Source organism: Ptychodera flava, chromosome 8 (assembly GCF_041260155.1).
Source record: "Ptychodera flava strain L36383 chromosome 8, AS_Pfla_20210202, whole genome shotgun sequence".
In the NCBI taxonomy this organism is placed as follows: domain Eukaryota; kingdom Metazoa; phylum Hemichordata; class Enteropneusta; family Ptychoderidae; genus Ptychodera; species Ptychodera flava.
Window position 1 is genome coordinate 40,695,158 of NC_091935.1, and position 541,479 is coordinate 41,236,636.

General features: G+C 36.2%; 15 protein-coding genes across 34 annotated transcripts; 9 read left to right on the top strand and 6 right to left on the bottom strand.

Annotated features, from left to right (window-relative positions):
• Positions 1-4,615: 4,615 nt before the first annotated feature.
• On the bottom strand, positions 4,616-68,808 carry LOC139139349 (DNA mismatch repair protein Msh2-like). Its single transcript, XM_070708228.1, has 22 exons — positions 68,704-68,808; positions 60,548-60,597; positions 56,784-56,819; positions 56,011-56,098; positions 55,222-55,367; positions 47,387-47,584; positions 46,893-47,016; positions 46,570-46,656; positions 45,954-46,012; positions 45,390-45,510; positions 43,893-44,006; positions 39,442-39,695; positions 38,680-38,794; positions 37,934-38,079; positions 36,035-36,206; positions 34,992-35,055; positions 33,508-33,730; positions 30,889-31,056; positions 29,103-29,194; positions 8,971-9,125; positions 6,707-6,888; positions 4,616-6,386 (listed from the first exon to the last, which is right to left on the bottom strand). Exons 1-22 carry the CDS (start codon positions 68,771-68,773, stop codon positions 6,225-6,227), a joined length of 2,826 nt encoding a protein of 941 aa, XP_070564329.1. The 5' UTR covers positions 68,774-68,808; the 3' UTR covers positions 4,616-6,224.
• A 6,609-nt stretch (positions 68,809-75,417) lies between these two features.
• On the top strand, positions 75,418-101,919 carry LOC139139350 (uncharacterized). The gene is made up of 20 exons (XM_070708230.1): positions 75,418-75,596; positions 79,406-79,976; positions 80,334-80,496; positions 82,289-82,616; positions 83,655-83,876; positions 84,244-84,342; positions 84,919-85,104; positions 85,611-85,727; positions 85,996-86,139; positions 86,904-87,110; positions 89,494-89,655; positions 90,019-90,157; positions 91,692-91,849; positions 92,074-92,163; positions 92,870-93,086; positions 93,956-94,102; positions 94,641-94,814; positions 95,598-95,776; positions 96,243-96,420; positions 98,005-101,919. Exons 2-20 carry the CDS (start codon positions 79,511-79,513, stop codon positions 98,352-98,354), a joined length of 3,726 nt encoding a protein of 1,241 aa, XP_070564331.1. The 5' UTR covers positions 75,418-75,596; positions 79,406-79,510; the 3' UTR covers positions 98,355-101,919.
• A 3,493-nt stretch (positions 101,920-105,412) lies between these two features.
• Positions 105,413-112,293, top strand: LOC139139352 (uncharacterized). Its single transcript, XM_070708233.1, has 2 exons — positions 105,413-105,606; positions 106,722-112,293. Exons 1-2 carry the CDS (start codon positions 105,599-105,601, stop codon positions 108,553-108,555), a joined length of 1,842 nt encoding a protein of 613 aa, XP_070564334.1. The 5' UTR covers positions 105,413-105,598; the 3' UTR covers positions 108,556-112,293.
• LOC139139351 (calcium homeostasis endoplasmic reticulum protein-like) lies at positions 111,195-137,440 on the bottom strand. Of its 2 annotated transcripts, none has more exons than XM_070708231.1 (17): positions 137,269-137,440; positions 135,243-135,413; positions 134,316-134,503; positions 132,705-132,842; positions 131,298-131,449; positions 130,236-130,347; positions 129,581-129,670; positions 128,997-129,147; positions 128,198-128,359; positions 126,933-127,166; positions 121,713-122,110; positions 121,256-121,389; positions 120,130-120,357; positions 116,078-116,242; positions 114,461-114,543; positions 112,229-112,420; positions 111,195-111,333 (listed from the first exon to the last, which is right to left on the bottom strand). In XM_070708231.1, exons 1-17 carry the CDS (start codon positions 137,294-137,296, stop codon positions 111,317-111,319), a joined length of 2,643 nt encoding a protein of 880 aa, XP_070564332.1. In that variant the 5' UTR covers positions 137,297-137,440; the 3' UTR covers positions 111,195-111,316. The 2 variants fall into 2 exon arrangements, with proteins under 2 accessions (XP_070564332.1, XP_070564333.1); XM_070708232.1 differs by having other exon boundaries at positions 127,032-127,166; positions 137,269-137,431.
• A 13,495-nt stretch (positions 137,441-150,935) lies between these two features.
• LOC139139354 (mitochondrial import inner membrane translocase subunit Tim29-like) lies at positions 150,936-154,807 on the top strand. The gene is made up of 2 exons (XM_070708235.1): positions 150,936-151,095; positions 153,756-154,807. The coding sequence occupies exons 1-2, from the start codon at positions 150,978-150,980 to the stop codon at positions 154,283-154,285; spliced, it is 648 nt and encodes a 215-aa protein (XP_070564336.1). The 5' UTR covers positions 150,936-150,977; the 3' UTR covers positions 154,286-154,807.
• A 1,024-nt stretch (positions 154,808-155,831) lies between these two features.
• On the bottom strand, positions 155,832-170,130 carry LOC139139355 (tax1-binding protein 3-like). Its single transcript, XM_070708236.1, has 4 exons — positions 170,019-170,130; positions 166,139-166,252; positions 164,974-165,051; positions 155,832-158,720 (listed from the first exon to the last, which is right to left on the bottom strand). Exons 1-4 carry the CDS (start codon positions 170,046-170,048, stop codon positions 158,598-158,600), a joined length of 345 nt encoding a protein of 114 aa, XP_070564337.1. The 5' UTR covers positions 170,049-170,130; the 3' UTR covers positions 155,832-158,597.
• Positions 170,106-210,781, top strand: LOC139139353 (nucleoporin NDC1-like). The gene is made up of 14 exons (XM_070708234.1): positions 170,106-170,254; positions 179,040-179,160; positions 179,767-179,868; positions 180,381-180,604; positions 181,340-181,405; positions 181,904-182,012; positions 182,796-182,977; positions 183,781-183,955; positions 185,399-185,557; positions 186,223-186,384; positions 187,407-187,574; positions 188,197-188,297; positions 195,916-196,073; positions 210,277-210,781. Exons 1-14 carry the CDS (start codon positions 170,222-170,224, stop codon positions 210,338-210,340), a joined length of 1,824 nt encoding a protein of 607 aa, XP_070564335.1. The 5' UTR covers positions 170,106-170,221; the 3' UTR covers positions 210,341-210,781.
• Positions 210,782-214,589: 3,808 nt separating this feature from the next.
• Positions 214,590-241,645, top strand: LOC139139357 (transcription factor RFX3-like). Of its 9 annotated transcripts, none has more exons than XM_070708237.1 (13): positions 214,590-214,704; positions 217,933-218,071; positions 219,342-219,513; positions 220,222-220,498; positions 221,740-221,936; positions 222,856-222,975; positions 223,168-223,411; positions 223,811-223,911; positions 224,264-224,513; positions 231,563-231,712; positions 234,580-234,788; positions 235,345-235,601; positions 239,602-241,645. In XM_070708237.1, the coding sequence occupies exons 2-13, from the start codon at positions 217,936-217,938 to the stop codon at positions 239,715-239,717; spliced, it is 2,229 nt and encodes a 742-aa protein (XP_070564338.1). In that variant the 5' UTR covers positions 214,590-214,704; positions 217,933-217,935; the 3' UTR covers positions 239,718-241,645. The 9 variants fall into 9 exon arrangements, with proteins under 9 accessions (XP_070564338.1, XP_070564344.1, XP_070564340.1 ...); XM_070708243.1 differs by having other exon boundaries at positions 235,345-235,493; XM_070708239.1 differs by having other exon boundaries at positions 221,755-221,936.
• Positions 241,646-247,990: 6,345 nt separating this feature from the next.
• LOC139139358 (beta-1,3-glucan-binding protein-like) lies at positions 247,991-259,973 on the bottom strand. Of its 2 annotated transcripts, none has more exons than XM_070708248.1 (13): positions 259,826-259,973; positions 256,503-256,604; positions 255,796-255,927; positions 253,467-253,637; positions 253,005-253,141; positions 252,499-252,573; positions 251,754-251,814; positions 251,394-251,576; positions 250,660-250,737; positions 249,927-250,044; positions 249,623-249,694; positions 249,209-249,350; positions 247,991-248,348 (listed from the first exon to the last, which is right to left on the bottom strand). In XM_070708248.1, exons 1-13 carry the CDS (start codon positions 259,950-259,952, stop codon positions 248,145-248,147), a joined length of 1,602 nt encoding a protein of 533 aa, XP_070564349.1. In that variant the 5' UTR covers positions 259,953-259,973; the 3' UTR covers positions 247,991-248,144. The 2 variants fall into 2 exon arrangements, with proteins under 2 accessions (XP_070564349.1, XP_070564348.1); XM_070708247.1 differs by having other exon boundaries at positions 255,796-255,930.
• Positions 259,974-264,436: 4,463 nt separating this feature from the next.
• Positions 264,437-278,866, top strand: LOC139139359 (SCL-interrupting locus protein homolog). Of its 4 annotated transcripts, none has more exons than XM_070708251.1 (17): positions 264,437-264,593; positions 265,891-266,047; positions 266,530-266,580; positions 267,053-267,168; positions 267,512-267,687; positions 268,010-268,257; positions 268,492-268,575; positions 268,942-269,028; positions 269,573-269,714; positions 270,446-270,555; positions 270,842-270,980; positions 273,318-273,983; positions 274,269-274,586; positions 275,271-275,707; positions 276,268-276,472; positions 276,965-277,179; positions 277,787-278,866. In XM_070708251.1, exons 2-17 carry the CDS (start codon positions 265,902-265,904, stop codon positions 278,445-278,447), a joined length of 3,801 nt encoding a protein of 1,266 aa, XP_070564352.1. In that variant the 5' UTR covers positions 264,437-264,593; positions 265,891-265,901; the 3' UTR covers positions 278,448-278,866. The 4 variants fall into 4 exon arrangements, with proteins under 4 accessions (XP_070564352.1, XP_070564350.1, XP_070564353.1 ...); XM_070708252.1 differs by lacking the exon at positions 264,437-264,593 and adding an exon at positions 264,780-264,997; XM_070708249.1 differs by having other exon boundaries at positions 264,452-264,593; positions 273,318-274,586.
• A 3,984-nt stretch (positions 278,867-282,850) lies between these two features.
• On the top strand, positions 282,851-292,495 carry LOC139139361 (UMP-CMP kinase-like). The gene is made up of 7 exons (XM_070708253.1): positions 282,851-283,135; positions 284,577-284,760; positions 285,336-285,482; positions 287,770-287,919; positions 289,138-289,217; positions 289,484-289,580; positions 289,868-292,495. The coding sequence occupies exons 2-7, from the start codon at positions 284,677-284,679 to the stop codon at positions 289,901-289,903; spliced, it is 594 nt and encodes a 197-aa protein (XP_070564354.1). The 5' UTR covers positions 282,851-283,135; positions 284,577-284,676; the 3' UTR covers positions 289,904-292,495.
• A 6,476-nt stretch (positions 292,496-298,971) lies between these two features.
• LOC139139362 (ran-binding protein 3-like) lies at positions 298,972-358,894 on the bottom strand. Of its 5 annotated transcripts, XM_070708254.1 has the most exons (18): positions 358,792-358,894; positions 358,642-358,686; positions 337,035-337,102; positions 335,617-335,659; positions 332,957-333,049; positions 331,387-332,004; positions 327,714-327,800; positions 321,717-321,812; positions 321,257-321,325; positions 315,615-315,921; positions 314,835-314,937; positions 314,298-314,375; positions 313,716-313,743; positions 313,376-313,497; positions 310,484-310,607; positions 308,792-308,928; positions 305,104-305,278; positions 298,972-301,729 (listed from the first exon to the last, which is right to left on the bottom strand). In XM_070708254.1, exons 1-18 carry the CDS (start codon positions 358,871-358,873, stop codon positions 301,665-301,667), a joined length of 2,340 nt encoding a protein of 779 aa, XP_070564355.1. In that variant the 5' UTR covers positions 358,874-358,894; the 3' UTR covers positions 298,972-301,664. The 5 variants fall into 5 exon arrangements, with proteins under 5 accessions (XP_070564355.1, XP_070564358.1, XP_070564356.1 ...); XM_070708257.1 differs by lacking the exon at positions 331,387-332,004; XM_070708255.1 differs by lacking the exons at positions 358,642-358,686; positions 358,792-358,894 and adding an exon at positions 357,778-357,911.
• Positions 358,895-361,727: 2,833 nt separating this feature from the next.
• Positions 361,728-452,914, top strand: LOC139139368 (protein eyes shut homolog). Its single transcript, XM_070708266.1, has 39 exons — positions 361,728-362,077; positions 368,484-368,636; positions 369,080-369,487; positions 373,194-373,307; positions 374,308-374,421; positions 379,326-379,553; positions 379,834-380,004; positions 394,130-394,360; positions 398,946-399,116; positions 399,647-400,501; positions 400,906-401,193; positions 402,694-402,984; positions 405,131-406,336; positions 407,220-407,335; positions 407,516-407,640; positions 408,366-408,604; positions 418,907-419,003; positions 421,848-422,101; positions 422,942-423,102; positions 423,459-423,627; positions 425,461-425,607; positions 426,383-426,627; positions 427,650-427,823; positions 428,069-428,237; positions 428,643-428,858; positions 430,013-430,121; positions 430,689-430,853; positions 436,684-436,964; positions 437,397-437,606; positions 438,718-438,965; positions 441,070-441,256; positions 441,705-441,911; positions 443,103-443,336; positions 444,078-444,272; positions 445,419-445,553; positions 446,125-446,194; positions 448,717-448,941; positions 449,242-449,360; positions 450,965-452,914. The coding sequence occupies exons 1-39, from the start codon at positions 361,996-361,998 to the stop codon at positions 451,132-451,134; spliced, it is 8,979 nt and encodes a 2,992-aa protein (XP_070564367.1). The 5' UTR covers positions 361,728-361,995; the 3' UTR covers positions 451,135-452,914.
• A 224-nt stretch (positions 452,915-453,138) lies between these two features.
• Positions 453,139-479,619, bottom strand: LOC139139369 (DNA excision repair protein ERCC-6-like 2). Of its 2 annotated transcripts, none has more exons than XM_070708268.1 (24): positions 479,444-479,619; positions 478,172-478,378; positions 477,160-477,238; positions 476,070-476,359; positions 474,670-474,773; positions 473,908-474,036; positions 472,516-472,599; positions 471,984-472,096; positions 470,229-470,328; positions 469,693-469,752; positions 469,269-469,384; positions 468,869-468,984; positions 468,611-468,694; positions 466,651-466,799; positions 465,809-466,045; positions 465,259-465,330; positions 463,222-463,367; positions 462,059-462,254; positions 461,278-461,427; positions 460,952-461,053; positions 459,896-460,562; positions 459,050-459,204; positions 458,266-458,477; positions 453,139-453,931 (listed from the first exon to the last, which is right to left on the bottom strand). In XM_070708268.1, the coding sequence occupies exons 2-24, from the start codon at positions 478,350-478,352 to the stop codon at positions 453,139-453,141; spliced, it is 4,335 nt and encodes a 1,444-aa protein (XP_070564369.1). In that variant the 5' UTR covers positions 478,353-478,378; positions 479,444-479,619. The 2 variants fall into 2 exon arrangements, with proteins under 2 accessions (XP_070564369.1, XP_070564368.1); XM_070708267.1 differs by lacking the exon at positions 479,444-479,619 and adding an exon at positions 479,030-479,245.
• On the top strand, positions 479,468-521,820 carry LOC139139370 (translation initiation factor eIF2B subunit gamma-like). Of its 2 annotated transcripts, none has more exons than XM_070708269.1 (11): positions 479,468-479,648; positions 480,773-480,930; positions 481,765-481,933; positions 485,880-485,997; positions 486,267-486,356; positions 487,133-487,263; positions 489,057-489,247; positions 492,089-492,163; positions 512,939-513,087; positions 514,180-514,283; positions 520,280-521,820. In XM_070708269.1, the coding sequence occupies exons 1-11, from the start codon at positions 479,468-479,470 to the stop codon at positions 520,330-520,332; spliced, it is 1,419 nt and encodes a 472-aa protein (XP_070564370.1). In that variant the 3' UTR covers positions 520,333-521,820. The 2 variants fall into 2 exon arrangements, with proteins under 2 accessions (XP_070564370.1, XP_070564371.1); XM_070708270.1 differs by lacking the exon at positions 479,468-479,648 and adding an exon at positions 479,674-479,808.
• Positions 521,821-541,479: the final 19,659 nt, after the last annotated feature.

Here is a 541,479-nt window from a genome sequence, read left to right on the forward strand (position 1 = left end):
ATTTAAATGACACTCATATTCTAAACTACGCATATTGGTTTGGAGTTTTGATATCATCTTTTAATTATCCGGAATTAATAATCTCATTTTCGGGAAAATAACTTAATCAAAAATATAAATGATTGACGAGATATCTGCAGGACGTTTGATGACACTTTCTACACGAGTGAGGTGGATATACAGTCCCTGCTATCGTATAATTGGTAAGGCGAAACAAGTATTTCTATCTATTCATAAATCTACATTAATAATACCATTAACTTTTGTGGGACAGACTCTCAAATATAAAGGCCAAAGTATGATTTTAATAAGTTCTACATCTCTATGGGAGCTGAGTTTGACGTTGCCATGGTTTCGATTATGGAGGTTGAGTTGTAATGCAAAGGTATCATCTTGACCTATATCAGTTTTATCAACCAGCGGAACTATTTCGACTCAGGTCAATAAACGCCCTCTGCATGCAGTCAGGTTGGATCCAGACATATACAGCTAAGAAGTCAGCATGGCCAAACCAGGGGGGAGAGAGAGGGAGAGAGAGAGGGGGGGGGGAAGAGAGAGATAATCGTTGACGGAAAGACACATAAACATATAGATAGATAGGTACATAGGTCCATATAATAGGTACGCATACATAGATACATACGTACATACATAAATATATAGTACCTACGTACATACTTACGTACATATATACATACATACATATATACATACATTATATACATACATACATACATACATGGATAGAATAGATGGATGAATCGATAGATATATCTGTTCAATGTCAAGAAATTTGATATTTCCGCATGTCTTCCACAGTAATGACTTCATCAAATACTACTATCGTAATTCACTGCAAACATACCAACATCATCAACCTATCTTTCACAATCCCGGACAATTCAGACACAATCAAGGACTATGATGCTAGCCTAGAATGCAATAAAATGCCTTGATATAAACACCTATCATAAAAACAGCTCCTGTCTGACATTTTTAGATAATTTGTGTGGGCAATCCAAAGATCATACGCATGTTTACTGCGCTTTTATAATTCCTGTCGTTAATGAGCAATCATACTAGGAACATTGTAGACCCAAACAAACTTTCTTCAAGGATCCAACTAAATAAAGTACGGCCAGATGTTCCGTATTTCACATTGTTACGAATGTTTTTGTCATATTCTGTGCCATGAGAGTGAAAATATCATTGACCTCCTCGCCTTTTTCGAAAAGAAATTACACATGGAAAAAGGGTGGGTACATTAGTGATACACTCCGTCGCTTATTATTATTGCTGATAGTATATGATTTCCGATGCATACTATGTAGTCCGTCGAAATGATGATTTGGTTCATTTTGCGTGATGCAAGTAACGATAAACAAAACCAAATACTGATGTGAGGTGTTGGCTGTAAATTTCAGCTTCCATCAATTACACAGGTAGACCAGACATTGCTCAATTCTCTGGCAAATTACGTGAATGGATACTATCATAATCTCAAATATCCTTAAATAATGTGGCACAGTTCAATCAGTCAGTATCTTTAATAATATCGTGATTACTTATTTTACCTTCGATACTATTGAAATTCTTTAATTTTTCAACTTGTTTTTATTTCCATCATGTTCCCTTAACACATGCTAATCGAAATTCAATTAAGGACAAAATTGTCGCATTAATTGAATATGCTCTTGGCTATCCCAATAGCAAATCACATCGTAACAACCTAATAAGTTACTATCTGAAAGACAACATTAAAAATGTGGCGGAAACTTTGACAAGAGACTGAAATTATTTCACAGATTGATTGATTTCTTGTCTCAGTACATTTCCTTCTTTCAAAAAGCACACTGAAGAAATCATAGAGAATACAGTGAAAGGTTCGTTTACACTTGGCACAAAATGGTCGAAGCAAGATTTCTCAGAGGTACTTTTCTTTAAAAAACGATCGTTTAATGGGACAGTAATGGCAGATCGGCATTTTAACATTGACTATTCCTCAATACTGCCACATTAGGATTGCAGAAAAAAGACTTTTTTCATTTTGTGTCCTGATTGAAAGAACTGTATGCTTCGTGTCTCTCTGATGCAGAGGATGCCTCGTTCTAGTGTTGGAAAAATACCATGCTCTGAGTTTGCGAATTCGACGCCTTCGAGAAGATATATATAAAGACAGTCAGGTTGGTCCTCGGCAGGTGAGAATTGACTCGGCGTTACTTAGATGCTGTTTGGTTGTCCAGAGTAAATGCTTAGTACTTTTACCGATACATATGGAACAAAAAAAGATTATGTTAACCCTTTACTTACCAAAAGTACACCACCCATGTATAGGGATTTGATTTCTATAATACCTATTTTTCAGTCCGGTGAGTTTACTGACTTTAGTGAACATTGTTAGCTACTGTCACCATTCCCGGCCGGAGTCACCACTGTTTCCGATTCTGTACAATAACAACAGTCACCAACCCCCGGGGTCACCACTGTTTCCAACACTGTATAACAATACTAAGGAAGACATAGACTTGTATTAATATTTGTAAATGTAAATACCTGAAATCGTTGTAACGTTCATGCCTGCACTACGGTGCGGGGAAGAGTAACTGTGCCTACACCACGGTGTGGGGAAGAATAACTGTGCCTTCGCCAAACATCAAGCTCCCACCCAAACCAATCGCTTCATCACTCGCAGAATTACACCTGTAAAAGTTAAAACAAAATGCCTTTGATGTTTCACCCTGTTCCTGTATTTTGGATTCACTTTATCAGGAAATGTAAAGGATATTGGAGGACATTGCCATGCGACCAGGGAGACTAGTGACACAGCTACAATGACCTCCTCACTGTCAAGTGTTAAGATTGGTTCCCTGGTAAGATTCCTGGTGTACATGATGAATCTTATTAGGAAGTAATCTTGACTACAATGTTACTCCTAATGACAAAATCAAAACACAGTATGATTGACATCCTTCTGTACCGTCTGTCGTTTGTTTGTTTGGTTGGTTGGGACAGGGCTTTGTTTACATTGTAGGTCAAACTAGACAGACATAGATTACATTTTGGATCTAGGTTGTAAAACCTTTAAACAAATGTAAATATTTTCTTTTAAGTTATCCATCTTGTAATATTGTGGCAATCAAGTGGTATTAAATAATCTGTCGGCTCCTTAAAACGTTCATATTTTCCTTACTTCAACAAGATTTTATCTAAATATTTCATGGTTGATTTCTAAGACCGACCTCATTAACGTCACAGCAAAAATAGCAAAGCGGAAACTTTCTTTTTAACCCACTATATTAAAAGCATATGGGCTGTAACTTTTGGCATTATTTTCATTATTTTATATTTAGATTAAAATCAGTTTATAGAAATCTTTCTCAGAGATGTTTACTCAAGGAGTGGGACTGCATGGGGAGGTTTCAGAAAGATAAATAATAAACGGGTGCTGCACCCCACAACATGGTCCAACCCACTGAAAGAACGGGAAAGGGATTTACTCCACTTTGACAACAAGAAATATTTAAGCCAGAAAAACAAGAATGACAAAAGTAAATAAGGTCTGAAACTTTAGGTACTGGAGGTCAACTTTAGGAACAGGCTTAACAGAGGAATGTTTCAACACAGTCCTTCATTGTTTCAGCAGGTCTGCCAATATGTATCAGTTCATGAACAATGACAGGAAATGACTCAAGGTCAGTGGAGTAGCCAGTTTCGGTCACTGCCATGCAACCACTCCTGCACATTTGCAGGATTTCCCCTTTTTCTTACCTCATTTGCATATTTTTGACACTGACATATTCATTTGAACAACGTCACATCTCAACCCCTGGGTCTACCTGTACACTAAATACTGCGATGGTAGGTGCCGCGGTTTGGGAGCCTTTGCGTGTGACGGATATACATCCACACATACATACAGACGCCACCGACTCACCATATAAGCTCTTTTTGGTATTTATATAAATACCAAATATAAGCTAAAAAATTCTGTTTTTCACATAACATGGCAAGATTTTTAAAATGGCAGGAAATTTAAAATGAACAAAAATCTGTTCAATTTCTTGCCTATTCTGCCGCAAGCTAACGTTGTTTAGGCATAGGTAATGACTATATCCTTCAATTTGCAGATTGCAATATCTGAGGAAATTGGAGGTATCTTGAGGTTTGTCTAATTTCAGAGTTGCAGCTCATGGGCCTTTAAATATGAGATTGTTTTGACTGAAACTAACTGATGTTGTTTAGACTGCCAAATCCAGATTTCAAATCAAAATTACGATCCTTCATCTTTATTCAACATAAGAACTCAATTCTGATATGCTTCTCATACTTGCGTTGCTATTTTCATGCAATCTGACTGGATTTTGGGAGAGTGTATGCAGGGTCTACCAAGTAGTCAAGCATTGTTAACAACAACACACATTGCTTCATGCATGGCTCAGGGAATCTAAAACTGCAAAGGAATATCTCCTCACATACTGTAATAACATATCTTCTGTGATGAAGTAATCAAGGACGGTGCCCCTATGGATTAATTGGATATAAAATATGTAATGTCATTATCACTCTAATGAAGTAATAATGGACATTTAGAGAATACAAACATCAACATTTATCATTTCCCATTTTAATAAAAAAGCATTTTATTCAACTTGGCAAAGTACACAAAAAATTACAATTTATAAGAAGACATGATCAAAGAATATCAGACTGGTATCTCTACAGATGGCGTAACATAATGTGACTGTGTTTACTTGGTATGCTTAATTTCACAGAATAGTGTTAATTGACTAACATAATGTTGCTAGACAATTCTTCTCACATCATCCCACATGTGGTATTGCTTGACAAGCTGGTAAGGAACAACAACTGTTTGTTCAAATTTTGACTCAAAATGGCATCAAAGAATTCTGATTGGACAAGGGAGTTGTTTGGTTAGAAAGAAATACAAATCATTTTCTACACTCAGTCAACAAAACACATACTTTTGTGTTGTAAATTGAAAGGTTACTTGAGTATTTTAACCGGTGAGATATTGTTAATATCTTGATACACCTGTACTTATCTCTGTTTGAAATGACAACTTCATGTGAAAGTTAGGCTGATGTGTTTGCTCTATGGCTATCCACGTAAATTTAATAATGACAACTTCATGTGAAAGTTAGGCAGGTGTGTTTGCTCTATGGCTATCCACACAAATTTAACAATGACAAGATGTGAAAGTTAGGCAGAAGTTTCTGCTCTATGGCTATCCACACAAATTTAACAATGACAAGATGTGAAAGTTAGGCAGAAGTTTCTGCTCTATGGCTATCCACACAAATTTAACAATGACAAGATGTGAAAGTTAGGCAGAAGTTTCTGCTCTATGGCTATCCACACAAATTTAACAATGACAAGATGTGAAAGTTGGGCAGGTGTTTCTACTCTATGGCTGTCCACACAAATTTAACAACTACAGCTGTTCACTATGTTATGTGAACACACCGGCTTCATGTCCAAAATTCTGACCACTGAATATCACCAAAGAGTCAGATGAATCATACGTGAAAAATTGAAGATAATTCATCTTTATCACACCTAACATTCCAAAACATGTTTATTCTGCTTGACTGAGTTTTAATTAGGTTTTAAATTCAAATAAATGAAATAATCAGTTTAAATGCCATCGTCATAACTTTTAATTAATTATTGTACAATATATCATTACTTCACATTTATTACCATCTTGGTGATATTTGAGGACATAACAGAATGCCACTCACCCCTATATGAGCATATCACTTCAAATCTATAACTAATGAATTATTTTGCTACAAGCAATTTGAAGATTAAAGGAACAATACAAATGGCTGTGACTGTGGATAATACTTTCATGATTCTTGTTCTAAAAACATGTAAATTTTTGTTTTCTTTTCCTAAAGTATGTTGAAATACACAGTACAAGCTATGGAATGCTTCCAATGTTGAAATACACAGTACAAGCTATGGAATGCTTCCTATGTTGAAATACACAGTACAAGCTATGGAATGCTTGCTATGTTGTTGACAAAGTAAATTCTTGTCAGGAATGAAATTCAGTCATCAACAACAACACTGGACATTACAAACAGTTTGTTAGTATTTAGTATTTCAACACCAGTTTGGTACAAAGAACAATGAATTGTATTTTATAAATTGAACAAATTTATGTACATGTAGCTTTAACAAACATTGTTAGGTTGGTGTTAGTAACCCCTTGTTAAAATATCTGCCACATAAGGATTATTCTTTGCTCTGACGCTAGCTTTTAGTTTTTCAATTTCTTCAAGAGCCTCTTCAGTTGTCATGGTAGCCAATGGTAGTGCTTTCACCTTACATATGAAATCTTTGATGATTTCTTCCCCTTCCTGTGAATGACATGAAAATATCATACTTTAATTAGCCGTAGTTCCTTGGGATATCACAGCGTTGCAAGTACTAGTAGTCAAAATGAGTAGAAATTTCTATTTACAAATCAATAATTTTCATTGACATTTCTTGACAAAAGTTTCTTCAGCTTGCATGTATTAAAGTTCTTGTTTCATTGTCCCATCAGATAGCTTTGCGTTTATCATTTCCCGAGTGCTGCAGAATGTATTGATTTCTGTAAATTGAAAAATTTTGGATTTTTTTCACAATCCATTACCAATGATTGCCATTCATATGAAGAATCTGATCACAAGCTCACCTCCTTTGCAAGTCGTCTCTTCTTGGCTACTGGCTCATCATGTCCTTCTAAACCAGACTGTGATAATGATATGCTTTGATAATCTTCAAGTTCTGCAGCTTTCTCTTTTGCAAACTCAATTACCTTTTGTGGAAAATGTGCAAGCTCTGCTACATGGATTCCAAAACTTTGGTCACACACTCCTGCGAACATTCAACATAGAAAATAAAACAAATTTGACACTTCCAAATCAATAATATCACAATACAAGTGAAATGTTTGTGTATCAATTTATGTAATTTGATCACTTATGCTCAGGAAATGCATGAGTAACCTAGATCAGAAAAAGGAGCAAACTTTAATAGTGTTTGCACATAGAATTGGAAAAAATCTACTTGACACAAACAGATGATGACAGTTGTAAATGCTTCTCTCAATGCACCGTAATTTTCAAAACATGCTCAAACCAAATCTCATTGGATTATCAATGATGTCTAATTTTACATTCCTCTTTATACGTGAATTAAAGGGTCAGTGGCAGTGATAAAGACATGGAAACAAATTTTGTGACAAATTACATAATGTAATATTAATAACACATACTAGAGTATAATTTCACTTTTCAATGCAGAGAAAGGCTATCACATGACATGGGTTATTGTTACATTAACCTAGCGATACATTTCCAAATTGTGCTAAAGTTTCAAGGGTAAACAGAAAAATGCAACACCTCAGCGTTCACTTTATCACTTACCGTATGCTACAACAAATTTGATCCTTGACATATTGATGTTATGCCCCAAAAATGCAAAAAAGCCAATCGCAAACCTAAGGTCATTATTATGAGTGAAAGGCATGAACACTGTCAGACATCATGTGTGACAGTTTCAACATATGTAGATATCTACTTTTCAACTTGTTAAATGGTCTAGAAAGCTGCTCTGCAGCAGCTAATAATCCAGACCTAACAAGAGCCAAGGGTTATCAGAGACAGAGAAAATGTAATTGACTGGGGAAGACAACCGCAGTTGGAAATATCAGCAGCTGAGTCAGATGATGAATTTGATCTGCTTGTGATGAGTCACTGTGCTTGCCAGTGAGAATGAAGGATTGCAAGTTGTACACAAGGGGAAAACTATTGACAGATATATCTGGGAAAGGATATATAGATAGGAGGTATTGTATGAGAGGAGATTTCAAAGTGATATGCTAGAAATATCAAACTGACATAATGGAAGACGCCATGCAGATCACTGATGGTGACAAAGCTTTGTTACTTGACATTCAGTTACTGAGTAATTCCCTTGATGATAAAAATCCCTGTGGATGTGTTGTGGACTGTCAGAGGCCGACAGAATCCCTGTGGATGTGTTGTGGACTGCCAGAGGCAATCAACACCACATAGTGACATGCAATGGTGTTATAAAACAGTCAGAGTATGATGAAAGCTTCAGGAGAAAGGTCAAAGTTGAACTTAGCATACAACCTTTGTACAGAAGGTACTGGTATATTTATTCAATGTCGGACAAAGTTGAAATATGGCTGAGGCAGCTATACATGCAATATGACTTTAAACAGTTGTTAAGTACAAAACTCCCGACTTCACTGTTTTGCATATCTCAGCTAGACTTGTAGATGATTAAAAGCTCAGTTTATGTGAAGAGACAGAACTAACAAATTAATGAACCATGTACAATGTTAGCCTAACAAGGAAAGCTAACCAACCACAGGGCTTGGAAAATTTCAACAACATCTTTGCAGCAAAAAGGCTAATTAAAACCAAGAAAACCAAAAGTGTTTGGTTTTCAATTGAAATAAGAGTGCTGATGACATACAAGTACAAGTACCAGGGGAGGCGGAGATATAGGCAAAGTAAACTGGTACAGCCATGGATATATATTGAACAAGTTAGTGACAAATGTACATTACAATAGTATAGCCATGGATATCTATTGAACAAGTTAGTTAGTGACAAATCTCCATTGGGATAGCCATGGATATCTATTGAACAAGTTAGTTAGTGACAAATCTCCATTGGGATAGCCATGGATATCTATTGAACAAGTTAGTTAGTGACAAATGTACATTGGTATAGCCATGGATATCTATTGAACAAGTTAGTTAGTGACAAATCTCCATTGGTATAGGCATGAATATCTATTGAACAAGTTAGTTAGTGACAAATGTACATTGGTATAGGCATGAATATCTATTGAACAAGTTAGTGACAAATGTACATTGGGATAGCCATGGATATCTATTGAACAAGTTAGTGACAAAAGTACCTTGTTTCACTTTGTACAGCAGAGTTAGGGTTTCCCCTGTTGTCAATGCGGTGACATGAAGATTGTCAACAGTTGGGACAACATCAGCCAGCGATGTCAGTTCATGAAAATGTGTAGCAAAAAGACAGAAACACTTGATCTTGGTTGCAATGTATCTGCAACACAAACAAATCATTCAAATTAGAAATGTTAAGTGATTTATTCATGTTAATGTAAATAAAAACACCACATTTGTCATATCACGTCTGTATCATTTCAATGTCAAGAAATATGTATCATTTGTTCAGTTAGAAGAACATCATCTCCTTCAACATTATGTCGAGACAAATATAATATATCTGAAACATAAGTATACATTATTATACATTAGTATACATTATTTTGATAGAATAGATGTATCTCGGAGGTTTCAACAAATTCATTCTCAAAATCAAAATGTTTCATTTCAAAAACGAATGTATTCCAAACTTTTCTGTTGAATATGTGAGTTGAAATTTTATAACATAGTATGTCTGTGATAACTCCCTCCATGAAATTAGTTTTCAGATGTAAATATCCGCAGGAAGATGGTACAGACACTCAGACCGACATGATAATACTGCAGACACACAGACCCATATGATAACACTGCAGACACACAGACCCATATGATAACACTGCAGACACATAGACCAATGATAACACTGCAGACACATAGACCCATATGATAACACTGCAGACACATAGACCCATGATAACACTGCAGACACATAGACCCATGATAACACTGCAGACACATAGACCCATGATAACACTGCAGACACATAGACGCATATAATAACAATGCAGACACATAGACCCATGATAACACTGCAGACACATAGACCCATGATAACACTGCAGACACATAGACCCATATAATAACAATGCAGACACATAGACCCATATAATAACAATGCAGACACATAGACCCATATAATAACAATGCAGACACATAGACCCATGATAACACTGCAGACACATAGACACATGATAACACTGCAGACACATAGACGCATATAATAACAATGCAGACACATAGACCCATATAACACTGCAGACACATAGACCCATGATAACACTGCCGACACATAGACCATCATAATAACAATGCAGACACATAGACCCATACAATAACAATGCAGACACATAGACCCATATAATAACAATGCAGACACATAGACCCATGATAACACTGCAGACACATAGACCCATATAATAACAATGCAGACACATAGACCCATATAATAACAATGCAGACACATAGACCCATATAATAACAATGCAGACACATAGACCCATGATAACACTGCAGACATATAGACACATGATAACACTGCAGACACATAGACGCATATAATAACAATGCAGACACATAGACCCATGATAACACTGCAGACACATAGACCCATGATACATGTATGTGAGAGGTCTGAAATCGGCAGTCTGCGCCCCTAAACTGCGCTAGCGCATTTCAATTTGCGCTATCAAACTGCGCTCCTATTCTGCGCTATCAAACTGCGCCCCCATTCTGCGCTATCGATCTGCGCCCCCATTCTGCGCTATCGATCTGCGCCCCCATTCTGCGCTATCGATCTGGGCCCCCATTCTGCGCTATCGATCTGCGCCCCCATTCTGCGCTATCTATGGAATGTTGTAAGTTTATTTTGAAGCTGCGACATTTACGAAACTAACGCGATATAAATCCGTGGTACTTTGCCACAGATTGATAAAGCTGCCAGCCAGATCGTAGGACATATCAGTGTCGAAATATATTTGTATTTACTTGTAACTTTATAGCTGTCGGTTGCCTCCCACCATCATGCCATTGCCAACACTTTGCAACATCACTATTTTTCATAATATTAGAAAACTTTTCAGTATTTTCATCATTTAAAAACTTCGACGTAGGTCAGGATTGTCAGGACGACTGGTTATGAGTAACGTAAGATCGAATTTATTTCCGGTACAATCACGACATACATACATTCTGTGGACAGTGGATCCGACACAAAAGATATGTGAAGTACTATAGTAAAAATTAGATGATTTTCTTTCTCGTATAAGGAGGTCGGGAAGTGATCAAGTAGTTTAAAGCTCAAAGTCAAGTTCTGACTAAAATTATGTTAGTATCCCCATGGTTAGACGTTGCTGCTAGTCGACGGCGACTATTTCCCCGAGTCCAACAATGCACAGCAGAGTGAGTGGCAGGGCTAGCGACGCAACCCTGCAATGAACATGGAATGGCACAAGTGGATACAAAATTATGTTTACGTTAGCATCACGATTTTCAACTTCTTTTATGACGATTTCTTTGTCGATACTGAGAATTTCTGTTCATGTTCACAGAAACGTTTGAACCCGACAGATCATACATGTTCGCGACTTCCGTGATGATTGACAAGTCTACGTCCATGACGTCAAGCCTGCCGACGCGGTGGGTGACTTGTCGATGACGTACGACTGACGAGGTGTGAAGTAGGGTATACGTACTCGGTTTCAAATCTTCAAAAGTATCACTTGAAGTTGATCTTTTTGTGAAAGGAATCTTCTCATATTGTGTTCATTTTAATGTTTCGACATTTGGGATATTCTTTGAATTCTACTCACTACATGATATGTTGATAAACTAGTACACTGTTGTTTGTGTCGGAATGAGCAAGTGAATTGAGCAGTTTTTACATCGTCTTTGATTTCCTGACATTTTCAAAAACTAGCCTTGTAAGGAAGAGAATAAAGCTTACAACCAGAACATCAAGGAATCAACTACAAGGGAATCCAGTGTTACTCATATCAGTATATTACATCATGTTTGTTTGTTGGAAGGTTATGACACATAGATGCACGTCCATGCAGCGGCAATTTTATGAGAGCGGCAACCGTTCATTATTTAATTGTTCAAACTTGTACACACAGTTCAAATTTTGTGAGTAATAAAACTTCCCTACGCATCTATCAGTACATTTTACGTGAACTTATTTTTGTTAGAAAGTATAATCGTGAAAAAATGCAAACAAATCGCAGTTCACAAGGCTTTAGGAGAGGTTACATATGCAATTTTCGACATTCAAAATCAATAGACGGCCAACGAGTCAACGCACTTCGATCAAAGTTCATGCAGTACAAGAGCAGCACGATCTCGTCCCGTATAACAAGATACTGGCTAACATTGATATTTTTCACCTTATTTGCGTTAACATACATGTAAACGAACCTCAAACGAAATTGCATTCATATCATTGTCGCTACACTGCACGGCGCGGTGACCATGCAGAAGTCGGACATTTCAACTCTCGGGGGACCGGATTTACAATAGGGATAAACTATTAGTTTTACCGCCGTAGAGGCACCTGTCTCATTTACAATATCAATCAGCTGTCTTTATGGTTACTTTATTAAATAAAGATCCATCGTGTGGTAAACAGTGTTACCTGAAATCTGGTAACAGTTGTGTAACAAGCCATCGAATATGTTCCTAGCGAAACTGATGTGATTTTGTAGCTCATTCTTTACTATTTTCATAGTTTTTGGTAGCAGCTAACAGACACTTCGTGTTCGTGTCGGCTACATGGACGATCTGCCCAGCGATAGCCTAAATTCGAGTGAACAACCGTTTTCAAAGTTTTTGGCAAGTGGGGCACAAGACGTCGGAATGGAAGATCACCGTGACGTTTTCAGCAATATAGTTATTAGAAACATTAGAAACATAGTGGTAGTGCCAGTGGCCACCCCCGGCAGCCACAACTCTGTAATCTCGCCACTTGCTAGCATTTTTGCAGGTGGTCACGGCACTCTGTGGAATATAGACTTTTTGACTAGTACTAGTAGTAATAAAGTTACCCCTACTTGACCCAAACACCGTGGTGCATGCGTGTATTTATTTCTATACCGGAGACGGCAATTTAAAACCGCAACCACATCTTTGCTAAACCTGGTTTAAATCCAATTTTCGAACGTTTAACTAGTAGATTAACTGTAAAATGTTGTCTCAACAGTAACAATCTGGTTACCAGAGTTCACAGTCAAGATGAAGATGTCGAAACTTGTGTAAAAAAGTCTATCCGATCGAGACCTGTGTGCTGTCGTCGCGCGATCGCGTTGGACATTCACTTGTTCTTGGCTCACGTTGTCTACTTCCTGTCTCGCGCGGCAATTTATGCATGTTCTTTGTGAAAAATGATTGTCAAGTTCATGTCAGCGCCGACATCTGTGCAAACGGGACGTCGGTTGTAGTTTTCCTACCTCAAGATAAAACGAACACATCTAACTAACTCTTGACAACATAAAATGTTTGTTGTATTTTCTTTATATCTGTTCTTGTACCGATTTTAGCTGATAGTTTGCCATTTTAGTAATATTTCAGGAATTTCCCGGTACGATGTGACCAAACACTTTTCCCCAAAAGAAAGTCCTGGCAGTTTTCGTTTTGTTTTGGAGAGAATGTAGGACCGGATTATCGAGCAACGAAAATCGTGGCATGTTGGTCCAGATCAAGCGTCGCAAGCGTCTTGTAAGCGTCTTGAACTGGTTTACTTCCTTCCTTCTGGTATATAGGGCCAACTCCCCCCCCCTCCGCGCTCCGATCTATATCCGTCAGCCAAGCGTACGTGCAGGATCTACCGATGTACTGTCGCTTTAAGTTGGAATAAGCTAAATTTAGTTCGAACTTATTTTAAATTCTCAGTCAGAACAGTAAGCTCATTCAAAAAGGCTTGGCTAGTAAAACATTTGAACGAGATCGTGCGCTACGTCATTACCGAATAGATGACCGAATATGTTGAATAAAATACGCGTGTCATCTTCCTTGAGTACGGGGACAGTTGATGAAGCCGTGTCGGTGTGAATAATGCATATTGCATGGAAAGTTTTCGTATTTTCATCGACCGGTCATCCTTTAACGGCTAGTTTTATGCACATATTTGCACTTCAACGAGTTTTAACATTGAAAACCACTAACCGTGGGCCACAGTTCAGCATGACAACACGTACGTCCTAGCTGTTCAGTGCACTCACAATCACATCAATTGTGAACCTGTCAACTCGCGGCCTACTGAAAGTACAGCTTACTGAACCTGCATGTACACACCTATTTGATTTTCAGGGGACTGTACTGATTCTACAATATTTATATTTCATAAATTGAATTTTCATCCACAATGTATCACATCCGAGTCAATGAATGAGCCGGACGGGGCGAGGGTTTGTAGAGCGACAGTGCCAGTCCAAGGGACGTAAATGTGGGGACTGTTTCAAACCGCGGATACGTGGTTAAGTTAAGTGGTTGTGTCGTTTCTATCACACTCATACATGTAGTTTACATGTTTGGAAAGTCAAAAAAGTACGTAGGTGTATGTCGAGAAGGCAGAATTTTGAAAGGTCAACTCTATCTCCACGTAGGTCTTGCAGCCATCGATGATACAGGACTCGCTACTAGGGTCCTAAATGTAGCTCCCAAATGTGCCTGTAGCACCATGTCTCGATCCGATGTCATATCAAAAACTCAAATGATGGAATTAGTAAAATCATAATCGACGTAGTACGTTCTTGTGCTAGTTGGGTCGTTTTCACAGCACATATGGTTTGGAGAAATAGAGAGCGCAAAACAGGGGCGCAGATCGATAGCGCAGAATGGGAGCGCAGTTTGATAGCGCAGAATAGGAGCGCAGATTGATAGCGCAAATTGAAATGCGCTAGCGCAGTTTGAGGGCGCAGACTGCCGATTTCAGACCTCTCACATAGCTCCATGATAACACTGCAGACACATAGACCCATATAATAACAATGCAGACACATAGACCCATATAATAACAATGCAGACACATAGACCCATATAATAACAATGCAGACACATAGACCAATGATAACACTGCAGACACATAGACCCATGATAACACTGCCAGTGTTTTTGTTAAGGCCGTACCCCGGTAAATGTTACCTGGGTTCCCCAGACATTTTACCAGGGTTCCCCTTGGTACATCAATGCAATCAGATTAGGGGACAGTAGCAATGTTACCGGGGTTCCCAAATAATTTACCGATATTCCCAAACCTTAGCAAAAACACTGACTGCAGACACATAGACCCATATAATAACAATGCAGACACATAGACCCATGATAACATTGCAGACACATAGACCCATATAATAACAATGCAGACACATAGACCCATGATAACACTGCAGACACATAGACCCATATAATAACAATGCAGACACATAGACCCATGATAACACTGCAGACACATAGACCCATATAATAACAATGCAGACACATAGACCCATATAATAACAATGCAGACACATAGACCCATGATAACACTGCAGACACATAGACCCATATAATACAATGCAGACACATAGACCCATATAATAACAATGCAGACACATAGACCCATGATAACACTGCAGACACATAGACCCATATAATAACAATGCAGACACATAGACCCATATAATAACAATGCAGACACATAGACCCATGATAACACTGCAGACACATAGACCCATATAATAACAATGCAGACACATAGACCCATATAATAACAATGCAGACACATAGACCCATATAATAACAATGCAGACACATAGACCCATGATAACACTGCAGACACATAGACCCATGATAACACTGCAGACACATAGACCCATATAATAACAATGCAGACACATAGACCCATATAATAACAATGCAGACACATAGACCCATGATAACAATGCAGACACATAGACCATATAATAACAATGCAGACACATAGACCCATATAATAACAATGCAGACACATAGACCCATGATAACACTGCAGACACATAGACCCATATAATAACAATGCAGACACATAGACCAATATAATAACAATGCAGACACATAGACCCATGATAACATTGCAGACACATAGACCCATATAATAACACTGCAGACACATAGACCCATATAATAACACTGCAGACACATAGACCCATGATAACACTGCAGACACATAGACCCATGATAACACTGCAGACACATAGACCCATATAATAACACTGCAGACACATAGACCCATGATAACACTGCAGACACATAGACCTATATAAAAACAATGCAGACACATAGACCCATATCAGTGTTTTTGTTAAGGCCGGTACCCCGGTAAATGTTACCGGGTTCCCCAGTCATGTTACCGGGGTTCCCCAGTGAACACGCGAAGCGAAATCATGTTTCTGATGTTGATACTTTCATTCATATTCACGTACGCATCGTAAAGTATGAATCTCAACGTGGTTTCCTTATCGCAACACTGTCCCTCGCATCCTCTCGCTTTACATACAACATTGTTGCACGCGAATGTTGCAATTTTGTTGCCACGGTTTCAGGCTTTCATGTCTTGCTGTGGCTGAGCTTGGAAAACAGCGGGAAAATATTGAGTACAGAGATAGAGAGCATCCGAACCAAATCAGCATACATCGTCATGCCGCGCAACTATTTGAAAACACTACAACCGAAAGACGGATTAGGACAAAATTCAATTCAGCATTTCTTCAGAAAAGTTCAAAATGCCGCCGATTGTACACGGCCAAAACCGATATCAACGCAGCAGCCTGAGCACAACAGCGAGGTCGGACATGCAGCGAGTTCCCCAATATTAATACAGCCAAACGATGTGAATGTAGTCACCGACGCTTCATATCCAGACAAAACTCCTACAACGTCGTCTTTGGATGAAAGTGAACATGACACAGTGAGATTTGGTCCTTCGAATGGCAGCGATGCAACTCAGACCTCTACAGAAGGCTTTGCTGACGAACCGGCTCAAAAGAAACGCAAACAAGTGCATTGTTTCCAGAATTGCTGGCTTACGGACAAAACACTTTGTTATGACGAAGTGGTCGATCTTTTCTGGCTACGATATGATGATGAAAAGCGGGGCATGTATTGTTACTTATGCCGCAAACATGATACATCTCAACAGGGTTCATACGTCTGGAGCCGAGAATGTAGCATTCGCTACCGCCGAAATGTTGTCAGTAACCACGGCAAATCTGAAATGCATCTGTTGGCGAAGGAAAGGGAGTGTCTGCAACGGTATTCACAGTTTGAGCAAGAAATTCAGAAACGGAAAAGTGTTGAACATGAAGTCGTCATTGCTGCCTTCAAGTGCGCATGTTGGATTGCCGAAGAAGACATCGCAGTCAGTAAATATTCGTCGCTCATAGAACTTGTGTCACGTATTGGAGACGATCCTTTACACATGCGTCAGTTCGGGCATACCAGTTTCTCATCGGTCAGAGAAATGATAACCATCACAGGTGATGTTTTGGTTTCAAAATTGATAGAGCAGATCGGATCGAGTAACTTTGCATTGTTGATAGATGAAGTGACAGATATTACAGTATATCAGCAAGTCATCATGTACTTGAGATATTTACATGAAGGTCATATCAAAACTCAGTTCTATCGCGTCGAGCGTCTGAAGGAAAGCGCTACGGGTGCAAATTTGGCCGATCTTGTGAAAATAAGATTTCAGCGGGATAACATTGACCTGACCCAACTACAGTTTGTTGGATCTGACGGTGCAGCAAACATGACTGGTAAGAAGTCGGGGTTCGTTGCTCAAATGAAGAAAGAAAATCCTCACGTCGTGGGAATCTGGTGCGTTAATCACAGACTCGCGCTTTCAGTCGGCGACACAGTGAAATCGTTGCAATGGTTAAAACGCTATGAAGGAACGGTGCAACAAATAAACAAGCTGTTTGAATATTCACCCGAAAAGACCAGAAAGTTAGAGCAAATATCTGATCAGTATGAGGCAACGTTTTCCTCCGACAGGCGAAAGAAATTCGTTCGACCCGCCGCCACCCGATGGACTTCGCACGAACGAGCCAACGACGCAATCTATCACGGATACGAAGTTCTCCTTCAAACGCTGCATTATTTCACCGAAGAAGCTAGGGTTCCAGATGCTACCGCCGCGGGATTATACACTTTCTGTCGGAAATATATGTTTATCGGCACCGTTTACATCTTGCAGACTGTACTGCCGATCGTCGGAAAACTGGCGAGACTTTGGCAGAAGGACGTGTTAGTGTTCAGCGAGGTCAAACCCCTCACACGTGCGGCGATCGATAAATTGACCACACTCAAGCAAACTCGCGAACCGACGCTCGAACTTCGCGCCGAGTTTGAGGGAAGCGGCCGATTCAGCGATGGAGAACACACACATTTACCGACAAGAATGATGCAAAACTTGACCAGTTTTATGACACACTGCTCACAGAATTGTGTGAGAATCTAGAGTCCCGCCTTGCTTTGACGCCGTTCCTCGAAGCATTTGAACTGTTTGATCCGTGTCGTTTCCCAGGTGTGAACGACAAACAGTACGGGAAAGACGAGATCTCCCTGTTATGTACACACTATGAACTTGACGAAGAGAAAACTCAAGATGAATGGTGCAATTTCCGATACAAATTTGAATCACCGCCCATGTCTACAAAGACTACTGCTGGAGAGGTTTGCGAAGTTGTCGTGCAACAGAGAAATGTGCTCGGGGATGAGTATCCAAATTTGTGTAAACTTGCCGAACTTGCACTTCTCATTCCTATGTCTAACGCGTGGCCTGAGCGAGGAGCTTCCTGCTTAAAACGAATAAAATCGCTTCAGGCAATCATGACTATCGATCTTAATCATGGTGCTGGTGATGAGGATATCACTGATTCTGTTACAGCATGGCGAAATAAACCAAGACGTAACGTGTTCGGAACCGCACACCGTGAGGACATTCACGACAGTACAATGCAAAGTTTATCGGAACTGGTTGACAGTCTAACTGCAAAGCATCGAGAGCTCATGAAGCTTGTGTGTTACAATGATGAACAGGATGCAGACGAGGACAGTGTTGCAGATAAAAAGAACAGTAAACAAATAAATAAGAACATTGACTGACTACAGTTTGATGGAAAAATTAAAGTTTAATCCATCCCATAATTTTCATGAATCAAAAGGATAAGTTGGCTGTCGTTTCAATGTGTTGGAGTGTGTTATGCATAATAAATGAATTCATGCATTTTATTAATAATGATGTCATTGATTTTTTGCTCAAGCTGGATTGGGGTGGGGTGTCAACGTGTTACCTATGTTCCCCAGCCATTTACCTATGTTCCCCAGCCTTAGCAAAAACACTGCATGTAATAACAATGCAGACACATAGACCCATGATAACATTGCAGACACATACACCCATATAATAACGACGCAGACACATAGACCCATGATAACATTGCAGACACATAGACCCATATAACAAGCGACCTAGCGGCCAATATAGCTCCGCTGTATTTATGTAGAGAATAACTATTTTTGACACATGTTGATGAAGAAGGTGGAAATCTTTGATAGCTCAATGCAGTGGCCAGAAAAAAAGTAGCTAAAATAGCTGCAAAAATACACAATCGAAGATTTCGTCATACTTTGAATATATCACATGGGATCATCCCTAAGAACATGTCAACCAAGCTATCTCATGAGTAATTTTTATGAGAATAAAATTTTCTGACCAAAAATGGCAACAATTGCCCCCAAAAATAAAATTTGCAGATTTCATCATAATTCCAAAAGATCAAATTTAGTTCATCTATAGAAACCTGTATACCAAATTTCAAAGCTGTTAGAGCAGTTATGTTATGCTATGTTATATCAATTTATTAAAGTGTCATGTGTGGTCTTAAACAGCTTGGCTGCCTCACCCAGCCCCAAGGGCTTACAAGACACGAAAACAGTATATTTTGAGAAACACATTTTTTAACCAAAAATGGAAAATTTGACCCAAAAATTCAAAATTGCAGATTTCATCATAATTTCGATAAATATTATTAAGTTCATCTATAGAAACCTGCATACCAAATTTCAAAGCTATCAGATGAGTAGTTTTGGAAATACACATTTTTTGACCAAATATGGCAAAAATTGCCCCAAAAATACAAAATTACAGATTTCATCAGAAATTCCATATATTACTTAGCTCATCTGTAGAAACCTGTATACCTAATTGCAAAGCTATCAGACCAGTACTTTATGAGAAACACATTTTTTGACCAAAAATGGCAAAAATTGCCCCAAAATTACAAAATTGCAGATTTCATCATAATTTCCACAAATATCATTAAGGTGATCTGTAGGAACCTGTATACCAAATTGCAAAGCTATCAGATGACTAGTTGTGGAAATACACATTTTTTGTCCAAAAGTTGCAAAAATTGCCCCAAAAATACAAAATTGCAGATTTCATCATAATTTCAATAAATATCATTTAGTTTATCTGTAGGAACCTGTATACCAAGTTTCAAAGCTATCAGATGAGTACTTTTGGAAATACACATTTTTTGACCAAAAATGGCAAAAATTGCCCCAAAAATACAAAAATACAGATTTCATCAGAAATTCCATACATATTACTTAGTTCCCCTATAGAAACCTGTATACCAAATTTCAAAACTATCAGACCAGTACTTTTAGAGAAATACATTTTTTGACCAAAAATGGCAAAAATTGCCTTAAAAATGCAAATTTGCATATTTCTGCACAATTTGAACAAATCTGAAATAGATCATCCCTAGGGACATATGTACCAAATATCAAAGCTATCTGACTGGTAGTTTTGAAGAAGATTTTTAAAGATTTTTTTACCAAAAATGACAAAAATTGCCTTAAAAATACAAGTATGCAAATTTCACCACGATTTGAACAAATCTGACTGAAGTCACCCTAAGTAAACTGCATATCAAATTTCAAAGCAATCGGACAAGCGGTTCCAGAGAAGAAGATTTTTTAACCAAAAACACCAAAAAATGCCCCAAAAATACACATATGCAAATTTCACCACGAATTGAACAAACTTAAGTGAGGTCACCCCAAGTGAGCTGCAAATAAAATTTCAAAGCAATTGGACTTGCGGTTTCAGAGGAGAAGGCAATTGTTGACGGACGACGACGGACGACGACGGACGACGGACGACGACGACGGACGACGGACGACGGACGACGACGGAAAATCAACCTATTTGATAAGCTCCGCGTCGCTGACAGCGGAGCTAATAACAATGCAGACACATAGACCCATGATAACATTGCAGACACATAGACCCATATAATAACAATGCAGACACATAGACCCATGATAACACTGCAGACACATAGACCCATATAATAATAATGCAGACACATAGACCCATGATAACATTGGAGACACATAGACCCACGATAACACTGCAGACACATAGACCCATATTATAACAGTGACACTGCAGACACATACCGGTAGACCCATATAATAACAGTGACACTGCAGACACATAGACCCATGATAACACTGGAGACACATAGACCCATATAATAACAATGCAGACACATAGACCCATATAATAACAATGCAGACACATAGACCCATGATAACATTGCAGACACATAGACCCATATAATAACAATGCAGACACATAGACCCATGATAACACTGCAGACAATGCATGCAACATACATTTATGTCAACTATTCGGTGAAAAATGTCATTGTTTTACTATGTAAGGAGTATTGCACATAACGCTGCATACATGTATTTTGCACAAAATCAATTTTTTGCAAAGATTCATTCAATTTTTAGTAATTTGTTCACGAAAGGGTGAAATATTGGTCCGGTTGTAAGTTGGGTAAGAGAGATTTGTGAATTTTCGCAAATTTGTGAAATCACTCAATTTCCTAGCTTCTTTTTTCTCTTCTTTATAACATTTTAAAAGAATATAACTCAACTCTGGCTTGGTCAAATTTTGTGAAATTTTCGCATTTCATTCTTTAATTACTATATAGCAAAACAAAATATTATTTGGCAATAACGTGCTTGCACTTGACACAAAAGTCACTTCAATTTTGCTTATCATGATTTTAATCAATTTTGGAATGTCAGTATTTGAGTTCCTATGGTGGCTGCTCATTCTCCTTAGCAGCTCCCTGTCCTGTGGAACTCTCTACCCTTTGACATAAGAACCTCTCTTGATATCAACCTTCAAAAGACCCTTAAAGCATACATTTTTAGACAGCATTTTAAGTATCACTCAAAAACCACTAAGCATTTTCACTTTGAATATTGACATGATATACCTTTGTTGGATGGATAGATAGATGACTTTTGACAGTTATATTTGAAGTTGCTGGGGAAGCCATTGGCTATTAGATATGAACATTATCTCCAACTGGTGCATAATATAGCAACAGATGTCTGTATACATGACCATACTTGGCATTGCGATAAACTGTCCAAAGACAGTGAAAAATCATTCATTAATGTCTTCTTTATATAATGCTGTATCTCTCAAAGTGTTTCAGTTATTATAAATTTCATAAATCTTAGCAGCCTGACAAATACTTAATTTTTTCTGTTTGCTTTTAATTATATTTATGACATTACATGCTTTCTATCTATGCAAATACAGTATATATCTTAGAAAATTGTACCATACACCTAACAGACAAAATGTATCTTAATGAATTTAATTTCAGTCATTACACTTTTGGGACATGACATAAAATCTAATTTTCACCAATAAATTAGCTTATTAAACTTTAATAAAATTACTACCCTTTCAAATGAATGCTCATTTCTATGGAATTTCTCTTTCAAAGTATTATATACATCTGACATGCACTACACACGTCATTTTCACTGCCATTCAAGTCATTACATTACCCACACTTTATATTCAACTTCAATTGAGCTCCTTTATCCCATTTCCCTTCATACTTCTACATTATCTAACTGTCCTACATCAAAACTAATGAAAATAAAGCCAATTCCTGAGATATTAATGACACTAACCTCAACATGCAAAGACAAATACTCAAACTTAATTAACTTAAACAATTTCAAAATTTCTAAAACATGGAAATATTTACATAGACTACAATCAGTGTAAACAGGAAATTGGGCAACCTGGAGCATTGACATTTAACTTATTAAACTTGATTAATATTACTAAACTCACTGCTTTCAGTAAATTTGTACTGAACACAGAAAATACAGTTAATAATTTGTAGCAGTTACTAGCCCTGAATGTTTGGTCTGATCTGCAATGCAGTAGTTTGATTGAAAATATCAATGCTTTATAAAGATAAACTGTACTTGAACCTGGGAATGAAACGGTTTGACTGAAAGTGTTAGCGGTTTCAAACATTACATTGGACATATCTATAGGGAGGAAGTGATTTTGTTGCACGTGCTATCATTTTCAAAAATTATCATAATCTGAATTTGGACCTATCTACTGGATTGATATGGTTTGGGTTTCATTTAAAACTTCCAACAGACTGTACCAGTGGATTGTCAAATTTCAGAGACTGAATTAACAATAACAGCAGTATGACATGAACAACAGAAAAAAGAAGCAGATTGTAGTGATATACAGATCATAGGAAGTAACAGTAAATGTGAAAGCTATGAGGTGAAAGTGTATGAAAAACGTTTACGAAAAATGTTGAAAAATTATTTTGGCTATCAGTGAAAATTATGACAGTAGCATTCAATGATCAGAAATTAAAGTCCTATCCAAATTTTAATAGTGGAGTCATGGTTGTGCTAAATACAGAAAAATGAAAAATCCAGCATCAGAAACATCATAAAAATTGAAATATCCGCTTTAAAATATTTGTCGAATGGAATTAAGTCTGTCAAAGATGAAAGACAATCACTGTTTAACCAAACTGGATGCAAGGTTGATTAACATTAACAGTATTTAAAAGCTATCTACCGCTAGGTGGGTTTGTATCCATTGCGAGAACTAACTTGTGTCCAAGTTTGTAACCTCAACTTTCAATGACTACATTGACATGATAAGTGTGAAAGACAACACAACAGGTTTGCAAATTTTTTGGTGTTGATGTTTGATCAAGCTGACAAATTTGAACACAGCACTCTGGTCTGCAGCACAAGTTGTTATTGTAATTCATGCATAGTCAGAGTGTCAGTCCCCGCCATAGTCTGATCAGTTCCATGGGGTGGGGAGGGAGGTTTTTTGTGCAACGGTTTACCTCATTTGATTTTATTAATTTTGACTGTGATATTTAAAATAAAGAGTTCAGCTCCAAATCGTCTGACTGCTTTCTTTATAACTACAAGTAATTTTATTAATTTTGACCGGGGTATTTTAAATAAAGATTTCAACTCCACACCGTCTGACTTCTTTATATATTACCGACAAGTCTTTATCTCCTCTCCAACTTGTGTATACACCACAGTGTCTATAATTGCTCCGAAAACATTGCCAACTTGCCAATCCGGCTGTCTGTATCAGCGGATTAATTGATTAAGTCAACACTACAGCTGTCACACACGTAGTAAAATAGGGAAATGGTTGAAGATCACAGACACAGTGTCACAAAAAAAACGCAAATCTGAGCAGATATAGAAGTCAATCGAAATTTAATGACTATCAAAAGTATTGCTCTACCGATGAACTTTTACATGTCTAAAAGATCATCTTGAGCCAGAAAAACAAAATACATTTTTGAGTCAGTCATGGTCCGATGTCGTCTGTAAGAGCAGAAGTTGGAAGAAGAACCTTTTGACCTCAAAGCTGTTTATTTCCAGTCCAGAAGTAAACATATTTCCCATGATGCATTTGATGTTATATAATGTCAAAGTTTTTACATCATGCTCAAAATGAACAAACGTTTTTGTGAGCACGCTACACAACTGGTTTTATTCAATCCTACGAAATCAAAACAAGGATTCAATTTGTATCTTTTTTGTCACAAACAGTTGCTAACGATGAGTTCGAGAATATAACCAAAACTTCTGTAAATCCTGCACAGAAAGAGCTGAAGGGCGAGGTATCACGTTTCCTGCCTCTGCATCTACACAAACCTCCTTGGTCAATCGAGGTGGTAGCTTCAACAGCCACAGACAAGAATTTTTTTCTCCTTGTTGCACGGCTCGGACAGCATCAACTGAACGAACACTGCTGCAGGCAGCTCAATATAGATTATGTCATCGTGTATGCTGGTGTTATACACTATCCATATTATTCGATGCCACCATCGTCACCGTACATCTAGTGTCTATCGTAAACGTAGCACACCGTCATCGACTGTGACCAACTCCTTTGCCCGGCCTCCCCACTAATACATCAGCGACTATCCATACCAATGAAGTTCTCACCTACCGGTATTCCAAAAGAATCTCCACCATGTGCACATCGTATCAACAAAAAATCTTGAATGGCAAGGAACGCAACTTAGACTTCCTAGTATTACCCCTGGGTAATACAAGGCTTACGAATTTGCTGACATTTTCTTGCCTGTTCTCGTTTTAAAATGTTAGTGTGTTTTTCCCTTCCGTGTCCATGTCTAGCATAAGTTATAGTATTTTCTCCAAAGACGGACAGCCCTCGCTTCAGTTTCCGAAAACTAGATAGATAAAATCATAAACTTTTTATTCAGTTTTTTGTTTGTTAAAGTGCTGGTACTGCAAGCACGCTTTTTCAATAAAACGATTTCATGGTATTTGATACATTGTCTGTGTATTCTGTCTGTAAAAACGTCAGCGGCTGCGTTTAGGTTGTTGCACGGCACAAGAAAGGGTCCATGCTGACTTTTATATATTTTCACTGTATTGTTATGCACTTTCCACCATTATCATTCTTCAAACACGCAACTCAGAATGGCAGCACATAATATGAATGAGCTAAAAGCATGGACTTAGCTTTTTAAAGTCCTAGGGTAGGAAAATGTAGTCAGAAACTTCATCTATGTCATCAAAAATTTAGTAATGTTGCTGTTCTCCTTCAGGCCGTCAAGATTTATTTTAATTTTTCCTGAGCTGTCTCTCCACATGGCTTGTGTTATTGATGTTTTAACTTTTCTACATTTTCTCTCCTGATCGGTAGGACGGTAGCCTAGTTGATTTCATCACAGACAAGGAGCTTTAATTTCTCTCCGCGATAATATTTTGAGCATCCACGGTCTTAGATTTCAGGTTTCCAATTTTTTCCCAATATTTTCTCTCCACGACTGATCGCGCCAGGTCGTGGCTGTACAGTGTTGAATTTTAATGACATTTTTCTCAATGACCGTGGCTTTCAGGTATTCGACTTCATTTTCTGTCCACGACCGGTTGAGGTCGTGGCCGTAAAGTGTTGAATTTTTCCCGATATTCTCTCAACGATTGGTCATGAGGTTATGGCTTTCAAGCTTTGACTTTTTTCCCGGTAATTTTTCTCAATGACCAGTCGTGAGGTCGTGGCTGTAAACTGTTGAATTTAGCCCGACATTTTCTCAATGATGGGTCATGAGGTTATGGCTTTCAGGCTTTGATTTTTTCCAGGTAATTTTTCTCCATGACCGATTGTGAGGTCGTGGCTGTAAGTGTAAAGTGTGGAATTTTTGCCAACATTTGTCTACACGACCGGTTGCAAGGTTGTGGCTTTCAGGTTTTCGACTTTTTTGGTAATTTCTCACAATGGCCGAGCACTAGGGAGCTCCATTACTGTTTACTTATGAAAAATAAGTTGTGTACCTTTCTGTTTATTTACGAATTCATGAATATTTTAAGCGTCCACTAGTTTTATGGACGACATCATTACACTGTGTCTGTGATCTTCAACCGTTTCCTTATTTTAATGTGTGTGGGACGGCTGTGGTGTTGACTCAATCACTTAATCCGCTGATACAGACAGCGGATTAGCAAGTTGACAATGTTTTCGGAGCAATTACAGTGGTGTATACACAAGTTGGAGAGGAGATAAGGACTTGTCAGTTATATATAAAGCAGTCAGACGGTGTAGAGTTGAACTCTTTATTTAAATATCACAGTCAAAATTAATAAAATCAAATAATGTGAACTGCACAGTAAGTGAGGCTACCCACAATTCTCCATGATCTGTACACACTGAAATCACTCACTGAACTGAAGCAAATTTCATCTGTACACAGAACAACTAGGTCAATATTTCAAAATTCTGGCATCATAGTTCTGATCATCATAATTTTCTGATTTCTCACTGTGAATAATGAGAAGATCACCCAATTTTCCGCGAAGGAGATAGCAATTTTGTAATTTTGTCGACACAGATTTTTGACAGCCATACACAATATTTTCAAGGACACTAAGGGAATAAGTTGCATCTGTGTTGGCAAAAGAAAGGGTATTGATTTTTTTAGTGTTTGTGACAAAGGAAATTTGCATGTCGGACAGGTGATATGATGAGACCATCTTAGTTGCTGATAACTTTATCTTGACAAGTGTGCAATTTTTAGCACTTCCAAACATCGAATCTCATTCAATTTACTCTTGAATTTTAAACATAATCAATAATTTTGGAACATAGTTTTAACAAATAATCCTTAACCTAAATTGTAAGTTAAAAATTGTTAAGAAACTGATAAAATTGAAAAAGCCTTTAGCAAAAAATGTCTGAGTGAACAAATCAAGGGGAATTGAGGGTAGCCTCACTTACTGTGAACCGTTGCACAAAAAACCCTCCCTCCCCACCCAAGGGGACTGATTTCTTTCCCCTGTGGTCTGATTGATTCTTATTCAAACAATGCTGTCATAGGGTAGTTTTGAAAACCATGTGTACAGTGTTGATTCCATCTTCTAGTTGTATTATTATGTCAAAGTGTTTCATTGGTTGAATATCACTCATTATACTCATTATCATTAATGTTCATTTTAAAATTGTGATGTTAAGTTTTATGCCACAGCTAAAACGTTAATCCGTGAGTTTTGGAACTGTTTGTACTCTGTCAAAACGAGACTTTTTATAACTTATTGTACCTTTATGTATTGCTCACATCTTTGGAGTAAGTTCACAAATCAGTGTATCAATAATGTTCGCGTTGCATATAACAATGGTTTTAGAATCTTGTTTGGTATTGACAGAAGATAAAGTATCTCGAACACTTTTGTTCAGAGCAACATTTTGACTTTCTAAAATAAACAGCGCACTTTACGCTCGAAAATTTATATGAGGTTGATGAATAGTGAAAATTCTCTTATTAGTGCTGCTATCAATACATATATTATGTGTGGTAGCCTGTTCTGGAAAAGACTGTTTTCTGATTGCTTTTTAAGTTTTCTCTGTCTGATATTTTTCATTTCCATTGTGTATTAGTTTTTTTTTTTATAGCTTGTGTCCCCCCTTTTTTTCCTGTACATTTTTGGTGTATGAGCTCTCGAAATAAATAAATAAAAAATAAGAGTAAAACAATCATACTCTTGAAAAAACTTCTGGCTGTCTATTAACTTTGCAAATCAATTGGTATCAGAATAAAATTCATTACTGTAAAATAATTCTACATTGGTCATCAGTGCATACGTCTCTGTTTCCACTATGCTCATATGAATTGCTATGTAGTAACAAAGCAAGACCTGCTGACAGCTAGTCACTAGCTCTAGGTTCATAAATTTCTCTACTTAATTTTTTCATTCATTTTCATATTTCCTTGAACTTGTCTCATTTTTACTTCTTTTGTCCATTTATTTGGAGTTGAACTATGTCTATGGCCCCAGCAGGAAAAAGTAGGCCGTTAACGTGTTCAAAGTTACCGACACCAGCCAAACCCCAGGAGCCAACCACAATCTTGACTACACACTATCTATTCATCCCCCTCACATCAAGAAACAGAAACAAAATCATGATGTATATCGTAATTCACACCATTTCGCTACAGCAGTGTGAGAAAACTCCAAGTGATGTTGGTTGGCGTTTGACATACTTTTCAAAACACATTCCACTAACCAAACTCAGCAAAATGGCAGACATAGCCACTGCCAATCACACAATCTATCAAGTCTTTTACTTGCATATGTCCTGTTCTTGATAATCAACGCTCCTATTAAATTTGTTGTCAGTCAACAAACCATTTGATGATGCGGGCTCTTCAATTAATGATAACAATATTTATTCCCTTATTGGACCCATTGTGGATACTTCCATCAGTTCATCTTTTGAGAAATAATAATTTTTTTGTTCTTGTCAAACCATTGGAGTTATTGCAGTAAATTACTAACAAATACACAATTTTCAGTGTCTGAAGGAAATTGTGCGTCATGTAAGGAGAACTAAGGTTTATTGACATTCTAAATGTACAATACTTACTCAGATATTGCCCATGCGAGTCCAAAACCATCATACGTACTCGTGCCTCGTCCAAGCTCATCAATTATAACCAATGAGTTCTCACTGGCAGACTAAACAAAATACAAGCCATTAGAAGAATACATTATCTTATGTTGGCTTGCGTTTGAAGAGATATGAAATAAATGACCAAACTGAATATGATGGAAGAGATTTGCTAGTTTTCTTCAATGCAAGTATTAGATCATGGATCTTCTTTGAATCAAAATAATTCTAAAGGGTAATGACTTCATGAAAGAAATTCTATGTATGAAACACAATGAATTAAAAATGAATAACATATAAGATGAATTATAGATCAGCTGTGAATTATAGATGAATGTTATGCAGGACTCCGTATAGAAATTCTCAATGAACAATTTTCAAAAAGGATTAGTCACATGACTGGCCTCCATGATATCTGAGGTCTGTCCATAGTTTAAGTTATATTGCTAGAGGGTCCTACCCAGTCATTCACTGATCTGTTCCATAATGCACGCAATGTCAATGGCTATCACATACTTTGCAGTGTATAGATTATCGCAACAAATCAACTAAACTTACCACATTTTAGATATTTAGATATTATTCCCTAATATTGTTCTTCATTCGGCAAAGGAAATATGAGTGATGTAATGACCGTATCACCACGAGTCAAAGACAAGAGGTGATACGGTCATTACATCACAAGTATTTTCCAAGTCAAATGAAGAAAAATTTTAGGGAATAATATATTTATCACATGCACAAGCCAAGTATTCATTATTTTTTGCAAAATTGAAAAAGATTTCCACAACAATTCCAGAAAACTTCTGAACTACTATTCGAATAATATCAATACGCCATAGGCAATAGTCTTCAGTTGCGTAAGTGAGGAACACGGCACTTACGTTTTCGTACACAGCAAATGCCAGATGATCTCACACAACATGAACCTTCAAAGAAGTTATACATGATTTCAAAGATAGCATAGGCCTACAAATTTAACTCGGACAAAGTTGCATTCTCTTTTGAGAACAAAAATCGACTGAATCTCAACAGCGCAAACACTGTGTAATGTCGCGCCCGACAGTAGGCCTACATTGGTTGCAGTGCTCACGGAATCAATACCTCCACACCATACACTATATGCACTGTGCCATCAGAATCAATACCTCCACACCATACACTATATGCACTGTGCCATCAGAATCAATACCTCCACACCATACACTATATGCACTGTGCCATCAGAATCAATACCTCCACACCATACACTATATGCACTGTGCCATCAGAATCAATACCTCCACACCATACACTATATGCACTGTGCCATCAGAATCAATAACTCCACACCATACACTATATGCACTGTGCCATCAGAATCAATACCTCCACACCATACACTATATGCACTGTGCCATCAGAATCAATACCTCCACACCATACACTATATGCACTGTGCCATCAGAATCAATACCTCCACACCATACACTATATGCACTGTGCCATCAGAATCAATACCTTCACACCATACACTATATGTACTGTGCCATCAGAATCAATACCTCCACACCATACACTATATGCACTGTGCCATCAGAATCAATACCTCCACACCATACACTATATGCACTGTGCCATCAGATCAATACCTCCACACCATACACTATATGCACTGTGCCATCAGAATCAATACCTCCACACCATACACTATATGCACTGTGCCATCAGAATCAATACCTCCACACCATACACTATATGCACTGTTCTTATGAAGACTTACTCTTAATATAGAAGCAGTTTCTAACATTTCTGACATAAATGTTGATACTCCTTTAAGTTGACTGTCTCCAGCACCAACTCTTGCAAGTATTGAGTCTACTATACTAACTCTAGCCTTCTGACATGGTACAAAACATCCAAGTTGTGCCATTAACACAACAACTCCAATCTGTAGAAAGACAATACAATGGTAAAGCATTAGTACATTCACAACAACATCTGCTGTGAAGACACCTGGTACAGATGATCTAGAGTCAAAACTCGCTCCTCTACGATGTTTCAGAATCTGTCTCTTATTCATAATTTCAGGGAAAACCAAACAGGGCATAGACAACTCAAACAGATTACTGTATTGGTGATACTACAAACATACAGTCAGACTGACTTTTGTTTAAAAATGAGAAAATTGACAAAAAATTTAAATATGCAAATATTATAATTATTAGAACATATCTGAATGAAGTCAGGTATAGGGATATACACGAATAGTAAATCTTTCCCAACTGCTAGTATTGACCAAATTTGAAGTCTGACCAGTAGAGTTCTTGATCAGGAAGTGATGACTTTGAGAAAATGTGCAGCTTTAGCTTATAGGAAGTTTGGGGCCTGAGCCAGAACACTTAAAGAGATATACCAAGGCAGAACAATAGGAAGGGAATACGTCTAAATTATTGACAATCTTAGTCCTACCTGGTATTGCTAAAATTATTATGCACATTTGAAAGGTGACAAAACTTATTAAACTCACCCTCAGTTTGACATCAAACACACTTGTTATATCAAATGTTTAAGAGAAAATTATGTTTTCACCAAACATGAGAATACTGACCTTAAAATTTACATATGCAAATTTGTCATCATTTGTACACATCTGACTAAAGTCATCCCTATAAACCTGCATAAAACTTAGTCTTTGAAAGGTGTCTGACAAGTGGTATAAGAGAATGATAAAATCTCACATCCCAAAGGACCTGGGATCAGATTTCTCACACTAGTTGGGGATATTTTGTATCACACTAGCCACAGGCTCACATTTCCTTTTCACTTTTCTCACATGACCACAAAATGCATTAAATTCACAATTGAAACATTGAATGTTTCACTGTATCAGCCTTATCCTACTTCACGGTCATCTAGTATTCCCGATGTTTCATAGACAGGGGGATGGGGGATTACCCCTCTGCTGACATGGTGGCACCCCCTAGTAATTTGTCAGGGAAGACAGCCCCCCCCCCCCAATGAAATGGTGCCAGTCACACCTCAGAGATACAAGTAGAACACATGAACTGGTGAAACCCCCCCTTAATTTTCTGGTAAAGGGGAAAATCCCCCTGTTGATGCCACCCTGGATGAAACACTGTATTCCATGTCACTAATGCGAATTCCGTTGCGAGTTCCACTGCCAATATTTCAACTTCTGCAACAGACAAGATATCCAACAGAAAACAAATAGCTATATGTTCCAAGTGGTCTATGTTCACCAGATATTTGGAAAATTTGGCCATCTTTTGTGAGTCTGTCACCAATGGCGTACAAAATCACCTAAAATCGTGACAATGTTGTTGTCTGCCACCCTGCTTACTTTGTAGTTCCGGTCTGTGTGATACTCATCGTACCATTGGATAATATTTTGCACATGGAATGAAAGGCTGTTGATAATCCAATCACAGCTCAGGTAATACATACTTCAGCGTGTGGGATGATTTCTGAGAGTGTGGGATTGATTTTTTTGCACACCATCAATCCTACACTCCCAGTGGCCAGGAACGGGAGAAAATGTTAATACCAATATTGGGGAGAAATCCTCAAAATTACAAATATGCAAATCTCTGCACCATTTGACCACAGCTGAATAATGTTTCCTTCAGGAACCTGCACTAAAAATTAAAGCAATTGGACAGGTGGTATGAAAGGAAATAAAAGGAAAAGGGAAAAACTGTGAACAAATCTGAACGAAGACATCCCTGAGAATACTTTTTACCAAACATCAAAGTAATCTACCAGTGGTTTATGTGAATAAGTTCCAAATGCCAAAAGTTGCTGGATATCAGATAGTAAATGTTGCCAGTCAGTCATTGATCTCATGAACTCTAGCTTTTTAAAGCAGAGACAAAAAGTACTAATGCTCTGCACAAAATCACAAACAAGCTCAAGATGCCATTGAATCTGTGATATTCCATGATACAGAGAGCAAAACACAAACATCCTAACTTTCTGATGAAAACCTGATGAACTCTTTGAAATTATAAGATCAATAAAATGACATTTAAAAATTAGCCAATTATCAACTTAGCTGTACATTGGAATAAAATAATTAAAAAGATCACAAACAAGTACCACTGTAATTAATTTCAATTCACAATTACAACTGTTATATTAAATTTGGTGAAAATGTTACTCCATTTTCAGTGAACTTGCAAGTCAAACAGTCTTGTACAAGTTTTCCTTGATTTGATATGGCAACTGTTCAGTGCCTATCAACATTCTAATGAATTTTTGAAATATCAAGATTGTACTTTGTATTGGAAATTGTTTTGAACATGAACTTCCCATGTTTTCAACGTACCAAATGTTGCACACATTGAACAAAACAGAAGTATGAAGCTGCTGCAAAACACACCTGTCTGATGTATGTTGACTTTCCTCCCATGTTAGGTCCAGTAATGATGTGAAACATCTCTTTGTCTTTTTCAAAGTTGACATCATTTGGTATGAAAGCAACATCATCTTGTACTTCAATGCAAGGATGTCTTGATTGTGACAGTTCAATATAACCTTCACCTTTACTGAGTATCTCAGGACGTACATATGGAATTGGTGCACTCACAGATACACTTGCAAAACTGTACAAAAAAGACAAATCAGTAGCAATTGCAACATGGAACCATGATCTTCTCACAATTTTTTGCTTCAAACAGTCTACACATTACCATCTCATTTTATCGATGATATATGAGAAAGTTAATATACCACTAGTAATTACATAAGTTGTAAGAAAGCACTTTTTACCAGAATTTACTAATAATGTACCTTACTCTGTGTTTCAGCAGTGTTTTCTCTCCATATTTATGAAATGAACAGTTCAAGTATGATTCTCCATAAATGAAGGGCTGGGCAGCAGCAAGTCATTTCAAATACCGGTAATATTCATGCTTTGAAAAATGATAAACAAAATAAGATGTAGCAAGCAGTGAAGGCAGTAACGATGAGAAAGGGAAGATGAAAGGAGTTGAAATGCAAAGTTTATTGAAAGGGGTGAAAAAAAGAAGTTCATCCGGCCAAGCCAAGCCAGTGGACAAAGGATAAAGAGAAACATAAGCGCAGATAGGATGGGGCAGGGGACTCATTTTCCAGCATAAAGATACAATGAACCCAGAGACAGATATTTGGACTCAAATTTTACGATATTTTTCTGATCTACCACTTGTGGGCTCATTTTGAAGCTCTTGGAATACATAAAATTTGCACTATCCCATTTGAGGTTGTAAAAAAGGAAAATTTAATTTTCCCACTGTGTTAACACAGTGATGGTAGTCATTGTGAATTTTAAATTTCCATTGAGTAAATTCAAGGCAATTTGTCTCTTTGGTACCAAAATGTGCACGGTGACCCCTGATTTCATAATTTCATCATCATATTTAACATAGCTGATGCTGTGAGACAAATTCTATTATTGCAGTATTTTCATCACTTGCCATGTGGTCAAGTACCAGCTTTTTGTAAGTTCTAGGGTTTGTCTATTCAATACTAAACGTTGTAAGTGATTATCGGAAGTGTTCAGTATCAGGGGTATGAATCTACAAAGACAGACTGGGATCAAATGGCTGTCTCTCTCTCATCATAATCACCATGTCAACAAGGAAAAAGTGTCAGATGACTGAATTTTCTGAAAAAATGCATGAGAGAAGCACTATTTAGGTCAAGTATTTCAGGATGGCTACCACAATTCTTTCTTTATTCTTTATTCTTTATTTGTCATGTAATAGTTACACAAAATTTTGTGTACATGAAAATGAAAAAGCAAATGCCAAATGTTAGAATGTTTTCAAAAGTCATTAATTTATAACCGATAAAATGACAGACATTAGCAAGCAGTAAACTTACCTGACAAGGACATCGAGATGGGCCACAATTTGATTGAGTAGCTGCAATGGTTCAACATACCCAGCTGAAATACAAATAAGGACTTTGAAATGGGTTTCACAGAGATCTGTGCAAAGTCATCTATTTGATGGTGTGTTTGAATTAGGAAGAGTGTTTGGTTTCCATCTTCAAAAAGCACAAGACAAGCATCCTGACATCAAACTAACTGGGCCGTATTGAAAATTAGAGGAAAAATAAATTAGAAAAAAATACAATAAAAATAGGAGAAAAGGAAGCAACAGCAGTAACACACTGCATCTGTTCGGTCATCTTCAAGTTTTTGTTCCTATAGATGTGCTGGTATGGATGAAAACTGTTCTGAAAACAGAAACATGCAGTAGACTTCATTAGTTTCCTCTGGTTAAGATTGACAGAGTGATGACATAATTTTGTTGGCTATAGACACAAGAGAAACACAGGGATCGGAGACAATTTTATATGCAAAGGAGTTCTTTGTTTTGTTTCTGTAACAAATCAGTCAATAGACATGTTACATACTTATTTCCAGTACATGTATATTATTTTGGCTCATGTCATTATCAATTCCCATATATCTCCAACAATAAAACAGTGTCTGCAGCTTGCTCTACATTTTCAACAACATTGATTGCTGCAGCTGTTGACTCTGCCTAAATACCGTGTCTATTGTAAAACCCTTCTGACTGAACCAGATAAATCAATTATGATTTATGATGAATGAAAATACACTCTGTTGAAATAATTCTATAATTTTAAATAGCGACTAATTAAAAAGAGAACTTTTTATGGCTATTTTCAAACTGGTAAAATTGATTAGCGTGATAGACAATCTAATTTCAGCCAGATAAAATTTTTTAAGGCGTCATATGAAAATTATTATCTGAAGAAAAAGACATGGTCAAAATAGCAGAGGGGTCAAATTATAAGCATTTTATGGTAATTCAGAATACTGCAGTCAGTGAAGGAAGTGTATAATTGCCATTGCTGTTAGCACGCCCTCTACAGTTCAAGATAAGTAGCCATACCTGCTATGTTGATAATTTCAGAAACCACTGCTTTCTGTGTTTCTGTGTAGGAATCTTTGGCAGCCATGTATTCATCATTCAGTGACTTCAAGGAGGAGTTGGTGAATCTAACACCATTCTTGTTGGTATCTATGGTGATGTACTTCTTGTTGTTCCGAATAATTTTTTCCTCCTGTCATTACAAGAAAGATCCAATTTTATTGAATGCAAACAAGACTGTCAGAGATAGTCACAGCATAACTCAATGGCTATCATAACTGTTACACTACATTTTCTTGTAAACAATGCAGACTAGGACAGACACGTTCATTTAAAAGGCAGAGTGTTACATATGGACTGTGCTGGTATATTCAATACTTTTATACAGTTGAAGCTGACACCAAAAGTTTATCTACTGATATTCACCTTATTCAACACATGTCACTGATGCACCGTCTACTGACATGGACTGTATTCAACATATGTCACTGATGCACCACTTAACAAAAGTGCAAACTTGAAAGTATTCATCAGCAAACAAGTTCCATTCACATATTGATGTTAATGGGTTCATCAAGGTGGACACACAGACGCTGGATGCCACATTGCCATACAAGCTACACGCTGCCACTGCTATAATATCACAATAGGGCTCATGAGTCCATAAGCTCACACAGCTATGTCATTTCAATAGAGTGACAGTTCACTGTTTGTAGTAGATGGGTTTTGGGTAAAGACATTTTTAAGATACTCCTCTTCAGGAGTTGATCACCTCGTGACCTTGCTGGCTACGCATGCAGCTCTCTGAGCTTGACTAACTAGTACAGCAGAGAACTTGGTGCAATGTAATGGCAATGACCCTTGAAACCAATCATGATGCTGCAGATGCTACCGGTGCATTATTTTTCATCCAAAATGAAAGAATATTGATGCGTTTATAATCTATTTTCATATTTTTAAGTTATCTCAGTAACTTTATCACTTTACTACTTGAAAATTTTGATATTTCAGTAAAAACTATTGAAGCTGGGCTGTGATGTGTGATGATGCAATCACATGCATCATGACATTGCAATAATGGTGACTATGCAGACACAGAAAATTTTTTATCATACTTCAGAGACGCTAGCCCATCAGTGAGCTGCTTGGTGCCGCATTCAGCACCCCCTTGCAAAAGCTATAGACAGAAATATGATAGTACCTCAATATAGATAACCCATTGAAAAGTATTACAAACTTTGAACGATGAAAGACTTTTGAAAAGATAGCAAGTACAGCAAGATCAGGTGCTGGCTGAAGGGTGCTGGCAAAGTGAGCACTTTAGAAAATGTGAAAACAAAATTGTTACTTCTGAGTATATCTTCCTGAATCAACAAGGAAAATGGGCTTTGGTAACAATGTAATCTCCTTTTAATCAAAGACAGTTGAAAATGTTATTCAAGATGCTAATTTCAGGTCACTTTGAGCAGCAAAACCTGAGCTTTCAAGGACAATACCATCTTGAAATTGCCAAACTGACCCAAGAGTGAATATATCTCAAAATAAGGTGCGCCATCAACAGTAATAATTATTCATCTCTGACCCATCACGTTCTATACAATACCTACTTATTTTTTCAAACAACACATCTATCACTACCCTCAGTTTTATTTCAATCATTTAATTCAACTTTTTAAAGAACTACTTCTAAGAATAATGGACCCAAACTCACTGACAAATTTCATATTTGGGATATAACATTTTTGAGACATGGTTCACCATTGCAAAGCACAATTTACTGGAAATACCTGTGACCGTTGTCTTATAGAAAAACAAGGATATCAGGCTTGTCAGTCGGATATGCTACACTTCCTCTTTCAGGTCATATCTATTACATATTATTACATATTATGTTTTATGTAAAAAGATTAAAATTCTTACCTTCCTTGTCACTCTGAAGAAATATCCAAGTTGTGAGTTGGATTCCAATTTCAATACTTTGTTAACATCAACAGCAAGATCTCTTGCCGATTTGTTCAGTTCCTTCTGAATGCTGCTTTCTAAGCTCTTTATCTTGTCTTTCAAAACTGTACAAAAAATGAAATTTTCACTTTAAGAAAATTATGCTTGGATTAAAATTATGACACAATATCTGAAAAGCTTCCTTGTCCACTGTTAATTGTAATATTGAATGACAACCTGAAAAATACCAGCCTGAGGGTATAGCATTTCAGTGTTGGAATAATCTTCTTGAAAGTAAATACTTTTCAATGAAGTAGGCTATTTAAAATAGAATCAGAAGTCCTAGAGAGGACAATGGTGTTTAAACCAGTCAACATAATAAAGTGTTCTCAAATATTGGGGCTGATCAATTCAATAATGTCACTGAACACATTTACTTTTGAATCTAATACAGGATGTAAAATTGAATCCTTCCCATGCTGCATTGAGAATGGTACATACATGACTGTCAAGAACACACACTAGTGAAGGGTTTATCATAGAGCTAATATTTACAAAAAACAATCCTGTATTCAAAAGCCAGTCTCTGTTCTCTGCCAGATATCCGATCTTTTATTTGCATTCTACGCATACAGTAAACACTGCAATGAATCAAACATAGTCTTCTAGTCTTTGTGATCACATGACAATAAATCCACATAAAAAACAACAAACTGAGAACAAACCTTGCAAGTCAGGATCAAAATCTGCTTTAATCATGAATTCATGGTGTTCTATTTGTTCCATGTCAAGTGTAGATTCTATCATCTCTTGAAACTTTGCAAAGTCCATCAAAATTTCCTGTCAGAAAAACCAAAATCAACTTGTTAAAATAAAAAAAGTTTGAGTAAAATTCTACCAGCATAAAGTATTGTAGAGATCTGATAGTCGTTACTGCTAAACTACTTCCTTAATGTGACAAAAGTTATCATCAATTTCAATGCTTCCTAGTCTCGGGAATATGGGTAATACACTAAACTTTAATAGCACAACTTTCATTAGATATATTTGTAAACTTAGACACTTAAGAATTTCAAAACAGTTATATTTGGAAAACCAATGTTGAAACAATGTACATGTACATAAGGAATAATTTTGCAAGATTTACAGACTATCAGAATACATGCCTGCAAAAGTGTTTTGACATCACATTAGAATGCCAAGTTGAATTACCAAATCTGGTTTGTAAATCACATTTATTTTGTATGGAATAAGCCCACAAGGGGTGAGATGGCCAATTTGTGACTTTGCAGTATATGTATGCTACAAAAACATTGTAAACAAATTAAGTGTTTGATGGTGTACAAATAGTTGACAGGGTAATTTCTTGACTTGTTTATTTTAAAATATTTCATCTATTTTTAAAGAAAGCTATCCCTTTACAACCACACAAGGCAGCTGTTACTGCTATGTCAAAGGTCATGATAGAACACATCTGATGCACACACCTTGGCAGGATTAGAAAATACTTCCATAAGTAGTTGTTTGTATTTGCTGTCATGTTTTTCTATGGCTTCCAATGTTAGTGGAAAGCTGTCAATGGCTTGGTAGACAACATAACAGTCTTGAAGTGTGGCCTTGTTTCTTAAAAACTTCTTGGCAATTCTTTGGAAATCTGGAATTCTCTTCAGTTGTTCATCTTGTAGGGTCTGTCTCAGCTCTGTGTCATCAACAAATGATTCAACTAAATTCAACCTCTCTTCTGTAAAAATTAAAAATTCAATAAAACGATTTAAATAAATTTTCAACATGTATATGATTGTTTGTCAGATATACAAAGAATAAACTAGATTAGCTGAAGTAAGTGCTATAATTGTGTAAATTACAGAGCATCAGGTAGATTTATCTATTTTTTTATCTGCTGTCACTTTCTAACAGAAATGATGAGATAGTATTTTAATTTTCCTGATTGTATTGTCAGTGTTTGTATAGATCCAATCAAAAGTACTATGATGTTAACATCAACTAAGTTTGACATGATTTAAGGTAGCATTTACCGGGGTATTTTATGTCGAAAACGCGAAAATTTGTTTTTTCCCTTAAAAGTATTCCTGTAATATTGATCTTCAAGTGTGAAGAATATCTTGGTCTGAAAGTTTCTGTTTCTGGCTGAAATTTTGCGTTAAAAATTTACAAGAGGAACAGATGCACGTTTTTGCTTCTTGAGACTACCGCTAAGTCTTGATTGGCAAGGGATTAAGCTAACCAGCAGCGCCACTGTATTGTTGCATGCACTTGGACAACATCCGCTGTGAAAATCCCATTGACACCTACCGTAACTGTGTGTGTCAAGATCATCCAGGGCTCGACGTAAGGTCAAATCATCCACTAGCCCGAAGGACTAGTAGCAGTTCATTTTTAGTAGTCCTAAATGAAATCTACTAGTCCTGCTCAAGCAAAGCCAAATGTTGCTCTCATGTTGTAAAGAGGTGTATATGACCACTCTCATATTTTTTGTCGCAAAGGTTTTTAAACCCAATAACTAACTTTCATGCAAGACTAGCACATTTGCTTACTGCAAAATGTTTAACTTTGAATCATATATAAACCACAAAAATAACCTGAATGAAATGTCCTGTGTAGGAGGAGAGGTCATGAAAATAGCCTATTACCATCAAGAATAAAATCAGACGTAGGAAAGAATTTGTTGGAAAATTCTTCATAGCTCAGGTTTTGCGCCATTAATTTGCAAACAACATGTTTGTTCATAATGGGGACAGATTTGTTTCTCCAGAACTGAAATTCATACAGCCATTCACAAATGTTCCTGTGGAGTGCCTTCATGTTTTTGACATATATCACATTTTAAAATTGACCAGCTTGTGGGGAGGACCTCTCATTTGTAATAATGGTTTGTGAAAAATTTTGTTTTTAATAGTAAAATGTTGCATTTTACCATTTCATGTGCTTGTGTCTTTTATGAGTTTTTGCCAGTTACTGGTAACAAAATGTGATTAGCACAAAAATAACCGATGACTCCCAGAAGTGATTGGATACAACAGTCTGATACACCCATTTCATACGTTGTTTTTTCACTACTGTTTTAAGGTTCACTTCACTATTATTGCCCCAATAATTTACACTTTTCTACTAAAATGGCAAAACAATAAGTTGCTAGCACCAAGTTATTATCGGTGAGGAATTCCCTCACCTGTACAAGCAGTAGCAACTTGCCATAGCACTGTTTTGGCAAGCTAGATGGCTCTTTTTAAGATCAGCTTCAATCAAGCTAGGGGGTCTTGACTATATATGGAGGTCAGCATGTGGAGGCATTCTAAAGCAGGGTCAAGCTGGCTACGAACTATCGGAGGTGTTGTTTGGGAATGCCCCTGAAGAAATCTTGAGAAAAATCTTCTTTGAAAGGCAAGGATACAGTGTTTGAACGAAATTGTGGGGTTGCTCATGTTTTTAGGCGAAGTGATGAGCTTCAAGCAAACCAAAATACACGACGTGCAGACAATTCCGTTTGATGCTCAGCGTTGAGCCATGTTTCCCGGGGCAATGTTACTATGGCGTGTACAGTACAATTTGATTCTCCGTAGCAGGTAAACTGTTTCATTTTAAGTTGGTGATCAATAAAGTTTGCTTCACTGTTTCACTGTCCAATTTGTTTGGGTAAAAGTTAGTTTATTTTTATATAAAATGATCGAGGCTTGGTTCATTCTTAACGAATGAGTGGCCCGGCGTCCCATTAGTTTTGTAGCGATAAACTTTCCTGGACAACTACGGAACTTGAAAATTGCACTAGTCCGCAGGACTACCTCCGGAGACATTTTTACTAGTCCTCTTGAAAATTTACTAGCCTCGGGCTAGTGGGCTAGCGCTTATGTCGAGCCCTGTCATCGTCACTGATCGTGTGTAAGCGTAGCGATCAGGCGCAGAAGGGTGGATCGTACGTTTTTCTCATATGGGTGGCCACTCCCAAAAGATGGCAACTTCTGAGTATAAGCGACACAACGAGGCCAGATGTGACATTTTTGACGATTTAATTTCAGGTTAGTTCAGATCACAAATAGCAGCATATATCGAGTGTTACAATCTACAGCATGAGTAATGGCAGGACCTGAAGTCATTATCAAATAAAAGTGATAAAAAGTCACGGTCAACTTCGCTTGTCAGACATCGCCCGCCCATTGATGTTTCGTGATGTGGAGGGACCATGTTTCAATGATCATCAGGGCAAAGTGTAGTTTTGATCAGAATCCTACGACTATATTTGGCAGCATAATCCGAGTCAGATGAGTCATGTCGGCGAGCCGTGTATTTGTAGTTGCTTTGCCACATACTGAATGTTTTATTTGAGACACTTTTGGGCGTTTGAAAAAGCACCCGGAGCAGTGGTTGGAGAAGCTCTGGCCGTCCCGCATACATAAATGGTACGTTCCACTGGAGACCACATAGCGATGGCGAAAACATGAATACGTACCCGTACATGTTCATGATCCATTGAAGGCAGAGACAGAAACAGCATCGTGAAAGGAAGAAATCGAAAAAGGGGTCATCAAAAGTCCAAAACAACCACACCGATACCCACGAGTGTAAAAGATAGCCTGAGAATGTCAGTGTGATATAACCAAGATTATGATGGTATTGTCGGTTATGTGGTAGCGTGTCCGGGCCGGCAAGGCTGGTATTCCAATGATGAAGGGATGTAAAGACGACCTGAGGCAGCGAGTACTGTATAATCTAACAAGCTACTTTATTACACTAAGCACTAGCTACGTACATATAGTGATGCTAAGCTAGAGACTGACTTGAGTACACGTGGACCAAGACAGATATACATGCCCTCATGAATAGTAATGACAGCTCATGAATAATAATCACATGACACTACGTCACAGTCAGACAAAGGATCATACTACAGCAAAACTTTACGCCGATGGCCGATGATTTGTCGTTTGACGGAGCATTTGTAACGATACTGATGACGCAGTTTTGGGACAGCCTTCAACAAGAACAGCGGCTCAGATAATATGACGTTCTTGTCTTAATCTTCAAGTTTTCTCAAATTCTCTCCCTTGACTTTGTTGGCGCTGACTGGTGTTTGGCTATGTCAGCCAAAATGACTTGAGACACGGTCTTCACCTCAGAAATGTCGTACAGAGCGAAGGCAAACTATTGTCTCAGAAACAGAGTTGTCTGTTTTCAAGGCGCGTGAAGTTCGAAAAAAATAGCAGCTGACTGAATCACAGCATGGAGGTCTTTTTTACCCTCATGATCAAAACACTGCCAATCTATATCTACATATAAATGTAGGTTCTTTTAGTTGTGGTGTCAACCTATATTCAATTCGCTATGTCACTCATTATTGGGATCACTCAATCAGAACCTTCCGCGGCTATGAACCCTTTCCAAGATCGAATGCTGACACAGAATTACATTATATTTATTTCAGAGTTTAACTCGAGAACGCGTGAACGGAAGTCCACCAGATTTTCACAGATGTTTGTCGAATAAGTTGTCTCTAAAACAGTGTCTCACTTTTTTAATGTAGGTCTTTAGAGTCGAGTTATCACTGCTTAATTAGACGGCATTGTGAGATTAACCAGTTGATAAACTTTGATTCAACACTGTGAAAAAATAAGGCTTTTTTCAACAATCTGAGACACTGTTTTGTAGTCAGTATTCTGAAATGCAATTACTCGTTGACACCTAGACAATAGCCCCCTTCCGCTCTGACTTAACCTTTTATACCTCAGTTTACACAATTTCTTTACACTTTCACTAATATCTTCACAAAAATCCATCGCCTATTAATTTTCTTGATCAAACAAAAAAATTTATGGAAATAGCTTTCAGGAGATATATAATACTTGGGTAGTAATACACAACTTGATGGCAAAATTCACGTTTGAAAAGAGGTCGTCGCAAAGGCGGTAAGCTACTTAATTCTTACCTATTTTGTTTTGATCCAACAGAGGTTGTTTGATCCATTGTGTCAGCAGTCTCTGTCCTTGAGCTGTTCGGCATCTATTCAATAATCCATGTAAACACATTGACTTGTTTCCACCTAAAATTGACAAGAAAGCATTTGAAATTTAAAACCATGGAGAAAAAAGTTATCCATGGTCCCTTGCTTTTATGATTAAAATTATTTAGATTATGTACATACATTATGCTCGGTCATTAACTTAACACTGACTTGCACTTTGTGTTCCCTGGGGTTTCTCATTTTAGTTGCTTTGGTTCCTGCTGAAATTGGCTAAACTTACAGATTACATCCAGCATGGATGTAAAAAATAGAAGGATACAGGACAGCCCTATAATCCCTTTCACACCTATTGTTATTTCTTTGTCTACGCTGGTCTCTGAAGTTGTGGCATGGTTGCCGCGATCAGGACGGCTCAGACACACCCACTTCACTAACAATATCGTGTACATCAAATTATTGTTGCCAAATTCATAAAAAAACTTTCAAACTTGTGAAATTGCTTGTGTTGAATGCCCAGACTGAACAGAGCTCAAACAAACCAAAGACTAAGAAAATCAACGCATATTTGACCAAGTTATGACTATTCTTTTGAACCGACTTGGAAAAAGTCCCCTGATCGTAAAATTACTCTAACTTACAAAGTATCTAACCGCGGAGACTGATTTTTTCTTAATTAGGAGGTTCAAGGTATGAACACTTAAAAAATATTTGTCCTAAGTGCTGGTTCCCCTGGCCGTTGAAGTTATCGTATTCTAAAGTTGGGCTATATTTGCGGTACGCCGATAGTTCATCCCCATAGGATTGTGTGCAAATGCGTTCGTCGTTCACCTGTTTGAAGTCACGTTTCCAGACGTTCAAAGACACTGCTGAGAGAACTGTTACGCCAAAACTAAAGTCATATATAAAGACTTTCCTGTCTGGTCATGTTTGGCGATCTGAGTACCTGGCCGATAATTCCCTGGTGATTTTTTCGCCGAAGTTCATTGCGCCACGTCACCATTCTGCACGGGTTGAAGCATTGTTCAAGAAAGGGAAAGGTTATTACACATGCGCAGTTCTTGTTATACCGTGTTTACGTGAGACAGAAAGTGAGCCAGGAGCTATGTAGTCGATTGTTTTCCTCCTCAATGAGCCGCATATCATCGTTAAGATAGAAAAGGTCGGAGTATTGCTACAACAACATTACTGGCACGAAAGACGCTATTTTTTATGCTGTATGTGGTAATGCACGGAAAGACTCGACGTTTACCAACGACAACCCGAAGGCACGCTATGTATAAAATAACACGCTAATCCCGTTACGCGATTACGAGATAACGAATCGGCGGCAACTATCCCTTGAACAAAGGATCAAAAGACTGTCCTGTATCCTTCTATTTTTTACATCCATGCATCCAGTAATGTCACATACACACCCATAATGCAAACTGCCAACAAACTTTGATGATTATGATCACTTACCATCCAGACTGTTTGGGAAAAGATTAAGAGCTCTGACTGCAGCCGCATCAAGTCTCATATACTGATTAAGGTCAATGGTTGTCAATGTAAACTGACTAAAGTTTCTCTCATCACTAAGCAGCTACAGAAAAGTCAAAGAATGAAATGAGTTATTTTGAGTGGTGTTGGAATTATGCCCATTGCATGCAATGATTTCTTCGGTAATATAGACATGATAATCGGAAGCAATGCCATCATGCAGCATATTTTTGATGAAATTCTCAGTCATTTGGTACAACTTGACTTTATTGTTTGACTGAAAGAATACAGTACATGTTGTCATCTGGTTACAATCTCAGCTCACTTTCAATGTTATAAGGTAAGTCTTAATAAAAGTGACACAGCGATCAATTCTGTCAAATTCTGACCATTGTTTCAAGCATGGCTTTGCTGGCCTTGAAATGTAAAATCTCTATTATTATCTTTCTTCTTCTTTACAGCTTTCAAAACCTTGATGACCAGATTTATATGAAATCTCTCAGCCAGCAGATCGATCCTTAAAGCAGTTGAGCAAAGTTGACTGACCTCTAGGTACTTCACCAATGCTGACAAAGAAGCCATTGCATGTGTCTTCTCCAATTCAGCTGGCAATAACAGAAAAGGATTAACATTCAATTATCAATTACAAAAACCTCTCAGAATGTTTATGTTGAAAGCTAAAAACTGGTCTTTGCAGTCATAAAGATATAACAACAGAACAATATTTAGACCTGATAAAGTTTACTGTTACTGTTAGACATCAATGCAATGCTGCAAACAGTCCTTGTCAAGATTCCATCCTATAAGAATAGTCTAACCTAAATGAATTTCAATAATTCATTTTCATCATCCTACATTTTGCAGGGTAGTACAAAGGAATATAGACCAAGAACTATTACATTTTGAAAGGTAGTACAGAGGAATATAGACCACGAACACATACATTTTGCAAAGTCTTTTTGTCTCACATTTTTTTATCTCCAATCTTTGTTGTAGACATTCCAAATCTATGATAAGTTCATTTCTTTGGTTTACAGGTCAATTGCTGATGGTATTTTTTCATTCATTTGGAAAGATTGTTGGGTGTTAAATTAACAGGGTCAGTTGTTTGTATTTGAGTAGGCCAACATTTATGATGACTTACTGCAGAGATAACACTTACGTAATGCACAGGAATTGCCCTGATCATCTTTCTTAGATTTCAATAACCTATTTAGATCTTGAATGCTGTCTTTGGTGGAAAAATCACCTACAGAAAACAATGTAATTACAAATTACAAGAAAAATATACTTTGTTATAGTTGTCACTCGTCCTGCTATTGGATAACATTTTGCGCATGGAATGAAATCGACTGTTCGTCATCCAATCAGAGCTCCTGTAACATTTACTGCAGAGTGTGGGACGATTTCTGAGAGTGTGGGATCGATTTTTCCCATGCCGTCGATCCCGCACTCCCAGAGGCCAGGAATGTGAGAAAACCATACCTCTCTTAGTCTCTGTTATCAATATGCCACTTCTTTCAACAATCTGTTTGAGTTTCTTCATATCTGGACTGCTGTCTCCAGACGGTAAAACACACTCTTTGGGTCCAATCTGAACAAGCAATGCCTGATGGGAAATGATGATATAATGAGAATATAGAAATCACTTCAAAATCTCTGTAATAACAGCACTAATACTATTCCAAAAGTCAGTGTGATTTCTGCAGTATATCAGTATTCTGGTATGACTATGTCAATACTGGACAACTACTGACAAAATTCTCACACTATTGTCATAAAACAAGTGTTTGTTTCATCTTACTCCAAGAACACTCATTTAAGTGAAAATAATTTATTTGCCAGGTAAGTGTAAGATTCAGTTCGAGTAAATTGTTTAGAATTCCATGGATGGTAATGTTCCTTGGTGCAATTATGACATCTACTTCAGATTCATTGTCTGTTATAGCATTGACTAAAGCTGTCCAAATCAATCTTACCTCTAAATTAGAACATTGTTCATTATCTGGAATTTCACAGACTCCTAGTTCCTTCAGCGTGGCATCTACATAAGCTACACCTATCACTCTCTGAGCATTGTCACTTGCTAACTTTACTGCCACAACACTGGCTGATGTTGACATATCATTACTTCCAAATAAAACATCTTCAAACTGTGTCAAGTTACCCGGTGAAGCCTGAACAAAAATCAAAGACAAATCAGGATTTCTTTGTTATTAAACTATCAGGACAAAACAAACTCACATGATACATAAAAATACAGACATTTATACAGTATACAAATCTCACTACAGACAATACTGAAATGATCATAGCAGCTATATTAGACTCAATCAATCAATCAATCAATCAATCAATCAATCAATCAAATGGATTGCTATGGTGCCAAACTCCACAACACAGTTGTGTTCAATGATGCTTTACAGAGTCAGAGTTGTTCAGTATGCTCTACTGAGCCATAAAGTGTTGATGTTCTTCTTAAAAATATCAAGAGTGGGTGACTGGTGGTGAGGGAGAGGGGGGGGGGGGGGGGGGAGCGTGTGAGAAAGCTGGATTGCCATAGGTTGAATCATGAAGCATCTTAACCATTAAGGGGCTGCATTATCTAGTGTTATGTAATACCCAGCCACTGCATTATTTTAAGGCAGGTAAACAATTTGTGCATGTTACCTTTTGAATCCATAGGAATTTTTTATTCCTGAATAAAACGTGGCAAACCCTATATGATTCATGATCCTTATAAGATATCCTATCTGATCATGGAGTTATGATACCATATTTATACAAATTTAGCAGAAATTTAGGGTAAAATCTCAGGATTTTGGTCAAAAATTATAATTTTTCAAAATAAACCTGAAAATTCCCAAAATTTACATTTAGATACGGAGTGGATGTTGCTGTGGAGGTTGAAATGAGAGTTAAACATTACATTGACACAAAATGACCAAAAATATTGAAATTTTAGAACTCATTTGCATATTTATTGCATAAAAGTATGCAACTAAAATCTACTCTGATCTGTGAAAATACAGACAACTTTCCTCTGCGAATGACACATTTGTTTCAAATAAAATAAGTAAATCATTGAATGTTCCTTTGAGAAAATTTAATATACGATGTTATGAGACTACTTTGACATCACTTTGTTACAAAATTGGATGTAAATTTGGGGTAGAAAATGGGCTTTTTGGTCAAAAAAATAAAATTTTACAGAAAAATCTATTACATTGAATAGAAAACCAGAAATGGGGATGGAATAGCATTGTGGATTGCAGAGAGTATACTGGTACTTCACTCAAAGTGTGTGTGTAATTATAAAATGTGAAATTTACCAAAAAAGGTATAAAATACAGAACTAATTTGCATATCAATTACACAACCATACCACAGAATTACACTTTTCCTGTTACAACGTGGACAGCTTTGCTCTGCAAATGACACATCTCTATCTCAGTGAATACTGCAAAGTATGAATTATTTCTCCACATAGATGAAAAATTACTAATTTAGACCTGTTTTGAGATCACAATATTACAAAAATACCGTCAAGGACACTATGTGCTCACATTCGGTTTGAATTGGTCCATTCAAGAAATATTTAAACCAGAAAAACAAGAATGACAAAAGCAAATAAGGTATCCACTTAGGAACATGCATATCAACTTCTATAGCAATGGGACAAGCAGATCCTAAATACATAAGCAAATGTCAACAACAAAAAAAACAGAGAAGGCTTGATAAAAAAAAAAAGGTGGGAGTGGGCAAAAATGCACAAGGGATCTGGTAAAAAGTAATGCTACCTCATCAATCTTCTAGACCCTACCCACTCCTGAATATCAAATGTTCCACCCCTTGGTATTACATAAGACCAAATGACAGGAAGTACATTTACAACCTTGGAGATTTTTAATTAATGCCATGAGTGTTATCATCTAATGTAAACAGCACTTAAGTTAGTTACAGATAGTGAAATGCCTTCCACTGTGGGCGGTGATTACAACATCTGGAATTATCCTGGATCCAAATTTCTCATCAGTTCTTGTATGTCTTACATAGAAAAGTTGCAAAAATTGGGCCAAAATGAAAAAAATCACCTCAGCTTTGTTTTCTGGATCAAATTTTCCTACAAATTGGTACCAAATATGACAAAATTATGTTCACAGCCTTCAAAATTGTCTCACAACATATCCTGGGTTGGTGTAGGTCATTTAAGGTCACAAACTGAGAAAAGTACCTAAAATATACAAATTTTGGGGTTTCCAACACTTGAGCAGAAAATTTATCTAATAACATCTTTCGGGACTTTATACCAAATTACAAAGCTATCAAACAAGGGACTTTATACCAAATTACAAAGCTATCAAACAAGTAATTTTGAGATAAAGTTTTCTTGACCAAAAATGACAATATTGTCTTAAAAATACAATTTTTTATATTTCAGGACAATTTCCACATATCTAACTATTGTCATCTCTGTACGTCTGTGTACCAGATATGAAAGCTGTCTGTCCAGTGGTTTTAAAAAGGAAATACTGTCTAAGATTTTTTGACCAAAAATGACAAAATTGCACAAAAATAGTAATTTTCCCAATTTTGTCATAATTTCAACAAATTAGAAGAGTAACACCCTTGCAAAGAGACAACCCAAATTTGAGAGCGATTGGGCTGGCGGTTTCAGAGAAGAAGAATTTTTACTGAAAATGAGAAAAATCACAAAAAAATTCAGCAAAAATACAAAATTAAAGATATCTGCACAATATTCATAAAACTGTATAAGGTTCACCTAAGGTACTTGCACACAAATTTTCAAAGCAATCAAAAAAGCGGTTCTTGAGTTATTAATTCTTAACCATTTTCACATTTTGTAAGCTCATTTGCATAATTTTGGCAATGCAGACTTCATTTGAACAAAATCCCATCTATAGCCCAGGATGCATCCACACACCAAATACCAAGCTGAAACGTGCAGCGGTTTGCGTGTTTTTGATGTTGACGGACATACTGTACGTACATACATACATACATACATACATACATACATACATACATACATACACACATACATACAGACGCCATCGACTTCAGCCTATACGATAAACTCACATTGGTATAACCAAATGTGAGCTAAAAATGGACAGATATTTGGGGTAAAAAGACGGATTTTTGGTAAACATTAAGAAATTTCACACAGAATTTCAGGTAAGTTCACAAAAAACAGAAAAGTAAGATTGAATGGCTATTTTTGTTTCCAGAGAGCATACTGCACTGAAAATGTGTGTAAGCTGTCAAAATATACCAAAAAGGCATAAAATACAGAACTAATTTGCATATCAATTACATACTATTCGTACCACTGAATTGTACTTTTCCTGTTACAACGTGGACAGCTTTGCTCTGCAAATGACACATCTCTATCTCAATGAATATCGCAAAGTATGAATTATTTCTCCACGTAGATGAAATATTACTAATTTAGACCTGTTTTGAGATAACAATGTTACTAAAATGGACAGATATTTGGGGTAAAAAGAGGTTTTTTGTAAAAAAACAAATTTCCCAGAAAAATTTCAGGTAAGTTCACAAAAACCAGAAAAGTAAAATGGAATGGCTATTTTTGTTTCCAGAGAGCATAATGCACTAAAAAATGTGTGTAAACTGTCAAAATATACCAAAAAGGATAGAAAATCAAGTTTTTGGTCAAAACAATATTTTCAGAATGAAAACCTAATGAAGGAAACAGAACACTGGGTAACACTCACATGTATATTGACTGATGTCGTAACTCAACTCAAGTCACAATTCTTTCAAAACTTGGGTAGACTGCCTCCAAAATATAATTTTTATGATCTTATCTACATATTTATGATGTCATTATAATGTGAGTCAAGCAATTGACACTCTTTACCACCTTCACAACTGATCAGATTACTAAGTGTACAAGGACATACTGGTTTCTGTTGAAATAAAATATACTTTCACATGACTTCTATCAAAATACTCTCTCCAATATACATAAATGGTATTCACAACATTTACAAAAAAGACTGAAAATTGGAGTGAAAGCAGGGGTTTGTGGTCAAAAAGTCAATATTTACAGACACAATAGTTCCAGTTTTGCAATTTACGCATACTGTATATGTGGAGCCCACACCTCAGCCTAGAGATTGCTGAAAAAAGGTAGATATCATACATCTTGATGTCATCATCGCAGACTCAAACTGGTAAGCTTGTGTATGGACATGCACTTTGAAGCTGCATAACTAATTTATGTTGCTATGACAAACAATGCATGCAATCATGAATTCACTCTTTACATGTAGCATGGATTATTTTGTACATCTTTCCATGAAGATTGTCATGTAGTAACTTGGAAAATGAAGTAACAATAAAGTTTTACAAAAAATATACACACATGAAACTGGATGATCCACACGAGTGTCATGTCATTTCTTGATATCAATTCTAATCTTATTTTGTAAACCACATATACATATACTGCACAGCTGTCAGGTTGGAAATTTACACAAGGTGTAAATTGAATAACAATCTGACCAGTAAAGATACCATCCATGTTTTGAAATCTATCATGAAGGTTGAAATTTTACACAAGGTGTAAATTGAATAACAAACTGACCAGTAAAGATACCATCCATGTTATGAAATCTATCATAAAAGTTTGAAAATTTACATGAGGTGTAAATTGAATAACTAACTGACCTGTAAAGATACCATACATATTTTGAAATCTATCATGACAGTTGAAATTTTACACAAGGTGTAAATTGAATAACAAACTGACCAGTAAAGATGCAATCCATATTTTGAAGTCCATCATAAAAGTTGAAATTTCACTCAAGGTGTAAATTGAATAACAAACCGACCAGTAAAAATACTTCTGATATTTCCAAAGAATCTTACATATAGATTTTTTTACTCAAGTGAACACAACTTTATATCCACATAAGCATTATACACACATACATACACAAACACATACACAGTGTCCTAGTGTGAAAATTTATGCAGCTGGGTTGACATCTTCATAGTTGCGACGAGAATGATAGATTTCAAAACATGGATGGACACACAGCGCAACTTCACACTTCCTACACCACAGACGGGTTTCTGGTGGACGTTTTCCATCTTCATGCTTTCTATAGTAGTCACAGTGAACTACACACTGGCGGAGAGGGTGTTGCTTCTTGCAGCCAGGTCTGGGTGGAATAGGCGATGGAAAATGCCGTTCATCCAGACGTCTCAGTGGTTGACCAACAGATCGTCTTCCCTTGGGGGCAGGGGTCGGAGCATCAGTGGCTGTGGCAACAAGTTCCTGGATGATCTGAAGTCGGAACTTGGAATGCTTCATCTTCCTATCATCTCCATACTTTTGATAGATGATATATGCATTGGTGATTGCCAATGCCAGGAGGTGGAAGAAGAGCTTCACATACCACTTTGCTCGACGCCTGTGCATAGAGTAAGATCTCACCATCTGATCAGCCTGGTCTGTTCCACCCATGTGTTTGTTGTAATCAACAACTGCGGAAGGCTTCACCACCAGGTCACCGGTCTTTGACATACTAAGACGCCACTTTGGTCTGTCAGCTGTGGATATCATGGTGACTTCACGTTTATCATGCCACTTCATCACAGCTACACCGTCACGACACCTGTACACGGCCTTCCCTCTCTTGACTTTCTGTTTGAGAGCAGCTGGCATTTCGCTCCTGTTGGACCTTATAGTACCAACTACGATGGTATCCTCACTTTTGAGAGTGGCAGAAAGTTCAGGACTGTTGTAATAGTTGTCCATGTACAATTTGTGGCCTTGGTTCAGGTATCCTCCCTTCCGCATCAAACCCATCACTACGTTGTAATTTAAGTGTGGCCTTTCAAAGCTTCGTCGTCATCACCGTCTTGATTGGGGTCATACTCGCCTCCGGTATAGATGTCGAACACGGAAGTGTAACCACTCGATGACTCGTTGATTTGGTATGCTTTCAGGCCAAAGCGATCGGGTTTATTAGGGATGTATTGACGAAAGGAGATGTTGCCCCTCCATGGAACCATGCCTTCATCTAAACTGAGATGTTGCTCGGGTTTATACACGGAGCGAAAACGGGCTGTGACAGCATCGAAGAACGGTCGGATCTTGAACAATGGGTCATACCCCTGGTTCCCGCGACGAACGTAGTTGTTATTATCGTTGATGTGAAAGAATGTAAGAATCAACTTGAAACGGTCTCGCGGCATCAGATTTCTGAAAAAAGGAGTGTCTATGATGGAATTGACACTCCAATAATCATCGATATCTGGCTTGTGGACCAGCGACATCGCAACAGACATACCGAGGAACAGTTTCATTTCATCATTGTTTACATCCTTCCACTTCCAGGCTCTTGCGTGCGGCTTCAAGTTTTCACCGTTCGCCTCGATGTAAGAATTGGCGTATCTGTTCGTCTCACGCACTAAATTCTCAATATCTTCGTCAGATATAAACAGCTGAAGAAAATGAAGAGGCGAAGCATTATCTGGGAGGCGAATTTTCAGGCCTGGACTGCCAGTGAACGGCGGCACGACAAAGTCCTCGGGCAGACAAATATCGCTCGACCAACCTAGCGCGACGTCATTGGCATCGTCTTCGTCACTGCTGTCGTTGACCATCATCCATTCGATGTCATCGTTCGGATGTCATCGAACTCAATCTCGTCGAAATGAGGGCCATCAAACTCATCTTCGGAGTCAGTATCGGCGAATATTTCGTCCCAGACAGCTTGCCACTCAGGATTTGGAAAATGGATTCGACCGTTGACCTCTTGATCTCTGACATTTCTCAAAGTTTGTTCAGCCATTGTTCATGGAATGAATATTCAGTACGACGTTCTTTGTACGTTTCCCGCCGTGGGAAATTCCCATGAAGTGACGTATACAGTTATTTGCATACATACCACACATCTTTCAATGACATACCACGATTACACCACATTTAATGACGTGACACACGAAATCGTCACTTTAACGTGTTTATTTTTAGACATGACAGTTATACGTGTAAACTCGTACTTAGCGTATCGCTGAATGTAACACAATACGTGTAAACTCGTAGTTAGCGGGTTAAGGGTTAAAGTACTTGTACTTTGTCTTATAACTGTGATGAATCAAGTTTGAAAATGGTTCAGAAAAGGTACACCTGTATAGTATCTTTAGAACTTGGAAAATCACAAGAAAGTGACAAACTGGCAATAACCTTGATTATACCATACCACAGTATGAAAACAAAATGTACTTATGAAGAACAATCTTTTTGTTTGGAGGTAGGTGAACAGACAGAACTCAACTCTTTCATCAACCATTATGGACCAAGAAGACAGTAGTTGTTGAATATCATTAAGTGATGATGACAGATGAACACCCTCAGTTGATGACATTTAGTAACTATGTCCTATCGGTTCCATTCTTGTGTTCCTTTTTTGTCTGTAGTGACTAATAGCTCTCCATTCATATTGTCACCATACTTTTGTAATTTATTATAATCATTGTTTAAATTGACAATCTAAATACAGACAGAAAACTAATATACATTGTTAAGCCTTTCAAACTAACAGAAGGGACAAATTGTAAAATTCATCAACACAGTAAACAGATCCCCATTCTTAACACAGTAAAGATGTATCATAGTTTGGTAGATCTAAACAATTATTTACACAACAACACCCTTCCATTACACTCAGAAAAATTTGGTAAAAGCGATCACTTCCCTAATTGGAAATAAACATCAGTTTAGAAATAACATAATATGATAATGGTGACATACCTTATATTCTACAACCCATTCATTTGTTTTGCTTGCACCTTCCTTCTTGTAAACTTCAACTCTATACTGTTTTACAAGCAACAAATCTCTCAACAAAGCTTCAAAATTCATCTTACTGAGGACAACAGATGCTACTGTGTCAGGACCTGTCAAGAAACCAATCAGACGACAGTTTATCATTCAACCTCACTCAGTTAATGTCCAATGTTTAAGTAACAGTTCCCTGTTGATTTGACAATCATTTTGGATCAAGATCTTGGAATATTAATTGCTCTATTGTTGATGGTCTTCCAGTAATACCAGTACGTTACTAGTACTACCATACTTGCTGATATTTTACTTTACTCAGATAGGTATAACGTTCCACACATAAAGACAGATATGTACAATATTCCACATGTATTAAAAGACAATTCAGATATGTACAATGTTCCACACAAAAAGACAATATCACTGCTTACCAAACACTCTTACAGTGATCACCTACATTGGTTTGATGTTTTAATACATAATAAAGCATATTTAAACTGCGAACTTTTGCTTCTTCAATGTTACACTCTGTCTCTATATCCAATATCAGTGATATGACTTTGTCATTGATTCTGATGTGGTATGTCATATATTTTGTTGAACGGCATGCAAGTATCTAACACCTCACACATATTGATTTTGTCTATCTAAATCACATATTAAGACGTCCAAAATATTCTGGAAAATACCTTTCTCTAGCCTACATACATTTATTACTCCTAAAATTGATATCCATTTTGAAAAACAAAAATTTGTTACCTTTTCCTAGATATTTAATAACACCTGTAGTTTTAAAGACTTCTTTTGCGGCAAACAATGCATCATTACCATGACAGGTATAATAGTCCTATAACAATAATGCAAAGACCATTAGCATGAGAGTAATTACCGTCTACTTCAACAAACACTTCTGCTTACTTCAACTATGATACAATAACCAGTCTTCTTGATATACAGGCACAGGTACTATATAAGCAGGCTGTACATATTTGAATTTTACTATGGAGGGTGCCGATGACAATTCACACGGAAGCATTTCCAAAGTTTCAAAAGCATGTGTGATGATGCAATGTACACTGTAAATTATTTCCTCTGTCCTACTCTTCATTGTTGATATTTTTACATTACAGTTATCAAAGCAGACACACAGGTCCAGCTGCTTCTCATTGTAAAGCCTATACTCACATATTGTTACATCCAAGAAATATTCAAAGAACATATTTTTTCTCAAAAAATATTAATATATTCCAGATCACAGATGTATATCACTGTACATGCATTCTTTTGTTTTGAATGAAGCTCATACAATGTATGTATTTTAGACATTTCAAAGTTACATCAAATGATATGGTATGAAGTCTCACAATAAGCTCCTTCAGAAACTGAGAATATTGATAATTATCTGCTTAAATGAAATTTGCACATGTACATTATCTTTTCTTTGCCATATATTTTTATGCTGATAAGGTAATGAAATATGTAATGATACAGGAATTGATTTGACTGCTCAAAATTAATAGTGATATCCTTACCGTTCTGTCAAAGAATCTGAATGTTGTGTCTGGTTTCTGAAAAATTGAAAAAATAGAGTCAATAACACTGTGCTCCTACCATACTTTGATCACAATCAGTTGACATAGATATGACACTTTTGCTTCTTGTGTCTATGATCTGATCTTTATCTACATCAAACACATTCAGTCTCACACTGCTCAGTATTGTTACCAGAACTACTTTGCATATGTTTTAAGGCACTGAGTTAAACCAATCGGCTCATATAATTTCTAAAAGTGATGCACAAAATATGATATTACACATACATGGTCAGTGTTTGCAAAGTTGTGTGGTACAAAAAGTTAATAAATAACACTTCTACATTAAAATACAGAGTGTATAGGTAATTTGCATATGATTTCAGGCTTGTCTACTGACCAGGAAAACAACTGCAGGGCTTCAATAAAGCTACACCTATAGAGGGCGCCTTTCTGAACGAATTGCCATACCATGCCAACTCATATCTATGCAGATTTCTTGTGGATGTGCGGGAAAAATATATATTATACACCTTCATCTCTTTGAAGGCTTTGAAAGACAATATGGTGGGTCCTAAATCAAAGTAGACAGCCTCCCTGTGAGTATTAATTGCTAATAAACTATGCATATCTCTATACCCAACATCAAAATAAGATTTCCAGTGCCCATGAGTAAAAAATACAATAATGACCTGGATAACAGTACACAAGCTCAGTGTTTATTAATCAAAGAAATTCATTAAATATGCAAATATGCAATTGAACTGATAATCAGTATGTCATACTCATCACACCTTCAGCATATATAACTTAAAATATGACCAAGGAGCATCAGAAGTTCAATCAAATACAGTGCAAATCTTAGTTCCTCCGATTCTAAAACCCCCTTTTCAGAACCAAAGGTGACGGAAAAGATGTGGGGGGCTGTATAATTTACGCTAATTAATGAAATGTTATGCGAATTTTATGCCAATGTTTTTTTGATTCACGCGAGCGCTGCAGACAACTCATACTTTGTGATATCGACTCATGGCCATGTTGCATCGATACTGACAGTCGAAACTGTACAGTATAAATTAATGGAGATCTACAAGTTTTGAAATTTAGCGTATTTGCAATACCGTCTTTTGCCAAACAATAGGGTAGCAATAAATGTTCATATTTCGTGTATAGATAATCACCACGATACTTCGTTGCGCTCCCCAGCAGCAGCTAGCTGCCCATAGCATGGCCGCAAAGGTCAGACGAGTGAAGGGAAAGTCCCTAAAGTTCCGCTGGCTGTGATTGGTCAATTCACGCAATAGGTCAAAGGTGTCAGCTTGCATGAGGTCAGGGTAAAGTTCAGCACATGCATGTGGTGGTGTCTGTCCGATGTTTTCTATTTACGATTTTCAATTAGCGTACTCCTTAAAATAAACGATCAATTACACGTTGTGAGTTTATTATTTTGCTCCTACGGTAGTTTCAAAAAGTCTAATTGTATCTCGAAACGAAATGTGATCTTACGAACAGGCAGGCGCTAGGCTCGAACTGATAAAGTGTTGAAACATCGGCTGGCCGAGACGAAAGATTGCTACGCCAATCTGCTTACGATTTGATGAATTGAATATTTTTGGCAATAAATCTTTGAAGTTTTTTATTATTTGTATCGATGAACAAAATGTCTCTTGATGTGGAATTCAGTCATCTATGATCAACTGTTCGGAATATGGTACAAACATGCACGTTTTTGTTCCAACTGTGTGTGTAAGTGTATAGGGCCGTTTATGAAGTTTGGTATTTTTCCCTCGCAAGACTTCGAAAGCATGCATAATCTTGAAAATCTGTTACACTATCGCCTGCTCATTGCCGGGACTAGTTCAGGAAAAGGACACACACAAACAAGAAATGCCGTTCAAACAGTAAATACATTACATGAGAAAAACTATGTGCAAAATTGATAAAACATAAACGAAAGAAATTAAAAGACTTTTCAGTTCATGCGCGGAAGAAACTTTGGATGTCGCGTTTGTCGATACAATTGCCCTCTTCATCGAAGTCAAACCCGTCGAAGTCTATATCGTCATCTCCCCTTGTCATCAAACACAAGTCCTACGGCTTCATTTGATAAGTTATCATCGAGTACCGGAATCTCCTCGGAAATCATGATGTCTTCAGTTCCGTTGAGCGCATTCGCGATACCCGTGGAAAGGAAAGATTTTTTCACCACGTGAAATGAGCAAATCGTACTTGATCGACACGTTCAAAAACTCGACTATCGTAATGTTCATGTTATGGTAGCCAAATGGCATCGAAATATTCAATTCGTACTTGATCAAGATGTTCAAAAATCCGCTTATTTTGACGGTAGCAAAATGACAGTGACGAAAAGACGGCATTGTACTAGATCGAGACGCTCAAAAATCCAACTCTTTTAATGTTCATTTACATAGCGAAATCCAAGTGGAATTTTTTCGCCAGGAACGATAGAACCGTTCCCGATTGAAATGTTCCAACACCAAATAATAGTGTGCTTGTTTTGAGGTTTGATACTTCACTTTGGCACTTGTTTGTGACTTTGATAAGCAACCACGCTGATAAGAAACGTAGGTGTCTCGGATATCCTTGTCTCATTACATGACAATGGCTCTATTGTTACGGTCAGAATTTGGGTTACCCCCCTGGGGAGGCGTTATAAACGAACTAACAGCCAATTACGAATCGATGAAATAATCCTGGGGGGCCTTATAATCGGGCGGGGTTTTAGAATCGGAGGAATACGGTAAGTCACCCTAGGGACCTGTATACCAAATATCAAAGCTGTCTGACCAGTGGTTATGAAGAAGATGATTTTTTACCACAAAAGGCTATTTTTTAGCTAATTTGAATAGTTCCAACAATATCAAAAAACAAAAAACAGATAGTTTGTTATAATCATATTTTGCAACTACACAACAAATATCACGTCTATAAGTACTGCGGTTCTCAAAATATTTGAGTAGATGGACATCCTTACAAACAGGCATAAATACATGCATACAGACTGACGCCTGACAGATACCCATCCAAATAGCTTCTATAGACTATAGTCTATAGTAACTAAAACCGACAACTGTTTTATTGCATTATCTATTCTCATTCTTAAATGGCAGGATTGAAAGCCTGATGTTCCAAAAAGTGATTCAAATCATGATAAGCAAAATTAATATAACTCATATTCAAAATATAAGAACTTTATTGCCAAACATAATTGTCATTTTGTTATATAGTATTCAAAGAACATAAATTTACACTTCTTTCTCACCCGACTTATGACAGTTTGTTATACTGGTACTCAAAGGTGCACCTAATGATCAAATTGAACTAAGTCACGGTCTGTGGCTGACTTTTAAAATGACAATTCATTCCTGAGAAAGTCATCTTTGCAAAAACAAATTTGGATTTACCAACAAGATTAGACATAATACAGAGATGGTTGAACAGTGTTTCACAATATCGCATTGCTAAGAAAATGAATCATTCATTTAACTGTCAACAATGTGATTCTAAAATATCAAAAGACAGGCTTTGACATTCACAGGCTTTTGGACTCACAAAAGCAAATTCATCAGAAACTGAGTCCAAACAAATAAAACACTGGCAGTACCAGACCTCAAACCAGTGGAAACCATTAACTCAATGCTAGGTATTTTACAAACTATGCTGCTAGTTTTTTAACTTCATTAACATACATAGGATTCACTGTATCAGTGCATTTTAAACATTGCAGTAATAGGATCACTTACCTCTGGCATCTTCCGATAGAAGGAAAGAAAGCCTTGTTCCTGTACATTGTCTGAGGAAAGATGAAAGTTGTGTTTTTTATAAACTCAATACTGGTAATAATGAATAAAACAAATGACATTTATGATGTACTGCAAATAATGTCTAATTTTACATAGTAAGTCATCCTACAACACATGGAATTTCAAACAACAGTATGATTTCTTTCCACAATCATAATCATAAAATCACTAAATCAAAATTGACGAACCAAAGTTTGCATTGGCTAGTTGTGTTCACTAGGATCACGTAGATATTAAAGTTTTAGTTAAGTTTTAATTATTAAGGTTTTAGTTTTCAAAATACAGTAATATAACAAATATATCTGGAGGGATATCTGGAGTGGAGCATTTTTCAGGGGAAAAGTTGTTGGGCACAGTATGTGACATATGGAAAATTATTTACATTCATAGTACATCAGATTTACTTTAAAGTAAAATTTGAAACACACAGACATCCTCACTCCTGATTGTTACTTCATTGACTGTCTATGTTAAGGGAGAAATATTTGATTTCAAGGGGGTAGAGGATTATAAGGGGTAAAATTTCTTGGCAGGAAGAGAAAAAAAAATTGACTCATCTAGGCTGACAGTATGAGAAAAAACTGTTCCAACAGACAGATAACAAATGGCATTCCATTACAATGAATGTGCTTGAAATCAGCAAAATTTGACAAAATATGATTTTGTCATGTTCTCTGGAGGTGGATACGCCACCTGCAGTGGAGCTAACACATTTTTGCCACTATTTATGATATAAACATATAACAAAAGTCTAGTTAAAACTCACAGCACAAAATGTTTCGGTTGCAATAACAGACCCTGGTAAAACATACCAGTACATCAATATTTAAATGTTACTTGCTCTTTAAAATGTTGGAATTAAAAAACAAATCCCAGGAATTGATGAACTATTTTTAAAAATGTTATGTTATTCCTAGAAAATTTGAAATTCAAAATACAGTAATATAACAAATTTTGTGATATACAAACACACATTCTGTTTTTGATGACAAATCATTAAGTCTATCAGTGGAAGTTGTAAATCAATAATATGTACACTTTAGGCATAGTTATGTACCATGCATTACAAACTTGGTAAGAGAGGTTCAAGACAGCTGTGTTGTTTCTGCACAAGGAAGAAGTAATTTGATGCTGGACTGACAACAGTAAATAAAATTGCTGTCAAAGTGACACAAAAAAATCTTGTTGTCACACTCACTTCCTCCTCCCTCCCCCCTTGAAATCAAATGGCTCTTCCGTTAGATGTTGAGTTAACTGAGTGGGGTTTGTGTCTTATAAAAGCTAATCCACTCCTAGCTGCAGTGCTGTGGCTCAAGCTTAAGATTTAACCTGGGCATCTGGGTCAGACTGCAAAACACATACAAAGGCAAAACCTCAAGCTTCTTTTTTTTTTGGGGGGGGGGGGTCTCTTTTTTGACCACTTTTTGTTATATAATAACCACTGCCCATCTACAAAGGATGTGACAAGTGTTATGATGACAGTAATAAAGTTAAAAGTTACAGGACTGCAGCTATTCCATTCCAAGCAACCGTCGTCTCTAAACTGTTATAGTCATACTGCTTATAAAGGATAGATTGGCTCTACAAAAGAGTTCTAAATGGTACCGGTATTCCAAGAAAGAGTGCCTGTTTTATCAGTTGCACCACGGTCCCCCTACAAGGGAGGAGGGACCGTGGTTGCATAAATCTGTTGTCGCATGTAGAACTTCATACTGCTGAAATCACTGATGTGTTCAAAACGTCAAAACAAAGACCCTGCCGCCAGCGCGTCTGACCGCAACTTTTCCCAGCTGTCAGTGAGACATGTCAACTGAAAACATGAGCCCGCCAAACTCAAAACATTGACGCGCGAAACAGAAAAGCTTGACTCCCCAGACCAAAAAATTAAAACCACGCCCACCTTCCGAACATCGACCACAACACACACTCCCCCGGACACACTCTGTATTTGACCATAGTACTTTCTCTACTGTCTAAGATTCGACGTGTGTTCGTGCACTGATTTTCTGTCAATTCAATTGTTTACCTGCGTCCGGTACTTTTACTCCCCGATGACTGAATACAACTTCACTAATTCAAAGGGACGGAGATTTAGAAGAGGGAGAACAACCTCGCCCGAGTTACAGGATTTGATTGTCCAAGAAATTTTACTGCGAGGTGGGGATCCAGTTACCGGTGATTTTTCGTCGTTCCGAGAGGTGGCAGAAAAGTTCTCGTTTCAGCGATCGTGGGTTACGAAATATATGGCAGCGCTTTGTATCCTGTAAAGTGTTAAAAGGAAACCGCGGCTCATATCCGAAGCTGAAAGATGGTGAAGTTGAACTCATCGAAACTTTGAAAAGGTTTCAACCGTCCATGACATACCGGGCTCTCAAAGAAAAAATCGACGAGTATGGCGATAGTGCAGAAGATGTCTCAACCAGTGCCATCTGTGAGAAGCCGATTGTCAGGTGGGGAATGGACTTTAAAAAACTGACGCCAGTAGCCTATGAAAAATTCACCGATGAGAATATTACTTACTGTGATGAATACGTGAATTTCTTACATGGACAAGACCCAAACAAAATCCAGTTCTTTGATGAAGCGGTATTAAATTGAGTCAGGATTTAAATCCACGCTATGGTCATGCCTTACGTGGTGAACGAGCCGTCGAAATACAACGTTACATGAGATCTCCTGCGGTAACATTACATTTAATGATTAGTCTGGAAGGTGTCAGTTATGCCAAGGTAATCAACCAGAACACAGACACTGTGCAGTTTCTTTTGTTTTTTGAAGACGCCGTCGAGAACATGCGTCTAATGTCCCAAAGACCAGTTTTGGAGTACGGGGATTTCATTGTCGTCGACAATCACCCGGCTCATCATCAAAGGGGGTCGATACTTAGGTGCGTGGCTCGATGCTATGGGTATCTATCTAGTGTACACGCCGTATTACTCCCCCGAACTGAACCCCGTCGAATTCGTCTTCGGAAAATTAAAGCAGACGCTATCAAAACCAGAATATAACGAGTTAGCAAGGACCGATATTCACCTCGCGGTAATTCAAGCTTTACGAGAGATCAAACCATCAGATGTACTTGGTTACTATCGTACCGTTGGATTCTTAAATTTAAATGTGTAGACTGCTGTAGCCATCCTTAAGCAATCCTTAGTATAAAAGGTTGTATACAAAGACTGGTATCAATACGTACTTTGAAATAGCTGACGCAATGTTTTTCATCTACCTTTAATATTTTGTATTTTTCCTTTTCCGAAAGTTACATTTTCCCATGTCACGGGGATTTCAATCAGTTACTACCAACAGGTCCGGTAGCTTTATTACATGCGATTTTTGACACTGTGATCTCTACTGTTGATATATCATTAACTGCAAGTCCTTGTTCTACTCCCTACAGCATTTTGAAACACCCATTATTCACCTTGTCAACAGTCAGTTTATGTATAGATTGATTGTTATTGTTGACAAGTGAATTTTAGTCAAGGTTCAAATTCAGATGTAAACAATAACATTGCACTGTACATGTACACGTGTTGATAAGCTGGATACTGGGTGGTTCAACGTGCTTTTGAAGAAGAACAACTTGAATTTGATATACAAAACAGTAGTACTGAGAAAAGTCTTAATGGTTAAGCTACTGTCCGTTGAAGACTAAAATAGTAGAGAAAGTATATCAAAATCATATATCTCATTCTATGAGTGATACAACGTATCAAGCTCAACTTTTTATTTCAACAATGTTAAACATGCAGCAATTATATCGCAGGAATACTAGTAAAATGCAAACCCTGAAAACGCATGGTATAAGCAGGAGAACACTAAAGAACACTGGAATACTCAATATAGAACACAGGAATCTGTCGAAATACAACGTTACATGAGATCTTGCCAGGTGTGCATTCAAGTAACACGACAGAACAATGTATGTACCTGGCATCCATGCAAATTCAGACTGGAATAACATGCTATACTGTAGAGAAAAATAGCCAAATGGTTCTAAAATAATTTGAAACTGGCCTCTACATTACCCGATGGTAGCACAATACTATGTTTAATTTGTCAAAACATGATGTGGTGTTAAATTTGGAATATGTCTGAACCTGAATAATTCCACATCCTTGCAATTTCTGTCAACCAAATAGTAAAAATCATTACAATCACAGGTAATGCAACAATTGAATTTTCTTCATTAGTTACCATTGTATTCTAAATAACCGAGGAACTGAGCCACATGGGCTGAACCAGTCACATCACAAACTGAACTCTGAACTGAACTGAACTGTGACTGAACTTTGATTAAAGTAATCTCAAGATAAAAGCTTATGAAAATTTCTGACTCAACTTTGAAACCCATCTTAGTCATGAACGCTCTAGAATACAAACAGCATGAAACTTCAAAATTTCCCTTTGCTTGAAAACTCAGAGTAAACTTCTGAATTCTAAATATCAGTATCACAAATTATCAAGCAAATAACAACAGTTCCTGATTAATCAGTAAAATGTTTCAAATTATGGGCATAGTTCTCACCTCAGCTATGTGTGAAACCGGGCACACAACATGTGAAGTTTTCTTTTGCTGATTTCAAATGATTTTATTTATCTGCAATAAATGATACGAGTTCATTTCTGATGACTCTAAATGTAGTTTTTTCCTGTCGAAATCATTTGATCGTACAGTTGAGTGTTCAATCTGCGTAACAAATGATTTACAAGTCTCCCAGAAGACGAGCCGATTCATACAATGCCAACAAATTGGTTATGTTTTCACTTCCAGATTGAGTTGGTTGAGGTATATCAAGCGAGGATGTATTTACATTTGACATTTGCACTTGACTTTCAATGTCCTCATTAGTTCCACAACTATCGACAGTTGTGGATCCCACAGGTGTGCAACTAGTTGTCGGTAAAGTGCGATGGAAATCAGTGATAGGCTCAGCTGCCAAATTACCTGGCACTGGAAAAAATCCACCCTGATCTTGCACCGAACTATATATTCCATGTTGTGTTAACAAACTTTGCCCTTGATCACTAGCGTGTGTATTTTCACAATTTCTATTTGACATCTGTTCGCGCATAACGGTGTACCGTTGGCCAATATCTTGGTTATATAAAGAATTTAGTATAGGAACTGAATACATGGAATATTGTGTTTTTGGTACCGGTGGATGTTCCAACATTGTACTCGCGTTGCAGTTTATTTGATTGGCGTGAACGATTTCGGCCAGGGTATTTGTTTTCGCCGGTGACTTTGACAAAATATATTCTACGCTGAACTTATTTTTCTGTCGTGGTGGTGTGTGGATATTATTAGTATCTGACTGAAAACGTGTTGGTACAACCTTGGCTTGAGTACCGTGCTCTGGCACAGGAAAGTCAGGTTTAGCAGATGGAGTATGTTTTTCCTGAAGAACGTTCGTGTAGTTGACGTTCAGCTGCTGTTGACTCAAGATGGATATTTGTTGCTGCATGTTAGATAATACGGTGAAGACATTGTCTAACATCTGATCTCTATTTGGTTTGTTCATTGTTCTTTCCTGCTCTTCTTCATACGTCTTCATACTTTCTTCTATACCAATTTTCAGCAACATGTCATCATGCTGTTCGTTCGTTAAAACTGCGCCACGTTTCGAACTTTCCTTGTTTACATCTTTTTCGTTCGTCTCAGTGGTAGCCACTGTGGTTGTCTGCTTGCCTGGCCAATTCACCCCTTTCATTTTCCACAAATCAATGACTTTACTTTCGGCTTTCCTGATTTTCGAATTTCTACGGAGACACTTGTCATCGTAGTTCGCGATGAGCCGCTGTATATCTGAGGCCTCTTCAGGCAAGTCTCCACCTAAAACAGTCTCAAGTTTCCTAGTATCAGCGTTTACTTCAAGCCAGTTCACCGCGCTGTCACCTGACAAATATTTCTCAGTGTTGCTGTTGATTAATTTTCCTTTTAGAAGCATATGTGTTGCGACTGGCCGTAATAACGCTACACAGTCTTTGAAGTTGAAGCCGTTTTTCTTTGATTTTCTCTTTCGCTGACTTTATTTCACTTGAAATGTTTATCATCTTCCTCCTCTCCTTTCTATGTTCACTTCGATTTATGTCCTTGCAAAATGACGCACTTTCACACTTTGGAAATTTGCAATGGAGGACATTGTGGCCCATTTTTGGTGGCAATTACTGCATGATGGACCATGCCTTACCGTGCTTGTTGGTTGAAAGGATTCCTGCATACAGTTGAGGTCTTTTTGCAGTTTTTCTAAAGTTTGTTCAGTGTTTTCAATTTCCAGTTCCATGTCGATTTTCATTTTTTCGGATGGAGTCATATAGCTTTTACCGGGTTTTGGCTCAGACGACTTTGAGGGGAATCTCGTGGTCCACTAAATCGCTGTTTCCGTGATACGTTTAATGTTTCATCTACATGACCTTTCGTTGGCGATCGTGAACGTTTTCCCTTCGTGGACACGTTTATCGTAGTTGTGGGCTGATAGTTACTATTTGAAGTACCGCCACTAGCATGGTTTACAATATGCGAAGTGTTCTCTTCGTATACTTGATGGGAGTGCGTAGCTTGGCGGACTCGTATATGAGCAGACGTTTATGACCTGTTGGAATTTCCGGCAGAAAGTCCTGAATGTCTTCGGCTGTTAATCTCGCCATAGCTCGAAGACTGGTGTACCCAGCATTTTTTAAAGCCCTCGCATATTTCACAAGTTCCAAGTCGATATTTGCCAGCCATGCTTCTAGTTGTTTATCCCTATTCGGTGTTCCGTTTGTGTAAATGCTGCAGTTCATCGCTTCACACTATCTGGATTTTCAAAGATGAAACGACAGAAATGGCCGAAGCGCCACTGCATGCAGACTTGCCAGGACCAAATGTCTGAACGTCTGGGAAAGTGGTTGATCGTAAAATTTGGGTTAAAATTAGAGGCGTGGTTTAGCAGATTTGTTTTGGCGGGTGAAACTTTTCTATTTCGCGCCACGATCTTCTGAGTGTGGCGGTTTGATGTTTTCACTTGACAAGTTGAGTGACAGCTGGGAATATCTTGCAGTGAGACGCGCTGGCGGCTGGGCCTTTGTTTTGACGTTTTGAACACATCAGTGATTTTAGCTGCAAAATTGTAGCTCTACGGTGAGGCGGTCGGTGAGTTTGGGTTTTTGCGACCTCGCTCACCAGTAGAGCTACAATGCCGAAGGCCCTGTAGCATACAAAATAAGCGCGCCAAACATGGCGCGGCATTTTCATGTAAAATCCCACATATTTACTGCATTTGGTCGTACCGATTTATCACTACTGAAGACTAAACACTATACTACACTAACCTTGTCGTTTATGGGGTTTGGTATAAGCACAGACACGTCGATTGCGTTCCATAAACATTGAGCGTGTTTCTGGGAGCTGCCATTACCGGAAGTTGGAAATGGAGGCTCCAAGAAATGTTTTTGGAACGCGATCGACGTATTTGAACAAATACCAAACCCCATACACGACAAGGTTAGTGTAGTATAGTGTTTAATCTTCAGTAGTGATAATTGACCAAATGCAGTAACATATATGGGATTTTACATCAAAATGCCGTGCCATGTGCAGCGTGCTTATTTTGTATGCTTCAGGGCCTTCGGCATTGTAGCTCTACTGGTGAGCGAGGTCGCAAAAACCCAAACTCACCGACCGCCTCGCCGTAGAGCTACAATTTTGCAGCTACAGTGATTTCAGCAGTATTCATAATATTTGTTGGGCAAAGTGTACACTCTAGTCTCTGTTTGAAAACACGCTAGCTCTGCGTGGCAGGGCCGGTACAGACACACAGCACTGCCATGCAGGGCTAGCCATAGGGCTGTTGTACTTCCATGGTTTGGCTAACAACAGTGTGGGCTAACCGGGGAGAGGGGGAACCTCCCCTAGCGGTGTCTCGACCTCAGACCTCATCCCGCCATGGCGTGCAGGCATTATGTATACGAAGTCATAATTCAGTTGGGATCATTGAAATTTAGCTATACGATGGCATTAGGTTGTTGTCTTTCGAATTCCGTTGAACGGATCACGTTCTGTTTTGATGCTCAAAAGCAAGGGAAGTATTCTCGCTACAGAGTGAATTCCTTACCTAGTGACAACTGCTGGTTTGGTTGTACCGCCATGTTTGAAGATAACTGTTTACTTGTTAGGGATAACATGATTGGTTTACAGCGTCAATTCAAATTATCATCATCCAATCAAATTTACAGTTACATAGCCTACTTACACTTAATAATGTGGCGCGAAATAAACGCATGTTTACATTACGTCGATGGTATTACAGAGGTTGACACCTTGGATGGGAATGTGCAACATAAGGCATCGGACAATTGTTACGTCTCACTTATAAAGTTGCCTCTGAACCCTTTTGGAGAAGAAAGATCTATGGGGGGCCTTCGATACTCGATTATGCAAGTAGCAATTTATTGGCCCAGCTGCAATAATAGTTGTAGCCACAATATATGCATAGTACGCGGCGGCCGGTACGTATCACTCCACTCGTAACTGTAGTTGTAGCCCCTCGGGCCATGCGCCAGTTTTGTCGCGTTGCCATGGCTGTGTACCCCCGGCCCGTACCGGCCGTAGGGCCTACGGGCCGAGGGCGGACTGCACAGCCAACACGACCCTGCGTACTGTCCTGTGTGTTCCCGGCAATATCGCCTCCCACTATGAAAGCCCTGCTCACATGGGAAAATCCGGCGGACGCGATTTGGACCGCGCACGAAAAACTAGATAGTTTATTATAAATTGAGGTTTTCCTGTGTTATATTTATGATGAACGTATCTGAATTTATACTCTTGTATTTCTGATACATTTATGGACAAAAATCGACTGCGATATTGATAAACAAGGACATGTACAAGTTGTGAAAATGTCATCAACAGGGGTACCTAAGAAAGTGTAGCTTTTGAATGAAAACGACAGCTTTGACACCGTGCAGGATAGCTTGGGTAGGGAAACGATAGTTGCTGGAATGGAATGGAATGTACTTGAAATTTATTTTTCATCAGTGTTTTGCAGCTCCTAATGTTTTATTTAGTGAGCCCCTGATCTGAAAGGGATGCAGCAAATAAATAAATAAATAAATAAATAAATCCGTAAGTTTGGTAATCTAAACGATAGCTTTGAACATATTTTTTATGTTTATGATCAATGTATTGAGTAAGGGACGGCACTGGTGGATCGGAGTAACATGAAAGACAAAATATCCTTTAGGTAAAGCATATTGTCACGCATATTCAAACACGTTGCGGAACGGTGTCGAACTTTGACCTGTCTGTTTTGAGAGCTGGTATGACACCTGTTTGATTGATTTGTATATGAATTGTTTACAACACTGTTGTGACTTCTATGATGAAAGAGCTCCCTGTGACGTGTATAAATCAATTACCATTGTTTTCTTTATATTCCAAATAATGAGTAGCAAGTGGTGGTTTGATGAATAAGTTTTGAAGAGTTCGAGAATTTGTAGAGGAAACCCGGATCATATATAGTACTCCGAATAGGTTCCAAGGGGCCAAGGTGCACTCTAGCAAGAAATGTGATTTCAGTAAATATTGTCTATATCATAATATAGATATACCATATCAATTGTAATAAAATTTTGATACCGCGTGCGTAGGTAAGAGCTTATTGAAAATTTGGTTGCATCATTCTTCATTGCTTCAAAGAGAGGCACTTAGCATTTGCCGGAAAGCTTACCCCTCCTTAATACCTTATTGAGTTTCCCTTAAGGTGATATGCATCTCGAAAGTGAAAGACTTAAACTTTTGCTCAAACTTTCCTCAGTGAAACTTTCAACCATTCTCTTACCAAAGCAAGAATAAAAATCAGGGGTCACCGTGCAAACTTTGGTACTAGAGAGACAATAACTTGTGATTTCTCGATATTTGAAATTCAAAATGGCCGCCATCCCTGTGTTAACTCTATGGGAAAAAATAAAAATTTTGATTTTCGAAAAACTAAGACGGCGAAAACATTTCATTCGCCAAGAACTTCAAAATGAGCCCTGACAAATGGTAGGTCAGAAGAAAATTGATAAGATTTGAAGGCCCAAATTTCTGTCCCCGAGGCGTGTTCTACCTTAAATGTGTCCTGTTAACGCTTTCTCTCCAAAACCCCTTTTACTGGTCCAATCGATGTTAATTTTGACCGTTAGAACCAAGGTGGGTTGAATATAGGTTTTCTTCTCCTCCCACTCTATTTAAAGCCCTGAGAAAGGCAGATAGACTACAGATTCCTGTTGTTCCATTAAATGTACATCCCTGGTGTGTTTGTAGATACTCTGGTGAATCATGATGAAACATTTGTGAAATTTGCTAATAAATTTGTAAAAATTTGAACCGTTACTGTTGACAATGACGGCTCCTTTTTAGCTGCTCACAGCGAAGACACTGACAAGTGTATGGAAGCGGGAGAGTACAAAAAGTAAATGAGAAAGTTTATAATAAATTGAGGTTTTCCTTTGTTATATTTATGATGAATATATCCGAGGGTGCAAGTTAAATTTATTATATTTTCACAAACCAGCAAAATCTCCCACTATTCATATTGTTACTGATGACTTTGAGTCCAGATTTTACAAACTGTCAAAAGGCTAGGCATTAAATATACAGGCAGTGTTGACAGATCTAGAACAAATTCTGAGCATTTCCACATGGTCCCAGAAGAAAAAAATACCGTCAATGACGCTGTACCTTCTCTAATGTGTGGCCAGGTCAGGTAATTGGTTGTTGGCATGGAGTTGTTCAACTTGTTGGTAAATAGTTGATGATGTAGGGGCATAAGGTGGGATATGGACCCAAAGAACCCAGAAGATGATTAAATACATCAATCAAAAAAATTCTAAGCTACTGTATAAACTGCCTAAAGATAGTTCAATGTGGAAAAAAGTTAAACAATTCAGAAATAAGAATTACAGTCCAAAATAGTAATGACGCACTTCCTTACTGACCTGAGTGCATGTGAAATACACAACCTGGCATCTGTAAATTAAATGTATACCAAGTGATCATTTCAGTCACTTTTAACTGTTTTTAATGGATTTTCCAAAGAGTCCTGTGGAAATGATGAAAAACGCCTATCTGGTCTTGTGTTTGTATAACCTCATGGCTGATAATTGTCATAGTATTGAAAAAAAATTGAAAGTGAAGAAATTACTGTTTTTAATAGGCATATTTTCCTGAAATACATGACCGTGTAAAGAATATATGCTAAAAGTGTTTAAGAGTAAATTTCTTTTCAAAAAATAATTTAATTTGTGACCAAAGGATTTTTATCTTTGAGTTTACAAATTCAAACATTGCAATTTGTTCAATCATCTTGTGCAGTGCAAAATTTATAAAATGACTGAAAAACAAAAAAAATTGGCAGAATTACAGTCTTTGTGGTGTAAAATTATGGGTTGACATCACGATAACTGTTAATCTGTTTGAAGTACTAATATACTATAATTTAAAAAAGAAAAATTCATGCAGAAACGGTAAAATATATTGTCAGCAATGTAGTGTTAATTTTGACTTTACATCAAAATATGCCTTTGCTGGATACCAAATATATACAGTCCGGGTCAGCTCCAAAATTGGAGACTCATTATGATAATGTATTCTGGCATTCAGCCAATCATCGACCAGATTACATCATTAATAAAGTACAGGTCACGCTGGGTCACAAATTACCCACCAAGTGTGATCGGCAGTTTTGGGCCGCTTATTAAGCCCCTGTCTTGTGAATTTCGACAAATTTCGACAGTCAACATAATCCACGTGTTCTGCAGAAGGTCATGTCCAACAAGGAGTCCGATTAGTGGACAAATATTCGAAATATTGACGATTCATTTCTACCCCCAGTTTATCGATTTCGCTCAAGTACCGAGAATCATTTTGTGGATGTTCGTCATCTCTATTAGAAATACTGTTATAAAGGTTATTTGTGTAGGTACGCGTATAAAATTTTGCAAGAAAGAAGAGCAATGTCAGAGCTTTAAAACGATACCTGTTTTGTAGTTGTCAAACGCAGACTAAAAATGGTACGCGATTTTGAAAATGTGTTGACAGAGTGGCCACACAACTGTTCCCCATACGGTAGAATTTGTATCGCTGCCATCTCCGATACAAATGGGGTATTCTGAACGATCTGTGTAGGTACACGATTTATATTTCGCAGGACTTCAAGCCAGAGTCTAGGAATCACAGCGATATATGGGGTTGGTTGTCTTAGCCAGAATAAAACTGGTACGCGATTTTGAAATTGTGTTTTGACAGAGTGGCCACACAACTGTTCGACATTATGACAGAATACGGCGCGGGAGTTCGACACAGTATGGCGTACGTAACGAAGGACGCATGTGGAGGTTGCCAGGAAATATAATTTTTACTGATGGCGCGCTGGTCGCTGATTGGCTAATGAGTGGGGGAAAATATTATGGTATAGCGTCTCCAATTTGGAGCTGACCGGACTGATATAGGGCGAAATATCAGCCATGTTCAGCAAAATCCACACAACAGCATTGATCCTTTTCTAATTTGATTTGATTTGCTTATGTTATCCTTGTATGACAGTCAGTACAATATGGAACTTGAACACAACACAGTGAATAAGTATGCTGTTAATGAAATGGTGTGGCTGCATCCACATGCAGCAATAGGAGTGCCTTTGTCTCTCACCCCTCATTTCCAACCTGTCCCATCCCTGAAAAAATAGTTTGGTCTTATATTTATAATGTTAATAATTTCTGTATTTGTTAAAATGTGCCCATCTCAAAAACTTTTGATCATAAACATTTTCATTGTTTTTTATAGCTGACCAATCAGTTAACCTGTTTATTTTGAATATTTGCGCATTTTTCCTCAGTATTTGACATTTTCTGAATACCTTCTTATTCAGTTTGTCATTTTCTAAAAGTTTAAATGCTCCATTGTGTGGTCAAGCTTTCCACAAGCATCAAATGTGGTACTTCATATAGGAGGGTCTGCCTCTAGAGGGCGGGCATCATGAACACTCCTGTGTTTGTTGGTTAATTCCTCCACGTAAACTTCTGATTGTACTGTAAACATTGAACATGGCCGACGTCCGATTTTCCTGTCTAAAACTTTCACTCATTTTCGTTCATATGACTCTGAAACTCCAGGAAACGATTGGGAAGAAAGGGTTATCTTGAAATATTGAGGTACTCGCCGATATTTTGCAAAATTAAATGAGAAAAAATGCAAGGAAAATGCCGACAGGCTTACACAATGACAGTTTTCAGACTCGGAGGCATATGATCATCTCTGCAGATTATGCAACAGGCCAGATCACGTGAGGCCATGAGGGATATCCACGCAACTCAGTACCAAACACTAGCGCTCACAGAGTGAGCAAACACAAAGTGAGTACCCCTAACGTCAGCTCAGTAGTCTGTAATAGATTGTAGTCACTAAGAAACCTTGGAGAAAGGCTTAACACTGTGGCTATGCCGCTAAGTCCCTTTTGATTTTTGTCATAGCTCAAAATCGTTCTCCCACACCTCAACCTGAGCCATGAACACCCCCACCAGTTTATGATATGACCCATCACGATGGCATGCCGTCAACGGATCTTGACAGACGGAAGTCTTGACAGACGGAAGTTCTTGACAGCAGCATATCGGTTTTCAACTCTAATACCTTCTCTGTCTATAATAGACACGAGAAGGTAAAAATGTAAAAACATTCATATTGGCTAAAGTAGAAGCGGTGATTCTGAGGAACAATTCAGTTATAATTCTTGGCCTATATTTAATACGAATGTAATTATTTAATATTTAACAATAGCAGTAATACTATTATTATTACTAAATTATGAGTTTGTACTAGGCTCCCAGACAGAGAGTTTGTGGAGGTGATTTATAACCGAACTACTCTTCTGATCCTAGAAAGGACTGAACACTCCATGGTTGTGTAAAAAGTCAATATATGTTACTGTCTCGTCGAACGTGAAGATGAAACCTATTTACCGTTAATGCGAAATCTTTATGAATAATCATTTTTCTCCGAGTTAGGCTTAAAATTATCAAAAATTTTCTCTCGTTGTACAAAATGTACTTGTAGCGAAATGCCCGTACAGAATATGTGTGTGTAGTGTCACGGGTGCATGAAACTTTTGTTTAATTTTTCTCGGGTGTATGGTTCAACAACAAACACCATGCATGAGTACAGTTTTGTAGTATTCACAGGCATTGGGACGCTTTTGCATAAGATTGAAAAAACAAGATTCTTTAAACATATATGTAACTAATATTATTGTGGTTTCTTGATTTTTTTTTCATTTCATACAAACAAAATAACACTTTAGTCAAGTGCACAAGCTGCTAGATTAGACTACATGTTCCACCCAAGGCTTGTTCTTCGACATTCATCTTGCAGCGGATGGATATATAGACTTGACCCGTACATTATCTCTGGGTCCATAACTGTGCTAGTGGTTATTCTGTATTTTATGAGCTAATTTTGACTATTTTGGCTGACTTTTCACCTGGGCCGTAAAAGACAGAAAACCTACTTAAAAAACCACCTGTGGACCCACAGCTCACCTAACCAGTCAGCCTACCCCTTTTTGTGAAAAAAGATAAATTTATTTCAACAAATTCGCAAATAAAACAAATTCACATAACTGTGAATGCGTTAAATTAAAGTGCAACTTGTCTAAAAAAAAAAAACAGTCAGCCTAGCCCTACACAGGCCATACGCTGGTGTAGAGCCCTCAGCGGCGGAGTCGTGACATTCGACGGTGGACAGTTACTAACAATGCGCAGATCAATCTGCGCACATAACACTCTCTCTTAATCTTTCAAGATGGCTGGATACGACGATCGCTGAAGCTGGACGACGAAGAACAACAGCCGCTTCATTTTACGGGTTCCATGTAAAACCTTATGATGGGTTAAGTACTCATACCGGATCAAATTATTTTTATGGTAACGATCTTCAGAGACCGTGCACAGAATTACATCGTTGTTCAATGTAAGTATGATAATAGTGTTCATTTGTGTAATAATAAGTCGCCATGTAAACCATCAACCATAGACCCTTCACATTGTTACGTCAATGTATTGCTTCGGCAACGTCGCGATCGCGTGCGGTGCTGTGGTATGGAAAACATAAGACAATTTCGCATATCTTGATGATCCAACACATCGGGAACATAAAAGAGATCTGATTTTCTGTATGCAGACACGGTACTAGACGGAGACCTTCAGTTCCCTGTATAAAATCAAAATAATTGACATGTATCGTCTGTGTACTATTATACCCCCCCCCCTCTTTGTACGATATAGGTCACACAGGTATGATATCGTACGTACATATGTGTACCCATCCCTAAATTGCCCCCACCAGACTGTGACCTTCGGAGAACACACACGGTGCTAAAGGCCATTTGTGATTTTATTTTGTTAGTCATCGTAGGTACGAGCAACCATTCACAGATTCAGTGATACTAAAAAATACTGAAGTATTTTATTAGTATCACTGAGCTAGTCAAAAGTGCCAATATATGCACTAAACGCTAAGCCTGGCCTTGGATAGCTTATCAAGGCAACTTTCGAGAGTCTGTCTTAAAGTAGGCCACCGTCCCTCCACCCACCCCAATAGCGTTGATCGCGATTTTGGGTTTGTTACTAAATATAGCTGCATGCGCACAACTTTCAGACAAATATGCTGAAATTCGGACAAAATTTTGTCATTGTATGCACGGCTGTTGTTGCATCTTGTAGTAAGTCATCAATTCATACGAATAAGTGTGACACTAAATAGCATTCTAACACTCGCAGGTTTAATTTTTGTCGTTTATGCGGAAAATGCGGACAAATATTTACTTATGCATATTAATGAGAGAGAACAGTGACATCATTATGATCAGCGCTATGGTGAAAACAAGCATTATATTACCATGTGCTGCCCGTCACATTTCGAGTCGAGCTGAACCACGTGACTGACCAGAAATACACAGTAATGGTTTGTTTACATGCCCGTGAATATGAATAATAAGATTAACAACTCAAAGTATCGTAACTTTACATCTCAAACGTAAATCATAATCAATCACAAAATAAAATGGAGCACTTGAAGGTCAAGTTGAGATACATTTTTCTGAAAATATCTCCAGATTTGCCAATTTTTTACAGCGCGCGTGACAGTGTGTTGCGTAATGCTCAGTTTCTGGGGCCCAGTTGTCGTTCGCTCCTGAAATTTTTCGGAAATTTTGACGGTTTTCTTGGGTTCGCTGATAATATAATGGAAATAACAGACTCCGCTCTGACAATTAACGTTTATTTGTGGGCGGGGGCTCGAGGAAAGCCAAATTAACTGGCTCGGCAAGCGTCGTCCATTAATTTTTGGCTTTCCTCTTGCCCTTGCCCACAAATAAATGTTAATGGTCAGCACGTTGCCCGTTATTTCTATAGTATACACTTTTTAACGGTCTAGGATGTGAGAAGTCTGCTCTTGAAATGTTTCCGTAGCATTGAGATGAAAGTTAACAATAATTATCCAGAACATCAGACCCATTGAAAACGCTATTCCAATGATGTCCTTTCTTCAGTAGTAGTGATTATCAGGGAACACTTAAGGTAGCATGCACCTTGAAAGTGAAAGACTTTAACTTTTGCTCAAACTTTCCTGAATGAAACTTCCAACCATTCTCTTACCAAATCAACAATGAAAATCAGAGTCACTGTTCAAAGTTTGGAATAAGCGAAACAAATGACCCAATATTTTGAGATATTTGAAATTCAAAATGGCCACCATTCCTGTGTTCACTCAATGGGGAAAAATTAAAATTTGAATTTTCGAAAAACTAAGATGGTAAAAGTTTTTCTTTCTCCAAGAGCTTTAAAATAAGCCCCAACAAAAGAATTGTAGACTATCTGTCCCCGAGGCACACTCTATCTCAATGTGTGTAACAGGGCAGGGACCTTGCATTGGCATACCAATGAATTGATAGCATCAATACTATCTGGTTACAAGCTAATATCCGGCTATATGAAACAAGACAAACCTGCAAGCAGTTGTACCGTATATTCCAAGAATGCCCTATTAAAGTTTCTACTCTGAAATTTGAAAATTGCCAATGAAGTTCACAAAGCAATAGAAAATAGGATTGGGTGAAGTTGTTGCCATACATCAAGCATGTGACATTGAATAACGCCAACAGAAATTCACAGAAATGTTGTCAGTTTTTCTCTGTGTTCACTGATGGAGCTTGTGTAATAGGAAAACTTGAGCGATTTCAATGCTGTACATTGTAAATTGACAGTACTATCATAAATGATGCATATAACAGTGTTGGTGATGTAGAAAAAATATTGGAAGTTCTTCTCCTATGTAAGATAGTGGGAGATTAAACTACTTGTCATCTTGATGACCTCATAGTTGAATTAATGATGATAGAAGCACTGTACTTCCTCTCAATGTGTGCAACTTCCTATCTTTGAAGAAGGTGTGCATTTGTCTGTGTAAAGCTGCATTGTTCTGACCACAAAGATTTGCAGATAAAATACAAGCATAGCAGACTCAGTATGGAAGATGTCAGTATGGAAGATAGTAAATGCCATTGTCCTATTGTGATATGATTTCATATTTTAGCTTGCATGTGGAGGGATGTTTTTCTCATATACTTTTAAAAGAAATACAAAAATGGGTATCAAGAAAGTTATACCAGGTTTCAACAGTACCAAGGACATGTAGCTGTATGTGTTTTGCCTTCAATAGCACACTGGTGGTAGTATATGTTCTATTCTGCTCCTTCATTAAAAAATACCAGTATTAAATACCACACAGATCATTTTAGCAGTAATATGGCGATCTTTCTGTGTGAAATTCTATATACCATATGAACTCCACTCATGGTCTGATGTCTGGTAAACACTTGATTGTCTGTCAATTGACTGTGTAAAACCATGGACAGAAGAAGTCCTTCAACTGTCATTGTGAAAGCTGTCCTTGCTACTCTAAGGCTACGTACTCTACATGCAAAGTGTACTCTAAGGCTACATACTAAATACATATATGAAAAGTGACATGACTTTGTCAGCAGTGTTACTTTGACTTCTTGATCTGATTCAAAAGTATAACACAAAAATACAAGTGACCTTTCATGCTTTGTGGAATCTTAGAAAAGTAACAATTTTTCCATGTCTGTTTTTGAATCACTGGTGACAAAAGTCGTTTGCTGGTTAGTTGCTGCTACTGTAGGTGTAACATAGAGCCCTTGTGAGTGACTTCTTTGTTGTGTAGTGTGTCATAGTGGTAGTAAAAACGATATAAACATCTGTTCACAATCTGTTTGGAGTATGTGGAATTTGTTCTTGATTGTATTTGTCTTATTCTGTCCATTATGTCTAGACATTGTATTTTATCAAAGTTTACAACTATTAAAGAGATGTGTTTGATGTAAATGTCAGAAAACAAACCAAATTCTGTGTAGCAAATACAATTTTTACCATGAAAATCAGGAATGTTAAACTGAGCATGACAAATTGATTTGTTATTTGTACGTAAAAATAATGTAAATGTATATACCAGCAGAGTGGGTTTCTAAAGTCCTCCCTTGTTATGGAAATTCACAGTATTGCTTGTAAGCTTGTAAATCTTATCAAAATTCTAAAGTCATTATACTTTAGTTCCCCAGGATTTATGCAAATACAAAGCAATTATTACAAGGGGACCGGAGAAATGTTAAGGTATATGCAAAACCATAAAAAAACACAATGCTGCTTTCATAAGACGATACTATTTATTTTTGACATGTTTGTGTTGTGTTTTTTCAACAGGAGGTGAAGTATTCATCAATAGATCAGTACTTTGTCTACCTTCTCAAAGACCACACAACTTTGAAGATGGAATATTCTGTAGAATTTTCACACTGAAACTACAGCATGTATTTCCATGAAAAGTGTGGTAGCCTCATAGAGTTCTCATCAGATCGTCAGAGAGCAACTCGTACAGACAGCTTTTGCAATGGCATTACATTCAGTGCAGTTCCAATTCCAGTTGGAGACAAAATTTCCATAGAATTTACTGAAAATGTATCTGGATGGAGTGGGGCTGTTCGCTTTGGATTCACTAGCATTGAGCCCAGTGAAGTTGGTGAATTACCCAAATATGCCGTCCCTGACTTGACAAACAAACCTGGATTCTGGGCCAAAGCATTGAGTGAAAATGAAGCTAGCAAGGGCTACCAATTGACGTACTATGTTGATGAAGATGGTAATGTTCACTATTATATCAACAATGAATACAAAGGAGTGCATATAAACAAAGTGGAAGTAGCAAAGGACAAGTCACTATGGGCAATGATTGACATCTATGGACAAACCAAAGAAATCAAGTTTGTTGATCCAGGTAAAGTGTATTAGACAGTCTGTGTAAGGGTGCAACAATTACTCTAGAGATTCTAACAGTGAAACGTAATTAGGTGCAAAGTATAACGTACTGAATTAATTGTAAGAATTTATAATAGAAACAGTTTGTGTAATTTCAGTGATGATACACAATACAAAGAAACGTGATATAATAATGAGATAAAGCAAGCTACATGTAGACTGGACTAGTGGTATCAAAAACAGATTTCCAGAGTTATATCAGTGTAATGATAGTTGAAGATACATGTACTGCTGCAATTTCCACATTACTGATTCTTATTGCTATATGGTAACACCAGTAAGATAAACCTAATGATACTCTTTCATTTTTTTGCAGAGTCTGCTCCAACTGAGATTTTGGCAAGAGGACCTGAATCCATGAAAGCTTTCTTACAAGCTTCAAAAGCAGGAACTAAACCTATATTCCGTACTAGACTTATGCTTGTTGGGCAAGACAGAGTTGGTAAAACAAGTCTTAAGAAATCATTGACAGGACAAAGGTAAAGAACAATGTGACTTGCCATCAAATTTGTTGTCATCTTTCAATGATATCCTCTATTCTCCTGTTCTCTCAAAACTTCAGTTCTCATTCACTATGTATACAACTGTGTCAAGGTTACTTCCGTTGTTAGTAATCGTGTCTTCAAAAAGAAGGGTATCTTCTCATCTATATACTGTTTGTAGTCACTGGAAAGGTTAATATTGAACATAAGGATCTGCCTGTCATTAATTGAAAAAGTTACATGTGTGTACATCTTCTGAAACATAAGCTGGCGATGAAGAGTTGTTATGACTGAGGTCACAGTATACTTCACTTATGTATTAGAATGGCCATTTCAAAAGTTGTTTTTACCAATAATAATATTCTGTCAAGTCACTGAAGATTTCAAAGAACGCTACTTGTTATAGAATCAGTGCAAAGCAATACTTGATGTCAGGGATCCCCCTAAGTTACCAAAATGATTAGCCAACTCATCAGCCAAATTAAAAATCTTGTAGCCATTTTGAGCAACTTTTAGTCAGTTTATGATCTCAAGTGTGGCAACAGCTTTCTCGGCATTTGGGAGTTCCTAATTTTACAAATGAAGATGTTTTGTATGATGTTCATGAAAGTTTTTACATTAAAGAAATATTTATTCAGTATTTATTGCATTAATAATCTGTGTTTTAATGATATTTCAGGGATATAAATACTTTTTCATTTCTAGTGATAAACTTTTACCACCAGAAACAAAATTAGGTAGCAATTGAATTCTAAAAATCTGGTAGCAATGTGAAGTATATATTACAACAGGTACAGAATATTTCTGCGACATTCAGTCAGTGTTCACAGTATGATAGCTTGTCATAAGCTACAGGCTTCTCATGTGGCAAATTTATGCAGTCTTCCATCACCAAAATGTTTGCGCCACACGAATTAAAATTTTCCATGCAGAAGTAAGCATTTAGTAGCACACTGGCAGTGTAGATATGATTATTGTGGTATTTAAGGCCCAAGTGTTACTAGTATGTCAAAGTTGTGATCAAACAGGCTGAATAGCATCTTGAATATAAGTATTTTTTTTTAGACAAAAAGGGTTGGGCCAAACACAACTCTTGTAAAACAAGACACAATGATGTATGTTCATTTAAATTACTCACTGTTTGAGATTATTCATTGTTTAAATGATTGTGGAAGGTACCAAAATTACTTTTCACCTATTGGACCACCCCAGATGGTTTCTTTTGAACCATAATTGTGTATGTAAGGGGTCTTCATGCAATACATCACATGAGATGACCTAGACTTGACCTTTCAGAAAACCTCAATTTTTCTCCTCTTCCTTTGTATTATGACTTTGTTTGTGAAAGTTTCCTTTGAAATTGTGTTTTTTACTATCAAACTGAGTAGTTGATTCAAGCAAAGTAGGTAAAACTATTGAGAGAATCAAGGACGAACAGGACTCACGGAGGCAAAGCAAAGCCTCTGTGTACTGTAGTATCGAACAGCAACAATGTTTGTTTTACTTAACAGGGAATTTGTAACTTTGTAGAAAGGAAAGTAAACTGTTTCAATACATTGCAACTTTGTAGGAAGGAGAGTAAACTGTTTCAACACCTTACAACATTTTATTATTAGGTGTAGTTTTCTGTCCAGGAAGCAGTGTCTAAAAATTCATTAGCCACTACAGTTAGCCAAACTGGAATTTTTTGTAGCCATTTTCAACTTTCTGTAGCATTTGGCTAATTGTGGATCAGTAGCAGGAGCCCTGGATATACATGTAATTTGAAAATGGTTTTGTTTATTGACAGATATAACAGCAGTGAAGAGAGTACAGATGGAATTGATACATCTGCAGCCTGTGAAATTAATATCGAAAAATTTGAAGCATGGCAGATTCATAAAAATGTCCAAGAAGATGAGAATGGGGTTGTAAAAGGTGTTCTGGATGGCTCAGAAGGTTTGGAAGAAGAATATACAAGAGCTATAGCTAATAATATTGTTCAAGATTTGCTATCGAAGAAAAGGAAAGAAAAGAATAAAATTGATCGTGTTGAGAAAGATGAAAAATTGAAAGTCCAAGAAATGAATGAGAAAAATAGACAAGAAGTTGTTGACACTGATTCTAACAAATCAGAGGTAAGATTCAAGTTATGATCACTTCTGATGAATAATGTGATAATATGGTTTTGTGTCTCTGATGTCACTTACATGTACATCAAGTTGTATCTCATCATCCATCATAAACCTCATAGTGTGTTTTTCTTCTCATCAAAAAAAGCTATTGGTCCAGACATTTCATATCTAACAGCTTTCTTTGGGTGACCTACTGGGCATTGTTCAAGTTGTGACAAAATCACCATAAGATATCTTTTTGTGCTAATTTTGTTGAATTACATCAAAAGGTACCTGTTGATTTGAGTCCCTACTGACACAGTGCTAGTGGATTTGAGTCCCTGTTCAAATAGTTCCACAGTTCTTCAAGCTACGACGTGCTTGAATTAATTTCATTCAAATCTTGCAAAAAGACATACTGATCAATACATAAGCTTATGCATATTTATCATTGAAATGTGATCCATTACAGTCATTTCCTTACAAATAGTTATGTCTGAAATCAAACAGCCTTGTAGATTCCTTTCATAGCTGGCATGTAGCACTATGATGTGTGTTTTTCCATCGGTGAATTTGATATTGAAACACAATACTATATTCATTTCAATTGTATTTTGCTCTGATGTTCTGTGTACATCTGTGTGTATTTTGCTCTGATGTTCTGTGTACATCTGTGTGTATTTTGCTCTGATGTTCTGTGTACCTCTGTGTGTATTTTGCTCTGATGTTCTGTGTACATCTGTGTGTATTTTGCTCTGATGTTCTGTGTACATCTGTGTGTATTTTGCTCTGATGTTCTGTGTACATCTGTGTGTATTTTGCTCTGATGTTCTGTGTACATCTGTGTGTATTTTGCTCTGATGTTCTGTGTACCTCTGTGTGTATTTTGCTCTGATGTTCTGTGTACATCTGTGTGTATTTTGCTCTGATGTTCTGTGTACATCTGTGTGTATTTTGCTCTGATGTTCTGTGTACATCTGTGTGTATTTTGCTCTGATGTTCTGTGTACATCTGTGTGTATTTTTGATGAAAGTTGATTGATTGTGTTTTCTGTGTTGATAGTCCATTAGTGACAGCATACAGAATTCTGAAGATGAAGTGATTGCTGATAATGATCTGTTGAAAGACATGCCAGAGAAGATAGTAACATTGGTTACACAGCTTTTAAATGAAGCTGAGAGTAAAAATATGAAAGATGACGATGTAGGAAAATCAACCAATAAAAACATTGTCTTGAACATCTGGGATTTTGCTGGACAAGCTGTCTACTATACAACACATCAAGTGAGTTCAATACTACAGAGCAGACTGTTTTATTCTTCCATTGTGCTGTTTGATCAGAAAGCGGATTGATCTCAAAAACGAAATTGATTGATCTGTTCAGTTATGAAAATTATGCTTCGTAAGTGTGCTTTGAATATTGAAGTAACTCACAAGTTAAATGAACAATGTCTCTAATACTAAAATTTAGTAAAAACTTGTGACTGCAATCATTTCAGCTAACATTCAACACTATGATAGCCTGTGACGGTGTCTACATTATACATTCATATATTTGAGCATGTACATGAGAGCATAACTTATACAAAGTCATGTTGGGAAAACTATGAAATTTGATTGGCCGTTTAATTTGATATTTTGTGTTTCACAGGTGTTTCTGACATCCAGAGCCATTTACATCATTGTCTTCAATCTCTCTCATGATCTGGATGCACCTGCTCACACTCAGGTTAGGAGCGGTGATGGCAAGGTATGGATTATTTTGAACCATCAAACTGATTTGTTTGTAGATCATGTCAACATTATAGCTCAGAGTGCAGAAAGTCACCGAGTTAGAGAAAGTTAAAGTGTTAGAGCAAATCACTGTTTATGCTTTACATTTGCTTGTTACTCTCAAACAATCATATACTGGGTATTTTGTTCAGGGTCGTTTGCTCAGGTCGTTTCCATGGTATTCTCAACAATGAACCCAAGAAATCATGACATTTAGAAAGCTTCGATAAAGTTCAAATCATTGAACTTTACACTCACTGGGTTTTTGCTTGTTTCATAGCAACAGTGCATTTATGTAAAAATCCTTCTGTATCTTTTGTATTTCTATTTTATTGAAATTCTGTTTTCTTTTCTCTTATAAATGACGTCATTAAAACTTGATACAATGTATGCCCTCATTATTATTTTGACATTAAAATAAAATCGTTTTGCTTGGAAAAACAAAATATATTTATGTAAATGTATATAAATGAGTGTGTGTGTGTATGAAAAATGCAAGCTGACAAAACTGAGAGAGATATTTGATATTATGAAGTGATATGTTTTGCTTCAGATCATTTATGAAGACAGCGAATTGACTAATTTAGATTTCATGGATTTCTGGATGAGTTCAATACATGCACACACTGCTGAAAATCAGAGGAGCAGTCCGGACAACATGACACTATCACCACCAATCTTTATTGTTGGAACACACAGAAATACACTGAACTCTGATGACAAAATCAGGAAACAAATTGTAAGTGCCGTTTCTGTAACACATATATTTTATTTGGATAAAAATGGCAGCAAATTAATAAGAGATGACAATTTTCCATAGTCTGTTTCAGTTTATTTTAAAGAGGTCATTGTTCGTGTTTCATGATTAATGTCTTTCAACAGTTTCCTGTGTAGGAACTTTTTAGATACATTTGGCAGAACACTACATTTGGTAGAACACTTCATATGGTTTGAATATTGGCATAAAAAAAACTGATAAAATTTTATATAGATGACACATAGATTTTTCAGTCTGACTTGTCTTTCAGCTCAAATCTCTTTGTCTAATTTCCATTATGAAACAAAAGACTAGTAGTAAGTTTACATTTACTGGCAGTAATTATTTTGAGATGTGTTCACTGAATGAAAATATGAATGGAAGAAGTGTCTGTGACATTCTGAGTAAAATTGTGTCGGTTGTGTTGAGTCAAATGATAGATATGGTTTTTATTCTATTTGAAATAATATGATGGTTTCAATTTTTAGATTGAGGAAAAGTTCCATCGGATACGTGAGAATTTGAAGGGGAAGCCATATTGCATGCATGTTGTTAATCGATATTACGCTGTGGAAAACAACATGGAGAATGGTGAGGATGAAGAGGTGGGTAGAGAATTAAAGGGGTCTTGAGGGAGGGCAACTTGTATTCACAAATGCGTGTAAGATTTGAGGGTCATTAGAAAGGTGAGACATGGGTTTATGGAGATGAAGATGAAATTTTGTATCCAAGTCCTTTGATGTTGAGGCATTTTCATTACATCAAAAGATTCATTCTTCTAGCCATAATTACAGTTGATTGCTTGGACGAAATCAAATATTTATCTTTCATACATTGCCTATTCATGAAGCTTTTGTTAATGTTTATCAACAGGTGTGCAAGCTACGGAAGCATGTAGAGGAAGTTGCCAGTGGTGAACCATACATGGCAGAACAGATGCCCATTAAATGGTTGAAATTTGAACAGAAAGTGTCGGAATACATTGAGCATAACACCTTTTACTTGTCTCTGAACCAGGTATAAACTTAGTTATTACCTTCTGCTTGTCTGTGAACCAGATTTAAACTAGGCTATTACCCTAGAGATATTTGTAATTAATATAGAATGGCTGTTCATGTGCAAGCTCCTCTTAAATGCAAAATGTGAATGTCAATAGACTACTTACTGAAATCAAGACTTTACTTGTCTGTAAGTTTTAAACAAATATCAAGATAACCAGCTGTCAATGGTCAGAAATGATAGTGGTGTGTGTTTATATAGTTTAGATATTGGAAGATAAATGCTGGGAAACTCTTCGATTGGTGTGATGTGTCCATGTATACACTTTGATTGGTGTGATGTGTCCATGTATACACTTTGATTGGTGTGATGTGTCCATGTGTACACTTTGATTGGTGTGATGTGTCCATGTGTACACTTTGATTGGTGTGATGTGTCCATGTATACACTTTGATTGGTGTGATGTGTCCATGTGTACACTTTGATTGGTGTGATGTGTCCATGTATACACTTTGATTGGTGTGATGTGTCCATGTATACACTTTGATTGGTGTGATGTGTCCAAGTATACACTTTGATTGGTGTGATGTGTCCATGTAAAACTCTTTGATTGATGTGATGTGTCCATGTATACACTTTGATTGGTGTGATGTGTCTATGTATACACTTCACTGTACCGGTACAATGTACATTCAAGAATTACATTTACGCATACAGTCATAACAAGGTATGTAACTTGAATTTTGTAAGTATTTGATAATTTTATGATATTCTTTCATCAGATTGTAGAACTTGGTAAAGAGTTAGACATCAAGAATCATGAAGGTTTGACTACCATGTTGCAGTTTTACCATGATCTTGGTGTCATAATTTATTATGGTGGCAGTGGAGCTGTGGATGAGTCTTTACAGAATACTGTCATTCTCAAACCGCAGTGGTTGGTGGATGTGTTCAAAAGAGTAATTACTGTCAAAGATATCGACAAACAGGTACAGTCTCAAGTATTGCACCATTACAAAGTTACAAATAGTGAAACATACTAGAAGTCTTTGTCTTTTTTTAGAACTAAATGTACATACCGGTATTGTTATTTAAAGGCCCGATAGTTGTATCTTTTAGCATTATTTGCTCACGTGTTAACACACGTGAGCATATGTTGCAGCGATGTCTGTCTGTCTGTCTGTCTGTCTGTCTGTGGGCTCAATATCTCAAAAACGGCTCATCAGATCAGAATTAAATCTGGTATATAGATTCAGTTTGCAAATGGCAAGAACTGATTAGTTTTTGGTGGGTGTGGCTTGCTTACTTTTTGCTCATTTGCATAATTAATGATTTTAGAAAAAACAGATATATATTGACAACGATTGCACACAATTTGATGAGATTTGCTACAAATGTTGATCACACCAAGATATATCAGCTGTGAAAGATATTAAGGGGTGACAAAAGATAATGGATAATTTGCATATTTAATGATCTTTCATAATTAGGGACATATATCTGATTTGACTTGATCAAAATTGACAAAACTTGGTATGTATATTGAAGATACTATGATTTAACATTATTGAAAGTCATTAAGCATTCTTACTTCATCAAAATCTTAATTTGCATATTCAATTTTGGAATTAGGGATATTTATTTGAATGGACTTGACCAAAATTGATGAAACTTGCAATGTACATTGAATATACTATGATATAACATTGTTGAAAGTCATTAAGCAGTTTTACTTCAGCCAAATACTTATTTGCATATTTAATAAACTTTTCTAATTAGATATATAAATCTGAATGGACTTGACCAAAATTAATGAAACTTGCAATGTACATTGAAGATACTATGATATAACATTGTTGAAAGTCATTAAGCAGTTTTACTTCAGCCAAATACTTATTTGCATATTTAATAAACTTTCCTAATTAGATATATAAATCTGAATGGACTTTACCAAAGTTGATGAAACTTGCTATGTACATTGGAGATACTATGATTCAACATTATTGAAAATCATTAAGCAGTTTTACTTCAGCCAAATACTTATTTACATATTTAATGAACTTCACTAATTAGGGATATATATCTGAATTGATTCGACCGAAGTTGATGAATCTTGGAACATATATTGAAGATACTGTAAAACAACATTATTAAAAGTCATCGTTCACTTCAGCCAATTCCTAATTTGCATATATAGTGAACTTTCATAATTAGGGATATTTATCTGTATTGACTTGACCAAATTTGACAAAACTTGCTATGTACATTAAAGATACTATGATACAGCATTAAAAGTCATTAAGCATTTTTACTTTAGCCGATTCTGTATTTGCAAATTTAATGAATTTTCCTAATTAGGGATATTTATCTGTCTTGACTAGACCAAAGTTGACGAACTGCTTTGTACATTAAAGATACTATGATACGACATTATTGAAAGTCATTTAACATTTTTACTTCAGCCAATTCATAATTTACATATTTAATGAGAACATTTCAGTAAATTCCTAATTTGCATATTTTAATGAACTTTCCTGATTGGGGATATATACTTGGATTTAAAATTAATCTATGGTGAATATTATTCATTATGTTGATCATAACACTTTCAATGAAGTTGCAAACATGTGGCAAAGGTTCAAATTTACACATATACTGCAACATATAATTAAACACGTGAGCATTTTCAGTTCATATCTGGTTTTTTGTAATTTTACTTCCAAACTAAAACAAGTTCATGGGAATGTACTCATTGAGGGGTGTTTATACAGGTAGAATAAACTGTCCACTGGGACTACATGTGCAATTTTGAGCATTGAAGATAAATAATAAATGTTTCCCCAAACATATAATGGCGCCCTCATGCAAATAAAGCAAAAACACAGTACACAGTGCATATATGCATTGGAATCTTCACAGAAACAACAGAGTAGTCCAATATCATGCATAGTGCTGAATGTTTTCCACTGGGACATCATATGCTATGTTTTCTTTATAATATTACCAATTTTTAAAATGGCGGGAAATCAAAATATGGTTAAAATTTAAATTTACTGTCCAATTTTTCAGTGGTAAAAGACTATATCCTTTAAATCTGTAGAATATAAAGAAAACCAGAGACAATAAAAAGCCTTTTTCAGGTCAACAAATTTCAAAAGTTACAGCTACAGGGGCTTTAATACAGAAATACAAGATGTAATATGTATTGTTTTGATCTTTCTTATCAACAAGTGAGCATAAATTATACAAAAAAATCAAAGGTATTTATCCTTTATTACAGTAAAATGATCAATTGATTCAGAGCTAGTTTCATAACATATCATGTGTCAGCTGATGTATGATTCTTACTTTTGTATGTAATTTCTGATACAGTGGCCAACCTTCATTGATTCATGGACTAAATTAGATCAAGCTGGAATCTTGGAAGACAGACTGATCAATCATATGTGGAGAGATGTCTTAGAGCAGAAGAATACACTCCTTGGTTTAATGGAGAAATTTGATTTACTGTGTGAAAGAATACCTCCAAAATATGTATGTAGTAAAATGACAGTCTTTGGTTTCATGTGTTAGTGTTATAAGTATTGTGTTGGATTTTGAATGATGATTTCTTGTTCTGTATGAACGCTACTTTGATTGCATAGGCTTGGTTTATGTCTTCAAAATATTTTATTTCTTGTCAAGACATTTTCCTCTGTGGAAAAAAGTTTTGTTTCAAACACCATCATTCACTTGAAGATGCCCCAATATGGATAGCATTTTACAACTCATATTGTTTTTTTCGTACTCAACTCATTGCAATATTTATTCATTTTAAATTAAAGAAAAGAATCATTGATATCGGCAATACACCAGCTATACTGGCAGTAACCAAATTCATGATTTTGTTATTGATAGTTGAGTTCTGGAGAAAGTTCCAATGTACAGAAGAGTTATTATGTTCCGTCCAGATTGCGAGATCATCCCAACAAAGAAGAGCTTACAACTCAGAAAACAGACGTTATATTCTACATCACGTTTGGTGGCTTCCTACCTGGTATGTAATATACAGTACAATATGTTTGTGTTCCAGCTAGGGGCTAAAAAACACTTGCAGTATAGATAATTTCCATTGTATATGTGTATATTCAGTGTATATCAGTATACTGTCTAAATTATCTTGAACTTCAAGGTCTTATTAACAGGGCACATAAAACTGTTGATTTCTTCTGAAAAATTCTGTGATGATATAAAGATGAACTCGAGGCACATTGACAAAGTGCAACCATTCTGTAAGTGGTTCATCCTTACAGCATAATCAAATGCCACCAGCTCTGTGGTGTTTTGATTGGGATTTTTCAATGTAACTGTTTTTGTGTTGCTTTAATAATATAGCAAGCTTAAGTGCTTTCTTGAACAAGACTTAAGCAATGATGGTTAATTTAAAGCCAATACTTGAGTACATCTCTTTGGATGTTGTAGAATTTCTTTTGATTTCTGATTGTCACATTGTCAAGGATGATTACAGACCAGCAGATAAACAATCTCTGTATACAAAGATCAGCTTCCATCCCTATACTGGTCAAAGTATACAAAGATCAGCTTCCATCCCTATGCTGGTCCAAGTATACAAAGATCAGCTTCCATCCCTATGCTGGTCCAAGTATACAAAGATCAGCTTCCATCCCTATGCTGGTCCAAGTATACAAAGATCAGCTTCCATCCCTATGCTGGTCCAAGTATACAAAGATCAGCTTCCATCCCTATGCTGGTCCAAGTATACAAAGATCAGCTTCCATCCCTATGCTGGTCAAAGTGTACAAAGATCAGCTTCCATCCCTATGCTGGTCAAAGTGTCACTAGTCTTTGATGCACATCAGCCAATGTAAAGGTTGAAATCAGTGACACCCCCTCCTCCATATCAATGTTCAAATCAGGGACCGCCTTGTGAATGTTGAAATCAGTGACCCCTATATGAATGTTGAAATCAACGACACTCCCCCCCATGTGAATGTTGAAATCAATGACCCGTATATGAATGTTGAATTCAGTGACACTCCCCCCATGTGAATGTTGAAATCAATGACCCATATATGAATGTTGAATTCAGTGACACTCCCCTCATGTGAATGTTGAAATCAACGACACCCCCCCCCTTGTGAATGTTGAAATCAATGACCCGTATATGAATGTTGAAATCAACGACACCCCCCCCATGTGAATGTTGAAATCAATGACCCGTATATGAATGTTGAATTCAGTGACACTCCCCCCATGTGAATGTTGAAATCAATGACCCATATATGAATGTTGAATTCAGTTACACTCCCCCCATGTGAATGTTGAAATCAATGACCCATATATGAATGTTGAATTCAGTGACACTCCCATGTGAATGTTGAAATCAATGACCCTTGAACATCAAGAACATAATTCAGTTATTCAAACAAAGGAAGACATTGATCAAGTTTAATTATTTTGACAAATTCAACAAATTCCAAATATTTTCCTTGGTCTGTTAAGGATGATGATCATTTCAAAAATCACATGTAATATAACTGATGACATGTTAACTTGATGAATTTTGCTAGATGGTTTGTTTCATCGGATATTGACACGTGCAGTGAGATGGTCACAAGAACAAGGAGGTCATGAACCAAAACTTTATCATCGTATGGCAAGGTTTTACCTAGATGAAGACCATGACTTTGCTGTGGAAATGGCTGCGGCTAGATTTGCCCGTATCAAGGTATTTATTTTATTCAACAGTCTAGCTGATATTGTAAAGTGTCAGGTTGTTATGAATGAAGTGTAAATAAATGTGTGTAATTGTCATGACGAAACACTAACATGGAACATGACACTAATGGAAGAACATTGAAAATGAGAAAGATCAAAGTACAGCATAGGAGAGAAGTTGAAAAGATGGAAAAATAGTAAATTAGCATAATGGTAATAATTTTTGTATGGCAGGTGTCTGTAATGAGAGTTGAAAGTATCGGTGAAGATGATGAAATTGATGATGCCAAAGACCAACCACCAAATCCAGATGCTTGTGCCAAGGTTAGTGTTCTATCTGTTGTCTTTGTCACTCTCACTGCATTGTGCCTCACTACATGAAAGATTTCACTGTCACTGCATTGTGCCTCACTATATGAAAGATTTCATTGTCACTGCATTGTGCCTCACGACATGGAAGATTTCACTCTCACTGCATTGTGCCTCACTATATGGAAGATTTCATTGTCACTGCATTGTGCCTCAGGACATGGAAGATTTCATTGTCACTGCATTGTGCCTCACGACATGGAAGATTTCATCGTCACTGCATTGTGCCTCACCATATGGAAGATTTCAATTTCACTGCATTGTGCCTCACGACATGGAAGATTTCACTCTCACTGCATTGTGCCTCACTATATGGAAGATTTCATTCTCACTGCATTGTGCCTCACAACATCGAAGATTTCACTCTCACTGCATTGTGCCTCACTATATGGAAGATTTCATTGTCACTGCATTGTGCCTCACGACATGGAAGATTTCATTGTCACTGCATTGTGCCTCACGACATGGAAGATTTCATTGTCACTGCATTGTGCCTCACGACATGGAAAATGTCATTGTCACTGCATTGTGCCTCACGACATGGAAGATTTTTGTTGCTTTAGCGACAGTAACTCATCAATTAGTCAGAATAGATTTGCCTTGACAAAAGTTTCTAACATTAAAAGTTTTACTTCTTTTGTCTTTTTACATGGTTGACTAGGTGCGGCATTTCTTGGATTCCACTCTGGCAGATCTTCGGGCAATGTGGATGAAACGTGTCAAATATGAATTCTCCGTCCAGTGTCCATGTGGCTCGAAGAAAGAATTACACTTCTTGAACCTTGATCAGTGTTTAAATAATAAAATGGTGTTATGTGATCACAGACGCATCAAGACAGCTGCCTTTAAGAAATGGTTTCCATCCAAATCAATGCAAAGTTAGTCAACAAGTCATTTGTCATGCATGTCATATTTCTCATTTCTGATATACGTACATACAGACAGCTAGACTGAAATATATACAGACACACATACATACACATAGACATACAAACAGACATATATAGACATACATACATACATACATACATACATACATACATACATGCAGTGTTCCCGCTAAGGCTTATTTGCGCGCTAATTGTGCAGTGTCTCCGACTGCTCTCGCAGTGAAATTTCATGTTTTGCGCAACTTAGTCTGTCATTTCAATCGGTATTAGTTTTGGAAACAATAACTCAGGACGAAATGTGCGATCTCAGCGTAGATTTTACTTCTGCATTTCGAGTTTAGCGCCCGTTGGCTGTGCAGTTGCCACCAACGTTCATTGTACGTTGTGACGTACCTCAATAAATTAGCATATACATGAACGGACCCAGCTGTGAGGCAATCAGGGGTATCTCAAGTTCGCACCCTCTCGAAACCTCAGAGGGAACACTGCATACATACACACATACATTATGCATTCATATTAATTTTGTCATTATGTGACCACTATTAGTGGTCATGCACATATTAGTATTAAAAGTAAAGAAAGCAAATTGAAATCAATAGACTTTAAATTTTCTCCATCGTATAAGGACTTCAATATTATGTTCACATTATCAACAACTGATAAGTTACACTCCTCCAATGATGCTCTAGGTATTGTGCTGTATGGATCATAACTATGTACTTAAAAGATTCTTTTTATACACTGTAGATGACTTAGTTATTTTATTTGATTAAATTGTAAGCTTAGAGTGTATGTAAATCTGCTAATTTATAACCCAATTATTTTACCCATACTTTCAATTTCTAATATGGCAGTTGTTCCACCTCCACCAATCAACGCACATCTTGATGGTAACATCCGAATGTTAGAAGAAGAGTTACCAGCATGGATGAAAGGTGTTGCTAAGTTACTCAATGCTGGATCTGAAGGTTCTGATTGGCTGGCTTTGGCTGAAAAACTAGGTACAGATTTCTCATTGTATGCTGTCTTATCATTTCACTGAAGCCAACACACTGTCTTAGGCAGCAGGTTTTCATGTCAATGAATCCTCAAAAAAATTAATACTTTGAAGTCAGTAAATGTAGTGCAGAATTAATTCTCTCTCAAAGCAATGGATGCAGTCTTCTAAAATGGTTACATTGTTGTCAGAATCTATGATAATATTTGTACATTTTTCTATTTATTCTTGTATTGTCTATGTCAGGGTGGGCAAATCCAAATCCAGAGTCCAAACCACCATATATTTTGCTTAAAAGACTGATTTTTACATTTGATAAGTGCATTTGAAAAATAAAGAGTTTGTGAATTTCATGATAAAAATGTGTACACAACTAACAAGCTTACTTAGAGAGCCACAGACATTACTGCAATACTGGTCCGTGAAATAAGAATTTTGCCGTAACAACCTTTTTAACTTTGAATGAGACAAGATACAGCTTCATTCAATGGTGAAGCAAGTTAGATTTCTATTAAATTGACATTTATATCTCCATATATCAGGTTACAAGAAGGCTAAAGTACAAAAGTTTGCTGATGAAGTCAATCCAGCGCTAGAAATGATTACAGATTGGATTTACAGCAGTGGTAATACAACACTGTCAATTGATTTAATGTTAACATGTCTGGAACAAATGCATCGTGAAGATGTGATTGATATCATACAGAAAGGACAAGGTAAATAAGTTCCACTATTGCTGATCATTTTAACATTTCTCATCAAATGAAATTATAGTGGTGAATATCAAGTGGGTCAGTCCAACCACAGTCCATATGTGAAATTTGCAGCGGGTACTTGTAGATAATGGATACATGAGGTGTGAAAATAAGTCGACAAGATCCATCTGCTACTATGAATTAGATGTTTATTCTTCTTAACGTTCATGTTCCTTGACTGTGTAGAACAAAATGTAATTTTCGTCCTTTTTTGTCCATTGTGTCTGCATAGCCTCTGATGAAGGTCGTCCATGTACATCTGAAATGTTAGGAAGTATAAACATCTATTGCATAGTAGCAGATGGGTCTTATCAACTATTTTTCACACCTAAAATAAAATTGTCCAGAATTCTAACCATCTGCTTAATACTAAACTTCCAAGTTTTCAGTAACTTGACAGTTTAAAAGATATAACATTCATTTTCTATTTCTAGCATAATCTAATACAGAAATGCTAGAGTATTCTTCTTGATCTAATGGATTATTGCATGCCAAGATCAATTTGATCACAATTCACAATTTTCTAAAACTCTAATACATAAGCTGTATTGATTTTACATTTCAGTGGTTTCACCAGGTTTCATGACTCATCTGTAAAAGAACTACGGCAAAAATATAAATGATACCTACACATCCAGTCACTCCTTTGATAGCTGCTTCAGCCAAACAGTTGCTGTGTTATTTGTTAAATAAAATGAACTTGGTTGCTATAGAGGTGCTAACAATTGTGTTTGTTCATTTCAGAATCATCGGTTGCACCGCCCTCAGTGTTCATAAGTTACAACTGGGGAATCCAAGATGAAGTTAAACGATTAAGAGACAGATTAGAAAAGAATGGATTCCAGTGTTGGATGGATATTGGTCAAATGGGAGGGGGAGATACACTCTATGAAAGAATAGATGAGGGTATCAGAAATTGTAAGGTAAGTAACATTTCCATTCCTTGTCACTCAGTGGTAATTACGCAACTGAAAGATTTTTTTATGGAGCTGTAAAGTTAAGTGAGACACAAACAGCATGAGCTTCACAGGAGAAAAAGCTAGCATTATTCCTTTGTAATTTATTAGCATTCTTTGAGTTTGAAAATCATCTATATGAGCATTAGGAAAATCTATTTTCTTTGAGATACTGTTTCCATAGAAATAATGCCAGATAAGTTTTCACCCTTGCATATTATGTCGTCATACTTTGTATCTTCTTGTTGGCCGTGTCCCTAAATATCAGATTTATCAAACACCGTCTGAAAGCAATGGAATATCCCATCTAAAGAGCTGTGTGCTTCAAGTATATCAATTTCAAACTTTCTGAATTACCTGTAATTTATACATGAAATGTTTTGATTAGAATTCAGCAATAATTCAAGTCAGTCATTGTTATTGTATGTTTCAGGTGGTTATAGCTTGTATAACTCCAAAGTATATTGTATCACACAATTGTAACCGTGAAGTCAGTCTAGCAGACTTGTTGAAGAAACCTATCATTCCAGTCATGTTCCAGAAAGTGACATGGCCACCTCCAGGGGGAATGTCTTTAGTCTTTTCCCAACTCCTGTACGTCCAAATGAAAGGTACGTATGGCTTTACATAGTAAGTGTCATATCCATCCAGGTGCAAGGTACTCCAACAAAGACATTGATAAACCACCACTGCCCATTCCGCTGTGTCTTGTAAAATAACATCTTTGGAGGCCACCTCATTGTTACCTCTCTAAAGTTGAGGCATTTTTGTTTTGGTGTTTGACATGTCAAAAAAAATCATTGTCAGAAATTGTTAGAATAATCTCAAAATATCATGCCATTGATTGTTTTTGGCCCTATGTGCCTAAGACACATGGGGGGGGGGGCAAATGTCATCACTTCGGTCAGTGTGTGTGTGTGTCAGTCAGTCTGCCGGTCCATCTGTCAGTCTGTCCATAGACCAATTTTTTGAGCTCATACATGTAACTTAAAAATTGGGACACCAAATGTGACCAGCTTTGGTATTTAGTATGTTTGGATGATACAAATGTTAGCAGGAAAAATGTATTCAATAAGTATTCAAAATTAGCATACACTTTGCTTAACTTGTAATTTTGAGAATTTTTTCCTCATATTTTGTCTTAAGTCTTCCCCTGTAGGGAATTACTTGTCCGATAGGTGTCAAATTCGGCTTCTAGGGTTTTAGGATGACCGAATATGGTATGTCCAAATGATGATTAATATTTGGGCCCAATTTTGTCATTTCTTGTCAAAACATCATGTCTTCCAAAAGTGATGCAATTATTGCTTTTGAAGGGTATTGATTAGTTCCTTAGGGTGATTTTATATCCATTCATGAAAGTTATGAAATTTTCATATTTAAATTTTTAGGGGCAATTTACTCATTTTTTTGACAAAACATATTTTTGATACTAGTCCAACAGCTTTCAAATTTAGTTTACAGGTTCCTAAGCCTCACTGCTTTCTATCCTATGCAAATTATAATGAAACTTTCACAATATGTTCATATTTTAAGTGAAAAAAGTCAAGATATACCTGTTTCAGGTGCTTCCACATTTCATTTTAAGTGCCATAGACTTAATAAGTTCTGGAAAAAAATCTTGTTGATTTCATTGTATTCATTTTCCATAATCACAGCCATATAACATGGAGACCATGAAAGTTTGACTTTGATAAAGTGTAATCCTGAATTTTTTGTTGAAAAATGATGAATCTTTGAGACTAAAATAATTGCGAAATATGAAAGTGAGACTGGCAAGATACCATACCACAAAATACTGTGTGAATTCATGGTCAGTGTTGTGTGAATTCATGGTCAGTGTTGTGTGAATTCATGGTCAGTGTTGTGTGCAAACAAGTTTGGCAACAATCATTTCAGTCTGATAGACTCCAACCATTTTTCACCAAAAATTCAGAAATAAACCTTTGAAATAACCTATTGAATGATATTTTGACTTTAATTCATATAATTTTCTGAAAATGTTTCCGTTTCCAAAGCATTACTTTTCCAAAGCATTTCTGATTACATATCTTTCATATTATTGCAACGAAAGTTTTGAGTCAAGAAACAGGACATGACAGTCCATTTCAATTTGATCTTTTTGATGAGAAGTCATCCTAGGATATACATGTATATGTTATTGATTTCTACAAATGATGTATTTTGTGATGTAGGCATTGGAGGTCATGGTGGTGCAGGAGTGCATGCTGACCTGGAAGCCAAGTACACAGAAATTATTGATCAGATTACAAGATATGTCCAACCACAGTCTCCAAAAGAAGTGTTACCAAGTCAACCATCAGATCCAATATCGTCACAGCAACAAATACAACAACAACAACAAGTACCACAACAACAACAATCACAAATTGTGAGCAGTCTTCAGTCGTCTGTTTATCAATCTTCACCGTCCATTCCAAACACTAGAACTACTGCTACTACTGCAGTATCACATTCTGAACAGCAACCAAATCCTGTGGAACAAGTTGCTGTTACAAGATGCACAGTGTGTACACTGCTGTAAGATATCACCTTGTCACAAGATTAATTCTGTGTGCCTAAAACCAACTGAAGCTTTCTGTATTACAGCTTACAATTCTAAAATGAAACCAAAAAGTGTGACTTTGTTGTTAGAAGTCAGATTTTCAAGATTAACACTGTGAAGGTTGTTATGAGAACACAGTGGTTGTCAGAAAACTGTTGTAATCTTCTTCAATCCGTAGCAGCTTCTATTGTTAGTGTTTAGAACTGCAATGAAGTCAATAACACTGTGTATACCACTGTGATAAAGTCAACCACACTGTGATGAAGTCAACCACACTGTGATGAAGTCAACCACACTGGATACCACTGTGATAAAGTCAACCACACTGTGATGAAGTCAACCACACTGTGTACCACTGTTGTAAAGTCAACCACACTGTGATGAAGTCAACCACACTGTGTACCACTGTGATGAAGTCAACCACACTGTGATAAAGTCAACCACACTGTGTACCACTGTGATAAAGTCAACCACACTATGTACCACTGTGATAAAGTCAATCACACTGATGAAGTCAACCACACTGTGATGAAGTCAACCACACTATGTACCACTGTGATAAAGTCAATCACACTGTGATGAAGTCAATCACACTGTGATGAAGTCAACCACACTATGTACCACTGTGATAAAGTCAACCACACTGTGATGAAGTCAACCACACTGTGATGAAGTCAACCACACTATGTACCACTGTGATAAAGTCAATCACACTGTGATGAAGTCAATCACACTGTGATGAAGTCAACCACACTATGTACCACTGTGATAAAGTCAACCACACTGTGATGATGTCAATCACACTGTGATGAAGTCAACCACACTATGTACCACTGTGATAAAGTCAACCACACTGTGATGATGTCAATCACACTGTGATGAAGTCAACCACACTATGTACCACTGTGATAAAGTCAACCACACTGTGATGATGTCAACCACACTGTGATGAAGTCAACCACACCGTGTCAAACAAAGGCATTCTGTTGTTTTATAAGTCAATGCAAGAAGTTTGAAATGACAGTAATCAGAATTGCTGACAAAAATTATCACACATCATGTTTGTAACCAAAAGAAAGTATTATGTGCCATAGATGTCATTCTCATAAGCAAATACTATATTTTGATGTTGCAGATTAATTCAATGTGTACTTTATAAAATTTCTTTATTAAAGATAAAGAAGCTTGTGAAATTTGTGAAATATATATAATATATGTTGATATAAATGTAATGTGTGTATTTTTTGCGACATATATATCGTATATATCTGAACAACAAAATGTGTATTATTTGTACAAAAACTTTTAGAAGTATATGAAGACTCTATGAAGGTGATACCTATGTACAAAATATATGTACGAGCGTTTTACCTATCTTTTCAAGAATAATTTGAATAACGTTCCATTTATGTTAAAAATGAGTATTAAACATAGAAATATGTTATGTACTTAAAACCTCAAAAACATTAAAAAATCTCAAAACCCTTGTAAATATATTTTAACAAGGATTTCTAGAACAGAATGAATGTTTGTATTCATATAATTTTTGATTGTATGTAAATAAACAGTGCTGCTGTTCAAGGTATTTTAAATTTGGCAAGATCACATACTCTGTAGGTACGGTAGTATTCGTTTGTCTTTCACATTTATTTTTGTAACATAATGATACTAGATATTCTGCCATACAATTTTGTTGAGTTGTTATACATTAGATCAGTTTTGCCTGTTGGATCACATCATGCAGTAAATATGCTACCGTATTGCACCATGGTTCATGTACAGACTTTGATGGAACTGTGGAAACAAACATTTCAACAGATAGCGCTGGAGAATAACAGCCTTTCCCTCCAAATATTTGTCCTGCATCAAGGCAACAGGTAAACACAGACAATAGCCAGACCAGTCTGTGTGTATAGCTGTGATGATAATATAGCTATCAAATTGTATCAAAATTGTATGTAATATCAGCTCTATTCATACTCTTTGGCAATTGCTCTTTTTCTGATGAAAATTTTTAACAAATCATGAAATTGTAATTGTTTTGACATAATGTACCTGTGTCCATGTTGTGAATTGTCTTCAGTTGAAATTTTTAAACATTTACAAAAAGATTTTTTTACATATTGTCATAGTTACTATAAGTATTTTCCAGTCATGTCTGAAAGATGATTCTAACCTCAGAATGTTTTTGTCCTTATTTCTTTCATCAATGCAGTTTCCTTCTCCATAACAATACAAAATTACAGGGTAAATATTTCAAAGTTTATAAAATTATAAAAATGAAAATCCAGGATAATGTCATCTCATAATGAGCGCTACTCTTGTCACTGCTGCAAATACTGAAATTTTTGTCAAGTTCATTTGAAGACAGTAAGCAAGCTCATGCTATATATAGTATCAGGTGAGATCTGTGTGATGTCACAGTATCAGGTGAGATCTATGTGATGTCACAGTATCAGGTGAGATCTATGTGATGTCACAGTATCAGGTGAGATCTATGTGATGTCACAGTATCAGGTGAGATCTATGTGATTTCACAGTATCAGGTGAGATCTATGTGATGTCACAGTATCAGGTGAGATCTATGTGATGTCACAGTATCAGGTGAGATCTATGTGATGTCACAGTATCAGGTGAGATCTATGTGATGTCACAGTATCAGGTGAGATCTATGTGATGTCACAGTATCAGGTGAGATCTATGTGATGTCACAGTATCAGGTGAGATCTATGTGATTTCACAATGATTTCACAACTCTGCTGTTTGTGAGTGGTTAAAAACATCATTCAGTTTCCATAAAGCAGTCATTTTTAGGAAATGATTTTAAATACAGCATACAAAAAGGAATGTGAATTATACAGAGAATTGACTCTGAGTCAGTCAACTTGATTGCAACAAATGTGACATTCCAAACTCTGATGATCAAACAAATCCATACTTGTCACTTCCACAAAGATACAAAGTGATCATTATTTGTACATTTTGTTATTGTGTTCCTTTTGTATGGCCACACAATCTACTGTGCATGAAGTATATTGTGCCATGATTTTATGCTGTTTTGTTTTCACATTGCATTGCCAGTGATTTTCAACCAAGCAGAGTGAAAGACAACACAAAGTGCATGATGGTAAACCAGCTTCCGTCTGTGGTTTGTGTCAACTAGTATACCTTTACAGTTTACATTTGCAATGATTATGATCTACTGATTGTGTCTCTGTAATGGTCTACTGATTGTGTCTGTGTAATGATCTACTGAGGGTGTCTGTGTAATGATCTACTGAGGGTGGTCATGAGAAGACTTTGTGTCACTGATGTCATCTAAAGACAGCAGTTGTCAATCATAAATATGTACTTACAAAGGATAGTTGCTGACAGTGACTCACTATGACTTGAATAACAAAAAGATGGACTACGTGCCTAGCTACTGAAACTTTCCAACTTTAACTGATTTTAGTGAAAGACTTTTGTAATGTATTTAAAGCTGATGTTGTACAGTACCTGTGATGGGCATTTTATTGTAAATAATAAACAACCTTGCATTTAAGTCGTAGTCCACTTCGCAGTTTTTCAAATTAGTATCTACTCTGCCTAATCAAACAGGTCAGTTTCAGTGTCACATTTGTTTTAGCACTGTCCAGAGGGTTACCATGATAACATTCTGATCCCTGTAGAAGTGAGAGATCACTATCGTCAAACATTGCAAGATGCATGGCTACCTTCATGTTTACATCTACAAACAACGAGAGCCAATATTTCTTTGTATCAACTTTGACATGAGACCTTTGACAGAAATCCTGTGTTTTGTTTTAATACATTCTGTTCCCAGTTTAAAGTTTGAACTGCTTTAATACATTCTGTTCCCAGTTTAAAGTTTGAACTGCTTTAATACATTCTGTTCCCAGTTTAAAGTTTGAACTGCTTTAATACATTCTGTTCCCAGTTTAAAGTTTGAACAGCAATTTAGCAATTTAGCTCAGCAATTTTTATGAAAACATGCAATTTAAGTTATTTTCAATTCTCACTCTACTTATCAAGTCTTCTTTGAAAACAGCAAAATATTTTAATGAGATTAATATTCCTGCTTTGGCAAATAAGCGATCTTTTGTATATTATATTCAAAGCAATAATAATATATTTTAGTCTTTCTTGCATCATGAATTAAGTCAGTTACTTTCACCCAAATGTCTTTGAGTCTGGCACAATGCTAAAACATGTGCTTTTGAGTTTCAACAGTTCCACAGATCCTACATAAATTATTATCACCTTTTTTTCCACTGATACAGTTTTCCATTATTTGGGAGAATATAATGAAGAAACTTAAACATAATGCAGTAAGTCGGTGTTCACCTGTTAACTTGATCGTTCTGGCAATGTAAATAACATTTTACCAATCAGTGTCAAATTGGTCCATATGAAGCCCCTGTCACAACTTGTCCCACTTGACTCCCTATCACAAATGTAAGATGTGTAATATGAGGTTATTATGAAAATATCACAAAAGTGAAGTCTTTCTAGAAAGTCTATCATCCAGCTGATCAAGCTATTCATCTGAGACAAGCTTGAAAGGATAATAAAACATGCTTCGTAATCTTTGAAAGCTCTGAAACCTGGTTTACACTCAGTTCTAAGTAGTGTAAAGAGTGTATAGTTCATTAGTCACAAATATATATACATCCAGTTTGATCAACATGGAAAAAGCTTGGTGTCATTTAAGTTCAATTTTCATGCCCTTTCTCTGTATAAGGGAGCCTTCAGTAATTGAGGGGGGTGGTGGGCCTGGGGAATTGGGGGTCATTTTTTAGAGAACTTTCTAGGGGGAGGGTCACTAAACAGCTGATTTTACAGCCAAACCTTCAATTGCCCATGTGATATTTCTTGAATAGGAAATCACTGATAAAATTCCGATTCTTTTAAATACACATTATTCATAAGGTTCAAGAGCAAAAATGCAGTGGTATCCAACATTAAACACCTTAAACATTTAAAACTTACGTCTATAAATGCACAGATATTGTTAGTTTTGTATTGGGAAAAAATGTTCATAGTTCTCTCATAGACTACCATGTATAGTTTATTAACATTTCAGTGACATCCCAAAATCAAATTTCTTGCACACACATGGACTTTTAACCGCCCTAGTCTGATCAAAAACAGTAATCTGAACAATCAAGGGTACATAAATACACAGATTTACCAAGTTTTTTATTGACATCAGATTTACCTAGTTCTGCATTGGAAAAAACTATTGGAAAAAATTATTCATTGTTTCCTCATTGTGTATAGTGAATCAACATTTCGGTGAAATTCCAAAATCAAATTTCTTGCACACACATGGACTTCTAACCACTCTGGTCTAATTAAGTAAATTTTATATCAATTATCAAACTTGCATAAATGCACAGATATTGCTAGTTTTATAGTTGAAAAAATTTGTCATAGTTCTCTCATAGACTACCATGTATAGTGAATCAACATTTTCGACGAAATCCAAAAATCTAATTTCTTGTACGATAATGCATGCTTTACTTACCACTTCAAGCAAAGTACATTTACCGGTACGTATATTATCAAACATATATAAATGTACAGATATAGCTTGTTTTGTGGCGGAAAATGGTCAATAGTTTGTCTGATAGACTGGCATGTATAATTTGATATTTTTGGGTGAATCACTATATCAGCCACTCATTGCCTCATAGTTGCACAAAATATGGTGACCCTCCCACAAATGCATGACCCTTCCTTAAGAATGCTTGCATGATAAATTGTGAAACCCTCCCTTCAAAAACGCCAGGGGTCCCCCCTCCCTGTAATTTTTCTCTAACTTACATAATAATTAAACCAATTAATATGTAAATTAGCTGATACTGTTTCAGTTATTCCTGGGGAGAATACTGCAGTGGTTGGGGGGAGGGTAAAGTTTAAGAATGTCGAACAGGAGGAGGGTCACATTTTACAGTACAGGTGTAATTGTCAAGGCAAGAAGCGTGTCTGGTCAGAGTAAAAACAGCTAGTCTGAGACTTTTTCATTCTTTCCAAAGTGTTGCCTATGTCATTCACAATCTAAATGCATACACACTGCAATGTCTATGGCTTGCAGACCACTTATCACTTGTTATTGTGCATTCATGAGTACTCACCCACAGTTTGCTTTGTTTGTCACATGCCAGCATGGTAGAGCAATAATAGAAGCGCATGGCAGAGTATGGTAAAGCATGGCTCAGCTGCTATGACATCATATGTAAATGACTTTGTGATGTCACAAAACACATTGCACAATGTATCTTATAGCTGATTTGTGAAATAACAAAATCAAGCTCATGAAGGTTACATGTGAATTCAAAAGATTTTGGAAGTTAATTTGTATTTTTTAATTCCAAAACATGAATAATTTAATGCTTCTAGAGGACATTTTATTACAAATTTGGAATACTTAACAAATTATTCTGACTTCAGTGAATTTGTAAAATGTGTAAAATTAAAACATTGCATCTTGGGAAGATGCATATGATAAAATTTTTCTCATTTCTGAGTGTTAGTCAGCTAAAACCTGTTGCTATACAAATGACAGCAAAGAACCCATTCTGTATTTACATAGTAACCTGTCAGAATGTGTGTGTCTATCATGCAAATCACACAATTGCTATTACGTTATGATTTACTGTGGACTTTGAATTGTGGCAGGTACTAAATGTTGATGCTGAAATACACTCCAGCTCAGACTGTAAGTTGTGACAATTTAAGTTGAATTCCCATTAATTGTTTCATCATTTTGAATTAAAATCTAAATATCACATTGATGAAATTTAGATATTTTGAATACAAGGATTAAAATCAAACAGAGTCTTGACAAAATGACAAAAAGTAGCATCAAACATTTCCCTTGTTATTTTACTGGTTTATTATCTTTTTATACTTGATGCAATTGCAATGCAAAATGCATGAGTCAGATATTGTGATGGTAACTGTGCCAGATGTTGCCAGATTTCAAAAAGGCCTTTCTTTCTGTTGACTGGGTGCACAGCTTGTTCAGATTTAAATGCTAAATGCAGAGCGGAGAGCAACATCATATATTTCAAAGGACTATATGCTGATCACAGCCACTGCACGTTTTGTCTAATCACATAGACTGTAGATCTGTGTCTGGTCACACTGGTAGGCAACCAACATCTCAGTGTAAGTGCTTCTGCTGTCCAAAACTTGACATCTTCGCCACTGCCAACATGTTCAGGTATGAAATTTGTATTGATATGTCACATACCACATAGGAATCACTAATTAGTTATGAAAGTTTGTTTGGAGCTCTTCAAATTAGAAGACAGTGTCTCTCAATAGATATACATTCATAATGCAACAGACGCCTTTCTTTGTACACGTAATTTCAACATGGTTGTCTAGAATTGCATACATTTATTTTACAGAATGCAAGGTTTGTCCTGTATAATCTATTGCAGAGTTCTGACATTGATGTTGAAGATACGAATTCCTGAATGTCATTGAAAATCTAGTCGGCAAATCAAGTTTAATGTGAAAAGCAGATGAATTTTTTCACTACAGAATTGAAGTGATATTTGCCTGTTTGCTGATCTTTCAGAGAGTGAAATCTTGTGATCGAAGTTTAATGTGGATCAAACACCTATAACAATGATGGCCCTTAGACTGGAATCATCTGCTTTCTACAAGCGCTGTAGACAGTAGCAATGGCTGGCACTTTTGTCTATCATATGCTCAAAACTGAAACACAAATATTTCCATGTATTTCAGTGCCTCACAGTTCATTTCAATGTATTTATTTGTGTAACCATACCTTAAAGGCAACCAGTGATGTAAACAGGAAAATTACATCATATTTGATCTATATGCTTGTTGCTTCAAATGAATTAAATAAACGTTGCAATTTTTTTTCATTGTTAAAATTGAGTGAAATCATATGTGGTGTAGTTATGACAGTCAAACACACAGATAATTTAACTAAAACTTTCAACAGCAGCTATGTTATCAGCATCTAGAGGAGTTAGAAGAGTACTACTGTACAGTATTTTAGCAAACAAAACATTGCCTTAACCGGACACTGAATATTACGGTAACCATAGTTTAGGGCTCCTCTTTTAATATTCAACACTGTTTAGATTTTTATTTGAGAGACAAATGGAAGCATTTTGTTTCCTTGTACATCAGGATAAATTTTTGGTAAGCCAGCATACAGCCTTCCAATCACTCTCTGCCACATCATAGAGTCATTAATCAGAACAATATCAGTGTTCCTTTTGTTGAACTATTTCAAGGTACACATTATGCTTCAGCAATTGTGAGACATTTCTTTTTGTTTTTATTCCAAATGCGAAGAATGCGACAAAAGCGGATCAAAGATTGGCTGGTGATAATGTTAATCATGGGTTTGATTGTAGCTGTGTATTTGACCACCTACACTATGAACAAAGCTACAATTGTACAGGGCGACTATCCACTTCAGAACAGCATTGATGCAAATACTGGTGTCATGAAATACCAACCTGCTGTCATCAAAGTCGAAGAAAATGTGACTCGTAAAATTCTACACAGGGTGCTCAGAGGGATCAAGGCTGCAGATGAGTACTTGTTGAAACGGTATAAACCAAACAGAATTGACCAAGATACATTGGCATCAGCATATAACAGAGACATGAAATATGACATGCTGGAAGCTACATTACTGCGAGTATTGTTCACGGGAGAACCATTAAAAATTGGTGTTATTGGAGGGTCTATTTCAGAGGGTAAAGTTCTGGCTGGTGATCAGTATATCTATTACAACATTTTAGCGTCATACCTACAACTGATGATGAACAGAACTGTGGAGATTCATAGCGGTATCGTTGCAGCAACTGACAGTGCATACTACTCTTATTGCATTAATAATCACATCAACCTTCAAGAAGTTGATGTTGTATTCTGGGAACTGGCAGTCAATGATCATGTAGTGGGACTTCGACCATATCCACAGGAAGAACTGACTCGATACATCCTACAGCAACCATCAAAACCACAACTTATGTACATTAATTTTATCAATGCCATTAATTTATGGCATAGACGATGTGTGACAAATGAACGTATTGGAAGCAGACTACTGAGTCAACACTATAAAATTCCGTCGATTAATTTAAGCAATGCTACTTGCAGAGATATCAGAAAAGGTTTTTCTCATTATCTGTCAGCCTATGATTACTACCATCCAAGTCGCCGAGCTCATCACATGGTTGCATTATTTATTGTGACTTTATTCCGAGATTTGTTGCTGAATATTGTCCATAACTTGCTTCAAAACCCAACTAACCAACTACAATACTTGGAAAAAATCAACAATGTCACCAGGGCTTCCAATACCATTCCAGCACCACTATTTGACAGTACACGGATAAATTACCCTCATTGTTGGTCATCCTTGGCAAATACACCAACCCAGCTACAACCTATCTACATAGATGGCTGGACCCTTACAGAGAATTATGTCGATGAAGAACCGTCAACTACCATCAAAGAAACTGTTGGATTTTTAAACAAGACTGCTTGGAGCTGCAAGAAAGCTAATAAAGATATTGTTTTCATGTTGAACATTGACCGTTATGGTGATTTCCTGGCAACAGTTTCCATAGCAACTATTGGTTGTCCAGTATGTGGTAAAGGTCGTATCTCAATTGATAATGAACTGGAAATCTCTAGGGTTATCAACACACACTGGGGATGGACCAGAATTATGACCCATTATGTGTCACATTTTGTCACCAGTGGACAGAAAACTCTACGAATCCACAGCCTGAACAACAAACCATTAACAATACTAGCAATAATGGTGGCCTATGACATGAAGACAACCCTAGCAGATCTTGATATGAAGATGGTAGAACAAGATACTGCAGATGAAGAGTCTATTGAGAGCCAGCAGAGTATCCAAGTGGATGAAGATGAAATGAGTCAACATGGTGAAATGGAAGATGGTTTATTAGAAAGTCAACAGGGAGTAGTTGATGAAGAGAACACAGGACAGGAAAGTGAACAGGAAAGTACTGCCACTTTGGATCCAGAAATATTGGAAAAGGTGTCCATTTCTGAAACACACTTGGATTTGGATAAACAGGAATCTGTGTTGGACACTGAAGAAAATCAGGAAACTGTTTTGGAACAAGAGGAAAATCAATGACTTATCTACACTTAGTCTACTGAGTACATATAATAGTACTACAATTCACAGATATTTCGTGGTGATGTTGGATAAGGCTGTTGTGCTGACATAATACGAGTTCATTTCCGCCAAATCATCTTTAAGGCATACAGTGTCAGCACGGACTGTGTGTTTATGGTTTGGTTTGCAGCAAGAATGACTGGCAATGACTGTTAACTGCATGGAACAGTGTAGACCAATAGTCTTATCTGAATTGGTGGTAAAATCAACCATCAAATTGACAAATTCTTGATTGTACAAGTCTTTTGGTGTTGGGTTGCATGATTGGTGTCAAATAACAACATATATGTAGATGGGTCACAAGGTTTATATTGTAGCAGAGTAACATATTTTATGATAAGCTGAGCACTGTACATTTAGGTTTATAGAGTTGCAATTTCTCCGTATCTTACATTTAAGACTTCTTGCAATGGAAACATTGCTGAAATGGTAGGTCACGTTCACATATTACTCTGAAGGGCAAAACAATTTTTTTGGTTTTTATGCTGTTTTATCTTTTCTGCAAAACACTAATTGAGATGCAACTTTTATTTTGCTGAAAGCTGCAAAGTTGTTTAAGAAACTATAAGTACATTTAATTTCTGTTTTAATTACATTTAGTCTCACTAAACGTCCACTAAAACAAAATTTCTTCAAGTCAAACAATTCAAACTTTCCTTCAATTTCAATCATTGTATTGGCTGTTAATACAGTGATGATTTGAATCATTGTATTGGCTGTTAATACAATGATGATTTGAATCATTGTATTGGTTGTTAATACAATGATGATTTGAATAATTGTATTGGCTGTTAATACAATGATGATTTGAATCATTGTATTGACTGTTTATACAGTGATTTGAATCATTGTATTGGCTGTTAATACAGTGATGATTTGAATCATTGTATTGATTGTTTATACAGTGATGATTTGAATCATTATATTGGCTGTTAATACAATGATGATTTGAATCATTGTATTGACTGTTTATACAGTGATTTGAATCATTGTATTGGCTGTTAATACAGTGATTTGAATCATTGTATTGGCTGTTAATACAGTGATGATTTGAATCATTGTATTGGCTGTTTATACAGTGATTTGAATCATTGTATTGGCTGTTAATACAGTGATGATTTGAATCATTGTATTGGCTCTTAATACAGTTATTTGAATCATTGTATTGGCTGTTAATACAGTGATGATTTGAATCATTGTATTGGCTGTTAATACAGTGATGATTTGAATCATTGTATTGGCTGTTAATACAGTGATGATTTGAATCATTGTATTGACTGTTTATACAGTGATTTGAATCATTGTATTGGCTGTTAATACAGTGATGATTTGAATCATTGTATTGACTGTTGATACAGAGATGATTTGAATCATTATATTGGCTGTTTATACAGTGATGACATTACAAACAAATAAAAGATGTCTATGAACCATTTACTAAGATACTAAGATACACTGAAAGCTAAAAAATCTGTGAACTTGAAATCTAACAAACAAATGCAACTTGATATGTACTTGCATTTTTATGAGAGAAATTTGAGTAAATTTCATTTTTTAATGTCAGGTAAAGTCACATAGTTTTTCAAAGTTATGATTTTAAAAACCATTTCTTCTATCACAGATGTGAAATAAATTCAATCATATCCTAAACATAAACTGGCTAGACAGACATATGTATTTAATAAAGTCCTGTTGACATCTGGTAAAGCAAAAGTTGTTAAATACTTCCAGATTGTAATTATACAAATTCATATGTCTGGAAATAAAGTAAAATATAGTAGATGAGTGTAGATTCCAAACTAATCCTTTGAGATGAAAATAAGCCATGTTTAAAACGAACAATATTAAGTCCTACAATAAAGCTGGGGCCAAATCAAGAAACAAGATCATCACAGCAAAGACATTGTACACCAAAGGAATACATCTTATATGTAACACTATAAAGACTCTTTCTAAAAGAGTAATCATAGACATTTCCTGTCATTCTTCCAACTCTTTGATCTTCCAACTACAAGAGTATGAGAGAGAATCTGTCAATACTGTACATCACTTGAAAAGTGAGTACCAGGAAGAGGGAAAGTGACTGCATCAGATGAATGGCAATTGTGAGACTTTTGTCTTCTTTTTTGTGTTTGACCTTATGGTGAAATCAAACTTTGCTGCTGTATAATTACAGGATAGGGCCAATTAAGGTGCTGCAAAAACACACCTTAATGATAGAGCCTTAAACTGAGACACAGTGGGACCAGCAGTGTAATTACTGATACACCAAGGTACACTATTATTGCTAGCTTGAATTAAAACACAGATGCATCACCCTTCAAAAAGCATCCCAGAGTGGAATTAAAAACTAGTATATGAACAATCATAAAAGTTTTTTATTCATGCAATTTAAATGCACACAATTCCGAAGACAAAGTATAGCAAATTATATACCCATATTTTGATTCTCTACAATTTGAGTTTTATTGGTTGCAACATTTAATATCTTGAAATAGCCGTCATATAGTGTAACTTATTAATATCTGCATGGGCTAGGCAGTTATTTTCACACTGTCATCACATTTCATCCGTCATTCATTAAATCAATCAAAGTATCACTTTAAGGAAATGCTGTCTACTTTATTTGCAACACATATACTAAAATTACAAAACAAAAATTGTGAATTTTCGTTTTTCCAAAAGACGTAAACAAATTCTCTTGTCTTCTATCTTCATCTCATTCCTTCTTTGTTACTGTGGATGACAAAATGATTGATTTCAATAAAATATTAAAAAATACTGCATTGATAGTTTATCATATTGTTCTGCTGGATAATTATTTGTGCTGATATACTGACAAATTATTATCCTGAGATATTTGCAATGTCTACAGGTTAGCAACATTGCCTATCCTTCTGTTGGGCTGATGGTTCAGATTTTGCCAAAATATTCACTTTATGATGCTCAATGGTGGCAGACTTATTCATATTCAATACAAACACAAATGTCATCTGGTTTTAAATAAATACCGGGTATATTAATATTTAAAAGACACAGAGTTACTATTAGTACAAGAATTAAAACCTTGGTTTATAATCACTTGATCAGAATAGGGAAACAAAGCTTTGACTATTAATCTCCATGAAATATCCGGGAATATTAAATTCTACACAATACCAGTGACCACGTGTACCTACAAATGAGCCTTATTTGATAAGTGGTGTTTCTACACAACTTGCCACATCATTGCAAGTTCCCAAATATAGCACTCACCAATCATGAGATTATTACAGGGAAACTGACACTGTCAGACTTATATGAATAGAAAACTACACCAGCTGGAACTTCACATGTTAATAGTTTCAGGGTATTCTCAATTCCATATTTGGGCATGTTTCTTCCATATTTGGGTATGTTTGTTGAAGGTCCATATTGTTTAAGATAATCCTTGTTTGTCACTGTGATACAAAGCTATTCTACATCATCTGCTTCAACGTAACATTTATCAAAGTTACACAAATGAGTTAGATACAATTGTTAATACATGCAACTAAACACATGTTTTTGATTACGCTTGCATCTGTGATGTGGTGGTTGACATTAATATGCAAAATCAGAAAGTATTTGATCATACACAGTCTGTACCTACCTTCTCTTGCTTCATCTCTAGCTTTCATTCTTGCAATAAATGAATAACTTTTACTTCTTCTGAAACTTTCAAACGGATCATTTATGTCAATACCAACACCTTTGAATTGGTCATTTCTTGACCTGACATCACCACCCTTGATGGGGTCAACAATGCCTTGCTCATTGGCACCCAAACCTTGACCACTCCAACCTGAATATGATAAAACAGATACCACATCCATTTGACATCTAATGCAACTTATCTCATCATTCAATTTCTATCCTCACAGACACATAAGATGACATAATCTATACAATGAGGTTGTTTCTATTGTGAGTACACAGCAAAGCTATACAATGGTTCAATTAAGACAGGCAAGAAATTAATAGAGAAAATCTAACAATTTATCTTTATCTAATTATTAAAGCTAAAACACATGGTTGCATTTCTGTATTGCTGAGTAGAGCAACTGTAACATAATGGTAGTAACTAGGTACAACAACTGATATTCTGTATGGTCACAGTGTAGTCAATGCAATTATCCATCATACACCCTAACCTGATGGTCACTGTCAATGCACTCGTCCATCATACACCCTAACCTGATGGTCACTGTCAATGCAGTCATCCATCATACACCCTATTAAACCTGATGGTCACTATCAATGCACTCATCCATCATACACGCTAACCTGATGGTCACTGTCAGTGCACTCGTCCATCATACACCCTAACCTGATGGTCACTGTCAACGCAGTCATCCATCATACACCCTATTAAACCTGATGCTCACTATCAATGCACTCATCCATCATACACCTGATGGTCACTGATGGTCACTGTCAATGCACTCATCTGTCATACATCCTAACCTGATGGTCACTGTCAATACAGTCATCCATCATACACCCTAACCTGATGGTCACTGTCAATGCAGTCATCTGTCATACATCCTAACCTGATGGTCACTGTCAATACAGTCATCCATCATACACCCTAACCTGATGGTAACTGTGAATGCAATCATCCATTATACACCCTAACCTGATGGTCACTGTCAATGCACTCATCCATCATACATCCTAACCTGATGGTCACTGTCAATGCAGTCATCCATCATACACCCTAACCTGATGGTCACTGTCAATGCAAGTCATCCATCATACACCCTATTAAACCTGATGGTCACTATCAATGCACTCATCCATCATACACCTGATGGTCACTGATGGTCACTGTCAATGCACTCATCTGTCATACATCCTAACCTGATGGTCACTGTCAATACAGTCATCCATCATACACCCTAACCTGATGGTCAGTCAATGCAGTCATCTGTCATACATCCTAACCTGATGGTCACTGTCAATACAGTCATCCATCATACACCCTAACCTGATGGTAACTGTGAATGCAATCATCCATCATACACCCTAACCTGATGGTCACTGTCAATGCAATCATCCATCATACACCCTAACCTGATGGTCACTGTCAATGCAGTCATCCATCATACACCCTAACCTGATGGTCACTGTCAATGCACTCGTCAATCATACACCCTAACCTGATGGTCACTGTCAATGCACTCGTCAATCATACACCCTAACCTGATGGTCACTGTCAATGCACTTGTCAATCATACACCCTAACCTGACGGTCACTGTCAATGCAATCATCCATTATACACCCTAACCTGATGGTAACTGTCAATGCAGTCATCCATCATACATCCTAACCTGATGGTCACTGTCAATGCACTTTTCAATCATACACCCTAACCTGACGGTCACTGTCAATGCAGTCATCCATTATACACCCTAACCTGATGGTAACTGTCAATGCACTCGTCCATCATACACCCTAACCTGATGGTCACTTTCAATGCAGTCATCCATCGTACTGCCTGATCTCTGCAAGTTATTCATTTATAGTGTTTATTTTGTTCAAATCGGAGTTCAATGTAAATTACTCAGATGAATACTTTGGACATAAATTTCTATTCTCATAATGCTTATATACAGGGATGATTTCTGTATTGATCATGAACATTTCCTCATTGCACTCAGCATTGCTTTGTAAATGCCTTGGGATAATTATTGGCTATGGTCTGCTTTACAGAATACTAGCAGCCTAACCTTAGGTTTTATCATGCACACAATGCACACACTCTCATATCTGGTACCAGTACTTTCCTAATGTTTATAATAATACCCGTTACATTTGATAATCAAATAATTTATTACTCACCCATCTTAGTAAGCAGCTGATGTCCCTTGTTGCTTTCATCCAATTTGGATTGCTTTGTATAATGTGTGTAAAATGGCTGTTGACTAAAAAAGAAATTAGAGGACATTTACATACAGTAATGAATAAGGTTTACTGCACGTCACAACACCGAACACATAGGGCTTTACTGCATGTCACAACACCGAACACACAGGGCTTTACTGCACGTCACACAACACCAAATGAAGATATATGGCCTTAATACTGTATAAATGTATAACTAACAGATCATAATCAATACTGGTCTAGTTTGACAGCTGGGTACTGGATTTGCTGACAATTATCTTGATAGGGAAGACACCCCCTGGTCTAGTTTAACAGCTGAATACTGGATTTGCTGACAATTATCTTAATAGGGAAGACACCCCCTGGTCTAGTTTAACAGCTGAGTACTGACCTGCTGACAATTATCTTGATAGGGAAGACACCCCCTGGTCTAGTTTAACAGCTGAGTACTGACCTGCTGACAATTATCTTGATACAGAAGACACCCCCTGGTCTAGTTTAACAGCTGAGTACTGGATTTGCTGACAATTATCTTAATAGGGAAGACACCCCCTGGTCTAGTTTAACAGATGAGTACTGATCTGGCTTAATGATTGGTTGTTGGCAATCATTTCAGTATAAATTTCAAACAATTCATACAACTGCTGTAATGGTAATGAATGTATCTCTTGACAAATATTGAATAATTGTACTTCCTGTTTGCATTTGTTCATCTGACAAATAATTCAACAACCATGAAAAGATTGGATTCTGACGTGATGCATTGATGAATGCAATTGTGATAAATTACAAGCTTATAAATGGATTGTGATATCTAAAAGGTCATCAATGAAAAAGTGAATCCACCCTGTGACATGTCAACATGCACATCAGTTATTCTATCTACTACAACTATAACATGTGGATATGCAAATCAGTTATTCAATTCTACTACTGCTATTTCATCTCATGTACAATATATTAACAGAACAGAATCCTTGCAAATCTAAAATGTGTACATCATGATGTTAGCATCACATCAACTGATGGAGTGAATATGTTACCACATTTCACTTGTGTTTCCCAATATGTTGTATTATGGTGGAATCTGACTTATAATGTGTCTGGTTTTACTCTATTCAACATTAAATCATGACATCTGATTGACAAGGTTGACGTGTGAAAGAGTTCCAATGACAGATATTATAGAATCTTTGGAATAATTGTGTATACAATATTAATCCTTCTGATGATTTGCCATATGTTGTACAATATCATTGAAATGAGACTTAGCCATAGATTTCACAATTACTACCAAACTCCACCAAAGTAGCATTGCATTTTGTGTCAATATAATAGCATTCACAAATCTTACATCTCATTTTTTTCAACTGAACTGAATAAATTCCAATATTTAGGGTAGGTTGTCTACCAAACATTTCATATTCTATCAATTCCAGCACTACAGTTATCAACTAATCTATGGTTCCACAAGTTGTCCATTCATTAAGTAATTACATATATTGAGTTGAAACATGGGATTTTCACCGTCATCTGTAAACAAATGTTACACAAACTTTACTTTGTACTTACTAGTATGCAGGAGGTGTCTTGCTTCTTGACTTTTTGCGCTTTGGCTTTGGAGATCGTGACCTTGAACGAGACCTGGAGCTTCTTAAGTATGGTGGTGAACTAGATTCTGATCTTGACCTAGACCTAGAACGTGATCTTGACCGAGAACGTGACCTGGAGTAACTCCTGGAATAGTGAAAGGAAATGAAAGGTGACAATGCACTATGTTTTCTGAAAGCAATACTGAAAATCAGATAAAAGCGATATAGATTTACATATGGTTAATAATCACTTTAGGCATGTTACACGCTGGTGTGATGCTAACATGTTGACGATAAATATTGCCAAAACAAGTTATGTAGTTTTTCACAGCAGGCGTAAACTGTTATCAATCAAAGGTGTTCTGTCTGTAAAAAATAGTACAATACACGAGGCTTTACAGGCATCTTTTGTTGGAGTGATAATTGATAAACATCTCACATGGAAAGCACACATTAACGAAGTAAATAAATGTATACGGAAAAAAGTTGGAATGCTTTTCAAATTAAGAAATTATGTACCAAGAAATATTATGGTTTCACTATATAATGCTTTTATTTTGCCGAATATAACATATGGACTTGAAGTCTGGGGTAGTACGTTTTTATCGTACCTAAAGCCTATTCATATTGCTCAAAAAATGTGTGTACGAGCAATTACTTTCTCTGGGTTCCAGAAACCCTCTTCACCCTTATTCTCAACCTTAGGAATACTAGATGTGTATAAACTCCACAAATTACTTGTTTGTATATTTATTTTCGATTTAAAACATCAGAATGTCCTGTCTTTCTGAATGAATATTTTGAGACGGTTGATCACTGTTATGACACTAGATTCAAACTTGATGCCAATCTACCCTTGCCCAAAATGCGCACCACTGCAGGCCAGTTTGCGGTTTCTTACATCGGTGCAACTTTTTGGAATACTTTACCGCATACCGTTAAGATGAGCACATCAAGAAATCAGTTTAGAAGATTATTAAGACAACTTTTGTTACAAGACTACAAAGTTATGTAAAAGTTGGGTTTTTTTTTTCTCTCTTCTCTTGTTTAATATAACTCACTGAGCGCTTTTAAATATCTATATATGAAATGTAAACTTTAGAGATGGGGCCGGACTCGATTAGCTGATAGCTATTTTTCTGGCTCCAAAAATTGTCATTTTGCTACTTGTTATGTCATCTGTAAATTGACTTTATACGATTGTAAATGACAATAAACTATGAAACTATGAAACTATGAAAATATAAACTGTAATCTGATACCATGAAACTTAACTGCTTGAAGATACTGTACTCATCAGAGTATAAGCCCCCGGTTCGGCAACACAAAACGACCGCAAAACTAGGGGAGGGGCTTATACTCGAGCAACCCCATGTTATCTGCCATGGACGCTAATTTATGCAAATTTTATGCATGATTTTTTCAACACCACTAGATCTTTCTATCGCGTTCAAAATCGACTTACACATCCAAAGAAATTGATTATACAATCTCTGAATACAGAAGTGATATTTTGGTGAAATTTCAGCGTCAAAAAAAACCCTAAACTTGAAACAAAGACGTCATGTATGGTGCTAATCAACAGTATCAGTAATGTGAACTGGCAAGTACTGCCTACACGGAAAGGCAACTCAACATTCCAGTATTACATGTAAACTGTCTACATCTTGTGAAAACAACAACATAGCAGTGAAAATTGTAGTAGTCACCAGGAAAGTCTTCACAAATGAAAGGATAATTGCTTCAAACAAAAAGAAACTGCATGTTTAGAGGATGAAAACATCGTGGTCATGAATGAAATAAACAATAGCGGACGTGAGTGAGACTATTCTATTTAGGGGACAGGGGTGAGCAGGGTCAAAGAATCAAGAAAGTACTGGAAAAACGTGTCATTTTCCTTACGATGCTGTCAAGGGAACTCCAGTTTCCATTGTTTTAACATCTTTTAATAGTTTCTTTATTATCTAAAAGTAATTTTACCAAGTTTAATGACCAAATATACTCTCCTAACCTTTCTTTATTTGAGTTACACTAGGGTAGGGGCTTATACACGGATGTAATGCATTTTCAAAAATCCTCTGAAATCAGTAGGGGGGGGGGCTTATACTCGGACGAGTACGGTAAATGCAACTGTGATAAATGTAGACCAATCAACTTGTATACTATTACCATGTGACTTCTCTAACTTTGCCAAGGTCACATATAAACGGCCTGGTTTTGCAATATCAGTTTTCAGCACCTCTATCCTCTTTTACTTATATCTATATTACCAATACAATGCTACCTTTCCCATTTTTTTAGTCAACCAGGATAAGCCAGTAAATAATGTTTCTTGAGATTTCATATCATGCACCCCTGTTCCCCTCAAAATATAACAATATTATTCACCACTGTTCTCCTCAAAATATAACAATATCATTCACCCCTGTTCTCCTCAAAATATAACAATATTATTCACCACTGTTCTCCTCAAAATATAACAATATTATTCACCACTGTTCCCCTCAAAATATAAAAATATTATTCACCACTGTTCTCCTCACAACATAACACCAAACATAATAGAGAACAATGAAAATGTTACCATACTGTTAAATTCACTTATTTATTAATGTAACGTAAACTTCTCAAAAACACTGACATGCAGCAGACACTGCTAAAACTCTTGAAAGATGCAGTCACAGCTTTGCAAAAACAAAAATACCCCTCCATATTTTTCACCTATTGCATTTATACCTGTGATGTACAACTTACAAGTTGGCAGTATCTGCATTCATTTATCAACTTTTGTTTGTTATCTTGGTGTCACCATGAATGTGTCAACATCTATGCTACTCATGTCACAAGTTTATTTAAATCAGCTTCATTTAACTCTAAGCACCAAAGAAACACAGTTGAACTATTATTATTTTGCGAAATAGCTGGAGCTGGAGCCTGTGGTGCTGGTGTGATTGCAAGGGAAAGAAACACAGGATAACACTGGGTTCTAAATTTATCACTTTCAGAAATGTGATTTTCTCTCTGTGATAAAAATGTAGAGTAATTAGCTTTGTCATAGTTATCATCATTGAAATCTCCTGTGCAGATGAATGTTTCTCTTGTTAAGTAGTACAGCTTGCAGAGGACCATTTATGGTTTGCTTGTAAGATACTAATTGTTTACAAACAAAAGTTGTCCTGGTTACGAGTGTTCATTAACATAAGGTTATGGCATAATGTTTTTGGTATTGCACTACAGTACAAATACCGATAGTATTGCACTATAGTACAAATACCGATAGTATTGCACTACAGTACAAATACCGATAGTATTGCACTACAGTGCAAATACCGATAGTGTTACACTACAGTACAAATACCGATAGTATTGCACTACAGTACAAATACCGATAGTATTGCACTACAGTGCAAATCCCGATAGTATTGCACTACAGTACAAATACCGATAGTATTGCACTACAGTGCAAATCCCGATAGTATTGCACTACAGTACAAATACCGATAGTATTGCACTACAGTACAAATACCGATAGTATTGCACTACAGTACAAATACCGATAGTATTGCACTACAGTGCAAATACCGATAGTATTGCACTACAGTGCAAATACCGATAGTATTGCACTACAGTGCAAATACCGATAGTATTGCACTACAGTACAAATACCGATAGTACTGCACTACCGATAGTATTACACTACAGTGCAAATACCAATAGTATTGCACTACAGTGCAAATACCGATAGTATTGCATTACAGTGCAAATACCGATAGTATTGCACTACAGTACAAATACCGATAGTATTGCACTACCGATAGTATTACACTACAGTGCAAATACCGATAGTATTACACTACAGTGCAAATACCGATAGTATTGCACTACAGTGCAAATACCGATAGTATTGCACTACAGTACAAATACCGATAGTATTGCACTACAGTACAAATACCCATAGTATGCATACTCCTATGCAAGTAAACTGTAGTACACATGTGAATACACAATATTCTTTTGTCAAAGACTTCATACCTTTGTCTTCTCCTTGGAGACTGTGACCTTGAACGAGACCCTGACCTTGAACGAGACCTTGAACGGGACCTCGATAGTGAACGTGAACGCCCTCTTGATCTTGATCTTGATTTGGATTTAAATGATCTTCCTCCTTTTCTGTTTTTCTCTTCACGTTCCTTTTTGAGTTTTGCATATTTCTGTTTGGCTCTGAAGAATTCATACAATCCATTTTGTTCCCAGCCATCCCTGTTGTTGGAATTTACATCACATAATGAAAATCAATATCAGATATTGATGATGTCATATGATGAGATTTTCTCCAACAAGAAACCATGTTTGTCCATACATCATTTATCTGAAATTATCATCTTGTTCAACAAAATGTTACAGCATTCAAAAGTTAATTCATTCACAATTACAATTAATATTTATTCACTTTTCATAAACTTGTACAAATCATTGGTATGACTAGACAGGGTTGTCATATAAAGCACTGAGCCGATCCCATCACACTTTCTATCATGGTAACAAGTACTGAATTTAGAGCAGATGACAAAATTTTGAGATAGCAAAGTTGATAAGTCCCTATCACTATCCATTGCAATGTATTCATTTATTTACTTCCTGCATAGAGATTACAGATGTATTATTTGTAACATTCAATGTGAACATATCGCAGCAATATATTCTCCAAAGTTGAATAGTGATAACTTGCTTGGAAAATGAGAGAGATCGAAGGAAGACAGCAGACCAAGAAAGCAGAAGGCTGTATTGTAAACCACCAGTCTAAGTTCCTTGCTGTTTTCTTTGGAAGAAAGGAACATTGCAAGGGATATTGAGAGGGAATTTATTATCAATTTTGCTCTCTCAAACATTTTGTCCTCAGTTGTAAAACAGAACTCATTTTGAGTTTCACAGAAGGGAAACATGCATTGTATGTACCAGTATTATGTTTGCCTCCATCACTATGCCTTATGACAGACACTGTCAAACTTACAAAAACAAAGCTCCGCATGCTGACAGATATAAACATGTACATAGGTACATAGAGACTGCTAAGCACTGCACTAGATTACTGATAGTCATGATAAGCAGCACTGTAACACACACTGCAATGACCAAGGACTGTAACTGGCATACTGACCCATTTCTTGGTCTTTCATGTGACGGTGGAGCATAGAAGGCTTCAACAGCAGCCAGCAGTCTCTCTGTAGGTGGTTGTGGAGGTGGTAAGCGAATGTCATCGGAATCTAATGGCTCATACTCTGTGTCTTCTAACTGCAATCAATAACATTATGTGAATGTTAGTAACATCTACATATTCTTTTAACAGGGCCATATTATACACACATACAGATACACATGCACAGAAAAACTAAAGACCATTTAATTGTGAATTGAAATGATACAATCCATTGTCAATAGAAACAAACAGGCATAACACATGTACAGTTTCTCTCCATTCATCTCAATAAGCTGGTAAAAAGCAAGAATATAACAAGTGCACTAAAACCATGAAAACTAGTAATTTAGTGTTCTTGAAATAATGCATGTGCACAATTGTGTTAAGCTGGCAATGAAAAGATGGTATTAAATCTTACCTTAACTAAAGGTGCCATAAGTCCAGCTGGAAGGTCAAAGTATGGTACTTTAGGCATCAATGATGGATCATTTGGATCACTAGGTATCATAAAAGTCTGTGGTGCAGCAATAGGTGGTCCTGGAGGTACACCAGCGCCAGGGGGTGGTACACCTGTACCAGGAGGAGGTACACCAGCACCAGGGGGTGGTACGCCAGCACCAGGTGGAGGCACACCAGCACCGGGGGGTGGTACACCACTACCAGGTGGCGGTACACCTGTACCAGGTGGACCAAACATTGGTGGTGGTTTACTGAAATCTGGGGGTGCTGCTCCTGCTAGAGGACGGCCATGGTTATATTCATGTACCAGATTTGGAGGTGGTGGAAAAGCTGGTGTTTGTGATGGTTGATTTATGCCTGTAATATACAATAATAATGTTACTTTCAAAAATGAAAATATCACGCAAGACAATATCTGATAATACACTGCATTCCTTTATGATATTGACAACGAATTAAAGACATTGCCCAATGAAGGCTGTACATTTATAGTATAGTATTGTATCTCGAGTTAGTGTACATCAAGCAGTTAAGAAAGTTTGGTAATGAAATTATTCCAACACCTACTGACATTGTTCAGAATGTAAGGCTATCATTGTATGTATTTGAATGGCAAGGTTTTATCTGTGAATGTACTTTATCGTCTCTAATACCAGTGAATTTTCTGACATCACTGTTTGAGATCATTACGGATAATGCAGCATGATATTGTAGAGATAATGGCATATAGCAAAATATGCATTTCATCTTCTGTATTGAATTTCATTGAATTTTAGGGATATTTATACTTCTATTACAGTACTCTTCTGCTTATAAGACCCTGTTCAATAATAAGCCCCCTTGGAAAATGAAGTGATTTCAGTTTGTACTTTTGTCGATCCATAAACCTCCCTTAGTGACGTGGCTCTTTGAGTCAGACAAAAAGACATGTCAAAGAAGAATGTCAGACAAGGTATGGAAATTTGCATAACCAGTGTCATCACTCCCATCCATACACAGTCCCCATGGAAATTGTCCGTGTTTACTACATTTTCTTTCAAAATGCTACTTTTAACATTAGAGGCATACTGATAACTGTTTTGACAGATGTCTTTTCATTTTGCACATTTTCCACATTTAGGAAACATACTGCACATAATACCTTCATGCAAACTGCTCTTGCACAAGATTCTCAATGCTTTGATATATACTTGGGAAAAAAAATGGAACAAAAGTTCCTGCATGAAGACACTTAAATTGAACATTAGTTCTGTTTTTTTGAGGATGTTGTGGCCCTAATAAGGGCTGTTTGGTTTAGGTTTTTGTAGAAGTGGACTGGAGTGTACTGTTTGGTTGACAACTAAAGGGTGTTACTGGATGTGCACAGAAAAACATATGATTATTGCCAGAATATTAAATGAAGACCCTAGTGCATCATTAATTAACAAAACAAGCGACCTAGCGGCCGATATAGCTCCGCTGTGTTTATGTAGAGAATAACTATTTTTGACACATGTTGATGAAGAAGGTGGAAATCTTTGATAGCTCAATGCAGTGGCCAGAAAAAAGTGGCTAAAATAGCTGCAAAAATACACAATAGAAGATTTCATTGTACTTTGAATATATCACATTGGATCATCCCTAAGAACATGTCAACCAAAGCTATCTGATGAGTAGTTTTTTGGAGAATAAAATTTTCTGACCAAAAATGGCAACAATTGCCCCAAAAAATAAAATTTGCAGATTTCATCATAATTTCAAAAGATCAAATTTAGTTCATCTATAGAAACCTGTATACCAAATTTCAAAGCTGTTGAACAGTACTTTTTGAGAAACAAATTTTTTAACCAAAAATGGAAAAAATTGACCCAAAATTCAAAATTGTAGATTTGAAAATTGCCCCAAAATTACAAAATTGCAGATTCATCATAATTTCAATAAATATCATTAAGGTGATCTATAGGAACCTGTATACCAAATTGCAAAGCTATCAGATGAGTAGTTTTGGAAATACACATTTTTTGACCAAAAGTGGCAAAAATTGCCCCAAAAATACAAAATTGCAGATTTCATCATAATTTCAATAAATATCATTTAGTTCATCTGTAGGAACCTGTATACCAAGTTTCAAAGCTATCAGATGAGTACTTTGGAAATACACATTTTTTGACCAAAAATGGCAAAAATTGCCCCAAAAATACAAAATTACAGATTTCATCAGAAATTCAATATATATTACTTAGTTCATCTATAGAAACCTGTATGCCAAATTTCAAAACTATCAGACCAGTACTTTTTGAGAAATACATTTTTTGACCAAAAATTGCAAAAATTGCCTTAAAAATGCAAATTTGCATATTTCTGCACAATTTGAACAAATCTGAAATAGATCATCCCTAGGGACATATGTACCAAATATCAAAGCTATCTGACTGGTAGTTTTGAAGGAGATTTTTAAAGATGTTTTTACCAAAAATGACAAAAATTGCCTTAAAAATACAAATATGCAAATTTCACCACAATTTGAACAAATCTGTCTGAAGTCACCCTAAGTAAACTGCATATCAAATTTGAAAGCAATCAGACAAGCGGTTTCAGAGAAGAAGATTTTTTTACCAAAAACACCAAAAAATGCCCCCAAAATACAAATATGCAAATTTCACTATGATTTGAACAAACTTAAGTGACGTCACCCCAAGTGAGCTGCATATAAAATTTCAAAGCAATTGGACTTGCGGTTTCAGAGGAGAAGGCAATTGTTGACGGACGACGACGGAGACGACGGACGACAACGACGACGGACGACAACGGAAAATCAACCTATTTGATAAGCTCCGCGTCGCTGACAGCGGAGCTAAAAAGCCTATATGGCACTTTTGTGTGACTCCCAAATTCTCCATGAACTGTTACGTTTTAGGCTTTAAATAGTATTTCTTGTTGATGGACACATCAAAATCCATAGTACTAATGATGAACGGGGCAGTGTCCCTCTTCAAACACGCTACTTTGAGACCATCTTGAACAACAGCTATGGCATTCCAATCAAAGCTCATATAGGACACCTCAATCAGCAGGAGAGAAGCATGCTAACATCCAAAATGCCTTGGACTATGACCTTTCTGGTGACCATCACCATAAACCACAGAAAGATGCCCTAATGTATGATCTTGTGAAAATGAAAAGTTTACTGCCAGCTGGTACCATATATACAAAGATGTCCTGGGCCAAATTCTTAGCCCTGACTTAACATTGCCAACAAAAAATTTGAAACTCAGTTTCAGTACACCTATGAAATAAATCAATTTGGTAGGAATTGATCAAATTAAAGATGTATATCCAACATAACTGCTTTGTAATTTTCTAAATAATCATGAACAAATTTCTAAGGGCAATCACAGTAAATGTACCAGGAAACCAACCTTGATAGGTAAGTCTTGATTGGCAAACAAGCTACTGGCATACTCCACGAAATGAGTTTGATTATGAACACAATCAAACAATTTGGCAGAGTCACTTGACTGAAAGAGTTACTAAGACCACTAAAATGTGTTTACTAATGGAGACAGACATGTTGAAGAACGTCACATAGATTAATTGTAATTGACGTTTCTGTGTGCCATGCAACGTGCTTCGTAACATAGATCTCCATGTTTCATATGGTTTAATTTTTCAAAATCTAGGCATTTTTTCAGGTAATGACCAACAGATGAATTTGTTTTTATTGAGAGAACAATACTGAAAATATCAAAATTTGAATGCTCAAGTCAGGCTATTTTTGGACATGCAAAAGAGCCACTGTACATTGCCCTTCATATTTGAAATGTAACATCACAAGCATACACCTATGACCTATAGTCACTGGATATGCACCAATGAGCATGGACATACTGGTGACATAGCTTTTCAGGCTTATTTATTGCCATTGTATTTATGATGCTGGTCAGACATTGACGGCGTAATCCAGGCACACAGAGACAGTATAAGGACAATCTACCACAGCTGCCTCTACCTTTGGCATGCTGTTGGTAGGTACAGATAATTTCCGCCTTTTACATTACATGTATTGCTGCATGAGAATCTCTCGCAAGGCCAAGTTGATATGTTAGTCACAATATGGTTGATATGTCCTATTTTACAACAATGAAAATAAAGTATGCTGTGGTATAAGTGTGACTGTAATGTTTTTTTCAATTTGATCCTCTTCATCAACTTTCTACTCAGTGTTTGTAAAACCTGCATCTTGGAAATTGTGCTGAAAATTGTGTTGAAATTGTCTATATCCAAATAATTTACATAAATTTGCATCAATTATTGATATCTTCTTTGTTTTAGAGCATGCCTGTGTATAAGAACCCATAATTTTTCTTTGATTTATTGTCATCAAAGCAGGGTACTATCAGGGTACTATGCAGAAGAAGTAAAATAATGAAATGTAAAAGTGAGGAGCTGTATGAGAAGAGCATGAGAAGAAATGATTGACCGCTGCATAAGATGAAAATACTATTAATGAAAAACGATGCACAAATAATCATGATAAATTCCAATGAAAACAAAAAAGAAAAAAACTGAAGCAATTATGTAAGCATTTGTAAAATACAGTACAGCTTCTCAATTTAGACTTGTAAAAGAAATCACTTTATATGATTGTACAAGAATGGAAATGATGTAAAGGAAGGTTGTATCGAAAGGATTAAATATTGACATAAACAGGACTTATCACAAGCAACAATCAAGACACCATGAAGCACTGCTTGATATAGGAGAACCAATGGCAAAACAAAGCATTCACTCACAACAGGACATTCAGTCACATGAAGACAAGTGTGAAGTACTGCCAAGACAAGACCAGCAGTGAAGTACTGCCAAGACAAGACCAGCAGTGAAGTACTGCCAAGACAAGACCAGCAGTGAAGTACTGCCAAGACAAGACCAGCAGTGAAGTACTGCCAAGACAAGACCAGCAGTGAAGTACTGCCAAGACAAGACCAGCAGTGAAGTACTGCCAAGACAAGACCAGCAGTGAAGTACTGTAAAGCATGATGAAGAATTGTTATCGGGAAGGAATGAATGACAAACAAGACAGGGTATAGCCAATGCACTGGCTACTAAGACTGCTGCTGCAAACATGGATCTGATATTGGGTAGTTTGGAAAAAACAATTGGAAGCTGTACTGTACTTCAAAGCAGAAAGCTGACATACCATGCTGATATTCATATCTTTGCGGTGCTTGATGTTGAAATGGTGGTGGTTGGTTATATGAAGGGTGGGTCTGAGCACTCCCTGAAGTAGCTCCCTGACCTTGTGAGAAAGGTGGTCCTCCAAACGCTGCTAGATTACTTGATGATGAAGACCCTTCATTGAATTGTTGTTGTGATGGTGGTGGCGGCGGCTGTGATGACTGTGGTACGTACTGTTGATTTGGTGCCTGTGAACCTAAAAGATATCATACAAACTGTCAAAATTCCATGTCATGAACTCAATTTGTACTCACAAATATCCTGGTAGAAGAGAATGGGACAGAAGACTGAACAAAGCACATACAATCAGGACTGATAGGAATTTTTTATGGAAAACTGATTGTGACTGAGGGATGATTCTAAAATTTTCCATTGCTTATATGGTAGCTGTGCAGAAATAAAGCCCTGTTAATCGGAAAGTTACAGGACCGTGGGCGTGCAATAGGGAGATCACTGATGACACAGTCATTGGTATACACTGGGCGGAAGTTTTTGAATTCTCAAGGCATCGCTTTGACCGTGTAATAAATATGAATAATCATGATGGGCACTTTCGTGACATACGAAAGAGGGGTAAAATGGTCATACAGGGAACCCATTTTGAAACATATGAGTTCTCCGACAAAAAATGGAACATTTTTTCAGTTTATTTTTGACTCAAGTTTAGTCGCTATATATTCACAGACATCATATGCAAGATTCAATGACAATGAACGCCTTAAACGTGGCAAAATAATGTGATTCTGGGACCAAACACGGCATGTCCAATCAGTAGTGTGGCTTTTTCACATTTGCATAGATTTACAATAATCCGGCTTTTATAACAGTTTATGAATAGGTCAAGGGCCATGTGCACTTACAGGCAATGCCTTGTGTAAATTACAATACTCATCTAAGTCTGACATGAAGAGAATGAAGATATTCATTCTTGATACTGTCTTGATACACATATATACGTCAGTATATCTGGGCCATTCATCAGACCAGTCAAGCAGTTTCCCATTAAACAGATACTCTCAAGTGAAATTATTGTGAACATCGTAAAATGTTGCAACCATGCTAGTCACTTGTTACATGTATGATCAGACCTTTCAATTAACATATGAAAATAGTGGAGCATGGGAAACCCTATATCCCATTCATCATTGTAGACAACAATTTCATGACATTGACTTTGAATCAGTATTTCACTTAACCTATCAAACCTATCATTTGTATTTTCCATACCTGTTTGTTGTGGCTGTGTGTTGGTTGATGGTATTGGTTGTGGCTGGTTTCCATCACTGACTGCCGGTCCAGTTGATTGCAGTGGTGGAGGTTGTTGCATCATGAAATTTGGAGGTGGAACTTGAGTAGGGGGAGGTATTGATGGGGGTGGAGTACCATAACCTGGGTGACATATAAAATCCTCATTTTAAAAAGACAACAACATTTATTATGAAATCTCTCTCTCTCTCTCTCTCTCTCTCTCTCTCTCTCTCTCTCTCTCTCTCTCTCTCTCTCTCTCTCTGCCATAATTACATCGATATCATTCTATCACACTATATCCTTTCAAAGTTTTCCCATCATACTTGATTCATCCCTTCCCTATCAGGTTTACTCAAAATCCTAGCCTAGTAAACATTCCAATCCCAATCCCAATTATCCCATTCACATCTCAATTACACATTCCCATCAAATATCTGAAATACACCAATTAAAATTACCCTCTTCCGATCCATTTCTATCCAAATTACAGTAGTCTTATTCGATTTCACAATTTCCTATCCTGGTCACCCCATTCATAGTCTGGTTCAATTATTTTGAGACTTACACCAGTGTAGATATAGTTGCTACAGACTCATGAACAAGAAATTGTTGAAAGAATTAATACACCTTTCAGAATGCACTGTTTGCATAATATAATAAAAGAATATTGTTAATGAATAATTACTGTGAAGGAGAACAAGATGGTCCCTCATTTGCATTAAAACTGAGTAAGGTAAACATTCCGTAAATATTGAATTCAGTTTCCATGGTGACTTACCTGATGATGATGGTTGTGGAGGAACTGGCTGTTGCTGCGGCATCAAGTGGTTGACATATTCATTGTGTTGTTTCTGCAATTGTTGATATTGTGTTTGGATACTAGACTGGATTTGTTGAACAATTTGTGAATGGTCAGTTATCAATGCAGCCTGAAATAAAAAATGATGTTCCAAATGTTACAAAAAACCAGTGTTTGTGTCTGGGTAAAGAATGTAAGACCTCAGGTGTGCTAACCTTGGCTAATTATTCATGTATGTTTTTTAATATTTTGGCAACATGGAATAATCTTAAAAGAAACAGCTTTCTTTTTGAGATGTTTGAATATGTTCAATAAATTTTGCGAACTATTCATGAGGTACAATATGACTATTCATGAGGTACAATATGACTTCATGAGGTACAATATGACTATTCATGAGGTAAAATATGACTTTGTCACTGGTATTGTGTTGAACAGTACAACATTGCGTGACTGGGTGATTTGGCCTTTAATACTCGATATAGTTATCCACTTTCACCCTTATGAATTTGGTATATACAAATTGGAATATGAAATTTGCATCCTTAGATGTATGTACTTACTTGATACTGTGACATTGAAACAACTGGGTTTTTCAATTGGTCTATCACTGACACTTCAAAGTATTTGTTGTTATCCCATAAGTTCAACAACTGTTGGAAATAGATGGTTCAAAGGTTATATAAGTGTTTCTACAGACACTCAACAGACTGCCTCTTACATTTAGGGACTATGTGTAATTAATACACTCAAATGAGAAATAAAAGTCCTAGTGTTTATGAAGAAGACACTTGGCTCTAATTTTGGACTTCTAACTCTGAGACATTCTTGTTCAAATTGAACTGCTTTTCAGTCAACACATCCCACACATATGAGCAATGGTGTAATTTCCTTAATCTTAATCTTAATGTCTACATATTATAAATAACTTCACATGGACGCAAGCTATATAAGTTTTCTAATACATATCAACGATGTCCTGTGACTTTTTGTCAATAATCTGTATTTTGAATGGTGACACACAATTACACCAGCTTAATTTTGACAGTCTGAAAATCAGTCTTTCTCAAATCGGTCCCTTGACAAATTTAGGCAAAAAAAATGTATGATTTAACATCTAGTTTCTACTGTCTATGATACACACTCTTCACAAGTGAAGATCAGCAACATTTTGTTTATGTATGACAAAGCAAAGTGTAGATAATGCTCCATTGTTACCTTAGATAGTTTCTGTTGCTTTTCTTCATCCACTCCTATGTGAGTACTACAGAATATAGGAACTGCTACTTTCTCTAATGCTTTCTGCAGGTCTTGAGCTTGTTTCCTAATGCTATATGCAATATTGACAAGAGTTTTCCACTTATCATTCAAGTTTACACAAAACAAGGCCCAGTTATGCTGTTATACCTTCACTTGGATTTACAGCAAGTAACACTCACATGAATAATAATCTAAATATATGTATGATTTTAATGATGTAAAATTTGTCAATATATCAAAAAACATGGAAGTCGTGAATGTGGAAGACTTCTCACTAAAAACAGTCTCTTCCTCTTCAGTGGAGAGAATCACCAATGAGAAATTGATCTTCTTGTCTAGAGAGTCACTCATCACCAAAAAACTGTTTTCGCAAAATGGAGAGAGGGTGGCAGTTTGAAAAAATGGTCAATACAAAACTTACAAGTGTATTAAAATCAGAACATGAACTTGTGTGTAGAAACAATAAGAATTTACCGGTTTATATAAATGTTAATGGACTAGTTGTAGTATATACAATGCTGAATTCAGTAGTGTATACTGGTAGATTTGTTTAAAATAGACCATTGTAACGAAAATCTGATTGTATCAGAATTGACATGCAGGTAAGGCTTAGTACTAAAGAAGTTTGATGACCCCTGGCTTCAGTATTTCCTGGAGTTCATATACAGAATAAAAGAAAGTTGCATATCTTGAAGTAAGCTAGTACATACAATTTGCCTTGCTTTTTTGAAATCCCAAAAATTTAATGACTGACTTAAACAGTTCAGTGGGTACATCTTTTTGACATTATTTCCTGATCTCACAAATCAATGCTTATTGCTAGTATTACAATTATACAAGAAACATATGGGGAAATTTGAGCAAAAAACAAAAACTTGGCTCATACACAAAAACATTGACCATAACATACATCAGAATTGACAATGCAACTGACATTGCATGCATACATGGCAAGAGAAGACTTATTCATCGACAAGAACTACATGAAAATTGACAGTTTATCCAAAGTAATGGACTTACCAGTGATGAAGTACATCATTTATCAGGTAGATAATGTGCAACTTTAATTCAAATTTAACACCTTTGGTTGTAACTCTCTGAAGCAAATACTCTGACATCAACTCACAATGCTTTGAACTCTTGGCATTGGTAAACATCCACTGCTTGCCACCCTAAGAATCAATAATGTTTGTACCATATCTCACTATAATAATATATTGATCAATCTTTAAATTGGTATAATATTACAAACTGTACAATGCAACTTAGTATGAAATTATACAATGCCACTGTAACTAGTATGATATGGTAACCCATTTTGTAATATGGTAACTTGTAACTAGTATGATATGGTAACCCATTTTGTAATATGGTAACTTGCAACTAGTATGATATGGTGACCCATTTTTGAATATGGTAACTTGTAACTAGTATGATATGGTGACCCATTTTGTAATATGGTAACTTGTAACTAGTATGATATGGTGACCCATTTTGTAATATGGTAACTTGTAACTAGTATGATATGGTGACCCATTTGTAATATGGTAACTTGTAACTAGTATGATATGGTGACCCATTTGTAATATGGTAACTTGTAACTAGTATGATATGGTGACCCATTTTGTAATATGGTAACTTGTAACTAGTATGATATGGTGACCCATTTTGTAATATGGTAACTTGTAACTAGTATGATATGGTAACCCATTTTGTAATATGGTAACTTGTAACTAGTATGATATGGTGACCCATTTTGTAATATGGTAACTTGTAACTAGTATGATATGGTGACCCATTTGTAATATGGTAACTTGTAACTAGTATGATATGGTACCATTTTGTAATATGGTAACTTGTAACTAGTATGATATGGTGACCCATTTTGTAATATGGTAACTTGTAACTAGTATGATATGGTGACCCATTTTGTAATATGGTAACTTGTAACTAGTATGATATGGTGACCCATTTTGTAATATGGTAACTTGTAACTAGTATGATATGGTAACCCATTTTGTAATATGATTACTGGACCATAATGAAAGCATCATAGAAATAACATGAAAATGAACTGATGGGCTGCAGTTTATCATCAGCTGTTAAAATATCATTAATAAATGCTGATAAATAAACTTACAGCCAAAGTAAAACAACAGCATTGAAACATTAAGTTCAGTAAATAGATGCATCGCAGTTGGTGTTTTTAATCCACTTTCTACCAGGCTCCATAGACAAACCATAGAAATAGATACAACTTTGGAAAAAGAGGATTAATCTCTTTGTCACTCTGCTGACAGTTCATTGGCAATACAAAATCACCTAAAACTTCAAGGTTAACAATCAGTACAGTGATCTTGAAAATACCTTTGACAATGAGTGAGACAAGGTTTAAATAAATATTTGAGAGGTAGTGACTGTACTCACAGATATAGCATCTTTTGTACAACTGTCAATGATTGGTTGCAACTTTTTATTGAAATCAGACAAATCCAATTCTAGTTCTTTGGCAGTATTTTCTATTTTCTGTTCCTTGGCTTGGAATATGGCAGTTTCAATTTGTTCCTAGAAGAAAATTGATAAGATTTAGGTCACTTTAGCAAAAAATTATCTTGCTTGCATCATTGAAGGTTTCTGAGTACATATGACCATGTAAATGTAAAACATGCATAAGAAATACAAATACAGTGATACGTCAGTACATAATTAGAGAGTATTGGTCCGATGGTAGGATACAAATACAGTGATACGTCAGTACATAATTAGAGAGTATTGGACAGATGGTATAATGCAAATACAGTGATACGTCAGTACATAACTGGAGAGTATTGGACAGATGGTATGATACAAATACAGTGATACGTCAGTACATAACTAGAGAGTATTGGACAGATGGTATGATACAAATACAGTGATACGTCAGTACATAACTAGAGAGTATTGGACAGATGGTATGATACAAATACAGTGATACGTCAGTACATAACTAGAGAGTATTGGACAGATGGTATGATACAAATACAGTGATACGTCAGTACATAATAGAGAGTATTGGACAGATGGTATGATACAAATACAGTGATACGTCAGTACATAACTAGAGAGTATTCGACAGATGGTATGATACAAATAGTGATACGTCAGTACATAATTAGAGAGTATTGGACAGATGGTATGATACAAATACAGTGATACGTCAGTACATAATTAGAGAGTATTGGACAGATGGTATGATACAAATACAGTGATACGTCAGTACATAACTAGAGAGTATTGGACAGATGGTATGATACAAATACAGTGATACGTTAGTACATAACTAGAGAGTATTGGACAGATGGTATGATACAAATACAGTGATACGTCAGTACATAACTAGAGAGTATTGGACAGATGGTATGATACAAATACAGTTATACGTCAGTACATAATTAGAGAGTATTGGACAGATGGTATGATACAATCACACAGCTTACAGGAAGTATTTGACGTGGAGATTAGAGACTAAATTTTTGCTCATCAACTAGTGACAAAGGCCAAGGAATTTCATATAAATCTTTGCAAGTGTGAAACTGTACAGCTCTCAAAGACAAGGTCACTTGCTACAGACTGTAAAATGCATTTAATTTTTTATGTTACAAGATCTCACAACACCAAAATTATTGTGACAAGCCTTCTCTGTCTGCCTGAAATATTTTCCCACACAAATTTGTTTCCACAGAGGACAGATAACTGGGAAAATGCCAAGAGTTCATATTCTAGCTAAACACTGGGTAAAATTGGAACAAGTGGCTGATAGGTAACATTATAGAATTCATATCAATAATTACAAGTTGAAAACAATACAAATACTTTAATATTAAGTCAGTCTTAAATACCCTTTCACTCCATCACTTTCATGTAAAGTAACCATTGGTAGAGTGATAGTCATTACTGAAATTAATGAAAATTGATAATTATAAATTTTGGATGACAACGGTGATTAGGCTAAGATGCAATACAGAACAGCCAGGTAAATGAACCAATGAGAGAAGTTACCTGTTGTTGTTTCATCAGATGTTGTTGTTGTTGAATAAGATTACTTTGACTCTGTTGAATTTGTTCTTGTACTTGTTGTTGTTGTTGTACCTGTGGTTGCCATGGTGCCGATTGTATTGACTGTCGTGTGATCACATCTTGAATAATCTGTTGCTGTTCGACAAGTTTTTGTTTCTGTTGTCTTAAAACTGAAAAAGATTAGAAGATACTTAATTTTGTAAGTATCAGCATGCACATTCCACCATGAAAAGTCTTCTTGCAAAGATGTGGGTCACATGCATGGAACATACCACTTTCACATCAGATTAAAGATGTTGGTTAACAGAGAAATGCACAACCCTTATGTATAGTACAACATCTACCGTCCCAAACTCCCAAGGCCATTCCTATACATTTATAGATTCTGCATTGCATCTATTTCTGTTTTTCTTACCCATGAAATCTAACTACTGACATGAAACAACAAATCAGGCATATTTACATGCAGTGATACTTCTGACACACAGCAAAGTGACAGCATAACTTCACTGTTCAGATGTTGATTTTTTCTGCAGTGCATGGTACACAGTTATTTCTTGTATTTAATGATTTTTTTAAGTGAAAATAAATAACTACAGTTATAACAATGTCTGGCCTGTATCAACACATGAAAGGAGGGGAACAATCTTTTCTCCATTTAGCCTATCAAAATGGTGGACACCAAACCTGATATTCTCATCAAATAAAATGGTGTTTAATTTCTATCCTCAACAAAAGTTATATATTCACTATTGCGCACTTGTTTTTCAATAATAAAGCAAAAGAGAAATAATGTAAATTTTCATTGATCACAATTAGTTAGCTTTAGCAAATATTTGTTTACTAACTGTATAAATGAACACTTGTAAAGTAGATTACCATGGTAACCATGGTAAGACAAAAGCTCACCTTGTTGCTCTGTTGATACCTTGTATTGATAGTAATTGTAAAATTCTCCTCCAAACAGAAACTTGAATCGAGGATTATCTTTTTGCTTTGACTTGGTCATTTGCTCAAACTCTGGACCATTTCGTGCCACAAACTGAGCTAACTTGTCAATTATGTTTCTCTGTTCTGGTTCTGTAAATATAAACAAAAAAATTACACACACAAAAATTACACACATATATAAAATATATATATATATATATATATATATATATATATATATATATATATATAACATTAAAGACAGAGTAATAATATCTGCACTGCATCTGCCTGACAATTGTGAGATGCATGAAACTTATTACAGGTAATATTACACAGTTAATTATATCCCTCTAAATAACAGTATTTTTCATGAAAACTAAAGTTTATCGTCATACATTATTCAAATTTTGAAACATAAATGTGACAATTGCATAACCTTACACTTTTAACAGGAATAATCATGATGGACAAATTGTTTTACAAGTGTGTAATGTTAACAAATCAATCTCTGATCTCTGAATAGAATAGCAGGTTTCCACATTTTCAATTTTAGTACTGGTTACTGGTCCTTTTTATTATAACAGGGGACCATGCCAATGTATTTCACATTGTCATAAATTTTTGTAATGCGAGAATCAAACATTGATGCCACATGATTAGACTTGCTCAGGGACTCTAAGTCTGTGGGACTATAATAAAGTATCAAACCATAAAATCAATTGAAAGCCGAAACCTCAGCAGAACATTGCACTAAAGTGGTATGCTGTTGCGCAGATGGGTCCAGACACTTTGCAACAAAACCAGATCACCCTACATAACTCCATCCAAAAACCATTTTGTACCAAAACTACCTCGTCCCACGCCACTCCGCACCAAGTATCAGCTCAAACTAAAACCACTTTACCCCAAGTGTAATACCATCACAATACTACCCACACGTCCTGAAAAAACAATGCCATGATGTCACCTGCAACTTGGAAGCTTTACTGTGTCAGGACATTTTGGCAACCATAAACGGTAGAATTAGAAAAAAAACATGCAAACTACAATTATAAAGCTACAACTGAGTTGCCTTGCACAGAATTGAGTCATGTTCTCGAAATGTGTGCAATTTCAACACTTTTAGTCCTGGGATGACAGATAGTGGGTGAAAACTTTGATGGCAGTGGTTGGTTATTTTCAGCTTTACTGGTTGGCAATAGTTGGGAGTGAAGTGGCATTGTTTCGGGGTGAAATGGTTTTTGGCAACACAGAGGACTCCAAGGGTGAAGAGGGTTTTGGTACGTGGTGGTTTTGGTTGGAAGTGGTTTTGGTGCGAAGTGTCTGGGAACCAGCTCAGATAGTCAGGTGAATGACTTAGCTTGGCCAGTCAGTAACTCAGCTGCCAAGAAAAGCCAGGCGACTGGAGGCAAGTCTAGCATATGATGTATCTAGTGCGCTAGGCCTGCCTCTGTCATGTGTGTCATTGTTTTCTTCGAGTTCTAAGATGTGCTGTCACATAACGTCCACCATAGACCCTAAAAACGCATAGAAACGTCCTTTTTTAGGGCCTATGCGTCCATAAACCTTGTCATACAATGAGAGACGTATTGAACTATACTTGGTCCCCGTAGCTCGTACCATTGAGCTTAAATATGACCTAAGGTCAATGGTATCATGGAGGCAGGATGGAGTCTACTCCGACGCAGGTATTGATACCTGTGCAGGCTCAGTTGAGATCATGCCGCGATCGCGATCATGAATGTCTTTTAACTTCCTCCACGCTCATGTAGCATAGATTGCTACTACTATATATTATCTATGGAGTGATAAGATCAATCACATACTGCTAATACCGTAGACTTTGAAGCGATATTTACTTGCCATTAGCTGCAAGTTATCACACTCATCACTCATTAGCAATATTAGTAGTCTATAGTGTCAGTGTCGTGTAGGTAGGCTGTACGTCCATGAGCCGGTCAAGAATACACGACATAAGAATACGGTTATATACTCTGATTACCTTCTGGTGGTTGCGGCAAGCCTTCCATCTTGTACCGGATGGATTAGCCTCCTACTTGCTGGTTCAGAAACCTCACAGAAGCTCTTTTGGGGGTTTTCAGAATGGCGCTTATGCTACAATTTTGATACTTGAGCACGTTACGGCGCAAGAGCGGAACTGTTCCGCCGTTGGTGGCGTTTCGTTTCGTGACAAACTCATATTTGGGTTCAGGTTCAGAGCAAACACAGCCTCACTTGAGTGCCGTTTCGTGCTCATTGATTGATTGATTGATTGAATTTGAAGTTTTTTGCGAATGATCTTATGTATCTCTTCACTTCAGTAAGACAATTTGTTTTGGCTCACCTTGAACATTGGAACAATACTCAAAAATTCAAGTTTTGAAAAAGCGCTGTGTTAACCCAAGTTTTCTGTTCCTTTTTTTTGTATATTATGTTCTGCGCACTGTGATGTATTCATGGCGTGCCTTTCCCCCTAAGAATTTAAATAATAAAGAATAGTAATTACTAAGCTTCTGTCAGTCTGTGTGCAATACCCTGGAAGCTTGAATTCGAACTTTCATTTTTTGTCCAGTTTAACTTTAAGTTATAAGTTCCTCTTCAAAATGAGGTAAAAGGGTGTTTCCTCCAAGTTTCATTATTGTGTCTATCGTGTTTGTAAAGTGTTCTGTGCGATCTGAGCCAAGTGATTTCTTGTATATTTCTTGAGATAGTCTATTTAAAACATTCTATGTTTGTGAGAGGCATGAAATTAAATAAAAATACCGCCACATTACCAGTGACAATGTCATTGCCTTGTGTCCAGTTTTAGATCACATATGCAAAAGAAATCATTGAACCATAATGTATACAGCATTTTGTAAAAGTTAAAAAACAAAAATACCGTAAGATTAGTTTGTAACGAGCTCTCTCGAAGTTTTGCCCCATCATGGGCAGACTTGGACAAAGGCATACAAATTAATTCGCCACCAGGTCGCAGTCTGAACATGTGCGGTATGACATTGAAAAGGTGCGAAAGCATCAAATATCTGCCTTTCCTCATTTGTTCCGTTCTACAAATTTGTAAAAATGACTTTAAGACTTCAATTAATGAGCAATACTAACAATCTTAGCCAGTGCTATTTTTAATTTAGAAACCAATAGGCCTAACACTATGCACTATCATCATCCACATCACTGTAAAAACGGCATCTGAATCCAAGTGGGATCTGAAACTGTATCTGAAACCAAATTCGTTCGTAACACCATCGTCGCCGTACAATAGCAACATTCTGGTCTAAGACCAAGAAAACACAAAAACACTTTTTTACACTTGGGTGGCGAGTCTACCCGACAGCCCCCGAGATTTAATAGACTTTATGAAGAAAAATTTTACACAACCATAACGTACATGTTATAATATACACAAAATTCATGAAGAGTTGAACGATATCTAATGTGTACTTTTATCTTGATATAGGCCTAGGCCTAAATCTGTTGTAGCCTAGGGCTTTGATTCAATATCTACTTTTCTGACGATACTTCTCGTGAATGAACAAAATACAACATATATGCATCACTAGTTCGGAAAAAATTGAGGGGAAGCAAGCTAGGTACGGTGTAGACACCCGAGAGAATGTGACAATCTTCTATTCACTCTCTATTACTCTCATTAGCATACAGGGCATCACAGGTGTGAACGAAAATTCTACTGAATGTCAACGGTACGAAAACATTTGTTCTAATTCGCTACGCTCGGTCTAAGACCAATAAAACACAAAAACACTTTTTTACACTTGGGGTGGCAGCACGTCTACCCGACAACCCCCGAGATGAACAAAGAACGGCCGTAATTTGGTAAATGAAAACAAGATATAGGGCCTACTAATGTAAGAAGTAGCCTTATTTATAGACCTAATGTACGGGACACGTTTAAGCGTGCATCAAGACTGTCTTGGACATAGCCATCTTTAGCTTCTTCGCTGCGCCATCGTCCGTGCCGTTTGAACATTCTATCCTCTACCCCCATTTGTGCTGTAGTAGAAGCACCCCTGATCTTAAGCTATGTAAAGAAAACGACTCTGGGTTTGGTACTACAAGTTTGAGCTTTTCTAAAAGCATTTCCCTTGCTCTCGTGTACGAGTCTCTTCCTGAACGCAACTTTAATCCTTTGCTAGTCCTGCAAAGGGGTCTGAAAATGAAATCCTGGCTATCGGTTGGAATGTTTGCAAATGCAAGGTAACGTACATTGCCACTGGACATGTCGGACTATCATATTTTGCAATTACTACAGATTTACCATCCCTATATATGTTAGTTTTTGACTGCCTAACGAAAACTGAAATGTAACGTTCATAGAAAATAATATCTGACCTTAAATTGTTACATAATTCGTCATATCTAAAGAAACCTGCAAATGACAGCAAACACATCGTCAAAAAACGGATATCAGACAAGACTGCCTCCTTGCTTCCATATTTTGAAACAAGCAAAGATAGGAGGTCCGTTGTGAACGGTTCCTTTTTTGTCGACAGTTTAGACAACTTGCGCTTAGCAGCTTCAAATGTTAGTTTTACGGTTACATGTATACGGTTTCAAAAAAGAAAATATCTAAATTGGTGTTTGGCAGCTATTGATATTTCAATCTGCGGCAAATGTAGACGCAGAATAAAATTTGTATATTTTGTCATTATTTAATTTTCTGACGGGATATTGGTAGTACTGCAGCGGCATACCTGTCGGCTTCTTCCCGTTTATGTCCATTGAAATTCCCGCACTTTACATACGGAAGATAGACAGCGGTTTACCGGGCACTTATCGCAAGCTGCCCGCTCAGAGTCGTTGAATTTCACGAACCTTAGGTACGGCAGGTTGTCAATCCTTTTTTCGGTAAAACTTTCGCTGAATGCCCACTGAAAGCCATTCCAATCCATATTTTTGGTAAAAAAAATGTCGACCCTTTTCCGGGCACACCTGTAGTCTGCTGCCCGTTGACAGCGATAGCAATCCACGCGTTTGTACGGGAAACTTTCAACCTCTTTCCCGGCATACCTGTCCCCGGCAGCCCATTCAATGCAGTTCCAATTGTCGCACTTTAACTACGGGGAATTGATCGCCCCTTTAATTAGCACACCTGTCGTCCAGTCGCTGCCATCCGACATTCATATACCCGTTCTTGTGGTACCGAAGATTGTTAGTCTTTTACCGGACACCTGTACCTTGCCCTCGCCGCCTGACATCCTTATTCACGTTCTTTATGTCCGGAAAATTGTCAGCCCTTTCTCGGATACACCTATCGCCAATTCCCGCCGCCCGACTTTCTAGTCCTCGGCAATTTGAGTGGTCGGTATTGCCAAAGCTTTATCGAGCACATTCCCGATATACGACAACATACATCCGTTTTCAGGGTGAAAAAATGGTTGCCGAATAATTAATCCCCAGCATTTTTAGGCCAACCATATTTCGATGTGGAAATCACAGAAAGATGTGATGAATTATGTTCAAATTGTATTTTGTTATGGATTTCAGACCTAAGAAAATGACGTTTTCAAGCAATTTTTACATTAATCGCTGCGAATTTGTGAACAAATTCATACATTTTGTGGCCAGGCATCATTCTAGTTTGGAAAGAGAAAAACATTTGTGTGTAATCAGCTTTGCATTGATGTTTAGGCCTATGAGTGTTGAATAGCAATATTGCGCATGAAGTAGTTGCTCTTATGCGACGTTATCTGTCGTATGCGAGACTCGAACTTGTTGTTTATTTGTGTCTGTTTGTTTGTGTGTATGTTTTTGTGTTTGTTTATTTGTTATATTTGTTGTATTTTTAATAAAATAACAGCCAAAAGCTGTTTTGTTAATATTTGTCAAAAGAGCAGTTTATTTATTTGCTTGTTTGTTTATGTATGTATTTGTTTGTTTGTTTGTTTGTTTGTTGATATGTATTTTCGAGGGTGAGGGTCTCAATATATAGAGGGAGTGAATAAGTCTAACCCTAACCCTTACCCTAGCTTAAGCCTAACCCTAACCCTAACCCTAACCCTAACTTAAGCCTAACCCTAACCCTAACCATCGAAAATACGTATCAACAAACAAACAAACAAACAAATATATAAACAAACAAATAAATAAACTGCTCTTTATTGACAAATATTAACAAAACAGCTTTTGGCTGTTATTTTATTAAAAATACAACAAATATAACAAATAAACAAACCACAAGCACATACACACAAACAGACACAAATAAACAACAAGTTCGAGTCCCCTGTGGTCGTATGCGAGCAACAAAATCGAATATTGCAATTTGATACACAGCCCCTTATTTCGGATATGCGATTTTCGATATTGGTTTGGACTCGACCCCTGGGACCCGACCATGTTTACGTTTTAGTGATGATCCTGCCGTCTGACTCAGACTGATACATTTTAGGCAAAATATCCGCCCGCGCCAATACTAACGCCCAAAAAGTGCGCTTCTTCCTACCGTTGTGATGCTTTCTGATAAAACGGTAGTGTTTATGCTGAGACGCTATTTACTCGGCCTGAGGCTGATCTGAAAGTCTGGAACAAGGACAGCTATGAAACAAGAACAGTTGTCAGTCGATGATAGTTACATATAAATGCACTTCTTGATCCCGGAAAAAGTTAAAAAAGAAATTAAGAAAAGTCATCGAACTGTAGAGAATTGCAAATCAATTACGTGTTAATCAATCCTCATCAATTAATGATTTTATTCTGAATATAGGAACGTATCTGGCCTAAAAGTAGTTACCCTGAAATTTTGTCCACTCTGTCTCACGCAACTCCATAACAGCTCTAATGGGATGGGAGTAGGGGGAGGGGTCTAGTGACCATGTACCGTCTCTGTTTCGGAAAAAAACAAAGTAACTCATTTGTAATTAAATATGCCTGACTGAAACGTCCATTTGATTAAAGTTTATTATGTTGGCATAGCCATCCGACTTGTGACGCCAGGTCAGGGTCAACATTAAAAATGAAACTCGACAAAAGAAACTTCCTGTTCTACACCAAATTCCGATATTCGATTTAATCCAAGCATATTGTAAAACGCTGGTCTTTGTATCTTCTCACTTATTTCATGCGAATAATGCATATGTTGCTGGATTTCGGGCCAATATGCGTTTAGTTCTCTAATATCACCATCAAATGTAAGCTGGCCGCGTAATCTTCGGCGTTACATGTAAAAACCGATGTTGGATATGCCAACTCTAAAACGACAATCACGATTTCAACGATTCGATTTCAACATTAAAATTCGGTTGGCCTAAAAATGCCTTTAAAAATTCGAATTGGTTCAGTAATTCGCAGCGATTTTTGTAAAAATTGCTTGAAATCGTCATTTCCTTAGGTCTGCTATCCGTAACAAAATGCAATTTAGACATAATTTAACGTGTTTTTCTGTGATTTCCACATCGCAATTCTGGTTGGCCAAAAATGCCACGGATTCCACGGATTTGTATTGCTTAGCAAATGCCTTTGGGCAGGTTAAATATAATAATTCATAATTAAAAATGGTAGGATGTGGTGATATTCACCAATTGTCAACACAGAAACCAGGAACCTCTGGTTAAACCCGCTACGTAGTGATAAGTACCTCGATGAGTTAAAATTATGAACCTTGCTATGGGTGAAGGCTCAACATCAAGGTAACATTTTGATTTTTAAATGTGTGTGTATCATCTCACGGCATTTTTGTTTTTTAACTTTTACAAAATGCTGTTTACATTATGGTCCAATGATTTCCTTTGCATATGTGATCTATAACTGTACACAAGGTGTTACAGAGTTCATTGACTCTGACGTCAATTCTGCATAAAGGTTAATTATCAGGTTCAGACAGGTTCAGACTTATTAATTATGTGCGATGATTATACCTTAGGTGAGAAATCTAGCAAGTACATACTGTTACGTCATGTGAGAAATCTAACAAGTACACACTGTTCTCGTGTTTATGGTCTTGGCGATTGATACACGTAGGTACCTTGGCACCAAATACGTCAGGGAAAGACGTTGCATTTTATTAGTATGTAAATAAGGATTGTATGCATTGAATTGTATATACACGGTGTCTTTACGAACACCAGCTCAGACGAAGGGACAACATCTTGAGAGAAGGACCTATCTGGCAATATGTAACATCCATTTATAAGAAATAAACGGTGTTATCTTTGAAGATTTGGAGTCTCTACGCTGTTTCTGTATCCCGATACCCTCTCGCATGGCGATTCCCCGAGGAAGATAATTGTCGATGGCAACACAGGCAATGACATTGCACTGGTAATGTGGCGGTATTTTTATTTAATTTCATGCCTCTCACAAACATAGAATGTTTTAAATAGACTATCTCAAGAAATATACAAGAAATCACTTGGCTCAGATCGCACAGAACACTTTACAAACACGATAGACACAATAATGAAACTTGGAGGAAACACCCTTTTACCTCATTTTGAAGAGGAACTTATAACTTAAAGTTAAACTGGACAAAAAATGAAAGTTCGAATTCAAGCTTCCAGGGTATTGCACACAGACTGACAGAAGCTTAGTAATTACTATTCTTTATTATTTAAATTCTTAGGGGTAAAGGCACACTATGAATACATCACAGTGCGCAGAACATAATATACAAAAGAAACAGAAAACTTTGGGTTAACACCGCGCTTTTTCAAAACTTGAATTTTTGAGTATTGTTCCAATGTTCAAGGTGAAGTGAAGTGTAGAGATACATAAATCAATCACCAAGAAGTTCAAATTCAATCAATCAATCAATCAATCAGCATAGTATAATAGCGCCAAAATCCAAAAAACTGTGTTTTGCTCCGTGACGCTCATGTTTTAATTATTATTGCAGGTAGTTGCATTAGGCCTATATGCTGTTGCGAGCGTGTTACAAGTCATGACTTTGTAAAATTAATGTGTACCAGGCATTCCATCACTGTGGAATAAGGTGGACAATTTTATATCCTGAGAACTTAGAAAAACTCAAAAGATGCAGAGCAGGAGCCGATAAGAGCACGAGCAAAGGATAATAATAATAATAATATTTTTATTGCTTGCTTGTAAATATAGGATTTGGGCTACATCACATTTGTTGCAATAAAACTGTGATTTCTTCAATAAAGATAAAGTATTACAGTATAATAATTACTCCTATATAGTAAAATCTTTTGCCGGTGCACGATTGTAATCTCGTTCTTTTTTGCCCCGTTCGCGGGCTATAGGTCGAAGAACGGCGTGATTCTGGGGCTCCAGGTTCTCTACGATTTCAGGAATATGGTACTATACAAATTGTGTGATAAAAATCCCGAAATTTGACTAAAAATGCGATTCTTTAAACTCCCGTTTCAGTCTCGCGAGAGAGATGAAATTCTATTTATTCCGTCAGTCGTCGGCACCCCCGTTGGAGGTTCCGGTGGTAAATGGTTAATTAACGCGATTTTTGCAAAACAAAATTGGAGTCGGTAACCCCTAATGTATAAGTCATTAAATTTAGAATATTTTCATGCGCTAAGTTCTTCGATTTTCGGCAGAAATTGCACTTTTCTGTATTTTTTACTCGGTCGGTCGAGAGCGTGAGTGACGCTCTTCCATTTACTGCCTGACACCATTTTCGAACGCCATTGATACGTGACCCCCTTCGCTTACCCTATGCAGTTCTGTGCTTTTATGGTGCAGAAGGACAACAAATAAATGGCTTAGAATTGGCACATCTTGATTGATTTAACCTCTAAGGTATATTGCAAATTTGTATGTTTATCAATATTTCGCAGTTTGAATGAAGAATTACCTGCGCCTAACCCCGCCTAACGACGAAAAGTATAAAACTCGACATGTTACGAGTGTATCGGTGTGCGCCCCCCTGGCGTGGTATAACCATAGGAGTCATCGAACTCTCAACAGAGGTTACGCGCGGAAATGTATAAATTTGCAGACGGACAAGCGGGAAGTTTTCGTATTCTGCGCGCCAAACATCACAAGTTTACTGACCCGGTGACCTGCTGAGGTCAGGTGTTCAACGGGGCAGCCGAGCTAGCTAGGGCCGCGGTGGGGGGGGGGATACATACGCAGTTCTACCGTCGCGTGTCGGCTTTCATACGACTACTGAAGTTTTGAAATTCTGACACAAAATGCATTATTATCCAATGACGATTATATCTTTGCATTTTTCACAAATATTTTCTAACTTGCTGACTGGTCATGTACATTATTACATATGTACCACAGTTTACTTGCATCGAAGCGCGCGCGTACTACCGGTACACGCGTGTACCGTAGGTTGTACGCGTTTCTAGTAGAATCTAGTAGTGAAGTGAGCTGATATCGATCACAGGTGCAGGTGGTGAGCGTCACGGTTGCTTGGATAGTCGATTGAAAGTGTGAGGCCGAAGGCCGAACCTCTGTACTGCTTTCAGTCCTGAGGTTCGGCCTCAAACTTCGATCCAGGGCCTTCGATCGACTATCCAACTTGAAGCAACGCTGCACCCACGCGTAAGCTTACCTGTGGCCCCGATAACATTTGATGGACATCTTTCGTTGTCAATGAAATGAGTCCTGAGAATGGTCGGCCGATATAGTTTTTTATAGCTTTGATAAACAATCTATCAAACTTGCTTTCTGATTTAGTTCACACACTGTGCTTATCGTAAAGCATTGCATTGACCCACTGGAGGTGATGAAGGAAGTCAGCATAGACCACCCGGCCCATAGCATGCATAGTCGTCAGAGGTACTCGCAGCGCCGCCGTGTTGCCTGGCTAAAAAGTCTATCGAAGCCTGAGGCTGAGAGTGTGAGGCCCTGTCCGATAATTTGCATCCATATCTGCCAAACCGCTTTCGAACGATGACGGATGGTGGTAATTGCATGTTTTCTATTCAAAAATGTTCCAAAATAATTGAGATACAACACTTTACTGACACTTTCATCTCAAAAGTAGAAATATGCGTCTATTTTTTATAGGCCTAACAACGCTTATGAGTTGTAGGCTATCAAGTTCGATAAAACCCATTCGGTTTAGGCCTATTGTCTCTATTTTCAGATGACTTTATATATATCAGGATATCTCAGGAAACTAAAATATACAGTCTTACTTTTTAATGCATAAATCTCACAAATACGGTAAGTTTTATGTAGAATCAAAACCTGTTAAACGAGCGAAGTTTCGGGATAAGGAGTTTGGAAAATGGATGGGTCGGATCACCCACTGAGTACGAGTAGGCTATATGTAGATTTTGTTACCATCAGTTTTTATGACAGGACAAGTCGACAAATATAAAGTCATTAAGTTAGGTTTTAATGAATTGATCCTTTTTCAACTGATTAAAGGTTATATAAATTACAACTCACAAAAAACAACATCATGATGAAGCAAAGATTGAATGGGGGAAAGTTCTGACACATATCCACAAAATCCAGGATAGACCTTTGTACTAATATGGTGAGTTTTGTGTAGAATTTCAAGCAAAACATATAAAATGAATGAAAGTTTCATGATAGGTTTGGAAAATCAGTAGGTTGGATTACCTACTGAGTGTACATATAGATTTTGTTACCATTAGTTTTAATGACAGGACATGCCAACAAAAATATAATGAAAGAAAGTCATTGTCATAAAATTAGGTTTTAATGAATTGATCAGTTGTCAACTGATCAAGTATTAGGCCTATAAGCTTCAGCCTTACATGTATAAATATAACTCACAAAAATGAACAAAAAAGAAACGATGATGAAGCAAATATTGAATGAGGGAAAGTTCTGACACATTTCCACGAAGCTATTCAGGCTAGACCTTTGTATCTGTCGTTTGTTGACAGTTATAATTTTCAACACTGTGTCATTTCAGGTCATAAATTCAACACTTGACTCGTTCCTTTATCAATGACTCGCATCTTCCTCTGCATAATTCATTCTTCAACACAAGTCACTGACACTTTTCTTTAGCTGTGGCAACTCCACTCTCTCAAAACAATTTATGGAACCTTCAAGAACCAGAAAACGCTGTAGCAAAGAGTGTTGTTTGTTATGATAAAATATCAAATACTATATTCGTGAATGAATACAACTGAATGTAGGCAAAAATAAGTAGACATCAATAATCATTGATACTAGAAATAAACCAGAGTGTATCCAGAAATACCAAGTGTACAAATATAATGTGAAATAAGTCTGGCATCTTCTTGAATTTTTAGGGGTGCCTAGAGATAAATATTGAATAAACATCGATCGATCATTTATTGCTTGGTATGCTTTCACAATACAGAATGAATGAATGGAAGTAAGGTGACACTTTAGTATGATTTAGTGTAGCTGCAAGTATCATGTTGTGGTTTCGGGCCACAGTTTGAAATTGATGGACCCAGGTGAAAATCGGCAAGACTCAGATCTATAAATGATTCGACTTCAAACGTTGTCCTCAGCTACAACATCATGTTTTACCTTGAGATTCAAGATTCTCCCCTATCTAAATCTAAACCTTCTAGTCACGAGTTACCTGAGCCCCTCCAATGGCAAAGACACATTAGATATTGACACAAGATGCCGGGGAACAAGAATTTGATTTTTTGAGTTTTTCCCTACCTCCCCTGTAAAATATTTTCGTACAATTCATGAATTAAAGATCACCGTGTAGGCCTAAGGGATTGAGAGATCATTTTGAAATGGGAACTCTTGCTGTACATCAAAAACAAATAACTGTAAAAAAATAGCTTATCATGTCATTGTCTCCAATGAAATTCAGAAAAACATTTTACCGTATATGATTTTTTGAGAACATGCAACTTTGTAGTCAACTTGCCGTATGTTTCAGGCGAGGCAATCACTTGCTGCGAAAACGAGCCCTGCCACTCCTTTGCATGTTCTTTTGGGAGTGGGGGCTGCGATGTGAAGAACTGAAATATCGCACAGGATAGTATTACACATGCATTATGCCGATGCGCACGGAATTTCGAACGGCGCGAATTTGAACGCCAATTTTCGATCTTTACAGAAATAATTTCCATACACTTGGTCCAAAGTCCATTTAGTATCTATCCATTGGAAGATGTCTAGGTATTCCTCAAGTTTACCTACTTTTAACGGGTTTTTCCAACTTTAACCGACGATCGCCTTGAAATCACCGCCATCTTGAATTTTAGTTGCTGCGAGTATCGGTAGCATTTGCCACTCGGGTAGCTTGGTCATTGGAGAGAAAAATTACAAACACCGAGTAATTATTGAGCCGGTAGGTTATATGAACACCGGACACAGTCCTTTTTGAAAAGTTATGTCAAATTTGTGTCTTTGAAAATTTCTGGCGAAGGCCGTATCCTGTGCGATATTTGCGTGTTACACATCGTAGCCTAGCCACTCCAATGACCAAGCTACCCGAGTGGCAAAGGCTACGGATTCGCAGCAAGGCAATCACTTGCAATATGTCAATGTGGGTCAAAGATCAAGCGGACAAAATCAGGAAAACGTGAACTCTGATGTGAAATTTCAATATAAGTGCCTTGGGGGTGTGGGTGTGCTCTCCACTTCTCAATAATTTTGGTAGCACATCAAGCTCAAACAAACCATAATCGGGAACTATTTCATTCAGCAGGGTTCAGCGAAGCATCTTGTAGTAGCTAATAATAAATATAACTAGGTATTTCTTTGTCTAGGATATGAGAATATGATATGAGAATATTAAATACCGGTTGATCAATATAGTTATCATCTGAACCCACCCGGAACCCACCCTATGATCAAACAGTATGTCCTCTGTAAACATTCGATGAGTTGATAATATTAATAGATAGCCCTAACAACGAAAGAGCAAACGTGACGGCCCTCAAGCATTCTCGCGAGCCAGAGCATAATTTCCGCTCCGCTGAAATACGGAAATCCGCGGCACAGTCCCTTGGTGGGCTATTCAGCTCTGGGACTATTCGCCCCATAGATGAGTGTACAGAAGCGAGGGTTGTTTCTTGCTTCTGTACACTCGTCTATGGGGCGAATAGTCCCAAAGCTGAACAGCCCACCAAGCAACTATGTCCGCGGGTAGCGCTAAGCTGCTGCCGTAAAGAGGCGTTTCTTTACGACGATGCCCTCAAGTCGTTATGAGGTTGTGTTTGATCTGAACCTGAATCCGAATATGAGTTTGTCACGAAACGAAGCGCCACCAACAGCCAACAGCGAAACAGTTCCGCTCTTGAACGATGCTGAATTAGACTCGGTTTCGGATTCGGTTTCGGATTCAGTTTCGGATTCGGTTTCGGATTCGAGTGACTGAAAGAAATTTTATATTTTCAGCCGATTTTGTTAAAATGTGGATTACTTTATTTTCACTTGGAATTTATTTTCTTTACTTTCCCTGGACCTTTTTTTCAGCTAAAATCAAATCAAATCAGACTAGACAAAGTGAAAATATATCACAGTGAAACAATGAAAATCTATTCTTAGCTGAAATAAATTTCTGTCTGTTCTGTGCTGTTTTGTGTCTATGTTTACAACTATTGTCTTACGAATTCTGACCTAGTGTTATTGGATTATGGATTGGTATGATTGCGATTATTTTACAGTGAAAATAAAATGGTCCATAGTACTTCGGTATGTTGCAAAGATAAATACTTGTCGTCAAGAACAAGTTTTTAATGGGTTGCCTGTCGGCATAAATTGTGTGCATCTATTTACAAAATAAAATAAAATGGTTAAAAAAATAGAAATTACAGAAAACTTCAAAGCACTTTATAATTCGAAATTGAAAGTAAGTGGAGGAAAACAACACTTACAAAAACATTTATACTTTAATTTGTTTATTTGTCACAATGTGTGTCACATGGTGTAATGCTAATGTGTTGTATTACTTTGATGTTTTGGTTGATGTTGATCAACATGTACTATACTAAACTCCCGGACTAAACTATCAGTTAATATGTTGTGTAATAAAGATTGCATTGAATGCATTTCTTTGAATTGTGCGTAGTACTATTAGCGTAAAGGTATACTGTCACCTGTTCCAATTTTGCCACAGTTACAATGGAAAGAGAAAATCTAACCAATCACAGATTTTAAGCGGGTGGCCGCTTTTTAAAAACAGCGCCCTCACATGGGCATTTTGAATACCAAGGAAGGCCCCTTTGACCATATATGGGCATATTTAGATTACAGGTGACTGTATGTCTTTAAATAGTCCTAACTGCATAATGCTAATAATTGAGGTGGACATTTTGACTTGTGTAGTCATGCACATGCACCATAGTTTCTTGCTCTAGTGCCGAAAGTGTTTAGTAATTTTGAACTGTAAGCTTAGAAGTTATGGTTATGTGTGAAATATTTATGTCATGAAATACATGCTACAATTTATGCTGTGAAATATATATTACATATGCCGACCAGTAATCCATTAAAAACTTGTTCTTGATGACAAGTATTTATCTTTGCATACGGAAGTACTATGGTCCATTTTATTTTCACTGGAATTTATTTCAGCTGAAAATATTTTCATTGTTTCACTGTTATCTTATTTTCATTTTGTCTAGTCTGATTTTATTTTATTTTAGCTGAAAAAAGGTCCAGCGAAGTAACGAAAATAAATTCCAAGTGAAAAATAAAGTATTCCACATTTTAACGAAATCGGCTGAAAATATAAAATTTCTTTCAGTCACTCGAATCCGAAACCGAATCCGAAACTGAATCCGAAACCGAATCCGAAACCGAGTCTAACTTCAGCATCGTCGCTCTTGAAATGCTAAAATGGCTGCTCTTCTCAGCGTGTGCATGCGAAGGGTTAGCAGCAGGCACTGCCGACTGCTTCATTCCAGGGTATCCGAGCAGAAAAAAGGTTTTTTTAGACGGACTGTTGCCAAAGGCGGTATGTATAATCAAAAACTGTAGTGAATGAATTTCTCATACCCGTGTGCTATATTTATTTATATATATTTATTTACCAGTTTGTGAGGCAGACTTCATGAGAAGTGAGATAGTGGGTGAACTTAATTTGGACGACCGGTGTAGACCGGTGCACGCAGGCCAACTATTACTGTGGTTTTACGACTTATCCGGACACCAAACTTGCTAATTACCCAGCAACTTGGCTGATGATATTGAGACTTTGATCGGTAATTACCAAAGCACTTATTCACCTCAAACTTGATACTTGATCTGGCTGCATGAGTGCTCCATGGGGTACACAATGTGTATACAAAGTCACTGATAAGTATCATACTAGTGCCATAAACTAATTTGTGACCAGGGGTTGGCATTCCACTGAACAGCATTCCTCAGTAAAACCAACATAGGTACATGTGTGCTGTTCATCCGTGTTACATGTAAAACTCAACTACGGAGAGGTTTGGGTAGTGAGAGTTTGTCAAATTACTTTTCAGAGCAGCAAAACTATTACTTATATTAAAACAAAGGGACATTGGAATTCCTATTACAGTATTGTGAGGAAAATCCTACGTTATCCAGTTTATTTATAATCATTGACCCTCCGTTTCCGTCACCTAAATAGAATAGTCCCACTCCGCGCATCCGCCATTGGTTTTCCTCCTCTAAAAACCTGCAGTTTCATTCGTTTGAAGCAATTGTCCTTTCATCTATGAAGAGTTTTTACCGGTGACTATTACAACTTTCACTGTCAGTTGTTGTTTTCATAAGATGCAGACCATTTGATACTGAGGTACGCTGAGTTGCTTTTATGTGCAGGCAATGCAGATGCCACTTCACAGTTCACACTGTGCTGTTGATCGGCAAAGTACAAGACGTCTTTGTTTCACTTTTTTTTAATTTTAAGATATGATTCATGTGAAAATTTTACCAAATGTCACTGATGGGATTGTGTTTTCAATTTCATTTGATGCAGGGATATGAAATACTGTGTCAGTTTAGCTCGAAATCATTGTGGAGTTTTGCTGCCTTTTGGCAATGGTTGTCTATCAGCATAAATGTGATCGAGGTATGCCAGTTCATGGAGATAGAGAGATTGAAAATCTTTTCTGTATTCTAGCTTCCTTCACAATTTCTGCAGGTGTAAGTCAATTTAGGAAAGTGATTGAAAGTTTGACTGGCGTTCAATAATCGTGCCTAAATCAGCATGAATTGAGCGGAAAAAGTATTTAAGTAGGACTGTTCAATCAGATATGATGTCCATTGAAGTTACAGAAATATTTTGGTGCAGTGGGCAGGTTTACTGCATTGCAAATTGTATTTGTCCTGTGCCATTTTCATCACTTTGTTCAGCAATTTTTTGTATGGGTACACTGTTGAATACTTCGAGTGCAAACTCATGTCTCAAATTGGTTTATGTTATCACTGTATGCACTGTGGCTGTCAGCGTCTGTGTTTACACTTTGCCACCCATGGAGTTACTGCAGCCAGATCAAGTATCAAGTTTGAGGTGAATTACCAAAGTGCTTTGGTAATTACTGATCAAAGTCTCAATATCATCAGCGAAGTTGCTGGGTAATTAGCAAGTTTGGTGTCCGGATAAGTCGTAAAACCACAGTAAATAGTTCTTGGCTGGTCCCCGTCTCAGTGACAAGCACAAAGAGGCAGGTAATGGGAAACCGCCATATATCGAATTACGAAATCTGATTGGTTGAACCATGGGGCGCTGTCATTGGCTGTTGAATTTTACTTGGAAGTAAAGCTAAAATTATCACAGTTTCATGATGCGAATGTGGCTAAAATATTGGAACACTAGATCCTGGGGAAGAACAGGCGTCATGGTTCATTTCAGGATGGAATTTAGATTAGGATATTGGTATATGACATTTGAAATAGTGAAGTACTATCTATGTGATGTGATCCACTGCTTTATAAGGGACAGTTGCTCTTTTCATGAGTTTTTTTCATGAATGTTGTTTGATATGATAAGTACTTTATGTTATTTGACATCTTGAAACATGCTGAAATACTGGTCAACTGTGCACAACCTCATCTCTGCTTGCAGCTAGACAACATTAAACATTTGGTGAAACATTTTATGGTCTGCACCAAAAACTCACTATGCCTTTCATATAGATAAGGATAGCAGCTATCCCTTACATAGTGGCAATATTTATTTGTCATGGCAAAGCAAGTCGGAATAGGAAAAATCCATTTCATCTCGAGGTCACAGACAAATCATCTGTTTGCATTCAGCAGAGGGGTAATGTGGACATGCAAATATTCCACGTGCTGTTGATATTGATATGACTAAATGGTCAAAAATGTGTCCCTTTAACCCTTTCCTGCCAGACAGTAATAACTGTATCACTTCCCCATCAGCTAAGTCAGTAAAAAGCGGTATTGACCCAAAACATGACATATTTTCATCCACTTGGCTTGGTATGTTATAGCATGATCTTTTGTCCAAAAAAAATCAACTTTACAGTATTATGTTAAAATACATCATATGGAATACGTTGTGTTTCATTAATTTTAACCATCTTGACCTGGTGGTGAAATATGGACTTGACAAGAAAAGGGTTATGAGTTCTTTTTCCTCTAACACATTTTAATTCACCAATTTTCCCTTTTTCTTGACAGTTGACTTCATCAAGCTATTACTGAGTGATTATAAAGCCGTTGCCATGGATACTGTATCTGATATCAAGGAACGTCCAATCAAAGCAAGCTTCTACATTTCTGTACTGGGTGTCTTTGGCTATGCATTCTATAGCAATCCTGACTATGACTCATTTGATGTAGAAGTAGTGAAAGCCTCAAATGAACTGCTTCAGTTAGGTCATATTGTGAGAAATCCAGAATCAGATCAACATTTACAGAATATTCTGAGATGGCGAAACCAGGGAATTCTCAGAAGATGGAATCTTGTTTTCTTTTCACTAATGTGGACTGACAACTACAACCAAGAATGTGTTTCCTTTGAGGCACAGTGCAAACATCTAAAACCAAGATGGTTGAACTTTCAAGATAGGATTGTTGACATTGGCGTATTTGGAAGGTGGTATGTTATGAAAAAGAAGATGACAGATTATGATATAAACCCTGCAGAATTTGATGGTGATAAATTGAAAAACTCTAGTCCATGGCAACTACCTGGTTCACAGTTATGATAAGACACAGTGAATTTGGACACTGAGAAATAACAACAACAATTGACGCACATCTTATGTGAACATGTGCCATCAATCACACAGATCTTCTGGATTCTTCACTTTCTGTTTTCACCAGTCAGGGCCAGCTAGTGATAAATTGTTGATATTTGTACAATAATTTGTTCACAATGGTGATTTATAGACTGCCAGGTTTAGAGAAAGAGGTTTGTTATTCAGCTTTCATTAACTTATGCTTTGTTGCCCCAGCTGACATCCATTGTAGTACATATGACATTGTAAGTTTCAGTTATAGTAAATTTAAAACTACAGCAGCCAGTCATCCTGTGTACATGAAGTTCACCTTGTAATCATTGCCATTGTCTCATGTGATACAACTCTCACTGTTAGTAGATCAGCTTATACTTTCAGGATCAAAGGAAAGGCCTCTCTTTCTAAACACAATTCACTGTGGGAGTTGATTGCATGTTGTAAAATAATGAAAAGATAACAAATAAAGCAAGGTACAGAAGTTACAAGAAATACACAGTTTCAGTCTCCTGTCTGACCATCACTGTCTATCACTGCATCATTACATAAGCTTCATTATTATACATCTACCATTGACAACAATAGTATTTTGCATGCACTAAAAAAGCCGTATAGGACGCCCATTCCTTGCAGCTTTTACTATTTCAAGGCCCCCACATCCCTGCACCTGAGGGCCCCCATACCCCTGCACCTGTATCTGCGCGTTCACTGTTGGATGGTTTCAAGGTACCCATTGGACAAGTGGCAGATGTCTCCTTTTTGTATTGCACAGGCTATCCAGAAATGCGTCCAAGATAGCGTTCCACACTTGTGCTATAGATCAGAAGAAAAATTGATGACATTCCTTGTAAACTGTCAATACTCGGACAATTTGACACCCCAGTCATGAATGAAAGATGTATAATAATAATGTTATCATGAAAATACAGCAAAGGATGCACAAGGACATTGGTGCTGTGCATCACTCTCTGCTTTGCATTGACTGATACATGTGCCAATGTCCTTGTGCTTCCTTTGTGGCATTTTCATAATAATCTCATATTATATATGACGCCAATGGATTTCACTAAATACTCTCTTACTGTACCTGAGATACCTCAAGGCGCTAGTATTTTATTAAAGTTAGATTTGTAAAAGCAAATGGATGTGTACATGTTCAATATAATCATAGACCATAAGGTCTATGAACCATGTGTGTGCGTGCTTGTCTCCTTGCATTTGAATTTGGATAGTTTAATTAACCAATTATTTAGGACAAGAGACCTAAAAGTTCTGAAGTTTTTTTAGATAAAGTTTTTTTCAGTGTATCAGATATTTTTCAAAAGCTAATATGATTTGTCCAACATGGATATAATCATCTCTGTGTACAAGAACTTCAAAATAAGCAATGGATTGAGGGTGCTATTGGGAAATCCGTATTCATTCTTTCAAAGAGGGGGAATCCCACAGTTGACCTGTGTGAGTTCATGTTACTGACAAAACTGATGGTATTAAAGGAAGATTGCTACAAATGAAATATATCACAAAAGTAGTATATTTATTTGTTGTGTACAGCTTTTAGCAAGGGTACGCTGTACTGAGCAAGACTACACAAATGAAAGACCCAAGTTGGTAACAATCCCAACCAGAAATAATCCATACTATATGACTATCGATACATAACCTACTCAGCCATATCAAAGATTGTCTCAAGTGTGGATACGGTTTCATGGCGCCAATGATATCAGTATTCACAATTGCATAATAAATAAGAGTCAAAATATCACAAAATAATTTTTTAGCTGCACAAACAAGCAATTCTGTCTGCAAATATCTTTCCTGTGTACACAGTACTCCATATATACACCAAGCTTTGTCCATATCTGCTGCTGAGCAATGTATCCAAACAAAGTGCTGGCTTTCGATCTTTTCTCACTATGGTTGCCTCACAATCTTTAAAAAGGATATGAGTCTTCCCAATGCAGGAGACGTACGTGGTACATCTCAAACATAGCTTACGCTGAGTTTTGATAAAGACATCTGAGTGATCAAAGTAAATATGTAGAGCTAATCTCTGCTAACCAATGTTCATTGGTTTCATCATTAAAAGATTTCATTGCAGACACTGATTGGATTGTAATAATACCATAGAGAAAATCATCACTCCCGGCTGACATATCCATATTTCCCATTACAACACATTATGCCTTGGCATAATTTCTACAGAAGACCAACTCCCTACAATACAGCATGTTGGCTGTTTTTGTGCTTTTCATTTGTTTTAGGAAAATTGCATGCAAGTGTAAAGACATTAATATTGGTCCAAGCACTTTGACTTTTGCAAAATGTGTCTTTTTATGGAAAAAGTGAACAAAGGTTACTGAAGGAATTTACAGCATTGCACAATATATTAACCAGCTAAAAAGCAATTCAACAGTTTACTTCAAGCAGAAGAAAACCTAAAATGACTCAGTGAATTTTATGATCCACCTTGCTTACCCAAATGCAATTCCTTGTATTTGTTAAAAGCTGCAAAGAAACACTGGTCACACAATTTTAAGCAAGGAGAATAAGAATTGACAAAAAGTACAGGCTATCTATGTCTGACTTCTGATAATTTTATCATTTTAAAGATGGCTGGCTAAGAAAGGCACAAAGCAATGACATCTATTCAAATTTCAGTCGTAAAATACAAAATACAGATTCACTATCATCTTGAATTTCTTGAGATTAAGATAGGAAAGACATACAAATTCTGGCTAACAAAGGCAAATTGAAAGTATAAAAATAAACTGAACTATAGGTGATGAAGGGAAGATAATTCAAGATAATAACATTGAAAACATGAAATTTACCAGTGTGATCAATCTCAAGATTAGAGTTCAATACCTAAATATTATGATTGCTAAAAATGTTAATGAAAGCTGATATAGAAAATCCGCATTAAAAATATGACAGCCATGTTGCCAACCCCTTATCCAGCTGAAAAGAATTTTGAAGTTATGAAATCATATACCCATGTAAAGCAAGTGAAATATTATTTATGAATGCAAGCAGGAGTACTACATTCACATCAAAATCGTTTTGGGGCATTTTCTCTTGACTGTATAATATGTCTAAAATAGGTATCTGGCTATTGGTATTGCTCCATTGTAACATGTGAGGCAGTCTATGATATACCAAGTATTTAATCATGCAGTGTACTGTAGTACTGAGCAGACCTCTATGGCACTTGGATTGGCACAGATGATGGTTGACTACTTGCCTGGTACATGGTACTATTACCCTACATGTATTCAATGAATGGATTGAACAGTGTACAGTAGCACCAAGACTAGATCCTAAGTTACATCAACAAAAGGACAATTTTATGTTACTGACACTCATTTGAATGGTCAGAACTGACTGACACTAGTTATAAGATACTGGAAAATTTGGTGAAAAGATTAAACAAAGAGAAAAAGAAAATGTCTACAACTGATTCACAATTTGTATAGCATAAAAGAAACATAAAATAGACAAGGGTATATATAAACCCTAACCCTATCCCTTCCCATTTGCTGTGTACCTATCCCTTCCCATTTGCTGTATACCTAGCCCTTCCCATTTGCTGTATACCTATCCCTTCCCATTTGCTGTATACCTATCCCTTCCCATTTGTTGTATACCTATCCCTTCCCATTTGCTGCTTTTATACCATCTTTGTACTATTCTATTTCTTTATAGAAATTTTTAAAAAGACCCTTGTGAGGAGATGAAAAATAAGATATTCTAAAATGTAAAATAGTGTCTAATATAACATTTGGAAAACTAAAGATATAGACAATACCTTCATGAGATACCTTCCTTTCACAAGAGATTGTTCAAAGGCTGTTGTAATGGATACAAAATTGCAACAAGTGTTTTTTAAAGATACACACGATAATTTCTAATCATAGTAGCAGTCGATATGAAGTTGTGTTCCTTACTTAAATTGTTTAGAATGATACATTGTAACTAGCTTTACAGCACATTACACTACATCACTTCTTAAAATCAACATTGAATCATGAAAGAATTGAAAATTTACAACATCTACAAGTTCAGAGTTTCCTACATGATCTGAATTTCCTCTCACAACATTTGTTTCCACTTCTTTACATCTGACATTATACTTATCAACAATCTAATGGTCAGTCGCTTATCAAAAGTACTGTAGCAAAAAAATGACATTTGATTCTGGAAGATCATGGATTTATAATGGCTGAATGAACTGCTAGGAATTCAATGCCATATTCATTCTTCTTGTCAATGCAAGTTGCTATTATTGTTGTGGTGGTACTAATCCTGGTCTTGTCACTTTCATCAGAACTCGGGGATCTCTTTCTTTAGACAATAACTTCACTGCATGTTTATGTGTTGCCATGGTCAAGTCTAAACCATTTGCCTGTAAACATCAAAGTATAATAACATGGTATTTATGTATTTCAAGTCACTAGCATCTCACAATTTGAAATTACGATTTATTACCCTTTCATGGCCTGATACAAATCAAATGCCATTTTCCAACTGAAGTTTTTCAGTTATTTTAACTTCTATACACCTGCAGCACATCTATTTTCAGGGTTTCAGTACAAAGATCGATTGAAAGTTTTGTTTTATGTAAAGTCCTGTGACATGGACATTCTTAAATCCACATTGTACTGAGTTGTCCTAAATTTGTATATTATCATTTCAAATATATCAAATGTATATGCACAAACAAGACTTCAATCTTATCTCTGTTGTATAGTACATACTTTGTCTATTGTGTGTGACTGGTATGAAATATCATACACATGTATGCATGTATGCAGCAATAATACCTTCATTTTACAAAGGACTTATGAATAAAGTATAGTTCTTCTGTTACAAAAATTCATCGTTGATGACACAGTCCCCGCTTGCTAATGGGTACTTTGATTACAGGTCCTGTGATAAAAATACTTTGATACAGATGGCACTCAATGGCAAGAATGAGTTCCATGGTGATGAAAAACATAAAACCAATGTAGGCCACTATCCTAAAGGTCATTAAATGAGTCAACTGGGAATTAGTTGACAGGATGTTGCCAAACATTTTTTCATACTATCCTAACACTAATAGATTATCACCGGTGCCATATTTCATAAAGTTTAATGCAGTTGAGACTTGCCAGAGTTATGGCTCTCGACATGAAAAACATAACAAAATTGCCACGTACCATGTGGCCATATCGGACCATATCGAGAAACAATTAAAGTACATATTTATATCGAAGTACATATGTATACTACCATGTCCTTGTACCAACTTTGAATAAATTTGCTTGATACATGTCTGAGTTATGGTTCAGGACATTGAAAATCATAAGAAAAACGGCCACAAGGCGGCCATATTGGATCGTATCACAAAACAAATCAATGTGTATATGTATGACATAGGTCAATGTCCTTGTACCAACTTTGAATAAAATCAGTTGAGATATGCCTGAATTATGGCTCTGTACACGAAAAAAATCATAACAAAATGGCTGCACAGCAGCCATATTGGATCATATCACAAAACAAATTGACGTGCATATCTATGATATTGGTCAATGTCCTTGTACCAACTTTGAATAAAATCGGTTGAAACATGTCTGAGTTATGGCGCTGTACATGAAAAAAATCGTAATAAAATGGCCGCCTGGAGGCCATATTGGATCGTATCACAAAACAAATCGACATGCATATATATGACATAGGTCAATGTCCTTGTACTAACTTTGAATAAAATCGGTTGAGATATGCCTGAGTTATGGCTCTGTATATGAAAAAAAACAACAAATGGCCGCCTGGCGGCCATATTGGATCGTATCACAAAACAAATCAATGTGCATATGTATGACATTGGTCATTGTCCTCATACCAACTTTGAATAAAATCGGTTGAAACATGCCTGAGTTATGGCTCTGTACATGAAAAAATCAAAACAAAATGGCCGCCTGGCGGCCATATTGGATCATATCACAAAACAAATTGACGTGCATATCTATGACATTGGTCAATGTCCTTGTACCAACTTTGAATAAAATCGGTTGAAACTTGTCTGAGTTATGGCTCCGTACATGAAAAATTTGTAATAAAATGGCCGTCTGGCGGCCATATTGGATCGTATCGCAAAATAAATCGATGTGCATCTGTAGGTCATAGTGCTATGCCTTTGTGCCAAGTTTGAACAAAATTGGTTCAGCAGTGTCTGAGAAACTGTTGATGACGGACGGACGGACGGACGGACGGGACCCAATCTATAAGTCCCCGCCGGACTTCGTCCGCGGGGACTAAAAAATCCACTTCTTATGAAGAATGCATATTCATCTTTATCAAATTCAGCAAACTGCAATAACTTGTCATTTGTCATGTCAAAGTTGAAAATAGTCAGTCTAACCACAACAATCTGCACCATAGACACAATGTGTGGAATTCTGGTTCAAATACATGCCAGTACATGTGTGCTCTGAACAAATGCATGATAAATGGTGATGCATCTACATCAGGGGCATCCAAAAGGTCAAAATTATAATATGGAGAAAATCTTCCATCATTTGCAACAGGCACACTTTAACTCCAAAGACATCTTTATATTCCAATTTTATCCTGACTGTAGCTATGTTGAAATACAAATTTATGGTAAACACATGGGGCCCGGGGGCTCTGACGTCCTTTGTACCTCCCTCAGTGTTTATTATTTGATATAAATGTGAAGTTGTCAAAAATGTCAAGTTGTTTGGCATGAATGAAAGTTTCTTGAACTGGTTGGTTACTGCTCCAGCATAACAGACAATAAATGTGATTGTCAGGAGCTGGAATATGTAAATTCAAGTGTGGAATCTAAGTATGAATAGCCTATGACGTGTGTGAAAGTGAATTAAGAAATGGGACTCAATAGGATGAAAAATATCTAAAACGGAAAATGGTGAAGTTTTATAACACAGAAGGGTAGAAAAATTTGGCCAAAAATTATTGTACCATAATGGACAATGGCTAATCTACATCAAATTACTTGCCCTACCTGAACTGAGGGTAGACTTGCACATAATTAAAACTGATGTTCATTATTGGCATTTGTTACAAATGTAGCTATTGTCCATCACATAGAAAATAAATTTGGGTCATTGATTAAAAACATTTGCTTGGTTCCTACACAGTTTACATGCACTTTGCCATATGTATATCTGGAGCCTACACTGAATACATGTTCAATGAAAATAAAAGTTTATTAACTTGTGAGGAGAGACTGTAAGCCTTCATCTATGAGAATAAATGTAAGTAAGCTTAACCCTCTTCAAGTGTGTATAGGCAAAAACCGAATTTAATTTTGAATTACGTAACGCGCGAACAGAAAATTATACAATATGGTGAAAAACAAACTAAATATCATAACAAGCGACCTAGCGGCCGATATAGCTCCGCTGTGTTTATGTACAGAATAACTATTTTTGACACATGTTGATGAAGAAGGTGGAAATCTTTGATAACTCAATGCAGTGGCCAGAAAAAAGTGGCTAAAATAAGCTGCAAAAATACAAAATTGAAGATTCATCATACTTTGAATATATCACATCCGATCATCCCTAAGAACATGTCAACCAAAGCTATCTGATGAGCAGTTTTTTGAGAATAAAATATTCTGACCAAAAATGGCAACAATTGCCCCCAAAAATAAAAATTGCAGATTTCATCATAATTTCAAAATATCACACTTAGTTCATATATAGAAACCTGTATACCAAATTTCAAAGCTGTTAGACCAGTACTTTTTGAGAAACACATTTTTTGACCAAAAATGGGAAAAATTGCCCCCAAAATTCAAAATTGCAGATGTCATCATTATTTCAATAAATCTCATTTAGTTCATCTATGGAAACCTGTATACCAAATTTCAAAGCTATCAGATAAGTAGTTTTGGAAATACACATTTTTTGACCAAAAATGGCAAAAATTGCCCAAAAAATACAAAATTACAGATTTCATCAGAAATTCAATATATATTACTAAGCTTATCTGTAGAAACCTGTAAACCAAATTTCAAAGCTATCAGACCAGTACTTTATGAGAAACACATTTTTTGACCAAAAATGGCAAAAATTGCCCAAAATTACAAAATTGCAGATTTCATCATTATTTCCATAAATATCATTTAGTTCATCTGTAGAAACCTCTATACCAAATTTCAAAGCTATCAGATGAGTAGTTTTGGAAATACACATTTTTTGACCAAAAATGGCAAAAATTGCCCCAAAAATACAAAATTACAGATTTCATTAGAAATTCAATATATATTTCTTATCGAAACCTGTATACCAAATTTCAAAACTATCAGACCTGTACTTTTTGAGAAATAATTTTTTGACCAAAAATGGCAAAAATTGCCTTAAAAATGCAAATTTGCATATTTCTGCACAATTTGAACAAATCTGAAATAGATCATCCCTAGGGACATATGTACCAAATATAAAAGCTATCTGACCAGTAGTTTTGAAGAAGAAGATTTTTAAAGATTTTTTTTACCAAAAATGACAAAAATTGCCTTAAAAATACAAATATGCAAATTTCACTACCATTTGAACAAATCTGATTTAAGTCACCCTAAGCAAACTGCATATCAAATTTCAAAGCAATCGGACAAGCGGTTTCAGAGAAGAAGATATTTTTACCAAAAACACCAAAAAATGCCCCAAAAATACAAATATGCAAATTTCACGATGATTTGAACAAACTGAAGTGAGGTCACCCCAAGTGAACTGCATATAAAATTTCAAAGCAATTGGAGTCGTGGTTTCAGAGGAGAAGGCAATTGTTGACGGACGACGACGGACGACGGACGACGGACGACGACGGACGCCGGACGCCGGACGACGACGGATAATCAACCTATTTGATAAGCTCCGCGTCGCTGACAGCGGAGCTAAAAAATGAATAAAATGATATGGAAATGTTGTCTGACAGTCATAAGTATCTGCTGTATGCCAAGAGACAAACACTAACATTGGTAATACATAATAACATCAATTATCATGACCACAGCTACTCTATTTTGTTCTGACTGGTTCGTTTCCTTCTGACAGTGATCGGTACAAAAATATCAATAATATGTGGCTATTCACGAGAGTCATACAACATAGCTTGCATTCTTGTCCACAGTAAAAATGTTAAGATAACTTTTGTGTTAACTGTAAATTCTTGCTTCGGGTAACACAAAGTTAATGTCACGACACTAAAATGTTTTTATATGATACAGACTGACTTACACATATGCAGTCGATGTATTCATACATAGTATGAGAGTCTACTACATTCAAGCATTGTGATGTTGACAATTACATGCATGCCGATGTGCGATTTTAAGTAGCCATGGGGAAATTCTGGTCTTTTGGCAAAACTATAGGTAACAACAGTGAAACAAACAACATTACTTATAGTGACAGTGCGAAAATGCATGGCACCTACTGCCTACTCTCTTCAGTGATCAGAGTTAACAATTGTGTCCAAATCAACACACTACTGATGAAATTACCCAAAATAAGAGACGGAAATTCAACAGTTATTGCTGTGTTGAAATCACCATCACGGCATATTCTCCAAAGCAAAACAACGATACAACAGGTAACATGCGCATGCTCATACTAAATGTGGCCTCACTCTGGCCCAGCTCATCACAGCCCTACTACAGGCCAGTGGGATTGCCTTCCTCAGTAGAACTGACAGATCTGCTGCTAAAGAAATGGATTTGCCGGTACCCGGTGAGAAGGGTCAACGAACGCCATTGTTCTTCCATCGATTGAAGGAGCCTTTCATACCAAAAAATGTGCAACGGTGACAAAAGTACCATAACTGTCAACTTCATATTTACAAGACACATGTGAAATGATTAAAATGTAATAAATCGGACGAGACCGAGAAACAAGATGGCGTCGGTTTTTATTCTTTAACTCACATTTAGTTCTGGCATTCAGCGCATGCGCACATGGTAGCTTTAACAAAATTGACTAAATATCAACTAAAAATCAAAATTGATAAAAATATTATTTAAAATTAAATATGGCATACATCACCACAATTTCAACATTTCTGACCACATTTCAAATATAAGAACACCAATACCAAACAAAGAAATGATCAAATCAGTGGTTTTGAGGAAAAACTGAAAATATTGATTTTCACAAAAATGCTAAAAAAGTTAATTTAAAATGATTCAATCAAAAAAAGAAAAAAGACCGTTTGGGATATTTGCCCAAGTGACCATCAGACCAAATTTCAGAAAAAGTTACTGAGCGTTTCTGAGATACCTCTGTCCATGGCATATGGCACACTGTATACAGAATGCGCCAGGCCATCACATTAGTCAGTTGGACCCCACAGGGTCCAAAGGACTAATAAAATGAAACATTAATAACATGTGAAAACAAGATACAAAAATAAAAAATTTCCTAGAACCTTTTATGCATAAAAATAGCAAATGCTATGTTTTTGACCATGTATGATTCTGCAGTATCTATCTTCATATAGCCAATCAAAATGCATTTACCCTGCTTATCAACTCATTACTTATCCTCAAGTTAGAGTCAGGGGTACATTGTTGAACAAAGAAAAGCTTATAGAAAATAAGAGAGTGATATGTAACTGCTCTATCAACTTACCTCTAATATTTTATCTCCGTACCTAAGACCTGCTCTCTCTGCAGGACCTCCAGGCTGAATGTTGGTCACAAAGATTCCCTGAAAACAAAATTTAAAATTACTGTTTATTGGAACCACATAAAAGTGAAAGAGTCAATTCAAAATCATTTCCATATATGTAAGGTCAGGAAGAATAAATAAATTGTTTCTTGGAATCACAACTTCTATTTTAGCTAATTGGGAATATTTTTTTGAAATTGCAACAAACATATGCTTCAACATTGCTATTATTTTAGTGCTGTCAGTTGGTCTCTCCAGTTGGTGTGTCTGCATGGACAATGTATTCATGCTTGCTTTAATCCAATGACAAGAAATGCTTCAGAATGTCAACATTTGCATCTTCCATATTTCATCTCAATGTGCGGATTTTTGCCGGTCTGTTCACTAAACTGGGGCAATGTTACTTGCATACATCACCATTTTGTAGATTGCAATGTCATAAGTTTACATCACTGAGACTCACTGTGAGCTCATTTATCAAATCAATTGTGCATACCATTCAAGTACAACAGCTATGAGATTTCTTGTACGCAGATTGATAAACTGCTGGAAGGCAAAATGTGAAATACTGAATTCTTGAGGACACATTTTCTAAGTGATTATTTTACTGATCATACACTATCAATAATGTGGAAATAAAAATAATTGGTCATAAGACCATGAAAGATGTTTTTAGAAACTAGCAAATAAAGAGCTTGTCATAGGCACTTGTAGAAGATGAAATATGAATTCTTGAACATACATAAGATGAATCCACTGAAATATGAATTCTTGAACATACATGAATCCACTGAAATATGAAATCTTGAACATACAAACATACATGAATCCACTGAAATATGAAATCTTGAACATACAAACATACATGAATCCACTGCTTTGAAGTCCTCATGCTAGAGAAAATGATACAAAATTCATCAACTCAATCAAAAAAGTAAATTCATTTATTATTTAACACAGCAATGAATGTTGCTTTCTTCCCACTACATTTTAGCCATATGATGATGAGTTACAGTACAGTTACCCAGTATGTCAAAATACTCACCTACAGGTATTTCATAAAGTACAAAATGTTGCTTTGAATTTCTCCATTAAAGATCACAACTCAAACAACATGAAAACTTACATTGTCATTTGGTGCAATGGGATTTTTTGCAGGGTCTTGATCTATGCCACCTCCAATGCTAAAACCAAGGCCAGCTTTGCCATTCCTTGGTTCTTTAACCACTTCAATGACAATCTATATAGTGAGAAAGAAAAAGATAAAAAGTTGTCCTCTTATTTTTACCAGACCTTTTGTCACTTTCCATGTGCGTTAAATGTGTTGTTGCAACATCAAGCTGAATTCAAATCTCCATGATTGAACAAAATGACCAGAATCTGAACATGCGCCAACCATTCACCAAATTAGACTTAACAAAATCTTCGGAGACAAAGTATTCTGACTTTCACAATGTACACAATCTTTATCCATGTTGTCATCATCATACCAATCATTGTGACTAGAGTTTGTGTGATAGCTTTCTTCTTGCTATCTATTTGGTCAACCACTATTGTGTCATTCTAACACAACTTTGGATAGATATTCTCTGTATGTTGTATGTTGTAACAATAAAGTACCAATTCTGAACTACGTCTAGATTGCATATAAGCATGTTTAATAAACAGAAAAATTTTTCAAAGTCGCAAATGCAATTTCCCTTGCAGGTAGACATATATCTGGATTAGCGCAAAAATACTTTTGGATTAACTCAAAACCAGCCAGCTGGCTGCCCCGACACACATGTGCATTTCCCCTAAACCCAAACAGATCGTATTGAACTCAGCAGCAAGTTTGAACTGGCAACCTACAGTACCTACACACCCAGCTGAAAAGCAATCGAAATTACTTGGCTAAATATATGGGTATGAGAAGCATATCAAATAGAATGCTCCATTGCAACAAAATCAACAGTTTGTGTTTTGGTGTGAAAACTTGGTAAAGGCAGTCTAAGTGCATTTGAACAAAAACTATCATCTGCTAAGTATCAATCAAAAGTATGCATTTATCCTTCACATTTCAAACATTTCAAATAATCGGATAGAAACTGTTTTGGGAAGAAAACCTGCCTAAAATCTTGAAGGATTACATTTTTTATTTGCAATCAACTTGTTGACATTGCCCTTAACTCTAAGAAACCATGATTGACTCTTTCTTGTGTGAAAGTTAATCTGTACTTTAATTCACCAAATTTGGTACAGCAACTCATTGCGCACACTTAATAGTTGATGTATATTATTACTATTTAATCCAGGTTACAGCCACCATATACCAGTAATTTTTAATACTATCAAACATTTTGCAAACAAAAAACAATAATTTGAACCCTTACCAAGAAATGTAGCAACTTGAACAGGTTATCAGATCACTTCTAACAATGAATTTATTGATGTTTTGGTGCACTATGCAGAATGGTAGCTCCAAGCTTCATCATGGTAGTAAAATGTTGACTTTAGATGCCTTACATACAAACACATTCCTTGTATGATCTTAGTTGAATAACAATACTACATCTTATTTAAGATTACAACTTATTATTAAACCTTGGTGATATTTTTCATAGTTTTCAAACAGTACACTGAGTTTTAAAACTAAATTAATTACAACATATTGGAATGCCAGTAGGAATCTGGGTTACTTTCTGCATTAGCCTGAGTGAATTGATATAGCTGACCTTGTGACCTCATTTAGACAATGCAATGCCATACTATCCTCATTGAAAGTAGTCAACCTTCATGAATTGTATATTATATTGAGATGTCTTTGTAAGAGCTCACAAATTTGACACTGAGTCCTAGGACATGTGTTTAAACTTTTGTCACGCATATTGAAGATAAATGGCCTGATGACTTATAGTGCTTCTTTAAAGTGGTTTTATATTCAATTGGTCACTCCAAGGTGACATTAACATACAGTAAAGGGATCTATAATCTGCAAGTTCTGCTTTATATGATCACATCTGGATAGTTTCACTTTTGTGACAGCTTCTCACAACAAAGATTGATAAAAATATGACATTTAGCATTTGATTCTGAAAAAAATATACATTTGGCACACTGCCAATTCCTTTACCACCAACTGACTTCTTGCCTTCAGGATTTGGTAACTACATCAGAGTATGTGGTCACATGTAGCTTTAATACACTCACTCTCTGGCTATAGTGTAAAATGTTTACTTAACATTTATCAATGTTTGAAAAAATATTAAGCTCAATAACCTATTCAAAAATACTGATCACCCTATGAACATCTTTCATATATTTTCATATGATCATTTTGACAAGCTTCAACAAGGTAAGAAACTGTTAATGATAAGTTGAAAGTTATGTATTGGCATCTCTGAAATTATTTACAAAACCATGGATGACACAGTGAAGCTCACATGAAAATGTGATTTACGAAAGAAAAAGATAAAAAGTTGTCCTCTCAATATGCCCTTTAATTCATCACATGTTCATTATTTTAAAATAAGTTTGACAATTTTTACCAGACCTTGGAAACACTTGTTAGCCAGGCAAACATTTGATTGCTGTATAGAGTATGAAAGCATGCAGATTTGTGATAAAAAGAGACATTCTCGCAAAGAAAAAATATACAGCTCTCAAATTAACCAGATGGAAAATATTTTAAGTATATACAAAAATACTTTTGAAATATTGACTTTCAATGATCTGAATGAGGGTATTCTACAATCTGTTTGAATTGATGACCCCACACCGAATTAGTAAAATAATACGAGTGAGAAAAAGAGGTAACGTACACTACTTTTAGTGCATACTTCTAGAGTGAATACTTGCACATTTTACTTGACCACCAGGAGCATACTGATTTGCATAAATCAGGTCCTATATTATTACTGTACTTTAAAATGATAGCCACATTGATAAAATTACAAGATCTCGATGCGTTTCAGTAAATTTCACAAGAGACTTAGATGCCTATCAGCATTGCAAACTTTTTATACAATCAGTCACTCCACTATAATGCAATGTATGATACTTTTCATGTACATGTACCAGTATATGTTTTAATCCTGCCAGTTGTACAACTTTTTATGTTGCAAACATCTTTTTGATTGCTACTATAACGGTTAACTTGTACTATTGTTGTGAGCGCTGTGTTCTGAAGGTTACTCATACTATTCTATATTCTATTGACACTAACAAACTGGAAACTAACATCAGAAATATTAGAGTCAAAATAGCAAATGTGACTATGAACCCTGCTGGAAATATTTGTCGAGAATCACAACCTGACAGGCTCCATTTCAGGATTAGCTTGAATCAGGATTGGGCATAGAGAGGTGTAATATGCTTGAAGTCTTGGGTTGGGCTTTAGTGGCAATATTCACATGATGGTGAACAACTGACTTCACTGTACTGCTTAGCAAACTATTCATGGTGTGTCGTGCTGAAAACATCGATTATGAATTTACAAAGTTATTAATATAAATTATTGGTGGGAACGCAACCTGCAAAATCGGATTGGTGAGGGACAGGGCGTTTTAATGATTTGGGTGGAGACGGACATAACACGATACTCGAAAACACTGTTTTGGCTCCCCTAACTTTCTGAATTAATTCAACATCGCTAACTTAACTTTTTGCAAATTGTCGTACCATGCTGTCGATATTGACAATATTTTGTCAAGGATAAGTTTTAAAGTATCGGTAGATTTGTTTTAGTACAAGTTTACGATGCGTTCACCATAGAAAAGACGTTGGGCACCGTAGGTCCGTACATATTGCACAGTACCACAGACCGAGGAACATAGGCTTCAGACACTATGACATAACGTTCGTTCGTAAACAGGCGAGGAACGCCGGAAAGTTTCACCTAATTTGAAACATTACAATCACAAGACAATTAATCAATCTGATATAAAAGGATGTCTTTATATTTGAAGATGACGGACAAACAAATCAAACTTGAGATATGATGATTCATGGACAGTTTTCATACTTACACAGGGTATACCTTCGCCTTGATCAACCATTTTGGACGGGCCAGTGGTTTATGGGATTTGTAGGGAGTTGAAAGGTCACTCTCGGACGTTGCAACATGGCGGACGTTTCAAACTAGAAATCAGCGCACATGGAGTTGGGAGTTCGCGTCAATTTATTTTAAACATCTGTATTGCTGCATCGTGAGGAAATTTAATGTGCAATCATGGTAAAGGTTCACCATTGGTACATGAGAGAGGTAAGAGAAACGTTTATCCCTAAATACAGTTGAATAATTCATCTTTCAAGTTTCATCACCCAACGTCACTGCATGTACATGTACACAAACCACATCTTTACTGGTCGCTTGTGGCAATCATCCTTGTGATTCAACATGTTCGATGCGCGGCGAGGGCGCCTGAAGCATTAGAGAGAGGGGCCTCTCAAGGGGCCTCTCTTTCCAATGCTTCCATGCGCCCTCGCCGTGTATCGAACTACAAGCGACTGTGACACAACCCTTACGGAGTGGATGCTACAGAATGCGGTGTACAATCCTACAAATCCTCTTTCTACCAGGCTCCATAGACAAACCATAGAAATAAATACAACTTGGGACAAAGAGGATAAAATTAATTGTAGCCATGGTAGTTTCAGAAAGACGTACAGTCCAGCGACCATTAGGTCCTCATATTGAATGTAGTCTCTGAGTTTGATGTATATTCCTCGAGAAAATGTGCATGGTCAGCGCGGTGTAATGCATTTCAGATTGACTGATTGATACACATCAATCAGTCAATCTTTATTGTACTCGACACATATAGCTGCAAAATTGTAGTGCTACGGTGAGGCGGTCGGTGAGTTTTGTTTTTTGTGACCTCGCTCACCAGTAGCTACAATGCTGAAGGCCCTGTAGCATTCAAAATAAGCGCGCACATGGCGCAGCATTTTGAAATCCCACATATTACTGCATTATTTTGGTTGTACCGATTTATCACTTTAAACACGTGGATCACATTCCAAAAACATTCCTGGGAGCCGCCATTACCAACTTCCAGTAATGGCAGCTCCCAGAAGCACGTTCAATGGTATAATGGAACGCAATCAACGTGTTTTAACAAATACCAAACCCCATAAACGACAAGCTACAGGGCCTTTGGCATTGTAGCGCTACTGGTGAGCGAGGTCGTAAAAATCAAAACTCACTGACTGCCTCACTGTAGAGCTACAATTTTGCAGCTATCGAGACATACGGTACTAACATTGGTGATATAGTACATTAAGATACATTACAATGAAGCAGGAGAAAAATAGTAAACAATATTCTCCTATGTAATAGTCGCGCCAGCCGGCTTACTGACTACGCATGCGCTTATTCATAACATACTATGCGAGTAACCGGAAGTGTACCCTTCTTTCTCATGATGGGCGCCGCCATGGTTTTTTTTTGAGTACTCGTAAATAAACAAATACGAAACAAATTACTATGATATAACATGCCTTTTATAAAATATACCTCTTTTATTAGCCAGTAAATGTTATTATACACCTTGTCGCTGATACAAAGTATCGTTGATATAGATAAACGGAGAAAACTGTCGTGCATATGAATGGGGGCATACGCAAAGAATGCTGGGATTGAATTATAGAAGAGCGCCCCCTGTGTCAATAATTAGATTCAAAAATTGCAAGTTTTTAGACGGAACGCTATAGTTTTCAGCTTGCAAGTGGAAGGTGGGCAGTGCGGTTACCATTGCAATGATAATTATTGCATAATACGTCCCTTGTTTAACGCCATAGGCTGTTATCATTGTAAAAATTGCCAATTTTTGTCCAAAATTTTTACACGCTACAGAAAATCTATACCTGCCCTGCTGCAGGGTTTGACGTCGTGTAAGTACGTGAACTGCTTTCATCAGAGGGAAACTGGGCATAGTTTTCATATAAACGTTTATGAAGTAACAATTACAGTTTATCATGAATCAATACAAATAACATTGCCAATCTTAACCCCTGGCGCGACACCAAGGGCTGAGCCCTATATAATATTACAAAAACAGGCTATATGATAGCCTTGCTACAGCACTGTAGCTGTAGGTTTTCCTAGCAGTTGTGGGTTGATGGCAAACACGACCTGAGGCAAAACCTTGACCTATGCCACACTGCAGCAAGCTACAGCTGTGTTAGTTGGTTGGTTGGAACTGCTGGAGGGTTCAGGATAAACGTTTTCTCCTCAAGAAAAGAACAAGTTTTATATAATTACAATCCACCACCTTTTCTATATTTTCTTTTTGCGAAATACTGGAAGCAATTGATAGATAAAGTCACTTTCTTGAAGTAGTACAGGATTTTCAACAATATAGCGCTGTTCACGGTTACAGGTTTGTTACTAAATATAGCTGTATGCGCGCGACATCGCACACGCAGCTTGAAATGCGGACAAATTTTATCAATGTTGCATACGTGGCCGTTTTTGCAGTTAGTACTCAGAGTCGTTAATATGTTTTTTAGTATTCATTGTTACACTAGCAGTCACCCACTGAGATGTATTTTCAACGTTCTTGCATGCGTAATTTTCAAAAGCGTTATCTGAAAATGCAGACAAATATTATTTTTGCATATTAATAAGAGAACAGTGACGTAAACTGTGAACGGCCCTATTGTTGACAAGGAAATAACTGTAAGTCATGTATTTTATCACAGTTTGAACAAATTGGCTTTTAATAGGTGCAATCTTTGACGCAATGCACAACATTGCGCCAATGGACGCAATAATTTTGCTACATGCCACAGTGCCAAACTTAGGTGGGTGATACTATAAATGATGGGGTTGGCAGCTTGACAGTCCATGGCGTATTTTTCAGTGTTGCACAGAATAACAACCAAATTACTTGTCAACTTGACAGATAAAAGTGTGATGTAGGTTTAATATGTTAAATAAGTTCAATTATGAATAGAAATGAAGTTTATGAAATTGAATTTAGGACAATCGGTGCTTGGTGGTCTGCGATTTTTAAAGTGAACCATTCCTGGTCTGCCCTGGACTCAGTGATTACTGAGAAGTGACATTGGACAAACTCAGCCCTGTGCATCTTCAGCTTTCAGTGACCTTTCAAGAGTATACCCTTTACAATTTTAAGCAAAGTCTATCACTCTAACTAAATACATTGTTATCAGCGTACATTATACCACATAATCAGCATCAAAATATTGGGCATGGCGTCTGTGATTTAATTTCAATCTTCAAACTTTATACACATGGAAAGAACGGTAAAATGTCACACTTGATTGCAAAAATGTCTTTGCGACAAAGTGATGGTAGGCGTAAATCACAGTGATATTAAGAAAAGGGTGTTGGTCATCATTTTCATTACTAGAAAGTTGTAGTGAATTGTTGTCGTACTAGCATATTGATAGACAAGTTGGCTACAGATGGGGACATGTAGATATGCTATCCAATCATACGATCTCTAAGTTAGAAGTAATTCCCACTCAAAGTCAAAGCCGAAAAGACAAAGTAAAATATTATTGGCTGATAGTTTTAGTTTTTCGTGCCAAGATGTGATTCAGCAGCATTGTGCTATGTGTACAATGTTTCCAGTGGGATCTCTAGATTCTGTCGGCACAATGTTGTGTATTTTGGCTCAATGTTGTGTATTGTGCCACAGATTGTGCTGATTACTAAAAGCTGAACAAATTCTTTCATTCAAAGGTATTCATGGTTTAGTTTCCAGGCCGCCTTCAATCCCAAGGTTATGATCGTTTGGTCTAAACTTTGACATACATCTACATAATGAAAACTGCGGTTGCTGTGACCAACTCTTTTGGGTTGGAAACGGTAGCCGACTGGTTTTGTGTGAGGCCTAGCAGCTAGGCGATGTTGCCGTGAGTGTGTGGGGGTTCGAATCCCGTTTGGGTCATAGTAAAAAATAAATATTTAATTAACTTTCAAAGTGAGGGTGAAATTGGAAGCTTCTATAAGTGCACACTTTGTTACCACAACCAGGTTGTCTTGAATCATAGAGTAGTACCACAACCAGGTTATCTTGAATCATAGAGTAGTACCACAACCAGGTTGTCTTGAATCATAGAGTAGTACCACAACCAGGTTATCTTGAATCATTGAGTAGTACCACAACCAGGTTGTCTTGAATCATAGAGTAGTACCACAACCAGGTTGTCTTGAATCATAGAGTAGTACCACAACCAGGTTGTCTTGAATCATAGAGTAGTACCACAACCAGGTTATCTTGAATCATAGTGTAGTACCACAACCAGGTTGTCTTGAATCATAGTGTAGTACCACAACCAGGTTGTCTTGAATCATAGTGTAGTACCACAACCAGGTTGTCTTGAATCATAGAGTAGTACCACAACCAGGTTGTCTTGAATCATAGAGTAGTACCACAACCAGGTTGTCTTGAATCATAGAGTAGTACCACAACCAGGTTGTCTTGAATCATAGAGTAGTACCACAACCAGGTTATCTTGAATCATAGAGTAGTACCACAACCAGGTTGTCTTGAATCATAGTGTAGTACAACAACCAGGTAGTCTTGAATCATAGAGTAGTACCGCAACCAGGTTGTCTTGAATCATAGTGTAGTACCACAACCAGGTTGTCTTGAATCATAGTGTAGTACCACAACCAGGTGTCTTGAATCATAGAGTAGTACCACACCAGGTTGTCTTGTATCATAGTGTAGTACCACAACCAGGTTGTCTTGAATCATAGTGTAGTACCACAACCAGGTTGTCTTGAATCATAGTGTAGTACCACAACCAGGTTGTCTTGAATCATAGAGTAGTACCACAACCAGGTTGTCTTGAATCATAGTGTAGTACAACAACCAGGTAGTCTTGAATCATAGAGTAGTACCACAACCAGGTTGTCTTGAATCATAGTGTAGTACCACAACCAGGTTGTCTTGAATCATAGTGTAGTACCACAACCAGGTTGTCTTGAATCATAGAGTAGTACCACAACCAGGTTGTCTTGAATCATAGTGTAGTACCACAACCAGGTTGTCTTGAATCATAGTGTAGTACCACAACCAGGTTGTCTTGAATCATAGAGTAGTACCACAACCAGGTTGTCTTGTATCATAGTGTAGTACCACAACCAGGTTGTCTTGAATCATAGTGTAGTACCACAACCAGGTTGTCTTGAATCATAGTGTAGTACCACAACCAGGTTGTCTTGAATCATACTGTAGTAGTCACAGGCTTGTTTATTTAGTCCCCACGGACACCGTCCGGGGGGACTTATAGGTTTGGTCATGTCCGTGCGTGCGTCCGTGCGTGCGTCCGTCCGTCCGTCCGTGCGTCCGTCCGTTCACGCAGATATCTCAGAGATGCCCGAAGCGATTTCATTCAAACTTGGTACAAGGATTACTTCATATGTCATACAGATGCACGTCGATTTGTTTTGTGATACGATCCAATATGGCTGCCAGGCGGCCATTTTATTACGATTTTTTCATGTACAGAGCCATAATTCAGGCATGTTTCAACTGATTTTATTCAAAGTTGGTACAAGGACATTGACCAATGTCATAGATATGCACGTCAATTCTTTTTGTGATACGATCCAATATGGCCGCCGTGCGGCCATTTTGTTACGATTTTTTCATGTACAGAGCCATAACTCAGGCATATCTCAACCGATTATATTCAAACTTGGTACAAGGACATTGACCTATGTCATACATATGCACATCAATTTGTTTTGTGATACGATCCAATATGGCCGCCAGGCGGCCATTTTATTACGATTTTTTCATGTACAGAGCCATAACTCAGGCATATCTCAACCAATTTTATTCAAAGTTGGTACAAGGACATCAACCTATGTCATACACATGCACATTGACTTGTTTTGTGACACGATCCAATATGGCCGCCGTGTGGCCATTTTATTACGTTTTTTCATGTCCAGAACCATAACTCAGACATGTATCAAGCAAATTTATTCAAAGTTGGTACAAGGAGATTGACCAATGTCATACATATGCATGTTAATTTGTTTTGTGATACGATCCAATATGGCTGCTGTGCGGCCATTTTGTTATGATTTTTTCATGTACAAAGCCATAACTCAGGCATATTTCAACCAATTTTAATCAAAGTTGGTACAAGGACATTGACCTACCATGTGTCATACATATGCACATTGATTTGTTTTGTGATTCGATCCATTATGGCCACCATGTGGCCATTTTATTACGATTTTTTTCATGTCCTGAACTACAACTCAGACATGTATCAAGCGAATTTATTCAAAGTATTTTTATCACAGACCTAATGAAGAGGCTCTATCCTCTCTGAGGACCTGTAATCAAAGCACCCATTAACAAGTGGGGACTGTGTCATCAACGCTTGTTTATTTCACAAGGCCCATGTAAAGGGGCCTTGTGAGACAAACAAGTCGCATACCTGTGGTTATAGTGTTGTGTTGTGGTTTGGAGGTAAGCTCTCCCCAACAACACTGTGGAGGGAGCGGTAGGGCTCGAGATTGCAGCAAGATTGGGGAATTTGAGAGTGTTTCATCTATCATCTATAATAGTAGCAGTGGGTTTTTAGATATTCCTGTCTGTGTTATCAAACCCATTATAGTGAATGTGAAAAGTGGTCGTCATAAGTCAACTCAATTTGTTGTGAATTTGGCAGTTGAAATATTGCCGAGTCATGTCATGCTCCACTTCCCTTTCTTTTTCTTTTTTTTTTGGGGGGGGGGGAATCAAGGGTTATTTTCCCCTCAGCAAGAAGGAAATAAAATCTTCACTCTGCAGTGGTGCCAACTCTTAGATAGAAAATTTTCGAGTAGAGTAAAAATTTTGCCTCTGTCGATTTCTACAGGACCCAACCCAGTTTGACTAAATTTTCAATATTGAGATGATGGTAGTACATTTGATAGTTTTACAATGATCAAAATTAAGCCCAGTGACTGTGAACAAATGTGACACTTGTCAATCATACACTGTATATATCATTTGCTAGCAGTAATGTGCATGATATTAAAACAGATCAAATCATTGTATCAGGATGGAAAAGTGAGTGATGTCCCTTTGGCAATCCACCATTTGAAAATCTGCAGCATGCACAAGCCTATCTTACTTTAAGCTTGCTTCATTAGATTATCAGCATGCAACCTCTTGATCCAGATCTAGATCGTAACGCAGCAATGCTGCATTATGTTCAAAATCCTGGATTCAGAGGGATGGATACCTTTGGCAGCAAAAATTGATGGACTACTCCCTGTGTGCAATCTGTGCTTGGATTGTGGTCAAAATATCTTAGTATTTTCACAGTTGATGTAGGATTCATAAAAGAATTGCCTAATGATGTACAAAAGTTTTTGTCAAATCTCATAGCAGACTTGAGTACGATAACATGAGGTAAATTGTGCATATCAGACAAACTTACTCGGCAAAATACACATGGACATGATGTAATACACCAAATTAAGATGGGCAATGAGTGAGATGGCTTGACCAAACACTTATTTTATGAAGGAAATACCGGTATGATAGAAGTGAAGGGTGACTAGGAGATTTACAAGCTTAATTTTGACAATGGCATTGGACATTTGTTCACCTGAAACTGGTGTATTTGCATGGAAAAACGTCTTTTGCAGATACCTTCTCCTTCAAAATTTATGAGAAACAGCAATTCCATTCAATGGCAGGACTGTATGGTAGGTCCCAGTGTCTTGGACAAGCATATTGCAAATGTAGTATTCAATATCTTAGCATTTGTAGATATTTTGGTTGAGAATGCTCTCTAAGTTGTGAAATAATATTAGTCACCAATATAAAACAGTAAATAGGCAAAACACCTGCAAATATACTTTTGATTGTGTTTGTGAAAGCCTGTAAACAGTCTGTTTCATCTGCTGATAATGATCGGGTAATTACATTTTGTGTTTTTCAATGTTTTACTTAAGAGTATTTGCAAATTACAAAATCAATGTGCTGACTGAGGCAAACTGGAAAACATTTGGCTCATTGATTTATCATGTGATGACATGAGTATGACAGATCAAGAGACATACAACAGTATGTGAAGGTCTTATATTTTATCCTGTGAGGGATGAGATTTCAATAAAGGAGTACATTACATTATAGCTTACATTGCTCAGAAAGAAATGTCACTGTTATTGATCTCTGTTGCTCCATAGTCTATTGTTTAACCTAAAAATGTTGACCACCAATGGAACAAAAGGAAAAACTCTGTCATTCTGCTACTGGGTAAACAATGAGACACATAAAAGTTCTTTGCCCTCAGTAAGGTGATCAGATCAAAATGATATAATTCACCCTATGGGCTGTCAGTGATGTTCTCTGGCTTTCCATGCCTTACATCTTTGGAGACTGCTTTTCAGAAATGTGGTTTCAGAATTGAACATGCATGGTAAAGACAAACCTTTGAACAGACAATTTGAAAAGTATGCAGTAGATCGAAAACATTAACAAAGAGTAGAGAGAAACAGAGGAAAAGTAAAATTCTATACCCTTTGGGGTTCAAATCATCAGCTGCACACCGATAGTCTGAGGAGAGTAAATGTAGAAAATGCCAATGCATTAATCCCTTTTGTGAAAACTACTTACGACAATCATCACTCTGTGCTACTTTACCGTTTGCTGAGAATTATTTCAAAATTTATTTTCAAAGAATTCTGACTGTACATGTATTACTTTTTGGAATCTCCTTTCTCATTTGATTATGTATAAACTTTAAACTAGTATGTGCCATGAAGAGTGTAATTATTATCATTTTAATATTTGTATCACAGCAAATAGTGGTCTTTTTAGCTCACATTTGGTATACAGGTATATACACCATAGGCAGTTTATGTTTTAGTGTATAGACAGAATTGTGTCATGGTTTGTATTTTAATATTATGAGGGAAAGTTTCACTTATTCCATTTATAAATAATGTTTTTATTTGGAAAATTCATCTTGATGATATTTTCTATGTTTATATTTCCTAATCTGCAAATCTGTTTTGTCCTGTTGTTCAAATATTATACTTCTCATTTCTTCAGGTGTATCCATGGAAAACTTGTGCCAGCGTTGCATGGGCTGTGTTATTGTTGATTCCATTTCAAGCTCTCTTCCTGTTTCTTGTCAGAATTGATTTGTTTCATCCGTACACATGGCTAAAAGGTGAGATAAAATTTAAATGTTATGATAATCATCAATTTCATCTGATTTAGTCATCAAGTTCATACTTCTGCAGTATTGTTATTACGGTATGCTTCATGAAAAAGTTTATACTAATATTTTGAGTGATATTTGCCAATGTTGCTGTCAATGTACCCTCATGTAGCAGTTGTGAAGCTTCATTTGAAAGTCAGATCACAGCATATGTAAAATGTATTGCAGGATAACTGTGTTATCTGTCGTCAAGATACTGTAAATTTCTCTTTAGATGACCTTGAAACAATCCAAATATTCTTTCCATCTTTGACATTATGTGAAAAATATTTTGAAACTGACAAATATTTGGATAATCCTGTCATATTCAGTGTGTAATGCCTCACACTTGTTCTTTTCCATCCAACACCATAAAGTGAAGACAATAAAATATATGTGTCACTGTGCATATAAATTTTAATAAACACATCCAGTGTAAACAGTCATGGTTTTAATTGACACTATCTTATCTAAATCTGTGTGCCTTGTGTATCACCAAACATGTTTTCCTATATGTAGTTTCTCTATTCATATATTTTTACCTAAAATATTGATGCTAATTTTTTCTCTTGATAGGGTGTTGGATGGACCTATTCTCAGTGAACTTTGTAATGCAATACATGTTGATAGGTGGTGTTGTTGCATCTGTGGCAGCATTCAATGCCAAGTATTATAGAGGTAAGCTTATTTTGTAATTGACAGAGAATTTTGTAATGTCCAGTCTAGCTGATGCTAGGTAGTAAATTCCATATAGATTAGGTTTTTCTGGTTTCTTTATTGTCTTCTCTTCCATTTTATAATTCTGTAAAGTTTGGCTATGAAGTATGTTAGCCAACAGAATTGATTAGATTAGAAGTAAATAAAACAAAACCTATGTAGCTCACATTCTGAGCTTGGTCTTACTTTGGAAATCTGTGTCACTTGGGAATTGAGCTTTTAAATTACAAATATCTTCAGCTGTAGCCAAAGACCTTTAAATGCAATAGTAAAATTAAATATTGCGTAACCTTGGTGTCATACAGAGCAATATATGATACAATGAATGTTGTACAGACTACTAAGTTCCAGGTCCTTCATAGTTTGCATATTTTTGTAACTTTTTGTACAAAATAAATATCACATTTCAAAAATTCAAGCTATGACAACAATAGAGTGAAGCAAATGACATCATATTTCCTTTATACACACAGTGACAGTAGATGTTCCAATGAACAGACTGGCAGTATTTTGGAGGACACTCAACCCATACAGATTATTCCATACATTATGTCATGGAATTGCAGCAGCTATAATAACATGGTCTTTAACAAATCTTATTGGTGCTAACTATGACTCCTTGGTTGTTGAATGTAACCAGCACAGTGACTGTCTTAATGAAAAACATTTGTTCATCATGTTGCATGGAATTCTGGTTGTAAGTTAGCTAGTATATATTATCTCTCTCTCTCTCTCTCTCTCTCTCTCTCTCTCTCTCTCTCTCTCTCAGACACACAGGTACTACACATATAACACAATTCTTAAATTTTCATCAAATTCATTATTTCAGGCTTTATTCAGGACTAGCAAGCCTAGCATATTCAATATAGGGAAGAGAAACTAAAATTCTCTATGGAGTTTGATAAATGCACTACAGCGACACGTAGCACGGAACACACACTGTTGTACTTTGTAAACATCAACAAAATGTAGATGTTGGTACTTGTATGACAATACGCCTTTGATTTGATGCATTTGTTTCTCAACAAATACAAGACTTCATTTGACTGTTTCCACAACATTTGCTATAGTGTTGGCCATGATAAATCAACATATGAATAAACTTTGATATAATAGAAAGAGTGGTCTCAATAAAGTTGTATGTGTGTTTGCATTGAAACTGAAGGAACAATAGTTAGTAAAATCACGATTGAAAACATTGTATCTGATGAATGCATTGAAGATAAAGAATGTAATATGTAATACAGTGGATGAGGTCCCGATATAATTATTGAATCTCCAGGTGACTCCTTAAATAGCAGTTTCAAAATCAGGAAATGATGTTGTCTTGTGTATCCAAAGATTAATACTGAGTGTGACAGTTTACTGACAATATTTTTTTAAAAGAAGAAGAAGATTCTAATAAAGTTGCTGGATTGTGATTGGCTTTCAGGGATTGTGTTATGGACTACAGTATTTCTTAAATCAAGAAAACTACATGGCTTTCCCTGTCACCCAGGTATGACAGTGATCAATACATTTAGCTATGTTTATATTTACCAGCTTAAAAGAAAGATTTGTGTAAAGAGTACTATATCACTGACACATATTTTTAGTCATACTGGTACAGTATGACTAAAAATACTGTATATATTAGATATCAAAGTGTGTTCAAAGGTATTGAGTACTCTGGATTTTCAATTACTGGTCATTACCTTATGTTGCCTATTCCTTTGTCATGTAACCGTCAGTGACATTCAATCTATATCAGACATGATACACTGCATGGCCTTTCTTACAGATCAAATGACATGCTTTTATTTAGAAGCACCCAATAATTCCCATGGGAAATGAAAATGCCTCCAGATCTCTAGATTTTCAGATGTAGATGATTTTGCAGTTTATATAAAAAGATTATGAAGGTTAAACTATGCATGAACGATGGAGCAACATAGTAATGAACAAATCTGGGATGTTATAATCCTGTGATATTTCATATGCCTGTATTCCATTTCAGCAAGCAAAGTATTTCAAAGTGACAAGTAACATGACAGTTTGTGTGATGTCTTCAGCCTGGAAAACATGGCAGATCATCAAGTACTTTTACATAGCTTACTTTTTCTTTGGTAAGCACATACCTATGTACATATTGTCTAAATTTATACATTGTGTTTTAAAGGGCATTAGGTCCTCATTTACTGCGCATGCAGTTTTTGGTTTTTATAGGTCAGTGTGAGTTTTGTCTACAGCAAAATTACATGCAATGCATCCAGCTTTCACTCTTCTAAAATGTTGGGCCATTCAGCTTTCACAACTATAATAGAGTTTGTGTCCAAAAGCAGACAAGATACACGTCTGTGTGTTCCTTCACTTTGACCCAGTATTTCCACAGAAAGTGAAGCTCTGTGTCTTATTTGTAGTACTCCTGGTAGTTTGCTTAATCAAACAGTAAATTTACTCCTTTTCGTTGTGAACTTATCAGAAAACACCTACATGTATCTGCACTTTTTACCTAATATCAAGTTTTTATAAAATGAAATGTTGCTCTCAATATTGCACTATACAAACGATTGCTTGGCTTGCTAAAATGATGACTTATGCTCTGCTTAATTCCATAAAGGCTCCAGACAATTTCAAAATATAAAAGATTACACATTTCAGTTTGACCAAACAATATCAAGAATCCTGTGAAACAATTCCTGGAAATTAATCTTACTTGGGCGGTATGGGATTTCATAATACATTTCTAACATGTTTTGAAATCTCAAATAAAATTCCTGAAATGTTAAGGTGTCTAAAATTCAATATGTTAATAAATTTTCTTTACAAATCAGTACACAGTTCATCTTCAGAGAGAGTTTACTCAAAGACCATTGATTAGATTGCTATTTTTTGTTTATGGTACTCAGGTTCATGGCCTAGAGAATGGATGTTATACAATTTGAACTTGGAAAGTACAGCTTCCACTTCACTAAACACTGTCTGGGGACTTTGTGACTTGGAATTATTCTGGAATGTTTTCATATGTGCCACTTTAATACAAACACTATGGTACATGGCACTTTATCTATTTCAAGTTTACAACACTGAGGTGAGTCTGTCTTTGATCTAGTCTATGAAAACAAAGTCACCTGTAATCTATTGTGCGTGCAGGTGTTTTGTAAACCTTTGAATTGGCCCAGAAAATGTACCCGGTATATGTTGCAGTAAGATTCCACAAACATGAAGTCAGCATACTTACCACTGCCTAGATTAGAAGAGCTGTTGTGGAAGAGACTGCTTTCAACAGATATTCCAGTTTAACTACTATCCACTCTGTCCTACATACACACAAGGCAGATGTGCATCTCTTAAATTTCAAAATGTTTCATCAATAGCACAAGTATCTGGTCTAGGCCAACCATATAAGCTGACAGGCCAACTGGCTACAGTTACATTTAGCCAACCCACAGTCCCTCGTGTGTGGAGGGACTCTGGCCAACCTAAAAATTGCTGAGGTTTGATATGGATTTAAAACTTCATCTTCTTTGGATTGTGGACCATTATTTTCAATGTCAACTTTCTTTGATTACTTCCTTGTGCAAATACCAATGACTGAAGACACTGGAAGTGTTCTTTGGAGGAGCGTATCAAATACTCAGAACCAGCTTGATAAAAAATTAGCAAGCTTCAACAACCATGTAGATAAATGATTGACATTGAGACCTCTATGTAAAATCTCAATAATGTGTATTTATACATGAATTCCATCAAATTTTCCCCTAAAATGCTTCAAAGCTATAAAAATTTACTTTTTACATTAAATTTGTCCTTTCATGCAATGTTAATTAAAATAGAAATCATACTGGGTTTGATACTAAATCTTAAGTATCTCTATTACTGTTTCTCAAATAGGCATTTGTGTTCCCTGTTGAATCTTTGTTTAATGAAGACAGTAGCAAGTGTCTACCAGTGGTACTAGGTGATAGAAATGTTGAATTAGTGCACTACTTGGCATTTCTAGATCTCTCTCTACTATCAGAACATTCCCACAGCAGAAGAAAGCAAATATTCAGCTTAAGTCAGCCAGGTAAGACACTCAAGTTTGGACTTTTAATTTCAAAACCAGACTTACAGAACACAGCTTATTCACCCAAACTTTTCTCTTGAAGACTTTCTTACTGTAAAATTGACTTCAATCCTGTATATGGCTAGTGAACATAAAATAATCAAATTTATAAGTCTTGAGGAAAGTTTTTCTGGAATTTGTGATGTTTAAATTGATAAAATAATATTGAAAAATCAAAGGATGAAATGGTGTTCTGGAAGACAAGCTAAAAGTAAAAATATCTTCAACTTGGAAAGTTGATTAGAAATTCATATGCTGCATAGAGCAAGTGCCATATCTGTGTTAGTATCTGCAATTAAGTTTTGGTGTACTTCAAAATGCCATTTTCTGCGAAATCTGAACTTGATTGTAGTCCTAATTGAAAGAGTCCGTGAGAAAGATTCGAATTGTTCAACATGAAACAATTACTGTAGAAATGTGTTTTAGAAGTGTCCAGTGGTTGCCCTGCAAATGTCACTCACCATATTTCATTCATTTCCATTGTTTGCTATGTTTCATTCATTTCCATTGTTTGCTATGCTTCATTCACTCAGGGGCCACGTCAAGAGATTGATGTCAGATAAAAACATTAATTCTTTATGTTTGGGGTGGGGATGGTTAATTCCAAAAAGTTTTCACAAAAGCAATATTCTACTTTGGTTTAATAAAGAATGCCCTTGTGCACAATTTGTTTACTGGTAGGTCATTTATAGTATGTTGGTATAATAGGGACATGGCTGCAGGTGAATAAAGTGTGTACACTTTGATTGAAATTCTGTTGTACCTCTAGTCACATAATGTATAAAAATCCATCTACTGATTTCTCGAAGCTGAGGAATAAGTAATAGTACACTTGTATATGTCTGAAACAGCAACAACAACAAGGAAAATCAGTGCAGGATGTTGCCAATCATCTCTGGCAATCAAAGTCTAAAAGTTACAGAAAATTGTTAGCCAGCTTCCTAGCTCACAAGGTCTTGCCAAAATTGTCCATAGCAAGTTACTTAAACATAGAAAGAACAATTTTGCCTCGCAACAGGTGAGATGCATCAGCAACCACTCCTCATCAATATCGAATGATGTTGGTGAAACAATGACCTTAGCAAACGCATTGCAGACATTACAACTAGTTGTTTGAAGTACACTCTGTGTTATTGATGTTTATATTTACAGTGACTGTTAGCTCACTGATAAGTTTTTGGAACAGAAATAAATGTGTTTTTCATTTGAATATTGGTGTTTTTCACCCATCATGAATATATATAACTATGATTAGCAAAACTTAAACAATTGAGATTTTTATCACATATTGAATTTTTGACGTTACGCCGTACCATGTTTGATTCACCTCCCCTTCATTCACTTGCCATTCTTCAATAATTGTGTCCAATTGTTTACTTGTTCATCTTTTTATTTGCATTCCAGGTGGACATCCTCACAATTGGAACTCCATTGTAATGGAATGTTTATCATTGATTGATACGCTAACCAGCAGACTGACCACATATCAGGACTCTATACAAACTGATGGATTGTTTAGACAGCAGAAACTGAGTGAAAATGGTAATCCAGTCTCTTCTCAAGGTAATATGAAAAAAAGTTCAAAGCTTATCTAAAGATACATTGCACCAGTTGGCAATACAATGGTATTCTAGTATGCAAAGTTCAAATCATTCCTTTGTCATCTCAGTTTGAAACACTTGTAACCTTGTAAATCTTCTCTCAGTGTTCTTCATTGTGACAGCTGGACATGTCTTGTCTCCTGGATCACAACTTGTGGTGTTCTGTTTGTAGAGTTCCTTCAGCTTATCATTGATAGGGCGTGACGGCAAATTACCAATTGATATACGGTATATGTAAGGTTTGTGGAAGATATAAAGTACACGGCCAAAGGATAAGCAAATACCAACACTGTCTGTGTTTAACATCAAGGGCTTCACAATATTCAAACTACTTGTTGTAATTATGAGAGTAAGTGTTGGACAATTTGATGTGTTCTTGACACTCATACTTTGGAAATCCATGCTTTAGTTACATACCGGTACTTGATGGCCACTACTACTAAATCTTGTTTACCTTTGGTACAGCAATAAATGGTCAGAGAAAATGTGCATTATTGTTTATTGAAATGCATATTACTCAGGGCAACTAAGTATGTGAAATGGTGTGCTGCTTTTGTTTATTCATCAATAGTTTAAAATACTTTATTAAATTTGTTTTCATATTTATTCTTACTTCTTTTCATTTAGATAAACTTTTGACGCATAGTGGGATAAGAGAGGAAGATTCATTGTCAGCTGGACTGTCACCTCATACTTTCCACACAGCCAGAAGGCAAACAAGGACCAATGTATTACAAGCTAAAAAGACACAAAGCCCCATTGTATCTCCATCATTCAGGCAACAGGCTGGTAAGTTTGGTTTAAGTAACATTGAAAGGTGACAGAACTATGTTGAATTTGAATGACTTGTCATCTGTGTTGAAGCAATGCAATGATCAGAGATGTTTAAGATTATTAAAAGAAGTGACAAGAATGATGACAACCAGTTTGTCTGGTAATTGCCATAGTGTTTACCAAATGAATATACATACACTTACAAGTCATCCAGGTATTGTAAATTACCCTACATTAGATTACAATAGTTTTCTTAGCATACTGTGGCATAATCAACAGATGGACAAGCATAATTGTGTTTGAAATGTCACACTGCATGGTGCTGCATTAAGGTCAAGACTTCAAAACCAGCATTGAAATCAAGATAACTAGCTCTAGCACAATTATCATCATCCGGTCAAGTCAGTGAGAATCATTTTATAGAGGAGTTCAAATTGTCAAGTTTGTCAAAATATATTACAAGCAGCATGTAATTGCAAGAGGCATATTATGCTTCAGTGGTTTTAATCCGCTTTTACCACTTTACTATGCAAACAGCATCTAAAGTGAGCTGAAAAAGGACCAAAATATAAATTTAAATTAAATTTTACAAATAAAGTCAAGGCAAATCTTTATGAAATGGAAATCAAGCAATGTGTCAAGGTTTAGAATAAGGAAAGTAACTGTTTCTGCTATTTAGAATTCATGTACAATGGATTCACTTTCATCATGATCTTGCCTGCTGATCCATCAACACTTGCATTTTGCATATCCTGGTGAAAATGTGAATCCTGGGTAAAAATATGATTCCTTGTTGTGAAAATGTGAATCCTGAAGGATAATGTGAATTGTGGGTGAAAATATGAATCATCAGTGAAAATGTGAATTCTGAGGGAATCTTTGGTGTTAGAATATGAATCCTGAGTAGGGAAATATGAATCAAGATTATTACTAACATGACTAAGAGAACAGAAAGCAACATAATAATGAAAATTCATGAGTTTTAATGTGGATGTGACTCTCTAAAATAATATTTCGCATATATTGCATTATTTCAGAACACAATGGTGTAGCATCTGATGTTCATTCCATTCCAAGAAAAAAGATGTCAGTCCTTGAGAAGATGAAGAAAAAGCCAATCATAGCCTACTTTATCAATCCATTGCCTGAGGCAGCCAGTAAACAAATATTTGCTGATGCTCAAATACAAATATGGGCCTTGACAGGTAAGGGATGTACAACCATGTGGTACTAACATTCTGTGATAATCAGCTAGCCAATAGCAATGTAGACTGTTTACACAACTGTTAAAATGAAAATCTAAAAATTTAGCAATGTACACTGATTACACAACTGCTAAAATGAAACTCTGAGAAATTTCGCAATGTACACTGATTACAACTAATGCTAAACCTTATCAGAGAAATTTAACAATTTGGTCTCTTTCTTGGTACATATAAGAGTTTGTCACTGTAATTAGTGTATCACAAGATATACTAGAGTATATTGATATTTAGGAAGAGAATATACCGATATACACAGGTATGATCATCACTCTTATCAGTTGAACTCTAACTGACAGAACCATTGATCAAATTCTTTCATTTCATAAATCAAATGATAGTGTCAGTAAGAAATCCAAGTTCAGCTTATATAGTAATTGCAATGAGTATCATGACAGTCAATACTGCATATACGTAGTAATTGAACAAGAAGATTGAACAGTTAAGAATAATAATAGAACAGATGTTAACAGTTTGGTTGAGCCCTGAATATTTATAAACAAGAAATTAAACAAAGGGATCTGTATAAAGTTTAGTATCTTTATAAAGTGTTGTTTTTGATCAGCTTTATCTAGGTTAGTAGCAGCATCTTATTCAGAGGATGAGTTTGGTGTTGTACAGAAGTCACTTGCTGATATACTGACAGCATTGCTAACCTTACAAAAGGTGAGATACAAGTCTCTCAAGATTCCTGCAATGTTGCAGCAAGGAATTATAAACCAGGGGACACTGTGTCCCACTACTGTTTATTTTTGGGGACATTTTGCACATTTTGGGGACAACGTGCGTCAGTTGTCAATCAAATTTTATATTATTTTATTACCTTCTCGTGTCTATTTATAGACAGAGAAGGTATTAGAGTTGAAAACCAATATGCTGCTGTCAAGTACTTCCGTCTGTCAAGACTTCCGTCTGTCAAGATCCGTTGACGTCATGCCATTGTGATGGGTCATATCATAAAATGGTGGGGTGTTCATGGCTCAGGTTGAGGTGTGGGAGAACGATTTTGAGCTATGACAAAAATCAAAAGGGACTTAGCGGCATAGCCACAGTGTTAAGCCTTTCTCCAAGGTTTCTTAGTTGACTACAATCTATTACAGACTACTGAGCTGACGTTAGGGGTACTCACTTTGTGTTTGCTCACTCTGTGAGCGCTAGTGTTTGGTACTGAGTTGCGTGGATATCCCCTCATGGCCTCACGTGATCTTGGCCTGTTGCATATATGCAGAGATGATCATATGCCTCCGAGTCTGAAAACTGTCATTGTGTAAGCCTGTCGGCATTTTCCTTGCATTTTTCTCATTTAATTTTGCAAAATATCGGCGAGTACCTCAATATTTCAAGATAACCCTTTCTTCCCAATCGTTTCCTGGAGTTTCAGAGTCATATGAACGAAAATGAGTGAAAGTTTTAGACAGGAAAATCGGACGTCGGCCATGTTCAATGTTTACAGTACAATCAGAAGTTTACGTGGAGGAATTAACCAACAAACACTATTCATGATGCCCGCCCTCTAGAGGCAGACCCTCCTATATGAACTTTCACATTTGATGCTTGTGGAAAGCTTGACCACACAATGGAGCATTTAAACTTTTAGAAAATGACAAACTAAATAAGAAGGTATTCAGAAAATGTCAAATACTGCGGAAAAATGCGCAAATATTCAATATAAACAGGTTAACTGACTGGTCAGCCATAAAAAACAATGAAATGTTTATGATCAAAAGTTTCTGAGGTGTGCACATTTTAACAAATACAGAAATTATTAACATTATAAATATAAGACCAAACTATTTTTTCAGGGATGGGACAGGTTGGAAATGAGGGGTGAGAGACAAAGGCACTCCTATTGCTGCATGTGGATGCAGCCACACCATTTCATTTACAGCATACTTATTCACTGTGTTGTGTTCAAGTTCCATATTGTACTGAATGTCATACAAGGATAACATGAGCAAATCAAATCAAATTAGAAAAGGATCAATGCTGTTGTGTGGATTTTGCTGAACATGGCTGATTTTAATATTTCGCCCTATATATTTGGTATGCAGCAAAGGCATATTTTGATGTAAAGGCAAAATTAACACTACATTGCTGACAATATATTTTACCGTTTCTGCATGAACTTTTCTTTTTAAATCATAGTATATTAGTACTTCAAACAGATTAATAGTTATTGTGATGTCAACCCATAATTTTACATCACAAAGACTGTAATTCTGCCAATTTTTTTTGTTTTTCAGTCACTTTATAAATTTTGCACTGCACAAGATGATTCAACAAATTGCAATGTTTGAATTTGTAAACTCAAAGAATAAAAATCCTTTGGTCAGATTAAATTATTTTTTAAAAAGAAATTTACTCTTAAACACTTTTAGCATATATTCTTTACACGGTCATGTATTTCAAGGAAAATATGCCTATTAAAAACAGTAATTTCTTCACTTTCAATTTTTTTTCAATACTATGACAATTATCAGCCATGAGGTTATACAAACACAAGACCAGATAAGCGTTTTTCATCATTTTCACAGGACTCTTTGGAAAATCCATTAAAAACAGTTAAAAGTGACTTAAAATGATCACTTGGTATACATTTAATTTACAGATGCCAGGTTGTGTATTTCACATGCACTCAGGTCAGTAAGGAAGTGCGTCATTACTATTTTGGACTGTTAATTCTTATTTCTGAATTGTTTAACTTTTTCCCACATTGAACTATCTTTAGGCAGTTTATACTGTAGCTTAGAATTTTTTGATTGATGTATTTAATCATCTTTTGGGTTCTTTGGGTCCATATCCCACCTCATGCCCCTACATCATCAACTATTTACCAACAACTCCATGCCAACAACCAATTACCTGACCTGGCCACACATTAGAGAAGGTACAGCGTCATTGACGGTATTTTTAGCTACTATAGACTATAGTCTATAGAAGCTATTGGGATGGGTATCCGTCCGGCGTCCGTCGTCAGTCTGTATGTATGTATGTATGTATGTATGTATGTATGTATGTATGTCCGTTTGTGAGGCGTCCGTCCACTCAAATATCTTGAGAACCGCAGTACTTACTGATTTGATATTTGTTGTGTAGATGAAAAATACGATTTTGAGAAACTATTTTTTTTAATTTTTTGATATTGTTGAAAATAGGCAAATTAATGCCAAAAAAGGTGTTTTTGGTAAAAAATCTTCTTCTTCATAACCGCTGGTCAGACAGCTTTGTTATTTGGTATACAGGTCCCTAGGGGTAACCCATCTTAGACTTGTTAAAAATTGTGATGAAATATGCAAATCTGTATTTTTAAGGAATTTTTTTGTCATTTTTGGTCAAAATTTGACTTACATTGTATGTAATTCTTGTACTGTATAAACCCTATCAATTCACCCAGAAAAAAATAATTAATATGATTTTAAATAATTGAATTAATTAGGAATCATCAAAGCCAAAATAATTTTAGTGTAGAATTATCAGAAAGTTCAACTTTTTTTGACAGTTCATAGTGAAATGCTTACCATCTTGGAGGATTAAAACATGTAAAGGCAACTTTCCTGAATCCCAACTTTGACATATTCTGAACCGTCATTTATTGTGTCCTGTATGTTATCTAAAAGAAATTGCTCAAAATAGTCAATAGAGATAGAGATAGAGATAGAGAAAGTTCTAATTTCCATTTATGGTTGACTTGGTAAGGATAAAATAAAATTACTTTTTGAGGAAAAAAATAGAGTGGTCAATTAAAAGAGTGGTCAAAGTGATAGGGTTTTTATGGTAAAGCTGGGCTGTATAAAGATTCCTCATGTGCTATTTATAGCAATTATGCAATCTGTGTAAACAGTGCAATGAAAGTGTAACATGATTCCTTATAATGCTTTTGATGACCTTGAACTTCTTAAGTTTCAAACCTTTGTCTCTTCAGTGTGCTTTCTCTGAATATGTACAGTCTCAACTTATTAAACAGAACTCACAATGTTAATCAAAGATATCCACCTTCTTCATCAATACATGTGTCACAAAAGGTTATTCTCTACATAACTCAACAGAGCTCTGTCAATTGTTGAGTTGCTTGTTCTTTCAAAACCGCTGGTCAGACAGCTTTAATATTTAGTTTACTTGTCCGTAGGATGACCTTAGTGAGATAATTTCATACAGTAAGGAAATACTTAATTTTGTATCCATGTCTATAGTAGCTTCAGGGACTTTGGCCCTATGTTATAAATTAGTTTCACAAAACAAATGCAAGCTACCAGGGTCACGGCCCTATGCTTCAATTTCTGGCAATGTAACAGTATATCGAATCTGCCTCCAATCAGAGCTCTGTCAGACTTCTACCATGTGCAGCATGTTAGTTACTTTTAATCACAGCTTCGAAAGTACATAAATATAAGCCTCAAAGTAATCAAGCAAAAAAAGGCTGTCGTCAGTAACAGACACTACTTGCAGACTATATCCATTAAAGACAGTCCACAAATGAGTGGGTCTGAGTTGACCTGCAGTGCATGAGAAGATGTAGTTGATCTGAGTTGATCTGAAGTGCATGAGAAGATTACTGTATGAAGACATCATTCACTCTCAATTTGCAATAACAGGCATTTCAGAGGTTTGGGACACAGATAATCTTAGTCTATATAGTATACAAGGCTACACACTAGAAGTCAGTTCACGAGAATCAGGTAGGGGTGGTGGGGTTGGGGCATACATTCACTCATCATTAGTTTATAAATTGATTAAAAAGAATGTGATACATTCAGAGTCTCTTTGGTTGGAGGTATCAGTCAATAATACTAAAATAATAATAGGAATCATCTATAGAAAGCCAAATACCGATATCTCTGAGTTTCAGATTAGTCTGCTTGATGTGCTAAATACGTTCAAACTTGATAAAACTAAATGTATTTTAATGGGAGATTTTAATATAGATGCCAGAACACATACAACTAATGTTAATTCCTATTTTACATCTCTTGAATGCCTTGGTTTTCACCAGTTGATTTCTACACCTACCAGAGTGACCAGCTCATCTGAAACATTAATTGACCATATCTACACTAATATTATACAGTATCCAATTCATGCCGGTACTTTAATTACAGATATTTCTGACCATTTTCCAGTTTTTATTGTCATAGAAAATATGACAACAAATCTCTCAAAACAGTATAAAGTCTCATATAGAAATTACAAATTCTACAATTCTACTCGCTTCTGTGAAGATCTAACTCATGCTCCGTGGGATCGAGTTTATAACTGTAAGGATGCAAATGAAGCATATAATAATTTTCAGAGTGTTTTCGATGAGTTGTGCAATAGACATGCTCCCATTAATGTACAAATTCGCAGTACAAAGAAAAACCGGAAACCATGGGTCACTAATGCAATTAAAAAATCAATTAATACAAAACACAAATTGTATAGTAAAGTGCTCAAATCAAACTTTGATGTCATGTTGTTGATAGATATAAGAAATTTAGAAATGTGTTGTCTACTGTTCTCAGGAAAGCTAAACAAATGTATTACAACAGCATTTTTATGGAAAACAAGGGTAATACCAATGTAATTTGGAAAACTATCAAGCAAGTCCTCGGAAGTCATGAGGAAAAGGCTAAAAATACCTTGCCAGACAGCCTACGAGTACTGACAAATGGAGTGCATAATACATTGTCAGCAAAACCTGACATAGTAAATGCATTCAATAATTATTTCGTCAACATTGGACCTGACCTTGCCAACAACATCGATTCTCCTCATAAAAACTTTAATAGTTACCTCACTGAACCCAAAACACATTCCTTTTTTATGTCCTCCACTACACAATCTGAAGTTCATAACATCATCTGCACCCTGAATCCAAAAAAGGCATGTGGCCATGACAAAATGCCAGCCAGACTTATAATTGATGGGGCAGCTATAATATCAAAACCCTTGGCATATATATTCAATCTTTCATTTCAGACTGGAATTTTCCCCCAATCTCTAAAAATAGCCAAAGTCACACCAATCTTTAAAAAAGGCACAAAGATGATCCAGGAAATTATAGACCTATATCAGTATTGCCCCTGTTAAGTAAGATTCTAGAAAAAATTGTCAATGCACGCTTAATTCAGTACATAGAAAAAAACAATATTTTATATGAGCATCAATATGGATTTCGTCATAAATACAGCACAAAACTTTCAATTGTAAATCTAATCAATTATCTTATCAAACAACTTGATAATGGCAAAGTAACACTCGGTATTTTCTTGACTTCTCTAAAGCTTTGATACAATCAATCATGAAATTCTTCTTTCTAAACTTTCTCACTATGGTATTCGAGGTCTTCCTTTACTTTGGTTCAGAAATTACTTACACAATAGATCCCAACTAGTCTCTGTCAATAATAATGCCTCATCATTCCTTAATGTTACATGTGGAGTACCACAAGGATCTGTCCTTGGACCTACCCTATTCTTACTATTTATCAATGACATTGCCCGTTCCTCCACATACTTCAATTTTAGATTGTTTGCTGACGATACCAATCTATTTCATACTTTCCCTGCTAACCAAGTTAATATAAATTTAAATACTGTCGACATTCACCTCAATACTGTAGTGGACTGGTGCAGGGCTAACAAACTTACTGTAAACTACCTCAAAACAAATTACATTGTCTTCAGAAATCATAACAAACATATTTTCTTGAATGGTACTCTACACATCAATAATACAGTTATCAATGAGGTTGAAGTGACATCATTTGTAGGTATTCACATGGACAGACATCTTAAATGGTCAAAGCACATTAAAATGATTAATTCTACTATCAGAAAAAAGGTTGGCATCCTTTTCAAATTGAGACAGTTTTTACCACGCAATATCCTTATTCTTCTATACAAAACTTTCATCCTACCACACATCACTTATGGTCTTGAAGTTTGGGGTTCAACATATTCCTCACATCTCAATAGTATCTTTCTTTCGCAAAAAATGGCAGTCAGAGCTATAACTTTCAGTGACTTCACAGCAAACTCAGCTACTCTTTTCAAACAACTTAATATTCTCGATATATACAAATTACATAAATTACATATCAGTACATTCATGTATGATCTTATAAATAATAACTTGCCACACAGTCTTACAACATACTGTCAGTTGCCTTCTCATTGCTACAGTACTCGTCATAAAATTAATGGTAACCTTTATGTCCCAAGTGTCAACACTTCCTTGGGTAAATTCTCGATATCATATACAGGCTGCATCTATTGGAATACATTACCTAAACAAATTAAAACAAAAACCACTAGAAGTTCATTCAGACACTCCCTTTCAAGTCTCCTCATACACGGTTAGTGTTACATGACGAAGAGTTATATTCAACTTTACAAATATGTATATCATAGATATATAAATATATATATTTCACTATACATTTTGTTTTTTGTTTTTGTTTGTTTTTGTTTTGTTTTGTTTTGTTTTATCTTGTTTTACATATTTTCTACTTATTCGTAATGTATTTTTTGTAGTTGTTCTTATTTACTTAGTTAGTTACTTAGCACTTTCAAGTCTACTTTTACACGATTGTTTTTTGGGTTTTTTTTTTAAGTGATGAAGAGTTATATTCAACTTTACATATATGTATATCATATTTAAATATATATATATTTTATATACGTTTTTTTTTTTCTCTCTTATCGTTTTCTTTTTTACGCATTTCTACTTACTCGTAATGTATCTATTTAGTTATATATTTTTTTATGTAGTTGTTCTTTTATTCACTTAGTTACTTTGTTACAATTAGGTTACTTTGCAATCCCACTACTTTCATGTACACTACCCTCGATATACTTCAGTTTTCTTTTTTCTTCTTCGTTTCCTTGCTTTAACATCAAATGGCTTTGGGAACGGACTAGACTAGCATTTGCTATTTTCTGTTTCCATTTACCCTTTATCACAGCACAACTCAGATGTACATTCATCATTGAATTGTAATATTATTATGATTAAGGGTAATAAAGATTATTATTATTATTATTATTATTGTTATTTTGGGGACATTGTCACAAGGGTGTGTCCTGGCTGCAATGCTGTTCCTTGATTACAAAATCCATCTGAATCTTAATCCAATCAGTTATTTCACTGTAATTGGTGAAGCTTGTCTTGTGTAATGTTGAAAATTCTGGAAAACTTCATGACCAAAATTTTATATATTGTTGGTGATGTGTTTGGATTGTTCCTTACTCAGTTTTAACTTATTCCTTTCACCAATGCAATATTTTAATTGTACATGTTATTACAGGTTTTAGAAAAGCATTTCAAACTGCCGATACCATCTGCTAAGCTATCAAAGCAAGTGAAGACATCAGTCTGTCCCTTAGAAAACCTGAAATCTACATTGCGTGCAACTGTCAAGTCTGCTATTTACCGGATTGTTTCAACATTTGGAGAGCATCTTCAGTAAGTAACATTAGAATTGTATATCTACATCAGAATTGAAAATATCAGTAACCAATTTAAGTGTAATTTAGAGTCGTGGATTAATGAACTATTGATATGATTGTCAACTGTTTCCGCAATATGATGTTTTTTGTTTATCAGCAGTCACCTTAGAAAGGATAGCCAATATATCTAGTCTCCATGAAATTACTGCACGTAGTAGTTGATAGTGAATTACATTTTACCAATGATGTATACTCGTCTTCCAATATGATTTGCAGCAGTTTTCATCACCTCTTGTAGGGTTAAATACGGGAGTCTGGTTGTGTATTATCATGTCATGCAGTGTTCGCGCTAGCGCTCGCCACACTCGCAAAATGCGAATAAAACTCTCATTTTGCGAAATATTTTTGAAAGTCATTAGCCACGCTTGCGAATTGAATTTTTCCCCCCAACACATCGTCGGATCAATCACTCAACTACGATTGCCTCTCAGTGCACTATTACTTCCGGGTGCTGGAAGCGACCCGAATACTCCGTTCACCAGAATAGGAATGTATATATTTTATAGGGGTGAGCAAATTCACTACTCCGAACTCACGGGCTAGCATTTTTTACCGCCGGGCAAGTAATTTTTGGCACCTCTACTAGCCCGATGGGCTAGCGTATGAAATGTAGGAGACAGCTGAGGAGAGTAGCAAAGTCAATCGGGAGCAACGACATGTAGAAACGCATTGCCTGCAGAAAAATGAACACAGAGACGGACGTTTCCGAGCCTATGTAACTGACATGAAATTCCTCATCCAAGTTCGATTTTAAAGAACGTATGAAATTGTGGGATGAAGAAGACGAATTTCTAGGAAATTGCAGGTTGAATTTAATCTCGGAAAAAAGACAAACAAACCATATGATTTGATGTTAAGCTCCATAAAAATTCAACTGAGGTGGGTCTACACTACAGTACATCATGCACTGTGATTAGGCCGTAGCAGCACGCAAAAACACAGACCTTTCAAAGATAAAAATAAACAATATAGCAATGAAATTTGTTGTAGTCATGAGTGAAATGCCTCAAATAAAAGGGTCATTCATTTGGATCGTGCTGTGACACATGAAATCTCTCTCGTCAAGAAAGAAAATAATCGTCCATCGCATCGCCACGTTGAGACAACCGCACTGGCATACAGCTATGGCGGATATGACGTCAAAAAAGGACTCTTCTATTAGGGAAGAGGGACCGAGGATTAAAAATACCACAAATAAGTTTGGTTTTACTTGCAGTTCCATCACTTGAACTTCCATTCTCCATTACTTGGTTATCCTTTATTGCTTTCTTTCATCAGTAAGGTAATCTTATCAAACGTAATGGGTTTGTAAACGTTCGTGATATTTGCTAACCCCTTTCAACAAATAGTGCGCTCATCATGACCGTCCATGCTTTTGAATACAACACATGCATGTGGGAGTAAACCACCATCGTTGCATCGGACACTTCAATCGCATGACATGCTACTTTGTGTGTGCTTTGTTGTTGTTGCTGTTGTTGTAGTTTCATTTATTTCCGCAATTATTACATGGGTATCAAGGAGCAGAATGCTTCCAATGCATAGGGTTATTGTGTTCACAGAGAAATTCACATGGAGCTCCAGTGGTTGTAGGAAAGCACAAAAGCATAGTATTGTTATCAGATCAGGTACTGCGATGTTATATCATGTGTAAACGGTCATGCTCTACCCTAAAAAAATGACTGATTCGTATCTTCAAAGACAAAGAGAAAAAAGTCTGTGGTATTTCACTATAGTTTTTGGTACACAAGTTTCGTAAATTTAGGTAAAAAATCTTCATGTCAGACGCAATTGTTCCCTCACATTTTGCAGCTGGAGAGCAGGCAGTGAAACCACAAGTCACAGGCAGGCCAGTTGAAACTGGCTGGGCCAGCAATTTTTTTGTCTTCTTGCCCGGGGACAAGTGAGTTTATGACTAAAAAATGATTTGCTCATGAAGTGTGTTTAGAAATGTTCCAGTGACGTCCAACATTGTTTACTTTGAATAACATCCAACATTGTTTACTTTGAATAACACAGTCACATCAGTTGCACATCTTTGTGTTTTGAGTAAAACATTTGCGTGGCTAATCAATTTTTGCTGTGGCTAATGTTTTTTTGCATGAATTAGCCACACCAGCAGACTCTGGCTAATTTGAAAAAAATCCTAGCGCGAACGCTGGTCATGGGTAATTTTTTAATAAGCATGAAGCTGAACATAAACAGACTACTTTGGCCAAGGGTGTAGAATCACACATATGATCAGTGATTAGGATGCTGATAACACTGGACTGTCTAATCCTATGGAGTGTTCATGGGAACTACATATACTTGTAAGAAATAACATATGACAACACAAAACATGAAGGAAAGCAATCCCATTTTCATCAGATCCAAGATGCAGCTGTGCTCACTCACCTTTCACCGACCAGGATTAGTCAACTATGTATAATTCTTTACTGTCTTATGGCTGACACCCCAAAGTGTGTTCATTTGAAGGTCATCCCCAATTACTGGATCATCACTAGAAAATATTTAAGGCCTTGTTACAGGTTTTGCAGATCAAGATTGTATGGGCGAAGGGGAGGATCATGCATGGGCTGGTACACTGTACAATGGAGGTCTGCTAAACCCATATCAGGGCTGTAAAGGTTTTAACTTATGGAATGATACATATGTTGTTTATATAACATTCAGTATAGTTTTGGAAATAAAAATGTGTGCAATATTAAAAAATTCATTGCCAATTATGTCAATTTTCAGAAAAGAAATGGCAGCATATTGTCCTGGATTGATATATGTAGTAACGTCATTTATTAGTCCCCACAGACACCGTACCGGGGGACTTATAGGTTTGGTCATGTCCATGCGTCTGTCCGTCCGTCTATCCGTTCACGCAGATATCTCAGAGATGCCTGGAGTGATTTTATTCAAACTTGGTACAAGGATTACTTCATATGTCATACATATGCATGTCGATTTGTTTTGTGATACGATCCAATATGGCCGCCGTGCGGCCATTTTGTTACGATTTTTTCATGTACGGAGCCATAACTCAGGCACATCTTTACCAATTTTATTCAAAGTTGGTACAGGGACATTGATCTATATCATACATATGCACATAAATTTGTATTACAATATGATCCAATATGGCTGCATGGCGGCCATTTTGTTACAATTTTTTCATGTACGGAACCATAAATCAAACATGTTTCAACCAATTTTATTTGAAGTTGGTACAAGGACATTAACCTATGTCAAGCATATCCACATTGATTTGTTTTGTGATGTGATCCAATATGGCCGCATGGCGGCCATTTTGTTACGATTTTTTCATGTATGGAGCCATAACTCAGGCACATCCCAACCAATTTTATTCAAAGTTGGTACAAGGACATTGATATATATCATACATATGCACGTCAATTTGTTTTAGATATGATCAATATGGCCACATGGCGGCCATTTTGTTACAATTTTTTCATGTACAGAGCCATAACTCAGGCACATCCCAACCGATTTTATTCAAAGTTGGTACAAGGCCATTGACCGATGTCATTCATATTCACATTGATTTGTTTTGTGATAAGATCCAATATGGCCGCTGTGCGGCTATTTTGTTATGATTTTCTCATGTGTGCCATAACTCAGGCACATCTCAGCCGATTTTATTCAAAGTTGGTACAAGGACATTGAACTATATCATACATATGCATGTCAATTTGTTTCATGATATGATCCAATATGGCCGCATGGCGGCCATTATGTTACAATTTTTTCATGTCCTCAGCCATAACTCAGGCACGTCTCAACCGATTTTATTCAAAGTTGGTACAAGGACATTGATCTATGTCATGCATATCCACATTGATTTGTTTTGTGATACCATCCAATATGACCGCCATGCGGCATTTTGTTACGATTTTTTCATGTACGTAGCCACAACTCAGGCACATCTCAATCAACTTTATCCAAAGTTGGTGCAAGGACATTGACCTAAATCATGCATATGCACGTCAATGTGTTTCACGATATGATCCAATATGATCGATTTTGTTACAATTTTTTCATGTCCGTAGCCATGTCTATTGGTTTCACAGTCCAATGCAATATAATGGCTGCCTGGTGGCCTTTTTGTCACGATTTTTTCATGTACAGAGCTATAACTCAGACATATTTCCACCAGTGTAGACACTAAGGGTTGCCCGATTGCCCGGGGCAAGTGAAAGTCACGTTCGGGCAAGTGAACCTCTGATGCCACTTGCCCGACGGGACAACTGAAAAAAATAATACCTAGAAATTGAATTCACAAGAGCGATTTTCTGGTGAGGGAACACGGACTTAAACAACAAAAAATAATCATATTATGTGAACATTTCCATAAGATTTTTCATAAAATTGCATGAAGAGTTGACAAAAAGAATCATGTAATCGCTTTCAATAAAATGCAGTTCAAACAATACCACTGGTTAAATACCGTACGCTGATTTTGCATATGAAAAAGCTGTTCAGCTGGTGGAGCGTACGTTCACCAAAGTTCATTGCATTGACTGTGAGGTTACGGTGTCTCAAAATATGTCCATACGGTAAAAAAAAGAAACGCACAGCGTTTTTTGTGCTATGTATGAATGTTTATAATGATGTAAAAATAAAGTCCAATGGTGAAAAATCGCAACAAAAAAGGGACTTTACTTGTCCATGGCGACCAACCTCTCTGTTTGTGAATTCTAAAATGACTGTCAAGAAGCAATTTGAGCGAGTTTGACATCGACAAATTCAGCTTTCAAGACACATTGAAAACCACCAACGCCTTAGGTTGTTGGTTTAAATTCTATTTAGTCTGCGCATGAGCATTAAAAAGACCACGTAGGTTATTAGAAAAACATAGGATACTGGTATAGTGCAATGGTAATCCAAACTTCATAGAGCTTGTGTATGATATCAGCGCAGTAAAAACATGACAAAGAAGTACATTATTTTTCAGAAGCTTCAAAACATTCCTTTATAGCTACAGATTTTTTTCTTTCTGTATAGATAAGTTAAAACTTTTAACTGCAAAAATACCTTGAAGGTACAATTAAAATGGCTGTTATTATTTGTATATTAAGCCCCAAGAAAGTAAACATACAAACATATGAACTGTTAGAATTTTTTCTATGAATATGAAAGCCCCACTAGCTGTAAATCTTGAAATTTGTTGACTTAAAAAGGCTTCCTATTTTCTCTGGTTTTCTTTAAATTCTACCCATTTACAGGATATAGTCTTTTACAGCTTTACAAAACATTCTTTAGTGAAAAATTGGACAAGTAAATTTACATTTTAACCATTATTTTGATTTCCCACCATACTACAAAGAAAACAAAGCATTTTTGTAGCAGTTGAAAACATTCAACACTATGCATTACATGGACTACATTGTTGTTTCCGTAAATATTCAAATGCAAATATGCACAGTGTACACTGTCTTTGCTGTATTTGCATGGGGTGCCATTTTACGTTTGGGCACACATTTATTATTTTTCTTGTTCAAAATTGCACATGCAGTCTCACTGGGCAGTTAACAATACTTGTATTCCAACCCCTCAAAGAGCACATTCCCAAAAACTTGTTTTAGTTCAAAAGTAAAATCACATAAAGAATGCTAAATGATAGCTAGTGGGGCTTTGATAATTAATTTAATATAAATGAGCCATCCAGCACTCTTAGAAGTGTGAGGAGAACCCTATGAGAATGTCTGACATTTTCTCACGATAACATGATAATTTTCAAAATAAAGTGCGTGAAATGAAAAACCAATGTTTTAGCTTTTTTTAAACACGTAAATTATATTGGGCAAGTGGTTTTCCAATTCGGGCAAGTGAACCAAACCCCCCACTTGCCCGAAAGGGCAGGTGGATAAAAAAATAAGTGTCTTTCCCTGAGGACATTGACCTATGTCATACATATGCACATCAATTTGTTTAACAGCATGTGGCAGTATCATGTCAATTATTGAATTTTTGTAATTAGTCTGATATGTCAAGAAATACTGCATCAAATTTCATGAAACTTTGTACAGATGTTAAGCTTATATTGCTTTAACAGTGAAAAAGACATTTATCAGTGTCAAGTTAATTAATTTGTAATTGCATATGTAATTAACTTTCCTAATTAGAGTGATATATCCACAAATACTGCATTAAAGTTGATGAAACTTGGTACAGGTTTTGATCTCATAGTGTTGTAAATACAAATCAATACCACTTAGTGGTATCATTTATATATATAAATTAATTTCTAGTTTGCATTTAAATAATGGATTTTTGTTTTTAGGGTGAATGTCCAAAGTACTGCATCAAACTTTTATGAAATATGGTACCGGTGATAATCTGTCAGTGTTAGGGTAGGATGCAAAAATGTTTGGCAGCATCCTGTCGATTAAGTACTAATTGATTCATTTTAATGACCTTTTGTAATTAGTATGGCGGCTTACATTGGTTTTATGTTTCACCACCATGGAACTCATTTTTGGCCATTAAGCCCCATCTGTATTGCAGTATTTTCAATCACAGACTTAATTAATGAAGAGACTCTTTCCTCTCAGAGGACTTGTAATTAACCCTTTTCCTGCCAAGTCCATATTTCACCATCAGGCCAACATGGTTAAAATTAATGAAACACAACATATTCCATATGGTGTATTTTAACATAATACATAAAACATAAATACTGTAAACTTGATTTTTTTGGACTAAAGATGCTATAATAGACCAAGCCAAGTGGGTGAAAATACGCCATGTTTTGGCTCAATACCGCTTTTTACTGACTTGGCTGATGGGGGAAGTTATACTGTCTGGCAGGAAAAGGGTTGCAATGACTTGTTTACCTGTAGAACACACAAACCAACATGTATGAGCAAGAAAGAGTGAGGCAGAAATTGAGGTATAAAAAGGACAAGGACATGATGTAAATTGTTATAATTTACTCTGAACAGGCAGCGAGATCTTCTCATCAGAAAAAATTTGATTGAAAAAGTTACCATGCCTTTTCTGTAAAGTTTGTAACCATTTTGCAGTGAAATAACTTGAAGATGAAAAGCGACGGCCAGCTGACAGCTTGGTTATCATTTGGCATCAGTAGGAAATGCATTATTTTTTCCCCATTCTCCCACCTTTTCTTTTTGTCAAGCCATCTGTGGCTGATTTTTTAGTCCCCACAGATGCAATCCGGCGAGGACTTATAGATTGGGTCGTGTCCATCCATCCATCCATCCGTCCGTCCTTCTATCGGTCCATCCGTCAGCAGCTGTTTCTCTGTCATCCCTAAGTCAATTTTTTTCAAACTGTGTGCAAGGGTAGAGTACTGTGGCATACATATGCACGTGAATTTATTTCGTGATACGATCCAATAAGGCTGCCTGGCAGTCATTTTGTTGCGATTTTTTCATGTTTTTGAGCCATAACTCAACTATCCCGAACCGATATCATTTAATGTTGGCACACAGATAAAGTACTGTGGCATATATATGCATGTCAATTTATTTTGCGATACAATCCAATATGGCCACCTGGCGGCCATTTTATTGCGATTTTTTCATGGTTTTGAACCATAACTCAACTATCCCTGAACCAACTTTGTTCAATGTTGGTACACAGATAAAATACTATGGTATATATATGCACGTCAATTTATTACGGGATACGATCCAATATGGCTGCCTGGCAGCCATTTTATTGCGATTTTTTTCTTGTTTTTGAACCATAACTCAACTATCCCTGAACTGATTTCATTCAGTGTTGGTACACAGATAAAGTACTGTGGCATATATATGCATGTCAATTTATTTTGCAATACATTCCAATATGGCCACCAGGCGGCCATTTTGTTGTGATTTTTTCATGTTTTTGAACCATAACTATCTCTGAACAGATTTCATTCAAACTTGGCACACAGACATTGTATTGTAGTGTGCATGTGCATCACAATTAATGGTGTGAGCGGGGACTGTGTCATCAGCGATGACTTGTTTTATTGACATTTGCTAATGTATGTAGGATCTGCTTGTCCCATTGCTATAGAAGTTGATATGCATGTTTCTAAATTTGACCTCCAGTACCTATGTTGCAGACCTTATTTGCTTTTGTCATTCTTGTTTTCCTGGTTTTATTGTGTAGAAATCATTGTTATAACATCAACACAGAATTTTGCTGCACTGAACAGATAGAAACAATATTCATCCTTGATCTCTTGTAACAATACTAATACCGGTATGTACCAATTCTGATCAAATGTGAGCAACACTGTATCATTGGCGGTATCGTTATCTTTTACAGAGAAACCAACAGGAAAATACCACATTGTCTTAGATCTACAATTGTATCTATATCATCCTTTTAACAGAATTTTTTCAGAAAGTGTGTACTTCGAAACTACCGAGCGATTCTAAAAACTTTTTGTAGTATTATTAATCCAGTTTGTCTCAAATAGTGAAATATGTATGTAATGAGTTTGGACAACTTAATTAAACCCTTACTTCCCCACTTTTCAATGACTTGACTGATTCAACATCAATAAACATCAATAAACAGTTATGTTTATCAATTCAAAAGTAAACACTCTTTGACTGTTTCATCTGTAATACTTTTTCATGGTATATTATGATACATGATAAAATTAGGCACTTAAGACAAAATATGAGAGCTTATGAAACAGTCTATACTTTATATGTGGTACAAGGGTAATGCGCTGACCTTAGTAATGAAACAGTCTATACTTTATATATGGTACAAGGACAATGTGCTGACCTTAGTAATGAAACAGTCTATACTTGTGTATATGGTACAAGGACAATGTGCTGACCTTCGTAATGAAACAGTCTATACTTGTGTATATGGTACAAGGACAATGTGCTGACCTTCGTAATGAAACAGTCTATACTTTATATGTGGTACAAGGACAATGTGCTGACCTTAGTAATGAAACAGTCTATACTTTATATATGGTACAAGGACAATGTGCTGACCTTCGTAATGAAACAGTCTATACTTTATATATGGTACAAGGACAATGTGCTGACCTTAGTAATGAAACAGTCTATACTTTATATGTGGTACAAGGACAATGTGCTGACCTTCGTAATGAAACAGTCTATACTATATATATGGTACAAGGACAATGTGCTGACTTCGTAATGAAACAGTCTATACTTTATATTGGTACAAGGACAATGTGCTGACCTTCGTAATGAAACAGTCTATACTATATATATGGTACAAGGACAATGTGCTGACCTTAGTAATGAAACAGTCTATACTTTATATATGGTACAAGGACAATGTGCTGACCTTAATAGAAACAGTCTATACTTTATATATGGTACAAGGACAATGTGCTGACCTTCGTAATGAAAAAGTCTATACTTTATATATGGTACAAGGACAATGTGCTTACCTTAGTAATGAAAAAGTCTATACTTTATATATGGTACAAGGACAATGTGCTGACCTTTGTAATGAAACAGTCTATACTATATATATGGTACAAGGACAATGTGCTGACCTTAGTAATGAAACAGTCTATACTTGTGTATATGGTACAAGGACAATGTGCTGACCTTCGTAATGAAACAGTCTATACTTGTGTATATGGTACAAGGACAATGTGCTGACCTTCGTAATGAAACAGTCTATACTTTATATGTGGTACAAGGACAATGTGCTGACCTTCGTAATGAAACAGTCTATACTTTATATGTGGTACAAGGACAATGTGCTGACCTTAGTAATGAAACAGTCTATACTTTATATATGGTACAAGGACAATGTGCTGACCTTAGTAATGAAACAGTCTATACTTTATATGTGGTACAAGGACAATGTGCTGACCTTCGTAATGAAACAGTCTATACTATATATATGGTACAAGCACAATGTGCTGACCTTCGTAATGAAACAGTCTATACTTTATATATGGTACAAGGACAATGTGCTGACCTTAATGAAACAGTCTATACTTTATATATGGTACAAGGACAATGTGCTGACCTTCGTAATGAAAAAGTCTATACTTTATATATGGTACAAGGACAATGTGCTTACCTTAGTAATGAAAAAGTCTATACTTTATATATGGTACAAGGACAATGTGCTGACCTTTGTAATGAAACAGTCTATACTATATATATGGTACAAGGACAATGTGCTGACCTTAGTAATGAAACAGTCTATACTTGTGTATATGGTACAAGGACAATGTGCTGACCTTCGTAATGAACAGTCTATACTTGTGTATATGGTACAAGGACAATGTGCTGACCTTAGTAATGAAACAGTCTATACTTTATATGTGGTACAAGGACAATGTGCTGACCTTCGTAATGAAACAGTCTATACTTTGTATGTGGTACAAGGACAATGTGCTGACCTTAGTAATGAAACAGTCTATACTTTATATATGGTACAAGGACAATGTGCTGACCTTAGTAATGAAACAGTCTATACTTTATATGTGGTACAAGGACAATGTGCTGACCTTAGTAATGAAACAGTCTATACTTGTGTATATGGTACAAGGACAATGTGCTGACCTTCGTAATGAAACAGTCTATACTTGTGTATATGGTACAAGGACAATGTGCTGACCTTCGTAATGAAACAGTCTATACTCCTATATGTGGTACAAGGACAATGTGCTGACCTTAGTAATGACACAGTCTATACTTTATATATGGTACAAGGACAATGTGCTGACCTTAGTAATGAAACAGTCTATACTTGTGTATATGGTACAATGACAATGTGCTGACCTTAGTAATGAAACAGTCTATACTTGTGTATATGGTACAAGGACAATGTGCTGACCTTCGTAATGAAACAGTCTATACTTGTGTATATGGTACAAGGACAATGTGCTGACCTTAGTAATGAAACAGTCTATACTTTATATGTGGTACAAGGACAATGTGCTGACCTTCGTAATGAAAAAGTCTATACTTTATATGTGGTACAAGGACAATGTGCTGACCTTAGTAATGAAACAGTCTATACTTTATATATGGTACAAGGACAATGTGCTGACCTTAGTAATGAAACAGTCTATACTTTATATGTGGTACAAGGACAATGTGCTGACCTTAGTAATGAAACAGTCTATACTTGTGTATATGGTACAAGGACAATGTGCTGACCTTCGTAATGAAACAGTCTATACTTGTGTATATGGTACAAGGACAATGTGCTGACCTTCGTAATGAAACAGTCTATACTCCTATATGTGGTACAAGGACAATGTGCTGACCTTAGTAATGACACAGTCTATACTTTATATATGGTACAAGGACAATGTGCTGACCTTAGTAATGAAACAGTCTATACTTGTGTATATGGTACAATGACAATGTGCTGACCTTAGTAATGAAACAGTCTATACTTGTGTATATGGTACAAGGACAATGTGCTGACCTTCGTAATGAAACAGTCTATACTCCTATATATGGTACAAGGACAATGTGCTGACCTTCGTAATGAAACAGTCTATACTTTATATATGGTACAAGGACAATGTGCTGACCTTAGTAATGAAACAGTCTATACTTGTGTATATGGTACAATGACAATGTGCTGACCTTAGTAATGAAACAGTCTATACTTGTGTATATGGTACAATGACGATGTGCTGACCTTAGTAATGAAACAGTCTATACTCCTATATATGGTACAAGGACAATGTGCTGACCTTCGTAATGAAAGTCTATACTTTATATTTGGTACACGGACAATGTGCTGACCTTCGTAATGAAACAGTCTATACTTGTGTATATGGTACAAGGACAATCTGCTGACCTTAAGTAATAATGTTATGTAGTGGTGTAAAAAGTGTAACAAGACAAAGGTTTATTTAGATTCAATGATACCTGTTCATAAAGTTTAATTCCCAATGCCATGTTACAACTTGTCTACAAATTGAATCATGGTAGGGGCAGAGTAACCATGGTTGAATACAGTTTCCATCTTGTTACAATATACAAGTTGATAACATTTGAATGCAGTTTTTGTACCTTCTCGTGTCTATTTATAGACAGAGAAGGTATTAGAGTTGAAAACCAGTATGCTGGTGTCAACTACTTCCGTCTGTCAATACTTCCGTCTGTCAAGATCCGTTGACGTCATGCCATTGTGATGGGTCATATCATAACTGGTGGGGGTGTTCATTGTTCAGGTTGAGGTTTAGGAGAACGATTTTGAGCTGTGACAAAAATCAAAAGGGACTTAGCGGCATAGCCACAGTGTTACATGTAAGCCTTTCTCCAAGGTTCTTAGTTGACTACGATCTATTACAGACTACTGAGCTGACGTTAGGGGTACTCACTTTGTGTTTGCTCACCTGTGTGCGCTAGTGTTTGGTACTGAGTTGCATGGATAATTCCCTCATGGCCTCACGTGATATGGGCCTGTTGCATAATCTGCAGATGATCATATGCCTCTGAGTCTGAAAAACGGTCATTGTGTAAGCCTGTCGGCATTTTCCTTGCATTTTTTCTCATTTAATTTTGCAAAATATCGGCGAGTACCTCAATATTTCAAGATAACTCTTCTTCTTCCCAATCGTTTCCTTGAGTTTCAGAGTCATATGAACGAAAATGAATGAAAGTTTTAGACAGTCGGCGGCCATGTTCAATGTTCAATGTTTACAGTACAATCAGAAGTTTATGTGGAGGAATTAAACTAACAAACACTATTCATGATGCCCGCCCTCTAGAGGCAGACCTTCCTATATGAAGTACAACATTTGATGCTTGTGGAAAGCTTGACCACACAAAGGAGCATTTTAACTTTTAGAAAATGACAAATTGAATAAGAAGCTATTCTGAAAATGTCAAATACTGAGAAAAAATGCGCAAATATTCAAAATAACAGGTTAACTGACTGGTCAGCTATGAAAAACAATGAAAATGTTTATGATCAAAAGTTTTTGAGATGCGCACATTTTAACAAATACAGAAATTATTAACATTATAAATATAAGACCAAACTATTTTTCAGGGATGGGACAGGTTGGAAATGAGGGGTGAGAGACAACAGCACTCCTATTGTTACGTGTGGATGCAGCCACACCATTTCATTTACAGCATACTTATTCACTGTGTTGTGTTCAAGTTCCATATTGTACTGACTGTCATACAAGGATAACATAAGCAAATCAAATCAAATTAGAAAAGGATCAATGCTGTTGTGTGGATTTTGCTGAACATGGCTGATTTTAATATTTCGCCCTATATATTTGGTATCCAGCAAAGGCATATTTTGATGTAAAGTCAAAATTAACACTACATTGCTGACAATATATGTTACCGTTTCTGCATGAACTTTTTTTTTAAATTATAGAAAGTACTTCGAACAGATTAACAATTTTCGTGATGTCAACCCATGATTTTACATCACAAAGACTGTAATTCTGCCATTTTTTTTTATATTTTTCAGTCATTTTATAAATTTTGCACTGCACAAGATGATTGAACAAATTGCAATGTTTGAATTTGTAAACTCAAAGAATAAAAATCCTTTGGTCACAGATTAAATTATTTTTTGAAAAGAAATTTACTCTTAAACACTTTTAGCATATATTCTTTACACGGTCATGTATTTCAAGGAAAATATGCCTATTAAAAACAGTAATTTCTTCACTTTTAATATCTTTTGAATACTATGACAATTATCTGCCATGAGGTTTTACAAACACAAGACCAGATAAACGTTTTTCATCATTTCCACAGGACTCTTTGGAATATCCCTTAAAAACAGTTAAAAGTGACTTAAAATGATCACTTGGTATACATTTAATTTACAGATGCCAGGTTGTGTATTTCACATGCACTCAGGTCAGTAGGGAAGTGCGTCATTACTATTTTGGACTGTTAATTCTTATTTCTGAATTATTTAACCCTTTTTCCACACTGAACTATCTTTCGGCAGTTTATACTGTAGCTTAGAATTTTTTTTGATTGATGTATTTAATCATCTTTTGGGTTCTTTGGGTCCATATCTCACCTCATGCCCCTACATCATCAACTATTTACCATAACGCCATGCCAACAACCAATTACCTGACCTGGCCACACATTAGAGAAGGTACAGCGTCATTGACGGTAGTTTTTGTGAATTGTCAGAATTCTTATCTTTAACTCTCTGTTCTACCATAGGAATGTGAAGTTATCAACAGTGAGTGAAAGACATCTCCAACATTTCATGGACTACAAAAAATAGTGATTGGCACAAGTACATAGAAGATGGCAGATAAACTTAGACTAGAACAGTTTACTTTCTGAATGACATATTTGTCAATGGAAACTACTCTATGCAAAAAGCAATGTATGCATGAAACAAAACTCTCTATCTGCTGTGATATTGCTTTCATCAGTATTTTGATTTGTAATTAACATACATTTGAAAATAAAAAAACAAAGTTCACATTTTGAAGAAATTAAAGTTCTTGAAAAATTTTGTGAAAAGTTCAATATAGAAATAAAGGCAAGTAGTCAATTTAGAAACAAAGTTTCAACTTCCAAAAAAGTACATAACTGGTTTTATAAATGAAAATGTCAACTGCAAGTATTTTTGAAAAAATGACCAGTTTGGAAATTAAAATTTGTACCCTTGTAGAAGTAACATTTGTAATGATTAAACCATGACTATTTTGTCACATAATTGCTATCATGTGTCTGTTTACTTGTTTGAATATCATGGATGGATTAGCTTGCTCTCCATACACCTTGCTACATTTCTCCATAGACACCTTGCTACATTATCTCCACAGACAAGTGTACAAAAACACCTTGCTTCATTATCTCCATAGACAAGTGTACATAAACACCTTGCTACATTATCTCCACAGACAAGTGTACACAAACACCTTGCTACATTATCTCCATAGACAAGTGTACATAAACACCTTGCTACATTATCTCCACAGACAAGTGTACATAAACACCTTGCTACATTATCTCCACAGACAAGTGTACATAAACACCTTGCTACATTATCTCCATAGACAAGTGCACATAAACACCTTGCTACATTATCCCCATAGACAAGTGCATAAAACAGCTGAATGAGGAATACCATGTTTAGTGTCAGATAAAGAAGATAATTCATTAACTTTTGGCTTATTCTTCTCATCCGTTTTAAACTTTATATTTTATAAATATTGATCGGAGTTTGATACAAAATTTGTTTTTATCAGCTAATAACTTTTTAAAGCCAAACTTGATTCTTTTATCCAACACTGATCAAGTATCTCCAGGAATAAATGTTCAATGTTCGTAGTCCTGATGTACAGTGTGTCGTTGCTATAGTGACACACGAGTCTGAATCCACTGATAGTGAAACTCACTGTCAACATTCAAAGCTGAGATGATGGACCAAACCCCAACCTTGATGAGCCTACCATTTACAACTTCAGTGAATTGCAGCATTTTATAACTGTGTTGTATCTTTCCTTGTACTGCTGTGAAAGAATTCATGGATCTTTCCTTGTACTGCTGTGAAAGAATTCATGGATATACAGAGAGATGACTGATGAAGGATTTTGAACTCTGGGTAATATTTTCCATCTTGATAAAAAAAACTTGTTACTCTGAAATTTTGAATGATAAACTTGGCATGTGGTATTACATTTGCGGAACAGTTAAAGCCCCCGCTCAATTATCAGATTTATCTTGTATAAATATTATTTACTTGACGAAATATTCAATGGAAAACAATAGAATGACAGACTGTTAATGGGCTGTTGACACATTCGCTAATGCGAGAACCTGGGATTGAGAAGGGTGCCTACCAAAATACAAGTTTTGAATAGACAATCAAATGTAGTGGCAAATTGACTCAAACTGGATCCCTCTACTCTAAGATCAAAGTTTAGCTAAAAAATTGATAAATTGTGATATAGTAAGCAATCTTGTCCCAGAAATGTTTATCATTGAAAAATACCTATTGGCTTATAATGTCTATGTGCTGATATACATAACTTACAGAGCAACTGGCATGAAAATTTAGGCATTTCCTGACCCTTTTGTGATGTAGTGTATTAAAATCCATTTATTATCGACTTGTTGAATTCCTTTGTCATTTGTACATTGATTTGATGTCTGATTACTATTAATTGTCCTCTGAGATTGTTTCACTGACTTCAAAAAATGTCCCTGCCCAAGTAGTTAAAACTTTTTTTTGGCTCAGTCGTAGTTATAAGAATTTAATTTTGAAAGGTATTTCTCTTGCGGCTTACCAAATCAAAATACGCCTTTAAAATTTTATTTGGCGAAGAGATGTGCCTCCACATCAGCCAATTTGGCGATGAAAAGCTTCAGATATAAATGTGCTGCCATATTGCTATCCAAAGGGTTGTTAACATGCAGTGTTCAAACTTGGCACATATTTGAATTCATGTTGTATAAAGCAATCCTTCAGTGACAGCCCATCTATATTGTGGATGATGTCATGTAAATTTTAGGAACCATTTGTTGCAGGAAAAGGATAAAATTTAACATGGGAGTAAATTAAAAAGCCAACCGCTGTAACTTTTGATGATATTTTCACTATATTCTATGTGTAATTTATGTGCAAACGTACATCGAAAATTATGTACACATTTGAATTCTAATCTAAACCAAAATTCACTTGACAATAAAATAACTGTGAAAACTGCATTAAATGCAGTCTTCAGGCTGAGTTGACAAGCTGAAAACTATCTCAACTTTCGGGCATAGAACAAGAAACTGTTGTGAAAAAAAATCACAAGTCCATAAGCAACAGGCCCTTCACTGATAGAATTGGAAATAGCCTGTATCTCGTGTAAGATTTATGTTGAGGCGATCACAGTAACATAACCAGTTCAAAACTGCTATAACTTCGTTGAAACTAAGGCAAATTTAGATTTGTGTGTATGTTCCATGGGGTCATGAGCAGTATAAACTGATGTTACTATTTCATCACATTTGTAAATACAATAGAACCATGGTTACTCTACCTGGCCTGGGTAACCCTGATAGAAACTATACAATAATTCACTATTTTTAGGGACAGACCAGTAGATATTGGGAGGTGAGATGGTCACAATCAGATTGTGAATATTTTTTTACAACTGGAAATTTTTGAAAAAAATTTTTCCAAGTGAGTCATGTTATTTTTTTTCTAAGAAAAATGTCAGATTTATCTTTTTATTTTTGTTCTGATTTTTTTTTTGCAAACTTGTCTGAAGATTTCCTAATTTTTTGCTTTAATTTTTTTTTTGACCAACCCCTCCAAAGTCTCAAAGATCTGTCGGTCCGTCCCTTATTGGAAAAAACTGGCCGCTTAAATACAAAAACAAGATTGTCATCCTCAGCTACAGCCCAGTGCGCTCTCACAGTCTCACCCCTCTCAACCCATTCTTTCAAACCCGATGTGATGAACAAGAGCTCTATTCAATATTTATACGACCCTAAACTCCTTTAGTCTAGATTCTATTCGTCCGCTTGCCTCCGTACCTCCGAGGAGGTACGGAGGCAAGCGGACGAATAGAATCCTTAGGCTAAAACTCCTTCTACCTCCATGGTGTAACTGCTCTCTTTTATAATTGATGAATGATACGGGGGTATGACCCTCGGGTATCTCTCTGTCCACAGAGACGCATGACACGACTCTCAAGCTTCCTGTAAAGGCTGTATTGAAAAAACTGGTATCATGCGCCATGCGGCAAACGGTCCGCGGTCCGGCCCGTGTACAGACAACATCAATGGTCAATATTACTCATGAGTCTCGTCAACACACGCTGATTATAGTTACTCTTTTACAGTTTTATTATTGAAATCCAACATTAGGAGATTTCACCTCTCCTTGCGTTAACATGTGGAAGACTTTATTACTCTTCACATGCCGCACGTCACGACATCGCGCCGATGCAAGTAAATGATGTCATAACTGACATCAGAAACTCCACCCTGATTTTGAATTATTCATGCGCTTTATCAGCGCACAAGCCGTTTCACTCCCTGTATAAAGCCACATGGCAACGAACTATATTTGCATTTTTACCGAATGCCAAACGCGCTCCGTTCGAAACATTCGTATAAATTTACTAAATGGACGAAAATGTATACCATATTTTAAAATGTAATGTACAAGAATGGAGGAAAAATATAGATAGACAGGCTTATTGCGTCGCACGAATGAAACAGTAATGGCGGACGATTTTGTTGAAGCCGGCCATTACTTATTGTGTATGTCATGCGGGTTTTGATTGGTTAGCTTTGTAAATGCAAGTTGAACCCTTATTTGAGATAGATCATTCATTTCTTTACTATCGCCGGTAAAGTCATATTCTATTAATCACAGAGACAACAAAATTTTGTACGTTGTAGATTTGTATTTAAAAAATATATATCAAATCAGTCCCGACGTTGCATTTTGACCTGATGCAAAAGCCATGTCTATACGGCTTGGAACGGATTAGCCAATCACAGCTCTCCTTTTTTCCACCGTAGGTAGTGTTGTTGTAGTGTACTGTGGTTAGGTTATTTGGCAACTGTTGCCTTGAGAATAAACGCCATAGCCACCGTAGTCCTGGCGACTGTTACCCGCCAACACGGCATAAGGTGATTTTTTTTCCTTTCAGTTCTAGTCTTCCGAACGCTTGGTTCCATGTGTTCCTACCGTTGTTAATTTCACAGCTTTAACCTGATGGATTTTTCTCGTGTTTCTTCGCAAACGTCTCTAGATTTTTCGAGCTTGTTTCTGTGCTTTTCAAAATGGCGGTTGAGTTTAGACTTATTTGTTTTTGCCATGGAAAACGGGGTGAATTTCCGACAACGATTTCTATCAGAATTACCAACTTCTGTGGTTACTCGTAACATCACGAACTTTGACCCATCGTTTGGACAGAGAATATAGGGAATGTTTGCGAAATGTGAAACAGTGAAAAGTTCTCATATCGTTTAAATATTCGTTGCTGATTCATGTATGTTCGCGTGCGTTTCTTGGGTTGGCATGGTATTTTGTGGCCGTCGATGCGTTGTATGTGTGTGCAAGTTAGCGTAGTATTCGTTGCCGCTGTACAGGTGTTGACTTGAATATGTTAGTTGGTAACACCGTGAGAGAAAGTGTTATAACTGCTGTTTTTGCAAGTATTAAGTAATGGATATACCATATTTTCTTTATATCCTGTCGACATCAGTTCGGTTATCATGTGCTGTGTGAAAATTTTTCCGTTACCATAGTGAAGAATCTGTTTTGTTGTTCGATATGTAAAGCCTAACCTTCCTCTCACTGTGACCATGCTGTGACTGTACATTGTACAGTGGGACTGTAAGTGCATTGTGTATCTTGCCAGTGTGTGAGTGTCATGTTAAGATGTATCGCAGAGTTTCTTGATTAAACTTTTCTCTCCTTTTTTATGTTGTTAATGTTTTTATATGTTACACATATTGAGAGTATGATATTTTAGATTATCTAGATTTCTTACATTCGCAAGGTGTAATGATGATGCAGAATATTCACCAAAGTCTGAAAGGACTAATTAATTTTCATCACCAGGATACAGTCTTCGATTGTCACCCAGCAACCATTGTATTTTTTGCCGTTGCTATGGTTTGTGGAATTTTTCAATTAGTTTCAGTGAATTTTAGATAAGGTGACATTATACTTCTGTGTACCTTGAATTAATTAACTTTCTCATCAATCATTTTCTGGAAGGAACAGAGTTGAAACTGAAAAATTTATGCTGTAACTACATGTTTACAATGTTAATGTTTGAAAAAACATGTAGACATCCCTGGCATATTATTGAAGTCATGAAAGTAAGCATAAGTAATGGCTTCCAGCATCTTAATCTATTCCCACACCCATACTTTCAGTGGTATCCCTTTTGTGTTTGAAGTTTGTTTGGACTAGAAAACTTCTTTGAGTAAATACTCCCTAATTCTTTTTTGTATGAGATACATATTTTTACTAATAGCAGCATGAGCCATGTAAGACTACATGCATTTGAAAATACGAGACATGAGGCTGTGTCAGAGAGTGCTGTAGCACTAGCATCATACAACTTTACAACAATGACCATCGCTATTAGAGAAAATGAGCAGCTTTCCAACACTCAGACGGCAGATTCACAAGTGCATCAAATATTTAATTTTGATTCACACATCTCCAGTAGAATGATAGGTCAAGGAAAATCTGTTAACAGGTAGCTTTCCTATTTTCCAGACATCTGATTCAGTATAGTCTAGTAAACAGTGTATTCATGTTTGTTTGTTTGTTTGCTTTCATAAATACACATTTTTCATCACCATACACTTCGCCAAATTTATCAAAAGGTCTTCCATTTTCTTCACTTGTTGTAATTGACTTACATAACCAAGACCATAACTAGTAAATGAATACTATGCCAAAACACAAGATAAAACATAGCAGCTTGAATGAAGACCACAGAGGAACTCATTGTGTATATATTCCTAAATGAGCAGTGGTGATGTTAATAATTAACATACATGCTAGTCTAATCTTTCTGACATTTATTGTCCCAGTGTAACATGACTTGTACAATAATGTATTGTTATCCATGGATTGCATAAATACAGTTGTAAGAGTGCATTGATTTGATGTTTGGAATATTATCAAATGTTTGAGAAGCATGGAACTCGACAATTTATCGTTCTTAAAAATTAGAAAAATACTGCATTGTGGATGGTGGAATGCTAAACTAATTAACTGACATGCTCATGTATATTTTTTAGTTGTTTTGTACAGTGTCATACAATTTTGCTCATAAGAAACTTGTTAGCTCTTTTATACAATTTTTACACCATTAGGCAAGTCGTATAGCATCACATATTTGTACATTGTTACACCATACCATTTGTCAAGTGAGAAACCAGCTATTCAGTGCAATAGTGTTCTAATGTTTGGCAAGTCAGGAACTGTTTGCTATTTTGTACAGTATTCTTCTATTTGTCAATAGAGATATTTTGTTCAGTGTTATAGCATTTGGCAAGTCATTAGCTATTTTGTTGTGTTACACTATTTTGCAAGTCAGAAATCATTTTATTTTGTAGAGTGTTACCATTTTACAAGGTAGAAACCATAGGCAATGAGTTACAAAGAGTGCATGCCGAGTGACACTAACTGTGCTGTGACAACATGTTTTTGGCAGTGATCTGTTGGGAGTTGCTTTTTTCTTCACAACATTTCTCCCAATGGTATATCTCCTGCATTAGTACCCCCTTCTACACCGCATGCTATGAAAAAATATTCACCCTTTTCAATCTCTACCTGTCTATGCAGTACTAGTTAAGTGACAAATCTTCTTTGTTGACTGGGTGAACAGTGATAGCATAGAAACTTGCTGAGAGAGAATCCTATGCTGCCATGGAGATAAGATGTATACCTCCCAAAGCCATGGCAACCACCTGAGTTTCATTCCCTGAGAATTCACTTATCAGCATTGAGTTTACTATTTTGATTGCTGTTACTAGATGGTTTCCTAGGTGATGTTGTGCAAGTCTGTATTGTCACTGCTGACAAGGTATTAATTACTTTAGAAACTAACCGGCAACCATGGTAACAAATGATCATTTTAAAATGGTGTTTATGAAGGATAGTATGATCCCGGGTGTGTCTAGATATTGACATGTTTTTTCTCTAAACCGTAGAAATATCCCTCTACAAGCAAACTGATGCTGAAATAAGCCATGAAAAATCTTTCTTGTAGTTAAAAAATAGAACTAACTCTGTTAAAAGTGACAAGCCCTGTTTTTAGGCTTTTATAAAAAGTAGTGATTAGAGTCCTTAAATGATTGCTATGGTAACCAAAGTGTTCTGATTTGCAGATTATGGCTACACAAAATGCATATGTTACTGAGATGCAAGCACCTCCAATTCAGAGCCAGGAACAGCAACCGAGTATTGCACAGCAAACTATCATACAGTCACAGGGACAACCAACACAACAGTTTGTGCAAGTAACAGGTAAATGATCCCTTCAGTTTCATTGTATTAAACATTGTTAGGCATTTTAACTTATTCCAGTTATTAAGAGTAATTATTCAAAGTCCAGAATATTCCTAAAGCTGTGGCATTTACTGAATTGTACACCAACCAATCAGCAATTGTACATAGGCAACATGTGCCAAGGTTTGCTGACATTCCTATGCAGAATGTCAAGACTTGTTGGTAATGTGTATTTTGTATCAATGTAATGCTTGATGAAGACTATCAGAATGCAACCGAAAACACTTTTTATTTGCATTAAAGTACATGTGTATATTTTGATTGGCTAAAATAACTACATTTTGCCACTTTGGCTGTTATCCCTTGTATATGCCCGTTTCTTCACAATTGTAAACAATTAACCACTCTTCAGATACTTGAATAGTTTTATTTAGTATAGTGCAACAAAATAATTTGTGTAGGTCTGAATTACCCAGAGTGTACCAAGGTACTGTGTGCACTATTCTCTGGTAGCAATGGCCAAGGAAGAACACTGCCAAAATGTGTCAGAGTCCATGACCTTTGTGAGATATATAATCACAGGATAGGAAATGTTAACTGTGGTTGTCATCTAATGCTGTGTGCACACTTTCAACAGTGGAATGTTGATATTGTGTATGGCATTGGAGTTATGTATTGGAATGACTTTGTGTTCATGGCTGAAATGACTATTGTTCCTACAGAAACAAATCAATAACATGTCTTCATTATGGTTTGACTCAATCCATTGTTTACTACAAGTCTGCGGATGTTAAACTGTGTTTTAAATAAACAATCATATACTATTTCAGGTACACTTTTGACTAGGTACTCTAAGTACTGTATTGGAGTACTTAACTGCAAATTTGCAAACTTTGCACTATTTTTACTTTACAATGCATTACAGCAGCAATTTTGAAAGTTCAAATACATGTTTAGACTATGTAAATGTACTTTGGCAAGTTTTTGAGATGTTCTGATTTCCAAAGCTGAACTAGGATCAAACATATCACTGTTAGTTTTTCTCGAGTAAATGATCACATACTTGCATGCAAAAGTAAACTCCTTACAGATGCCAAAGATACTAGGTGTTGCTTTGATTTATTGATCTTCAATATGAATCAATAACAGACTATAATGATGTCAAATGATTCATTGAAATTGATATTTGATACAGTGTAATTTTCAGAGAGAATGAACAGCTAGTAAGTAGTTGCTACCATTGAGTATATCTACTGTATCTGATAAAAGTTTTTGTATTCTCACTCAGTGTCAGCAGCAGGTGGTAATGACAACCTGAACAAAGACAATTCATCAGAAGGAGCTGTAAATCTACAGACAAATCAAAATCAACAACAACAACAACAGACAGTTTATCCAAGCCATGTACAATTTGTAGAAGGCTCAACTGCAGATCAAACCATTTACGCAAACGGCACCATGTAAGTCAGACAAACAGAAAAGGAGATTCATTACAAGGAATCCAGTGCATTACATACTCATTCTAAAACCTCAGTCATTAGTATTGTAACAGTGAAACTTGGCTGGAACGGTGTGTGTTATTGTACTTATAGCCTCAAAATTCAGAAAATTTTTATGTCTGCTGTTTGAGATATTTAAGCAATATACTTGGCAAAATATTTTGGTTTTTCCATGTGTGTTGTTTTGTCTCATAGATGTATTGTGTAAGGTATGAGTTTTGTGTATTGTATCAGCAATTACAATGCATTTTTCTATACTTCCCTTCTTGTAAAAGTAGTACCATGCTATCATGCTTTTTAAGTTGCTAATCTTTCAAACTTTTATGAAATGCTTGGTGAAGGTAGCAGGGACATTATGTGTTATATGCATGTGTATTGATTATATGGCAATTGAGGGTGTAACATATGTCTCTTTACTACTAACAAGTGACTGGCATCCATAATTTTTTCATCAGTATCTTATAAGGTAGTTCTTATCCTTTTTATTTGGTAATTTCTAACAACCAATTTTTATTTCTATTCTGCATTATCTGGCTTTGCTTCCATCTTCTTTCCAATCTTTTCTTTATACTGTATTCTGTCTTACCCAACCTAAAACTTTTGTGTTAACCCTTCTGTCACCTTGGTGTCTGTATGTGGTCTGTTGCTGTACTATTTTCTAAATGATAGGACCACCACCTACCCTTACAGTGACAGTACCACTGGAATGTACACCCAAGCAGCACCACAGACTGCTAACTTTTTCAATGCGCAAGGTACGGCAACAACCACTGGAGTAGTGACCACCCATACAGTGCAGAATGTTGGTACAATGGGAACAGTCGGAGCTTTGAATCTTGGACAAACCATCATGACAAATACAGGTGGAACTTACCTTGTACAAGGACACACTATGGATGGAGAGGGTCATCCAATTACCCATACAACTAGAGCATCACCTGCAACAGTAAGTCAGTTCAAGTTATCACACTTTACATGTAGTCTATTCAATCATTCAGTATTCTTTATTTGATAGTTGTCAATTTACAAATCAAACATAAAAGTAAAATCTAATTTTATATTAATATTACACTTTGTGATAGGTGTAATTTGATGTTTGTCACATAAATTTAGAATTTGCCAATAAGCTGAATGATATCATAGTAGGGGAATATAATCTTCTTAATAACAGTGTAATATGTAACTTGCTGATATCTCTAGGACTATCTAACTTACAAATAATTGTATGATAGAATTACCAAGGTTTCCATTTCTATCACAATGTATTCTTTTGAACAGTAAAATAATAATATGTTGATACTTCTTGATCACCTATAAAACATGACATCAAATAACCATGATGTGCTATGTCATTTCATTCTTAACAGTGGCTATGTCCATAAGCTTATTTGTTGAAGGAAAAAGTAGTATAAGGGATTCACAGTGTGCCCGCTAATAAATGTCTTGCCGAAAACTTGGCGTCAAGTTGGCAAATTGTGGAAAATTTGTTGCGTTTATTTTATGTGTAAACTTAAAACTTTGCTTGCGTCACATGCAATTTGTTTAGGTCATGGCGCATTATATTGACTTAGAGGGCACACTGGTGATTCAATATAAAAAAATATAAAACTGATTAGTACACAGAGATTAAAAAACCTTAATATTTCACAAATTGTATATTTTTTTGTCAAATTCAAAAGTTAAGAACTGTCTCAGCATTGTGTTCATCAAATTCATGAACAGGTTATTATTCATAACAAACATTCCTTATCTCTGTAAGTGGATGCCATCAAATGTGTGAAAGTACAATATCAACTCATTTCCATTTCATTATGTTTCTATCTTGTTTTGTAACTCCATGGCCCAGGAATTTAATATCTACATGTATATGTGAATGCTGTGTTAAAAAGATTGTCATTTCTATAAGGTTTTATACTAGCAATGGAATACGATATTTGGAGCATGTCCTCAAGTGCGGTGGTAGTGACAATCTAATTTCACTTGATCTCAACTTATTTGTCATTTATGCAAGACAGTTTGCCATCATCATGCAGTGAAATCAGCTACAATTACCACCATTTGTCTGTCTTTCAAACTGAATGATTTTGTTTCTCCTACTTTCCATACAAGGGTATATGTATTCAGAGTATATGTCCTTTGAAAATAAATAAATCAATAGGTTGTATGAAAGAAATTCATTTTTCCCAGGATTATCATCCACAGGTTCAGTGGCTGGTTGATAACTATGAAACTGCTGAAGGAGTTAGTTTACCAAGAAGCACATTATACAACCATTATTTAAGGCATTGCCAGGAACAGAAACTAGACCCAGTCAATGCTGCCAGTTTTGGTAAACTGATACGATCAGTGTTTCTTGGCTTAAGGACCAGACGGCTTGGTACAAGGTATGTGGCAAATCAGATACTTATCACACCTTATATAATCACAGTAGCTGAGCTGGTCATAGTATTGTCTGTTAAATAATGTACTTCGAAATATTGGTTTGAATCAAACAAAATATAAAGTATTTGATCTACATAGAAATATCATTTGATGACACGTCTAGTATGTTGTTCTCACAAGATGTGCATACACCGATCAAGCGAAAATAGCTATGATGATTTACTTAAATCTAGTATGTACTGTGTATTCAAACAGATCTATGTAACCTTTTCCTCAAGGATTTTCAGTGTGAATAATTATGTTGTATACTCTTGTGTTTCTAAGATATGCTAAAAGATACCATTACCTTGTGTGACACTGCATCATACCATATCCTGCAGATTATATGCAAGGTGTTGAGAAATTTTGTGTAGGGACATTGTACATGTAATGTGTAGATGCTATCCTTCCTTAAAGAAACGTATGCCTGATGAGATTATAAAACATAAATAAAATTGTTTCAACAAGTTTAAAGTTCAATGGAAAACAATTCCTTTCAAACTGTGAATTAAATCGGTACACTTATAGGCAGTAGGTGTACAGCGTTATGGAATATGTCACCTTAGGTCCCCCCAAAATGAAAGATTTTCTTGCATAGAAACCCAAGTATGAGACATTGCAATGAAAGGTTTAGCAGTGGTAAGGCCACTGAGATTTCAACACCAGGTGTACTGAAACTATTTGTATACATGTATAGAATGATCTTCTGTATGTGTGTATTGTTGATGTTGGTGTTTTAGATTTTTACCCAGCATTGCGTTGCTACATAAAAACTGAACAGTTGCCATGTGACTAAAAAATCCAGTAACTTTTGCCTTGTTCATTTATGGCAAGCTAAACAAGCGTCATTTATGTTTTTTTCCTTGACATTTGTCATCTCAGGGGGAATTCTAAGTATCATTATTATGGTATTCGTATAAAGGCAACTTCACCATTAAACCAGCTACAGGATGATGTGAATACCACTGCCATGAGACAACAACCTATCAATTCAGGAAAAAGGTAAATTACTCGTACTTCATGTGTCAACCAGACATTATTACTGTTTTCAACGATTTTTCAGTGGCAGATAGAAAACACTGTTCACAACAAGGAAGTAGATGAAAAGTTAATATGAATGTTTCAACCATACAGATACTGTAGGTGTTACACCAACATACATCAATGTTTGGTCATTGATTTCTACTTATGTAGGTTCAAGGCTACTACAGCTACAGGTAAAGATGGCAATGATGTTGGTGATATGACATCCAATCCACAAAATGCTGTAGTTACTGAGGCTCAACAGCAGCAACATTCACATCAACAGTACTTGGGTGATGCCACGCAAGCATTACCTCAGTTCAGTGATATTGATTTTGGTGAACGTCCGCTACCAGATGGCCTTACAAAAGATGATATCAAAGCATTCCAAAGTCTATACAGAGAACATTGTGAGGTATGTACTCTGTCTTATGGTAAAGTGAATGCATCCTTTGTGTGAGTAGTTAACATAGTTTCATAGCAATGCTGACACTACATATCTATGTAATAGAGTACTCCTAGTCCTGAACAAGAATTTCTTAAAGTTTCTACACTCAAGACATATGGTACAATTTAAATACAGGTTACAGAATCACCCTTTGCCATATTTGCACATCACATTTAATTTACATGCACAATTTTACATAAACAATATTGTCATAATTTTGTAAGATTCTTGAACTGTGATTAAGTCTATCAAGTAATGTTTGTTTCTGAGCACAATCTGTACAAACAAGTGTGATGGCAATTTCTCCTGTCACATCGTTTACTGATAGATTTCTGCTAAGTGTTGTGTTTTTTACATTGATTACAGGCAATATTAGATGTGGTTGTCAATCTACAGTTTGCATTGATTGAAGCATTGTGGCAGACATTCTGGAGAAACCCACCATCTGAATCTCAAACCAACACAAAGTATGTTTTATTATACAAATGTATCTACAATAGATCTGTAATCATACAGCATGTATTTATTTTGAAGGTCATGTAACAATTAGATGAAGGTAAATTTAGTCCTCAAAAGACTGAATATCAGCCGTTATTGATCAGTCTTGATGCTCTACTTCTGATGAGATGATCTTAAATGAATAGAATGCTGCTATTTTTTAAGGAATTAATTAAAAATTGGAAAAATCTAAACCTTTTGAAATATTACTTTATTAGTATTAATCTAGTAAATACATAACGTTTTGATCAAAAAGTCAGCTTCTGTAGACTTCATATATCAATAGAAACCCACTTATATTTAGTTGTTTTTTTGTTTCAGTGAAAATGAGCTTGAAAAGAGACTCCCCAAAGCAAAGTTGTACTCACTTTGTAAATCAGAACCAGTGTTGAAATACTTGCAACACTATGATCATATGCTGTATCAAGGTCTTGTGGAAGTTCTCATACCAGATGTTTTAAGACCTATTCCAAGTGCACTGACACAAGCCATCAGGAATTTTGCAAAGAGTCTGGAAGGATGGCTGAAGAATAGCATGCAAGGTGTTCCTCAAGAAATGATCTCAGCTAAGGTGGGAATATATTAATATGTCAGTGTTCTCCCCAGGATCAAGCAAAAGCGTAGCGGCTAATTTGCATAATTATTTGCATATCATTAATTTATATTTGCATATGGATATAGGCTTGCACATGCACCCAGGCATTCATGTACACTCACAACAAAATGCAATGTGTTACGTGCAGAGAAAACGAACAAAAGGGTGAACTCAGCAGTTAACGTTTAAACAAAATTTATTACAAAAATAAAACTAATTGCTAAGTTAGGGATAGAGTACAAGCTTTAAAAGTGTACAGACTACTTATCTCAGCTGGGACGGCAAAGCTCCAGTCTCAGAGTTGTAACAGTCAGTTGGATGAATGAACAGTCCTTGCAGGCTTGAAGCTGCACAAAGTCCACAGTATAAATCCAGCGTTGGCAGTGAAGGTCTTGAAAAGTCTTGAGAATGACTACTGCTGGAGTTTAGTAACACACAAGAGACACGATCCCAAAAGTCTGACTGGAAGCTGAGCACGTCCCTTTTATAAAGGCATATAAGAACAATCTAGAACTTTATTGACATGCTAATTACTGTTCTAAAATTATCTCCCTTACACAACTAATCAACTTTCCAGAACATTCCAAAACATGACTAATTGAATTCAAGGTTGTGAGGTCATTGAGGGTCAGTGACCTTGAGAATGTTCTAGACTAATTGAACTCAGGTCATGATGAGTGTGGGGGGAAATGACCTACATAACACACACCCCTCTTCAAAAAAAAGAAAATTTTTCAAAGAAAAATCTTTCTTTTACAAATGTAATCTTGAAAAGGATTTAAGTACTCAAATTTTGTTTTACTCTAAAGTAAAATTTCTTGAAAGTGAACAACAATAAAATTTCTTGAAAGTGAACAACAATAATTTCTAAATACGAGAGAGACAGTCTGCAATTAAATTGTCTCTGCTTTTGATATGTCTAATGTCAAGATTAAACTCCTGTAACATTAAACTCCATCTCAGCAATCTCTGATTTTTGCCTTTAAATTTCTGCAGAAAAACAAGAGGGTTGTGATCAATATAAACCACTATTGGCTGATTTGAAGAAGTAACATAAACTTCAAAATGCTGTAAAGCTAATATCAAAGATAAACACTCTTTTTCAATTGTAGAGTAGTTTCTCTGGGATTTGTTAAATTTGTGTGAAAAGTAGCAAACAGGATGTCCCATGACTATCTTCTTGCAATTTGTTGTTGGAAAACTTGAAATGGCACTGAATTTGGCATAAAGTATGCACGGCAAAGTCTGGTTATTTTTACTGAGTTCGATAAAGTCATTGTTCGGCAAATACTTGGCTTCCTCCTGGAGATATTCCGCTTTCGCAGGATTCAGTCTGTCTGGATGTTGTTCCACTGGATTACTGTCGCAGACATCTTCGTGGTGGTAGATGATGTTTGTCCTCGTTGGAATATCTTGAAATAGGTGTTTATATTCGTGGAGCAGTTCTTTCACCTGTTGTTGTTGTTCTGGCTGGAGGTGTGCCAACTTTGTAGACTCCAGCTTCTCCAGGATTTCTGAGTTCTGAAGCTTGACCGAGCCCAGCTTTGAGTTTAGAGTATTTTCACTCAAGTCAGTTTCAGTATCACTATCTTCATAATGGCCAGAACTGACTGTACTGACAGGCTTTGTTTTAGTAGGATTATCCCTATCCAAATATGGCTTAAGCATATTTATGTGACATAGCTGTTTTTGTTTTCGCCTGTCAGGTGTTATTATGATGTAATTTAAATCACTCAATTTCTTATCAATTAGGTATGGCCCAAAGTAACGAGCATGGAGTGGTTTGCCAGGAATTGGAAGTAGAACAAGAACTTTTTGACCTGGTTCAAACTTCCGTTTTGAGGTGTTTTTATCATATTTGGTTTTCATTGACTGCTGAGATGACTCAAGATTTTCTCTGGCTAATTCACATGCTTTAGAGAGTTTTGTACGAAAATCTGACACATATTGCAAAATATTCAGACAATCATCATCGTCTGATAGGAATTTCTCTTTAACGAGCTTAAGTGGGCCACGGACTGTATGTCCAAATACAAGCTCAAATGGGCTAAAACCAAGAGACTCTTGAATTGACTCTCTAACAGCAAAGAGCAAAAAATGAATTCCTTCATCCCACTGCTTCTCTGTGTCAAAACAGTAGGTCCTAATCATGTTTTTCAAAGTTTGATGAAATCGCTCAAGAGCACCCTGACTTTCTGGATGATAGGCGGATGACCTATACTGTTTAATGCCTAGCTGATCCATTACTTGTTGAAAATTCCAGACATAAAGTTGGAGCCTTGATCGGACTGGACACATTTAGGGAGGCCAAATAAAGTGAAAAATTTGACTAAAGCTCTCACTATAGTCTTTGTCTTTATATTTCTCAGTGGTATGGCTTCTGGGAACCGAGTTGATGTACACATAATTGTCAACATGTACTCATTTCCTGATCTTGTTTTTGGTAGGGGCCCAACACAGTCTATTAGTATCCTACTAAATGGTTCTTGAAATGCAGGAATTGGCTGTAAAGGGGCCTTTGGAATGGTTTGATTTGGCTTTGCTACCATTTGACATGTGTGACAAGTTTTACAGAAATGTGCTACATCCTGCCTGAGATTAGGCCAATAAAAGTGACTGAGAATTTTATGATAAGTTTTCCTGACTCCTAAGTGACCAGCCCAGGGCGTTTCATGGGCCAGGCGCAATATTTCAGCACGATAGGGCTTTGGAACCACAATTTGATGTTTTATAGCCCAATCGTCATCAACCAAACATCTGGAGGTCTCCATTTACGCATGAGAATACCAGATTTTGTATAATAGGAAACAGAGCTATCTGAAGTTTTACCTTCATCATCTACCCTGTCAAACAAAGACAAAATATCTGGGTCTTTGTGTTGTTCTGCAATGAGATTTGATCTAGAAAATGTCTGACTTTGGTCAGCAGAAGTTTTACTGGAAGTTTCAAATCCACGAGGGATAACGGAATGATCCGTGTCAAACACCTGACTGAGAAAGGTGTCATTTAAGTCAACATCTGTGACATTATTTTTGAGAGTATTTTGATTCTCGGAAGTTTTCTTTGACATGGCTCGAGTAATAGCACATGAAGGAAATAAATCGGGTATCTCTTGTTCAATTGGCTCTGGATCCTGATCTAAAGTAGGATTATCAGTCACAAGTGGATTAGTAATGACCTTGTCCCCAGCAAGGTCGTTTCCAAGAAGAAGGTGAATCCCTTCAAAAGGCAAAAAAGGCCTAATACCTAAAGCCACAGGTCCAGAAACAAAGTCCGAAGACAAATAGACATTATGGAGAGGAACAGGAATGTAGTCATTGCAATCTACCCCCTTAATAAGAACTTTAGAACCTGAAAATGACTTTTCAGAAAACGGCAGGGTATCTGCCAACAAAAGAGACTGGGAAGCCCCGGTATCTCTTAAAATTTTGACAGGGGTAGCGGAAGAGAAATCACTAGAAAGTGATATAAAACCATCATGAATAAATGGTTCGAAAATACCCATAATGCTATCTTGAGAAGAATTGACCTTGACCTCATTAATTGGGGATAAGAGGGGTTTAACCTCAGAAAATGTGTTACACACATTATTAGACTCTAATTGAGTTGATGAAGAAATAAGCCGGTGGGCTTAGATCCACTTTGACCACTTTGACCTTCACGTTTTCTTTTCAATTTGAAACAATCTGACATTAAATGGCCGTCTTTCTTGCAATAATTACAAGAAAGTGTACCGAACTGTTTGTCAGAAGGAGATTGAGACTTGGGATTTGATGATGTGGAAGTGTTACTTGAATTTTGTGAACTGTTGTCATTTGATTTCCTACTCTCCTTTGAAAAATTCTTGGATGAAAAGGACGAGTTAAATTTACCTGCATTGTTTCTGTATGAAAGGACTGGGATGGTTTGCTGAGAAATGAAGATTTGTGGGTCAATGAATAATCATCGGCCAAACGTGCAGCAACCTCTAATGTATCTGCCTTTTGTTCATTGATAACGTCTTGATGTCACTCCGGATGCACCTTTTAAATTCCTCAATCAAAACAAGTTGTCGTAATTTGTCATAATTCTGACTGACCTTTTCAGAAGAACACCAACGATCAAACAGTTGTTCTTTTGTTCGAGCAAATTCAACATAAGTTTGATCCTTCAACTTCTCACAATCCCTAAATTTCTGACGGTAAGCTTCAGGCACCAACTCATAGCCCTTGAGAATTAATTCCTTCACAGAATCATAATTTGAAGCCTGCTCTACTGACAACTGAATGTAAATTTCTCTGGCTTTACCCACCAAAGCACTCTGCAAAAGCATAGACCAGGACTCCTTAGCCAGTTCAGACTCTGAGCAATTTTCTCAAAATGAAGGAAATATTTATCAACATCCTTTTCTTGGAAAGGGGGAACTAACCTGAAATGCTTAGTGATGTCAAACTTGTCTGAAGGGAAGAATTTTCCTGACTGTCCAAGCTCTAAACGTTTTATTTCTACCTGCAATCGCTGTTCTTCTAATCGCAATCTCTTTCTTCTTTCGCTTCTTCTTTCTCTCTGTCTTTCTTCCTTTCTATTCTTTCCTGCCATTCTTTTTCTTTCATTTGCAATTCTTTTTCTTTCATTTGTAATTCTTTTTCTTTCTGTCTTTCTTCCATTGCTAACTTTTCACGTGCCAAATCTGCCTGTATTTCTAACTCTAATTTTCTGAGTTCAAAGGAAGACTCAGGTTCATAATCTTTTAGGGCAGACTCCTCAAAATGGCCTGAATTAACTAAATGTTTTGCAATCTTGAACTGTATCTCTCGCTTGCGCATAGATCTTTTGACTTCTACATTAAGGAAATTTGCCAGTGCTATGAGGTTGTCTTTTCTGAGGGAATTAAATGTGTCCTGATCAAGGTCCTCCATAAATTCGTCTGGCTTGAATTCCGCCATGATTAAATTTCGCTGAGTTCACAGTGTAAAGCAGTTTTGAAAAGGTAGGCAAAATGTTGTCAAACGGCTCAAAATGTTCGTCTCCCGGACGAGCCCCCAATTTGTTACGTGCAGAGAAAACGAACAAAAGGGTGAACTCAGCAGTTAACGTTTAAACAAAATTTATTACAAAAATAAAACTAATTGCTAAGTTAGGGATAGAGTACAAGCTTTAAAAGTGTACAGACTACTTATCTCAGCTGGGACGGCAAAGCTCCAGTCTCAGAGTTGTAACAGTCAGTTGGATGAATGAACAGTCCTTGCAGGCTTGAAGCTGCACAAAGTCCACAGTATAAATCCAGCGTTGGCAGTGAAGGTCTTGAAAAGTCTAGAGAATGACTACTGCTGGAGTTTAGTAACACACAAGAGACACGATCCCAAAAGTCTGACTGGAAGCTGAGCACGTCCCTTTTATAAAGGCATATAAGAACAATCTAGAACTTTATTGACATGCTAATTACTGTTCTAAAATTATCTCCCTTACACAACTAATCAACTTTCCAGAACATTCCAAACATGACTAATTGAATTCAAGGTTGTGAGGTCATTGAGGGTAGTGACCTTGAGAATGTTCTAGACTAATTGAACTCAGGTCATGATGAGTGTGGGGGGAAATGACCTACATAACAATGGTAACACACAAGTATGCAATTTGAACATCATGGAAACTTTTATTACACTTAAAAATCATCACACTGCACAGTATAGTACAATTGCAATTAAAATAGAAGATTCAAACAGTAACAGCAAGTTCAGATTGAAAGCAAGAAATGGTTCGTCTGGTTGGAGTTTCATTAATACATATATTGCTAATAAAATTGTCAAAACATGCCAACAAAGAGGAAAATTCATAAGTTTAAGCTTTACACAATTAAAATGTAATTGAGTTTTATATCATTTTTGAACGACAAACACCGCGAATAATGTTTCATCACGGGGATCAATTTCAACCAGCCGACCCCCCCCCCCCCCCCCCCCCCCCCCCCCCCGCGCGTAACTACCACTGCCACTGAACATCGTCGTTCGATTCTTGATTTTAAAAATACCACAAAGATGATCACAAGACATGAATTAAGTACGACTAGAATCACTCGAAAATCAGGTGTAAAATCTTTCAGAGAACGTGTCAGAGTGGAACCACACGCGACGCCAGGATCAATGTCAACACGTTATAAACACGTCGGCCAACATGGCCGCCGCCATATTGGAATTTATGCAATGTGAACTCGATCGCGATCGTGATCGTACTCGGACAAAAAAAGATCATCGTTGTAAAATCATAATCAACCTCACTAGTCAACTGCTTCTTTTGTTTCTTTTGCGGTCCATTTCGTTGATCGAAGCATGGGAATGTGATCAAAGGCCCCGCTAGTGCTACACCGCCTAACTCTGTGAATACTTGTCCTCGATGTATATACGATATATTGACTGAAGGTCTTTGTTGGTCGTACTAGTAGTTGTAGAATGAAAACTTGTGAACAACCCAGCCGATTCTTCTATTGTTTTAACGTTCCTCTCAACACTTACGGACAAGTTATCGGACGCATACCATACTTCACACCTTCCACTCTTTCACCAGGTTGAAAGTTGCTGTGAGCGCTAATGTGTAGACAATGCATGCAACAGCTGGTAGCTATGCAGAGCGCTAGCGTGTGAACTAAAGGATGCGGGAATATTTCAAAGCGTAGCGGGGAGAATCAAAGCGTAGCGGGGAGAGGCGAAAGCGTAGCGGGACCGCTACGCTAAAATGGCCTGGGGAGAACACTGTATGTAGAACATTTTCACAAAGTAAAAAAGCATGACTTCCATGAGTAGACTATCTTTAATTATACAATTCATGTCACAGATTCTAATGTATTTAAATCATCAGTTTTCAAGCAATCCAATATTTCAAGTGTCCAGTCACAGGCAGAAAACTTATTGTCTTGATGATGTATTATTTTTTCACAAAATGTGCAGTCATAGCTATTATCACAAAAAGATACATCTCCCTGTGGGAAGGTTAATTCATTAAAATGTTGACACCACTATTAACCATTGCATTTCTGTTTTCTTATGTAGCTTGGTGCAGTCAGTGCCTTTGCCCAAACACTTAGAAGATACACATCTCTCAATCACTTGGCTCAAGCAGCAAGGGCAGTTTTACAAAACAGTTCACAAATCAATCAGATGTTAAGTGATTTAAACAGAGTTGACTTTGCTAATGTTCAGGTGAGTTGGTAACTCCCAATTACCATATGTAAATATGGCTAAGAGAGCTTTTGTGTTAACAGCTTTCCAGCACCCCTTCTGTCTGTATCAATGTGCTTACATAGAAATGTATGTCAATCTGTCATACAAATGTATGTCAGTCTTGTGTCAGTGACTTAAACATTTGCTTAATAGTAACGATGGTTTTGTTCATACTATGGTTGGTAGAATGACTGACATGCAATTGAACAATATAAATATGAAATATTGTCAAATAATACAAACTCATATACCTCTACCTAGAGCTTTTAAATTTGATTAGTGTATATCAGTTTTGATACAAATTTAAGTTTGTACAGACCAATTTGATAATCAGACTACTGTTATACAAATGAGCAAAGTAAAACCGTAAAAAATGATCAGAAATCACTGGAATTGAAAAAATATTCAATTGCTGTAGCATAGGATTTTTAAAGCCTTGATACACAATACATAGCAAATGTCAAGACTAAATATTTACTTTTAAAACTCAGAAAATGTCTTTCATCAACAGACACTGCTATAAATAGCTTGTCAATTTTGCTATTGCCAAGACAATTTGTAATGGAAACACTTTTAATTTCTGAATGATTGCTGTTTTTACCTTCTCGTGTCTATTTATAGACAGAGAAGGTATTAGAGTTGAAAACCAGTATGCTGCTGTCAAGTACTTCCGTCTGTCAAGACTTCCGTCTGTCAAGATCCGTTGACGTCATGCCATTGTGATGGGTCATATCATAAACTGGTGGGGGTGTTCATGGCTCAGGTTGAGGTGTGGGAGAACGATTTTGAGCTATGACAAAAATCAAAAGGGACTTAAGTTAGCGGCATAGCCACAGTGTTAAGCCTTTCTCCAAGGTTTCTTAGTTGACTACAATCTATTACAGACTACTGAGCTGACGTTAGGGGTACTCACTTTGTGTTTGCTCACTCTGTGAGCGCTTGTGTTTGGTACTGAGTTGCGTGGATATCCCCTCATGGCCTCACGTGATCTTGGCCTGTTGCATAATCTGCAGATGATCATATGCCTCCGAGTCTGAAAACTGTTATTGTGTAAGCCTGTCGGCATTTTCCTTGCATTTTTTCTCGTTTAATTTTGCAAAATATCGGCGAGTACCTCAATATTTCAAGATAACCCTTTCTTCCCAATCGTTTCCTGGAGTTTCAGAGTCATATGAACGAAAATGAGTGAAAGTTTTAGACAGGAAAATCAGACGTCGGCCATGTTCAATGTTTACAGTACAATCAGAAGTTTACGTGGAGGAATTAACCAACAAACACTATTCATGATGCCCGCCCTCTAGAGGCAGACCCTCCTATATGAAGTACCACATTTGATGCTTGTGGAAAGCTTGACCACACAATGGAGCATTTAAACTTTTAGAAAATGACAAACTGAATAAGAAGGTATTCAGAAAATGTCAAATACTGCGGAAAAATGCACAAATATTCAATATAAACAGGTTAACTGACTGGTCCAGCTATAAAAACAATGAAAATGTTTATGATCAAAAGTTTTTGAGATGCGCACATTTTAACAAATACAGAAATTATTAACATTATAAATATAAGACCAAACTATTTTTTCAGGGATGGGACAGGTTGGAAATGAGGGGTGAGAGACAAAGGCACTCCTATTGCTGCATGTGGATGCAGCCACACCATTTCATTTACAGCATACTTATTCACTGTGTTGTGTTCAAGTTCCATATTGTACTGACTGTCATACAAGGATAACATGAGCAAATCAAATCAAATTAGAAAAGGATCAATTCTGTTGTGTGGATTTTGCTGAACATAGCTGATTTTAATATTTCACCCTATATATTTGGTATCCAGCAAAGGCATATTTTGATGTAAAGTCAAAATTAACACTACATTGCTGACAATATATATTTTTACCGTTTCTGTGCATGAACTTTTCTTTTTTAAATTATAGTATATTAGTACTTCAAACAGATTAACAGTTATCATGATGTCAACCCATAATTTTACAAAGACTGTAATTCTGCCAATTTTTTTTGTTTTTCAGTCATTTTATAAATTTTGCACTGCACAAGATGATTGAACAAATTGCAATGTTTGAATTTGTAAACTCAAAGAATAAAAATCCTTTGGTCACAGATTAAATTATTTTTTAAAAAGAAATTTACTCTTAAACACTTTTAGCATATATTCTTTACACGGTCATGTATTTCAAGGAAAATATGCCTATTAAAAACAGTAATTTCTTCACTTTCAATTTTTTTTTCAATACTATGACAATTATCAGCCATGAGGTTATACAAACACAAGACCAGATAAGCGTTTTTTCATCATTTTTCACAGGACTCTTTGGAAAATCCATTAAAAACAGTTAAAAGTGACTTAAAATGATCACTTGGTATACATTTAATTTACAGATGCCAGGTTGTGTATTTCACATACACACAGGTCAGTAAGGAAGTGCGTCATTACTATTTTGGACTGTGAATTCTTATTTCTGAATTATTTAACTTTTTCCCACATTGAACTATCTTTAGGCAGTTTTACTGTAGCTTAGAATTTTTTTGATTGGTGTATTTAATCATCTTTTGGGTTCTTTGGGTCCATATCCCACCTCATGCCCCTACATCATCAACTATTTACCAACAACTCCATGCCAACAACCAATTACCTGACCATGGCCACACATTAGAGAAGGTACAGCGTCATTGATGGTGTTTTTCTTTTTATTTCATTTTATAGAGTGTTTTCAATATGTGTCAGTTTCTAAATGATTCTAGAAGCTGTCAGACAGAGTAATTACCTTTGTGTATGTCTCTTAGCTTCTTAATATAATGTGAAAATGTGATGTGATTTGTGTATAGGAGCAAGCATCATGGGTGTGCCAGTGTGAAGACCAGGTTGTTCAAAGATTGGAACAAGACTTCAAGATGACACTGCAAAACCAAAATACTTTAGAACAATGGGCTATATGGCTTGAGAGTGTTGTAAATCAAGTATTGACACCTCATGAGGGAAAGGCAGACTTTGCTAAGGCAGCTAGGCAATTCTTACTCAAATGGTCTTTCTACAGGTAATTCACTAATTCATTCTCAAATATTGCCTTTTTTCTTGTATTTGGCATTGTTGTCTCACCTGTCAATGTAACCCATTATACAAAAAATGACTATCAGTATATTTATGACAAAAAATTGAGTAAGGTTTGGTGTTAAATGCTGGAAATTCAGGGCCTCCCCTGTAAAATGCCATGATGATCAAGTTATATGCGTATGAACTCTTAATTCTGTTCAATGGAAATAGATATATTTGTAGAAGCACAGCCAACAATTCAATGTACAAGTTAGAGATGACTGAATACTGTTAATAAAATGAATCCATTGATATTGTAGTCCCTATTGTGATACTATTATTGATAAGTCAGACAAACAGCATGAAGTCACATTTTGTGTGAATATTAAGTGTATAGAAACAAGTATTTACACTGTCAAAGACGTTCAGCTGAATTTACTAAATACTTTGCTGTTATTAGTGTTACGGACTGTTGTAGTCGCAGTCAGTAAGGTCAACTCCTTTTTATAATATGCAGTTCATTTTATAATTCATTTGATGACTGTTCTTTCCATCAACAGCTCAATGGTTATTCGTGATCTGACTCTTCGTAGTGCAGCTAGCTTTGGATCTTTCCATTTGATCCGACTCCTCTATGATGAATACATGTTTTATCTGATAGAACATAAAGTTGCTGCAGCTACAGGAGAGACACCAATAGCTGTCATGGGTGAGTTGTACTTTCAATTGGAAAGGCATTTGGATTACAATCCAGCTTCTTTATTTAACATTGGAATGACTGACCTTGATGAGGATAATTCCCAGAAGAAACTCAAAGGTAATTGATTTGATAGTTTGGCACAACGTAAGATTCAAGTATCTTTCAGTTTTACACATTTACCTTTCCAATCAAAATAGTTAAAAAATTATGCAGAATTTACATTTTGCATAACTTTACACAAGTTCTTGATCGTTGCATTAATTGATCTTACAGGTTTTACAACGTTAACCATGATTTGTAAGGGAGAGTGAATTCTTAGAGATCGTTTCCTCTATTTGGCTACTCATTATCTAGCTATTGCCAGCAAAATCAGAAGCTTTCATGTAAAACATACATTGAATATTCAGTTGTGAGCAGTGTTACTCTACTCTGCCAATCATTTTCCGTTTTTAGAACCTAAATAAGAAATGTCTACACCTCATAAAAGAACTATGCACATGCTTGCATTCATTCTATGCCAATAGTTATTGAGTAGTTTAGAGAATCATTTGGCATTTGATGCAAGCGTTGGATCACATTTAACAATGCTGGCAACTTAAATGCTGTGGACTTCATCAAACATTCTAATTTTCCTTCTACCTTGTAAACATCGCACAAAGTGGTTTCATGTACACAGTTTATGCCTAGTGAAGAATTCATCAGTCTAAATGAATCACAAGGAGGTATTAGTTAGAATGTAGTGTAAATCTTCAAAAAAAGTTCTTTTAGTCACATCAAAATAATAATTACATCATTTTACTTTGAGAAATCAATTCATGAATCATATTGATGCAACAATTAACTATGCACATCACATCTGTTCAGTCATTCCAAGCCATTTTATTAATAACAAACATTGAGCCATCCCATTCATCAACTTGTATTTCTCTGATTTAAATATCACTCTGTAACTTCTAATGTTGTGATCAATACTGCCAGCACAAAGCATTGTTGTACAGTTGAAGCAATATTACATCAATGAATGCAAGTTGTTATGTCATGTGACATAACCAAAGATATTGTACATGTATGTCAAGTCAGAATTGTGATAGAACAAGTATGTTTCTTGTTCACATATTTTGATCTGCTAAAGTATTACACCTTACCTCACTTTCAGGGGATGTAGTTTTGTTCAAAAAGCCAAAAATTCACATTTCATGTTGCCAACCCAGGGTACTATAATCAGATGAATACAGGATATGACACTTGCTAACTGACTTTGTAATCGGCAAGTACATGGGATACATATCATGACGCATGAAAACAGAACAAGTGTACTGCAACCTCAGTGTAAAAAACACTTTATGTTGGTATAAGAAGTGACATCTTCCTACTTGTAGAGCTAAATTTGACTTTCATATCTATATCAAGTAATTTTGTTGTTTTTCAAGAATTAAATTATTGAAATGCTATTATTTAATCCACATGATGATAAGTTCAAAGAAACTTCTATTGCATCCAAGGTTGTTAGTTCCCGCGGACAAGGTCCAGAGTTAGGTCTCATGGATTGAGTTGCATTCATCAGTCCATCGGTCCAGAGCTGTTTCTCAGACATGACTGGATCGTTTTGACTCAAGCTTGACATAAGCCCAACACACTGTTGTATCCATATCCACATCATCATCCAATCCAACCAGTGTGCTGACTTAAGTGGCGTTATTTCAATCAGACTTGGTAGAAGGACATAGTATCATGATATTCAATTTATTTATGTCAATTTATCTGAGCAATACAGTTCAATATGGCAGCCTGCTAGCCATTTTTGTTGTTTTAATATTTGTCCCTCCAAGGCCATTACTCAGACATGACTGGAATTTAACTTGGCAGAAGGACATATTACCATGACGTACAAATGCATGTCAATATATCTCACAATAAATTAAATATGTTAGCCTGGTAGCAATTTGGTTTCTCTGATATTTGTCCCTCCAAAGCCATTGCCCAGACATGACTGGACCAATGTCATTCAAACTTCACAAAGGACATTGGTAATATGATATATAGCTGAATGTAAACATGTTTTACGATACAGTAAAAATGTATGTCTGGTGGCAATTTTACTTTAATTTTTGTCTCAAGCCAGTGCCCAGACCTGGCTAGACAGATTTGCCTTTGGGAATGAGAGTTGAGCAATCAGCCTTGATCATAATGCTTTGGTAACTGAAGGTGACTGACAAGTTGTCCGTTGTAAGCACTACTGTAGATCTCTCTTACATGATGGCAGTGTCCAAGTCTTGATTCTTGTTCAAGTTACTTCTAGCTCAATCTTCTTCAAATACTTTCAATTCATGGAAACGAAAATGACAGATTACCAACGTAAACAGTTCTGAGTTAGCAGTGAATCTATCTAATTCATGCATGGCTTGACTACTCATACATGTATTTTTTTTAGCTACTATAGACTATAGTCTATAGAAGCTATTGGGATGGGTATCCGTCCGGCGTCAGTCTGTATGTATGTATGTATGTATGTATGTATGTATGTATGTATGTCCGTTTGTGAGGCGTCCGTCCACTCAAATATCTTGAGAACCGCAATACTTACTGATTTGATATTTGTTGTGAAGATGAAAAATACGATTTTGAGAAACTATTTTTTTTAATTTTTTGATATTGTTGAAAATAGGCAAATTAATGCCAAAAAAGGTGTTTTTGGTAAAAAATCTTCTTCTTCATAACCGCTGGTCAGACAGCTTTGTTATTTGGTATACAGGTCCCTAGGGGTAACCCAACTTAGACTTGTTCAAATTGTAATGAAATATGCAAATCTGTATTTTTAAGGAATTTTTTTGTCATTTTTGGTCAAAATTTGACTTACATTGTATGTAATTCTTGTACTGTATAAACCCTATCAATTCACCCAGAAAAAAATAATTAATATGATTTTAAATAATTGAATTAATTAGGAAATCATCAAAGCCACAATAATTTTAGTGTAGAATTATCAGAAAGTTCAACTTTTTTTGACAGTTCATAGTGAAACCATCTTGGAGGATTAAAACATGTAAAGGCAACTTTCCTGAATCCCAACTTTGACATATTCTGAACCGTCATTTATTGTGCCCTGTATGTTATCTAAAAGAAATTGCTCAAAATAGTCAATAGAGATAGAGATAGAGATAGAGATAGAGAAAGTTCTAATTACCATTTATGGTTGACTTGGTAAGGATAAAATAAAATTACTTTTTGAGGAAAAAAATAGAGTGGTCAATTAAAAGAGTGGTCAAAGTGATAGGGTTTTTATGGTAAAGCTGGGCTGTATAAAGATTCCTCATGTGCTATTTATAGCAATTATGCAATCTGTGTAAACAGTGCAATGAAAGTGTAACATGATTCCTTATAATGCTTTTGATGACCTTGAACTTCTTAAGTTTCAAACCTTTGTCTCTTCAGTGTGCTTTCTCTGAGTATGTACAGTCTCAACTTATTAAACAGAACTCACAATGTTAATCAAAGATATCCACCTTCTTCATCAATACATGTATCACAAAAGGTTATTCTCTACATAACTCAACAGAGCTCTGTCAACTGTTGAGTTGCTTGTTCTTTCAAAACCGCTGGTCAGACAGCTTTAATATTCAGTTTACTTGTCCGTAGGATGACCTTAGTGAGATAATTTCATACAGTCAGAAATACTTAATTTTGTATCCATGTCTATAGTAGCTTCAGGGACTTTGGCCCTATGTTTTTAAGATTGATAAACAAAGCTATCTTTTTCGATGAATATGCAGCTTGTTGGCTGTCAATGTTTGTGTGCTTATCAGTTCTTCAGTGCAAGTATGCTCTGTGGGTTACATTGTCCTTACATTTCATGTATATATATAATTGATTTTAACTGTTGCTCTGTACATGTAGTGCCATGTGTTCGTTAATTTCACATATTTACAGCATAATCAAAATCATAAACTATTGGTATCTAAAAACTGAAATACATGTATGTTTGTATCATTGACCAAGGTATACTATGATTCATGTTGATTGATAATGAATTGAGAACAAAATAGAACCCTTCCGTAGGGAGTCCGTACCTGTGGTGTCTGTGAATTATGCTAATGTGTTATTTGGATATCTCTTACAGATAAAGCTGAAAGTGAAACAAGAGATTGGAAACTACTTGGTGGAAAATTAGCCACTAACTCAGCTGATAACCTCCCAAATAAAAAGATGAAACCAAATGATACCAGTAGTGCATAGTTACAACTCACAATCACAGATAATCTTGTAAATCAAATGTTGAAATTGACAGATGTCTTCAACCTCTGGACAAAAACTTGTGAAGACAGGAGAAGAGGACATGCCTGGAATGGAAATGATGTCATTCCACTGTAATTTACATCACTCTTTTTTGCTGAATGAAACTTTCTTTGCTGTGAAAATAGAGCATAAAGTCATTGGGTAAATTATGTTGGGTGGGCTCCCGCTGAAAATGATGACTTCATTTTGTGTTTGAAATAAGGCAAAATTATGCCAATTCTGTGTATGCAAATATTGGAATTTTCAGTGCTGAGTGCCTCACAATAAATGTGTCCCATAAATTTATGATCATACTTCACCATTATCCAGAACCAAAGTTGAATTCAGTATGAGTCTTTTTCATACAAGGAGTAAGTTATTTAGGAGTTTGTTTTACTTTACTGCAACATGGTTGCATTGTATGTGTGTTATGTGTAGTCCAGTATTTTGTAGCCTGCTATTAAGATAGGTGCTTGTAGGTGCATTAGCACAAATGTCTGTTTTTCATTATTTTGTCAGAATAATATTTCAGTGCTTAGTTTATGACAACTATTTCTTTGTATTGTACAGGACAGGCAAACACTCTGACACTAGTGTTCATTTCTTATCTAGTCTTATTCTCTCCCTTCTTTGCCTTTGTTATTGTTAATCAGCTTTGGACTGTTTCCTTGTATTTTTGTCAAAATTTTGTCAAGTGCTCAAGTTCCCTAATTAATTCAGTGTATAGAAGCAAATAATTGTATACAAATCTTTGTTCAAAATTGGATAATTTATTTAAATTGCCTTAAGCACGTAACAGTTTGACAGATAAACCAAAATAGTTTGATGTATCCATTTTGAAAGGATGTTTATGTACATCCTCAATTCTGTCCTTTTTGAAGCTTTATGTTTTGTTGCGTTTTTTTTGATGATGTACTGAAAAACTGCCTTACAATCACAAAATAATATGCTTTGTGAAGTATCACTTTAAATTTGTTTATAAGATGTTAATTTGCCAGGCATCTAAGTAATGTAACACACTTGAAAGGAATTCAAAGCTATTTTGACTTGGCATTTGGCCATTTATTAATATATTTCTTTTTGTATAAATTAATGAAAGTTAATAAAAAGTTGTGTAATTAGCAGAATTTCACAATTTCAATATGCAATTCAAAATTTTTAATGCCGTTTGTATTTCATTGTTACAACCAATCACTTAAAATGTTACTCTGGAGAGAGCCATTCACTGAGTGTGACAATGAGTCAACCAGATTGTTGGAAGTCTTTCTGGAGTTGTTAAAGAGGCATATTCCTGATGAGATTAAAGAGAAAGATTTCAAATTCAGTGGAAAAGAACAATTGATAAGAAGTCACATAGAATGGAGAACCACATCAAGAAATATGGCCCTTTAAAGAGGCAGGGGAAGAAGTTGTCAAGATGTAACGGAAACTTTGAATTGAAGTCGCTTGATATCTTACCATTGACATTCATTTCACAAAAAGCGAAACAAAAAATATTCTTGATGTGTACATTACCTTTATATAAACAGATAAGATTGTAGAAAAGCTCATTAAGAGATTTTCTACTATAAGTGCTGTTTCTAAATTTTCAGACAGCACAAAGTTTTTGACTTTTTTCCCTTTTTGGTGTGTCCATTTCATCTGATTTGTAAAGATTCTAATGCTAGGTGACATTTTGATGATAGTAGACACATTGTTGGAAATAGCCAACTAGTGGCTAAGACACCAACACTTTAGTTGGAATTGGACAGATTTTACAGGTTTTAATAGCCAACTCTTTTTGTGGTCATGCCATCCCAAACAGTGTTAGAATAGGTATATTTTGTGATTTTGCACATGTATTGAAATGATTTGATTTAATGAAAAATAAATGAAAAGTTCATATGTAACTTTATGATTGGCAATTGTGATTCATTTATATGACTGAGCAAGCAATTCTGACTGGCTACTTACTGGCTTCAATATTTAGATGCTACTGAGCAAGCAATTCTGACTGGCTACTTACTGGCTTCAATGTTGAGATGCTACTGAGCAAGCAATTCTGACTGGCTACTTACTGGCTTCAATGTTGAGACGCTACTGAGCAAGCAATTCTGACTGGCTACTTACTGGCTTCAATGTTGAGATGCTACTGAGCAAGCAATTCTGACTGGCTACTTACTGGCTTCATGTTGAGACACTACTGAGCAAGCAATTCTGACTGGCTACTTACTGGCTTCAATGTTGAGATGCTACTGAGCAAGCAATTCTGACTGGCTACTTACTGGCTTCAATATTGAGATGCTACTGAGCAAGCAATTCTGACTGGCTACTTACTTGCTTTAATATTGAGAAGGCTGACTCAAATTTTTAGAAATGTGTTTACATAACCTGAACTACCCTAGCAAAGCACACAAACCCTAGACATTTTTTCACATTTTCAAAATATTTCAAGTAAATTCTCTAAAATATACTATATTGTTTGGTTCTCAGCCAACAAAAATCGAACAAGATTTTCCCCCAACCCACCTACCCTAATTTTTAGTTACTATAGACTACAGTCTACAAAAGCTCTTGGGATGGGTATCCGTCTGGCATCCATCGTCCGCCTGTATGTATGTCCGTCGACTCAAATATTTTGAGAACCGCAGTACGTACAGATGTGATATTTGTTGTGCAGATGCAAAATATACAATCTGTTTTTTGTTTCTTCATATTGTTGAATATATGCAAATCAGCTCAAAAAAGCCATTTGTGGTAAAAAATCTCCCTGTTCATAATCGCTTGTCAGACAGCTTTGATATTTGGTATACAGGTCCCCAGGGATGACCAAATGTAGATTGGTTCAAATTGTGATGAAATATGCATATTTGTATTTTTAAGGCAATTGTCATTTTTGGTCAAAAAACTTCAAAAATCTTCACTACTGTGGGTCATACAGCTCTGATACTTGAGATATAGGTCCCTGGGGATGATCTATTTTAGATTTGTTCAAATTGTGTAGAAATATGCAAATTTGTATTTTTAAGGCAATTTTTGTCAATTTTGGTCCAGACATTTTTTCACAAAAACCACTTGTCTGATAGCTTAACATTGAAATGCAATATTTAGAGGTTATAAACGGCAAGCGAGGATATTTGGGTGCGGATATAAGACCTCTGGGGTGAAAATTAGCATATTTGGCGGGAAATAATCACCGAGCGAAGCGAGGTGATTATTCACCCAAATATGCTAATTTTCACCCCAGAGGTCTTATATCCGCAACCAAATACCCGAGCGCACCGTTTATAACCTCATTATAATATGCTAAAGTTAAAAACAAGTAGGCAGTTTCGTTTATTTAGGGCCGAAGTTGGAACGAGAGTTCAGGAGCGCTCAGCCTCATACAAACTCTAAAAAGAACGTTTCAGAACCGCGCCGTGCACAGTTGAATTCATAAAATACGGTTACGCAACGCATCGATATCGCGAGTAGACATTGAACTTGAAGAATTTACTTAAAATAAAATGCTCAAAAAACTTTAAAAACTCATGTTGTTGTTACATAGCCTCCGCTCCTTACAGAAACTCTTCATTTGTTGGATCGTAAAGCTGCACTGGACTAAAATTTAACAATCAAAATCAATCTGAAGCCATAGACTTGTTCAACATTATGGCGCGTTGAGCTCTAAAGTTGGCGTTCGAATTTGCGCGAGCTCAAAAATGTTACGCGGCGCACAGGTCTTCTTGTGGAGAATATAAACCCCGGCTTCAGCCAATCAGATTGCCGGATTCCAGCCAAGCATATTATAATGGCTGTTATTGACTTAATGTTGAGATGCAACATTTGCTGTCATTGACCTAATGTTGAGATGCAATATTGGCTTTCATTGACTTAATGTTGATGTGCAACATTTGCTGTCATTGACTTAATGTTGATATGCAACATTTGCTTATAATACTGACTCAATGTTGAGATGCAACATTTGCTGTCATTGACCTAATGTTGAGATGCAATATTGGCTTTCATTGACTTAATGTTGATGTGCAACATTTGCTGTCATTGACTTATTGTTGACATGCAACATTTGCTTTTAATACTGACTCAATGTTGAGAAATATGATGGTTTCAACCGGGACTCGAAACCACAACGCACAGCACCCAATCACCTAGGCAGAGGCCAACAGACAAACCACATTTGCTGTCATTGACCTAATGTTGAGATGCAACATTGACTGTCATTGACTTCTCTAAAACTGCTTGTCCAATAGCTTTGCAATTCGGTATCAAGTCCTTTGGGACAACCTAAGCCATCTTATTTGTTCAAAGTGGGGAGGAACCCATAATTTTGTTTGTTTGTTTTTTGGGGGGCTTTTTAGCCAATCTCTCAGTCTGCAACCTTGAATGACTTATACCTATCCAAGATACTTTGTAAGACAGTTTTGAAAACTGAAAATAATGTAGTCATACTTGCTATCAGTTTGTAGTAAAATTTGATCAAGAAAACAATGTTTCATGGATTATGCCCTAACACTGATGAGTGATACACAAAAATGCCAGATGGCAAGATGCATCCTTCGATGAATATAGACTCCAATACACCTGTCTTAGTTCCAATCATTGTGTGAAAGAAACATCCACACAGCTGTCAGGTCATTAATTGATTGATTGAAATCATCAGGACAATATCAGGTCACTCTGCCACACAAACAGACTAATTAATGTTGACTACTATCCCTCTGACACCATATAATTTGATAATTGGACAAATGACCACTGTTGCACAGTACAATAAATTACCCACAATTCTCTTTGATTTGTATCCATGAAGGTTACTTTTCTAAAAACTTTTTCAGTTCTGCATGTAAGCACTAATGTTCAGCATCAGAATAATTGTTAAATAATATCCAGTAAAAGTACGTTTAGAAATTTCAGCAAAAGTTTCAAAATAACCATTAAACAACCATGGAAGTCATGTTCTGTAGGTACTACAAATGCCAAACTTTTTAGGCAGCAAGTTATGACGAACTGAAGGGGTCATTCTCTGAGAAAACTTAGAACGCAAATTTCTTTTGGTCATTTCCATTGGAAAAAATCAATATCCTTTTGTTTCAAAAAACAGGTGCAACTGGTCTCCCTACTTTCCATCACATTATGCTGTAGGGCTGAAGACACAATCAGTGGAAAATTGTACAAAAATGCTATCTCCTCTCTCAATCTTGCATAATTGTCCAAATCAATGAAAATAAGAATTGAGAAGAATGGTGTCCTTAAAAGTACGTTTTCAGAATTTTCAACTAGTCTATGAATTTGTCTACACATGGGAGACTTGGTAGACTTCTCTTGGCAATCTCTGAGGATACAAATCGCAATGAATTATGGGAAATTTACAGTACTGTGACCACTGTCGTTTTCTGCTTTTGATCACAACTTTCAACTTGCAATATATTTTGCTCACAATAATTGTCAAATTATACTTTTTTTATCTGAAACCAGTAAGTATTCAAAGTTTATGTTACACATACTACTCACACAACTGGGAAGTAATTGAAATATTTCTGTTTTTCACTGACGTCCAACAGTGGAAAGTTAGAGAAGCTGTTGTTAGTTTCATTCTCATCAATTTATTGGGTTGACATGTATGGTTTATATTGCACGTTTTATCCCTGGTTAATCTGTGTATTAACTGTGATAGGTTATGGTCGTGTGAAGATAAGAATTGACAGTGAAATTGATCCAAATGTTATCACACTTGTGTTAATTGGTTTGTAAAGTTGTTCCAAAACTTGCTGAAGTATCAGTACTTGTAATTAACTTGCGGCAAAGAACGGACGGATGATAGTGTTGTTTCACAGCAGGCTTCAGCTGTAATTGCTGAAGTAAAGCAATAAAACCTCTCGGCTGGTGTAGGAACTGATTAGTGTACTATGTTGTGGGATAAATGTTTCCTATAAGTGTACACACACTTGTATTTCAGTAGTGGCCATGGCGAGTTATGTTCAAAGTCGAGTTCTCGTACTATTCCCCAAACACGGATAGTGCCCGTCTTCATTTCTGAGGATGACTTTCACAGCATGTCTTACGCTGATATCTGTCGAAATGACTTTCCATCCACGTACATTTCGAGAACTTTCTCACGTACTGCTTCTGGCGTATGTACACCTCTTTTCCCGCGGATCATGATTTTTTTTGCACAAAGAACTTCATACAGTGCGAAGACAACAAGAGTCTAATGACAACTAGACACTGACTTGGCTGTGACACTCAGGGCGGCGGTAAGGAATGTATATGATTCTGCGTATGTGAAATGCACCGCAAGTGTACTCCCATGGTGTGTGTTTATTAGGGGTCCATAAAAGCTCTCTGATTTTCACCGCAATTATAACAAGTCAGTGCAACTTCTAAGGCAAGTTTTGAAACAACTTTTACAAACCAATTACATAAGTGTGATAACATTTAGATCCATTTCACTGTCCATTCTTATCTTCACACAACAGTAAATTACCCCAAATTCAAGTTTGGGCCACCAAATTTTTACTGTTGATTAAGGAAATTGATAAGTGGTCGTTAAAATGGACCACACCTCAATTTAAACTTCAAATTCTTTGCAAACACAATATCACTTTTTGTTCACAAGTGAAAATAGGAATACCTCAGGGTATTTTTTAAATGAATGGGAGAATTAATTTTTATCGCTAATGATATTAATATTAATTATGGTTTTGCCAAAAAGTAGTTCACACGTATGCTCTGAATTCTCTTACATGTCACTACAAAGCTATTTCAGCCGCTAGGCCACTTGTTGAAACGTCTATTTCAAGGTGTTTTAGCTAACTGACTGCTATGCTAGGTGAATACTAGTAAGTATTTGTAGATATCGCGAGTTCAAGCTCAATAAAGCGTAATATATCCAGTAAGACTGCGTCAAGTTTGATGACACTTACTATACATCATGTTGTTCATATAGAGATGTACTGACACTGAAAGGCATTGAGCAGTATCAAATTATGCTATTTTGCATATTTAATGCATCATCATCAAAGAAACCACTTGTCTAATAGGTCTTTAACGTTTCAAGATTTTTTTATCCAAATGATGTCTGTTTATATAAGGGGGTCTGTAGTTATGAGTCGAACTGAAAATTCTTCTGCAATAAGGGCAACATCAAAAGTTCAATATAATAAATCTAACTTAATTGCTTAAGTTTGGCCTCAGACCCCCTCCACCCCCCCCCCCTTCTAACTTAACTGAACTAAAATTGAAAAACATTGCGGACTCATACCCTGTACTAATTCTTTCAAACGACGTACCAATGTACCATTGAATTAAATAAAAATTGAAAACCATTATAAAGTAACAAAAATACGGGTGACTGGATCGGTTTTAGCGTACAAAAAACAGCCTTGAAATCGTAAAATTTACCAAAAAGACGTTAAATCGTTTTTGACTGCACAGAAATTAATTTGGCCAAAACTCCCCCACCCCCAAACTTAAGCAATTAAGTTTGTTTTCAAACATCGATCTTTTGACGTCGCCCCTAAGAATATTGTCAAATGACCTCTGCACTCTGTATACCTGGTATAATACTATGTACCATGCTTCCCTACCATCCATGTCTATAGTAGCTACAGGCTTGTTGCTATGGAGATGAGTTTGCCAACTTCACTTTTCTTCCTCACAGTGTCTAATAGTAATAGCTGTGTCAGCCTTATTTCACGTTCACTTGGGAAAATGTAACTAAAAATGACCCTGCCTCAAGGGTGACAGATGTTAACATTTACACACTGTACAATTCTTAACAGTAAACTTCTGGTCACCAACTTGCTGTGTGTCAGACAAAACGCCGTTGTTAACATTCCTGTTTTTGGTGTCAGTGTCAGTAGCTGGATCTTGTAGCTAACATAACAAACCAAATAGGAAAATAAAACTAACCGCATGGTGTTTGTGAGAAACTTACGATGAGAATGTTTGTGGCAAAAGATATCATAGTTAACTGTTGTAATACATATACAGTGATGACTCCATTGGTTCTGTTGAAAGGGACAATAGCTAATTATCTTTCATGATATTTGACTGATTTGACCATAAATCCATTGAAACAACTATGTACGTAGCCTGGATGTATTTTTGTGCTGTCAGTTAAATAAATGCCAGCTTCAGTTTCACCGCTACAAATGTCGTGTAATGGTTTGTATGTTGAATTTTTAACGAATACCTGAATGTGAGGATGATGACCAAGCCATGTAGACCAACAAATGATCAGCCGATGTGAAATATTTATATTTACTGAAGTAATACAATGAATGTTTACTTCCCAAATCTTTAATGCGCAACATAAGATAATCGATATGCATAAGCATTGAAGAAAAAGTCTTGTCGATACATAAGAATTAAAGGGAACATGTCACGACCAATGTCAGTCCAAACAAGCTAATTTGCCCATACGCGTACGTAGTTGACTTGTAAAGCGGCATCTTCACCATTCCATGTTGGGTACCATTGATTACGAGCATTCCAAAAGTCAAGAGCTGCCGTCGGTGATTGGTTACTCCAAGGTTTGGAATATGGTAGGTTTGTAAAATCGTCGCTAAAATAGTTTGTGCCGCCAACAGCCACGTTCATTATGATATAAAACTAGAAAACAAGATAAAATACAGTAATGAATATGTAGTTACAGTGCAGACGAAATATCAACCTCTATTTGAAATTGACTTTTGAAGATAACTTGAACATGAAGATTTAGCAAACGCAGGTAAGATATGTCAGCTTCATAATATGGCCTGAATTGTATGAGATTATATGTGACATAGATTCTGAAGTCCATATTGTTAACAGTAAGAAGTCGATAGTGCTCCCTAAAATGAAGCAAAATTTGACATATTCATTTCTTTTAATTTTCATCGATGACAACTACGCCTTCAAACATTTTTATTGTATATTATTTATGTTGTGAGCAAGCAGTGACCTGAATTTATAATTTACACAAAAGGTTATGTTGTCAAGTGTCCATACGGTTTTGATATGGTGTACCCACCATTCGTGTACTTGAAACTGATGCTCGATTCAGTTTTGTACTTTCTATCATTCCAATCATGCTAAAACATAATTTTCATCGTGAATTATGTTTCAAATGTAGTAAATCACAATTTATCTGATTGATGCTTTATCTTACAGTTGTATTTTGCAACGACCAAGATTCAATATCCATATGACAGTATAGGTCTAGAACTGTGCATATGTCAAGGCATATACCTTGTATTACTAAATCGTTTCTCCTATTTAATCCGGGGTCCAACCACAGACAAGGAGAAAATTGTCTTTGATCCAACACACTTTACATGTAATCTTAAAAGTTGAAAAGACGCCATTCCACTGTCTTAAAACAAATGCTCTGCAGCAGATTGAGTCACATATAGCATTTTGCTGTGTTATCCCACATTTGAGAAGATTTAGAGCAAAGTCTCTCGGGTTAAGAATTGCAAGCCCGTAGTTACCTCTTGGTCAAAAGGTGCCAATTTTGTAGCTCCCTGCCATGGATTATCAGCGTTTGGGGCATCTTTATGAAAATTTCCGTACTCCCAGAATCCATTTTTACCGGGATCGACGTGAAGTATCTCTTGGTCATCTAAGTAAAACCTAATGAGGGAAAGTAACAGGTTAAGTTAGACAATGATTGCTGACTGGTAAATAAACAGTACTGTATAATTGTCTACATTTCAGGTGTATGATTAAGTATGTTGGATTTATTTGAAGAGATGATATTCCTGTGATCACGTTTTTTAAATTAATGAAAATAAAAGGAAGAAAGACAATTTCTATCAGCGTTTATTCTTTAAAATTTTCACTTTCTATTAGTCAACTTGTCTCTTTAAATGTTCTGTTTTACATTATTGAAGGATAAGTTTTACGTCATAGAATCCTCGGTCCACGTCAAGCCATATTTATGAAACTCTGAGCCAAATGTTCCAGTACTAGCGTATCTGTTGGGAGACAAAAGTGTACACACATAATGAATTAGCTTTGAATGAATATAGTCTATTGTCAAAAAATATACAGTCATACGTGCTTTGCAGTGTTGGTCCGTCAATGTATACAAATTTTGATATTAGCTGTACGATTGTACAGTGGCTCGTAAAAACGATTTCATGTACGTGCACTTGGCTTCGTTGGCAAAAACAGCCAACTTGTAGCTAGCTCATTACACTGACGTACCTGGTAGTGTGGGTCCTTTCATATCCATTGAGTGGCCAGTACGGACCCCAGTGCATTGTGGATCCCATCTGATCGATGCCAACTGAATTTCCCGAACTATCGTACAACTGTTCGTTTCCTAGGAAATAAAAGTTCAAGTATCCTATATTTATCGATCCGTGAAACTGAAAGTCTCCTTGAGACTGTGTTCTTGTACAATGACTCTTCCAAGTCATAGCAAATTTAAATGAAGTAATTTAAGATTTCAGAATCTGTAGAATTTCCGACCCCTGAGAAGAAGTTTTCTTTGTGCATCCATGCCAGGGTGGTCATCAGTTTCCAAATGACAAGGTTTACACTGTAACATTCTAGAAAACGAGTTTGCTGTGCAACTCAAGTATTTTTCTGATATTTCGGTACTATTGTAACGTAGATACCGGAACGGCGGGAATGTGCTAGACTACTACAGGACAAAACCTGAGTCCAGTGAAAATATGTAAAGGTATTGAATCAAGATATTGCATTTACAGTTAACACGATTGGAACTAATTTGGGATAATTGGATTGTGAAGTAATGTCTGTTCCATCCGCGAATGTAAACGCATCTGCTTTTCTTTTATAAGTTAGACACTTGTTTTTATGAGTAATTTCGAAAATTGTTACATTCAGCATAGGAAACCTAACATTTTTGAGAAATTTGGAAAATGTGAAGATCAAATAACGATCCAAAATTTGTTAGCCACCAGCAACTCACCTCGTACTTCAACGATATCAATTTCCCCGGATGCTGGCCAACCGCCGTAGGCATTGTACTTTGGTAGTAACCAAATAGCTGAAATGTTAGAAAATACAACAATGAAGTCCGTACTACCACCTGTAATACTGATAAGTAAACAATTAAATAACGAATTGTTTAATTATCGTCATAGGAATAACAATAAAAGGTTCGGTTGCAAAGAAAATTTCACTTTGGTGTATTTTCGTTAATGATAATCTTTTTATTGACTTTCAAAATCAACGTCCGTAAAGCGTCTATTTTCCGAACTTTGTAATTGGCGGCTCTATTGCGCATGCCCACGGACCCTCTGGGTCCCATTGCAAAAAATGGATTAAAATAAATTTCCATGACCACCTCGTGGCTGGCTCTCTCAAACATCACATTTCCCAAAAATATCGATCAAATATGAAGTTGATCAACGGATCTGGCAATGGCAACCTAAGACGATGTTGGAACTGACCAATATCCTATACAAGATCAGAGTCAATAATATTCTAGGCACAGTGTTCGTTTTGTGCGTTTTCGATAAGACAATCAATAACTGACGGTCATTACTGCGTGACTTAGGACATCACACCATACGCAAATTGGGCAATAACGTTACGTAATATTCTTTCACCCAAAACATCGAAAATACAAAATATCTGAAAGAACCTTGCTGGCGATTTTCTCCCTTCGAAATTTCATCACTTATAAAGCAGAACAATTACCTGGCCATATCCAATCCCCGGTTGGCATTTTAGCTTCCACCTCAACGCGACCATGTTTAAAACTAAAAGTGTTAACAGTTCGTAACCTGGCAGACTCGATTGGGTTTAGGATGTTGCTTGCAGATCCTGATCTCTCACATCCCCAATCTTTGTTTCCGGTACACATATCAGCTGGAGAACTACCTGTTACAACATACACACAAAATGAAATAAAAATACTAGGTCAAGCACCGAAGATTGCCATGTATCAACATCTATAAGGCGTTTGGATCAGGTGTACCTGTATGGCAAACATTTCCAGTGACTGTCACATGTTCTATTTTCATAAAATCATTTAAATTGCTTTGTAAGGAATCTTACCCCATAAATCCAGTCTACCGGAGGTTAGAAAACTATCTCCATAATGGTCTGCTGTAAGAGTCTGAAGAATGAAAAGATACGAAGGTTGAATACAAAGTTTAAGTCACCGCCAAATGTTGTCTTGTAAGGGTGATTTTACGTTCCCTTTGAAGAACTTGAAATTAACTTCATCGTTCAAATGTGATAGTATCTTAACTTTTATTCGGCAATGCACTTTGTCTCAAGAGTACATGAAGAAATCACAGATACTTGTAATCCACGTTGTATACTTGGCAAGTGTTTATCAAGTAAAGACGGGCACAGAGTAGGCCAGCTTTAAGGTGACAGGCAGAAAAGTGAACGAGCATCTTTTATAAGTGACTTAGATTAAGAATGCGATTAATTCATGAAATTATACATTTATCCTCTCCACGACGTTTGTGCGTGCTTCAATTGCCAAAGGATTGCATCAATATGTTTCCGATTTTTTGATCCATGTTAGAATTAGCCTTGGAGCGATTAGATGTTTTCCCGATGTAACTTGTCAGCAAAAGTGTCGACCTGACATTGTCTTCTTTCTCACTCTCTGTCGCACACTGTCCCATGTGTCCGCTCTAGACTGACTGACACACACACACAAAACTCTCTCTCTCTCTCTCTCTCTCTCCTTCCCCCATAGTCTTTGTCGACGAAGACTATCTACTTCACCTATGTCTCTGTCGGGATGTCATTCGATTAGTTTCTCTGGTACGTCTTACAACCTTACCGGTTTGATGTAGAGAACGCCGTCTCTGACATAACTGTTACTGCGATTGTTGTGATACAACTGGAATTCCCAATTCTGTTGGGACAAAACAATGCTGATTGTGAATAACAGTCTATATACTGTATCGAAACTGACGGCGTTGAATCAGAGCTCAGGTTGTCATTGCCGGTAAATAGTGTTATTAACATCAGATGTGAGTTCGGCAATAACTTTTCACAACTTCGTTGGCATGGCTTTCAACGCGAATGACGTCATCGATACTATCATGGTTATCTGGTATCAATATCATACGTGATGTTGTCTTTCAAATATATTTGAAAATATATTACCTTTTTATAGTTGTATTTTCTATGTTCATATGATTAGAAAGTTTATCAAACGCCATGTAAAAATAATGTGTTAAGGTTATTACACTCAACTAAAAAGTGATAATACCCCGATGTGGATGTAGTACTCAGATGTTTACTACCTCCGAGACTCCGAATAATCATAAAAGGGACACTTACCCCGCCTCCCCCTGCCGTTATTTCGTGTTCCCATTTTGTAAAATCCAAGTCATCGAAGGTATCCTCAAAGATCAGCCCGTTGCATGGTGGGATAGTCATGTCACAACTGCTTTGACATGGGTAGGCATCACAGGATACTGGTTACAAATAACACATGCACTGTCAACTTGAAACTCAACAGGTCGGCGCAACATTGGTTTTACAAGATTTGCATTTTGAAATTGTTTGCTTTCTCAATTACACCTTTCTTACAAGCGCTGTAACCTTTCTTTACTGGTACCAAACACAGTCAAATACAAAAAAGTCAGCTTTTATTTGAGGTAAAATTGTTTTGTAACTTAGCGGTATTTTACCAGTCGAAGAATTATATATCGCAGCATAAATACGATCTATACAGGCTGTCGTAATCTCTGCACAGGTTTAATAGTATACAGGTATGCTGTTCAATAACATTTGACCTACCTGTTCCTCCACTACCGCCACCATTACCTCCACCGTTACCAGGATCAGAACCACCACCACCTGGTGATGACGTGGTTTTCACAGCTGGCACTGTTGCAATGAAATCATCCGTAACTGGGGGAGCTGGTTTTAATGTTGTCAATAGCGATGGCGGTGCTTTTGTCGTTTTCACTAAATAATAAAATAATACTCACAGTGTTTGGGAATGGTCGGAAGAATCGGAATAGGGGATTTTGCCATTTGCCATGTTTGAAGGTGATTATACATATCGGGATACATGGATGGCTGGTCATACTATGAAAATTCCTTGTAATATCATAGAGGGTGGGATATATACACGAACTAGGATTATCTTTTTATTTGATTCATAACTCACTCGCTTTTGTATATAATGCATGATGCTAATTGTACCTGCTGTTTCTAAGTTAATTGCAATTATGAACTTCGTTTACCTTATGTCTGTGATTAACAATTGTTTATTAGTTACCATGAGTTTAATTGTAAACATCGCGGTAGTTGTATAGCCGACTTATGCCACGAATATAATCAATTAGCTGAAATTCAACATCCACGATAACCAGTAAATCTATCAATTTGGGCGTCATTGTATGGACAGTGGGGGCGCAACAGCAATCAACCAATACAGCGAATCCGGGAGTTATACGCTTTGAAATATGTACATGGTGCCTGCTTTTACTGCAGATATTGAAGCCTGTGATTCATTCTTTTGGCTGTCTTGATTTTGTCACTGTGCTAGTTAAAGACAATATCTAATCTACAGGCAATGGTATGTTTATTTGTGTATCACATGTTTACAAAAATATGACCTTAGAACATGTGAATGTTATATATGTAAAGGTGCAATTAGCACAACATTGTTTTTGTGAGTGTCTCTGTCATACATGATTCGTTCATATACAGATTAGTAAACAATCACAGTTTTGTTCATATGTAAATTAGTAAACCCAACACTTTTTTATATACTCATGAAGTATATTAATAACAGTACGTGTTAGGTTTCCTATTTTACACATGAATACAGTGTGATGGTTAAAGGCCCGATAGCTGTATCTTTTAGCATTATTTTTTTTAAATTTTACTTCCAAACTAAAACAAATTCGCGGGAATGTACTCATTGAGGGGTGTTCATACAAGTATGATAAACTGTCTACTGGGACTGCATGTGCAATTTTGAGCAAGATCAATAATAAATGTTTGCCCAAACATAAAATGGCGCCCTCATGCAAATAAAGCAAAAACACAGTACGTCGTGCATATATGCATCGGAATCTTCACAGAAACAACAGAGTAGTCCAATATAATGAATGTTTTCCACTGGGACACCATAAGCTATGTTTTCTTTGTAATATTACCAATTTTTAAAAATGGCGGGAAATCAAAATATGGTTAAAATTTCAATTTACTTGTCCAAGTTTTCAGTGGTAAAAGACTATATCCTTTAAATCTGTAGAATTTAAAGAAAAGCAGAGACAATAGAAAGCCTTTTTCAGGTCAACAAATTTCAAGAGTTACAGCTACAGGGGCGTTAACTAATTTGCGTGACAGCAATAGGGCGGCTATGGGTTTACGGGCTTAAATGTACGGGGTCACTTGGCCAAGAGTGGTATACATTCATAAACAAAAAATGAATCACTCATGTCTGGCTGTGTTGGTGTTTAGTTTTACCGCTGAACAGCATTATTGGGAATTGTAATTTCTGCATCACGGTACATCCATATCGAGAGAAGCCAGTTGGGGGGAATTGTCGCACTAAACTCGCCAATTCGCATCATAAATTCGTTTATAGTACGAGTACATGGAGTTTGACGGAAATAGTGGTCACTTTTGGTTCCCTGTCAGCTTGGTAAAGTTCGAGGCGCTTGCACTATTCGCACCTCGGACAATCACCTTAGGCCCCAAAAGTGGCCGCTATTTCCCGTGACTGCTTTCATTCATTTGATGACAAAATTAAACACTATAGCTTTCTGAAATACTGAGCACGTAGGAGGCCAAACTAAACGGCAAGTTCATCTTTGGAAATACCACAGCAGAGATCTGTTACCAAATAGCACTCACAAACTCGGATATAATATCATTCTTTTATCACTTGAATATCAATAACGTAAGATTTTAATATATTCTATCTTAAACCATTACATTGGCGGCTGCGTTACTTCAGGGATGACACTGCATTCAGACATGGAGGGACCGTGATTCAGAGATGACACTGCATTCAGACATGGAGGGACCGTGATTCAGAGATGACACTGCCTGAGACACTCTTTTAGCAAAACATTAATCTTTATGTTGTGCATTGTAGTAATGTTACCTTCACTTGGTACCGTCCATTTCAGTTCTGTATTTTGGTATCCCAATCCGTTATGTATAACGAGCACCCAATAGTAGACCGTATCACCGGATTTCAACGAGATTGCAGTGTTTTCGTGCACCCATTCGCCATCTGCTAACAACGAAAACAAAGCCATCTTTTGAGGTAATGCAATTTATAGCTCATTCATTTTTGAAAGAGATTCGAAATTTTCAAAATCAGAGAATTGTGGTTCCAAGCCACGACATATAGGCCTCCTTGATGTGTTTCAAGCAAGGAATATTTCAAGCACAGTATCCTAATATTGTGGAAAAGAATTGGGCAATGTTTTAAAATGCGTCACTTTCAACAAAAACCGAATGAAGTTATTCTTCAAGTCACGATGAGGGCCTAGTAAAGTTTATTTAAAACCAGGTTCAAATTATGTTGGAATATCAAACTTAAAACTATGAAGTTAATAATTAGAGCTACTTAGATGCCGATTTTTTTATATTAGAATTTAATGTTTTACAAGTCTACACTATCGAAAGTCGGTGAACATTTAAAGTCATTTTACACGTTTGCCAGTAATTAACGCAGATTATTCAATTCGCCGCAACTTGTTGGAAAATTGGTGTGACGGTAATCGATAAAACAATCTCAGTGATTGACGTACAGTCCTGTGGAAACTGAGGAAAATTCGACAAAGTAGTTCAAAGATGACCTACTTGTGGGAGATGTGACATCAACATTGTACTGGCCAGCAGTCACACCAGAGAGAAACGTGTTGATGCTGTAATGAAAGGCTACCAAGCTGACTCCAGAATCCCCTGGTTGAAAAGTAATAACATATATTTCAGCAAAAACAATGTATTAAACGCATGGATTTTCAATTGAATATCGAGTTCAAGAGATGTCGTATCAGTATACAACCTTTGGATTATTTTCAGTTGTATATCGCTAGTCTGTAAAAAACTTTTGCCACCACGATTGACAAATATATTTCCGTCGACTCGTCTATCCATAGATCACGACTGTAGATATACACTCATCAGACCCATACACACATCGGACCCCTATAATAATCTAACCTATACAATCTCAGCTTTGGACAAACCCATCTCTGAATTAGAAATTCAAAAAAGCCATCAGTACTTTAAAGAACAGGAAAGCCCCAGGTATGGATAAAATAACAAATGAAATGATAAAAGCAAGTAGACATGTATTAATTAAACAAATCAAAACTCTTTTCAACATAATCTTAGCTAGCGGTCACTTTCCTGATGCATGGAATACAGGCATTATTGTACCGATATATAAAAAAGGAGACAAAAATGACCCGAGAAATTACAGAGGGATAACATTGCTAAGTACAATTAGTAAACTTTTTACTTCAGTTCTAAAACAAAGACTAATTACTCATATTAAAAATGAAAACCTTATAATTAGGGAACAAATTGGCTTTATGCCAGAGTTTAGTACATGTGATCATATATTTGTTTTAAAACAATTACTTACAAAGTATCTGAGTAAGGGGAAATATATTTTTGGCTGTTTCATAGACTTTCAGAAAGCCTTTGATTCAATTTGGCATGTGGGGCTTCTACACAAACTAATAAAGTATGGTATCACAGGGATTCGAAGGGTTGCATTAGGGTGAAATAGGGACTCACTGAACAGTTTCCCATGGAGAGAGGAATAAGGCAAGGTGACGGCTTAAGCCCACTGCTTTTTAACCCATACATTAATGACATAAAAGATTCGCTTAATTGTGTCCCCAATGACCCACCAACTTTATTACGGAGTAATTTATCATGTCTACTTTATGCCGATGACTTACTCTACTATCTGAGACACCTACGGGGCTACAGAATGCTATAAATTCAATAGGGCATTATTGTGAAAAATGGCATTTAGGCATAAACATTCTCAAATCAAAAATCATGGTTTTCAACAGATCGGGGAAAATTTTCAACAAATTTAAATTTACTATACATGGTAATGAGTTGGAAAATGTGTCAACATATACTTACCTTGGCATAAAGTTAAATATTACAGGAAACTAAACAGAGCACAAATTGATTTGAAAAACAGAGCTATGAAGGCATGTTTTAAATTGAGACAGATACTCTTTGCAGAGTCAAATATTCCAATTAAGGTCCATTTACAAATGTTTGATGCCATGATAAAACCTATTTTGCTATACTGTACAGAAGTATGGACTGCGGACATATGCACAAATGCAAAAACCATACTCACAAACTTAACAAACACAATTGAAAAGTTGCACATTAAATTTGCAAGCACATACTTAAAGTGAATAATAAAGCATCCAACATAGCATGTTTAATGGAACTGGGTAGATATCCTCTAATTGTTTCAAGCATAACACTAATGGTCAAATATTGGTTAAAAATAAGTAAGAAAGCAGATACAACACTGACTCGTGAGGCTTATGATCTGGGTTGTCAACTGGACAATGCACATACAGATAATTGGGTGTCAGGAATTAAACAATCGTTGCTGCTCGTAAATATTGGAGATGCCATGAATGTAAAGATAGAAAATGACAAACAGTTTAAAACTAATTTCAATGTAAAAGTTAAACAGCTATTTGAAAAATGTGCATTTGAATTGATTCATGATGATAACAGACAAGGGCACCATAAAAATAAACTTCGCACATACAGAGAGTTGAAAAAAGATTTCCCTCTCGAAAGCTACCTTCATGTTATAAAAAACCCAGATCACAGATCAGCCCTGTGCAAGTTACGCATTAGTGCACACATACTACACATAGAAACAGGTAGATATAGAAACCTTGATGTCATAGACAGAGCATGCCAATTTGCCAAAACAAACAAGTAGAAGATGAGATACATTTTCTTTTTCATTGCAAAGGATACACAGACATTAGACATGATTTTTTCAGTAAACTAAACATTTGTAAAAACGCATTCAGAGGCACACAAGACCTTGTAAGCATCTTTTCAAGGACAGATAAAGCATCACTATGTGAATTGGGAAAATACATACATACATGTTTTAAACTCAGACAAGACAAAATGAAAAAGACAAAGTAAACTATTTATTAACCTTTAATACATTGACCTCATGTATAGATATTTATATTTATATATATATATATTATATATACTCTTTCATTGTTGTTTTTGCAAAACCTTTATTGTACTTTATGATCAAAATCCCAACTGGGATACGATTTCAATAAAGGCTTACTTTACTTTACTTTACTTACAATGATCAGACTCATCAGACCCGTACCCCATCATACTTATCAGATCCCCTGCACCCATCATACTTATCAGATCCCCTGCACCCATCATACTTATCAGACCCCCTGCACCCATCATACTTATCAGACCCCCTGCACCCATCATACTTATCAGACCCCCTGCACCCATCATACTAATCAGACCCCCTACATCCATCATACTTATCAGACCCCCTACACCTGTCATACTCATGCACTGGCCATGGATTTTCAATTGAATATCGAGTTCAAGAGATGTCGTATCAGTATACAACCTTTGGATTATTTTCAGTTGTATATCACTAGTCTGTAAAAACTTTTGCCACCACGATTGACAAAATATATTTCCGTCGACTCGTCTATCCATAGATCACGACTGTAGATAAATATACACTCATCAGACCCATACACACATCGGACCCCTATAATGATCTAACCTCTACAATGATCATCAGACCCGTACCCCATCATACTTATCAGATCCCCTGCACCCATCATACTTATCAGACCCCCTGCACCCATCATACTTATCAGACCCCCTGCACCCATCATACTTATCAGACCCCCTACATCCATCATACTTATCAGACCCCCTGCACCCATCATACTTATCAACCCCCTGCACCCATCATACTTATCAGACCCCCTACATCCATCATACTTATCAGACCCCCTAAACCCGTCATACTCATGCACTGGCCAAACTCATCAGACCCATACTCCTGGAAAGAGACATGGTGCAGTGATATGACAAACATGAAAGTGTATCAACTTTACCCGGATATGCCATTCGCAATCCTTGCGGAGATAATATAGAAAATGTTGGTTCCTTCACGTTGTAACCCGAAACAGCGGTGGAAAACAGGAGAGCCACTATAGCAATCATTGTAGTTTCTTCGGGCATCCTTCTTCAAGTTTGTTGCCAGGTTAATACTTCACTTAAGTTTATATAATGTCTGTCACTTTAATTATGCAGGTGATATCAATCTTAAGGATTCAAGATATATGGATTAAAAATGTATTTGTGTTCGTCATTACCATCTGCTACTTTCCCATGTGATATACTTGAAAATGTTGTTTGTCAATCTATCCGTTGACCCTCTTTTTTAGGGTCTATGATTGATCAAAAGGCAACAATATTATTTCTTCTTGCACTCTCTGCCCCTTTTGAATTTCTTCGCTTTTGCAGTTACGCGCAGTTTGAGATAGAAATAATGTAACTCGCAATAAGGGATTCCTGAGTGGGTATCTTTATGTGTATAGCTTTCTTCATATGTGCAACGTCCCTTGATAGCCTTCCACTTTTGGAAATGCAGCTTTATGGGTTAAATATTAATTATGAATTAAGTTGCAAACACACACACACAACATGTCGCAGTGTCTCGTCCTCCCAAGAGGTGTTGTGTGACAGTCGTCGTTTAGAAGAACCCTTTGTTTGTAAATTTAACGAACATCTGTACGTGAGGATTGTTATTTCAATATTAGACTGTGTCAAAGTATTTGTACAAAGGTTGTTCTCTATTAAAAATTCGATTCTATTTATCAGATATTAATAACCACTTCCTATCGATTGATCGAAAAGTGATATAAAGCTTATGTACATGTAAGATAAGTTCAAAAGATATAGGTCATTAAGTATCTGACATGCACACATTCATTAATGTCACAAGTTCGCTGGGCGTGGCGAAATATCGAAGTTGATCAAATGGGGAAAGGTCGGAATAGCTGGAGTGTTGCTAGTAGTATTGGCTACGCCGCCTTGCTGGAAGTAAAGTAGCAAAAAGCCGAACATTACCGACGTACACGTAGAAGGTCAGCTAGATTATTGCGGTCATGTGACTGGAGAAACGCTCATCTATTCAAACTGGCCAGACACAAAATCGGCTTTACTAATACACTGAATATAGTAAAAGTAAACCTAAAACAAGTTTTACTAGCAATATGACATACTGGGTGATGCCGGGCTATCACGATGTGCGCGCAACAGTCAGTTCCATCAGAACGGCCTCGAGCTGATTGAAAATGGAAACAATATTATGCGGACAAAGAGGTATAATAAAAAAAGGTACAACACTACAAATAATAAATAAACATTCAAATACAGCAACTAATAGATCAACTGAAAATATATGACTAATGTCCATAGAAATTGTGGGACTTCTAATCAGCATACATAAAATCATCTTCCTTCCCATCTCGTTGACTGAATAAAAACAAAATAAAGAAACGAACAATCGGGCAAACAATATACAAAAAAGAGAAGACAGATATAAAAGAAAAAGCAGACAATTATGTAAACAAAAAAAAGTAAAAAAAAAGTAAACCACAATCAAGCACAGGCTTACTGAAAAATATATAATGAATGTGTACTTTTAGACTTCTAATAAACATAACACACTAGAGAGTGGAAATCTTGAAATTGGGAGAAAAGAGAAGCCTGGAAATCGGATGATTTGAATACATTTGCATAAATTAACACTTCTTTATCACAACTTACAACTACTTGACAAGCTAGAAATATTGCAAAAGAAAGTGATTGTTAGCGAAATACGCTGTTGGATGTAGCGCCCCCTTAACAGCGAAAAGTAAAGTTGAAAAAGTAAATATCCCAATTTGACGGAACGAGTATGGCCAGAATTATAATATTTGCAAAATTAAATTGGTATTCGACCAAGGGGAATAGAGAGTTCCGACGATTTTGAAGTCAAGCTGATGTTAGGTGTTAAACTTGGCCATTTCACCCGTCCGTACAAATCATGGCCTGGGTCGCTCAAACATAGACCATCGAGAAATTTTCTCGAGGGTGTAAGCTTCAAACGGTCAAGACTCGCCATTGGACCAGGACCAAACGACTTGGTTGGCATAGCAATATTGATACGAACGCCTCCCCTGATGTTCGTCCCGAGCAACAGGTGCTGCCGTAAGTTTATGTGAGTCAAAGTTCATTCATCCCACATTAGTGAGTAAACCAAAAGGTGCAGAACATGACAATAAGATACCGTTATAATATCATAAGTTAACGTTTCAGTTTCATTATACTCAAAAACAGAAAACCTGAAGGTGATTTACAATTCACGAAATAAACGCACCCATGACAAGTTGGCAAAATGGTTTGTCACTTCTCATGTCGAGGCGACTATCAGCCAACGAGAACAGAAAAGAACACGTTACAGTGGAAATATCGCCATCTCTGCGTATGATTTTAATCGAATTATCTTTATGTCGTCAATTGTCCGGCATCGCGGGAATTCCTTTGCTAAAAACTAACATAAAGGGAGGTGTCAATATTATGAAGGGAGTTAGTCAGAGGACTTTCACATACTGGTCTTCTGTGCGAGTAAGTTTTTACAAACTTCTCCGAGGGTCGAGGCGTTCGCATTTTGCACTGTACTTGTCTAATGGGATGCTCATGTTATTCATATTTGCTTATTTTAAGATGGACATAAGTTGCAGTGTTGAGAAATATTTTGCGACAACCAAGCGAGAATTGTCAATAGCTGAAAGGAAGTTATTTACATTAGCCGAAGAGAAATTTATTTTAACAATGTCAAATTGTTCCCAGTTTTATCTTTTTCGGAAAAGTGGCTAAAACAAGAAATAAAGCGAAGTTAAATATCTAACATGTCCTGCAAAACATACATTACATCCAAACTGTTCAAAACAACTTATTTAGGGCCCACTATGATAAAATAAAAGAATGATAAGTCCAAGAAAACGAACACAATTCAAGGGGGATTGAATATTCGGAGAAATCATACCGATAAATCACTCTGCATGGGGCAGAAAATTCATTCATACACCTGTTTTCTGGGGTTATATCCAATGAAAGAGTCTTGTTTCAAAGACTGGCAATCATAAATTGTTCGTGAATGTGAATGACTATAATGCTGACTGTCAAAGTGTGGGTATGAGAAATGATAGCTGTGGGTCCATAGCTGTAATGTTTTCGGACTGGATTTCTGCCTTTTACGGGCTTGTTTTGACTTTTACGTTGGTGGCGGGGTTCAAAAACGTTAAAGTCAAAACCAGCCCGCAAAGGCAGAAATCCTGTCCGAAAACACCACAGCTATGAACCCACAGCTGAGAAATGACAGCAATGGTTGACTGTCATGGGGTACCATCATCGGCTAGCTAAAAAAAATCACGAAAATCAATAAATTTAACAGACATAGTTTACCACATAGATTCCAATGTATAGCACAGTGATATTTTTGGTGAAATTTCAATATCATATTTGTTGAACACTTAAGAACTTTTAATCACCATACTCTAGTGGGTAAAATTTACATGATTGTCAAACATAAATCTACATGAATATAGAAAGTTTTGAATTGGAAACATGTTTGTATTTTGCTCCATATACAACCTATAGTGAAATGACACTTTTAGGTGAAATCCTAAATCATCTGTCCTGTAAACAAATGCACTTTCAATCACCATACTCCATATATCGGCTTCTCGCTTATCATGTCTGGTATATTGTCACTCATGAACAGTTGTAGGCCTATATTCATTAATTCAATGACATACAACTGACATTTTTACAGTACGTTTATTGTGTATGGCGAGTTGAACGGCCAGTGCTATAGCAACAGTGATAGAGGGATCGTGGCTCAACTTGTTCACGCAGCATCTGACACCCTGCGTACAGGTATGTGTGTTCCCGGTGTTATACGCCCTCCACCACAGGCCGTATAACGCCGGGAACACACGGCCCTGCCATGCAGAACTAACGATAGCTGCAGTACTGTATAGCTCGAGGTTTTAACTGGACGGCGTTTAATACCGTCCGACCCTTATATACCACAGTCCCTCGTGGGCTATTCAGCTGTGGGACTATTTGCCCCATAGACGAGTGTACATAAGCGAGGGTTGTTTCTCGCTTATGTACACTCGTCTATGGGGCCATGGAGGTAGTAGAGACTCTACTACCTCAAATTCCTCAATGATGGGGCGAATAGTCCCAGAGCTGAATAGCCCACGAAGGACTGTGTTATATACCCAGATTCCGTAGCCTTAGTAATAAGGCTACGGAACAGAACGTAGCATAAACTACACTTTTACAAACTACCCAGTAAAACAGAACGCCTGTGCACCATCCCCTCCCCACCAGATAGACAGTGCCGGCGATGCGGTAATCAGTTTTCTCGCCAGATCTCGCGAGACTTGCTCTTGCAAATGAGATCAAACAGTGATGGGCACGTACTTGGTAACTCGGATCAGCGTACTGTATTTCAAGATTTTCAAGAATTTTTAAATATTAAAATTTCCAACCTCATAGTAGACAACAGCGTTTTCCTTTTTGTGTGTATTGACATATTTATAAAGACAAACAGCGCAAACTAGTGACAAAACTCAAAGCGTCTGTGGAGAACGCGAAAAAAGAACAAACGAACAAGGAGCGCAAAATTTGATTGTTGGCGTTGTCGCACTTCCTGTCCGCCCACAATTAGTACAGAGGCAATATTCATGGTTTTCGTAAAAATGCTGCCAAAGGAGTTGCAGAAATGGAGAATCCTGGATGATGAGAGTCGTTTTGTGCAAGGTATGTGACAAAAGCGCGTCTGTAATCTCTTAAAAGCCGAACTTCGGCACGGAACGATATTGTTTTGACATGCCTTGACACGGCGCAAACCCCGTCACTGATGTTTAGTTTGCAAACAGACAATGCCCAGGTAAATGTACGGTCTTAACTGTCATGACAATCAAGTACTAGCACGTAAAAACTTGCAATAACATGAAACTTTAGGCGGCCGATATGAATTTTTCTAACTGGACCCATTTAGTTCAGACATCGTCTTACAACGCGTACGTGCAACGGAAATTACCTAGCGAGGGATTTGTACCCCGACTTCGAGTCTTGGAAACAGAAACGCAGTATTTTCTGAGTTAATTTTCTAGCGAGTTCTCTATATCTTATTTATTGTGCAGTGCAAATGATATACCCAGGTATGTGTCATTTCGTACATTAGGTATTGACGAAATTTTCTGTTTAGTGGTTGCTAATAATGACTTTTGCGTAAAGGAGTTACAACATGTTATTTGTCAAAATTTTTTCTACACTGCAGCTACTTCAGTTTACAATGACGGAGGTAAAAAAGATTACCTCCATGCAATGACTAAGACTGGCAGAGAATGCATGGTTTTTACCAAAATTTTATTTTGATTAATCACAGTATGTGAAAAATTCAGCTGATGTTGTTGTTGTGTACAGTGGGTAAAATATATACAAAACTGTGGTGACCATACTCTGACATTGCATAGTTTTTAGAAATGTTCCAGGATTCTTTTCAAATAGCAATGGCATAGAGTTAAGTACAACTGTTGTATCATCTTCTAGAGATGTGTGACAACGAATGTTTTGTAGGTTGCATTACATGTACATTCAACTTTGCCAAATAAGTATTATATGCACTGTTTTTATTGGTATATTGCAAAAGTTGTGATAGAAATAAATAATTCAAAGTCTGCCAAGTTATTGTTTACAAACGAAAGCCACAGATGTTGATACATGAAAGCGGATTGATTTGTTTTGTCTACTTGTACATGTATGTTTTATGTGTTTTTGTAGTGTTTACTCACATTGGCTGTTTATGTGACACCTCTAACAGTTATGTTAACAATATGTAGATATGATATAGTCATTCACTCGTCTAATTCTTATGTCATTACTTTGTGTGAATAGATTATAATTTCTGATTATGAGACATCATTTAAAGAACGTTTTGAAAATTAGCAGACATGTGATTGTTCTTGTCAAAACATGTTGAACGCACTGTACATTGGTCAGCTCACTCCATAGAGTCAATGTCACTGTGAGCTCCAAACTTTCATTTCTACAGATTGAAGGACAATGAGTCTTGCAGTTAATCTCAATAAATTACCAGCTTACGTCAAGGATTCTGCTTACTTCCAACAACAAAAACAAGAGGATAAAGTCAAAAAATCACCCAATGGTACTGTGCCATTACAGTTCCCAATAACAAGAAATATATTGTGGTAAGTACACCATAGTGTGCATTAGTTGGCTTGATTAGATCTTCATCAGAAAATACATTCTTCCTGTAAAGTAGTCTGTGTCATTTACAGTGCACAGTACAGCCTTACTGTTATCAACTCCATTATCTGATCATGGACTTTCTTGCTGTAGGAAAAGCGTAATAAAATACAGCAAGTACGTATCAGTATGGTTATTTTCACTTTGAAGACAGTTATGTTTGGTAGGTAATACTATTGATATTAAAATATTTACCATACCTGCATCAAGGAGCATTTTACAGGTTTTTGGTTGATGTTAGTGCTAATTTGATATCATTTTTTCATAATTGAGCTCTAGTTCTTTCAGTTCAATTAAATTGTAGAAACAAACTTTACATTTTATCCCCTATTCTATCTAGGAAAGATGAATTATTCTGTCTCTAAAGAATATTGAAGGGTACAATAGACTTTGTCTGACTGACAGTGAATCTCTATATTTTCAGGAACAGATCACCAACAGGGCCATCGTCAAGCATTCATCTGACACAGAAAAGGTACATGTGCCCTCATAACACTGCAAATAAACCAGAGCATGGTGTTTCTCTTCCACAATAAGTTTGTATATTTAGTGACCATAGAGTTTTCCTAAAAGATGTGGCATACTTTGCATGATGGTAGCAGTAGATACTGACTTAATCTCTTAATTAGTGTGATATTAGTGTATCAGTACAATAATTTCTTTTCAATAGTAGATGTACTTATACTTTGTTTACATTTTGTTCCAACATGTAATTCAAGGCAGTAGAATCATCATAGAGAGACAGTGTTTCATGTTGTTCTTAGCTATCACTAATACTCATACTATTGAAAGGTTAATCATTTAAACAGAATATGTTGAAAGCTGATTACACGTCTCAATCAACATCCACTAACTTCAAAATTAATCCTCTTGAGTTTTTGTGTAGAATGTCATTGGCACACTATTTTCTGTAACTGATATTTTATTTTGCCAATGCTTTATTTCAGAGGCATTGGTGTACACATATTAGAGAAGGCTTTACAATTAGCTCATCGTCATGCTAAGCAAACTGGAAGATCACTATACAATTGCTTCCTCATAGCTTCCGTCAATAGTAACTCAGGTAAATCAATCTTTTGTCATGATATTGTTTCTGTATGTCCAGGGAGTGCATGTACCAGTTTGGTATGTGTTAATTTGACATGCATGAGGGTGTCAGATAACTTGATCTAATTGTGTGTTTGTGTGAATTGGTTTGTCTGTGTAGCTGTCAGTGAAATGTGAATATTTCTAGTGTATGAGTCTATACTAGTGTTTTGCTTTCCCTTATCAATTCAGTACCAAAGTACAGTGTACTACATGTAGTTTTACTATGGAGAAAGTGCGTGCCTCAATACATCTGTGCATTTGCCATAAGCGTTATTCTAAGACTGATAGTATCAGCTCTAACTTTTCATTGATTGCAGGTGATGGAGTGACTGTTAGTGTTGATCGTTTTGATCCAGGTCGTGATTTACCTGGTAGACCTGGTAGAGTACCCACTGCTCAATTACCTGGAGACCAAATCATACCACTAACAACTACCTTAAATCCACACTGTCTTACATCCTCTTCAATTGAACATTATATTGCTGCTTTCAAGGTAGGCCTCAGCACATTCCTTTTGTCCAGTTCAATGATGCAGCCTTGATGTACAAACATTCATGTTATATTGAATTTTGTGTGATAATCTTCTACAGAGATCTAACAAATTTTAAAGTACTGGTAGTTGACAGAAGTGAAAGACATGGCAGTGTAGTATGTGATAGTCATCCAAAAGTGAAAGAAATGAATATTCAAGATAAAGTCATTGCGAAATGTAGCTGGCAATTTTGATGACACTCAGTTCACTGCGAAGAACTTATTGTTTCTATCATAAATGTAGTAATTGTCATAAATTGTAGCTCTCTTTGTTTGTTTTTCAGTTACTTCAACACCACTGTAGCAGTAAAGATTCCATAGATATCAACAGATTTATATGTCTGAAAGTCTTCTGCTGCTGCTATGACAATGACAATGATGTCACATTCAACCTTCAAGTTATTGGTATAACAATGGCAACAAAGTTTGATGTCACACCTATCAACCCAATTCCCATCATACCTACGGCACTAGCACGGAATCTAACAGGGCCTTTGAGTCTTAGTGAAGTGCAAGGAATTCCAAAGTCTGGGTAAGTCAGTGGTGACATTACAGTGTATACCTGTAGACTGCTTTGAAGATGTTTATTTCATGTACGTCTCATGTGGTGCTGCATGTATCAGTGTAAACTAGTGTCACATACACTGGGGATACCATTGCAAACAGGAAAGTGGATTTTTTATGTTAACTGAATATCAATATGAGGATAAATGACCATTAATGTAAGAGAATTTGCAGTGGCTGAGACATTATTTTCATATTTCAGATACATCACAATGGACCAAACTAGAAAGTTGTTACTCTTATTGGAATCGGATCCAAAAGTCTACAACCTGCCTTTGGTTGGAGTGTAAGTACATTACTCTTGTTATCATTTTACTGTCATAAGTAACATGGGCAAAAAAAGATTACAACAGGATCTGTAGCCAGACCTCTCTTAACCAAATTGCAGAATCTTATTATATTGATCATGGTGACGCCACAAACTGTGTATTGATGTTTTAATGTTTGCAATCTCAACGTTACAATAGTGTCTATATTTAATGACCTACATAAAACAGTTATTATACAAATAGAAGTCATTTTAGACAGACCCTAAAAATCTTAAACCTAAGTATATCACCAACTTCAGAATTTGTTTTTTTAAATTACATAGAGCTATAATCATACTCAAATTAAGCGATAAAAATGACTGTGTACTGTGTTTGTATCGTAGTTGGCTGAGTGGTGTGACCAGCACTGATAATCCCTATGTCTGGGCTAGCTGTCTTCGATATATGTTCAACAGCAGCATTCAGGAGAGGTAACATACCACTATGTTCATTGTTTATTCTTTCTCTCTGTTTCCGTCTTTCTTTGGTACACATTATTTAATCGAAACAATTAATTCATAAAATGATACAAGAGACATTAATTCCAGGATGTTTATTATTTGTTGCCATTGTTCCTATGTATGTTATAACAAAGCAGGTTAAGCTGTTGTTGTCTCAATTTGAGAACTGGATCTCATGCAAATGAGTACTCTGATGTCATCCCTTAACACTGCTGTAAAATTTCCAAGGCAAGACAAGCTGATTTCAAAATTGCAAGGAATTTTTGATGACTTCCACTGTAGAATTAATGTAAATGTGGTCATTGTGTAAATGTTTAAACTCAAGTATCTGATGATGTTTAGAGATCAGAATATTCCGTGAAAAGTTTGCTGATTGGTGAAAATATGAAAATGCAAAGTTTATTTGTTTATTTAAGAAGTATCTACTTTAAGGCTAGCTTTCGTGCTGGTTCTTGGTTGCGTTGTTGTGTTTCTTTTTTCACCTGATTCACACAATTATGAATGGTTTTTACAGAGTGTGTGGTGCAACACAGGGCTTTTTGCTGGTACTGTATACACCGACCCATACCAATCCAGAGTTCTATGAATGCAAAGCAAAAGAAGACAAATTGGGGTTTCAACTTCATACATGTGAAGAAAATTTACACATGTTCAAGGTATGTGTATTACGTATAATCAGCTAGACTGGTTCTGGATCAGTAACGTAGTTGAAATATGAAAGTATTATTAATAATACTTCAGAATCTTAAACTTTACAGAACTTTGACAGCTAACAAAACTGACACATTTGAATGTTAAAGTCCATTCAGACTTGTAAAGACTGGCCCCCGTTGTTTGGCTTTTCACAGTGGTAGTTACTGGCTGGCAAGTAAGTCTGTGGGCCAATGCGTTCATCTCATGATCTACGCAACAGCCTACAATAACGCAACAGTCTGGTGCAGTTTATTCCTTCAATTTACTCAGTTTTGATATTTATATATGTGCACAGACTTTGAGCAAGTCTAGCTTTTGTACTAAATATTCTAAGTTGTAATAGTTTCATATTTGTGTGACAGTAAACCATGGTTTTTAGAGATAAATTTAAAAAGTTCATTTCAAACTGTAACAGTCCAACTCCATTTAGTGATGAGCTCTTTTAGATGCCACTGGTTCATTAATTTATGAATGATATGGGGAAAGTATTTTATTCTACTTTTTGGGTGTTTGTGTTGTTTTGTGACTCTAAGCATCAATGCAATATAAAACAGATAACTGCAATACAGTATGTGGTACAAGGATAAATGGCTGAATGTGTGCATGTACAGTTAGTTACAACTGACAACTTTGCTCATTGATGATGAAATTCCTCTCATCTCATCATGTGAATTCTGTTATGTTGTTTACATAGCATAGTGATTGTATGTCAAGACCCCCTACACAGCTAGAGTTACAACCAGCCAAAGATGGTTTACATCAATCCATATTCATGCAAGCTGTCAAAGAAATGCCACAAATAGAGTAAGTTACCATCCTGAATGTTGTATCCAAGTTGTTCTCTCGGCAATAAATGAATATTGCAGTTCTTTCTACAATAAATTAGTACAGCAGTATGTTCATGTTTATTTGTTGTGCAATTATAACATCAATCAAATTAATGTTTGCAACACTTCCACCTGACAAATTCCAAGATTTCTCTATATTATTGGCAAATGGATTTTTCAGGTATTATACGATATAATTTTCAAAGTACATTTGAAAAACAATTTCACATTTGGACTAATCTTTTAATTTATCTATAATCTAGGACTAGTCCAGCGTTACCTCCAGAGATTCAGCTGCAAAGAATGTTTCCTGGAAGTGCAAATAATTCTATGGAAGAAGAAACGGAAGCCAATAGTTCTCTTCCAAGACCTTCACCAAGTCCCCATCCTTTGGCTGACAAAGTAAGGCCAATCTCTGTTTGATAGACTTTACATCTTTACATGTTCAACAAAACAAAACATTTCATATTAGTACAGTGATCTTCCATGGTATAAATCACTGAATATACAATATACATCTCTATTGACAGTTATGGCAACAAGCTTCAATCTTTGCCAGTATCATGAGTTTATCTGATACTGACCCTTCTAACATCAAAAGTATTGCCACAAACATATACACACACGTGTGTGTGTGTGTGTGTGTGTGTATATATATATATATATATATATATATATATATATATATATATATATATATATATATATATATTTTATCACATGAACAGGCCTGTATCTCCACCTGTGTGACGTACACCAGCACAGATAAGAAATCCATATTACCCCTGTTGTACGTAATCAACCAGAACTTTTTTTCCTGCAATGGTACCGTTTGTACGTGCATGTCGCGACACAGACCGATTTGTCGTGATCGATACCTTGCTCTCATGGCATTTTGACTAAAAGGTGACCCGATAAATCCAGATATGGAAACATAGAAGGCATGCCCAATGAAATTTCGAGTTGCTAAAGCTTTAGCTATTCCCAAAAATTGAATGAGGATACAGTCGATCGTTTGGTTCAGTAACGTCACGGCTCCAGTCACAAGGTTCAATGTGGACGTCGTCGTACCTGGCGATCGCCAAGCGATGTCGCCTGGCGATCCCGGTTGGCAATAAACCCGAAAGATACACCTCAATGAAAGTTCAACTTAATAAATGAATACTGTATAAACTTTGGGAAAGCGACATAGAAGGCATAAGTATCGACGAACAACGATAAATTTCCTTCATCACACAAATTATTCCATTGTTTTTCGATCGGAATCAAAACTAAGCTTACAGCGTAAGGCTGTAGTGAAGACATAAGCTGTCGACCTGTAGCCTTAATTCTGCAGTGCAGCGCTGTAGAATCCTATGATGGCCGATGGCAGACTTGCCTTGGCATCGGTCCCGTGCTAGACAACACTCACAACGGAACAGAGTTCCCGTCAAGTAACAAAATTGGGAAGTACCTACGGGTGATATATGTATCACAGCAAATATCAAAGTCTGTATGACGAAAACATTGACGACTGAGATGGCCACCGGCGGAGACCGATGACGGCAGTGCCCACTACAAGCGTACACTGTGTGTTTCATCGATCTGAATCTTTCGGGCTCGCCAAGGCCATAAACTTGTGATATTTTAAAAGCCACAGCATCTCTAAGAATGATAACTACTGTTTCGATCGTGCCGTTGCATTCAATTTATAAATATAATGGTAAATATTCTCAATAACTCAAAATACTATCGTTATCCATCTCTAGCGTGGTGAAAGCTATGTCTGCCGATGGCAGACTTGCCTTGGCATCGGTCCAGCGCTAGACAATGATTGACACGCGCACGTGACCGAATCCGTATGTCTGATTGGTGGAGATACCATTCCATGTATCAAATTTTTAGCTTAATGGGATTTATGAATGAAAGTATACCTGTAAACATTTGCACATCTCCTGGGTGACGGACCGCTTTACTCATTAAATGTAAGTAATCCACGTAAATAAAACACAAAATCGCGATAAAAATCATGCAATTTGTGACAATAATTTTGATCTATCCGCATCAGAGAAAAATAAGATTATAACAATTATATACAGCAAAGAATAACATCATCAAAATCTCCTAGGTGTTCATCAGTTATTTACCAAGGCGACTGTTTCGGGGATATGAAAACAATACAGTCAACTGCCTTGGCTCCCCAAGCAGTACTGATCAGGTACCACCACACCTTAAGTTATTCTGAGTCTGATGTTATATATGATGTCTTTCAGTGTTACATTGAATTTTTCAAAAAGTTGAGGATGTCTTGACATAGCTTTATGAATCTGTCTGATAATTTTAGGTTGTTGTCCTCCTTGAGACAACATCCTGTTGTACAGGCTGGCAACTCTTGGAAAAAAATCTTCTATTAGAAGTGTATTAGTTGTGATACATACATATACATATACATATATATATATATATATATATATATATATATATATATATATTATATATATATATATATATATATATATATATATATAAATATATAAATATATATATATATATATATATATAATATATATATATATATATATATATATATATATATATATATATATATATATATATATATATATATATATATATATATATATGTATCTGTGTCTGAAACAAAATTTAATGAATAGGAGATCCCAAGTAGAGCTATTATCCAAAATATATTGAGACACAAACAGTGAGGATACTTGATGTTTTGTTTTGTTTAATTTTCAGTCTCCAAGCATCAAACCATCAGTGCCAGAACTATCATTTATATTTGATGAAAGTTTTATGGAACATTTACCAGTACACACTAACAACCATTCAACACCAACCAAAGACACTGGCAACAGTAGAAGACTCCAGTCTGACATCATGTCTCAAGAAAACAGTCCTTATCAGCAAAACAGAATGAAAAACCAAGCTGTTATGTCAGGACAGACTACAATGAAACAGCTATCAGGATCAATGGATATCAGAAATGGTAGACCTGGCCCACTACGACCACTCAATGTTGATCTTAATAATTGTAATGGAGCTACAACACCGAATCCATCTCTTGTGTCAAATCAAGGTAGAAATCAGCGAGGTATGTCGCCCAGAGCTGTCACGCCAAACAGGCCTCCCAGACCTATGAACCAAATATCTCATCAACAACGACCTACTGGGCCAGTACCCATGAATTATCATCCACAACCAAGACCACAGAGTTCAAATTATCCACCACAACAAACACAACAGTTTGTCAGTTACCAGCGACAAGCACCAAATCCAAATAATCGACCACTACAGCAACCACAACCATATCAACAGCAGATGAATTACAGACCAGTGGCTCCAAACTACAATGGTTCTCAAGGATATAATGGATATCGCCCACCTGTCAATCCTCGAATGCAGGTAAATGGACCTGTTAATAATAGTAATGGAAATAGACATATTTATGGCCCTAGACAGCCGCTGCCTGCACCAATGAACACTGATAATATTAGACCAATGAATGTGCAACTTGGATCAGCCATTCAACCTGGTGTACATAACATTAACAGATGTACAAACACAGCCATTGCTAATGCCATTAACAACTGCCAGCTATCCTCACAGCCAAACCAATTTAACCAAACTAATCAGTGTAGACTTCAAGATAACAATGAAGTCAACTTTGGAACTATCTCTCCACAACAGACTACAAGATTCTCACCACCACAGAGAAGACTAACCCCACCACGGGGTAGACCCCCAACACCTACAATACTGTCAAATGGGGAAGTGTGGATGCCAAATATCCAGAACCAAAAACCAATACAGCAAGTTCCAGTTCAAGCTTTCCAAGGACAAGCTTCTCCTCCAAATTATCAAACTAATGGGAATAAGAACGGTCAGTGGGTTGGTCATACCACAACTCCAAGGAGAGCCAGTTTGAGTACAGATTCTACTCTTTCACCGGATGCCTATCAGCTGCTCATGGATCAAGATAAACAGTTAAAATTATTACAGTCACAGGTAAGAAAAAACGCAGTTTAAGACATCTGAAGTGTGTGGAGTGTAAACATGAAACGCATGGCACTAATGGAGGCATAATTGAAAGTGTGATTGTGTTTATCAATATGAATTATTGACAGCATTACTTCTGGAAGCCATAGCATTCATGACAGAATTTTGCATAATTACATATTTATGTTTTCATGCAGTATCTGAAGAATTAGTGAATGAAATCTGATGCAACTTTAAAATTATGTGAATGACTTCTAAAGTAATATTATGGGTAATGTTTGGTAAGCATGACATACTGATCATAAGTCCATTGGCATATTAATGAATAATTGTCATTAGTCCATACTGAATTTGTTTGAAGTTTTTTAGGTACATAGGTTATACCTAGGTTCAGTCATGCTGAAAGTTCTTGAAGCATGATACTTTTAATGAATTTCTATAACAAGGTTATATGTCAAAACTCAAAGGCCTGAATTTGATCAAACTTCCAAGGTACATTAGTCATACTGATATATATATATGTATGTGGAAAGTCCGATGAGTGTGACAAACTGATGTTTAATGAATCACCTTGTATGCAAGGTGTATTTGACCAGACTTCAGAGATGTATATCACATATTCAGGTAATAGGTATGTTACAAACTTTTATCACATAAACCACTAAAGTCTTGCTTTGCTTTGATTTGTTGTAGATCCAGTTACTACTGAAAGCACAAGAAAAGTATGATAGTAACAGTGGTATATCCAACCCATCGTTGAATACCTTGACACCACCAACATCCCCTGGTATGACGCCACCAGATAGCAAACACATTGTACCAACACAAAGACCAACCAGAACCATGGACATAGCAACATCACCTATGAACTTCCAGTCCAAGTACACCACTACAGCCATTGCTACTAACACAGGTCCCAGTCTATTGATGTCACCTGTAGCGCCTAGGGTTAATATGGATGGAAATCCCAGTGAAATATCAAGCTGTTGTAGTTCACAGATCACTAGTAAGATGTTTGATATGAGTGGTACATTTGCTCTTCCTAATGCTCAAGAACATACTGAAAGTGTTATGTCTCCCATAGTGGCTGTGGATTTGCAGAGTTTTACTGACAGCAGTGTTCAACAAAGGTAAGATAAGATTTGAAGATTTTGTACTTTCATATTACACAGATTAGCAAAATTGTTGTGATCAAAACATAGATAAGTCAATTATGTTTAGACTCTTATTGTGAATGCTGCACTTTCAGCCTTAGCTTCATATCATATGAATTGAATGCCTCATCAAAAGTCCTATACCATATCAAATCAACTCATGTTATACTTTCAACTGTTAATTTGACTTTTTAGCCATTGTCATCCCAATGAGAAATGGCATGTTGGCAAATAATCTGATGACAATGTTGTTGCATAAATATTGCCAAATCAGTGTTTGGTTGCGATAGTTATTTACTCCAATTAGGAAGCCAGATAAAGTGTTTTTGCATTATGAAATATATGGACAACAACTTATGATAATGCAGCATGCCATGCTTGTTTCTTCCATCATTTTTTACACACAAAGAGAATATGAATTGCTACAAATTTAGAGCATTGCTCTAAGACTTACTATAATTTGTCAGGTTTTTTAGTATTTTACAAAATAAAATGTGAATTAACAGTTTTTGATGACAATGTGTTTTTGCTCACAGAATGAATGGATCATTGACTGGCAGTAACATACTGAATGATAGCAGATTACAAACTCCAGTTCTTGGAGAGAGTGTCAGTATGCATATAGAACAGCAAAGACAAAAGGAAAAAGAACAACAGATGATGAATTGTAGTACAGACAAAGTCAATTGTGAAAACAGTTTGCTGGCCAAGGATGAGAAGAAATTTTACCAACAGGTTTTGGTGAGGAAACTTCTATGTTTATTTTCCTATCAGTGTCCTGTGTGAATGAGAACATTTTTTTTTCTCATTTTGTATATTTTTCAAAAGTTTTTATAATAACTCGGTAAATATCAGAGGAAAGCCAGTAAATGTCATCAATGTTTTCAAATGACTGTCACCAGGCAAATTGATGCAGCTGAAATGTTATAGTGGTTCTGTCTCCTTTTAGTAATCAGAGTTTGACTGCGTACAGTCTTTGGTGTGTGCAAGTGTTTTGTGTGTGGTATTTCAGTATGGTAGCTCCCACATTCAACTGTGTATAATTTCTTTGTCAGTAATAAGTTACCATAGCGTGGTCATGATTGTTTCATTGGCAATCAGTTAAAACTATTCATAACTTCCAGCATTGTTCAAAAAATTGCAGTCACTAATAAACTTAAGAGATTTACTGGTGTCCTTCCTTTGTTTGACTGTGCTGTGATATCTAATCAATGATATGTTATTTTGTTCCAGGGTCAAGTTAATCAGTTTTTGAAAGGATCACCGGAGAAATTGAATGAAAGTCAACAGAGTGAGAATACTAATGAGAATGAGAGTAGCCATGAAAAGAGTGATATTGAAAGTACAGTGGAGCTGAAAACGCCAGATAAAAGTGATCAGTCCAAATTAGGCATGTCTTTTGATGACAGTGAATTCATACCTACCAAAGGATCACCTGAAACAATCAGGTAATTAATTTTCATCCCATTCTCAATTTTGACTTAAAGACATAATTTTGACGATGAATTTTACCAACAACTTAGAGAAGAACACCTCAGTACATTCTTATGGGACTCTGTGGTTTAATACTTTAAAGACAATGAAAACACCTGGAGTACTGCCAGCTATGACAATCCTCTGCATTCTTTATCAGTGTGTATATACTGGGAGAGAGCTACATTCTAGTTCAGAATGTTAGACCGCAAAATTTCCTTGATGACCGTCCATGGTAATATCCCATGCTGAAGGTGAAAACTCTGGCTTCAGAAGTTGTGCTTTGTAAAACATGTAAGCAAACATAAAGGATTAATTGGAATCACTTCAGTTATTGCTTGGTCCTCTAATGTTAACACTACACTCATCGCACCATAGTTTTGCTAAGAATATCATGATCTTTAAAATGACACTGATGCTTGATTGTTGGGACTATCTCTGAAATTTTCTGGAATTGAAGGCTCTTGCCAGTTTTATTTATTGTATTACCTGCTTTATTCCATGTGTGCTCCAGACTAGTATTGCATGTGCCTTTGATTACAAACTAGTTAAACAAACATCTGATTTTTCCTTACTTTGCAGATTTAGTCCTGTGATTGGTGACTACATTCCTCGTATAAATTATACATCAATGAATGAAATGACCATGGATGGTTCAGATTTGAGTTTTGAAGCCAATGCTATAGCTATGAAGTATTTATCTGACAAGCAATTGACCAAACTATCTCATCACATGGGTCAACAGAGACAGGCTACTCCACAGGAAAAGTTGTTACAAACTGTACTCACAAAAGCTGCCTCTGATAAAACACTATTAGGTTCAAGTGTGTATGACAGCTCACCTGTCAATATGTCACTAGCTAGCAAAAAATATCTTGAAAAGTATGGTTTGTTGGACAAGTCAGGCAACTATAGTACCATCAAAGAAGTTAGCATATGTCAGAGATGTGGGGAAGAGGTCAATAACAGTCCACAGCATAGGAGAATATGTTACAGTCCGCCATCAAGGGATACTAGCTGTAGAACCCCTAGTACAACACCAGAGCCATGCTTACAATGTCAATTGCCATGTGAACACAATACATCATCTGGTCCATGCAGTCAGTGTCAGCCATCATGTACTCATAGGGTATTGTCATTTTCACAAACATCAAGTAAAACATCATCCAGTCAGTCCAGTTCAAACACCAATGGTAATGTTCTGAATTTAAAGAAAATAAGAGATATGCCAAAACTTTTGTAAATATCGGTACTTGCATTGTTTATAGGAAAAGGAAATAACCAAAAATATTGTACAGATTGATTCATGCTAGATGATTCTTATAGTTTATAATTTCTATTGTAGTCAGCTGACAACCCTAAATGTATTTAGTATACAGTAAAGTAAGTTTATTTATATATTACAACAGATGAAATGAATGACATGTTTGTAAAAACAAATGATGTATGTGCAAACTATGCTGCACCTCACAGAAAGACTGCACTTTCAAATTTATATAATTATGATAGATATTTAATTTGTAATTTTTCTCCCGTTTATGTCTTTTTCCTAATTTTGTCCTTTCCTTGACATGTTTGATTTTTTAACTTTAACTTCAACAAAATGAATTTGTGTGGATCATTGGCCAAGATGTAAATAAAGATTTTTTCAAGACATATAAATCTGACTTCAACTTTTTTTTTATGCATGAGAGCAAGAACCTGACTAGCTGAAGTAAGCAACTAGATTAACTGCAAACATTCTTGTGAATTAAACAGAATAACTTTATTGAACTTTTCATGAGAAACAACATACATGAGAATTGTGCATAAATATGCTATCTGTTCTGCAAATCAGGAGAGGACAATATCATAGTGTGTATTTTGCATGAGGCAGGCCAATATTACTTGTACAATATACAGCCTGTATGAGGCAGGCCAATATCACTTGTACAATATACAGCCTGTATGAGGCAGGCCAATATTACTTGTACAATATACAGCCTGTATGAGGCAGGCCAATATTACTTGTACAATATACAGCCTGTATGAGGCAGGCCAATATTACTTGTACAATATACAGCCTGTATGAGGCAGGCCAATATTACTTGTACAATATACAGCCTGTATGAGGCAGGCCAATATTACTTGTACAATATACAGCCTGTATGAGGCAGGCCAATATTACTTGTACAATATACAGCCTGTATGAGGCAGGCCAATATTACTTGTACAATATACAGCCTGTATGAGGCAGGCCAATATTACAATATATATATCACCTGCATGAGGCTTGGGAATATCACAGTATATAATCTACATGCATGAGGCAGGGGAATATCATAGCATGTAGCCTGCATGAGGCTGGACAACATCACCGTCTGCATTGAAATCCAAAATAGTTGTCGCGAGGTGTTGATGTACCCTTACCTGGTATGCATCATTTTGGCACAAATACATGCAAAGAGATAATTACCGGTTAAATTTTCAAAACTTAATTTTCAGTGTGCAAAATGGATAGTTTTATCTGTTCTGCAAATCAGGAGAGGACAATATCATAGTGTGTAGTTTGCATGGCAGGCCAATATTACTTGTACAATATACAGCCTGTATGAGGCAGGCCAATATCACTTGTACAATATACAGCCTGTATGAGGCAGGCCAATATTACTTGTACAATATACAGCCTGTATGAGGCAGGCCAATATTACAATATATATATCACCTGCATGAGGCTTGGGAATATCACAGTATATAATTCAAATCCTAGTTACGCGGGAGGAAGAGAGGCTTAGAGCTGAGAACGTCAAAGTTGGGAGGGGATCACTGATCAAACACAAGCACACACACAGGTACAGGTATCTTGGATCAGTAGGGGGTATTTATTCAATAACAATCAACTATGAACTAATAAACTAACAGGTCACGTGTTTAGCCCCATTGGCATGCAAATGAAGGTAAACAAAACAGATGAGGTATGCTGGCTTAGGGGGCAAACACTGCTAACCTAACTACAACTAACAGACAACTAACCTATGGACTAAAGTCTAAACTCCCCTACAATTGTAAAGCGGAACAAAGAAATTAATCATAATAAATCAAGCAAAGGGCATCAAGTACATGAATAAAGCTTGCCCTGTAGTTAAAGGCAGTGATGAATATCAAATTACATATCAAATAAAAGTAAGGGAAAAAAATACAGATCATTAATTGTATAAACTCATATGATAATGAGCTGAATGAATTACAAATCATACGTAGATAGGAAAGAAACTATAAACTATACAATAAATAGAAATGCGGAGTCACTGTCTAACTCTACGTAAATAAGGGTGGGTAGGGAGGGAAAGGCTTGCAGCTGGAAGCAGGACGGCATCGAAACTGCTGCTAAAATCAGACTGCGGAATGGGTTTAGTTACCCGCTTATAAAGGCAAAACGTTGCATATGGAAATGTGACCTTTACAATTCAAAAGTGACTTGAAGCCATTAAGTTTACTTAATATATGGAAATCTAACCTTGACAATGGCAACATGTTGCATATGGAAATATGACCTTTATAGTTTGAATGTGACTTGAAAGGCAATAAGTTTGCTTATAGAAATCTAACCCTGACAATGGCAAAATGTTGCATATGGAAATCTGACCTTACAATATTCAAATGTGTCATGAAGGTAATAACTTGCATATGGAAATGTAACCTTCACGATGTAAATGTGGCTTTACATAAAATAATACTACTCTCTAAAATACTAAAACAAATGCTTGTGGATAAACAATGAATAAACACAGTGATCCCCCCTAGCAAGCTCCACATGTATTAACTTTGCCCTACATGCATGAGGCAGGGGAATATCATAGCATGTAGCCTGCATGAGGCTGGACAACATCACCGTCTGCATTGAAATCCAAAATAGTTGTCGCGAGGTGTTGATGTACCCTTACCTGGTATGCATCATTTTGGCACAAATACATGCAAAGAGATAATTACCGGTTAAATTTTCAAAACTTAATTTTCAGTGTGCAAAATGGATAGTTCTTTGGTAACAGCATATATAATTGTTTTCCCTCAGATCTGAGAGTTTCCCCCATAGCATTCATTTTTCCTCAGTCTATGGTGACTATTAGTACAAGATACAGGGCATATTAGTATTAATTTATGCAAATTATATCAATGAGCATTGTTTCGGTATTGAAATTTTATGCTAATGTTCTTTATCAATGTGGAATATATATGAGCCCGAATCCTGCACTGTATATATGGTGAAATAGTCTCTTTTAGGGTGACTCTCAGACCCTTGGGAAAATACAAGCGTGCTGTTATCCTCATTGCCAGTCAATATATGTACCATGTGGCCTACAATGTATTTCTAATGAAACACAACACCAACATGAATTCATATCGAAAAACAACAAAATGCATCCTACTTTCAAATTTAAATTTGAAAGCTCATGAAATCAAACATTTCTAATTATCTATAAAGGGCATCGACACATATAGCAAACGAACAGAACCAACAGGTGCATTCCCCTTCTCGCACAGAAACTCTTGCCACGCCACAGCAACATTTGTCGCTGTCATTATTAAAAAGTGAAACTTTACGACACATTTAAGCATAGAACCACAGGGGGCTCGTACTTGTTTATTTGTGTCTGTGTTTGTTTGTGTGTATGTGTTTGTGTTTGTTTATTTGTTATTTTTAATAAAATAACAGTGAAAAGCTATTTTGCTAATATTTGTCAATAAAGAGCAGTTTATTTCTTTGTTTGTTTGTTGATATGTATTTCCGATGGTTAGGGTTAGGGTTAGGTGTAAGTTAGGGTTAGGGTTAGGATTAGTACCTGTTTAGCCCCATGGCCCAGTCGGCTATCAGAGTCACCCTGCATCCCGTGCGCGTGGTTCCTTGATCCAACGGACTGTACCAATATTATCCGGGGTTCATTAAGGAGTATGAAGGCCTGGAAAAGGGTCAATGGAATGCTATGTTGGAGGGAGGGACAAATGTGCAGGTATTTCCTGACAATGCCTCCATGAATAAAGAGAAACTACAGATATTTTTTGCCAACTCTGCTACGTGATTTGCGAGAAAATGGAAGCCCCGTGACAGTGTTCATGCACACGGTGCAAAGTTTTCTCTGGTTTCGTTTAACATTATTATAAATGTATACATTTGGATTTTTTCTAAATTGTTCTAAAAACTAAATATAACAAATTGATTCGTTTCGGTATGAACATGACAGCCCCTCACACCTCTCTGCCACCCCTAAAAATAATGATATATTCCGCTAGGTAGTGCCATCCGTACGTACGTTCGTCCACCGCAGGAAGCACACTGGCCTGGTTGTATGTAGTCGCCTGTCGCGCTTGTGACTTGATACGCGGCAAACACTCTCACTGTCCCAGTCCAGAAAAAATTGAAATTCCATCCTCCTCTGCGACAGTACCTAACCACAAACGACTATGACAAGGTGGGACCGTGGCATGTGATTGCATCGCTGAAGTGCCTTAGCCCCCGAGGTTTTGCTTTGAAGTTCAATGTACAGACAAAACAAAACCTCACAGCTACAGAGCACTGCAGCCAGCGTGCATGGGCACGGCCCATCCTGGCCCGGCCGTAAGAATGCCCCTATGTTTGCATGCATCACTCGAAACCATGAACTGCATTATGCACTTCACAGGCGATCGGTCAATCAAGCGCTCATGCTGGTAGGATAGTACTAGAAGTTAGTGCCACAGCGCGTCCAAGCGGCTGAGGCTCCTCTGCATGCTCTGCCGGGCGGAGGCGTGACGTACACAGTTGCAACTAGTTGCGGAGTATTTGATTTTAGGAATAACCCTATTTACGCAGGCCCAGTGACCTATGTCCCCTGATCGTTAAAGCGAAAGATCAGCACAGTATTAAAATTTGTCGGTCGGCGAGGCGTCCTGACTCGAAACTTTGATTGAATCAAGGTATGCAAATTTGTTAACTTTACTAGTATTTATTGTTACCTGGTCTGGAAAACAAATCGTCGTTATTGTATGTAGTGTTTAATCAACCTTAACAATACCGGCGGGCCATTAAAAGCGTTTTGATCGGACCGGCAACGAATACACGATGATGTGTTGCGTGGTGTTGACTCAGTGACACGTATTCATTGTAGAACGTCTGTAAAGTAACATAAAACTGGACACATAATACTCAGAGGACCTTTACCAGTGTCACTGCTGGGTGACACAAATAAACTCTCCCGTGAGAATTTCTCCCTTTTTCATGACATAAACATGCGAACATTGCATTTATGGTAGTAGTACACTCGATACCAATCCTGTACAAAGTACTGATTAGTCCCGGTTTAGGGCTTGGCATAGGACTAATACTAATAGCAAGAAACCATGTTTATCAGATAATCATTGAGTCCACACATTCATTTAACGAAGTTTCATTAAATTAGTGCAACAATATTACGACTTAAAGATTACTGCCGCACTTCGTCAGCTGACGATGTGTGAGAGTAGAAACTGACATGGCTCACTATCCCTTGCATAATATGTCAAAGGTTGTTGCCTTAGCGATGGAGTGAATGTGTCGTTAGTGTAGAGAGGCCGGGGCACTTTATTTCCCTATCAATATATTAATACATCATTTGTGGCACTCATGTTTTCTATCAAACACCCTCAGATGTTAATGTATCATGGTCCTTTCATACATGTTGCTTGTTCAGAGAATTTTCCCATAATTAAACCTATATTAAAGGTAATTTTTTTGTGCCATAAAATTTCACATATAGATTGGCATAAGGCTGTTATAAAGATCCATCCTCATGATTAACTTAGAATTTTTGAGTTCTTGACAAGTTTTAATATTCAGCAATAGATTCTTGGTTCTGGATTCCCTGGTAATAGGTACTATACATGTTGGTCTTGTCAAATATTATTTTGAGTTTTCAATTCCAAAGTTAATTCTCTTTAAAAAATGGTGTGTATAGCTCCCAGGGATGTTCTCATTACGTTTGCTCACACTGCTATAGGCAAAAGCACCATCTTGTCTCTGGCCTTGGCTCTGATGTTCATACATCAAATAATAGATTTCTATGCTTAAACATCAATTGATCATTGTATAATTAGATAAAATACTGTTACACAATTGACATAAATTACATGTCAGTTTTCACATACATGCATACATACATACATACATACATACATACATACATACATACATACATACATACATACATACATACATACATACATACATACACACACGCACGCATGCATACATACATACATACATACATACATACATACATACATACATACTAAAATGGAAGCACAACATTTAGTTCTAGTAGTTATATTGCAGCATGACAAAAAGGCATCTGACAATGTTTCTTTTTAATTCCAATTGCAGGGGTAGCAGTTATCAGTTACACTTGTACTACATTCCATGTTAAGTTTGCAAAGCAGCAAAACTGACAGGTTTTAAATACTTCATCAGACATCTTGTCGTCATGGCATCAGGGAAACCCAATGTGGTCTTTGTCTTAGGTGCACCTGGAGCTGGCAAAGGCACTCAGTGTGAAAAAATTGTGGAAGTAAGTGTCAAATGGAGTGTTTGAAAACTAAGGAAGGCAGTCAAGAATGAGTGCCTGAAAACATGAAACACCTCTTTAAAAAAGGTTCATAGGTCAAAATGCTATGGCTGTATTCATGTAGTGCCATGCCATGCCATACATACCCAAGGCTTCTACATTTGATGAATTTGAAAGGCAATCAACATCGATGTGCTGGTCTATTGTCTGAAGCCTCTTTCAAGTCTTTGCAGGGTCTGTCATCCTTAACACAACATATTTGACTCTGTGTAATTAAGTATGCGTGAAAGACAGTTGATTTGCAGGATAACACCACTATATAAAATTCACCCCTCTGTAAGTTTCAACTACAACAATCACAAGTTCACATAATGTGCTTGAAATGGTTTTTAAATCACATGAGAACGGGGCAGTATTTAAATGTTAGGTTGTTATCTTTTTTATCAAACATCAAAAATTTTGAGTTTTGCATGTTGATAAGATCAAGGTGCCAGGGCTTCTAGGGTTTCCATGGAGACATTTTTGATTTCAGATTGTTTTTTCCATTTGCAATCAACAATATCTTTGATATGTTACAGAAATACAAATATGTACACTTGTCAGCAGGGGACTTATTGCGAGCTGAGAGAAAGAAAGACAAATCTGAATACAAAGATTTGATTGAGAGCTATATCAAGGAAGGTAAAATAGTACCCGTTGCAATTACTTGCAGTCTACTTGAACAGGTAAGCTGTTGTTTTCTGTTTGCCAGAGACACATTTCTTTCACACCTGTGATCATCCAACTCTTGATAAAGCCTAACATTTAGGAACCATCATAAAGCCTGGTTGTTGTCAGCCCAAATACTGTGTATAGGGAAAAAATAGGCATATATGATGCTTGCTGTAAGCAAATAACAGTTGACAATTGGCAGTGCGTGGTTGTAAGGTTGAGGGTGTACCTTGATATACAAAGTTCTTGCACAAACAATTTCTGACACAAAGGCACCAATTTAGATTTCAGTATTATTAGATTATACACACAGAATTTCAGTTTATATCAACACTGCTTCATCAATGGTTGAATGATCAGAGGTGCATGTCATCACTTTGTCAGTGTAAAATCAATCCTAGTAAACTCAGCTACATAAGTTGACCTTGTAGTTGTACATGTAGCAAGCATAACCTAGATTAATTACTATATGTATGCTGGTTTTGAATTTCCAATGTTGATGAGATTTGTGTTGAAACCTTGGACTCAGGCTGTGCATGGTATTATGCGTCAAAGTAGTGTCAATTGGTGTCATCTGGATTTACTGTGATGTGTCACGGGGAACCATGTTGCTACACTTGAACCACATCAATATATAAACACAGTGTGTCATTGAAGGGGCAGGTTGTTCATCAGCTTTATATAAAATCAAATTGACCGACATCTTTAAAATTTCAGTGTAAAAAAAATAGGCTAACACCATGTAAATACTAATGCCAGAACCATGAATTGAGGACTGCCCCTTAAAGTTCATGTGGACATTAAATCCACTCTGTTAGTATACAGCAGTGCTCTGCAGGTCTGGGAAATACAGAGTTAGACTTCAAGTTTTCCCTATGCATGTTTCAAGCGAATTTTATAGAAAATGATTTTTGTCTTTTTCTTGTTCAAGGAAAGACTAACATTGTGATACATTTGAAGTTAGCTTGTAGACAGGATAGTTGAAAAACTAATGGTGAAACCAGTTTCCCATATTTCAGCAATGGAAAGTGCAGTGAAATTCAAAAGGGTGTTACAAAGCATTGTTATGTATTAGCTTCTTGTATGGAATTGTGACTTAAGTTGATCACCACAAACTTTCTTACAATGCATTCTCAGATGAAAGTCAATGGGAGTTGTTCTTGTTATATTTTAGAATTTTTGACTCAATTCTTGTTTCTTAGAAAGATGATTAAGTTTTGTAGTCAAAATATGATACCAGCATATATAATATTTTACAGTGAAAGTTATCAGACAAATCAAGGAAAATTATACTTACTGTTATTTGCACCAGGCTGCTTACATTTTTGATTGTTCACAATAGATTCCAACCTACAGTAATTTCAGGTCTTGATATCAGAGCTCAAAATGACATGCTACACTAGTATGTGTGTCTATGTTATCATTGTACAGGTAGATTGCTAGACCAATGTGTATGTTGAAATTAATACTAGCAGCATTTATTCTTAACTGTACCTGAACATCTGATTCACCCTACTTTTATTATTTCATTGAAAATTTAAAAGCCAGTAATGTTGATGTTTTTACATTTTGTTTTGATTCTAATGTTAACTACAGTTTTTTACCTCCCAAAGCATGTTGAAATTCTTACTAGTTAGCTTCAATTTGTCAACACAGCATCTGTATACGTATAAAATGTTCCAAATAGTCTAGACAAGAATTCACTTGTTACAAATAACAATGCAGTGTACACACGTACAGGCTATGATATTACATTGATCATCTATGATATTACATGGATCATCTATGATATTACAAACATCATCTATGATGTTACAAACATCATCTACGATATTACATGGATCATCTATGATATTACATGGATCATCTATGATATTACATGGATCATCTATGATATTACATGGATCATCTATGATATTACATGGATCATCTACGATATTACATGAATCATCTACGATATTACATGGATCATCTATGATATTACATGGATCATCTACGATATTACATGGATCATCTATGATATTACATGGATCATCTATGATATTTCATGGATCATCTGTGATATTACAAACATCATCTATGATATTACAAACATCATCTACGATATTACATGAATCATCTACGATATTACATGAATCATCTACGATATTACATGGATCATCTACGATATTACATGGATCATCTATGATATTACATGGATCATCTATGATATTACATGGATCATCTGTGATATTACAAACATCATCTATGATATTACAAACATCATCTATGATATCACAAACATCATCTACGATATTACAGGCCATGAAAGAAGCAATGGAAGCTGGAGAGGGAGATAATTTTTTGATTGATGGCTTTCCAAGAAATGAAGATAATTTGACTGGGTGGAATAAACAGATGGGTGATAAAAGCAACCTAAAATTTGTTCTGTTTTTTGATTGTCCAGAAAAGGTAAGGTACCTGATATCTGAATATAGATAAATGATGAATACAACAAGGAACACTCAACAATAAAAAAATAGATGTTATTCTTTTGACTGATATTGTGTAAATCTACATACTTTTAAGTTAGCTGTTGTTTGTAATGAAGGTAATAATGAATGAAAGACATGATCAAAATGGAGTGTTAATAGACATGATCAAAATAGAGTGTTATTCAAAATGCTGTATATTTCATGTTCATTAAACATGTACCCTAACTACATGCACCTACACACAATAATTGTGATCTACAAATTTCCTTACCTAAATTATTGCTTACTGTTTTCTGTTTGCTTATGAATGTCTATCATCCAAGTTACATCTTGAATGTCTTCATATATTATGCAGTGCTCAAACACTATGGTGATCAGTTCACTTTTGTATAAGGTGATTTGGGTGAAACATAGAATAAAACTTTACCAGTGTGTTCTCTTCTATTCATAAATTTCCTCAAGTATAGAATTGAAAAGTAAGGCAAGACAGAAAAAATCTTTCTTTAGATGTTTCTTTCAAAGCAACAACTTGTGTTTCACAGAAGCCATACTATCAGCAATCTCTTTTAGTGAGCTGTGGTTTATATGATCTTTTGAGCAATGGTCAATGCTCAATAAATAATGGCAGTGACGGTGTGTATGTAATCTTTACTATTAGGTAACACATGTAAAATACTTGAAATATTTTTGAACCTAAATGTGTAATTGCACTTCTGATCCGTGATATGTACATGCATGTTTCAAGTGAATTTTATTGAAAGAGATAGAAACAACGATATGTACATACTGTAAATGTTGGTAACGTATTTATACCAAATCATGAAAGACACAGGCTTGAATCTTGTGGTAGCTATTTTTATGATGTTTTGATGAATTTCCCCTGATTTATGTGTGATCCACATTTTGTACAAATCCGGGAATATTGTACTCAGGAGACTGAAGGTTGTATAGAAAGATGTCTCTAATGTTGGATTTCATGTACTCTACTGAAGGTTTGTATAGAAAGATGTCTCTAATGTTGGATTTCATGTACTCTACTGAAGGTTGTATAGAAAGATGTCTCTAATGTTGGATTTCATGTACTCTACTGAAGGTTTGTATAGAAAGATGTCTCTAATGTTGGATTTCATGTACTCTACTGAAGGTTTGTATAGAAAGATGTCTCTAATGTTTGATTTCATGTACTCTACTGAAGGTTTGTATAGAAAGATGTCTTGGAAGAGGAGCAGCAGGAAGTGGTCGTACAGATGATAATTTAGAATCTTTGAAGAAAAGGTAATTAAGAGATGCTCAAAGTTTATTCATCGTCAAATTGCACTTCTCACTCTATCTACAGAGGATGTTTCTGTTTGTGTGGTATATACAGGGATGTTTTTGTTTGTGTGGTATATAGAGAAGAGCTTAGTACCTATTTTATCTGTAGAGTACTTCTATATCTGTTTTCAGCTTTTAATACATTCCAAAAACTTTCTAGAAACTGTCAGTGTGGCTCTGTACTTTACCATAAAGCTTATGAAACAAACATCATCTTTATCTTTCAGGTTTGATACATATGTCAACTCCACAAAACCTATCATTGATCATTATGCTGAGAGTAAGTTAGTGAAAACTGTTGATGGTTCTAAAAGTCCAGATGAGGTAAGTTACTACACATTGTTGCTATTCACTTTACTATTTGTCCTCAGAAACTAAGTGTTACGAAGTATGCCTATCATTTGACATTCACTTTGTATGAAGCCATCAAATTATGGTTTGACAACTTTCATCAGCATTTTATTTTTCTATTTCACTGTAACAGAAAGCTTTCCTCTAGCTTGACACTGATCAATGTTACTGAAAACAGCCACTTAAGAAATCTATATAAACTTGTTATATTGTGACCGTCTTTTGATTTTCAAAATTTCTACCTGTCTGTTTACTTCCAGGTGTTTGCCACTGTCTCAGGTTTTTTCAGTTCCTAGTGAGCACCATATTGCTGCCGAATTCAACTTGAGATGATCCCAACTTTGATGGCTTAGTCGAGATATTGTCAATGTTGATTTCCAAAGTTTTATTCTAACTTTCATCTATTGAAAAGATTTTTTTGTTTAATCATGTAAAAAACATCACTTTCTTCACATATTTCAATCTAACTTGAATGCATCTTTGTGCTAGGTTTAAATGCATTCAATGAATCACATTTTTACCACAACTTTACCTCATATTTTGAGAACAAAAAATGACATGTAAAGATTTCTTGTTGCAATAGGGAAGTATTATTTAAATTTGCTTTGTCTTTTATTTTGTCGTTCTTTCTCATTGAAGTTATATAAACAGGAATAAAAAATCATGTTAAACATAAAGGTTCCATATGATAGAGAATATTTATGTAAATACAAGCAAGACACCAATATTTATCATAATGTTCTTTGTAAAAAGATAGTGAACATGTCTTATGAAAGTAAACTATTGAATAAATTCTTAAAGAGATTTTATCAGAAATCTTCATACAATTCAGTCATGTGAAACCTATGTTAATAGTCAGAATTAAGCAATAATGTACCCCCTCCCATTATTTAAGCAATAATGTAGCCCCTCCCGGCTCATGATGGACAAATGCAAACTTTGCACAAAATAATGTGTGAGGCAAAGCACAGTACATTATGGAGTTTACAGTTTGCCTGATCCATTATGGGCTGGGAGGGGGTATATTATTGCTATTATTTTGTAGTTTTGGCAATGCCAGTGAATTTGTACATGTATAAAACATGTGGGGCCACAATGCTGGATAATGGAATACTTTATCAGTAATAACCTTGGGGGATGACGCCACAAAATTCACTGGTATTGACAAAGCTAATTATAGTCATGTGTTTGCTTGTTGGGTTATACTTTCCCCCACTTCTTTGTAGTCATCAGTAATCAAATTTATTAAATTGTCTTTTTGTAAAAGGAGATGAAGCTTTCAGCTTCTATTACCAGAAAATGAGGTATTTCTGATAGCCTGTTGCAAAAATATTCCCAAGACGTGCAAAGAAATTGTTAGCTCGTGTTTCTGACATTTCAGTTTTCTAGTTGCAAGCACAATTGTTTTCCTGTTTTATTCAAAATCAAATTTTATTATAGAAACATTTGGAACACCTTTTTATCGTCAATCAACTCAACATTTTACTACTTATGATCACAGTTGTTTAGATTTTGACAAACCTCAATGGTACAGTTTGGCCTGTTATCATTGACATTGACATTTGTTGATCTTTTCATAGCAGTACTGGTAAATTAGGTAAGGCTAGGGACACAGGGTTACAACCATTCTACAAGATTAACGTGTTAAGTTGTCTCCATGTTGTCTATTCAAAGCTTGTTGATGTTCAGATTGGTAATGTAGCATTACATTTAGATCATAACTGTAACATTTTGGTAACAACCAGTGCTTGAGCCTTGCAATGATTGTCTTTGAAAGTACTGGAAGTCAATAAAAAGAAATTTGATATTTCAGTTTTGGACCAACCATACCATTAATCAGTTTTTTAAAGTTGACAAGTGACTTTGCTTACAAGTGACAATATAACATAGGGTTATTTCAATCAGAATGGAAGGCAATTCTGACAGAGTGGACTATTAGATTGGAATGCTGTGCATTTAAAATAGAATGATTTGTCACTAATGGAGCTAATTTGCAAAGAAAGAAACTTTTTAACTAATCAGAAAATCAAATCAGGTTACAGGTTCAGTTTAGCATAAATTGACAAAATAGCTCTTTGTTAGAATGGTGTAAAGTAGTATTAAATCAGAGCAAAGTTTCATGAACAGATATTTAGTTGATGATAACGCAAAGAGCAAAGTGAAAACTCTAAAGGCAAAAATATCTACTTGGCAAGACTTGAGATATGTTACCATCCACATTGCTTGGAGATATCATGTCAATATCATTGCCTGGTCTATTGACTTCATCCAAGCTGTAGTGAAAACTGAATTAAAAAATAGATTACTGAAGGCTGTACAACTGATAAATTGCACTGGTGGAAATGTAGCTATTTAGTTAATAAATTTTGTGAAAATGTAGCTATTTAGTTGATAAATTGCATTGGTGGTAATGTAGTTATTTAGTTGATAAATTGCATTGGTTGAAATGTAGCTATTTAGTTGATAAATTGCACTGGTGGAAATGTAGCTATTTAGTTGATAAATTGCATTGGTGGAAATGTAGTTATTTAGTTGATAAATTGCACTGGTGGAAATGTAGCTATTTAGTTGATAAATTGCATTGGTGGAAATGTAGCTATTTAGTTGATAAATTGCATTGGATGAAATGTAGCTATTTAGTTGATAAATTTCGTGGAAATGTAGCTATTTAGTTGATGAATTGCTTGGTGAAAATGTAACCATCTGATGAATTGCCAAAAGTAAATGCAAGGACAGGCAGTTGCTAAAATCTTACCTTTCTTTTTATTGCTTTATTGTTTCAGGAAGGAAATCACATTTTGTTCCTTTGTCAATGTTGCCAAGTGTGTCTCTCTGTATTCATGTTATACAATATCTTGAAGTAGGAAATAAATGTTGTATTTTTAACATTTCTGTTTCTCTATATCATCTATAAGTGCTCAGAATCGGTGAGATTAAACAATTTATAGTATACCTTGATGACTAAACAAAAACTTAAAATTAAAGCTATTATCTAATGTTTCACAGGTTGTGAAGTTCAACGTGTTGGAGGGTTACGTATATTATCACACACCTGACTTGGTGAACACATGCCTTGTATTGGTTGAAATGTTTTTCACAACATGGCATCTGATAATTCCTGCTGATTGCAAAATTCCAAGATGCAATGCTTGCAGATGAATTTTGATACTATTAAAAGTTTGATGAATCCTTTCAATAAATGTTAATGCAAGCAGTGATTAAGCAGTAAGCATTACCGTAGAACAAATACATCCGACTCTTACTGACATGATGTAGAAGACAGGCTCCTGTACTTGTATATCTATGTATGTCCAGCATCCCATTTAAAATACTACATACATTTTGTCATATTACAATGAGGTTATAAATGGTACACTCAGATGGGACTTTGGGCGATAATTGTTCCCCACCAAATATGCCACAGTGTTTTTGTTAAGGCCGGTACCCCAGTAAATGTTACTGGGGTTCCCCAGTCATTTTACCGGGGTTCCCCTTGGTATATCAATACAATCAGATTAGGGGACAGCAGCAATGTTACTGGGGTTCCCAAATCATTTACCGATATTCCCAAACCTTAGCAAAAACACTGTGCCAGTTTTCAGCTGTAGTGGTCCTGTATCCACTACCAAATATCCTAGCCTTCTCTCATTGATGACAAGATTGTGATTTTGAAAAATACTGAATACTGGCCCCTTGTTAGTCTTTGCTCTAAATCACAAATTGTTGTCATATACAGCAGCTTTTGATCCCTTCTGCAAGCTTGAATATCAGTTTCAATGTCAGTATCAAATATTCATTTTTCAAGTCCAGAGATTCAATGACTCAATCATCCAAGTTTTCATCTCATTGTAAATTTTAATTTTTGACATTGTTCACAAACTTATGTTTCTCATTTCTGACTATGGCAGATATTTGACACATTGTAAGATATACATCATCATTTCTGACTGTGGCAGATATTTGACACAGTATAAGATATACATCATCATTTCTGACTGTGGCAGATATTTGACACAGTGTAAGATATACATCATCATTTCTGACTGTGGCAGATATTTGACACAGTGTAAGATATACATCATCATTTCTGACTGTGGCAGATATTTGACACAGTGTAAGATATACATCATCATTTCTGACTGTGGCCGGTATTTGACACAGTATAAGATATACATAATTTCTGACTGTGGCAGATATTTGACACAGTGTAAGATATACATCATTTCTGACTGTGGCAGTTGACACAGTGTAAGATATACATCATTTCTTACTGTGGCAGATATTTGACACAGTATAAGATACACATCATCATTTCTGACTATGGCAGATATTTGACACAGTATAAGATATACATCATCATTTCTGACTATGGCAGATATTTGACACATTGTAAGATATACATCATCATTTCTGACTGTGGCAGATATTTGACACAGTATAAGATATACATCATCATTTCTGACTGTGGCAGATATTTGACACAGTGTAAGATATACATCATCATTTCTGACTGTGGCAGATATTTGACACAGTGTAAGATATACATCATCATTTCTGACTGTGGCAGATATTTGACACAGTGTAAGATATACATCATCATTTCTGACTGTGGTGGCAGATATTTGACACAGTGTAAGATATACATCATCATTTCTGACTGTGGCAGATATTTGACACAATGTAAGATATACATCATCATTTCTGACTGTGGCAGATATTTGACACAGTGTAAGATATACATCATCATTTCTGACTGTGGCAGATATTTGACACAGTGTAAGATATACATCATCATTTCTGACTGTGGCAGATATTTGACACAGTGTAAGATATACATCATCATTTCTGACTGTGGCAGATATTTGACATAGTATAAGATATACATCATCATTTCTGACTGTGGCAGATATTTGACACAGTGTAAGATATACATCATTTCTGACTGTGGCAGATATTTGACATAGTATAAGATATACATCATCATTTCTGACTGTGGCAGATATTAGACACAGTATAAGATATACATAATTTCTGACTGTGGCAGATATTTGACACAGTGTAAGATATACATCATTTCTGACTGGCAGATATTTGACACAGTGTAAGATATACATCATTTCTTACTGTGGCAGATATTTGACACAGTATAAGATATTCATCATCATTTCTGACTATGGCAGATATTTGACACAGTATAAGATATACATCATCATTTCTGACTATGGCAGATATTTGACACATTGTAAGATATACATCATCATTTCTGACTGTGGCAGATATTTGACACAGTATAAGATATACATCATCATTTCTGACTGTGGCAGATATTTGACACAGTGTAAGATATACATCATCATTTCTGACTGTGGCAGATATTTGACACAGTGTAAGATATACATCATCATTTCTGACTGTGGCAGATATTTGACACAGTGTAAGATATACATCATCATTTCTGACTGTGGCAGATATTTGACACAGTGTAAGATATACATCATCATTTCTGACTGTGGCAGATTTGACACAATGTAAGATATACATCATCATTTCTGACTGTGGCAGATATTTGACACAATGTAAGATATACATCATCATTTCTGACTGTGGCAGATATTTGACACAGTATAAGATATACATCATCATTTCTGACTGTGGCAGATATTTGACACAGTATAAGATATACATCATCATTTCTGACTGTGGCAGATATTTGACACAGTGTAAGATATACATCATCATTTCTGACTGTGGCAGATATTTGACACAGTGTAAGATATACATCATCATTTCTGACTGTGGCAGATATTTGACACAGTGTAAGATATACATCATCATTTCTGACTGTGGCAGATATTTGACACAGTATAAGATATACATCATCATTTCTGACTGTGGCAGATATTTGACACAGTGTAAGATATACATCATCATTTCTGACTGTGGCAGATATTTGACACAGTGTAAGATATACATCATTTCTGACTGTGGCAGATATTTGACACAGTGTAAGATATACATCATTTCTGACTGTGGCAGATATTTGACACAGTGTAAGATATACATCATTTCTTACTGTGGCAGATATTTGACACAGTATAAGATATACATCATCATTTCTGACTATGGCAGATATTTGACACATTGTAAGATATACATCATCATTTCTGACTGTGGCAGATATTTGACACAGTATAAGATATACATCATCATTTCTGACTGTTGCAGATATTTGACACAGTGTAAGATAACATCATCATTTCTGACTGTTGCAGATATTTGACACAGTGTAAGATATACATCATCATTTCTGACTGTGGCAGATATTTGACACAGTATAAGATATACATCATCATTTCTGACTGTGGCAGATATTTGACACAGTGTAATATACATCATCATTTCTGACTGTGGCAGATATTTGACACAGTGTAAGATATACATCATCATTTCTGACTGTGGCAGATATTTGACACAGTGTAAGATATACATCATCATTTCTGACTGTGGCAGATATTTGACACAGTGTAAGATATACATCATCATTTCTGACTGTGGCAGATATTTGACACAGTGTAAGATATACATCATCATTTCTGACTGTGGCAGATATTTGACACAGTATAAGGTATACATCATCATTTCTGACTATGGCAGATATTTGACACAGTGTAAGATATGCATCATTTCTGACTGTGGCAGATATTTGACACAGTGTAAGATATACATCATTTCTGACTGTGGCAGATATTTGACACAGTGTATTAAGATATACATCATTTCTTACTGTGGCAGATATTTGACACAGTGTAAAGTATACATCACTATGTCATGGTGCAAGGTGGATGATGACATTGTTTCATCAGTTAATATGAGTATAGTAGCTTGCTTACTCATGTTAAGGATGATAGGATGTGTGACTTTTCATTTTGTAATACACTGTTAGTGACAAATGAACATCTAGATAAGTACAGTCACAACATCTGTTAACAAATGGCATTCACTGACCAATCAATTAGTGTTGTAGAGGCTAATATAAAACAGGACTTCAACATCTACAGTCCAATGTTGCATGACAACAGTACAGCATTTGTCTGTGTGGTAGGGCCATATGGTAACCCTGTCCACCAGAGCTCAGCTGATTGTAAGATTTGTCAGATCATGGTTCATTCAAGACTCAATACTCGCATGGCAAGTACCAATCAATAATCAATGAACTGTAGTAGTAAAGATAAAAACATGCCATTAAAACATTGAAATATTAAATATTAAAATTCTCATTGTATTGGTTTAACTGAGGAAAAATTCTTTACTGGGACTTTGTAGGCCAAGGGATTTCCATCTCTATTGGGATTTTGAATCAAAAGTTTGAAACAGCTTGGTGACTCAGATTACCAAACTATAGAAATACCTGCATTTCATTCACAAGATAGCCTCGTTTTCAATGTTTTTTATTGACTTGAGTGTTATGTCACAGCTGTATGTTTCTTCAACATAACACATAACCTTCCAAACACGGTAGCTAACCTTCCGAACATGGTAGCTAACTTTCCAAACACGGTAGTCCATAGAAAATAACTGAGGCAATGAAGGTGCCCATGTTATCATCACTGCTAATTATAAGCCTCCCTGAGTACAGGGAAGATTCTCTGCATAGATAATGGTTACATTGAAATGCACCTATTGTATTAAGAAATATGAGACATGGTCACAGAAATTAAAATATTGTTTAGGGTATTTTCATTTCTCAAATATTGTCTGACTTTAATCTTAAGTAACGTTACATCAAAAGTGTACTCAACAGTGAATGACATCAATTGACATTGTTGAAGATGCATAATTCACTGTATGGATTATGCTTGTATGGAATTGAACTTCTAAGTTGGAATGTCTCATGTATCTTGAAGCAGATTTACACCAGCGATGATGTCTTCATTCTGTTGTGAATCCATGTAAGCTAATACCAATGCAGGGTTTGAAATTTATTTATTTATTTGTTTGGTGGTCAAGTTTGACCGCCAGATTCAAATTTTGGTGGTAAAAAAAAATTAGTCATTATCAGAGTGTAATTCTTGTGGAGGTTGCAGTCCATAGGGGTGAATAGTGGGTTGTACATCTTGTTCTGGAACCATTCTACCATGCTGCTACACATGTTAAGTTGGTTTATGTTGGATGCCCAGTAAACCCACTGTAAAATGTTCAGTATTTTCACAACAGATCAACTTGACTACTGCATGAGTAATTGACTGACTGGTTACAGATTTTAAGTTTTGACAGAATTTATAAATTGAGTAATCAAGAAATGACAATTACCGTACTTCGGATAACATGACAATTGGAGTATAGCATTTTTTGGACTGTTATGAAGTTTTGTAAGAGTTTTGTACCTTGATCTTTGTCACTTTAATGACGAGACGAAATTTGCAAAGAGATGTTATGCAACTTTTGCAGACTTAATCACAATAATCATAGCAGTAAACAGTAAAACAAAGAGAGACATTGTCTATCCGAAGGAACACCTCACTTGAGTAGAGTGGAGTTGGGTTGAAGGACTAACATTGAACCACAGTGGAGGGACTGTGATTGAACAGAAAAGACGTGTAATACATAACTGCTAAAATATCTATCTCTGAGGACAATATATTGTTTCTGGATACTCCTAGCAATAAACTGTGAGAGGCATGTAAGATTTACAGCTCTGCAGTGCACTAGTGCAACCTCCGAAATCTTGGTGGTCAAGATTGACCACCTAAAATAGAATCTGGTGGTCCAAATGAGATAATTGTGGTCTTTTGACGCATGACCACCAGGTATTTCGAACCCTGCCAGTGTGTGTGTGTGTCTGTGACAATGTATGTATCAAATTGATATCCTCGATTTTGTTGATACGACCTGTTAAACGGGAAGTTACAGGACTGTGGGCGCACAATAGGGGGATTACTGATGACGCAGCCATTTGCATGCACTGGGCAGAAGTTTTCGAATTCTCATACCATCGCTTTGACCGCATGAGAAAATTTGAATAATCATGATCGACACTTACGTGACACTCAGTGACACATGCAGAGAGGTGTCAAATGGTGGTACAGGGAACACGTTTTGAAACATGCATTCTTCAACAAAAAGCGAAACATTTTTTCAGTTTATTTTCAAGTCAAGTTTAGTTGCTATATATTCACAGACATCAAGATTCAATTACAGTGAATGCCTGAAACGTCAAAATTATGGGATTCTGGGACCAAATATGGCACGTCCGATTAGTAGTGTGGCTTTTTGACATTTGCACTGATTTATGATAATCCGGCTTTTATCGTGGATGTTCCTGTTAATAACCAAAAGAAAAGTAGCTGCAGAAAACACTGGTAGATTGATTTAACAATTTTACTTCTTTTCTGTTGGTAAATATTTACAAAGCATGATGAAGGACTGCATGACTAGCTACAATACAGTATTCATAAAAAAGACAAGCCAATATCAATGGTACTATGTTTCTGACAGTGGTAATTATAGACTCTTTCTATGTCATCCATTCATAAACAGTAAGTACTCAGAAAGTTTGATGCACAACTAGTGAAAAGTCAGAACCACTACCTACATATCCCTAAATGCATATTGATTACAACTTGTATGAAATTCCACTTGTTCCAAAAAAAACCTAATGTATTGGATGAACATCTACATTTGGAAAAACATCGGAGAAACAAATTTGAAAGTGACTGTAATCTTAATCTAGTTTATTTAATTTGTACCATCTTTGTTCATAAGTGGTAGCATACTCTTGTTATAAATTCAAAGACCTTTTTAATAAAATAGCAACATCTGCCTGTCAGTGAACATCTTCAAGTAAAATATCTTTCAAGTGTTGCCCTGTATTTTGTGTTGTTCTTGTCATGCATGGAGGCAACTGCCATTACTAACTGAGCAAGGTAACATTAGCAGTTTTGTACAATGGTTTATCTGAGTCATGTGAATCCAGTACATGATAATTATGTGCACGCAATTTTTATTATATGTTCATCCGCATCATAAAGAGACACAGCACGGCAATTATGGACAGCAAAGATTAGATTACAAATGGGTTAGCAAATTCACTGATTTCTGGTCTGCAATCACCATTTGTTTTCAGAATTGGTAAATACTAATGAACTACAATGATAAAACATGAGACTTTGACTGACCAAAGCAGACTGCAAAACAACTGGATCTTATATTGATACTGGCTGGTCACAGCAATATCTAAATTGATTAGATCAACCCTACAAAGGTATAATTTTTCAAAATAATGTTGGTCATGAAGGATTGTATTTCCAATATTCTATAGCACAACAGATCATCATTGAATGGTTATATAATGTAGTATTACAGTAATGAAATACGGACTCTATCATAGAATCCTTCACTTTACTCCATGAGAAACTCTCTTAGCTTTCACACTCTTGTATAAAACACAAATCCATGTTTAAGAATATCAAAGCAAATAAGTGGAGCTGCCATGTTAATTAGTGTATCCAAGGTAATCCTGAACTATCACTTCAAAGCTAAGGTCAGTGAAACATGGAAACTGATATAGATGTCCCTCAGTTTGTTATCAGTTATATGACAAGTGAACAACAACTCAATGGGTAACTGCAAGTGGGGAACAAAATATTTAATGAATTTCATATATCATTATGTATAAGTGCATGTTGAAAGCATATTGTTGAATACATGTACAGCAAGTACATGTGCAGTAAAGGTGTCTCACAATGAATTGAACAGAAGAATACAGATATCAATTACATGACTTTCCCTTGAATGTTTCACTCATATAATTACATTTTCAATACTCATTCACTCAATATTCTTCACAAATGAATGAACAATGGTGAATTACAATAATTACTATAAATAATGTTTCATGCAAAACTTTGAAATACACTTTGGTTTCCACTATATAAATCTTCAATAGGGAGTGCAACAATAACTAGTGTTGGTTTTGGTAAAACATATTTGGTATTTCAATTTTATATTTCCTTGTTGCTAAGGAAACACTTCCGCTTTTCAATTCACTAATTCACATCCTATATATTAAACTGTGCTTAAATGTAATGTGATTTTATTTTACACTTATCTCCATATGTCAACAATTCTGAGTACATGACCTGGTCAAAGCATAACATCTGTCATCCTCATTTGTTGATATCTGTTCTTCACAGCTCTACAACAACTGAACTGCCAGGTACAACTTTATTCCAATACTAGCATGATATATAGGTCAGAATCTGCACTACCAATTTTGTATTTACATAATCCTTGCATTATTTGTACTTAGATGAATAGAAAAGAAAAGTATGATATTCTGTTATATCACTGTACTTGTCCATTTTTACAGTTTTACAAAGAGACTGTCCATATGTGGCTTGATCTCACATTTCACAATAATTTACTTTTAACCTTGATGCTTCATGGTTAATGGAATAGAAAGGACGTTGTGTGTCCTACAGATCACATGATGACAGTACAAACAAACCCATGTCTACAAACGTGCATGGAAATAAACTAGTTGTATATGACGTTGTGCATGTAATTTTGTTTGTACTGTAGTCCATTCAAATTTTGCCTTTAACCAATTGTGAGTCACATGTATGCAATATTCAAGTTCTATGAAATATTGGTTTTGGCAGATGTCGACATGACTTTAGCATAACCACAAACTCAACTGTTGATTAAGAAACGTATGCTGACACAGGACGCTGTGATGGACATCAGAAACACTACGAACTAAAGACAGCACACATAGAATGATTGCCTATAGCATCAAATGAGGATCACTACATCACACATATGTAACTCAGTGCTGTATAAAACAATCATGTGATTATATATCCACATTCCATCCACATTGCAGCATGTTTTTCCCACATATAGAACAGTTTCTTAGCAAGCATTTGACAATTTTGGTATTGCTAATTCATCAACAAACTATGCCTGACATCCAGCTTATACAATCTTGACATCAATCACTTTAATATCTTGGGCTAAACTTTGTAGAGTGATGTCACTGGCAGGCGATGTGCTGATTTAAACTTGATCTTCTGTTGTTGACGATGGTTGATCCTCACTAACTGGCTTTTTCTCCTCTACAACTGAAAAAGATACATACACTTACATAATTACATGTACCAGTAAAATTATTAAAAGGAAGTAAATTTGTTAATGACAACGATTTTCTAATTCTTTCTTTAGATTTTAAAACTGCTTTGCTTGTTCGATATCCATTGCTGTAAAACTTGCATGTATTATACATGACAATATCTCCAACAGATTGCACTGAAAGCATTCATACAAATTGATCATAGCTACGAGCAGTTCCCCAGAAATTGCAACTGACAATTGAAGTGTCACTAGAATAAAGTAAGGTAAGTTTCCAAAGTCAAGGGGTATAGGGTATTTGTGTGCAAGTTGCCTTTGTTTAGGTTTTTCTGTGTACTTCAGGTGTGCATTCTTAAACAGTGTATCAGCCATTTGCTTTCTGTACAGGTGTTAGGCTCAATATTCAAATTAACTCTCCCTTTATTAGCTGAATTTCAATTCAGGCAGTTCAATTCTGCTTCATAAAATTACGGATACAGAAACAACTGTGTTGTACACATTTTATGGTATCAACATTTCACGTTTTTTGTCATTTTCTTGCACAACTGACAAAGGTTTCACAATCTGAGGTAAGTGTTGTTTTACCATATACCTAAACTTTATTTCATCAAGTATGCCGGTCAACATACACGTTGCTTGGTATGTACAATGATGTGGCATTTATGTACTTACAGTCTAGCTGTCAGGAAAGCAAATACAGTCTCATACATTGTCATACGAAACTTTTATGAGATGAACTAGTCTTCCATGAAATTTACACAATTCTTTACAAGTGGAAGATTTTCTTTTTGTTGCTACAGTTTACTTGCCATGTAATTTTCACTTCTTTATGACACTATTTTACATGATAATTTGTTGAGTATTGCTCTTTAATGCTCTTGTATCTGACAACAACCTGCTGTACGTAACTTTGTCAGGAACTTGAGGAGTCATGTGTCTAGAGAGTGTCCAAGTGTGGAAAAATTGTCATGGGTTCATAAGTTTGAATGAATTTTCCAGCTCTACAGGGTACAAATGAATAGTTAAACTAAACTAATCAAACTTCATCTCAACATTTCAAAAACAGACAATCATTTAAACTATGGATTTGAAGAATAGACTTAACTTTTCCAATTCAAAAGTGATTCAAAGTTTTTTACAGGTAGTGACACTAACTCAAATGAAAATTTTGAAATAAGACCATATCTACATCATACAATTAATGTGTTTCAGATACATGCAATTAGTTGCCTTGCAGCGTCTAAAGGTGTTTACAGATCTGAACAAAATAAGTATCCTTTAGCTGTTTGCGATTGACACTTAAGGTATGGTTCATTTTTTTATCAAAATGAACTTGTTAAGTAGTTATGGTGAGTTATGATTGAGTAAAACTAGCCAACACACATCTTCTTAAGGTGTTGGAAAGGCTAGAGCGTCAGTTATAAATTTCAACAAAACTATTAAAATATAAAAGTAGTCAACATTCTCTGTGGAATAAAAAAACTAGACATTTGGGCACAAAGGCATTGCAGAGTTATAGCCTGTTAAAACTTCTGAAAAACTGACCAAATAAGAAGAAGTTGGGGAGTCCTTAGTGTATTAACTATGGTAGAGGTCCCCTAGCTTTTAATAAAATGTTTGAAAAGGGAAAGTCATTATTTGCTGTTTTTCAGGAAAGTTTGACAAGGCGGTGCTGGCATTCAGAGTGAGTGACTGCTATTGTAAATGCTTTTTAGATTCTTTGAGTGTCAAGAGAGTGTCAAAAGTGAGATTAACCAAAAAAATGCTCTATGACTTCAAAAGAGGAGTGCAAATATGGCTTGTTTTCAACATTTTTACAGAATAACAGTTTCCTACATAATTGTATACCAATTTAATCCAACTTTGAAATGAGATATGGACATGGAATTTTTACAGCCTATTGACAAGGTTACAGATAAGATTTGTACGGCACAATTTTCCTGTATTTGAAGTACTTTTTGAAAAATCACATTTTGAAATTTCAAAGAATTTTTAATAATTTTTTGATATATAAACCCATGTAAAATTACAAAAACAAATTTTATTTACAAATCCTGCCGTACAAATATTACAATAAATAGTGTCAACATATTTATAACTAATTTGGTAATATTAATATTATCCAATTATTATTAAATTCAAATATGTAAAAAAAATATGAAAAATTAAATTTTAATATTTACTGGTGTCATATTTCAAAATCATGGCTGCAAATATACATTTTTATATTCTTTGGAGAAAATATTAACTAAGGGAGTTATCCTAAAATTTGAACTAAATATCTGATTCTAACACTTGAAATTTGACATTAACTCTGAGAAAAGAATTGGTGCAAAATTAGCCTTTCCAACCACCTTAAAGACTCCTAGCATGCAACAAGGACATGAGCAAGGTGTACTGCATCACAACATGAAATACTGTTGTCAATAAGTAAACTATGATGTGCTGTTGTCAATAAGTAAACTATGATGTACTGTTGTCAATAAGTAAACTATGATGTGCTGTTTTTCTTCTGTGATATCAAGGCTGAAGTTCTGAAGTATCTGATTAATAGATTTGAATACAGTGCATACACACCGGATAAAACATAGCATCAATAACACTACACTCATACTTGATTCATTGTGGCAGGCCAAAGTGAGTATATTTAACTATGTTTACCACTGGGGAACATGCATACCAAGATTCAAGGCAATTGGACAAGCGATTTCAGAGAAAATGATTTTTTGACCAAAAATGGGAAAAATTGCCCCAAAAATACAAACATGAAAAATATCACTCACAATTGTAAGATACTAAACTAGGGTTGCCTCTAGGTACATGCATACCAAGTTTCAAAGCAATCAGAATATTTAATTCAGAGAAAATGATTTTTTGATCTAGAAACAAAAAATTGCCCCCAAAATACAACTATTAAAAATTTCACCACAATTTGAACAAATCTAACTAAAGTCACCATAAACAACCTGCATACCAAGTTTCATCTAAATCTAGCAGGTGGTTACAGAGTTTTGGCGATTTGCTGGATTTTCTCTCTTTTTTACCTAATTTGCATATTTTTGACACTATATTCATTTGAACATCTCCAACACTGGGTGCACCTGTACACCAAATACTTTAGGATGGTAGGTGCTGCAGTTTTGGAGTTTTGATGTGGACGGACATACATCCACACATACTAACATACATACAGACGCTGCAAACCTACCATATAAGCTCTTTTTGGTATATATACATATATAAACTAAACGGAGAGCTAAAAACTAATTCACTTGTTGCTGATTACTCTATATGACATAAACGTAATCTTAAAACAGGATCCATAAAGTAGACAACATTCTTAGAAATGCTCTCTCAGAACACATACCAGGTTTTGACTTTGTGGTGTCCCCTCGACTGTCTGTTTTTTCAACTGCATTGTCTGTCTCCTGGGTGCTGCTGCTGCACACTGTTTTCTCTTCTTGAAGTTCTTCATATCTTTTCAAAGCATGTATTCGATAGTCTATTGCTGAAAAGATCTGCTCAGCATCTTTAGGATTTGCCTACAGAAAGAAAACTCGATTAGGTCAGTCAAAATCTGTAATCGCAACCTTAGCTCTTTTCAAAAGAATTTGTGTGAGATGTGCATTCTTACAAAAAATTGTTTCTTAGCAGAAATATACTTTGTGGCTCTGTGATGCAAATCTGACTAAATATGACATTCAGCAAGATGATACACTGTATTGATACTAACTACTGCTGTAGGTATATTGATCTGAGGTATAGCTGCCATGGTCTATTGATCCTAGGTATAGCTGCCATGGTCTATTGATCCTAGGTATAGCTGCCATGGTCTATTGATCTGGTATAGCTGCCATGGTCTATTGATCCTAGGTATAGCTGCCATGGTCTATTGATCCTAGGTATAGCTGCCATGGTCTATTGATCCTAGGTATAGCTGCCATGGTCTATTGATCCTAGGTATAGCTGCCATGGTCTATTGATCTGAGGTATAGCTGCCATGGTCTATTGATCCTAGGTATAGCTGCCATGGTCTATTGATCTGAGTATAGCTGCCATGGTCTATTGATCCTAGGTATAGCTGCCATGGTCTATTGATCCTAGGTATAGCTGCCATGGTCTATTGATCCTAGGTATAGCTGCCATGGTCTATTGATCCTAGGTATAGCTGCCATGGTCTATTGATCTGAGGTATAGCTGCCATGGTCTATTGATCCTAGGTATAGCTGCCATGGTCTATTGATCCTAGGTATAGCTGCCATGGTCTATTGATCCTAGGTATAGCTGCCATGGTCTATTGATCCTAGGTATAGCTGCCATGGTCTATTGATCCTAGGTATAGGTGCCATGGTCTATTATCCTAGGTATAGCTGCCATGGTCTATTGATCCTAGGTATAGCTGCCATGGTCTATTGATCCTAGGTATAGCTGCCATGGTCTATTGATCCTAGGTATAGCTGCCATGGTCTATTGATCTGAGGTATAGCTGCCATGGTCTATTGATCCTAGGTATAGCTGCCATGGTCTATTGATCCGAGGTATAGCTGCCATGGTCTATTGATCCGAGGTATAGCTGCCATGGTCTATTGATCCGAGGTATAGCTGCCATGGTCTATTGATCTCGAGGTATAGCTGCCATGGTCTATTGATCTGAGGTATAGCTGCCATGGTCTATTGATCCTAGGTATAGCTGCCATGGTCTATTGATCTGAGGTATAGCTGCCATGGTCTATTGATCCTAGCTACAGCTTCAAGGAAACATAGAAGGTACACTGCATACAAATAAAGTTATGCCACAGAACCTCTGCCTTACTTTTATGTAGGCTGTTTCAGTTACTGCCACCACTCCTACACATTTGCAGGATTTTCCCTTATTTCTTACCTCATTTGCATATTTTGACAGTGACATATTCATTTGAACAAATTCACATCTCCACTCCTGGGTCCACCTGTACACCAAATACAGTCAAACCTGTATATAGCTGCCAATAAAGGGATTTAGCTAAAGTGGCCTTAGACAGGTGGCCTTTATAGACAGGTTAGATAATTTATTCGTAATCAGTAAATGTATAAATGTATTTGGCTTGTTGACTTATCAAGATGTTTGGTAGGGGACAGATTTACAAAATAAAATGCTCTAACAGGCATTTCAGACAAACACTTCATGTTATATATTTACAGTACAAAAAAAGAAATGTATTATTGTGTAACTTTTTATTAATATCATAAGGCAAAAAAGTAATTTTGCAGTCATGCAAATTAAGAAAATGACCAAAAATGTAAATATTGATGCAGTGTTAAAAAAATCCAATGTACTGTAGATTGACAAATGTCCTCATAGTGTGTTTAAAAGAAAAAAGTGAAAAATTAATGCTGATAACCACAATGCTATAAAAATTTCATTTGTCAGTTTTTCCTCACAAAGTCACTGAGAATGAGATTTGTCTGCCTCAGTCTACTTTACGTTGTTTTCGTAGTGATGGTAGCTCGATGGTAGCCAGAATCGATCCGTTGGTGTTTGAACATTTGACCTATCATACATGAATATTGCATTGGAAATTATCACAAATGTCAATCACCTCCAAAAACTTTTGACAGTAACCGACTGAAACAAAGCTTACCATCGGCCTCATAGCATCACTGCAATGTGTGAAAGTTTGAAACACGGCATGATTGAACAGTTACCGCCGTTTGCACCCGGCTTCCGCATTCACTGTTTTGCTAAGTAAGAAACAACGCGGTAGTCACTTCTTGCTTTCAAAAAGCAAGTTTGATCTTTCAAAAACATGACTGAAAATACTTTTACTTCTGTAATATCCTCCACACAGTATGCTTTGGAGTGCACGGCACTCCAGGGCACTTGTGTCCGGCTGCCATATTCATTGTTTACGGTTTGAATAGAAATGTTGTTGAAGAGGGCGTTGTACCCCGGTTTCGACCAATGGTGAGCGCGATTGCCGACAACATTTTGATAAACAATGGCTGCCGTGGATCCCACATAAGCTGACCTGTAGAGAGTTAGATCGTGCCAAGTGTTCTTGCAAAAATATAGTTAAAATTTTGCTTCGTAAGGTTCTAGAAATATGCAAAGTACATGTCTTTTGTAGAAGTGGTGGTTGTCTGTTTTGATCGTAGGTATCGATCAGTGTTCCGGCGTTTTTGATCAAAACATGGTCGGGGTAACTCCGATCGAAGAATGATTAAACTTGAAAGATTTATTTCGACATTTCTTTTACCTAAACTGGTGAAAACTATCATGTCGGTATACTTTTTAGACAGTGGGGGCATTTTTGGGGACCGTTGCTGGGGCGGATTCCCCACACCTCTTTTGTTATTTTGTCTTCAGGTACTTAGCACCACAGTCCCTCAACAAAAAGGGACCATGTTACCACCTAGTCCTGAACACATGGCGACAGTGGAGTCAGACAAGCATATACACAATGGGCTATTCAATGTAAACTCCCTGCAACGACTCAAAATTTGAGTACAAAAAGGCATTTTGGGTTGGCCGTCAAGATATTTCTGGCCGTAATACACAGTATCAACTAACCAAACACACACAAAAAGGGTGGCCGCTCTAACCAGGTAGAATTACATTGAAATTACGTTGGGACTGCAATGGAGTGGCCGTTATAGACGGGTGGCCGCTCTATCCAGGTGGCCGCTGAGACTGGTTTGATTGTACTAAGATGGTAGGTGCAGCGCTTTGGGAATTTTTGATGTGGACGGACATACATCCGCACATCTGCACATACATACATACATACAGACAGACAGACAGACATACAGACGCCACTGACTCGCAATATAAGCTCTCTTTGATATTTATACACATACCAAATATGAGCTTAAAATAGAAGACTTGCAAATAAACAGATGAATTAATGTTGAAGATAACACTTAATTAAATCCTAAACCAAAGTTTGTTCTTGTTATGATGATCTTCACTATTATCCATCATATCATTCTTGAATACTAACAGCATGGCATTTCAGCAGAGTGTTTTCATGAAAATTGCAGCACATCTTACGCATAAAGACTCTCAATATACTCACCATAATGAGATAAACTTTGGCTCCTTCTGAATCCATAGCTGTGATACGAACACTTTTAGCACTTGCTTTCTCTACAGACATCTTGGTCCATATCTTGGTATTCAAGATGACTCGAAGACTTCCTTGAGTACGCATCACTGTAAGTTAGACACAGCAGTCATGATTTACACTTCAAATACTATCTTATCAAATACATACCATACATCATGTCAAGGGTAAATTAGCAGTGACTGACGTTAGTTTTCAAGTGTTTTTGATCAGTGGATTAATGGCCATTTCCTTTTAGAGTCCCTAAAACATGATAATATTCAGTGTTTTTGATCAGTGGATTAATGGCTACTTCCTTTTAGAATCCCTAAAACATGATAATATTCAGTGTTTTTGATCAGTGTATTAATGGCTACTTCCTTTTAGAGTCCCTAAAACATGATAATATTCAGTGTTTTTGATCAGTGTATTAACGGCTACTTCCTGTTAGAGTCCCTAAAACATGATAATATTCAGTGTTTTTGATCAGTGTATTAACGGCTACTTCCTTTTAGAGTCCCTAAAACATGATAATATTCAGTGTTTTTGATCAGTGTATTAACAGCTACTTCCTATTAGAGTCCCTAAAACATGATAATATTCAGTATTTTTGATCAGTGTATTAACGGCTACTTCCTATTAGAGTCCCTAAAACATGATAATATTCAGTGTTTTTGATCAGTGTATTAACAGCTACTTCCTATTAGAATCCCTAAAACATGATAATATTCAGTGTTTTTGATCAGTGTATTAATGGCTACTTCCTATTAGAGTCCCTAAAACATGATAATATTCAGTATTTTTGATCAGTGGATTAACGGCTACTTCCTATTAGAGTCCCTAAAACATGATAATATTCAGTGTTTTTGATCAGTGTATTAACGGCTACTTCCTATTAGAGTCCCTAAAACATGATAATATTCAGTGTTTTTGATCAGTGTATTAACGGCTACTTCCTATTAGAGTCCCTAAAACATGATAATATTCAATGTTTTTGATCAGTGTATTAACGGCTACTTCCTGTTAGAATCCCTAAAACATGATAATATTCAGTGTTTTTGATCAGTGTATTAATGGCTACGTCCTTTTAAAATCCCTAAAACATGATAGTTTTCTCAGTATTGCATTGTAAGCTTTACTACACAAACTACATGTATAGTCAGCATGCTAAAAATCTATTTTAGTCCAGATTTTGAATTCATTTGTCTATAAGGAGAATGGTAATAACACAATCAGGCAATGTTTACATGCATTACACTATACATGATATGGGGAAAAGTAAAATGTAGTTGACACTGAAAACAAAAATGCTACAAAAATGTTCAAAAGTTACGGTCGATAAACCTTTACACTATGAAAATGCTATTCCATGGGTTCACAGTTCAACACTCCTTTTGGTCCTCAATTTACAAATCTTGCCACCAAAATACCATAACTTCTATGTTAAAATAGACATAGTAATTTTTGCATTTATGTTAAAGATTCTGACTCAGTACAGATTTTAGAACTAAATTTCTGAACTTTATACATTTTTTTATTTGTACAATGAATCACTTTACAGCTCTCTTTATAAATGTTGCTTGTTTGCTGTGATAAAATAATGATCAACAACTCTGTATTTGTATACAGATTAAAAACATGTAATGAAGGCTTGTAAAGACATACCCAGTCTGGATTGAAAAGATAGAACATCACTTGATTGTGATAGGTCATTTATGCGCAGCATACCACGACCTTTCTCCAACCATGAATGACTAACAGGATCAAACAAGAATAATTTACACTGGGCCTGTAAATCATAATGAAATAAAATCATGTTATTAATAACAGAACAACAGAATGCTCTTAAATTGTCATATTTCTATAATTTCATTTTTATACAGTATGGTAAAGAAAATATTGAATAGAATGATGATAGTATCTCAAAGGAGAAGTGAAATGTTCAGATTGCAAGTTATAAGTACAGGCATTTTTAACAGTTTCCATATATGTCACTATCACAGCACACAGTAACTCAATACACTGTGGACGTGGTCTGCCACTCACTATACAACAAAAGAAATGTACAAGCTCATGTTAGTTGCAATATGTTGTACTAGTGCTATGTGTGAAGTTGGTTGCTTTATCTCCAAATGTTGGCTGTGGGTGTGACTGAAATTGGTTGCTTTATCTCCAAATGTTGGCTGTGGGTGTGACAGAAATTGGTTGCTTTATCTCCAAGTATTGGCTGTGGGTGTGACAGAAATTGGTTGCTTTATCTCCAAGTATTGGCTGTTGGTGTGACAGAAATTGGTTGCTTTATCTCCAAGTATTGGCTGTTGGTGTGACGAAATTGATTGCTTTATCTCCAGGTATTGGTTGTGGGTGTGATAGAAATTGGGTGCTTTATCTCCAAATGTTGGCTGTGGGTGTGACAGAAATTGGTTGCTTTATCTCCAAATGTTGGCTGTAGATGTGACAGAAATTGGTTGCTTTATCTCCAAGTCTTGGCTGTGGGTATGATAGAAATTGGTGGCTTTATCTCCAAGTATTGGCTGTTGGTGTGACAGAAATTGGTTGCTTTATCTCCAAATGTTGGCTGTGGGTATGATAGAAATTGGTTGCTTTATCTCCAAATGTTGGCTGTGGTGTGACAGAAATTGGTGGCTTTCTCTCCAAGTATTGGCTGTGGGTGTGACAGAAATTTGTTACTTTATCTCCAAATGTTGGTTGTGGGTATGAAAAAATTGGTGGCTTTATCTCCAAGTATTGGCTGTTGGTGTGACAGAAATTTATTGCTTTATCTCCAAATGTTGGCTGTGGATGTGACAGAAATTGGTTGCTTTATCTCCAAGTATTGGCTGTTGGTGTGACAGAAATTGGTTGCTTTATCTCCAAATGTTGGCTGTGGGTGTGACAGAAATTGGTTGCTTTATCTCCAAATGTTGGCTGTGGGTGTGACAGAAATTGGTTGCTTTATCTCCAAGTATTGGTTGTTGGTGTGACAGAAATTTATTGCTTTATCTCCAAATGTTGGCTGTGGATGTGACAGAAATTGGTTGCTTTATCTCCAAGTATTGGCTGTGGATGTGACAGAAATTGGTTGCTTTATCTCCAAATGTTGGCTGTGGATGTGACAGAAATTAGTTGCTTTATCTCCAAATGTTGGTTGTTGGTGTGACAGAAATTGGTTGCTTTATCTCCAAGTATTGGCTGTTGGTGTGAAAGAAATTGGTTGCTTTATCTCCAAATGTTGGTTGTGGGTATGATAGAAATTGGTTGCTTTATCTCCAAATGTTGGCTGTGGGTGTGACAGAAATTGGTTGCTTTATCTCCAAGTATTGGCTGTGGGTGTGACAGAAATGGTTGCTTTATCTCCAAATGTTGGCTGTGGATGTGACAGAAATTGGTTGCTTTATCTCCAAGTATTGGCTGTGGATGTGACAGAAATTGGTTGCTTTATCTCCAAATGTTGGCTGTGGATGTGACAGAAATTGGTTGCTTTATCTCCAAATGTTGGCTGTTGGTGTGACAGAAATTGGTTGCTTTATCTTAAAGTATTGGTTGTGGATGTGACAGAAATTGGTTGCTTTATCTCCAAATGTTGGTTGTGGGTATGATAGAAATTGGTTGCTTTATCTCCAAATGTTGGCTGTGGGTGTGACAGAAATTGATTGCTTTATCTCCAGGTATTGGTTGTGGGTGTGATAGAAATTGGGTGCTTTATCTCCAAATGTTGGCTGTGGGTGTGACAGAAATTGGTTGCTTTATCTCCAAGTATTGGCTGTTGGTGTGACAGAAATTGGTTGCTTTATCTCCAAATGTTGGCTGTGGGTGTGACAGAAATTGGTTGCTTTATCTCCAAGTATTGGCTGTTGGTGTGACAGAAATTGGTTGCTTTATCTCCAAATGTTGGCTGTGGGTATGATAGAAATTGGTTGCTTTATCTCCAAATGTTGGCTGTGGGTGTGACAGAAATTGATTGCTTTATCTCCAGGTATTGGTTGTGGGTGTGATAGAAATTGGGTGCTTTATCTCCAAATGTTGGCTGTGGGTGTGACAGAAATTGGTTGCTTTATCTCCAAGTATTGGCTGTTGGTGTGACAGAAATTGGTTGCTTTATCTCCAAATGTTGGCTGTGGGTGTGACAGAAATTGGTTGCTTTATCTCCAAATGTTGGCTGTGGGTGTGACAGAAATTGGTTGCTTTATCTCCAAATGTTGGCTGTGGATGTGACAGAAATTGGTTGCTTTATCTCCAAATGTTGGCTGTGGATGTGACAGAAATTGGTTGCTTTATCTTCAAATGTTTGCTGTTGGTGTGACAGAAATTGGTTGCTTTATCTCCAAGTATTGGCTGTGGGTATGACAGAAATTGGTTGCTTTATCTCCAAGTATTGGCTGTGGGTGTGATAGAAATTGGTTGCTTTATCTCCAAATGTTTGCTGTTGGTGTGACAGAAATTGGTTGCTTTATCTTCAAATGTTGGCTGTTGGTGTGACAGAAATCAGTGTCTTTATATCAAAATACTGGCTGAGGGTTCATTTATCAATTAATTGATGAGATAATTTTTACAAACCTGCAAGACGTTTTCTTCATTTTCTTCTCCTGTTACAGTTGGAACTTCATTTAATTTAAGACGGTTACTTTCCTTTGCTTCCTCATAAGCACTGGCACTTTCTTTCAATGCTTTGTTAGATGCTGTGTTCATATAAAAAAAACAGTCACACCATAAATTGAAAATGTAATGCTCTTTCAAAGCCTGTGACTAATGCTTAATTTATTGGAATCCAAAAGACATGAATTTGACAAGAGCTACACCACCTTCAGTCAGATACCATTGGGAGACTCTGTTATAACATTTTATGTAAATATTACGTAAGTCGGATAGAAACTTCAATTACCAAATATGGACTTACTTTCTGTTTCTTGATGTGTTGGCGTTTCCTGATGAACATAAAACAATAACGATATCAGAAATATATTATCTAGACATTATTTGTCAAGAATCTGTATTGTTTACATTAAAAGTTATACACGTATGCAGACATTGTTGTAGAATTCAACTTTGTAACCCACATTATTCATCATCTTGCTAAGTGTCTAAAACAATCAAAAGCTAGTCATATTTTGAATAAAATAAGAGTTAGCAAGTGTTGCATGATGGGAGTTCACCTCAAACACACATACATACATACAAATAAATAAATATAAGTAGATCACATCTTATTATACAAGACCTGTTTCAAGTATTTCTTTAAATCAAGACTTGACTGTATTCAATATCAAATTCAACCGGAGAAGTTTATGTTCAACTACTCTATAATTGGAATTAATCATGACAGTTTTGTGTGATATAAGTTTTTGTAATTTACCCAAAAAACACAATTGCTTACTTGGTAAAATGTACTCCCATTAAGGAATAAATGGATGATCTGTACAATTGCTGACTTGCTATCAGACAGTCAGTTTCACTATCAAGATATATTTTGAAGAATTACCTTGACTCGCTTTGATTGGCTTTCACCAGACTGGACACTATCTTCAGAATCTTCTTCCAGAGGCCTTTTACCAGGTGTCTGTGTGATAATATGCAAAAACATCAACATAATCCACAGACTGCTGGTCATTGTGACAGGGAACCAAAACATTGCAGAAATAAACACAGCTACTCTACCGTCTAGAAGTCATACTGAACTGTTGATGAATGTGAAAAAAACAATTTTGTTTTGGTTATGGAGGCTATGAGGTGATTTCAAAGTATATTCCATGCCAGAGCTATCTTGATTTCAAACTATATTCCATGCTAGAGCTATCTTGATTTCAAACTACATTCCATGCTTGAGCTATCTTGATTTCAAACTATATTCAATGCTACTGCAACACCACTTTGATAATATATTATTCTGTAACATTTGGATGATATGACCAAAGTCATGCCTACATACATTCACGTAAAAGAATTTTCACTAAAATGTCTCTACACTGAATTCAATCCATTATTTTATTACAGACTCAAGCTCATTCGTGTGACTTACATGTGCAGTGACTCTGTCATCTAAATTTCTTCCAAACACAAAGCTACTGGTTTTATTTTGTTCTGTGTCATCTTTGTCCTTTTCTTTGATGGCACTGGAGAAACTGAATAAAGAGTGAAATAAAAGAGCAGAATTACACACTTGATGCATAATTCATCCACAAACAGCATTATTGTTCGATGTACTAGAGGCCATATTATGCACAATATTGTAGGCGAGTGAATATTCTTCACTAATAATAGCTTGTAAGTTGATTTGCATAGTCAATCTGTGCTCATGAATAAATTTAGCATAAATGAATATGTTTATTGAGAAAATTGAACATTTTATGCCAGATGTATGCATTATGATAAAGATCATGAAAGATTAATGTTACAGTAATGAAGAGACACTACGAGCTGAAAGACTGACAAATGACACACATACCCTACCATCACATGATCCATTATAGAGTTAAAAGAGCCATTGTACACATATTTCAATAAAAATACACATACAACTGAAGTGGGTTGAAGATCACCATCTTTTTTGAGGAAATGTACAATTTTATCTTCAAAATGAAGATTTCAAGCTGAGTGAAACTGTGATCTAATTCTAAAAAACCTTCCCTCACAATCTCATGTTGTGGTAGAAATGTGTCACTTCTCAAAATGAAAAATTCAAAATAGCAACATTGTTAACCTTGTTGGGATATTCTATGACAGAGAACTTGTGAGGGGTATCTTTAATGTTTTGGTGTCAAGATAGCACAGCTGATGAAAGCTCTGTAGGATTTCTTACCTATCGGTACTCTTTGAATACTGTGCCCAATAATTGCTATTTGTAACTGTTGATTCTGTGTCTTGATTGAATGCTGTTACGCCCTCTTTGCCAAAACGATTAGAAAGTATGGTCTGTGGTTTGATCCACACATTACTTTCATCTGGTTTTTGGAGTCGAACAAAGAAATTTTCTTTGGTACCAGTAGTAAAGCTTGAACTGCTGGAATTGCTGTCTACTGTTTTACCGTTTTCTTTTTCACTTTCTGATGAGGAACTTGCAACTTCACCAGTGCAACCATTTTCTACTTCACTCTCACTAGCTTTGTCTGTTGATAAAATTTTACATTGAAAATAAATTACTTGAATCTTCAGAATTAATCTTAGCCATTCATGAAAGAGACCTTTTTCCCAACTTGAAATGCCAGGCATGGCATGTTGAAATACGATATGAGATCAATTTTTGAGCTGTATCTACAAACATTGTCACATAACTGACCCTTTTTAATCAAGACCAGATTTTTTTCATGACACAGTGTTTTGATTTCTTTGGTAAAACATCTGATGTATGTTTTGTCAAATGTCTGTTTAAATTCCTTGGAACAGATAACAAATATTAAAATACTTTGAATATATAATATTTGAATTAAATGTTTATGTTCTTGTAGTCGTAATACCTAGCTGTAGGAAAAGACAGCAGAGATTTGATGTGAAAAATCACATCACATCTGTGATGCTCTTCTTTTGTGATTTCTTTCAAAGCGGAGTACTTAGTTTTCAAAACTTTAATGGTGCATTGTAAATTATAGACTCTGATGCCAACACACCAAGACAGTCTGATAGGTTCATAGTGCATTGTACAGTACAGACTCTGATGCCAACACACCAAGACAGTCTGATAGGTTCATGGTACAGTACAGACTCTGACGCCAACACACCAAGACAGTCTGATAGGTTCATGGTGCATTGTACAGTAGAGACTCTGATGCCAACACACCAAGACAGTCTGATAGGTTCATGGTGCATTGTACAGTACAGACTCTGATGCCAACACACCAAGACAGTCTGATAGGTTCATGGTGCATTGTACAGTACAGACTCTGATGCCAACACATGAAGACAGTCTGATAGGTTCATGGTACAGTACAGACTCTGACGCCAACACACCAAGACAGTCTGATAGGTTCATGGTGCATTGTACAGTAGAGACTCTGATGCCAACACACCAAGACAGTCTGATAGGTTCATGGTGCATTGTACAGTACAGACACTGATGCCAACACACCAAGACAGTCTGATAGGTTCATGGTGCATTGTACAGTAGACTCTGATGCCAACACACCAAGACAGTCTGATAGGTTCATGGTGCATTGTACAGTACAGACACTGATGCCAACACACTAAGACAGTCTGATAGGTTCATGGTGCATTGTACAGTACAGACTCTGATGCCAACACATCAAGACAGTCTGATAGGTTCATGGTGCATTGTACAGTAGAGACTCTAATGCCGACACACCAAGACAGTCTGATAGGTTCATGGTGCATTGTACAGTACAGACACTGATGCCAACACACCAAGACAGTCTGATAGGTTCATGGTGCATTGTACAGTAGAGACTCTGATGCCAACACACCAAGACAGTCTGATAGGTTCATGGTGCATTGTACAGTACAGACTCTGATGCCAACACACCAAGACAGTCTGATAGGTTCATAGTGCATTGTACAGTACAGACTCTGATGCCAACACACCAAGACAGTCTGGTAGGTTCGTGGTGCATTGTACAGTACAGACTTTGATGCCAACACACCAAGACAGCCTGATAGGTTCATGGTGCATTGTACAGTAGAGACTCTGATGCCAACTCACCAAGACAGTCTGATAGGTTCATGATGCACTGTACAGTAGAGACTCTGATGCCAACACACCAAGACAGTCTGATAGGTTCATGTGCACTTGTACAGTACAGACTTTGATGCCAACACACCAAGACAGCCTGATAGGTTCATGGTGCATTGTACAGTAGAGACTCTGATGCCAACTCACCAAGACAGTCTGATAGGTTCATGATGCTCTGTACAGTACAGACTCTGATGCCAACACACCAAGACAGTCTGATAGGTTCATGGTGCACTGTACAGTAGAGACACTGATGCCAACACACCAAGACAGTCTGATAGGTTCATGGTGCATTGTACAGTAGACTCTGATGGAGGTATGTAAGACCCCAAAATTGACAAAGTGAGCCTCAAAGTGCTCGATCGAGCACTTTGTGAAAAATGACAAACTGAGCGTCAAACTGAGCGTCAAACCGAGCGATCGAGCACTTTGTGGAAAATGTTAAACTGAGCGTCAAAGTGAGCGTCAAACTGAGCGTGATGGCGCCTCCAACGATAGGATGTGGTATAATTAATTTTGCCATCAGCTGTGAGATCGCGTCCCGCCAGGTCGATGTTATACATTCACTATGGCGGTACCCAACGAACTCCGTTAGTCGTTAATCCCGCCTGATGATTTGGCATGAGTTGACATTTCCTGTTACTGTTGCCCTGTTTCGGGTAGATAATCTTTCCGAACAGATTTCGCTTCATGGCCATGACAATTATCATTTTTATACCAGGATTACCGCTGCTCAGAGACTGAATATTCATGAGAAAGTCATTTTACCACGGACTGGAAGTGAAACATTCACACCTCTTCCACTCCTAACGATCGCGGTAATACCGCAGGCACAACGGTATACCGTATGGCATGAACGGCTACAGTTTGCAGTATTTTTTTTTTTTTTTTTGAGAGAGAGAGAGAGCATGTACGTCTTGGTCAAATAAACTAGTACGTTGTCACTGTTGTGTATGTTCACTTCCGTCTGTAAAATATTGCAAACTAAATACCTAACAAAAAGTGCAATTCATGAACACCCCTAACATGTCTTAGGTGTAATCGATGTCAAAAAATAGTTGACGATTTATCAAATGTAACGTTCAAGTTAATTACGACACCCAAATTTTGTTCAATTTGTGCGAGATCGGGAAGTAAAACTCTGGTCATACATCGGTTGTAGAGCCATTCCATGATAGCAAATATCGACATCGCATCTGGGGACAATTTGTCGTGTCTATTTTTTATCTATTTTGATAGCAGCATGAATGTCCTTGTACTCAATAAAGAAAGCACTGAAATTACCAGTTAAAATTGGCTAACTACTACGATGGATGGGTTGCGACGTTTCAGCCACATCGTTCACCCCCTAGGTAACAGCATAGCTATCACCAACCCGACATGCGAACACCCGGGTAGGCGAAGTTTATTCCTTAAATTTATGTCATTTTGATATTTATACGCCTACAGACTTGAAACAAGTTTACGATCAAGTTTATCATCACTTCATAAACACGTTCAACAAAGAAAGCATTCTGCTATAAAGCTCGTGTCAATAAAATATGCTGCTGGTATAATTGTTTTGAAGTCCGAAGCTCTGCATTCAAGATTACAGTATGGTAGTATTGTTTGATCTTTGAGCAAACAGAACGATGAATGTAAGCAAGGAATAAACTAGAAATATTTATGTGTTTATCACACGACACCAATATAATGTTATGTCTTGTGTTGATAGCATCGTAGTTTTTTTACAGAGTGATAGAGATATTGCAAATCTAGTTGGCGCGATCACTATGAAATAATCAAGAAAAATATAAATTGACCGACATATCGACATAGTACGGCTCTGCACGCATCGATAACCATAGTCGCGACGGGGCCTGGGGTATGTGCCGCTACGGACCACGCTTCTCTAGATAAAAATCGCTCTGCATTTTGATGATTTTGAATGAATGTCTGTGCCAGGACTATTGTGGCTGCACAGTAAAATTTCAAAGATCATTTCTGCGCTGATCGCCATAAAATGCCGACGTGTGGTCAAGCGACGCCGCTCACCGGTACCATTTTTTGTATATCCATGACGGTGATTTTTCCCAACAAAATTTTTGGGGGAGATTTTACCAATTTTCATGAATTTTCCTGTCATTTTTTATAATTATACACTGTTTAAGTGTATGAAGAGAGTGTACGCGTTAGCAGATAGTTGTATCGGGCCAAGTAATGATAGTGTCCTTGTAGTGTTTCTTATGACATCTACGTTACGCTTGAAACATTAACAACAACACAACAGTTATGTTCGTTGAATTGTATTGGTCAACAACAACAACACGACTAATAAACATAAACAACAATACAAACAACAACAACAACAACAACCAGACCAAACAACAACAACAGACTGGGGATCCCTATGCTCAGAGGGTTGAGCCACTGCAGCACTGAAAATTCCGTGAACTTGATTTGTTTGAAGTCCTGTCAGTGAGGCTAAACTTGACTGACGTACAGTTCGCGTATGTTCAATAATGATTCTACATAAATCAGACTTGTTATCCAAAGACTCTTGATGTTGAAAGGTCAATTTAGACTTTGCTTGAATAAACACATTGTCTGGAAATTGTTTGCTGAACGTGACACTCTATGCGATGATCGTTTTTTGGACGTGGGATTCTGTGCATGTGATGACTGTGATTTTCTATCCATTTGACATCACGATTGCCGAACAATGTCTTATCATGACAAATGTTTCAGAATTAAAGCAATGTGAAAGAACATCTTTCACCCGAAAAAATGAAAGTTACAGTAATTTTTTCGGCTTCAGGCGTAAGCTTATTATTGGCTCAAAACTTTTCAGTCTCAGTCAACACATAGAGAAGGACGTAATTTGACCTCACTCTGCCTGCCATTTGTCAACTCCCGTACATGCACACTACAGATAGTGATTGACATTGCTCCATCGAGGTCCGTCAACTGCAGGACCTTGACTCCTATCTCTTATTCTTTTTGACTACGAAGAGTAAACTGTAATTAATTGTAATTATGACACCAATATTGCGCGCATCATCGTAAACACGTTTTTATTAGCCGACTGGCAAATCGTGTACTATCCAGTACGCGCTAACTGAGCACCCATCATGCAAGCTATATTTCGCATATTCGCTACGTTTTAGCACTCTTACTAAGTTCAACGCTCAGTTCTTTTTTTGGCCCGGTTTGACGCTTGCTTCGTATTCAACGCTGTTTGTCACTCACTTTGTCAGTTTCCAACGCTCAGTTCGACGCTCACTTTGCCATTTCCAACGCTCAGTTCGACGCTCACTTTGTCATTTTCCAAGCCAGTTTGACGCTCACTTTGTCATTTCCACGCTCAGTTTGACGCTCACTTTGTCTTTTGCCACGCTCAGTTCGACGCTCACTTTGTCGAATTTGGGACCCTTACATACCTGTCTGATGCCAATACACCAAGACAGTCTGATAGGTTCATGGTGCATTGTACAGTACAGACTCTGATGCCAACACATCAAGACAGTCTGATAGGTTCATGGTGCATTGTACAGTACAGACTCTGACGCCAACACACCAAGACAGTCTGATAGGTTCATGGTGCATTGTACAGTACAGACTCTGACGCCAACACACCAAGACAGTCTGATAGGTTCATGGTGCATTGTACAGTACAGACTCTGATGCCAATACACCAAGACAGTCTGATAGGTTCAAATACAACACAAAACAACTGAAGACAATTGAAGCATATTTAACACTGTGTTGAAATGTGAATTTACCTTTGTTTTCTGTTTTTGTATCAAGTGAGCTCACTGATGCTGGCTTTATCAAAGATGAGACTTTGGTTGCTGTAAAATAAACATAGTGAAAAATGATAATTGTAATTTTCCAAACAAATAGTTGACAACAAAACATCTTATATACTTGGAAATAATAACAATCTTTATATGATGTCATGGGATGCAACCACTGGCCACAACAATGAACATTGGTGCAAAGCAACATAATTTCTCAAAATATTTACTTGCAGCAACCAATATCACACAACAACACTACAATAGTGATCAACCCTTGGAGTACAGTGTAATTGTAATCTTATTGAGCCTTAAAACTTGGCAAATAACATGGAGACTATGAAAAGTACACAGTCCCCTAAAAAGTTCAAAAATTGCTGTGTGTAAAGACAATAGTTGAACTGTTGAGATGAGTAGAGCTAGTGAGAGGAGACAGAGTATTTACCTTGCAATGCTACTGTTTGTGCTGTCAGAGATGATGGTTTTAAAATACTTCTACTACTGCTAATGTTACCACTGAGACCAGATTCCCTGGAATCTTCTGCAAAATAATAGATTCAAATGTTAAAGAAGCTACTACAGACTAATGTTTGCAAATCATTACTTATCTTACTACTACTGATGTTTGTAAATCATTACTAACCTAAACAACTACAGACTAATATTTGCAAATCATTACTTATCTTACTACTACTGATGTTTGTAAATCATTACTAACCTAAACAACTACAGACTAATGTTTGCAAATCAGTATTTATCTTACTAATACTGATGTTTGTAAATCATTACTAACCTAACAAACTACAGACTAATGTTTGCAAATCATTACTTATCTTACTACTACTGATGTTTGTAAATCATTACTACTTCTGATGTTTATGAATCATTACTAATACTGATGTTTGTAAATCATTACTAACCTAACAAACTACAGACTAATGTTTGCAAATCATTACTTATCTTACTACTACTGATGTTTGTAAATCATTACTACTACTGATGTTTGTAAATCATTACTACTTCTGATGTTTATAAATCATTACTAATACTGATGTTTGTAAATCATTACTAACCTAAACTACTACTGACTAATGTTTGCAAATCATTACTTATCTTACTACTACTGATGTTTGTAAATCATTACTACTTCTGATGTTTATAAATCATTACTAATACTGATGTTTGTAAATCATTACTAACCTAAACAACTACAGACTAATGTTTGCAAATCATTACTTATCTTACTACTACTGATGTTTGTAAATCATTACTACTACTGATGTTTGTAAATCATTACTACTTCTGATGTTTATAAATCATTACTAATACTGATGTTTGTAAATCATTACTAACCTAAACAACTACAGACTAATGTTTGCAAATCATTACTTATCTTACTACTACTGATGTTTGTAAATCATTACTACTACTGATGTTTGTAAATCATTACTACTACTGATGTTTGTAAATCATTACTACTACTGATGTTTGTAAATCATTACTACTTCTGATGTTTATAAATCATTACTAATACTGATGTTTGTAAATCATTACTAACCTAAACTACTACTGACTAATGTTTGAGAATCATTTCTTATCTAACTATTACTGATTGTTTGCAAATCATTACTTACATAAGTTACTTTATGTGTTTGCAAATCACTACTTACATAAGCTATTACTGACTGATGTTAGCAAATCATTACTTACATAAGCTATTACTGACTGATGTTTGCAAATCATTACTTACATAAGCTATTACTGACTGATGTTTGCAAATCATTACTTACATAAGCTATTACTGACTGATGTTAGCAAATCATTACTTACATAAGCTATTACTGACTGATGTTTGCAAATCATTACTAACATAAGCTATTACTGACTGATGTTTGCAAATCATTACTTACATAAGCTATTACTGACTGATGTTTGCAAATCATTACTTACATAAGCTATTACTGACTGATGTTTGCAAATCATTACTTACATAAGCTATTACTGACTGATGTTCGCAAATCACTACTTACATAAGCTATTACTGACTGATTGTTAGCAAATCATTACTTACATAAGTTACTATATGTGTTTGCAAATCATTACTTACATAAGCTATTACTGACTGATTGTTAGCAAATCATTACTTACATAAGTTACTATATGTGTTTGCAAATCATTACTTACATAAGCTATTACTGACTGATGTTAGCAAATCACTACTTACATAAGCTATTACTGACTGATTGTTAGCAAATCATTACTTACATAAGTTACTATATGTTTGCAAATCATTACTTACATAAGCTATTACTGACTGATGTTAGCAAATCATTACTTACATAAGCTATTACTGACTGATGTTAGCAAATCACTACTTACATAAGCTATTACTGACTGATAATTGCAAATCATTACTTACATAAGCTATTACTGACTGATGTTCGCAAATCATTACTTACATAAGCTATTACTGACTGATGTTAGCAAATCACTACTTACACAAGTCATTGACAATGACATAGTCCCCACTTGTAATAGGAGTATTAGTCTTGATGGGGCAGGGAAATGTGGTCATTACGAAGTATCACTGGAGTGTATATGTTGAGATCTATGGGCACATAGGTCTATGTCGTTGTTCCAAATTTGAAACACATGAGGCATGTCTAAGTTATGGTTCTAAATCGGGAAAAAAGATCAGACCTCTATCTGTTTTGGCCAGCCAAGAAATACATATGTGCATAATAATGAGGTACAAGATGTGACATCTTAAGGTCTAATATCCTATCAGAATTGGAGGGTATAGAACTTGTGGTTACTGAGTTATGCATATATATGTATAATCAAGGTCAAAGGTCATCGAGGTCACGTGACATTTTGAAAAAAAATTGTATTGCTAATTAATCCCTATATGCCAAAAATCAGGTCTATTCGCTTGCCCAGAATTAGATGTGTGCATAATTAATGAGGTAAAGCGTGTGTTGTCATAAGGTCTCCCACCCTACTAAATATAAAGGACATAGCACTTGTGGTTACGTATTTATCGACATAAACGTATATTTCAGGTCAAAGGTCATCGAGGTCACATGACATTTGGTCAAAAAATTTCTATCCTATAGTTATCCCTATATACCAAAAATCAGACCCCTAGCTCTATTGGCTCGCTCAAAATTAGATATGTGCATAATTAATGAGGTACAATATGTGGCGTCATAAGGTGTCCCATCATACCATACATGAAGGGTGTAGCACTTGTGGTTACTCAGTTATGGACTAATATGTATATTTGAGGTCAAAGGTCACCGAGGTCATGTGACATTTTGTCAAAAAAATTGTATTGCTAAGTTATCCCTATATACCAAAAATCAGACCTCTAGCTCTATTGGCTCGCTCAAAATTAGATATGTGCATAATTAATGAGGTACAATATGTGGCGTCATAAGCTGTCCCATCATACCATATATGAAGGGTGTAGCACTTGTGGTTACTGAGTTATGGACAAATATGTATATTTGAGGTCAAAGGTCACTGAGGTCACGTGACATTTGGTCAAAAAAATTGTATTGCTAAGTTATCCCTATATACCAAAAATCAGACCTCTAGCTCTATTGGCTCGCTCAAAATAAGATATGCGCATAATTAATGAGGTACAATATGTGGCGTCATAAGCTGTCCCATCATACCATATATGAAGGGTGTAGCACTTGTGGTTACTGAGTTATGGACAAATATGTATATTTGAGGTCAAAGGTCACTGAGGTCACGTGACATTTGGTCAAAAAAATTGTATTGCTAAGTTATCCCTATATACCAAAAATCAGACCTCTAGCTCTATTGGCTCGCTCAAAATAAGATATGCGCATAATTTATGAGGTACAATATGTGGCATCATAAGGTGTCCCATCATACCATATATGAAGGGTGTAGCACTTGTGGTTACTGAATTATGGACAAATATATATATTTGAGGTCAAAGGTCACCAAGGTCACCTGACATTTTGTCAAAATATCAGAGATATGTGCATGAACAGATGGACTCACGGACGGACATGACCAAATCTATAAGCCCCCTGGACTTCATCCGTGGGGACTAAAAAGTGTGTCTCACTGCATCCTTTTTGCAATATGAATACGATGAGAAACTAAATTTTTATTTTTCTTGGCCTTATACATGGGAGTCTATGGACTGCCTTATACATGGGAGTCTATGGACTGCCTTATACATGGGAGTCTATGGAGACTGCCTTATACATGGGAGTCTATGGACTGCCTTATACATGGGAGTCTATGGACTGCCTTAAACATGGGAGTCTATGGAGACTGCCTTATACATGGGAGTCTATGGAGGTGAAAACTAAAAAGTCCTCTAACACGGCCAAATTTGATCGCATTGTGAAACAAATCGACGTGCATCTGTATGGGGTAGGGTACTATCCACGGTACGTGAAAGTACCCATGATGCAATGCGATTTGTACACACGGAGATCGGCCTGCCCGTTATCCCCATTGCGCGTATGCACCCATAGAAACACGATACAATAGTTGAGTACATGCAGATACAGTCATCAGCGCGTTGCGATCGCCTCGAAAATATTTAGACTGACAGTGGAAGTTTTTCTTGTATTCACGTATATGTATTTATTATCGGCCAGATATAAGGATTGAACTTTTAGCACAAATGCTGCGATGTCTGATACATTGATAGCGTACGTGCATTACCGAGTTACTGAATGTCATGTCAGCTCTGGCTACGCGGTGACACTGACAGAAACACATTTCGGCGAACGCAAGCTGCACTGAATCGACACCCCTTCCAAACCAGCAAAGCTGTTGACGCCGGGTGTGAGGGTTCAATGGACCACAGTTTTCAACAAGCGATCGTGAAAGTTCTGTAAACACTTCAGTATCCTGTGATCGTGCAGAAACAGCGTACTGCGTAGCGCCTTTGTAGTTTTACGTACGGCCAGTGTTGTTTACATCAGCCGGTCCCCGGGAGAAGACGCAACGCAACCCTAAAAAACGCATCGTAACAAAGAGGTTTTGTCAACAGTTGGCAATGCAAAGCCACGTTCCTATCTGTTCTAGTCTTTACAGTTCAAGGACCGTGCAAAAATGAACATTGATTCATATTTCGTGCGATCGAGAAATTACATGATTAATACGGTACATAATACACAGATACAGCCAATGAGCCATGTCATTTGTATTTGTTACAGCGCCGTGTCTCGTACGATTTTAATCCCGTCACAAGCGAGCGTAAGCCTGAGTACAGTGCATGTGCATACAAAAGCAAAATTATAACATGGCAAAGTACATTCTTCATTCCGATGTGACTGTCTGTTTTCAAACTCTATCTCCTCCCTCGATTTTGGGGTCAACATAGGCAAGCAGTATATCGTTGGAATCGTAATTAGTTGCACGACAATCTAATGTTGACCATTTCTCAAAATCCACGTTTGTAATCGAGAAATAGCCAAAATTCCGTTAAAAATCTCATTTTTTACTAAATAATTGCGCTGAAATTTCCAAATGACGGTCAAATAAAAATCTGGGAACATAATTTTACTCGGAGCAAGCATGGCAATGGCGTATGCACTCTTTCAGGCATCATTGATAAAAAACCAGAGAAGAGATAGCTAAAAATATCCCCAAAAGGGCAAAAAAATGAAAACTTAACGACAATTTTCAATGATATGGATCTTTGGATAGAAAAATGCTATAAAGATCCGGAAAAAAACTGAAAAATGTACGTCTTTCGGGCTATCACATTGACGTAACTGCGAACGAGGATAAAAGTCATGCGTACGCATTCGACCTCAATTTCAAGCTGGGGGCTATTTTTGGACAGCTTTAGTCATATTTGTAATGGCGCCCTCGGTGGTAGAATGGTGATCTCTGTGTGTACGAATCGAGTTGCATCATGGGATAAACCACGTACTGTGTATCCTTGTGCAAAGTTTGAAAGAAATTGACCTGGGCATGTCTGAGATATCTGCGTGAACGGACGGACGGACGGACGGACGCACGCACGCACGCACGCACAGACATGACCAAACCTATAAGTCCCCAAGGACGGTGTCGGTGGGGACTAATAAGCTATTACTGACTGATTGTTAGCAAATCATTACTTACATAAGTTACTATATGTGTTTGCAAATCATTACTTACATAAGCTATTACTGACTGATTGTTAGCAAATCATTACTTACATAAGTTACTATATGTGTTTGCAAATCACTACTTACATAAGCTATTACTGACTGATGTTCGCAAATCATTACTTACATAAGCTATTACTGACTGATGTTCGCAAATCATTACTTACGTAAGCTATTACTGACTGATGTTTGCAAATCATTACTTACATAAGCTATTACTAACTGATGTTAGCAAATCATTACTTACATAAGCTATTACTGACTGATGTTCTCAAATCATTACTTACCTAAACTACTACTGACTGATGTTAATACTGGTTTGTTTGAACTTGATACAACTAATAATGGTGTCTTCAAAATTGGTCTTGAATCGTCTGTAATATGATCAAAAGAAAAAATTGTATGACGACCAGAACTTGACACAATGCACTTATGGTTTCTCCTCACCTCGGTTTTACAGGTCTGATTACATCATCAGTATTGACATAAAATCATTGTTTAAAGAACTCTTTTAATAGTCTGTAGAAATGATTGCGTTAATTAAAATACCCATCAATGACTTGGTATTTCCTACAGCTAGTCAGTGTGGGAATAACCGACCAGTGAGATCTGTAAAGCATTCACATCAAAAACTGTGAATCAAAATCAAAACGTGTATGACAACCAAATGACTCTTGTTCTTAATTGGCTGTATTTAATAGTCCACCACCTTTAGTTGTTGTACAAACAATCATCACAGCCAATAACCCATTACATGCAAACTGTTCTATTCAACACTGATTTCAACAAAATCATACTTTAGCATGTGAATGAAGAACATAATGTGATTAAGTTAATTAGATATCAACACTGCAATTTCAGGGTTAAAACTGAGCCTTTAATAAGAAATATTAACATTTGTGAAGTATATGCTTTGTGTATTTGACAGGTGAAAACTTGGAGGTAAGGTGGATGTAATGCCATATATATCCTTGCAATGACGTGTTCCTATGTCAGTGATACACTTTAACTCTAAAACTAAATATTTGAACAATTATGGATAACTTGTATGATGTGAATTTCTGTGACATGGACATGGCAAGCTTGATCTAACAAAACCTTTCAGTTGTTGTTTTCTACAAGAGTGCAGTCTTCATTACAGTAAATCTGCTTTGACTTTGCAAATAATATATTCCACTAACTCCATCAGCTGGAAGAGTAATTTCATGGCACAATACTTGATTGAAGAATAACGTTAACATGCCCATTTCCACATACTTTTTCAGTTTCACCGTATCATAGCACACACATGATGACATGCGATGTAGCTTACCATAAGGCACATATACACTGGATGATATTTTCAAGTCATTTCCTTTACAATTATTGAAGAGACATATACAGGGACAGGAGAACCTCCTCACATTACTATCATAATTTATTTTAAACAGGAACTTCCCCTATAAAAGCAGGATTATCATAAATCTACGCAAATGTAAAAAAGCCATGCTACTGATCGGACGTGCCGTGTTTGGTCCCAGAATCCCATAATTTTGCTATGTTTAGGGCATTCATTGTCATTGAATCTTGCATATGTCTGTGAATATATAGCGACTAAACTTGAGTCGAAAATAAACTGAAAAATTTTTTCCGGTTTTTGTCGGAGAACGCATATGTTTAAAAATGTGTTCCCTATACGACCATTTGACCCCTCTTTGCATATGTCACAAAAGTGCCCATCATGATTATTCAAATTTATTATGCGGTCAAAGCGATGCTATGAGAATAAAAAAAACTCCTGCCCAGTTTATGCAAATGGCCGTGTCATCAGTAATCACCCCACTGTGCCCCAATGGTCCTGTAACTTCCAGTTTTACAGAAAAACGGTCAATGGAAAAAGTTAATTAAAGTATCCCCTTCTCTGATATGAAAAAGTTCATGGTCTAACATATACAATGCAAGAACCGAGGTACATGAATATTCCACATTGATTAAGGGTCATTAGCATAGAATTTTAATACGGAAACAATGCTCATTAATGTAATCTGCATATTTGAATATCATTATACCTCGCATCTTGCACTAATAGGTCTAACAGGTCACAAAATCAGTACACGGTCAATTTATCCACTGTCTAGCTAAAAAAAAATAAGAGATTATTCTCAGAGTTTAGATAGTGTGCTCCTCAGAGAAAGATATTCCCATCCTCTATTTTTACGATACTTTTCTGGTCTACTGTTTGTGTTAGCTGATTTTGAAACTCATGGAGTAAACGAAGTACTCACCACCTTATTTTTATGAACATCATGGAAAATTTTATCTTTATCCAAAGAGTTAACACAGGGAAGATGGCTAATTTGTATTTTATGTGTCAGTAAGTGTTAGATACATGTAATTTGTTTCTCTAATATCAAAACTTACAAAGGTATTACTGATTTTCTTTCTTGATTTTCCAAGAGAGTGGTTTAAAGTTTCCATGAGGAAAGTTTCAGCAAAAGTTAAGTCTTTAAGTTTTGAGGTGAAAATTAGCTAAATTGACAAACCCAAAAGTTGTCCTTCTTGTGACAGCAATACAAGGATCCTTCAGAAATAATGAACGTGACACAATGTTATATTCTTTACAAAAAATGAGATACAACTTTGTATCATGAAGCATCACTATTGAATTGTGGTCTAGGAAAACATCGTGCAATATTTGCTCATCGTATTTTGTGATTCTCTCGCTGTCACCTCACTTTATTTGTTTATTTGTGTATAAGTTTCAAATGAAAAGAAATCTGAGAATGGCAGCATCCAATCATTTTACAGTTCAAATCATTTTAAAATTCTTTCAATGCACTTGTGACTATTTTTTTAAAATTAGCAAGCAAACAATATTGTCAAATATGTTCTGGCACCTGTTGAAGTTTTCACATGTACTAAATCTGATTTTGAATCTTTGATAGTTGTTTTCAAATATGTTCTATACAATGTCATCAATTCTCATTTCTTCTAAGATTGGTCAATGATTGACAGTTAAATCATTTTTACTGTTCTTAAGGTGCTGCACTTTTTATCTAAAAGATGAGATGGAAATCTATTCCCTGACATGTGATCTATTGTCATTCTGGTTCCATCTATACGTATGATCTACTCTTATAACCCTATCTATGCATACACCTTGATATGTGTTTCAAAGTCCGATTTGTGGAGCAAGGAATGTTACCTTTTCTATACCTTGCTAACATGCACATATCTATGTATAGAGTTATTTAATGTATTCCGCTGTTTTTAAATTCCTAAAGTGTCATTTCAATTTTAGTTGTTCAGGTGTACCTGTAATTAATTCTGTTACCATGGAAGTGAGGCATGCATGCAGTCTTTTGTAGACAATAACAGAAAAGAAAACAGAAAAGAAAAAAAAAAATTTTGACTGTGAAAAATAATACATTCTAAATGATAATCTGACTAAACAAAAATAAAATGAAGCAGGAATGGGGCTTTCTCCACTAGCAGGATTTTCTCCTCCCTGACCATTAGCAAGACTTGACTGATGAAAAGCATTCTACCAGAGACACAGCATTGAAAGCTAGGATAAGAGTTGGCTGACAGAATATTTGCTTTAAAAAACAGACTGTAGAAAGTGAATGAAGATACTTGTGTAAGATTGGAAAGGGCAAAGAGCGATAGAATTATTGGCAAAGTACTGCACCAGCTTTTGCAGATTTGATGTGCATGCACTGGTTGTATCTATCATTAAAATTAATTAGCTGCTGTACTGGGATTGTATCTGCTATTACATGCTATACAATACAATTTGAAGACAAAAGGCAGTAGCATTTCAGGGAAGGAATTAAGCAATTGCTGTGAAGTTTCCTTGATATGCCATCTTACAAAATTCATCCAAGCTTTTCCAAACTGATTGCAAAATCTTGTTGACTTGCTGACAATATGATATCCTTATTTAGTTTTGTCACAATATACAATAAAATCAGTGACTACCTTGTTCAGTGTCACTGTTTTCAACTGAGGAGTATCCTGAACCTGGGGCTGCTTTATATGATGTGGTAGTCCTATAGTGTGTTACATTTGATAATCCACTATGGCTGCTTGGCATGGTTCCAACTGATGATATGGACAGACTTCCAGAGTGAGTTGATGATGTTTCATCAGTTCCACGTTTAACAAACACATTTGTTGTAACTGTTGGTTCATTAACTTTTACTCCATGTGTTGCAAACACGTTTTTACTTGGGTCAGGAGGCATTACAGCTCCAGCAGAGGCAAAAACATTCTTGGCGGAATTGTTCTGAGGTGGGTAACTAACAGTAGTTGTCGCACTGGTTTGACTTTGAAAAGTGGTACTTGAAGTTGTGCTGTTCAAAGTTGGCACATTTCCTGGTGATGAAAAACTTGAACTTCCAACAGTTGAAGTGGCAAAAGACAAAGTCTGCCCACTGAAAGATCCTGTTTGACATGATGTAGTTGTAGGGGAAGTAGGCTGGCTGTCTGGTGGGCTACCAGTTGAAAATAATGGTTTAGAAGGGGCGGGAAAACCTGCAGCAACAAAACTTTGGTTACAACCACCCACATTCACAGCTTTGTCTTTGAAAGCAGAACCTGGAAAACAAATTATGACAATTCTCTGTCACATCTTGTGCAAGAATCTCTCACTTGACTTGGAGTTTTTGTCAGATGATACTCAACATGAATTGTTAATTTGTGTTCAGTTTAAGCTTTAGTTAATTTCTGTTCAGTTTTGCATTAGTGTTGTGAAAGCAAAAAGCTGTATTTGTGCATAGGTAGGATATTGCTGGGATTACAAGCAGCCAAAGAGCATTACATCTGAGAAGGGAGGGGCCCATTGCTGTTATCTACATTTGCTTGATAAACTTACACTAGCTGTGTGCATTGCACAGCATGCAAACTGTGCACCACACACCCACGACCTAACAGTTTAAAGTCTAGTCTCAGGTTACATTACATTTGTAGTGGAAGATACGAATCATAAAAAGGGACTTGGAGGTTGATTACACCATAAGTACATGCTTACAAGCCTTTATGATAATATTATTGACCAGTCAAACCCTTGTGTACATGTCTTGCTTCACTCCTTCAATGTGGAGTGAAAGCTTCACAATACTTTGTAGCAATCTTTAGATCAACATGTAAGCAATTTGATGTTAACTGTTTCAAAATAGCATCCCAATACTGTGCATTGCTATCAGTGTTAGCCATGCCTAACTGTGCATAGCTATCAGTGTTAGCAATGCCTAACTGTGCATTGCTAGCAGTGCTAGCCATGCCTAACTGTGCATCGCTATCAGTGTTAGCCATGCCTAACCTAGCAAGCACCCAAACCACCTGGCAGCATGTCATGATACAAAAGTTGTGTGAAAATCAAGGTCGTCGTATTCTACTGGTATCTTGCCATCCTGCTAAGATAATTTCAATTGTCTAACACCTATGTATTATTTACACAGAATATTGATTTATTTCCAAACCTGTTCAAAATCGCATTTTCAATTTCTGAAGATGGTTGAAAGAATAACTTGAAGAAAGGTATACTTACTTGGAGATGCTATGCTTCTCTGGCTCATAACATTGGCAGATGCTTTTTTAAATTCTCCGGCTTCATCAGTACTATCTTTATGACTGTCCTCATCTGTGTGAAATTAAACAAAGTATGGTCATTCATGCTGACAGGTAAAAATTGGAAACAATTGATGAAATGAAGTAATGACCTGTCTACAATCATACTGTCCATGCAAAGTGACAGATCACTGTTACCCGGTTTTACCAATGTGATACATCTGGCCGTTAAATCCTTTGTGCCAAAAACAACAATTGCAGCATCATTCCTGCATTCATGCAAAAAGTAGCGTAGGTTGGTGACAAACATTTTTAATTTCATTTCGTACTCACTATTGAAACATTTCTGTGTCATAAGTTGACACAGAAAATGATAAAATCACTCATATTCAAAACATAGCATCAATGACACTTAGCTCACATTCGGTTTGATGAGGCAGGCCAGAGCGAGTAAACTTGCCTGGGAACATGCATACCAAGTTTCAAAGCAATCCGAAAAGCAATTTCAGAGAAAATGATTTTTTGACCAAAAATGGGCAACAATTGCCACAAAACTACAAATATGAAAATTTCATCACAATTTGAAGACACTCAAGTAAGGTTGCCTCTAGGTACATGCATACCAAGTTTTAAAGCAATCAGAATAGTTAATTCAGAGAAAATGATTTTTATGACCAAAAATGCAAAAAATTATCCTAAAAATACAAATATAAAAATTTCATCACAATTTTAACAAATCTGACAGCAGTCAACACTAGGATCAAGAAAATTAAGTTTCAAAGCAATCCAATGAGAACTTTGGGAAAAAATGATTTTTTGACCAAAAATGGGAAAATGCCCTAAAAATACAAATATGAAAATTTCACCACAATTTGAAGAAGTCTAACAGAGGCCAACCCTAGGATCATGCAAACCCACTTTCAAAGCAATGGGATGAGCAGTTTCAGAGATTTTTTTCCCAAAAATTGGGAAAAATTCCCCCAAAAATACTACTATAAAAGTTTCACAACAATTTGAACAAACTAACTAAAGTCACTATAAATAACCTGCACACCAAGGTTTAACCAAATCTGGCACGTGGTTACAGAGTTTTAGCAATTTGCTAGATTTTTCTTTTTTTTTACCTCATTTGCATATTTTTGACACTAACCTGTTGATTTGAACAAATTCACATCTCCACCCCTGGGGGCACCTGTACACCAAATACTAAGATGGTACCGGTAGGTGCTGCAGTTTTGGAGTTTTTGATGTAGACGGATATACATCTGCACATACACACACACACACATACTTACATACATACAGACATACAGTCACCACTGACTTACCATATAAGTTCTCTTTGGTATATATGCACATACATGTACCAAATGTGAGTCAAAGTAGGAGAGAATACAACTTGTCTGGTGTATAGAGGTATTGCTACATATGTCCATATTAGTGGCTACATGTGGGATTAAGGTGGCGGTAAAGGCTAGAGCGTCAGTTATAAACTTCAATAAAACTATTAAAACATAAAAGTAGTCAACATTCTCTGTGGAATAAAAAAAACTAGACATTTGGGCACAAAGGCATTGCAGAGTTATAGCCCGTTGAAACTTCTGAAAAACTGACCAAATAAGAGGAAGTTTCGGAGTCCTTAGTGTATTAACTATGGTAGAGGTCCCCTAGCTTTTAAAAAAATGTTTGAAAAGGGAAAGTCATTTTTTACTGTTTTTCAGGAAAGTTTGACAAGGCAGTGCTTGCAATCAGAATGCGTGACTGCTATTGTAAATGCATTTTTAGATTTTTTGAGTGTCAGAGAGGTGTCAAAAGTGAGATTAACCAAAAAGACTGCTCTGTGACTTCAAAAGAGGGGTGCAAATATGGCTTGTTTTCAACATTTTTGACAGAATAACAGTTTTCCTACATAATTTTATACCAATTTAATCCAACCTTTGAAATGAGATATGACATGGAATTTTTACAGCCTATTAACAAGGTTACAGATAAGATTTGTACGGCACAATTTTCCTGTATTTGAAGTACTTTTTGAAAAATCACATTTTGAAATTTGAAAGAATTTTTAATAATTTTTTGATATGTAAACCCATGTAAAATCATAAAAACAAATTTTATTTACAAATCCTGCCGTACAAATCTTACAATTAATAGTGTCAACATATTTATGACTAATTTGGTAATATTAATTTATCATTAAATTCAAATATGTGAAAAAAATATGAAAAATTAAATTTTAATATTGATTGGTGTCATATTTCAAAATCATGGCTACAAATATACAATTTTTATATATTTGGAGAGAGTATTAACTAAGGGAGTTATCGTAAAAATTTGAACTAAATATCTTGATTCTAACACTTGAAACTTGACATTAACTCTGAGAAAAGAATTGGTGCAAAAATAGCCTTTACCGCTACCTTAATGGAGGTTACACCTAACTATACAATGATTTCTACTATCTAGAATGTAGACTTGGATGACTTTGGTTACAATAACATATACGAGTTTCTTCCTTCACCTCAAATTGCCATGTCGTTGATTATTGATGTTGATGTCAATACTACTTCAAACAATTCTTTTGTAAGAGTATAGGAGTCAAAGTTGCCGTTATAGGATTATGACGAATCAAAGACTTACCACCACTGACAGTGTCAGGATCTAGCTGTTCATCAGCCTGTCTCTGCAATACAAAACATGCATAGCAATAATTAATATGAATATGGGCATGAGTGTATCTAGGCCCTATAGCAGCAATTATATCTTAGCATTTAGCCACATTCCTCCCTGTTACAGTCATCACGTGTGTCTTAGCATTATAGCCACACTTTCCCATATCAGCCATTAAGTATATCTTAGCATTATAGCCACATTACTCCCTGTTACAGTCGCCAAGTGTGTCTTAGCATTATAGCCATATTTTCCCCTGTCAGCCATTAAGTATATCTTAGCATTATAGCCACATTACTTCCTGTTACAGTCGTCAAGTGTATCTTAGCATTATAGCCATATTTTCCCCTGTCAGCCATTAAGTATATCTTAGCATTATAGCCACATTACTCCTGGTTACAGTCCCTCTTCAAGTTATCAAGTGTATCCTAGCATCGTAGCCACATTCCCCCTTCTCTATTTATATCAACCTATGATCTATGTATTCTCAAATGTAAACACGAATTGTTCTACTCTGCTGGAATGGTGTTCTGGACTCTACACTTCCATGAGATCACATGTTGGCTGTATAAACAAACCAACATGTATAAATGCATATGGAAATACACTTATTGCTATGTGAGTTTGTGCACATCGAATTCACAGTTTATCATACATTTGACCTATATTTGGACAACGATGTATGAACATGGAATGACCTATCATTTTGTTGACAACATTACAGTTAGTTTCAAGCTGATATAGCCTGGCAGTTGATGAATTAGAGATGATAAAACAACAAAATTCAAGTTAAATCGCAATAAATTAAAAGACAACAAGCTTTGAAAATCAAAGCAATAATTTCTCCCTCTTAATGATAGAATCACAATTGTAGACAAGGTTGATTTTAATTTTAGGTTTGAAAGTTAAAGTTTGAGATGGTGTACATTAGTTGTCTAAAATACAACTTTATCTTTTTCACATATACATGTAGTGTTAGCTGAAGAATTCTTGTTTCTGAAACTGCTATTTTGAATTCTCAATTTTCCTGCCATTTTGTCCCAAACACAAAAGGCAGCAATTTTTGTCAGTGCTCAGGAAATGTGGGATGATATATCTTTAATTGTTTGACTCGTTTGTAGAGCAGAAAGTCACTAACATAACATCATGGCCCATTGACCCATGACTAACTTGCTCCTCCCTTTTATCACCTACTTGTATCTCAGCTCCATAGCTTTTCTATCTTTATAAGAATCATGAAATTGAGTGAAAATGTTAATAAACTACCAGTGCCAAAAAATCAATCTGACTTCATTCCTGACAATCTCTATATTCCCCAATGACATAGATTCAAATTTGTATTTCAAAATTCACACTTGAGATCCAGGATTATCAATGTACTTGCTTACCTTCACTCGACCTTCCATATTTTGTCCAAACACAAATTTTGGTGGTGCAACCATTCCAGTCTTGCTTTCTACACAATAACAGAATACAGATATCATTTGTTTAGGTCTTTTCATTCAATCAATATCATGTTATCACAGGTTGTGGTAGCTCACATTTTTGCATATATTTGCATGTTTGCAATATTAATTGTTGAAAAAGTAACCATTATAGTATGAAAAATGTGCTGTTTATGTCATAACCTATCAAGGAAAAGTATGACACACGGAGTGCATCCATTTGATACTTGTTATTGAAACTGATATCTGAACAATGAAACACATTTTCAGTATCTATAAGTGATGGACTTACAATGAACAGGTAGTCTGACAAAGCATGATATATAATAATACAAAAATACCGTCAAGGACACTATGTGCTCACATTCGGTTTGAATTGGTCCATTCCAGAAATATTTAAACCAGGAAAAACAAGAATGACAAAAGCAAATAAGTCTCAAACTTAGGTACTGGAGGTCATCTTTAGGAACATGCATATCAACTTCTATAGCAATGGGAGCAAATGTCAACAACAAAAAACAGAGAAGGCTTGATAAAAAGAAAAGGTGGGAGTGGGCAAAAAATGCACAAGGGATCTGGTAAAAAAGTAATCCTACATCATCAGTCTTCTAGACCCTACCACCTCCTGAATATCAAATGTTCCACCCCTTGGTATTACATAAGACCAAATGAGAGGAAGTACATTTACAACCTTGGAGATTTTTTAATTAATGCCATGAGTGTTATCATTCTAATGTAAACAGCACTTAAGGTAGTTACAGATAGTGAAATGCCTTCCACTGTGGGTGGTGATTACAACATCTGGAAATTATCCTGGATCCAAATTTCTCATCAGTTCTTGTATGTGTTACATAGAAAAGTTGCAAAAATTGGTCCAAAATGAAAAAAATCACCTCAGCTTTGTTTTCTGGATCAAATTTTCCTACAAATTGATACCAATATGACAAAATTATGTTCAAAGCCTTCAAAATTGTCTAACAACATATCCTGGGTTGGTGTAGGTCATTTAAGGTCATAAACTGAGAAAATTACCTAAGCTATAAGAATGTTGGGGTTTCCCAACACTTTGAGCAGAAAATTTATCTAATAACATCTTTCGGAACTTTATACCAAATTACAAAGCTATTAAACAAGGGACTTTATACCAAATTACAAAGCTATCAAACAAGTAATTTTGAGATAAAGTTTTCTTGACCAAAAATGACAATATTGTCTTAAAAATACAAATTTTTATGTCATCTCTGTACGTCTGCGTACCAAATATGAAAGCTGTCTGTCCAGGGCTTTTAAAAAGGAAATACTGTTTAAGATTTTTTGATCAAAAATGACAAAATTGCTTAAAAATAGTAATTTTCCCAATTTTGTCATAATTTCAACAAATTAGAAGAGTAAAACCCTCGCAAAGAGACAACCCAAATTTCAGAGCGATTCGATTGGCGCTTTCAGAGAAGAAGAATTTATTTACTGAAAATGAGAAAAATCACCAATAAATTCAGCAAAAATACAAAATTAAGGATATCTTCACAATATTCATAAAACTGTATAAGGTTCACCTAAGGTACTTGTACACAAATTTTCAAAGCAATCAAAAAGGCAGTTCTTGAGTTATTTATTCTTAACCATTTTCACATTTTGTAAGCTCATTTGCATAATTTTGGCAATGCAGACTTCATTTGAACAAAATCCCATCTATAGCCCAGGATGCATCCACACACCAAATACCAAGCTGAAATGTGCAGCGGTTTGAGTGTTTTTGATGTTGACGGACATACTGTAGGTACATACATACATACATACATACATACATACATACAGACGCCATCGACTTCAGCCTATACGATAAACTCACATTGGTATAACCAAATGTGAGCTAAAAATGTACTTTTTCTAAGTCTTTCAACTGACTTCTTTCATGGCATGGGAAGTCAGCTACCATGGTAAACAGGAGATGCATTTCAAAATATGACAAAATATAATGTGTATAAAGCTGCAACATCTTACTCTATCCTTCTTCATCTCCTTCATTCACAATTGCAGTGTTTCATCTAGGATGCTACACCAGGGGGGATTGGTCCCCCTCTACAGGAATTTTGAGGGGGATTTAAAAATTTTAGGGAACTGAAACATATTATTACGTCTTTACATGTAAGTTTTAATTTTGCATTGATGTCACTTGTGATATACATACTACAAGCCATAAATCACTTGCTAAACACAATCCAAGCTGCCGGCTGCAAACACCATCCTCTATAAGATTTTTTCAAATGTCAACAAATTGGGATATCACTGTTGTGAATGTATAGCACTTACAAGAGTGGCAGACAGCTCATTAATATTCATAAGCATTAATATTCCTGAAATAATTGTAGCTTGCTACAATATTCTGTATATTTGTTTATACATATTCTGTATGTTTGCTTTCTTAGGGCTTAATGTACATTCAAACATCAAAATTAACAACAGCTAGCCATTCCACTGTACCTTCAAGGTTTTTTCATTTTAACTGAACTGTCTGCACTAACACAAAGCAAGAAAAAAATCTCTAGTAGCTATAAAGGAATGTTTTGTAGCTTCCGTAAAAAATAATATACTTGTATCATCCCTCACCACTGTAAGTTTGGATGAACAATGCCCTATACAAACCAGTTAGCCGTATTTTTCTAGTGACCTAGGTGGTCTTGTAGTTTTGTGCGCAGACTCAGTAGAGCTAAAACGAACAACTTTGAGGGTCGGACTAGTCAGCCATATTTTGAATGCTGAGTTTCTCGATGTCAGATTCACTCCAGTTGCTTTTTGTCAGTCATTTTGGAATGGGAAAATAACAAACAGAAAGGTTGGTTGCCACCGACAGTTAACTTTAGGGTTTATTTGCCCAAAAATAAGTCAGTGCCTGTTCACTGAATTCAAAAACCGCACCCATTGACACCACAGCTTGCTTGTGACTTTCATTGCATGCAGTCAGAACATGTTTCTGTAGTCCAATTTTTGTGTCAATTTTTGCTATCGGAATTATTTTCATAGTGTTATGGACATTCATACAATGCACAAAAACTTTGTCTCCTTTTCTCAATCGTACAGAGATAATATGACACTATGAGGTTATCCCTCGATATCACTCTTGGTGGGGTCGTATTGCTGCGAGTGCGGTTGTGGGCCGCATCACACGAGTCGAAGACTCGTGTGATGCGGCCCACAACCGCACGAGCAGCAATACGACCCTACCAAGAGGTGATATCGAGGGATAACCTCTTTATCATATACCTATCCCCACGTTATTGAATGAATAAATCTCGTAACTATATTAAAATATGATACATTTCACTGTGGTTTTTCTTGATGGACTACATTTGTTTGCGTCATCTTGCTAAGGCGGATTGATATACTAGCGTCTGACGTAATCTATCAGCTGGCTCATTGCCAATTATTTTACGGTTGAGCAGAGAAATGCTTGAACTCTGTCATCAAACATGTAGGATATCTACCGAATCGGTACGGTACATGCAAGTGTTGTGTTTGGTATTATTTTCCAGAACGAATTTACCATGAATAAACGATATTTTTCAAAGTTGTGCTTTTGAATTTGACGGTCCTCCACATGTCCGATTTGCTTGTCGTCTGCGCGTCTGTGCTTATGCACGGACGGAACAGCTGGTCTGTCATCGATCTGTCAGTGCCCGTACGGTGTGATGCATGCTCTGCTCTTTAATTTGTTCGAATTGGTAGCACTACTTGCAGGTTAATCCGATATCGACACGTGTTTTATTTAGTTACCCCGCATTTCCCTATGCTTCAAAACCCTGCCACTTTTGGAGATCGGACATGATATCGTAGTCAAAATCATAGACGGGCACCATAGTTTGTTTTGCTTAAGGTGCCACCATGTAAGTAGTCCGGTATGCAAATCAACAGGCCGTATCAGGCTTTGTTATGTAAATCAACAGGTCGTATCACTTTTTCATATGCAAATATTCAATTGAATGAAAGAAAGACGCGCTGATCATTCCTTTCATATGCAAATCAACAAGGCGTATCAGTGTATTGACATGCAAATCAACATGATAAATCATGTCACTGAACTCAGTACAGACACAATACAGGGCATAGGTATATGATAAAGACACCTTATCGGGCTACGGCAATGAACTTTTGTGAACATTAACTCTCAACTGGCTGACAGGGTTTCATATCAGCATATGGAAATTAACGCGTGGTTTATTGTTTCAACAGCATTTTATTGAAGCAGTTCAAAAAGTATCAAAATTGAACTAAAATTAGTCCCTTCCATGTAAATGTTCTTGGTACACTATACAATGCCTATTGCTACACTGTTAACGGGTGCCGATAACAGATCATATGCATTGAAGTGTGACACTCGTGATTAAGCAATAAAGCACACCCAGCGACGGTATACCACGAAATTTTGACAAGTTCACGACATATATGCACGAGCGATAGCGAGTGCATATATGGAGTGAACTGGTCAAAATCGAGTGGTATACCGTCACTGGGTGTGATTTATTGCTATTATATTATAACAGTATATTGAAATTCTGGTGTGAAACGTCAAAAACGGATTTTTGCTCACGCTGAGAGCTCGCGCGGATGCCAGCCGTGGTATATCGCCAATATACCACGGTTCTTTTCGCGTCCTGACCAATCAGATCGCTGTATTTGCACCATCAATATACTGGTATGATTTAATATTTGATATGCCATTCTAGCCAGCTCAGTGCAGTGCACGATGGGTCGCCCCTTCTATGTGCAATTGGCGGCGCGCAGCACACAAAAGAGGGGAAATCGCGCAACCGCGCAGCCTAGATGAAACACTGCAATTGTGATATTATTTTCTTAGGAATTCTATGTCAATGTCGATTATGAATTATCAGCTGACAACTGATCATGTGATTCCTAAGGACAAGTATATACTGCAAAAGTTCAGACATAGACACACACATACGATATGTGAAGATTCTCTCAATTTTGTAAATACAAGAGGGTAATAAACTTGAAATATTCAAATCCCTCTAGGATCAAGTCTGTCTTCCTCCTGTGACACAGAGACATTTTAAAATGTGTAATTTTTGAAATATGTTTGATTACTGTTTTCATAGTATAGATACTAGCTTTAAAGTATCATGGTCGACAGTGAGGTCAATCAAGGTCATGAATAAAGAGAGTTACAGTGAAACTTTTACTGCTGTGTATGTAAACTAACAAACATCATATTTTTGTTGAAGTGTTGAAAACAAGAATACAAACAAAGTAACTGACTACAACATTTAAGTGAGCTATTCATGTGTTTTGTATTTACTTTCCTAAAAGCACATAAGATCATGACATTGTATGGCTGATTGTCAGTCTACTGTTCATGCATTAAGAGCCACATCAGTAGAGTTCAATGATGTTGGACAGTGTTTAAGATGTTCATGTACGAGGAGTAAAAAATGTGATGCTGTCAGTGACATCTGAAATTGTCTTTCCTGCAGTTAATAGTCCGGGGTCACTTGTCGTGATTTTGGCTTCCGTGTGCATTTCGTGAAGAATCTTGTCAACATATATCATTTTGTTCCTTAACACCTGGACAGTCCAAAAACATTGTTGGCATTTTTTCTTTCCACTTTGTCAAGGTCAAATTCAAGGTCATTCGTTACTCAGCAAATTCCATTAAGCATTGTAGTGCATACAAATTGGCTATAATCATTGACCAAACAACTTCATAGTACCTTCAGTGGTGTAAGGAAACTTAACAGCTCATAATAGATTTAAAATGCCTTGTTTGAGGCATTATTGGATCTAGTTTTTACCGTTTTATATGGATTATATGCAATTACAAGGATTTGCTTGTGTTGCAGTTGTACATCGTTACCCATGCATAATGACATGGATCAGTTTCTGACATGCACTGCGCTTGACAACTACATCATAGACTTATTTTTATCAATTTCTGTGCATTTCAGCATAAGCCATCCGCATTATTACCAGCTCTGGTAGGTTGTAACATCCAGACCTCTGCGAAGAATTTAACTAGTGTAGACTGGATTACTGTGCAGCTAGCAGTGTACTCTTTGCTTGTAGTAAGAGTCAGTCATCCCCTTTCCTCGCATTTCTCTCCAAGTCGTGTAAATCGATTTGGATGTTTCCTTAGTAATAATAGCAGGGATTAGAGACTTGTTGCTAAACAAAGGCTACATGTAGAAGCCATTTATCAAAACTGAGCCTCTGCAATGAGAAATATAGGCATTACCTGTGTCTTTTAAAAATCAACTCCAGTACACATTATGTTGTACTAACCAAGACACCCATTGTTAGAACATTGACATAGAGTACGGAAAATGATACATTAACAATAGGTTTATCCTTATTGAGACACAGGTTTAGTCCATAGGTTATTTAGGGTTAAAGACTACAAAAGAAATCAACGGCAGTGTTAGTAGTTTCTCAGAACCCGTTGTCCAAAGGATATTTACTCGATATTTTAACGTCACGGAATAGTCAACATTTAGTGGTTGCGTTTCACATAATTATAAATATTTCACATAACTGACATTGCATGCACATAACATCGTCAAAATTTTCAGTATGGAAAAACATACCATTCCTCCGAAAAGAGGACGTTCTGAAACAGACTTAAAGTCTTTTTCAGAACGTTCTCTTTATGCCTGATACGTCAGGAAGCAAGTGGTGAGCTTGTGTCAAATCCCACTGCATATGACACAGTGCAGAGTTTGTTCACCAGAGAGGTGAATTTGATGATGGTGTCTTTCCAGAAATAAGTTCAAGACTCGGGGATGATGATTCTCTTTCTCTTCGAGCTTAGGGAATAGGGAATGCTATGCAAATACTTGCCACAGAGGTCTACTCCAGAGAGCCATATTGCGCCATGAAAACGCATTACAGCAAGGTGATAGATCTGTATTATTAGGTAAAGCAACTTTAAACCTCATCTACAATGAACAGTGCTGGTTCATCTGAACCTAAAGTTGCTTTCACTAGACCATCAGCTAGTACATACGACAAAAGCATTTTTTTTCTGTCAACAATATAGGTTTTCTTTGAGTCCTCTCAATTCAATGCTTGGGAAAACTACAAAGGGCAGTAAACCAAGGAAAATCAGACTTGTTAAAAGTCAGACTCAGTGGTGCAATAGATCCAAAGGATGCTAGAGCCATTGATATTAAATATCACAAAAGATGTTGGACCAAAAACGTTGAAAATGTCTTGAGAAATTTAAACACAAATGCAGACTTACACCCATTGTGTGAGAGTGCATCTGCAAATGTCGGTAATGACAATACCAGCATACTTGCTGCAGATATCGAATTTTTTTCCTTGTTGGAAAATGCTTTCGCTGAAGGACCGGTTTTTAACCTGGGAGAAGTACATGACTCATATTTGGCGATATGTAAGGAACATGGAATTGTGTGATCGTATTACTTTCATAGCTAAACTTTCTTCAGATTAGAGTTATGGCATTAAAAGTCATTGACCTTTGACAGGAAATGTTACGGACCGGTCAGTTTCTTCGGCCTGGGGGCGGTGGATTATTTTTTGCCGGTGTCAAAAAGTGGCTGACCTCCCTATTCCAACTTGTGAAAACAGGGTGACCCCCCCCTGTGTGCGACAAAAGGTGGTTTTCATGTTAGTTGTAAGATAGGACCTTAAAAGTGTCAATTCAAAAGTTTGAATACAGTATTTTGAATGAGCTGTGAATGTATTCCACACTTTTTATGCATAATCAGATCTCTAGATCTGTTATAAGACAAATGTAAAATTTGTGAAATTTTAGTGCATGTTGCTTTCTATAACTGAATTCTCATAGAGCAAACAGAAAAGTATCAGGAAGTTGTCATGCTATTCATATGAACTGCAGATTTCATAATGATTAGTACACTTTGCAAAACTGACTTTCAATTTACAGACATCAAGATATTTCTGACATATATCTCTGATATATCTAAACACTGCGCCCTAAGGGCGAGCCGAAAATATTAAACATCCAGATATCTATGATATATATATATATGTGATATATGAAAGTCATGCGGATGAAGGACGTGATGAAAAATATGTTTGATATTTTTAAAGTAACACGCCTGAAGGGCGCGCCGAAAATCTTTAAACATAAAGATATCTCTTATATATATGTCTGATATATTTAAGTTTCACGCTTGTGGGGAGAGCTCTCAAAAATATGCTTATTATTATTAAAGTTACGCGCCCAAAGCGCACTCCGAAAATGCAACTCAATGATGAACTTTGTGGGTGGCAAGATGCATTTTAGGCAAGTATGAGCCCGTGTCGACCCCCCCTATTTGGCATTTCAAAAACACGGTGACCCCCTCTATCCCTAAGTCAAAAACAGGGTGACCCCTGAATCCACCGCCCCCCTCCCAAAGGCCAAAGAATCTGACCGGTCCCTTATACATGTAATTTCCTGAAACTGTTGTATAAGTTTTATGAATCTGAAATTGTATACAAGATAATCAATGTGATGTTTAAGATATGGAAAATCAATGTGATATTTAAATATGGAAAAATTAGAAAGAAATTTCATACTGACCTTAATTGACCTTTGGTAAAGTAGTTATATATATTCTTAATGCAATAGCCGTTTTTTTCAACAAACCTAAATGTTAATGATTGTAAGGAATAATCCATAACAAAATGTATGTTTCCAAAATTATTTTGTTGCAAACTGGGCATAAAAATCTTTTTATAGCTAAGAATAACTGATTTTTGTTGATTTTAAGAAAATGACCTTGAAATGACCTTCATAGTTGTCAGAAAAAATGCCAACAATGTTTTTTCAAAATCTTGGCCATTAAGTAATCGATGAGCTAGGTTGGCAAAAATCTTCACTCAAATCACACGGAATGACAATTGACCCCGGACTATAAGCCCTACTAGCTGTAACTCGTGAAATTTGTCGACCTCAAAATATCTTTCTATTCTCTCCTGGTTTTCTCTGAAGTCTACCCTCTGAAGGGATGTGGGATTTTCTGCATAAAGAAACCATTTTTTGTGAAACATTTGACAAGTATTACATTAAAATTAAAATTTTAACAGTCATTTTGATTTCCCACCATTTTCAAAAATTGGTAATATTACAAAGGAGACAGAACAACCAATGTCACAGTTGAAAACATTCAACCCTATGCATTAAATTGGACTACTCCGTACAGTTTATGTGAAGATTTCAGTGCAGATATGCACAGTATCCACAGTTTTAGCTTTTTCGCATGGGGCTGCGATTTAATATTTGGGCAAACATTTAATCGCAATGTAATCTTTATCTTGTTCAAAATTGCACATACAGTCCCGGCAAGTACTTACTAAATTAAGTGTATGCACACACCTAAATTAGTACACTCACAAACTTGTTTTAGTTTTGAAGTAAAATCATAAAAAGTAATGCTAAAAGATACAGCTAGTGAGTCTTGTAACAAAGACATTAGAGAATTTTCTTATACATTTTACAGAGCACAAGAGTTCTTACAAGTTTTACTTTTGCAGGCAATGATAGTCCATGGATAGTAGGGATGTAGTAAATAACTGGCAGCTGGTAAAAACAACTGGCTTTAGCTAAAATTTACTGTCTGTTCAGGGGTTGTGATTTGAAAATTGCAGGGAAGATGAAAATCGATCTCCTGAAATTAGCTGCATGAGTGGTAGAAGAGTCACTGAATAGTTCCCCTCAAAATACTAAGGGGAGTGCATGAATAAAATTCATTTCCAAAACATTAATCACAGTCTTTTTATTGCAATGTAATAGATAAGGGAGAAAATACCGGACATGTATTTTGATATCATGTATGGAATAGGATAATCAGTGTTCTCCCACCAAAATTTTCATAGCACATTGGCTAAATTTTAACATTTTTCAAATAATAAATATGCATAAATTGGCCTCCTGTTGCATTCATAAAGAAACAGATGAACTTTCTACTTTTACCGTACTTTTGAAGTATCTTAACTTTTTCATGATCTTTTTTCATACAAGTCTTTTCAAAATAGTATACGGTACACGCAGGGTTAGCGGTAGGATTTTCAAGTTAGTAGCCACACTTACTCAGTGTGGCTAATTTGGTCCTAATTTTATTAGCCACACACAACTTTCATTAGCCACACTACTAAATGCTGGTTAAAACATGCTTCAGTCTTCAAGTTTTTGATGTGATACATTCATAAATACATACACATATACATATACATACATATATATATATATATATATATATATATATATATATATGAGATACATGAGATTATACATTTCTTTTTTCACTGCAAAGGCTACACAGACAGTAGACATGATCTTTAAGTAAAGTAAACATTTGTAAAAACACATTCAGAGACACACAAGACCTTATAAACATTTTTCAAGAACAGACAAATCATCATTATGTGATTTGGGAAAATTGTTTGAACTCAGACAAAATAAAATGAAAAAGAGTAAAATATTGATGAACATGTTACATCCTCATCTATATATACTCTTTTGTTGTTGATTTTGCAAAACCTGTATTGCACTTTATGATCAAGATCCCCAATTGGGATAGGATTTCAATAAAGGCTTACTTCACTTTACTTTACATGCCTACCCTAGTTAAAACCCCATACAGAAAGGTGATGAGCGTATTGTAGATCATTACAGTTAATAAAATTACTTTTCCGATCAGAAACATAGGGCCAAAGTCCCTGAAGCTACTATAGACATGGATACAAAATTAAGTATTTCCTTACTGTATGAAATTATCTCACTAAGGTCATCCTACGGACAAGTAAACTAAATATTAAAGCTGTCTGACCAGCGGTTTTGAAAGAACAAGCAACTCAACAGTTGACAGAGCTCTGTTGAGTTATGTAGAGAATAACCTTTTGTGACACATGTATTGATGAAGAAGGTGGATATCTTTGATTAACATTGTGAGTTCTGTTTAAAAAGTTGAGACTGTACATACTCAGAGAAAGCACACTGAAGAGACAAAGGTTTGAAACTTAAGAAGTTCAAGGTCATCAAAAGCATTATAAGGAATCATGTTACACTTTCATTGCACTGTTTACACAGATTGCATAATTGCTATAAATAGCACATGAGGAATCTTTATACAGCCCAGCTTTACCATAAAAACCCTATCACTTTGACCACTCTTTTAATTGACCACTCTATTTTTTCCTCAAAAAGTAATTTTATTTTATCCTTACCAAGTCAACCATAAATGGAAATTAGAACTTTCTCTATCTCTATCTCTATCTCTATCTCTATTGACTATTTTGAGCAATTTCTTTAGATAACATACAGGGCACAATAAATGACGGTTCAGAATATGTCAAAGTTGGGATTCAGGAAAGTTGCCTTTACATGTTTTAATCCTCCAAGATGGTAAGCATTTCACTATGAACTGTCAAAAAAAGTTGAACTTTCTGATAATTCTACACTAAAATTATTTTGGCTTTGATGATTTCCTAATTAATTCAATTATTTAAAATCATATTAATTATTTTTTTCTGGATGAATTGATAGCGTTTATACAGTACAAGAATTACATACAATGTAAGTCAAATTTTGACCAAAAATGACAAAAAAATTCCTTAAAAATACAGATTTGCATATTTCATCACAATTTGAACAAGTCTAAGTTGGGTTACCCCTAGGGACCTGTATACCAAATAACAAAGCTGTCTGACCAGCGGTTATGAAGAAGAAGATTTTTTACCAAAAACACCTTTTTTGGCATTAATTTGCCTATTTTCAACAATATCAAAAAATAAAAAAAAATAGTTTCTCAAAATCGTATTTTTCATCTACACAACAAATATCAAATCAGTAAGTACTGCGGTTCTCAAGATATTTGAGTGGACGGACGCCTCACAAACGGACATACATACATACATACATACATACATACATACATACATACATACATACATACATACAGACTGACGACGGACGCCGGACGGATACCCATCCCAATGCTTCTATAGACTATAGTCTATAGTAGCTAAAAACTGTTAAAAAGAGACATTGAAGTTCCCGCTACAGCATCGTTAGGAAAATGGCACGTTTTGCCAGTACCTTCATGAATCTGTGTCCCTCCGTACCCCCGTTACCTAAATAGAATAGTCCCACTCCGCACATCCGCCATTGTTATTCTCACTCAAGGCCACGATGCGACGTCGGCTTTCCTTCTCTAAATATGCAATTTCATTTGTTTGAAGCTATTATCCTTTCATCAGTGAAGAGTTTTTACCGGTGACTATTACAACTTTCACTGCTATGTCGTTGTTTTCACAAGATGTAGACCGTTTGATATTGCAATGTCGATCGCGACTTGCATTTTAATATGTGCAGTCAATGCACATGCCATGCCTTAGTTTACGGTTCACACTATGCTGTTGATCGACAGCATACACGACGTCTTTGTTTCACGTTTACTTTTTCAAGTTATGATTAATGTGGAAATTTCACTAAAATGTCGCTGATCCAGGGACTGTGTTATCAGTTTGATTTGATACTGCGATATGAAATACTGTGACAATAAAGCTCGGAATCGTCGCTGAGTTTTGCTGCTTTTGGCTATGGTTGTCTATTTTAGTATCAACGTGATCGGAATGCCAGTTCATGGAGATCGAGATCGCGAGAATGTAATTGTAACTGTTTTCTGTATTTTGTCTTCCTTTACAATTTCAAGTAAGTGCTGTAAATAAAGACTTTTTTATGTTGTCTTTAGCATATCAGTGGAAAAGCATTAAGATTTGGACTGTTTAGTTTTATCAATTTCGACTATAGAAATCAGCTGTCGCCACGCTTTTCAGATCGTGGCGATTGCCGATGGGTTTTTGTTCGCCACAAACAAGTTTTAGTCGCATTTTGCGACTGTGGCGACCTCTACCGCGAACCCTGTACACGTATGAGATAAATTGACACTAAGACAAAAATCTACTAAGAGAACAGTGCTACCGACAAACATGTTTGGTTTGAAACATAGAGGTACTTTTTTACCTCCATTGTTTGAACTACATGCCCATTCAAAGGACTACATTTTATGCTCAATCATGCTACCAACAGTCCACAATCAAGTTGATGTTTTGCTGTATTTGTTTGTGGTTCTTTAAAATGTCCTGCATGCTCGTTAATATAATAAATCAGAGTTCACAAGGCCAGTAGTTACTGTAATACATCAATGTAATAACAAGTTTACATCTCATATAAAACAAAGCAAACTTATCAAAACAACAACGATGAGATACACAATCCATTGTGTACCCTCTTGGGGGCAGACAGAAGGGCTGTCAATTGTTTAGACAGGTACCATTTTATGACACACTTGCAGAACTCACTGTCATTCTGCACCATAGGCCCATTAGTCCTACATGTCACAAAAAATTTACTTCTTTTAAGGTTTCATGGTACTATGAACTGATCATTTTGCAATCTTTTTTCACAGTATTGGGTGTTTGTCCATTTTTTCAGCGTCATTTTAATTACTTTACGCTTTCAATGGGCCATGAAACCTAGCAATCCCTCAGGTTAAACTGTTTGATCAGAAACAAGTCATCGTTGATGACACAGTCCCCACTTGTTAATGGGTTCTTTGATTACAAGTCCTCAGAGAGGATAGAGTCCTCTTCATTAATTAGGTCTGTGATAAAAATACTTTGATAAAGATGGCGCTCAATGGCCAAGAATGAGTTTCATGGTGATGAAAACATAAAACCAATGTAGACCACCAACCTAAAGGTCATTACATGAGTCAACTAGGAATAAATCAACAGGATGTTGCAAAACATTTTTGCATCCTATCATAACACTGATAGATTATCACTGGTACCATATTTTATAAAGTTTGATGCAGTGCTTCTGGACACTCACCCTAAAAACAAAAGTTCATCATGTAAATGCAAATTGGCAATTAATTTAATTTATTGGATTGTATCACAAAACAAATCAACACGCATATGTACGACATAGGTCAATGTCCTTGTACCAACTTTGAATAAAATCGGTTGAAACATGTCTGAGTTATGGCTCTGTACATGAAAAAATCGTAATAAAATGGCCGCCTGGCGGCCATATTGGATCGTAACACAAAACAATCGATGTGCATATGTATGACATATGAAGTAATCCTTGTAATAAGTTTGAATGAAATCGCTCCAGGCATCTCTGAGATATCTGCGTGAACGGACGGACGGACGGACGGACGGGCGCACACATGGACATGACCTAAAAGTCCCCCCCCCCCCCCCCCCCCCCCCCCCCCCCCGGACGGTGTCCTTGGGGACTAATTCGGCATTCATTTCTGAGAGTGAGGACATGTTGTGCCATGTATGTTGTTGGCATTTTCTTAATGTTCCATCTCAATAGCAATAAGATCTGTGTTTGTCATGTGTATTTTTCCTATAAAATCTTGCTGCAGCAGGATAACTGTTTGATGAGCCAAGAACAAGGAACCAAGAATACAGGGTCAGTTTGAAAACATGAGAATGAAGGCCTGTACTGTGTACATTTGTGTACATGTAAATTCCAAATTGGTTGAATTATGGAACCATAGTAGTGCTACTGAAGTGACAGGGTGTTGTCCACGTTGTCAGACCCCACACCGATACACTAAAACTACCAGGAGAACACTCACTGTAGACGAGATTATTGTAATACTGTGTCACATTGTTGAACCAAAATCGATCCATTCCATTGCTAGAATCTGTGTGCCGAGATGTAATTCATACTGAACTGAATTGAATATGGAAAACATAATTTTAGAATAGCTATACCGTGCTATGCACATCGTTTGGAGAGGATTAGAGTCAATGTTACATTTCAGATACAACATGGGTTTGTATTCTCATAAACTTGCGTCCAAGCCATGATGTGAGCAGCTAATTGCTCATTTTGATTTGTGTGAGTGGTAGGCGAGCAGAGTGATCACTCGCCTCAAAATGAAAGGCCTGGTTGTTAAAATTATTAGTTTATTGAAAAATTAAGGACATTTTGCACAAACTTTTCTTAGTGAGCTCACACATTACTTGTAACAGCCTGCACTTTAATTTTTGCCACCTGTATACAGTAACCAAAATTTTCTACATCCCTAGGTATAATAGATTTACTTTGGAGTAAAGCATTCAAATTTGTTTGGTATCGTCTATGTAGTGATTTCTTTTATGTAAAATAAAACCTTTCAGAGTCCAGTGTTTTAATAATCTTCTGCCCTGTACTCTTTATTAAAATTGTCCATCATGGAAATATTAACACGACTGCACTGAGACATCATACAAAGTCATGCAGATGGCCAAAACAGATAGGCTTGACTGCGTTACAACACTGTCACAAGACTTAATCGTAGTATTTGACTTCACCTTGATTGTCGATAATATTAAATCTGCATTTCTTACCATCTGCATATGATCTCAGTCCTTATATCAATGGTTGAACAAGATTTAGGTTCTAACTGTTGTGACATGCATTAACCTTTATACGGCCAGACCTATCACTGCTCTGTCCACTGAGTTGGTAAAAAGCTGTGTTGAGCCAAAACAATTATGCATTTTCAGCCACTTGACATGGTATGTCATAGTAGATTTAATCAGTAATAATCATGTTTACAGTATTTATGTTTCAGGGGCCTTCAGATTTTAAGTCTGTTAAAATGCAACATATACAACATGCTATACCTCGGTGCTTTTACCCAACTTAACCTGATGGTGAAATATGAACTTGATGGTTAACTTACCAATAAATGTTGTTATCTTACCAAATTTTAAGAACTATCTACTGTTGATTGACCAATCAGAGTGCTCAATTCAGGCTGTTTTATTTACTCGTAAAGCCTTGGTCACCAAATTCCAGAAACGAATGACAGCGCCGTAGTAAAATACTGTCCAATCCAAAGTGAACATGTCATATTCTGTAGACATCTGGTGCGTTTTAATATTCAAATTTGGTAACACAGCAGAAACCAGCTGCAACACTAAATCTGCTGTGCCCTAGGGCATTTATATAATGTGCCCTAGGGCATTTATAGGACGTTCCATTACATTGGAAGGCTATTTCACAAATAAAAGTTTTAATTCATATCCTAAACATGTTACATTGACAAAGGGGACGGTTGACGTAAACACATTGAAAACAAAAATATATCAGTTAGGGGCGATAGTTTTTAAGTCGGATAAACCCTCGTACTCGGGCTCTTCTGGTATATAAAGTCCAACCCTATGATAAAATGTCTCGGCCTGCGGCCGCGACATTTTATCGTCGGGTTGGACTTTATATACCAGAAGAGCCCTCGTACTCGGGCTTCATCCTATACATCACTGTCGTTTTCATCAGCAAGAAAGCACTGTCTTTCAGTGATTGATATACATAAGGAGATAAGCATACCATATATTATGATGTTAAAGGCCCAATAGCTGTATCTTTTAGCATTATTTTTGTGATTTTACTTCCAAACAGTGACTAAAACAAGTTGGTGGGAATGCACTCATTGGGGGTGTTTATACAAGTACAATGAACTCTCAATCGGGACTGCATGTGCAATTTTGAGCAAGAAAAATAATAAACGTTTGCCCAAACATAAAATGGCGCCCTCATGCAAATAAAGCAAAAAGACTATGTCGTGCATATATGCATCGGAATCTTCACAGAAACAACAGAGTAGTCCAACATAATGCACAGTGCTGAATGTTCTCCACTGGGACATCATATGCTTTGTTTTCTTTATAATATTACCAATTTTTAAAAATGGCGGGAAATCAAAATAAGGGTTAAAATTTAATTTACTTGACCAATTTTCAGTACTGTAAAAGACTATATCCTTTAAATTGGTAGAATTTAAAGAAAACCATAGAAAAGAGAAAGTCTTTTTCAAGTCAATAAATTTCAAGAGTTACAGCTACAGGGGCTATAATTGTGCATAGGTGAAAATCCTGGCTACATTGTTGTTATTTTAGTGCCATTCACATACAGGCCATTGAAATGCCTCTGATACGGCTGTGGTCCAATACTGGCATAAAAAAGTTATGTGTGCATGCACTCCCAAGTGGTTCTGAAACGTTTCAACTTTGAGACGGTTTAACCGGCCAGACCTGAGCCGGTGTAGGGATTAACTCTATTTGCAACTCACTGTGTGGACAGACTGAGCCACTTCAGAGTCATCTTAAATGCCCTCATGTGACAGTAACATATAACAAACAACAGCCAACATTCAATTTACTTTCGTCATGTCTGCCAAACAGAGCACTGTATCTCGTGGCAATAATTGATCTGACGATGAGATCAGTCTGCTTATCTCAGTCTGGGCGGACGAAAGTATAAAGAGAATGCTGAATGGAACCTGTAGAGACAGCCTTGCTTACAAAAAATTTGCTGAAAGGGCTCTACAAAAGGGTTTTAAACAGGATAGCTGATCGGTGCCACCGTAAGATAAAGGCACCGAACTGAAGTACAAAGAAGTTGTAGACAACAACAGGCAGTAAGACAGTACGACATAATTCATGTCAGCCATTTTGTTATAATGCTGTATGTTTGGCCATATACACCATTTGAACTCAATAGGGTCCATTAACGATGCGACTCAGGTTCAAAGGTCAATTTTAGCAATTTTTTTTTTATTTCAAATTTCGAACCACTGACACGTGGTCTTTCTTTTGGGGAAAGGTGTTGGGTCACATCGTACCGGGAAATTCCTGAAATATTACTAAAATGGCAAACTATCAGCTACACCGCGTGCCATTATTTCCCTTTTGTCTTAACGGTCGCGGATTACCGACCGCGATATCTTTGATAAACACGCAGAGATTATGTATAGGCTTGGCGGTATAGTGCGCATGCGCTAGCTTCAATGTTATGCTCAGCGTTTTGAACTCCGCATGTATCGGTACGGCAAACACGTCGAGCAGACGTAAGCCGGCGCTCGCGCTCCGTACCGTCGAAAAAGCAAGCGAGGTCCACAAAAGCGGACCTGAAAAAGACGGCAACGTGCGCAAAGGTCGATTTAAATGTAAAACAGTCCGACTTTGGCTCATACTCCCTGCAATAACGATCAAGAATGCAGTGAAGAGTCAGATTTAGCCGAGGACGCAGACGATAACGGAGACGTGCTCAGTTCAACAACTATGAATTTGACACGCTGCTTTTCGAACATATTAGGCTATGCTGATTACATACCCGAGTCCAAAAATTAGCCTGAGCGAGATGAAACTTCTGTTAGTTGCGATAATGTTTATCACTCTTGCTGTACATGCTTGGTGTTAGTATCGTGTTCTTTTATATTTTTAAACTCGAGTTTTCTATCGTGCAGTCTTTTCTTGTCTGCTGAGAAACCTTGAACAACACCGTACCCGACATCACGCGACATTTATGTCAAGGAGTTTCCCAAGCCAGTGCAGGAGTTCATACACACATAATGTAGATTCACAAGAGCAAGTTCACCGATCTACTAATTTTTCGAAACGAAATGCAAATATTTTTTTTTATTTCATGCCTTTTCTTTCTTTAAATATAACCCAAAAATTAAATTACGTCAAACGTGAATTGCGAGAGTTCACAAATGATTCTTGTGTACGTGTTGTCTAAACTTATCCATTACCCGCAGACTCCACAGCTGCTAGCTGGACCTCAACACTGAACGTAAAAAAACCCGGCTCAACTTCTAGAAGTGCCGAAACTAGCAATTTTTGCTATATGAGGTCAGTCATCGAAAGTTTGAGTAAAAGTAAAAATCTCCGAAATAGTATGTGTGCGCTGGTAATGGTATTGCGCAAGTCTAGTGACTCCACTGTAGACTAGTCGATACTCTGTCTCTTGGAACACGCTGTCGATGACAGCCTGCACTGTTCTACGCTACGGCGTGATTATCATTAGTTTGATAAAATCGGTACAAGAACACATATAAATAGAGTTTGAAAAAATAACACGAGTCAATCTCTCCTGTCGTAACAAAGGGCGACAAGTTTGCAGTGCGGTGTAAAGCTAAGAAAATACGACAGACATTTTATGTTGTCAAGAGTTACGTGTGTTCGTCTCATCTTGAGGTAGGAAAACTAGCAAGTGACGTCCCGTTCGCACAGTGTCAGCGCTAACATGAACTTGACAATCACTTTTCCACAAAAACATGCATAAATTGCCGATCGCGAGACAGGAAGTAGACAACTTGAGTCAAGAACAAGTGAATGCCCGACGCCATCGCGCAACGACAGCACATAAGTGTCGATCGGATAGACTTTTTTACGCTTGTTTCGACGTCTTCGTCTTGACTTTGAACTCTGGTAACCAGATTGTAACCGTTGAGACAACAGTATACAGTTAATCTACTAGTTAAACGTTCCAAAAATGGATTAAATCGCTAAGTACCCCTCTGTGTTTGTTGTGTAAATACCATCCACTGTTGGCACTAAGCATTTGCCAGTTCAGTGTATAATTTCTTTCTATTTTTACACGATCTGCAATCCTAAACATATTCAAAATTCCCAAAACTGACTCTAAATATTTCAATTTAGTCCTGGTGTAAGAAAATTCGCAGAAAATCGTGCGCGAGTCGGACTTCTTGGTCACAATGTGTGACGCATAGGTCGTTTACACAAATCGTCGATTTTCTCAGTTCCGTTTTTGGCAGTGCGTACATTATTCAAATCAGTATAAGTCGGCGGCGCCTGGACAGGACTAGCCTGATTTTTCACCTGTGGACAGTAATGAATATATCTGAAAGACCGTGTCTCAGATTTCCGATAAAGGGCCTGGAAGTGAAGATATCTGACAAACGTGAACAAAGGCCGATAATTTATGCAAAAAACGTCAAGTTGACACTTTGAAGGTGCATTGTGCGAAACAAAAGCGAATTTCAAAATCCGGGACACGGTTTTTTGCCCAGTATACCCAGCCGTCGATTGCCGTAAACAGATCACCAAGGCCGATTGGAGATTTGTACTTACACTTTTTTGAGTAAAAAAACTAAAAAACACGTGTTTTTGAGTAAAACGGCCGTATGCGCACTGTTTTAAAAAACTAACAAATTTTCTGAACTCTTCGGTGACCGAGCAGATAAAAAAAGTACCACATGTCGGGTGTGTGACCACGTCTTCTTTGTGAAAATGAGGATTGAAAATAAGTGACAATGAACCTGAGTCGCTACCTTAAGCTGGCTTTAACACCAAAACAAAGACTTCTAACATTGAGTCGATATGGCTTCCAAGTCCCACCAAACTTTGGTTACCTTTTTGTACACACTCCATTTTTTTCAGTTTAATGTTTCAAATCTGTCCTAGTTCTTTTCCCTCTTTGGCATTTTCAAAACCACAATGGGATATAGCAATCAAACTCTAAAATCATGCACTTGTACCTATAAATTTTGTAAATTTATAATTGACAAGTATTGTTTACAATGTAATGACAAAAACTTGTTTCATAGAATCATTCTTATTGTAATGCATCACAGTGTTCATTTTGATCGAACAACATCCTGCGCTAAGATGTGTACCAAACAGCTCTCTATTCACTGGAGTTATTCCTACTTGTGTTCAGTGTTTGGAATTTCATAGCATAAGAATTACAAGTAATTCTGCCATCAGCAAGTTTTTCAGTTGAAGATATGGCATACAGATATTTTGTGATGTACAATTATCATAATCAACATATACAAGGCCAATTGAAATTATGAATTTGGTAATTTCAAAATAAATTTTATAAACAAACCTTTTGCTGGATGAGTAAAGGTAAATATCCTTGGAATTACACATGCTCTCCAGGGTAATTTATAAAATGCCATAACATCTGCAAGCCAAGACTCTGTCTATCACTGGGATAGTATTTAGTTTCTAACCATTAGGATACATGATGACAAAATGGAAACACTGCATCCAGCGGACACAAGTTTGAACTGGTGCTTGCCAGAGATACTAATTTGCATATGAATACAGTTATGAGCTGTATCAAACCAGTTTTAATATTGATGCCAGTGCAATGTTGATAAAAAGTTCAACAACCATTACGTGTACGATGATTCAAATTTAGTTTGATAAGTGGATCGAATATCGCACACAATAGTTACAACTACAATCAGCTTTAACAACACGTAATTGGCACGCGTGCACAATTACGCACACGTTTTTTTTCGAGTAAGCATAGCATAGCAGCCATCGTGTTGTAGTTGCATGCACTTGTCCAGTATATATTAACAAGTTTTCAGGCTATTTGTGCGTAGCATATTTATCGTCTGTGGGCAGGACATGGGACTTTCTGTTAACATGTCAATATTAGGGGAATTTTCCATAACGTTGTAAAAGGGATACACTTGTTTTGAAGTTAGACGTAAAGAGTCACATCCACATCCGCAATGTACTGCAAGTGTCATAGCATTTGACGAGCCGAAAAATTGAACGGGGATGGCTTGGAAGGTCTGCTATCACACTATGGATTACACATGAAAAATGGGACAACATTTACCTGGGTAAATTACTACGAAATTTACGCTACATAAAATTCGTACGCATCAAATTTATTTGTGCAACTTAACCGGGTTTGCTGTGTGTTAATTTGGCATGCTCATCGTGTACTCACCGTTTTCAGCATCACCGGTTGCTTCTGTCTCTTCTTCTACGTTACCTGTAAATACGTACACAGTTTTGGTTAGTACCTAACTATAAAACTGCCCATGCACAAGGATGTTACGTATTCAATGTGTTTTTTGTTTTCATTGCAAAACCTCACCCGACTTTGCCTCGGTTTCCGCCATCTTGGTTTTTTGTTGTTGGAACGAACCGCGTACCGAGTGAGGGCGCGGCCCCAACATATTTACTGAGCGTTACTGACGACACAGGCGACCCGAGTATTACTGAGTTTTTCACACTGTTTTCTCTATCATTTTCTCTTCTTTCTTCATGCTCTGAATGATCGGAATAAATAAATAAAATAAATGGTTTATATAACCTAACCTAGCCTCTTGACTCTTTATTCATTTTACACTCCATTACAAGGACGTATATCTCTCATACACACATGCTGTAATTGATTAGTCAACACAACTAATTATGCTAATCCGTGGACTTATCAGAGGTTGGTCAACATCGGAAAGATAGTGATGTTAAAGCCGCACTTTTCAATCCCTGGTTCTCGCATTAGTGGAGTTCTCCTCCCAGTCAAACACATGGCCAGTACGATGTTTGATTTCTATAACATTAATTACACAAACTGATTTCAATCTTTTGTCACCTTTTGCTAATCCTGCAAACAGAGCTTATATAATCGTTTGATTGGCGGTCGGTTCAAATTGCCAACGGTCATTTATTCCCCAGCACCACACTCGAATTTCCTTAAAAAACGTCTTCCAGTCACGTTATAATTTGAAAATAACCACTGAGTTCGATCGGCAGCAGCTTCGTGCTGACCGCTTGGCAGTCTGTCAGCGTTTTTGCGGTCGGAAAAAACTAAAAAGTGGCATTTTCTGGAGCGTTTGCCCTCATGTTACCTGCTTGGTGTCCACTTACACAGTGAACGCCGCCATAGGTTGGCCCCCTTTTAAAGGGAGGCTCCGCCTTTAATGAAAGGACCCGTTTTAGTAACCATTCCTATCTTTCGCGATGTTGACCAACCCGTAAAATCCCTGATAAGTCCACGGATTAGCATAATTAGTTGTGTTGACTAATTAATTACAGCATGTGTGTATGAGAGATATACGTCCTTGTAATGGAGTGTAAAATAAATAAAGAGTCACAGGTTAGGTTAGGTTAGGTTAGGTTATATAAACCATTTATTTTATTTATTCCGATCATTCAGAGCATGAAGAAAGAAGAGAAAATGATAGAGAAAACAGTGTGAAAAACTCAGTAATACTTGGGTCGCCTGTGCTGACGACGAAGGGTACGTGCAAGTGTACAGTAGCTGGGCGCAGGGCGACAGGGCCATGGGGTAGAGCTGTGTTCCAACTTTTGCCAACCGTTGTGTTGAACATTCGAAAAATTTATCTGAACGTGACACATTAGTCACAAGAATCTCCTTTCCAATATTTTCTTTCATCTACTTTCATCATATTTTGATGAATGACTGCATAAATACGACATTTTCTTGCGCTAGTACAGAAGTACCGTACCAGTATTAAATAACGTTAACAGTTAAACGGCGAGTCTTAAAACCCGGACCGAGACGAGTCGAGACGAGACCATAATGACCCCTCAGGCCAGGCGTTGTAAATACATCATATATACAACACTACAGAAAGCTTGCAGTTTGTTGAGAGTGTCAAAGATCGATGCACAAAGCAAGAGATAGCACAATCAACGATTGGAACAACTGAAAAAAGATTTGTTGAGGTTTTTCAACTTGAGTTCAAGGCGAGCTCGAAACATGCGAACTGCGATGCGACGTCGGCATTTTGGCCTAAGCGATAAGCGCCAGATTCAGATTCTACTATGATATCTACTGTGAATTCAAAATAGGTAACCTTGTATTACCGTATACGGTAGAAACATACATACAGGAGATTGGAATGATCATTTTTTAGAAATTAGATTCGCCATTTATGAACACATTATAGGAAAGTAAACTGAGAGTGGCTCTGCACCATTTTCCTACATTACCGATACTATAGTACATGTATGTTATGTGTGTGGAATCTGAGGCAGCCTCAGATTAAGATTCAGATTCGGAGAGCTATGTAACCACTGACTAGAATGTACGAAAATGAACAAGCATAAGTCGATGGTAGGAGTGGGATATCACTTCTTTGACTAAGACAGAAGTGGAACAACGTCTTTTTTTCCCCGTGGCATTGGTACAGATGCTGCCTATGTGCAAAAAACGTAACTTTTCTATCAGTAAGATAGGAGGTCTTTTGGTCTCGTCTCGACTCGTCTCGGTCCGGGTTTTGTGACTCGCCCAGTTAAACAGTTTTGATGAAGTCATTATTTCTTCTTAGTTACGCTATTACTCACTCAACTCATCTTATCTCACCCATTCAGTTACAGTACATGTTATCAATTTTAGGAACTACAGAATTGAAAAAGGCAGATTTTATCACATACATCAAGAGTTTTCATCTGTAGTTTCTAGGGACTGTATTGAAGGACAACAATTCTTCTAAAATGCAATTTTGCACTAGGCGTTATTCATATCAGTATTGTGTCTGCAAAATTTATCTTTCTGTAGCATGTTCATGATCTTCTTTCTGGTGGCACTTTATCAGTATCTGTTCTGATTCTAAACTTGTTGTTTGAAAAAGATAAATTTATTCCAAAACAGTGGCAAATAAAAGAAATCTATATAACTGTGAATTTGTCGAGCGAACGAACAAACTTACAAAGCAACTTTTCTGAAAAAAAATCGTCATTTTAAAGAGAAAAAAATCATATCGGTCAGGATGCATCCCTCCAAACTTTGAAAAATGTCTTACAAATCCTCAGCTTTGTTCATCATCTTAAAAATGAAATACAATGTATTCATTCATGAAGAAAGATAGCATTAAGATTGGAGGGTAACTTTCATCCCATCAAGATTATTTGAATTTCAAACCGAGTGTGTATTTTCCAAGAAAGGCAGTGATACAGTCAAGTGCTTGTTCCGATCTCTTTTTTGCTGGTTCTGATCTGTTCTAACAGAGTTAAGAAGAGACGCCCTCTAGAGGCTCAATTCGAAATGTACTTTATGAAAACAGGCTGGGCATAGTCGTTTCAGTGAGCAAACGCCGTAGGGTAGCGCTTGAACGTTAAACGTTGATTATTATTTTAAAGAGTCGGTATATAGAGAGTCAAACGATAGGAGGTCCAGAAACCGTAAGTTCGCGGTGAACTTACAAAGTGTTGTGTATTTGGCAGCGACCAAACATGCGAGAGAGCGTCACTGCCACTGCCTCCCGGTACTGTACTATGAATGTCTAGTGAGTTCTGAGTTGTGAATTATGCACTGAGCGTACTACTAGTCATGAAACTCAAGCCAAACTCGATTATCGTCCGAACGATCGCAAGTTTGCTACAAGTGGGGATTTTGATTGCTGTTGTAAATGGTAAGTATCGATAGTGTACACCTGGTTGAAACCACCGTGTAGATCTAGTTAAAACGTGTGACATATGTACTCGTCCTGCCACTGGCAAGTTGTAGTCGAGCCTGCCGGTTACATATTCGTTGCAGTAGTTTGTGTTGTACAATGTAGTCGAGTCTGCCGGTTACATACGTGTTGTACAATACAATTACAACGATAGTGCAGGACAAATTGAATAGGTTTACTTCCATGTGTTGGTTATTGTAACTTTGGTATTCAAAGATAACCGGCAATTGCATAATTACTTCGGTTATGATATAATTTGCTTCCAGAATCAGCTTCTCACTGTATTGAATTTGTGTTGCTGATTGGAGTGCTGCTCATAAAATACATGGTGGTGTGGCACAGCACAAGAGTTCGTATTTAAAAATACAAAAATCTCTGGCCAGCAGGTCCATGTTTGATTAAGTAATAAAACTTTCATTTTTTAACCACTTACCTACACTATCACAATTTACTTAGGCATGTATGTTTAGTAACATCATTATAGGTTGTATCAATCATCACCGTGGTAAATAATCTGCACCTTTGTACTTATCCATCCGGACCTCAGTTTTAAGTAAGCAACCCTATTACTTTCTCATACTGTGTATACTGATTCTGTGACTAGCCACATGAATATCTAAAAGGAACTTTCAGAGAATGTTTTTTAATTTTCATAATGTAAGCTTTAATTCACAAAATACCAGGGTTTATGTGTTTACAAGTTTGAGCTTTGCATTTTATCTATGAGTCATATAGGTGGGGTTAGGTGCATGCAAGTAAGGCATTGAGTGGATTTTCCGGGCAAAATGGCTCCCCCAGCATTTTTCAGGGTTCATTTTCTGCTTTGAAAAAAGGTACAACCTTGCAGATATATGTCAAGTTGCAGCCAAGTAGTTTTTTGTGTTGTTACATTTATTCAGCATCTGTCTTTTTTAAAAACTAGAAAATCCAGCACTTTCATTTGTCTCTACAAAATCTACAACAACTCTCTCTTTCTCTCCATTGAACAGTGCTTCCTTGGATGGGATATTGAAAGTAATTGACCGTCTTTCATTTTCTGTATTTTGAAAAAAATTTTCAGCACACATGAATGAGAAATATTTTACTATTATTAGCTTACACTTGGTATATGTATAAATATACCAAACAGAGCTTCTGTCTCTCTGTATGTGTATGCGGATGGATGTTCATCCACATCAAAAACTCCAAAACTGCAGCACCTACCATCTTGGTATTTCAGTGTTCTACCCAAAGTAGAGTGGTGGCCGCCACTCTTCAATTTTTGGTAAACAATACAAATCATTACCATAACAATATAATTTACTGTAAATGCAAATTAGCCACCTCTCTACCAGAAAATCCTGGGGAGAACACTGTATTTGGTGTACAGGTGCACCCAGGGGTAGAGATGTGACTTTGTTGAAATGAACATGTCAGTGTCAAAATATGCAAATAAGGTAAAAAAAGAAATCTTGCAAATTGCTAAAACTCTGTAACCACAGGCCAGATTTGATTGAAACTTGGTATGCAGTTTTTTATGGTGACTTTAGTTAGATTTGTTTAAACTGTGGTGAAATTATTACAGTTGTATGTTTGGGGCAATTTTTCCCATTTTTGGTCAAAAATTCTCCCAAAATTCTTGTTGGATTGCTTTGAAACTTGATACTCTTAATCCTAGGATTATCGTCTGTCAGATTTGATAAATTGTGATGAAATTTTCATATTTTGTATTTTGGAGCAATTTTTTGCATTTTTGGTCAAAAATTGTTTCTCTGAATTAACTATTCTGATTGCTTTGAAACTTTTTATGCATGTTAACTAGAGGCAACTGTACTTGAGTGTCTTCAAATTGTGGTGAAATTTTCCCATTTGTATTTTTGTGGCAATTGTTCAAAAATTCATTTTCTCTGAAATTGTTCTTCTGATTGCTTTGAAACTTGGTATGCATGTTCCCAGGGGTAAACTAAATTAAGTATACTCACTCTGGCCTGCCACATAGAACCAAATGTGGGCCAAGTATCGTTGACGCTATGTTTTAATTTCTTATATAGCAATTGTGATGAAGTCAAATCTGTATTGACATTGGTACCCATAAAGTGACCATAATGTGGAGGTGACCTTCCTTCACAGGGATGGGTGTAAGTGTGGCAGTATACTTTTTTGGTTGGTGGTCACTGGTGGAATGAAAAGTGACTATTTTAAAAGACCAAAGTAAAAACATACCTGAATATTATCACTCTTTTATTTTACCATTAAATATTTAAACAAAAACATAAAAAGTAAAACTGAACAGCTCCATGTCTGATGCTTTTAAACTCAATATTTTGCTTGACTCAGTTTGAAATATTTACCATTTAAGTTACACTGGAACAGACACTTAAATCACCTTAGAGCTCTGCAGACTGTATTAATGTTTACGGCCCTGATACAAGTTTTGAGGGCTGAGTTTGTATGGAGGAAGGCCCAAGCATGAAGGGCTATGACAATACCATGTACAGCACACCATATGGCTGATGTCTGCAAAACCTATCAGGCTTTACCTTATTTTAATGAGAAATGTGTAGTTAAGATAATATTCTGCAATGTGTTTGAGCTGAAGATGCATGCAGTATCAACAACATTGCCGTTTTTGTCAATTTTTCCCCATCAGTGATTGATAAATAATGAAATGTGGGTTATGAGAAAAATTTAGCACAAAACTTGCCATTGTGGATTTGGTTCAAAAGTTAAGTGATGAAATTGACAGAGGAAGAACAGTTATTGGGATATTTTTAGACTTGAAAAAAGCTTTTGATACCGTAAATCATAGTATCTTAATCGACAAATTATATGCATATGAAATATGTGGGGTTGCCTTAAAAACTACCTCTCCATTAGGAAACAACTTGTATGTCCCACAGGGGTCTGTACTGGGACCACTCTTTTTCTCATTTATGTCAACGACCTGGCAAAGTGTACAGATTTCTCTGATACTTGCTTATTTGCTGATGATACTAGTTTATCCATTCTTTTGACTCAAGTGAAGTCATAAATTTACATTATGTTAATGGAAAGTTACATCATGTAGTTGACTGGTGTAGTAATAACAAACTAACAATAAATACAAAAAGACTGAGTATGTAATATTCTGGGGTAAAAATAGACTAGTACAATGCCAAGGCATTTAAAGGGGAACAAAGCACTCAATATATTGGGGTTGACTTAGATAATAAACTTACCTGGAAAGAACATACAAATAAAGTTAACAAAACAATAAGTTCGAAGGCAGGTATATTATATAAAATTAAGCACATTGTCCCTCAACCAATATTGTTACTACTCTATAATTGTTTCATTTTACCACATATCTCTTAGTCGTTAGAAGTTTGGGGGAATACTTACACCACTTACCTTAAGCCTATACATCTTACCCAAAAACGAATAGTACGTACTCTTACAAACTCCAGCAGATTTGAGCACACACAACCATTGTTTCATGAGTTGGAAACTTCTTGATGTTTTTAAGCAATATACTTATCAAACTGTTCTTTTTGTTTATGATAATATAAGTGGAAATTTTCCTTCAGAAATTCCTTGTTACTTTTCAAGCATTCAACATCTGTATCCTACTCAGTCGAAAGACAAGGGAAATCTTCTCATCCCTAAATATACCACTAATATAGGACAGTGTTCAATGAAATACTCTGGTGTTTCCCTCTGGAACCAAATCCCAGAAAGTATAAGATCTTTGAGATCTAAGTCAAAAGTTAAAAGAGACCTGAAACGTCATCTGTTTATCTGACAGGTTTCTTCTCTCTCATGTATATTTTCTATGACAAAGTTTTATAGTTTATGTACTTACATTGACATAGAATTTATTTCAAATAGCGAGGATAGGTCACAATGTTCAACATGATGCCCTATGGCAAAATGATAGATTCAGCGATTGTGAATGGTAGGGGGCTGGATAGACTTGGTTCAAGTCGGTGAATTTTAAAAAAATAAAATCATTTATAATAGTTTCTCTTGTGTCTCTCCTATTTCGTACAAACCTATCCGGACTTTGGCAGCTCACGCCAGGTTTTCCCAGCGATTGAATGCGTCACGTTTGAGTCTGCGCAGTAGTGAGTTAGTTTCTGCCGGATTCACCGACTTGGACTTCTTGCAAAGTACAGGCGGTGAGACGGACTGTGTACACAGTGACGTAGAGCAAATATAAAATGATTGACAGCCCCCGCCGTTATTCTGGCCAATAAGAAGAACGCATTGCTAATAAACCTCTGCATGCATTAAAAAGTTTGTTGTCATCTCCGTGCAAAGCTAGACATCGAGTACTATACGTTTTATATCTGGGCGCAATAATGGCATCAAGTTCGTACATCAACCGCGTTTTACTACTGATCGGTCGACCATCGCTAATCATGCGAGATTACCAAAGAAAGCTTGTTGAGAGTTACATCGAGGGAAAAGATGTGTTCGTCTGCGCACCAACCGGCAGCGGAAAATCACTGACATACGAAGTCGCCCCACATTGTTTTGATTTCCATCGCTTTGGGCACATAAGAGAACAGGCTACAACTGTGAGGACGGTGTCTTTTTCCATCCTTGAATAACCGGCGACGATTTTCGCATTTTGCAACATGGGCCCCACAAACAACACAGATATTTTCACGCGTTTTCGGTGATACAACAGAGGTCGTGCTGACTTTTGTGGGAGTGATCGCACTCGACATTTTGTCAACAACGCCATATGAGTTTTATGCATGTCTCGTTTGGGTCAATTGGTAACGCCTCCCAATGTGTAAAATTTAGCGATGTCATCTTATGAATAATATATGAGTAAAAAAAAACTTCATATGAATAATTTATAGCAACGCAGATCGTGCAAGAAAGCCAAGTCTGTGATTCCGGGTGAAACTCCGCTGTATAGCGTTCACTCCACTCATCGCGTTCACCCTACTCATCGTGTCCACTCACGCGCGCGTTTCACATGAAAGCAAAATACAAATCATTGCGTTCACTCCATGCTCCACTCAAACATTCACAAATCACAGACTTGACCCAAGTCTAGGGGCTGGACTCGATTAGTATGATACTATTTTCTAGTCCCAACCCAATTTACTAATCCTTAATGTGTCTGTATTTTTCCTTTTCTTTTCTGTTCTATTGAGAAATAAAATACCCTTAATCCTTAATCCTATATCATTTGTTTACCTATGGAATTCATAAGCAAATATTTATCTACCAACAACAAAGAATGGGGTTGACCTTGAGGAGTAAATTATGGAACATATCAAAAAGATTCGATCACCAGAAAAAGTTCAATTGAAATAAATATTATGCTTTTAGGTGAAGTTTTAACCTCATCGTGATAAAATCAGCACGTAAGCTTGAAGCTGACTGACAACTGATGGCTTGGCTCATGTAGCATTGAGTGATTGTTGACAATCAGCTGCCAAGATCTTATAATACATCTCATACAAGTGGCAAACAACATATCACTGGGAGGTGACTGCACAGTAGATAAGATTACCCTAAACAGTGACTGAGTCTGTAAACTTTTAAAGTATTTAAACTTTGTCAGGACTTTACTATGACAAGAGATCCATTTTCTGAATACAAGGAAAAGTGAGGCGAAGCTACGCGGAAGTAAACAACCACAACAGTAAGGGGGAAAATACCGAGCACATCACTACAGCTGGATTTGAATCAGATTGGTGAATGAGGTTCTTTTTATTTTCCCACTGCTATAATGGCTCCAGGGGAGAACCCTGATTCTCTGATAATAACCATGTCAGCGGTCAATGTATTGACGTGAGAACCTTTCATTCATTTGATCTGTCCCATATCATTCATTTTGATGCAATATACATAGGTTTCGTGTTATGATATTCTGATCAATAATGAAATGAACTTTCTGTTGTAATGCAAGTTGATAGTGGTAATACTAATAGATGGTTATGGCCTTAAAGTTTATTGATAAAGAGGTGTACAAATCTCTCAGCTAGTAAAACAGATTATATAAACACACAGACACACACATACATATATTGTTTGAGATATATATATATATATATACACACCTATATCAAACAATAAAAGAAACATGCTGACATTCCTGCTTGTTTTGGTCCCTGTATGATGTGAAATGGTTTGAAGGGATACGGTACAACACTATCAGACAACGCTATATGTTGGCTTATACTATACTACTCATCGGTAGTGCCCTAGGCACTACAAAAAAGCAGCAAGATGTCTCAAAACCAATTTATTATGCAGTAAGCTAAGATCTTATCAGCAGCTATCAGTTTTACTGGTCTGTTCACAATCAGAGAAGCTCCACTGTCTGTGTATTATATACCTGACTTAACTTTAAAGCCATATGCCTTCATTTACTTGGTTACAGGTCAGTATCCATGTGAGGAATGTACTTTTGGACAAGCAGTATTTGTATCCTGTGGTGATGTCAACTGTACATGCATCCTGTATAACTGGCTTTGTGATGGACATGTTGATTGTCCTTCAGGAGAAGATGAATCAGATGCTACATGTAAATCAGGTCTGTATTAGTATCCTGGACGTGAACCTTTCTTATATCCTTGTCTTTCTAGGTTATGCAGAGTAAATGTACATGTATTTCAATTGCCATCTTTATTTGATAACTTCGAAAATACAGATCCAATGCTTGACAATTGAAAATCGCTGTTTTGAATTATGTTTGTTAGTTTTGTCTTTTTTTGTGTTTTATCCACTTGCTTTTGAATTCTTCTCAGTCATAGATGTAACTCTAATATTTGAGAAATTTGTGCACATCATTTATCAGTGAAACCTGAAGTAGAACATATCAGGCACCTGTTTTGCATTTACAGTACTTTTGCATCATAACGTGAATCTACAGGTCTATTAGTTAGTTTGACAAAAGTGCACATAACACTGTGTTCAGTTCTGGTTGTTCTTATTTCTTGAATGAGTTATCTAAAACCTTTTCCAACTGATGTCTAGGTAATCCCTGCAGTCCCGATCCGTGCATAAATGGCGGAATTTGTACCGGATATCCAAGAAATGATGAACATGCAGCCACATTTCGCTGTGACTGTCCATCACCCTATACTGGAAGGATTTGTGAGAATTTTCCTGGACTAACTGAGTTACCATCCATCAAAACATCTGCCATGTCAACACATATGACAACCAATCATAGGACTACGCAATTACCTTTTCAAAGAACTACAGAAGAAAGCACTACAAGAGGTTCTGTTGTTGAGCCAACTCAAAAACCAACAGTGACACCTATCAGGACTGCTGCTGTCACTGAGATGACAATATGTTCATTAAGTCCATGTGAGAATGGAGCAACATGTGTACAAACAGTCAATTCATTTCAATGTATTTGTCCAAGAGGATATACAGGTATTTACATCATAAAATATTATTTGCTCTTAATAATCATGTATGCATTTTGAACAACTGCCTGGATCTAATATTTGGAGTTACCATTTATGAAACAGAATTATACATTATTAATGCATAAAGTGTAAGGCAGCACAGCAGACAATTTGAATAGTTGTGTCACATTTGATGAAGAATATCACTGCATAGATGTGAAAGTCTATTTTCCAGTGAGTTTCATGATCTGATATGCATTTCATACATCAAAACAAAAAAGAGAAATTACCTTTCCCTTCATCCTGCTCTTGTAACAGTCATTAGTTAATTCCGAGAACAAATCCTAGTATACAAACTTGGCTATAACTTGCAAATAATGATGATATATCTTACGCTAGAAGCTTCACTTCATGTTGAATATTATGTCACTGGTTACTAGATGTGATGTATGCAGGGATTTCATTGCCCTTCATTGTAATGGAATCTGCCAAGGGTCACTACATGTGATGTATGCAGGGATTTCATTGCCCCTCAGTGCAATGGAATCTGCCAAGGGTCACCAGATGTGATGTATGCAGGGATTTCATTGTCCCTCAGTGCAATGGAATCTGCCAAGGGTCACTACATGTGATGTATGCAGGGATTTCATTGCCCCTCAGTGCAATGGAATCTGCCAAGGGTCACTAGATGTGATGTATGCAGGGATTTCATTGCCCCTCAGTGCAATGGAATCTGCCAAGTGTCACTACATGTGATGTATGCAGGGATTTCATTGCCCCTCAGTGCAATGGAATCTGCCAAGGGTCACCAGATGTGATGTATGCAGGGATTTCATTGCCCCTCAGTGCAATGGAATCTGCCAAGGGTCACTACATGTGATGTATGCAGGGATTTCATTGCCCCTCAGTGCAATGGAATCTGCCAAGGGTCACCAGATGTGATGTATGCAGGGATTTCATTGCCCCTCAGTGCAATGGAATCTGCCCAAGTGTCACAACATGTGATGCATGCAGGGATTTCATTGCCCCTCAGTGCAATGGAATCTGCCAAGGGTCACCAGATGTGATGTATGCAGGATTTCAGTGCCCCTCAGTGCAATGGAATCTGCCCAAGTGTCACAACATGTGATGCATGCAGGGATTTCATTGCCCCTCAGTGCAATGGAATCTGCCAAGGGTCACTAGATGTGATGTATGCAGGGATTTCAGTGCCCCTCAGTGCAATGGAATCTGCCAAGGGTCACTAGATGTGATGTATGCAGGGATTTCATTGCCCCTCATTGCAATGGAATCTGAATAGTGCGATGTATGTAAGGATTTTACAGAGTTGTTGAATGTTTCAGGGATCACATTGGGGAATGATCATGTGATATTTATACGCTCTCAAAGCAGAAATATTGCTTCATAAAAAACTCAAAGGGGAAAAACATTTGCAGAGACGTTGCAAATTGCGTGTAAGGTATGCATACATGCAATCTCAAATTATTGATAGACTAAAAATGTGGTACTGCACCTATCTTCCTTAGCCCTGACCTGACCTCTGCCATTGTACATTTTACATGCACCATACCCTATCCGCTAGTAAGGATGAAACTTCACAACAATTTTCTTGCGGTGTACTACAGCGGTCTTGTTAGACTGGCCTCAAGCCTCTCAGCTTTTCTTTGGCATTAGCAGTCTTGTTACTTTGGCCTCAAGCCACTCAGTTTTTCTATGGCATCAGCAGTCTTGTTACTTTGGCCTCAAGCCCCTCAGCTTTTCTTGGGTGTTAGCAGTCTTGTTACTTTGGCCTTAAGCCTCTCAGCTTTTCTATGGCATCAGCAGTCTTGTTACTTTGGCCTCAAGCAACTCAGCTTTGCTTGGGCGTTAGCAGTCTTGTTACTTTGGCGTTAGCAGTCTTGTTACTTTGGCCTCAAGCCACTCAGCTATTCTTGGGCATCAGCAGTCTTGTTACTTTGGCCTCAAGCCACTCAGCTTTTCTTGGGCGTCAGCAGTCTTGTTACTTTGGCCTCAAGCCACTCAGCTTTTCTTGGGCATCAGCAGTCTTGTTACTTTGGCCTCAAGCCACTCAGCTTTTCTTGGGCGTTAGCAGTCTTGTTACTTTGGCCTCAAGCCACTCAGCTTTTCTGGGCGTTAGCAGTCTTGTTACTTTGGCCTCAAGCCACTCAGCTTTTCTTGGGCGTTAGCAGTCTTGTTACTTTGGCCTCAAGCCACTCAGCTTTTCTTGGGCGTTAGCAGTCTTGTTACTTTGGCCTCAAGCCCCTCAGCTTTTCTTGGGCGTTAGCAGTCTTGTTACTTTGGCCTCAAGCCACTCAGCTTTTCTTGGGCGTTAGCAGTCTTGTTACTTTGGCCTCAAGCCACTCAGCTTTTCTTGGGCGTTAGCAGTCTTGTTACTTTGGCCTCAAGCCCCTCAGCTTTTCTTGGGCGTTAGCAGTCTTGTTACTTTGGCCTCAAGCCACTCAGCTTTTCTTGGGCGTTAGCAGTCTTGTTACTTTGGCCTCAAGCCCCTCAGCTTTACCCAGTCCCTCCACCCACAGGACTGTGCTTGAATGGAAATGATTATAGGACCAGTTTAATGTCATATTGGTTATTGTGTATGGTACTGGCAACCCAAGACTTATGGCAAGTCGAAGGTCTTTGTTTCATCATGACAAGGGGTGCGATGTTCTGTGACATAAATGTTTCATGAAGTTAATATGTTGAAGTGTGTATAATTTCATTATTTGTAACATAACAAATTTTAGGAAAAAAAATGTTTTTATACATACAGCCATATTTTACTTCCTTTTCCACAGAGTTTTAAATTTCTCTCACTACTTTCTTTCATGTTGGATCTTTCTTTCATGTTGGATTTTTTCTCATGCAATTCCTTGTCCAGGGTAATCCCTGATATATCCAATGCAATGCCTGGGCCAGGGTAATCCCTGATATATCCAATGCAATTCCTGGGCCAGGGTAATCCCTGATATATCCAATGCAATTCCTGGGCCAGGGTAATCCCTGATATATCCAGTACTTCACACCTAACCTTTAGTTCAAAAGTCTCTGAAGCTATGAAGTATCATCTCCCAGATCCCATATATGTGAACATCAGATTTCCACCGGGAATCCCCTCTTACTAGTGAAAAACTTTCATCCTTTGCACTTCCAGAAATTAAACTTACAGTGAAACTGAGAGTAATAGTCTAGCTCAAATTGTTAAGTATGATAAATTAATCATACAGGCAGAAAAATATCCTCACATATGAAAATTTCTGTTGAATTATATCATGTGTGTACATATAAAAAGAGCAATACCAGGGGCTTCTGGTGTGAAAGCAGAATATTTACACAACTACATGTATAATGAAAGTCAAAGGAAAAATTCCATCAAAAAGTATGGTATTTTGGGTTGCTTCTATATGAGTAGATTAGTACATGAACTGACAAAGTACCAGGAGTTTGTGATTCAGTTATCAAGAGTTGGCTCACCAGGAATTATCTAGACTGTGATCTTGGGAAAGAATAAATTTTTGACTTATCATCCTTGAAAACAGCATCAAATATCTTTAAAGTTGCACTACTTTGGACCCTTTTCCGGCATATTATTAAATTAAGTGGTCCAGGCATGAACAGTACTTTAGTGGGCCTGGGGCTTCAATAGACCACTTGATTTTCAGTTGTCTTTTCAAACAATCTTTGTGTTTTTCCTCATCAGTAAGTCTTGAAAATAAAACTGTGCTTGATTTTAGGATTACTGTGTGGTCAAGATATTGATGAATGTTCCAGCAATCCCTGTCAGAATGGTGCACAGTGTGTTGATGCCATTGATTTGTATGTTTGTAACTGTCTGGCTGGATTTACAGGTATGTCTACATGTTATTGTAAAGATGTAGAGGTAGTCATGTTTTTTTTATTTTGTCTGTGCCATGGCTGAAGAACATGACTGAAACTGTCAGGCAGGTGTTTGGTTTTCTTGTAAGCAATGTTCCAAGTGTAGTGACCTGTAGAATGTACATTGTTACTCCTATATAGTAAAATCTTTTCCCCATGCACGATTGTAATCTCGTATACATATGCTAATTTGTATATTTGCATGGTTATACCATGGCATTTGGTGATGGCACTGCATCTGTTTATTGCCTGCACCTTTATATTGTGTATTGGAAATTAATAAATCAGTCAGTCAGTGTTCAGTTATCCTGGTGTCAACTCATGTTTATGTATGTATGTATGTATGTATGTATGTATGTACATACGCACGCACACACACATGCACGCATGTGCGCAAGCATGTACATACATACCCACCATTTCGCCATTCTGAATATTACAAGTACAACTGTTGAGATCACAAATAGAATGACAGGGATTTTGAAATGCATTATTGTCTACTGTAGATTACCTTCAATAGTATGATTCACACACATCATAATACATCATTTGTTTTACACTGCATCTTATGATGTTTTAATATGTGCAAATCTGAAACTCAAATGTTGTGGCCAAATGCATTGCAATGAAGTATTTTGTGAGCATGTTTTAAAAATCCTGTTCTCACCAAGTAGGACCTTGTTGAATGTTTGTCTATACCCAAAATACCTCAGTAATATTACATGCTTGTGTTGACAAGTGAAGTATGGTAAATATAAAAGATAAATCTGAATACAGAGACCCCAACATGTAATTATTATTATTGAATGAATTGGAGGAAGAGGTATAGTAGTTTATAGTTTGAACTCAACATTCATTGAAGATGGACATCACTATCACTGACAATGAAAAGGTTTGAATAGTAACCCACTACCAGAGAGATTCAGTGAAGTGTACATAAAGTCATGTGAGCATTTGCATTGCTTGTTTCAGGTTCAAATTGTGATCTCCAAGTAAATGAATGTGATAGTAATCCATGTCTGAATGGTGCTGTTTGTACAGACCTAACCAATGCCTTCAACTGTATCTGCCCTGCTGGCTTTTCAGGTAAAACTTACTTTACTCAATACATAGATATGTTCGATCTTAGCAGAAGAAATACCAAACCAAAGAAATTAATTTATATTTCTAAGCATTCTTGCATTATTGTGTATCCAGATTTCTTTCTGTAGAAATTTCTGAAAATCTGTGTTGCCATGCAATGTGCAAAGACATATCAAGACCAGCCTGAAGAAATGAATAATTACAAGTTCTTCTTTTGGAAGGGACAACGCATTTACTGGATTTGTCTGAAAAAAATAATAATTCTTGTAAGAATATCCTCACATAAGTACTGGAGGGGTTTTATCTTTAGGATGAAAATTACCTTTCAATTGTATTGAAAACTATTTTTCAGAAAGTATAATTTCATACTGGTAACCTGTTATCATTGTTGGGTATTTGGTAAAGTTCAACATCAAGGTAACCTAACAAAGCATACTATCATGGATCATTGACCATAATAGCAATAGCAAGTTGCTTTTTCAACCTACAGTTGCAGTGCCTTACAACTTTACAGGCACAGCGCCACAATGACAGCTTGCAGGCACAGTGCCACACTGACAGCTTACAGGCACAGTGCCACACTGACAGCTTGCAGTCTCAGTGCCACACTGACAGCTTGCAGTCACAGTGCCTCACTGACAGCTTGCAGTCTCAGTGCCACACTGACAGCTTGCAGTCTCAGTGCCGCATTGACAGCTTTCAGCCACAGTGCCACACTGACAGCTTTCAGTCACAGTGCCACACTGACAGCTTTCAGTCACAGTGCCACAGTGCCACACTGACAGCTTTCAGTCACAGTGCCACACTGACAGCTTTCAGTCACAGTGCCACACTGACAGCTTGCAGTCACAGTGCCACACTGACAGCTTTCAGTCACAGTGCCTCACTGACAGCTTTCAGTCACAGTGCCACACTGACAGCTTGCAGTCACAGTGCCACACTGACAGCTTTCAGTCACAGTGTCACAATGTCAGCTTGCAGTCACAGTGCCACACTGACACAGTCCGATCGATCAACCATATTAGTTGTTCATTTGCATAAAAAATCTACATAAATTAGTATTCAGAACGTACTCCAGCCAATCACGCAGCTGGATTTACGCGTCAATCGACGAATTTCCCGCCCTTTGTTGTGAAAATCATGACCTTTTCTTTTCAAATGTAGATTTCGGGGTCAAAATATCTGTTGGGGGATACCCAGACATATGAAAACATGAGATCACTGTCCAAACTTAGTTCCACGGTGAGAAGAAAAACTTTCACCAGTGCTTTTTTGAAATATTAAATTTCGATTTTCGCGCCTGCATCGCATATTGACGATATACGTACGACAAGGCGCAAATGGCACGAAGATACATGACAAGATTTGTCGAGTTAGTCTGCATCGACAATGCAGAGTGATATATTGTTTATACAAAAAACATGTCGCGGGTGAATGAAAGATGGCCACGATGGTCCGCGATGCTGGTGTCCTTATCACGGTGAATGGACAGTTTTGCAGCCCGTTCTTCGAGTATGCAAAACTGCCGGCCTGCGTAAAAAATATCCCGTCCGGCTGCGGAGATATCTGGTTTGTGAAACAACCTCAAACAAAATGTAACTCTCTCCTTCGTCGTGATTGCATGGATGTTTTGTACATCCACGGCGATTGTATACATATTGTGAGCGACATGACCTCGTCACCGTATGTTTTGAATACTCTGTATCTATATGACAGTGCCTGGCAGTGGTACTTAGAGTTCGCTATTGGTCATGTACAAGTATGTTTTCTCTAATTTTGCCGTGATCTCAATTTTTTATGACAATCGTGTTCGGATGCAGCTTTTTATAAATGTTTTCGCAGTGTTCGTATTACATACATGGTGTATAGTTAGCTCTGCGTGTCAAGGCTGGTCCTGCCATGCAGAGCTATGGTATGTAGTATACTGCAATATAGCTTCAAATTTTACAACTTCAAATACAGTCTGTGTACGTACTGCAGTCGCTTGTGATCTTTGACCTTTTACAATGGAGGTTGTGATTGTATCTATTTTGTTCAAAAGGAAAAACAAGTAAAATAATTTCATGTCTCATGTTTAGATGAAACCAAAAGGAAAAAAAGTACCTTTCATATTGTTTGAAAACTAGTGTTTGGTTCCAAACTGAGAATTCCAAGATTTGTGAGGTCAAATTGAAATGAAGTTTCATCAATGTGTGTAAAAAATATACACTTGTCACCAGACTATCATTGATTATGATACAGCCTTTCCAGAATTTCTTTGAAATATACATTCCATTTATTACTTTGTTGCACTTGCCATCAACTGCATTAGAAATCCCTATGAAACTTTCGGATTGACCTCTTTAAAATACAAATTAACTTACCAACAATCTCCAAACAGCTGAGTGTGTGTGTCTTTCGTTGATTAAAGGACATTTATTCAGTTGTTGCCTTTTATAAAATAAAACAAACTTCTTTGGAAAGTTTTGCATTTAAAATGTCTGTTTTATTTAATGTGAACCAAACTTGCTTTGCTACTGTATTCATGTGTGTTTGATGTTTGTTACCATCTTCTGCAGGTTAATAAATAATCATATTCAGTTTCACATATGTGGATGATAAAAAAATAATAATTATGTTTATGATTGACAAGACTGTGTATTATTTGGGAGCCTCAGGTCAATTAATACCTCTGATGCAATTCTCTGTATTCTGCCTTTTATACATCTACTTCATACTTTTATATCATATCATACAAGATAATCGCAACTATACTCTACCATACTCCAATAACACATAATCACCTATTATAAACATAGACACAAAACAACACAGAACAAACAGCAAAGCACCATTACACATAACAAAGTCCAATTCGTAAAAGAAAGATATATGGACCTCTTGCAAAAACTAAAAAGTCATGTCAGGTGTTTCAAAAATAAGTGCATCCTGCCCCACATGTTTCACCCACTTAGTAATTCATAAGTAAAATAGGTAGTAATCACTGCATTAAAGGCCAGTGCAACTGATGCCAAAACCACTTTCATACTACATTATAACATAAATCAGCTTGAAATATATATATATATATATATATATATATATATATATATATATATATAATATATATATATATATATACACACACATATATACATGTATATATATATATATATATATATATATATATATACACACATATATGTGTGTGTATACCAAGACACAGATTATATATATATATATATATATATATATATATATATATATATATATATATATATATATATATATATATATATATATATATATATATATATATATATATATATAATACACACACATATGTATACCAAGACACAGATTATTGCTATCACATGTAACGAACATTTTTCAAAATAAAATGCAGCAGGTTTTTGATCCTTTTTGTGAATCATATAAAATCATGGTAATAAGTGATGAATTGCTATCAATTATCAATAAAATTGTTTTTGAAGTGGTGTATGTGTGTGTTTAAGAGAGACAGACAGACAGAGAGACTGACGGAGAGTCACTTTGTGTGAATGTATGCTTATTTTGTAGCCTTTATTTTCTTGACAATGATTACTTAAAGCTTGTACATTTTGATTGTGTTATGTGAAGTGTAAGTTTCAAATTAATATTGGTTGATATCACAATTTCTTTTATATGCATAATGAAAAATGATAGAAGTAAAATCATTCGATCTGTAAAGTTAGCTTTGTTTATTCAATCTAGTTGAATTCATAACTCACGACTCCCATTTCTGAGTACAACTGCTTTCAATCCATTTTGCTTGTATCACAACTCCCTGTGCCCTGCCTACATATAAATACAGTCATACAAACCTTACCTTTATCATTGGCCCTGCACTACTGCAAACATGATTCTGGTAGTTGAGCAGAGAGTACAAAGTTCAAAAGTTCATTTCAAATTGCATTTTGCAAGCCTTAGAAATTTCGAGCTACTGACCCAGTGAACTCGATTATTATTGTAATCCAACAAAGATCAAAATTAATTCTTCAAGCATTTTAAAAATCAGTGACTGCATGCAAAGTTCAAGGTTCACATATCATGATTGGATTGATATTCGTGGGACCAAGGGTATGAGTGTTGTTTGTGAATTAAATAGTCTCTGCAATTAAAATGTTGTCATTTCATTTTGATATCACGACTGAACTGGACCGTATCCAAATACGTTAACAACGAAATGAGAAGTAAACAAAACATGAAATAAATCATGCAATAGATAAACAAATAGTGGAATGCATATTGTTGTTAATATAAAATTGAAAAGGTAAAACAACGGCATATCTCTTTTTGGAGGATGTGTAGCTTGCAGTCACAGTGCCACACTGACAGCTTGCAGTCACAGTGCCACACTGACAGCTTGCAGTCACAGTGCCACACTGACAGCTTGCAGTCACAGTGCCACACTGACAGCTTGAAGTCACAGTGCCACACTGAAAGCTTGCAGTCACAGTGCAACACTGACAGCTTGCAGTCACAGTGCCCTACTGACAGCTTTCAGTCACAGTGTCACAATGACAGCTTTCAGTCACAGTGTCACAATGACAGCTTGCAGTCACAGTGTCACACTGTCAGCTTGCAGTCACAGTGTCACACGGACAGCTTGCAGTCACAGTGCCACACTGACAGCTTGCAGTCACTGTGTCACAATGTCAGCTTGCAGTCACAGTGCCACACTGACAGCTTTCAGTCACAGTGTCACAATGTCAGCTTGCAGTCACAGTACCTCACTGACAGCTTGCAGTCACAGTGTCACAATGACAGCTTTCAGTCACAGTGTCACAATGACAGCTTGCAGTCACACTGTCACAATGACAGCTTTCAGTCACAGTGTCACATTTTCACCACATTGATGTCTGATTTCCATAATTTCCTGCTTTTAGGTACCTTATGTGATGTGAACAATGATGAATGTTCAAGTAATCCATGTGTGAATGGTGGTATATGTACAGATCTTGTCAATGGATACAGCTGCCAGTGTCCTCAAGGATTTGCAGGAGTGCATTGTGAATCAGAGTCAATAGAATGTGCTAGCTCTCCTTGCTTGAATGGCGGTAGCTGTATTGAACAAATAGATGGTTACACTTGCCAGTGTGCACCTGGTTATCAAGGTGGGTCTGAACTTTAAAGTTTGAAATGTAGTTGTGTTCTTGTACTTGTCAACTTTCTCTCAGTTCAAAGACACAGTATTCCCGTTAGCTATGCAACATTACTAGCATACATCAATGTGGCCTCTCAGCCTGTATATGTGACTTGACTAATAAGTTTCTGTTTCTCAGGAATATTTAACATACTGGTATTACATGACTGGTTACACAGACATCAAATCTAGTTGTCTTCCTTATTTTCTACTTTAGCAAGTAATGATTATGATCTCATGTCTGATTTCAGGAACACACTGTGAGAGTAATGTCAATGAATGTCTAAGCAATCCGTGCAGCAATGGTGGTACCTGTATGGATCAAGTCAATGGTTTCCAATGTCAGTGTTTAGCTGGATATTCCGGTATAACTTGTCAGTTAGACATTGATGAGTGTCAGAGTCAACCCTGTCTCAATGGAGGTGAGAATTCAATTTTTCAATGATTTTAAACACTTTGGTCTACCTTTTATTGTATGCACCACCATTGCTTCAATACAAATACAAAACTGTGTGAAAAGAACAGATGCCCAAATTAGATGGGACTTTCTCCCAAGTGAACAGCTTTAGTTATTCATTTTATTTATTTACCCATCAATTTTGCCAAATCACAGCCACCTACAAATGAGAAAGACAATTTTATAGCTCCATACTGATTGATTGATTTATTGATTGATTTATTTGTTGATTTATGATTCATTTCTCCTCAAGAGTCACCCTTGTTGACCCCAATTTAAGAAAGGAGAAATTTAATGAAGTGTCTATTTTGTTTTGCAAAGCTTGACAAGTGTACTTGTTAGTCAACATTAAAAAAGTAAGCAGTTAAAGCAATTATTGTCCAACATGATTTACCATTGGTATCATATTACAGTGAACATCTTCCATGCTCTGCCTGCAGTCATGAAGTTTATTTCAGCATGTCACGTTTTTGAGATTTATGTAATCTGTTTTATTGTGAAAGGCCCAGCACCATGCTTTAAGTAGTTTTAGTGAAATATGCCGTTCATACACAGGCCATTGAAACGTCTCTCTGAACGGTTCTGGGCCAATACTGACACAGAAAGTTATGTGTGGACACTCCGAAGTGGTTCTGAAGCGTTTCAGATTTGAGACGGATTTAGTTGGTCCCGACCAGAGCCGTTGTAGGGATTAACTCTATCCGCAAATCGCTGTGTGGACAGACTGAGCCGCTTCAGAAGCGTTTCAAACGCCCTCACGCGACAGGTATTTGTAACATAAAACAAACAACAACCAATATACAATATTCACTTTCGCCATGGCTGCCGAACACAGTACTACATCTCGCGGTATACTGGTCCGACGAAGAGATAAATTGCTACCAAAAACCCTATCAATTCGACCAGAAAAATTCATTACGATTTGAAAAACGTCGAATTAATAAAACTGCCGAAATAATTTAGTGGTCGAATTTAATTTGGAACGACAAGGATGAAATTTAAGCGAGACATGTTTGCCATGTTGAGACTGCTTCAAAGCATGGACTGTGAAATTTTGTGAGGTCGACAAATTTCGTAACAAAAAAACCTCAAACGCACGTTGGTGTCGCATCAAAATCAAAGTGGCCGATATTACAGACGGAACAATCTGTGACACTGCCACCGGCCGCTCGACGGACGACACGTAAGTTGACATCGTGTGCCAGCCCTTGGAAATATATTGTAACTCCTTGACAGGCAGATGAGATAGTCTTATAGCGTTTGATGCATTGAAAGTTTGTAAAAATAATAAAAAATGACATCACCGATCATAAGAAACGTGGTGTTGAAGATAATAGTTTTTAAAAGAAGACTGTGACGACCATATTTCTGTATTATCTAACTTTAGAAAACCAACATCTGAAGATTTACTTCAACCAACACTTTTGGATTTGTTCCACTCTTTATTATAAGATTAGTCGAATTTCTGGAAAGTAGGTGTACATTTTCGATGTCTGTGTATAGTCTACACCGAAGTCATATCCGAAAGAGTATAATCAGTTCGCGACAGCGTAAACCTCTCTCTCCCTCTTTCTCTCCAATGTTTTATATTGTCGACATTTATATATCAGTCTGAAGTTTCAGGTCACTGCTCATTGCAAGTAGTTGATGTCAATTTTTCCGTATCGGGCATGGTCTCTATCGTCACTCTAATCGTTAGTGTTTTCCTGTTATATTCCATATCAAACTCAAAACACAACGTGAACAACGCTGATAATATATTGCATCTTTCGTATCGAAAACCGGTAAAGTTCGTAACTGGTGACATGTCACGGCCTGGAGAAAGTTCATCACCATCGATCGAATGTCCGTGGCGCTTTTGCTTCCAAATAGACATATTGAAATGCACAGGGAACTTCGCGGTATGGCAATTATATGAATTTACCTGTGAAGAAAGTCTGTGACTTTAAACTGGCCGTACACCAACAATAAACATGGCGGAGCAATGATACCGATTTCAGAGACTTCGATTTTTTTTCATTGCGACCTCGACCGCTGGTGAGAGCGAGTCGTCTATTTTTTTCCCACTGGCTATTTGGCTTTGAATTTTCAATTGCCATCATGCGCTAAGTTAAAGCTAAAAACAAGACGGGCGTTCTCTGTAAATCAATAAGCCTTTTGAATATGAAAAAATCGGACATCTGAACCTCAACAAGCAGCTTGAAAGTTGTTCTCCGAATCAGGACAGGGACATCGGCCCGGGACATCGGTGAGGCCGGATTTCACGTACTAGCAATGGAAACCGACGGCTCGTTCGTTGTAAGAAACCATGCGATGTACGCTCCCTTGGGCCATGGAATTTCGCCGTATCGCCTCTACAGACTACACCGTCTATTACCTAACCATGCTATTAAACAATCACACGATAGTTCAGTAACATATATCTTCATTAATCTACCGATCATCCACCCTCGAACACTTCGGAAACAATGGTCGCGGTCACGGATTCAAGGACGTTCACAAGAAGAAATTATCAATATTGGCGCGCAGAATTATTTTTACTGGTTTTGAGAACTTCTAAAATAACTTGTAATCTGTATATCTTCACACATCGAACCGATATTGTATACCTATCACCGTCGAAGTTTATGTCTTTCACTGTAGAGTTCTTTTTATCCAAAACACAAATTCAGAAGAGTCCCACAGAGCAGTCAAATGAAAGGATAATTGCTTCAAGCGAATGAAATTGCACGAAAGAATGAAAATCAACAGCACACCATGGACGTGATTTAAAACAATAGCGCTTGTGAATAGGACTATTCGATTTAAGTAAAAAGTGCCGTTTTTCTCGCAATTTTAGCAACTGTAACGACCCTTTATTCTTTAATACCTTTCCATAATTGAATTAAACTAGGTTTAGGGCTTATACACACAGTGTACACTGATGTACAGAACTTTAAAAAGTATTCTGCTGGTAACGAACAGGGGTTTACACTCTAATTGGCGCAGTAAAACAATGGTCACGTCCATAGGTTCAAGGACGTTCACGAGGGAGACACGATGGCAAATAGTGCAGTGTCGTAAAATTGCTTAGACTAGTTTTAAGAACGGTACAATATCTGGTCATCGGTGACCCTGTGAATCGGAACGACAAGTGTAGACCTATAGCTTCGAAATTTTATGGGAGAGACACCACGACTGAGACCGACAGTAGCATAACAAACTATTCCCAATTGTGCGTCCGTGTTTAATACAGACATCTCTGTAGGTGATTCTGGTTTCTCTTGAATCAAAAGTCCGACATTGACAAAATTGACATAAAATAAGTCCGAAAAGTTATGTTTTATTCAACTAACTGATTCATCTCCTTTGATATCCCCTATTAGCAACATGTAAACAGTCCGGAAAGACTGACATCGATGTCTCCCGGGCCCCCATTTCTTCACCGTTTTGCAAAACATCTCATCAGCCGGACGCATGGGCAATGTCTTTGTACGTTGGTCAAAACTAATGACAGTATAGGTCAGGATGTAACATCGGTCAAAGTAATATTGAATATGGAAGACAAAATGCTTTCATTGATTGACAAAAATGAGAGGGAACGAGTCAGTAAATATCGAACCAATAAGGGGAGATCGAGACTGCCATCCCCCATGATTAATCAACTGGGAACAAAATATATATTTCGATCAACAGACTTACACAATGAGAGACAGCATTTTATTCAGCTTTAAAATAAGTCACCGCCTTTCCTATAATAACACCCCGTTTGCGTTTCGATCTACTCTGCTCTGTCCCCAATCGGTATGGCCGTCCGGGTTTCGCCTGCCGTACTGACTGATACATGGTTATTTCTTCACATTTTTTCATCGTTTGGCATAAAATACAGCATCTCTTTGGTGCACAAGGCAAATCAACGTTTAGAAGGAAAGTCACAGGAGGTTAGGATATTATATACCGTAGGTGAAATTAGAATGGAATGTTGAAGATGAAAAGACTTTTATCAGTCGACAAAAATTGCCATAAACCGAGAATTGAGATTGTCTATGATTAATTAATTGGGAACAAAAATATTCGATTGAGTCATTAAGTTTGTGTTTGATTCGTTTCAAAAATGTGTTCCTACATTCTTATCCGATTGTTTGTGTTAATAAAAATGTTTGTTTCGCCTCGGATATTTGTAGAGAAGTTTGGATTAGTGTGGACGGTAATGTTTTGTTTGTGTGAGGAAAGCTTATGGCGAGGCGAAACAAACATTTTTATTAACACAAACAATCAGATAAGAATGTAGGAACACATTTTAGAAACGTTGTCATTTGAGCATCTTGTTACAAACAATGCTTGGCCATACACACCTTTTGAACTCGAGAGGGCGCATTAAGACGTCTTAAACATCAAAACAATGGCTTAATTTTGTGTATGTGGACGCAAGCGGACTCAATCTATTAATCCCCTGTGTTTACAAATCACAAATAGTGTTGCAGAAGCGTTTCAATTTTTCCCTGTCTGAACATAGTAAAAGTTAGCTTGTAATTCATATTAGGGCCGTTCACATTAGCCAAAAAAGACTAGGCCCTTGTCATAGCCAGGTCGTGGCCGACAAAAAAAACAGGTGTGAACGGTTCTGGCCGGCCACTGTCCGGACAATTTCTGTCCTAGTCGAGAGGGGTGGTTTGTGGCCGACCCAGGTCTCTGGCCGAGCAGTAAACAGCGTATGTGAACGCGTTTTGTCCGACTCAGGTCCCAGTTGACGCCCTCTGTAGTTGACATGCAGTGTAGTCTTTGACCTATTCGACGATTCAGTATCATTTTAGACATGGCGAGTCGAGGAGTCAACTGGGCTACGGAAGAAATCAAGTGTCTTTTAGGCATTTGGAACGAAGATATGGTGAAAAATCTGATGGACGGCACGTCAAGGGATCGAATCGCCTACATATCATCTCACAGCGTTTGTAATAAAGGGAAAGCGGCTGCACACATCGCCTACACTATTTTTTCGTTCTCTGTGTTTTGTGTTTGATTTTGTGTGTTTGGCTATTGGTGTAGATATAAGCCATGGCGAGACGTAGCCGTAATCTGGCTGTCGAATGACAGGGTGATCCTTTGACCCCGGCCTTTGACGCTACGTTTCGAAACCAGTGTGTGGGTTTCTTCCTCAGTCGCTTTTCTTTGGAGATTGCTCTCCTTAGATTTATGTTTCACTGTTCGTGGTTCGTGGTTCGCGATAATTGTTGGTACACCCAAGCCCCAATATACTTAGGGAAACCGCTGGGAATATACCTACATCGCAAAGAGATTAGCTGGCAGCACTATCGCTATGTGCATGAAGTTTGGCAGATCATCTTTCAGTCTATTTATCAAAACACCGTTGGGTGTCTCATAAAGTAGAGGCCGTTCATTTTGCATGACCGATAAATTACTGAAGTAAAGCATTGACTTTCTATGAAGTTAAATTGCTTTTGCCTACATGTATGTGTATCACCACGTCTGCGGTAAATGTCATTGATTTCCTATTTTCCTGAAGTTTTCTTGACCGTTTTGTACGAATGACAATTAACTCGCACTTTCTCCAACTTGAACAGCCCAGAATCAACTCGCCCGAAACCAATTCGCCCGTTGTTTGAGATTTACACGTTCTACCGCGTACCTATGCACCCTCCGTTGTCGATTTAGTCTAGTAGAGGGTAGAATCGAGACTGATTTTATTGGAACAAAAATATTTCGCTTGATTGACTAACACAGCCAAATTTTAAGCATTTTCTTCAATTTTAGAAAATAAGTCATCGCCTTTCCTTGACATTTCCGTTTCGTTTGAAAATGCTCTGTCCCCATAGTCGGTGTGAACGCTAAGGTTTGGCCGTACTGACTGAGATATGGCTCCTTCTTTAGCTATATTTTCAGAGTTTCGAAAAGATGTCGCCAACTATCCTTTCAGTGCACACTGCAGGTCTGTCTACGTTTGCAGGAAAAGCTATCGTTGCCTTCCCAACAAATTGAATTCGGGCCGGTTGTATCGGGCCAGTTGGAATGAGTTGGGTTCTGAGTCATGAGTGGTTTGAAAAGGTACCAGTTTTGCACTGGGTAGATCAGAAGCGAAAGGAAGGTTATCAACAGCATCGATGAAATGCCTTTTTTCTCACCGTGTTTTCTCATTTCTCTGTATTTTTTCAGTGATGACAATTTGAAAATAGTAATTTCGTGTCCGCTGATCGTGACGATTTGATAGCTCTCATAATTCGAAGTACGAAACGTCAGTGCCTCCGGGCCATGCCAGGCCGCGGGAGACAAGACAACACATTTTCAAACTTTGAGTCATGCCAAGTTTACTTTCTCGATTGGATACGTTCAGGTCAAAATAGAACTTTGCCATCGATTAACGATTAAAAACTATGGCATTTCAGCATTCTTTGAAATTGATGATATGACTGTCCTTTTCCGTTTTATATTTCTTGAGAAAACTCTACTATGTGCCCACTTTAGTCCGATACCCCCCCCCCCTGAATAATGATATTATCCGTATGACGCATCCAAATAAATGTGACTGAACAGTGACGTATGTCTGCTTGTGTCATGTCAAGGCCGAGACTCGCACAGGGTGTACTACGAGACGACATCGACTTTGCCTCTAAGCCGAGGTTGTCAGAAATATATCCGAGAAAAAAAGGTCTTCTTCGAAACCACGAAAGCCGTCGATGAAAACTGGAGAGGTTTATATGGCTGACAGTTGAAGAATGTTTGTACGTGACAAATTCCCGCCACGCCGCGGACCAGCAGCAACGACTATCCACACAATAATTTCAACTTGATAATCAGCTCATACATGGAACCGTCAGAAACCCAAACTTTGTCTGTATTACTTGTAGTTCTCACAGAATTTCGCTACGACATGTCGGATAACAGAACCTCGAAGCCTGGAAGTTTTACAAGTAGTAACTTTTTAGAAACTACATCGGTGCACGGCCGATAAAATACGGGTTACTTACACAACTGTCTATTCTCACTGTCACTCTAAGAATACGCATCTACTTTAAAGCGGTCGGTCGGCAAATCGGTTTCTTCGAAACCGTCCGTTTGATGGAAAATTGTCGAAGTACATGCTTGAGGTAAGATGACATATCGCTCGATGGGTGTTAAACGTGAAAAGGTTCATGTTGTACATCATATAGAAAAACTACGCACATTGTAAACCTCGACGTAAACTGATCACTTTATGAAAATAAAAGTTAAAAATACGGATTTCACCTCAATGCCGGACGCAAATTACAGTTTTTGTGAGACAGTGGTAATGACGGCATTTATGATGACAACGCCTGTACAACGAAACGAAGTCAAAGTCATGACAGTACCTACCGTTTTCTCTCCTGCACTTTTTCTTCAGGGAAAGTCTGTCGAATTTGGTTGCTTCAACATGTTCCCTAGGCAATGGAATTTACCACAGCAATTCAACAAAAACTGGCAAAAAGCAATGTAACTTTACTTGTAAAAGTTAATCCTTTATTGTACCATCGTTCACGCTAAATGAACGGCCTCTGCTATAGTGTTTTGTCTAGGGGACACCGCATACGCACCCCGCAGTGTTTTCGATAAACAAACTGCAAGATGATCTGGTGCACTAGCAATACTGTTGCTAATTAATTTGCGATATAGGGATATTCGCAGCGGTTTCCTTAATTATTGTCAGTGTTTTGTTCGTCTAGCAAGGAGGCTAGAATACTTATGTTTGGGTCAGTTTGTTGTGTTTCATTGTGTTCGGTCGTTCTCTAAGATTGTGTACTTGTGCATTTATGAGTGTGTCGCCAATTTTTGGATTTCTTTGTAAGGGATGATCGGTTTCATCGTGAATAAATTATTTAGTGTTTGGTCTTTTTCTATTTCTTCCCAGTTCTTCAGGAGTGCTTGTTTGATGTCTTTTGTTTTGATGAGTGGGACTATATTTGGTAGCAAATATCAATTTATTTGTGTTGTTGTTGTGCGTTTGTTTGTGATTTAAATGTGTTCTTCGTGTAGCGTAATTTGTTTCCGCATTGATGTTTGATATTTCTTGTTGTGGATATTCTCGCAGTAATAGCTTTTCATTAAATGTTTTGACTTTGTTGTTGAAGTCTTCTTCATTGTTACATGTCCTCATGTACCTTAATGTTTCGCCTTTGATTAGGCCCTTGAAGGTTGATTTTGGATGACATGATTTTCTATGTAGGAACTGGAATGTATCTGATGAATGTATTTTGACCTGTATAAGGTCAACGGTCGGCTAGACGCTACCAAATGATCTAGGCTAGGACAGCGTTGAACGTAATGTGAACGCGGACAAAAGATTAGCTTATCTTCTCACATTCTGCCGGATTAGTTCTGGCCGGCCCTGGGCCTAGAACCCCATAATTGTTCACATAAGTATTCTCTGAACAATAGGATAATACTGATACAGATCTGTGATAATTAGGATAATACTGATACAGATCTGTGATAATTAGGATAATACTGATTCAGATCTGTGATACTTAGGATAATACTGATACAGATCTGTGATAATTAGGATACTACTGATACAGACCTGTGATAATTAGGATAATACTGATACAGATCTGTGATAATTAGGATACTACTGATACAGATCTGTGATAATTAGTATGCCGTTCATACACAGGCCATTGAAACGCCTCTGAAACGGTTCTGGGCCAATACTGGCACAGAAAGTTATGTGTGGACACTCCGAAGTGGTTCTGAAGCGTTTCAGATTTGAGACGGTTTAGTCGGCCTGACCTGAGCCGTTGTAGTGTTTAACTCTACCTGCAAATCGCTGTGTGGACGGACCGAGCCGCTTCAGAGGCGTTTTAAACGCCCTCACGCGACAGGTATTTGTAACATAAATAAACAACAACCAACAAGCAATATTCACTTTTGTCATGGCTGCCGAACACAGCTCTACATCTCGTGGAAATAACTGGTCAGACGACGAAATAGGCTTGCTAATCTGAGTCTGGGCAGACGAAAGCATTCAAAGAATGATAGAGAACATGTCGCGACAGCCTCGTGTACAAAAAAATTGCAGAAAAAGCTCTAAAGAGAGGTTTAAACAGGACAGCAGATCAGCTAGTGCCACCGCAAGCTCAAGGCACTGAAGCTAAAATCTACAAACTACAAAAATACAAAGAGTTGTCGACAGCAACACACCATGAAGGCGCGACTTTGCACAATTTTTAAATGTCGGATATTTACAATCTAGTATCCCAGTTTGACATATCGACGATTTCGGGACTAATATTGATACTAGACGATACTAGAATGAACTGTGGTTGTCCCATGGGAAGCCGCATCTATGAAATCGCCGATATTTACCGGCAATTTGGGGACTCCAATATCGATATGACAGAACCCCATGGACGATACTAGATTCATTCAAATCGCGAGTAAATATCCGATATATAGATTTCACCGTCTTACAGTTCTGGTGAAACTCGACTTTCAAGGACTCACAGTAAGTGAGGCTACCCACAATTCTCCATGATCTGTACACACGGAGATCATTCACTGAACTGAAGCAAATTTCTTCTGTACACAGAACAACTCGGTCCATATTTCAAAATTCTGGCAACATAGTTCTGATCATCATAATTTTCTGATTTCTCACTGTGAATAATGAGAAGATCAACCCCTTTTCCGCGGAGGAGATAGCAATTTTGTAATTTTGTCGACATAGATTTTTGACAGCCATACACAATATTTTCAAGGAAACTAAGGGAATAAGTTGCATCTGTGTTGGGAAAAGAAAGGGTATTGATTTTTTTTAATGTTCGTAACAAAGGAAATTTGCATGTCCGACAGGTGGTATGATGAGACCATCTTAGTTGCTGATAACTTTATCTTGACAAGTGTGTAATTTTTAGCACCTCCAAACATCGACTAATCATTTAATTACTCTTGAATTTTAAACATAATCAATAATTTTGGAACATAGTTTTAACAAATAATCCTGAACTTAAATTGTAAGTTAAATATTGTTAAGAAACTGATAAAATCGAGAAAGCCTTTAGCAAAAAATGTCCGAGTGAACAAATAAAGGGGAATTGTGGGTAGCCTCACTTACTGTGGGACTGACTCTAGCTTCCATACTAGACGATACTAGATTCTGTCAAATCTGATATAGGCCTATATCGGAGATTTCACCACCTTACAGTTCTCGTCAAACCCAATTCCAAGGACTGACTCCAGCTGCGATACTAGACGATACTAGATTCTGTCAAATCACGCGTAAATTTCCAATATATATCGGAGATTTCACCAGCTTACAGTTCTTGTCAAACCCGACTACCAAGGACTGACTCTAGCTGCGATACTGGACGATACTGGATTCATTCAAATCGCGGTAAATATCCGATATATATCGGAGATTTCACCACCTTACAGTTCTTGTCAAACCCGACTTCCAAGGACTGACTCTAGCTACGATATTTGGACGATACTGGATTCATTCAAATCGCGCGTAAATATGCGATATATCTGAGATTTCACCACCTTGCAGTTCTGGTCAACCCGACTTCCAAGGACTGACTCTAGCTTCGATACTATAAACGATACTAGATTCATTCAAATCATGCGTAAATATCCGATATATCGGAGATTTCACCACCTTAAAAGTTCTGGTCAAACCCGACTTCCAAGGACTGACTCTTGCTTTTATACTAGACGATACTTGATTCTGTCAAATCGCACTAAATATCGGATATATATCGGAGATTTCACTACCTTATAGATCTAGCTAAGCCAATCTAACTTCGATATTGTATAGTCTAGTAGCCGTAAATATTGGATATCATATAAAAGTGCAATGTCGCCATGTTCTCCAACAGACGGAGCGGCAGAGGCAGAATATCGATGCCTTTCTTCGAATAACTGTCTCAGATCCTCGGTAATCGGCCGTCTGTCAATCCCAGTAGAAACACCAACAGAATACCTGTTAGCTATGCTAAACATTATTTTGAAAAACAACACAGTCATTCTAATTTAACAACGAATTCTACAAACAAACATGTGGGTGCGCCATCGTCACTCGAGATTGCCGATCGACATCACGTTTCACGAATTAGAACTGAAAATCATATGTGAACACACAACAAAAATATCACTATGGTGTAGATTCAGAGACGATATTTTCCTAATCTTAATTGGAACGGAGCACGAACTCCACGAATTTATAACAGTAATTAAAAAAATGCATCCTACTTTCAAATTTTCATATGAAAGTTCTTCACACGAAATAACATATCTTGACCTAGTCATTTACAAAGGTCAACGATACAACAACGAAAACATACTAGACACTAGAACGCACACAAAACCAGCAGATACATTCCAGTTCTTACACAGAAAATCATGTCATCCAAAATCAACCTTCAAGGGCCTGATCAAAGGCGAAACATTAAGGTACATGAGGACATGTAACAACAAAGAGGACTTTAACAACAAAGTCAAAACATTTAATGAAAAATTGCTACAACGCGGATATACAAGAAATATCGAACATCAATGCGGAAACAAATTACGCAACACGAAGAAACACATACACAAACAAACACACAACAACAACACTAATAAACTGATATTTTCTACCACACATCACGCATAGTGCAACACATAATGTGGTCCACATAATCCAAATATCAAAACAAAAGACATCAAACAAGCACTCCTGAAGAACTAGGAAGAAATAGAAAAAGACCAAACACTAAATAATTTATTCACGATGAAACTGATCATCGCATACAAAAGAAATCCAACATTGGCGACACGCTCATAAATGCACAAGTACACAATCTTTCAAAAGAAAGACCGAACAAAATGAACACAATCAACTGACTCGAATATAAATATTCTAGCCTCCTTACTGGACGAACAAAACACTGACAATGATTAAGCCACAAACAGTGAAACAAAAATCCAAGGAGAGAAAATATCAAAAAAGCGACTGAGGAAGAAACCACACTGGTTTCGAAACGTAGCGTCAAAGGATCACACTGTCATTCGACAGCCAGATTACGGCTACGTCTCGCAATGGCTTATATCTACACCAATAGCAAAACGCACAAAATAAAAACTACATGAACACAAAAACGAAAAAATAGTGTATGAGATGTGTGGAGCCATTTTCCCTTTATTACAGTTCTGAACGTATCAAACGCGAGGGCTAAATCGGTTAACGATTGCATTTGGTCTGCATTCATTAAGGCGACGACGACTCGGTCTGGACCGCATATGCAGCAGGTAAAAAAAACAGAAGACAAGCCAGTACCACGTCGTTCATTTCAGCCATCTTGTTATGTACAATGCCGTATGCTTGGTCATACACACCTTTTGAACTCGAGAGGGCGCATTAAGACGTCTTCAACACCAAAACAATGGCTTAATTTTGTGAGTGTGGACACAAGCGGACTCAAACTATTAATCCCCTGTGTTTACAAATCACAATAGTGTTGCAGAAGCGTTTCAATTTTTACCTGTCTGAACGTAGCATCGGATACTACTGATACAGACCTGTGATAATTTAAGTGGGGTTTACACGTGCGTGTTTACTCCGGAGCTGACACTGGATTAAAGTTAAACCTGTGTCAGTTGGACATGTGACCAGACAACATCAAACTGACAAAGAACTAAATTAATTTGGTGTCGGAGGGCTGGTTCAGGTTCGGTGCTCCGTACTGAACAATGGCCTATTTACACGTGTGACCAGAAAACCGAACTGAACCCCGAACTATATCGTGTCTTCGGGTTGCGGTCATTACCGCAATGGACGGTGTTCGAGCAAGAAGATCGGGCGATCGCTGCAGCAATTGGTCACAGGACGAAATCAAACTACTCATTTCTATCTGGAGAGGCGAAAATGTGATCTGTATGATGGATGGTCGAGGTATGATTTTTTACGTCCATGGTCGAGAGATAGGCAAGTTTATGAAGTCATCGCCACAAAGGCCAGGGAGACGGGATTCGAGAGCAATGTCACGACAAAATCAAACGGTTGTGAGCCCAATTCAAAACCGTTTCCGACAACAACCGTCGTAGTGGAAAAGGCAGAAAAACAGATGCCCCCCACATTACTATCCAAAAGTTTGTGTTGCATTGGTGTTTGTTTCGTTTTGGAGATGTGTGAAATAGGATCCCCACGTTACTATCCAATTGTTAGTGTTACAATAGTGTTTGTTTCATTTAGAATAGGTGTAGGGAAGTTTTTAATGAGTACGATAGTGTTTTGTTTGTGTTTGTCCATATCGACCCTAAAAGGGTGCAGTGCGGGATTCATGATCAGACATAGGAAAGGGAAACATGAACTTGCTCGTTTTCTTCGACGGTGACTCATCGATCTTTATGGAATGGATATCAACATCAGGCGGAGTGAGGCCATCAAAATTCTCTTCATGTCTTCGCGGAAGGCATCTCTATCGGTTGATTGAACCACAGTTCCTCCCCGTGATTGAAAATGAAAAGATTGTAGAGAGTAGCCCTGCATACGATGCTGTGTGTTCCTGGCGTTGTACCGCCTCCCACCACATCATTAAAAACGCCGGGAAACACACAGCATTGTACGCAGGGGTACACAGACAGCAGCTGTCCGATGTTTATGTCCGCCATTGCGAGCTAGCGATTGTTCTCTGGTCCAGAATCACTGAGGGCGCTTGACCCGAACTAAATTTATACCTTGTGTATGATGTGTAAACGTGAGATCGCTTAGATTGCTGATAAGGAATATTTACAGAGCGACTAATCAGATTCCCTCAGGTTTAAAAAAATACATGTGTAAACCCACCTTTAAAGAATACTGTAAGTGTCGGTGCTAAATCTGAATGTACATAAGTTCATCAATATATTGCATATGGGTCAACCAATTCATGACTTCATGAATCAAGTGTTCTGCTTCCATTGAATATTATCCTCTGTATATTTTGGACAAAAACCTACAGTCTATGCTGTCAATGTAGAATTTTCTGAGGATTCCAGATTTCAAAGTTGTCTCAAGTCATTCAACCCAACTTAAAGTGACCTTTCTAACCAAATGGTATATCAGCATTCATCTTCAGTGACTCTTATAACAAAATGTGTTTCCTTTTTCTATTCTTACTCAGGGCAGTGTACAGATCTATTAAATGCATATCGTTGTAGTTGTCCTGATGGATTCAGTGGTACACGGTGTGAATTGGATGGTGATCAGTGTGAGAGTAATCCATGTCAACATGGTGGTATCTGTATTGATTTGGTCAAAGCATATCGTTGTGAATGCACAGCATCTTTTACGGGTCCTAACTGTGAAGTTGATACCATCAATGAATGTCTTAGCAGTCCATGTCAAAATGGAGGTAAGTCAGTTTATCATGACAACATATCCAAACACTCTTCTTTGTTTTTAATAGCTCAACTGTCAGGGACACGGAGCAATTTAGATAAGTTTATTATCTGCTTGCATCCTGCAAAGGTTGTCGTCTGTCAACTTTGCTTTACTCCTCTTAAACAATTGCTCAAAAGTCTCATATTTGGTGCACAAGTCATCAGGATAATTTAGCTTTGTTTTGTTTAAATGATGAGGAAATTTGCATATGCGAATTATTTGGCTGATTTCAAAGTTTCTTCTCTGATGCAACTGGTCTAACAGCTTCAAATTCATAGTGTAGCTTCTTTTGGATGCCCTTATTAAATGAAATGAAAATTACTGTAACATTTGTATATGTTGACATCAGTAAAGTTTTGAGAAATTTTTTTGAATGTTTTATTCAGTTTTCAAAAAAATCGATCGTTGAAACTGTTCTTCCATTAGCAATCAAGAAATGACGTCATTCAGTTTTCTTAAAATTGCGATGAAATTTGAATATGCAGATTTTTAGGGCTAATTTACTCATGTTTTGTCAAAACGTTATTTTCTCTAATACCGCTGGTCTGACAGTTATTACGTATGATTCATTTACAACTGCAGAAGCTGTTCATAATTCTTGTCTCGTAGTTAAATTCTAATTCTGTAAAAGAATTGTGGTCTGAACTAGGAAGTTGAGAAAATATACGGTAATTGTTTGCTTGAACAAAGATAATAAAAACTTTGCCAAAAGCTACAGTATTGTCTCCTTTAAAAATACAGTCAGATTTTCATAGTCCATGCAGTATAATTCATGACAAAATAAATGAAGTGATCTTACTTAAGATGAATAGCTATTAACCTTTTGAGTTCCAAAGTTGATTTTTGTTGCCTTCATACAATATAATGCCAACAATTTCTTTCAGATGTAGACAATTTTTTTCTGATTTTTTCCAAAATTTTGGTCTAAAAGTGTAGCCCATGAAAATGTATGTCCGTTAAGTCCAAAATTATGCAAAAAATTACAGAAAAATTCATAAAAGTTGGTAAATTGTTGCCCTGAAAATTTTTAGGGAAAAATTACAGTGCTCAAAGGGTTAATGGATAGTGTGTAAATTCTAATGAAAGTGAGTGAGGTAAAACTATTGTTTTCTTTGTAATGGCCTACGTTGTAGGTAGCAGTGAGTAGACACCAAATATGATGTGTAAAAATTGTGTGCCCATCTATACTAGTCTTTCATCTTACATTTTGAGATACATCACACAGAAATACAACACAACCTTTGCTTTTATTGCGCATTGCCTGGTATCAAACTTAAGCCCCAACTCCCGCTATAAAAAGCGCGAGAACCTACGAGAGTGGTCATAATGGTGGGATATTCATCAAACGTACTCGGTACGATCTCTGGACGCCCTCCATAAAAACCGTTTAATTTAGAAATCTACCGATTAATTTTTCTTGGAAATTGAGGGATATGTGTATAAGTATTTGGAGCACAATATACTTGGTTTCTGACGAAATTAAATTTGAAATGACGTCTGGAACCAGAAAAAGGATAAAATATTTGCCGGTAATATCGCCGGTATAACGTTCGATGTTCAGTTTGAATCTGCATGATTGACATGATATGCAAATTGCAAATGAGTCATTAGGGATACGTTGTTTACTTTTTCCGTACGTAGCGTTGATTGTTCAAGGCGGGGAAAAACACCAAATACTCGGAGCGTACCGAAAGATACAAACGCACACACACTGTGTATAACAAATACATGCAAACACATTTGATTCGGTAGTTCTCTTTTTGGAAAATTTGTTGGTCCTGAAAAGGACCGTTTCATTTATGTTGGCCTACCTGAGCCGTACATTTTACAGACAGGAAGGCCTATACTGTCATTCATGCCCGGCATAAAGTACGTCTGGTATGTTCGGGTTGAGACCACGGACAAGTACCAGCACAAATTCTGGCATGATCTTTCACTTTGTCTACACTGTCTGTATATCTTCTGTCTTCTTTTCAAATTTCAAGTTTTACCCTCTAGTCAACGTACTGTTGAAAGCGCAATCATCGCAATGCGATATGCATAACTATCGCTTAGCTGTTTCCAAAAGTGATATACATTTTCTTTCCCGATCTAAAGCCGTGCATGCCTATGTAACACTAAGCGAACAAAGTCAAAATTCAAAAAACAAGTGCCTTCAATGTGCTGACAAAACCGGGATTTTTTTTACGCCTGCAATCGCCTTCGGCATATTCGGTCGTCACTGCTGGGTCACTTATGCTGATCTCAGTGATCAGACGTCGAGTTGACAAACGTCGCCGGCGGCAGCTGAGGTCACCGTACTAATCAGTCCCATAAGTTGCACTCAAATGTCCGCGCTCGATCCCCATCACAGCTAGCTCCAATTCATTCCTGGCAAAGAAAATTCCCGAGGCTACCTCCAGTGCTCATCAGTGACCGCTACCTTCATAAAGCCAGCTGACATAGTGTGATTAGCAGTCTGACTCTGATTACCCACGCGTTTGTAATGAACTAGTATCGCGACTGCGTGCATGAGAGTGCAGAAGTGCAGTGCACTCGATTTTGGCGGGATTGTTCAAAGTAGCGAAATACTAGAACTCACCATTTTATAAGGAGGGATGAACATTGAAACGAATGCTCCGAGAATTCATGAAATCACTTTATTCTGATTTTTATTTTTGGTGATTAATATTAACAGGCTTTGATTTCTAAAATAAGTATTTTTCAGAAGCTTTTTGAAATAATCATAAGACAACAAATCGACACCACATTTCATTTCGGTCACCATAAAACTTGTAATCGAAGCCGGGGAATAGTCGTCGGTACCCTCCCATCCGCGACAGCGCCGAGTTCATGAGACAACGAAATTTTGAAAAGGAAACTACAACTACCATCCAAGAACTGTGGAAAACTACGTTTTATAATGGAGACACAGCCCTGCCTCGCTGAACTAAGGTCGAATGAGGAAAGGATTGTTTGTAAGACAAAAGCTCTACAAAATTTGGTAGACGACTTTGCTGTTGAGCATTGTTGTAAGTGTCCGTCGTCCATTGAAATAACCACACTCGATAAATTTGGACATCTAGTAGGCGAATTTGCTGTTCTTTCAGAACTGTTTTGATTTTTTCCCGTTCTTTCCTGAAATGCGGCATTTCTAGGACGGCGTTTGGACAAAACGGTGCTTCAATCAAGACTCCCTGCAAGAGTGATGTACACTACACTATGACTGAGCCGAGGAAAACCCCGATAATAGATCCCGTGGCAGAAAAACTACATTTTCTACGATTTCTGCATCGTTTACCCGTATACAAAGATGCGGATAGCTATTGCCACTGTCATGATATGCATTATGTTGAATCATTCAAAAACGCGCTGAATACAATGACAAACGCTTCGTTTTCGGACGAGAAACGTATACCATGACGCATGAGAAACTAAGGAGTGTCGATCGATCGCCTGGCAACGTCATCACGGTTTGCACAAATCCGAGGCGACGCCGCGCCAAACCTCTGCTCCAGTAAGACTTCGAAAAAGTCTATGTTCAAGACAAACCTATTGGGGAAATGAGTGGATGTATCGTATGGAAAGTAAACCGTAAAATTGGGTGAAAATAGTATACGTTAAAGTCACCGTGCAGTCAATGTTTTACATTGTGAGGCATCATGGGCCAGTGGCTAGAGCAGTGGACTCACGATCACAGATGGTGAGTTCGAGCCCCGGCATGGCCATGGTGTTGTGTCCTTGAGCAAGGCACTTTATTCCTCATTGCTCCTCCCCACCCAGGAGTGATGGGTACCTGGTAGGACAGTGGTTGTAATGTGTGTGTTTAGCTCTGCTGCGCTTATTGGCTGCACAATGTGAGCTGTAGTTTGCTCCCCAGGGAGTTGAGTGGTATCATATTAGGTCAAGTGACCAGGGGTAATAATAATTGTAAAGCGCCTTGAGCAACATGTACTTGTGGATATGTGCGCTATATAAGAACCCAATATTATTATTATTATGTGGCGTGCACGTTCTATTTTTGGAGGTGTTCAACCAGCTGTTTTAATTTGCTACTTTTTGTTCACAAAGAAACCATATTAGTTATTGTTTGCTCCGCCCATTTTTATCGATTTTTCTCGGTAGGGCCCTACCGAGAGTTACCGGTTTAAGCCATTGATATAAAGTACAGAAGTGATTAAAATTGATTGTCTTTTCCTTTCACCTTCAATTTCAAAAATACAAGTATTCCTTTCCAAATGAATTTCAAGTCGTAGAATGTTAAGGTGGGTTTGTTGCTGACCAAGCAAAGGAGATAAGCAATGATGTAGTTATCAAAAGCATTTGGAAAAAGTGCTGAGTCAGCAATTTTTCATGGGTTCTTAATCAAAGAAACAAATAATTTTGCCAATTACAGTAGTCCTGTAATGTAGCATGATAAACACCTCTTGTTGAATACATTGTTCAGAATGCTTTCCTGTACTGAGTGTTTTGTGAAAGTTTCAAAGACAATGCTACTAAGGTTTCTTTTCTACCTGGACTAACCACGGCTAGTCTTCTGTCTGAAAATCATATATTTAAAAACTCTGTTTTGATAGGTATCTGTAGAGATTTAATTGGAGGATATCGGTGTGATTGTCAGCCAGGATGGTCAGGAGATCGATGTGATGATGACGGTGATCAATGTGCTAGTAATCCATGTCAGAATGGTGCTATGTGTTTAGATACTGTTGCATCATATTTATGTAATTGCTTGACTGGTTTTACTGGTAAGTTTTTAATACTTTTAATTTCAAGACATATTTCCTTTGTAATTTTTTGCATACTATGGTACTCAATTGAATCTAAATATCTATATCAGCATTGTTTACCCACAGTCATTTTTTTGAGCACAGTATGCTTCATGAACATCAGTGAGAATCTATAAAAGAATGACTATTTGTCGAGGTTTATCTGTATTGCTTTCATCTTGGTCACCTTTGTGAAGTAAAACATTGCCAGCACATGATACCCATACAGCACATGATACCCATACAGCACATGATACCCATACAGCACATGATACCCATACAGCTGCTAACACAAAGTACCCATTGCCAGCACATGATACCCATACAGCACATGATACCCATACAGCACATGATACCCATACAGCTGCTAACACAAAGTACCCATTGCTGTGATCAGAGATATTAACTTAATATTTATGTTGAAATTTTCTCAGATATTGAAGTGATATATGTGCACATACCTTGATATCTTGTTTTCCATCAATGTTTTCTGTTTATATATTTGATAGGTGTAAATTGTGAAAGCAACATAGATGACTGTGCAGGTAATCCGTGTTTGAATAATGGAGAATGTATCGATGAAATCAATGGCTATATTTGTATCTGTCCACCTGGGTTTGTTGGTGACAACTGTAACTCTGAATTGTTTGAATGTGAAAGTAATCCATGTCAAAATGATGCAGCTTGCCAAGATGGTATCAACGGTTATACCTGTGATTGTCCTGCTGGGTTTTTGGGTGTCCACTGTGAATTCAACATCAATGAATGTGGTAGTAACCCATGTCGCAATGCTGCCGTGTGTCATGATGGAATCAATGGCTATCTATGTGAATGTCAAGCTGGTTTTACTGGAACTCTCTGTGAGATTGATGTCAATGAATGCAGTAGTACACCGTGTCGTAATGGTGCTGTGTGTCAAGATGTCATCAATGGATACCTCTGTCAATGCTCTACTGGATATGAAGGTGAAAACTGTGAAAGACAAATCAATGAATGCGCCAGTAATCCCTGCCAAAATAGTGCCACCTGTGTTGATTTGTTGAATTCATATGTGTGCAATTGTCAACCAGGATATCTTGGAAGGCTATGTGAGATTGAAATAGATGAATGTGCAAGCAATCCATGTCAGAATGGCGCTACATGCACTGATCAACCTGCAGGATATCTTTGTACATGTGTACCTGGTTTCTATGGTATCCACTGTGAGACAGAATCCCATGAATGTAGCAGTAATCCATGTAAAAACAATGGTCAGTGTGTTGATTTAGTCAACGGTTACCGCTGTGACTGTGTTGCTGGATTTACTGGAATTAACTGTGATATTGATATTGATGAGTGTAGCAGTCAACCATGTCAAAATGAAGGTAAGCTATATCATCCCTGTTTCTATACTTTATCATTTCACTTTTGATGAGACATCTGTCCCATACCTTGGTGCTACACTATGGAATAACCTTCATGCTGAACTTCAACACTCCAAGTCTGCTCTGTCCTTCCATGTTTCTCTCAAAATATATGTCTTAAAACAACAGTCTCAACCTTCTTCATTCAGCCAGTCTCCAGTGCCTGTGACTCTTCATTTACTCTACATTTGAGCTGTTTTTCATTTCTGTGCCTTAATTTGTTTTTCAGAGATAAGGCACATTGGAAGTGTACTTTATTATTTCTATGGAAAAACCCTTTCTATAGTGTCATTACCCCTTCCGGTCAGTAATTTTTGACTTTCAAATAACAGGTAAAAAATATGATTTTATGCTTCATCTTCTAGGTGGCTGTACGGATCTGACAAACGCATACATCTGTAACTGTCCTCCAACACATGCTGGTGTAAACTGTGAGATTGTCATTGATGCATGCAGTTCAAATCCATGTGAAAATGGTGCCCTCTGTCAAAACGATGGTCAAGGTCAATTCATCTGTGTGTGTACACCTGGTTATACCAGTTTGCTATGCGAAGTAGAATTGGATGAATGTAGCAGTAATCCATGCTTAAACAATGCAGTGTGTCTTGATGAAGTCAACAGATATCGGTGTCAATGTCTACCAGGATATGCAGGTAAGAAGGCACTGCAGTGTGTCTTGATGAAGTCAACAGATATCGGTGTCAGTGTCTACTAAGATATGTAGGTAAGAAGGCACTGCAGTGTGTCTTGATGAAGTCAACAGATATCGGTGTCAGTGTCTACCAGGATATGCAGGTAAGAAGGCACTGCAGCGTGTCTTGATGAAGTCAACAGATATCGGTGTCAGTGTCTACCAAGATATGTAGGTAAGAAGGCACTGCAGCGTGTCTTGATGAAGTCAACAGATATCGGTGTCAGTGTCTACCAAGATATGCAGGTAAGAAGGCACTGCAGTGTGTCTGATGAAGTCAACAGATATCGGTGTCAGTGTCTACTAAGATATGTAGATAAGAAGGCACTGCAGTGTGTCTTGATGAAGTCAACAGATATCGGTGTCAATGTCTACCAGGATATGCAGGTAAGAAGGCACTGCAGCGTGTCTTGATGAAGTCAACAGATATCGGTGTCAGTGTCTACCAGGATATGCAGGTAAGAAGGCACTGCAGCGTGTCTTGCTGAAGTCAACAGATATCGGTGTCAATGTCTACCAGGATATGCAGGTAAGAAGGCACTGCAGCGTGTCTTGATGAGTCAACAGATATCGGTGTCAGTGTCTACCAAGATATGTAGGTAAGAAGGCACTGCAGCGTGTCTTGATGAAGTCAACAGATATTGGTATCAGTGTCTACCAGGATATGCAGGTAAGAAGGCACTGCAGTGTGTCTTGATGAAGTCAACAGATATCTGGTGTCAGTGTCTACTAAGATATGTAGATAAGAAGGCACTGCAGTGTGTCTTGATGAAGTCAACAGATATCGGTGTCAGTGTCTACCAGGATATGTAGGTAAGAAGGCACTGCAGCGTGTCTTGATGAAGTCAACAGATATCGGTGTCAGTGTCTACCAGGATATGTAGGTAAGAAGGCACCGCAGTGTGTCTTGATGAAGTCAACAGATATCGGTGTCAATGTCTACCAGGATATGCAGGTAAGAAGGCACTGCAGCGTGTCTTGATGAAGTCAACAGATATCGGTGTCAATGTCTACCAGGATATACAGGTAAGAAGGCACTGCATGTGCTGATGTCCTCCACAAATATGGTATTTACATTTTGAGATATACTTGCTGAGTGAAGATTGCTTCATTCTAAGGAATAAGGAAGACTAAGGACTGAGTTAGTTTTACAGTTGTAGAGGGTATTTCAGGAAAAATGCAGACTACTAGTATTATTTATTTGAAAATTGAAAGTTTGTCAAAAATGTGAGTTTGCCGTGAGAAATTGAATGTTTAGTTGGTAAGTATGTTAATTTTCATCAATTTACTGTTTATCATTTTCCAACAATATATTGTTTCATCAAGTGCATGTGTACCAGTCACCAGAATTACATTTACTTCAATACATGATATTGTCACTGTAGTGATGACATTGCTGCTGTCGTGGTAATATTTTGCTAATGCCAATTTTTAGTGAAGTTTTGTTTTTACTCCATTAAAGGAATACGATGTGAATCTAACATCAATGATTGCGCTTCAAGTCCATGCCTGTTTGGTGGTAGCTGTGTTGACGATATCAATGGATATATCTGTCGCTGTCCTGACAACAGAGCTGGTACAAACTGTGAATTAGAAGCACCATGCAGCACTAATCCATGCTGGAATGGTGGACTCTGTATCCCACCTCCACCTGGACAAATAGAACCTTCATGTAACTGTTTAACAGGCTTCACTGGTCGATACTGCACTGTCAATATTGATGACTGTGGTAACAATCTGTGTGGCCTTCACGGTAAGACATTGATGTTTTCTTTAAAAATACGAACAAGTTATAAATAATAATGAACATGATTGATGTACAATGTGCATTACAAAAGTATTTTGCCAGGCTTATGCCTTTGTTCTGTCAAAATATCCCAGTATTGTAATGGATTTCATCATTAATATTTTAAATTATTCATAATGTGTTGATGCTTCATACAATCACGTTGGTGGAACTGTTAAACATGTAACTAGGTGCAATGTAAGATTTATACCAGATATGAACTGAATATGCTCACGTGTTTTACAACAGATTCATCAATAGTAGTACGCTTCACAGAACAATGAGATATATGTTATCACTATATGTAGCAGGGTTTTTTCAACTTCGCACAGTACTCTCAGAGTTTATCACTAATTACCAAACCTTATTGAATATGCAAATAAGCTGTTAATTAACTTGACACTGCCCAATGCTTTTCAGTACAATTAGATATCTATCAGATCAACATTTGTAGCACGTTTTATTTAATTTAATGCTGTAATTTTAGAGTAATGTCACTAATTACAAAGTTCATTAAATATGCAAATAAACCCTAAATTAACTTGACACTGCTCAATGATTCATAGCACAATTAAATATTTATCAAATCAATATCTGTAGCACGTTTCACAAAATTTTGGTGCCGAAATTTCAGAGTTATATACCTAATTACAAAGTTTATTAAATATGCAAATGAACCCTTAATTAACTTTACACTTCTAAATGCATTACACCACAGTTAGATATCTGTCGTATCGGTATGTGCAGCAGTTTTCATCATATTTGATGCAATTATTTCGGAGTTATGTGACTAATTATAAGACTATATGAAATATGCAAATGAGCTAATTATTAACTTGACACTGCTCAATGCTTCTCAGTACAATTGGATATTTATCAGATCAACATCTGTAGCAAGTTTCATGAAATTTAACTCTGTAATTTTGGAGTAATATCACTAATTACAAAGTTCATTAAATATGCAAATGAACCCTAAATAACTTCACACAACTAAATGCTCTACACCACAATTAGATATCTGTCAGGTCAGTCTCTGCAGCAGATTTCATCACATTTGGTGCAGTTGTTTTGAGTTATATTATTAATTACAAAACTTCATAAAATATGCAAATTACCGATTTGTTAACTTAACACTGCCAAATGCTTCTCAGTACAATTAGATATTTATCAAATCAATATCTGTACCTAATTCCACTGACTTGGGTGCTGTAATTTCAAAGTTATATACATAATTACAAAGTTCATTAAATATGCAAATGAACCCTTAATTAATGTCACACTACTAAATGCTTTACACTACAGTTAGATATTAGTTGGATCATTATCTGCAGCAGATTTCATCACATTTGGTGAAGTTTTAACGGAGTTATATGACTAATTACAGACCTTCATAAAATATGCAAATGAGCTATTTATCAACTTGACACTTACTAATGCTCCTAAGTAAAATTAGATATATATCAGATCAATATTTGTTGCAAGTATCATCAAGTTTAATGCAGGAAATTTAGAGTTATCTCACTAATAACAAAAGTTCATTAAATATGCAAATGAGAAGATAATTGACATGACACTCACAGTATCATCATAATGTTCTTAGATTGTCATCGGTGAAAAGTTTCATGAAATTTTGTGCAGTATTTCTTGATATATGTCTACACTGTAATTACCGTCTCCATAGGGAAACCATTGTACGGAAAAAAACGATATTGCATAACTTCATTAATATGCAAGCCACACCAACCAAAATCTAATCAGTTCTTGCAAGTAGCATATGGTACCTGTGTACCAAATCTGACTTGAATCCGTTCAGGCGTTTTTGAGTTATCGTGTAAACAGACAGACAGACAGACACACACACACACACACACTAACACACACACACACACACACACACACGGACAGACAGACAGACATCGCTATGACAATAGCCCACGTGTTTACACACGTGAGCTAAAAATGAATTTGAAAGATAGACAATACAGGACAGATCCATGAAAAGTTTGATTTGTTAATTCAGTAACATTGGTACAGGATTGCTGTCATCATTGTAGCCAGCACATTTTATGCGAATAGCACTAGTATTTATTCTGATCTGTTTGATCCATTGTAGGTACATGTATCGATGAGGTGAATACATACACATGTGAATGTGACTATGGGTACACTGGTACATATTGTGATCAGCCAGTGGATGCATGTCAACCAAATCCTTGTAAGAACAGTGCCTATTGCTGTCAGAAGGGAATTCCAGGATGTCCAACAAACCTGGAACAGGGACAATACTCTTGTTTTTGTGTAAACGGCTTCTCAGGAAATCATTGTGAAATCAATATAGATGAATGCCTAGCATCACAGACACCACCATGTTCCAATAGAGGGCGCTGTGTTGATGGCATTGCACAGTATACGTGTGAATGTGATGAAGGTTACTTAGGTTACTACTGTGAACAAGACATCCCATGCACTCCAAATCCATGTGTAAATGGCAATTGCCAGCAACTTGGCAGTAGTTATGTGTGTCAGTGTAACGATGGATACCGTGGTATCAATTGTGATATATTGATTACACCCTGTGACAGCTCACCGTGTCTCAATAATGGAGTGTGTGAAAGCACAGACAACATCAATTTCCAATGTACATGTGGTTCTAGTTACACAGGCCGGAACTGTGAGACCTTGATAACACCATGTGATGACAATCCGTGTGTCTTTGGTGTCTGTGACTATGTTGGCAATCAGTTCTTCTGTACATGTTACACAGGATACACTGGAGCAGTCTGTGACACTTTGATGCAACCCTGTGATTTATTACCATGTCTGAATGGAGCTACGTGTGTCAACCAAGTCAACAGTTACATTTGCAGCTGCATGGCTGGATTTATAGGTGTAAATTGTGAACGTGAGATCACAGCTTGTGATTCCAGTCCATGTATGAATGGATTATGTGTAGTGGTTGGCAACACCTACAGATGTGACTGTGATGCTGGCTACACCGGTACTAACTGTGAGATTCTGCTGCCTCCATTACCTTGTAGTTCAAATCCATGTATCAATGGCGGCCAGTGTGTTGATAATGACTATACATCTTACACTTGTATTTGTAATTTGCCATACACCGGTACCAACTGTCAAGATGTGATCACCAATCCATGTGACAGCAGTCCATGTTACAATGGTGGACTCTGTATCACTGAGAATGACAGCTATAAGTGTCAGTGTACAGGGGGTTTTACTGGAGATCGTTGTGAAACCAGTGCATCAACTTGTACCCCATCACCATGCCAAAATGGAGCTGAATGCCTCATAGACAGTTTAGGTAAGATTTTTACAATGTTTTTGAAGGTGTTTGACACAGAGAAAGTCGAGGGGTGACTTAATGGAATCTTTCTCAATCCCAGGGTCAAATTCATACACAGTGAAAATCTTTTGTATTGTTTAGTACACTAACAAAAGATTGATCATAAACACACCATTAGGATTCATTAAATTTATTCTGTCACATCACTGATACCAATTTTGAATTCATAAATGGTCAATACAAGCCACTTTTTTCCACATCAATAAAAGTTTTCTTCTCTTCAGAAAATTTAACCTGTATTAGTAGTTTTACAAATGTAAATGATAGCTAAATAGCAAAAGCACATGACAAATATTCCCAGTGCATTCCCACTGAGACAGGCTTAATTTTGGCCTTCATTAAGTCATTTTACTTCTGGAATATCTAGTATTATCAGAGCTCCAATGGTGAATTGACATCTTTGATGATACAGTAAGAACAATGCCATTTATTAGCTCTATTATTATTCACACATTACTAAAACTGTGCTTTTCACTTCATCCATAGGTCCATCTACTGTATAGTGAAAATGTTCTCATCACAGAGAAAACATTTCCCCACAAATAATTCAAAAATTTTTTAAGTTAAAATTTATGAATGCACGTAGGTTCTGAGATCATTAATAATAAGGACCATATTAAGTCGAATACATGACATACCGGTATGTAGACTATTATTGGAATTTGCATCAATAAAATGACCACAATACAAAATGTTTTGAGAAAATTTACATAATGTATTTACAGTAATAATGGATGTTTTGATGGATATATATTTATTGTGGTAGATTTGACTTTGTAGCCATTGTTTTGAAGTTGAGTTACTTATGGTGAAATATTCACTTTGTTTCATTCATGTATAGGACCATTCTGTTTATGTGGTGATGAATTTGGTGGAATATACTGTGAATATAGACTTGGTGTATGTTTACCAAACCCATGTCAAAATGATGGATACTGCTGGGAAATCAATAATACAGTAAGTATTCGTCACAGTGAGTGTAAATTGTCAATGCTAAGATCATTTACCAATGTCATGACGTCCAGGGTTTCTAAACCACTCTATCTGCATGCGCATGTTTTACCAAAAAACATAAAACATACTGATGGTAGATGATGGGAACTCGAATGCCAGTTATTGTTTATTTTTTTATTACAGCCATCATGTGAATGTACAAGTGGTTTTACTGGTGTTTATTGTGAGTCAGAATTGGTAGGATGTGATGCTAGGCCATGCAATGGTGGTGACTGTCTAGAAGATGCACATGGTAACATTGTCTGTAGGTGAGTTCCTGTTCCAATGAGTACAATGTTTTTCATCATGCTCATTGAATGTATGCACATCATGACACTTTCAGAATATACCCTTTCAGACAAACATAATTTCACACCCACGCATATCCTGTAATTCATCACTCCACAGAATAGTTGCATCTAGAGATCAAAGAACTAAGTATACACCCATTTCACACTGACTCTCTCCACAACACTGGAATTATCATCAGTTCAGTGAAGTTTTCTACATATACTTCAGTTTACCATTCCTTTAAATAATTTAGAATGTCACATTACACTGTGTATGATACAGATGTAAAAACTGAAAAAGTTTGAAAGAACAGTTACATATTTGACAATTTTATATTTGTTTGTTTGTTTGTATTTTGTGTTTGCTATTATCATCCTGCATATAAGCTAATAGGTTAAATTTTTTATTGGATAATGTCATAGCTATTTTTCCTTGCTTTATAAAACAATCTATTGCATATGCTATGATCCACCAACGGCTATTCCTCTGTTTTTACGACCATGTCAGTTTATAATCGTGTACAACAACTTCACCATTTCTGAAGCAATATGGTACCACAGTTTGTGAATATGAATGTGAAATTGTCGTAGCTTAATTACTAACCATCAGGTTGCAAGAACTTTATTTCTTTGTACAAAATGCATTATTACTTTCCAAATGGTTGTGATGTGTCTCATCAATGAATTCTGGTTTACATTGTTAGATGTCCACCTGGTTTAGTTGGAGAGCGTTGTCAGGCTTTAGATCCGTGCAGTAGCAGTCCATGTCAGAATGATGGTGCATGTTTAGCCATCGATGATGATGTCATATGTAGCTGTATGCCAGGATATGAAGGCCAATTCTGTGAGAATCCACTACCAGCATGTCTGTCATTGCCATGCCAAAATGGAGCAACTTGCCAAAACACTGGTGATGAACAATACCTATGCACATGTTTACCAGGTATGTTTAACTCATTATTATGCCAATCCACTGGATATTCTAAAATATGAGTAAGCAAAAACAGTCAAATGTTGTAGTTTGGCTATGTAAACAATATTTGATTTAAATGTAAATTGAAATGTTTGGAGAATTTTTATTCACAAACCATAAAATTATAAGTACATGTATATGTAGATTACCACAACCAATTCAATATGGGGATTTAGAATACATAAGATATTATCCTTCCTAACATAAGTTATAAACTGTTCTTTTCTAGTTTCCATTTTATCTCATTAGCTCAACAGTGTTATGCAGTGTGTCCTTAGTCAAAGTTTGAGACCACAACACAGATTGGGTAGTCTTTTCTCAAATTTAAAACTTGCAAATACTACAAACAACAAAGAATCTGCTAGTTAATTTTTACCTCCCATTTACCATACATATATGGCAATTGGGAGGTTATATGGTTGAAAAAAGTCTGTATGTGAGATGTCTGTCTGTATGTATGTATGTATGTATGTATGTATGTATGTATGTATGTATGTATGGATGTCTGTCCGTCCAACGCAAAAACTCAAACACCGCTGCACGTATTGAGCTGATTTTCGGTGTAGTGATGCCATATATGATGTAGATGTGCCGTGTTAAAATGAACTTTTTAGTCCCATAGATATGCTAATGAGGTAGAAAAAAAAGCGAAAATGGTCAAAAATCAATAACTCAGGAACTACTCATCTGATCATTGTCATATTTGGGTTTTAGGTACCTTGGGCCCAACTCATTTAAACATATAGATTTGATGTCAATATTTGATGCTTTCTATTTTTAATGAATTTTTTTTTCTTTTTTTGCCATTTTAGTAAAAAATCTTTTCCTCTTCAACCAATGGTTGGATCGCTTTAAAATTTGGCGTGCAGGTACCTTGTGAAAACTCAAAATAGAATTCATCAAAATTATGGCACAATTTGCATATTTGTATTTTTGGGCAATTTTTGCCATTTTTGGTAAAAAAAATCTTCTTTGAAACTGTGTATGCCATTACTTTCTAATTGGGTGTGCAGGTTCTTAGGAGTGACCTGAAGATGACTCTGTGAACTCAAGCTGAAATTTGCAAATTTTGTGGTACTTTTTGTCATGCTTTCAAATTTGGTACACAGGTGAAATGAAATAGGTCATTCATTCAAAGTCAAGTACTGCCTGTGTGAATGAGTAGATTATGATTGTGCTGTTCCAGGCTGAGGTGCTATTTATAGGAATGATGCAATGTCGACGGTAATTGATGTTTTAACTGAATTTGACTTACCTTGTATGTAACTCTTGTACTGTATAAACCCTATCAATTCACCCAGAAAAAAAATAATTAATATGATTTTAAATAATTGAATTAATGAGGATATCAACAAAGCCAAAATAATTTTAGTGTAGAATTATTAGAATGTTCAACTTTTTTGACAGTTCATGGTGAAATGCTTACCATCTTGGAGGATTAAAACATGTAAAGGCAACTTTCCTGAATCCCAACTTTGACATATTCTGAACCATCATATATTGTGCTCTGTATGTTATCTAAAAGAAATTGCTCATAATAGTTTGTCATGATAGGTTTGTCAAATAAATAGAGATAGGGAAAGTTCCAATTTCCATTTATGGTTGACTTGGTAAGGATAAAATAAAATTACTTTTTGAGGAAAAAAATAGAGTGATCAATTAAAAGAGTGGTCAAAGTGATAGGGTTTTTATGGTAAAGCTGGACTGTAAGATTCCTCATGTGCTATTTATAGCAATTATGCAATCTGTGTAAACAGTGCAATGAAAGTGTTACATGATTCCTTATAATGCTTTTGATGACCATGAACTTCTTAAGTTGCAAACATTTGTCTCTTCTGTGTACTTTCTCTGAGTACCTACAGGCTCAACTTATTCAACAGAACTTACTTGCAATGTTAATTTGAAAGTTAAAATGTGCTTGGTTAATTAGTCCCCACGGACACCGTCCGGGGGGACTTATAGGTTTGGTCATGTCCATGCGTGCGTCCGTGCGTGCGTGCGTGTGTGCGTCCGTCCGTCCGTTCACGCAGATATCTCAGAGATGCAAGAAGCGATTTCATTCAAACTTGGTAAAAGGATTACTTCATATGTCATACAGATGCACGTCGATTTGTTTTGTGATACGATCCAATATGGCCGCCAGGCGGCCATTTTATTACGATTTTTTCATGTACAGAGCCATAACTCAGACATGTTTCAACCGATTTCATTCAAAATTGGTACAAGGACATTGACCAATGTCATAGATATGCACGATAATTTGTTTTGTGATACGATCCAATATGGCCGCCAGGCGGCCATTTTATTACGATTTTTTCATGTACAGAGCCATAACTCAGACATGTTTCAACCGATTTTATTCAAAGTTGGTACAAGGACATTGATCAATGTCATAGATATGCACGTCAATTTGTTTTGTGATATGATCCAATATGGCCACCAGGCGGCCATTTTATTACGATTTTTTCATGTACAGAGCCATAACTCACACATGTTTCAACCGATTTTATTCAAACTTGGTACAAAGACATTGACCAATGTCATAGATATGCATGTCAATTTGTTTTGTGATACGATCCAATATGGCCGCCAGGCGGCCATTTTATTACAATTTTTTCATATACAGAGCCATAACTCGGACATGTTTTAACCGATTTTATTCAAAGTTGATACAAGGACATTGACCAATGTCATAGATATGCACGTCAATTTGTTTTGTGATACGATCCAATATGGCTGCTGTGTGGCCATTTTGTTATGATTTTTTCATATACAAAGGCATAACTAAGGCATATCTCAGCCGATTTTATTCAAAGTTGGTACAAGGACATTGACCTATGTCATACATATGTACGTCGATTTGTTGTGTGATACGATCCAATATGGCCGCTAGGCAGCCATTTTATTACGATTTTTTCATGTACAGAGCCATAACTCAGACATGTTTCAACCGATTTTATTTAAAGTTGGTACAAGGAGATTGACTAATGTCATACATATGCATGTCAATTTGTTGTGTGATACGATCAAATATGGCCGCTAGGCAGCCATTTTATTACGATTTTTTCATGTACAGAGCCATAACTCAGACATGTTTCAACCGATTTTATTTAAAGTTGGTACAAGGAGATTGACTAATGTCATACATATGCATGTCAATTTGTTATGTGATACGATCCAATATGGCTGCCTTGCGGCCATTCTGTTACGATTTTTTCATGTACAGAGCCATAATACTCTCAGGCATATCTCAACCGATTTTATTCAAAGTTGGTACAAGGACATTAAGCTATGTCATACATATGTATGTCAATTTTTTCATGATATATGATCCAATGTGGCTGCATGGCAGCCATTTTGTTACAATTTTTCGTGTCCTCAGCCAAAACTTGGCATGTCTCAACTAATTTTATCCACCGATTTTATTCAAACTTAGTACAAGGACATTGACCTACCGTATGTCATACATATGCACATTGATTTGTTTTATGATGCAATCCAATATGGGCGCCGTGTGGCCATTTTTTTTCTGATTTTTTCATGTCCGGAAGCATAACTCAGACATGTATCAAGCAAATTTATTCAAAGTTGGTACAAGGACATTGCTGTATTATACATATGTATGTCAATTGGTTTCACGAGATGGTCCAATATGGCCACATGGTAGCAATTTTGTTATGGTTGTTTCATGTCGAGAGCCATAACTCTGGCAAGTCTCAACTGATCTTATTAGCTCCGCTGTCAGCGACGCGGAGCTTATCAAATAGGTTGATTTTCCGTCATCGTCTGTCGTCCGTCGTCGTCCGTCGTCGTCGTCGTCCGTCATCCGTCGTCGTCCGTCAACAATTGCCTTCTCCTCTGAAACCGCAAGTCCAATTGCTTTGAAATTTTATATGCAGTTCACTTAAGGTGACCTCACTTCAGTTTGTTCAAATCGTGGTGAAATTTGCATATTTGTATTTTTGGGGCATTTTTTGGTGTTTTTGGTAAAAAAATCTTCTTCTCTGAAACCGCTCGTCCGATTGCTTTGAAATTTGATATGCAGTTTGCTTAGGGTGACTTCAGTCAGATTTGTTCAAATCGTGGCGAAATTTGCATATTTGTATTTTTAAGGCAATATTTGTCATTTTTGGTAAAAAAATCTTTAAAAATCTTCTTCAAAACTGCCAGTCAGATAGCTTTGATATTTGGTACATAGGTCCCTAGGGATGATCTATTTCAGATTTGTTCAAATTGTGCAGAAATATGCAAATTTGCATTTTTAAGGCAATTTTTGCCATTTTTGGTCAAAAAATTTATTTCTCAAAAAGTACTGGTCTGATAGTTTTGAAATTTGGTATACAGGTTTCTATCGATGAACTAAGTAATATGTACTGAATTTCTGATGAAATCTGTAATTTTGTATTTTTGGGGCAATTTTTGCCATTTTTGGTCAAAAAATGTGTATTTCCAAAATTACTCATCCGATAGCTTTGAAATTTGGTATACAGGTTCCTACAGATTAACTAAATGATAGTTTGTTAAATTATGATGAAATCTACAATTTTGTAATTTTGGGGCAATTTTTACCAGTTTTGGTCAAAAAATGTGTATTTCCAAAACTACTCATCCAATAGCTTTGAAATTTGGTGTAGAGGTTCCTACAGATGAACTAAATGATAATTATTGAAATAATGATGAAATCTGCAATTTTGTAATTTTGGGGCAATTTTTGCCATTTTTGGTCAAAACATGTGTTTCTCAAAAAGTACTGGTCTGATAGCTTTGAAATTTGGTATACAGGTTTCTACAGATGAGCTAAGTAATATATATTGAATTTCTGATGAAATCTGTAATTTTGTATTTTTGGGGCAATTTTTGCCATTTTTGGTCAAAAAATGTGTATATTCAAAACTACTCATCTGATAGCTTTGAAATTTGGTATACAGGTTTCTACAGATAAGCTAAGTAATATATATTGAATTTCTGATGAAATCTGTAATTTTGTATTTTTGGGGCAATTTTTGCCATTTTTGGTCAAAAAATGTGTATATTCAAAACTACTCATCTGATAGCTTTGAAATTTGGTATACAGGTTTCTACAGATGAGCTAAGTAATATATATTGAATTTCTGATGAAATCTGTAATTTTGTATTTTTGGGGCAATTTTTGCCATTTTTGGTCAAAAAATGTGTATATTCAAAACTACTCATCTGATAGCTTTGAAATTTGGTATACAGGTTTCCATAGATGAACTAAATGATATTTATTGAAATAATGATGAAATCTGCAATTTTGAATTTTTAGGGCAATTTTTCCTATTTTTGGTCAAAAAATGCGTTTCTCAAAAAGTACTTGTCTAACAGCTTTGAAATTTGGTATACAGGTTTCTATAGATGGACTAAATTTGATCTTTTGAAATTATGATGAAATCTGCAATTTTTACTTTGTGGGGCAATTGTTGCCATTTTTGGTCAAAAATTTATTCTCAAAAACTACTCATCAGATAGCTTTGGTTGACATGTTCTTAGGGATGATCCTATGTGATACATTCAAAGTATGATGAAATCTTCAATTGCATTTTTGCAGCTTATTTTAGCCACTTTTTTCTGGCCACTGCATGGAGCTATCAAAGATTTCCACCCTTCTTCATCAACATGTGTCTAAAATAGTTATTCTCTACATAAACACAGCGGAGCTATATCGGCCGCTAGGTCGCTTGTTCAAAGTTGGTACATGTATATTGACTAACGTCATACATATACATGTTGATTTTTTAAACAGTGAGATCAAATATCGCTGCATGGCTATGATTTTGTTACAGTTTTCAAATGTACAGAGCCATAACTCAGACATATTTCCACCAGTATCATTCAAAGTTGTTAAAAAGGACATGACCTTTTTCATACATATGCTCGTCAATTTGTTTCACGTCATGTAGCAGTAACATGTCAATTATTGAAGTTTCGTAAGTAGGCTGATATGTCAAGAAATACGTACTGCATCAAATTCATGAAACTTTATACAGATGTTAACTGATGTTAAGCTCACATTGCTTTAACATTGAAAAAGACATTTATCAGTGTCATTTTAATTAATTTGTCATTGCATAAGTAATGAACTTTCCTAATTAGGGTGATATAGCCACAAATTAATACAACGTCAAATGTGATGAAACTTGATACAGATGTTGATCTCATAGTGTTGTAAATACTGCATCAAACTTTATGAAATATGGTACCAGTGATAATCTGTCAAGTGTTAGAATTGTATGCAAAAATGTTTTGCAACATCCTGTTGATTAATTCCTAGTTGACTCATTTTATGACCTTTAGGATGGTGACCTACATTGGTTTTATGTTTTCATCACCATGGAACTCATTCTTGGCCATTGAGCGCCATCTGTATCAAAGTATTTTTATCACAGACCTAATTAATGAAGAGGACTCTATCCTCTCTGAGGACATGTAATCAAAGTACCCATTAACAAGTGGGGACTGTGTCATCAACGATGACTTGTTTGATGAAATACTGATAAAGATAACCAGCTGAAGATTCTTTATAACCTGACAGATATGCTGTTTTTTATGACGTAAATGTTGATAAGCAAGTCTTCTTTACTTTAATTAGAATGTAATTAACTCTCATTTATATTATTATAAGCAGTAGTATCAAGTTGATCAAGCTAACATTGACAAGTTGGTCGGCTGTTGAAGGTTAAAAGCTGTAAAAATAAATGTATGCATGTCTATCTGTTTGTCTGTCTGTCTGTCTGTCCATAGACCCGGGGTTTTTGGAGGGTCTATGGTCTGTATGTATGTATGTATGTATGTATGTATGTTAGTTATTATGTGCGGATGTATGTCTGTCACATTAAAAACTCAGATCGTCAACATTAAAACTCCTAATCGCAGCACCTACCATCTTAGTATTTGATGGACAGGTGCATCGAGGGGTGGAGATGTGAATTTGTTGAAATAAACATGTCAAAGTCAAAAATATGCAAATGAAGGGGGAAAAAGGAAACATCCTGCAAATTGCTAAAACTTTGTAACCACTGGCCAGATTTGGTTGAAACTTGGTATGCAGGCTCTTTATAGTGACTTAAGTTACATTTCTTCAAATTGTGGTGAAATTTTGAAAGTTGTATTTTTTGGGCGATTTTCCATTTTTTGTCAAAAAATCTTTTCTGAAAGCACTCATCCCATTGCCTCGAAAACTTGTATGTATGATCCTAGGGTTGACCTTTGTCAGATTTGTTCAAATTGTGGTGAAATTTTCATATTTGTATTTTTGGGGCAATTTTTCCCATTTTTTGTCAAAAAATCATTTTCTCCCAAAGTATTTGTTGGATTGCTGTAAAACATGATAGTCTTGATCCTAGGGTTGTTTTCTGTCAGACGTGTAAAAGTCATTATGAGATGGAGCATTTCATATTGCTGGGGTATAAGATTAATTTGGACTTGCAATGGAATTTTCTTAGTCAAGCCGTAAGAATGCAATGTCATGTGTGTACTAGTATTTACTATCGTTGCAAAATGGGAGGACAGTGTCATTGACACTATTTTTTTATATTCAACTTGTATACTTGTTAATAACTTGATTACATCCGTTCTCAATTGCTACAAAATTTAACACCCAACAAGCATAAATGTATAGAGAAATTTGACACAATAACTTAGGGTTCAATACTATACTAGTTACAATAAAGTGTTTGTTTGTATTGTAAGATATGTAAATTGACTAAATTTGCTAAGATATACGAGCAACTAGACAAGCTTCTACCACACTTTGCCATTATTCTCCCATACTGCTGCTGACTGTGTCATTGATTCCATTTTCTACAATGCCTGTGGTTAACTTTATTGTTTTATGTTTTGACATTACATAACTCAAAGAAGACATTGATCATTCAATGACTGTCAGAATTCCCAAAAGTGTGAATGTCGAGGAAATTAACAAATTATCATATCTCTTGTCATCCACATTTCTCTTCTGTGCTTTATTTCTATTATGTTACAATTACCGTAACATATCATCCTAGGATATACTGGTAGTAAGTGAGAGAGTGAAGTCAATGAGTGTGACAACCATAATTGTCATCCTAGGATATACTGGTAGTAAGTGAGAGAGTGAAGTCAATGAGTGTGACAACCATAATTGTCATTGTAGGATATACTGGCAGTAACTGTGAGAGTGAAGTCAATGAGTGTGACAACCATAATTGTCATTGTAGGATATACTGGTAGTAAGTGAGAGAGTGAAGTCAATGAGTGTGACAACCATAATAGTCATCCTAGGATATACTGGTAGTAACTGTGAGAGTGAAGTCAATGAGTGTGACAACCATAATTGTCATCCTAGGATATACTGGTAGTAAGTGAGAGAGTGAAGTCAATGAGTGTGACAACCATAATTGTCATCCTAGGATATACTGGTAGTAAATGAGAGAGTGAACTCAATGAGTGTGACAACCATAATTGTCATTGTAGGATATACTGGCAGTAACTGTGAGAGTGAAGTCAATGAGTGTGACAACCATAATTGTCATTGTAGGATATACTGGTAGTAACTGTCTGTGAGAGTAAAGTCAATGACTGTGACAACCATAATTGTCATTGTAGGATGTACTGGTAGTAAGTGAGAGAGTGAACTCAATGAGTGTGACAACCATAATAGTCATCCTAGGATATACTGGCAGTAACTGTGAGAGTGAAGTCAATGAGTGTGACAACCATAATTGTCATCCTAGGATATACTGGTAGTAACTGTCTGTGAGAGTGAAGTCAATGAGTGTGACAACCATAATTGTCATTGTAGGATGTACTGGTAGTAAGTGAGAGAGTGAACTCAATGAGTGTGACAACCATAATAGTCATCCTAGGATATACTGGTAGTAAATGAGAGAGTGAACTCAATGAGTGTGACAACCATAATAGTCATCCTAGGATATACTGGCAGTAACTGTGAGAGTGAAGTCAATGAGTGTGACAACCATAATTGTCATTGTAGGATATACTGGCAGTAACTGTGAGAGTGAAGTCAATGAGTGTGACAACCATAATTGTCATTGTAGGATATACTAGCAGTAACTGTGAGAGTGAATTCAATATGTGTGATAACCATAATTGTCATTGTAGGATATACTGGCAGTAGCTGTGAGAGTGAAGTCAATGAGTGTGACAACCATAATAGTCATTGTAGGATATACTGGCAGTAACTGTGAGAGTGAAGTCAATGAGTGTGACAACCATAATAGTCATTGTAGGATATACTAGCAGTAACTGTGAGAGTGAAGTCAATGAGTGTGACAACCATAATAGTCATTGTAGGATATACTGGTAGTAACTGTGAGAGTGAAGTCAATGAGTGTGACAACCATAATTGTCATTGTAGGATATACTGGTAGTAACTGTGAGAGTGGAGTCAATGAGTGTGACAACCATAATTGTCATTGTAGGATATACTGGCAGTAACTGTGAGAGTGGAGTCAATGAGTGTGACAACCATAATTGTCATTGTAGGATATACTAGCAGTAACTGTGAGAGTGAATTCAATATGTGTGATAACCATAATTGTCATTGTAGGATATACTGGCAGTAGCTGTGAGAGTGAAGTCAATGAGTGTGACAACCATAATAGTCATTGTAGGATATACTAGCAGTAAATGTGAGAGTGAAGTCAATTAGTGTGACAACCATAATAGTTATATTAGGAAATACTAGCAGTAACTGTGAGAGTGAAGTCAATGAGTGTGACAACCATAATAGTCATTGTAGGATATACTGGTAGTAACTGTGAGAGTGAAGTCAATGAGTGTGACAACCATAATTGTCATTGTAGGATATACTGGTAGTAACTGTGAGAGTGGAGTCAATGAGTGTGACAACCATAATTGTCATTGTAGGATATACTGGTAGTAACTGTGAGAGTGGAGTCAATGAGTGTGACAACCATAATAGTCATTGTAGGATATACTGGTAGTAAGTGAGAGAGTGAAGTCAATGAGTGTGACAACCATAATAGTCATTGTAGGATATACTTGTAGTAAGTGAGAGAGTGAAGTCAATGAGTGTGACAACCATAATAGTCATTGTAGGATATACTGGTAGTAAGTGAGAGAGTGAAGTCAATGAGTGTGACAACCATAATAGTCATTGTAGGATATACCGGTAGTAAGTGAGAGAGTGAAGTCAATGAGTGTGACAACCATAATAGTCATTGTAGGATATACTGGTTGAAACTGTGACAGTGAAGTCAATGAGTTTGATAACCATAATTGCCATTGTAGGATATACTGGCAGTAACTGTGAGAGTGAAGTCAATGAATGTGACAACCATAATTGTCAAAATGGAGCAAGCTGTGTTGACCAGTTTAATAGCTACAGGTAAGCTTTGTATTGTCTTCAAACAAAACAAATAAATGTATGATACTTGCTTTACAGTGCCATTGTTTTCACATACTAACACTGTAACTTTGTAGCATAGCTTAAGACTTACAGTGTCTTGCTATCTGCTACATCAAAGGCCAAAACTGGTTTTCTGGTTTTATATCAACAATGACAACTTATGCTATCTTTTACTGAGTATGATTCTATCTTCATAAGCAGCCTACTACTTCTCTCAGTGTGCAGTCACTTTTATTCAATTGTGTACAAAAACTTACCAATTTCAATGCAAATTAATGTAAGATTTTTTTAAATTTTTGAGTGAAATCTATGTTGTTAACTTGTGACAGACAGACTAGTAAAACTTTCAGCAAGTAAATAACCCTGTTATGAATGATATGGACAACATGTGTAGAGTATAGAAGGAACTGAGTGTCAAAATAAACTGACAGACATCAAGTGACACTCAATGATATATTTGAATTTACTGAAGCTGAGCAAAACATGAGTGATCTTCAGGAATTCCTAGAAATTAAACATTCATATATCAGCTGTTAAGTAACATCATACTTTTGTAAGGAAAGCTTCCGTTATATCGCTGTTTCGAACTGTAGTTATTTCATAAACTTCACAAGGCGATGCATTGATAATTGTAAAATATCAAATATGACCATCAAATCTGAATGAAATGTGAGTCAACCACAGATACAATTACGGAGACACAGTGACAGTAACTGTTCCTTCCCAGCAATTTACAGAGTGCTTTGTTTTACGTCTTTGTACACATCTGTAATACCTTTCACAAGCTCTATCTGTGCCTCTCTGCACAATGACCTTTGACCCTTGTGATTCCTTCCTTAGTTGAATCTCTGTCTTTAGGCTTTTTCTTTGCCATTCTTCTCCTCTTTGAGGATACCAAAGTTTCCAGCTGACATCTGTAGAACTAGGTGCTGATATCTGTAAAACTAGTGCAAAGTCAGTGACTGTAAGTATTGATAATGTAAACATGCAACTGTCTGTGTCTAATTTGATCATCATTATCACCAGAAAATATCAACATTAACAAACCTTAAGCAACAATCATCACTAACAATCATCAAAATAATGCAAGTAATAGTAATTTTGAAATTTTGTTCATGTATCATTTCTACATTGAGTTTCAGTACTGATATTACTTCATGAATATGTCATGTTAGATTCCATGTTTTTCAAAATGACTTCTGCATGGTTGTGTTCCTTAAATGTGAATCCCACTTAGAAAGTACATAAATGCCCCATTTTGTTTCACAACCCAATGTTTGTGTTAAGAAATAAATGACAGTGCAATGTTTGTCACATGAAATAAATATGCTTTCTAGCAGTGAATCTTTCAGTTTTTTCAATCATTTTGACTTTCACATCACAATTTATTCAAAGTATTTTGCATGTTTTGAATATTAATTGTTGGATTGATAAGAAACTGAAAATATGTTTTTAAAAGTAATGCCTGATTTTTTGTTGTTGAATTCATTATGTACAACCCTGTTGGGTTTTATTAAAAAAAGCAAGAAAATAAACTTCTATAGTGTTTTAGTTATGGTAACTATGGCTTCAGAATGAAGTAGTTGTTTGACTTTCGACTATTCAAACCTAAGGTCCAGTCATTCTCTTTTCCCCAGTTTTAGTTTCATTTGATCAAACGCATTTGCTGTGAAGAGCGCATTAGATGATTATCATATCAAATAATGAAACGATAATTGATGATCGTCGATTACTGAATTGATTCCATTTGAACTAATGCGGCTCGTGTGAGACAAAATATCCCCAACGCGTGTGAGAAATCTGATCCCAGGTCCTTGGTGTGTGAGATTCTTTTTCTCACATGACCACAAAATGCGTTAAATTCACATTGGACATGTTCAACATTATCCAAAATCGTGACAACTCTGTCGTCTGCCACTGTACTCTGACCCGCTTACTTTGTAGTTCCTGTCCGTGTGTTACTCGTCGTGCCATTGGATAACATTTTGCGCGTGGAACGAAACAGACTGTCTATCATCCAATCAGAGCTTGTGTAATATTTACTGCAGAGTGTGGGACGGTTTCTGAGAGTGTGGGATCGATTTTTCCCACACCGTCGATCCCACACTCCCAGTGGCCAGGAATGTGAGAAATTTCCATCTCACATAGGTTAATATGGACCATCACTGAATCATAAAAACTAGAATAATTGAGTGATTGTATTGACTTGTTATGAATTTCATATTTAGTACAAACATTTCCATTGTTTAAAATTGTAACTCCTACATGCAATTGCTCTGTTTATTACACACCTCATACATTGAATCTCCTGTGTTCCATGGTTTGCAGTGGAACCTTGTTGATGATATAGCAGGCAGCAAAAGCCATCATATAGTCACATCTTGACCTGAACTACTTGTATCATTTATGCTGCACATTTGAGTCATTGTAATAAGTATCACACTGAATGAGCTATGGACATATTTAATTCATAATGTTTTCATCCACATCATTCTGTGCTCTGTTGAAAAGATCCTCATTTAGAAGGTAGAACATGTTCTGATTGATAAGAGACAAGTTCTAAAAATACTATTGACTGACTGTTGAAATTTATTTGCCTGTGGCATGTGACCACTTGCAGTCCTATCATTTATTGTAACTTTTCTTATGTTTCAAGGCATTTATCTCCCCTTGGTCTACCCTGTAAAACACAACATTGTACTCTGCCAAAAAGACCATTGCATATGTTTATATCTTACAGTGGGAATATCAGTGTGAGTGGGCAAAGTTTTTCAGATTATTGGAGAGAGAGTTAACCAATGTGATTCATGCCTTTTCTTGTAGATGTGATTGCAGAGCTGGCTTTACTGGTCCTCTGTGTGAAAGTCTTTATACATGTATCAACAATCCATGTGTAAATGGTGCAACATGCCTTGATGTACCAAACACTCAGTATAGTACACAGTACACCTGTATCTGTCTCAATCAATTCATCGGAGCAAATTGTGAAGAAAGAAACTACTGTTCAACCAATCCATGTCCATCAGGGATCTTCTGTGAAAATCGAGAAATGACATTCTTTTGTGATTACTGTTATGGTGAGTGCTGCAATCCCATCTCATACTGACATTTTACAGTTACAACAAAGTAGTGGTATAGGTAGCTCTCTCACTTCTGATGTGCTAAACAACACCTCTGTTTCTGAAAACAGTTGACAATAAAAATTGTAACAGTAGTTGATTGCACATTGAAGTATAACAGTGCAATTCATCAGTTTTTGAACAGTAACTTTAATAGCCAGTCAAATACATTTGAAGATTGCTTCATAATCTTTCTACCTCCAAACATGTCAATAAAAGTCTTATAGCTGCTTAATCAGGACACTGATGTCACCATGCAAAGAAACATAGGAACTTGTCAGTTTTGTCTTGGTTCATTTTTCATTGTTGTCCATGGTTACATCATATATGCCTAGAATGTGTAACTGACCCTATGGATGCATTGTATACGCTGGCCATGTGTAAATGGACAATATTTAATTTCATTTTTAATGTAATTCAATTACAGTTATGCTAATTGATGACCTATTATTCTGCAATGCAAAGCAAGATTGTGACAAGATAAACTCCAAACTGCAAATGTTTTCATGTCAAAAGAATTTCAGGCACAGAACATGTGAAATATATTTTTCTAAAGAGTCTATAGACACACACACACCAGAGAGAGAGACACATACATGCACACAGAGTATCCAAAAATTATATCTCCATCATCTAAGACAAATATGAGGAAAAAGATATAACACAACAACCAGATAGCTGATTACAAACATCTCATTTATCTTTGCCCTGTGACTTTTCATGATATTATCATCTGCACTTAAGTATATCAACCAGTCATTGTATTATCACTGTAAACTTTTCATATTTTCATTTCAGTTAATCCATGTGAGAATGGTGGACAATGTGAAGTCAATACATTGACGCCATTAGGCTATACATGTCAGTGTATGTCAGGATTCACTGGTGACAGTTGTCAAGTCAATATCAATGAATGTGAATCCAATCCATGTTTCAATTCTGCTACCTGTGTTGACATGGTAAGTTTTTTACCATACATACAGATCATGGAATACTGCCAACACCATATAACAGCAAGTACACTTTGATGAGTAAAGAAGTAAAAATGTGATTGTTTATCCAATGAAGTGAGAAGTAATTTCAAATAAGAAGTCAATATTGTATTAGATTATAGAATTCAATGGCAAATATATAAACAGTGTTTTTTCTGACCAGCCCAGATTGATGTGTCTAACAGCAGATATGGCCATGGGCAGTGTAATGGTTTGTAGTATATCCAATGTTTTCTTCTTGAGACTTTAAAATGGACCATACCTTGACTGTGGGTTTCAGTGTTTTATTTGTAAGTGTACTAAGTATTACTGTGTGTCTACAGGTTGATGGATATCGCTGTAACTGTGCTATACCATATTCCGGTGACAGATGTCAATTTAATCCATGTCTTGGTAACCTATGCCGCAGTAATTCAGAGTGTATTCCATTGAGTACAAGTCAATATCAGTGTCTGTGTCCCGTTGGATTAACTGGTGATTATTGTGAACAGAGTAAGTCTTCATTTTTAAAACAGTTCTAGATAATATTACTACACAGAAGCATTCATCATAAGATGTATTCCTCAACACGACTTTCTTTGATCATAGTGTGCTTGTGGCAAAAGTGACAATTGTTTGAATTTTAAAGCATTATCAGATGACAGTGTCCTCACAGTCAGTGGCATGAAATGTTATTGCACCATTTCAAAGACCAAGAATTGTGATACATACAGTCCTTTTGTTTGCAAAGTGTGTTGAAATGTTTTACAAGTCACATCTGTAAAAGATAATGATTGTAATATTTAAAATTCTTAACAGACTTAAAAAGTTGTCAAACACTGAGTGCAGGTATCTGTTTATGAGATCAGGTAATTGATAATAGATTCTCTAAAGGGTAAGGTTGGTCGAAAACTCTTCATATAAGAAATAGAATCTGTACAAAAAATTGATGTGAAATCCATCGCCTGATTTACTTTCACTCACTGGTTGAGTTGCAGCAGGCTTTTGTTGAGGGAGACAGACAGGCAAAAGCAATGTACAAGCCAAGTGCCTTGCACTGTCTGCAACTAGGTCAAAGTTCATGAAAAGCTTGCCGTTGTGTTTGGTATAGTAGTTGAATCCTGTATACATTGTCTTCCATTTGCGTAACATGGAGAATTCATCAAACAACGTTTGCAATCATCAGCCATGTGTACATGCTTGAGTATAGCAGTCAACTTGATTCTGATTTTAGCGACAATGATTTGTGACCAACAGTTCAAAGTCCAAAAGTTCTAATGGTAATCTTTGTTCAGAAAGCAAGGCCTTGACAAACAGTGATGATAGCTGCCAATAAACTGTCCCATCTGTCATCATTAGCATATTGCAAATCTGGTCAAATGTCAAACCTTTGCAACATGTTCATAATTACCATGATCAGATGAAGATTGGTAAGTCTACAGAATGTCTAATTAGATCAAGGTCAATACACTTTGTGCCATAGCAACTTGGCACTGATGTACATAGCTGACTTGACACAATGGTCGAATGGTTTAATAGGTGTGAAGTAGTGGTTGTTGAGTTCAAAGACCATCCCTCTGGACCTTATCTTAAAATTAACGCAAAGGCAAAACCCTGATCTGAACAACCAATCATCCAGGTGTTATAATTTCATTAAAACTCATGCTGTCAAAGTACAGGAGAACAATATTTTTTCACTTTATCAATCCAGTTACCTTCAACATACATGGTTAGTAACACATTTATATCAAACTATAGATATCACATTTATCGGGAACAATGAAAATGAAGGGAACATGACCGGGAGCCATCTACTAATCTCAACTGTTTTGCATAGGTCTCTACATCACTTCTGACTGTATGCTTTACAGGAAAGAGTAAAGATGGAGTACTATTGAAAAGTGAAATCAAATAACTCTTACATCATGGACCATGTTTTTCATAATATCATTTGTTTAATCAGCAGAATAAAGTAACCTTCCCTTTTAAGTATATAGAAAACCTATATTGATTTAAGTAAAGTGTTTGTTTTCTTCAAAAACTCAAGTGTTTTCATTTAGTCCATTGATTTAGTATATGTAACTTGGTCAACCAATCAAGGTTGACATTTGATAAAGAAGTAAATATGTTATAGGAGAGCAAAAACATAAGCAAAGGCACTAAGCATTTACTTCTATTGCCAACCTTAGCAAAAACATCAAACTTTGTGGTGAGATTTGTCAGAGTGATTCATAACTACAGTTTATTCTTTTCTTTCCTTTTCTTACTGGACAACAAAATCTAAAACAATGCATTGTTATAATGAATTATAAATATTTTTAAACTTTTTTGCACAATTTTTTTCAGGTGTAAGCATTCAGATACCATCATTTGCGGAGTACAGTTATCTGCAATATAATCATGCATTTTTTGGACAACTGAGTGTGATTATCTCATTCAAAGCATCCACAGCAGACGGTCTGTTGTTGTATGTTGTTCAACAAGAATCACCAGGTAACACAATTCATCTTTCCATTGTTTTCAAAGCTGGATTTATTCTCAGAAAGTCTCTCCTTTACAAATTTCTCTAATGCTACTCTTTACACATATTTGTCCAAGATTAATCAATACAGTTTCACAATCTCAGTAAGCGAAATCCCAATGTGCAAATTATATGGCCTTACATTTGGCTTACAGTGTATAAAAATCAGTCCAACAAGGTGGTTTGTGAAAATCACAATTTCAGAAATATGCACTGATTTGTACAATGTTCATTTACAAACAAGATTTATCAAGTATTCACAAAGGGAATATGTATGTTATGCTAGTGTATCAAACAATGGAAAAGGAATTTGACAGTGTCTATATTTGTCTAATGAGATCCTTGGATCCAAAATATTATTTTTTATGGGCCGTTGGTGTTACCAAGACTTTTCAGTCATTGTACTTGTATTTCCTTTGATATTATTCCTGCTGGGAATACCAAAGCAGTCACATGGAGGGTCTGTGACTGCATCAATGTTGTGATTATTCCATTGTCTACTTCCTAACCTATACAACTACACTGCTATATATTCTAATAATGAGATAACCATGGATACACAGTTGCATCTTTTATAGTGAATCTAATCAAGGAATAAATTATTTTTGATCACAACTCACTGGGGTTTTTGTCAGGTGAACAAGTAATCAAGGTTGAATAGTGGTTTCAGATTGGAAAGTTTAGTATGATGAGATGTCTCTCTGAGTCAGTGTGTTAACAATTCTTTTGTTTCTTCTAATGATCCAGACAATTACCTGACTTTGTATCTGAGAGATGGACGGATTGAATTTGTCATGAAAGTTGACAACAATATGGAAGTTGGTCTAACCAGTCAACAGAGTTATGCTGATAATTCATTTCATGTTGTTAGTGTTCAACAAGGACCTGATAACATCCTAATGACAGTGGATCAGACTGATAAAACAGTTGTATCATATTCCAGTGCTATCATTACTGGTATATGTACAGTCTATGTCGGAGGAGTTCCATTGGTAAGTGTCTCACAAAAACTATGTTTTTGACTTAACCCTTCACCACTCGCAATGCCTATTAGTAGGTCTTCCCATCCAGTCCTTTGTATTAGGTCTACACATCGTATCAAACTCTTTGTAGAAGATCAACCCATCGTATCCAACCCTTTGTGGAAGGTCAACCCATCATATCCAACCCTTTGTGGAAGGTCAACCCATTGTATCCAATCCTTTGTAGTAGATCCACCCATCATATCCAACCCTTTGTGGAAGGTCAACCCATATCCAATCCTTTGTAGTAGATCCACCCATCGTATCCAACCCTTTGTGGAAGGTCAACCCATTGTATCCAATCCTTTGTAGTAGATCCACCCATCGTATCCAACCCTTTGTGGAAGGTCAACCCATTGTATCCAATCCTTTGTAGTAGATCCACCCATCATATCCAACCCTTTGTGGAAGGTCAACCCATCGTATCCAACCCTTTGTGGAAGGTCAACCCATCGTATCCAACCCTTTGTGGAAGGTCCACCTATCGTATCCAGTCCCTAGTAGAAGGCCCATCCCCAAATCACCCATATCATACTGTACCCATGTTTTCACAATTCAGTGGGTATTTAGGAATGTAGTTGTATACATCATTGGTGTTGGCCTTTAGATAACGTTCATACATCAAACTTTTACAAATAATTGTAAAACTGAACATTTCAGTGTTTAATGTCAATGTTAGGAATCTCGCTATATGCTAGAAAAAGGTATCTGATATACATTATTGCCACTTCTTTGATTTAATACCTTCTGTACAAACAATTGCCAAAGACACAGAAAGTTTGTAATGTACACATATTTACCAAACATGGAGAAGGGGATCTAGATTTATTTAGGTTGTAGAACGTTTAGCTCAGTTGTGTGTGACCTTCTGTGCATGATACCAACTGATCTAAATCATCAACTGGTATTCCAGGAGTGTATAATTCATATTTAAATGAACGAATTGTTTGCAAACTTGCAGACGAAGATAACCCGTGTGTGTTCTGTTACAGGGAGTTACATCAACAACTAATGGTGATTTCATTGGTTGTATCAACGACTTACAACTTGCTAGTCAGTCAGTGGACCTTGTCAATACCTATTTCAGAGGTGTTAATATTGGAAATTGTTTTGTCAGTGTTTGTGAGTTGGTGACTTGCAATGGAAGAGGCCAATGCCAAGAACAGGTTTGTAAATATATCACCTATGAGCTATGCAGCTGACATGACTTAGTAGTGATGGATATCTGAATTGCATTGAGCTGTGAGAAAGTTTTACAAATACTTTTAAAATAAATATGCATAATGGTATTTTTTCTATGAAATTATTTTCTAACCGTAAATAATACCGCATGATTTGTATTACTTCATATTGACACAAGCAAGACTTTGTTTTCATTGTAATGAATTTTAAATGTGTTTTGCTTTGTTAGGATGGCAGTAGTTATATCTGTGAGTGTGCAGAGGGATTCTCTGGCTTGGACTGTGAGATATCTGTATGTTCTGAAAACCCATGTCAACATGGAGCTACCTGTCTGGTCAGTGGATCATCAATATCTTGTCAGTGTCCTCTTGGATATGCAGGCCCTCTCTGTGAAATTGGTGAGTTGATATTAAATCACACAAAATCATCCAGAAATCTAAAATGTAGAGTCAGTCTACCTGAGATGGAAGACATCCTGTTGTAGCTAGGAATTTTAAATCAGGGGACACTGTCTCCCACTACCATTTATTTTGGGGGACATTTTGCACATTTTGGGGACAACATGCGTCAGTTATCCATCAAATTTTGTATTATGTTTTAACAAATTAGTTTCACAAAACAAAATTCAAGCTAACGGGGACCACTTCACTATGCTTGAATTTCAGGCAAGTAATTGTTGCAGCTAGTATGTGCCACTGCCACCAATCAGAGAGCTTACTAGAACTACAAGCAAGTTACAATATCAAGTGCAATGTTAACTTCATACCATGTAATCAATAATATTTACTCTATTTATTTTTCAGCTGTATCCTTCAGTGTACCATCATTTCATGGTGATTCCTACATCAAATTTGCATTGCCAGCCGAGTCCAGTGTTCTAGACACGTTATCCATTATGATACAATTCCGAACACAGAACACAGATGGTCTTCTACTGTACAGTAGACATGATAACATCCTGGGAGATTTCTTTGCATTGTCATTGGTCAATAGCCAGGTGGAATTTGAATTCAACCTTGGTAAGATATATTCATTTTAAACTTCAAAGTTTATCTAATGCTTATCATATTGCCATTTAACAATGTCTGTAACACATCACTTACACGCTATTCAATATCTTACATTTATTTAAGTAAAATTCCTAATTGTAGCCGGATTCCATTTAATAAAGTAAAAACCTTATAATTCTACCCTCTATTAAAGGGACAAAGTTGGCCATTTTTCATTAATTTTGTTTGATACGAGATACTACTCATATTGTTTGACATGTTAAAAGATACTGAATGAATCGGTGACCATGCATATATTCCACCCCCCATTCTAGACACGATACATGAAAACATCGCGAAAATGAATTAATGGTCATGTCCATTAAGTCATTTTCGCAATGGTTTTGCTTAATTTGTCCATAACCGGGGTCGAATATATGCATGGTCACCCATTTATTCAGTATCTTTCAACATGTCAAACAATATAAGTAGTATCTTGCATCAAATAAAATTCATGAAAAATGGCCGACTTTGTCCCTTTAATTTGCCCACCATTATTTCTCCAGAAAATAATTTTCATCTGATCTCTTAAAAGTCAACTATGTTTGAAATGAGAATTTCAGTAATTCTCATCAATTCAGCAACTTTGAGTGATTCTCCTAAAAGTCTCTGACAAAGACATTTGACAGACAAGCGGAACATGTAACTGCAAATGATGGTAAACACACAGCTTTAAGATTCATTTGCATAAGGTCACATGAACATTTTCAGTTAACAGGAAATGATCTTTATCTAACAGTCTGTGCTGTAGAAATGCATAAACTCAGGTCATGAACTCAAAGATGTATTCAAGTCTTAGGTGGTGAAAGTATATTTTTCTCACCTTATAACATGGAAAATTTTAACAACTGCTCTCTCTCTCTCTCTCTCTCTCTCTCTCTCTCTCTCTCTCTCTCTCTCTCCTCTCTCTCTCTCTCTCATTGTATCAGTAAATCAAATTAAAATATTTTCATCCCGTGTTGACTGAAATTTATAAACTTTCATAAATTCTCTCTGCATTTGTGGATCAATTAAAGTATTTTCGTCCTCAATGTGAGAAAGGAGTCTGTCATCAGTGACACTTTCAGAAAATCAAATTTCATATTTCAGATAGTTACTATTGTATTCTTCTTGAATACCTCTAGGTGGCAGTACAGGACGTGTTACAAGTGATCCCATTGCACTTGACACTTGGACCACTGTTCACATTGATAGAAATGGATTAAGTTGTACATTATCGGTAGAAGGTCAAAGGTCAGTATTGTCACATTTCAGAGCACTCTATGGAATCAGTTTGAATATGGATATAATTGCCTGTTGAGAGAAACTGTTACATGCCATTTGTTACTTTGTGTTTGTATTGAAAGTAAATGAACATTGTAAGAAAGGCTTTGATATATGAAAATCATTACATTATTTTGTTCATCATTCCTACATTAACAGTTCAGCAGGTTTGTAAAATGTGTTATTTTCAGTCAGTTTTGTACAGAATACACAATGATTTTAGATCAAATCTGAACATTTATAGTGGAAAGAAAGTCCCACCATTGATATTCAGTGTTGCCTTGGCAGCATAATATAGTCGTATGATTTTAGCTGAACTTGGAATTACTACAAACTAATTTTAGTTTTGCAAAATTTCAAAATGTCAACTTTTTGTTTGTAATTATATATTGATGGTGGGCAGTGAAAGGCAACAACACCTCCTAAATGTGTACACATAAACAATAGTGTGTTAAACAATATCTACATTCAACTCGGTCTACTACTGTAATTGGTTTTTCATGATGCATTTTGTCTGTCTGTTTGTTTGAATGACAGTCCTAAAATTGGCAGTGCCGGAGGTGTTTTGACGTCATTAAATGTGAAACCAGAAGTGTATGTTGGTGGAATTGATGACTATACAGCACCTTCACAGAGAGCAGGGATAACAACTGGACTTACAGGTTGTATTGTTGAGCTCACTATCCAGGACTACCAGTACAGGTAAGGTCTGCAATTGCCAAGATTGTAAAATATATACCGGTACACATTTGCTGAGGGTTTATGTGCCAGGATTATGAACTTAATCCTAACCTTAAAAGCTAGTTGTGAACTGGTCCCTTTGTGTCAATGACATCTAACAAATACTTGATCCACTGTATTAATGCTCACTTAAAAGTCATTCTTGAAACTGTTTTGAAACAAATTGGTAAAATTTTCATCATTATTTTTCTGTCTTTGATCATGTACTTCAAAGTGAGAATGAATCGTATTATCACGAGTTAATAGCATGTCTCTGGATTGGATCATTCTCTAGTGCTTTGTGAATACCTCGAGGTATGTAAGACCCCAAAAATTGACAAAGTGAGCGTCAAAGTGCTCGATCGAGCACTTTGTGGAAAATGTCAAACTGAGCGTGATGGCGCCTCCAACGACAGGATGTGGTATAATTAATTTTGCCATCAGCTGTGAGACCGCGTCCCGCCAGGTCGATGTTTACATTCACTATGGCGGTACCCAATGAACTTCGTGAGTCGTCAATCCCGCCTGATGATTTGGCATAAGTTGACATTCCCTGTTACTGTTGCCCTGTTTCGGGTAGATAATCTTTCCGAACAGATTTCGCTTCATGGCCATGACAAATTTCATTTGATCTCAAACTTGAATGCACATAGTGACGTCGGAGACAAGCTACATCGGACTTTGAATACGATGTAAGCTTAACAATTATTAGTTGTTTTGATCCCCTGTTTTAGTCATTTTAGGGAAGAGGTCATTTTATATCTCTGCTTCGCTTACCGCCAGGATTACCGCTGCTCAGAGACTGAATATTCACGAGAAAGTCATTACTGCGGACTGGAAGTGAAACATTCACACCTCTTCCACTCCTAACGATCGCGGTAATACCGCAGGCACAGCGGTAAATGGCATGAACGGCTACAGTTTGCAGTATTTTTTTTTTTTTTTTTTTTTTTTTTTTTATTTTTTGAGAGAGAGAGAGAGAGAGAGAGCGTATACGTCTTGGTCAAATAAACTAGTACGTTGTCACTGTTGCGTATGTTCACTTCCGTCAGCACGTCTGTGAAATATTGCAAACTAAATACCTAACAAAAAGGTGCAATTCATGAACACCCCCTAACATGTCTTAAGTGTGATCGATGTCACAAAAAATAGTTGACGATTTATCAAATGTAAAGTTCAAGTTAATTACAACACCCAAATTTTGTTCAATTTGTGCGAGATCGGGAAGTAAAACTCGGGTCTTACATCGGCAGATGGTAGCAAATATTCCTTAAATTTATGCCATTTTGATATTTGTACGCCTAGAGACTTGGAGCAAGTTTACGATCAAGTTTATCATCACTTCATAAACTCGTTCAATATAAAAGAAAGCATTCTGCTATAAAGTTCGTGTCAATAAAATACACTGCTGGAATAATTGTTTTGAAGTCTGAAGCTCTGCATTCAAGATTACAGTATGGTAGGTATTCTTTGAACTTTGAGCAAACAGAACGATAAATGTAAGCAAGGAATAAACTAGAAATATTTATGTGTTCATCACACGACACCAATGTTATGTCTTGTGTTGATAGCATTGTATATTTTTACAGAGTGATAGAGATATTGCAAATCTAGTTGGCGCGATCACTATGAAATAATCAAGAAAAATATAAATTGACCGACATATCGTCGTAGTTTACGGCTCTGCACGCATCGATAACCATAGCTGCGACGGGGCCTGGGGTACCACGCTTCTCGAGATAAAAATCGCTCTGCATTTTGATGATTTTGAATGAATGTGTCTGTGGAGTATCGTAGCTGCACAGTAAAATTTCAAAGACCATTTCTGCACTGATCGCCATAAAATGCCGACGTTTTGTCAAGCGACGCCGCTCACCGGTAACATATCCATGACGGTGATTTTTCCCAACAAAATTTTTGGGGACATTTTACCAATTTTCATGAATTTTTCTGTCATTTTTTATAATTATACACTGTTTAAGTGTATGAAGAGAGTGTACGCGTTAGCAGATAGTTGTATCGGGTCAAGTAATGATAGTGTCCTTGTAGCGTTTCTTATGACATCTACATTACGTTTGAAACATTAACAACAACACAACAGTTATGTTCGTTGAATTTTATTGGTCAACAACAACAACAACACGACTAATAAACATAAACAACAATGCAAACAACAACAACAACAACAACCAGACTTCTGGGTTCCCTATGCTCAGAGGGTTGAGCTCACTGCAGCACTGAAAATTCCGTGAACTTTTAGCTTATTTGTTTGAAGTCCCGTCAGTTGGCGCGTGGCTAAACTTGACTGACGTACAGTTCGCGTACGTTCAATAATGATTCTACATAAATCAGACTTGTTATCCAAAGACTCTTGATGTTGAAAGGTCAATTTAGACGTTGCCTGAATAAACACATTGTCTGGAAATCGTTTGCTGAACGTGACACTCTATGCGATGATCGTATTTTTGGACGTGGGATTCTGTACATGTGATGACGATGTCGAGTTCGTGAACCCTGTGACGTATTTGATTTGCATAATTGATGTCCACCTCCAACTGCCCGAAAGTCAGCAACATTGCATTGATCATGAAAGTACAGTGCGACTGTTACCGTTATATATTTTTTAGCTACTATAGACTTTAGTCTATAGAAGCTATTGGGATGGTATCCGTCCGGCGTCCGGCGTCAGTCTGTATGTATGTATGTATGTATGTCCGTTTGTGAGGCGTCCGTCCACTCAAATATCTTGAGAACCGCAGTACTTACTGATTTGATATTTGTTGTGTAGATGAAAAATATGATTTTGAGAAACAATTTTTTTAATTTTTTGATATTGTTGAAAATAGGCAAATTAATGCCAAAAAAGGTGTTTTTGGTAAAAAATCTTCTTCTTCATAACCGCTGGTCAGACAGCTTTGTTATTGGTATACAGGTCCCTAGGGATAACCCAACTTAGATTTGTTCAAATTGTGATGAAATATGCAAATGTGTATTTTTAAGGAATTTTTTTGTCATTTTTGGTCAAAATTTGACTTACATTGTATGTAATTCTTGTACTGTATAAACCCTATCAATTCACCCAGAAAAAAATAATTAATATGATTTTAAATAATTGAATAAATTAGGAATCATCAAAGCCAAAGAATTTTAGTGTGGAATTATCAGAACTTTCAACTTTTTTTGACAGTTCATAGTGAAATGCTTACCATCTTGGAGGATTAAAACATGTAAAGGCAACTTTCCTGAATCCCAACTTTGACATATTCTGAACCGCATTTATGTGCCTGTATGTTATCTAAAAGAAATTGCTCATAATAGTTTGTCATGATAGGGTGGTCAAATAAATAGAGATAGAGAAAGTTCTAATTTCCATTTATGGTTGACTTGGTAAGGATAAAATAAGATTACTTTTTGAGGAAAAAAATAGGGGGGTCAATAGGGTTTTTATGGTAAAGCTGGGCTGTAAGATTCCTCATGTGCTATTTATAGCAATTATGCAATCTGTGTAAACAGTGCAATAAAAGTGTAACATGATTCCTTATAATGCTTTTGATGACCTTGAACTTCTTAAGTTACAAACATTTGTCTCTTCAGTGTGCTTTCTCTGAGTACGTACAGTCTCACTTATTCAACAGAACTTACTTACAATGTTAACTTGAAAGTTAAAATGTGCTTGGTTAATAGGATGAAAATACAGATATAGATAACCAGCTGAAGATTCTTTATAACCTGACAGATATGCTGTTTTATTATGACGTAAATCTTGATTTAAGCAAGTCTTGTTTACTTTAATTAGAATGTAATTAACTCTCGTTTATTTGCTATTATAGACTAATATAGTCTGATGAAATATGCAAATCTGTATTTTTACGGAATTTTTTCCATTTTTGGTCAGGCCATCCTGAAATGAGCTATCAAAGATATCCACCTTCTTCATCAATACATGTGTCACAAAAGGTTATTCTCTACATAACACAGCAGAGCTCTGTCAACTGTTGAGTCGCTAGTTTTTTCAAAACCGCTGGTCAGACAGCTTTAATATTTGGTTTACATGTCTCTAGGATGACCTTAGTGAGATAATTTCATACAGTCAGGAAATACTTAATTTGTATCCATGTCTATAGTAGCTACAGGGACTTTGGCCCTATGTTGGAATATCAATCCACTGATGTCCCACAATATTTCTGTCATAAAAACGATACTTGACGTTATGTTCGGTCTGTACAATCACCAATATATGTCGGAAATTTGTGACTAAATGCCTTCCTTCGATCTATTTGGAATGTATTACCGCCGAATGTAGGCCAAAACATAATATCTTGTTTTTTGACATAGCAGTTTATGTCAGTGCCGACATGAAAGAGGTTGCGCAACATTATATGAAAGCTGCCTCTGTGTTGTCGTATGCTGTCTGTATCTTCAGCACAGGCTTTGAAGTAGAGGTCGGCTAATTACAAATAATAAACAACAATCTTATCAATCGAGAACACAAAATGGTACCGGTATATAGAAAATGCTGCATTGTCAACCGTGATTTTCTATCCATTTGACATCACGATTGCCGAACAATGTCTTATCATGACAAATGTTTCAGAATTAAAGCAATGTGAAAGAACATCTTTCACCCGAAAAAGTGAAAGTTACAGTAATTTTTTCGGCTTCAGGCGTAAGCTTATGATTGGCTCAAAACTTTTCAGTCACGGTCAACCCATAGAGAATGACGTAATTTGACCTCGCTGTGCCTGCCATTTGTCAACTCACGTACATGCACACTACAGATAGTGATTGACATATATTGCTCCATCGAGGTCCGTCAACTGCAGGACCTTGACTCCTGTCTCTTATTCTTTTTGACTACGAAGAGTAAAGTGTAATTATAAATAAACTGTAATTATGACACTAATATTGCGCGCGTCATTGTAAACACGTTTTTATTAGCCAACTGGCAAATCGTGTAGGCTACTATCCAGTACGCGCTAACTGAGCACCCATGCAAGCTATATTTCACATATTCGCTACATTTTAGCACTCTTACTCAGTTCAACGCTCAGTTCTTCTTTTTTTCGCCCGGTTTGATTCTTACTTCGTATTCAACGCTGTTTGACGCTCACTTTGTCAGTTTCCAACGCTCAGTTCGACGCTCACTTCGTCATTTTCAACGCTCAGTTCGACGCTCACTTTGTCATTTTCCAACGCTCAGTTCAACGCTCACTTTGTCTTTTGCCACGCTCAGTTCGACGCTCACTTTGTTTTTTGCCACGCTCAGTTCGACGCTCACTTTGTCGAATTTGGGACCCTTACATACCTGCATGGACTTGATGAATTCTAATGCTCTGTTGTCCAGCACATTGAGACCATCAGAAAGTCCTTGCCCAATGTGTAAGATGACCATCTGATGGCCCTTGTTCAGTGTCTTGAGTGGACATCAGATGGACAATGGCCAAAATCAACGGCAATCTTCTGATAATAAATGAATTGGCTGATGGACTTTGACTGATGGCATGACCATGTTGTTGTGTCAAACAGTTGTACAGTGAGACACCCTTCTTCACAAGTTTCTACCCATCCTCATTTAAGAGACACACTTTTTTTTCAGGCTTTTGTTATTAGAGAACAGTGTCAGGTGATACACGATTTCAAATTGAACTGTTGATTGAAAGCTAATTAATTACAAGCTACAGTAAAGCAGTTTCACATATCTAGCACTCTTTGCCAAACTGAACACTGCAAAGTATATTGTATTTGTTATGTTCTAGAATCTGTAAGTTTTTGTTCCTGTGAAAGTAACTGCTTCTGTTTTTCTTTTTGCCAGTTTCAGTACACTGGAAGCATTGAATGGAGTGAATGTTGCCCACTGTGATGCTGACCTTTGTGAAGCTAATCCATGTCAGAATAATGCTACATGCATTCCGTCAGATGGATCATACAGCTGTGTGTGTCCACCAGGATATCAGGGATTAGATTGTCAATTGACTATCAACTATTGTGAGAATCATTTATGTGCTGCTGGGTCCACTTGTACTTCATCAACACACGGCTATTCATGTACCTGTCCATCAGATAAGACAGGACAATACTGTAATCAAACACAAGGTAAAGTTCAGATACACACAACGTCCATGGTTTGTCTGTTTGTATTGAATCAGTCTTGTGTTGGTTAACCTTAAAAAGTTCAACATCAATATTACTGACATCAATATCATTGCCGATGTAACTGAGCACAATGAATTGTCTGCCTGCAATGTCAAGTGTTAGGCTGTGTATATTGGCAGCCTGTGCATCCATTTCATTGATGGTATAGTTGTTTGAATTCATGGTTAGTAGTGTTTTATCTCTGTCATCTACCTCTGAAGTGATTTTATATTGCAATAATGAAGTGTTCATGTATCATAATCCAATGCTACCATGAGTTAAGCGAATAATTCATCTCTTATGACAGGATCACACTTTGTTCATCCCAAAGTTCTACTTTGTCAGGTTTTTACATCTCTTAATCATGTTTTGTGTGTCTTATTTATATTGAAGATCTCTCCAAGATAATTCCACAGTTTTATGGAGACTCCTTCCTTGAGTTCCAACCACCGCCTAATATCCAATCACAGACGTCAATCAACATACGCATCAGACCAACCCATGCACATGGTTTCATACTGTATCTTGATGGCCAAAACTCCATTTCTGACTTCTTGTCATTGGGAATTGTAGAAAGTAGAATACAAGTCAGAGTGAATCTAGGTAAGACTACAATTAAGTCTGTTAAAATAACAGCTATTAACCCTTTGAATGCCAAAGTCAACTTTTGTCACCTTCAGAAAATATGCTCACGTCAATTTTTTTCAGATTTTTGTCAAAATTTTGATAACAAATTGTGGCAAATGAAATGTGATGTCCATTTGGTCCAAAATTATCAAAGAAATACAGAAAAATTCATAAAAATTGGTAAAAATGTTTCTCTAAAATTTTTATGGGAACGATTATGGCACTCAAAGGGTTAAGTGTATATTTCCATGACTCATTCATTTCACCAAATCATACAGATACATGGACTACATGTACTTTCAAAATGGCAATCTACATTGATAAGCAACCAGTGTGTTGCTGATGTTGTGGCTTTATACAACAATACATATTTTTTCTCCATCATTAACTGAAATGTTAAGACTGGAGTGTACACCATCAAATCATCAAGGCATTATTCCCCAATGGCAATTCTTTTGATGTCAGGAATTGTATTACACAATAATGGTAACTTTCTATCAGGTAATACAGTTGATATTATCATATCAAGGTTCTTGGTACTATCAACTCTATAATATAAGGTTATTCACAAAATACCGGGATTTATGTCCGAGTGCATCGTGCAGGGGAGGTATTGCATAGCGTTGAGGACAATATCTCTGCTGCACGATGTACTCAGACAAAATCCCGGTATTTTGTGTATAACCTTATTATTGTACACCTTTTTTAGTCAAATTTTACTGCGAAAAAGTCAAAATTAAAGCGTTTTTGGGATGCCTGTCCCGCACTGCACTGAGCGATCATGAGCAAATTCAGAACGCATTCAGCTCGTCAGCTAAGCGCACAGAACGAAATTTCAAACCCTTGAAGCACGGTGTATGTGATAGAAATTGTAGGTCAGCAGCATAATTTCACTCAAATTTACAGGTTTTTGATTTACCACTACTAACGTTGTGAAGTACTGAACATTAGAAGTATATTTTTTGTTAAAAATTTAAAATCGTCTCTTCTTTTTCCCCGCGTACTCCGCGTCAAAATTATCGGACTCTGCGTCCTCTGATACTGAAACACACTGTATGACGCAACTCCATTTATTGAATTCTTACAGGTGCTGTTACTGGTCGTGTAACAAGCTATGCTATTACACTCAATGAATGGCATAATGTTGTTGTGATACGCAGTGGCAAATTCATCACATTACAAGTTGATGATCAGTCGTATTCTGGACAAGCTGAAGGCATTGCTGTTGGTTTAGATGTCACATCCCTCTATGTTGGTGGTGTACCTGACTACAATCTATTGAAGTCTGATGTGGGTTTCTTCACTGGTTTCCAAGGATGTTTTCAAGATTTTCAGGTAATTCATGATTTCATTACCAAAATACATTTACACAGTGTAGAAATGCACTGTTATTGTGTTCATTTAAATCTTGTCCAGATCAGAATTCACTTCTAAACATTAACAATAGAAATGTTCAGGCTGAGTTGACAAGCGGAATACTGAATATCTCAGTATGCTTTAGGGAGTACCAGGAAACAAGAAACTGTAGTTTAGCACGAAAAGTCACAGCTACTGGTCTTTTGTTGAAGTTCATGTCAGTATGCAATAAATATGCTTGTAATATTTGAAGTGTATTCACCTAAGTTGCTAATACCTGATATTAAGATGCATCATTTCCATGCAATTTTTGACTTTGTGAAAATCAGTGAGTGTAGATTTACAGTGTAATTATCTGTGTTTGTGAGAATTGATTTTTAGTCCGCACGGACACCGTCCGGGGGGACTTATAGGTTTGGTCATGTGTGTGCGTGTGTCCGTGCGTGTGTGCGTCCGTCCGTCCATCCGTTCACGCAGATATCTCAGACATGCCCTGGTCAATTTCTTTCAAACTTTGCACAAAGATAGTACCCTAGCCCATACAGATGCACGTCGATTTGTTCAACAATGCGATCAAATTTGGCCGTGTAAGAGGACTTTTTAGTTTACACGTCCATAGACTCCCATGTATAAGGCAATTGTCCATAGCCTCCCATGTATAAGGCCAAGCAAAATAAAAATTTAGTTTCTCATCGTATTCATATTGCAAAAAGGATGCAGTGACACAGTTTTTAGTCCCTAAGGATGAAGTCCAGGGGGCTTATAGATTGGGTCATGTCCGTCCGTTCGTCCATCAGTTCACGCAGATATCTCAGATATTTGACAAAATGTCACGTGACCTCATGGACCTTTGATCTCAAATATACATATTTGTCCATATCTCAGTAACCACAAGTGCTACACCCTTCATATATGGTATGATGGGACCCCTTATGACACCACATATTGTACCTCATCAATTATATGCATATCTAATTTTGAGCGAGCCAATAGAGCTAGAGGTCTGATTTTTGGTATATAGGGATAACTTAGCAATACAATTTTTTTGACAAAATGTTACGTGACCTGGGTGACCTTTGACCTCAAATATACATATTTGTCCATAACTCAGTAACCACAAGTGCTACACCCTTCATATTTGATGTGATGGAAGACCTTATGACACCACATACTGTACCTCATTAATTAGGCGCATATATAATTCTGAGCAAGCCAATAGAGCTGGATTTCTGATTTTTGGTATATCGGGATAACTGTAGGATAGAAATTTTTTGACCAAATGTCATGTGACCTCGATGACCTTTTACCTAAAATATACGTTTATGTCAATAAATAAGTAACCACAAGTGCTATGTCCTTTATATTTAGTAGGATGGGAGACCTTATGACAACACACGCTTTACTTCATTAATTATGTACATATCTAATTCTGGGCAGGCGAATAGAGCTAGAGGTCTTTTTTTTGGTATATAGGGATTAATTAGCAATACAATTTTTTTTCAAAGTGTCACGTGACCTCGATGACCTTTGACCTTAATTTTACATAAATATGCATAACTCAGTAACCACAAGTTCTATACCCTCCAATTTTGATAGGATATTAGACCTTAAGATGTCACATCTTGTACCTCATTTATCATGTATTATGTATTTCTTAGCTGGCCAATACAGCTAGAGGTCTGATCTTTTTTCCCGATTTAGAACTATAACGTAGACATGCCTCATGTGTTTCAAATTGGGAACAACGACATAGACCTATGTGCCCATAGATCTCAACATATACACTCAGGTGATACTTCTTAATGACCACATTTCCCTGCCCCATCAAGACTAATACTGCTATTATAAGTGGGGACTATGTCATTGTCAATGACTTGTTTTGAGAAGAATTCCAGTCTGAAAGACTTTGTCATATGATATCTACACGTATTGATGTCAAGTTATCACGTGTATTTACACAGAAAGCTGTCATGAAAAGGCAGGGGGAGGGCTTTAATAACTTCATGAATCCATTTATTTGAATTATTAAGTGTTTCTGTCATAAATTATCATATTGGTAATTTTATTGCATGTATTACTTCAGATGGGAGGAGCAACCATGGATGTCATTAGTTGGCAAAGTTCATTAAATGGTGTTAATGTTGGTTATTGTTCAACATCGCCATGTTCATCAGCACCGTGTTATAACAATGGTGAATGTATAACTCTGAGTGAATCTGAATATCAATGTATCTGTAGTGTCAGATGGACAGGACCACAGTGTACCATTGGTAAGCTACTTTATTGTGTTTTGTCATCTAGCTTCCATTTTTTATTTGGACATTTCTGATAGTAAGACAAAGTAATGAAAGTATCTTCATTTCTTCACAGGTTGGATTCAAACACCATACTGCCACAACTAGCTCTTTACCTTTTGAATCATCTTACCAAATTTCCCTCCAACAAAGAATTTACTTAAGTAACTTATTCCTGAAACACACATCACAGAAAAAAATACTATAATTGTGTTCTGAGTTATAATTTATGCAAATATAATGAAGGTATGGATTTCATATCTTTTACAATTCAAAGCGAAACTTCATAAAATTTCTGTCTTCAGATTACCAATATGAACAAAATGATAAGATGTTGGTAGTGCCGACATCAACTGACAGATGAGTGTTTTTGGACAGTTCTCTTGACTTCATTCTGATTTCATATGTTTTTCTGTTTTTGTAGCTGTCACAGTCACAACTCCATTGTTCAGTGGTGATTCCTACCTTGGATTCACCTACATTTTGACCAGAAGTTCAGTGACTGACATTGAACTTGAATTCAGATCAACCAATGGCAATGGTATTCTGCTATGGAACAGTCTAGTCAATGATTTCATCGGAATTGGATTGGTTGAAAATAGAGTCTATTTTGTCTTTAACCTTCGATCAAGTAAGTAACCTTCACAAATATGCAAAGGTCTGTACCTTTATGTCTGTATGTACACATCATGGATAAAGTATTCTATGAATGAATGATTGAATGAATCCACTGTGAGGCCATACTCAATGAATGAATGATTGAATGAATCCACTGTGAGGCCATACTCAATGAATGAATGATTGAATGAATCCACTGTGAGGCCATACTCAATGAATGAATGATTGAATGAATCCACTGTGAGGCCATACTCAATGAATGAATGATTGAATGAATCCACTGTGAGGCCATACTCAATGAATGAATGATTGAATGAATCCACTGTGAGGCCATACTCAATGAATGAATGATTGAATGAATCCACTGTGAGGCCATACTCAATAAATGGGGAAAAAAGTATTACTTTATTAGATGGACTGGCAGATGCAATGAGAGAACGTTGCCAACAATAAGGTTAAAAAGCTATGAATTGATTCTTTTGGATAGCTAAAATATGTATTATATTTATATAAACCTATCTATGACACAAAGATCACAGCCAAATATATTCATAGAGATTGCCAAGTAACAGGTAAACTCTCCAAAGGACTACGAGGTTCAATTAAATTGAAAAACTGTTAATTATAATTTATATAAGTGTTGGTTGGTTTTTCTGGCAGTGGTTAGTATCGTTCATCAACAATATTTACAAGCTTATGATTGATTAATTGATTAACTAATGAATTGATTAATGAATTAATTTATGGTATTTAAACATCGACAAAGCCACTATCGCTTATATAACCTTTATAAGAAAAGTTGATTTAAGCCTCATTTCAATATGAAACAGTCATATTGAAACTGATGGTTTAGTGTTCAATGGCTGAGAAAGTACTGCAAATTGTCAGATAAAAGTTTTTTCCACAGTTGATGTACAATGAAGGGAAAGTTTCCATCTTCTGACAATGATGTACAAAATTACTTCATGTTGCGATATGATGTGGTATTCATGTTATTGAGCTCACTGAACTGTATTGCTTTGTGGATTGGTGTGTAGAACAATGATGCTCGAGTTGCTGGCTGAACATAAAAACTTGCAAATTATTGTATGCAACAAAAATAGTCCTGGATAACGTCAGAAAGCAGCATATTTGTCCCTGAAATGTTTGCTTTATAAAGTATTGTGTTAAAGTATTTATTTCCTGTTGATGATTTGTTTGACAGCATCGTCAGGTCCAGCAGTAATCATCAGTAATAATGAAGTGACATTGAATGAATGGCATCATGTCCATGCGATACGCAATGTACTTGAAGGATCACTTTACATTGACAATGAATTAGTACCATCTGTGGGTCAAGCACCAGGTGGTGCATTGGAATTAGATCTTGGAGCTGATACATACTTTGGAGGAGTTCCTGCTTCTGTGGATATTCCGTCTGTAGCACCCATTGATAGAGGTTAGTGTAGTCTTCATTTTTTGTGAAACTTTGGGAAAAGATATTTGTTATTGTTATATGTGAGGTTTTGGAAATGGTTTTAAGATGACTATACTTTATACTTTGATCAAAGTTTCAATGTGTTTATTTTTGTGACAAGTTGAAGAAAAGCTTTTCAAAGAAATATTTTGAAGATGTGATACCTCTGCTCAAATTAAAAAAAACATGTCAAACCCAAACAAAAATAGAACTGATTTCATGACATTCAACTTGCAATACTACCATGGAATGAATAAGATGATAGAGTGATAATCAAGCCATTGATTTCATGATAAAACAAGAAGTGTAGAGACAGCTGAGAAGCTGATACGATTGCAGTATCTGCATGATTAATGAAGAGCCTTCTTCAGATTTGGATTCTTTGCCCACTGTGTCATATTTACTCTTCAATGCTTGGACATTAGCAGTGCCAAGACTGTGATCCCAGTCAACATTATTGTTGACTTGTCAATGTCTCGTATACGTGTACAGGAACAAATATGCCAATTTTATGGAAATATCTAAAAGAATGCTTCTACTCTTTTGGTGAGGCTGACACACGGAACTAGGTTGAGGAGCATATGACTAGAACGAAATACATATATACCAGAAACATAATATGCATAACAACAAAGCCTTAGCATTGCCTGACAATCTTGTAGTGGACTGTTTAGGTACTGTGGTTGAACCTTCAGTTTCTTTGATCAAATTCTCTTTTCACAGGATATGTTGGTTGTATAAGAAATGTCAAGATAGGGGGTTTGGTAGTGGATTTATCATATGCTAATGAGGGTAAAAATATCCAAGAGTGTTCATCTGAAGTGTGTTTACCATCAAGTTGTCCAGAGATAGCACAGTGTATTGAAGATGAAAGTCAAGCCAGTGGATATAGATGTCTTTGCCCTGATGGCTATACAGGTAATACTTGATTATGCTGACTCATTTGCCACAATAATGACTTGACGTTGTCACCCAATTGTTACAGTGACTATTACAGCTCAGTCTGTCGTTTATATGACATTGTTACCTTTAGTTTGTTGAAATTTGTTCCTATTATTATTTTTCAAAAGTATACCTCAGTTGAAACACAAAGTTCTCATAGTGGAAAGCTTCTAAAAAATCTGATGGTCTATCTAAAATCTCCAAAAATACTAACAAAAAGCAGCTCATAGCAAAAGTAGTTCATGTCACTTGATGAAAAATGACTTTCTAAATCAACTTAAATATATTCTGAATTCCATACACAATTACTCACATTGCTGCATAATGATTATACATATTATTTTATAAACATGCAGTAGATGCAATCATGATGTCATGAAACCAAAAAAGTTTATGAAAGCGTATCAATCAACATCAATACTAGATATGTAGCTTAGAGTTTAATTTCCCTGCATTGCTGTTTTATAAAATGATCATTAAAATTTCTCAATGGACAATGGTCAGACAGTAGGTTACTTGTACATTTGGGCCAGAGTCAAAGTTTAACTCAGTTACATGTATGTGTACAAGGCCAGGACACCATAGTATTAATCTTTGTAAGTATATGGCAAGGTCACAGTCATGGATGTATTTATACGTCTGCAAATACGATCAACTTTGATGTTAAAAGCTGTCAACAGATAAAATATCAAGTGCTGCTTTTGTTTTGCTACTAAATGAAGATTGAGAACCTGGATGGAACATGCAAATCTAAGATGGCAATGGTTAATAAGAAGGGAGGGAATCTGCCATCAAACTATTTGCTTATATTCCTTTTGATGAGATAATATAATATGTAAAAATGAATACTTGAACGCAATCAATGTTTTGGTTTCTGGATGGAGTGATTTGAGAACATGTTTTATAAATGCTATTGTCAATGTAGATTTTACTTCAATTTTCTTTGTGTCTATCATCTTTGTAATGTTTTAATGTAAACATCTTTCCAGTCAGTGCCTAGGCTTATTTTATTCAAACTGAAAGTAGCTTTAAATGTCTGTTGTAAGATTTATGTGCATTTTGAGTTCACAATTGTATATAACCTGGTTGACCTGATGTTGTGTTTTGTGTTTATTGTTTCAGGCAGTCAATGTGAGTTGATATCATGTGATTCTACAGACATACAGTGTGAGAATGGAGGAACATGTTATACTGATGATAATGGCGTTACTTCATGTCTTTGTACATATATGTACACTGGTTCTACATGCTCTCAGAGTAAGTATGTTTTTGTGGTTTTTCCACTGGGCATGAATTCTCAGGGAAAGAGTAAATATTCTTTACTTCTTGCAATTAAACAAATCTTTATCGTACACTGAACTTTATTTTAATGTGTTGACATCTCTCTTACATCCATCTACCAAGTCACAATAAATAATTGACCTTGAATAAAGTTAGAGGTCAGGCCCAAAAACTATATGCACATTGTAAAAGTTTCCTCTTCGCTCAATAAAGACTGCAACAGTTTTCAGAAAAAGTCTAAAACATTATTGTTTTTAATGTCATGCCATTCAAAGATTAAAAATGAGATAATTTGCTAAAAAAGCTCTTTATGCTGACAACAAGAATGCATGGATGTACTTTAAAAGTTGTAGTCAAACACATTTCTGAAAAACGAGTAATAAAAATCAGATTTATTAGGCCATATCATCATTGTCTGATCCAAAGTTCCTTCAATTGACTAAAATATTTGTTGGGTCATATAAGTGGTGTACAATGATAAGTAACATACACACTATTTCTTGGAAGTGACAAATTCTAGATCATTGTTCATATTTTTATTTTACAGGACTGACATTCTACCTACCTCAGTTCATTGGTAACAGTTACTTGGCATATCCATCATCAATAATAGCAAGGTAGGATACTTTCTTCTCTTGGCAATAGAATTGATTTAGGAGCTGTAAAACTGACATGTCTGTCTAACTCACTGATGTACTCCTTTGAAGGTGATAGGACCAATCTGTCTGTTCAACTAACCAACATGTGCCTGTTGGTGGTGATATAACTCATCCAGACTGCAACTCACAACTTCCTTGAAATTATGCAATTTCACATAGCGACACACATCAAAGTTCATGTGCAGAATGAGTACTTAGTGTTTTTGACTAATTCCATTGAAAGTTGATGAACTATATACTGTTCCAACTAAGTGTCTTTGACTAATTCCATTGAAAGTTGATGAAACTATACTGTTCCAACTTAGAGTCTTTGACTAATTCCATTGAAAGTTGATGAACTATACTGTTCCAACTTAGTGTCTTTGACTAATTCCATTGAAAGTTGATGAACTATACTGTTCCAACTTAGTGTCTTTGACTAATTCCATTGAAAGTTGATGAACTATACTGTTCCAACTTAGTGTCTTTGACTAATTAGTCCCCATGGACACCGTCCGGAGGGACTTATAGGTTTGGTCATGTCCGTGCGTGCGTCCGTGCGTGCGTGCGTCCGTCCGTGCGTCCGTCCGTTCACGCAGATATCTCAGACATGCCCTGGTCAATTTCTTTCAAACTGTGCACAAGGATAGTTCCCTACCCCATACAGATGCATGTCGATTTGTTTCACATGCGATCAATTTTGGCCGTGTTAGAGGACTTTTTAGTTTTCACCTCCATAGACTCCCATGTATAAGGCAGTCTCCGTAGACTCCCATGTATAAGGCAGTCTCCATAGACTCCCATGTATAAGGCAGTCCATAGACTCCCATGTATAAGGCAGTCCATAGACTCCCGTGATAAGGCCAAGAAAAATAAAAATTTAGTTTCTCATCGTATTCATATTGCAAAAAGGATGCAGTGACACAGTTTTTAGTCCCCACAGATGAAGTCCAGGGGGCTTATAGATTGGGTCATGTCCGTCCGTGAGTCCATCTGTGAGTCCATCCGTGAGTCCATCCGTTCATGCAGATATCTCAGATATTTTGACAAAATGTCACGTGACCTTGGTGACCTTTGACCTCAAATATATATATTTGTCCATAACTCAGTAACCACAAGTGCTACACCCTTCATGTATGGTATGATGGGACACTTTATGACGCCATATATTGTACCTCATTAATTATGTGCATATCTAATTTTGAGCAAGCCAATAGAGCTAGAGGTCTGATTTTTGGTATATAGGGATAACTTAGCACGACAATTTTTTTGACAAAATGTCATGTGACCTCGGTGACCTTTGACCTCAAATATACATATTTGTCCATAACTCAGTAAACACAAGTGCTACACCCTTCATATATGGTATGATGGGACACTTATGACGCCACATATTGTACCTCATTAATTATGTGCATATCTAATTTTGAGCGAGCCAATAGAGCTAGAGGTCTGATTTTTGGTATATAGGGATAACTTAGCAATACAATTTTTTTGACAAAATGTCATGTGACCGTGGTGACCTTTGACCTCAAATATACATATTTGTCCATAACTCAGTAACCACAAGTGCTACACCCTTCATATATGGTATGATGGGACACCTTATGACGCCACATATTGTACCTCATTAATTATGTGCATATCTAATTTTGAGCGAGTCAATAGAGCTAGAGGTCTGATTTTTGGTATATAGGGATAACTTAGCAATACAATTATTTTGACAAAATGTCACATGACCTCGATGACCTTTGACCTCAAATATACATGTTTGTCCATAACTCAGTAACCACAAGTGGTACACCCTTCATATATGGTATGATGGGAAACCTTATGATGCTTCATACTGTACCTCATTAATTATGCGTATATCTAATTCTGAGCAAATCCATAGAGCTGGATGTCTGTCATACATATGCACATAGATTTGTTCTGTGATACGATCCAATAAGGCCGCCATGTGGCCATTTTATTACGATTTTTTCATGTCCTGAACTACAGCTCAGACATGTATCAAGCGAATTTATTCAAAAGTATTTTTATCACAGACCTAATGAAGAGGACTCTATCCTCTCTGAGGACCTGTAATCAAAGTACTACCCATTAACAAGTGGGGACTGTGTCATCAACGATGACTTGTTCCATTGAAAGTTGATGAACTATACTGTTCCAAAACATCACATGTTAATATATCTTAGTTTCAATATGCATTTAAAGTACCAGTAGATACTCTTAAAGTTAGATACAGTTTGTAAGTCAAGGGTAAGTAATACTCTCACCAATGTCAAATGTATAACCTTCAAGTTCTGTTGGTCAGTAACTGTATGTAAATGTTAAAATTCAAAACAGTACAAAGTTGAAACACTCTGTGGATGGTACTAGAGTTGGTAGAAAATGCAAATTATCAACAGATGCTAGTTTACTAATACCAGTCAAATGTTTTTTCAAATGGTCAATGTTATAATGCTTATGTTGCTTGTAATCATGTGGATTGATTACAGTGATGCATCTGTCAACTCATTTGGTCTGGTACTACGCATTGATGATGGATCAGATGATAGTCTACTTCTATGGAATGGACTTGGAACAGATACAGATTTTATGTCACTGGGATTAAGAAATAGAGTATTTGAATTCCGTTTTAATCTTGGTAGTGGAGTTGGAGAAGCCATTGGACGCAGTGTTCAAGTTGTGGACAATAGTTGGTATAATATCAATGTTCAAAGGTAAGCTGAAGTGAGACTCCTCCTCTGTTGTTCTCATTTGTATGTATCACTACAGATCATAATTATCAGCCATTACATTTATGTTCCAAGTTTTATCAGTAGTTGTGGCTTTACTTTTGTATTCAAATTAGTCCTTTTATTTTAGTCTAAGATTTTAAGATATGTTGGACTTAGGTCTTGTGTTGCCCTTGTTCACACATAATATAGACTACCCAAAAAATTATGCAATTATAAATGTAATTTCATGATAAACTTTTTGAAGGCATAATTTCTTAGATCTGTAATTTGTCAACTTTTCAGGTCTGGAAATTCGGTAACATTGACCGTACAAGATATGACAGGAACTCAGTACAGATTCTTAGGTCAAAGTTCAGGCACACAAATTGGATTGAACACACAGAATAGTGATGTGTACCTTGGTAAGTGATCAAAGTGAACTCTCATCATCCATATGATAGTTCCAAACATTTTGTATGAATTGGTATAATGTGATATGTTGTGCCAGATAAGATTTGCCATCTGAATGTTTCTCAAAAAGAAGTGAAATTAGCAGGATGTACCCGTGGATTCACTTGGTGACCATGCAAGATGTGCAGATTATATAATTTGTCATTAAATAGTGTAACGTTTTGTCATCTGTTTTATTGAATACTGACAGGGATTGATCTGGTCAAGTTATACTCAACTAGGTATACACTGAACCTTGTAATTACGACTCATGTTGAAGGCATGTACAATAATTTTACCAACAGTGATCAATTTCTAGTGGCAGTCTTTATCATTGACCCAATGACAAACCTATCTGAAATAATTTACCAATGAAAATAAAAATCAGGATGTTTTGATCCATGACCTGATATTGATGTGTTTTGTTGACCTTGGAAAGTCAAAGGAGGAAATTAGTTCAAGTTTAACCCTTTGCACCCTGCCCCCCTGGTACTCTATGACGTCATCGGACATTTCTGTCCGAGCTGGGTTCAAAGGGTTAATGTAATAAGTAACAATACCTAAAGTTACTTTCACAGCAAATTTTCTTTCTACATCAATAGCAACTAAAAGAGTAACTGTAGTTTTATTAGGAATCAAGATTTCCTTCTTTCACCAAAATATATGCGATTTATGCCTTGGTCATTCCACGTCCCAATATCCAACATCAATGTCATTAATACCGGTATTGTTTAACTGGAACTTTTTGCATCCATGTTCTGTGTGCTTGCAATGTAAATAAACAACATGATTGCCAGTATTTCTCCTGTAACAACATGATTGCCAGTATTTCTCCTGTAACAACATGATTGCCAGTATTTCTCCTGTAACAACATGATTGCCAGTATTTCTCCTGTAACAACATGATTGCCAGTATTTCTCCTGTAATTGAAGTTCAAGACTTACTTGAAGATTTTGTAAAAATCAGTCCTTATTATTAGACTACCAAATAAATTACTTGGCAAATAATGAATCTTTGTTTTAGTTTTGTTGCCACATGCAGAGGCTTTTATACCTGGACTCAACTGATAAAATGACATACCTTGGTAGTATAGATTTGTCCATGGTGTATGAACAGCAATTCCATTTACTTGGCAAGTAATGACAAATTATTTATTTGTGCATATGAAAAATATACTATTCCCTGATATTGTCCTCAGTGAGCAAAGGAAAATTCAAGTGACATAATAACTATCATCGGTTGGACTTTCCTTTGCCGTATACGAACATGGGGAGACAGGAATATGTACACATATTAATATAGGTGCAAAGGAATATTTGGGAATATAACCCCTCTTTATCAAATGAAATGATGTGTTGATTTGAAGTGTACATTTACACGGAACACCAAGACAGTTACTCTGAGCTGTGAAATGTATACACCATAAGCTGCAGTAGATGGAATTTTGCTTGACTAGTAGAGAAAATTTATAATATGAAAATCATGGTGTAATGTCGTTAGTTGATTGTGGTTTTCTATATCATTTTACCTGTCAGTCATTACTTCCTTCAAATCATCCTTGTTTGTTCTCTGTAGGTGGTTACCATGGTGATGTCTCATCATTGACATCTGGTCGTTATAGCAACGGGTTCAAAGGTTGTATTGCACAATTTCTGACAGCACCAAGTGGCAGTGGGACACTCTCTCAAGTAGACTTCCAGAGACAAGCCATAGCTGGTGTTGCAATAGACAATTGTCCAACCTAAAATCCATCTTTGGACATCTCCTTTTATTGATGTTTTTGTCAGGTCTATCTGTTGTATCATTGAATTTTCAAGTCATTTATTTCACCTGTATTCTCATCCTATTTTTACTTTTGATAAGAAGTCATTCGCCATTGATACAAGAACTTTGTACACCTAAGACTATGCAACAAGTTGTTAGCATTGGCATTGTACACATCAATTTTGACAGTTGTTAGCATTGGCATTGTACACATTAATTTTGACAGCTCACAACAGATCACTAGCAGTATTATTAACATGTTGTGCCTTATTGATGATATCAAAAAATTGTTGAGCTTAGAAGTAAAGTTCCAGCAACATGGATCAGGAATGACAAAATAGACCAATTTTTGAACACAACCACAATGGTATTAGATTACCTTCTCTTTAAGATTTTAAATAAGCAGTATGACTTAAAGTCTTAATATGAGTTCTTGATACCATTAAACAGAAAATATCAGTCATTATGAAAGATACTAAGCAGTCCAGCTGTATTTTCAATTTTACCATGCTTTGTAAAATGTACTTTTTGTGTGCTTAATTTAAATTGATTTGTAATATATATCAAATGTTGATATTATAGTGACACTCAGAATGAGTTTATTCAGTTATTTTTTACTTTGTTATTATTTCCATTTTTAAATGAGCTACAAATCCATTTGTTCAGACAACAATCACTTTATGCTTATTGTCTCCCATGAGTACACAGAATTAACAACAAATTTTACAAAGTAAATAATTACCACAAGACTTTAATATTTGCATATAAAATGTTTATTCCAATATCATTTCCAACAAGATGACTTGAGTGGACATGTGAAACATGATTGATAAAAACTTTATACATAAAAGCAAACATGAACACCTTGAAGTAACAAGCCGTCCTGTAAGTTATTTCCTGTAGTAAGGTATATGTAGCATTAGGACACTCAGTATTTGTTAAAATTAATCTTCCATTATAAACCCTTTATCTACTGATTTTGTTGATTATAAATGATTCACTACTTGCCAAAGATTATATGAAAATTAAGTTGTCATATTTGATATATTGACTCTATAAATTATTGAGTTCACTGACTTGAACTTTTGTTTTCTTATTTTTGTCATGTGCTGTAAATACTATTTGGCAATGTTTTGGGTAAGATTGCTATGGATCAAGACTATCAATATATAGCACTGTGATCTAATAGCAATTTATTGATAATTATTTATTCAGAAATTACTTATATAAGGATGCAATGTTATCATTATCATCTGTCATTCAATCAAGAATACAATTCAAGTGATTTTGGTCAATTTTTATGTTCATGGTCTTCAATAAATTGTAATGTAAGTACTGTTACAACAGTGTGTTTAACCATAATGATCAGCGTGAACTCAAATGCACATCGTATCTCTTTCGTTCATTTTCTCACTCATTCACTCTTACTCTTTCTGGCTCACTTAAGCAAACCTCTCTTCTTTGGGACATTTGGACTGAAAAGGTACATAAAAGTTTAAAAGATGTGATTTGTGATGCCAATTCATAAAAGTCAAAATATACAATGGCATAAATTTTAAACATTATAAATTTCAAGATCACACTTTTGTCATACATAACAACAACCACCTGTTCAACAGGGTCAATTGGCAGAAAATAATGATTTCCTGTATAGATTCATGACATATGAAAGGTTATGCTTTATAATCATTTGACTTATACTAATATGCCTGTTTACAGTAATGTATCAATAAAGGATAAGCAATATATTGTTCAAAAGGACAGACTCTGTCACTGTCATAGACAGTTTTTCTCTTGAACAATAGATGACTTTGAGCGACTGACTTTACTCTTTGATAAAAATTCCATTTTACATTCTTTCCTTACATATGAAAAGAAGTTGCAGAGTAACAGCATGAATTGTGTGTCTACAATAACTCCAAAACTATCCTCCATATTGTGTAATTCCTTATTGTACTTTCTCCAATTACAAGAACAGTTTATCGCTAACTTGAATCCTGAATGTCTTCCATGTACTTGTCATTTGCTACAAATGTATGTGCATACTTGGTGAAAATGTCACTGCTGTCAGAGTCATCAGTGTTGTCCAGTGTTTCATTGTAATTGATGTTCCTTTTCCAAAGTGTACCAGCTTCATTAGGATGGCATGTAGCAATCCCCTTATCAGTGATATGTTTTGTATCAGACTTCTCTTGTACATTGTCACTGAGGAAAATACCATCCAAGAAAGAAAAGTTTTCTTCTTTATGAAGTGAGGGTAATTCTGTCTTCGTCCTGTCGTCATCATTTTCCAAATTCCTGTTCAAACTCTCACCATTTGTGTTTGATGTTATCCAACTCTGACTGTGATCATTATCTCTCTTGTCATCTTTCTCTTTCATCTGTAATGATGTATCTGTGTTTTTAGTTGATGTCTGCTTGGATAGTTTAAAGTCTTTATAACAGAAGTCCCTGCAACCATCACCATCACTCTCACTGTCACATACCACTGGTTTTATCATTGTCAGTTTCTTCTTTGCTTTGTGTTTCTGTTTTTTCACAATTGTTTTCTCAGTATTTGACGTTCTTTTAAGATTTGCATCTTGTTTTCCTTTACGGATCTTTTCCACTTCAGCTTTGACCACAAAAAGTTTCTCTACATTTGACAGTTCATACTTTTGTGTGTAGTATTGTGTTAGCAATGCACGTCGTTTACTAGAATCAGCAGATAGAATCATTTTAGCGAATTCTGTCTGTGATTTCATACCAAACTTGCTGGCCATCTCTGAGAACTGTTGCCTGCAAAGAAAGAAACAAGTCCTGAAATGTTACTCAGAATTCAGCATAGACAGGTCAGCTTGATATTTGAATCCAGTGCTATTAGAATGTAAGAACTCTTACTTTATGGAAGGAAATGCTATTAAATGCTGCACATGGTTCTGAAAAAGTATTAAACAAGGTGTAAATCTATTTATTTATTTATATATATATATATATTACAAATCCACATCAAATATTCTGCTTTTACTCAAATATAGTACAAAAAGTAAACTTTGAGAATGCTTTAATGATCAAAGCAGTCTTTGATTAGTGGTGTCCAATCGATGGTAATTTCACAAATATTGAGAGAGAGGCTGGACAAGGACTAGAGCAGAGCATTTGTGATGTTCCATCTGCCAGGATCAACATATTCATGTATTTTATAGGTTACCATTGATATTAAATTGTGTTATCTACAAATTCTGGCTTTCAATACAGTATACTGTCAAAAGTTAGTCACTGATAAGTATGCAGTGTGCCACAGATAGGTATGCAACATTCTTTAAGTCTCTGGCTAGTAAGTATATCAGAAATTATCAGATTCAGGAATTATCATTAAAGGTGAAATGAAAACATAATTTTCAAATTTGCAATAACTATAGCATTTTGCTTGTTCTATTTCACATATGCTTATATAATGATAAAAAAAATTGTCGGCGATGGGAAAAACTAGTCTCAATTCTCGAAAAGATAGTTGGGTGTCAGCCCTACCTACAAAACACAATTTGAAATGCCCACAAACGTCCGTACTTCCGGTCTATGGTCAGTGACCTCATGTGAGCTGGTTGTGTTGGGGGAGTGGGGGCCCCCACTCCCCCAACACAACCAGCCAGGGAGTTGCAGGGAAATAGCTGTACAGGGTCAGGAGCAAGCTTTTTTAGCTTCCCTTCAGAGCCATGACGCAGAAAAAAATGGATTGAAGCAGTACTATCCGGAGGAAATATCGGCAGCCAAGTCAATACTCATGGCTGTGCATGTGTTCGGTGCACTTCGAAGACACGGCATTTGTCGTTTCTCTGATCATCATAGCATCAATTGGATTACAAAGAAGCCAGACGCTATTCCAACACTTTTTACCACAATACTGATGAAAAAAATTGAAGGCTCCTCGTCAGGCAAGTTTTCCAGCTGGATGGGATAGGTGTACGTGTACAATATCGAACGACCGTGCATAAAGGTTCATGTAGCTCTGCGTGGCCCGGGCCCGGTGCGTGGCAGGGCTGTGTGTTACTGGCGTTATATGGCCTCCCACCACACCAGTAACACACAGCCCTGCCACGCAGAGCTAATGTTCATGCAGAAACGTTGGTGAGAGAAAATTATAAGCAGGCCGGTCCCATGTTTTCCCTTTCCTTATCTTAGACTATTACTTTTAACTGTGACACTGGCATTACATTTTGTATCAGAGTCATTGATGATGGCATGTACATTTCAGTCATAATTTTAAAGTAAAATTGAAATGTAGGTGAACAGTCGTGTTTTTAGCTCCGCTGTCAGCGACGCGGAGCTTATCAAATAGGTTGATTTTCCGTCGTCGTCCGTCGTCCGTCGTCCGTCGTCGTCGTCGTCGTCGTCGTCTGTCAACAATTGCCTTCTCCTCTGAAACCGCAAGTCCAATTGCTTTGAAATTTTATATGCGGTTCACTTGGGGTGACCTCACTTAAGTTTGTTCAAATCGTGGTGAAATTTGCATATTTGTATTTTTGGGGCATTTTTTGGTGTTTTTGGTAAAAAAATCTTCTTTTCTCAAACCGCTTGTCCGATTGCTTTGAAATTTAATATGCAGTTTACTTATGGTGACTTCAGTCAGATTTCTTCAAATCGTGGTGAAATTTGCATATTTGTATTTTTAAGGCAATTTTTGTCATTTTTGGTAAAAAAATCTTAAAAATCTTCTTCTTCAAAACTACCGGTCAGATCGCTTTGAAATTTGGTACATATGTCCCTAGGGATGATCTATTTAAGATTTGTTCAAATTGTGAAGAAATATGCAAATTTGCATTTTTAAGGCAATTTTTGCCATTTTTGGTCAAAAAATGTATTTCTCAAAAAGTACTGGTCTGATAGTTTTGAAATTTGGTATACAGGTTTCTATAGATGCACTTAGTAATATATATTGAATTTCTGATGAAATCTGTAATTTTGTATTTTTGGGCAATTTTTGCCATTTTTGGTCAAAAAATGTGTATTGCCAAAACTACTCATCTGATAGCTTTGAAATTTGGTATAGAGGTTCCTACACATGAACTAAATGATATGTATTGAAATTATGATGAAATCTGCAATTTGTATTTTTGGGGCAATTTTTGCCATTTTTGGTCAAAAAATGTGTATTTCCAAAAGTACTCATCTGATAGCTTTGCAATTTAGTATACAGGTTCCTACAGATCACCTTAATGATATTTGTAGAAATTATGATGAAATCTGCGATTTTGTAATTTTGGGGCAATTTTTGCTATTTTTGGTCAAAAAACGTGTTTCTCAAAAGTACTGGTCTGATAGCTTTGAAATTTGGTATACAGGTTCCTACAGATGAGCTAAGTAATATATATTTAATTTCTCCTGAAATCTGTAATTTTGTATTTTTGGGGCAATTTTTGCAATTTTAGGTCAAAAAATGTGTATTTCAACAACTGCTCATCTGATAGCTTTGAATTTGGTATACAGGTTTCCATAGATGAACTACATGATATTTATTGAAATAATGATGAAATCTGCAATTTTGAATTTTGTGGCAATTTTTCCCATTTTTGGTCAAAATATGTGTTTCTCAAAAAGTACTGGTCTAACAGCTTTGAAATTTGGTATACAGGTTTCTATAGATGAACTCAATTTGATCTTTTGAAATTATGATGAAATCTGCAATTTTTATTTTGGGGGGGCAATTGTTGCCATTTTTGGTCAGAAAATTTTATTCTCAAAACACTACTCATCAGATAGCTTTGGTTGACATGTTCCTAGGGATGATCCGATGTGATATATTCAAAGTATGATGAAATCTTCAATTGTGTATTTTGCAGCTTATTTTAGCCACTTTTTTCTGGCCACTGCATTGAGCTATCAAAGATTTCCTCCTTCTTCATCAACATGTGTCAAAAATAGTTATTCTCTACATAAACACAGCGGAGCTATATCGGCCGCTAGGTCGCTTGTTTTTATAGCGTTTAGAACTGCAAGTTCTTTGTTTACAGTCAAGTGGATTTTTCGAAAAGACAGTCCTTCCTGTGACAGAAATAATAATTGTAGTTTTCATATTTTCAGGAGTTTAGACCATTATGTTTTCAAACACAAAGTGATGAAAATTTTAATAAGTTTAGAGCCCCACAATCCTGCAAAGTTCGGCTCGTTTGGCATCGCCAGCACTTCAATGTTGCAGCACAGCATGCTGCGGTTTAGAACACTGACCGCAAATAGTAGCAAAATGTGTGACATGAATGCACCAATTTTTGAGAACGCTTGCATGTACTGTGTGTAGGACACATGAACAAGTACAGTTTTCTGTGAGTGTCAGTGATAATCTTAATATTATTAAACGGATGATCTCCTTGTGATGGCCCTGGAAAGGGCCATTTGGTTTTTAGTCATCTGATGATCGGATCTATAATGCTTCAGTATCAGGCCATGGCCGGCGAAGTATCTCCAACATCCCGTGGATGACATCAATGTCCCGGTAATGTACATGTAATGGTACACATCTCATGATCGAAAGTCACATAATGTGCAAAGACCAGTAAATATATGTGAAACAATTGTGCTCAGTTGCACTATTTCTTCACTGTGGTTCATTTTTTCTTCTGCAGACATAGGTGACATATTGGATTTGTCTCTGACATTTATACATCTGTGTTTTATTTGATAGAGTTAAGTAATCACTCAATAATATTATAAATGAATGATAAGTCTTGGGGAAGGAAATGCAAAACTTCATATCCAGTTTGTGTTTGAAAGTCTATAACCTGCAGCCTGTGGTTATAAGAAGACATCCAATGAAGGACATCAAACCTTTCAGTAAACAATATTTACCACATCATGGGAAGAAAATGTTTGTATTTTCTGTTTCTGTGCTGTCAGTAGGGTATTATGATATCTAGTCTTGTCCAAGTACAATAAAGCATGCAAAGTGAACAGACTTGAAAATGGATGTTTACATTTAAAACCTTACATGTGGCAAATTTTACAATGCTTTTATGTTCCTTGATGGCAACAAAATTTGCTTTACTGATGAATAATGAATAGCTTGCCAAATTGATCATCTTATAATTAGTGCATTTCATAATTATGTGGAGCATCATGTATTCACTCAAGGGACATACCTTCTGATTGTTCTTGGTGTGTCTCCAAGAATTACTGTATTGTTGCCATCTTGATAATGATCTCGTTTACTGTGCAAAATGACAGGATTCAGTAAATCTTCAAATATGTCTTGATTAGCCGATGACTGTGCAGTATCTGGTGATGATGGCATCTTGATGGATAGGCTTGGATTTTTACTGGCACCCAAATCATCACTTTCTTCACTTTTATCCTATTAAATAAGACAATTCAACATATCAATGCTGGTGAACACTTTCTATGGTCACATGTGGTCACAGTGAAACATATCTACATGATACCTGTTGAACAAAGGAAAACTGACACATTCAATTACGCTTGAAGGGTTTCAGTACAGTGATGTGCACCACTCAATATCAGCCCTGTGGCAATTATGCCTGAAGGGTTTCAGTACAGTGATGTGCACAACTGGATATCAGCCCTGTGGCAATTACGCCTGAAGGGTTTCAGTACAATGATGTGCACCACTCAATATCAGCCCTGTGGCACTTACGCTTGAAGGGTTTCAGTACAGTGATTTGCACAACTCAATATCAGCCCTGTAGCAATTATGCCTGAAGGGTTTCAGTACAGTGATGTGCACAACTCAATATCAGCCCTGTAGCAATTATGCCTGAAGGGTTTCAGTACAGTGATTTGCACAACTGGATATAAGCCCTGTAGCAATTACATGTACCCCTTAAACGGTCCCTGCTCTACAAATTGTGTGGTAATCTTGGAGCTGTGTTGTACAGTCACATTATTAAACATAGCAAAGCAACTTACATCTTGGAATGTCTGGATATGACAATTTGCAGGTTGTTGAGAATATTGTTGATCAATATAGACATCTTGAATGGCACATTTGGACACATGTTCTTCGACTTTACTCCCTCCAACTATCTTTGCATTGGAATGTATATAATTTATACCACACTCCTCTGTAAAAGCAAGACATACATGTAGCTTGTGATTCTGGCTATCATGAAAATAATGTAGAATAATTAGAACTGCTTTATAATAAAATACATTTGTAAATATTGCTTTCCATTTCACAGAAATCTTGTGTTATGTTGTTACTGCTGAAATGGTACAGACACACATGGTGTGCAACTTAACCAGTACCACTGGCTTTGGGTCAAAGTCAGATATGATAATTCACATGATGAATCAGATCACAGTTTACAGGATTACATTACTGGTTTGTTTGTGTTTGTTTTGTTTTTATAGGGGGTAAGGGGTGGGACGGGGGTGTTTATTACAAGGGAACAACCAAATAAACACATGATAGTTGTTGAATATAATCTTACTCTCGACTACTTCTTTACACCAAGCTTGCCACTCATTGTTCATAACAGGTAATATTTTTCAGCATGTATTTCCCCTAAGATACCCGGCACCATGTCATTTGTTTTCTTTACAGTGTTAATTCTTTAGAGGCTTGAATTCCTGATTTGTTGACAACTCTCAGTATGTTTGAAGATAGCTAACAAAGTAATTAAACTGCAAAACAGAAATATAATGACAAAAACAAATTCAAATTCAAATGCAACAACTACCTCAATTGTAGATTATCTTGGATTTGGCAATGATATGATTGCAGTACATCAAGTAAATCCAACATACACTTACTTAATATGTCATCAATTTCATCACATTTCCCTCTTGTTTCTTTGTTGACTCTCATTGAAATGAAATCTTCAGATCCAGAGCTGTCTGTACTGTAATCTTTACGTTGAGTTTTTCTCTTGGAAATCTTTCCCTTTCCTTTCAATGACAAATCATTTGGTTTATACTTTCCTCCTTTCTTCTTTTCATTGTCCACTCTGAGTCCACTCAGTTCTTTCTTTCTCTTTGGTCTAATTTCATTCCTTTTATCCCTGTCTTGTTTGTTTTGTTTTATCTTCCTGTCACTCACATTTTTATCTTGTATCATAAGTAGTTGTTTTTCTTCTCCCTGAACCCTTACACTCCTCTCTGTGTGTTTTTTATCAAAGTCACACATTTGTTGTTGTAATTTGCCATTTCTTTGACCTGAAGACAGGCATGTTTCATTAGCATCAGAATCACATTTTTTCTGTTTGTCTCTGCCGATCTCATCACTGTCCGAATCTGAATCACTTCCATTTTCTTCATGAAGTGCTTGTGTCCTTGTCTTGCTATTTCTACTATCTTCTATTGCACCAGTGTTAACATTTTTTTCACGATCAGATTCCATTTCATCAAAGACCTCAGGATTCAGTTGTGACGAAATCCAGTCATCACTATGGTTACTGTCACCATCATCACAATCTGATTCCTGCACAATTGAAACATAGAGAAAGTTCCAAACGTTTGCACTAACTCCACAAACACCAACTCCACACACACACACTGAGATCTCAATGCTTAAACTCACCCATATCAAAGCAAAGACAATACCAATGAAATGAGAATACATTGTTTTGATGACTTTTGCTAAAATCTTGAACTCATTACTGCAGTGAATCTTAGTATTTTGATGAATGTAAAACTTACTATCACTGAAACAATTTGCCACCATGACGTGGTATTCTTGATCAGAATTCACATTTTAAGTTGAATTCAGAGCTGTTGATGTAATGTTACCAGGGCACTACAAATATTTCTACAAAGATGCTCAAGACAGGTTATCAAAACTATTATGACAAATGTACAAAAACTTCTCACCATTGTTTCCTTGGAATCATCTGCCTTCTTTTGTTGTTGTTGTGATGTTGTACCACTGATATATTTTGCTATTTTGATTCCATGTTCTATTGTCTGCTCTCTCTGTATGGTAAATGACATTTGAGAAATGAAAAAGTGACCAAAAAATGACATATGTTATTTGAAAAATAACAAAAGTACACCAGGTCAAATATCTGTGAGTATATTCACATTTTATAGATAACAACATAGTCTCTGACGCAAGATACGAGTGACTCTTTATAAATTTCAAAACAAAGCTTTCATAACTGTAAAATGTACACATTAAATTGACATGTTTACTTCACCTCTATCAGGTCTTTGGTCAGACATCCCTGTGTTCCAAGTCGGAAGATATTTTCAGGTCCAAATAATTCACCAGTATGTCTGTTGTCACCAGCAACAGCAATAAAATAACGCCTGGCTGACTCAGTATGGATGGTTGTACTTGCTACTTGCTGAAAGGTAAGCAATTAACACATACTGTATTACAAATAAATATCCAAAGGGCCAGTAGCTGTAACTTGTAATGTCTTTTCAGTCCCCACCAGACAACGTTTGAATGGGGACTTCTGGATTGAGTTCTGTCCACCCAGGTGTGTGTCAGTCCATCAGTAGCTGTTTCTCGCACATGATTTGACAGATGTGTCTTATACTCTGTATGAGGACAACACACTATGGCATACATACGCACATCAATTTATTTTGTCATCTGATCCAATATGGCCTGACATGACTAATATTACCAGTGAGGAGTACAATATCGTTCATATTGAAACTTACACTGTACAAATTTGAAGCTGACCTAAAATATCATTGAATAACAAATTACTTGTGTTGTCAGAAGTCAAATGCCAAAGTAATAGACATGTTTACCATGGAAATCACACCAACAACAGGCTAATGTAACTTTTAAGTTCACAATCATATCTCACAACAATAATTTTTACAAATAAAAAAATGTTTCTAGACAATATTCAACTGTGAAAGGCAGTCATCATTGGTGTATAGATGAGATGACTTTCTTGAATTTATAGGGTACAGTATGATCAGAATAAAATGAATAAGCAATTAGAACTACTTTAATACCTGTTTGTAGATTTGTCGTAAATACATATTTTCTTCCACAGTACCAACAGATATAAGTCTATAAACCTTGACATCTCTCTGTTGTCCTATCCTATAGGCTCTGTCCTGAGCTTGTTGGTCATGGGCAGGATTCCAATTTGGATCAAATATAATGACTACATTGGCTCCTGTCATGTTCAAACCAAGACCACCAGCCCTGTTGATATAAAACCAGTCAAATCTCAAACTATTAAAATGGCGTAACTTATCTGTGAGAATGATGACCACCTAGTGGAAAAGTTACACAGTTTTGTCAGGTGTTCATTTTCATGTTGTCCATTATTAAAAGGCACTGGAATGTTCTGATGAAGTTTTCTATTAATGCTGTTATGAATAAGTAGATAGTGATATTAAAAAGCCAGTCTTGAGAATCACATTTAGTAGAAGCACAGTCCCTCCACGGACTTTGGTAGAATCCAGTGTCAGTTGGGAAGACATTGAAAATCTACAATGTCTGATAACAAATACTGAAGATTCTGAATCCCTGTACAGTCTGGTAACTGTTTTCAAGTGAAGCATCATAGACCTGCTAGAAATAACACTTGACATTAATTTATCTAAGAGTAAATTGGTCAAAACATATGAATCTATGTACATTGATGAATCCATATCAAACTGTAACAGCAGATTCAGGGCACTGACAAATGACACACATACCGTTTTAAAACTGATGATTTGTGTGAGAAAGACAGGGACTATGGACTCAGAGGGCTATACTGGTAGTGACTCTTATCGACTCAGAGGGCTATACCAGTAGTGACTCTATCGACTCTGAGGGCTATACCAGTAGTGACTCTTATCGACTCTGAGGGCTATACCAGTAGTGACTCTTATCGACTCTGAGGGCTATACCAGTAGTGACTCTTATCGACTCAGAGGGCTATACCAGTAGTGACTCTATCGACTCAGAGGGCTATACCAGTAGTGACTCTTATCAACTCTGAGGGCTATACCAGTAGTGACTCTTATGGACTCAGAGGGCTATACCAGTAGTGACTCTTATGGACTCTGAGGGCTATACTATAGTGACTCTTATCGACTCAGAGGGCTATACCAGTAGCTGCAAAATACTTTATGATCAATGCTGTCATTTCACTTTGCAGAATAAAATGACAGTCACTTACTTAGTTGATATAAGACACAGAGAAATGAATTTATCACGATTGAATTCTTGGACATATTTCATTCTTAGCGGTCCCGATGTTTTACCATCAATACGTCTGTACTCCATTCCTCTGCCTTGGATGTATTGTTCTAAGATATCTAGCAGCTGGTATATGAAAAGAAATAACAAGATTGTGAGATGCTTATACAGTCTATGAAAATATCATTACTAGGGTAACAATCTATAAATTTTGCAATTTTGTTCTTTTACAGGGCATTCTAAGACAGATGTGTCAGGGGTTTCATTAAGTTTTGAAGTAGGGGGCTAGAATGGAAAAGTTGGCGGCCTACAGCTGCCATGACCACAAAGCGGTCGTCGTCGGGGGAGGGTCCGGAAGGGGGTGTTCCGCCTCCCGGCCGAAGGCCGGAAACCCTGAAAAATGAGCTAAAATTTAATTTTTACAGCTTACAGTCACTTGAATTTCTAGTATTTTCAGGGGAATTGTCAGCAGTGTTCAAGGGCAATTTGTGTTCATATCATAAAAGCCATTTTCCTGGGAGATTAGGCCTAAATATGATAATTCATAATTAAAAAATGATAAAATGTGGTAATGTTGACGATATTTTGAACAAAGAAAACTGACGTTTTTAGAGCCTCTATGCTTTTAGGAGGTAAACTATAATAATTCACTATTATTAATGATATAAATTTGATATGTAGATGATATTATACAGTGTTACATCTAGACAGGGGGATAGGGGATTCCCCCTCTGTTGAAATGTTGGCACCCCAATTAATTTGTCAAGGGGACCACTCCCCCCTTCCATGAAATGGTGCCAGTCACACCTTAGAGGTACAAGTAGAACACATGAACTGGTGAAATGCCCCCGAAATTTTCTGGTAAAGGGGGAAAATCTCCCTTGTTGATGCCATCCTGGATGAAACACTCATAATGTTATGCTTAAAATTAAGAACCCTAATGTTTGGTATGGAAATCTGTAGATTAGGAACTTTGGTACCACTGGGGAGGCAAAAAAGGATAATTTATATAACGAATAATGATAAAAATGACAATCATTACCATATTTCGCGAATAGAATCAAAGATCCTCAAGGTTATTTGACTATATGGGTATGCAAAGTAATAACCTTGGTATAGGATATGAAAATTTGTACGTTCAGAAGCGCACATTTGAATTTAACCTGACGATCGCTTTTGAAGTGAATTTAGAGGTCTGATCGTATTGTAACCTCTCTGGGCGACGTTCTTATTGGCGTCAATAGACCAAAGAGCAGTACATATCATACGTCCAGCTGGTTAAACTCCTTCACAATTACACCTACCACAGTGCAACGCATATCGGCTTCCTAAAATTCCAACTGTAATCGGAAAGTTTTTCGTGAGAAAAAAATCAGGTCATTGCCTTCGAAAACAGTTTAAATCCACGTAATTATCCTTCTCTTGTTTCTTGGTCCACTTCAAATCCGAGGATCGTATAGCGAAGCTTGACCTTGCGATCGCTTCCGTCTTCATTTGTTCAACGACCATTTTGAGTTGAGCTAACGACGGCCAACAGGTGTAGTATGCACGTTTTCATTAGCATATATAAAGGTCACCAAATAGGAATCAGCAATTCAGGTAGCCAATAGAATCGTCAATCGCAATTCCGATTTTTATTGAGGCAGTATACGCAAGACCGTGCTGCATCGTAGTACAAGGCGATCGCAGTAGTCGCTCGTCTTCTAAATTTTGTTTCAAATAAAAGCCGTTGAAAAGTTTGATTACACAGCTTGTGAAACTTGTCCGTATCATTTCAGAAGGTAAAAAATATTTTAGCTATGAAAGAGTTCAAATTTCCAAAAAAGTACCCGGCGAAATCGTGAGAGTAACCGGTCAATTTCGCCGGTTGCAGGCTCTTAATGAAACCCCTGCGTGTATGTTTTCTGCGTAAACACATTGTGTAACTCCTAATTCATCAAACTTCACACCCAACACTGAATGTACTGTGATAAGCAATGTACATCACTGATTCATATATTACTAAATGTTTCTTTACCTTTGTATAGTACGAGAACAAAAGCACTTTACTTCCGTCTTTCTTGCAAATGTCCAATAGTTTGATTAATACCTGTTAGAAATCAGAATTATCCAAAGTTAATTCAATGGAGTAGCTATCTCAATGGACCATGACATTGATGATCTGACAGATGTACTCCAGTCATTAAACCATTGCTCTTCTACAGACAAGTCCAATGAATCACAAAAACTATTCCTCAGAAGAGTCTCTTCAGCCCCTGAATGTTTTATTGAAAATGCCAAAACTTCAGCAGCAAGTACCTGCATTGCAATTTTTTTTCAAGACAATATCAGATTATCGTGTCATTACACAGAGAATACATTGTTGGGAACAATGCTGTATTTAGTGTAATTTCTATATTCAATCTGTATTTTCTGCAGCAGCAAATGCTTTTTTCCCAATGAACTAACAAACACATTGAATTTCAGCTTTTCTAATAATGACTTGGATAATGAATGATAATTGTAATAAGTCCATAAGATAATACTTCATATTACAATAAGATGACTGAAATGCTCCATATTCATACCTTCATTTTACCGCAGTAGACAGGATCTGATAACGTAGCAAATGCTGCTTGTCTTGTCGTCTGAAGAAACTGTGGATACCTTGTGAACACTTTGGAGCAAATCTTTTCAGAAAGCCGTTTCTGATTTTTACTTTGACTCTGACTAGGAAGCAATAATGCCACGTGATTGGCTACTTTGATTAAGAATGCTAAGTAAATAAAGTGTATCTGTTTGATGGAATAGTTTTCTGAATTTCTCTGTGAAAGAAAACAAAACATTCATCATCAATATATCGAATGAAATACAAGTAATATGTCTTGACAGTCAAAATGAAAACTTTGGAAATTTTTAGTTGCCATGTTTTTACAAACTGAATACTACTGATGAAAAGTAATTTAGATTTAAGGTTGTATGATAAACTTAACTGAAAAAAAAATTAAAAGAAGCAATGAAATAAACAGAAATGATAATTTGAGGAATTGAGGAAATGTAAATAAACTGAGAACTAGACATTTATCTTAAAGTTTGAAGAATGGGAAATAGCTCTGCTGCATCAACTTGTAATGAAATCATGGTAATGTCATAATGTCAAACACAGCAGATTAAATGGTGGATATTCATTCAGCAGCTTTCATAAAACAATAAAATGTTATCTGAATTATGATTTCAATACAAATACTGAATTCATAATTGATGATAGCTCAGACAACTTCTGCAGACAACCCAACAGTTTGCCAAAGTTGTTAATGACATATCTCCATTAGTTTTCTTGATTTATCTCAAGTCTCTAGCTAAAAATCTCCCACCCTTCTGTGACTACTGAGGGACTCACTTTATCAGTTGAAGAAAATATCTATCTCACCCTATAGCAACAGCGCCCTCGTGCTCTGTAACTTCCACAGTCACAATCCTCTCCTTGTCTGAGCACTAACTGCATGTCATCACTGTTTAATACTTCTTTGTAGACATTGGTTTGGAAATCAGAGAGATTACAAAATACGACTTTCTCATCTGAAATAAAATCAACATAAACGATGAATGAAAAAGTGTCAAAATTTTAAAAATGACATGATAGAAACATAACTTAAAGTCCATCAAAGGGCCACACTGAAGCAGAATATGCACATATCATTATTGATGTGTAAGTATAAGCAATTATGTCATGTTCTTGTGCCAAATGTAAATGCCATCAGAAATATAGCTATGGACAAATGAATGAACAAAGCATATGCTAGACAATCATGCAATGTCATTTCACAAGATGAAATGAAACATTCCCGATGATGATAAGAAAGCAGTACGCTGCAGCTGGCAATGTCAAGTTTTCCAGAAGAATGACATGCTCTGGAAAGACTGATGATAAAATATTTGTATTTCAATCAAAGTATTTTGACAGTGATTGCTAAAAGTCCTTTACACGAGTAATAATTTGGATACTGGTTGCTTATGAGCTAATATCTAAAAATAAACCCCATTTTCTACAGGTAGACAGTGGAAGTATATGATCTCATTTCCAAAATTTTTTTCCAAGGTCAATGTTGGTCTGGTACAGGCAAGTGGTAAGCCACACAGTCAGCGTTTCCGTTATGATTTCAAAACTTGCGTATGATTTTACGCAAGTGGGTTTTTATTTGCATAAAATGTTTCAAAAATGCGTACGTTACTATGAAGTACCTAGGAATCAGTATTTGAAGTAAGTTGGGCGGTCTTTTCTGTAAAACTTTCATGTGCATGCTCTATTGACTAAAAATAATAGCCTGGGGGCTTCAATATAAACGTCACTGAGCTGACCCGTACCTGGCATGGCTGGATCAGTTTGCGAATTTTTACCTCTGTAGATTCATTGTAGGTACAGAACTGATTGACATGATGCTTTGTAATGATGAAATACAATAATGCATGAAAAGTTGCGGTCCGCTGAAGTCTAAAATGTCGGTTGACTCGCAGCGTGTTTGCAAGGTTATATCTGATTGGTCGATTGTCACTATTCACAGCCACTTAGGGAGTCTATTTGTATTGTTTTCATTATATTGGTAAGATTCAGCCACCCAATTGGATAACAGCTTCGAAATCGCTGCGAGTCGGCCCTAAAATGTTGCAATACCATGATAAATGTCACTTGCAAGCAGGTGCATATGTTCTATTTTTGTCTGCATTAAACATCAGACGAAGTATAATCCATATCATGGGGGCAGCATTTCTCAATGCGTATTATGTATTATTTTATGTAGACGTGATTTTTTTTGCATATTTCAGAACAATTTTGTGTAAAATACATGCATTAACAGAAGCCTGACACAGTGTCACATACCTTCAGCTATTAAAGCCAGTGTCATATACCCTCTTAAAGCCACACAATGTCACATACCTTCAGCTATTAAAGCCACAGTGTCCCCATACCTTTAGCTATTAAAGCCACACTGTCACATACCTTCAGATATTAAAGCCAGTGTCATATACCCTCTTAAAGCCACACAATGTCACATACCTTCAGCTATTAAAGCCACAGTGTCCCCATACCTTTAGCTATTAAAGCCACACAGTGTCACATACCTTCAGATATTAAAGCCAGTGTCATATACCCTCTTAAAGCCACAAAATGTCACATACCTTCCACAGTGTCACATACCTTCAGCTATTAAAGGCACACAGTGTCACATACCTTATCAGCTATTAAAATCACACAATGTCACATACCTTCAGCTATAAAGTCACAGTGTCACATACCTTCAGCTATTAAAACCAAACAGTGTCACCTTCAGCTATTAAAGCCATACAGTATCACATACCTTTAGCTAATAAAGCCATACAGTGTCACATACCTTTAGTAGGCAATTGGTCAGCTATTAAAGCCTTTGTTCTTCTTATCAACCACTTGTCCCTCAATTTTCCGAATTCATGACTTTCTACATTACAAATTAGAGACAGAATTATGGCATAGTGTTGTCATTAGAATATAACTATATTTCAGTAGTAAATATAAACAGATTTCAATTTTTCAAGCTTGAAAAATCCATGAAACATGGCAAAGACATGTAAATTGTTCATAGAATTACAACAAATCTGGGAAGATTACTCACTTTTTCTGGCACTGGCAAGCTCCCTTTTATTAACATCAAATCGCTGTCCTTGCATGATAACATCCTCAAATTCCTCTTTGAAATCAAAATAGTCTCCTAAACAGCCTGGATTAGACCTAGAAAGACAGTGAATAACCCTTGGAGTTCTCAGCTCTGCATGAGATTTCAGCTTCTTCAGTTGATGCACTGTCTCAGTAAAGCTAACAGCCTAGATCAGAGGTTGATATTTCCTGTGAACCCTTGAACAGTGTTGTCATGGAAACAGTGACATGAACTCTTCAAATGATACACATCTTTTCTCAAGATTATATGAATATACTGCAACAGGCTTCCTTTTCAGTAAATTTTAAGAAGTGTTTACATGTAAGGTAATGAATTATGCAATTCCATAGAGACTTACCAGTCTAGAACACACCATAATTCCTGCATATTATTCTGTAAAGCAGTGCCTGTAAGTCCATAACGGCATTTACTTCTCAACATTTTGAATGCTTTGGTCACTTGAGATCCTGGCTCCTGTTTGATAGAATGTTTGACAAATTTGTTGTTTAACCAAAGAAAATTTCAATGTTAATCGATGATAAGAGTTAATGATCTGCATGAAAAAATTGCTGGACAAAATGGAGACTTCTAATACCACAGTGAGTTTACTGTTTCCCTCCTCATGAAACAGACCAACAAATAGGGCAGTGTTTATAGGACAAAGAAGAAATTACTTTTATCCCACTAAACACATACCAGTATATGGTAGTATATCTGCAGTAAACAAAAACAGGTGTTTGTGTGATGGTACAGGAGGAATCAGGATTAGATTAAAGACTTACCTTTATTTTATGTACTTCATCCACGATTACAGCAGACCAGTTTACTCTGTTGATATCATCCTGAGAAAGAGAAAAAAAAGATTTTGTAGCTGTTGCCATGGTGACAAGGTCAATTAGAGACAAAGACTCAACAAAGATAGAGTTGTAGATCAGAATCTTTGTAGATAAGAGTGTGTATACGTCAGAATTTGAGTAGACCCATGGTGGTGGAGTGACCGTGGTAGACCAGACCAGATCAGACCAGCCATGAGTTCATACAATATCATAAGTGATACACAGTTAATAAATCAGATTAGAGAGTATTCTGTGAGTTGTCACTTTTGATTGATTGATATACATGTAACTGAAATATGATGTGGAAGAATGCTCCCACTTTAGCTTGAAAGTTATCCATGTAGTTAACTTGGCAGTAGTTGCATTCTTACAACATGTAATTAACTCAAAGGTAGAACAGCAAGGAAAGAAAAGTGAAAAACAATGACAACAGAGGCAATCATTGTTAGTCTAAGATAAGATACAGCAATAAATAATCTTACCACACTAACTCTTAAAGTTTCATGAGTTGTTACAACGATATCAAGTTTTCCTTTCATTGCTTTGATAAGTGTGTCTTCTCTGTCTTTACCATGGTATTTGCTACAAATAAACACATTTCATGATAATATTGATTCGTATTGATTACCATTGCACAAGGCAACTTTTATACCAAGCATCAATATAACAATGCTTTTCTTTTGTTTGGTTTGTTTGCTTGACTTCAGGCAAAATTTGTTTAAAAGACATATCGTATATCATCTTCTAAAGGTTTATCTTTACATCTGTTTATATTTGAAATTGAATTCAAACTAAAAATTGTATCTTTACTATCTGATGTTTCCATGGATATACCAATCTTTACACAGCATAGTGACATTAAATATCAATGTACTGTATTCACTACACAGGCACATCAATGGTCAATGCAGTCTTTCTTTCCATGTAATATAAGATATTATTGCCTCACATATCACATGTCCCACCCTTATAGGATTCAATGGTCAATGCAGTCTTTCTTTCCATGCAATATAAGATATTATTACTTGCCTCACATATCACATGTCCCACCCTTATAGGATTCAATGGTCAATGCAGTCTTTCTTTCCATGCAATATACGATATTATTACTTGCGTCACATATCAAATGTCCCACCCTTATAGGATTCAATAATGGTAACTTGTTGATTACAAAGCGTGATCCCAAACTACTTTGAACTTGACAATTTGATTTGAGGATTTGAAAATGTTCAAATTACATGCTTTATAAAGAAAATCTGTTTTTCACAAAATTATGGAAGAAAATTGGTAAAGAGCATAACAGTAATTCAAATGTATTACTGCACCATTCAATGGCGAAAATTATCTTATATTTAGGGAGCTTTGTTTTTCATATGATTGTCATTTGCATATCAAACCAAAAATGTGGTATGGAACTTAGTATAGGAGAGGCATGTAATAAAAACATGGCCCCCCAAAAATGGACTACGAACCATCCTGAGGTTGGGCAAATGGTCATCTGCACTCAGGTAAATACTGAAGTCTCATTTTGGAGTTAGCTTTAATAATTCTTCTCATGGAATAGAACATTTCTTACCATGGCACTTCAACATAACACTGAGTGTTCAACTTTGTTCATCCATGAAACAGCTCTTTTTGCAGTTAATTTGTCTGTCTGATACTGCATAACTGGTGCGCTCTCTCTCTCTCTCTCTCTCTCTCTCTCTCTCTCTCTCTGTCACCATCTACCCTTGTTAGACTAAGCATTGTAGGTTTCGGTGTATGTCAAATTCTGACTTTGTCTGTGTAACTATCTCTGTCTGTGTGTCTTTCTCAATAATAACAGAACAACATTGTTTGTCTTAATTGATCATTTTTGTTGATCAGATTGCATATGTCTGACAGTGTATGTCATGTACTGTCTGACCATGTCTGACCCTTGTGTCCCTGTCTGACAATGTTTGACCACGTCACTGTCTGACCATATGTGTCACTTTATATGTATGGCCATGTGTGGTACTGTCACTGTCTGACTATGTTTGACCATGAGTGTGACTGTCAATCTGAATGTGACTATCACTGCTTGTGTCTGTCACTGCATCTGACTATATTTATCAGTATCACATAGTGTCCATAACAATCAGAAAATAACATCACTGTTTGAGAATTGGATCATGTCTGTCAAAGACACTACTTCAGGCTATATTTATGTAAATTTACCTGAAAATGTAAGTTTTCAAGTCTCGGTGATCACTTACCCAACATTACAATATGACCACGTCTCTAATTCATCCAGCCAGTTATACATGACAGACTTGGGACTTGCAATGAGAAAAATATCCTTCCTACCTCTCTGGTCAAGGTCAGATTTCTAAACAAATGAGAAAGGTATTGTTTCAAGTTTTTTGATTTGTTGATATGCGATTCATCATTTGTTATATTTGTAATTGTCATAACATTGACAACCATTATAGCAATGATGACATAGCTCCCCTTACTGGATAAATCAATGACAGTATAAAATATGAAGTATTCAAATTCAAAAAATTCAGGGAGGTACAGATATTTTTATATGTATCTTAAAATAATCGCCTGGGTAATTGTCTTGAAAAGTCTCTTGATTTTTAAAAATTGCAAAAATTACCAATTACATCATGCTTGTCAAGTACATGTTTTGTTAGATACAGCATCAAATATGATGTACTTCTCAATTTCATGCACTATTTACAAATTACATTTTTTGTCTTTCTGGCATATATTTCAATTTTGTATAAAATACCATTATGTTACCTTTAGCATGAACTCAGGAACTCTCCTCTGGCAATCTGTATGTGTTCCAGTCTTATGAAGGATAGCAGTCAAAAATGCAATTACCTTGAACACAAACAATAATAGTATTACAAATAAAAAATCATCAAATTTTTTTTTATTATTATTCATTTCTTAAAAGTGCACAACATAACTACATCTAAGTACACTGTACAAAATGAAAATCACAAATAGACACTATAAGTATCTGTACAAATTGACCTTTTTAGGTGGTGTTCAAAAAACATGATTGAGTAGTCAAGGACAGTGCAGTTCATTATACAACATTAGATCAGCAACTGAAAATGCATACCAACCGTAATTTGTAGTGGTATACTTGTATCACGTCTCATTAAATATAGTTTGTTACAAGAATGGACACTGCACCATTGAACCTATACATTTATCAATGACTTTGAGTAATCTGGACAATTAAGAATTTTGAATGTAAAGACAATTTCAAACTTAATCCTTTGCATTAAAGGTGATCTATAAAGTATATGTAATAGAACAGGTGTTGTATGCTCAAATTTCCTTGTGCCAGATGCATTTTGGACCAATTTAATTTACTTTAAGCTGGTAATTTTGAATTCCATAAAGAAGACTTTTACAATAATCCAGTCTTGTTACAGAAGCATGAATTAATTTCTCTGCAGCTTTTGCATCAATCAAGGAATGAACTTTATACCCATTTGACGTTGGCAAAAAAACCCCCAAATTTTACAAATATTCTTTACTTGACCATCAGAATTGAGCATCACCCTGAGATTTTATACTAATGTTGATGGAATGATATCACGCATGTCAACTCTGAAAGATTTCACTTATGTTTCATCTTATCAAAAGTGTGATGAGAATGGACATCATCCATACACTAATCATGACCTAACCTTACAACCTCTATAGACTCTCATAAACAATATAAAGCTGAGAATCATCTGCATATGATATACGGTAAAATGTAAATTATGGGCAACAAAAATGATGTCATCAAGCGGACTTGAGTGCAAAGTAAAAAGTATAGACATAAGTACAGAATCTATAAGCACAACATTGCAAAACAGCAACTTCTGAATTGATGGAATCAACACCTACAGAAACACATTGTACATGACTTGTAAAATATGATTGAACCATTGCTAGGCTAGACCAGATATCTGTAACAAAATATATCATCTATGAAGCAAATTCCATGGTTAAGAGTATCAAAAAGTGGCCAACAAATCAAGCATAACCATACCGGTATTTACATCATGATGAGAAGCTAATGCCATTATAATATATCACACTTGTCTTTCTAAGATTTAAGTTTATACAATTCTATGTCACCATGAAATGACTCCATCTGATTGAGCTTTTAAAACTGCAACTTACTTGGATTGTTTTGCCGAGTCCCATGTCATCACCCAGTATTCCACCCTCACCATTCTTGTAATGTTCATAGAGAAATTTAACTCCTTCCCTTTGATATTCTCTCAAATATCTGTTGATTGTCGCAGAAATCTACAAAAGTTATAAATATATTGCACTGTTATTATTCAATATAATACTGGCATTTGTCTTTGAGAAATGACATAATCACAGTATGTACCGTATGTGTAGACATAATCACAGCATCTACCATATATAGACATAATCCCAGTATTTTCTGTATGTAGACATAATCACAGTATCTACCGTACGTAGACGTAATCACAGTATCTACTATATGTAGATATAATTACAGTATCTACCATATGAAGACATAATCACTGTATCTACTTTATGTAGACATAATCACAGTACCTACTATATGTAAACATAATCACAGTATCTACTATATATAGACATAATCTCAGTATTTACTTCATGTAGACATAATCACAGTATCTACTATATGTATGTCTATAACTGTGTCTTGCATCTATTTGCTAACCCTGACACATACTTGAGAATCATCAGCGTTATCACATGACACGTCACACTATTACGGTAGAACTCTACGAACAGACAATGAAGAGGATTGTGGGAGGAACCTTATACAGAATTGTGAAAGGTGCCATACCAATGTAAAAAATTATGACATGTGCCTTAGAACTCCCATAGTTAGAAAACAAGTAATTCTCTTATTTGAAAATCAACAGTTGTTCAATTTACCTGTACTTGGGGTTGAACAGTACAGTTTAATACAAAGGGAACCTTTGCACCAGGATTTGATATACCAGCAAAATAAGGTCTTTCAAGATCTTCATCATCAAACCCTGTCAAGCAAACAAGACAGAAAAAAGTAACTCCACGAACAACAAGACATGCCACTTCTATGGCACATAAGCAAGGTCAAAATTTAGATCCACATTTGATAACAGACGACAACTTTTGGACACTCATTTGATAACATCTGAAGTTGCATTTTGATTGTCTGCCTTGCAATTTGGACATCACAACCTTCTGTAGTTGATAGGCACCCCTAAGTTACTTCACAGTAGACCACCGTTTCTGTTTTGCTGAGCCACGCTATGTTAGAATGCATTGTAGATAATATAACACGATGTCATTAAATTTTTTGTTAATTCTTGTGTTGTTCTTGAGGGTCTGCCTAAACATGCTATAGGTGAACTGGAAACATTTGTCCTTTGATTTCAAGACAGCATTTGAAGAAATAAGAACACTGTGTCTTTTTGTGTAAATTGTATCACAATCATATAAACATAGGACAACAGCGCAGAGTAATTAACCAGGTTTAATCTGGCTTTATGGAAGTGGAGGGCATCCTTACGCTGTCCCATGAATTCTTCTCATGGTGGAAAGAAAGACCATCTATGAAGAAACAGTTAACTGTGAACAATACTGTCCTCACCTCATAAAATATTTTATTTCTAATTTTACAATAAATCCAAAGATGTCAAACAACAAGAATGAAATCCACAGAAAACATGACCATATTTCGTCAGAAATGAAGTTAAGAAGCATAATAATGGATGCATGGATGGACAGACAAACAGAGCCTCATCCACTAGTCACTGAGGACTTCATCCACAGGGACTGAAGGAATGATAGTCATTTTGTCTCTGAATGCAAAAGTGATTGGGCTATCACACAGTTACTAGAGTGATGCACAGCAATACAAAATGTTTTCAATTACATGTATGCTGTCATAAATACCATGCCAGTTACATCTAATAGTTACATCTAACGATAATAACACACTATAATGTGTTCAACAGAGAATAACATTTGTGAAGAAGCAGATGAAGACAATGTTGTGAAAGATCTCATAGGATTACAATGGAAGTCTGTGAAATGACAAATATACATAAATTAACTCTTGAAGTACCTCACTCTCAAAAAATTCAATGTTATTATGTATTATTATTATTACTACTAGACTTAAATATCAGGTAACAATTTCAGTTGTAGCATTGTTCGACAAGTTACCAGCAATGGTTATAGAAAGTTTTGGTCAGGAAGAAAAGTAATATATTCTGAAACTTTGTCCCTGATAAAGCATAATTAACATAACAATAGCGACTGATGATGATGGTTTTCTGAGAGAGTACCTTGAATTGCTGAAAAGCTTGTCTCAAAGTCGTCTTTGGCATCTGTGTCATTTCCTAACACTGAACCGGATGGTAAAGAGTTGTTTATAGCTGTCAGTAGTGTTGATGTTTTACTTTTCGAAGCATTGATGGCCGCTCCTCCGGTAGCAACAATTCCTTTCTTTCTTTTCTTTGTTGATCTAATTGCAGGCAAAGGAGCATCTAAAAGTCTTCTTGAACTTTTTTCTGATAATTTTTTTTTAACAGGTTTGATTTCGTCCTCTTCTGCCATATAGTCTGCATACTTTACTCTGATACATGTCAAACAACCAATGGATTCATATTAGTAAAAAGTTAAACAACTGTCTGAAACAGCAAAACTATTTTTGAGAAACAAATTACAATTTGTTTAGATTACTAAAGGAAATCTCTCAGGATTTGTGATTACTTCAAAGACAGAGTCTAAATTTCAAATTAGAAACAATGCTATGACTGGCATAACTTCTGAAAAGATAAAGCAGGGAATGGTTTCAAATTGATAATTATATCAAAATTGCTATTGACATGAGTGAAATACAACTATCTAATGCCACGTGTTATTATTTCCTACACCACAAAATGGCATTCAATTAAATTTATAATAAAGTAAAAAATTATTCGTTATCATTGCATCAATATTTCATTCAATAATTAGATTGAAGACAGTAATTGCCTTAGCTGTAGCACATATGGTAGTTAATTTCTTATGACACTCATGGTCTATAGTACCACACACAGACCATTACACTGACAGCATTACATGCACCAATCACAGTCAAGGGACTGTATGCAGAATTTGATCGCCTATTGTGAACACTTCAGGGTTCATAGTAATCCAATGTGTGACAGTATTGTCACTATACAGACTATACCAGGCATACCCAGGGACCACCATGGATTACAGCAGCTTCTTCAAAGGGACTGTCTACAAATTTCTTTGACTATCCCTTTGCATTACTTCCACAGTCCATACCAATATTTTCCAGTCAGTGTACAAGAAAGTATACAAGCACACTAAGAACACACTTGACACAAAAAGAATCACACTGTAACAAAGATAGACATTTCTTACTGCATTCTATAGCTGACTTCGTTTCCTTTCAATGGACTAAACATACTGCAAGCTGTACTGCTAGACTCCTCATCTTCATCTGTGAAATACATCATAAAATTGAGCAGTTAAATCCTTCACATCGTAACAGCACAGGAAATATGACTTATTTGTTTGTCTGAATTTGTAGTGTGCAAACACTTGCAACTGAAATTATTCAGATCATTTTGCCTTTCCAAATTGAAGAAAGACATATAGATGTTGGTTGTGCCATTTCTACATTAAACATTCAGTAAAGACCTACAAGTTCATATATATATATATATATATATATATATATATATATATATATATATATATATTATATATATATATATATATATATATATATATATATATATATATATATACATATATATATATATAATATATATATATATATATATATATATATATATATATATATATATATATATATATATATATATATATATATATATATATATATATATATATGAAAAGCGATTTGCTTGTCAATGCAGGCAAAGTATAGTGCCAAATACATTTCTAACATAATTAAGCGATGTAAACTTTGTGTATCAGAAAAGCTGCACATCAACACTCCGAGTTGGTTTCAAAATGTCGCCACCAAAACAAATATTATTTATCAAATTTTAACATCACCTACAAATAGAATGGTACGTTTCAAACATATAAATGAGAGTGTTGCTAAGAATCCTTTCACTTCTGTCTGAAGATTGCAGGATTCATGAACCTTAAGTAACAGATACTATTACTTTGAAGTAATTTGTGTTATTATTTATAGTGCTCTGCTTTCCACATCGAGCAGTTTAATTTCCTATAATTTTAACCATAATTTTAACCATATATATATATATATATATATATATATATATATATATATATATATATATATATATATATATATATATATATATATATATATATATATATATATATAAATAAACCATTTGTTTTTTGGATAGATTTTGTTGTTAGCCCATTGACTCACCACGTAGCCTTTCTTTCTTTCTCTTTGACTTTTCTTTGAGTTTATAAAACGGCAACGATTCATTGTCTTCAGATTCATAACCATCATATTTAACTATTGCTACCTTTTGACCATTTTTCAGTGTTTTTATTGATCTTATTGCTGCTTCATAGTACTGTTCATCTCCAGGATAGAAAGCCATACATATATCACCAACACACCATACCTCTGTAGATAAAAACACCAAAAGCATCATTTGCTTCAAAGAATACACGGCAAACAAATAAATTATCTTTCAAAGTGTCAAAAGACTCTTCATGATAATTGTGTTCAAGTAAATGATTCTTTTCAATGCATTAGGATGTTGCTAGTACCATGGAGCTAGAAACGTTTCTAGCTCCATGCTAGTACCATATTGGGCCATGGACGCACCACAGGCCCTAGGCTGTGATTGTTTTGATTTATACTGACTATGACAAAATTGTATTGTAAATTCTTTAAAATTTTTCTGCATGTAAAATTTTCGTCTTCTACAAGAGCATTGCTAATGAACAAACAGCCCTCCTATGCGGAGCTAATTGTCAGCATAAAGTACATCTTCAAGCATGGCAATTTGAAGGATAATGAGCGCCATACAGCTACTGCCAATAACATCAATTCTGCAATTCTGTGGTTCTTTGAGTTGAACATTCCGTCCTCGTAGTAGTTGATCGTGGGCTTATTCTCATAAGGTGCCTGTGGACATCTACAACTGTGTCATGGAGGTACAAGCGCAAGCGAGACCTCCATGTCGTTACTGACATGTAGTGCATGTACTCCCGTGACACTGCCCACCCGTCCCCCGATCCCCAACCCATCCATAGCCTCCAGCATACATACTTGCAGCAGTACCGATCGTTGATTCGTCATCACTTCCTGTCTCTCTTTGCAACGAAAGGGAGTCGAACTTGTCATCAGAGCTCATTTTAGTCTCTAGTGGCGTTTCATCATTCCTACCATGCCATTGAAAATGAATTATTTATGGACAACTGTCTCATCACATCTCAGCTACAAACGTTAACGAGGTTGTTCTTTACTCCGTATGTTTTGGGTAAATATGAGAATACCACTTTGCGACTGGGGTTTGTAACAATTCAGACTTTAATGCAGAATATACTGACGATGCATATGTTACAAAGAAAATAAAAATATGAACCAAAACAGCCTGTTCAGTTCAAAATAAAGCAAAATTACAAAAAGAATCAAATCTCTACACATCTTGGTTTACCTACGACACAGTAAGTTCGAGCTTACCATTTTACGGCAAGCCTCCGTTCAATGTTGAGCGCTAGCGAAGTGGAAAGTGAGAAGATGGAGTTTCAAGCGGTGATATTGGCAGCTGGCCGCGGTTCGCGAATGTTGGATTTGACGTCAAGTATACCAAAACCCCTACTACCTGTCGGAAATAAACCATTGATATGGTACCCAATTAATGTTTTAGAAAAGGCGGGATTTCAGGGTAAGTTACCAGCATGTTGGTGTGTGTTACCGGCGGTCGTTACACGGCCTCCCACCACGGAGGCCATGTAACGCCGGTAACACACAGCCCTGCCATGCAGTTGTTGGTGGTTATGACAATGACATGATACAGCAGCAGCAGACTACAATATGCGAGTACGGTGCGTAATTGCTGGATATCCCCCTTATAAGCTAGGTTGTTAATAACTAGGTTAGCCGCATGAATAGCCAGCTTTCCGCTCTTTTAGGCTATTCAAGTTATTCTGAATTTCCACAGGACGTTGTATAGCCACCTGGAAGTAGTTATTGGCTATAAAGCAGTGGTGACTTCTGGTTCTGGCTAGTCAGCTATTCAAGCTACATCACTGATAGTGTGCAGCGTGAATAAGGTTTGAGCTGATTGGTCGATTGGTCAACAGTGTTCAACAGCGTTCAACATAGTTCAACGATGAAGTCTAGATTATTTGTTGATGAGTAAAGATGAGGTTGAAAGTTGTTCAACATTGTTCAACAGCATTCAACAGTGTTCAACATAGTTCAACAATGAAGTCTAGATAATTTGTGGATGAGTAAAGATGAGGTTGAAAGTTGTTTAACATTGTTCAACAGTGTTCAACAGTGTTCACAATAACTTGTTTACAGCTGATGGGCATAGTTATTCAAAAGTACACAGAAAGGGGACAAAATACACTGGCAATTTTCAAACGTGGTTTAATACATTTTCAACAGTGTTTAATTTACTGTAAAGTTGACTGCAATTTTGAAAAAAATTATTCATGTAAATTATATGCAAATACTAATTGGCAATCAGCTCAAACCTTGTTGACGCTGCACATCAGCCACATCATTCAGCCGGTTTAGCTGTTGTCTGCCGTTTTCAGCCAGCTAACCAGTGGTGACTTCTGAGAAGGGCTGCCAGTCAGCTATTCAAGCTGACACTAATTCTAGTTCAAGTGGGACTGTGTCCAAATGTACCCAAGCCTCACTAATAGTAAATACTAATAGATAATAAATGTATGTGTATGGCACAGCACAGTTTTATGACTCATGACACATACTGTAGATGAACTTTTACTGGAGGACTGTAATTTTCCACATAACAGTGACAAAACTGTTTTCTTCCAGAGGCCATTGTCGTATGTTTGGATTCTACTAGTACAGATATCAAAAATGCACTGACCAACGTGTACGACATAAAACTAACTTTAGATATTGTTGGTATACCAAATGATGAAGACTGGGGCACGGCAGATTCACTCCGACACATAAAGGATAAGATCAAGGTATGTGATATTCAGGTCTATCCGTCTTCAATTTCCATTACTTTGAAGAAGTCTAAAGTATTCTTTCAAGGAGCTACACAGTTTGAGTAGCTAAGTATACAATTATTAGGATTGACACCTATATCATGTGTTTCATTGTTGGCAGGTACATGTACTATAAATATAATATAGTGCAAGAGTTAGGTTAAATACCTTAATGATGAGTCATCGTCATTGATTGACATACTCAAATGATACTTATTTGTACACTTTGAATATATGGCATCAAGCATTGAAATATAAAGTGTTGATGCTATTATTAAAGTATGTATGTCTGGGTATATCATGTACAGTGTGAGTGTGTCTGTGTACAGAAAACAATGCATATATTACTGTTAGTTCATAAATGTCTATCTCAAATTTTCAATTACAGAGTTGTGTTGGTACCTTACATATCCTAAGAAAGATTCTGACAATGATTGTTTGTCAATCATAGAACCAAATATTAAATATGGGAGTTAATTAAGATTTAAATATTAATATTGTCATATATGCATTTTAGATGTCAGTAAATATGGGCTTCACAGCTCCTCAGTAGTGTAGCATGCATGTTTTGATATTCATGGTGATCAGTTTTCTCTGTTGACTTTTTCAAAATGCTAAGCTATCAATAACAGGAAAAAATGCTAAGTACAGGAAGATGCACCAGGACTGACCCAAAAGATATTGCTAATAGTTGTTTTAAAATAGTTATTGCAACAGTTTTACTTATTTTCAATATAAGCACACTGATCACACCAAAATGAGATGCTGAGATATCATAAAATCTGAATGGTGTTTTCTGTTTAATTTCAGAGTGATATAATTGTATTAAGTTGTGATCTGATAACAGATATTCCATTGCATCGCATAGCAGATGTTCATAGAACCTATGATGCGGCAGTAACTATGTTATTAGCTAACTTACCTGATCAATCAGCTGAACAAACAACAGTACCTGGTGTCAAATCCAAAAAGAAACAAGGTGAGAGAGTTCAATACATTTGTTTAATTTTTGCATCCATCAGAACAAGATTTTGGCAAATTATGAATGCAATAAGTATATAAATTAACAAAATAGAGCATTACAGTATAGTCACTGTACAAAGCTTGTTATAGTCTATGGGACAAATTTGCTGCTCTTTCAGAATATTTTCATTGTCGATTTTTCACATTGTGAAGTGAGTCTTAGTTACTAAGGACTAAGTCCAGCAGAACAAACAACAGTACAGCTACAGGGAGACTAACCAGGGCTCGAAATTAGCGGTAGTCCCGCGTCCACAGACTACCAACTTTTCCCTGGGACTACCAAAGTCCATGAAATGGTAGCCCCCATGGACTACCAAAGCCTGGGACATGAAATTCAGTCAGTACTCAGCGTGCCATGTCCAGTCTTTCACTTTTTGATGAGCTAAATGCAGTCAAACTCAGCTGGACACAGTAAGGCCAGACCATGACTTTGTTTTGCCACAGTCCCTCCACACACCAGTTGGTAAACGTCTATTGTTTTAACGTGTGAAGTACTGGATTAGGAATTGTATGCACATTATTGTTTGGCACCCGTATTTCATACCCATTTTTGTCACATTATTCTTTCTAACATTTGTTACCCAGAACCACTGATATTTACTCTAATATGTGAAGCCTGCGTCAACCATTTCAAAAAATGAACAATCCATTAGGTTTTGGAGAAATCGGTCATTTGGTTTTGTTGTTTTGATTTCCGTTAAACAAAATTGCGGTTATGGTAGCTAGCTTGCCTGCATTCTAAATGCGTGATCCAAGTCTAAATTGTGCCTGATAATAAACTTTTACGACAGGTTATCACATGAAATATGGTGTTTATTTTGGTGTAGGGGTGGATAGTATTCAAACCGAAATGAAGCTCTACAATTACAAACACAGACATCTTATCAAACCGTAAAGCGCATTGTAACAATAGGGACCCAGGCGTTTCCCAACCGGTGTGTGGAGGGACTGTGGTTTTGCTAGTTACAAAAACGAACTTGCAATGAAACTTTGCAACAGAGTTTCAATATCTCAACTGAATTACTTGGATGACAGGCACAGAAAATGATGGCCAATGAAAACGTATTTTCATTGCATTTTGATCAAAATGTATCAATCACACACTCCTCCCTACTACAGAAAGCCCATGGTCTGTTTTAGCCCTGCTTAGAAGGTGGTGGTCATTGCCATGACGACTATCAAAATTGGCATGCAACTCTTTGAATGAAACGGGTTGTCAAATACAATGATAGGTCACCAAACTTTTTAGTGTCACTGTCATCAATTATACCAGTTTCCTTTGGGTAATACAGGTGTGCAAGTATTCACATCAAATGACTAATAAATTCACTTCATGGGCAGAATCTTGAAAAATAGCTTTTTCCTCTCTTGTTAAAGGGGAAGTTCACCAAGGATGATTTTTACATATGTGGTAGCTCTGTGGTCATTTACCCAGGAAAAACTATTTTCACCATTTATAACTCGCAGGATTTTTTACAAAAAACGATAAAATAGTACAGGAAGTTGCCCATGTAATTTGAATCATGGGAAAAAAGCTCCAAACTTGGAGCTTGCATAATGTGATAAGGAAGGGACCATCTCCAGACGGCCATGGCCCCCACATTGTCCACTCACAGTAACACAGTAGTAAACAGCAACACAAAATCTGACAGTGGAAAGTTTATAATAAGCGATTCATTGCTTATGCAAGGATACTCAGTATAAACAAAAATTATGTAAAAACGCATAGCCTGGTTTAAGCATGGGTGAGTGGACAATGCCATACCCATGGGAAAATGGTCCCTTCCATATCACATTATGCAAGCTCCAAGCTTGGCGCTTTTTCCCATGATTCAAATTACATGGGCAACTTCCTGTACTATTTCTATCGTTTTTTGTAAAAAATCTTGCAAGTTATAAATGGCCAAAATAGCTTTTCCAGGGTAAGTGACCACAAAGCTAGCACATATGTAAAAATCATCCTTGGTGAACTTCCCCTTTAATGAAAAAGATCCCTAAACTAAAATATGCATAGGCTACCAGCCATTGTCACTGGTCTACCAACTGCAGAAAATGGTAGGCTAAGCCCAAATGGACTACCAGGGAAATAAGTTAATTTCGAGCCCTGTACGGTTTTGGTCTTATCCATGCAAGTGTAAGGCTGTCCATCCACAAACTGTCTTTTGAAGCTGCATGGACCTATTTCTTTCAAAGTTGGCACAAGGACATACTGTACATGTACATAATGTCATACATAAGCACATTGATTTGCTTTATGATACAATTCAACATGGCCACCGAATGGCCATTGTATTTCAATGGGTTTTTCATGTCTATAACTATAACTCAGATATGCCTGGAGAGATTGTACAATGACATCACCCTGTGTCCTACAGATGGAGTTTGATTTATGTCATGATATGATCTTATATGTAGCTGTACTGCCAGTGGTTTTTTGCCTATGTGTACCAGTAGCAAACCAGGAGGTCAGTGTCCTCATTCAGTTTAGGATAACACACCATGACTTTACACATTCTAATAGGTACATCATGTTGACTTAAATCGGGGTTAATCCATTTACACCATGAAATGTGGGGACTGTGTCATTGACAATGACTTGTAATTTCACTTGTGCATGTATGGCTGTAATTCATCTGAACTAAACTAACTATGTATAAATTTTTAGCTTTATTTTGTATCATGAACCAGAAAATGATGTCAACAATCAGATATCTGTAAATTATTACATCTGCATACATGATGTGGATAAAGTCTAATTGAGCATATTACTTTCAGATTTTCTTCAAAAAACTGCTGTTTCAGAACCTGTTTTATTTTGTAACTCCATAAATCTGACTTTGTATGACATTACACTTAACGTGAATTGATTAAAAGTAGCAACCTATGTAAAAGTGCTAACTGAAGTGTTACTACAGAGCATTTTCTGAAACATTGACGATATATGCACAACTGAGATTTTATCAACTTAATAATTTTCATATGGCAACTCAAATATGGCCGCCACAAGTATACGCTTGTTAATTGCCCAAATTCAATCGATGAAATCCATTACCAAGGATTGAAATGGTGACATTTTCAAGGACAATATGGCTTAATAACAGAAATTCAAAACATCTCCACGAAGAATGGATGAAATTTCTTTGGTAAACAAAGTGTAAAAAGATACAGCTAATGGGGCTTTAAATTGATCCAATTTCAACAATATTACTGTTTGCCACACCCTGACTTTACTATGTAACTTTGATGATCTTGTATGCTCTTCTAGAAATGCTTTGCTTTTCTATTCAGAGAGTTTGCCATCATGATGAAAAATAAGATATCATTGATATGAGTGAAAGGCATGGTTCAGGCGTCAGATTGTCTTGCCATGAAATTTACCTACTAGATTACAACTTCAATGGAAAACAAAAGGCTATCACACCTTCATAATCCTCTTACAGTCTAGAACAAACTCGATCCCTGGGATCGAGTCCCCTACCTTGAAAAGTGCATCAGCTATGATCCGTAATTATGAAAATGTAGACTTAAAGGCATTCGTTGGCACCAGATTGTCTCATCAGAAAATTTACCCACCAGATTACAATTTCAATGGAAAACAAAAGGCTATCACACCTCCAAAATCCTCTTACAGACTAGAACAAAGGCGATCCCTGGGATCGCGAGTAATGGCTTTAAGTATCAAACCTTGTGACAAACAGCACAAAAATGCAGTCTAGATCCTACACTGTGTTTGATATTTGAGTTTAATTCAGAAACTGGACTATTTGAATTTCAAACGTTTCACTTTTATATGTTAAACTAAATTCCACAATTTAATATTAACTTCACTGGCAGTCATGCTAACAGTGTCAGTGTCCAAGAACAAGAGCTCTAATGACGGATGAATGTTGTGTGTTACACAGTACAGAAAGACATCGTCGGTTTGGATGATAAATCAGAAAAGGGAAGACGTGTAGTGATGTTAGAATCTGAAGCAGATGTTGAAGAAACTATTACTGTAAAAGTATCTCTTCTAAAAAAGTAAGTTTTGACTTCAGATAAATCCTCTGTTTACCAAGTAGAATTTTTTAAAGATTTAATTACTGTTCATGGCATCTCAAATATATCACAAATTCATGTTCAAAAGAGCTGAGTGGCAATTATACTTTGAAATTTCAAAATTACACACCTGAAGCCCAACTTTTCATTCAGTTATTCATGGTCCCTCCACAAAAGGACCGTGAGTTATCTAATGAATTACATTCAATTGCATCATCCATGAATTATAACAAGGTTCATTCTGTAAATAGATATCCCAGGATAAACATGAAAACAACATTCCTTGATGCACATCTTTATATTATGAAAAAATGGATTGTTGATTTTGTAGCTGAACATAGGTAAGTGCTATTGTAAATAGATAAGTCAATATACTTCAGAGAAACACGCTTTACTTTTACTCTGTAAGATCCATTTGATTTTCTTAACCCTTTACCTGCCAGACAGTATCACTTCCCCATCTGCCAAGTCAGTAAAAAGCGTTATTGAGCCAAAATCATATGTATTTTCACCCACTTGGCTTGGTATGTTATAGCAAATTTAGTCTGTAAAACATGTTAACAGTATCTCTGTTTTCAGACACCTTCAAATCTCCAAGTCTTTGTTAAAATGCACCATATGGGACATGTTTTGCTTCGATCACTAGTTTTAACCAACTTGATCTGATGGTGAAATATGAACTTGGTACGAAAAAGGTTAAGAAAATTTTGTTTTCATCACTTTTTGTCATGTCTGATTATACAGCAAATTTTTAACTTGGCAGCAATTTTCTTTTGTAAATTATGAATTGGTCATATTCACAGTATTTATCCAGTTTATTCACATGATCATTATACATGGCCTGCCTATTGCCAAGACTGTTATGCACCCAGATTTGTTTCAAAAGTTGGTCAACATAGGTTTCATTTCCAAAGCACCAAAGTGTTGAATTTCTTTAATGATTTGATTTCTCATTTGAACTGAAACTTAATTGCATCACCTTAGTTACCTATGTGTATATCTGCAAACAGGGCAAGAGAGTTTTGATGTTTGGTCATCACACCACACAGACTATCACATCACACTACACAGACCTATCACATCATAGTAATAATTTCCATGACATGATTATTTGTAGATCAATGTCATCCATCAAAGGTGAATTACTTCCATATTTAGTAAAGAAACAGTTCCATCAACCAAAGAGAAAAGACAAAAACCAAGTTTCTGATGATTTGATGGAGTCCTCTATCACTGAATTATCACAAGGTAAATCACAATCTGTAATTATGGACAACTGCTATCTTGTATGTACCTTGCTATATAAGTACAATAGACTTACGACTACACATGTAGCCACTGTAGCTGTTTTGGTCAGTCTAAATCCATCATCTGTGTCAAAGTATGTATGTAAGCTGGTTGTGTGATTATACCTTTATTTTTGTATTCATTAACGTAAACAGGTTTTTATGATTATGCCTGATTTTTCATAAATCCATGGCATACAAATTTTATATGTATTGGTAAAATGTTTGTCTTCACTGTCTGGTCTGTTTCTCAAAACTTTGAATGGAGTTCTTTAACTTAGAGTAGAGAAATTTGGCATTAATTGACTAGTCATGGGAGTTGAATGCATTCATGTTTATAACACACCTCATCTGCAGTCTGTGTTCTAATTCGCCAATTGATACACGTGGGAGGCGTTCTTTTTGTACTGATCCACGTAAATGACGTCATCAGGCATCATTTGTTGGAACTGTTGCCTGCCAGGCATCAGTTCAGAAAAATGATGCCTGCTGACGTCAAAAACGACATTGACGCATGCGCGGACCGGAATGTACCGGTAAACTAAGATGTCGTGTGCGGCCGATCGAAAGGATAGTCGAGAAATTTCTTGGTTTATCCTACTTTCTGAAGAAGAACTGAATGCTCTGGTTTCCAATAAGGACTCGAAACGGACAAAAACTATAATCAAAGGTGCATTGAATGTTTTGCAGAAGTATTGCGATCCTGTTGGGAAAAACGTTTTCTTACTGAACCAGTGCAACATATTACATGTGACAAGTTTTGTGTATTGTACGTTCTTATGCATGACTGTGGGTGAGGTGTGTTATAAAACACATATTGACTGGCCATGTGGGCAACAGCATACGCCTGTAACCCCTCGGGCCTGTGAGTCACCCCAAAAACGGACTGTTTCCCTCGGCCGAAATGTACTGTATATACTGTGTGCATGTGTATGGTCAACATCATTGAAGATCATCAAGGAAGTAGTCTGAGGCAAAGTATGGCTGATGTTATGTCATGAAAGATATTATAGTGAATCCCAAATGAGATACATCTACGGTAATGTTATCGATTAGGACTGTGAAGGATTTAAACATGTATAGATAAGAAAGTTATGGGATGAAGGCTTTCAAACCAAAGTGCATAATCGATATTCACTTTCAAATCTCTGTCATTTTAGAAAATACATAAAATTTGCAGACCTGTCACTGCTTGGTACTTATTCAGAATCTTGGTGCAGTTTGCTCCAGTAAACTTGAACTACAACTTTGTTTTGCAAGGTGGTGCAGTATTAGGATGCCTGTTCCAGATTGAAAAGCATTTCCTTCTGTTATGCTGATATCAACAGTTTAAAAAATTGAATAAATATTTGTAATTGGTGTCAGCATTGTGTTGACAGGTGATGATGCTTTGTTGTTATGTTTTTCATACTACCATAAAATATATTTTTTTGTATCTTGGCTAGACTAGCCCACAAGTCATGTAGCATTTTGTACTAGTAACTGGTTTGATCAACTAATCAATAAGATTAACATGACAGTTTGTTGAAGTTTATTCCTTCAATTTACTTTGCTGTGATATAAATAAGCCTTCAGACTTGTAGAAGTTTAAATGACCATTAAATGACACATGTACTGTTCACAAAGTTCTGTTATAGCACATTTTATTTAGTCTATGATGTTAATATTTATGTTTTGCTTTATTCCAAAGACATATACAGTTTTGCTGAAGAAGATAAAATGACACAATGGGTTCTGTTTTACTTTATTCCAAAGACATATACAGTTTTGCTGAAGAAGATAAAATGACACAATGGGTTCGTCAAATGTCCACATGGAATGACCATACTGGAGATATGGCAGAATGTTACCATAGCAATGTGATTCGTTGTTATGCACATGTTGTAGAAGATGGTTTCTGTATCCGAGCAAATACTCTAGCAGCGTATGTTGATGCAAATAGGAATGTAAGTATCATAGAATTTTCAATGATTACTAGTATATGTTAAACAAGACCTACTGACACCACCCCTATGAATTCTGTAAAATCATGAACTCATTGCTTTAAATAGTAAAACTTAGCAGTTCATGTGAAAAAGCACATTTCAATGGAATTCATTTTATTCCATTGGATTTTGAAGGAAGATATTTTAATTATATTGTTCTAAGTGTTTACATGTAATTCACACTTTGCAAGCCTTATTTTCCATGGACACAAGTTTTCTGCTCTCTGTCTAAAGAATGATACGTTTTAGCTTACAGTTGCCATATATTAAGGTAGCGGTAAAGGCTATTTTTGCACCAATTCTTTTCTCAGAGTTAATGTCAAGTTTCAAGTGTTAGAATCAAGATATTTAGTTCAAATTTTCAGGATAACTCCCTTAGTTAACACTTTCTCCAAAGAATATAAAAATTGTATGTTTGTAGCCATGATTTTGAAATATGACACCAATCAATATTAAAATTTAATTTTTCATATTTTTTTACATCTTTGAATTTAATAATAAATTAATATTACCAAATTAGTTATAAATATGTTGACACTATTAATTGTAAGATTTGTACGGCAGGATTTGTAAATAAAATTTGTTTTTATGATTTTACATGGGTTTACATATCAAAAAATTATTAAAAATTCTTTCAAATTTCAAAATGTGATTTTTCAAAAAGTACTTCAAATACAGGAAAATTGTGCTGTACAAATCTTATCTGTAACCTTGTTAATAGGCTGTAAAAATTCCATGTCCATATCTCATTTCAAAGGTTGGATTTAATTGGTATAAAATTATGTAGGAAAACTGTTATTCTGTCAAAATTGTTGAAAACAAGCCATATTTGCACCCCTCTTTGAAGTCAAAGAGCAGTCTTTTTGGTTAATCTCACTTTTGACACCTCTTTGACACTCAAAGAATCTAAAAATGCATTTATAATAGCAGTCACGCATTCTGAATGCAAGCACTGCCTTGTCAAACTTTCCTAAAAAACAGTAAAAAATGACTTTCCCTTTTCAAACATTTTTTTAAAAGCTAGGGGACCTCTACCATAGTTAATACACTAAGGACTCCCCAACTTCCTCTTATTTGGTCAGTTTTTCAGAAGTTTCAATGGGCTATAACTCTGCAACGCTTATGACCCAAATGTCTAGTTTTTTTTATTCCACAGAGAATGTTGACTTCTTTCATGTTTTAATAGTTTTATTGAAGTTTATAACTGACGCTCTAGCCTTTACCGCTACCATATATTAATATTGCAAAAGAAGCTGTCCAGTGTATGTACATGTATGTATGTCTGTACGTATGTCTTTCTGTCTTTCCACTGAGTTTTCTCAAAAACAGTGGCACATAGCTTGAAATTTGGTGTGTACATGTATGTTCAATCAAAGATTTTAATGTCATGGCCAACTCCAGAAATATGCAAATAACGTCAATAAATGCAAGAATAATAAAAGATTAAACTGCCAAAATGTATTTGAGATACCAAAACTATCAAACGTAGACCTTTATCATTTTGAAAAATTACTTGGTTACAGATCTTAGTTCAGTCAAGTTGATCACATGATACTTATGCAAATGAGAAAAATAAATGTAAATATTGGTTGAAAATCTTAAACTTAGAAACTATTTGCCCTGGTTTAGAGTAATTATAATAAAACTTTTCAATACACCAATAAACTTTAGCTACCGGTATGTACCAGGGTGTTGAAACTACACATAAGTACCGGTACACATGGGCCAGGTGACTGTTCAATATTATACATCAACACAAATTACATAGTATCAGAAAATACACATATATTTTATATAAAGTGAAATATAATATACTTTTCCTTGGGTTTGATGTGTTTCTTCTTTTCATTACAATGTATTTTATATAAGGACTTCCCATCTTAAAGATTTACATGATACTTAGAATGCCTACATCACTTATCATAAATGTTAAGGACTTTCATTTTCTTGCATCAAAGAATACTTTGTTTAGTCAATGGTGTGTCAATTTACTTTAGACAGCACAGTGACTGTTATCAACATAGATAATTGCATTATGTGCCACTTTTAAGGTCTATGGCCACTTGTCTGTAACCAAGCTAACACCAGCTCAATGGTGCTTTTTGAAGAAAGTTTATGAACACTACCATAATTCAGGCTAAATATTATGTATACCAAGTCACAACAAAGGTAATAGGGAAAGAACACTCTAGACTATTGTATGTTGGTTTTGATCAGATATCCAACATTATTGCGTTTATAATTAATTTAATCACTAAACAACACAGACAGAGGCCTACAGACAGAGGCCATAGAACCTACACACACTGTCGGTCCATTCAGATTGATTCACACCTGCTAGATCAATCAACTTTGATACATAGCACAGAGACGGAATACTAGGAATCAGTGCATGTTCACCTTGATTTCATTTCAAATATGATTGAATATGGCCATTAGGTGGATGAATTGTTGGAAGCCATTTTAATGCATTTAGAAATCACAGACATCTATGAATGCATTGAAAGTTGGTATGCAGACAATAAAATAACACTGATACATGTATCTATGAATGCATTGAAAGTTGGTATACAGACAATAAAATAACACTGATACAATTGAACCTGCATGGCTGTCAGGTGGCCATATGTCTCAGATGTGTTGTGATATCTGAATTTGCAATAAAAGAGTGGTTTTATCAACAAGCTTATCATTTGGATAATTTGAGATTTATTCATAATTTTTCATTTATTATGTGGCGGTGTACATATTTAACCTAATGTGATTGACAATTATCATATGTTGGTATTTGCTTACTTTTAGATGCCTGGATATTGGGCTTCCAATCCAGATGTAAATCTGATTCATTCAGCTGCCAATGTTAAGAATAAATCACAGGTAGGCCAACTTGTTTTGTAGAGTATGCTATATACCTCCTACTTACCATGGCCAATGTTTAAGCAATAAAGCACACCCAGCGATGGTATACCAAGACATTTTGACCAGTTTAAGACATATAAGCACGAATGATGACAAGTGAATATATGAAGTGAACTGGTCAAAATCAAGTGGTATACCGTCACTGGTGTGCATTATTGCTATTATATCATAACAGTATATTGAAATTCTCGGATGAAACATCAAAAAAGGATTTTTGCACTTGCCGAGAGTTCGCATGTGTGCCAAATGTGGTATATCGCTAATATTCCACGGTTCTTTTAACATCTAGACCGATCAGATCACTGCATTTGTGCCATCAATAGGTATGATACCAAACACATTGTGTAGAGGATCTTGGCAGAATTTTCTGGCACTTATGGTATGAGTAATTCAGAATGGCATTGGAAATTTCCAGCATCCAAGGTACTCAAGGGTTAATTATCACTTGTATTTAGTTACTATTGTTTGAATATTTCACACAATGACAAGTAAAATGGAAGTGCAATGTGTGAGGCTTTATTTCAGATGGGTTTCAAACATCAGTTTATAATAAGGTAGATCTTTTGGAGTTGAATCAGTTCCTGTAGTTATGAATGTTCAACTGTAATGTGAAAGAATAAATCTTATCAATCCTGTCAAATATTTGTATTGATAAGTGTTCTCAGTCATGTCCTTCTGTTGTGAACACAATTGAACAAAGTCTGTTTTTCAATATTTAATGTAACGTGAAGCTGTGCAATTGCAATGCTTGTCTCATTGAATAATCATTTTCAAGACTTCAACATATTATACTTACAACCTGCCCTCATCCTATAGTTTCCCTCATACTTTGATCTTTGGTGCCATTTATAAGAAATTTTAAGGGATACCCTCTCAGCAAGTTTTCATTAAAAGTGAAATACATATATGGAGAAAATAATCAGGTTTTTGTTCTTGTTCCTCAAAATAATGGCACAGTTACTGTGTTTGGCTCCTTAAATCTCCTGTCATTTCAAATATTAATTGATTCACCATTCCAAGTAGTTTCATAATCAGATCATTTTCTGTTTTTCATTAAATAATCAACATACAGAATACTGGCATATTCAGTCATGTATGTTTTGATTATTGTGAAGTCACAAAAGTTGCCAGGAACTTTATCAATATCATATGTTGACTTAATATTAATTTTCTTTGGCTGTACCCAGCCATTGATAAAGTAACTCTTTCCAATATCTCATATTCCATATCATAGAAAATAGATTTTAATTAAATTTCTACTAAGTGCCATGGTTATTGGAAGGGCAAGGAATTTGCAAGACATGTACTGATGAGAATGTACTTAAAAAATGGCCGTGCGCCCTCATTAGTCTAACATGCAATTCCTTTTTATGAATCCACAGTTTTACTTTGTAGGACTTATGACAGAAAAGCTTTCAATCATATCTGAAGTAACATGTTATACAAAAGAAAATGTGAAAATTCCTCAAGTCAGAACAAATTTATGTTGTCAAAGGTTTACAATATAGTGTTTTGATTTGTCACTTTGATAGGCTCCAATTTTGTTAAATGACAATGGGAGCTTATCTGATAGGTGGAAAAAAGCCAGTGTCTATATATCTGTTTATATGTACGTAAGATAAATGTATATATACATATGTATGTATGTATGTATGTGTGTATGTCTGGCTGTCCTTCCACTGCAGTCAAAAACAGCTGCTCATATCATTTTGATGTTCAGTATGGAGATGCATCATGGATTGGAGCATACCATTCAAATAAAAATGCAATTTCTCAAAATGTAAAAATGGTGAAAAGTCTAGAACTAAAACTTCAGTTCAGATCCTCAGATTTTTAGTTGTAGTTACCGTAGGTAGGTTTATGGAAATCTTGATTGTTTCATAGCAACATTTTCATTTTCATATTTTTTGTGAATTTTTCCTATTTTTCCATTTTTGTAAAATAGTATATTCTCAGAAGTTGTTCACCACATTAATTTGAAATTTAGTTTGCAAATCCCTACAGATTTTCTCTTGCCGATATGTATATTCAAATCATAATGAAATGAGCATTCTTTAAATTTTGACAATATGCTACAATGAAATTTAGTACAAAGGTTCCCTTGGAATTACCATTTAAGAATTTGTTCAGATTACGTTGAATTTTTCCTTTTAGTTAGTTTTTTCACTTCTGCCATCTTAGGTCAAAAAATTTCCCAGAAACATGTTCACCATATTGTGTTGAAATTTGATTTGCTGGTTCTTGCAGAAATCAGTTGCTCTATTGCTTTGAAATTTTATGTCTTGCCAAAATGAACACACCACCTATTCATAGAATCTACAGTGTACCGGTATGTACTAATAATCACCCCTTGAAATTTCTTCATATCTATTATAATTAATTGTATCTTTCCTTTGTTGTTCCAGTGAAATTTACCAATGAGAGATTAGGTTATTAGTCCCCAAGGACACCGTCCGGGGGGACTTATAGGTTTGGTCGTGTCCGTGCGTGTGTGCGTCCGTGCGTGCATCCGTGCGTGTGTCCGTCCGTGCGTGTGTCCGTCCGTTCACGCAGATATCTCAGAGATGCAAGGAGCGATTTCATTCAAACTTGGTACAATAATTACTTCATATGTCATACAGATGCACGTCGATTTGTTTTGTGATACGATCCAATATGGCTGCCAGACGGCCATTTTCTAACGATTTTTTCATGTACAGAGCCATAACTCAGACATGTTTCAACCGATTTTATTCAAAGTTGGTACAAGGACATTGACCAATGTCATAGATATGCACGTCAATTTGTTTTGTGATACAATCCAATATGGCCGCCAGGCGGCCATTTTCTAATGATTTTTTCATGTACAGAGCCATAACTCACACATGTTTCAACCGATTTTATTCAAAGTTGGTACAAGGACATTGACCAATGTCATAGATATGCACGTCAATTTGTTTTGTGATACAATCCAATATGGCCGCCAGGCGGCCATTTTCTAACGATTTTTTCATGTACAGAGCCATAACTCACACATGTTTCAACCGATTTTATTCAAAGTTGGTACAAGGACATTGACCTATTTCATACATATGCTTGTCAATTTGTTTCATGTCATGTAGCAGTAACATGTCAATTATTGAAGTTTCGTAAATAGGCTGATATGTCAAGAAATACTGCATCAAATTCATGAAACTTTGTACAGATGTTAAGCTCACATTGCTTTAACATTGGAAAAGACATTTATCAGTGTCATTTTAATTAATTTGTAATTGCATAAGTAATGAACTTTCCTAATTAGGGTGATATAGCCACAAATTAATACAACGTCAAATGTGATGAAACTTGATACAGATGTTGATCTCATTGTGTTGTAAATACTGCATCAAACTTTATGAAATATGGTACAAGTGATAATCTGTTAAGTGTTAGGATTGTATGCAAAAATGTTTTGCAACATCCTGTTGATTAATTCCTAGTTGACTCATTTTATGAACTTTAGGATGATGGCCTTCTTTGGTTTTATGTTTTCATCACCATGGAACTCATTCTTGGCCATTGAGCGCCATCTGTATCAAAGTATTTTTATCACAGACCTAATTAATGAAGAGGACTCTATCCTCTCTGAGGACATGTAATCAAAGTACCCATTAACAAGTGGGGACTGTGTCATCAACGATGACTTGTTCAATTTTGTTTAGGTTGAAACAAAACATTATACTTTTGAGAATATTTTGTGAAGAAGTACTTTGTCCATAACATTTATTTTTTGAAATTCGATTCTTCATTTGACAACGGAATAGTCAAAATAACAGCCAAACAAATAAAGCTTACAAAAGCATATATACTTTATCAAGAAGATTTTACACTGAAAGCCAGCTGAGAATGAATAATGAAATTAATGTAAATGTTATCACATTTGTGTAATTGTTTAAAGTCTTTTCAAACTACTATAGGATCAGTACTTGCAGTTCAGTTGAAGCAAACAACAAATAGATGGTACATGGTGTTTCATAGTAGGATTCCACTGTAATCATTCAGATATAGCAATAAAACCAGTCAGCCAGTAGGAACTGGTTTGTGTGTTTCCATGGTTTTCTTAAAGAAAAAGAAACTACCTGTAATTGGTTCTAAATATTTGACCATAGGTAAAATAATTTGGTCACTTTTCAACTTTAATTAAATGTCAAGGCAAAGACAAGAGTACAGCTTGACTCTGACTCAGCTGCTATTTAATGTGATATGATGGGGTGATATAGCAATATATACAATTGCCTGTATCTAAAGTGTACCAGACAGTATACTTGCCTGTGTTTGTGTTATATTATGAGTCAACTACAGTCCTTTGATCAGTTCAACTACTGTGGCAAACTCAGTAACAAGTTCTCAAAGCAATTACACAGCAGCACTGTCTACCACAAATTCCTCATTTGGCGGTAGATGTGTTTGGTACCAGCAATTTGATTGAACCTTAGGCAGTGAAAATCATTTCCGGTACCTCTCATTACGGAAGGGGATGTTCAAATTTTATCACATTAATGATAATGTTAATGTCTGTAATGCTTATTTCTTTTTCTTGAGATTCTTTTTAATATGTCTGCAATGTTTTTTTTAATCTTGAATATCAGAAATATTTGTGCAAATACGTATTAACCGTATTTACATCATACGCATTGACCCCATGAAAAAGTGGTCTCAACCAGAATCAGCTGGCCACACTCCATGCCAGATAGCATTACACAGCAATCATGTACTGAATGAAATAACACACCTTTCATAATTTGTAAAACGATCGAAAAAAACATACACTGCTGAAATGATTGCCTGCTTGACAATATACTGCAAAAGATTATGAAAATACTCAGCACCAGCTGAAAGCCAGTGTGACCGTCAAGGCTGCTGATATGAGGTACAGCAGAGATGAGTTGGGTTGCATTACTGTAAACTTAAAGGAAACTTTAAAATGTAAGTTTTCCATAAACAATACAGTTATCTGTGAAAATTTCAACTTACATGTAATATTATGCGTATTCAATGTGGTTGCCAACTTGACAATTATTGAAAAATACGATGAAAATACAAGGCAGATCTAAGGATATGAGTTTTGGGCAACACTAGTCTGCAACACCAGTCTGGTTACTAAGGATGCAGTCCTATATCACTGTTTGGAATAGTTAGCCAATAGCGATTGTGTCTATTGTTGATTTTTAAGAATTTCCTGCCACTGTAAACATGCAAAGATAACCCACCTTTCTGCCCATTTTAAATACCTTGTAGAGAGGGAGATCATGCAAAAATCTAGCATCAGAGTCCAGTAGGTGGCCAGAGTTTAATATACACATTATGATTGGATAGTATGATGTTTAGAGCTTTGGATATTTGGAACTCGACATGTGTCACTCAACAATTTATTGCCTTGCACTATCATTGGGCCTGAGCTGAGATATTGATAGGCGGTTTGAAAGAACATGTTTTTCAGAATAACCCTTTTGAAATTGAAGGGGATTGCAACATATGTTTTTGTGTTATGGCACAATACTGAATTGGTTGAAAACACATGCAGTTTAATGATTGTACTGGAGATTCAAGTCTATTTCAACAACTGATTACATATGAAATTTTAGCAATCATGCAACAGACTTTGATTGCACTATTTCATTTTTGAACAAAAAGCTACAACCTCACGAAACTGTGCCGAACCAACCCCCGGAAATAGTGCTGCACAGATTCTACCGTCAACACAACAGTAAACATAAGTGTATGTGACCACAGATGGCTTTGTTTGACTGTGGTATGTTACTGTACATGATTTTACATTACACATTACATGTCACATCAATATTTTAGTCAGTAGATTGTCTAAAAAACCTATAAAATTGGTGAATTTGACCAAAATGCCACCCCTGGCTTAAAACAGTAGAAACGAGACCCTGTAACTGATAGTCACAATGCCATAGATGGTACTCAAAGACCCATCTTGGCATTTCTTCTCTTGGACAAAAATTACACATTTTGTAACTTGTTTGTTTACAAAAAATGCATTTTTCAGTAACAGTGATAAAAAGAGTGGTCACGCCAAAAAAATATACACTTTTGTCTTTATTGACTTCAAACATACTCTTTAGAGTTATGACCAAACTTGAATGTATAAAATATGGATCGAGGAGTGATGTATTTCAGTGTTGATATGAATGGGAAATGCCATATTTGGGCCAAATTACCCATGATGCAATGGTACAGGAAATAAGGGCTTATGTGCAGCAGACTGACAAGTGTATTGATATTTGGATCAATTTTTATCATTCATTCTCAGCTAGCTTTCCCTGTAACTGTGGTTGGAAACACAAAGTCTTTTAATAAATTTACAGTGGAGGTATGAACTGTCTTTTCTCCATATTTTTATCCACTTTGTTTGGAAAATTTCTTTTAAGATATCAGCTATCAAATTATTTGTGTAGTTTTCCCTAGATGTTTTCATGTTTGTTTATTCTGAATCATTACAAAACTACTGATACACACATTACCCTGCAACCTTATTCAAAGCTCACTTCCCAGTATAACCCAGGTACAGTGTTCAAATATTGAACAATATAAAATTGAAGTTTTTATGTAGATACTTGTCATATTAATATCTTTTGATTGTGATCAATATGGGAGTCTAGTGTCATTGAACCTATTTTTAAAACAACTGGTACCATACGCCTTCTGCAACGTTACTGTGAATACAAGATTACAGTTCATCTCTCTTTAAACAGCTTACATAAAGCTTCATATTGTACTCATAAATTCTGTAACTTTTGTTTTCATTTTGAGAATTCAGTCTGTTCATTGAAGAAAGTGTTTTGTATTTCATATTGATGAAGGTAACATTTTGAGATAACTTTTCTATTTTCTATTCAAATGTGATGCATAAACATTGACAAGCATAATGGTTGCACACACTTTATAGTCATCTGTCATATCAGTAACGTTGTGGGAGTTTTTCTATTTCTAATAATGACAATGATTTCAACAGCTGTTTTAGTTTTTCTATCTGTTACGATCCACTTTCTACAAGTAGCTCACAGTCCAACTCATTCAAGTTGAAATTTAACTAGGATTCTGATGAACTTGCATTTCAAACATGTCCCAAGCTGCTATTCAAGTTGTTATGTCATCAAACCAATGCCTAGAAGTGGTCTCTATATTGTTTTATTTGTTTTATATTTGTTTATTGTTTGACCACTCACAAGTGCAAAGGAAGTTCTACTGTGATACATGTGAAAGTTTCCTGTAAACTATAATACTGATTTTCCAAATCTAAATGCCATCTTACATCTATTGCAATTACTTTATATTTGTAGATAATGAAAAAGTTGTAAGAATTTGATCGTTTATGTATACATGTCTGTCATGTGTTGAATCATGGTGGCGGTACAAGCGTCTTGCTTGTACCGACTTGGTTGAATGTCAATATTCTGTGGTTGGACCAATGAGATCACTCGATATGCACCATCAATACAGCAGTCTGGGAAATAAATTTACAATGTGAGGTGGATTTTTTGTGCTGTGTCATTACTTGATGTTTACATGCAACTGAACTCTATACAGCTGGTAATGTCCCTGTAGTTGTCTGCATATTGACGAGAGAAATACCACAAAGAAGATATTTCACAAGGTAAATAGATTTGCATCTCCTGATAGTCTGTAAACAATTGCTGATCTCTTCAGTTTTCACAGTACTTCAGTGATGCAGATATCATAGTAAAACATGTAGGTTTTTACTTCCAATCTATCTGCCAGCAGATGTATACACTGTGCTACACATCAATCTCATTGAAAAACAGATGCCATCACCTCTGTAATCCTCTTATCACCTAACACAATCTAATCTCCTGGGGATCAAAAAGTCATAATCATTTATGTACTTATCCTACGGAATTATGGCAAAGCCAGTGTTGTTGAGTTTTGGATTGTCTATCCATTACCCACAATTCCCAGAGGGATTGTGCCATTATCCTGGTACCAATAGTTACTAGTCCCATTCAGACATTGCTAGTCTTTTGATATTTGTCATGAAATATGATAGCAACACAAACTGAATATGAATTGATAGTGTGTTGTCTGTTTGGACTAATAGCAGTTACTTTTCATTTAATTGATGTTGTGTTTGCTGTACATCAATTAAACAGAACATTAAATGTACCCCTCCACAGACCTACACAGCCTGTGGATATTGAACTTGTCAGAAATAATGTCTTGATACAAATATAATAATTTACTGTCTTTGAAGTATGCAATGAGAATTATTTCTTCTGTGTTCTTGAAATGAGAAAACACATTCATGTAAGACTACCATAGGCTTCATATATCAACATCTCGTACATGCTTCTTGTTAAGTGACTATTGTCAATTGTGTAGTATTCCTCAAAACTATATATTAGCATTTGGGGAAATGTAATTCTTTAAAGCAATGGCAATAGCAAACTTACTGGACTGAAATATAAGCTAACTGTTATGCAACTAAGGTAGGATAGTTCTGCAAGATAATAGAGAGCACAGTCATTCCAAGTGTGGAATGACTAACTGTACACAGATAGAAAGTTGCTTTAAAGGTAGGGAATTCGATCCCGGGATCGAGTTTGTTCTAGTCTGTAAGAGGATTATGAAGGTGTCATAGCCTTTTATTTTCCATTGAAATGGTAATCTAGTAAGTAAATTTCCTGGCAAGACAATCTGACGCCTGAACCATGCCTTGAAATGTATTCCTATAATTCCTTATTCATGTCTAATATACATCATCCTTCATTGCAGCAAGTTTTCAGTCATTCATTTTAGAGGGCATTGCCATCAGGATTTTTGACATTTGTGCTTTTCCTTAAAAAAATTAATTTCAACTTCTGGTATGTCATAAAAAGTAAGACCAAACCACAATGTTATCTGATTCTTAAGTCCAGGCTTTTTGAAATAATTGATGTCACAATTTTTTAAGTATGTTTAATTGATTTCAGCTGAATAAAACAAAACATGTCTGGAGCTATTCCTCATTATTTTCATTGACAACATAGAAACCATATTGTGCTGTCTCGCTGTCAGCTCCACAATTCAAAGTTAGCAGACTGACACACAACATATGGTAAAATCAATTAACACAGCGTACTGATATTCAAAACCAGCTCCCTAAGCAGACTAAAAAAATGAAACACAGCAAAACCAACAAACCTCTGCAGGACTGATTCCAACACAATTGCAATGCAGCTGTGATAATCATATACCAGTCTGTAACATGACATACAGCTTGAGCAAACCAACTATGATGAAAAGTAGAGCAGGCAAAGCTAATTTACACAGCACACAAACATAGATGATACAGTATGTATAGGATGACCTAATTGATGTTTTCAGAATAAAACAATGACATCAATGGTAGATTACATCAAAAGTAAAGTTGACAAATCCACAGTAAGTGTAGCATCTGGTCATGAACAGTAATGTCTAACTGTTAGAAAAATAAATTGGACATCTCAATTCAGAAAACAAAATAAATGAATTCACTGCAACAGGATAATAAATATGAATTACTCTATCAACATTATTCCATTAGTATCTGCCCTACTGGTATAATTGTACAAAACCTAGGACATAAAAGAGTCAGGGCTGGTAAAATTACCCCACCACATAAGCTTGGTACAATTTATCTTCAACACTCTTAAGTCATGTAGGCTTTGGATATTTTATATAGCAATTTGAATGGGCTGCATATTATGCTCCTTTAGCGTTTTTAGATTTTTATTACAATAAGCAGATTTATAATTTAGCTCAAAAATCTTCCTCACCATAGCAAATATTGGAAAAAGTTTAAATTAGCATCATCTTAATTTTAGTAAATTGACAGCCTTTATAGCTATATTCACTGAAAAGAATGCTAGGTAAAAAGGCATGTGTTATAACAGTTGCTCTGTTACCATGGTTTCTGCATCTTAGCATGTTTTCAGATAGCAAACATACAGTCAACAGTCGTCACATATTAAGTGAAAATGAAATATACTAGATTTACATGTCATTTCTTAGCACAAATAATATTTCATACCATTCCTTATGGTAGAGGCCCAATTTAACTTCCAAAATTGATAGAGATGTAGAGAAACGGGTATTGAAAAAATGAGTGTTGTTATGTGTTTCATTAAATGTTGATAAAAGTATGAGATGTTCGGGTGATCATTAATAGTGAATCAGTGCAATAAGGTTTAGGCCTGATCTTTGACTGCATGGTTATACTGCCCTCAGGAGACCAAATTGAAAATCTTCTTTCTGCATCTAATCAAGTCATTAAAATCCCTTTATAAGGAAGCATTGCAATTACCCAAGGACCTATGGAAAGCTGACAATTGTATCAATACCTAGGGGAGCATCGCAAGTTTACATATCGGTAGATGGCCACTGAGGTGTAGATGTGAACACCTTCCCATGGGAACACATCAGCATCTTTTTGATTGATGAATTACTGCCCATCTGAATGAAAAAGATATTATGTATTTAGATGTAGCTATCATAACCGCAGATTAATCTTCTTGAATGACAACAAAATTTGTAAATCATCAATGCGTATCAAAACATTCACAAGTACATGACACATTTTATGTGTGATTTTTTATCAAATAAAGTCTTCCAACAGTGATAGATGCAGGTATTGGTAATTATCCATTTTCACATGTGACGCAGGATTATTACACTACAGTAGGTTTTACTTTAAATGAAATCATTCAAATCACTCTTGTGTAAAATAAAAACACAATTTGACATAGTTTCTAGCAGTGGCAAGGCAATTTATCCTATAGTTTACATTTGAATGAGGTTATTACATATCTGTAGCACCTACCTAAATCCCAAAGAGATTATGTCCAAGTAATTTGAAATTTTCTTTTTTGTATTCCAGGGAATTGACACCTCAAAGTCATATTTTGAATTTTCCCCTGTAATACATAAAAGATGACACATTACATTTCTAAAAATATTGCAATGCAACAGACATATGCCATTTTGTAAGTCCAATATGGCACATTGTATGTCATGTCCAATATTGCACATTGCATGCCAGGTCCAATATAGCACATTGCATACCAGGTCCAATATACAATAATGCCTTGTTTGCCACGTCTATTGGCAATGATATGACACAGGTCATGATGGTTACACTACGTCACTTTGAAATTCAACGACACCATAGCAACATCCTTGCACTTTATTTTTTCCCATAAAACCACAAATACTAAAACTGTCAGTTTGACTTCAAAGTAATGTATGTTCCCCATCAGTTGGAAAACCACATCTGGAACCTCCATCATGTCTACTTTTAATATGTGCAGTATATTTTGCATAGAATTTTTTTAAGCGATATTCCCTGTGAGGAAAGTACAGATCTTGTCCTGCCATGTTACTAAAGTATTAGATTTTGCAGCATAAGTAAAACATTCAATGTAATATGCAGATACATATAGTCTGTTTCATAACACTATATTTTACCCTTTCCATCTTGTATTTCACCTTCTGGCTTAGATCTTTTCATTGATAAGTATCATTGATAGAGCATGACTATGACGACAGGTGGTGTTGGGATCAAACAAAACTGAATTAGTCTTCAATCAATGCAACCATATTGATAACCTGTCAATGTACAGTTAAACTATAGCTTTGACACTGCACAGTTTGTGTGTAGGCTGTCTTTTAATCTGCTATATAATGGTATATTACCGATGAGATCATATTACTGGTAAGTTTCCATGCCAACTGGATTTTAAGATCAGTTGAATGAGATTTCAGCAGAAACAGTAATACAGTCATATCGTCTTGACCCCGCTGCTTCTACAGTACAATGGTAGCCATGGCAACTGTTTCATGCAGATTTGAGCCACCTTTATCTGATGATCTCTCACAGTAGATGGTATCTCGTTGCTATCGTGCTAATATCTTTTGTGATCTTCTGTTGGGTTGCTACATGCTTCACTTCATATCCACATCTTTGACTCCTGGTGTTCAGCTCAGAATTCTGTTCCATAATTAGCCTGCAATAGTGACATGTTTCTGTTCCATTGAAAAATAAAACCAAGTGGTTTGTAATATAGTAGACAACATAAATGCAATTTGTGTAATTGGAACTCAAGCTGTGCCATCAGCATTTAAACTACTTTATGATATTCAAATTAAGTTGAATTGAATTGTGACAAAATGCATGGCTTGTATAAACACATTACTGTTAACTGATAATGGAATAGTGACCAAACAATGTCTTTATAATCTAAATTTCACAGTGAAGAAACCTGTGAATTTCACAAATTATTCCACTTAATAATCAATTGCTATGATATGTATTTATAAATTGTCACAAAGCCTGTAATGTACAAACTTGCAAAAAAGTATATTGATCTGTAAAATTTAATTTTAAAAATCTGGAAAAAATGACTGTTGAAGTGGCAATGATTCTTGCCAGTGTTGCGATATCATATCACATCATGGCATAAGCCTGCACTAAGGTGAAAGTTTGTCTGACACAAGTACATGCTGAGCAATTGTATCAGTAGAAATGAAGGAAAATGAACACTTCATATAGATAAGGTCAAATAAGTTCATGTTATGTTGATGCCTATTTTTCTCAGAGTAAGGTAGGTTTGTTAGTATTGTTGAAATTTTATCGGTAATGTGTGTTTTATTTTTTAGAGTGTCACTGACTGGTCTGATATTTGTTCTCGTCAAAAAATTATTCGAAAGCTGAATTATACACTCATTAGGTCATGTGGGAAACTATTTAATCTTTGCACATTATGATGAAATTATGCATCACTAATCTTTGGGGGCCAAATTTTCTCCTTTCTCTCTAAAAACTGGTCTGAAACCACTTGTCTGATAGCTTTCGAATTTCTATTGTAAGGTCCTTGGGATGACCATTTTCAAATTATTCAAATAACAGTAAGATTGCACATAGGCTAGTTTTCTCATTTTGATCAAATCATCTTTTTGATGATAGTAGTCCAATTTAGTTTGTAGATTCCACAATATGTTTCTGCTCAGATTTGTTTCCACAAATAACTGGAACCAGATATTTCAGATAATTTTCACCAAAGATCTTCTATGACAAAATCAAAGTGGATCTATGGTGGCCCCATGTGGTTTGTATATATTTGGCCCTTATGTGGCTTGTATATATTTGGCCCTTATGTGGCTTGTATATATTTGGCCCTTATGTGGCTTGTATATATTTGGCCCTTATGTGGCTTGTATATATTTGGCCCTTATGTGGCTTGTATATATTTGGCCCTTATGTGGCTTGAATATATTTGGCCCTTATGTGGCTTGTATATATTTCAAATTAAAGCCATAATGGTTCATACAATGTACCTGTAAGTTTCACACTACGCTACAAAGACATAGTCAGATAGTAGATGATCAAATATCTGGAGTCAACTTTAGGATTTGTTCTCATCGAAATTTGAATAACATCTTGTCATTTGTAATGTATGGAACAAGCAACCCTTTGATTAGAAATATCCAGGATATTGCAATGAAGGACATGGCTGTATGCATGGCTGACTTAGTAATACAACAAGTAACTCTCAATTACATTGTTTACTCTACACAGTATATAAAAACTGTGCAGTGACACTTTATGGTACAAACAACCATTTAATTATTTAAGATATTTTAGAATCTTAAGATTTTTAGATATTCTAAGAAAGGCAAGTCTTCAGTTATATTACATTGTTTACTGCAGGGGAAATTTTAAGCTATTAAATACAGAAAATTTATCCTACTAGATGAGCTAATTCGAACCTAGCGATGACAATGGAAACAAAAGTAACCTCAAATGAACTCATGGAAAAGTGTGACCTTAAATAAATTAATGAACTCTGTCCTGTATATGTTAAACTGTGAACTATTCATATAAACTGAAATGGATCGAACAGTCCTTGCAAGTTTCATGCTTTCTGAATTAATCTTTTTTGAAATACCCATGACAACGTTTATCCAACGGGGAGAATATAGAGGTGAACACAGTTAAAACACAAAATTATCACATCCATTTTTTACTGAAGTTTCAGTTTGAAATGTAGAATCTATACACAGTATAATTTAGAACGTAGACTCACTTTTTAGGCCACATATGTATATATATATATATATATATATATATATATATATATATATATATATATATATATATATATATATATATATAGATAGATAGATAGATAGATAGATAGATAGATAGATAGATAGATAGATAGATAGATAGATAGATAGATAGATAGATATACACACATATATATACACACACATTATATATATATATATATATATATATATATATATATATATATATACACACACACACACACACACACACACACACACACACACACATATATATACACACACATTATAAGGTACTTATGGTAGTTTTCTAGAAAAACAACATACAGCTTTTAATGGCGCATAATGTAGTCCATGTGTAGCTCTTAAAGTCATCCTTGATAAATGTATAAATCCAAAAACAGACCTTAGGGACCTGTAGTTTATGTGAATCCATGTGAGTAAATGATATATCTATCTGTAGATAGAATGATGAATGCAAGCTGTGGTGGTACTGACAGTTACCACTGTCATACCTTTTACAATTCTTCAATTTTCCATTATGATGTTACAAAATCCTTGTAAAGCTCCAACTAAAGCTGATTCAATCCCGGTGGATTTTGAGTTTCCTTATACAGTTCTTTACATCCGGAAAGAAGTAGTACTGAAAATGAGTTGTCCATCTTATTTGCAATCATTGTAAAACTGCTGACCGCGTGGAGCATGATGTGAAATTGAGTCATTCACCACTAGATGTTAGAGTATACAAAAGCAAAGAACACAAAGTGTAGAAAATAATGTGTTCAGGGTTAGACTGGATGTACCTATGTGTCCACACAGGGTTAATATTTGTAGTTTTGATGTAAGTGATGCATAGTAGATCAAGCAGGTAGTTGCCAAAAGTCATTTCTCATCCAACAACATACAATGCTCTTAACTTTTTGTTTTTGCTCTCTTTGTTTTTTGCTTTTTTCTGTATTTTTTTAAATTTTTGTCATACCTCCCTGAGGATGAATTCAAATAGCTTGATGTTTGGTGTTTAGGTCCCCAGGGATGTTCTCATTCATTCTACAGATTGTAATTTTGTGGCCGTACATTACTTTTGCTTGACTTGCTTCATTATTTTTTCCGACAATCTTATGCATATTTCTTTAAATAATCATAAAATTAATAAATTTGTATTTTATCATTCTATTGTCAGTTACACAGAGCTTATTAGATTGCTTGATTGTTTTTCGTTGTCTGTCAACAATTCACTTTTCAGAATTCACCTGTCCAATTGCTTTAAAATTTAGTGTACAACAGGTCTGTTGGGATGATCTGAGGCAGATTTCTTCAAATTATGATAAAATGTGTATCTTTGCTGTTTGCAATTTGTGCCGCTTTTAGTAAAAAGTCTTCCCAGCGTGCTGTTGCTATGAAATTTAGCATATAGGTCTGTGGGGATGATCTAGAATTGATTTCTTCAAAGTATGATGAAATGTGCAATATTATATTTTAAGGGCATTTAGCAAAAAATACTCCTACGGTAGCTCTGAAATTTAGTGTACAGGTTTGTAGAGTTGACCTAGGTTTGATAGGTTTGAATTGTAACAAGATGTACAATATTGTATTTTTAGGGCAACTTTAGCTGTTTTTTAGCTCACATTGGTACATGTCTATATACCAAACAGAGGTATTCTGGTGAGTCAGTCTCATTTGTATATCATTTGCATACCTGTCTGTGTGTATATAGTATGTATGTCCATCCATATCAAACATTCCTGACCACAGCACCTACTATCTTAGTATTTGGTGTACAGTTGCACCCTTCAAATGAACATATCAGTGTCAAAAATATACAAATGAGGTAAAAAAAAAGGAAAAGTTTTTATAGGAATATCTTCAATCCTGTAATTTTTGTGAAGTTTTTCTCTTCTCAATTTTTGATGAATAAAATATTTTTTTTCAGAAACAGTTCGCTGCATTGATTTGAAATTTGGTTTACGTATCTTTACAAATGTTAACATACATATATTGTCAAGCAGAATGAGATAAACAATTGCAATATTTTTTTTAGATTGTTCTCTGTAGTATATGGTAAAAAAATGGCTTTACAAGAACCACTTTCAATGCCAGTTTGAAATTCGACATGAAGGTTACTTTGAGTGGTAGTACAATCATTTATTTAGATTACGTTGAGCTCCACTCAATTAATAAATATTTGATAAGATGTTGTCTTTTTTAGCGATTTTATACCTACCTGAATTTTGAGTACATGATATGGTCATTTCATAAGCATTTGATATTGTAAACTGTATTTTATGTCGAGCTGCAGTAAAAGTCACTAGAAGGCATAGTTGAAAGTGATTTTAACAGGTTTGGTCTCCTATCAAATATATTCCATGATTTTATCAATGTTTAAGGTATCAAGGTTGTATCAAGGTTGTAGTTCACATATTTACATTTCTTACCATCTAGCCTTTGTATCTCTTTATGTAAACATATCATACCAATGTCTTTGTGCACACAATTAACAATGCATCTCAGTTGAAGATGCCTAATTGGGTGAAGATTGAAAAGGAATAGTCAAGTTTACCACAGTGAAAATTCTTAAGTTGATCTCACTGTCATCACCTTTGTGTAATTGGTTTTGTAAGATGTTCCAAAGGGGATTCTCCAGTTGTACTAGAGGCAGAACAAAAACAACGTTTACTTTTCTCTGTAGGGTTTCTTTGTTAATGGTTGTATGTTGAAATCTCTCCATGTATCAGGTGCACATGGGCAAAATGTAAACATTGGTTCAGTGTTATTTATATCAGTCAATGTCATCTATTGTTCATGAAGAATCAAGAAAAGTTTACCCTGTGCCAGAAAAATATAACATTTGTCAATGCATAAAATGCATTGCTGGATGATTGACTTTTGGAGCTCATAACTGAAAAATTTCCACATCAAACGTGTATAGCTTCAATATGTTGAATGCTTAGATGGTTAGCTATGACAGAATGGAATCGTGTAGATAAGGACAGCAGAATAAGAAAAAAAATATGATTTTTCATAAATTGCAATATTTATATTGATGAGAGAGATAAATTGATATTTGGTTCATATGTTGGTAGGGACAATGCAATAGTTTGGTTTAATAGCATAAAAAATTGGTGTCATGTATTTTTGAGCTTTTTCAAATTTTTGGTCAAAAGTCTTGGTTTCAGGAATCAGTTGTCAGATAGGTATCAAATTTTGATTTTTAGTTCGTAGGGATCATCTGATTATCATACTTCCAAATGATGATGAAATTGGGATAAGTAAATATCAGCAAATTGGAAGATAGAAGTTTGTTATTGTTAATATCTAACCAGTGCAGCTGACAGTTTTCCACAAAAGAATTAGCTTGGACATATCTATAACTAAGTTGTGTTTAAAAGGAGTAATGGAGTACATATCTCGTAATGGGGACAAGTTTTTCCTGTTTTAACAGAAAAAATATGATATTCTTTAAGTCACAGGTCCAATTGCAAAAACGTACGAATTGCTGTACATTTTACCTGTGTATTTGGTGGTAGATGCATGCTCAACTATAAATTGGTATTTGTTCAAATGAAGTTATCATTACTAAAAATATGCTAATTAGTAGCAACAGTGTAAACTTGGTGAAGATTTCAATAACTGTTGGTCAGATTATTTTGAAAATCTACTCGAGTACCTTGGATTAACCTCATTTGTGCTGATTACTTTATAGCACATATCTCGAATTATAACCTTGGCAGCATACATACCATACACAAAAAGTATTGCACCGAAGTAGTCATATTGTGAGTCTGCAAGAAGTTGTGATGTACAAATTTTGAAAACAACCAACTTTTCCATTTGAATATTGTGAGCTATTCATAGAAATTACATATTGTCCTTACACGAACTGCAGCTTGCCAAATGTAACCAAATTTCAGTAATTAGTGTCATTGACAATATTTTTGGCTTTGACAATCAAGACATGAAAATTGACAGTCGAGATATGAAAATTGACAGTCAAGACTTGAATATTTCACTTCTCTAATTAATTTAACACTGTTTTCTGAAATGTAATATTTCGCTTGAAAGAAGAGTATACGTAGAAAAAAAACTATTTTATAGTGCATTATCTTTCCTCATTCTAAAATGGCATGGGTTGAAAGACTGACACTCAAAAAAGTGATTAAAAACATGATTAGCAAAATTAAAATGGCTCTTATTCAAAATGTAAGAACTTTATTGCCAAGCAAAATAGTTGTTTTGCTATTTATCATTTAAAGAATTTGATGTGAAATTTTCAGAAAATTTGACCCAGCCATATTGGAGTTAAATTCTGTGGAAATCTTGAAATTGGGGGAAAAGAGAAGCCAGGAAATGTTATTTGCGTACATTTGTATATATTAACATTTCTTTATCATGCAACTTATGACTGCCTTACAAGCTAAAAGGTGAACCCAACCAATATTTTAATCTTGGGTTAACAAATTAAAATTAAATTAATACAAAATACTCTGTGTAGGGTGTAGACTTTGACAACTACTCCAATCCAATGTTTTATTGTCATAAAATATGAATTTTTCACAGTTTATTTACAGTTATCTGATAAAATGGACAAGTGGATGTAGATTTGCCATGTGTAAGTTAACATGAAATTGAAATAAAAGTTTCGGTAAATTTTTATTATTCATGGGATAGAATGAACAAGTAAATGTTCAAATCATGACAACTTAGCCATGTTGTTGTTTTTTTGTAGCATATTCTAAATCATTTGAAGACTTACTATGTAATTAGGATTGTTCATTGTCATAGTTCTCTTATTAATGAGCAAAAATAAATATTTGTCCTAAAATAAATACTTATGTAATTTTTTTTTTCTTAGATTTTCCGAAACAGACACCATGATTTTAGACAAATTTTATTGCATAGGTATCTTAAACCAACAAAACAATGTTTTAATTATTTCATGTAGAGAAAAGTTACCATTTTGAAGAAAGGCAAACAGTTATTTGGTTTTCACTTTAAGCATTTACACTGCCTCAGCTGAAATGAGTTTACTCTGTTACTGCATGCTCAGTTATTGTCAGGAATGTGTTGCCTTTCAAAGTCTAAGGTGTCATGCATGTATGACTGGACAAGTGTTCAAATGTTAACCAGTCATATGATTAAACATATCAGATTTTCTGAATATGTGATGAAAGACACAAAAGGGTACTTGTTTCTCAAAGTGTTAGCCATTGTGTGAGGAATAAAACGGTGAAGGTTACAATTTCTTCAGGGATGAGTTTATAAATGTGATGCTAAAATGAATCAGACATTTTGCCATCAAATTGCAGTCCATCTGCTGTGTCTTAAAACCTCTATACTAGCTTATTATTTATAAATGTCAGAGGACTTGGATTGTTCAAGATCTCTCTGAAATAGACTTGCTTTCAATTGTTCATAGTTGTTCATTGTCATAGTTCTCTTATTAATGAGCAAAAATAAATATTTGTCCTAAAATTGAGATTACAGTTTTTGAAATGAAGCATGCGAGAACGATGCAAATACAATAATAGGTGACCGCTAATGTTATGATGAACATCTGAAAGACATTAATAACTTGAACTGCAAGCTACAGACAACACCAAGAAAATTTGTCTGAATAAGCTTTAATTCAGATCTGTTTTATTTCCAATCAAAATCAGAATGTCAAGTTAATGGTAAAGAGAACAACATTTTTTGTAGTCTCAATTCACTTCAAAAATGAGATAAAGATTCTGCAAAATCTGTCTTCCATCTTGCAAATACTTGAAACTGTGTCAGTGTAAATTTAAGGAGTTATATTTGTTAATCCATCACAACTCTTTGTTTACTTGCAATTTGGTATTACAAGAGGCTGTTAGGGGTTTATCCAGTGAAGGTACAATACAACCATTTGTAAATATTGTATCAACAAACGCATCGTGTCCAATTGCACATGCTAAAAACCCCTACAATATTTGACTTTTAAAAACCATCTGCCCATGTAGTTCATGGTTACCATGGAAACATGGACAGCTAGTCAAATTCTCAGAAATGGTTCATTGTCATATTCTTACAGGTTATACAACATCTTAAGTCATTAACTTAATGGCTTTTTAAGCTATGCTGAGTACTGTTATTCATCTATAGTTGTATAAAATACAAAATGTCTTCTGTAATTACACCTTCTATATTATGTATACTCATTCAATGTTACTTTGTATTATTGCTGAAATCTTCAGATTTCAGACCAATGTGTAGAAATTTGTTTTTTTGCACATACGGCATTTCACTGTAAATAGGACATTGTGAAATTTTGATCAAGGGAAAAATTTTTCCCATCAAAATCAGTTTGAGAAGTCAAGGTACCTAGCAAAGAGTATAAAACATTTGAAGCAGCAGTAAGGATCCAAGGTACAAGCCATGTATGTGAATTAAAGCCTGATAATCTGTAGATTGCCACACTTTCAATTGTTGCCAAACTCTCCTTATGATCTTACTCATCAAGAGCAATTTTCTAACAAATAACACATCTTCCATCCAGGGATATAAAGCTGTAATTTAGATGAAGTTAGGCCTTTTATTGTAGAAACAATAGCATAGATGCAAATTAATGGCTGGGTTCTTTGTAATTTAATTGAATGTAATTTGATTTTGCAGGTTGGCCATGATTGTATGATTGGAGAAGGCTCCAGTGTATCTGATAAAGTCTCAATAAAGAAGTCAATTATTGGCAAACATTGTAATATTGGAGACAAAGTGAAGATATCCAGCTCTGTTGTTATGGATCATGTGACAATAGCTGAAGGGTTAGTAGTTACTCTTATTATTCAAATACATCATGCAATTGTCCTTCTTACACCTTAATTTTCATCTCCAAAACTTTCGTGACCATTATGTTCACTAAATATTTATAATTGAATAAGGATACAACCTTTACAGCCTTGATGCGAGTTTTGCGACCTCAGTTCTACAGAGTATTGGCCCTTACACAATTTGGCTCTTCCACCATTTAACCTCAGTCCTACTGAGTATTAGCCCTAGCACACTTTGGCTCTTTCACCTTTCAACCTCCGTCCCACTGAGTATTGGCCCTTACACAATTTGGCTCTTCCACCATTTAACCTCAGTCCTACTGAGTATTAGCCCTCACACACTTTGGCTCTTCCACCGTTCAACCTCCGTCCACACTGAGTATTGGCCCTCACACAATTTGGCTCTTCCACCATTTAACCTCAGTCCTACTGAGTATTAGCCCTCACACACTTTGGCTCTTCCATCGTTCAACCTCCGTCCACACTGAGTATTGGCCCTCACACAATTTGGCTCTTCCACCATTTAACCTCAGTCCTACTGAGTATTGGCCCTTACACTTTTGCTCTTCCATCATTAAACCTACCTCAGTCCATAAAGTCTGAATAAGTGCTATAAAGATTATTATCACACACTTTGCAAAATTTGCAAGTCAATGGAAATTTAATCAAATTATAAATAACAATTGTATACATTTAAACAATGTTGTGAATAAATCTAAAATCTAGATGCATGTCTTATTTCATTTTAACCTCTACAGCCAGAATCCTAGTTTGACAATGTTTGATTTGCTTGATTTTCTCTTTGACGTTTTCCTTTTTTTATAGAGTAGAGTAAAACACATTTTCAGAAGTTGTTGTGTCACAGTTCTGACTGTCATCAATCACATAGTGTTTACCCTTGACTTGAATAAGGCAATGTAATTATTCCCATGGTGTATTCTCTCATATCTAAATTACCTTTACATTCAAAACTAGACTCAGATTTAGATCAAATACATTCTTCACTTTCCAAAGTGGAGAGGCAGATCCTAGATTACAGCGATGTAATCAGTAATGAGGACTGAAAATCTCTCTTTGTTTATTCAGATGTACAATTCATGGCAGTGTGATTTGCAGTGATTCACACATCAATGAACATTGTGATATCAAAGATTCTTTGGTTGGTAGCTCTCAGACTATTGACGCAAAATGTAAGTATCTGTCATTTTTCTATGCTCTAGTTCTCAAAGCTGTTATCCATTTCTTGAATGCACAGATTTTAAAATTTGCCACTCAGACTCACAGGAATATTTGCTCAGGTACCCTTTCAGAAAATTCTAAAATTTCATATTGTACAAGTTCTGTGTGTATTAGTAAATGCTTGTCATAAGATAAAAATGTACCACATTGCAGTTCAAAGTTAATTTTTAAACCCTTAGATGAGGTGAAAATTTAAATGATATAAAAATCCAATGCAGCGATAAAAAGAAAAATGCATGCATTACAAAGTCAATCGAAACAAAGCATACTGACTTCACCCTGTGTCTCCTACAAGTGACCCTTGACCTGACTCCACACCATACATCTATGACAATGCATGCCCCTCCAGAATTAAAGACTTGACCTCCTTGTAGCATGATTTTCATCAACCCCTGATATGACTCTATTACAGGCTTATACCTCTCACTACCAATGACTTGACCCCATGATACAGCTATGACCTTTCATGACTCCTTTCATGTACAAAGTGACTGACCTATGTCGATATTTATGATTTTAAAAGAAATGCAAAATTTTTGTATCGTAAAAGTACAGAAGTGTTGTGCAACACATGTGTTCCGTTTGGAATAAGAGATACATGTAGATTGATTGTATGTTGGTTGAGCTTTGTAGTAATTGCTAATCTCAGAGTCCTATACATGTAATAGCCTAGTCATGGACAAGATATGCTCCATGTTATGTCAAGACAGTAGTCATCTCAATATTACCAGACCTGACCTTTTGCTCAAAATTTCTGAAATGCAACTTTCAATAATTCCATTTCAAATTCAAGAATCAATATCTAGGGTGACCATGCAAATTTCAGTATTAGATAAACAAATTACCTAGCATTTATCGACACTTTAAATTCAAAGGGGTGCCATCTCATTGTCATCTCTATTGGAAAAATATTAAAGTTTTGCTCTCACAATATGTGATGCTGAAGAAATTCAAAATCAGCTCAAAAAGGCTCAAAAAACACAAACAGTAGACCGGAAAAGTATTGCAAGTATTTTGAGTCAAAATATCTGTGGCCAAGGCACAAAATACTGCACATCATGGTTACTCTACACCACTGATTGGAGTAGAATAACCATAACACAAAATACTGCACATCATGGTTACTCTACACCACTGATTGGAGTAGAATAACCATAACACAAAATCCAATATGATATTGTTTCACTTCTTGTGTACAAATGTAGTTTAGTGATACCCAAAAATAAATTACCAAGTACAAATTTTATCAACAGTTATTATACAACATTGTCATTCAGTCTATTGTCCTTGATTTAGATAAAAAGGAGATGATAATCTTTGCAGCAAGAAAGTCTTACAAGTAGAGTTAATGATTAGATGATAGTTACAAAGTAAAAGAATTCCCAGTGGAATTTTTATCAGCCGACCATACATGTAATTTCATTGGCAAGATGATGTTACAAAGGGCGGTTTTCTGCATTCTCTACATTTCATAGCAACTGTTGCTATGAAAGTCATCATGAACTAGACACCCATCAGTGATCTATCTTGCCATGTCCATGTGTACAGACTGTATTGCTGGAAATGTGTGTAAACTTCTGATAGACGTAATGTACACAAGGTAATACCAAAGCTATGAAAATTACTACAGGAAAGATCACTATTCTCACAAGATAGAGATAGTTCATGATTAAGCAAGTTCTTTAATTATACTTTAACCACACCGCCACCCCCTTTGACAAAGCTTGGGTGCCAATGGATTGGGTTCCAGCTGTCTGTCTGTCCATCAATCTGGCCATTACACAAATCCCTGGTTAAAACGATTTTTAGCTACTATAGACTATAGTCTATAGAAGCTATTGGGATGGGTATCCGTCCGGCGTCAGTCTGTGTGTATGTATGTATGTATGTATGTCCGTTTGTGAGGCGTCCGTCCACTCAAATATCTTGAGAACTACAGTACTTACTGATTTGATATTTGTTGTGTAGATGAAAATATGATTTTGAGAAACTGTTTTTTTTAATTTTTTAATATTGTTGAAAATATGCAAATTAATGCCAAAAAAGGCTTTTTTGGTAAAAAATCTTCTTCTTCATAACCGCTGGTCAGACAGGTTTGTTATTTGGTATACAGGTCCCTAGGGATAACTCAACTTAGATTTCTTCAAATTATGATGAAATATGCAAATCTGTATTTTTAAGGAATTTTTTTGTCATTTTTGGTCAAAAATTTATTTCATCAAAACCACTCGTCTGACAGCTTTGATGTTTGGTATACAGATTCCTACAGATGAACTTAATATGATATATTCAATATATAATGAAATCTGCAATTTTGTATTTTTGGTGCAGCTTATGCCAGTTTTGGTCAAAAAATGTGTTTCTCAAAAACTACTTGTCTGATGCCTTTGATATTTGGTATACAGGTTCCTAGGGGGTTGTATTAGTGTGATATATTGAAATTTGATGAAATCTTCAATTTTTGTATTTTTGGGTCAATTTTTGCCATTTTTGGTCAAAATATTTGTTTCTCAAAAGTTACTCATCTGATAGCTTTGATATTTGGTATACAGGTTCCTAGGCTTTATCTCAATGTAATATATTGAAATGATGATGAAATCATCAATTTTGTATTTTTGCAGCTAATTTTGCCATTTTTGGTCAGGCCATCCTGAAATGAGCTATCAAAGATATCCACCTTCATCAATACATGTGTCACAAAAAGTTATTATCTACATAACACAGCAGAGCTCTGTCAACTGTTGGGTCGCTTGTATTTTCAAAACCGCTGGTCAGACAGCTTTAATATTTGGTTTACAGGTCCCTAGGATGACCTTAGTGAGATGATTTCATACAGTCAGGAAATACTTAATTTTGTATACATGTCTATAGTAGCTTCAGGGACTTTGGCCCTATGTTTTATGTGTGTTTGTGTCCATTGCAACTGTTGCCAACCATTGCATACTTCGTCTTGGTATTGGATGGATGGTGTATCAAAATGTCTTCAAATCCCATAGAAGCTATTAAATATTGTTCATACATTCACTCTGGCTGCAACATCTGACAATATATGATCAAAGTGTCATTGAAGCCATGTTTATGACCTCTGATGACCTTTTACCTACTTTTATGTATCTCACCAACTACAACAGGTGCTGTTCTGGTATAAGGTTGTATCATGGCAGCATTCATTTTAACAATTATTCAACATCACCTATTATACTCAAATCTAATCCTACACTGATCAGTAGAGTCAAAGATTTGTTTTTGTTGGATATTGACCAGCATTGAGCCTAAATTTATTTTCAAACTTTGTAATGACCTTGGATGATTTTTGACCCTCATCACATCTCACCAATGACAACTTTGGTATTGATTGTGTAAGTCACGTCATAGAGGCATTCACCTTTGATGTTTTTTCACCTCATGTAATTACGCCAGTATCTAATCCTGGGCTAACCAATAGGGGTAGAGCTTTGATTTTTGTTGGTTATTTGGTGGTACGGGACTTTTTTCCCCCCAAATTTTAGATGACCTGACCTTGCATGTAAGTCACCAAAACCAACTACAGCTTCAGTAGTAGGTGGCAAAGCCCTTAATTATGCGTTTGGCTCAATTATATCTCATCCTAGACTAACCAATTGGGGTAGAGGTTTTATTTTGGGGGATTGGTGGCATAACCTTCAATTATGCCCATATCTTATCCAGACTAACCAATAGGGGTGGAGGTTGATTTTTTGGGATTGGTGGCATATCCCTCATTTATGCGCATATCTTATCCTAAACTAACCAATAGGGGTAGAGGTTTGGTTTTGGGGATATTGACAATGATTTGCATTTGTAGCTCACATTTGGTAAACCAATGTGAGGTTATCTTATAAGCTGAAATCTGTGGCGTCTGTATGTATGTATGTATGGATGTGTTTATGTATGTATGTATGTATGTATGTATGTATTTATGTATGTATTTATATGTGTATGTATGTATGTATGTATGTATGTATGTGCGTATGTATGTATGTGTATGTATGTATGTATGTATGTATGTATGTATGTATGTATGTATGTATTTGTGTATGTACGTACGTACAGTATGTCCATCAACATCAAAAACACGCAAACCGCTGCACGTTTCAGCTTGGTATTTGTGTATGGATGTATCCTGGGCTATAGATGGGATTTTGTTCAAATGAAGTCTGCATTGCCAAAATTATGCAAATGAGCTTACAAAATGTGAAAATGATCAAGAATTAATGACTCAAGAACCGCTGTTTTGATTGCTTTGAAACTTTGTGTGCAAGTACCTTAGGTGAACATTGTAAAGTTTTATGAGTATCGTGAAGATATCTTGAATTTTGTATTTTTGTTGAATTATTTGGTCATTTTTCTTATTTTAAGTAAAAATTATTCTTCTCTGAAACTGCTGGCCCAATTGCTCTCAAATTTTGGTTGGATATTTGAAAGGATGTAACCCTTCTAATTTTTTGAAATTACGACGAAATTGGAAAAATTACTGTTTTGGGGCAATTTTTGTCATTATTGGTCAATTTTTGTCATTTTTTGATCTTAAAAAATAATTTCTTTTAAAGTTGTTGGACAGACAGCTTTTATATTTGGTATACAGATGTCCAGGGATGACAATGGTTAGATATGTGGAAATTGTCCTGAAATATACAAATTAATGTGTATTTTTAAGACAATTTTGTCATTTTTGGTCAAGAAAACTTGTCTTCAAAATTACTTGTCTGATAGCTTTGTAATCTGGTATACAAGTCCTAAGGGATGTTATTAGATAAATTTTCTGCTCAAAGTGGTGGGAAACCCCCAAATTTGTATATTTTAGGTAATTTTCTCAGTTTGTGACCTTAAATGACCTACACCGACCCAGGATATGTTGTGATACAGTTTCAAAGGCTGCTCATATTTGGTATCAATTTGTTGTAAAATTTGATCAAGAAAACAAAGCTGAGGTTAATTTTTTCGGTGTGGATGAATTTTTGCAACTTTTCCATGTAAGAACTGATGAGAAACTTTGATCCAGGATAACTCCAGGATAACTCCACAGTGGAAGCCATTTCACTACCTGTAACTAATTTAAGTAGTGTTTACATTCCAATGATAGCACTCACAGCATTAATTAAAAAATCCCCAAAGTTGTAAATACATTTCCTGCCATCTGGGCATTGTAGCTTTTTAAAGTAAACATGCTAAATACCAAGGGGTGGAACATTTGATATTCAGGCGGGGGTAGGGTCTAGAAGATTGATTAGGTAGCATTACTTTTTTACCAGATACTTTGTACATTTCTTCCCCCACTCTTTACTTTTTCACTCTCCCACTTTTTCTTTTTATCAAGCCTTCTCTGGCTGATTTTTTTTGTTGACATTTGCTTATGTATGTAGGATCTGCTTGTCCCATTGCTATAGAAGTTGATATGCATATTCCTAAAGATGACCTCCATTACCTAAGTTGGAGACCTTATTTGCTTTTGTCATCCTTGTTTTTCTGGTTTAAATATTTCTTGAATGGACCAATTCAAACCGAATGTGAGCACATAGTGTCCTTGATGGTATTTTTTTATGATAGATCTATTATTATGTAAAACAGATGTCTCCCATCAAATGAGATTTTAAATCATAAGCCACAGTGACATACTCAAAAACATTCACACATTTCATAGATATTGTAACAATAACAATGTAAAAATCATCATCATATTTCACTGCCATGAAACCATGATTTTGATGTAATTGAAAAATTATGGGATGGGAGTTTTTCAAGACCGGGATACTTGCACTGTCAAGTAGGATGTAGACTATATTAGTTTATAATTCTGAGCAACAATTTTGTTGATTTTAAACACTGTATTGACTGCACAACTAATTATTTTGGCATATTAACACATACCATATTTCATGTTTGTTTCCTTGTTAGATTTTTCTAAAGATTGTTTTTATCATTTTCACAGCCAAATTCAATACAGAAGTAATAGTGGACAGTGACAGAATGATGGAGTTCTGAGCATTGGAATCAGATGAAATATGAATTGGCCAAGTGATCCTAGACTTGTAAACATGGAATGGAATGAGATTTTGTCTTCAGCTTAGGTAATTTCAATAGCTATGTGTCATTGGAATAGTAATGATGGAATGCAGGCACATTATCTGTGGCTGTAGCTTGATGATGATGAAATGCGAAGTCTACCAGTCACTGTACAATTTAATCTCAGTGTTGATTTGAATTAGAGGTATGAAAAGACATTTCTCTTACCAATTGTGTAATTTTTTATTTTGCTGACTGCTGCAAGCTAGATCAAAATAAAAGCATATATAAATTCAAAGCTCTGATATCCCAACTGGTGTCTTGTTGTAATCAATATAATACATGAACTAGAAAGGTCTAAATACTGCTGTTTGCAAATGACCTCGTTTTTTGATCAATATTCAAAAATTAACATTTGTCCACATTTTCCTCAAGAACAATAAAAATGAAACCCACTAGTGTTACAATGGATACTAAAAGTTACATTAAATTCATGGCTTAGACTACAAGGTGCAACAACAGCCACGCATGCAACAATAAAATTTTGTCTGAAATTCAAGCAGTAGTGTCCAATGTCATGCGCATTCCACTATATTTAGTAACAAACCTGAAACCACAAACAGCACTATTTTCAACTGATCAATCCATCAATTCAAACACATATTTTTTTCAAATTGGTGATTCTCCGACAATTTTGCAGTTGCATTCAGCTGTGCTGTTAGTAAAAGACTGGAAAAATTCTTCTTTCTCAGACAAAAGTGTTATCTTCTACAGTCAATTACAGTTATAATTGACCAATGACGAATGAGTGTTTGTTTTGGGAGATGCATTGCTGCAAAAATAAAGCTGTCATACATTGTTTTAAAGACAGATTTTGGCAAGGGAGTTAACTATAATTCAAATCTGTGTAGAATATGAACAATCAGTAATTTACTATTTCTGTATTTAGTTTTCATAATTCTTGAAAAAAGTTAAAATGCTTCATCCCATGTTTATATGCATGTATACTCCCAGATATTGCCTATAGAGCTATTTACATAATAGTTATTCATAATAACAACTATTGTGAAAAATTAATTACTCATGAAGACCATATTTCATACAAATGGCTTTGCTACATGTACATGTGTGCACATGCTGATCACAGTAAAGTGATGTACCCAGGTTATGAATGGATGTAATTACCTGTACAACAAATCTCTCTCTAGTTTCACTTCAACTTTGTGTGTCATTCCAGTCCAATTCTGGCACCTTGAATTTGATCTAATGGTAGCCAAGCTATCATAGACCTTTAAACTTAATGTTTACAAAAAAATCCGTTTTGCAGGTTTGCTTTTTATCACAAATGTTCAGTATTTGCACTTTTAAATTGTACTTGTCATTATGAAGAAAGTCTGTTGTTTTTGTTTATGTTTCTGAACAAGTCATTCACCACAAAATAAACTTGAAGTCATTTTACAAAATTCATGTATATTCTACAACTTGATTTTATTTCTCATACTCTCCACTTTCAGCTAAAACTATGCAGTAATCTTAATTACAATTGAAGATTGTTGTTGAGGCACATCAGTCTTTGATTGGTTATCTGTCATTAACCAGTGCGGATAACTCCCCGCCCCCTCACTTCTTTGATTAGGAGGGAAAATCCCAGTGACAATGTTTATATCATCACACATCAAATCCCAGTGACAATGTTTATATCATCACACATCAAATCCCAGTGACAATGTTTATATCATCACACATCAAATCCCAGTGACAATGTTTATATCATCACACATCAAATCCCAGTGACAATGTTTATATCATCACACATCAAATCCCAGTGACAATGTTTATATCATCACACATCAAATCCTAGTGACAATGTTTAATCATCACACATCAAATCCCAGTGACAATGTTTATATCATCACATATCAAATCCTAGTGACAATGTTTATATCATCACACATCAAATCCAGTGACAATGTTTATATCATCACACATCAAATCCTAGTGACAATGTTTATATCATCACACATCAAATCCCAGTGACAATGTTTATATCATCACACATCAAATCCCAGTGACAATGTTTATATCATCACACATCAAATCCCAGTGACAATGTTTATATCATCACACATCAAATCCCAGTGACAATGTTTATATCATCACACATCAAATCCCAGTGACAATGTTTATATCATCACACATCAAATCCCAGTGACAATGTTTATATCATCACACATCAAATCCCAGTGACAATGTTTATATCATCACACATCAAATCCCAGTGACAATGTTTATATCATCACACATCAAATCCCAGTGACAATGTTTATATCATCACACATCAAATCCCAGTGACAATGTTTATATCATCACACATCAAATCCCAGTGACAATGTTTATATCATCACACATCAAATCCCAGTGACAATCACACATCAAATCCCAGTGACAATGTTTATATCATCACACATCAAATCCAGTGACAATGCTTATATCATCACACATCAAATCCTAGTGACAATGTTTATATCATCACACATCAAATCCCAGTGACAATGTTTATATCATCACACATCAAATCCCAGTGACAATGTTTATATCATCACACATCAAATCCCAGTGACAATGTTTATATCATCACACATCAAATCCTAGTGACAATGTTTATATCATCACACATCAAATCCTAGTGACAATGTTTATATCATCACACATCAAATCCCAGTGACAATGTTTATATCATCACACATCAAATCCCAGTGACAATGTTTATATCATCACACATCAAATCCCAGTGACAATGTTTATATCATCACACATCAAATCCCAGTGACAATGTTTATATCATCACACATCAAATCCCAGTGACAATGTTTATATCATCACACATCAAATCCTAGTGACAATGTTTATATCATCACACATCAAATCCCAGTGACAATGTTTATATCATCACACATCAAATCCCAGTGACAATGTTTATATCATCACACATCAAATCCCAGTGACAATGTTTATATCATCACACATCAAATCCCAGTGACAATGTTTATATCATCACACATCAAATCCCAGTGACAATGTTTATATCATCACACATCAAATCCCAGTGACAATGTTTATATCATCACACATCAAATAAAAATGATGTCATAAGTCATTACATCATCGTTTCTTTATTACAAGTAATTGCATTATTGCTATTTTATCACAAAGCATTGCATTATTGCTATTTTCTCACTATAATGTAGTAAGTCTCCATAGGCTACTAAAGCACACATTGAATAACAGTGATTTGTATTTTTTGTACTCATCAGACCTCAGTGTATGTGGCAGTAATGTTGACTGTTCAGAAAAACTTGAATTTTTCATTGAATTCCAACTGTTTTAGGATTTTGATATAGTTTTAATAAATAACATTCAACAGTAGAGCTGGATGTTATCTTCAAATAAATGAGGTATATGCTTGTAAATTTGCATGAAATCATTAAACCTGTGTAGGGTTGTGTGCATGGTTAAGATGAAGGGTCATGGTAGGGTATATCGTTGGGGTTATTTGAAGGGTTATGGTAGGGTATATCGTTGGGGTTATTTGAAGGGTTATAGTAGTGCACATCTGTAGAGTTATTTGAAGGTTTGTGGTATGGTATATCTGTAGGGTTATTTAAAGGGTAGGTACATAGGGTTATTTGAAGGGTTATAGTAGTGCATAGCTGTAGGGTTATTTGAAGGTTTGTGGTATGGGAGATCTGTTGGCTTATTTGAAGAGTTATGATAGGGTATATCTGTGAGCTTATTTGTAGGGTTTTAGTAGGGTATATAGGGTTACCAGTATTTGAAAGGCTATGTCAGGTACCGGGTAATTGTAGGGTTATTGTAGGGTATATCTGTTGGATCATATGAAGAGTTATGGTAGGGTATATCTGTTGGATCATTTGAAGAGTTATGGTAGGGTATATCTGTTGGATCATTTGAAGAGGTATGATAGGGTATATCTGTAGGATCATATGAAGAGTTATGGTAGGGTATATCTGTTGGATCATATGAAGAGTTATGGTAGGGTATATCTGTTGGATCATTTGAAGAGGTATGATAGGGTATATCTGTAGGATCATATGAAGAGTTATGGTAGGGTATATCTGTTGGATCATTTGAAGAGTTATGGTAGGGTATATCTGTTGGATCATATGAAGAGTTATGGTAGGGTATATCTGTTGGATCATATGAAGAGTTATGGTAGGGTATATCTGTTGGATCATATGAAGAGTTATGGTAGGGTATATCTGTTGGCTTATTTGAAGAGTTATGGTAGGGTATATCTGTTGGATCATATGAAGAGTTATGGTAGGGTATATCTGTTGGATCATTTGAAGAGTTATGGTAGGGTATATCTGTTGGATCATTTGAAGAGTTATGGTAGGGTATATCTGTTGGATCATATGAAGAGTTATGGTAGGGTATATCTGTTGGATCATATGAAGAGTTATGGTAGGGTATATCTGTTGGATCATATGAAGAGTTATGGTAGGGTATATCTGTTGGATTATTTGAAGAGTTATGGTAGGGTATATCTGTTGGATCATATGAAGAGTTATGGTAGGGTATATCTGTTGGATCATATGAAGAGTTATGGTAGGGTATATCTGTTGGATCATATGAAGAGTTATGGTAGGGTATATCTGTTGGATCATTTGAAAAGTTATGGTAGGGTATATCTCTTGGCTTATTTGAAGAGGTATGATAGGGTATATCTGTAGGATTACAAATCTTTCTCTGGTGTAATCTTGATTTAAAAGTTTGTAAGAGAGATGGCTATATCAATCTTCTAAATCACTTCATGACACTTTAACCCTTAAAAGGTGTAAAGGAAGTGGTAAGCATTAGGTACATGAACAGTTAAATATCTAACAATACAGCAGGATGTGGCAATGTCAGTTTGTCATGAGTGGTTGGTCACAACACTGGGGAGTAATTTCAAGATTATTTCAAGGTTGCAATTTTTCCAACATTTAGCCAATTAGAAGTTTTTTTGTATAAAACAGACAACACATTTCTAGGATTGACATTAGGTTTTTAAAAGATACCAAAACTAGTTTATTAAACAAAGGATATCTTTGATAATCAGGTACTGACACCCACCATGCAATGAACAGACTGAATAATCAAAATATCCATTGCAAGGAATGATGTACTGGTCAACATCAGAGACACGTGTCATACCAACAACACAAGGTATGAAAGCTTTTTCTGATTAGATCTTCAAAACACTGTAATTTAGGATATTCTTCTCAGAAGCTGAAAGCTGGCTGGGTTTTGGAGACTCTAAAAGAGAAAATCACTTAATTGGCCTGCCTAGTTTGCCTTTACAATATACTCCCAGATATTTTTTCCTGAAACAAATCATTTGAACTTTGTTAAAACAAAGCACTAAAAATAACACCAGTCATCTTATCGATCCTACTATCCAGACATTGTAAGTTCATTTCAATCATGTGTCAAATGTCTTAATAAAAAGACAATTAACCACTTCATGAAAGATTTGCAACACATTTCTTTGAGCTGTCGAGTGACCAGCATCACAGATTCAAACCAGGAAGTCAACAGAATATAGATAAAGGAATTTGGAGCCAGTGATAGCAGACCTTTCAAGATGTCTACCACTGAGTATTTGTAATAAAAACAAAGGCACCTTTGGGGGGACCAAATACATTTACAACATTGATTGACAAACAATTTAACAAAATCATAGAACTCAATTTCAAACATTCAACATGGCGAGAATTTTCAAAGCAACACTTTTTATTCTGTGACATTGTCTATCTGGTAAATTAATATAAAATCATGTTTTGCAATCGTACTGGGAAAATGTTTATTCAGTGAATGAGTGGTTCCTTCCATGTGTAGCCACTGATGAAAGAGATGCCAAAAAGTGGTTTAATAGAATTGGGTGTTATGAAAGGGTTATCTCTATGTATGCTCTAACGCAAGTAAACTGTGGTACACACATTGTATGTAATCATATCTGTTATTTCTATTTCGTGCATCTTGCAATCTATTAAATTAATGTGGTTTCAGTAACTGATACATCATTAGACAGTCAACTATATACTCTGGTGAAAAGTACAATGGCAATAATCAAATTGTTCAGTATAAACATGTTTCACACATTTTACGTGGATGAATGTAAATATATTTGTCTACAGGGTATTATATTAGTCAACAAAGGTTATTAATGAGAATGGTATTTTCCACAAAATATTACTGTAACAGTATTTAACAGCAATATTTGCAAGTATTGAAGTGACAAAAAGAAAGTTATCCCCCACACTAAATGTCTGAGATGGAATCTCTGACTGTCGTCATGGAATTTCTGTCTCATATATACTCTCCTCAAGTTTATGTAAAAGAGAAACTCTGCTACTCAGGCTCAGCCAATTAGAATTTTGGGATTTTACTAATCTTGATCTCATAAAAGTATCCCAATTAACAACATACTTGCTATGTCACCACCAGTTGTATGACTGACTGGCTATTTTGCTGATTAAAAGTGTTGCTGTATAACTTAAACACATTACAGTGTTGCTATAAACATAAACACAGTGAAAGCTACCCCCATCATATAATATCGAATCATAAAATTGCATATTTTTCAGTCTTTCCATGTATTTGATGACTCATTGTTGAGAATAACATTGTAGAGTTGTAGGTAGTCATCAAAGTGACCTCTTAGAGGCCACAGCATGGTTCCTTTATCATCTACTGCTAGCATTCATTTGAAGCTGCAATGTGTAATTTTCCATTGGAGTACATGTTTCCAATCTCAATATCACTACGTTTCGATCGTTAAATCTAAAATACATCCAAAATGAATTAGGTGAGAATAATTTGAAAGTCTCAATGAAGTGTTAGGGAAGTAATTTGAATTAAGTTCCAGAAGTGGTGATGTGTGTATGTGCGTGCAGTACGTGTGGTTATACATATTGAAGGATATAAACAGTGATGTGTGTGTGTGTGCATGCAGTACGTGAGATACAAGACATATGGAAGGATATAAAGAGTTATGTGTGTGTGTGTGTGCATGCAGTACGTGTGATACAAGACATATTGAAGGATATAAAGGGTGATGTGTGTGTGTGTGTGCATGCAGTACGTGTGATACAAGACATATGGAAGGATATAAAGAGTTATGTGTGTGTGTGTGTGCATGCAGTACGTGAGATACAAGACATATGGAAGGATATAAAGAGTTATGTGTGTGTGTGTGTGCATGCAGTACGTGAGATACAGGACATATTGAAGGATATAAAGGGTGATGTGTGTGTGTGTGTGCATGCAGTACGTGTGATACAAGACATATGGAAGGATATAAAGAATTATGTGTGTGTGCATGCAGTACGTGTGATACAAGACATGGAAGGATATAAAGAATTATGTGTGTGTGCATGCAGTACGTGTGATACAAGACATATGGAAGGATATAAAGAATTATGTGTGTGTGCATGCAGTACGTGTGGTACAAGACATATGGAAGGATATAAAGAGTTATGTGTGTGTGCATGCAGTACGTGTGATACAAGACATATTGAAGGATATAAAGGGTGATGGGTGTGTGTGTGCATGCGGTACGTGTGATACAAGACATATTGAAAGATATAAAGGGTGATATGTGTGTGTGTGTGCATGCAGTACGTGTGGTGCAAGACATATGGAAGGATATAAAGAGTTATGTGTGTGTGCATGCAGTACGTGTGATACAAGACATATTGAAAGATATACAGGGTGATGTGTGTGTGTGCATGCAGTACGTGAGATACAAGACACATTGAAAGATATAAAGGGTGATATGTGTGTGTGTGTGCATGCAGTACGTGTGGTGCAAGACATATGGAAGGATATAAAGAGTTATGTGTGTGTGCATGCAGTACGTGTGATACAAGACATATTGAAAGATATACAGGGTGATGTGTGTGTGTGCATGCAGTACGTGAGATACAAGACACATTGAAAGATATAAAGGGTGATGTGTGTGTGTGTGCATGCAGTACGTGTGATACAAGACATATTGAAAGATATACAGGGTGATGTGTGTGTGTGTGTGTGCATGCAGTATGTGTGGTACAAGGCATATTGAAGGATATACAGGGTGATGTGTGTGTGTGTGTGCATGCAGTTTGTGTCGTACAAGATATATTGGCAGATATGTAGGCTTGAAAATGTCTCATATATTATGTTTTAACAGTCAGTTGCTTGGTCCAAGTTGACCAGTAAAAGTCTCTGAAATTGTTGACATGGCTAAATATAGTAGTTGCATGATATTTTTTCTGTGTCTTTATTTTTACTCCTAGAAGCGTAAATCTGTTAATGAAACAACTTCTTGTCAAATATCTCTGTTGGTCTCTTAATTAAGGTTGTTCATAGTTATCCATGTATGGCCTCCAAAAGCTATATTACATTAATGTTTTTTGTAATCTAGGAATAAAACAGGAAATTTTGGACCATTTCACAGACTGAAGTAAGTTTAATATTACAATCTTCTGCTGTTATTCATTTGTGTAGACAAATAGAATTCCATGATCATGAATTGCATGAGTTGATAATGCACAAACTCTAATTTTAATTCCGATGTTTCCAGATAGGACAAATACATGTAACCCATATCACCTGATGTTCATAAAAGCTCTTTCTAAAGATCATAAATTTATAGATATTACTCCATTCCAATATCAGTGAAGTTGAAATCCAGTATCATGTTTTGTGACATTCTGTACCCAAACTTCAACATATTAAATTTTCACTCATAGTTTAAGTGACCTTGTGTTAGAAATGTTCCAGCAGATGGATGTTAACCTTACTAATGCTTTGTCCCAAAATGGATTACGCTACAGTTTGCTATTGTATTGTCTCACATTGCTTTGACAATTTAGCTTAATCTACTTGATTCGGTATGGTGGCAGCTTTCACAAATGCATCCATCATTTTATTTTGGTTTCACATCAGATCTATCGATAAAACCCTCAAAGTCTTCAAGGCTACAATTTATCCCTTGTACGGGAGACAGGGTAAATAACCATGGTAACAGCGCATAGGTGATTGTTATGGTAATGAAATTTGTAAATTTTATATTGAAACCAATTTGAATTCAAATATTTAGTGCAGAGTCTGTGTTATTAAAATGGAAATCTTATTGTAACCATTGCAATGAAAGTAACAGAAGATAAATAAAAAATGAAATAACTTATCAAAATTATCTTACTGTCATTAATACTTAAGGAAAGGTTTTTAACTTTGCCAAAAAATCAGCCTAAATGAATAATAGTAGCATTGATAGAGCGGGCTACTTCACACCAATATTTTCAGCTTCAATGAATATACAATTGAGCCAATGTCACAATGATCAATGTTGATGTGACCTAGTTACCGATAACGTACATCAGAGTTAAGTAACGTATGTAATAACATAGATGCATGTAGTATAATGAGAAATGGTTTGCGCTAACATTAGCTCTCATTTTTAATTAACACCTCTTAGCATAATAAATGGGCCAAATTTGATGAAAACTTGAAATTTTGTGACCAAGAAATGATTGTATCCCAGTACCATAACACATGGAGCATTGACAAATCTGACAAGTTTATAGTTGGGCCACACATTTGATACAGTAACAAAATGTACAATTAGCAGCTTTATACAGAGAATAATCGTCAAGCTGAGACAGACAGCTAATTGTTGCATAATGAGTGTTAGCCACATTCTGATAATTCTGAATTTTGTGTAAAAATTCAATATTTCATAAAGTCTGTTATGTAATGGACCATTCAACAAATTTTATTATAAAACATGTAAAGCTACTTCAAGATAAATCAAAGTATGATGAAGAGTTTGCCCACAGATAGAAAGAAGAATTTTTTGTCATTGCTTGTATAATTTGGAACTTTCATATATAGACATCCTTTACATATAAACTACCCTGGTAAGTTGAAACTTTCCATTCAAAATGATAATCTCTGTGATGTTGATATTTCCATCCATTTTTGGAATGATTTTATCTTCCGAGCATGAAAATAGTAAAATGACAAATATTTTCAAATCTCACATTAAACAAATTCTTATTAGGAGATAATGTGACTAAAACTGTATTCTATTTCCATGTGAAAAAAAATTGCAGTGACTGAGTATAAAGACAAGTATCATCCAGGATGTTTTTGTGTGGACAAATCTCATAAATTATACCAGTACGATATCAATGGACAACAACTAAAATTCTTCTATATTTGTACTTTTGGTTAATATGTGTGTGTCAATGAGCTGCCATGTAATGCTTGTAGAGTTGCCATGGACATAAGACAACTTATAATAGGCAACTCTTGACCAGAAAAAACTTGACAAAATTTGTCTGTGTATTAAAAAAAGCAATACAGTGCAGGTTGAACATCAGAGATAGACAGATCCATTGTGTTTGGTTGACTCTAATACGACAATGTCAAAGGTAAGATCAAATGGTCCTTCAGTCTAATTTGCCTGTCTTGCAGCCTACAAGTCCTGCAATTTAGTTTGCTAGCTGTAGTCTACTTTACAAATCCTACAGTCAAGTTTAGGCCGCATTAAAAAAAATGGTGGGGGGGGGGGGGGGAGGTGGAAGAATTCAGGGGGGGGGGGGGATTCGAGGGGGGGACTTGAAAGTTTTGCTCTGCCTATACGGGGGACCTGAAAATATTTTGACTCCCAACATTTTGATGTTGTCCAATGGTTCTAATGTTACTGGTAATTGAACAAAATCAGAACCGTTTTGTCACATTGTAGGTCTTTAATCTCGAAAATATCTAAAAATGTATGAATGCCATTAAATTTCTGTAAAACAATTTGGCCTTTTGATGGGGCAGGAGCTGCAACTGGTGATAATTTTTTTCAATATTTCTATCCAATGCATCAAACACAGTTTCTTTGTGTCTCTCTACAGCATGCTGAAAAACACAATATTCAGTTTGTCAACAAAGTCCGTTTGTCTAAATAATTGAATGATACAAATGTACGGTACACGTAGGCTGTGTTGTCAAGCTGAATGCTGGACAGCTAAACATGCTGTATGGAGTAGAACACGAACGCAATTGTATAAACTGAACAAAAATATTGTCAAAATAAAAAGTTAATACAACTACTGCCCTGCTACTACATACTGGCAGTGACAGTGATAGCTCTGACTCTGATGTGGTTTAAGAAGAGTTTTGGTCATAGGACACTCAATTGACAGTGAACATACATGTACTTGTATACAAGATCCAGCCAGAGAGCAACACATAGAAGACTAGGGGACTAACAGTTACCATGGATTTTTGAATTCTGGCATATGAGAACAATCAAATACTAGAGAAAAAAGAGGGGGTCACCATACTTGACCTCATACAAATGTACGATGAAAAGTCAGTTTTTCTAAAATAAATATCCCATTTGGATGTTTTAAAGTAAGGAAACTGTGGGTTGTTTCTTTTGTCTGCACACAAAATGAGCATGAGGATAGTTATTATAAATTATAATTGATTAAATTTCTCTCCAATAAAAAGTTCCCTAAATATTGAATCAATTTTACTTTCAATTTTTATTTATTTTATTCAAATCAATCAATTGCAAGTTTGTAAATTGTTTGCAGATTTCCATAGCAATGGATTTTTCCCACCTTAGATGCTCTGTGTTATGTGAGCTTGTCCACACTGTCTCAGTTAAAATTTGGATAAATGTTGCCCGTGTACATTTATACCATATGGTAGTGTTGATATAAATTGAACTGTGTGATCTGAACAAGGTCAGTATTTATGACTATGAGTATAAATCTGGCCTGAAATACACCAATGCTAAAATAACACCAGGCATCAGGCCTACATTTGACATTGATTTATTATGTATGAAAAAGGGAAGTTGTTGCCATAGTGATAAAGTGGAAGGCTATACTGTCGATATCAATGACAGACGCAGTAAACTACAAAAACTGATTCCTCTAGTATGTTACATGATTCTCTGACATTTAATATAAGATACATGTGGTGAGAATTAACGTTCATCATGAAACAAACGTTAAACCTGAGAAAAGTACTTTGAATTTAAATGACAGAGTCTTTGGAAGACCAAAGTCAGTCCAACAATTTTGGGTAGAGTTTGTTTGTTAAATGAATCTTGAACAGCTTCTAAAAAACTCAAGATAAATGAATGTATATCTATCAAGTTAAATGGTAACTAAATTCGGTAGATAATGTCTTTTGGTGCCACTCCAATTCTAACTTCAGTTTATTTTTTCAACATTTCATGGCACATACCTACTGTGTATTGATAGTTAATGTAGTGTGCTATGTTGTCACATAGTAAGCATATAACACATACAAAGAAGGCAAAATAGCCTGACCTAAATCCAATTGTCAACAAATAATGCAATGAATAAGTAGCTGTTTTATGCAAATAAACCATGTGGAGGTTATACAAACTGTTGACAATAGTTCCCCCTCTACTGTACCGGTATATGTATAAACTGAATACAATGATTAGGAAAGTAAACGAAAAACTTCACTCAAAACAAATATAGTGAAACAAGTCAATAAATTAATGCATAAAATTCTTAGGCTGCAAAATATGAAACATGATAGAATTGCTATTGTGACAACATTCAAGATTTCAAAAACATTTAAACAGTGTATGAATACGTAAATGTTTTGGAATAATGGTTGTTTTAAACGCCATCACTAAAGTCTTTCTACTTGTGAAACCCTTATATAGCATTGATGAAAACATTTGCCAGCAAATATTCCCTGTATCATCACTGTTACTAAAAAAAAAACATTTCATTTCTGTTTCAAATATAAAACAAGAAGACATTATATAGCACAACATAGTTTTCGACAAATGTATTCCTATAACCCTTAAAAGTTGAAAATGAAATTGACAATTAGAAATGGGTTTCAGGAAGATTTCAACAAAAGAAATAGAATTAAGTACCGCAAAGGTCATCAAAATCAGTAAAACGGAAGAAGTCAAGGAAAATAAATAAACTGTTCATTATGTGATTATTGTAAAAAATAGTTTGTTCCTTTGTTCCTTTGTATGGCACATATGGAACAACCAGAACTTGTCAAAGGTTTCGAATCTGCAAGTGAGCTGGAAGAAATAGTTAGTGTGCTTTGATCAGGTGTTCTCAAGAGATGTTTTCTGAAATGACTTCAACACTTCAATTGTCAATTGTACCTTTGAAATTAAAAACTACAATTTTGAAAATATTTATTCAATAAACAATGCAATTAATCTATAGAGAAGACATTTCATCAACTGCCAAACAAGCATTTTCATGTCATTTCATGGAAAGGATTACTATAGTTTCCATTAAAATACAGTACTTAAAACTCGATATGTCCTGCCATTCTGTGGTATTCAATATGGCTGTAACCATGGAGTCCACTTTGACCTTTGACATTTTTGTTTTTTAAGCCGACTTGACCCATTACACCTCAAAATCATGTCCAAGAGATTGTTAGGAAACAGTTTCAAAAAATGATTTCTCTATGCTCATTAAATCTTTACTTTTCAGAAATGTCTACTACAAACATGATATGGTTTTCTAGTGTGAAATTATTAAGAAAGACATTATATTGCAAGGAATAGGAGGAGGTTATTTGTAATCCTACTGTGCCATCATATATAGCAGCTAATGTAGATATTATCACATACTTCATTATAGAACAGTGATTTCATCAAAGTCGTCAAAACACAGCTATCTCATACAAGAATATTATTAATGTAATGTTCACTTTGCTTGTGTTTGTCACATTTTCTATGGGTACAATGTTTTGCTATAAAATCACAATGAACTGATTGACATACATGTTACCAGTTGCATCCCTGTACATTTCTTTGACTTTGTGATCACTTTTCAACAATGGTGACATTCCCTTGGTGTAAAAGTCTGCTTGCAACACTGCAATATTATTCATTCAAACTGAAGTATTTCACTTGTTTTGTTTTCTTTTTTCATTTAAAGTAATCCGTTCATTCACACCTTTTCCTCATGTTGGAAGATGATTGACGACTGTTGTCTGCTACAGTGCTAACCATACAAAGTGGCTCACAATTTCTTTCCAGAGCACTTGTCAATGAAATGGTCTTGTGTGGATTGTGAAATGATTGCTCCAACAATACCAGAACAATATCTCTCCTCAAATAATGTAAGGTGCTTCTCACAAGTTTTTGTTTGATTAATCCAATTTTCACTCAGGTTGTATTTTTTCAAACAATACAATACTTGTACTTGCAAATATGTTTCACAGAACTTGATCCATTACCAACCCAGTGTTTCTCTTTAAGGTCTACAACTTTACTGAAAAAACTTCACCAGGGTTTTATAGATAGAACTTCAAAAGTAAATAATACAATGAATACCAAATGTCTCAGTGAATCCATTCATTCATTTCAAAAGATTTCAACAGAAGTAATATGGCTTTAATACTTTGCAATACCAATTTGAATTCTCTTGGTATGGAGTCATACACTGTGAAAACTCCTTGCCACAATGAGAGCATCACATATGAAACTTCACAGGAAGGGAAGGAAAACAAATTTAATGGTGGAATCTTTCAGAGTTCAAGATTCTTTAAATTCAAGATTCAGTAATTGTGAATGTGAATCTGATGAATCATTTCAAGCTTGATTGTGAGAGGGTAGTTTGCTTTCCGAACACATTGACAACGTAATACTTACAAATAGCTGACATCAATCTTTCAAGTCAGTAAATACTGTAATAGACAACAGAATGTCACTTATGAATTACTTACTTAGTTCCACTTCACAGCTTTAAACACATCACTGAATTGCTGTTTTATTTGCAGTCTACTTTCAGTTCCATTTTAATCCAGGTCATATATTAGATATTGCTACATTCCAAGGTTTGTACATCCCTTGTCATGTTTTAATGTGTGCACTGCATGAACAGTATACTGATTTTGTGCTTTGCTTTGTTGGAGGTTTAACTAATCCTTACTTGTTGAGAGGAGCATCAAATTGTACCAATCAATTTACAGCAGCTATCCTACAGTCAGGCTGCAGTGCCAGTAAGGATAGTTTCTATATTTCCAATTAGTATATGCATTATTCATATTACAAAATAAAATTTGAAACAACACTGATACAATTAATACAGGAAGGAATTAATGAAGACTCATTGTGTTGAAATCTGTATGTGAAGTACTTTGATATTGTCAGTTGTGATCCTTATGACTATATTATTTATGCCCCAAATCTCTCTCCATTGAAATATAGTACATCAACATGAACTCAACATGCTAATCAAGTTAAAATTAAATTTACAAATGAAGTTAAAATAATACTAAATTACAAATTTTGAAGGAGTAATTCATGTTTTTGACAAACTGGAGTAATTCAAATTTATTTGAAGTTTATGGGACCATCAGTTGTAACAAAATTATCATCACGTCAACAGTTCTAAAATGTGACGGCTCAACTGTCTAGTGTTCTTATACTCACACAAAATTGTCATGCAGTGGGGTCAAATAAACTTGCAGCTAAATCAAATATGCAAGGAACACTTTCTATGTCCTTGTTTGTACACAGAGACCTGCGCAGAATGAAGTGTACAAAGTTTTATTTTTCAATCAAACGTTTTAGATTGTTGACAGCATGGAATGTTTGCAGTACTCTGTAAACTTTAGATGACATGCATGGGAATATGCCAAATGAAATATTACTATTGATATAAATTGAAACATGTATTTGCAATTTACAATCAATGTAATGAAACAGCACAGCTGTTTCTTTTTGCTTTGATACAGTCTATGTCTGTGGTACAGTGTGATACAGTCTATATGTCTGTGGTACAGTGTGATACAGTCTGTGTCTGTGGTACAGTGTGATACAGTCTATGTCTGCGGTACAGTGTGATACAGTCTGTGTCTGCGGTACAGTGTGATACAGTCTATGTCTGTGGTACAGTGTGATACCACAGTTTTGTGGAGGGACTATGGTGATACAGTCTGTGTCTGTGGTACAGTGATACAGTCTATGTCTGTGGTACAGTGTGATACAGTCTATGTCTGTGGTACAGTGTGATACAGTCTATGTCTGTGGTACAGTGTGATACAGTCTATGTCTGTGGTACAGTGTGATACAGTCTGTGTCTGCGGTACAGTGTGATACAGTCTATGTCTGTGGTACAGTGTGATACAGTCTATGTCTGTGGTACAGTGTGATACAGTCTATGTCTGCGGTACAGTGTGATACAGTCTATGTCTGTGGTACAGTGTGATACAGTCTGTGTCTGTGGTACAGTGTGATACAGTCTATGTCTGCGGTACAGTGTGATACAGTCTGTGTCTGTGGTACAGTGATACAGTCTATGTTTGTGGTACTGTACTACAGTGTGATACAGCCTGTGTCTGTGGTCCAAGTTATTCTCTTCCTCCAAGCTGTTCAAGCTATCTCCTGAGAGTCATGACAATGTGTCTTATAAACAATCCAATTAACCAGGTTATTGAAGTCTGCCATTTTCAGAACTAATTGCCTGTGTTGCTCTCATCTAACTGTCTAATTAATCAATAAATAATGGCAGTGATAAAAACAATCTCTCTCGCACTCTCTCTCTCTCTCTCTCTCTCTCTCTCTCAATGTAACTTAAATAATTAAGCTTGGTCAGCTTATGTTTAGGCATGCATGTTATGATGTTTATAAGCTTTTTTTACAATTGTAGCCAGGAAGTAGTAAACCATGGAAATTTCTTTGCTCATCTTTTGAAAAAGTATTACAAGGTTTGTTGCCGTAATCTGCTAACATGACAACCTCAACAGAATGCAAACAAATGTTAATACAATTATTATGCGATAGAATCAAGAGATAGACAAAGGAAATCATTGAATTCATCCTTTCAACATGACAATGAGATCCATAATCTATGTGTTCTACTGTTTGAGGTCAGATGATGGACAGCATATAAGAGAACCATACGTGGCATGTGATGTCAATTAATGTTTTTAAAAATTACAGAAAAGTGCTACATTCATAAATACTGGGTATGGGTGCAGGAGGAATTCAAGTGGAGATTGGAAAGTTCTTGGTTAGTGGAGGGGAATATGAATGGTTTGCGCATGGTATAGGGCTGGGATCTAAAAATATTTGGTTCCCTATATTCATATTCCATGGTTTGGTAGGTAATTCGATAAAAATTACTAAAATAATAAGTTGTGTCATCCAATGGCTCTAATTTTAAAAAAATCTGGAATCATTTTAGAGCATTTCATAAACTTTATTTTGAAACAATCATAGTACAAATGCCATTGAATTTTCATGGGAAAACAGCAAGTATACCTTATAACAGGGGACAGAAGCTGCAACTGTTGATAAATTTTTTCAATATTTCTAAGTAATTTATAAACTACATTTTCTTCCTATCTCATGTTGAAACACAATATTCAACTTGTCAACAAAGCCCGTATATGTATATACTGTTGTTAATGACTGGATAACAGTCTGGACTGAAATTCATTTGTCAAATTCACAGTACATCAATGCTGTGTTAGCAAGCTGAATGTACTGGACAGTTCAACACAATAGGATGTAAAACAAGAGTAGAGGTGAAAGAAAGAGCAAAAATGGAAAATTACTGGAAAAAAGAGTCCAAATTAGTTCAATGTTGTTGGCTGAATAAATGTTTAGCCATGATAATTTGAAGATTGCATTGAGATTCCTGCAGCACACCTGCCCTATCCATTATTTATAAATGCAGCCTATCCTGTGTCCAATCTTTCTAGCAAACATTTGTAAATTTAGATCTTGATGCAAATCAACTTTATTGAAGCAGGATTTAAAATTTGTACAGTCAATTTCTAGTATTCTTGTGATCACAAACTGACGTACACTATACTAGTACTAATCAATATTGGTTTTGAATTTCTTGTAGTGTTCATCAAAACTAAACTGTATAAAATGTATTTTGTAGAAGTTGATGCTGTACCTTTGGGCATGTTAACATAGATTTGTCACAAATTTTTTCTAAAACAGTCAGTAGCATGAAGTATAATATGCTTATGATCACCTTAGCTTGTTTGAAAATTGTTTAAATAAATAGCGGATAACATGACAGCAGAAATGGATGCATGATGGGATACATAGAGGCAGGGAGTGCTAAGGCAGAATGATGCATCATAGGACACATAGAGCCAGGGAGAGCATTCTATGGCAGAATGATGCCTGATGGGATACATTGAGGCAGGGAGAGCAATCTATGGCACAATGATGCATGATTGGATACATGGAGGTAGGAGTGCAAGCTATGGCAGAATGGTGCATGATGGGATACATGGAGGTAGGAGTGCAAGCTATGGCAGAATGATGCATGATGGCACATGTGGCATACATAGAGGCAGGGAGAGCAATCTATGGCACAATGATGCATGATGGGATACATTGAGGCAGGGAGAGCAATCTATGGCACAATGATGCATGATGGGATACATGGAGGCAGGGAGAGCAATCTATGGCACAATGATGCATGATGGGATACATGGAGGCAGGGAGAGCAATTTTTTTTTTACAGAGTCCTATCTCATCTGTGCTGACAATCCTCAGTGCTGTCTCATCTGTGTTGACAATCCTCGGTCCTGTCTCATCTATGCTGACAATTAATCCTCAGTCCTGTCTCATCTATGCTGACAATTAATCCTCAGTCCTGTCTCATCTATGCTGACAATCCTCTGTCCTATCTTATCTATGCTGACAATCCTCAGTTCTGTTTTATCTATGCTGACAATCCCCATATCTGTCTCATCTATGCTGACAATCCTGAGTCCTATCTCATCTATGCTGACAGTCCTCAGTCCTGTCTCATCTATGCTGACAGTCCTTAGTCCTGTCTCATCTATGCTGACAATCCTGAGTCCTATCTCATCTATGCTGACAATCCTGAGTCCTATCTCGTCTATGCTGACAGTCCTCAGTCCTGTCTCATCTATGCTGACAGTCCTCAGTCCTGTCTCATCTATGCTGACAGTCCTTATGCTGACAATCCTCAGTCCTATCTCATCTATGCTGACAGTCCTCAGTCCTGTCTCATCTATGCTGACAGTCCTTATGCTGACAATCCTCAGTCCTATCTCATCTATGCTGACAGTCCTCAGTCCTGTCTCATCTATGCTGACAGTCCTTATGCTGACAATCCTCAGTCCTATCTCATCCATGCTGACAATCCTGAGTCCTATCTCATCTATGCTGACAATCCTCAGTCCTGTCTCATCTATGCTGACAATCCTCAGTCCTATCTCATCTATGCTGACAGTCCTCAGTCCTATCTCATCTATACTGACAGTCCTCAGTCCTATCTCATCTATACTGACAGTCCTCAGTCCTATCTCATCTATGCTGACAGTCCTCAGTCCTGTCTTATATATGCTGACAATCCTCAGTCCTTATCTCATCAATGCTGACAATCCTGAGTCCTGTCTCATCTATGCTGACAATCCCCATATCTGTCTCATCTATGCTGACAATCTTCAGTCCTGTCTTATCTTTGCTGACAATCCCCATATCTGTCTCATCTATGCTGACAATACATGTCTCATCTATGCTGACAATCCTGAGTCCTGTCTCATCTGTGGTGACAATCATCAATCACAGTACACAGTCTCCACTTTTCACACAAATTTGTATGTGTATCCATCTGTAGTGTTTTTCACAGACACATGTACAACAAATTTATAACAAAATCACTTCATTATGTTTGTAACACTCTGTGTTTGGATAAGAATAGTTATCTTTCGCTGATGGCCACTGTATCTAATGATCTCTTAACATCTAGATTATTTCTGTCCCACTAACGGATGTGTTATTCATACTTTCTTAGCATTTTATTATTGATATGTTAATGCATCACATCTTAGCTAGCGTCTACACGTTGGTTGAACATCCTTTGTTTGTAAATCCAATCTCTGTGGTAAATTACTCATCACTCCAACACATATGCTATCATGCCTCTTGTTAACATCTTTACATAAGGTCATGCTTGTAATGTTTGCAACATGAAACTCTATGTGTTCTCTCTACATCCCGTTTTTCAACAAATATGAGTGATCAAAACCTGACTGGCGCATTATTCTCAGACCTCAAGTTGGTAATCAGTGGCAATGACATATAGCAGATATATTTAGAGTCAATTAAAACTTATAGAAAGTTCACTTCAACGAAGTCTTATGCTGTCAATATCCCTTAAAAAACCTCAACTCTGTATTCAGTAGTTTTGTGTTCAAGTTCTGAAAGGGGTTGGTTAATAGGACATATTCAACATATCTTAAATATGAATAAATGGTTGACTATTTGTGAAATCTACCTCAACAGATTCGCATAGATATTCATATGGGGCAGTCAGAAGTATGTTAGCTTCAAATGAAAAGAAATTTTGCAAAGATTATCAAAGTTATTTGGTACTTACCAAAAAGAATGAGCATGCATTTTTGTTGCCATCTTTCTTTCTGTTAAGTCGTCTACATTTGGTCAAAATAGGATATTTTCAGCAGATAGATAAAATTTGCTTTATGTCGCTGTGCGCATTTACAAATTAATGTGAAATTTATGGATATTAGATGTAGTACTGATTCTTCGATCATATGGCTTGCGGATTAATATTTCCTTAAATTTAAATTCGTATGAATTTTCCAATGATTACTGAGGAAGTACAAAAACATATGGAAGACACATCATGAACTAGCAACCCGGAAGAAGATGGCGTTGTTTTCATAAATGAGGTAATCAATGTGAGACCAAATTTCAATCACAATGTCAGGTTCTATCAATTGTAAGTACAGTAGATATATCAAGTATGTGGTTAACTGCACGTTGCCATAGCGTTCATTTGATCTCAAAGAAACTTAAGTAGTTACGTATCTACCTCCTACTAGTTTATCCTCTCTAAGGTTACTGATATACTCATCGAAAGAAGCATCTTGCACTTCTTCGCTTTTGATTGTCTATAAATGACATCTTTATACTAGAAACAATCGAATTGTTCTGCAAATAATCTAAGACGATAGCTATCTTTACCAAAAGAGACGCAAAGTAGCCTGGTCTACTAGTAGCAGCGCGTGTAGTCAGTCACACAC

Excerpts from the sequence above, each read along its gene's own strand:
- LOC139139349 (XM_070708228.1), bottom strand. The coding sequence starts at position 68,773 with ATGTTATCCCTAACAAGTAAACAGTTATCTTCAAACATGGCGGTACAA. Across the intron at positions 60,598-68,703 it reads AAACCAGCAGTTGTCACTAG|ACAATGTACAGGAACAAGGC; the intron begins GTAAGGAATTCA and ends ATCTTTCCTCAG. Across the intron at positions 9,126-29,102 it reads CTCGCATGGGCAATATCTGA|ATACATTGCAACCAAGATCA; the intron begins GTAAGTATTGTA and ends TTTGTGTTGCAG.
- LOC139139350 (XM_070708230.1), top strand. The coding sequence starts at position 79,511 with ATGTATTTCCATGAAAAGTGTGGTAGCCTCATAGAGTTCTCATCAGAT. Across the intron at positions 84,343-84,918 it reads TTAGGAGCGGTGATGGCAAG|ATCATTTATGAAGACAGCGA; the intron begins GTATGGATTATT and ends GTTTTGCTTCAG. Across the intron at positions 94,103-94,640 it reads GGCTTTGGCTGAAAAACTAG|GTTACAAGAAGGCTAAAGTA; the intron begins GTACAGATTTCT and ends TCCATATATCAG.
- LOC139139351 (XM_070708231.1), bottom strand. The coding sequence starts at position 137,296 with ATGGAAGGCTTGCCGCAACCACCAGAAG. Across the intron at positions 130,348-131,297 it reads AATGATGTACTTCATCACTG|CATTAGGAAACAAGCTCAAG; the intron begins GTAAGTCCATTA and ends TATTGCATATAG. Across the intron at positions 129,148-129,580 it reads TTTCAATGTCACAGTATCAA|GCTGCATTGATAACTGACCA; the intron begins GTAAGTACATAC and ends TTTTTATTTCAG.
- LOC139139354 (XM_070708235.1), top strand. The coding sequence starts at position 150,978 with ATGGCTGCTCTTCTCAGCGTGTGCATGCGAAGGGTTAGCAGCAGGCAC. Across the intron at positions 151,096-153,755 it reads ACGGACTGTTGCCAAAGGCG|TTGACTTCATCAAGCTATTA; the intron begins GTATGTATAATC and ends TTTTCTTGACAG.
- LOC139139355 (XM_070708236.1), bottom strand. The coding sequence starts at position 170,048 with ATGGTTGATCAAGGCGAAGGTATACCCTGT. Across the intron at positions 165,052-166,138 it reads CCATTGCACCAAATGACAAT|GGAATCTTTGTGACCAACAT; the intron begins GTAAGTTTTCAT and ends TTTTGTTTTCAG. Across the intron at positions 158,721-164,973 it reads ACGGAGATAAAATATTAGAG|GCAAATGGTTTAGACTTGAC; the intron begins GTAAGTTGATAG and ends TGATGTTTACAG.
- LOC139139353 (XM_070708234.1), top strand. The coding sequence starts at position 170,222 with ATGGTAAAGGTTCACCATTGGTACATGAGAGAG. Across the intron at positions 179,161-179,766 it reads TCCGTACACATGGCTAAAAG|GGTGTTGGATGGACCTATTC; the intron begins GTGAGATAAAAT and ends TTCTCTTGATAG. Across the intron at positions 185,558-186,222 it reads TAATCCAGTCTCTTCTCAAG|ATAAACTTTTGACGCATAGT; the intron begins GTAATATGAAAA and ends CTTTTCATTTAG.
- LOC139139357 (XM_070708237.1), top strand. The coding sequence starts at position 217,936 with ATGGCTACACAAAATGCATATGTTACTGAGATGCAAGCACCTCCAATT. Across the intron at positions 220,499-221,739 it reads CTAGAGCATCACCTGCAACA|GATTATCATCCACAGGTTCA; the intron begins GTAAGTCAGTTC and ends CATTTTTCCCAG. Across the intron at positions 221,937-222,855 it reads ACCAGACGGCTTGGTACAAG|GGGGAATTCTAAGTATCATT; the intron begins GTATGTGGCAAA and ends TTGTCATCTCAG.
- LOC139139358 (XM_070708247.1), bottom strand. The coding sequence starts at position 259,952 with ATGCCCGAAGAAACTACAATGATTGCTATAGTGGCTCTCCTGTTTTCC. Across the intron at positions 251,577-251,753 it reads CGGTAGACTGGATTTATGGG|GTAGTTCTCCAGCTGATATG; the intron begins GTAAGATTCCTT and ends ATGTTGTAACAG. Across the intron at positions 249,351-249,622 it reads TGGACCGAGGATTCTATGAC|GTTTTACTTAGATGACCAAG; the intron begins GTAAAACTTATC and ends TTCCCTCATTAG.
- LOC139139359 (XM_070708249.1), top strand. The coding sequence starts at position 265,902 with ATGAGTCTTGCAGTTAATCTCAATAAATTACCAGCTTACGTCAAGGAT. Across the intron at positions 267,169-267,511 it reads TTCCGTCAATAGTAACTCAG|GTGATGGAGTGACTGTTAGT; the intron begins GTAAATCAATCT and ends CATTGATTGCAG. Across the intron at positions 269,029-269,572 it reads AACAGCAGCATTCAGGAGAG|AGTGTGTGGTGCAACACAGG; the intron begins GTAACATACCAC and ends TGGTTTTTACAG.
- LOC139139361 (XM_070708253.1), top strand. The coding sequence starts at position 284,677 with ATGGCATCAGGGAAACCCAATGTGGTCTTTGTCTTAGGTGCACCTGGA. Across the intron at positions 285,483-287,769 it reads CTTGCAGTCTACTTGAACAG|GCCATGAAAGAAGCAATGGA; the intron begins GTAAGCTGTTGT and ends ACGATATTACAG. Across the intron at positions 289,218-289,483 it reads TTAGAATCTTTGAAGAAAAG|GTTTGATACATATGTCAACT; the intron begins GTAATTAAGAGA and ends TTTATCTTTCAG.
- LOC139139362 (XM_070708254.1), bottom strand. The coding sequence starts at position 358,873 with ATGTTGGGGCCGCGCCCTCACTCGGTACGCGGTTCGTTCCAACAACAA. Across the intron at positions 333,050-335,616 it reads TCCTGACACTGTCAGTGGTG|ATGAGGACAGTCATAAAGAT; the intron begins GTAAGTCTTTGA and ends AATTTCACACAG. Across the intron at positions 321,326-321,716 it reads ACAAACAGTAGCATTGCAAG|CAACCAAAGTCTCATCTTTG; the intron begins GTAAATACTCTG and ends TTTATTTTACAG.
- LOC139139368 (XM_070708266.1), top strand. The coding sequence starts at position 361,996 with ATGAAACTCAAGCCAAACTCGATTATCGTCCGAACGATCGCAAGTTTG. Across the intron at positions 425,608-426,382 it reads TGTTCAACAAGAATCACCAG|ACAATTACCTGACTTTGTAT; the intron begins GTAACACAATTC and ends CTAATGATCCAG. Across the intron at positions 441,912-443,102 it reads TGTCTTTAACCTTCGATCAA|CATCGTCAGGTCCAGCAGTA; the intron begins GTAAGTAACCTT and ends TTTGTTTGACAG.
- LOC139139369 (XM_070708267.1), bottom strand. The coding sequence starts at position 479,114 with ATGAGCTCTGATGACAAGTTCGACTCCCTTTCGTTGCAAAGAGAGACA. Across the intron at positions 476,360-477,159 it reads GAAGTCAGCTATAGAATGCA|AGTAAAGTATGCAGACTATA; the intron begins GTAAGAAATGTC and ends GACATGTATCAG. Across the intron at positions 465,331-465,808 it reads TCTACTGCGGTAAAATGAAG|GTATTAATCAAACTATTGGA; the intron begins GTATGAATATGG and ends GATTTCTAACAG.
- LOC139139370 (XM_070708269.1), top strand. The coding sequence starts at position 479,468 with ATGTTGAGCGCTAGCGAAGTGGAAAGTGAGAAGATGGAGTTTCAAGCG. Across the intron at positions 480,931-481,764 it reads ACATAAAGGATAAGATCAAG|AGTGATATAATTGTATTAAG; the intron begins GTATGTGATATT and ends GTTTAATTTCAG. Across the intron at positions 485,998-486,266 it reads AAAGTATCTCTTCTAAAAAA|ATATCCCAGGATAAACATGA; the intron begins GTAAGTTTTGAC and ends TTCTGTAAATAG.